At 39.2% G+C, this 555,715-nt stretch overlaps 6 protein-coding genes across 15 annotated transcripts; 3 read left to right on the top strand and 3 right to left on the bottom strand.

The window, feature by feature from the left end:
* Positions 1-9,210: 9,210 nt before the first annotated feature.
* Positions 9,211-92,492, bottom strand: IPCEF1 (interaction protein for cytohesin exchange factors 1). Of its 2 annotated transcripts, XM_021540564.3 has the most exons (11): positions 90,240-92,492; positions 51,406-51,456; positions 46,087-46,123; positions 45,251-45,420; positions 37,611-37,684; positions 36,384-36,455; positions 33,282-33,343; positions 29,992-30,080; positions 24,312-24,681; positions 17,129-17,322; positions 9,211-12,949 (listed from the first exon to the last, which is right to left on the bottom strand). In XM_021540564.3, the coding sequence occupies exons 2-11, from the start codon at positions 51,427-51,429 to the stop codon at positions 12,749-12,751; spliced, it is 1,293 nt and encodes a 430-aa protein (XP_021396239.1). In that variant the 5' UTR covers positions 51,430-51,456; positions 90,240-92,492; the 3' UTR covers positions 9,211-12,748. The 2 variants fall into 2 exon arrangements, with proteins under 2 accessions (XP_021396239.1, XP_021396242.1); XM_021540567.3 differs by lacking the exons at positions 51,406-51,456; positions 90,240-92,492 and adding an exon at positions 46,268-46,415.
* A 4,187-nt stretch (positions 92,493-96,679) lies between these two features.
* On the bottom strand, positions 96,680-153,602 carry CNKSR3 (CNKSR family member 3). Its single transcript, XM_077782163.1, has 13 exons — positions 153,455-153,602; positions 126,550-126,713; positions 119,413-119,615; positions 118,122-118,209; positions 115,592-115,633; positions 113,620-113,739; positions 111,795-111,854; positions 109,009-109,077; positions 108,163-108,309; positions 103,426-103,550; positions 100,807-101,015; positions 100,240-100,341; positions 96,680-98,767 (listed from the first exon to the last, which is right to left on the bottom strand). The coding sequence occupies exons 1-13, from the start codon at positions 153,504-153,506 to the stop codon at positions 98,469-98,471; spliced, it is 1,680 nt and encodes a 559-aa protein (XP_077638289.1). The 5' UTR covers positions 153,507-153,602; the 3' UTR covers positions 96,680-98,468.
* Positions 153,603-233,494: 79,892 nt separating this feature from the next.
* On the top strand, positions 233,495-383,393 carry SCAF8 (SR-related CTD associated factor 8). 4 transcript variants are annotated; one of them, XM_031504360.2, is made up of 21 exons: positions 233,495-233,887; positions 253,971-254,054; positions 255,610-255,654; positions 259,276-259,437; positions 262,193-262,349; positions 263,478-263,608; positions 266,487-266,663; positions 268,629-268,708; positions 269,122-269,239; positions 271,864-271,995; positions 272,094-272,206; positions 272,695-272,888; positions 275,052-275,152; positions 276,753-276,866; positions 277,475-277,631; positions 278,737-278,867; positions 279,871-280,015; positions 280,527-280,607; positions 281,191-281,412; positions 282,049-283,765; positions 383,287-383,393. In XM_031504360.2, the coding sequence occupies exons 1-20, from the start codon at positions 233,858-233,860 to the stop codon at positions 283,749-283,751; spliced, it is 4,077 nt and encodes a 1,358-aa protein (XP_031360220.2). In that variant the 5' UTR covers positions 233,495-233,857; the 3' UTR covers positions 283,752-283,765; positions 383,287-383,393. The 4 variants fall into 4 exon arrangements, with proteins under 4 accessions (XP_031360220.2, XP_031360221.2, XP_077638286.1 ...); XM_031504361.2 differs by lacking the exon at positions 383,287-383,393 and adding an exon at positions 319,464-320,632; XM_077782160.1 differs by lacking the exon at positions 383,287-383,393 and having other exon boundaries at positions 268,632-268,708; positions 282,049-284,435.
* On the top strand, positions 383,354-517,329 carry TIAM2 (TIAM Rac1 associated GEF 2). 5 transcript variants are annotated; one of them, XM_077782159.1, is made up of 28 exons: positions 383,354-383,429; positions 406,215-406,305; positions 430,396-430,507; positions 431,580-432,782; positions 438,574-439,009; positions 442,921-443,093; positions 444,109-444,333; positions 453,737-453,922; positions 454,863-455,009; positions 458,529-458,591; positions 462,855-463,022; positions 465,761-465,866; positions 466,297-466,374; positions 467,304-467,396; positions 468,414-468,674; positions 487,429-487,532; positions 504,924-505,103; positions 506,524-506,592; positions 506,964-507,089; positions 508,235-508,343; positions 508,921-509,100; positions 510,464-510,582; positions 511,699-511,807; positions 512,825-512,883; positions 513,710-513,815; positions 514,541-514,628; positions 515,083-515,237; positions 516,093-517,329. In XM_077782159.1, the coding sequence occupies exons 4-28, from the start codon at positions 431,586-431,588 to the stop codon at positions 516,734-516,736; spliced, it is 5,181 nt and encodes a 1,726-aa protein (XP_077638285.1). In that variant the 5' UTR covers positions 383,354-383,429; positions 406,215-406,305; positions 430,396-430,507; positions 431,580-431,585; the 3' UTR covers positions 516,737-517,329. The 5 variants fall into 5 exon arrangements, with proteins under 5 accessions (XP_077638285.1, XP_021387757.1, XP_021387756.1 ...); XM_021532082.2 differs by lacking the exons at positions 383,354-383,429; positions 406,215-406,305; positions 430,396-430,507; ... (10 more) ...; positions 467,304-467,396; positions 468,414-468,674 and adding an exon at positions 473,468-473,579; XM_021532081.2 differs by lacking the exons at positions 383,354-383,429; positions 406,215-406,305; positions 430,396-430,507; ... (11 more) ...; positions 468,414-468,674; positions 487,429-487,532 and adding an exon at positions 489,686-490,139.
* On the bottom strand, positions 517,251-543,155 carry TFB1M (transcription factor B1, mitochondrial). Of its 2 annotated transcripts, none has more exons than XM_077782161.1 (8): positions 543,114-543,155; positions 542,319-542,476; positions 540,644-540,795; positions 537,026-537,134; positions 536,323-536,474; positions 532,052-532,171; positions 520,863-520,990; positions 517,251-518,178 (listed from the first exon to the last, which is right to left on the bottom strand). In XM_077782161.1, the coding sequence occupies exons 2-8, from the start codon at positions 542,449-542,451 to the stop codon at positions 517,917-517,919; spliced, it is 1,056 nt and encodes a 351-aa protein (XP_077638287.1). In that variant the 5' UTR covers positions 542,452-542,476; positions 543,114-543,155; the 3' UTR covers positions 517,251-517,916. The 2 variants fall into 2 exon arrangements, with proteins under 2 accessions (XP_077638287.1, XP_077638288.1); XM_077782162.1 differs by lacking the exon at positions 543,114-543,155 and adding an exon at positions 542,922-543,069.
* Positions 527,072-527,741, top strand: CLDN20 (claudin 20). Its single transcript, XM_021532084.3, has one exon. It carries the CDS (start codon positions 527,072-527,074, stop codon positions 527,729-527,731), a length of 660 nt encoding a protein of 219 aa, XP_021387759.2. The 3' UTR covers positions 527,732-527,741.
* Positions 543,156-555,715: the final 12,560 nt, after the last annotated feature.

Genomic DNA, 555,715 nt, shown 5'->3' with positions numbered 1-555,715 from the left:
GATCAAAGTGATGCCTTTTGTGTCAGGACTGTTAACTGACTGGAAAATATATCATCTGGGAATTGCCAGTACTGAAATCTCCAAACAAGGTGATAAGATCAGCACTTTACTTTCTACTGGTATCCAGTTCCTAATTTGACCAGCTGGTTTCTCCTGATCTTTTAAAAATTTTCTCTTGGATTAGTGATTCCACATACTACATTTTGTCAAATAACGTGAAGAAAAAAGTGTTTGGACTTTAGCTGAACTTTTTATCTGACACAGGATCACATTCTTCTCCTTTCTTTTACCCCCATAGATTTCCAACAACTAGTTATTTTCTTTTTAATTTTTCAAAGAAGCAAGATATTTGTAAATAAGATGCAGTTTAGTTCAGGATCATCTGAATTCTCTCTCACTTCTTAACAATTCTGCAAATGTACATATTCAAACATCTTATATTAAATGTTTACTTGGTTTACTCAATAGTGCAGAGATGATACAGGCTGTTCAAATTTAATTGCTTTTTTTGTATTCCTTCACTGTGATATTTTCCTGTATCTGATGTTCCAGAGAAGAGAAGACAAAAGAACAGGGAACAAGCAGGCTCCAGGCATACACTGGTCACATGTAAATGATTCATCACGTTGTTTCTGCACATCAATTTACTGTCACACTCTCTTTCTGTAAATATTATTTTATTTTTCCCTTGTGATGCTGTCAGTAGGCAGCATCAAAAGAGCTTATTCTTCTCAAGAGTCCTGTACATTGAGTCAGAGGGATAAATACAGCCTGGTAGATCCAAATGTGATAATGTGATCTGATGATAAAGGCAGACCAAACTTCTTGTTAGATAAGAACAGAATGGTAGCATCATGACACTAACACAAAAATTATTACACAATGTTTATGAGACTTTTCTTTCCAAGAGAGAATCAGACCATATCATAGTATCCACTTAGGGATCAAAATTTCATGCATTGACATTAATTCTTGGTAATGGAGAAGATGAATATCATCACCAGATGAACTCTGAATTGGGGAGGGGGGGGTTCTCCCATTGGTGTTGCTAATAACTATAACCTCCCTCTGTGCTCATGTCTTAATGCAGTTCATTACAGAGCAACAGAATTTTTTTTTTTTTAAAGTGTTTGATAGAGCATTTGTGTTGCTTTTCATACTGCCATCATCATCTCTGTAATTTGGAAGTTGAATATGGGATAATTGTATGAAAGCTTTTCTTCTCTCCCAAGAAAAGCATGCACTAGATGTGGCAGGGAAACCCCATGTTAACTGTGTGAAAATAGAAATAGCAGTGGAATTACACACATGCTTGCAATGTGTGTAATGCTCTACCTGTACTTCTGCCTATGGGTTGAACTGAAGTGCAATCACAGAATCATAGAATCACTTAGGTGGGAAAAGAGCTCTATCAACAAGTCCAGCCATTAACCCAGCACTGCCAAGCCCACCACTAAACCATGTCTCCAAGAGCCATATTTACACAACCACTTCCCTGGGCAACCTGTTCCAGTGCTTGATAAGCCTTTGCATGAAGCAAGATTTCCTAATATCTACTCTAAACCTCTCCTGGCACAACTTGAGGACATTTCCTCTCATCCCATCAAGACTTTCAGGCAGTCACAAAGAGCAATAAGGTCTCCCGTGAACCTCCTTTTCCCCAGGCTAAACACCCACAAGCTTCCTCAGCCACTTCTCCTTAGACTTGTGCTCCAGACCCTTCATCATCTGGAAGTTTCAGTCTCTTTAATAGCAGGGGTCTTTAAACAGTCAGAAAAGGAATTGCAATCAGTAGGAAGCGAAGCAATGTCCAATTCATCTGGGTCCCCTGTTTACATACCTACTAGAGACATTCTATACAGAAGTATCATGAAGGTATAATGGTATTTCAACTTATTGAACCAAGAATACTCTCTGTCCACACTTTTCTTAAAGCAAAACATCATGTGTTGGGATCACTTGGACTTGATAAAAGACTAGACAGCCTTTGTAGACAGTTTGAACAAAAGGTTGTAGCATTTGGGTTTGGCTTTCAAATATCTGGATTAGTGAATTTGCCTATGAGGGATGAGCAAAACACCATCTAAAGAAATCCTCACAATGTTTTAAAAGAAATAATACAGATAATTAATTGCACTAGATTCTAGGTAACAATGCCAAAATTTCAGCAAATCTCTTCCAGTTCCTAAACTAACATATGTCAATAATAAAATGCAGTCTAGAAGTGAGTGAGAAGAAGAAAGCAACAGCATAAGTAAATTTATTATGCAGGAAAATTCAGTGAAATCAGTATTACCTATAACAAAGTAAAACGTAGGGCAAATTTTAAATGTCACATAGGTGGTTGTCTCCACAGGATGAAAGGTTTCCCCTTTCCGCTCCTCCAGCCCTTTCCCTTTAACATTACTGCCTCTGATTTGTAGTTATTATTTTACTTTCTGTCTGGTGTAAGTTCAGTGGAACTACTGTAGCCTCTTCTCCAAAGCAGCAGCAATCCTCTTTCTTGCCCTGTTCTTTTGTAGAAATGATTCTTCCTTCTAAGTGCATATTTTCTGATTATGTATTTGATAGGTGCTGCTGGGCTTTCAGCAGAGGTACCAATAAGGGTGTTAGAAGAAGTATTACCTTTTTTTTTAGTTTATGATTGTGATTGTGGTGGTTTTAATGGGAGGAAATGTTTCAAAGAACAGTGAAATAAAATGTTATATAAAAAGTGTTATGAAGAAAAAAGTATTGTGAGTGTTCAATATTGTGCAGGCTTTCCTCAAGCTCAAGGTGTTTTGTTGCAATCAATATCAGCACCTTCATCTGTGAATCTGTGGGTAGTTGCTGCAGAAAAGACTGCTGCTGGATTTGAAAGGATTAATTGGATAGAGATAGATTAACTGGATATTGAATATTCAATACAGAATAAATGTCTCTCTTTCATCTTGATCTGTACTACTTTTATTATCCTCACTAATGTAGTGCTTAAGAATTTAGCCTGATACTTCAGCTACAAATTATTCCAAAACTTTCAATGAATCAAAGAAAAAACTGTATCTTTTTCTTCAGCTAATGCCAAATGTGAATTTGGTGCAGTGGAATTAATTGCATGCTGCATTAAGAACTGAATACAGGTTTCTGTATAGGTATTTTTCTGATCTTTATTGTAAATATTGACAGACAAAGTAGGAGTACGAAATTGTTGTAAAGATCCTCATTGAGAGTCATTTTACTGGGAAACTCTGGGAGGCTGCAGGTGGCATCAGATCCCAAAGATAGCTATGTCTTTCTAGGCAGTTGTGCAGTGTCTCTGTAGCTTGCATTAAACTATAAACTGAATTTATCACTGTATCCTATCCAGGAGGTAGATAGCATATCAGGGAAGGTGTAAACCCACACAGTAGGATTTCATGTCTTCCGAAGCAATAACATCACTGGAAGACTGAAGGCTGGAGAAACTGGATTGTGAACATTGCCAAAAGTGGCATCATGATTCAGGCCACATTCCACAGTTCAGGCTCAGGGTGCTGACCTATTTTAGGTGCCTCTTGCATGCAAACATGTCCTTGAGAACTGAACCTACTGCAGTTCCCCTCGAGTCACCTTCCCATCCTGTCTTGACACCAAGACACGGTTTACTGTGTCTTGATGCTCTCCTTACCTTGCCAGGTGGTGTCTATGAAACAAATGGAATTTGGGAACTAAGGCAGTTTTGCAGGCTGTTTTTTCTCTCCACAGGATTCTTTTGCCTTGTGTCATTAAGCTAGTTCCAGATGTCAGCTGATGTGCTGTCCAGTCCTGCCTGGGCTGTGGTTCAGCCAGGTTACCCTACAATCCTCCAGAGCAGCCATGCTCCTAAGCTAGTCCACACCTTCCTGCATCTGAACCTTATTCCCAGGGTTTACTTCACACACTTTTTTTTTGTATGAACAGCACTGTCACACAAACTCTGCCTTCATCATTTCTCTGATTCCTTACGGGATAGGCTTCCTTTCTCTTTTTAATGAGTGAGATTCCCACATCCTCTTTTGAAGATGTAATTTGTGCCACTGTCTCCAAAGTGCTGAGCTTTGTTTGCTGCCTCAGTCCTGAGGCTCTTATCTGCTTCTTCCAAATAGTGCCAGTACCATAAGCCATTCTTTTTCTTGTGTTAGAAAACACATTTCAGAAATAACACAGCTGCCTGAATTGCCTCATGTCATCAGCAGTAAGATGAATAGAATATATTGTTTCACAGAAAACAAATTATGCTCATGATTAAATATCACATCTGTCTGGGAAGGTGATATATGTGTTTTACAATAGTATAAAATCTGATCTGGAGCTCCTCCTGTCAACTGTAGAGCAAAACTTCCAAATTTCACAGCAAATGACTCCACTATCAGAGTCATCTTCATAGCTGCTGTAACAAATGAACTTAAATACTAGCCTAAGTGGACTGAATTTACTTTCTGTAAAAAATAAGATTTAAGAAAATGCACCTTAGAAACAAAGATTCTACTTCAGCAACAGGACTGCAAGAGCACAGTTACCAGGACATGGCTGCCATTGCAAGGCTTGAGGACATTGGAAATGACTCTGTTTTTTTGGCTATTTTCTTATGACACACCATGGTAGTGGCTTTGGGGTTTCACCAGGCATGCACAGAACATTTCACAAGGGACAGAAACACACCATGGTCCCTAAATGCATTTTCCACAAAACAATCTCTGACATTCATGAGGTTCAGACCCTCAAATTTAGGACACTCTGTCCTAAATTTGTCTGACACATTCTTTAATAAATTACTGGATGAGATACATGGATATTAAATAACCAGATACTAAAAATCATCCCCATCCATTGTATGGTTACTAATCCCGTGCCACCCATTTTTCATCAGACAATAATTGCCCCTTTCTCACATCCCCAATTTACCAGCTCTTTTTTCTTTGCGTTTGCCTTTGCTGCTCAGGGGTTCACTTACTCTTTCTCACAGAGCATCTTTATCTCCAGAATAACCTCGGTTTCATTTTACTGCTTCTGTTTCGGCTCTAGACAGGGTCAATGTCCCAGACAGCATCTCCCATTTTCATACCTGTTGTAAATGCTGTCACCTCTCTGCAAAACTTTCTCAAATGTGAGCTGAGACCATCACAAACTTGTACACGTGCAGAAGAGTGGAAGGCAAAAACCAAAAACCTTGTACTGAGGATAATGAAGCCAAAAAATCATGATCCTGCAGCAAACCCTCTTATTTTTTTGTTTCCCCTCTTAGATACAAGCCTGTGATTTCACCCCTTTCTTGCCGTGCTGCCAGCAGCCAGCAGGCTGTGCTGAGGGATCAGTTTTCACCTTCAGAAGCATGCTGAGAGCAGTTTGCAGAAGTTTGCTCACCGGCAGTACAAGAATTGTTTGTCTGCCCAAGACTAAAAGCAATTTGCCAAGATGTGGAAAGGGAAAGATACAGTTTCCCCACCAAAATAACAGAGCAGTTTGTCACTGTATGCTGAATTTTATGTACTGCCAAGGCTTCTGTTAGACAATTTGAAACATTCCCTAGTGATAACGAGGATATTTCTTGAAAACAGGAAGATAATACAGGAACTTTCTCACTAACGGTAGGCACTTTCTTCCAGCAGTAAGAAAAAGCCACAATAACAAGGAGAATGATGACTGAGCCATTCCAAAATCAGCAGTGGTGAAACAGGGTCAGATGCCAGGGATGGAGCTTTGCCCTCTGTGTCTCCAGTTACCATGTTCATCCCAAGCTCACAGGAAGCAAGCCAAATAAAGCCCAACAGGTTTTTTCAATCAGACAAAAGACAAATGTCCAAATCACAATGAGCAACTCAATGATACCTTTATAAAACTTTGGAACAGCTTATGTTTTGTACCACCACAAGAGGGTGTAAAGCAAAAGCAAGAGCCAAACTAGAGGCAGCCCAAGCCAGCGAGGTGAGGTGTTACAGCAGGCATAAGGGTAAACATATGGTGCCCCACTGCCTTTCCTGTCAGCATTCCCACAGCAAGCATGCCAGGAAGGATCCTAAAGAAAGTTATCATTGGATGCTTTTTTGGAGAGTTTTGTTTTCAGACTCAGAAACCAAATGTTTAGCCATATATTAGGCACTGAAAGCAAGAGCACAGGGTGAGATCACATGAAAACTGTTTCCTCAGGTTGTCTTCATGACTCCCTGTCTAGCAGAGGGAAAAAAGAGAAGCAAAGGTATAACTTTGTGTGAACCCAAGCCAAGATAATGCTCTACTTTTGAAAGGAAAGAGTACCCCCTCTTCCCTCCCACTTACACAGCTCTTCTTCCTTCTGCTTCTGCTAGAGAATCCTGCATCCCTTCTGAGGACTCTGGCAGGCACTGAGCCCCTCCATAAGGCAAGTTTAGTTATCATCACTGAAGGTGAGTATCCCACTTGCTGTGTCTGTTCCCTGCTGCCTGACTTGGCTGAGCTGACAGAGGTGCCAAATGATGAGCTGATTAGCCCAAGGCAAGCAGTGGGAGCATGTAGGAGGTCGGGGGAAGAGAGGGGACAGAAACAAGAACATATTTTTTTTCAGCTGAGCCCTTAGGACAAGCTCATTTCCTAGGAAACACACTTTCACCATACTGTTACCTGTCTAGCCTATCCAGCTAAAGTGAAACCCTTTTGAGAAAAATATCTATCTTCTTTTAATTGAAGCAGGCTGCTCTGGGAGCTTTAAAAAAAATCTAGTAATGTTCCATACCTGCCAGAAGAGACTCTTCTTCCTAAAGGGTGTCTACAATATCCGATTAAGAGTTAGAGTTAAACTAATTAAAAAGCAGTTTCAAATATCACATTGTGAACTAGTAAAAGACATTCCTCAGTCATTCCCCATTCATTGACTCTTCCTGGTTTCAGGTTATACAACTTAATAATAATATTAGTCTCACAGGGAAATTGCTTACTTAAAGAACCAGAAAAAATTTATTTCCTTTTATAGCAGTAGACTGAAAAATCTGCAGTGAAAATACAAAAAAAAAAAAAAAAAAAAAAAAAAAGGCTGAGCAAAATATTCTCTCATTTCAGTGTTTAATTGACAAGTGCAAACATAAGGCTCTCATTCTGCAAGATGTGTGCATCATTCCATGAAAATCAATTCACACATGTAGGCAACAAGCAGTAAAAAGGCAGCGCTGAGTGCCAACATTGTGCTGTGAGTTTTAAACTAGTGAAGAAAAACAACAACAAAAAAGAAGACTCAAGAGATAAAATACTCAATTTGAATCACATGTACTTTGATGGTGCTGCAGGCCCTGCCACTGCCTCAAAGAAGTTCTTGCATATATTCCTCTGTGCATGACTTTTCCTCTCTACACAGAGCACAGTGCAATGGAAACATCCATTCTTCCTTTGGGCCAGACCTCAGCACTGAAAATTTGTCACACGAGCACTGCTATTTTTATGCACAAATGGCTTTTCACCAGGTGAGTTATTTCAGTAAACATTCATAAATAAGGTGACTTACATTAATCTCTGCTAGACTAGTGCTAGTTTTCCTTCATGGGGGAGTGGATGTGCTTTCAGACACTTTTTTTATTTTTAGGTGGGAGAAGATACAACTGCAGTAAGCAGCTTCAAGAGTCAGAATAATTTGGGCAGGTCCTAAGGCATCTAGGACAGAGTGGTTCCTAAGCTATGGCATGATGACACTAACTATTTGCTCTATAGGAAGGCCATTCACCTACATCTTCAAAATGGACCTCTGTGGACTAGGTGGGATGCATAAGCTTCAGATGCTGGTAGCTACAATGCTTTCCCAAATAAATGGATTTTACAGGCTGAGCGTTAGAGGTTGAGTCATCTAAAGTCAACCATTCCCAGATCACACAAAGGTTGTTGAGCTACCAATGAATAACATGCATATTTCATCTTTAACTTGCTGCCATTTTATAAACCACTCCCTTTGGATTTTTATCAGGAAGAAATAAATTAGGAAAATATTCATTTTTCCAGAGCAGACAGGTCTTGGAACTTCTCCCATAGCAAATTTCAAGGAATGTAGTAGTCTTTTCAACACCTTACAAATTTTTTTCAATGTTGAAATGACTTAAAAGCTCAGCTTTTGGCAAGCTCAGCTCCTACTACGCTATGCAGAGACGTGAATTTCAGCATGATCTTGGCTCCAAGCTTTTTTTCTGTTCTATTTTCCTTTTTTTCACCTCAAATTTTGCTTCAGCTCAGAATGAAGGCAGTTTTTAAAAAATGCAATAATGTTGCAGCTTGAAGCAAACCAAAATGGGATGAATCTTCAAGCATCAAGGAAATGCTCAGTGACATCTTAAAATGTCTGCTGCTTTGAAATGCCCCACACAAAACAGGAAATTCCACTTTGGCTCTACTACTACAAGAAAACCACTTTGGCTTCCTGTTAACAGAAAGACATGTTCATATAATTGAACTCAACTGAAGCCCACACTTGGTTACACTTGGTTACAATTGGCTGCTTTTCTATGACTAAACAAACAAAAGAGTAAAAAAAAGGCCAAAGCCCAAAACCCAATCACAGTACATGGAGCTCCCTTCATAAACAATGCTTTCATGGGCTCCTTTCCTACTCAAAAAGTTTAAAAATACAGGTTTTCATATTAAATCTGTAATAGATATGTAAGTTTACAGGCTGACACAATAATGGGTGTAACACATCCATAATTTTTCTAAGTTAGAAATAATTTTAAATTCTGAATTTCCACACAGTTTTAAATCAAATACCATGTTCTTTCTTCCCCTCCCTCCTTGACTGTCCCACACCAACCCTTTTCTCTCAATATGATGATTTCCTCCAAAATTCAAATTATTTGCAAAAAAGAGTAGTAGCACATTATTTATTCCTATTATTCCTGGTATCATTTAGGGTAGAGTTAATTTCTGCTTCAGTAACTGTTACAGTGCTGTGTTTTTGATTCAGTATGAGAAGGGTATTGATAACACACTTGTGTTTTGTTTTTAGCTAAGCCATGCTTATCCTGTCAAGGATATTTTTCCTTGTCTCATGCTCTGCCAGTGAGGAAATTCACAAAAACCAAACTGGCAGGGAGCATAGCTGGGACAGGGGACTCAAACTGACCAAAGGGATATTCCACACCACAGAACATCATGCCAGGTATATAAACCAGGGGGAGCTACCTGGGACGGGGACCTGATCTGGGTTTGGAAAGAGGGGTCTGGTAGGTCAGTGAGTGGTGAGCAATTACATTGTACATCACTTGCTTGGGTTTCTCTCCTTTTTATTATCATTATTATTATTTACCATTACTGTTGTATTTTACTTTATTATAAATTATAAAACCTCTTTTGTCTCAACATACAAGTTTAACTTCAATTCTGCTCCCCATTACACGTTGATGGGGAAGGAAAAGAGAGTGAGGCTGAGCAAGCAACTGCATGGTGTTTCATCTCCAGCTGCACTTAAGACCATGGCAAGGTGAAACCCTAGTATTGATTGATTCATCAGAGCTAGATGTAAAAATATTCACAATCCCCACATGAAATCTCTTCCATCATAGGAAAGGAAATGTGATTCCCACTTCATTCTGGTATCCCATAAGGTGTACACCACCAGAACAGAGAGATTCAATTTCCAGAAAATTTGCAGAAACAGTTGAAATTAGATATTGTTACCAGGAATTCCAAAACCTCCATGGCTGGACTTGCACCAACTGGCTTTACTGACAGAGGAAAAACTGTGCATGTGCACATATCCACACACACATACTTTCTCCCAAAAAAGTGTGTAAAAGCTTTCCCTTGAGGCAGATGGTTAAAGACTTCTTGACATTCACACACTAGGGATGCACAGCTCCCTATTCTATGAGCCAATAGTGCAGGTCTTCCAAATCCAGACCAAGAAATACCAGTTACTCCAAGCACCACTGAGCAGAGCACAGCCTTGTCCAAATTTCTCCTGCTGAGGTGGCTCCCCGCTGTAGCTGTCAGCTTGTGCATAATTCTGTCTCTGATTATGGCTTTCACGCTGCTGGGCAGCCCCTTGTGATAAACCCAGGCAAAAACTGTCACAGTAATTAGCAATGCCAGAAAATTAATCCTGTTTCACTGCAATTTTCACTTTGCATTTTCCACGCTTTCCATTATTTTGAGTCTAAGTAGTAGCTGAAGAGAGTGGAGTCAGATTTCCTGTAGAGTACTTGCATAAAACCCATACATTTGTTTTCCTGAACAAAGAAATTTATTAAAGTTATAACTGGGATTAAAGTAACCCCATTCAAGAATTTTCTGTTCTTTTTTAAGCAATGATAGAGCCCATGCTCAGTAGGTCTCCAAAACCTCAATAGTTCAACAATAAGTATCTACTGACCATCTGAAAGAGAGTAATTTAAAAGCAATTTCAGGCTATGTAATCTGTCAAAACCAATAGTGGAGTATGGACAGTTTGGGAAAGCTGTTTTGTCTACGCTTACACAAGTGCAGTGTGAACAGAGCCAAGACAGCATATACAGGCCACATAGGCTTTTCATTGCATACAGCAAATCTACTTCAGCAAATGGAGTTGACTCAGACTTTGCTCAGAGCTGCAAGGCACTGACTTGTCTGGCCCAGCTCAACAGGCCACTTAAGCATGTGCTTCTTTTCAGCATCTAAGTGAAGATTCTTTTGAAGGAAAATGGTATTTATGTGCTTTGTTTCATGAGAAACTCACATGTGTGATAGAAAATGTACATGCAATTTGACCTCCAATATTTATCCATTACTTAGCACCAAATAGTTAAAAATTAAACGGACCAAGCAGATTAATCCCTACACTCCTACTTTTCAGGGTGCTCTCAGCAGTTAATTGACAACATTTCAATGGGAATGCTGAAAAAATTATAAAAAAAAAAAACAAGAAAAAAAAAAAAACATAAAAAAAAGAGAAGAACAAAAAAGCAGCCTAAAAATGGACACCATTTTTAAGATGTAATTACTCCAAACCAAATTTGACCAGGTATTTAGCTTGCTTGACTTCTAGTTAGAATTAGTGAAGTGATAAAATCTCCATTCATATTATGATTTCCTGAAAAGAACAGATTTTAAACCATCCAGGGTTTTGTGTCTGCTTCCTCATTTAATCTTTTTCATCTATTTCCTTGCCTCTACTTTAAAAGAAAAGCTGCTGAGTATTAAAAATGTAATATCAACAGTCAAACAAATCACTACACAGGTGGAAAAGATTTCATATGTTCCCACTAACACCATTATCTTTTGTTTTCTCAATCAAACTATGATAAAACATAAAATGTATAAAGAGAGATTAATATGGCTGCCTCTCTATAGTGTATTTTGCTTTAACATATAACTGCATTGAAAACTAATGACAAGAATATCTTCATGAAATAGCAACAGAAGTGCCAATTGTCACAGTTCCTGTAGTGACATTAATTTGGGAATGGTAGACTAATTCTTGCTTTTCAAAATTCAGCACTCTGCAAAATTCCTTATACTGCAGAAGAGAGGAAGGCAAAAGCCCAAAACCTTGTACTGAGGAAAATGAAGCCAAAAAATCATGATCCTGCAGCAATGGTTCTTATTTTCTTCCCCCAAGGGGAAATCTTGAAACTCTCTAGTAAACTTTTCCAGGCTCTAAGTTGTACATATTTTCTTCATCTAAAACTTAAAGCTAAAAAAGCAGAAGAAAGAGTCACAGCATATGCCTCAGGGCAGTCTCAGCTGCAGAGCCATTACTGTGATCTATAATGGAACACAAAATAAAGAGGCATTTCAAGTCAATCTGTAAGCACTTGCAGCAGGGTGGGCTTGGTCCACATGTGCCTATTTACATTAGGAAATTTAGCATATATAAATATATAAATAAAATGTCTATACAGTACATAATCACATTCATATAAGTCATAAAATTACATATATTTACAAAAATATTTGCAGCTTTTTTTATACTTCCAGGTCCACATTAGGAGTTTAGTCATTTAGCTTCTGGCTTGAGAATATGATCACCTTCCTTAAGTCTGAGATGAACTTGTACCTTATATACTTCCAATTGTCAAAAATAAGAAAGAAGACCATAATCTTCCAAGTCCATAGGAAAAGTTGAATCTTGTCTCCCTGAAGAGTAAATAACTTGTTAGCAAAAACTTGAAGACCGCTTCTTCATGTAGAAAGACAGTACCTTCTTGGTCTGGACCATAAATAAATTTGAAACTCATAAAACATCAGACAGAGCCCAAACTGGGTGTCTGGCAGCTGTCTACAGTAACAACTCATACATAATCTCTTCCTTTTGTCTCTGTTTAAGCTGGTTGAGTGGTAAAAGTAAATGGGTATGGAGATGAAAATATATACATCAAGTTACCTTAGAGAGTAAAAAGGTAAAGTAGACTACATCCTGTTTGGATCAGTGTAGCTTCATTTCAAGGTAAGCTGTATGGTTAAAACAATCCCAAGGATTTCATACTTATACAGTACATATTACATATGTATCCTCCAGTTCTGTATCCTCCAGAAGCTGGACACTTATAATTTTCTTCTCCAAAAACTGAAAAACGTTTCTTTGATGCTTTATTAGTCTTCTTATGTATGCAAGCCACATTCAGGCGTGCTTTTTTGGGCAATTTGGGCAAGTTTGGAGAAATTGCCCATTTGACATTAAATGAGTTCTGCAAGAGCATTTAAAACTTTGGAGAATGGGTTGCTTTCCTTTTGAAGCACTCTTGTGAAAAACAAACCTCAAGATACAGCAGCTTAAATTGCTTGTACGTGAAGACCTGTGGAGAAAAGTCTTGCCATGTGCCATTGATCAAATCACACTTTCAGTGACTGGCTGTGGAGTCATCTCTTGCTCTTCACTATTCTCTGCAGACATGTCCTGGACCTCCTGCTGCTGATATATATCTTGGACCAGCATGATGTTTGTGCTCCTCCACTCTCTGTACTTCACTGCTGTCAACTTTGGATCCTCTAGCAACTGGTTAATTGTGGCCAGGTCATGTTCCTTACACTAGGAAGAGAACAAGTGGTTACTTCCACAGAAAATGTCAAGACAATTGTCCCTAACAAAAACACTCTGGGAACATTAGACTCACGTCACAAGAAGACAGCCAATTACCCATCCTCCTGGCAGCTTGTTCCCATTTTTAGAGTGTAGGTCATCAAAGTTAAAGGCAAGTTATGATTTCATCTAGATATTTTATAGCCTTCTTAACAAAACTTAATGAGAGAAGATTCATGTGAAAATTACACATTGTTATGCTGTATCTCAACTAGACAGTACTTGCATGAAACAAGACATAACAGCATTTACTTTTGTAATTCACAGGAGTTCTAACTTTCTCAAAAAACATTTATTCCATGTAATAAATGTCTCTTCTCTGGGAATTGGACTGAACATAATTTTTAATATAATTCATGTACTGGCAGTACATGGCTACAGTACCTGTGTCTGCCATCTACCACCAGCTACTGCTAATAAATCTGGTATCTACTTTAGGCAAGAGCAGCTCAGACCATATATTGCAGGCACCCTGGTTCATTTGTAAGATGTAAGCAGACTGATGCAGGGACACTGAGACTTTGTATGTCACAGAACTACAGAATCGTTGAACTTGGAAGGGACGTCTGGAAGTCATTTGGTCCAAAACCCTTCCTCAAACAGAGCCACCTACTGCAGGCTGCCTAGGACTGTGTGCAGATAACTCTTGAATATCTCCAAGGATAGAGACTCAACAGCTTCCCTGGACAATCTTTACTTGGTCACCCTCACAGTGTTTCTTGCTGTCCAGGGGAAACCTCCTGTGTTTCAGTTTGAACCCACCACTTCTGGCCCTGTCACTGAGCACCACTGAAAATAGCCCGGCTCTGTCTTCATTACACTCTCCTTTCACACACTGATGTTCTTTGATGTCCTCACGTGTTGTGGCACAACAAACCATTTTGCTTTTCCAGCTCATATTGTCTATCCATGCAGTGGACTACAGGATAGAGAAGCCCCAGTTAGCAGGTATCATTTATTAATGGGGGCACCATGCTGCACTAACAAAATGTGGCTACTTTTGCCAGGTTCCCTCACTTCAGTCTCTGCATGAAAGCAATGGAATAGTTCTAACCATCTTCTCCTGCTGCCACCCATTTATCATACCCAAGTCTCGGAATCTGTGGTGTTGGTGATTCCGAGATTGTAAAAAGTCTCTGTCTTTCTGCCCCGTTGCCAAAGAAGAAGTCATAATTCATCTGTGCTGGTTTTCAAGGTTGTTTATTCTTGCTTATCTCTAACATGTTCTGCTGCCCTGCCGCAGCTCTGTCCTGCAGGGCAGCGTGTGGGGCTCTGCCCCTCAGTGGGATGTTACAAACATTAAATACCAGAAACTACCTGTGCTGTATTTACAATAATGTGCCAATATCTATCATCTACGTTGAACAGTGTGTCCCAGCCTAAACCAATAGAAAAATGCCAACACTACAGTGAAACATGGAGGGCATGAAGAGGGAGAAAAAGGACAAGACACACCCAATTTCCTCCATCTTGTCCCCTTTGACCCCTAATCTAGAATCCTAAAATTTTACCTTTGCACCCGTGCCACACTTAATTATTACTTATATCAAACACTCAGAGCTTGTAATTCATCCTGTAAGATTGAAAACTCTTTTCCATGGACAGAGATCAGAGACAGTGTCCCTCGGGGCTCTGTACAGGGGGTTCCTGACCCCCTGCCAGGGTCCCAGGCCTTCCAGGGCAGCCAGATGGAAGCTCTGGATTCCCACACCCAAGGACACCCTGTGCTGGTGGCTGCCTTGAAAACACCTTGAAAGTGCTCCCACACATTTGTTTCACCTTCTGATAGCCTTAATCAGCTGTTTCTACATCTGTATCCCACTGAAACTCTGGTGAACCTTCAACTGCTCCAATTTCTGTCATGCCTTAATTGCTTTTGAAACCCAAAATCTCGTTCAACTGTATTTTACACAGGTCCTACCCTCAAGACACAGTGCCAGTCTTTTTAAAAAGACTTCTGGCATCGATGCAGGGATATGTGCAGTTAGCTTAAAAGAAAAAGAGAGAAGATAGGGAGGTGGAAGGGAGAGGAATATTTCTACTGGACAAACTTGGCAGCAAAAAGTCAGGCAATGGAATTTCTCCTGTAGTACTAAAACTATTTCCCACGTTCACTAAGACTGTGATGCATTTGCACATAGATTCTCTCTCTTCCAAAGTATTCAAAGCATGTTTTGTTAATGATATATTGTGGCAGCAACATTAATCTGTTGTTATATATGTGTAGTCAAAAGTCTAAAATTAAAATTGCATTGAGTCTTGTATAAATAACTTCTCAAACGAATAGGGTTTTAATTAAAGTAGAATACATATGGATGTAAAAAATCCTGATTTTTGAAATTTCCAGTACATCATTTCCAATTATCTTATGTCTTATATTATACATTAAGAAAATTGACTCTAAAAGCACATAATTCTACTGATTTAATTAAAATGGCACTTTCCCACTGCAGGCACTTGACTTTCAGACAGGCTAACTTAAATATTGCTGTGTACAGAACTCTGTTTGCGTCTATAAGAAAGTGTCTGTGCTTTTTTTATTTGTCTTGTCAATACTCCAGTTTCTTATTTTGAAGAAAGGAAAAACAAACAAATAAACAAACAAACCCCAAAACCCACCAAATCCCCAAAAACAAATGAAACCCAAAATGAAACAAAAACCAAACAATAAAACCCCAAAGAGATCAACACATTTTATATGCTATGAACACTCCAAAACTTATTTTTCCATAGACAAGCCTAAGTTAATCATGATTTATTTAATACTCCCATGCTAAATCAATGCACCGTTGTCCTCCTTGCTCATGCCTGACATTAAGGCTTCCATTCAGCTCCATACTAATGAAAGCTTCTGTCCCACAAAATACAATTCCATTTTGCACTAACTAGTTCTTATATTTATTAGTGAGGGTCCTGCCAGGGAAAACCTTGCAGAATGTTTCTGTACGTAGCTTCCTATCCTAGGAAGTCGGCATACCTTTTAAACCAACTTTCTGCTATGTGGGGGGATCACTTTACTGCTGATGCAAATGAATACTTTTGTAGTCACAGCCACATCACTGAAAACTCTTTGATACTAAGGAGAGATTTCACCAGATTTCGTATGGAGTCAAGAAGAATGCCTCTCTTTCCAATGCCCTTTACAATTGTACTTTCCAGGAATTTCAATGCAGCCTGAAGTGCCAAACCCAAGCCCTCCATTGCAACTAATAATCAAATCAATGATTGTGCTGGCAGGATAAGTTTTTAGAAACATACAACTGCTAAGGTTGGAAAAGGCCTCTAAATCATCAAGACCAAACGTTTTACATGCATTTCTCCAGCTTACAGTGCCTGAAGCCAAATACATCCTTTTGAAACAAGGTACTCAATTCCTGCTTCTAATGCATAGGAAAAGAAACAAGTGAAGCCCCATGTTTGCATTTATTCCGTCTTCCATATAAATGCTATGGTTGAGCTTTTTGTTCCCCTCAGTACCATTCAGAAGCAGGCTTTGAAATCCCGTGACACTTGATGCTGGCAAGTAAACTGCTTCATAAATTCCCATATTCCAGGCAGATTTACCAGCCCTTTCATGGAACATCTCCTGAACCCCTGTACCCCTCCAGTTCATGATATGTTTCCAACATAAAAGCAGGATGCTTTTGTTATTAGAAATATTTTAGTTACAGGAGGTCTTTACAATAGCTTTGGCACATCCTGTACATTCTCTAATAATCACATAAGGAAAACTTTTTTTGGCTCAGGGTCATTTTCATGTGCTTTATCATCAATGTACTTTGTCTGCTCTTCCTTTTTTAAGGCTCCCCTGTTTAGTGCATTCAGCTGAGCTTGCAAGTTTTCCAGTTAACTAAGAGTTTTCTTTATTAAATTTTCCAAATGGACTGGAACTTCTGCAAAAAAAAGTCCCTCCTGAGCTATTACCTCTGCTTCCAGTTCAAGCTGAACAACATAACGCAGATCAGTGTTCACAGTGAAGCAGAAAAAAAGAATTCAAAAACTTAACAAAATTCTCTGGGGCTTTCAGTAAATATGTTATTAGAATTTGGCTGAAATCTATACTGCTTCTTTTTCAGCCAAACTGTCTTTTTCTCTCAAGCTTTTCTTTGGCAAGATCTGCAAACTCACCTTTAATGTACTATTCAGCATTCGAATTTTGTGGAGTTTCTCATTAATGGAGGGGTTTTTGCTGCGCTTGATAAATGATTTCCTAAGCTCCTTCTTAGTTGACAGTCGACGATCACCAATGGGAGACAGGCTTGCTTGCTCCAATGACTTGTAAAGTCGTTCCATCTCATCATCATCATCACATTTTTCTTGGTCTGCAAAGAAAAGAATAAATTTGGTATGAGAATGTGAATGTGGCAGCAGATAATAGAAAAGTTATGTTCAGCTATTAGGAAGGCTCTCAACCAACTCAAAAAATAATTGTATTAAAGTTAAAATTAAGGGCAATTAGGGTAATTTCTAGGGTAACAATGCCTATGAGAAAAATATACTTCCAAACTCACATGTTGTTAAGAATCAGGTAATGAGTCAAAAGATGTGAGCCTGTATTCCCACTAATAGAGCACTGCTTTAATGTTCTGAATATATCACAGACTTTGAACAACTGTCAGTAGCTCTATGTTTGAATGAAACAACTCTGATAACATCTACACCCATTCACCTCTCCCTGCATTCTACACACAGTGAATTATTCTTCTACCTGGCAACTCACAGGGCAAATATTCTTTGGTGTGCTGATTCATCACCAGGTTTTGGTAATTATTGAAAACAGAGTTTAAAAAAATAAACAATTAAAGAAACATAGAAATATTTTGGGGGCCTCAAGAGAAGGTCCCTAGAAAACAGATTAAAGCAAGAACCCATGTGGCATCCAATGTCTTGACCCTGAGTTTCACAGATTGCAGCAGAGAATTCGCTTGTAAAGCCTCACAACAAAGCCTTGATTATCTCCACCTTAATTATTCTGCTGGCTCCCAAGCTGCAGGACCAGACAGAGAGTACACTAAAGGAAAAGTGAGTAAAGAGCTGAGAATAGCATAAGATGAAAATTGAAGTAAAGGCATTTCTCAGAATAAAACAACTTAAAAATGAACAGACGGAAACTAAAAATGTGCCGGGCATATGTAGAAGACCATTTTTAGAAACAGACTGTGCAACTCGCTTCTTTTCCTTCAGTCCACACAGCTTCAGTGATCTCTAAAGGAAAATCTTACAACTATTGCTCTTTTCAGGGTTCTAATGAATCCTCAAGATCCACTTTGGATAACACTTGGTTTTATATCACTGGGGGTAGTGGTGTTGGTTCTTCTCAACTGCAGTCCTTCCTATTCCCATTGAATTGGCTGGGCATTTTTTTCTTTTAAAGTTAAACATTTAATTTTCTAAATCATCTGCAGTCAGCAAATATATCCTAAACAAAAGAACAACTCCTTCTGCTCATTACTGCTGCTGTGAAAAGAATTCTGCAATATGTCAGCATGCTAAGGAGGCTGCTTCTTATCTTTTCCATGTTTTATAAAGTACAGCATCCTCCTACATCTCTGTTCTTTCTAAATATTTATGTTTCAAGAAAGGTTTATGATATTCTGCAAATATTTGCCTTCACTGTGTTTCTGGCCTATTCTTCACTACTGTGTGATTATAAAAACCTACTGTAACTTGACAAAAACTAAATATAACTTCCAACACTGGTACATTGCTGGGGGAGGAAAAGGAGAACTGTTGTATATTTAACAAGCTGCAGGAAACAGAAGAAAAAAGTGGAAGTGTAAGGCATAATACACGGCAATAGTATTTCCTGAAAACTGTTGGCACATGCCATGAGGCTTGTAATAACTAGTTTCCTGCCTACTTTCTTGGGATGAAGCAGCTGTTTGTTTCATTAGCCAGCTTCTGCACAGGACTGGCTCCAGTCTGCTGTAGACATCACCCATCAGGACTGTGCACAGTAATACTTTGAGAGATAAATTGATTTTTATCAACTATCCAAAAAGACTGTGTAAGAAGGGGAAAAGTTGCTTCAATAAAGTCAACCCACAGGGCTGACTTTTTTGCAGGCTTGAAGCTTCCAGTGAATGCACTAGATTGATGCTGTAGATCTGAAAGGGGGAGAGGTAATGGAGGAACTGAAAAATTCTGATTTAGGGGAAATAAAACAAACCAAAATTCTGAGGCTTGATGCCATTTATCTGGAATTTCCCTCTAACAGGAGGTATCAGAGACAAGAACAACTTCCCAGAGGTTCAACATGCCTATTCTTCACCTCCTCAATTTTCAGCTTCAGCTTTGACAGCCTCCTGTCAGCAAACTTGCCAGAGGCTGGAGACATTAATATATTGAGACTCCTCATCTTGGAGCATCAGTACAAGAGCCTGTCTTAAATATCAACTTTAATGTTCTTTAGGTCTATGTAAGTGAAATTATCCAGAACTTTCAAAAAGCAGCTGTGAAAAATAAAGTTAATGGTTTCCCAGTAGTAAAGATAAAGAAATTGCAAATGTTTGGGGACAGAACATTTTGCATTGAAAACCACCTCTAACAGAATGTATCTGACTAAATTTATCTGAAATGTAAATATTTATTCTCCCATTCTGCAACTGAGATCTCACAGACCCCCAGTTGTGTATTAATCCCAGGGAAAAAAACACTGCTTCTTCCTCCTGTTCTTGCTACTCTTATGAGCGTCTTGTAGCTTTGCCAGCACCTCTTTTTTTGATACTGTTAAAAATTTTTATGCCATTTGAGAGAACACATATAGGCTAAAAAGAGCAGAGTGGAAAAAAGTCATAGATGATTTTTGCCCCTACCTACCTATCCATTCCCTAGCCCTTCTCTATAGCAGTACTAGACTTTTCAGGGAATATGAAGTCACCTCAGGGAAATCATATTTCCTGCATAATTATGGAACAAAAAATATAGAAAAAAAAATTCAATTAGTTGAGCATAACTCAGGCAAATTTCTCACTGGCAAATGCAGAACTAAAGGAGGAAAATCTGAAGGAAATAACAGGAAAACTACGATACCACAATTAGTCTGACAGTATAGTGGACTCAGCAGTGAGGGGCAGAATTTTAATAAACTGAATTGGAAACAACATAAATAAGTATCTCTTTTTCAGAGGGTTCAGAAAACCATAGCACAATAGCTTTCACAGTGATTTCTAAAGCTTTTTTGATGAGAAACAATATAATTATTGAAGTTGCTTCTCCACACAGTTATTCTCACCATAGGTACATTTTTCAGCTAGTCTCAGCCATGATCTAGCTATTTTCTATAACTTTTGCAGAAGGAACAAAGGGGCCAGAGCACACCAGGGGATCTGTTCTGGCTATTACTGGCACAGGCAGACTCCAGAGAGGAAGAGGATGTCAGTTGTGAGAGCAGAAGGAATCAAATTAATCCAGCTCCTACTTAACCAATTGTTTCCCAAAAAAAACAACCTAGATAAAATCCAAGAGGTACTTGAAAAGTTGTCCGGGTTTGAAAATATCAGCACACAACAGATTTTTCACAGCTACAGTGAGCTAAGGTAAAATAAACCAGAAGTGGTAAAACAGGAATGCCGTGTCAAGATGCATTAACTTCATATGATCATGAAACTCTCAGAAAATGCAGGGAACAAGGATCTTACTGCCATAGTAGTAGACCCCTAAATAAATAGAAACACACATTCCTATTTTCTTGTATAACCTCTCAGTTCCTGTGGCTTCCTTTAGCTGTTGTGGTTTCTGATCATAACAGTGGTGTGTCAGAGTCATATACTTTTTCTTCCAGTGGTTGCCAGAAGAAATACAAAGGATGGGGTTTGGTTGGAGAGCATGTCTAGCCATCCCAGAGAGGGCAAGCCAGATTTTGGATACAGCACACGTAGTCAGACAGCTGTTTGTATTCTCAGCTGTTTCTTGTTTACCTTTCAGTTTCTTTGCATTACAGGCAGCTTAGAATCCTTTGCCCCTGTGCATGTAGCAAGATGCATCACCAAAGTCTTAAATATTCCCAAAATGTAAATGGATGAATAATGTTGGTCTCCTTTCAAAAGAGAAAACTGATTAGCTCCCCTTCTTTGTATCAGTCTCTGGTATGTAACATCTCCCCAGTAACTGGTGCAGAGAATTAATGTTGACAATGTTCGTAACGCCACTAAGAATGGTTGGAAAGTTTGTTAAAAATATCATATGTTATGGCTCCTTGCACCAGACACTCACAGTTGCTTAGCAGAATTCATAAAATAATCTCTGTTGAGAAAATAATCCATCATCATTTGATTGAATCTGTAGCTTTTCTTATGGAGATGCATTAATTTATTTCTGAAAAATGTTTCTTTCATTGTTTAACTCATTACTAAGGTTTCTTCACTGTTTTCATACTTTTTCATGGTAAGCTCTTCCCACAAAACCACAGCTACTCTTTCTTCCTTTTAGGTACCAACTTTTCTCACATTAGTCTCCATACCTAGACTTTGTCTGGCAAAAGTGCTCACTAGTTCTAGAAAATTTTAACCTCAACTCTAGGCTCTTATCAGCTGCAACCAAAAATTCAACTTGTGCATTTACCTTGAAGAATGTGACCAGAAAACAGTGTGGCAGGGGATTTTTTATCCACACCAGGAGAAAGAGAGAGCACAGATACAGCCCATAGGTTCTGTGGGAGATTGAGATCAAAGACTATCAAAGAACATAGCTGTTCTGATGAAAACAGGACCATCTTTAAACACAGGGAACATGTGCTTTCAGGACAAATGTGGACAAAAGACAGACTTGTCTCCTCCTAGATGCAGTCTCATAACTATGAAACATGTCAGAAATGCATTATTCTGAAGCACTGTAAAGCAAATAATACCGACTGCACTGAAGTATGCCTTCTTGTTTTGCGTCAGATAACAAGGGTGTTCTCACCAGTTATTGCAAATCAGGAGAATTTGCAGCTAGATTTTACCCAACAACTTGAATTAATATCATTCATGCATGTATTTATGCACATGCATATCAACTAGCTGGAGAGGGAAATTTTGTGGGGGATAAATCACAGAACCAGAACTGCATCCTTTTTGATAATTTTCATTTGGAACTGAAATATTATTTTACATTAATCCTTCTTTTCCTGCTTCATGCTCAAATTGAAGTAGCTTAATCTCCTTGAAAAATATTTCCGTAAAGTTTTCAGTGACCATTGCAGGGGAGGGCCCCACACAGCAGCACTCTCCATACCCAGCCCATAATATGCAGACTGATAAAGGGAAGAGAGAGCTGTGTACGTTTACTTGGTCAGCAGTGGGTTATGATGCAGAAAAGAACTAGTGAGGTTATACAGTTTCCATAGTGACTGTCTTGGTGAAATGATTTATTTCTGGAATTCTGTCAGCAATCACCAGTGTGGTTAGGATGGAAGTGTTCTGTGTTCTGCCATCAGGGCTGCCCACCAGCTAAGCAGTGAGCAACAGAAGAATTCATTTCCCCAGGAATAATCTAATAAAAATTGAACCATCTTGCACACTGCAGGAGCATACCAAAATATGCCTTGATTTACATTTTATTCCCATTTAATTGGTTAGTATGATTGAGTCTATCAAACTATACTTTAAGTGATTATGAATGTGTCATGCCCATTCTATGACATCCATAAAAGTATTTGTCACCCTTATATTAAAATGGAAAGCAAAAACCTATGCATCATTGCAGGATTTCTGACAATACCAGAGGAATATATTCTGACCAAAAGTTTAGATTTCTGAAGAGCAACCACTGAATCTTTGTCAACAGGATCTATAAGCCACTATGCCATTTATGACCTACATTCCAACAATCCACTTGAATATCCCTAATGATGTTTTCCAAAGACATTACTTTCTCAAATTTAACCTAGAAGGTAAAATTACAGAAAACAATATATTTAATATGTCTTTGTGACTTTTTCATTGGGGACTCCATTTCTGCCAGCTCCAGCCTTTCCACAACTTGCAAAGCCAGAATTAGGGGAATTAGATTCCACAGCAACTCAAAGCACAGCACTCTTTTCCAATACAGAGAAAGAGCACATATGCTCACTCTGGATTTTAATTCTTCCTCATCTTCATCGCTGCAGAATTTTCTGGCAGAGATGCCTACAAAATGGATAAAGTAGGTGAGCATAAAACACTGAGTTAATTTTCACTTTTGATGAAAACCTTACTCAATGTCTTTTTTTTTTCAATGTAAAATCAGAAAATATATGACTACAAAAAGGGGTGCCAGCTTTGTAAGTGTTGATATTTGTAAAAATTTGTAAAACATAGGGGGACAGACCAGGTAACCAATGTGCCTCATAGTATCATCTTTCAGTATCAAGTTCACCTACAGAGAAATACCCTAATTTCCTGACAACTCCAGCATTGTTTCTTTCCACCACTGCATTACTTTCAGCCTAAGCTCTTAGATGCACCTTTCTGTTGCATTGTGCCAAGATATCCCTTCTCTTTCAGCAACAGAATAGTCACTTCAAATCTTTACAAGGATTTGGAATCATGGGAAGAACTGAGGCACAGGAATGTTGTTGTTCCCTTATGTATTACCCATCTACACAGAACTGTATGCCAGGAACAACTCTTAGGCTTCAACTGCTTTTAATTCAGAAAGAAGAAGCTTTGCTCAAAAAGCAGGAGATATTTCGTCTCTACACAGGAGAGTTACGAACAGTAACAATGACCAAATTCTGGAACCATACCATGCTTTTCAATTAACAGTACATTTCAATAGAAAGATACTGTGCAGACACCTACTTTCTTAAACAAAATCCAGTCTTAATAGACTTTATAACTCAGGATTTCAGTTGTTATCTCTTGATGACAATGAAGCTTAATGAAGCAAATAGGGAGTATGTACTTTGAGTAAATGAAACAGCATTTACATCAGCATTTGTAAAATTGGACTGAGTTAACTCCATGTTCACCATTCCCTAAATATTACAGTTTTGTTACAGTGTCCATTCTGTGACACATTTGGTTAATATTTTGATTCAATCCTATCTAATAAAAGATATGTGCATGGAAATTAAGACTGTTAATAAAATTATATACATGCTCAATTTATATACAGAGGTTATGATCTAACCTACAGATACAATTTGAGAAAAGCTGTAAAGGTACCTACCAACCAGGCACCAGGTTATATATTTAATGCACAATAATTTAAATGTTAAAAATTATATGCCACTGGAAAACTCTTCAGCAAAGAATATAGAGGAAGGAAGGGGGAAGGAAGTTGAGGAAACCTGTAACTCTTCTATTGTATGGCTCTGAAGCAAAAGTCTCCTCTCTCATTAGCTCACCTCTGGCTAGTGATCGCTGTCCTGTTCCATCTGGCACAGCCAGACAATGTGTATCTGCACTTAAGTAAGAGGTTTGGGATCCACCATTGGGTTCGGAAAGCTGGACTTCCTGGCTTTCTGCTGCATCTCCACAGACCACTTCTGGCGCTTCGTCAGAATGGATCTGCACGCAGAACGTTAAAGGCTGATCACCCTCTTCCGTGGCAGAGCTGTTCACCAGGTCAAGCCAGGACTGCCTCTCAGAATAAACCACTTTGGATGTCAAGGAAGACGATGATTCTTGGGAATTGAAAGTGCTTTCAGGAGAGGAGAGAGAACAAGATGCTTCACTTGACAGAGTTGAGGTGAATGATGACTTCTGCTGATCCTCCTTTCCAGAAACAAAAGCGGGGGGAGGGGGGGGGGGAGGTAGAGAAAAGAAAAATTATTTACAAATTACTCCTGTTTCTAGGTTCTACTTGATATATAGATATGCAGCTGAAATGCTGAATGACCAAAAATTGATGTAATCTGGTTATTCATCCAAACAAGCCTGTGGTGTGGCAATCAATTTCCTACAGAGCAGTAACTTCAGAAATCAAGTCACCAGGAAGCCAAAGGCAAAAGAGCTATAAACCTGACAATGCCTAGAAACAAAGACCAAAAAAAAAAATTATGCTGAATGTAGCCTTCTGTGGTAGGTTTCACACTCACCTTCTTTCTTTAATTTGCCTTCAATTTATTGGCCGAATCAAGAGTGAAGAAGAAAAACTCCAAATTAGCCATTGAACATGAAGCACTCAACAGTTCCACCTATGCAATAACCAGATATAGACAAAAGGGGTCCCAAGAGCTGAAGTACTGTATTTTTCCTAGTCCATTGAAGGGATAATCATTCATCAGGGCAAGAAGGCTTAGCAGAAACTACCAGAAAATGTGATGAGATCATCATGATATGAAAGCTAGATTTGCTGTTGCAGAAATTTATTCCTTCTGCATATCATTTCCAGCTGGCCAATGCCAGCATCAAAATGCCAGACTTGATGGACCACAATTCTGGTAAGTTTCTGTCCTCAATATTTATGTAGAATAGATTTGAGTAAGGATTAAAGCAGATGATAACTAGACTGAAAATATTGAAACTTACTGAGAAGGTGTTGCTAGGGAACCCTAGAAAAGCTGAAAACACAGTAAAGGGGCTAGCCTGGAATACCTATTTATAAAGTAAACCAGAAATAAGTTTTATTCAAATAAACCAAACCAAGAGTAACAATTTTTTTTAATAATTTTAAACTCCTCAATTCAGTGTTGTATACTGTAATGTATACTACTTCCTTCTTCTATTAAAAACAGCAAAGCCTTCCTGTGCTTCCAATATAGCTGCATCATGTAACAAGTAGTCAATTCAGAGGGTGAGGAGGACCTATATCAGACTGTGGGAACTATTTGTTTATAGCAGCTTCTTCACTTTTTTTAAATTTTCGAAGCCATTCATAGTATCATAGAATTGTCAAGGTTAGAAGAGACTCTCAAGTTCATCCAGTCCAGCCAAGCACCCAGCACTTCCACTGCAACCCCTAAACCACATAATCCAACACTAGATTCTAATCCCTCTTGAACACTTCCAGGGGTGGTGACTTCACCACCTCCCTGGGCAACCTATTCCAATCCCTGACCACCCTCATGGTGAAAAAAATTTGTCTTATATCTAATCTGAATATGTCCTGTCCCAACTAAAGGCCATTTCCTACAGTCCTGTCACTGTAGACACAGCCCCCACTTGGCTACAACCTCCTTTCAGGGAATGGTAGAGGGCAATGAGGTCTCCCCTGAGCCTCCTCTTCTTGAGACTGAACAAACTCAGCTCTCTCAGCCATTCCTCATAAGGGATGTTTTCTGGTCCTTTCATGATTCTTATAAGACTGTGCCAAACATTGCAGGACCCAGACGTTTATATTCACCTATGAAAAGTACAGCACTGTGTTTCAGGGGTATTTTTGTCTCTAAAACAGAAACCTTCACATATGCAAACTCAAGCAAAGGACAAGGAGATGCTGTAGTAAACTAGAAGTGCTAAAAATGCCCTTGGGAACACAGGTGATATGAAGCATTTCATCTAAGAACTTCCATCACAAATTTTTGAAGCATTTATAGAGTCAAGCAGAACAACAGTAAGAGCTCTTGCCCACATGTTGTAGATGGTCTAATTTCAGTTGTTCAAAGCTGTAAAAGGAAGATATTAGATCTCACCTCTATTTTTCTGGCATTTGTCTATACAAAAAAAAAAAAAAAAGTGTTATTGAAATGAAGACTGTGCCTTACTGAGAGGAATATGTTTTTATTTTCATTTTCATTGTGTGTTAATTAAAAAATATGAGTGAGAATAAATATGACTGCCAGAAGGTATTTCTTTTTGTCTACATATGTGTTGTATTTTGTTTTTTCTTTGGCATGACAAATGTTTACCTAACTTATTTGAGTGACTCCTCTGGAAGTTTTGCAATCATCCATATAATAAATTTCCATTTGGGGATGTTTTAAAAAGCAGATCATAAGGATTTAACTGGAGATTAATGAGTCTCTAGGTATTTTTTAGAGAAAAGTTATGAACATGAAACTCTTCAACTGCTTTTTTGGCCACTGCTGCAATCTATTGTCTTAACATATCTGCTGATTTTTTAATTGTGTATGCAGCCACACATGTACAAACTAATGTAGGTGGTCAGTTTAACTTTTGTCCTACAGATGTAATAATTTACTTGTTCCTCACATTTTTCCTCCACAGTACCCAAACTCATGCATACACATGGAACCTCATGATCACTACTTTTTTGTTCTGAAAATTTCAAAATTATTTGAGTCAGCAGAGACTAGAACAGCAAGTTCAAACTTAGTGTTAGAAGCACAGCAAAGTGTTTGCTACTCTAAAATGTAAGAGAGCTTACACCTGGGTTTCTATTAGTTTCTAGAATAATAGTTTTTGGTTTGGAGTTGACATGAAGAAGTTTGGAGGCCTTTCAGCTTAAAATATTAAAAATAAATTAACTCCAGTCAATGCCTGTGGCATTATTGACACTAAGCTGAGTTGACAAGTGTCATTTCCAGTAACACTTTGAGAAAATTGAAGTAGGCCAAGTGCTGCACCCACAGAATATGAACCCAAATCTACCACATTTTTGAGATTTCACAGCTTGGTTCAAGAACTCTGCAACAAAGAAACAGACAGACAAACCAGCCTTCTCGGAGACAACCACAGACTATGAACCTAGAATTGAGATTTTAGCAGATGTACTTTCCCAATCATTCCAGAGATTTTCTTGTTCCAGCCCTTGCCCAGAAGTGAAAGGGGCATTAAATATGGTATTTAAAAGAAGACTCTGACTTGCAGTCAAACAGAGCTGTTCCCACTCACTATGTAAGCAAGCTGAGTATGAGGCAGACCTACAGAAAATGGAGCTTATTCCAGTGGCAGTTCTGGGGTGAAGAGATGGCACCTTTGCTCAGGAGACACTAACCTTAGTCCATAAGGGAAGGGATTTTAAGGGATAGGAAGAATCAGGAAATCAGCTGACAAAGGCAAAGGCTAAAGAGAAGATACCCTTTAAGGGAAAGCCTGAGAAATCAGGATCCCTCAGCATCTGCACCACTGCCTGCATCCCACATGTCCCTGCCTGACAAAATGTGGAGGCCAGCTCTCAAAAGGAGCATATGGGAAGGAGACAACCGGAGATGGCCCCTGCAGCAACAGACCAACAGGCAGCAGGAAACCAGAAAAACAGAAAACTAAAACCAGCACCTGTTTAAAACCCATCATCTGGAAAAACGCAGGCATTGACTCAGAGGCGAGCAGACATAATACACATCTACACCTCCTAAAGGCAGGCCACTGAGGTATAAAATTCAAGACTGATGCACTGCCCTGAATAACTGTGGGAGACATCTTGCCAAAGTTCTCTGCTCTGATATTTATAGCCACTCAGTCACATTTAACTTTCACTTAATACAGGCAACAAGGAATCATATTCTACAGCAGTGAACGCCTCACACCCCTGCGTGCCAGGCAGATTTATTCTAGTGATAAACGTCAAACATTTTGGGAGAGGAAGTGAAGACTGATTTATCTGACTGGAAGTGAGGGGGGTGAGTGGGTGTCCATGTGACATGTGCTCCCAGCTTTATGTGAGCTAATTAGAGATTGCCAGACAGGCAACCCTGTCCACGACATCTCCTTTTATTAATGCCTATGTTTGCACAAGCTTCTTTAGCTCATCTGTATATTTCAGATTTGCTCCTGCTTTGCTGCTCCTGTGCCCACCCCAGCTACTGGGTGTCATTTCAACGTGCCACAAGGAACTTGAACCACAACAGTGAGGCAGCAGACACTTCCCTTCCATGAAACGCCAGGAGAATATTTAGTACTAAGTATATTACTGCACAGCTCTCAGTGTTAACTTTCAGGTAGCTAAGGGAAAGGCTTGAATCATGATTCCTTATTACCAACCCAAACCAGAGCACTCATTTTGAAACACAGAATTAAGTAAATTTGACTTTCCATTTTAATGGGAAAAATTTTTAAAAATTTAAAATGTGGTGACAAAAGATGCTCATAAAGATGCTCTATTGTTTCCAAACCATGATATGAACAATCTTTTTACTTCAAAATTGCAGCCAAATCCCCAATGCCTATTACTAGATCCAGGAAAACTTACTGGTTACAGAGATTAAGGGATTGCCTCTGCTACTTGCAACAGTTCTTCCTGACTTCTTCTACAAATTAAACTTTTCTTTTAAAGGCTGAAAAGAGAGGAAAAAACCCACCCCAAACCTAATAGTGAAACTACCTGTCATATCACATTAACAACTTTTCTCTCTTTATTTTAAAAAAATATAAATGAAATTTTTTTTTCTTAATTAAAAGATTTTTTTTTTTTAATCCATTTAAATCACATGTAAGGGCAATGAAATCACTGGGAAAAACAATGATACAGAAACAAGATTAATAGGGCAAGAAGTAGATAATAATTAGGCAAACCAATTTGATTAGATTCATGAGGGTTCATAGTGCTTATTTTAATTTATGAAATGAAGTGAGACAGGAAGGAATATTCTGGGACAATATGCTACATAGATTTTGGAAGAATGCCTATTATCTTTTTTCATAGTCTATTTTTCAGAGGTAGAAGAAGAAAAACATATTCTTATCTCTGTGTGAAAAGCCCTTTCCCCTCACTTCACTGCTGCAGAAGCAGCTTTAAATTCAGCAATTGTAAAAACAGCTCACTCAAATAAATAAATATTAAGCTGTTTGATATGCTACCAAGGTCAAAAAAAGAAAGAGGTTTCAGGATGGACTTTTTTTAAAAAGAGAGAACAGTATGAAAAAAACAGCTTATAGCAGTGTGTTAAAAATCTTGTAATGAAAAGACACAGTTTGTGTATGAGATAGAAAGACAGCTTCCTTTCTCCAGCAAGATAAATAGGAAGGAGCTGATCTTTTACAGTGCAAAGCTCCCTGTGGTGCAGGATGTGCCAGCTGTGTGCTCTGCCGTGGGGCAGGCAGTCTGTGCATGAACGTTTCACAGGAACGCAGCCTGGACATTTCCAGAGGATGTTTTAGGTTATTCCTAGAGGTCCACCACCTCGGGAGGGTTTTGTTTCAACCTGCCTGCAACAAGAAACAAGGAATAACTGGAACACTTACCGAAGGAGGAGGTGGGGTCTGGACTGCGTAGGGTGGAGGTGGCGTGTCTGTTATTTCTGGATCATCATGCTCACTTTCACTGTAGCACTCTGAGGTAGACATGGAAAATGAGCAAAAATAGAGTTAGACCAAAGTATTATTCTTTGCAGCACTGTGGCAATCAAAGATCACCAAATAGGATGTTCTGGATTTAAGACTACACTTTACCAAGTCAGTGTCTCCTAATCTGCTTGTGGTAATGCAGGAGAGCTGTTGCAAGTAGCAGAGGCAATCCCTTAATCCCTGTAACCACTAAATTTTCCTGGAGTTAGCAACAGGCACTGGGGCCTTAGCTGCAATTTTGGAATAAACTGATTGTTCATATCATAGTTTGGAAACTATAGAGCAGCCTTGTGAAAATCTTTTGTCACACATGGTATCTCATATAGACACACCATACAGCATGGCAGTACATACAAAGAGATAACACCAAAAGTAAGCACAGTACTCTAGGACTACCCTACTTATGTCTCTTTTGTTGGGTTGTTTTTGTTTGGTTTCATTTGGGTTTTTTTGTAACAAAATCAAACTTGCAGGAGTTTTAACTCATTGATGCGTGGCAGAGGCAGTTACACAGTTATTTCTTTCAACTCTCTGTGCAGCAGGTGAAAACATTTTCTACAAATTTCTTTAAAGGTGGATTAAATGAAGTGATAATCATTGATAAAATTATACACAGAAAAAGGGAGGCAGAATGTTGCTGGTTCTTATGCCCAGGACCTGGCAACAGTAAACATTGGACAAGATATGGAATAGTTTGGTTTGGGAGGACCCTTTAAAGGTCATATAGTCCAACTTTTCTGCAATGAGCAGGGACACCTTCAACAAGACCAAGCTGCTTGCAGCCTTGTCCAGCCTGATCTTGAATGTTTCCAGGGATGGAACTTCTGCCACATCTCTGGGTCACCTGTTTCAGTGTTCCACTAACCTTTATATCTGGTCTAAACCGGCCCTTTCTTTGTGTAAAGCCACTACCCCTTGTTCAGTATACCCTTCCAAAATGTTTGCCCCCATCTTTCCTATGGGTCCTCTTTGTGCACTGAAATGCCACAAAGATCACTTTTGTTTAAATCTCCCAACATAAATTAACCTTTATAGGAGCAAGTGCTTGCATCCTGCCCTGTGTTAATAAGCACAGAGTGAGGGGAATAAAGTGATAAGAGAGAAGAATTTTGTGCATGAGAGAGAATTTTCCAACATGTTAACAAGGAGAAACTTAAAGACATTCATTTTTTTTTTTTTTCTCCCTGTACTCTTTGCAGAACCGTGGGGTTTTGAGCAGCATAGATGCTCTTCTATTTCCTGGAAATATATGCACATCTAAGCATAAAGAACTGAAACCAGCTAGAATAAGGCCTATATCAAATTCTAAGACTCTGTAAATGCCTTTTTGAGTAACTCACTAAAAAGCTTATGCTTTCTACAGCTCCCCTTTTAGACACACAGAAGAACTGAGAAAGATTCAACAGCTGTTTCTGATACACTAAACAGGCAAATGGCGAGGGGGGTGTGTTAAAATGCACAGAAAGTATCTGAATACACAACAAATGCCATAAAAAGAGTCAATACTTCTGAAGAATTATGGTGTGTGATACAGAGAGGAGAAACTGGTCAGCAGGAACAGAAGTGACTGTGGGTAGTGACAGTGTTTTTATGAAACATAGCAATGTTTCTGTAAGGATGTGTCCACCCAGGCACCAGTGGGTGCTGCACCCACAGTGAAGGCAGCTGCTGGATCACCTGTGACAAAACATGCATGAAACGACAAGGAGGTGTTGACACCAGAATCAGAAGGCCTTTTCCTGAGGGGGAAATGGGTGACTATCCTTAAAAGCTGAAGAAATATTTGCTATATTATGCTATTGCAAAGTTATTAGATAACCTCTTGCAGAGGTTATTGAGTGGAATATTTTATATCTTTTGGACATTTTTTAATATTAAAATTGGTGGAATAACTCAATTTTGTTGCTTCATAATTCTTGATTAAACCAATACAACCAGTATCACATATTTTTAGTTTAAAAAAATGGGTTTAATGTAAAAATTTTGGTCATTCCCATTTTCCATTGAACCCTTTCCTTCATGAAAATATGGACAATATATTTGCACACTTCCTCCCTGAGTACAAGTATCTTGAAGTTCTTGCTACACAACCTAATAGTCAATATAGCCTTTTATTCTAACATGTTCTGATAAAGTTGGCTTCAAACAGGATATAGGCAGGAAGAATTAGATGGTGTGGAAGTTAACAAGTTTCCTGACAAGAAACAAATGTGAACTGAAAATGAAGAAACTGATGAGACTTGCTGAATTCTCCAGGAATCAGTAGCATCAGTGTTTACCAGCCCCAAAGCTGCTTTTAATGGTAGAGCATAAATGGAGCCAGATTAAATTAATCAATAATGTAATCTTGAATTTTGTGATAAAGCAGAAGGGATGCAGAGAGGAACACTTCATTGCTTAGGCAAAACTGGCTCATACTACTGCAAATACCAGTTTCTTCTTCGTAATGACAGCTCCTTCACAAGCTCAGCAACTCCAAAAAGGGCACTGGGTACCAATACTCTAAAAATGGAGACTTAAAAGCCCAGATGATGACACATATTCCTCAGACTCCATTCCTGGTTTGGTAACATAATATTACTCAGAGCACTTCTCATTCTGAACCAGTCCCTCTGCCCAGATTTGTGATTTGAGTGCTGCTACCCTCCCACTAAGGAGTTATATTAGGCCAGTGTGCAAATTAAGACAATAAATTAATTGTTTAGGACTTTTAAAGTTTTTCATTCCATAATGAACTCGAGTTTGGCTCTGAAACAAATTGTAGGCTGCAGAATAGCAGTACCACCCCCTCATCCCCCAGCATTGCATTGTTGAAACCCCAGGACTGGAGGACACAGTAGGGATGGGTCTGCAGAGCACAAGGTATTTCTGAGCCTGCAAGCTGCCATGCTGCAGCACTCCTGTAAAATAACTCACCAGCTCAAAACCCAGAGCAGCACAGCTGTTCCTCTTCACACTTGGTAGGCTTAGCAAGCCAGCAAACTGCCAGAAAGTGGTTACACACCTCTCAAAAGGTCACCTAGTGTCTCTCACAATGTTTCTCATAATTTTTTCTTTTTCTGTGGTTTCTCTGAGCTCAGGCAGTAGGCAAGACCCAAGATGACGGTTTGAAAGAAAGAAAATAGTTGACAAAAATTTGGCCAAGCAAAAAGTATGAAGAACCATAATGAAGCCAGTTAGGAGCATACCTTCCTCATTTTTCCTGTGTGGTGCCTGAGGGTCTACAGCCATTCCCAGCTTACTTAGCCACCTGTGTTTGAAACAGAGGGAACACAGAGTCAGGGACACTCACATGCTTTTCAGACTGAGTTTTCCTCCTTTTCAGTTGTGTTCTACATCTACATCACATCTGTTTTCATTAGCCTAAAGACCAAAAGTCAAAGTTTCTATTTCTTAGATCATCTTCTAGATGATCTAATATAAAATGTAGTTACCTCTCTCTATATAATATAATATAATATAATATAATATAATATAATATAATATAATATAATATAATATAATATAATATAATATAATATTTATATATAATATATTTACCTCTATATTAATATTCCCTGTAGTGAATAGAATTAGTTGCCTGGGACATCTTTCCTTGATACTGAAAAAAGGTACTACTGATGACCCAGGAGATGAGTTTGTGTAACCTAAAGAAAGTCTTCATGCTGTAGCACCATGTCAGTGAATTAGTCCAGCTGTTGAGGTGTCATTTTTCACCTGAGATGAAGACAAAGGCATGGGAGCCTCTGAAGATGATGTCAGCTGGCCCTGGCCAAAACTATTGCAGCACAGTCTGCACCACTTGAAACCAAACTTTTTGATCAGAACATATCACGTTTTTCAACTTGCTATGTACTTTTGGTTTTAGTTGGTTTTAGTAAGTCTCACTTCCTGTATTGGTTTATGCTGTAACCGGGGCATTTTTCACTTATCTTCCTGGGTGGCTGCATTTTTCTGGGGTTAGAAACATTCCCTAGTTATACATTTTGTATATTATGTTTGCCTGTAAGTCATTCAGATCTATCCACATTTTAAGTAACTAACAACTGAAAAGGCTCAAGTTTTAAGATTAATATATATATAAAGAAAGTATGAAGGGCAGGAATTCATTACTGGAAAAAAAATATTTTGTTTGAATTTGGTTCTACTAAAGCAACAGGGAATTTGCTAATAAGATCAGCATCAAACTAACTGCACTTTCAGACTGTAGTATAAGAAGCAGAGACACAAACAAACCAGAAAAACAAAGTTTGATTTCTATAAGAGTGGTCCATTGACTCTTCTGACAGCTAATCCTAATATAATGATTTTTTAAATGAAAATCCACCTTAATGAGGAAAATATTTACTAAAAGTTTCTAGGACTTCATTAATGACATGGGCAGACAGGTCACTAATAACTATAAACAACTGGCCAGATAAATGCATGCAGCTAGTCAGCATGGTTTTACTTTTCATGTGTGCATGACAATAGCAAATACATGATAAATTAGTGAAACAAATGACTGTGTTAATAAATCCACTGTTGATTTAATAGAGATATATGTAGAGGTATATGCATATATTGATATCTGCGTGAAGAGTTACAAAAAGGTCAGGATTCATCAAGCATTTATGCACACCAGGAACTCAACACACACAAATGCTCCAGTGAGTTCCGTGGAACCATTCACATGTGTATTTGCAGGACTGGAGCCAAGAGAACAGATGCCTTTTAGTCTGTTTCAACATATGCGTGAGTGTGCGTGTACTTTATGTATTAAATGCATTATTTTGTACTTTGCCAAGGAAAACATCATCAGTTGCAACAGTGAGAGGTTAGTACATAGTGCAGGCTGTTCTAACACCAGGCTACCTAGCTTTAAGCCAAAATGAAATTTTATCAACAAGTGGAGTTTGAACAAAATCACTCCAGGGGCATAAGAGCTGAGACACCTGCATAGATTTAAATCACTGACTCACAGGGGATTAAACATTTTTCACATGAAAATTTCCAGCTGGGCTCCAAACTGGCTGTTAACATTTACTAATATCCTCCATTAGCTCTAATTTTCCTTCACCATATGTCCTTCCATCTCTTCTCTCTTAACTAGGGTTACCCTCTCTACTGAAATACTCCTATCCAGCTGTCCCTCATTCTCAGTCATCCTCATCCTATCTGCCTCAGGATCTTGTAACTCCATTCAAGAGCTCTGGTGGGAAATACAGGAACACCGAAATGGATGATTACCAGAATGCTCCATAATGCTCCAACTTGCAAAGGGCAACAGATTCTTTTCATCTCTATTTACTTGTAAGCATCTGTAGAGTCCAGATTTATTAATACATATATATGTACATACACTACTGTAATATTGTACATTTCTATATCTATAGATCTTTCAGAAGATCACACACATTCTCTCAACCTCTCTCTTTTTCTGTTGTGGTAAATATGAATGAGGTCTCCTGTTTATAGAAGGAATGAGTAGCCTTTGCCCTGTGAAAAATCGTATAAAGATCACCAGCAGAGACATGCTTAAAATCCTGACCTGACTATTGTAGGAGCTCTCTTCCCATTTAAATTGTACTGGTTTTTATCCAGTATTTGGCCATTTAATGTCATAGCATACGGAACAGACTGCAATCTGAAGTAAAAAGGGCAAAGGTATGAGAAATATCTAAATCAGCCAAATTTGGGACAGTAGAAAATAGTATCTTTCTGATAGCTCAGTGGTTTCTAAAATGGCAGCATTCATATCCATTTTTACTTCTTTCATTGAGAACTATTTTGTTGTTAATCATCTGGACATTTGCGGAAAGAAAATTTGGACCTGCCATGATGATAATTCAATGACAGCATAGTTTGATGCTGAAGTTAACCCTAATTTACATAAATGAAACATACCTTTCTATCCCTCTAACCCTCCTTGTTAGCTGATATGATACTCCAAAACTGTTGTATTCTAGTCCTAGATCACTTCTGGGACTTTTCCCTCTCTTTCCTTTCTCCCCTCACTTCTTCCCAAGTGCTGTACTTCTATTGAATCCAAGCACTGCTCTAACAGAAAGAGATTTATACCAGCAAATATTGGGAAGAATAGTAGAAAAATTGGGCTAATTATGCAATTTTGATTTCAATCAGAATGAACAAAGAGCAATAGTTTTCTTCCATTTAGTGACCAGAAAAATTAGACTCAGTAATTCCCCAAATAACTTTGTCAACGACTGCTTGACAGTGAAAGAATGAACTTTCAAAGGGTGTTCTCAGGCATGAGACAGGATGAAACATGACCAGTCACTCCTACTTACGTGTTCATTTCCAGAACATTTTCTGCCGCAAAATAAAATGTCTTGATCTGTGGGTGGCTGATCTTAATAGCACTTTGAGAAAGAAAAAGATAAGAGATATGAAGAAAAATAGTTTTCATAAAAATGAAAAAATAATACCTGAATGAATTATTTAAAATATTTATTCACTCTATTGTATTAATCCCGATTAGCTTCTCCATCAATACAGCTCTTTCTTTAAAACAGTAGTCTATTTTTAGCTCATTTCCTAGGCCACACACTATTCAGAGAGTATAAACTACAGGAACTAAAAAGGAAGGAATAAAGAATAAAACAAAGTCTTTCATTATTTCATTACATAATTCTGTTGCCTTCTCATACCTCAAATACTATGTGCAGTTTTGCTTCCTCCAGCTCTGAGATGTAAAGCAAACTTGGAAAGTGTTGGAAGAAAGCACCAGTAGTGACCTAAGACATAGAACAGCCTCTGTGTGCTGTGGTCAATCAGGCTAAGACCCTAAAGCATGGAAAACTGATGGCTGAGGGAAGGGATATGTGACACAATAAAATCACAAGCAGCACACAGCGGGTGAACAGTGGGCAAACAGTGACTGACTCTTCTGACTTCTCCATCAGAAGAATGAAGGTTTTGTCTTGTGGGACACAATTAAAACCATGCTACACTTTATAACTTTGAACAGCAACACCTCTCCAAACCTTTAAAGTGTACTCAGAAGCATCTGGAAGTCAGTTCTGCATATGGTGTTTGGAGAGAATATTTTTAAATGCCCACTCTGCTAAAGAAAGTGTATATCCCCTGCACAACCAAAGGCTTCAAGCACAGCCCAAGCTCAGTTGCACCACAGCAGCCTAAAGAATAGTCCAGGCTTGGAGGGATGCAGCATTACTTGCTGACCTCCTCAAATATGAGGGGGCATCTGAGACCTACAGTCTACTCATAACCAGCAAATGAAGGAAAAAAAAAAAAAAAAAAAAAAAAAAAAAGGAGAAGAAAAAGAAAGCATTTGGCACACTCATCTGGTTTTGGGGTTTTTTTTTTTTGTTTGTGGTTTTAGCAAAGCACATCTGGCAGAGATTTTTAAAAAATATTTTTGCAATATGGTTTTCTTTCAGTATCTCAATTAATATCCCAAAAGAACTCCCCACAGCTTCACTGTCAAAGACTACTCAGATTCATTCCTTGCAATGTAAAAATCATGCAAAACTGGGAACAAGAGATAAACTTACTGCTTTTTTTTGCATTCAATTGCTCGATCCACACTGAAGTCTGGAAGTCTTATAAATCCTTCTGCTTTTTCAGCCTTCCATAAAAGAAAAACAAAAATATCACCACATCAACCAACTGGTAAACTAGTATACTCCAATGGTGAATAACATTTAACATGCAAGTGCTTGTTTTTGACAGCTTTTTATACTGTGAAAATATATGCTCATCACCATGGGGACAGATTAACGCCTGATGAAATATTTCTATACCAGCTATATTTGTGCAAATCCAGGGTGCTGGAAAGCCACCACTCCTCTTGGTACAAGTGGCAGAGCATAAGCATAGATTATGTTGACTACTAAGGATGAACAAAGGTTATATCATCTGTTCAGGTCTGGATGGCACCTACAATCTCAAAAGTGGGTATGTGCCATGATAAAACACGTGTATCTTACAGAGACATGTAACAGCAGCACATAAAATGACCTATGTATAGCTGAAAAATACAATTCAGAAGTGCCTCAAGATGATTCTAAGTAGAAATAGAGTAGGGTGTCCCCTGTGTAATTGTAGCATGGACCATTTTGCAGGGTCACCTGTACACAAGCAAGGCAGAGGCAATGCAGGCTGCTCTCATCCCACAAGGTGCAAGAGTATCATCCCACGCAGCTGAGTTCTGTGATTAAACACTGCAGACCTGCCTCAGAGGGTTTTGGTCACCCAGCTATCACTACCCCCAAGAATTTGCAGGCATGGTACAAGAGGTAGCAATATCCAGGCACACATTCAGATTTGCATTTACAGTACCCTGTTTATATCCAGTCAGCCCTTTCTGCATGCAAGGAGTTTACTGAGCATTTAAGTCTCTGCTCTCAGTCAGCAGGACTCTGAGTCAGAGCTGAAAAACTGAAGTGACAAGCCTCAAATCCCTGTTTGTGCTGCCTGAAACTGAAACATCTGAAAAAAACATCTTCCTTACTATATCTATCTACATACACCTGGCCATCTGAAATAAGATTAGGAGTCCTCCTAAGATGAATATATAATGTAGACAAATGTCTGTAGGACATAATGTCATGAAAAAACAGTTTCCAAAACAAGGAGTGTTTATTCCTGAATTACATTTTTGCTGCTCCCATCCATTGCTAGTAGACACATTAAAATCCTGAAAACGTACACTGAGTTAAAGCAGGTAAAATACACACAACAAAGGCAGAGGATAAATGAAGATGACTGACATTATCTCAAGTCTCATTATGCATTAATATGATCAGACAAAAAGATGTTCAAGACAAGCCTTTGAGCTTTAATGCTTAGAAGTATGAATCTCCAAGAACTGAAATATTAATACAGGATGGTTACTTCAGTGGCTGGCTTCCCTTCACATCTGCATATATGTTCTTTGGTATACAATAACTCATGGCCTAACCATTCATTCCTGTCATTTACATGCATTAAACATGTGAGAAGTTTATATTTCACATCATCACCAATAAATAGTTTTGTTGCTCCAAAACACGGACACGCAGCATCAGTGGCAGGGGTTTTTCTTATTTTCTTTCAGTACAGGAGAAAAAATTATTTTTTACATCTGGGTGAAAATGTTTCAGTTTGTAATATTTGTATGAAAAAGTGTTTATTTGCTATTGTGGGCTTTTAACACTCTCTGACTGTATTTGTATCTGTAAAACTTGTTAAGTGACTAGCTTAAGGAGCTTTTGTTTCCATTCCACAGGTTGGAATTTCATGAGTTTAAAATCATTGAGATAAAATGAAAACTAAACCTAGTATTACCATCACAGGATAGGGAAGAGCAAATAAATACTGATGAGTAATGAAGGAACACTATTCTTGGGCTGCACTGTCCTAATGCTAGAGATTGTATTATCCAGCATTTCAGTTCCAAAAAGATAATCACTTACTAGATCTGGAACACCAGGATTCCCATTTAGTTCCCAAGACCAATCTGAGAATACCATGAACCAAACTCAAAAAAGCTGTCCATGAGGAACAACAATCACTATTGCACACACTGCTGGATGAGAAATGCATGCAATGCCAGTTGCTTCTCTGTAGTAGGAATCCATACTCCCAGTTTAAGAAAAAGTTATCCATGAGACCCTGGGTGAAGAAATATACCCAGGTACCCATGCAGCAATAAATCCGTGTCCTGAACTGGGTAAGCCATCAGGTGGGTGAGTGGGTGACTCGGGTCTGGGACAGGTTTGGCCTTTCTTCCATGTTTTGAATGCAGTTACATCTCAGCCAATTCTATCAGTGTAGTGACCATTGGTCTAGACTGCACCCTATAAACAGTTTAGAGTCCTGCAAAAGCACTCTTGAAGGGATTAAGTCCATGAAATGCCATTAGATAAATCACTGTTTCTACTATCAATGTATAAAATAATCTGAGAGTTTAGATTTTGTATTGGATTAGTGAATTACCTGTGCCCTGTAAACCAGTGTGGAGACACTCACCTGGAACACTCCCACCCATGTAGAAATGGAACTCAGACTTGCATCACTGACTTAATCCATCAGTAATTTAGATAGATTCCTCTACCTAAATTAGGGAAGTGCCCTCTAAATTACTAATGACTGTAGGTCTGTAGGCCTTGATTTCAGTACTTTAATAAATGTACAACAGAGAAACCCTCGATTTCTTATGCAGTACTTGGCCTTTTCCAGTTGGTAAAGGATTATGTTCTCACATACACATTCTCTCTCAATGCATTCAAATTTTATACTAATTCTGTGATTTCATATTTGCTCATTTAAAGAAAAATTCATGTTTCATTTTACATATGAGTGAAGTACACTATTTGTACACATCTAAAACATGCCACCTATGTAACAGAAAAGAGGAGTTTGATGGGTATGTAGCTTCATAATTATAAGGAAAAAAAGAAAGGAAAAAAGAAAAAATCACTAGAATCTTAAGGGTGTTATTTCAGTCAGCAAATAGAATTCCAAATAAATCCTAGGAACAGAACATGTGGAAGTCATCTTTTCAGTCATTCTTGGGATAAAAAGGACATTTTAAAACATTTATAGTATATAGAAATCCTAAGTGCTTTCTTTCTTCCAAAATGTTATCTCTAACAGGACTTTAGCATGCTATTATTTAACTCACAAGTTTAATTCAAGATTCCTTCAGATTTTGATGTGAAGCTGTAAAATAGCCCTAAAAAACTCAGATACAAAGAACCTTGACCTATTTTCTACTTAATCAGGATGTTTAAAAAAATAAGCTGTCATAAATCTGTGCTTTTGCTATTCCAAGTTGTACAAAAATAATTTCATTAATAACAACAGTCTCTGCAAAGTCTTGTGGCAAAAAACAAAATAGCTATTTTTTCCACAGGAAAAGCTTTGCACTCAAAAAAAAAGAAATTATTTATGAAACACAATGCATGAATCCAATGAAAGAGGCTAATGTCCTTTTGAGCTTGCCTCAGTATGTTATCTAAATGTTATGGCTTTAGGAGATTTAGTAAGTCATTTAAAGTGAGTGTAATGTTGCAGCAAGATTTTAAGGGATAGTGCTAGAAAATGAAATATCTTGTTATTGTGGTAGAGCTCCAATCTGCAAATCAGGGTAGTCCTCATGGCTTCATCAGAAGATCCTATGGATGTTGGAGGAGCAGTTCAGCATTTCAGTCTTTTTTTCTCTCTGCCAAGTACACCAATGAGGCATCCTATAGAACTGTGAATAATTTGTATAAGATACTGGGCTGTAGGTCCCCAAACCTCTCAGCTCAATCAGATGACATCAATGACTTTTTCTCATCCACATAAGCAGCTATTACAACTCAAAGGTAAAACATTTATCTTTTAAAAGACCATAATTATACAGCTTCCAGCAAAGCTGTTGGAGTAAGGACCAATTCAAATGCAGTGAATGAGGAAAAAAAATGTACAAAGATAAATGGTGACAGTAGATCACAGCCTGCATCTCTTTAATTTTATATTTATATTTCTTTTCAGCTGAATCCCCATGACAACCACTGTTAAGACACTCTACAAAAATCTATTTCAACTCTATTTGGAAAACCAGTCAAGCTACCCTAAAGACCACCAGACAGAGGCATTTAGTCCTTTGTCCCATTCCAGTCAACATTATCCAACACAGTCGAAACAAGAACAAAGAGCCAGGAGCCTGGGATTACATGTGACAATCCTCTCCCACCAACCCTCTTCCTATGTAGGAGCATTAATTCCCTCTGGGGTTTCAGTATGAGAATTGAAACAGCTAAAGGGTCAGGCAGGACCACAAACTGTACTATTTAAACACTTGTCTTCAAGGCAGCTGCCTACAGAAAGCAGTAATATAAAAAAAAAAGGCAAAAAAAAAAAAAAACCACAACAAAACAAAACAAAACAAAAAAACAACACCCCAAAAATGAACACTAATGAAAAGCAGTTTTCCAAGGAGTTCTTCAATGCACCCAGAAAGTCTGACTGCCCAGATATATTTTCAGACATGTTCAGTATTTTCATTGCAAAACCAACCCTTCCGTGCTTCCTCCTAATCCAAACAGCTTCCCCTCTCCAGACTGGGAGTGCTTCCATGCTGCAAGGAGAAGTTTACTTGTCTCACATTTTATAGAAAGAAGAAGATTGTGTGCGAAGAGGTTCCAGGGCAGCCTACCCAAGCCTACTGAGACCACTGGGCCCTGACCTCAGCTAGCTCATCGAAAATTTATTCAGGTTTTCTTGTGTTCTCTGGCTTTCTTTCAGTGAAGAAGAAGCTTGACTCTTAGACTATCTGATCTGCTATTGCCATATATTATTTTTACTCTTTTGAACTGTGGCATTCAAAAAACATTTTATGTTAAATTGACAATTTATGTTAATTTGGAGGAAATATCAGCTGCAAATGTCACAACAAGCATCCTATATCATGTATCCAAATCTGCCTTTCATGAGACCCAGAACCAGAGTGGCTTGAAGAAAAATTAAACCAGAATGACAGAAACATCCAGAGCTTCAGAGGCACATGAAGACAAACATGACCAAGAAGATGATATTCAGATGAGGTTATCTACCCAAATCCAGGATAATGCATGTTCCCATACAAATTCCACCCACTCTTTATTTTCTCCATCTCCATTAGAAAAAAGGTCCAGCACCCTGTTGCTATGCTACAGTTGCCAGTGTCTGGTTTTCTCACAGCCACAAACAAACCAAGCTCATTTCTCACCAGAACCAAACTGGTCAAGCAGAGCTACAGACAACCAGTGTGCCCCAGTCCCTTTGATGTCAGCCCCACTCTTTCATCACCACCTTTGGCATCAGCCCCTGTAAAAGGGCTGGTCACAGGAAGCCTCGGGCACGTGAGAAGCACGACTCCTGTTTCAACAGAACTTTAGACTGTCATCTTGTGCAGCCCCTTGGGACCAAGGGTTAACTTTACTGAACACAGTGGAAGTGCACGCAGTCCTAATGCCAGGCCAGAGACTTGTCAAGCAAGCAAGTGAACTGTATCCCTGCTATTTCTCCTTCCTCAGTATTGAAGTGAGAATATCTGGGTCTAATTAATCTCACATACAACTTCTGAGCATGCCTCTGGTCTCAAGAATTTCAGAGAGCAGGCCTTAGCAAAGAGCACCTCTCCTGCTTTCCAAACCCCACAGTTACTGACATTCTGCAAACACGGCTTGAATCTATAGTTACACAGAGACTGCACTTTAAGCTGCCCAAAGAAACCTTGAGTTTTAACATAAAATAGTGTGTGAGAGTTCGCAGAAGTTGAAAGCAAAGAGGTGCTACCAGCTAGCATGCTTAAAGCACGACTGTGATTGGTGAGAACTCAGGGTTGACACAAGACAACAATATTTTAAAGCCACATTAGCTCTTCAGAGGAAATTAAATAAATTGGAATGAGACTGACACTTATTTTTCAACCTTGTTCTTTTGGAGGCAATCACTAATAGTCAGGAAGTAGGCATGGGCTAAAAGGGTGAGTGCTGTCTAGGAGCACTGGAACCAGGATGATCATGGTTCCTCTGGATCTCAGGAGTGGAATTTAACAAGGCCAGAACAACTGAAGGAAGTGGAGGAATTTGCACCTCTCCCCCATCACTCTTCTCTTCCCAGAGGCAAACTTTTCCTGGTCTTGCCTTATTTATTTCCTCTCATCTTGATTACTCCTTAGGATTATTCCTTTCTGATATTTTCTGTGTCTAAAAAGTCATGTCAGCCAGCCAGCTCACCTTTCTTAAATCTGCTTGGCCAGAAGTACAACTGCAAACACAGATTTATAAATGCCACTAAGGTTTTGCGAGGTATTAATGCTGCTTATTGGTATTACTGCCTTGCCATGTCTTTCAAGCAGATATATTGCAATCCTAAGGAAAAAAGTGCAATTTCAAAACTTTTTTTTTCCAATATTTCTATTTATTTTCTTTCTATTATGCATGTATATGACATAGTCTTGAAAGGAATCTATATCAGACTGAGACATCATAAAAAACAACAGCCCAAAACTATAAGAGTTGCTTTCCTTTACCCCAAAAAGAAATAGTTAATATCATCTTGAAGTATCATATAAAGTTTTTATTTGGATTTAAAAAAAGCAAACCAAAAAAGTCTCTCTCACACACACAAACAAAAAAACACCCCACAAAAAACCACTAACACTATACTCATAACTGAAGGGAGAATGTGAAATAGTCTACATGAGTAAAGCTTTGTTTAGGGTATGAGGATTTTTTTAATGGCTCAAATTATTGTATTTTTTTCCCTGAAAAGCTAGCCAAAATTTTGATGGGGATTACTGCAGTGAAATAAACAAGTGGAAATCATCCAGATTGCCTTTGATATTTATTTAAATGCTCTAAGAATTAATAAGGGTTCCTTTAATCTTTCATCCTTTGCTGTGCCTGTGACATGTTGATTTCCAGAGCAGCTGCTTTACATTTAAGTAACCTCATGCCCATCCACAATTCAACACTGAAGCTGTTGGGTTTCACTATGTTTTTGCTGTCATACCCTAATTCTCTTCACACCCTAATTCTTAGATCTCTCACTCCATCATTTGAATGTGATAAGAGCTTTTTAGGGGTAGCAGTGCCAGACAGCAAAGTGAAGGGAATAACTGTATCTGAATCTTCCTAGGATGGGCAACATACCCTCTCTGCCCATTTAAACAAGCACAAAGTAAAGCAGCTGCCCTCTACTATTTGGGAAAAAAAAAAAAAAAATTTAAATAGGAAAAAAATATAAGAAAACCGAAAAAAAAACCAAGCAGACAAATAGAATAATCTCAGTGGGGAAGGGGATGAAAAGAGAAATAGGAGAGACATGTCTGAAAATTAAATAATAAGTGAAAAACATTCCTGTTTTGAGTTTTGACAAGAAGTGTTTGCAAAACATTTCTCAAATTCAAATGCCACCTTTAAAGAACAGCTCTTTACAGGGCAAAACAGACAGCAAGTTAACATTTCTCAAGTACCTGCTGAACTAGAAAACACATCGTTTTCTGCATATTTCAAATTCATATAGACACTTCCAAGATCACGTATGTGTCAGGACTGAGAAATAAACCCAGTTACTTGTACTCCTCCAGGGTGCACCTAAATTGTGACCCCAGGTTCCCCTCTCAGCCCCAGCAGATGTTGTTTGTCTGCACCCGGAGCTGGCTGTACACTGTACTCACCAGCTGACTGCTGTACCAATACAGCGATGACTCCTTTAGCACACACCAGAACTTTTTCCATTTGTTGCCAATGAAAGCTCCTTTTTCCTTCTTTTTGTAGAGCCATCCTTGGCAATCGGCTTGCCCCAGCTCTTTGCATGATATCCTCCGTCGGCTCATTATAAAGAACCCTGTGCCATTAAAAATACAGTGTTGTTCTTGCTTAAAACTGCATTACCAGGAAAGATGTTGCTGCCAATTAAGGCTATCATCCTTACTTCAGAATCTCAGCAAGTCATCCAAGCATACCTTAAAATATACTTAGAAGCCATTCAGTTTTATAATGGCTGTGACAGTAACACACAATCATTTGAAAGGCTTGCTGATGTTCAGAAAATAAACAGTAAGCTATAGATAATGCAGATACTAATTAATGCTAAGATAACCATACATGAGTTTCTGTAAATTAAAAATACAGCCTTTGATCCTTTTAAGAGAAGCATGCATGTAGTTTCCCTCACACAGCTGCACTGAAAAGGATACATCTCTTTAAGTCAGCTAGAGAAAACTATTATGCCAAGTACATGAAAACCACCAGCATATATGTCTGTGCAGGCAGCTGATTCTACCTCACTGATTTCCAGCTTTGATTCAATTAACATACCACAAGGATTTAGTCCAAAGGAACAGCCTGTTGTCATTTTTCTCAGAATCGGTGTAAGAATCAGTGGAGTTAAAAAGCAGCGTTTTACCAGATGAGTAACAGTACAAAATCCTCACCCTCCCAAGAATAAGACATGCTAAGAAAATAACAAAAGAGGAATCCAGGAGGGAAAAGAAAAACAATCTCTCATTACCTTGACTTTTCTTTTTTGCCTTCTGACGCAAAGGAACCTGTAAGAAATGCAGGAAGGAAAGAAAAGAGGAAATTTCAGATTGTGTTGCAACATTTGTGTAGAAAGGGGAGGGGGAAGCTAGAGAAGGACGTGGTGGTGATGCTGGTGGTATATGCAGGATGGAAACACATAACCCACTCACTGCTGAAGGGATGCTAGCAGCTGAAGCAAAAAACGTGTTAATTAAAATTGATGTATACCTAGTTGAGCAAGAGCAAACACAACCCTATTACACGTGTCTATCTACTACTGCTTCCTGTTTCACATCCACAGACAGCTTCTACTTTGCTGTGTTTGCCCAAATGGTATTCTGTATTTTGAAGTTAAAAAATAGAAGCTCAAACTCCAGCATTTTAATGCTTCATTAGGCTCCACAAGGAGGATTTACAAACATGGGGAGATTAAATTCATGCCAGATGACTGATAGTCATTTAACTCATTCTAAGAAATCCTGAAAAAGAAAAAAATTATCTTCATCTTTGCCTTTTTATTTAATGCAGAACATGTACTTTTCCCCTATTAAACAGTTTAATAATATTTCTTAAGGAAAATAAAATCACACAAAATATATGGAAATTTTAGTCACTGCAAAAATAACACAATTGAATTTATGCATTTGCAGTCTACATATTTAATCCCGCATAAACATGTAGAAAATGAAACTAAAAGAGAAGACCACAGAACAAAAAAGGAGGCAATTGAAAATGGAAGATATAGTTTTTGGACTAAATTCTCCTCAGGCAGGCTGGTTGGTTGTGTGATTGCAGACAAAGTACTTGACTTCTCTTTGCCTCAACCTTTCTTTCTCTAGTGTGAGAATGAAAGGATTCACTTTTTTCTATTTTTAGGAAGGGTTTGAAGCCCCCAGATGACGAATGCTGCATAAAGTGACGCATGATTTAATATGCTGGCCACAATGTTGCTATGCAAAGCCGCTAGCTACCTGATCCGCTGCAGAGCTACGCTATGAACATCCCTAATGTAGCCTCTCCGCCTCATCAGACTGCTCCTCAGGAAAACAAAACCCCATTTCATATCCCTCTTGAAAAATCTGATGGCTCTTCTCACAAATTAAAGGTGAGTAAAGCTAGAGCATCTGCAAACAATGATAGAAGAGCCCACAGTCAGCAGTGTTTACAAGAGCGACAACTTTCCGAAGCAGGGATCTCTGCAGCGTGTACCACAGAGCACAGAGCCGTGTCTTGCAGTCCTGTGCTTATCTGGTGCCTGTTTGACATGACCTGAACAACACTCTTGTGGGAGGCTTTACCAGACATGAAGAATCCCAGACTCCCACTTAATCACTGAGTATTCTTTCTTCCTTTTTCCCTTATTGTTTTATTTTTTTAATTCTACCACTGCCTCTCTCTCTCAAACTATTCTCCATGACAACACACAAAGAAAAGCAATAAGAAAACACATTAGCTCTATTAGAGGTTCTGCTATTTCCCCATCTTTTTCATGTCTTCATTCCAAAGAAACTTATGCCGTATTTAGGACACATGAAAATAATGTATGGCCCCAGGGAATCAATGGGTCACACAAACTAATTGCTTTCCTTCGGAGCTATCCAAAATTATATTAAGAAAAACAAATATGAATCAGGTCTCCTGCCCCAAAAACTATGTAGCAAAGCGACATCACATCTTTGACATGGCACTATATTGGGGTCATTTCATCTCTAACCAATATGAAGTCATAAAAAAGAAGAGCGATACTGAGACAGGATGTGGCTCCTTCTACACAACTGAGGAGGAAGCAATCTTTCCACTAACTATGTTGATGATCTAAAGAAAAATAGCAGGGTCTATTGCTCATGTGCCAGGAAGAGCTAATGCCCATATTATGTAAGACATCCGTTGGGGCCCACTTTATATCAGACTGAGGCAAAAACTGACCACTTAGTAAGAGCCTGGGCTAGCTAAAATAATTTACAAATTTATGTGTATTAACCTGCAGCAATGATGGCATCCTGCTGCAAGTTGATAGGGGCTATGAACCAACCCTCTCTTCTCTATATTGTGGGAGGAGTTGGGAAATTAATGGTGGAAGGAAGAGCAGTTTCTCTATAGCCAGAACTGCATTTAGTTTGCTTGGATAAAATCAGTGGTAAATCTCTAACAAAATAACTGATGAATGAATTTTTTAAATTAAGATACATTTCTCAGTATCTTAGCAAGTATTCCTGAAAACTGAGGCAAATTTTCAACAAATTAGCACTAAGCCTGAAATTCTTCAACTTCTGGTTATGTTTTAGTGCTGTTCAGAAACCCAGCTCCATTCTATAAAAAAAATATGTGTTCTGCTCCACACAAGAGAAAGCTCCTATCCCCAAATGCAGCAATAAAATGCAGCATGAATCACAAAATTGCCTTCTCAAATTTTGTTGATCTATAAACAAATAAAAATAACCTCTTTCTCCAAAGCACAGTGTTTGGAGTCAGATAGATAACTTTATGAAATAAACAAACAATTTTCAGTAAAGCTGTTTTTATCTTAAACCAATAGAAAACTTGTATTTAAATGAATCTACCACAAAATTCATTAAATGCCTCACCAGCACAGTTTGGATTCAATTGTCCATGAGAATACAACACATTAGCAAGTCCCTAGTGGCAAACCTTTTTTCAAGAAGTGAATTAAAGTTTCCTTCACTGAAAACTCCTTTATAAAAAAGCCAATCATCTTTTATATCAGTGGACCCGAGTGAACATTGATTAAGAGTTACTTTTAAATTTCACTCTTTTAGAGACTCTTACCAGTGCAGAACAAAGAGAAAACTGTGGAAGGCAGAGTTGTTACCAACAAAATGAAGGGTATAGCAGCAGTTTCAGATGTGAATGTAACTAGCAGGCATAGCCACTGGAAAAATCTGGGACTAAACCAAATGTCATGATTTTGCTTTTAACAATGGTGGATATTTTTATATAATTTTCAATTTCCTAATGGGGAGTGATTTATTTCATTATCACACGTTCAACTGTAAAACAAACCAAGAACATCAGATGTATTTCTATTTCTTCTTACAAAGGGAAATCTGAGAGCAATGTTCTCAGAAAGATCTGGGATAACTGCAAAACATACACTTTTGGGCAAGACTGGTAATAGAGAGTAGGTTTTAATTATTTTGGTAGTCTTTGGTTTGCTAAGGACTGAACGGGAACACAGACTTCAAACTTGCTATCCATTACTCCTCCACTTGGCAAACACACCATGAGTGAATTTCAAAGGAACCTATACAACTGTGCATTGTTCATTGCCACTTCTGTGCCAGGCAGGCTCCAGTGATGAGAGAAGTGACAACTTCAGCAGATACTTCTGTCAGTCTAAATGTCCTTTTTTTCCACAGAATCACAGTATGATTAAGACTGAAGGGACTTCAGGAGGTCATCTAAGTCCACTCTCCACCTGCAACTGGTTTTCCAGGACCATTTCCAGATGGCTTTTGAATTTCACCAAGCATGGAGACACCCCACTTTCTCTGGTCAGCCTGTGACACCGCCCAGTCATCCTCACAGTAAAAATGGTTTCCTGATCTTCAGCTGGAAACTCCTGTGTTTTAGTCTGTGTGCATCACTTCTAGTGCTGTCATTGGGCACCACTGAAAAGAATTATAGAATCGTTAAGGTTGGAATAGACCGTTAAAATCATCAAGTCCAACCATCAACCTAGTACCACCACCATGTTGGCCATTAAACTATGTCCTCTTCTTTGCATCCTCCCTTCAGGTATTTATGCACATGGGTAAGAGCCTCTCTGAGCCTGTTTTCCAAGCTAAACAGTCCCAGTTCACTTAGTCTTTCCTCATATCTTAGATGCTACAGTCCCTTAATTATTCTTCTGCCCTTCATTGGGCCTCTTCAGTATATCAGGTGTCTCTTATATTAAGAAGTCATTCCAGAAGTGGCCTCAGCAGCACTGAATAAATTATGACCTCCCCTGACCTGATGGCAATACTTTGTCTGATGTAGCCAAAGATACCATTTACCTTCTTTGCAGCATGGGCACATTGCTGGCTCATGATGTCCACCAAGATTCCCAGGCCATTCTCTGCAAAGCCACTTTCCAGCTCTACAGCCTCCAGCATATACTGGTTTCCCCTAACAGTACTATTTTTGCTCAAATGGAGTAACAATAGGGGATAAAAGTCAAAGGGCTGGACAGGCTTTAGCAGTCTCTGCACAACATCCTGGATCCTGGCCCCTCCCAGGCAGCAAACATCTCTGGATGGATGGTCAGGCGTACAGATGGGTCCTTTGTCCCTTGCAGCAGGGAGTCGCACACTGCAGGGTCTCACCTTTTTTTCCTGGTAGACTGGCATGGTTTACAGTCAAGTGACTGTAAATCTGGCTCCTCTTCAATTATGAGGACAGTCAACCCATTCTTAGATGATGTGGGAACTTCCTCTTTATACAAGAAGTCATCAACTTCCATCCTTCCAATTCTCCAAAGGTTGCTCTTACTTTGATAGAGGACATAGACACTGCCTGCTCTCCACTGCAGGTGGGAACTGGTGGTCTTCACTCTGTTGTGTCTCAGAGAAAACCCCATCTCTCTCCCTTCCACTTTCTCTGGTGCTGCACAGTTTGCACGCTTCCTCCCGAACCTCCTCCACTTCCCAGCACAGCTCCTCCAAGACGGCCTGCAGGGCTGAGAGACATAACCTTTGGCCTCAGGGAGAGGTTCCTGACACCCCCTGAAGTCTGGGACTTGGAGAGCTGCAGCCAATCTGTGTGGAAACCTCTGCCCTAGGAATGACAGCTTCTGGGGAAGCTGCCCTGTTACCACCATGTCTAAGACTGCTACAGCCCCACAGTTTCAATGGATACCCCCTTATTTCACTCCTTCTTCACACCCAGCTGCACAAACTGATGGCTCTGTTGGCTGCTATCCGGGCAGATCCCTCCCAAGCACCAGTTCAAGGACCCTTAACCCTTCCTAGTCAGAGGCAGCTGCATCAAAGACTCCAGGAGTGCTGGGTGAGACACAGCCTGCAAACACCTCAAGAATAAAAATGGGGTAAAATAGGTACATAAGGCTGTTTCAGGGGAAAGAGAAAAAAAAGTCTACATGGAAAAGCAGGGGCCTTGGGCTAATACATTTTATCCTTATAGCAGAACTGGGGCAACCTCTCCACTTGGGCTGGCCCACAAGAAAGATGCTTTTCACATGTGCTGTTCTTTTATGCTGTTCATGGTCTTTGTGACTACAAGGATATAATCCCAACATATGACCTCTTTAGATGATAAATAACTCTGGCATAGCTTCAATCGTACTTACAAGAATATTGCCATCAGCTTCCATGAATGGTCTCAAAGCTCAATGGAAAAGCTGTTAAAAGAGAAAAGTTTGTGTACTTAAGCTCTGTATTACATTTTCATATAACATAAGTCTTGACAGTAAACAAAGATTTTCAAGCATTTTGTCCTGCTAACTCTACCGTCTGACTACTCCAAATCCCTAAAAAAAAAAAATTTTTGGAGACAATCCTATGTTATGTGAACTGATTTTACTGATTTAGAAATCAATAAGCAGTAAGTAACATTAACTCAAAAGTATTCAAGCTTATTTTTATGAAGCAAACAGAACAAAGCTCATGGATGTGGCCAGAGGGTTGCTTCTTGGTTGGTTGTGATAGGTTTTGGAGTTAGCTAGGATTGGAGGTTTTTGGGGTTTTAGGAGGAAATGCAAGAGAGAATAAATAAATAAAATTGGGAGTGGTTTGTGGTTTTTTTTGTTCATTTTGGTCTTTAGTTTGAAAGAAATCTATAGCATTTGGGTTCCTGCTTTGGGTGAGTAATTCCCAGCATTTTCTGGGAATAAAAATTAAATAATTTTCTGGTTCTCCTAAATGGGGTGAGACCTCAAACCATACTACTCATTTTATAATGGGTTGAAATTTTCCTTTCTGGAGACCAACATCTGTGCAGTCCAACAGCAGACACTGGATTTTCCAGACACCGAGTTAGTAGATATCCATTTAGGTGGCAGATGAGGTGATTTCATTTGGTTAACACAAGTACTTTTCAGCTCCCTGCATGATTTTCCTTTGTTTGATAGAATGGGCAAATGATGAATCGGTGCAGTGTACAAGATGAATGAAAACATACCAATGTTTTAGTCCCAGCAAAGTTCCTGTAAAACTCACCCCTCTGCATATGAAAGAATCAAGGAGGAAAATGGAAGAGGATACAAAACTTGGCTGAAGCAAGCAAGAAAGGATTTCCAGAAATAGGGCCACACTTCAGAAGAATTTCTAACAAGAACATTTTCCTGTTACTAGAACCAGTTATTTAAGATATGTGCCACTCCTCATACATAATATTTGTCTTAGTTTGAAAATAAAATCTTTAAAAAGAAAATAAAAACCCACCTACTGGCTTCCAGCAATTTCAAACCAAAAATAGAAAGGCAAACAAATACATATTTTTCTGGCTCCCAGCCATTTCTCTTCAAAAGTAGAAAGATACACTTTCTATAAGTAGCTCAAGTTGAAGTAATATCATGATGAGGAGAGATGTTATGGCCAATAATTTCAAGGATGTTTAGAAATCATAGCTAGTACAAACAAGCAGAGGAAACACCTTGAGTTATACAAGTAAATTAACAGTGATCCTCAAATACGGAGCAAGAAGGAACGGGAATAACAGACCATATCACCACAGTAATTACTGTGATGTGGCCTTTTTCCTGTCATTTCTTAATTTCATGGGTGCCTTGGGTTTGGGGAGGAACTGCACAGCTTTGAATCACACAGTCCCAGGAGCAAGGGGAGAAGCATTAGTTAAATGGCAAGGCAATGTTTCCTCCTGTGTGCTTTGTGCCAAAGGAGTTGAAATGGATTTCAGCTAACCCTTCTCAGTGACTTTAACACAAACATTTGTTTACTTTCCAGAAACTGGATAAGAAATTTTGAGCCAGCATCCAGTGTTCAAAAGCAGCATTGACTTCTGTCCCATTCTAGTTAAAGAACATAATTTATTGTTTCCTGTGTCATGAAAGATACTTAAAAAATCACAGTCACTGCAGAAATGACTCTTAGACACTTAACCTGTGTTTCTCCTAAGAAAGCCCAACCTGAGTGAGATTAGTTACTCCGTGAAAAGGCATTAGGTTTTTTTTATCCACTCGAGTGTACTCAACTGTTTCAAAACTAACATTTCAGAAGGGCATGACCTTCTTATCTCTGCAGTAGAGCAAAATAAGGGATTCCTTTCAAATTTTTGCAGGTGTACTGTGGGAAAACTATATAAACAGCCAGGTGAATTAGGAGAAGGAGCTGGATAAATGTGGCCACTCAAAGAGAGCCAATCAATGTCCACCCTACTGGATGGCCCAGCATGGCTCTGCAGGGGCTGGCTCTGGGAACCACAGCCCCCTGCCCCTCAATAAGCCCCTCACACAGGCTGCAGCTGGGAGCTGATGGTGGGCAGTGCCCCCCACTTTTCCCTCTGTGTCTGGCAGTGGTCACACCACGGCAGCCTAGGGCCGTGCTCAGGGCTGGCAGCTTGGCCGACAGAAAGGTTTCCCAGGCCATGAAGGCTCCACCTGAGCTCAGGAGCTCTGCAAGTCAGTGGGAGGTTAGTAAGGGACAAGCCTTCAGTTCACATCATCAGGAAGGTGTCCTGACTCCTGGCTGCAATGGCTGCAGCAGGAGAAGACTCGGCCCATTTCCCAGCACTCGCAGTGTGGCGTTACAGCCTGAAGACCCGGTGTATCCTTGTCCTGACCTAGGTGGACATGGAACTTGAAGAGGGGTGTCACCCCGAAAGGTGGGTGTGGGATTCTAGCCCTCTTCTAAAACTCTCCACTTGCACCAAGATAAATTCTAGTAACAGAAGGAGTGGAAAACCCTCCAGCCTACTGATTAAGGTACCCACATGGAAGACTTGCAACAGGATTGCCGTCTGCTATAATGGATGCTCAGTTTGCTAAAATTAAAATAAATCAAAGAGACAATAAATCAAAGAGAGAAAATTAAACACAGTAAACCCTCTCCCATTTCAGATGGCTTCAGAAACAGTAAAACAAACTTGAATCTCTCATTTTCTGGAGGCTAAACTGCAATTGATGTACTCAATAAAAGCAAAGGGGATGGATTTATATTATCAGTTTGTAAACTATATCTGTATTTCTTTGGCTTTCTATGAGTTATCTGAACCACCTGATTTCATTTCAGTCTGAATTAAATACAATGTCAAATGTGGTTTCAGTTAGAAGATTTGTAAATCAAGTTCTTGAGGGCTCTTTTTATTTTGATTTAACAACTGAACATTAAGTATTGGAGTGCATAGTTTTATAAGTCTCACTTCACCCTTGCTTTTTCAAGAAGAGTAATAAACAAGTACCTATGTGAGCAATTAGCTCATGAAAAAAACATGGAAACGGGACAGGTGTTTTTGGAGAAATATCTTACAATAATAGATCGAGGTAGTCTATTTGACTCATCACCTCTCCTAAAATATATAGAAATATTTCTATAAAGAACAAATGTCATTTGAAAGGGTGGGAAAAGGGGGAGACAAAGAGAACACTGAGGTTCTAATGACTCTAATTGCAAAAATCAATTCATTAGTAATATTCCTCTTGGGAAAATCAAAATCCACAAGGCCTTATGCTGTCTCTTGCCAATTACAAGCTACAGTGAGTATGTCAATCTGCAATGATCATAGCATAAGCCTGCCAGACATGCCTTCCAGTCATCTCTCAGATGACATTCCGAGTGGACATATGCCTTCCTGCTTCTGAGCAAAATATTTGATATATGCAACATGAGTCAGACTATTTGTGTCACAGAAGCACCCAAAATGTGCATAGCTAAGTTCCTGTTCAGTGGCATCAACACAGACTACTCCAAAAGAAAATTTATGTTTTACCAAGCACCAAGCCAGGGCTGTAGACAACCTGGAAAATAAGCTCTGAGCCTTCTGTTAACATTGCTCACACTGGTCACAGCTTTAACCCCTGTGCTTGTTTTCTGTTCATTTGGCTGCCTGCCACAATCTGCACTTCAATGGGCAATGAATTGACAGGTGATATGAAACGAGTGAGAGTGGTACAAAAGTTGCCCCCTGAAAATCAATGATTACTTAATCACAAATTTCACCAGACATTAGGAATAACATTGCCCCAATTTACAGCAGCGCTTGAAGCACTGTCCTGTGGCAAGGAGACAGCCTTACATAATAGTCCTAAATTATCACCTTACCTCTAACTGGGGTTCTTGCAACAATGCAGGGGGAAAAAATGATCACAGTGATTGCAAGCTCTTAATTGTCCTTAGGCTTACTAGAGATCAATTTAATCTGACAGAACCTTACCATTAACCACAAATTAGGCAGCTCTAGTCAGGTACTTAACTGGTTAATCAGCTAAATTGACTGTCTAACTTGTACAAGGAGTTTCTTGGCCTGCAGATTTTCTCTCACATACAGGCTCACCAGGGAAGAGAGACATTAAGGTGGTACTTTGCCTCAGGGCAATGACAAATAGACACTAAGGTAATTTTCACAAAATTCATGGACCTGTTCCCATTCTGGATAAGGTTGCCCCGCCCACTTTGGTCCCCATGACCTCATGTTTCTAATTACGGGTGAAACTACAGATTCACCACTGGCATCAGAAAGAGCAAGTCTATGAAAATATAGTCAAAAGACATAATTTTTAGAGTATATATTCAGCTTTGGCCACAATGGATAAATAACCTTTTGAATAAGCGTTACACTTTGAAAAGACCAAAGGGCTCTTTTTACAGGCTTAGCAGCAAAAAACTGCATTTTTTCGTATCTAATATATTTATATTTTTTAACACCATTGGTTATAACATTGTTTTCAAATGCATTTGGAATTACTCCATCCCCTCATGTGAAAGCAATTCAAAAAGATGACTTCTGACTCTGTTTGGGAGAAGGCCAGGAAAAACTGGAACAAAGTTCACTGCTCCTGTGTTGGAGACAGAAAGGGTTTGGAGACATCACCCTGCTTGGATCATGGCCAGGTCCTGTCAGCCCAGCTGGGAAGCCCAAGGGCAGCAGGTTATATGTGCTGACAGCTCTGAGCAAGCAGCTGCAGGAGTCAGTGCTCTCTGCCTTCAGGAGAAGAAGGGCTGGAAAGAAAGAGGAAGCTCAGCAGAGGGAAGACGCACTCCAGCTGCTTCTGTGGCCTCACAAACTAAAATGAGAAAGCAAAATGGCATGCTTAATGAAGTGTGTCTGCCCCACATTCCTTGTAGTGTTGAGCTAACTCCTCCTAGTGCTGCTATGCTTGAAGGCCAAGGAAGAGTTTGCAGAAAAGTTGAGTGCAATGCTTCAATTTCTACGGCCTCCTTACTGGCTTTTGTTTTTGCTGAGGCAGACAATGAAAGCAGGCAAAGTTAATCTCTCTGCAAAACTGGATGAAGAGTTAGTGCACTGAAAGGGTAAGGGAACACTCCAGGGAAAAAGAAGCATTTCCCTGATGTTCTGCTCTCCTCTGAAGATGCACAGGTTTTTGTTAGTCCAGAAGAGGAAGCACAAAAGGGAGGAAAAGGAAAAAAGTAAGAAGCCTACAGACCCTCCTGAGACAACAATCTAAGAGGTTTCTCTTCAAGCAAGTCCCTGTGAAAAGATACAGATGATATGAGAGGAACTATCATCCCCTCCTCTGTTTTTTTCTGATCAGCTGTTCAGCAAAGACAGTTTTGAGGGAACACTGCAAGGTCCAGTACATAAAGAGAGAACAAGGGCATGACTCACCCTAGAACAGAGGTACAGAACTGCTGCTCTACTTGCAAATTTGGATTATCGCAGTGACAAGAACCTGAGACATCTTTACTGGAAGGCAGTTATTCAGAACTTTGCTGTCATGGCATCACAGGAGGTAAATGCATCCAATGGAAGATAAAAATTGCAGGAGCATGCTTTCCATTCCTGCATTTGAGAACAAGAGGCCAGCAAAAATTGTTACTCTTTGTACTCTCTGAAACTTAGATGTAAGTCTTGTTTCTTCCACCAAGGAAACACTCATTGTAATCAACAACACTATACAAATACCAGCATTCACACTTCCAGGAAAATCTCAGGAGAACAGATTTTAAAAATCAAAGCAAAACCATTATATTGATGAGTATGAAGATGAAATAGGTAAGAAATATCTGGAGGACCTGTTGCTTCTTCCATCAAAGAATTCCACTCTGCATTCAAAAAGTTCTTAAGAAACTGAAGTCTTGGGAGTCCTGTCTGGTTCTTCATTAAAAGACCAAGAGCAGAAGAGTTTATCTTCCTCCCACACATCAGAGCACAGCAAATACATGTGCTGCACTCTAATATCACCTCTGGAATAAGGCCATCCCACTGGGGAGAGGCATAGCAAGGATAAACTGCCCTGGCAAGTTTCACCAAAGGAAGGTGGAACTGCTGCTGCTCACAGTGTAGTTCTGCTGAGCTCTACAGATTTGCCACTTTTCCTGTGGTTGAAAGGCATTTCCCTAGGAATAAGAGAATGGAGAAAACTGGACTGCTGACATCACAGCTTCTCCAGAGAAATTAAGCCAGAACTCATTCCTCCATTCAACATCCATGTGCTAATATATAGAATAGGATTTCTGCAAGATCTAGGACAGGCAGGCCAGTGAGCTGGGCAGGCAACTGCGAGCCAAATGCTGTTTTCAGTATGTCTGAGTTAGACCAGAGATGGACTGCTGAGAGGCAGAAAAAAAACATCTCTAGGATGAAAGCCCAAAGGTATGATGAGAAGGTACTCTTAGAAATATTTTTCCCAGAAATCCAGTTTAATTATCAAGTATCTTGCCTGATTCTAGACTGTTTCAGCAGTAGATTTGTGTTTCTTTTAAACAGATTCATTCTCATCTTCAATTGCTACTAGCCATATGTACTTTGTACATATTTACATTTTCCATAAGCAAGAGAAAAGAGCCTCTTCACCACACAAAAAGAGCACAGTAACATCTGCTAGAATACAGACCCTCATCAGTGTGAAAAGGGGGTCTTGTCTAAGGTAGGTAGCATAACAATCTGGTTGGCCCTGAGAGCAGCAATAAAACTTTAAAAACCCTTATAACTGGTTGCAAATGATGGTTGTATGCAAATTATCAGTACAGTACTTTTCTTCAGCCTTCAGCACATGTAGGCATTCAGGATTTACTGATTCTTGTTTCTTAAACACCATAGCTGTTGCCAGAACATCTGCACAAAGAAATAAATCATTAGAGATAACTATTTGCTGCTCCTGCAAATGCAGATCTGACTACATCACATACTTGCTTCTTGAATCTTACAAAAATGAACTTTCTGTACGTCTTTCCTGTAGTGTTGCCCTCAATGTAGTAAAATCTGTAATGAAAACAGTGAGCCTTTTTCTAAAGGAGAAACCCATATGTTAAAATCACTTACATAGAACTAAAAATTGAACTTCTTTCACAGGAACAATTCCAAAGTTTTCCCAGAAGATCTGGATTTTCTATTATGTCATAAGCTGTATTTCACCAAACTTTTGTACTTATGTTCTACCATCCTATGGTTCTCACAACAGTCTATAGAAATTTAATCTGTGTGTCTTATTTTTCTTCTAAGGAAGCCCTTTGCAGTTCTGGCCATACCTTCTGCTGTGAAAACCAACAATGGTGCTGCTTACGCATCACAAAAGGTGAGGCAGTTTCTGCAGTTGTGGGGTGTGTCACACAAGTTTGGTATCCCTCATTCTCAGACTGGTCAAGCTAAGGAGCAACTTCCTCTCTTCTCTGTTTTTCTTCTAAAATATTCCCAAGTATTAATGTCCTTTTATATTTAAAAGACTGTATTTCGATATAGAGCACCTCAATCTTTTCATATTTCCTATTATACATGTATTTTGAAGATTTATAGAGGAAAAGCAAATAGTCAAAATAAATTCTTGACTTATCAGTCATTAAAAAATAATAAGATAATATAAAATTAGTATTTGTACATCTCACAGTAATTTCAGCCTCAATAGTTACTCTTATTTCTAAGATCCTCTTTAAATAAATTATTTTAACTTCTTACTTCAGTTTTACCCCTCACTGGCAACAGAACCCCCATGGCAGTAAAAGTAATCAATGAGAGGTAAATGCTTGAAAAAAAGCAACCCCACATTTGGTATTTCCCATTGCAGCAGAACTCTAATTTATACCAATAACAATATGATTTCTAAAGTTAAGTATGTTCTGATTGAAAATACTTATCTTTCAAATTATATTACTGTCCTTAAATTTCAATTTTATAACTTATATAAAATTAAGTAATAACATAAAATTCATCCAAATTCATAAGAAGGTTAGCACAAGAAATCTACTTCTCATAAATTAGACTGACTTTTGACCATCAGTCTGTGATTTACTGAGATCAATGAGGATGAAGAAAATGCAAGCTATTCCAAACCACTGCAGAGAACTCACTTTCAATATGCTTGTGTTGTTTTTTTATTAAATGTTTGCCACTCCAAAAGTTAAGCCCCAGTTCTTAGCAGGAAAAGAACACCTGACCACAGGGAAAGGATGAAAGAATGCTGAAAATGTTGAATTCCAGGTAGCCAAGGCTATCATTCCCCAGAGTCAGGTCAGAAGGCTGAACAGGTCAAGCTGGATGTCAGTCAAGTTTTCAGCACATTTCATAATGTGTTCATGTGCAACCAATATGTTCCTACTTTGTCACGTCCTTAAAAGAAAAAGAGGAGGAAGCAGCAGCAGAGGAAAGCTGTGGACTCCAACTGAGCAGCCACTGTCCTTGCACATCCACAGAAATATAGAACCCAAATAAAATATCATCTGACAGAGTATAAAGTTATATTATAACCCAGAATTAGGAGCAACATATCTCCACATGCCAAGCAGCTGTCTCTGAAGCTGTACCAAGCTTTCTATCAGGAGAAAAACAGACCAGAAGACAACCACCACCTGGAAGTCGATCTGATCAGAAATCACTGAACTGGAGCAACTGGAAAAAGCCTCAGCAATTAATCAGCACAAGACCAAAACTTTTCTTATCATAAATAGGTGATAATACTAATTTTATATTGTCTTATTATTTTTTATGACTGAACCCAAGACCAGAGTTAAATTGCTCTGTGCAATTTCACTGTTTCTAGGATTTTATCTTTACAATGCATCTTTGCATTTAATTTGCTCTTCATTTGGAAGTGAAGTGTGTGCCAGGTACAGACAGCACATCCAGAGCATAAAGAACTGCTGGAGGATCTTGCTTACCCCTCCAATGGTGTGTACTACATGGCAATTTAGAATACAGATTCAATCTTCATCTCTGCATTGCTTTAAGTGTGCTGGTAGTACTTGGGCAAAACCCACAAGACCCCAGGCAGAGACACAATACAAAAACCACAACTGGAAAAAAAAATCCAGTGAACTAAATTCCTAGTGAATAAATAAATAGTGATAATTTCTGGTTCTCCATTTCAGCTCTCTTCCCTTCCCTCCCTATTTTGCTCATATCTGTAGAGATATTAAACAACCAATTTGGGAAATGCTGCATCTTACTAAATACAAACATTTTCACACTGAGAAAATTTGACAATTTGACATCATCTCCTTTTTCCCTGCACTTTGTAAGAACCACACAAATCATTTAAAGACTCTATTAGGGAGCTACAGAAAGCTCAGACAATAAGCAAATTACCGTGCATTAGCTGAGACACATTAACTATGAAGGAGCTTTAAGGCAAACTGAATTGCCTAGCAGTTGTCCTTGCTTTAGATTAAGAGAAAATAAGCACAATTAATATGACTCAGCTGGTACGGTATTTTGATGGTGCTTGTACCCAGAAGCTGCTCCCAGAAGAACCTAGTAGACTAGGATGCACCATGGAACAAGATCATGAGCTCTCTTGAGACCTTACAAGAAGGAACAAGGATAACAAAACAGCTACACAATGTAAAAAAGCAAGAAATATGTCAAGTGATTCACAGCACCACCACACAAACTATAGTTTGAAGAAACTTCTCTGAAGTGTTAGCAACAGGGATTGCAGTATGCTTGCTTCCATTACAATAGACTGTGTGCACTGTAAAATCAGGAAAGAAAAGGCAACTGCTCCTGGCAGGTTCAAGACAAGATACAGCAGGAGGGTGTAGGCAGGAATCAGATGGACTTCAAGAAAACAGCAGGACAACAACAACCAGGATCATATTTTGGGTCTCAGTAAGCCTGAGGACAGGCGTTGTAGAAGGTTTGTGTTAGCACCAGAGCAAGGGCTTTGAAAAATAATGAGATAGAATACATTCAAATGCTTGTAAAATTAAGAGAGGGGTCCCAGGGAGTTCAAAATGAGAGTTTAGGCTCAGTATGTTTAATGCTGCTCAGAAGTATAAATAAAAAAGAGATTCATCAATGAACCAGAGTAGGAAAACTACCCTTGCAGTGAGTTTCTGAACTGATATGAGGTGATGAAATTGCTTTTGTCAAGGCCAGATAATAGGAGATTTTGGTAAAAGTGACATTAGATAATGACACTTGGATAAGAGTATATTTCTGTGTATGGAGAGTGAAGGCATTTGAAAGTTATGTGAAATTTAACCAATAGCTTGGAAACAAGAACAAAGACCTAAAGGAAGTCCTTAGACTATGACAGCATTATCAGTATGGTATCATTTCCAGAAATGAGCAAGTATGATTTAGGAAAGGTAGAACCTGATCATGCTGGCTGGATTCAACTAGAGGCTGAGCCCTGACATGCCAGAGAGACAGGCCAAACAATACATTTGGTCAGAAAAAAAAAAGAAAAAACAAAACAGAAAAAAACCCCAAACCTCTGTGTTTAGGATCAGATCTGTCCTTCATAGGAGGATGTTTGTGAATAAAATCATTTGGGCAAAATGTGCAGAGGAATGGTTCAGAGTACAGCAGAGATTAGATCCTAAACAGCATGTTGAGGTATATCAGGACCTTCTGAAATACCTGTGTTTTCAGAAAACAGATGGAGAACCATTGGTAGATAGAATCACAGATGGAAGGTTTTAAGAAGAGATTTTCAGATAAAATTGAAGGTAAATGCCAGGATAAAATGAGGGCAGAGTGGACAGGATTTTGTTCATTGACTGTAGTCAATAGAAGAAATAAGAACATGCTAGCTGAGAAAAAGACAAAGACTAGAGGAGGTTTTGGAGAAAAGTGAGGTAGAGAAGGCAAAGGAAGATGAGCTCTGCCCTGATGAGGAAGCCATATCCGCAGAAGAAGCAGTTAAAGAAGTAGTAGGTGAGTCAAGGCTGTGTCATTATGTTGCTTTTTTTTTCTTCCCCCCTAGAAGCAACCCACGAGAGTTGTTTGGAGAGAAAGGACACAAGAAAATGGGGACAACTGAAAGCACAAGCACAGGGAAAGAATGACTCAGCTAAGCCAGAGGCGGGGGATAGAGCTGGAGGAGGACAGACACAGCCTATTCACAGGATTTATGCCAGAGATGCCCCATAGCAAAAGCAAAAGAAACAGACACTGGAGGACAGCCAGACTGTAACTTGATGATAGGAAAGAGAAGTGAGCAATTAAAGAGTAGAGGAGGCTGCAAAAGGGAAATATTTTTAGAAACGCATGTCGCTAAGGCATAAACGCAGTGCACACATTTTGATGAGCTGTAACTTCATATACTGCTTTCCAGAGAAATTCTTAAGAGAAAAAAATGTGGCTCTCCTTCAGGCAAGAAGGAACTGAGAGGCAGAAGAGGGCAATAGGCATAGTTTCACATGCAACATTACCTCTGTGCCCATCTCCCTGCCTAGTGATGGTGCAACACTCAGTATGATTTTATCAGCATTGAGTGATGCATCAGGAAGGACACCTTCTCCAGACATGAAACCAGTACTAGCTACACTGGTCTGCAAACATCCCTCGTGAGTTAACAGGGGGTTGAGTGACTCCTTGAAGAGAGTTCTGTGCACAAAACAGTGAAACTATTCAGCATGTCATGCAGTGACAGCCCTTTCCTTGGTTACTGCTCCTACTGTAGGATCCAACAGCAACTGAAAATCTCCTAGGTTCCCCCCATGACAAGCTGGTGAGCAGCAGGCTGCAAATCCATGCCATTTAATCAAGTGAGTGCACAATACTGTTGTCTGTACAGCGCCCTGCAGCTGTGTCTTTATCCACAGCAGACCCCATCCCACTAACCCACAAGCAAGTCTTTATCACTTTAGAGAGATAATGGGGGAGTGTAAGGGATGGACTTGTGGGGCAAGGGGAAACATCTGAAATCAACAAGAACAAAACAGAGGATCTTAAAAAATGAGGAAGCCCTTCAGCTTGTATTGGCTTGATGCTTTCCTCCACCACCTTGCAGGGACTGCACAGGGCTGGTGAAGAGCCTGCCATGCTAAGCAGGCAGCACCCAGCTGCTGCATCTACAAGGAAATACACTCAAAGAAGTGAGAAGCAAATGTTGTGCTCTGGCAACTAGACAGCCCTGCAAGACATCAGGTCTCCCAGTACACATGGGGACAAGCAGCAAACACCTAGAACCCAAAGTTCACATGAACATTAGCAGTCTGGCATTAATAGCTCTTGCTACTCATAAGGTGAAACAGAGCCTTCCACCACCCTGTGATGGAAAAGGGACAGCAGGGAGGCAGCATGCTGGGCAAAGTGAAATGCTGATGATGCACGATTTGAAAGCAGACTCTTCAGCATGCTTGACCTGAGGCACACAGCCCCCACATGCCACAGGACTCACATCTGGTCACACTGTGTGCAGTTCTGCCACCAGAGTCAACACTAAGAGAGGGGCACTGCAGTAATCTCCTTTCTACTGAGGTTGTTCTTGCATCTAGAAAATTTCACCACAGGGGAGGGTACAGAAAGGCCATTCCATAAGTCACTCTCCTTTTTGAATTGTCACAAGCTACTGAATATTGGTATAACTGGAATATGGGAAAATCCTACCAAACTGAACTACAGTTCCTGCACGGGGATAATAAACCAACCAAGAAACCCAATTAATACTACTGAGCCCTACACTTCATAAGAACTTGTTAAAGAAAGTAAGTGAATAATTAAACTGGATGCTAATCTCCACTTTCTCCAGAGACACATTTTGTTGAGAAAAACTCGAATCCAGAGATAAAGACAGGGGTTTGGGGTTTCTGTTTCAGCACAAAGTACAGGAGATTCTAATTCCACCTGTCCTTTTGTATGGGTAAGCCCATTCACACAGTACTTTAGCCATGTCTTTACTCATTCAATTTAATGTGTATGAGAGAAACAGTAAAAATAATGGACTCTAAAATTCTTTTCACATTGAAAACAGAAATAATTCTGCTCAGTGTTATCACCACAGCACAATAAAATCTACTTCTATATCGCACCCTAAATTCTCTTCACGCAACACTATATTTGCATGTTTTTCTCTAGCAACCCAAAATCATAAGGGAATTGCTTCTATTTCCATATTACACATTTTTCTTCACAAATATCAGATTTACATGAACAGCCATGAATAGATTGTCACCGTGTCCCTTGATGGATCTTAAAACTTAACTGAATTAAACTTGTTTAGAAGAGAATAATTCATGTATATGTTGCTCCTTGTCCTCACTCAACAAATATTTTTCTAATTATTTCATTATTTTTAGTGATCTAGTTGCATTTTTAACCAAAGTAGAGAGAAGGATGGGAAAATATTATATCTTTTACACAGGCCTTTAAAAACAGGCAGCTGCTTGCTCCTGTGGACTTCTTTATTGTACCAAGTGAACATTGTTTCTTGTCAGCTAAAACTATACTGTCTTTAAAAAAGAAAAATAGATGTGACTAGACAGAAATAACTAACATTTGTCACTTAAGCAAAAAAAATTAGCCACAACCTTACCAGCAAGGAATTCTGACGAATAGCCACGCTTGTCCTCAGCTCCATACACCTTGCAAAGCAGAGAGGAAACTCTTACAGAAATCAGTTGCAATGCTGAAATTGCCCAAGAGGAAGCTCATGTCTCTTTTACAAGCCATGACTACACAAACCACAACTCAGACATCAAAGCAAGTGCTAAAAGCCTTGCCTGCCAGAAGTGTTAATGCTAGTACTCAGACGTGGAAATGGGATAGGAGATGCAAATAAAATATTAGAAATATTCCCCAATAGCTAATTTTTAATATTTTTGTTTGTTTCCCAAATGAAAATTGGTTTAAAAAATGTACTCTCATACATTCCTGAGCAGAGTCTTTTGGCAGACAGAGGAAATTATGCAACAGTTCCCATGACAAATGGCAATCTCGAAGCCTCAGCCTCTCACTAACACATTTCTCAGAGCACCTCTCCAGTCCCAGTCTCCTGGGGGCCCCAGCGTTCACTCCTGAACCCCAAGGTGTGGTAGAGCCTGAACCCAGCCACACCAAGGCCAGGAAGCCCTTGGGACAAAAGGAAAGACGGGACATGAAGTGCTGTCGGTTTGGTTTATCTGGGTCATCTGCAAGGTGTGTCCCAGGAAACCCCATCCAAGCAGGGATGACAGCAAGATCTGCAGACAAGCACATGGATCTAATAGTTTCAAATCAACGATCTTTAGTTACTACATTTCATTTTCAACTAACCAAGTGGTAAGCCAACATTAACAACCTTGTTAAAAACATGAGACAGATGCCTCTGTAAGTTACATATTCACTAGGACTGTGGAAAAAAGGAAATGAAAATTCAGGACCTTGTATTTTTGGGTACTTTTCTGTCTTATGTATTCAACAGTTTTAGCCAAAGGTATGTGGACTTCACGAATGAATAAACATCTAGCATAAATATCCAAGTAACTTTTCATTGCTCTATCTACACAGCTCTTATTTCACATTTCACATTTCACATTTCACGTTAGTCTATAAAGACAGAGCATGCACTCTGTTAAATTTCGTCCTTCTTCAAAGAGACAGGCATTGCTAAAAATAAGGCAGGCCATCACACACTTTGAAATTATATTTTTGTTTTTAACTCACTGGAATATTACAGACCAATTTCCTCAAAGCAGGATGGAGGGTGTCATGGTTTGACACTGGCACAATGCCAGTGCCCCTATGAAAATGTGATCTCTCTCTTGAATGCTGTGAAGTGGAATCTAGAACAGAGCAAAGTAGGCCTAAGTTTAATAACAGGAAAAAAACTTTATTAAACTACTACTATTAAAGAAAAGTGAAAACTAAAGAAGGGGAAAAAAAACTATACAAAGATCAAATGAAAACCTTGCAAAACATTCCTCCCCCCACTACCCAACTCTAATAAACTACAGTGAGACACAATTTGGATCTTAATCAGGTTTCTACTCTCTAAACAATTGATATTTAGTCTATTGAGGGAATAGAATCTCTCTTGTGCCACAGACCCCCTAAGAAATATAGTTTTATATTTTGTGTTTTTATGTTATACATGGTACTGTCTGGAGAAAAAGTTTGCTATGGTGACTTTTTTCTTTTCTATGCACAGTGCTTTTACTACTAATGCATGGATGGACAGACTGCTTTTAGGATTTTTTTTTTTTTTAAGGATGCCCTGCTAAGAGGGGAGAAAAATAACAGTTTAGTTTTCATTGTTTGGGACCACAGTCCCCCCGCATTTTCCCCTGGGGCTGAGGGCTCAAGAATAGAGATCTTTTTCTCTTGTCTTTTCTTTCCAGGACAAGGGGGCGCCACTACAAATCCCCTAACCATTTTTTTGTTCACTCCAATTTTGTCTTTTTCCCAGCTGAAGCAGGTCTCTTGACTCACTGGCATCCTCCTAAAACACAGTCTCTCTTGAAGGAGAAGATTGGTTCAGGTTGTGGTTAACACGGAAAAGTCCAGCCAAAAACCACTCCTTGTCCTTCTCCCATCTAGAATTCCTCCTTCTAACATCCCAGGGTCTAAGGTGTCTCTCTTCCTCTCTTTTAAACTGAGGAGGGGAAGGAAAAATTCACAAGCTTTTATTTTTCAAAGAAGGGTTAAAAGTCTGAAATCCCAAAGATAGCTTAATGCCCAGACATCCAGCAATTCCCACGCAACTGGGCACCTTACAGCGTCCCCCCCGCCGCTGACTGCCGCTGTCTCTTTTCTTTCTCCCTCTCGGGAGAGAAACTCTAAGGAGGAAAATAGAGACATCCCAGATTTCTTCTACCCTTCCATCTGCAAAGGCCAACCTGGTTCTAGTCCTTCTACCCGTCAGAGTTACCTCTATCAGGCCATAGGGCTTCCCCTCCCCCACCCAGCTCGTGGCTGGGCAGGGAAAGTTTGCACTGCACGCTGACCAGAACTAAAAAAAGCGAATTCCCCTGAGAATTCTACTTTCAACCCCTCTGTGTTCTCAAAAGCGTGTCTACTTTCAATTAGTCAATATCTAAATTAACTTCTTCCTTTCAAAAAAAATTCTCTTTCCGTGTCAAACTACAACAAGGGATAGTGCTGCTTAGGGATTCTCCTGCATTTTCTCAGATCTCTTTCCCTGTCACAGCAAAATTTCAGGATCCAGAGTCAGGTAAAGGAGATACACAGAGATCTCCATGCTTTACTATTCATGACACTGAAATTACAGTGCCACCTGTAGGACATCCATAAAAAAATAATTTGGGTCTTGCTGGTGCCACGAATGCCAGTTATAATTATAGGGCTTTCTAGTAGTCTTGACAGAAGTGTAGGAACATAAAAAACAGATGACTCATGTCAGTCTACAGGGAGTTACTTGAAAGCTTTGTTCACATAGAGCAACATGCATCAGCACATCCAGAAGAGGATATTTTGCTACAAAGATGAATCTTTTGTGGAAGGAGGAGGTGCCAGCACAATGCATTCACAGTCGATCCATTTCAGAGCTTGTGCCAGTGTAGGCAGGAGAGATCTGCCACATCCTCAACCACTTCTAGCTGAGAGACACATCACCCTTGAATCTAAGGAAAGTTTCCATTGTGGCTGCTTTTTTTTTTTGTTTGGTTTGTTTGTTTGTTTCTTACTTTTCCACTCTTAATTTAGTTTTCAACTGTGGACCGTGTTAACCTGGTGCATGACATTTCATGACCAGTATTTGCATTGCATTCATATGTTACTTTGCACCAGCATTGAAAAGCACTCATATATCCTTCAAAATATACTGATAAATTTTATTTATGCTGCTTTCCCTTTTCTTTTTTCCCTCTTTACCAAGAGAGTACATTTCCACTTTTCTAAACCATAGCTAAGTCTGTGAAGTCTCTCTAATTTATCAATCCAAGACATAAGGTAAGTAGATGCATCTTTGTAGCTAAAGTTCCATTAATAACATTTGAAGTGGAAAGTACTCAACTGATTTACTTAATAGCTCTGTTGCTGCAAATGAACTTAAAAAGAGGAGGCATACAACATGTTCAAGGGCAGTTTATGCTTAATGTTCAGCTGTGATCAGAAACAGAACAAAACAGATTGACAGATGAGGAAGAGAACAGTGAATAATAGAATGGATTTAGGAATGCTTTTGTTTGGATCGATGGCAGTTTTGTGTGGAATATTATGTAACATAGCCATCACCAACACACAATAGAAAGAATCTGTAAGACAAAGAGAAAAGAATGAAAATAATGGTCAAGAATTGCCAGGGAACAAAGAGCTCTTGTAGGAAGATGAATTTTAATACAAACATGTATTTTAATACAAACAAGGCTTTGTAGTGTGGCTTGACTGATAAGGGATTCAACATAAATAGTTTAGATTATGATTTATATAGGGAAAACACAGCTCTTTCTCAGTCATGTAAAACAAAAAGGGAAGTAACAAACAATGAAAGGTGATAAAATGAAGAGAAGGAAGAGGATTTGAGCACAGTATTTGGACCTTTGGTACAGAATTGAAAATTGAAACAGGGTAAATAGTGTTTAAATATGTGTAGAGAGCAGTAAACTAAGTAGTTTCCAGGAATATTTGGTCAAAATATTCATGGCAAGTTTCACAGCATAAAAACATTTTTCTCTTAGATTTCCTAGCATCTTATGGCCACAGCAGTGGCAAAGAGTCAGAGACTGTCACTAACTTTTGAGATAGATGCACAACACAGGAATAAAAAATGCATTAGGGTAAGTGATGCAGAGTTAAAAGAAATTATCTATATAGTTGTACAAACACAGGCTGTAGAAATCACTAGGTTTCCACACAGGTAGTTATGGAAGGCTGGAGCAGAAAAAGGATTTCTGAAGGGACTTCCTGCCAACATGACTACAAGGACACAGGAAAACTTGCAGAGGGGAACAAAAAAGATTTAGGAATTTCTAATTCCTGTTTCTCTGGCAAGATGTCTGTGAGGAAATAAAGGATTGCTGTAAGCAGAAAAATCAGAATCACATGTACCAGGGCACATATGAACGTGTAGGCACCTCACAGAGATGAGTGACACTTGATGAAAGCAGGCAGGTTAAACTACTTTTCCATTGTGCTCCTACAGCAGATCTCACTGGTGTTGGGAATTTCATGGTAGAAAACATATCTGTGTGGTTAAAAATTCAAGATATAGCATCTGTATCTTTTCCTTGAACTGAACAGCAGTTATCACAAAAAAAAGGTGGGGGGGAAAGTCCCCATATTTGCAGTTTATTTCCAATAAAATCCCATTAGACACTGTGTTATTTTATTCAAAATGGTCTGTGAGTGTTTGTTTCTTACCAGCCAGGAAAACAAGGTATTATCTGAACTTTCCTTTGCCTACTCAGATGACCAAGTAACCAATGAATGTACCAGAAGGTATGGGAAATCTGCTGAAACTTATCACTTACTAGCAAAGCTATTGGTTGCATGACTCCTGTCACAGGCTGTAGAGACCACAAGTGGGATGAGATGAGACTCGGTCAACCAACATGATTCATATTTGCCAAACACACCTGTTACAGGCAAACCAGGTGTTACCAGCACTTAACACTTATGATTGCAAGCTACTGGCTTGTACAACCATAAAGTTTTCCTTCCAAGCAGTAAAGATGTTCCAGTTTCTTCTGTGAGCTTTCTTTTCTATATTAACTTTTTTCAGTTAATGAAATGACTTTGAAACAGAGAGCATTAACCAGTCCTTGAATACTCCAGTGTTGAGAGAATGGTAGGGGTTTATATATATCACCTCTGTTTTGTGTTTTTCTCTACTCCAGATCAAGTCACCCTTGTGGGAGCATTTTTGGCAAAATCAAAGAGGAGGAAATCAATTGTATATATGCCTTTACCACTTGGCTAAATCCCAGTGTGAGATTTTGAAAATAAAGTGCTGAAGGACAACATGAATCTGAAAGCCTTTGAGCAGGGAATTAGTATTCAGAGGCTCCAGGCCTGATTCTGGCACTGACTTACTACTTGACTTTGAACCCACTTCTTCCACAGCTTTACCTTCACACTTTTAAAGGAGGTACACAATAATTACCCGCATTGGAAGAATTTTATGAAAATTTAGTGATTAATTCCCCTAAAGTGTTTGGAGCTCCCCAGATAAACTGTTTCACAGGCGGGAAGCATTTGAGCTGCCTTTGTAAGGACAGCATTATCAGAAAAGAGAAACACCTTCCAGTTCAAGAAAATTCCTTAAACATCTTGAAAACAGTTGCCAAAGTTAAGCATTAGACACTGGTTTTATTTTAGCACTATACTAAACAAGGACTTTAGCATCTGTACAGAATCCTAAATCCTACTCTTTGCTTCAGAGTCATTTCTTGCACAACCTTATGCCACTGCTTTCCTTTCATCTTTGATAAAAAGCCCTCTGCACTTCTAGTCACATTGGCACTACTGCTGCTTGTTATGGCTGTAGAAGTTTAAAATGCCTGCCAGAGAGCCTGCAACAGCTTCCCATTGCAAATGTTGACGTGGACACTTTTATCACTAACTCAGTGACAGAAACTGGGTGTTCCAGATGCACTGGGAATGTGCTGGGCTTGCAAGATGGCCAGCAGGTTGCAGAGATGGAAGCACAGCTGGGAGATTGAGGGACATGATTACACCCCTCTGCTTGATTTGAACCACATCTAAACACTGTGTCCAGTTTGGGGCATACACCCCACCATAGAAGAGATGGTGACAAAATGAAACAAGTTCAGCAGGGGATACCAAGATGCTTGGAGCTGGGTGATGGGTTCTGCGTGAAGATGAGGGACTGTGACACTTGCAGCTTGGAGCACGGACAACTTCAGGGACTTCTTGTTGCAACTCAAAATGTCTCTCAGACATTTTTAGAGGTTCCAGGCCTTGGTCAGGAGCATTTTATACCCTGGCAGGCAGCTGGAAACAGCTGTGATTTTGAGTTTGAGCCATGGAATGAGTTACCAATTTTGAAGGTGGAACAAACAGTCACAAAGGGTTAGATACTATAGTAGAAGTAGTAACAAAGTAGAGGGGAAAAATTTTTAGTATTGTACAGGGGGGTTTTAGCACCTGTACAGGGGGGTTTTTACTTTGTACATGGGGATCAGAAACTCTAAGATGGAGGAAAGTGGGCTGATCCTGTTCTTCCTCCTTCTTCTTCCTTGCCTCCATGTTCTTGATGATGCTGGCATTTATGGATTGGTTTAGAGTAGAAAAGCACTTTGTAATATTAGTAGTAGGTATTGGGGGAAAACTGTAAACATATTATACATAATATATCATATAAAAGATAGCAGCAGCCCTGGGCAGGGGGAGAGAAGAAGAAGAGAGCAGACAGAGAGGATGCCAGTATGTGTGTGTGTGCCTCTGCCTGAGCTGCTGACCAAACCACAGTAGCCAGAGAAGACAATCTTTTAGATAACTTGCAATAAACTGCCTTGAGACTGAACAGCAAGAGGCTGCGGAGTTTTTCTTTGGAAGCATGGGTTGGAGGAGAGACTTTACCACCACACGAGACCCCCGAACCAAGCCTGGGGTTCTCACACCCTCTAACAGCAGCTCTCTACCAGCTACGAGGCGATCAGCAGGACTATGGAGATGAGCTCTTATTGGTGGTCCACAGCAAAAGGCTGAGACACAAGAAGCAGAAAGTGAAAGAGATGTACAGACAGAATTTTAAAATAATCTTCCTTCCCTATGAAGACAGTGGGACTGGTCACCCAGAGAAGTTGTCAAGGTTCTGTCCTTGGAAGTTTTCAAGTCCTGATGGGATCAAGCCCTGAGGGAGTTCCTTTGAGCTCCTAGTTGAGCCTGCTGGGAGCTGGAGGTTAGACTGAGGCCGCCTGCCTGGGTGGTGCAATGAGCCTGTCATTCTTTGTAGTTCCAAACCTCCTTCTGACCAGCAAATCACCCAAAAATATTTGTTATTTAAAAACTTACTCAGGAAAAGAGGACAGTTGTTGGATGTAACATTTTACTTGAAAAGAAAAAAAATTTAAAGGAAAATTTATTAACCACATGCACGTTTTTGGTGTTCTCACTCACCTGTTTCTATTCCAATTGCAAGGTCATTTAGCAAAAGCAAAAATTAAAAAGGAAAAAAAATTATTTTATTTCTTGAAAATGAAAACATGTTAAAGTGCTTGGAAGTCTTCTAAAACACCCCATATTATTTTAACATATCTTACATATATTTTTTCAAACAGTTCTAGGGTTGTGCTCCAAGATTTCTAAGGCTAGCCCATCTACATTCTTGTAAAGAACCCAAAAAAAGGATGTCCCATTCCAGTTGCAAGATAAATAGATTAAAAGCCAATGCAGCAATTGACTGATGTTATTAAAGTCAACAATCTAACAGTAATTCATCAATAAACTATTTTTACTTTATATATAAGTCATCGGGAGTGCACTGACTTTAATGATACTATAGGGTCACATGAGTTAGACCTAAATTCAAATACTGCCATGATATATCCATCTGAAATTCAGAGTCTTCAAAAATTCATAACATGCAGAAGGCAAATTTTTGAGACATTTTGAGAAAAGTCTGTCATAATATGTTTTGGTTGTTCGGAGTTTTTGCTGTTTGTGTATCTATCAAATAGTGCCTTTTAAAATTATACTACTATTAGGTATATGCACATAATCTGAATTCATTTGGGTTAATTGAATTTGCCCAAATGAATTCTCTCCCTCATTTTCCCTACAGGCATTCCTTCTGGGCTGAGCTGACTGCTGAGCTCAACACCTCTGAGGGACAAAGAGGTCACACAGCAACACCAACACATTCTCCAGGAAGAGCAACAACCTCAGCTGCATCAGTTTCTTATCAGTATTTGCTGCTGAGGTTGCAAAGCATTCGAAATTGCTGCTTCCTCTTTCTCTCTCTTCCTCCCCCACAGCATTCGACCCAGGCCCAGCAACAAACTTCGCAGGTGAGGACAGTGAAGGCTGCTCTCCAGTCATCCTTTCTGCCCAGCTATTATTTTTGCCCTTACTCCACTCCCCCAGGTTATTTGCATTTTTCATGCTCAGTAGTCATAATAATAAGGCAAGAGAATGGAATGAAAGCATTTTGCAATAGATCTTAGTAAATGTTTGAGTCACTGCGGTCTAGTGAAATCATCTATTTTGAATAGGCTCTTATGTTAACACCTAAGCATGAGGCTTAAAGAAATACATTTGGGACTCATTGTTACTTTTTTACCAAGCCTTTTTTTTTCCTTTTTTTTTTTTTTCCCTAAGTTCACATGCTCCTTAACAGGGAATTTCACCTTGGTAAAATCTCAGTCTTGGAAAGCTCCAAATAGCATAAGGAAAACAGCTCAGTGTTAAGCCTACAGTATACATGAAGAATGTGAAAATGTTAGGACTAGATTACACCCTGACTAAATAAAACCATAAAAGCCTGAGAACTTGTGACATGTTTACCAATACTTGTACATTGCTAATGGCAGCAATTCTGTGTAAAAGGTGCTGAAGCTTCCCATGCAGGCACTGCAGAGGATATCCCAACTGGTTCTCCTTTGTAGTAAGAGTGATTGCTTAACCAGCTCTCAGAAAGGCAATCCTTGATTAAGAAGGCAATATTAAGACGACAAGATTAAGAAGACAATATTATCTATGGTATCTATGGTATTGTCAACTCTAATTTTCAAACTCATCACCACAAGCAATCATTTTCCTTTTATACCAGAACTGATCAGTGTTAGGCACTCCTGAAAGCACCTTAGCTATTGGAGCTATTGGAGGAACTCAGAAAAAAAAAAAAAAAAAAAAAAAAAAGAGAGTTCTTGACCTGTGGAAGAAGGGGGTAGGCAGCTCAGGAAGAATACAAGGTCATCTACAGAGAAAGAAGGAAGCTCAGCTAGAATTCAGTCTGGCCACTGCTGTGAAAGATAATAAAAACGTTCATGTTTTTTTTAGAAAAACATGAACAACAAAAGGAGGGTCAAGGAAAATATCCCTACTTTATTTTATGCAGGGGGAACATGTCACCAAGAATAATGAAAAGCCTGAGGTACTTAATGCCTCTTTGCCTCAGCCTTTAACAGAGAGACAAGTTATCCTCAGAGCAATCAGATCCCTGAGCTGGTAGACAGACACAGAGAGCAGAGAAAAAACCTGCAGTCCAGGAGGAAGTAGATAATGATCAGCTGAGCCACACAGACACAAGTCTACAGGGCTGGAGAGGATTCACCCAAGGATACTGGCTGGTGGAAGGACTTACCCAGCCACTCTCCAGCATTCATCCTCAGTCCTGGGTAACGAGGGAGGTCCCAGATGGCTGGATATCAGCAAATATGATGCTCTTCTACAAGAAGGGTTTGAAGGATATGGGACAGATAAACCTGAGTGAAAAAGCATAGCAAGTACAAGACAACCAGGGGATCAGGCACAGCCAGAAGGGGTTTAGGAAAGGCAGGTCCTGCTTGAACAACCTGATCTCCTTTTATGACCATATGGCCCAAGTGCTGGAAGAGGGAAATTCTCTGGATATAGCCCACGTGGACTTAAGCCTTTGATATGGCCTCCAACAGAATTCTCCTGGAGGAACTGTGAGCCTATGGCTTGGACAAGTGCACTCTTCACTGAGTTAAAAACTGGCTGGACGGCTGGGCCCAGAGAGTGGTGGTAAATGGAGTTCATCTACTTGGAGGTCAGTGAGGAGACCCAGTTACTCTGGGCTCAATGCTGAGGCCAGTCCTGTTAAATATCTTTATTGATAATTTGGATGAGGGGATCAAGTGCACCCTCAGTCAGTTCATGGGTGACAGGTAGGAGTGTTTATCTTCTGGAGAGTAGGAAGGAGAGGGATCAATGTGCTGAGGCCAGTGGTATGACATTCAACAAGGCCAAGTTCTAAGTTCTGCCCTTGGGTCATGACAACCCCAGGCAGTGCTACAGGCATGGGAAAGAGTGGCTGGAAAGTGGTCCAGGAGAAAAAGACCGGGAGATGCTGGACAACATTGGCCAAACATGACCCATCTGTGCCCAGGTGGCCAAGAAAGCCAATGGCATCCTGGTCTGTTTCTCTCAGGAATAGTGTGGCCAGCAGCATCATGGCAATGATTGTCCCCTGTACTCACCACTGGTGAGACCACACATGGAGTGCTGTGCCTGGTTCTGGGCCTCTCACTTCAAGGACATTGAGGGGCTGGAGCGTGTCCAGAGGAGGGCAATGAAGCTGGTAAAGGATCTGGAGCACAAACCTTGTGAAGAGCAGCTGAAAGAACTGGAGTTCTATAGCCTGGAGAAAGGGAGTCTCTACAACTCCCTGAAGGGAGGGTGTAGCCAGGTGAGCATTGGTCTCTTTTCCCAGAAAACCAACAACAGAACAAGAGGAAAACCCTCAAGCTGCACTGGGGATCTTCAGGTTGGACGTTAGAAATAATTCCTTCACTGAATGGGTTGTTAAGCATTGGAATGGGCTGCCCAGGGAAGTGGTGGAGTTACTACCCCTGGAAATATTCAAGAAATGGCTGGACATGGCACTTAGTGCTGTGGTCAAGTTGACAAGCTGTTGTCAAGCCTTCAACAATCTTGGAGACCTTTTCCAAATTTAGTGATTTTACTTGGCAAAAGCACCAAGGTTCAAGCCCTTGGCAATGAAGCAGATAAAGAGTCCTTCCACTGTCCTCCACCCCTGTGGTCAACATGACTCAGTGACAAAACCACACATGTCCTTTGACACTTCAAGAAGGGCTCGGAACTCCCCAACCCCACTGCTACTCCTACAGGTTTGCTCCTCTACTAAAAACAACTTCTGAAACCCAAAAAACTTGTTATGTGAGGCTTAATAGCACTGCAACCATCTTCACACTCATGTATTAAAAGTTCCAACAGCTCCCATTATAGTGGAATTCCCTGTCTGCTCAAAAATAAAGGATGGAGGGGAATAAAGATGAATGGTTACAGAAAGAGTGAAAAATAACAAGTGAGAAGGCAAGAGAGATGTGATTAAACAAGTCAGTGGTACAGATTCCGACTTTGCTACATGATTCTTCCAAGAGCCTGCATGAGTTCTGGGTTGCAAAGTTCAAAGCACCTTTGAAACCTATTAGAAGAGCACCATTTCTCTTGAGGAGCTCTTCATAGATTCCCAGGCAGTCTCTGCTTACTAGGACACTCATCCACCTGGTCTTACAATTTCAGCTCTCTAAGAAGCTGTGCACATTTTCTCCAATGTCACCACTTGAAAGAAGTTCCCTTGCTGTACTTCAGCCAGCTACAACATCTGTAACCACATCTGTAACTTCCCTGGTGCTTCTTAGAGTCAGAAACTACCAAATGCCCTTTGGGTGCTCTCGCTTGTTGTAGTCCTTGGCACAGCACCCCTCTACCCACTCCCTGCCACCTTCCTGCTGCCACTGATCTTTGTCTCAAATACCCACATCAACACTGTTCCTAAGGCTGACACAGAAACAGTATGTGCAAGCCACTTCCCAAAGCTGGGAACTACAGCAGGACTCAGCAAGTGAGGTCACAGGTGGTGCACAAGGCTGAGAGGCCCCATGCAAGCCTTCACAGCACTAGCAGCATCTCCAGAATTAAAGCAAGTTCCCTTTGGTATTGCACGATAATGCAATATTATTAGAGAATAAGGTACATGTGCCAATTTCATCCTCAGATCTTTCTAGAGAGCTTGACCCAAGACTGCTACATAAAAAGAAGTATGGATAATATGGGTGCCCCAAGGGGATGCAGAGCAGATGTATTTGTATCTTCAAGAACAAGCTGAAGAAATTTGATCTCGTGGAGTATTAATTTTTTCTTATTTACTTAATTATACGCCAGACCTTGAGAGGAAATAAAAGTGGCATTTTTATTTAGTGCTCAAGCTGAGTCAGAATAAAGGTAAAGTGGAAATTCACAGATCACAGGAAAAGAGTCAGAACAGAGACAATGTCAAGCGAGGTCTCCATGAGGAATTTCGCCATTCCATAGTCTGTGGACATCCTGAAGGAAGATTTACAGAGCTTCATAGTATGAAGAGATTCATTTCTCAAGAGCTTGTCCTTCCATAAACTTTTCTCTTTGCTTTTTGAACCCATTTATACATTCAAGAAAATGAAATCCACACTAACTCCCACAATTTATTTTGCAGTGTGTGAAAACATACTTATTTTTTATTTAAATTTACTGCCAGTTTTATTGGGGTTTTTTGAGGTATTGGTTGTGGCTTTTTGTTTGCATTGTTTTAATAAACAGTGCATAACAGTTTTCCTGTGGAAAAATGGGTATTATCTGCCACTTTGTAACCACCTCTGTGGTGGTCATAACTGGCAGACCTCTCACATTACTTCTCAATCCTTTTTCTTCACACTGAGGAGCCCCAATGCACTGAAACCCTAGTTCCCCTTTTCCATACCTTGCTTCCAGCCTTCACTTCCCATTGTTTAATCAGCTGTTAGCCCACAAAAGAGCTGTAGCTGCCTTAGCTGTCACGAGCCTTTGGCTATAGCCCTGACAAAAGGTGTCTGGAAATCCAAGGCTGCTGCAGTGATACACACATAGGCAAGCAGTGCAGTGGGCTGCCAGCAATGAATCTGTAGAGCAAAATGTGCAGTGCCAAGGATCTGCCATGCACACAAATAAATGGACACCAGCAGTTCAGTTTCATTAACTGATTAGCAGTGCACTCCTGGAGCACATCTGGTTAATTTTATTCTAAGGATGCTCATTTTGTATAATGCAAGATCTGTCTGCCATGTGAACTACAGCAGGGTAAGTGGGGATAATCTGGAGATTGGCTTCAGAAGTGCACTCCTTGTCTGAATTAACACACCTGTGTCAAAACATCCCCTATCAATTGGATGCACCTTCAGTTCAGGTTGGCTCATAAAGCCAAAGAATGCTGCCTTTATGAAGAGCATCATCTTTACCCCAAAAAACCCCCAAAATCAGTATGTCTCCCTTGATACATATGAATCCACTTGTTGTAATTTGCTTCTTATTCCTCTAGTACTAATTCAGCTAATAAATTACATTCCACATTGTCTATTTTAGCATTTCCTTTCCCATTTGCTCTAGTATTCTCCATGAACACTGATGGGTGCTCATTATTTACAAGCTTTTTAAAATAATTTGTTTTAAAATTCAATCTTGTAGCAGTTCACTTTGGAACAGCTCTTTAGATTTCTGCTCTTCTCTAGAAACATCTAGTACAAACTCACATAATAATATTTCTTAGTCTTATCATCTTTTCCTACTTCTCTTACAATTCAAACAGTAACAAAATCTTTCTCTGGTTTCTGTTTCTAATGATCTGAAAGGATTTTAATGTGACATCCTCCCCAGTCCATTTTTTATGACTTTTGCGATAAAGCCAAAAAGACAAAATATTTACCAGGACTTATGGTCTTTTCCATTCTTATTCTATTGGCTATGACACCCAATTTTTGACAAAAAGCCCACCTTCTTATTTCTAAAAGACTGCTGTAATTTTTTGTTTGCACATACCATCTTTGTCATATTATTGGTATTTTTTTAAATCTTCCTTGACATGAATACATATTTACTCTTCATTTCTACTAATAGCACAATTAAAGAGCCTTGATGTCATTTCAAGTAGTTTTTCCTTTTAACTCTTTCTCTTATTCTTCTCTCAACACACACTGTCACATTATTTAGGTCCATTTTTTAAAGTTACTTGATTTCTTAACTACCAGATTTATGATGCTGAATTTGAAGTCAGTGTGATTCCTACATTTTTTTAACTTAATAAAGATGAGATATATAATGCTTTCTTTGCCATTTCACTTAACCTCTGCCATATGGAATATAAATTTTATCCAGGATAGCTTTGTTGGTTTTTTTTTTTTGATAAGCACTTCCTGCTAAACAATCTTGCTAATAGAAAAGTTTTTGTTCATCATCCAAAAAAAGATTCCTACATATTAAGTACTGATGTTAGTTTTATCAGAAATCCTGCGTTGGAAGACTAACAGTAATAATCAAAGCAACAATTCCAGTTTCACCCCAAAGCCAAGGCAGGGGTCAGGGAGGCTGCAGGAGGCAGCAGGACATTGCTGCTCCACATTCTGGGGCTGGTGGCACCTGGCAGGAGAGGACAGTGGTCAGGCTCTGCTGGGAAGCAGCACCCAGCCATATGCAGAACATCTGCTCCTCTGTCCTGCTAGGAAAACCTACTTGTTTAATAAATACTAGGTTGTATGCATACATTAAGCATACATTTGTACAGCAGTGAATTTACAAAAGTCTTTCTTTCCCACCCCTTAGGCTGTCTGCCAGAAACACTCAGCTATAGGTTTCTCTACAGACTAACCCCACATTAAAAATCTGAGCCAGTATGAACCCAGCCTTCTTAGGCCATGGAGCATTTAACCATTAAGTACTTGTTGGACCACAGCAGATTTCTATCAGCACTTTTCCTGGTCCAGCCACTGCACTGAAGTTGGATGAAGCACTGGTTTAAAGAGCAGAATGTGACAGCTGGTGGAGCACACTGCTCCAGCAGAGCTAAGCGGGGATCTCGGCTTGCCTGCAGGACTCAGGATTCAGTGGGATGCTCCTTGGGACTTCTTTTCCTCTGAGAGGAGAGTCTACAAAGATATCTAGTTCCTGTGCATGACTGCAGGAACTCCACCTAACCAAAGCATTGTAAAAGTTTGTAATGTGGAACTGCATTAATTTGTGTAAAATGTTAGAGACTACAGATATACAAGGTATTAAAGATATCACTAGTTATGACAATTTTTAATCCCAAAAATAGTAATCAAATCAAATATTTGTGTCCTTTTCCAATCCTGCCTTATCACACATTTCTCTTTTTTTTGAGAAACTTAAAGGGAATATTACACATAAAAGGCTTTTAGAAACTAGGTATGAAGGTATTTTAGAAGAAATGCCACATATAAATCTGACTGCACCAAAGAGATAACAGGTTCACTTCAATGATTACACCCATCAGAGGCTCCCCCACCCACAGCTGTCTGTTCAGCCTTCTGCTGCAGAAGGTGATAGCAGTATGGGCATCTTGTCCCCAAGGACACGGTGCTCTGTACATACACAACGGAGCAGGCAATGGAAACACCACAAAACACAAACCCTAAACCTCTCCTTACACAACTTTTCCATGCCACAGCTCAAACCATTTCCTTCCCCCTCCTCCAGTAAGGAAAGCTGTGCATTCTAATCCACAAGAGAGAAATACCCAACTGTACTTTTTCTCAGGGGTAATTTACAGACTAATTTTTTCAAGTTCTTCACTAAATACAGTTCAGCTGAATTCTCTGCAGGCACAGAACCCCCATCAAGCACAGGTCATTTCAAGGACTGAGTAATGGCTGGTGACCACTGTCATGCACTACTGAATTATCCGCAGGAATGGAACAGTTAGGAGATTGACAGCAGGGAAGATAGTCCAGCTGCAGAAGAGCTCTGGTTTACACTTCAAGGCCTTTCTATTCCCTCATTTGCTTTGCAGCGCTGAGCAAGCTTAGTTTACTCTTGTCTCAGTTGCTCAAATCATCCAAGGAAAGCAATGGCTGTTCTCTCCTGCAGATGGAAGTGTTGTGAAGGGCAGATGTAAATCCACAAAACACAAGGGAACTTCGCTCCCCAGATTGGGGGATTGCAGTCCCCAGTCAGCACCCAAAACAAATACTTGTTGTTAAATGCCGCCCGAAATCTATCCTCCTCATTAACAGCAGCACTTAACTTTTCAACACAGGAAATACAAATACGTAAAGACTCAAAATTCCTGACCAAACCCTCATGATTTTAAGTTAAGGAAGCTGACGGCAATGCCATAGTTACAATGACACAGAAGTCAGCTCTTGGAACAAGAACAGGAGGTTCTCTCCCACAGAAATAGCTCTGGTCCAGTGCTCCTGGTCTCTACCAGCGCTCCAGTCCTCACCTAACAGCATTAGTGCCAATGCATTCTTGACAGCCATTTTCCTTAGGGTTATGTGCAACATCTGCTTATGATGTCTGACAGCAGACCCTAAGGAAAAAAATAAACTTTCTAAACCTACCCATCCTTCTCCTATAGAAAGCCCCCAGCTTCCAGGCACTTACAGAGAGAGGAATCTCCTCTTTTTTTTTTTTTTTTTTTTCAGAGAAGCCAGATGGTTGAGCTGAACCTCTGTGTTCAATTCTAGTTTCATAATGTCCAGTCTCAAGAAAACTCTTCCTATTACCCCACCGTTTAAAAATTTCAGACATTGCTAGATAGTAAGGAAGTTTCCTCAACTTACATAATGCTTTCCCTTCTTTTCCTCTTCCCTTACATCCTCCAAGCTGGAAGCAGAGGACCTGGGTAGAGCTCCAAGAAGAGTGCAGTAGGAAGAGCAGTAATTCTTGCTACCTTGTCACCAGTTGTGCTACAGATCTCCCAGACATGAAGTGAGCACCAGACTTTCTCTACCATGTGGAGATGCTCCACATCAGGGTCAATTACATTTCTGTGCAGTGATCCTCTTCAGTGAGACAGAAAGAAAAGACAACTCCAAACAAACACAAATGCTGACTTTGCTTCCTTTCTTCAGATCTACTGACACCCCCTTTTCTCACTCTTCAGTTCCAAGAATTGTTTTACCTGCCAAGCCTACTTCAGTTCCAGGAACATCTGCGGCTGAGTAGCGACTGAGCATTCGGAGAAGCTGCTTTTCCCGAGCTACTTTTCCATCAGCCCAGCTGCAGCAGAATCGAAGTTGCAAGTGTGACAACCGAGTGGGGAGAGAGGTTCTGGGAGTTTGCTCTAGCACAGGCTGGAAGGACTGGAAGAGCACTGACGTAATGAGACCTATATAAAGCTTTGTGACAACCAGCAGTTGTCTCAGTGGTTTTACAAGTATCAGTTGTATTTACTCTAGCTGAGGTGTTGCTGCCTGCAACAGAAATTCAGCTTTCCTATGGCTGCTTCTCAATTCAGCATTCATGAAACAGCCAACACCCTTGGTCAGGATCAAGGGCTCATCATGGTAGATACTAGGTAGATAAAGAAGATGACATCATTCCATCCCAAAGACTTGGCAGAGATAAAGAGGGAGTAAGATGATGACAAAGTACCTGGAAAGTGAAAAAACAAATCCAACCATGCCCCCTCTTGGCCTCTATCAAAGTAATGATTATGTGTAAAGCCCTGACTGTATGCATATATATAAATAAAAATCAAGACTCATACTCAGCACCGGGAAGTTGTTTAGCTAAAGTCTGCAAGCTCCTGCCTGTAATAATCCTCCAGCCTTCTGACTGAAGCCAAGAAAAGGGTTTAGCATTTTTCCTCTTCTCTAACCTAACACTATTTGTAAATGTGTTTTTTCCTCTCTCCTATCTTTCTAGTCAGTTTTATTTATGTAGACATGCCAGTGTGGTAAATTTCAGACCTATAATTTGTGGCTTCCTGACTTGGGATGGTTGATGGTACTGAAGTAGTTCTTATGTGGCTGTTCCTCCAACTGAATGTTTACACACAGATACACCATGCATAGCTTTTACTTATGTGCATAAGCAAGGGTTCTGCATGCTTCACATAACTTTTCAGAGTCTACATGTGTTTCTGATCATGACAACACATCGAAAATATGTGCCTACAAAACACATTTTAAATGTATTTGTACAACACAGTATGTGCTTACCCTTGAGGTGTTTTCTATATATAGAAAAGCTGAAGATGAAGCTTCTTGTTCTCATTCTTTCCCTTTAAGTTCTCCTGTTGCTATTCATTGTATCCAGGTTTCCATTACCACTCAGCTATACACGATTTTTCACTGGCATGAAATCAATCAAACCTGAATTCTGATAACACACATGCACATGATAAAGCATGATACTACCCCCTAAGGAGTTATCTGGACTTTCACATTTCAGTCAATTCAACAACAGTGATGGTGTGGGAATGAGCAACAGCTCAGTGTCTGCTGAGAGACCATGCCTCATAAGCCTTCAAGGTATCAAAAAGTATAGTTACAAATGGCAGTGTTCATTGTCACCATATTGAACATATATGTGCTTTAAATCTCTTTAAGAAACAAACAAACAAAATAAAAAAACAAACAAGAAAAAAAACAACCCTAAATCTCATAAATTCTGTCTTGTCTTTAATGGTCTTAAACAGTGACTTAGCTCCAAAGACTTTTTTTTTAATTTGGTTGTTTTAGTTTGCAGATGAGGCCTAACAAGCCATTCTAAGTTTCCTTCCAGATGTCAAACTTGAAGGCATTAATAAGAATTTTCACACCTGAATCTTGCAATAAGCTACATCGTCGGTCACCCTATTGGCCCCAAATAAGAAACACAAAGAGCTATGGCTAGTTCTTGATTACCCAACACTTGTGAAAATATTCACTCTTCTAGGACTTCACAGTATGAGAGTTAAACATTACTTTCTCCACCGTGACCTTACTTTTCCTAAGGCCGGGATGCAAGAAGGGAAGGCAGGCAGGCTGCAGCAGCCCTGGGACCTGCACTCGCAACTTGCCAGCTCCCAGTTAACAGCTACAGCCCCCTCTGGGGAGGCCTTCCCCAGTGAGGAAATAGAAAACACGTTTGACCACAGCCTGAAAACAGTAACACTTTAAACTAGATGAGTTTAACAAAATGACTATGTGTGTTCCACAGCCTTTGGACTAATCTTATAAACTCAAGCAGTCCTAAAAGTCAAGTGCTACATAAATGTATTCGCACGCTGATAACTGCCTGCAGGACCAAGACCTAAGTTAAGTAGATTCTACAAACCTCATCATTGTCTGTGTTTACAGAATATGATCTGACATATGTATGTTCCCTTTTTGTCATCATTATCTTGAATGGATTTTTATTTATGTGCATGACTAGACAGGCTGTGTTTTTATGAATACCAGCATTCAGCCACAGAGAACAATAAAACGTCTTTCTCTCACTGCAAAACTTTGCCTGGGAGCAGAGACCCACACAGCTCAGCCAAGCAGTCAAATGCCACAAAAAAATCCACATAGGAAACCATGTAAGCAAACAATTTCCAAAGGACTTGTACAGCAGGCTGTAATACATAATCTGCTTGCTGCACTGCTACGGACATGTCCATTTTTACCATGCAGAATGTTTTCGCAATCTGTTTGAGATAAGAAGAGAGGGCTGAGAGGACTAGAAAATCTAACCAGAGTTAATCACCACTAACAAGCCCTCAGCAGCCCAACCAGCTGAGTAATTCCTGCGGTGCTCTCCTACAGCAGAGACACACAGATAAAAAGCCTATTGGCACCACCAGTCAGACAGAAAGTGCCAGCTGTTCACACAATGATATTTGAAAAAAAGTAATACAATACAAAAAAAAATAATACAGCAGCAAAGCATTGTCCAGAAATCCTAGATGAGTGCTAGTTTTCTGCATGGATCCATGGTACAGCCTTACCCTGGCAAAGAGGAAACATTCCTCCTCCTCCTCCTCCACCCCTGTTAGCAGCACCTGGAGCTGCTGCCACCCTTTCCTGCAGTGGGAGTTGTCCAGTGGGGAAGAGACAATGGGGAAGATAAAAACCTCACTCTGGATCTCTCTTATAGCCTGTTGGTCCCCAAACACACTCTGGACTACATTACCTATCATGCATTAACTTTGCTTCCTAAAGAGAATGCTGGACCTGCTGATAGGATCATTGTGAAGGGTAAAGTACTGACAAGGAGCTGTTTTGGAGAGTGAAGAAGCCAAAGGCTATTTGATGGCATGTTTGGGAGAGAAAGGCTTAAACATGTCCTGAAAGCACAAGTGTTCCCAACAAGTGTCCTTGCGCTGGTTCTGTGTATTCTAGAGCCAGTCAGGTATCCAAGAGGCAAACTGATGGTAAAAATAAATAATTAATGAACAATCTCAAGCCAAAAAGCCATCGGGAATAATGGTTTTGTTCACCAAAACATTTACCATGCTTGAGCCTTGTTTAAAGCCTGGAATGGAATTTCAGACCACTGTTTTACCCAAATTTTATCTAAATCCATAATTTTGGGGGCAAAAAAATACAACAGGAATTTTAAGTCAAATTATCTTCTAATCAAGTTGAGGACCACTTTAGTTTCTTTCATTCTGCTAAACCTAGTCTCCTATATTACAAATTAAATTCAGAATAATCCACTTTTTCTGTTCATTCTGATGATGGTTTTTTTCAGGAGAATAAATAGTAATTTATCAGAAAAGAATAGAAATAAAACATTTTTTTAGAAGATTAAGTGGCGCCTAATAGTCTACAATCCAACAAGTTAAGCAAACAAAGAGAAGGGGAAACCCTACCTTGTAAATAAGGCAATTACAAATCTAATTTCTACACTCTGGAATGAAGCCAAGATATAAGTGTGAAGGACTCAGAGGAAAATCTGTTGTAAATTCCTTCAAGTGAAAGTCCCTTTTTAAAAGGCAGAGAACACATTGCAGAAAGGTCACAAAGTCACAGCAGTTGTTTGGGTTTTTTTCAAAGCACAACTCTAAATGAAAATTGACTTCTTTCTATAAAGACAGAGACACACACAGCTGCACTTGAAGTGTAACCCTGACACTAGAAGGAGAATAGCAATGATCAAAAATAGATCTTGCACTGAACTTCTGTAGGTACTTCAAATACCTGCTGAGTAGGCATTGCAACCTCGATAATTGTGAAAATTTATTCTTATTTATTCTCAGTTTAAAGAAAAGGAAAAAAAGGACAAATATACCTCATATAGGCATAGTGAGAAGTTACCCAAAAGCTGTTTCGGTAAACTTTCACTTGAGCCTGGTTTTATCATCTTTCTAGGTAAGGGGGCTGTGTGAATAGGGACATATGGCAACAGCAGACTCATGTTCCTTGACTATAGTTTGTAACTCTAAGCTCTTTGGAAGGTTTTTAGAAAAGGTAAAAGACTGAGTCTCAAAGAGCTGACAAGTCATGTCATTCTGTCTCAAATATTATGGTTGAGTAGTTTAAACAGAATTCAGTGCATGGGTACATACATTCACCCACAGGCATACACACATATAAAGCTCAGGCAAATTCCACTGAAACTAGGAAACCAGACTGGAAAATCTACTTATATTACACCTTTGCATTTTAGTCATAAATTTAAAAGACTGTGGGTGTTGTGACTAACTGACAGAGAGTAAATTAAGCCACTATGTGGTGTTTACCATGAGGTAAACTGCTCCCTCTCCTGCTTTTTAATTGGAGGTTAACTTTGGCACACTCCACTATAAACAAGTTCTGGCACTAAAAACAAAGAGACAAGGAATCCTTTCATGGACGTATTCCTGTAGTTCATCAAATATTCATTACTTACATTGCCCAGATATATTGTCAAAGGTGATAAACACACACATATCAATAACAATAGTCTGATATTCTGCTCCATTCCTCATCACAGATGTACCCAATCCTGATTCCAAGGAAAGCAAGGAAAGTGCAGTGTGCAACCATATCCAAAAAACATGAAAGGTCTGGCTCTAACTCTCAGAAGTCTTCCTGAGCAAGAATAGCAAAGCAGTGCCTTGATCCTGGCCTCCATTTTTATTCACTTACATATAATTGCACACACATACAAAAATGACTGTGAACTAGTTATAGAATGACACAGCAACACTTCACCACACCTCCTACATAATACCAGAAGGCCTTGTGGCAAATACTCCAGTCAATTACTGTCTCTCCCAGTCAGGATGCTGACAGATCACACACACACAAAAAGAAGTTGCTGCAAGAAAGGGTCCTGGCAGGAAAATGGTGGCAAATCCCAGAATAAAGCTACAATAGCACCACAGTATATGTATGTATCCTCAGGCTGACCAGCTGGCAAGACTGCCACATTTCAGGCAGTAAGTACATACTTGAGCATGCCCAACTTACTTGGAGTTGTACTGTGGCTCAAACAGACATGAAGAGACACAAATATCTCATTTATAATTTTCTGGATACTTTGAAAAACAGAGGCTGTTATTGTTTTTTAGCTTATCAGGCTGTTACTATCTTGCATTGTAACTTTGCAAAGTATATTATTCCCCCCCAAAAAAAATTAAAACACTACACCTTTAATCATAGGTTGCTCCCACTGATAAATTACCTATTTAATATGTTTACCTGGGCTATTTTCCACAGTACGAGTCATGTTGAAATTGCACTAATTAAAATATCTCTATTTATTTGCATGACTAATCAGTACTTATCTGTAACATGGCACTTCATATCTTCAAAGTACTTCAGCTGTTATAAATGGATTATCTGAAAACTTGCCCAAAAATATATCTTGAAATCTGATGCACAGACTCAGCTATTGCTTCCTAAAATAACTACTGGCTTTACATGCACTCTGAATCGTAGTGAGGGCAATACTGACAGGTCTGCAGAAGCACATGCGTTACTTATGGATGGAGTAAATATTCCACAGAAGAGATAAAGGCAGCAGACCAGACAGTGCTTCTTGATGACACAGAAAAGCAGATGGCTCAGTCCTTTGAGTGGTAGTAAAGTCTACCCCACTTCCCACCATGCTTTTTGCTTAAAAGAGCTGTCACACTTATGTGCAAATGAAGTCCCACATCCCTAAAATTGCTTGCAAGATACTTGCCACCATTCTTTCACTTCCTCCTCCTTGGAGCTTTCTACAGACTTGAATGCCAAAATATTCATGACATCTGGTACTGCTTTCTGGAGACTCTGGCCACTGACAATTTGCACTGCATGAGAAATCAATTTCTTGGTACCATGCTACCTGTGTGTCTCCCCATAAAGTTCATACCCCTGGGCCACTCATTGGTTGAAAGAAGATGAAAATGGGTAATTTTTGCTTCACAGCTCATTCTAACAAGGAACTTATATACAGAAACAAGCTACTTCCATAAGCACAGAGCTGCCCTACTTGTCTACAAGTTATTTTCCTTTTTAAAAAGTAAAAATCACATTAGAAATGGCAGGGATGTGTCTTTCAACTCTATCAGGAAGCAGTATAAAAGAGCATATTTTATAGGTCTATTGTCTTGATTTTAAAAGGCCAAACTATATTTTAGAGCTATCAATATGCTTTCCCTTGTCAGAAGTGTAGCACCATTACTAATACTTTCTTTCTATTAAGAGGAAAACCCCCACAGTTCTTCAAAACAAAAAGTGTTTTTGTAACGTTCTGCAAGTGCCTCAACTGAAGGAACAATGGCAATTTTTGATGATGCTTTTTACTCTAGATCAGTACAAAACTGAAAAATTACTGAATCTGAATGTTACATCTCCCTGTCCCTTTCCTGTGCTGTGCCCCTGAACTGCATCTGCTCATGCATTCATTTGATTGCTTCAGGGTCCTTTAAACCTCCAAATTTCACTAGGGTTATGGTGAAGCATGCATGGTGGCTTTTATCCAGAAGGGCCTGAAAGCACTTGATGAACTCTACCAGGATGCAATCACACACAGCCTACTCACCTCTCTGCAAATTCATAAGGTTGTAGAGACATCAAGAGATCATTAAGTCTTTCCCTCCCAGCTGGATCAACTATACTCGGGCTATTTCTAACAGAGGCTGCCTAACCTGTTCTCTAAGATTTCAAATAAGGGAGGTTCCACAGCTCCCTTCAGCATCTTAAACCAGTCCTTAACGCTCCTTGACATCAGGCTTTTCAACCAAATTCAAGCTCTGTGCTGCAATTTAAGCTTATTGTTTCTTGTCCTATAAATTTCTTACATAAATCTTTAATGTTTGTTCTTATCACACCAATGCAGTCATCTTTTCTTAGGACTATGCAACATAGTTTGATTTGGTATTTTCTCAAAGGCCAATGTTTTCTAAGCAAGAGGGGCTGTTGCCCCCTCGCTGAAACTACCTGCTGTGGTAAATTCTTTAGGTTATTGCAGGCACAGCCAGCCCTAAAATGACAGTCACCAAAGAAATGGAAGTGCCCCCCGTGTACAGTTAATGAGAGGCTCTCTTGAAGAATCTGCTGAGAACAAGAGCCCCAGCCCTTTTTTCCTGTTTGTGTTAGTCAGAAATACAAGTAATTTGCCATCAATTCCCAGGCAGTTCATTACTAATACTGACAGAGTCACACAGTTTGGTTTAGACTCAAAAGAAGATTTGAATGCCTGCTGGTTGTGTCCCTCTTCAGCTTTGGGAAATAAAAGAAAAAGCCAAAGAAAAGTCAAACAGAATCTGAGCAAAGCCTTTCTGCACTGCTTTTTCTATTCTGCTGCTCTTTAGACCCTTTCAACTGTACTAATAAGTACAATGCAGAATAATTAAATCCCTGACCCATTACACTCAGGAAGTTAAAACTAGAAGACAAGGCTTGATAAAAAAATCTTACTATCTAACTAGGTAAGACAGACTGCAATAAAGGTATAGATCATTAAAAAAGCAGAAAAAAGCTTCTTCACTAACATTAATATAAATAAAATAGCCAAAGAAAAATAGATACATCCTAAATGTAGAAAACTACAGATGTAGCAGCAGGGAATATGCGTGGGCTTTTCTGCAAAAAACTGTTCCACCCGGTCATATGTCTGTCCCACTCCTGACCTGAGAGTTTTTTCAGCACTAAACAGCCCTTCATTACCAGTGAGCTTCAGTAGGCAAACATGTAAATTAGGTGTTAAGTTTACAACATGAACAGCACAAAAGAAAATGAGTTACCATTTTTTGGCTGGTGACTGAGGCAACAAATCTCACAGTTCACCTCCTTATTTCAAATGGGGAGCAGGAGACACAGAAGCTACCAAGTCTGAAGGACCCCCAACCCTAGCACATATCCTATGTCTTCTCCCATGAAGAACTGCTTGAAATATAACTTATAATAAACAAATCATGCCTAAAATGTTCATAAAGCATTATTACTTTAAAATAAAAACACTTTATAACTTAATTGCAATATATATTGCCTCTTCAATCCTCTTAATGTAGTTTTAACTTACCAGAAATTTAGAGAGATCTCAGGAAAACCATAAAGTTTGTACACATGAAGCAATAGGTTCTCCCCCACCCAGGAGACTCCTTTCTGTCTTCCTTTTTTCCTCCCCCACCCAAGCCCTGAATACAGGAAGAGAGATCACCAGCTGCCTGCTGAAGAAAACAACTACCAAATAGTGTGCATCATTCAGATGGCTTGGATGATTCAGCTTTTCCATGTGAACTTTAAGTGGCACAAATGGTGCTTTGTGCATTTCTGAATCAAGAGTGTATTTAATAGTCCAAGAGCATAACACAATTTCTACTTGAAGAAAAACTTTTCATCTTAAACACAGCAGTATATGTTACCTTACAATGGCTCCAGTTCTCAAACCAGTCAATAATTACATCTATCTGTGTTTATGGTATTGCAGCATCTTCAGCCTTTAAAAATACATTTTCTATTGTTCTCAAAAGTTGAACTGAGTAGGACAGTGAAAAGAGGATCTAGTGACGAGCTTACAGTTTTGAAAACCACCTGATATGATGTGCATTGGTTTGAGAGTGGGAGGGCTGGGAAGGAACAGAAAACCCAGGCGTAGCAAGCAGTCTGCTCTCCCAAAGCACAGCAGCACAATAATAGAGCAGCTGCTTGATCATAAGCACCCCACAGTTACCTGCAGCTCATTGTCCAGAAATTTGTAGGAGAATAATATTAGAAGTTTCCAGACAGTAGACTCAGATATGAAACCCCACACAAATGTAAAACACATACACATTTACTTTGTGTAGTTTTTGTTTAGCACTGCTCAGATAAAGAATTAGTGCCTGGTTTTACTTGTCTAGTTTTTTTGGCCTTTATTAATTGTTCAAATGTTCACTTGCATCTTCATCAACAAGACCCTGTTTTCATTTCACCCTTTCAATCATAAATCAGAAACGGCTCTCATCAACCAATAAGATTTGACACAAAAAGTAGAAGGAACCTAGTGCTCAGACCTAGTGCTGAGGACAGAACATCTTGCCCAACAAAACCTGTTTAATTACTGGGAGAATTTCTTATTTATGCTCAAGTACAAAAGCAGCACAAGCATGTTGAACACAACACTGCCTTCTGCAGGCACCCAAGTGTGACAATGCCAAAACTGCCTGAGGTGCTCAGCAAGGGCACCTTGAGCAAAGGGAGAAAACAGCAACAGACTGAAGAGACCACTCATCACCGGAGATCACTGAAGACCTAGAGAAAAACAACAGAAATGTTGCTTGGTCTGTGCTTTCAACAATGGAACCAAGCCTTTGGGTTCCTGTAGTGTGCCATCTTCCACTAGGGCAGCACCCAGAATTTTGTCTTAGGGGTGCAAACTAGGCAACAGTACTGGAAAGCAACCAGAGAACAACGTTTTGGCAGCATCTCTTCTCCCACAAATATCTCTTGTATGGTTTTTGTGATTTTATTACTGACTTTCACTTTATTTTAAAACATAGGCATGTTATCCACATCCAATACAAAAAGCTTGTATCAAACTAATCGGGGTGATAAAATTCTCGCCTTACAGTTCCTTCCCTGAGACAACGCTGCCAGAGTCAGCCTCACCAGCCAAGATGTCTCTCTACATGAACAGCAAATACTCCACGAGACCAGAGGGTGTCCAAAATCCTCTGTATTTTGAAAACACACCAAATACTTCATTGCAAACTAGATGAAAAATCCACCATTGCAGGAGTGACCTGTGGGAGAAGTCATGCACTTTGGTATCCATGTGTGATTCACGTTTTTTGTACTTCAGACTTCTGGTGATTGTTTTCATTCCCTGACATTTCTTGATAGGGAGAAAGATAGCAGGAGTACTTCTCATCACAGCTTCCCTCATCATGACACCTCCCCTGCTTTGGTCAGCCACTGGGAAATGAGTCATGATGCCGAAACCTGAGCCTCTTCCACATCTTTCTAAAGCCTTATTTCCCACACAGACCACATGCATTGCAAGCACAGCAGCCAGCCACGGTCAGTAGCAGGTCAAATGCATTTCCTGTGACCAGATTCACCCAAGTGTGAGCACCCCAGGGTATCTGCCTCACTGCCTCTCCCAGACAGCCGCATCTCACTTGTCCCCTTTGCTTTAGTAAAGGTCTCTCGGTGAGCACTAGCTGAAACATGCCTGTGGCACACCAGGAGCTCCTATGCTGCCAAACCTTTTTTGTTTTTAGATTATGGCTCCCTCATAACACTGTGAGACACACCATGTCACTCCACAATGTTCCCACACTTTCACAGGAAAACCAACTTTGCAAATCATGTACTTTGCCCCATTAGCCTTTTAATCGAGGCCTGTCACTCATATCCTGAGCATGGGGTGGGGAAGAGAGGGGCTGCTGCTTTAGCTGATGGGTAGGAAGGGCAGGAGGTCCACATCCCTATCTCCAGTGCAACCTATGAATCCAGCGTTACAAAACTCTGAAAGAGAAAAAAACAGACCCTTTCTTCCTATCCAGTGATAAGCTGATGTTTCTGGACCAAGGACTGCTTGGGGTGGTCTAAGTAAGTTCAAAGCAGAGTCTAAGCCAATAGCTTACTAAGCAGAGAGGAATTCTTATACGAATCAAGAACTTGGAAATGTTTTGTGGACAGTACTATTTTTTGCTGGAAGGCTCTAGTGAAAACTATCTTGGACATCAAAACAAACTGATTATGCTATAAATATTAAAGACTTTACAGCTGTTTGTTTGTGAAATAAATTTTTGAAAAGTCCCTTAGCCTTAATATAGGGAGGAAAAGGTCAGAGAGCAAAGACATAGTAAAAGGGAAATAATTAATTTAGGACATCATTTATTTCGCTCTCATCCTACTCAATTACAGGAATTTATACCAACTGTCCCCCAGAAACCAGTGGTCAAGAAATATGCCAGACAATATTAAGACTTCTGCATGTTCAATGGGACATTCAGTGACGTGTGAGAGTTTTAGCTAAAACTGTGTTACACCTAAGAAAGCCTTTGATCACATTCTGTGGAAATACATTCAAACACCACAGCTGCACTTCAAGAATCTACAATAAGTGTACTACAGCCTTCATTTTCTACTGTCATGTAATAAAATCAAACAAATCACCCAAAATGCAGCCACTAAAGTTTGGCTGATCTTATACCTACATGAAAATCCTCAGTTTAGTTATTATTCATGAACTTGTTATTCACAAGGCAGAAAATGTTTTTTCTTATGTTTTGCTAATGAAGTTTTGTTTGGTTGGAGCTCTTTTACAGTTTACAGATTAAAATTTTATGGCTCATTTATGACTACTTGGCATTATGAACATTTTCACTGGAAATATGGGAGGATTTCATTAGGAACATTGGTAATGAAAACAGCTAATGGGGGATGAAAGAGGAAAACACATTAATAAGTAGCACTGAGAAGCATGCAGTTACTTGGGGAAAAAAAATAACATTAAATACATGGTCAAAACATTGAATATATTTTTAGACTGTAACATATTGTCTCTCAGTAAATATTGCCCAAACAAAAAAGCCTCTAAGCAAAGGTCACAAGGCTCCTCACCTGCAAAGGCACTCCCAGAGCACATCTAAACACGTGGTGGCGGAGCACCATCAGTCAGCACAGCCCAGTGATCCATCAGAATCTTGTCAGGTTTGCTCCACAGGTACATTTCAACAATTCCTGCTCTGGCTCACTTGCACTCTAAAAGGGCTACACTTACCAAGGAGGGTGTGGACTCTCAGAAACAATCAACCAAAAAACCAAAGAAGCCCAAGCAACTACCCCTCTCAGCTGAAGATACAGTAAACTGGACTTCCTGTCCTCTGATTCCTTGGTTGCTGTCTGGCATAGGGAACATTCACCCTCACCAGAGAACAAACAGAAACCACAATCATAAATTGACCCTAAGGATTTTCCCTGTAGCTCAGAACTCTCTGGCACTTATTTTATGCTTAATTACTCTGTCTCCATACTCTGTTAATCAATCATGTAATTGTCTAACATATCTTTACCCTCTCCTAAAAAACCAAACTGGATAACTCCATAACCACTTAAGGGAGAAAGTCAGTGGCTTACATCATCCTGAATAACTGAGATGACCACACAGGGAGGTTTAAAAAGAAATGTTTACATCTATTCTATGTCATACTAAAACAAACACATTTCTCCCACTGGCAGGAACTGGAGGACACCCAAAGGTCTGGGGTTTTTTCCTCCACTGAGTATGCAATCCTCATTTTTTCTTCCACTGGCAAAGTATGTGCAATAGACAACTCTTGCCTGTTTCAAATCTAGTATGTATTTAAAAAAAAATCCCAACTCTTAAGTGATGTTAGAGCAGTAACATTGTTTTTAAATTTGACTTTCCACTTTTGGACAAAGTCCAGAATAACCCAAACTACACTTTTGGACCACTGCACAAGGCCCCCTGGGAATAACACAACCTTACCAGCAATTACTATCACAAAGACAGACAAAACTGATGGTTAGGGACTCGCATTGTGCAGGCAACAGGATAAAGAGAGGTTGCTATTTTAAACTGATGCAGCTGAAGCACAGGCAGCAGAATTTGGTGAAATTACACACTGACAGCAGCTCTTGACTGCTTTTGTCAATATATATTGCAGCTCAAGTGTGGTGTGTGGAACTACACATAACTGCTTTGAAAGACTGCCCTTGTTTCATATTCTAGCATCATACAAAAGTAGTGGTAGAAATAAATGTGCATGCTGCAGTTGTGTCGGGTGCTTTCTTTGCAGAGTTACTGTCACTCAGCTGAAGCAGCATTCGACACAACACAGACCCACACATTTAACTTAGCCTGACCCCTCTTTTTTCATTCTCCAAACTGAGTTTTTTGGAGTGCTCTTTAGACATCTTAAGTGAATCACAGAATATGCTGAGTTAAGTCAGTGGCTTCATCAAGAGTTCTTGTCCATTATAAAAACCTCACAGCCTGCAAGGAGACAAAAGCATTCCTATGTGACAGCCACAAAGAGCATGTGCTCCATAACCACAGTATGTGCAAAGCAAAGCTCAGGCTTTACAGAGAAGAAAGAAGTCACAGTTGTACATCAGGACAAAGATTACTCCAAAGGACACAACAGTTCTTTCCAATTGCCCACGACCATTTCTATCCCACACTTCAGGATGGTGCACTAGATGTATGGTGGAAATTAGGGGATGAATATTTCAGTGCAGAAAACTCAAGCAGAAGCCAACATTCACACTCCTCTGAAATACCAATCCTGCTGGCAAAGGCATTTCTGAGAATGTATGAGCACAAAAGCCTTTCTGCCTGTGTAAGATATTCCAAAAATTGAATTATGAAGGCAGGAAAGCTCCTAGGAAAGTAAAACTTGAAAAAAAAAAAAAAAAAAAAGGGGTTGAGCTGAATTCATTGAGATCTAAGTTAAAGAGTTAAAGCCTGATGACAGGTTTAACTTGGTCTATTCAGGATGTGATTGCAGATATAAAGCAGTTTGTGAAGACTGCCTGGTGCAGTGTAATAAAACAGGATGCAAGATTTGGACTAAAGAAACATTTTTGCAAGAAGAAAATTCTTTATCCTCTCCAACTTAAAAGCTTGTCTTTACCATCTGTTTCCTGGTTTGGTTAAATTTTGGATTTTTACTCCCTCTCCTTTCTGTTCGAGCACCAAGACTATGGAGCATGTTGCTTGTAAAACAAGCCCTGCTTATGAGGAAGGAAAAGTTATCAGTTCATTGATTAACACAAAATTAGTAAAATGCTCTCAGTAGTGTGTTCACCTCTGTTAGTCATCCAGAATTCAAACACTGATTAATTTAATTGTCCATAATACCAGAGGAAACACATGGCTTGGAGAATTGCCCTGCACTCTGTCTCTACAAGCCATTAGTGCTCATTTTCATGTCTTATTTCCTCTCACACATTACAATCCAAAATAGGACTTTTTTTTTTGCAATGGTTATGTAAGAGAAACCAAAGGCATTGGCTTTCACATATTCTACAGACTTTAACAGAAGCCTGCTCAATATTTCAAAAGTGCATGATCCCCACTACATATATATATATGCATGAGTACTAAATATTATTTTCCATTTTTGTGGGGTTGATGATCTTTTCCAATTACCTGCATTGTTTTTCCACCATAACAGTGTATTCAGAGTATTGTGGAGTACTGTACTATGGCAGGACATCTGGAAATGTACATGATACTTATTAGGGAAATCAGCCTAGATATAGTTTTTCATTGGATAGATACACATACCTTCAACATCAAGAGATAAGCCAATATTTTGCATAATAGCAGATTTCTTTTGCACGTTAAGCCAGAAGGATATCAGCTGTGATTTATCCCTAGATCTGTGGGACTTTTTGTTTTACCCCTAAACTGTAGAGCATCCTCTATATTCACTATATGCAATAAGAGGTTAAGCATGATGGACCCCATTCATTTTTAAAGTAAAGAAAACACGACATTGAAAATGAGCAATATCTTCATTTTAAAAGTCTTGTTTAGACAACACCCTTAGAACAATTCAGCCTTTTTGAGGCTAGACTATACTACACCACAGAGCCTACAACATGGCAGTTTCAGCCCTTTCCTTGGAGGCAGGACCAAACTGCTGTAGGGTTCACTTGCACAGGAGCAGTTCATGTCTAGTACAGACTGCCATCTCAGGGAGTGGAGGAGAGTGGCAGATGGGAGACATCTGCTTTGATCAGAAAGGTCCAAACCAGCCTCCCCAGTCATGAGTGAGTCACAAACAAAATTAACTGAGAAGTGAATGAAACACCCTGTCTCTCTCTGCAAGGCTGTAGCACAACTTCATCAGCTCATTGCAGCAGAATGGTGACATCTTCATAGACAGGTTTACAGTGTGTTTTTAACATCCTGTTATCACATGTGATTTCTGCCCCAATCCTACATGCAAACTAGCATTTAACTTCCCTCTTTTTCCCCACCAATCATTAAACACAAATCCTTCTTTTCAGCAAGACCAAAGGAGTAGAGGCTGTTGGCAATGTATCATCCTCAAAAATAGTTAGTCTTATAATTAGAAGGTAATACAAAATCTTATTTTCTTTTCATTTGACTAAGTTGTGCCCAATACTTTGATACAGGAAGGTACAAACTCTATCTGTTTAAAAATATATACAACTATATTTAACATTTAAATAACTTTAAACACAACTGTTTGCATACTAACAATCTTATGTACATTCTTTCTTAAACAATACCTCTTCAATATCCTCCTCTTTTGTTAAACAAGTTTTATTTTCCTCCCAAAATACCCAACGCCACTTTAAAATTCTGGAGGGGTAAAAATTAGAGCTATATAGAAAATAGCAAGATGTCTTACAATTGTAGTGTATGGTAGCACATATTTTTCATAAAAACAACAACATCATTCAAAAACTGAACCACTGTAAAAGTTCTCTTAAGTCCAACAGGACTGTCTTTAAAGGTTACTTTGGTTAACAGCAAGTCATTCTTAAACAATTAAGGAAAAAATATATATTCTTTCACCACCTCTACAGATGCATTTCCTTGGCTTGTTGTAGCAATCCATATACCTTTACAGATGAGCACCGCAGTTGTTCAGTGCTCCTTATTTGTATTGTGATTTCAAATAAAATAGATTACATATATAAGGTTGGATTGATTTATAATTAAATTAGTCCAACTTCCTAAAATCTCTGAATAAGAGAACTCTCTTCCTAAGACTTCATAGGAACTCTGGATATCAGAGAAAGAACAATAACACTACTAACTTCTTCCTCACAAGGTTGATCTCATGCAGTACTTGAAACAGCACCACTAAGTTGCACAAAACTGCTGTTTTCCCTGTTTATTTTCTCAGTCAGGAGAGTGTCAACTTCTGTGAGCTCTTCAAACTCTGACACCCTGCCAGTTGCACCAGCCTCTGAGCATTCAGACAACTAAAGTGCCACTGGACTTCACAGTAATACAATGCTTTCCTCTGAGTCATTATGCATTTTCCAGGTCATTTGTGGCCCCTCCCCACTGAAATTTTACTCATTTCCACGGGAATTAATGCCTTCAGTTTTTGGCCAGGAGAAGGAACTCGATCTTTCTCCCCTCCTTGCACTATGAAACCCTCTGATCCATCAAAAATGACAAACAAAAAGGCTGAAGTGTGAGATTCTCCAGGAAAAGAACACTGCATTAGTCACTGTGGGTCAGTTAAGCTGCAAAGTAGAGAAGTCTGACCGACGAGCAAAGGCACTTGGGAACAGCGCTGGGGACAAGTCAGTGAGTCAACAATTTCAGTCTCGTCAACCAATTGACCAGCAGCGAGGGCTCTGCCGAGGAGGATTTTGCAGATGATGTAACAGATGATTTTTTAGCACCTTCCTCTTGAAAAGGAATTGTTGCACTGTTGTGGAGGTCTGTGTTCATAAAACACCTGCTGCCTCGAATATAATCCGTTCCCCTCACTAACTGCTTGTCAGACACTGGCCTGGAGAGCGGATGCTGCGTGGAGGGGCTTTCCTCAATGATTGGGGGTATCCTTTCATTGCTGAAGTACCTGCAGAGGACATCTTCACCTGTACAAACAAGAGGGAGAAAACCAATTATTGCTGACTTCAAAACCCTCCATTAACATTTTCTGGTTTTATAAAAGTATTCTGGTTACACTTCAAATACCTAGATCTGGAGTTTTGTTCATAAAATAACTGGACATAAACAGCTATCAATAGACTCACAGATTTTTGTATCTTTAATGTTTTTTAAGTAGCAGAAATAATGAAATAAATCCATACTCAGAGGAGATACCATTTGAGTGTTGTATTCCAGATTCACACACACCAAAAATGATGATACAGACTACCTTGATGCAAATCATTATCATAGATGATATGTAACAAATCTTCTTCTAATGTGTTATTCAAAATGCTGAAGAGATCAGAGTTGAATCCATAAACTTTTCAATATAACTCATGAGTAACTTAAAAGCTACTAATATTACTTTGGAAAAGAGAAATTAATTTTGCAGGTGAAGATGTAAGCACTTCCTTCCCTGGTTTTGACCAGTGATTCGTGATGCTTCCTCTGTTTTAACTCTTCCCCAGACACTTGACTAAAGCAGCTGCTGCTAAAGAAATCTTGCTGAACTAGGCAGGCCTTTGGTTCTGATCTAATACAGCTTAAATACAAGCCTGCAGCACTTTGGTACCTTTCAAGCATTAAAAAAAGGCAACACAAAGCCAAAGGTTAAACCAAACAAAAAACCATACACACAAAAACCAGCCCTGCCATCTGGTGATGGCTCTGTTAGGTTCCCTGCAGGTTGATGCTTCTCACTATCAATTTCTACTTTTACATGAAAATAATAGAATCTAGCTTTGATTTTACCTAGAATTAGACATTAGCTTTCGTAACTGATTCCAAGAATAAACTAGCATCCTTATTTCCCACTCTAAAAGGACTGAAATAGACTTTCAGATGCAAAAAAGGGTGGGAAGAAGACAGTGTGGGAAGTAAAAAAAGCCATTCAACTGAACACAAAGTGTTACGAGCTTCTGTCTCTCTCCCATTCAGTGACGCCTGCAGAATATGTTCATTTCTAAAAGCAGTAGCAGTAAAAAGCAGCTCCTAAAAGACCTTACATTTTACATTTTGTAAACAAGCTTGCTTCTTCAACAGCCTCGACAGTTAGCTAAACAAAAAGACTTAGCAAAAAAGCAGTTTCACAATCAATATTAAACACAGTAGAAAGGGAAAGGGCTGTGTGCAAGAGCAAAGTGGTAAACCTGTGCTACAAAGTCACAAGTACAGATATGCCCTAGTCATTCTAGCTAACTTAACACTGCAAGTCTAAGGCAGAAGATTTGAGTTCCATCACTGCATACTCTCAGAAATTTCACAGTTATCATCTGGCATTTCTGCTAAACCCAACAATGGTCACCTTGCATCAGTTCACCAACATGCCAACTATAATCCTCCATTCCTAATTTAAACACTTTCATGTAGTTCACCCCAAGGAAATTTTGGAGAGGAAGAGAATTAGGGATAAAACCTAAACCCTTGCCTTTTCTCCCTGATCCTCGTGGCCTAGAGAAGGGTTCTGCAGCTCCTATCCAGCTTCCATCAGCAGGCATTGACAAAGGACGAGGTTTTCCTATGGACAACACAGAAGTTTATGAGGAGTTACACAAAGTTGAGGAAACCAGTTTTTAAATTTTTGCTTTTCCCAGTTAAACAAAGGGAGAGATAAGAAATAAGGAGTTCAAACTCCAGAAAAAAATAATATTTTAAGATACTTCCACTGGTGACATATAAAAAATCAGTGTGCTGAGATGAAACAGCTGCCCTCTTGCTCATTTGGTGCAGGAGTGGACATAACATTATAACCAAAACACATGTGGAAATGGCTTTCTGTAGCAGCAGACCACAGCTGAATGATATTCATTATTGAAATAACAGCGTTTAAGAGAAATTATTTCAGATGTAGAATTCACATTCACAAAATGTACAAATGGCCTTAATATCAACCAAGCGTGACAAGCAGATTTCTAAGACAAATCATTTCAGACTGATCAAAGCCCTTATCACAACAGTGATAACAACAGAGGAATGAACTCACCATAGGACTGTGTTTTTTCTCTCATCTTGGCTGGTAGGATATTTACTTCCACGGGATACCCAGGCAGCTGATCTGAATCAGCAATAGTAAACCTTCGCCTCCGGCTCTCCTGATCCAGAAAAGAATTGGGAGACTCGGCACCCTTGGACCCAGGTAGTGGCTGACTGCGTTTGCTGCCTCCTCCATACACAAAGCTCCCCTTGTCATCCCTGAAAGGACATGTCACCACAGTTAGTGGCGTCAAAGAGTTTAAAGCTACAGACATGAGTAGGTTTGAAAGATGCTTCTAGCAGCAAGTCATGCTCGTGACAACTGGCATTGTGCTGCAAACAAGCTGGAAGAAACCCCCAAGAAAGTCAGGTGATAGAGGACTTCATTATATTTAACAAGGAGAAAAAGCTACCCTCCTCATGCTACTTCACTCTTAATGAGTAAATTAACACACAGTAATTTAACACACTGAGAAATTCAGAGGCTCCATTCCAGCAAAAGATTTTGATAAATGAGACCTTTCTGTCCTGAGGGCATCAAAGCTCCTGATTCACTACCTGCTCAAGAACATAGCTGTGACTCAGGAGTGCTACATAAATTTATCCATCTCTGTATGTGTAATGGTAACAGCTATTACCTCCATCTGACAATCTCTGCCTTTCAGTCATTATAGGAGTCCAATATCTGTCACTGAATATTTACCACCTTCTCTCTCCCTCCTTGAGAGTTTCAGTAACAGATTCATAGTGTATGTGTGCATATATACATATGCACACACACATATATATATACACATATATGGTTTTGATTAAATTCTGCAAGTACTTTTGGAAGAGAAGCTACCCTTCAAGTTAAGATTTGCCTGGAGGTTTTTCCCCTTCCTACATGTTACAATCTTATTGCTTGAAGCAACCTTTAGCCAATTCAGGCATAAAAACACATAGCTGACTGCCTAAGCATACATATGCCCCAGTATTCACAGCAGTCCCTGGATGGCACACCCCACTTGTCCAGCTCTCCAGCAAGAACAATGCTGCAGCTCAGTGAATAGGAAGGAGCTATTTATGGAGATGCAGAGAACAAAAACTGCACTCAAGTGTTACACCAGAAATGTATGTGCATGGAGAGCTCTCCTACACCACCACCATGTGGAGACTGTGCCATGGGGCAGGAACCCAAACACTGCTCTCTGACTCCCAGTATGGAGCAGAGGAGATCTGTGCCAGAACAGGATGATGAGGGGGAGCAAAAAAAGCAATCATGACACAAATGCACCACAATTTCAAGAGAAAAGCAAAACATGTAGAGGTCAAAATATATGAGCAAAGAGAAGGCAAAAGAATTGTCCTTTCTCCTCTTCCTGCCTGCCATAGCTTCTCACATTTGCTTTCTTTAAAAGTCAAAGTCAAGATGCCTTTCCCTTTCCACCAATCATACAGGATGAGTTTTACATCTTGTATTGCAACTTCCATCCTTTTCAACAGGGATTGAGGTCTAAAGGTATTTTAAGCTCGATATAATTTTGTGTCCCTTTAGGAAAATGAAACAAATTGAGCACAAAGATATAATTCACCAATGTGCTTGATATTTAACGATTTGAAGACATGACTAAGGCATTCATCTGCTAAATCTATATGCTTGTTATTATGCTAAAAGACTTAAAGATTTGAGTATTTTTTATTAAGAATTGAGCATGTGTAACCATAAAGGCAAGGCAAGAGCAGGCCGAGGTGAGTCCGCCTTCAGTAAAGAGATCCTACCTAAGTGAGCCCCCTCCTCCCAGTCATGCCCCAAAACCTGCAGTGATACCACCTCTGTCTCTGTATCAGCCCTTACATGACATGTGCAAGTGCCCTTCCCACAAGACCCACAGCAAAAGGTCACAGTTTCTGTGCTGGGCTACCTACATGCAACCCAAAATGTCAGGGAAGGCCAGGAAGCATGCCTGCCTTTCACATCTTGCCTGAAAACACTTTTTTCCATCACATTCCCAGATCAGCTGGCAGGGTTCTGGCATGAGTCAACAAGAACTTGAGAAGAAACAACAGTCAGCCTTACCACACACACCACTCCCCCTCCCACTGCGTATACAGGTCTGCATTTTCATAGCTTACACCACAGGATAAAAAAATAAAAGTTGACGTATTGCCTCTCCCTTCCCTTCAGTGGGAACATATTTGTTTTAAACAACTTAAAAATTTAATATGATAGGCATCATTTAACGTGACATTCTTTTCTATCCCTACTCCCACAACAGTTACTCAACTTGCTAAAAAAGAAAAAATCCAACAGTGAAAAACATTAAGGACAAAAATTGCTGTGTGCAGTTGGATTTAAACAGTGTCAGAAACATAACTCCACAACAAAACCAGAGATGATGTTGGTGTCATGTTCTGGGAACAACTCTGCTCTCTGTGGCACACAATAATCTTCCAGTAATAAAATCTGTTACAATCCTGGTAGTACACACACTTAAGCATAACTTCAAGCAATCCAACTCATTTAGGTAGCTGGAAGAAAGTTTGAGATTTGCAGCTTCCTCAAGCTGATGTGCACAGAGCTCAAAGAGCTCAGAAAGAAGTGCAGTGCAGGAGGTTTCTGGTGAGTGGTACAGGTTTGTTTGCATACCGAGGAGAATACGGAACAGCTGGTGGAGGGGGAATGTACAGATCCAAAATGGCTGGCTTCTCCTTCTTCAGTGAGGTATCCACGGTGCTTTCTGGAGACTGGGTTGAAGCTGGTGGAGGACTGGTCTGAAATGTTAAACAGCTATCAAACACCTGAACATCCAGTTATCATTCACAGATAGATAATTTAATAATAAATAGCACCATTTTCATCCCCTAGTGAACTACTACCTCTGTGATATACGAACACTTCAAAAACTCTTAGAATCCACATTTTCCTCCACCCACAGTCTTGGCTAGCTGCACAAGCCCTCCCACAGAAGTCCTATCATGGGTAATGCATTGCTCAAGAATATTTTGCTCTTTCCAGTTCTATTTTTCATGTAAATTCCACAGACAAAAAAAGCAACTGAGACAAAACCCCACTTTTATATTTAGATGCATTGAAAGAATACAAGAATACAATTTGTTTAATACCGATATGATTAGCAAGCCTTGTGAAACTGGCATATGCTACCTTTATTCCATACACTCCAATGCCTGGGGCACAGACAGGAGTATATTTGTCGTGGTTTGACACGGAAAGATAATTTTTTCCGGAAGGAAGAGGTCAATTTAGATATTGACCAATTGAAAGTAGACACGCCTCTGAGAACACAGAGAGGTTGAAAGCAGAATTCCCAGGAGAACTCGCTCTCTTTGGTTCCGGTCAGCGTGCAGTGCAGACCTTCCCCCGCCCAGCCACGAGCTGGGTGGGGGAGGGGAAGCCCATGGCCTGAGAAAGGTAGGCCGAAAGCCCCAAGGGTGGTGGAAGGACTGGAACCGGGCTGGCCCCTGCAGATAGAAGGGTAGAAGAAATCTGGGATGTCTCCATTTCCCCCCCAGAGTTCCTCTCCCGAGAGGGAGAGAGAAAGCCGCAAGGAAGGAAGAGCGGGGGGAGCTGCAAGGTGCCCAGTTGTGTGAAAGTTGCTGGATGTCCGAGCATCGAGCCATCCTGGGAGTTCGGACTTTTAACCCTTTCTTGAAGAAATGAAAGCTTTGTGAATTTTCCTTTCCCCTCCTCGGTTTGAAAGAGAGGAAGAGGGACACCTTGGACCCTGGGATGGGATGTTGGAAGGAGGAATTCTGGATGGGAGGGGGACAAAGAGTGGCTTTTGGCTGGACTTTTCCATGTTAGCCACAACCTGAACCAAATCTTCTCCTTCAAGAGGGACTGTGTTTTGGGAGGATGCCAGTAAGTCAAGAGACCTGCTTCAGCTGAGAAAAAGACAAAAGTGGAGTGAACAGAGGAAAAGTTAGGGGGTTTGTGGTGGCGCCCCCTTGCCCTGGAAAGGAAAAGAGAAGAGAAGAGAAGAAGATCTCTGTTCTTGAGCCCTCGGCCCCAGGGAAAAATGGGGGGGGGACTGTGGTCCCAAACAATGAAAAACTGAACTGTTGTTTTCTCCCCTCTTGGCAGGGCATCCTTGAAAAGAAAAATCCTAAAAGCAGTAACCATCCATGCATTGGTGGTGAGAGCACTGTGCATGGAAAGGAGAAGGGTCACCATGGCAAACTTTTTTCTCCGGGCGGTGCCATGTGTGACATGGAAACACAAGATGTAGAGCTGTGTTTCTTGGAGGATCTGTGGCACAGGAGAGACTCTGTTCCCTCGGTGAACTAAGTATCGGTTGCTTGGAGGGTGGAAACCTAATTGGAGTCCAGATTGTGTCTCACTGTGGTTTGTTGGAGTTGGGTGGTGGGGGGAGGAATGTTTTGCAAGGTTTTCATTTGATCTTTGTGTGTTTTTTTTCCCCCCCTTCTTTAGTTTTCTCTTTTCTTTAGTAGTAGTAGTTTAATAAAATTTTTTCCTGTTATTAAACTTGGACCTGCTTTACTCTATTCTAGATTCCACTTCACAGCATTCAAGGTAGGGATCACATTTTCATGGGGGCACTGGCATTGTGCCAGTGTCAAACCATGACATTTGGTTCCCTGACCGGGAAAAAATTAAGATAAGATAAGATAAGATAAGATAAGATAAGATAAGATAAGATAAGATAAGATAAGATAAGATAAGATAAGATAAGATAAGATAAGATAAGGTGAATGTTGTGAAATAGGATCAAGAGGAATAAGAGCAAAGCATGTATTGGGTTTTGAAATGAATTGGAGTGGAAATTTAGTGTAAGTTACTGTTTTATGTAGAATGTGTTGAATGTAATTTTGATAATGATTTTTTTTTTTTGTAGTCTGTGTTCTCAGAAGCGAAGGGTAGAATGTCGTGGTTTGACACGGAAAGATAATTTTTTCCGGAAGGAAGAGGTCAATTTAGATATTGACCAATTGAAAGTAGACACGCCTCTGAGAACACAGAGAGGTTGAAAGCAGAATTCCCAGGAGAACTCGCTCTCTTTGGTTCCGGTCAGCGTGCAGTGCAGACCTTCCCCCGCCCAGCCACGAGCTGGGTGGGGGAGGGGAAGCCCATGGCCTGAGAAAGGTAGGCCGAAAGCCCCAAGGGTGGTGGAAGGACTGGAACCGGGCTGGCCCCTGCAGATAGAAGGGTAGAAGAAATCTGGGATGTCTCCATTTCCCCCCCAGAGTTCCTCTCCCGAGAGGGAGAGAGAAAGCCGCAAGGAAGGAAGAGCGGGGGGAGCTGCAAGGTGCCCAGTTGTGTGAAAGTTGCTGGATGTCCGAGCATCGAGCCATCCTGGGAGTTCGGACTTTTAACCCTTTCTTGAAGAAATGAAAGCTTTGTGAATTTTCCTTTCCCCTCCTCGGTTTGAAAGAGAGGAAGAGGGACACCTTGGACCCTGGGATGGGATGTTGGAAAGAGGAATTCTGGATGGGAGGGGGACAAAGAGTGGCTTTTGGCTGGGCTTTTCCATGTTAGCCACAACCTGAACCAAATCTTCTCCTTCAAGAGGGACTGTGTTTTGGGAGGATGCCAGTAAGTCAAGAGACCTGCTTCAGCTGAGAAAAAGACAAAAGTGGAGTGAACAGAGGAAAAGTTAGGGGGTTTGTGGTGGCGCCCCCTTGCCCTGGAAAGGAAAAGAGAAGAGAAGAGAAGAAGATCTCTGTTCTTGAGCCCTCGGCCCCAGGGAAAAATGGGGGGGGGACTGTGGTCCCAAACAATGAAAAACTGAACTGTTGTTTTCTCCCCTCTTGGCAGGGCATCCTTGAAAAGAAAAATCCTAAAAGCAGTAACCATCCATGCATTGGTGGTGAGAGCACTGTGCATAGAAAGGAGAAAGGTCACCATGGCAAACTTTTTTCTCCGGGCGGTGCCATGTGTGACATGGAAACACAAGATGTAGAGCTGTGTTTCTTGGAGGATCTGTGGCACAGGAGAGACTCTGTTCCCTCGGTGAACTAAGTATCGGTTGCTTGAAGGGTGGAAACCTAATTGGAGTCCAGATTGTGTCTCACTGTGGTTTGTTGGAGTTGGGTGGTGGGGGGAGGAATGTTTTGCAAGGTTTTCATTTGATCTTTGTGTGTTTTTTTTTCCCCCCCTTCTTTAGTTTTCTCTTTTCTTTAGTAGTAGTAGTTTAATAAAATTTTTTCCTGTTATTAAACTTGGACCTGCTTTACTCTATTCTAGATTCCACTTCACAGCATTCAAGGTAAGGATCACATTTTCATGGGAGCACTGGCATTGTGCCAGTGTCAAACCATGACAATATTAAATTCACCATAGATTGGATCAATGGATATAAGGGCCAGGGAAGCAAATTAAAAATAGATTTGGTATTGCTCATCTTTGCACCTCACTCCTATATATTCTCAGCATCTTGCCAGGTTCCTGTCTGCCTGTAAGAGAGAAAAGGTTTCAAAGACCTTTCTTCTGCGCACAGCCACTGCTGGGCATAGCCTATAAGCCAGCCCACCTCAGCTCTTCACTGGTAATACATGTCAGGCACAATGCTACAGAAACAGGACATATGCATTGGTGAAAGGAAGGATGAACAAGTAGTCAAGTATACATCTTCTAACCATTTTGAGAGAAATCTGCCTTCATGGAGACTTGTGATAGCCACCAGCATTTCAGAGGTTTAAATTATCCCCACATCTGTAGGGAGCCCTGTATCAGAACAGGAGGAGGAGGGGGAACTCTCCCTCGTTTTATTAATTTCAGATAATTAGTTTAAATTCAGTTAGGCTGTTTGCTCCTGCAAGCATTAAGCCCTAAATTTCCTAATGAAACATTCCATTCCTTAACATGGTTATTTAAGAATTACTAATATCACTTTCTCTGCTTAGTATCCAATCTGTGAATTACCCAACAACCAAATCTTATTTAAACAAGTAGCTTAAATAATTTTTTGAAAAAAACACACTTTCTCCCCCTTCACTAGACTAAAAAGAGGACAAATATATGGAATTGTTTTAAGCTATTTCAGCAAAAGCATATTACTGTGATAAATAGAGAAAGCATTTATTCATTGCTCCATGCTGATGAATTCCATACATATCCGCAGTTTTGCCTCAGATAAGTTCTCCCAGTGGCACACAGACTGATTAAAATATTCAGCACACCTAGTCCCTTTGTGTAGCAAGAGGGCATTACCTGGTAGCAAGGAGAAAAAAAAAAATAATATTTTCCCTTTTATCTAGGAAGCAAAGGAGGACAGCCATTTCCCCTAACCTGCCTTGACATGTACTTAACATGAGTATTTTGGGGCATTTCTGGGATTTCTCTTTTCTCTAGCTGCTACCAAGGCATTCCCATCCTGAAATGAGAGTGGAGCTGGGAGGCTCCCACCTGCACCAAGGGTGGTTTCCAGCGCAGGTTCTTCAGTGGAGCAGGAGTGAAATGAAAAGAGCCAGTAGGACGCTTCTTAAGCAGCAGCCTAACTCCAGCAGGATTCTCTCGCAACTTTGCCACCAGATTTTTTAGTTGCCATCCAACCTGGAAGAGAATAAAGACATCTTTTATTCAGCATTTCTTTTCTGAAAGCAAACAAATAAGAAAAACCCTCAAGTTAGACTGTTTGTTTTGACATGAATCTAGAAGAGATAAGGGATCCAAAAAAGCCATCTTAGGAATTAAAAAAAAACCTGAAATCTCCTTTTTTGCAAGATTCTTCATTTTCTTTCCAAGTTCTCTTCTTAAGATATAAACTAAATACTGAGATATCAAGCAGTGCTCTTTATACCTCAGCTCCAGTCCCAGAAGGACACATAGATATACTCAAATTGACTAACACAGGGATTCACAGTGAATTACTTTTGTCAAGTTTCTTTCTCACATTGAAAGGGATTGCCTAATGTGCTAAGCAAAAACTCAAGCATTACATCCATGTTCCCAGATGCAAATGATTGGACAATCATTTGTAAAGTACTGAGGAGACATTTTAAAGCTCTTTATCTGCATTTCAGTGGATTGTAATGAGACATTTTAAAACAGGTCTTTAAATGCAACATGAACTATTTTAATATGATGCACAGAGCATTTAAACATGAAATACTGTATATTTATCAAAATATTGCAAAGAATAAAATCTGTCTTGAAAATAAAATATTAAAAAGTCTCAAACATCAGAACTGCCTCCTGACCCCATCCATTCAGCCCCTGTGATGCAGAGCAAGCATAAGGGAGGTTACTGACCACAGTTTGCCGATTAACTTGGATCACTTCATCACCAGCATGAATCTTCTGAGAGCGATCAGCAGGGGACTGCAAAGAGGAAAACAAGAGTCATGTGCTGCATCAGGTCTCCCTCCCTCCCATAACAACACCCACCAATCTAAGTCAAAGGTTGAAGCAGAAATGCTCTTCATTATACATAATTTTCACATCTACTGATAGCCTGAGAAATGTAAATTAATTAATCAAATTATTTATTTTTATGCTGGGGAAACTAAACAGGAAGAGAGAAGGCATAGCCACCATCTGTTACAGGCCAAATTGTACTTAAGTCATGGGACACTCTCCACTTTCCTTTTCCCTCCAGTTTGTACTATAGTATTAGACACTAATGGAAGAGGACTGACAAGGATTTCTGCCCTAACACAACAACCATCTTAAACAACTTTTAAACAAACATGTATTTATTTAAAAAAATACATTAAGACTTTGAATGTACAGAACAAAGCAGCAAAACCCCTCCAATCCACAAGATAGATCCTTTGCACTTTACCTTTTTGTTTTCCAATGTAAATAAAAGCTTCTGACTTTCATGTGAAACTGCCTGCCTGAATCACCAAAGCAGTAGATAAAAATACTTGCATAGACAGGTATTTTTCAAACACCTATCTAATAACAATACACTTTAAAATACAATTTTCTTGGAACAAAACCTAAGCTCTGTGGAACAAAACCAAAGTCTGCAAAAATTTAGATTTAGATTTATCAACAGCTGGTGCAATGCAGTTATTAAAAACACTCTCACTGCTATAACACACCGACTCCTACCAGCTTTGACAACATCCAAAGCACACAGACACGCTACCTTGGTACATGCTGCACCCTGGCCACAGGACAGCAACTCCTCCCATTCCCTCCACCCCATGAGTAACCACAGGCAGCAAACCAGCTCTTCCTAGTGACTCCAGAACTAAGCACTGGGATTAAGGACTCCCTTCTCCACCTCGTCACACCTTTAGACCTGAAGTAACTTTGTTATGAGAAAGGCCTGTAAGAATAAACAGTACAACAAAGGGAGAAAACATGGGGAATTTGTGGGAGGCTTCAGCTGTCATGAGTAACCCCATTTCTTCATTGTCTTCTTGCTTCCTCTGAGAGGAAATGCCTCTGTGGAAAGCTGCATATATAGGAGTCAACCAAGATCATGAAAAAATGCTGGGCCAGAGTCAAGTTTGTGAAAAACAAAGCTTATTTCAAGCTGTCCTTTGGGTGACCAACAGCTCATCTGAGGGAGGGTGGGGGACCCTTGCACAGAGAACTCCTGCAGCAAGTGACAGGTCACAGCACTGGGATCACATCGTGAGAGCAGAGGAAAAAGCAAAGTTTAGCTCTAGGCAAACACAACATGCAAAGTCTCACGTAGGATGGCATAACTTGGGAATCCTCTTGGCTGATTCATACCAAATGGACTTCCCAGTTCTTCCACTGTTCAGTACTGTCCATTCAGGGGTGCAATTCCATTGCATTCCCATACACCAGCTCCTGGGGATAGCTACTAAAATACCACTCCAGATCTAGCAAGAACATTGAGCAAGATGTAGCAAGAAAAAGATCCAGACAGGGTCATCTAAATGATACCACATCACTATAAAACCATCAGTTGTTCACAGATCTCTCAGTCGCTTGTCAAGTTCTGTTGCTCCAAAGGAAGAAGTTTCCCCAAAGGAAGAACCAGTGTTGATAACAAAAAGCAGACACTTAGGTCAACACTCAAAGCTACAGAAGGAATACAGACCTAAGTAAGACCTACATGCAGAAGCAGCTTGTCAGCAGTCAACACTACTTTCTTTTGCATTTATCAGATGTTAAAATTGCTGCAGAAATGGACGTGGTCTCTGTGGCAGATCCTATAGAGAGGTATGCCAGGACAATAGTATCAAAGCTATAGAAGCTTACACTCTGCACTCTGAACTGCAAGCTCACTGCAAGCATAGATTTCCACACTCTCCTGCCTGGTCCCTGGACCTGGCAGGGGAACAATTAGAACCACTGGTTCTTTCCTAGTCACCAAAAAAGCATTGCTGCAAAAGCCAAGTTTCTATGTCTCTCTGCTCTTTCTTTTCCTTTCAGTCACTGCTCCTGGACAGTAGTAGCCTGTTTGAAAACACCACAGCATCACCTGCCAGCATCAGCTGCTGACTAGAGGTCAACTTATTCAAGGCTGCCCAGAAATAAATTCTCAATAAATTCTCAGCTGCAAAGGACTCAACATACAAATAAAACAAGGAACCACCTGCAGTAAAAAACTAGTTGCCTCTCTTGTCAACTACTTCCTTCCAGCTGACCACTCTTAAAGTCTTACTTGTTCATAGTCTTTTTTACTCTGCAAGGTAATTTTGTCACGGGACAGCTCACTGATTTCATTACTCATTACTGAATCTAGCACACTGCCACCTAAATGCTCCCATTAGGGGAGATTGCTTTTGCCCATGGAAAGCAAATACATCCAAGACTTGGTTAAGCAAGATACCATAAGAGCTCAGAACAGCAGATACAGTAACCTATTAAAGCAATTACTTTAATGCCAAGCATTTGAACTAATTTGTGTACTTGCAGGAACTGGTTTAATCAGACTAACAGTGAAACACACAGGCACAAAGTATTTACAAATTGTGGACAAACAAATGATGGATGACACAGTACTTAAAGCAGTAATGCCATGCAAGACCTGTCTAAAATAACAAAAAGTGGCAAGTCAAACTATCTCAAAGCTGCTGTCTGAGAAAATCTATATTTGCTTCACTTACATTTTCTGTAGTTCCAGTAATTACATGCAATCCATCATAAGTTGATTTGATGTACATTCCCTACATATAAGGAAAAAATGAAAAACAAGTTTAAAGGCAAAACAAACCACATAACTTATCTGATTAAAACACAGTTGGCAACAGACTCAAAACATTATTAAAACCAGTTAACAATTTGTACATTCTCGCTAAAAAAGTGTGTGGTATAATATTACAACACTCTAAACTTCTTCACAGATCACTTTTAGTGTCATTTATTATAATATTTATAAAGACTTAAAACACCTAGTGTATGGAATAAGACTCAGAAACACTCTCTGGTTGGTAATACCAAACACTGCTGATTTTGCTGCCTTGTAAGTCTTTGACCTTGAACAGAACTTTATTTCCTTACTATCCAGCCTGCTTTAGAGAATGACAGGTTTTACTAGGTGGCCACCAGTTCTCTCCAAACAGAACAGACCCACACAGGTGGGCTACAAGTATCGCTGACATGTTCTTTCACAGCTTCTCTTGGTAAGTCAATACAGACAGCCTCATAACCACAATGCTTACATAAGCACTAAACTTCCAGCAGAGTATTTGTGGCTCTCTATGCTAATGCTGAGTGTGAACACAGGGCAAACTTGATGTAATGGGTGTTGACTCTAAGAGCACCAATTTAAAAATCATGAACAAGCTATTAACTAATAATTACCTAGATTTCCCACAAGAGGTGACCAGCACATTGATTTAATAATTTATTAACAAGTACATAAATAGTTTTCCTTTTTGCATCTGCTGTTAGAAATACTCACACTAAGAAGTACAGAACTGGATGTTACTCAGGAGCTGAAAGCAGCTTAGCTGCCTGAAATTACCACACTTACTTTAAAAATAGGTGGAAAATTAGATGATCTTTTTGACCCTTCCTCTCCAGCCAATTCCCTGCCTGTTTTCTTGTCAGTACCCAATTGGGTGCACCCACCTCCTTGTTTTCTTATTTAGGCCAAGCTAGACTGACTCTGCTTCAATGTAGCTTCTATATTAACTAAGAGGTTCCCATAATTGCAAAAATGCATGACTAATTCAGTCAAATCCACTGGTCTAGGTAGAACTATATAGCACAGTAATACTGGGCAGCCTCCTCTAAAAATGTTCATTTCTCCTGCCCTCAGGGCTAGGAATACAAATGCACGTAACAATTTAAATTCTCTCCAACTCATTCTAACACATCTGTTCCCTAGACAGAAAAGCCACCAAGATTTCAAATTAAGTTTCTCATAACCAGCACTCAGCTAAGCAGAATCCATTGAACGAACAAGAGTCAGTAATAAGACATGGTCACCAAACAGTTAAAAATTCTCATTTTCCTGCTAATAGCAAACCTACAAAATTCTCCCATTCATCCCTATCTTGCTATAAACACACGTAAAAAATCATCTTTCAAAACACAAACATAATTTCTCATCGCCTTCTCCTTCTCTCAACCCCCCTAGAAAAAAAGTGGTTGTTGTAACCTGAAAAAATAAAACTACCAGCTTTACAAGCATTTGTAAATTCCCCAATATTCTGGTTAACATTCCTTCAAACAATCAGACTAATAATAACCTTCAACAATTTAGAATCAGAAATTATATTTGGGCTCAAGCCTATTAATGTGCATATCTGTCCCTGGCAGCCACTCCAGCACATCAATGACAACTGACCTTTAGGGCTCCTTCTCATGCCTCTTTCTTTTCCCCACAGGTTATTATCAGTTTGGAAATACCTTATTATAAATACACACTTTCATTGGCTCACAGGGCTACTGGGAACATCAGGACACTCCAGAATTGCTTCTTACCAGGCCTTCCCCAGGTTTAATGTTGGTTAAATGGACCTCCTCCAGACATGCACACTGGCTCATCAGTGGGTCTGTAGTTGATCGGATGGCTTTATCACAAATGCCATTTAAAGTCTTGGCCTGCAATGAGAACATACAAAAAACAGTCACGAAAATTCTCTCCTGGCTTCTTCCTCTTTCAGTTTTCAAAATATGCAAAGGAAATTAATTCTAAAATCACTGAAATACAAGATTCATTTGTACAGGTCTATTCTGCAGCATGTTTACATCCTTATTGTAACACAGAAAGAACCTGTTTCCATTAGTGCTACCTTACCATCACTAACAAATGCTGACACACCCTTTGCCTGAAAAAATAAACACACAAAATATAACAAAAAATTGGGCTTGGGGTTGGTTTGTCTAAACCAAAATAGAAGTCATTAAAATATTGAAACATTTTGAGGATTCTTGTGGGAACAATTGACAGTTTTTCATGCTGTCCTGTACTTCTGCTATGAGAATACAACTGGCCATGTGTCACAAAAAGTGATGTGCTGGCCATTGACATATCTGCAAAAACCTTACAGTGTAAGGTAGGACTATCCAGCACTTAAGTGTTTCTGCAGTACTTCTCTCCATTGTGCCTCTGAACTGACCTCTTCTGGAATGCTTACACAGGCAAGGTTCATATTTCCCTTTTGACCAAAACATAACTGATCGTAAGCCAACATTATAAATAAAGGCTAATTCTGACCTTGGCGTGTGTGTCAGCAAAGTCAGAGGCAGAATGGCTTTGCCTTGCAGAACCATGTAACTATCAGAATGTCTAATTAAACATGAAAAAAGAAGGAAAAAAAAGCCAAAAAATCCGTGCCCTCTCTAGACTCACAAATTTCATTATGTCCCACTGTGCTTTCTGCTTTGACATCAAGTGAAGCAAGGCTGACACTCAAAGTAGGTTACAAAGTCTTAAAGTTGAGAGAAAATTAGTACACAGTACAGTAGTTAGCTATACACAGTTTGGGAGCTTGCAAGATAAGTCACCTTTCACAAAGCACTTGAATCCTTGAGTCAAAGTAGACACATGTAACTACAGAACAGGAGCGAGCTATGTCATAGGAAGATATTGGTTTGGATTACAATGATCCCTGGAAACAATAGCTCCAACGTTTTCTGTTTCATTTTACGTCAGATTTCTAGAGCAGCAATAAAATAAATCAAAACAATGTTCAAGTGTGAATGCGAGGAGGAACTGCTCAAACAAGGGAATTTCAAACAATACCTACTTCCAGTGTGGGTGTGCACAAATGGAAAAAGAAAGATGTAGAGAACTCCCTTTTACATGATCTTGTTATTTATGAACAAAATTATTTTTAGTTATTGTGCTACTAAATTCCTAAGCATCTATGAGCTACCGGAAGGCCTTATCAAAGAGCACAGCCTGGTTCATGTCAAAAGCAGGAAGCGATGATTAACTGTTACAAAATATAAAAAGCATTCCATTACACTCTGCATTTGGTCACAAGGCTGCTTCAAACAACCCTAGAAATTCAAGCTCAAATATAGAACCAGAGCTTCACTTCTGTGGCAGGGTAGTTTTACATGAAGAAGCATAACAAAGCAGAGCATCTGCTTATTAAGGTACTAAATGCACTCCACAGGCATAATTGGTTTATTTAGCCTGTGATCATTCTGTAAGACTAGTCCTCCCTTGAAAATTTAAGGTTAGATTCTCTTGAAAATATAGCTGTGTAATGAAACTTTAAGGAATAATTTACTACATGCTATCACCATACAGTATCCATCTGCTGAAATTTCAATTATTCCTCTACAGGAAAGAACATTCACAAAACAAGTCATAGTAATGTTTACTTGCATTATATGCTTGAACATTTGGGACTGAAAAGCTGTTGTCAATACAACCAGTACAGAAGCAACAGGAATGAATGTGAATGGAGACAGCTGAGTTTCAACAGAAACATAAACTTACCACAGTCTGGACTTTATCTTCCATGTCAGCCACAGTGCAATCCTAAAAATAAAACAAGAACAAAACCCCTACATTAACCAATAAACATGGAAAAAAATCATCTCTGAAAACTCTGCAAAACTTCCATTTAAACCTCAAATACAAATAGAGTTATTCATGCTGCAGGGATTAGTCAAGATTAGTTTCACCCAGGAGGGCTCAAAAGGACTATTAAGCAACTATTTTCTGGCCCTGGTAGAAAGCAATAATAAACCTTGAAAACTAAGAGAATGTGGGATTTAATTACAGCAACTGACTTTTCCAGAAAAGCAGAACCTGGCACAATTAAATCAGATTCTCAGAAGGCCAAGCAGATGTGCCTGCCTTACATCCCAACTCAGGTACTCCTCTGACCCAGGCATCAAAACAGACCTAAACATATGTTAAAAATAGAAGGGAAAGTGATATTCTAAAAAATATGCTATCAATGACATTCCTGAAGGGCAGAGGACTGCACACAAGGCATTATTTACATAGTCCAGGAACTAAAAAATGTTCATGTAAAAATCTACAGAAGTCATCACTGTTTTCTGCAAGAAGTGTTGAACTGGAGAATTATATTATTCTCAGATTAAAAAGTTTAAAAAGTACATAAATAATAAGACAAGATTTACAATATCTACAAGGAGAAAATCCCCAAGCATTTTAATAAGCTTAAGAAGGAGCCACGTTGGAGAAGTTTGTGGAGGACTTTCCCCTGCTTTTCTCTGCTAAATACATGTGCACAAATCAATACCAAATGCCATCTATCATCGTGCAGCCAAAATGCTCAAAATTGCAAAGTCTTTCTGCTCCCACTCATTTCTGTTTCTCCTGTTTATTATTTTGGCCCTAAAGTCTGACATGGAACTGTAAGTGGAGTAAAATTCTGTCCTTGAATCTATATAGCTATCATCAAAGATAACCAAAATCAACTTGCATTCCCACCTTGCTCTATATTATGATATGCTTTTATGCATCATTTACGATTATGCAGAACGGCACTGGTTCCACGAGAGCCACTCTGGCCTCTTCTTCACCATTAGAACTGACAATCTGTTTCTGTAGTCTGCACCTTAATAAGAAATACTTTTAAAGTCTAAAAACCCTCCTAAAGATTTTTCAACTGCATCTCTTTTCCACATCAGCAGACTCCTCCAGACTATTCTAGCATATGTGCCCTGTCCCAGGACAAAACTGTGTTGCTTTGTTCTTCCCCATTAATGCTTCTCATATGCACCAACCCCATCTTTTATTATAGCTTATATTAAATTGGCAGAGAGGTAGTCTGACATTTTTTAAAAGGCCAGGGCTGTTATTTACAGCTTCAGTTCCCCTGCCATCAAAGGCTGACCTAACAAAAAGAGGAGACACCCTTTTCAGCAGCTTTATTAATACATTCAGCAATCTCCTATCTCAGTTCCTGTAGCACTCTCGGGTGAACACCATCTGCTGCTAGAAACACAAACTGTCCCACTGCACCCACTGCACAATCTGCACATCTGCAGCTGTAAATCACTTTGTTTGTGCAATTGCACATGGAGCACAAGGAAGGCACTGAGCAGCAGGCATGCACACCTTGGGGTACCCAGACACCAGCCTTTCACAGTGACACCAAGAGGCATCACAGCTTGATATCTCAGGATTTTTCTGTCCTTTGACATCATCCCTTCAACATGGGGAGGGAATCACCCATGTTACAAAACATGGTCCTCCAGAGTTCAAACATTATATGGGCACAGAATAATGGTTAAGAGCAAGTTTGGCAGTCACTGAAATGTGCACACAGTGCTTCACAGCCACAGCAGTGCCACGTTCTCAGAACAGGCTCAAGAACAGGCAGCATTATTCAGAGAGCCAAATTATGTCAACTGCCAAGATTGCCATGGCTGCTACATGTCCTTTTAGCTACTATCTGTACAAGCACTCATCATACAAGTTTTGAAAAATAATCTGGTCTTGCAGTAGTGGCAGAAGCACTCTGGCTAGTAGGATCTGTATCATAAAGGTGGCAGCTCCTTCCATTATATGCAGCATTTCCCATTTGATGGCTAAAACATTCTGCATGGGCCAAGACTTATGGAGTCTGCAAACATAGGTATAAAAACCAATTGAGCCATATTTTTGTTTAGAGTTAGCACTGATAACTGTTTTTCAACGTGCTGTTTGGAATGTGAAAATCCTCAAATGCAAATCAACTATTTCAAAGACTAACTCTCTTTCCAGTAAAGCTCAAGAAAATGAGAGTGGCCTTAAAGCTGCAGTCATTTAAGATACAGCCAGCAAAAACAAAATTGATAATTAAACTGAAGGGCAGGGGCAACAACAAAAAAAACCCACTACTCAAACACAGACAACTGAAACTGACCTTCATGGACTTTCAAAGTTGAAAGTGAGATCTCATTCCCAGAGCTGCCTTTCATTAGTACTCAGCACAAAGCAAGCACATAACTTCCCCAACACCTCCTTTGCTTCCCGTTTGGAAAGCAGAGAGGAAAAGAAATCAGCTGACCTTTTGAACAGTAGTAGTGAGGTCCAAGCAGAGCTGAATGATTCTGTTCTTCATTGATGAAAAGTCAGCAATACCTGTAAATGGTGTCCTACAACAAGAGAAAATTCCCCTTAGATTGGAGGGAACAGTTTTCTCCCATCCTACCTTACCAGTGAGGAAGAGCATATTAGAGCAAGTGCTACAACTCTGACATTGACATAGGTGTGAGGATAGTTTTACAATGTAAATATTCCGGACTGCATAGTCCTGCTCCACTCTTGCACCAAAACTGGGAATTTTCTAGCCCTGTCCTTGGGTTTACCAGTGAGAGAACCTCCAACTTTCTGACTAGACAAGGAAAAAATTATTCTCTAAAAGAAGAAAAATAGATTTTCACATTTTACACACAGAGGTGCAGTGTGACTTAGAGAAGAATCATTACAGGTAGGGTAGCTTTAGGACCTGAAGAGTCCTACCACTGAACTTTCAGACAGTTGCAAAACCTAGAAAAGGGGTTGAGAAATAACCATAGCAGGTCTGGAAATGGACAAGCCAGCAATTTTGAAGACTGTGAGTTACAGAAAAGAATTTAGGGTGAGCTGCCAGCAACAGAGTGAGAGGAAAGGACCAGATGAGAGGCACAAAGTGTTAACATCACTGCCTGGACACAGATCAAGTCCTTACCTGAGAGCAGGATAAAGAATAAAAGTGCACCTTGCTGCAGTACCTGTACAGTTATTCTCATCAAGCAAGCTAGAAAGGACTTTGAGAATTTATGTTCATTTCTTATCATGTTATCATGGACTGCACCCCTGCCAGCACCTGACCTGCGACAGCTGTAACAAAATAACTCTGGCTCTTTCCAGGCAAAAAAAAAAAAAAAAAAAAAAAAAAAAAAAAAAAAGAGAGAAAACGAAATAGCAGAAGGATAATCTCTCCTACTGCTCAGTTTTCAATTCGCATAGCAAAGGCCATGATTTCAGCAGAACATTAAAAAAATCTTTCAGGAAGGGATCTGCCAATAACAAGTAATTTAGAAGCTGGGAAAACTATGTGTATGAGAAACTGACCTAAAATGGATTTTATAAATACCAGTTTGAGTGCAACACTAACAATTTTATTGCTTTCAGCAAGAGTTGAAGTGCAAGAATAGATACCCTAGGTTAAATCTATCCACTAGAGGTCTTCTAGCAACACCAAAAAAATGGGTTAGTGACATCAAGATCTTTACACCCAAGCATCTAGGGAAGGCCCTACAAAGAGAAGCAATTCATTAGAGCAGCAAATTAAAATATAAGCATTTTATTCTTACCTGTCCAACCATGCAAGCAAGGCTTTAGCAGCACCAATAAGCTCCACAACTGAAGTAAGGAATTCATTGGGGGGCTTGCGAGAGGTATTTCCATCATAATTTGAACTTTTCCTACGGCTGCTGATGTAGTTTTGCAGATTGTTGGATGACCCTCGCAGCTTGAGAACCAGGTTCTTCATATTGTCTGTTTCAAGGCCATAGTTCTGCAAGGAACATTATTAAGCTTGATAAATATCCTTGTTGAGTTCTCCTATTTATTATAAAACAAGTTAAAAGCTCACATGGGATGAAAAGTTTTGACAACTTGTACAAGTTTCTCATGGTTTTCTGGCCTTCAAAAATGCCTTCAAAGATTTGTTCTACACTATAGCCAGTAAAGAAAACTTTTGTGAGTGCCAAACCTCAGTTTCTGTCATTAATGAGATTTAAGGACACTTTTTAATCAGAATCAAGTCCCAATGTCCTAATAGATATCATTTACTTGTTAATAATTGGATTGTTTGTGTTAAAGAAGAGCAAGCATTTTGTTTTTCTTAAGACAATTTCTAACCTGTGGTAAATAAACACTGAAGTAACATTTCATTCACAACTAAAGATAAGTTAAATCTGGTAAGAGATTAAAACATCAACAGGAAGCGAATGCAATTTTGCAATCAAAAGCTTAAATAAATATTTGGATCACCAGTTTTCAGTAACTGTGCTCCTTGACTACAACAGTGCAGTTATTTGCAAGTTTGAGGACAGTGTTAACATCATACATGACAATTAAACCCATTTTTAGACATCAAATTTTTTACTCATTTACAAAACCCATAAATAGATCTGTGAGTCTTTCCTATAGCTTCAACTTTATAAATTCAAATTCCTATTTTTCTTCAGAAAAAAACCCCAAAAACAACAACAAAAAAAATACTCCCACTAGAACAAAACACAAAAATGCAAAAGAGTCCTGCCCTTCATTTTTCTTTTGCTGCTGCAGATTCTTGCAACTAACTTCCAAGTTCCACAGTCAGTCAGATATACTCTCTACTCTTTCTACTTTCCTATTCAAAAACCTAAATCAACTAAGGCAAATTTTAATTCCTTTAATTCCTAGTTTTCAGGAGTTCCTATACCTCCATTCAGGATCACCACCCAGGCCAAAGGGAAGCTTCAGAAGTCTCAAACCAACCTCCTGCTAAGAACATGCTCAGCTGTAAGCTCAGACCAGCTTGTTCAGGATTTTATCTTGCCAGGTCTCCAAGGACAGAGTGCACAACCTCTCTGGACAGCCTGATATACCTGGTCTGACTTGTCCTCAGAGTAAGAAAATGTTTCCTCATATCCAGCCTCAGCCTCTTGTTTCAGCTTCTGCCATGCACAGCCCAACTCCGCCATCCTGACAACCGTGGTGGGTGCTGGGGATCCAGCTCCAGAGCCAGCTGAGGCTGTTTGGCCTCACTTGTCCCAGCCCCTCAGCCTTTCCTCAAGGGCAAGTACTCCAGCCCTGCCCAAGCTGAGAGCCCTTCACTGAGCTGGCTCTGGTTTCCCTGTACCTTTGCTGTACATAGGGGCAGGGGGCAAATTTAGACTCAGGAGTGACAACTAAAGGGTGACAAACACTTCCCTCCCTTTTCCATTAATGCAGACCAGGATGCTGCTAGGGCACAGTGCTAGCTTGTAGCTCCATTCCCTCCAGACTGAAGCATCTGTAAAGCAGGCTGGGATATTTCAGATTAAGTAATTTACAAAATGTAAGAATCCTTGACCTAAAGAAACACACATCTCCAGTGTATGGAGAGGTGTCAGCTACACAGCTACTTTTAAAATACTGCTACCGCCTATGGATAAGATCCCAGTGGGCTTAAGTTACACAAGTGCGTCCCTCTTCCACCTCAGGGCTCTTGGCAAGGAAATACCCTTAAAGTGCAGCCAGGAGTAAAGGTTGAAAGGATATGTCCAATTTTAAAAAATGCCACTGTTGCAACAGCAAAGGATATCCTTAAATTTTCCAGGATTACAGAAAGGGAAAGACCTGGATTACTAAACAACTTTAAAGTATTTGCACACTGTGATATGTGAACTTACAACCTTTTAATTTTAACAAAAACAAAACCCCAGCACCCCAAGAGCATTATTTAGATGCATTTCTTGCAGTTAGTTTGATCCTCCTCTTAGAAGATTGAATATTAGTCTATTGTTGAGGGAATACTTTTTCACAAACAGGTCTGGATGTGGGCAAGTTCCTATAACCACAAGAAAGCAGCCACATATCAGAAACCCTCCCCTTAAAGAGGGGAACTAGAGGACACTGATCCCCTGCTTTCATAAAGGGACAGAAAACAGAAAATACTTTTTCTGTGCAGAGGTACAACTTAATCACTCTGGTCAGAACTTGAGAGTTTTCATGTAATCAAATATCTCCAGATCTTTCTTTCTGTCATTCAGATGCAGAAACTCTGCCAACCACCTGTAGGTACTTGAGATTAGAGGTGGCACCAGTATTTAAGAGGACACGTGTTGATATGCCAGGTAAGATTTTGGGCTTGGCCTTAAAGCATTCACATACCCTTTATCACACCTCTTTCACCTTATTTTTACCATGGGTGCATCTGGTGTGACTCTTCCAGTTCAGGTAGTTTTTAAATAATCCTGTCAAGTGGTTCTCGGTTTTGAGGGTGACTTCAACAACACATGTGCTGCCTCTAGAGATGCAGGGGCTCCAGCTCGTAACTGCAACTGGCGTCCCCAGCAGACTCTCAAGAGCACATTACAGCCCAGCTCCAAGTCACTGCTCTAAGCTCCCTCTTACAGCTTCCTCCAAAGGCTCTACAGAGTGCACCTCCACTGCTAAACCAGCAGTTTGTGCTCCAGGAAAGGTCCTGACCAAGCCTACCCAGCACAGCACAGGGTATGCAGCTCTTGAGTACCAGGACACCAAATTGGACAACTATGGATCAGCCCTAGTGGATTAACTACCCCAGAAATAGTAGTCATCCCAACCCAAGCCACCTCTGCTCACCAGTCCCCTCACTGTTCTAATACACAGAAAGCATTTTGCCCCTTCACCAGATTAGAGCAATGCTTTTATTCAAGCTGAAATTCTCTTGACCAGCTCTCACATCACTATTCTTTCTCCTTCACTTGCAATGTCCAGGCTGTTGGGAGGGTTGGCTTGGGGATCTAAACAATACAAAGAAATCTAAACCCTTGGTTTAGGTCCCTGAAGTAGCTCACTTCAGGGTCAGGTGAGTGCAAGCACAAAGGAGGACAGGAGCAGGTGGAGACAGCAGCTGACTTGGATTAATTGAACTTGTCATAGAACTGTAGCCCCAATCCGCGACAGATAGGAATGCTGATATTGTGGCAGCACACCAAACAACCTTCACAGTGACACACAGTTGAAGTGCAAAGCTTAGCAGGCTTTTCTTTAAATATTTCCGCAGGACTAAGGCTACTAGAGTTAACAAATTATTACTTAAGCAACCAAAAGGTTTTAGATGTTGGTCATGAACCAAAAAAAAAAAAGTTAGTTTACTACTGCTCCCAGTTTTAAACATCAAAGTTGTTTTAATCTAAACACAGGCTGAAGCCAGCGGTCAAGAGCACCTGATGTCAAACATTGCCAGGCTATTACTCATTAACCTGAGGAGCCACATGCAGCAGTGGAGGAGAGGCAGCACCCACACGTGAGCTCACTCCTTCTAAACTCCATCACATTTAATGAGAAAAAGTAATCTGACCAAATAATGGCTCAAGGTCAGGCAGCCAAAAAAAAAAAAAAAAGAAAAAAAAAAGAAAGAAAGCCAGCAAAACCACAAAGTTGTTTAACTGAAGTCAAAAGAGCAGAACAGTTGTGCCAGAGCTGAACTGGACTGACAAGAGTTCTGCTACTGCCCAGGGACAGTATGCTCTTCCCTTTCACAGCCATGTTCACATGCTGCAATGTGATGAGTTGGACATACTGGCTGATTGAACTGAAAACCTGCTCTGGGAAAAAAAAATAATTAAAACCAGTTCAAATACTTGCTCAGATGCTGACCCAACTCACTGCAGGCTATATAAACATTTGAAATAACACAAGGTACTGTCACAGTCACTCATGCTTGTTCTTTTCCTTTTAACCAAAATGCATTCTAAAGAATCCTCTGGACTAGTAATTTCCTAATAAACAACACAAAATTTGAAGCCTCTAAAAAATATAAACTCTTACATGGTAATGCATAGATATCCTTTGACAATGATTAGGATCTAAAGGGTAAGTCTTCATATATGCATTTTTTTTCATGTTATGATGTTATATTTTGTTATTCTACAGAACATTACCACCAGTTAAATTATCAAAGGCACAACTATGTCCTTTTTTAATTTATGTTTTTTTTTCAGGGTTTGGGGTGTCTTTTTAATCGCATATAATTAGTATCTCTTTATTCTAACCTCAAGAAAAATCCACTGCGTTTTTGTTTCCAAACTCTCCCATCAGAGTGTAGGCAAATATTCAGAAATCAAATCCAAAGAACACATTAAAAGTGAAAATATTTGCATAGTTTCTTGCTTGCATTGTTTTATATTCATTAAACCCTCAAAAGCTTGTTTTCTGTCCCTGCTTTTGTGGTTTGAAAAGCCAAGTTACTTGTGTTTGCTCCCCCCTCCCCCAAATACTTCAATCAACAAAGAAACATGAGCTTTCTTCCATCCCTTTCCCCCACATACACCAAGCACTACAGTCAATAAAACGTTGAAATACTCAAGTTGATGATATTTTTCCCCCTCTTCAGGGGGAATTCAGGTCCTTTGATACAGCCTCTAAATTCCTCACATAAGTCTTCAACACCTATTCAGAAAACTCTATTAGATCAGCTCAAGAGCAAGAGAAATCCCAGTCTATACTCTCCTGTTGACTCTTCAAGATGCTGCATATGCAGCCACTGCTTCAAGACATGAGGGAACACTGCTTCATCACCAAAGCAGTAGAGAAAGAAGCATTACTTTCTTTTTCACACCAGAAACTTCCAGACATATTTTTAGCTCAGTGCTGCCAAATAGTACTCAACCCCTAAAAAAACTACAATTAAAAAATCAGGTGCATTTGGTATCCTTTCTCAAGGCAAGGACTATGTTCACACTCTGTTTAGTGATTGATCTACTGAGGCTGGAACAAAGGTCTCTATGGTGAAAGCTTGAAAAGAGATACTGCAGGAGAAAGGGGCTCCAAAGAGAGCTTGCTCACTGTCTTTAGAACCACATGTGTTCCTGTGGTGTGAGGGAGCCAAAGCACTGATCTGAAGGAAACTCAGCTGGGAAACTGCCAAAGCAAACTAGGTAAGAAGGGAAAATCTTCTTGAGAATTTCAGGACTGGGAAACCACCAAAACTCCCTCTCAGCCTTCCTCCACCAGGAATGACAACCTTTCAAAGAGTGACGTCAAGCTGGTCCAGCCAATGCCACATTCCCACAGTGTGAGCTGACAGCTTACAGTGGGGATGGCAGTGGGGTCAAAAAAGGGGGAACAAAAAAAAAATTAAAAATAATTCATTTGCTTACAAGGCCCCAAAATTTGGGGAAGTATCAGCATATATACAAAACATCTACAAAACAATAAACATTCCCACTTTCAAAAAAATTAGTTGCCACTAGCATTTAGTATCCCCTTGGAAACAAAATCAGTGGTGATTCTATGCAGTTTCAAAAAATCAAGGGAACAGGCATCAAGAAGGTGACAAAGGGCATACTGCAAACACAGGAATTCTTCCTGCACCTCTTAAAAAGGGAACAAGCACATTTCAGCTGTAATATGCAATATCTGTTTAATGCATTAACTTGAGCTGCATTTCACAGAGAATTTCCAGAAATGGGTCTGAGGTCAAAACTTTTGTCTACAAAGGAAATGAGAAGGAAATTGTAAGAGATAAAACACAGCTTTAGGTTCTGGCAGTTGTCCAGCTTTGTTCACTTCATTCTAATATTTTTAAGAGAATAAAAAGTGCCTTTGGGGACTACCACATAGATGACTTCAGTCAGGACCATACACAACCCACACTACATTTACTAGCTCACCAGACCCCTGCACTTGCCCAACAAGTTCCTTCCCACACCATGAATTGCTTTTCAGTCCAGCTAAATTCCTCTATTAGGTTTTCAAGTTAATGTTAAAATTTTTTGGTAGATCAAATACCTAAAGGAAATAAAATGTCTTTCAAGTATAAGAGTAACTTTCTGAGAAACATTTTAGATCATTTGAAGAGATTTCATTAAATATGCATCTTTCAGTACAATTTGCTCCAGGTTGTGGAGTAGGAACATTCCCTGTAGCACCTCTTTGCAGCAAAGGATCCAAAATGTTAAAGCACATTATCACACAGGCAATAAAGATTCTCCATTTTAAGAGGCATATGCTCACTGCTCCAAGCCTTGCCTAATGTAGGGAAGACAGGCCAGCGCTGGCCAAAGAATCATCAGGCAGGCTTTCCCACCCTGCTCCCTGATGTAATTATATATACCTCTGGTGCTCATTACACTGCACTATATCAAACAGTCCTTCAAGGCTGTGACCAAACTATGGCTTTTAAATAAAACCTGCACAAGTAAAACAATCCAAAATATATTTATGCTTTTCAGAGTATGTTTGTTTTCAAAGTATCTGCAGTTATATATCAGGAGTAGGACAAAAAAACAGCATAAGTTCTGAATCCAATTAAGAGTTCAGCTAGGCTGTAATTAAGGTGGTTAAACATCCCTCATCTCAAGAATCAATTTTTCTTCACTTCCTAGGTTTGCTACAGAATTACCCTAAACCCATTTCAACTGATGTGAGGAACTTCTAGCACCTGTCATTTCAACAGTGTGTCTGTCTTCTCTCTTCTAAGACAAACTGTTCACTAACAGGAGCCACAAGATCTAACAACGTCACTCAGACAATTTCTTCCTTTGGAAGTGCAACCAAATGAATTGAAGTTGCCTCTTATCAGGAAAAAGTCAGAGAACTATTAATATAAAATTTGCACTAATTAAACAAATACATACTTTTTTCTTTTATCATGATGTGTAATGGAAAACAAGAGACAAAGATACTGTGGTTTTATCAATCTTGCTTTGGTTATTCACCCAAAAAAAGCCCTTTAAGAAATTCTTTGCATATCTGTTCACATCGTGACTAACCAGTGCACACAGGAGATCCACAGCCTCTAGAACCAATTCCTGGTGTCCAATCCGTGAGATACCCAAATCTTCAAGGTCCTGGTGAGAAATCTGTAACAGCTGTTCACCATTTATCTTCTCCCGTTCAAATTTATGGACATATTGCTGCAGGCAATCATCCAGGCCTACCAAAACACAAAAGAGACAAGGGCACATCAGAAACAAATAAACAAACCCCCCCAAAAAAGTTTAAAAAAAAAGACCTTGCAAAAGGCAGAAATTTTAAGTTCATATAATATACAATGTAAAATTATGAAGGAAACTTGCAGTGTAACTGAGGTTGTGTCACAGGAGCATAGAAATAGAGCACATATGTTATGGGGATCTTCAGGTCACCTAAGTCAATGCACAACCTGTCTGCTCCTTGTGGATCAAGCTCAGCCAGTAAAAATGTGTCTGTTGCATAGGCAAAGTGACCCAGGGAAATACACATCAGGGTAACCCAAACCCTGTGGGGCATCCATAGCAACAATAAAAATAACTGTCAAAAACAAACAAACAAACAAAACCAAAAAAAAAAAACAGGGCAAGGCAAGAACAAAGATCTTGCCCAAAGCCTATTAAACAAGCAAGGAAACAAAAGCATCATATGATGAAAGGAAAATGACCAAAAAAATAAAACACAAAGGCATCAAAAGAACGTTTGGCTCAAGTCTCATTACTACCTTGATTTATAAGAGCCTGCAGCTTCCTGAAGCAGCCATTGCTTCCCCTTTCTGAGGATCAACACACAAAAGTAAGAAATCTAATTATTTTTTCTAACTATAAGTATTTTTAAACCGTTTTTGTCCCAGCAATATCCCCCAAATCCTCATTTTGAACAGTGATTCTATGACCCTGTTCTGTACAGTAGGTTTTCCCAAGAGATTACAGAAAATGTTTCTGGTTTTCATCTTATTTTACTCTAAGCTTCATGTGTTAATCCTGTTTCCTTGTGTATTCTTATTTCCTCTGTTGTTTAAGAGCCTGTGAGCAGCAACAATCTGGGGGGAAATTTGGATGGATGTGTTATTTTTAAAATGCTTCCGTGCTCCTGTAACTCCGTTCCCCTTCAATATTTTGGCTAGAGCAAAAGGAACAGACCCAATTAGGTCTGTTTTGTAGGAATACACCACACTCATTGCAAACAGTTGACATGAGCAAAAATTCAGGTAACACATTTGACGTCTTCTTTGCATCATCCACTACAGCTACATTGTTTCACCATTCCTTTGTAAAAAAAGGTTGAACTTGTACTTGAATAAAGGATGTTTATGCACAGCTCTGGTTCAAAAGGAAACCATGGAGATGGACAGGATATCAAACGCAGCAGATGAAAAACACGAACAGCATCCTGAACTACAATGAAATGAGAGCCAAAAAGCCAGCACTCGGCTCCACTCGTGGAAAACAACCCTCCCAGCACACTCTACCACCAAGAAAACACTTGACTCAAATCATGAAGGGGGTTTGAGGAGTCACATGAAGCATATTCACGTGCAAGCTTCCCCAAGTGCCTGCACACAGCTCCCAAAGGCTGACCAAACACACACCACTCGCCTTTCCAAGTTACTGAGGACAGACACCCCTTTACACGACTCGGGCAGGCTTAATTATTAGAGTCAATCAACATCTGGCTGAACAAGCTCGACTCCTCCCCATGCAGAGCTACCAGTGCATGCAGCCTGATTTTTAAGCGTAATTATGAATGGAAAAACCAGCATACAAGACTAGCAGAGGCTCCCAGGGCTACGGTTGTTCAGGGTGCACTCTTGCTTCTTCTCGTATATCTTGGCAAAGCTGCACAAATTTTGAAAATTGAGCCCACTGGTTTCTTTCCCACAGGCACCAAATTCCCCCTTAGGCTATACAAACTCTTTTCCCAGGAAAAATAGTAAAAAAAAATAACTGGCCGTCATTGTTTAACAATTTATTTTTTCAAACAAATTCACAACCACGGCTGACATACAGTGCACATATTTGGCATTCCCAATTTTTATTGCTGCCTCACATACCACTGTTTCCCATCATTTGCTCTTGTAAGCCCATAGTTTCCATTACAAACTACACAAACACCTAAAATAAAACACTTCATTCAACATGAAGTCAAGGTTTTATTTTTTAAGGTTTTTTATGCAGTTTGCTTTTTGACTACTGTCTTTTCTAGAACTTCATTTTATGCTAAAACGTAGAACTTCATTCTATGCTAAAACATATCCTCCCCAAGAAATACAAGTGTGGATCTTCATTTGCCTGTGCTTTTTTTAATTCATACTTGCCCATTCTTGAAGGTCTACTAAAAATCTGAAGGGCTACTTTAAAAAAAATTTTTAATCAAGAGCCCTTAAAAACAGTACTTTTATAACTACACTGTAGGACTGTATTTTTTAAAATAAGATGATAATACAAAATCGTATAAATGTTGACTCAAAATAGCCAACATAGTGGCACAGCTGCTCAATTAGACTCATATTTAAGATCTAATGAACAAAACTGTGCAAAGCAGGAAGTGAAGACAGACCCACGAACTTATGTATTGGAAGTTAGTTTAAGATGACCTTACCAGCATTAGGAACATTGTTATCATTTTTACTAAGAAACCTAGAGGAAAATATTAAACATTTTAATTGAGATTCCAACCACATGTTATAGCCTATAGTTTAATTTTCCATGACAAGAATGAAATCTCTAATCACATGCAAATCAAACACACCATGTGCAAACCACAGGTCCAAGAGGGAAGGGAGAAGTGAGGAAGAAGGACTCATAACTCAATCCAATAAATTTTAATAATATTTAAGCAAAGTTTTAAAATCAGCATCCAAATGTCACTAGTAGTCTAAATGAGCTGTTCATTTTTCCCTTCTTCCATACATCTATAGTCTTTCCACATATTTTCTCCATGAACTTCAGAGCCTCATGGAGATTTGGTATTGCCAATTGCAATGCTGGACATTGCTGAAGAACTTAGATGAACTAAAAACAATAAAAAGCAAGTCAATATTACTTAGATGATTTCTTACATTACTCTTAGATACTTTCTTACATGCCAAGTCATTTTCAACAGCGTAATATTAGCAGGTTCAAGCAAGAAAGCAGTTTTCCGTATTTCTGGAAAAATACAATTAAGACTGACATTGAAAAAAGTTATCTATATCTCCTTTATCCACTGAAGAGCCTTTCTCAAAGCAAATCTATTCATTTTCGGCTCAAAGTGTGTTTAAAAAGCATTTGTCTCAATCACATGTGTGAAATCTTTACATTATTACACATACAACAAAACCATGCACAAAAGAATGTTCTTTCTATTTATCAATTGTTAGATAATTAGGAAAGGTACAAATAAAAATAGTAATTGCAGATTGTTCTAGTTTTAGAGCACTAGTAGCAGAGATTTTTTGGGGGAGGGAGAGTGAGAGAAACAGACTAATTTAGTACTACCCATGTTGTGAAAACCTTTCTGATGAACAGCAGTGTAATTTGAACAAAACTCCCTCCCAAATTTTGGCAGGTGTAGAGGTGTGCAATAGATCCTAAGAACTGTCTAGACTTTTCTGTCTAAAATAACCACCAGGCAAAGCACCCCTCAAGACATTCAATACCTTGCATTCATGCAAAAACATTAGGACAGAGCTTACACTTAAGAATTTGCACTGATACCAATCTCAGTCTGTTTCCCCAATTAAGAAAGTTATTTTGTATAAGAATTGAGGGGAAGAAAGAAACAACTTGGAGGGAGTTGAGGGTGAGGCTTGGGTCCAAGCCATAACAATGGGTTTTCTATTCAGAGAGAATTAACATTTCTATAGCAGAGAGACTCAGCCTTCGAGCATACCTGACTCCCCAAAACCTAGAGAGGAGTGTTTTGTGAGCAGTCATTAAGCAGTTTCACGCTTTTTGCTCAACTGCTGCGTTGGACACTACTAAACAATTTACCTACCATACAGCAACAATTAGCTAATCCATTACAGGCACAGGTGATTTACTACCTCTTTTTTCTTCCCTCATTCTCTTTTCTTGTGATACCACAGTCAACAGAGTCTATACACTCCCACAGCAGGGCGGAGGGGGCGGAGAGCAAGAAGAGGAGATAGGCGGAGGGGGCGGAGAGCAAGAAGAGGAGATAGGCAGGGCAAGGGACTGAGGAAGGGGAGGAAGGTGGGATGTGACAGGGATTACTTTCCATACATTTAAGAACTTGAAAAGATTCTCAGGACAGCTCATAAAATGCCAAAAGTTGACACCAGGAAGCGGGAGGAGCACAAGCAACAGTGGAAGAACACACAAGTACAAACCTTTTCCTTCACCTAGCAGGAATATGGGGATCATTGCTTATTCTGGTCTCCTTTTCAGGGCCTATATAGCTGACACTTTTAGTATCTAAAGATTCCCTGCACACATCAACTTCATCCCTCCCAAGCCTTGAAAGATAATCAGTTGCATGAGAATCTCTGGCATAACCCACGGTATGTGCCATTACACTGTCATTTACATTCCACATCATTTTATAACAGTTACTGTGATAGCTTCCTCTCATCATTTCCTCTATTTCCAGGACTGGAAGAAATTAATCAAAGATAAAGCAGGAGGGAATCAAGGCAGCAAATGAATACTAGAAAGAGAAAATAAGTAGATGAACCAGCACCTGAGAAGGCAAATGAAAACAAGGGAAAAGGGTCTGCAAGGCAGCTGAAAGCTGAAGCAGCTCAGTAGAACAGATACAGGGTGGTGAAAAGAAATAAGAAAATTCAAGGAGAAGAAAATAAATACATGGTTTTCTTTAGTATATAATACAGTGGGAAGTTTTTACACAGTAACATCACAGATGCCATTCTCCTCTTGCAGTATCACAAATAGAACCAGGGATGACTTCAACAGAGGAATTCATGGTTCTTTAAAAGGAGGATTAAAAAATTAAATCTAGACCAGTCAGTAGAAACTTATTTCACTAATAATTTGATCCTAGGTAAGAACTGACTTCCTAGGATCCACATGCCTGATTGTTAGCTATCATCAATGTTTTCATGTTAATCTTTCCAAAAGTTTCCAAAACAAAAGTTTAGTTATCAACTAACACTAGTCACGTTTACAGGCCAGAAAAGAGCTCAAAGGTCTTAGTTTTCCAAGAAAATGCCTTCAAGAGATCTTTGTATTATTGTCTAGTACATATGTGAAAAAACTTCCTCATTCCACTTCTTACTCTCATGTAATTTTATTATTAGTCATAACACTGCCATCATCTGAAGTTATCAATCACTTAAAAAACAAAACAACACAGAATCAAAGAGCAAGAGCTTCTTATTAGCACCATGGAAAAATGTCTCTTGCCTAACCAGATTGTTTATTAAGCTCTCCTCATGTAGTCAAATTGTAAGCAACTCTTCTATGGTTTTGTCTGGGCAGCTGCATCCTCATGAAGCAGGCACAACGTGCTACCTCACCAGGCACTGGGTACAGCTTTCCTGAGCACAGGCATTGCCAAGGGCAGCCAGAATGGTGCAGAAGTTTCTTGTCAGTCTCCCCCATCACGCAGGGATAGTACCAGACAAATTGCAGGGCTCTGCTGCCAGCTGGGATGCAAAGGGCAGCTCTCTCATTAAGGTCACAGCAGGACAGAGGGAAATGGTGAAGCCTTCAGCCTAGAGTGCTTTTCTGTCCGCTCTGTAATCCCCCCGGACTGACAGTTGCACAGAAAGGCTTTTGCAACATGTTTCTATTTTCAGTATTTTCAACTAATATATTTAGCCTGGAAAAACAGGCTCCATACTCATGCATTCACGTTACCTCAAAATAAATCCATTCATTGCAACCATAAATCCCTTAGCTTTATTTTTTTTTTTTAACACAAAACTGAAAGCTATGCCTTGTAATAAAAGAACTCATGGGTAAATTTGGGTTGTAAACTATCCTGACTAGAAGGGAAACACAGACTATGTTTAACCTTTAGTTGCTCATTATAGATACAATCTCAGACTGACAGTGTTATGCTACACTTTTTATCAGTGCTCCCTACAAAGCCATTGATTGCAACCATTCTGGCAGTGTCTATTACCTTGGTCCAGACAGTAAATCTGAGGACAGCTCTAAGCTTTAGCACTTCACAGTCATAAAGTATGTTCAGGAAGAGTCAAAAGAGCTTGCTGACCCTTCCGATACTCTAGAAGTTTTATAAGGCAGGACTTCTCTACAAAAGCCAGAAAAATTAACTCAAATTTTCAACAAAAAAAAATATTTTCAGGAATCTAAGCAGACACAGAGTAAGTTTTACAGAAGTAAATACTTTGGGGAAAAGTGTATGAAAAAGGCCTATAAAGCCAGAAGTGGCCAGAAAGAACACAGATTGCTCATCATCTCTTCCAAAACAGGAATCAGAGAGTGAAGCAAGCACATAACAGATCCAAGCAAGTCATAAAGGAGTGATTTTTCACACAGCAGTAATGCAATGAATGCCCAACATCCATACACAGATTCTGGAAAAGGTGAAGAGGTGCATGAAAGAAAGTACCACAGAAGTCAAGTCTGACCTAGACAGACTCAAACAGAGATGGTTTAAGGCTTGAGGAAGCCTACAACAGGAAATACAGTGTGTCATCTTTCCTCTTAGATGCTTAATTTACCCCTTTTTGGTAAACATTCTGGACAGGACACAGCTAGGCAGTACAGAACACAGGGCTATCACAGCTGTGCCATATGCAGCACCAAAATGTAGATGGCAGCTTCCCTTTTAATTAATTTTAGAACCATAGAATTGTTTGGGTTGGAAGGGACCTTAAAGATCATCTATTTCCACACCCCTCCCTCTACCCTTCCAGTATGGGCAGGGACACCTTCCACTAGGCCAGTGGCTCAAAGTCTTATCCAACCTGGCACTGAACATTTCCAGAGATGGAGCACCCACAAAATCTCTGGGCATCTTGTTCCAGTGCCTCACCATCCTCACAGCAAGGGTGAGCTCCTATTCTAAGACTGAAGAAAACTGTCTCTCTTCACTTCTAAAAGCTACTCTTATTTTTATTATTTTCTGTAAGAGTGACATAAGATTTTCCCAGAAAGGCAAAACTCTGTATAGAGTAATTGGAGTTGGGCGGGCAGAGGGGAAGAAGAAGAAGCTATACACTAATATTGAATTGTAATATCAATTTAAGGCAAAGATAGAACAAAAGCTTTTACACACCGGTTTAAAAAAATACAGCCAAAAATTGACTATAGTAATACTAGGAAATAGATCACAGTGAATCACATGAATTACACAGCTGCTCTCATGGGTTTAGTAATCCAGCTTGAGATATTAACATCAAATAGAAGATTGCTAGAGTGAATTAATTTATAAATTGTACCTTTGGCTGACAATGAGTGAACTTGCCTCAGAACTCCAGAAAGAGATTTGACATGGAAAAATGGTAGTGTACAATAAACAGTGATAAAGGCAGTTTTGTAATAGTTGATAAGTTAATAGTATTTAATTCCAAAATTTCAACCAAAACTCAAAGCAAACTTGAGTTTTCCTTCTTTTTAATAGCTCCTTTTCAGATAATTCATGAAAAAAAATTGGGGTAGAGAAAGAGAAAGTTATTTCTAACCTTTTCCATAGGGAGGTTCTTATTATGACACAGCTTTAAGACTTCAAATTAAAGGCAAAATTGAAATGTAATGTTACAGAAAACTGAGTTGTGATAGCATGTCATGTATGTAAAAAAAAGAAGAGGGAAAACATAACCATAATAATCATTTATTACTCAACTAAATATCATTTGGCTTCTGAGGTGAAATTTTCACTCACCTGGGAGAGACAGGGAAGAGATGAAACACCCCGTTTTGAGGAGCTACCACCCAGCCCCGGCAGTCAGACTCCACAATCCTACCCCAAATACTCATCCTGGGAAAAAATGGGTTTCCAAGAAAGAACAGAAGGCATAAACAGAGGTTTATACTCAAACACCCAGCAGCATGATATCTTGCTGCCAGTATTTCAGCTGTAACTCTACTAATCCCAGAAAAAGGACTCCTGACCAGAGAAAGAAGAGGATGAAAACAGAAGAGAGACAATGCAAACTATTTTTTCCTGCTGACCTTGGTGTATGCTCTGTATTTATCAGGGATTAAGGTCCATGTGATGCAGTAGCTTCACACAAAAGCACTCACACTTTGGTTTTCTCTTTTAAGAATCAACTGCATCACTCACTGACCAGCTATGTTTTGCAAAATCAATCTTTCCATGCTTTAACAGATTTTATTTGGCACACTACACGAATGAGACGGAAGCAGAGCATATCCATATGTTCTGTGCAGACAGACCTGGCACTCTTAGTTTCAACAGAACATGCAATAAAAGCCAACACTCAGTAAATGCATGCAAACACATCATTAAAACAGAGAACACACCTGCTTTAGGCAGACAAGCCCAAATAGCTTCCTAACTAAAGCCACAGGATGTCTTCAGGGACACTTCTGACAATATCCTCCCCGACTACACAGTAAAAACAATATCCTACTTGTGGCAAGATGCCACTTACAATCTGCTGGGTGCAGCACAAGCAAGGCAATATGAACCAAATACAATGGCAGTATGCCCTTTTATTTGTCTCTCCAGTATCATTTAAGAACTACTATAAACTCCAAACTGAAACAAGAAAACATCTTTTTTTTCCCCAATATACTAATACAGGCAGAGGTATGCCTATTTGTCTGTTGGTTGCATTTAAAACAGTGGCATTTACATGGGTCTAGAATGGCTCCCAACTGACACACAAGCACTTCAGCCAGCATGACCCAGATCTTGCTATTCTTTCTCACCCTAATTATTTACCATTACATCTAGCAACCAATTTATACCCCTCCAAAAAAATTACTTTAAACCCAGAGACTGGCACAGCATATTATAGTAGACTACTGCAATGGCAGAAAAAAATGCACATTTTAACAAAAAATAAGGGAGTTTTAAATGAAAAAAGATTGTTCTTGAACTAATTAATGCAAACTTTTGATAGCCATCATGCCCAGTGAAACAAATCTCATGTTTTTCACAACCTAATAAAATTATTTTTCTGGTGAAGACATGACTGACAGTGTCAGCAAATATAGAGCTTTTAGCACAGTAGAAGGATAATCACTCAGTGTGACTTTACAGTTGCATACATTATGTGAGCCAAGAAAGATAACCAAATACCTGTACTGAGAGAGATACAACACGACTTAAAATACTGTAAGCTTCTTCCTGCACGTTAAAGAATTCTCTTCTTAAGCAGTTTGCAACTGATATGATGACTAAACAAAAGATGTTGCTTAAACAGGGCATCACCAGAAGTCAGTTACTTTATTACACCAGCATACAGCAGCTTTATCAAGTTCACTCACGAACTGAGTGTAGAACTGCTCCACATACATCACAATATATTAATATGTCCTATGGACTGCTAGTGACACAACATATCATCCTCATGTACCTTGCTAAAACTCTGACAATGAAACTTTCTCCGAAGTTTCAATGTTGGAATCTGTACCACCCTGGGTTTGAAAACCACACTCCTCTTGGATACCCACAAGTTGTTTCCTAACAACTCAAAAAAACAGTAAGTCTTTCTCCAGCAGAAAAAAAAGTGGTAAAATCAAAAGCAAAAAGTGGAGAAAACCAGATGATTCTGGTATTCATTTTTCTCAGCCCACTAAGGCTTTTTTTCCACACTAAGTACACTTTAAGACATGCTGGTCAAAGCATTTTAAATTGTACTCAAACAGGAGTTTGCAACTTCTATAGTCCCAGTAGATCTGTTCACCAAAAAATTACTTTGCTTCATTGATGCAAATAAAGCTTTGCCTAGGCACAGTAGTGCTTTAGCAAGACTGAAAGCACAGTGGTATCTGGCCATTGAAAGCTGCAATTGAGAAAAATCTACAAAAAGGTCTTTGTCCCTCTCTCCACACAGTGCCTGACTTTATAGGGAATCACACCATGTGTTCCCTCCTGTACAGGGCACACAGGATGACTGCTGCAGAAACAAAGCACCCATGGGCACACCACAGCACTTGTCCCTTCTGCAGCTAGGTGACAACAGGAACAATTGCCATGTCAGCTTCAGGCTGGTCCAGCACTCTGACTCACTCTCTTAGTGTGGAGGCCTCATGCAGGAGGACAACACGACCTCAAGAGATCCACTGGAACCCAGATAGCACTAAGAGATGTACAGTTGATTACTGCCAACTCACTTTTACCAAAAAAAAATTGAGATAGAGCTTCTCCACACTACCAGAGAGACTTTTCTCAGCCGTGTAACACCAACATCTCACAAGCAGAAGGCAAGCCATGATGCCTGTGCCTCAACTATGCAATAGGACTTTAAAAGCTCAGCAGCAGCTTCAGCCAGTATAATGGGCTGCAAATTGGAAAAACACATAGGAGGACACAACCCAGACTGCCATCTCTGCTGTGGAGTTACTGCAAAACACAAGGGCAGAAAGATGCACGGTGTGGGGGACAGAGAGCAGAAAATGGCACAACTACGACCAGGAGAGAGCTCCTCTGAGACCCGACTTGTGTTTTGTGAGACCCCACACACACTCCTCACTAGACTGCCTGCAGACCCCACTCAGAGACATGCATTTCCTCACACCCATTAACAGCTCCAAAGAGAAGCCCAAAAGAAATCTCACTGCTTCTACTACCAGATACAGATGTTTTCACTAAATCAATGCAACCACAGAGGAAATACATTTCCCAGAATTTTCCAGCTCACACAACTATGCTGAATTTGTTGTGTGGTTTCTTTTTAATATCACTTTACAGAAGAATTTTTACTCAAAACAAGTCTTTAAAACACTACCATTCTGCTTACAGAAGTTAATAGTACTGAACATAAAATAGTTCTAATGTTAGCTATGGAGTCATTCACAAGATTTCAAGAACCATATTCTTTTTTAAGGGAAACAATTTAATTTTGTTTTATTGTTCAAGTGGAATACATATTGCAGCTTAATCCATAACAGGAATAGGAAATTGTTTCAGTCTCCAGAGGCAAAAACTCTAGAAGCTGTGGAAATTATGGAATTTGGACTCAGTCTGTAATTCATGATGTATGGCTGAAGACCACCTCTTTAGTTTTATTCTTCTCATTGTCTAGCCTCACTCCTCTCTCCAACACCCCTGGTGCCCTTCTTTCTCATCTCCGAATGACAGAACGGGTAAAGTTGGAAGCCAACATGATGGGGTCTCCTGATCCAACCTCCCCTGCACCTGCAATGTACCACCTGTCCCTTGCCAAAAAACCTTCCCATAGCAAAAGGGAGGGAAACTACAGGTGATGAGCAGGTCTCATCATGTGCTCTGGCTGTATCTGAGCACATTCTGGGAGGCATGTCAAGGCACCAGATAAACACTGCAAATAGCAGGCTGGACCAACATTCCTCATCCCCGGCACACTAGTGTACCACCTGGCAGCAAGTTACACCATGCAAGGCACAGGTTTAGGCATAGCTTTGGGGCATTACTGGTGCTGTACAAGGCACCAGTTGGCACAACGGATTTAAAGGAATATAAAGCTCTTTAATAATTGATAGGGCAATGGACAAAAGACAATGAAAGCTATAAAAGAGAGAACAATGTGGAACACAGTATGGTATAGGATGTAGGGCTGCACTGCTTGCAAAAAAACCATTTGAAAAAAAAACCATTCAACTCCTTACAAAAGGGTATGTTCTTTGACAGGTTTCACTCCAGCTCTCACATATCCTTAATCCAGCTTTCCAAGCAGCATACACTGAAGTTAAACTTACAAAAAGGCAGCTTCCTACCATTGTACTTTTCCAGTTTGCTAAACTTCATTATTACTATCAAGTAATTCATAACCAAATTCAAACAATTTTCACAAGAGCAGACATAGGAACACTCCTGGACAGATTAATGAGCTTTTTCCCTTATAGAATCTTGGAATGTCAATTGTAATGTTAATGCATTCACAGTAACATGCAGTTTACAATGTCACCATCACAAGATGAAACTTCAAGGTGTCAAAAATTCAAAGGTGTCTGAAAGAGGAAGTGTTCCTGCTTCACAGAGAGGTAACCTCAGTAGAACAGTCACCTGTATTTCCACCTATGTTATCTTTCACCTGACACTTCAAAGCAGTGCTCCTTCCGTTCATTATTTCCATGCATTTAGCTATTCTCTTTGTCTACATGGCATCGCTGAATTTTTATGAATAATCAAGTTTTCCTCATACTGAGAGTTTTCTGTGCCACTATACAGTTGGGCGGGGTTTTTTGTGTTCTGTATGATTTTGTGTGAGTTCTTTGTTTGGTTTTTCTTATTTTAAGAACAAGGCTACACTTAGAACTTTATTTAGCAAAATATAATTTTCTCTGTAAGTTAACTTTTTTTAATTAGTGATGGCTTTCACACCAAACTAATTAATCAAGTTAAATTAAAAAAATAAAATAAAAAAAAAAAAACCACAATTCCCATCTTGTGTCAGTCAGCACAAATTCAATAGCTGAAAGAACATGAACTGGTAGATAACAGAAACCCTTACAAGAGGCACAAACTAGCAGATACCTCCTAAAACACTCAAGACATTAATGGAGAAAATGTGCTACCTCAGTGGCTGATCCACCTTGTAAGCACCATATTTCTCCTGCATCCTAAAGGCAACTATTCTCTATTTCAGTTATGCCAAATTTCACATTAGCCACTTTACTGCTGTATAGTAACCAAGGGGAAGGATTTTCTAAACTGGATTTTAAATAAAGCTGAATGAGTTGGATAACATTTGTGAAAGTAGTACATAACCACTTAACAGCCTCTCTTCCAAGATATTATTAAATGGTCTTTCTCCCCTTAAAGCTTTGAGTTGTGTATTTGCAAAACATATGCAAGAAGGGATGAAGATCCCATAAAAGGTTTGCATTTGCAATGCCTGACACAATTCAGTCCTTTGGGAGCACCCTACTTGTGTGCATGCATGTATGTGGAAGATTGCGTGCCATCTTTCATAATAAGGCCCTGATGTTGAACCTGCAATATTATTTGAAACACCAAAAATAACCTACTGTCCCCCTGCTGAAATAAAGAGGTGGAAAACAGGCAAGGAACATGCAGATGCAAATACTGTCCTAAAAACAATGGTTGAGATAATTTTTACACCAGTTTTTTACTGCAATATACTCCCCCTCTGTAATTGCTATTTCTAGGGTCACACAGACATTTTCTTATTTTTCTTCTACTTATTGCTCCCCTTACATTTCAAATTGCATTAAGTTTAAAGAAACATATCAAGCATCCTCCTAGTGCTCAGGTTTTTTGTCAAATCACTACCAAGAATATAAGTAATGAGAAGCACAAGGTTTCATGTGAAATTGAGTGTCTTATATAGCTCTGTGACTAACATTATACTTGAAGAATGGGGTAGAAAGAAAAATTAGGTTATATTTCATGAGCATTGTAAAATATTCAATGCTTTTCTGGTCCCTGAAATACTGATTTGGAAGAAGCCAGGACACTTATTCCTAACATTTATGTTGTTTTTAAAAAATGTGATCTGATGGGTATAAGGGCTGAAAGTGGAAAGGTGCAAAAACTTAGAAGCAAATGTTTACCCATGAATAATAAGATATTACATCCAATCTAGAAATAACAAAATTTTTATTTAAATGCATTTATTTGTTTGTTTTGACCAACTTCAAGTTGTCTTAGCAGCCTCTCTCCTGTATGCATACTGTATCTCACATACTCCAGGACCTTATTTCCAAGGTATTTTAGGAGATCAAATAACCTTTCAAGTCCTCAGATCTGACTTCTGCAAGTCAATCTGCCACATGGTCAGAGCTGTGTAGCACTCTCCAGTCAGTGACTGACTTTTCAAGCTTCCAAATCATAAGAAATTGCTCACTGAGCCCAAAGTATTTGCAAACATAAGTTCAGAAGTAATACTTCGGTGTGGTACTTTGCAAGGGAAGACAGAACCTGCAACCAGGTTGAATCTATTTAATCCCTATTTAACTTTATGGAAATTGACTTTTAGGACGGTGATTTATGGAAGCTTGTTTGATTGCTCTTTATTCTTCTCTCACAGGCACTGTAGTGACCTTATTTACACCCGAGTTAATCATTAGGTCCTTACACAAGGTGGAATGGTGGGGAATGGCAGGGAAAGGGAAGAGAAGGGGGGCCAGAGGCAAAAAGAGGAGTTTATTTTCTAAATTAAAGGCATTGGTGATATTTAGAAGTTATTGAACAGCAAAGAAAACATCTCACAGATTAATCTCTGTTTATGTAGACTTGGTTTCACATCCCCAAACCGAGACTGCTACTGAGAGTGACACCTTCCCCACATTCCCCCTCCTAAAACTTCCAGGAAACCCACCAACTCCAGCAGTGCTCTCTGCACCAGTAATAGAGACCCATAAGCAAAAAACTGTGAACAACTTATTTGCAAGCTGTCATCACAGAAGCCATCAAGCACTCCTGTCTTCTGTTTACCATTAGCTGGAAAAGAATGAGGGTTCTCCATACAAGGGCTAAAACAATTAATTTTTTTTTAAATGCTTGCTGCCTTTTGTCACATCTATAAGCATCTTCTTTATGATAGGGAAAAAAAAAGAGTCCAAATACCTCTGAAAACTGTTGTAAAACAGTCAGGAGAGAGATAAGTATGTCAAGTAAGTGACAAGTTACCCAAGTAAGACCAACTTGACAGAATATCATCTAGGAACGATCACATTAACAGGAAAATACAGCCAAAAGAGTAAAATTGATCAGAAATAACTACTGAAAGTTTTCATTGTAGACATTCACCCTAAAGCAGCCATTATACAGGCCTTTAGACAGCCACACTGGTTCAACTGCAGCAAGCACAAAAAATTTCTTTGCATTATTTTCCTCTTAATGTTTATTTCAAATTGACAGAAGTAGCAGTATCTCAAAAGCAAGCAATCCACAGGAGAACATTACAAGCATATAATAAACAGGGCAACACAGAAGTCTTCTTATCCCAAAGTTACTCTCTCTAGATATCCCATCCCACTCATGTGAAATATGAAAGACATTTATTTTAGCCCAATGTTTTCAATTTGAAGAGATATAAAACTGTCATCAACTTCTTGGTCTGCAGACACTAAACTTCAGCTGCTGTTACCCATCTCACACACACACACACACAAATCCTGCTGAAAAGATGTCGGAATTAGAGCCACAGAAACCAAAAGCATGTATTTACTTGCAAGCCAGAGCTAACAGCAGCTCCTCAATCCCTGTTCCTAGATGGTAAACTGCTCAGGCCTGGAGAGCTTCTAGATAGAGGGGACAGGTCAGACCCCCACCCACCTCCACACCAAAACCTTCAGCAAGGGAAGACTTTAGAGATAACTGCACAGCAAAACTTCCTGGCAAAGCAAAACTCAATTTGAAAAACAAAAAACCCATCCTACCTGGAGGCAAAAATCAACCCGCAGTCCATTTTATCTGGAGATGGGCTTCTATCAGCCCATATATACATCTCATCCACCAAGCTTCTGCCCATTTGGTTTATTGTTGCAAAGAACTTCATAATAGCATAGAGAATTACACTTTCAAAGGAATAAAATGAAAGTAAGTACGAGCACAGAATTCAATCACATGCAATATTAATATTAATCACAGTATTTACATGACTGCAGGTAACACAAAAGCACTGTCCCCTTCAAAGCCTCCTAAGGTGACTGCTTCCATGCCCTGTCAAATATAATAGGTTATGGCCCTTCTATGAGGAAAATAAGTCAACATCTTTACACCAAAAATAAATTTTATGCTCATTATTGTTCTTTGCTGGCCCTAAAAATAAATATTATCTTTCAACAGATCAAGCACAAAATTACCTCGTTTTCCAAAAGCAGCAACAGTACACTCTACATTACTTGTGTGTCTAGCACATGAACCTCGTGTGCCTGATAATTTGATGTGCTTAATAGTAAGCAGCAATCCCTCCTGCCCTACAGCCACCACACAATTAAGAGTGTGCCTTTTAAAAGCCATGAAGCTGTTGTGGCTCAAGGAGTAGTTCATTAGTCACAAGAGCTCCTTTTCTTGAACTCAGGCAATTAACACTCTGTTGCCTGTTCCCACAGTGGAAACAAAAAGAAACATTGCAAAACCGCCCGCCTCTTGTCTCCCAAGAAGAAATGGGGTGATCCCTTTAATCTGGTTTGGCTGCCTTCTCACAGCACCATGTGGAAATGCTTCGGCAGCGAGGTCCATTACTCACATCTGCCTCTCCTTTGTGTGTGCGCCCTTGCAAACACTGCGATTACTGTTCCACCCATGAGCAAGTCAGGGAGCAGCCTGCTGCAAGGCAACAGCTGATGCAGTTGCCAGATAGCCAAGCTCTCGGATGACAACCTGCTACTCGGCTAGGAAACACGGATGCCTGGCACCTTACGGTCTGACAGTCACCAGGGAGGAATAAGTATGGCACAGGAGAATCGCCAGCAATCAGCGCCTGCTGATGAATGACAAGCTGAATGACACGACAGTCACAGAAAGAAGCTGATGGTGCATACTCCTTTCCATCATGGACAGATCCCCAGGAGTCACTACTGGATTCTCCTAGGAGGTGCTGTCATTATTTGCATGCATAAATTACTTCATTTTAAAAAGCTCCTCAACATTTCCATCAGGAATTCTATCTTCCTAAAAGTTACTCCTTGCATTATTTTACCCAGTGCTCAGAGTGCCTTCCATGAACCAGGATGTACTGCCTTGGGGCAACAAATACAAACCAGCATTTTAAAGCACGTCACAACTGGGTCAAAAAACAAGGTGTATCAACTGAGCAGTCAAACACCAAATGTTTGAGCTTCTCCATAATTTTATAATCACTTTAAACATCTAAAGCCTGAAACAATTAGCTGCCTGACCCATTTTCATTATTTCTTATCTTTCAGTCCTAGCTATTATGCTACTTCCCAAAATAGCAGAGACCTCAGAGTTCAAATGCAACACCCCGACCATAACAAAGCCAAAGGTATCTTCAGATCATCAGTGGCAAAGCTGAGGGCTCTGTCTGAATCATAGACAAGTCTAAAATATCATTAAACTGACCAGGAGACCTACCACCTTCCTAGACAAAAAGTAGAACAGGCAAGGGCAGGGAAGAGTCCTGCAAGTTCCTCAGCCAGTCCATCTGACATCCTCATTTTTTGTGATGATGAAGAGGCAAGAGTGTGAGCAGATATTCCCCCCTCCTAGTGGTGTGGTGTCAAGATATTTCTGACCATCTGCTGAAGCTCCAGACAAGTCTCCCTGATACTTTTAAGCCACAGCAAAGCATCATTAGGTATTTGTTGGGAAGTTAGGCAATTTGATTGATCGCTATTTGCCTCTTTCTCACAGCTAAATTGGGTTTGGTTGTTTTTTGTTTTGTTTGTTTTTTTTTTTTTTAATCTGTTAAGAGTACAATTTTTTTTGGTGCAACTTCCAGACAGCGCATAATTTCTAGGTACAAGAAGCATCTCAAGGGAAGGCCCATGCATATGTGACTAACAATGATGCTAGGGGGATTAGGGGCAGAATGAAAATAGTTTAAATCTTAACCAAAAATTAGTTTTCAGAAGTTAACACATTTTTGAGAACACCCAATGACAGGGAAAAATAATAAAAAGCAAAATACAATTCAGTAAAGCCACAAAAGATAAAGTTTGCAACTATCATTTCAACTCTGTCTTAACCCTTGGAAAACTGAGGATGATATTGGACAATAAAATTTACATGCATTATGCTCAATTATACATATGTTAGAAACCACACAGTCCATTCAGTATTATGCAGCAACCAAGCCATATTAATTTGAGCAAGCCTGCAAGCATGCATACAACCTGGCAATCCTGGAAATTATCATTTCCATGAAAGGCAACTCAGCAAAAGTCTCCAGACATGCCTAGCACATGACTGACTCTACTGAGAGCTGGAATTCCTCTCCAAATACATCATGTTAAGACAGTAATAATCTTACTACAATAAAAACTGGCACATATTGTTGTGCTACTGGTACCATGGAGATGTCCAATGGGATTGTCCAATTGTTTTGTTTGAAGATATAATTTTATACACCAAAGAAGCTAACTAGCTTTGAACTTACATACCATGTTGTGGTCTAAAAAGACATGTTTATGAGGAGATAAAACCAAAACTAGCAAGATATAAAAATGTTATTGGCAGGTTTGATTTTGAGGTCCTTGTTTCAACCACATATAGATTTATTTATCCATTGCTGTTGTATGAAATAGAATAAAATAAAAAATGTGTAGCACCAGGGACACTGTGATAATGATGTGTTAATATCAAATTAAGACAAGAATTGTGTAAGGCAACAAAAGAACACTTCATCAGCTCCTAGAGGCTTTGTTTCTCAAGGCTCTACTTCAGTCATATTCTCTTGATGTTTTAAATTCTCAATAAAAGTACCACTGGCTAGAATCCTACCAGTCAGCATCACTCTGGTACACCTAGTCCCAAAGCAGGAAGGAACCAAATATTAAATTAGCATGAAACTATCATAAGAGTGACCATAAAAATAGATCCCCTCACCCCTCAGAGCACTCACTGGCAGCGAGTAGCTGCTATGGAAGGACAGCACCCACCTCAGTCCATTTGAATGCTCCAGCATTGGCACTGCTGCATCAAACCCACACTTAACCCTCACAGATTAAACTCATCCTCAGCCAAACACCAATATTATATGTTCCTCCAAGATTATCTTTAAGTTATAATCATAACTGAGAGCAAAATATGTTCTTACCAGTTTTTTTAAATGAAGTGATGCCTAACATGCTATGAGGAGACAAAACCAAAATAAGCAAGATATAGAAAAACTATTGGCAGGTTTGATTTCCATGTCCTTGTTTCAATCACATATAGATTTATTTATCCAATGTTATTGTCAGAAATAGTGTGAAGTAGGTATAGCTAAGGGAAAAGATTAACTGTTTTGAAATACAAGGAAGCAACTACAATGCTTTTATGTTGACACAGGGATTATATTTCACAAAAGGTATAACATTGCACCCTCTCGTAAAAACTAAGTCCAAATACCACGAGACTCACTACAAATTTTCATAAAAAAGACTACAAACATACAGAATTTACAGCATATATATCTTTTGTCTCCTCTTTTTTCCAAAGTTTCCATTACAGCTCACCTTAGGAATGTCAACAATTATTTATTATAACTTTTTCCATAATGCTTTTATAATTCTGTTTGGTGAAATTGACAGAATACAAACAGAATCCAGCACCTTGCAAAGGCTGCAGTGAAACAGTGACTAGAACAAGACAGGGAAGGAGGAAAAAAAAAGTTTCACGTCAGAGTAGGTGAGTAGATATCTGTATTTCACTGGGTTCCCACTTTTCCTCTGCACTACTCTCTAGGCACATCTCCATCCACTACACGTTTTTCAGGCAACATTCTTCCGGCATGTCTGAACTTGCTCTTAGAGCCCTCTACAAAGGGCAAGTTCTACTGGGGGGGAGGGGGGAAGAGGAGGGGAAATAAGTCTTCATCCCTGCTTGATCCCTTCTCCCTCCCCACCTGCATGGCCAAGCACACACCTCAGCAGTGCAGTGCTGAAATACCTGTTCAGAAATAGAGTTCTGCCTCCTGCAAAACACTGACTCCTCTTCTGGCTTGAAAAGCATCTGTACCAGAGAAAGTCTCTTATTTAATGATAAAATGGGCTTATTGCAGAGCTTTTAATAAAGCATTCACCCAACCAACTTCAGTTCACTAAAACAAGACTGAGATAAATAAACACAATGATAAAAGGATGGCAACCTAAGCAACATTAATTTTGCACACCCAAGACAGAGACATTGGGATGATTAGCCCAGAAGCATGTACCAACACTTGCTTAGCAGAAGCCTTAGCCCTTGATGAGCACCAATTAAGTTCTTTCCTTTGATCAAGGAGCAAGATAAGAGCACATTTATGCCACAAAGCTTTGATTGCAACAAACATACCATACACTTTGCTTACCTACACCTAACTACTAGTCTAAGAAACAGTCCATAAAAACATTTTGTCATTACAGTGACAAAGAACATTCTTCATCCAAAAGGGTGTACAGAGAAGCACATATAAGAAACTACTTCAACACAGCACTGCTACAGTACTGTAACAGAATTCAGCCAGGTGCTGAACACAAGACTGTAGACCAGAGTTACAGAGGTCAGTGATCTGATCTACCAAATCAAACAGATGCTTGGCTTTGTCCAGCACACACAATGTTGGATGAAAATTATCTACATTTCATAATACCATAAATAGCTATTTTAATAGGCAATGAATGCTTAAAGCCGGCAAAACTGATCAGACTGATTCAGTGTACCTTCTGCAGATGCTCCAAGATGTGAAATGTAACTGCTTGTACTGTGAAAAGATGGAGGCAGGCACATGGAAACCTACAGGCAATTTTTTTATGCAAAGGAAGCATGGCCCAGGAACCTGAAAGATAAACTCAGACTACCAAGTTATCCCACTCTGCTAATGAGAGCCCAAATGACACAAGAACTCTATACCAGGTCTAACATCAGCCAGAGAGACATAGTCAAACAGCATTTTTATCTGAATCTCCTTTCTCTTACTACAGCCCTGTGTACAGACACACTAAAATCTTGAGCTACCCCATCACCATAAGCCCCTGGGGCCTGCCGAATTCCCATTAATTTGTGAGAGGTTGCTACAGTGACCCCAGTTCAATTAACTGCTGCCCACCCTTCCATTCCTCTCCTCAAATGTGCCTTGCCACCATCAGTACCTCACTACCTCCTCCTTTTGACAGGATTTATTCAGGGTGTGTGGAGGACAAAGCAAGGAGAAACACTGCAGGTACACCATTCCTCTAGGAAGGCAAGGCTTGACTATGTGATACCATTAGGCAAAGACAAGGTGCAAATCCAGAGCAAATCCAGAACAACCTCTACGGAAAACATACAGTGGAAATCAACACCTTTCACTTACTTCACAGAGGCAGTGTTTAGACTTATTCGTTAATATGCCTTTTGTGTGAAGTATCAGTGAAAATTTTGTCCTAAGATGCAAACCAAAAACTGAGTTGTCTTGCCACTTCTCCAATTCCCTAGTAGTGACCAGTCATCATCTGCTAGACATGCCTGGAAGGAGCTCCATGTCTTAAACCAGGCAATTCAGAAATTTTGATTTAAGAAACAAAAAGGAGCAAACAAATACCTCCCAAAAACCCACACATACTTTTGAGTACTTGATAATAAGCTGTATTCAGACATCACTCATAACTGCAATTCATCCTGTAGCACATGTTGAGTAACAGCTTTTTGTGGGGGTCTTCTTCTAAAGAAAACAAATCATTATGGCAAATTTCAACATACATTTTTATCCAATACCCTGTACTTTGTCATTCTGTAGCTCTTGCAATGTGCTAATAATGAGCGTAAAAACAAGGAGAGGCATGATTCTTGTTCAAGAAGCTTTGTATGCTGAATACACAGGGTTCCAGTCAAGAAGTGCAAGGAAGGAACAGATAACAAGAGTTCTGAAAACCTAGAGCCCAAGCAATATTTCATCAAAAATGAGGCTTTTCCTACAGAAGTGTCCAACAACAGATACAAATTACTTCCTGACTCTCAAGTTTTAAAGAAAGACTGAGAAAAGCATCCTGCATAGTAGCCAATCTCTGCACCTTTAACCCTTTAACTAGGCAGTTTTACTACATTCTGTGAAATCATAATCACCTTTCCACTAATGCCTATTGTGATTTTTAGCTCTTAAAATATTGCTTTTCCAGACATTATGCGGACAGTACTCAACTTTTAGAGTTTCTGACGTTTAGTTATAGTAGTTTGAACAGCAATTTAATGGCAAATAAACAGACCTGACTGTGAATGCAAAAAGATCAAGGGGAAAAAAAAAATCACAACTCACAAGCAACTCAGCAAAGTGCAACACAGAAAAAGCCGTGAAAACGTGATCTAAACACAAGAACACAGAGGCTAACTTTGATTTATGTTCTCATATGCAATCGCTCAGCAGTAACACATGAATAACTTTAAGACTGCAGTAGTACAAACTCGTTGTGCAAGTCTTTACTTTGTTTCAGCCCATAAATAAATATAAATAGATGTATTTAGTATAATTCACCTTTTGCTAGTAAAACATTATGGGCAAGCTTGGATGTGCAAAAAGTGGTTATTCAATACCATTCTCTGATCTCATTAACAAATACTCATACAGAATATTTTTTAGGTAACCAAGAAAAGGTTAGAAAAGAGGAAAGAGATTGTTCTGTATCCCAGGCATGGACAACTCTCCCTGCCATAGCAAAATACTCATGTCTCACAAAATAATGTAGTTTCAGAGTGTTGGATTTCTCCAAATAACTTGAACACAATGGCATTCACTTGAGAGTGCCTAAAAAGAAAAGCAAAAAAATAACTCCAGTGCTAAGCATCACCCATAATTTCTTCTAAAATCCAGCTCTGGTTTGCAGCTCCCAGCACATACAGTTAACATGACTGACCTTGTTGAAATCTCCCTGGGTAAGCAAGATAGCTCTAAAAAAAGAACACCAGGCCCTCACGATTAATTGCTAACTATTAATAAATTACATATTTCTCCCTCTTCTCCCAGACATACCTATAAATGTAGCTGCCCAACAGTTTTACCAGGAATGGAAATCTGAGTATTTCATGACATATGCGGGAATAAGTAATGTCCATGAACTACTGAGAAAGGGAATAAGTGAACCTGGAGTGCAATAACGAGCCTGAAGCAGACGCGTGATCCCCAGCCAGCTGAGTCTACAGCTCCAGTAACAAAGGCCAGACTGTAATGGAGCCTCACAACAACAGAGGTTTCTAACCACAAGCATGTCAAACTGTCTTTACCGTGTAAAATTTTGCTTGAAGTCACAACTCACACAAGCATGTGAAGCCTGGGGAAAGGGGGAAGACACAGATCAGGCTACAGCAAACAAAGAGGAAGCACAGCAATGTCTCTAAGACGACAGTGACATTTCTCACACAGGAGCTCTATGACAAACCCTACTTTCCTCTTCCTCACATCTTTTGAGGAATGACCTTAGCTGAGGGGCTTCCAGTAGCCAGGGGCTTCTGAGACCAGAAAAAGTTTCACCATATAATCAATTGTCATTATGCCAGTAAAATTAAGTCATTTTTATACAGTGTACTGCAAATGTGATGTAACTTCTGTGGCCACTCACCTGCCCTGCAAGAAGCTGAATAACTCTAGGAATACCTCTTGAGGAACTCTCAAGAAATTCAGGCACACAAGAGAGTGCTGTGATATACAGGTGAGGACTTTGAGCCCCCAAGCATCTTACACTGCACAAAAGCAAGATCACAGGTCAACTACAACACTATCCAGATGTTAGTCTGTACCATCACAATGATCAATTCAAAACAACCCAGAGAAACAAACCCCAAACACATCTTCTCAGCAGAGTTAGGAAACAGTGCAGGCAATATTGTTCAAAAAGCACAAATTCCATGGCAGCCCAGGCACAAGTAAATCAACACAGCATCCTAGGAAAATACATACCTTTTCATGGCTGAATATGGCCCCTAAATACTATCAGAATTCATTGTGCTGTAAGGAAAACCTTAAACTACACCATCACTTCTTTCAGACAGAAATCAATGTGGTGCTTATAGAAAAAAAACAGATCGTTTTCAAGCATTGATGCTGATAACAAGTTATCATATCCTTGGTCAAAGCTTGAGAAATGCTTCACATACAAAGAAAATTGCTAGCAATAAAAGCACAAATCTTCCTCCACAGTTTCAGTTTATCTAGACCAGCTCTTATTAGCTGCATAGTCTGCTATTGCCAGTACAGTGCCCTGTGCCAGAAAAAACACCCTTGTTCACAAAAAAATAGCAGCATTATAGTCTGAATTAGCAAGAGAAAGCAAGCAACTGTGTTTTGTATCAGCTGTTGTTGGTAACAATGAACAGAGCCCTTTTTATTTAAAACCTGACTACATATTTAAAAATATTTATGTTTAGCTTACTACTTCTGGATAGGTTCTTGTTTAAATGCTAGATAAATGCTTCTTGCAGTATTTACCAAGGACCGGACATCTCAAAATCTCAGAGTGAAACCCTTCAGAACAATAGTTACCTTGTTTAAAAAGCTGCTTAAAAGCAACTAAAAATAAAAAAATTAAGTTGGCCAAGAGCAAATAAACTGTCCAGCAGTGGTCATACAGCCTACTTTGAGATTTTGTTTTAGGGGGCTGTTTCATAGAAAAGAGTAAGTTTCCATGATTCCTTTTGGTTTGGAAGAGTTATCAAAAAAATTTTAATCTATAAAAGTTTGGGGGGGCGGGGGGGGAAGAGAGAAGGGGAAATGTGCATGGACAAATAGTCTCAGTTTCACATTGAACATTAATATGGACTGAGTCAGACCACTTATTTCCACAATCTCTACATTTTGCCAAGATCTTTTTTATCATTGTGTGATAAGTAAGAATCATTATCTACAAAACCAATCTCCCCACTGAGAGCTGGCATCTCCCAGCAGTTTTTCACATCATGTTCCTAAAATACTTCTCCATGGCACCACAGCACTAACTACTGGCAGCAGATATCACCAGCCAAATAATATTTCCCAGAGTTCAATCAGTTCAGTTAAGATCATGGCATCACTTCTCACAGAAGGCACGTGCAAGAAAACAAAGAGCCTAAGCTTCCCTCCAATAACTTGTTCATAAAACTAACCTTGAGAATTAGATTAGGTAAAATTAAACTGGTCTTGGTCAAACATGAAACCCAGTGGTTGTGAACTACACAGTAAATAACTATTTCAGATTGAAAATAAACTATGAGGCATTGTGTTAATAAGGCTGTTAGCTAGCTATTAAAGCATCTATTTTCATGTGCAGAGATGAAAGTATAACCATAAAGAAAAATTTTCCACATGTCATTTCTTTATTACAGTCTTGTCATGCAGGGAGTGACATAAATGACTCCGTGTACCTAAACAAGTCCAGCGCTTACCTAGAAACTGAAAAACAACAGCACAAACAAAAGTCACCAGCAGTCTTTAATTTATTCCTTTACATTTCAAAGTACACGTGTTTGCATTAGTCAGAAGATCCACCTCCTAACTACAGCCAGCCCTCAAATTATTCTGCATAACACTAATTGAGGGTCCAGCTGAAGTTACCTGTTCAAGGAACCTGTAAGAAATTATGCAAGAAAAGAAGCCAAGAATGCCTAAGAATAAAGGCTTTTAAAATGATTAGCAGGTTTACTCTTTAATCTGGCAAGGTAACAAACTTTCAGCACCCAAGAGAACAAACACAATGAGGGAAAAGCTTTATATAAATATCCCGCATGCCAAAGCAAAAGGCTTATTTCATTGGAACAATGCACTCCTGTTTAAACCAATACCAAGCATAAAAAAAGAGAGATCTTTCTGGGGAAGTTATTTATATGTTAACGCATAACTTCACAGCACGTTTGTGTGGAATCCTCTCCTGACAAAGGCTGCTTGGACAGTCCCTCGCTGGCACCGGCCCCTTCAGGCACATGTTCACGCTCAGGAGGGCTGGGAGTATCCATCTCTCGCCGCCTGAAAACATGAGCCTGCTTTCCAAATTCTCCGGAGCTGGGAGCCGCGCTCTGCCAAGCGCTGACCGCAGGCTCGCAGCGCTACGGTCCCGAGCGGGAGGGAGAGACTCGCAGTAATGGCTGCGGGGAGCCAGCGCCGCTTCAACCCGGCCGAACCTTCACCTCTCAAAGCATTCCCAGCTCCTCATCAAATTAAACTCCAGATAAGCCTGCGAAAATACTTTATGTAACCAAAGAGGATCACACTAAAACCTAATGCCGCAAGAAAAAAAAAAAAAAAAAAAAAAAAAAAAAGACGTACGCTCCAGAAGCCATAAATCCCTCACCTAACTCACAGCTGCACTTCCCTTTTGATTCATTCCCTGTGGAGCGGGAACTGCGACGCCCCGGTCGGGCGCTGCCGAAATGCCCGGCAGGAGCGGGGCGCCCGCAGCCACCCCGCCCCCCGGAGCCCCCGGGACTGGCCGCAGGCGGGCTGCTCACCGCGGTCCCGCCGAGGCTTTCGCTGCTGTGTCAGCGTTGCCAACAAACCTCGAAGCAGAGGAGGATGGTTTTGTCGGCGGGAGAGGGAGACACAAGCACACACCCGAGAGACGAAGGGCGGGAGGGATGGACGGACAGACTGGCGGACGAAGGGGCCGCTATTCACCTCTCCGAGCGGCAGCCCGGCGCTTCAGTCCCATCACCGATGAACAGGATAAAGAGTTCATGCTTAGTTGAGCTAGTTTAAAAACTTCTTGCTTAACTTACAAACCTGAACTTTTTCCGAACCGTCGGTGGCTTCCGCTTGAGAAGCAGAAAGTTAACTTTCGCGGACTTTTCCAACCTGAACTACTCTGATTCCACGATCCTACCTGCCTGAAGGAGCACGGTAACCTCCCCTCGCCATGCAAGCAGGACGAACACAGAGAGAAGGGGACCGAGACATGAGTAGAGACCCCACTACAGATACATATGTGTATACATATATCTATCTATATATGTATGTATATACACGGACCTCGAGTCAGCCAACCTCGCTGCAAAACTTTCTCTTTCCCAGTGCCATAGAAAGAAAAAACCAAAACAACAGCGAACAGCCCGCAAGGCGAAGCAGGCGGCGGCAGGCGCGGAGGAGCGCCGGCAGGAGGGCGCGGGAAGCTCCCGAGCGCACCCCGGGGAGTCCCGGGGCTCGGCCGGGGCCGCCGCTGGCAAAGGCCGCGCACCCCGCCGGGCAGAGGAGCCGCGGCGGCAGCGGGGCACCCCCGGCGCGCCGCCCAAAGCTCCCCCGGCGCCCAGGCGGCAGGGCCGGCTCCCTCTTACCCTTAGTCCAGTCCACCACTTGCTTCGGGCTCCACTTGGTCACCGGCTCCATGGCGGGTCCGAGCCCGCCGGCAGCAGCCCCAGCTCACACCGCAGCTCCTCCGGCCGCGGGCTCGCCCCTCTCACGCTCCCATCCCGGCAGCGCCGCTCCGGGCCGCCCCCTCCCCGGCCCGGCTCCTCCCGCCGGCCACGGGCTGGCCCGCCCCGCTGCCGCTCCGCCCCCAGGTGCCGTATCCCGCCCGGGCCTCGTGCTTGGGAAAGTGCCGAGAAAAAAGTTCCTGGGGTTCCCGCTCCGACAGGTCCGGAGAGACGGCGATTCGGGAGTCGCCCGGCATCCTTCCCCGGGAGCGGCGGGCGGGCCGTGGGGTGGAGCGGCGGCCAGGCGCTGCACCCTGCTTCGGTGGTGGCTCAGTGTGAGTCACAGCCTTGGGGCAATTTTAGCAGCAAATGTAGAGTGCCTTGAACCACGCTTGTCCCCGTGTTGGCATTTGGGGGTTTTGTTTCTGAATCCCTCAACTAAAAGCGTCCTTGGGTGTGGAGGCTGTTTCACCAGAAGAATTTACTTTTATTTTGCTGCCTTCTCTTGCAGGCTGCATTAAGCCATCAGCTACACCTCAGACTCGTATTCCTCAAGGGAAATGTGTCGCTTGGGTCCTGGCCGCCTCCCGAAGCCCGTGGAAGCCCCTGCTGCATGTCAGTCTCTTCTCAGAGGTTAAAGGGCTGACCTCCAGGACTGTGTGCCCAGCATACCGGCTTCTGCCATTACCTGGCTCTGAGCGCATAACTCGGCCTTGCAAACACCTGTCCACGCAGCAAGGAAACATGAAGAAAGCAGGAGGTTTTTATTGTGTCTATCACAATACTATCTGGTTCAGCAGCAAATTGCAGCCTGAAGCTCTTTTGTAGCATGCACAAATGTCCCACTGCTCCTCTTCCTCACGGAGGAAGAAACGGCATAAACTCTGCTGTGACAACAGGACTGTGAAATTTTAACTTGGCAATATTAGGTAGTGGGTAAGCAGCTGGGATTTGAGACTGTCCAGTATCCCACTGTTTTCATCACCTCCCATCTCGACCCATCTGCCATCCCCAGCCGTGCAGTTGAAATGTAAGCTCTTTGGGACAGGGGCTGTCAGTTCCGTGCAGAGCTGTGCAGCACCCAGCTGTGCAGTGCCCAGCTTTCCCACCGCGCCACAAACAGCTGCCTTCTGGCACGAACTGCTGCAGACCCCTGTTGGAATCAGGAACAGCTTTAGTTCTAGTTCTAGCTTGGGGAGCCAGTAGCTAAAAAGAAAGGGGGCTGTGCCTGTACACCTAAAAAGTATAATTTGTTCATTGTTTTGTTACATGGTGATTGAAGGTATATTTTTAGTTCTTTATTATAAGGTTAATTCGTTTTAGCTGATTTCTCTATTTGCTTTCTAGTTTGTGAAATAGAACGGCTGTCAGTTAGCCTCTCTACCTCTCTGAAATACTAAAATGCACTTCCTCACAGCTTTAATATTAGTGCAACAACCAAGAGTTTCCTGATTCCCTATTGAATCATGTGCCATTCATGCTTTAAAAACGGTAAAACAGCAGTTCTTCCCCCTCGAAGAGGCCTGAGTAAACAGATGGACCTTGCTATGTGCCCTGCTAATGGTTTCACATGGGTTAATGTAACAGCACTTGTTTTAACTACGCAGATGCTTCCCTAGGTTGCAGGCAGGATAGCAAACGTCTCTCACCCTTGGTGTTTGGAACATTCATCTGTTGTCATCCTTCTCTGTCACAGGTCTTGTGCCAGTCCCTCTGCCTGATTTGTGTCAGACGAGCACCATATTTTGTGATGAAGGCATGCAGAGATGGTTGCTTGCTAGCAGATTGCCAATCAGTTATTAATACTTTGTATTTTTGGTCATTTTCAAAGTGACAAATCTATTCATTTATTTTTTAAGCAGGACAACACTGCAGTGACTTTCTGTTCTTTTACTACGTGATGTCCCCCAACATCAGCTGCTTTACAGCCTGCTCTAGACAAATGAAATGAGGCTGACAGGGGAAGGCAGCGTGTCTCCTGTTTCTCAAAATGATCCTAGCCACATTGCTTACCTGTGCTACTCTTTTAAGGCCCAGATTGCAGCTGCCTTTGAGTTGATCTTTCTCATGATCGCATCACCATAATCTGATCTTTATTTGAGATGAGATTACCTAGTAGTCAACTGCAATTAGAAGTTCTGTCTATAGAATAAGGTGATTTTGTATAAAAAAAATCACTGCCAAAAGAAATAATAATTTAAAAAACCCAAACAACTCTGTCCAATTTCTAGGAATGTCATATTAAAAAAAAATGATACTTCTGCTTTTAATGCCTTCAGATGCTCTATAGGTTAGTTTGTGAGTTTTTAGCCAGTATCAACTATTAGGAAAGATGTCCATTCCTTTTCTCTGCTTGCAGCCTTGCATGGAATTCATTGCTCTGCCAAGGACCTGGCTACCAGCTCTCCAGAAGTGCACAGGGGTTTTTAATTACCATTTTCTAGTGGTAAAAGTGTTTTGATTTGAGAAGATGATTCAGACCAATTATTTGCTGGTTGTCTGTTTTGTTTTCTTCCTTTTTATTTCCTCTTGCAGGTCAGGTTTTCAAAGGGCTCTCACGCCAGTTTGCCTGAAACACAGCTTAGTATGGACCATATTCTTGGTTTCACAGTCTTGGGCACAGCAATATGCACCCTCCCATCACCCCCATCACCAGAGGAAAGACAAAAGAGTCTTTTGTCTAAACTCACAGCCACATCCTGTCAATATGGCAGAAGAAGGTACACGGTATTTGTCACTTTCGGGTTTCTCTCCTGGCAGCTGACCTGCAAGAATACAGCAGATGTCTCTGTAACAGAAAGTCTTTGGGAATAAATTATCCTTTCAAGAAAGAAAAAGAGTATTTGATCATTGCAAAATCTTAGTATCATTTCATCAACTATATTGGCAGTAGTCTGGCTTAACAGTGCATTTATAATTTTTTCTAAACACAGTCTGGTTGACCCTGCCTCTTAGGCCTTAATTTTTCATTCCAGATCTGTGACCTACCAGGTTACCTGCCTGGACCCGAATTTTTTATATATAGATGGTCACAGGCTCGACCATGTAACCAAAGTGGACAACAAGGATGACATTCAAGTTTTTAACTAGCATGAGAGTGAGAGGCAATAGATGATCTAGCACAAATACTTGCTGATACAGACAGAACACACCAAAATGCCTTGAACAGTTGAGAGTTAAGTGAATGTGGACCAGGTTATCTCTTCACATCACATTTCTGCTTTTGTCCCCTGGCTGCTGCATCACAGTCTGTCTGTTGCCAGACTTACTACCATCACCAGAGGTATGCCTCACATCCCTTGGCACTGTGCAGGTTTGCAGGGACAGCAGCTCCTTTCTCTAAGAGAGGCAACTGCTGCAACTCATCTCTAGGGGGATGAATAAACAACTGCTTAGCCAAAAGTCACATACCAAGTTCAAAAAGTGTGGGTTTTGTTCAGGGCCACAAAAAGGTAATTTTCTTACTGGATCCATTTTTTTAGGGGCATTAGCATATTGCAGTTTGTAGTTTTGAGTGGAAGGGATGTTTATGTTGGGCAAAGCACTGTCTAAGGAAGTTTTACATTACATTACATTTTAATTACATTATTCATGAAAGGCTCAAGATTTATTTCATATTCGTAACTGAAAGCTGTGGAAATTGACAAATTTAAAGTTTGCAGAACAAAAACCAGTAGATGCGTAAAAAATCCACTGTTTGCCTCAATTGAAAATCCATAAATGAGCAATTAGGTGCTCATCCCTAACCTTTTATTGGTCATAGTGCTTCAGAGACCTTCTCAAATACTGTCACTACCAAAAAAAAAAAAAAAAAAAAAAAATTAGGCTATATCTTTTTAAGTGTTACCTTAATCACACACACAGGCCACAGAAGTCAGTAGGACTATTTGCACAATAATAAGAAAATTTTACCCTACGTAACTGGAACTGAGAACTTCCCGGTAAGGTCAGTGAGTATTAAAGTTCTTTTGGAAATTGCAACAGGTAACTTAACTGAATCAGAGTGAGTCAAGTTTAGAACTGGGTTTGGTTCTATGAGCATGTAATTAAAATACTCATATTAGTGGGAAACTGTTGTTGCATAAGACGCAACATCCTATTTCTCACTTTGATACCAGTACTGTTAATGATGTATCTCTCCTATACACGAGAGTGTGGAAGATCATATTGTAGCCTGATGAGAGAAATAGGTCTGCCCAGTGGTGTTTTGAATACAAAGTTATGCCTGGTTTATCAGTAACCTAAGTTAGGTTAGGAAGACCTACATATATGGCTGTATTTAAAATGGATTTATCGGATTTTTTTCCCCCATAATAAAGTTCCTGCTCTACTTATTTCCTAAGGATAGCAGTTCTGTATTTGGATTGTCCTTGTTATCTTCCATTCAGCTTTAAAACTACCTACACAAAGTTCTTAGTTGGGCGAAAGTTGCCACTGCTTGCTGCTATAATTGTAGATATATATATAAATATATGTGTGTATCTGTACACTGATGACTTTCCACGAAACTGACATAGGTTGTAAGGAGAAAGGTACAAACATACAAATATTCAAATATATGTATATCCTGAAATATACAAGTATATTTTTTTCCTTCAAGAATGCAGATATACCTGATTTGCCATATACTGGCCTTTTTAATTACCTAGGTGGTTTTATTAAGCAGATCTCAAATCCCTGCATAGAAATTCTTTCCCCCACTGTACCGTGTGCTAATGTAGCATGTTTAAGAAGAGGATCACAAACCTATTGTGTAAAATATAAATGTATTAAAAATGTATTTCATAATTATTAGAAATTAGATTATAAATTTATTTTGGTCTACCTTAAGTCCCTTTACCTGACTATGAAACTATCCAATTCTTAGATAAACAAAGCACAGAAGTGATTTTGGAAAATTTCAAAACTCACCAATATCAATGTATAAAGTGACACTTAAATGAGAGCATTTTTGTATAGAGAAAGAGAGAAATTATTTTATCTGGTCTTCATTTCCCTGCCCAAAAGGCAAGCAAGAGGAAAAATTTGTCTTGAACATAATTCTTCAGTGAGTTTGATTGGCTGTGGAAGATTTACATTCCCAAATGGAAAACAAGCAAATCTTCTGGGAGCTTAGTACTAGCAAGGAGACATTTATGCTGCTAGAGCAGGGAAACCACTTTGCAAAATTACCAGGAACAGCATCTGCGCCACCAGCTGTGGATATTTGTCCAGCAGTCATTTGTCACAGGCACATGGAAGCAGAGCGGGACCCAATCCTGCCTGGTGCCTGGAGCGGTCGAGGGAGTGAGATGTGGCACAGTGCAGGTGAAGCAGATGGGCACAGCTGAGTTCCTGGCTCTGGACCAGAGGAGGGGGCTGAGGTACCATTCAGCTCCCTTCAAGCACCAGGCTGCTTTGGGCTGAGGAAGCGTGAGGAATGAGGGTGCAACAGGCAGCTGGTGCAGGAGGAAAAGGGATGCTGGGGCAGACAGGATGTCCCCACCACCCCTGAAGCCACACACAGATGGTGGAAACCTCCTCCTGCTAAAGGGATACCTGTGGGCCAAGGCAGAGAAGACCACTTCTCATATAATCAGTGGTACTGTCCACTGAGCCTGGGCCATATTTGCCAGGAAACCTACACAAAGTAAGGTCTAAGAGAGATGAATTTATGGAAGGAAAACTAGAGTTATTCCTACATGAAGCATGTAGGAATATTGTATATTTGTATTTTAAGACCTTGATTCAAGAAGCTTGTACTCTGTCTAAATCACACTAACTCTTCTTCCCCCTTTTACTTCAGTCTTCAGACATCAGAAAACAGCCAAAGGGATTTAAGGCCAGGCTGGCTAAATGTGCACGTGCAAGAGTAGAACCACAAGCTAGAAACATTTATTTTAAAAAGCTATGTGACCTTGACAAGAAAATTTTTGCTCACTTCTGCAGTCTTCTTGCTCCTCTTTTTTAAAGGAAGTTAGATATATTTAGTATTTTAATTCACCCATTTTTCTTAATAGCCCAAATTTATCTGCAGACTCTGAAATGTAAGAAAGGTGCATTAACTTTTCCTGCTAGAGCTTTTATTACAAATGGAAGTTATTTTTTTGGAAGGCAATTCAAACAATTCATTTGAATATCTGTTTAGCTTTAAAAATAATATCTAAAATCAGAGAAGAAGGTTGTTTTTAATTTTTTTTTCACTAATTGTCATATATTTAAAGCTTTTAAGTAGAATTGGCAGCAGTATCAAAACAGGATCCCTAATCAGGAATGAAAATCTCCAGTAGCTTAAGCAACAGTTTCTCTAGAAAGCTAGAAAGCCAACTATTGCTGTAGTATCTTCTGTAGAATTCTCAAATCTTCACATCTTCAAACATGCTGCAAACATTAATGAGCAGTCTCTCAAAATACCTGTGGTCTTGTGGTTAAGACAGCCCAACACAGTTTCAAAAGAAAGATGTTCAAAGCCTTGCTCTGTCACAGCCCAGCTCATACAAGACTAAGACTGATCCTGAAATTCTTTATTATTAGGGATGAGAGTAATTCTGTTAAATTCAGTGAGAAGAATGTCCCTAAATGTTTTTATATTAAGGGGATTTAAGGATATCTTTGGGCTCAAAGTCCACAGCCATCCTGCAGCTGCTAATAGCCTCACCTCTGAGTGTCTATTGGAGCCCTGAGGAGATTCCAGAAATAATTCCATGAACTCCCTTGCTAAAGGATGATCTCTGGCTGAGGGTCTGCTCTAAGAAATAGAGGAGGGGTAGGAGGAAAAGCAATAATATAATAAAAAACTATTTTTGAACTACTGCCCCAGCTGTCTTGTCACACATTTGCCCATGCCCTTAGTCCAGGCTCAGCTCTACACAGAAATTACTATTTTTGGACCAAGGGGTCTTCTGGGTTCAGGTGCTAACTTTGTTCACTCCTCTGTGGCACATGGGGATCCTGAAATAATAGGCATATTCAGAGTAGGTCTGATCAAACCAGTTGGGTGAAAACATTGGGGCTTCATCCACCACCTGGGTGAGCCGCAGGCTGTGGGGCATCTCAGTTCAGCTCCCCTCTCTGCCCCACAGGATTTCAGTTTGATTCCTGGGGCTGTGTACAGGTGTAGGTTTCACTACCTAGTCCAGCCCTAGCAATATTTCTTAACAGACAGGCTCAGCTAGTTCTTCCAAAGCTTTTTAGATTTTGTGGTTTATACCCTTTATGTGGCCAGCTTTCCTCACGTGTTGTCTGTGCAATCTGAGGAAAAGCTCACACCTCTGTGGCCCTTGCCCTGACAGCAAGGGCTCTTGGTTCTAGCAAAGTACCGCTATTATAAAATACAGCTTGAAAATGAAATGATAAATCACACTCAACAATTTGCTTGGAAAATTACAGCTTTTTTATCATCATTGCGGAGAAGGGTATACCTGTCATTTCTTTCTTTGATGAGCAGCTTTGAAATATTTCCTGCACATTCATCAGAAGCTTTTTCCTTTAATAAATTACTACATTATGCATAATACTTCCTTAAATTGTATGTTGCTCTTGCTTCTGTAAAGAGCTAACTCATTGGTTCTGTTGAGCTTGGGATGCAAAGTGAAGCCCCAGGGAAGAGAAGCTCTGAGGAATGGAGAGGAAAAAGTGGTCATTTAATCCCCTGAAAATATGGCTTTGCAGAGACCAAAGACTAGGTCTGTCCTTTGAACGAATGACTGCTCTGAGACCAATAAAAGTCACAAACAAATGTTGGTACCACAAGTGTTGGAAGACCTTATAAATCATATGAAAAAGGTTAAAACAATTATCTGAAGTACAATAGTCCTTTTTGAAACATACTGATCATCAAAAACAGGTTTACAGCCTCCCTTCTGGACAATAATTTTCATAGCAGAAGTCTGGCAAAAAGCTTCAGAAACTGCATTCAATAAATATTGTTTGTCTCCACTGCATGGATAATTATGTTTCTTTTCCCCCCACTTTTCAGGACTTTTTCCTCAACGTTGGATAATTTAATTAGAAAGTGTAGCGACAGGCAAGGAGTTTATCAGACTGGAATAGCAAGTTTCTGCAAGAATCATGCTTTTAGTAAAATAACACTTTGGTCACTTAGTTCCGACGTACACTTCAGTCAGCGCAGGTCACCTCTTCCTCAGTAACAGCATCCTAAACATGAAGAAGGAAAACTTAAGAAAGGTAAAAAAAATACATCCCAGGGCATATAAAAGCTTGAATGTAGGGAAAAGAAAAAAAAAAAAAAAAAAAAAAAAAAAAAAAAAAAAAAAAGTCATGTAAACAGCTGCAAAACAGCCTATTCAGTGGACAGAAATTAGGCCAATACATCAAATATACACTGTTGTTTATGCCTGAGGCCACAAAATTATGTGGAGTCTTTGGCTTTCTGTGCGTACAAGATGACGGTAGAAACCAGACAATGGGCTGATGTTTGTTCTTCAAACCCAACCACCAGATGAGTGGAGTTGTTGCTTTTAAATATTTAGTGTTTTGTTGGAAGGTTGGAACCTGTCACATGCTCCCTGAAAGAGAAACACCAAAACAAGGATCTGGTGGGAGCTCAAAATCCTTGTTTGGCTCTCAATTATACATCCCTACCACACAGACCTGTATTTGCAGCATACTTGTTTGGGGCCTACTGCTTTTTAATTTTGATTTTGGTTTAGTTTATGGAACTATCTATTTTTCATGGTCATGAGAAGATGCAGAGACCAAAAACTCTAACTGAGCAAAGCACAGAAAGGTGTGGTGTGCTGAGCACATTAGCAGCAGAGGTCTTTGGCACAGGCTCATGTCAAAGCTGTTTTCACTACACAGCCTGGCCAAAGCAGTTCTGCAAATAATTATTTGTAAGGACCTCTGCTTTTGTCTTCTCCAAATGATGTACCTCTACAAGAAAGCAGAAGGGAATTGGCCCAGCCACTGGGAGACGCTTGTTTTAATATCAAATCCCATGTGAGCATCTGAACATCAGTATTCAAAAGTACAAGAGGAAGACAGAACTCACTTATGATCAGCCTTTCTTCATGGCTTCCCTCCCTTTCTGAAGTCAAGAGGAGAGATCACCAGAATGTAAATGTGCTCTGTAGGGAAGGGAGTGGAATGAAATCCTCCTCCACTGCTTTATATGCAAAGTTCCTGTCTACCATTAGCAAGATTTATTCACTTAAGATCTTCCAGTGTTCTTAAAATACTTGTATTTTAATTTACAACTTGATTTTGGACATTTTCTGATGGTTTTGAGGGAGGTCTAAAGAGATTTTGATAAAAATTTGTGCAAGAAGAGGGAGAAACCAGTGTTCCTGTAAGCTCTTGTATTATTTGTTTTGCCCTCCATGGTTGAAAACAGAAAAGTGTCAGGAATCTCAAAAGTGAAGACCTTCAGGTTCCATAGGACCAAATCAGATGCAATTTCAACCACAACCAAAAAAGATACTATAAGAATTAAACACCAGAAGTGGAAAGGGCATGTTTCCATGCAGGATTCCCTTCAGCTTTCTGGGGTAGATTCCAGCTGTGAAAGCCACAGGAGCAGCTCTTCACACTCTGACCCTTTTTGTGGTCAGGACTTGCCCTATAAAGGCCTAATTGACACTAATGTGAATGGATTCTGAATTCTCTGCCTAGAGCAGGTTTATATGATGCCTGCCTCCTTCGGACCCCTGGCAATTTCCTCTGCACTGTTTGCATCAAAATGTGAACCTCTTGTCAAAAAGGTGAACATGTAGAGTGCACATGAAAGCAATCAACAGAAACCTTTCTCCCTGAAAAAGTAGGGAAGAGCTAGGCAGCCATGTGTGTCCTTTGTCTGTGTTCTGAAAGGAGCAAATTTCAATGGAAAAATAAAATGCATATCTCAAAGGCTTCGTGACTCCCTTTTCATTCAGTGTTACTGCACTGAAAAATTCTTTTATATAGCAATATTTTACTATCTTTTGACAAAATTATAGTTTTATCGTGACCAATTGCTCTGGTTTTATTGCACTATTACATGTTTGGTATCTCAATCTGTAGTTAAGGCTGCTGAATGCTTTTGAACAAAATAGGTTTAGAAATGGGCTACTTGACTGGTTGAGTCTTTTTCTACCTCTGTGTGTAATCATCTACTGATAAATAGAGTTTCACAGTACTGTATATTTGACTGTTTATGACTATACTTTCTGTTTACTGTCAGTTAAATAATGGATTTTTCCCTCTGGTTTTCTTGTTTTGAAGACCCGTGTTATTAAAAAAAAAAAAAAATGGAAACAAGAAAACTAATTGTGATCCAGACACAAATCTGCCAATTTTGCTGAAGCTGCTGATTCAACAAGGCCTTTCAGAATTTGCAAATTAGGGGGCATGACAGATGGAGCTATTTTTGAAACAGTACCACTAGTCATATGTTTAAAACTGCACTGGTGTTAAAGTGCTTTGTGGAATCAAACCTTAATTCTGTGAGTTAAACTGAGAAGACTTATTTAAGGGAAAATATCATATTATGTGAAAAAATATTGCCACTTCCTGGTAAGTCATCAAATAGATGTTTTTGTTAAAATTCCAAAGATGAGTTTAGCTTAGTTGACTCTACCATTGTAAGTCAAGAAGCTCGAGCCCCAGTAGTATCATTAATATAAGATGTAAGGAGATGCAACCCCACAAACAGAAATAAAAATTACTAATGTAAATAAGAGACGTCTTATTAACTTCTTACATAAAATCTCTCTAATGTGAAACATGGTTGATTAATGAATTTAGCTAACATCAAATAAATAAACAATTCTGAAAATGTAGGTCCATGACTTTAAATGAGAAGAAGACCAAGCAGAAAGTACTGATGACTGATTATTTACCCTAAGTCCATGATTTCTGTAAGCATAGTAGAGTGTTGGGAACTAAGTGCTAAACATCCTGAAACCTTCATCAGCAGTTTCTCCATCAGAAGGCAAATTTTCCAGTCTGTCTTTAGATGATATATTTTGCTGCTCCTAATTGCAAGCTCCTCTATGTGTTGTCTTCACTGCTGCTTCAATGTGAAGGTAAAGTCTTTAACCATTAAGCTTGTGTGAACAATTCTTAACACTACATTTGAGAATATTTACAAAATTTGTAAGTCTCAAGGGGACATTTTACTCTTAGTATTTAGTTTTCTATACAAAATATTTCAGAAACATAAACAGGTAAGTCACTGTCATCTCTTTGTCAGTCCATATACTTTTTCCATTAATGCCATTTACAACAGGTAGCTTTTCAAACACTGTTGCTTCAGGAACAAAAAGTACAGGTAAAGAACATCAACTAACAGACAAAAAAACCCAACCCAAACAAAAAGCTCCCTGCTTTAGTAATAATGTCTTCTTCTGCTGAGTAAACAAAACTCTCTAATAACTGTAGTTTGGGGCTATTTTTCACAAATCTCTCTTTTAAAAAACCTAAAAGTACAGGAATGTGTTCTTGGAGTTAGTGGGATTTTAAATTTAATTTAACCTTTCTTTTTATGGCAGCAGAGCAATAACACCTTTCTTTCTTTCTTTTCTTTTTTTCTTTATTTTCTTTCTTTCTTTCTTTCTTTCTTTCTTTCTTTCTTTCTTTCTTTCTTTCTTTCTTTCTTTCTTTCTTTCTTTCTTTCTTTCTTTCTTCCTTTCTTTCTTTCTTTCTTTCTTTCTCTTTCTCTTTTCTCATCCTGAGCTCAGCATTCTAGGCAATATAATTATTTTTGCCAGTTGATGCGAGACAGAATGTAATCCAAGTTTAAATAGAAATATAATGGCTTTTATCCATTTTTTTCCTCAAAATGTTTCAGCAGTGTTGACATATACCAAAAAGTCTGTGCTGTCAGATAAACACATGGAATTCCTTGTGCTAGTGGAAACTGTGGGAAAATTCTTATACAAGAAGTTGAGATGGACATCTGTATCACATGCATATTAGCAAAGAAAGAAGATTAATATATATCTCAATGTCACAAGCATTTTAATAAAGTGGAAAAAGGACTCTTATTCATTTGTTTTATCATGATTTACAGACATGAGGATCATCTGCTGAAACCAATCCCTTAAGCAGTGCATCAACTTTATTTTTATTACTAGTAGATATTTCAAAAACATTACTGCAAAAGGCACTTTGAGGTCTCACTGGCCTTAGCAAATGTCTTTGTTTTTGCTTTTAAAGGAAAGGAAAAATACCATGATGACATTATGAGACAAAGATAAGCAAAAGGAATACTTTCCTTTTACTGAATTACGTCATGATAATGCAATTTGATTTGTCCTTGCATAAACTTTCATCTGAGGAGTTCAAGGAAGTTCACAAATATCTGCATGGTAGAAGGAGTATGTTCTTTTCACTGAATTACATCATGATACTGTATTTTGACTTGTTTGTCCTTGCATAGACTTTCACCCAAGAAGTTCAAGGAAGTTTTCAAATGGCTGAGTCTCAGAGAATACAGAAAGTGATAAACATTTACTGATTTGTGCACAATAATTCAAAAATCAATAGTAGAGACAGGTCCAGAGCTCACGTTTTCTCACTGCAGCAGCAGTCATGCTACTGATTTATGAGCACACTGAGATTATGCCTGGCTTGAACATCAAGATTCATTTTGAGCATACGAGCACTACTCAGGTTCTCAAAGTAGAGAAGATACCTAAGCTCATTTCTGAATCATCTAACTTTTTTTGTTTGGAGACTTGGTGAACCTTGCACTGCAATTGACTTCTGCACCCATTCAGTCAGCAAAAGAAAAGCTCAGTCTCTGACCTCATCCAAACACAATCATGACTACAAGAGACCAAAGAAGACAAATACATCTTTATTTCCTATATTGTACCAAATAATTTTACACCTTGATAATAATTTTATAACACAGCATTGCATTTTCAAAAGCACTTAGTTCTCTTAGTCCATATTTTATTTTCAATTAGCTGCCAAAAAAATCAGGAGGTTTTTGGTTGTTTTTTTCTTGTTTTTTTTTTCATCAACATGTGGAGTAAAATGAGACAACTCTCTAATGCTATGACCTTGCAACACTACACTATATTGCAAATAAAATACACTTTAAAAAAATCTTCATGTTCTCTTAAGCACTACCTGTTTACAAGAACAAGCTAATTCTGTGAAGACAAAGCAGGGCTTTGCGTGTCATAGAAGAATTATTTACTCAGTTACATGGATCATTTTGCACCCATTTCCACCAACAAATAATTGAAAATTATCACCAGACAATTTGCTCCAGATTTGTAAGCCCTGGGGAGATAGATTTCAAGGGAAAAAAGAGATAATGAAAGTAATATTACTGATTACACTGAGCCAAGTCTGTTTCCACTCTGTTGCCAGATTGGCAAGTTGAGGAGAAAGTAAAGAGTCCCCTTATTTAATAATTATTTAAGTCCTAATTAGTTTCAGAAACCTAGGGAAGCAAGTAAACTAAAATCCTAGATAGAGATTAATTTATGCAGACATTTTTCTACATTTACTAGCAAACAGGAATAAGCATTGCAGGAAAATATTAACTTGTGTGATGTAGGTAGAAGACCTACTCCCAAAGCACACAAAAAAGTACCCTCTCATATCTGCAACTATCACAGCTACAGAAATGTATTGCTGCTACTATTCCTGTGCTTAGAGACTGTTGACAATACATCATACTATGCTTTGAGAAGACAGTTATTATGCTGTGAAAGACCCACCTGCATTCTCTGAAAAGGAAGTCAGAACCTACCCCAATAAACTATATGGAAGCAAGACAATAAAGCAGAAGACTTCAAAGTCCCATTTTGAACTAATCTGAAGGCAGCAATAACAAAATATGTACTTTGGAGTCTCCTGTGTTCATTCAAAGGGCACATTGACCAGGCTGGCATCAGAAACTAGATGAGTAGCTCTATCTTCCCAACAGCTGGAAAGGAAAGTCGAGCTGACATGGTGGCTTAATGAATTGAAATTTTATCCCATTAGACCCTGGTTGTACAGTTAGGTCAACACTGTTTTTGCTGTCAAGCCAAATCATGCCCACATAACTTCTCTTTCTGGGAAGGAAGAAATATTTGCATTCATTTATCTTTTCACTGAGAGGCAAAAGTTCCCATGAAAACCATGAGTGACTTGCTGACTGAGTTTAGCAGCAAGAATGCCTAACAGTGAAGGCAAATGTGTTGCACAAATTTGTTTATTCCTCCAGGTCCATCCTGATTCCATTTTTCACTATTCCCTGAGGTGGACAAAGCTCTAAAGTTTGAAAGTAAAATTAGGGTCAGAGCAGTATGCCATCATTTCCATACAGATCCAAGTTTCACAGCATGGAAATCCCAGCTGGTTGGAAAACAAGCTAGAAATACTATGAGAACAGATTATTTTTCTGACTGTTGGGTGTGTTTATCTCCCTGGGGAGAATGTGGTTCCCTAAGCCACACTCTGCATTTAGATTTTTTAATAGGAAACCCTAGAGAGGAAATTCTAAATTATAGCTTTCTACTAACTGTATTTGGCAGTCAAGTCTTGGAAACCTCCAGTGTCTGGTGCTCACCCAGCTGAAGCCAACAGGATTCCTACAAAGGACTGAAGGGACTTCCCACCAGAGGTCCATGAGGATGCTACTAATATGAATTATGATGGAGAATTCCCATCCTAAGCATTTGCCTGTGGTTCTCTTTTACCAACAGGAAAAACTCCACCTAGCTCACCTAGCTCTCCAGGAAGAACACGCACAATGGCACCAATACACGCTCATGTATACCTGACCAGGCCAGGTGTAGATATGAAAGAATATATTTTCCCTCACTGATTTTTTTTATCCTTTCTTCATCTTCCTCACTAAGTACACTAAAATTTGGCAACATTTTAGCTCAATGTCTTCCTTTCAGAAGTTTTAGAGAAATTGACTTTATTTTATTTCTGTTATTAAAGGTACTTTGGGTAAATCAAACACAAAACTCCAATTAATTCAGAAATGTTTTGACACATCTCACTTTCAGTTGAAAGAGAAGATTCAATTTCAGTGGCTACCTCAACAAACTACTGTAGTCTATTTTGTCATTTGATTTGATATCTGATAATCCACAATTTAGGTGGTATATTTACCCACTTGTCTTCATAAAATGTATAACAAAAGGCCCTGCCTGTTGTCTAGGATTGTGTCATTTTTAGAACTACTTATATGAAAACAGGAATGTGACCTACTGCCTCTTCTGGAGAATACTGAGAGGTTATTACATGCATTAGCATAATCATCAAGTAAGATCACCTATTTTAAGGATAAGCCAAGCTTAGTCACATCTGGAGATGAGAGAAGAAAGGTAGAAGTTGGAGGTAAGAAAGATTTCAGGACATAAATTGGCTTCACCTGAGCTCATTTCTCTCCCAGGTTGCCACTGGGAGTAGGGTTGTCACTCTGGACATCTTAGATGTTCTTCTAAAACATCTGGACCCCTGCAGCATGACCTGCTGCAGCTGAACATCTGCAGAGCCACAGGAGCTCTCCTGCTCACCACACAGTTCATGCATCCCCAGTGAGATGTAGGCTGGGGTTTTACCTGAGCTGATGCCATGTAATCATCTGCATTTCTTCTTGTGGGAAAGAAAGGTCTGTGGGTCCTATTTGTGGCAGAACTCTCATTTACTTGAGCACAGATAAAAAACTACATGAAGCTAAACGGTGTTTAGGAATTATTATAATATGGAAATCAATCACTGAAAACATACAGGAGTCAACTTTTACTTAAACTAGTTTGAAGTTAGCAAACAGATCAAAGTAGTTAAAACAAGAATAATGACTTGCAAAGTCTAATGATAGAGAATAAGAACCAGTAGAAAAACAAATAAAACACCCGCCTGAACTTGAGGGTGGCAAGGGAATTACCCACAATGAAATATATTTCCTGAAATATGTTTACATGAAATATGCTCGGGGGTTGGGAGCACAAAGTAATTAGCTGAAAAATAACTAGATGGGTGAGGTCAGATGATCTGTTTGTCTAGTCAGCGGTTTGGGGCCATTGCAATAGAAGTAGAGAAAGGGCACTGCAGGTAAAAAAAAAAAAAAGCCAGCAGGGGCAAAGGGTATTTTCTTATTTGCCAGAGTCAATAATAACACCCCATAAAGCTACAGTGCTTAAATTATTGAAGTTGATCAAGGATTTCTCACTGGAATGCCTTTCCAACAGAAAATGCAGTTCTTATAAAGTTATTTGTTTACAGAGGAGCACTATATTTAAATGCAATTTTCTGAGGAAAATAGTTTTGTGTTGTTGACTTGAAATGTTTCGTTTTAAGTAAGTTAGCTAAATTGGTTTTTGTTCCTACATCAGATAGCCTCCTGTGAGCTCTAGACTGAGCACCTCACTGTCTTAGGGCTGCACTGGACATCGTGGTTTTACAACATCTCCAGTGATGCTAAGCAGTCAGCACCTGACTGTGTGATATGGGGCATCACAGGATTCACTCAGAGTCTGTACTGAGAGATATAACTTAACTAGACCAGGCTTGTCTCTTAAAAAAAGAATGAATGAATCCAACTACCAAGAGGCAAACACAAGCTTCAGCTTCACCAGACAGTGTTGACTACATACCATACTGAGTATTTATGAGCTGTAGTATTACAGGAATTATGATCATCACTCCTGCAACACTCAGAAAAAAAGCCATGTAAATAAACAAAAAAAAAAACCAAATAAATAAATCTTATATTCTTTGCTATATAGTACCTATGTTCTTACATCGAAGTACATGTTTGGCAAAACATCACAAGATGACAGCAAATCTTTTTAATCCTTTGGCGATCACACTGTCAGCATTAATCACAGCAACTGCCCTGGAAACAGGACCCTTTCCCCATATTTTTGTCCAAATGGGTTTCCAAGAAACCCAGTGACTCTGGGTGCAAGTCTCAGGGAAAACTGGTTGCCTATTCTTTCTGAAGACTAGACAGCAATGCTGTGGCTTAGCTAGCAGGAATAAACTTAGCGAAGTCTTACCTCAGGAAATAAGCAACTGCTTAAACCCCACTGACTTAAAGCCTTCATACTACATTGGAAGGGAAACCTTTCCTGAGCAGGGGTTTGATATTTTACCCAACTTGCAGCGATCGCTGGGGTAATAGGTTGCATGGAGTCCCTGGAGGGGACCATAGGCTGTGAGTTTAACACCCTTTCACCATAATGGAGCTCTTCTTAGAAGCTGATCCCCTTCGTCACTATTCACGGCTATTTGCCCCTGTTATCATAATGCCAAATGTAGGCAAAGTGGCTGGTAAAGAAAAGAGCTAAAAGCCCTGACTGGTACCACCATCTGCCCACCTGCCTACTGATACAATAAATTCCTGGAATTTTTCCAGGAATGCTGATGTAAGGAATGCTAAATTAAGTAAGTATTTCTGGCTGTGCACACTGGAAATCAGAAAATTTGGACCCCAACGGTAAAAAAGAGGAAATGACTTAGCATCCCAGGGACTTTCCACTAGGAACATTCTGTTGCAGCACCTGGAATTGAAATCTGAGGAGTAAGCCTAAAACCATCCGGGGAAATATCATGGACCAGCCCAGGTCATATGAAAAGAGAAGAACCCTGAGGCCCTAAGACCCACTCCAAAAATACTGGAATACTTTTCTGGAGGAAATCAGTTAGATGCAGGGACATTCAGTAGTTTATGTCAGCAAGAACACATGGGAATTAAGGCTGTGGGAATTTGCGATGGACAGGGTCATCCACTTCTCCTTTACACTTCTGGTGTAGAGTCTCTCCACAGACAGAGCAGACACCAAGTCTATCTCAACCTGCAAGGACAGGAGGTCTGTCAAAGGGGAGACAGGACCTGTAACTCCAGTGTGACAATGGCAGCAGCCCCCTACAACAAGTAGCATTACACCCACTAGTGTAATGTCCTGCAGAGCCAACTCTGGCTCCTTCAGGAGGGGAAAAATATGAATGACCTTGTGCATTGCTCTTCATTCATTCTGGTTTACACCACTGTAAGCAAAAGGACAATCTGACCTTCCATTTCTATTCCATTTATGACAATCAGCATCTAGTGTATTTGATACACAATACAGAAAATGTGTATGATACATAAAGTGTTCAGTTATCAATTTTAATTTTGCAGTAAGAAAAGCTGCTTTTAATTGTTACCAGGAATGTATGTCAAAGGGGAAGGAACCAAAAATAGAACTGGATGCAAAAAAAAAAAAAGAAAAGCAGCTCCATAGCTGCTATTCTAGCAACACATGTATCCCTGTTAATCTTGAGGATTTGCCAAATGTAAGGGCACATGTTTTAACTTGCTATAAAATGAATGTGCCTATGGGCCAGATTTTTATCTTAGTTATAACTATGTAAAGCAGAAATAAACTTCTTTGAAGCTGCTAGACTTATTTTGGATTTATAGTACTCTGAGATCAAAATCAGAACTGCATTTTAAATGGAGATGAGCAGGACAATGAAAGAGGCATAAGATTCAGATGGCAGTGAATACAACAACATCTCTAACATAAAGCTCAATTTTTCTGTGCACAGGGTAATGAAGCAGTGGAGCATTGCTGGCTATATGGTTCGTGTTATTACGTAATGTAGTTAGTATATAAATTATTGTATGCAGATGCACACTCTCACACGCTATTTCTTTGGCATGGATTTTCGTGAGTCTCTTTGTTCTGGAAAGCAAGTAATAAAACTGAATAATATGCATCCAAGTGCACACATATTAAATATACTTGGAAGTATAAGGACTATTTTTTAATCTATTTTCCTTATGATGTGCCTCCTAGAATACAGAAAACAAATACATGTCTTTCACCTATGAAAAAAATAAATTCCAAAGCCTCTCTATTCTAAGTGAAACCTAAGAAATATGTAAAATTCTGGTATATGTAAGGGAATGCCTTCAGCCAGCATCTTAAAATGTCATAGTACCAACATGGTGTATGTTTGTTTACCTGTTTACTGTTTACCATAAGAAAAGAAAATTAATTAATAATAGGAAAATTTTGGTGGTCAGTGAAGCATCCCATGTAGTACATTGACTTTGTTACTCTTGTAAGATAAACACATGGACACTAAGACAAACACATGGACAAGGAACATAATCAATGGTGGGTGAAATTAATTTTAAAATTCTTTTATGTAATAATAACATATTTGTGTTCCTACTGACACACAAACAAAACCACCTCTTAAAAAAATATACCTCTTTGACAGAAATTGCCACTTCTTGTTGTTTTGCTTTTACAGAGAGAATAAGCTGAGATGATGAATATATCTAGTTCATTTAATGGGATCTGAATATACACAGTCTTCCAAAGTCAGGCTTTCCAGGCTATGGAAGCATGGACTCAGAAAAGCACCTTTACCTCTGATAAATGCACCTGACTCACAGATGGGTAACTTTTCACTCAGCTTTCCATACAAGAAGCCTGGCATACAGAAATAAAGACACCAAAAATGCAGTGGTATCCCATACCTAGAAGGATCCTTTTCTGCGTGTTGCTTGTGAATTTGCAGTGTGAATTTAGGTAGTTCAAAAAAATACATTGAGGATATACCAAACCACCCCAGAAACAGGGTGGCTTGTTTCCTTGCTCAAACAGCTGCTGTACTCTCATGTTCTGCCAAGAAACTGCTTTTGGTGGGGACATGAACTGGTTTGGAGAAACCCGATCACAAAATGTGTATTGTTTTGAAAAGTTTGTATTTTTGCTGTTCACATGCAAGGAGCCATGGCACACACTGTTCACTAGGAAACATCTGTCTGTGGGTTTTCACAGTTGCAAGCATTTTAAAGCATAATAATGATTCTGAGAGTAGATAGCGTTGACACAGTTATATGCAGGCAGGTTTTAGTGACTAAACAGAAGTCACATGGAAAATTTGTGTCATCAATGAAATGTCAACATGCTGATGTACAGGAAGAGAAGGAAGAACATCCAGCCCCATAACTGCTTTGTATTTAAAAGCCAGAAAGGTACTTCTATGCAGCAGCGAGGTTCCCTCTGTATTTGGAAGACATATCTGTTGTGATTCACAGAACAAGGCTAGGTTGCACAATCCCTATTTTGCCTTTATAAATCTTAGGGATTTTCAGTGATTTCAGTCTCCATAAGAAATATAAAATCATAGATAATTTAGCAAAGATAATTTGATGGTGCAGGATTATTTCTGCAAAGAAGACTGGTTCATCTGTGTACAGGAGGAGTGGTATAGCTGCACAAAGCAACTGCACAGGACAGGCACAAACACAGGTGAAGGAAGGACTGAATATCCTCTGGAGCCATCTGACAGAGAAATGTCTGACTGTGTAAAGTGAGAATGCAACACTTCCTGCAATGGCCTGCTTCAGAGTACTTACAACTCAACTGTGTGTGTAGTAATAATTACCATAATATGAATGACAAAGCAGTGACGGACAACTGGAACAGTCAAAAAACCCAAGACATTAAGGTGCCATGAATGCATCTCTCTCACAGTCTAAGCATAATCTTGATCATTTGGAAAAACTCTTAATCTCAGAAGCAAGCTGTCAAAGTGCAAGAATCTTGTTAAAGCATATCAGTGTTGATACTCAAAGGGCATGGGCAACAATTCCTCAACACCTGGAACAACCTCTCTGGCAAATCAGTCATTGCCAAGTTATTTACCTCCTGCCACCTCTTTCCCAAGTAAAGCATAGCAGGACAACTGCAAGAGCCCAGGAAGGTGACAGGACAGGTTGTGAGATACATATGGTTTAAAAGTAATGTCTTCGCTGCCAAGAGATGATACTTACAGTAGCTGCTAAATACTGAATATCTACTTCCATGCTTTGAGGATGCTGTCACATCCCACCAGGCAGAGGCACACAGAAGCTGTAGAGTTACATTAAAATCTTAAGAAATTGAATAAGATGGTGCAGTAACATACCTGAAATCTCATCAGCTGGAGATGCTGGAATTCTTTCACTATCACATCAGAGTGCTTGCAGGCAAATGAAACACCGTGGGTAAGTGTTGTGTATCTAGAACATTGCAATCTCTAAGCCATACAACACTGCCATAGAAGAGGACTTCTGCTAAGGGCACACTGAGTCTCTATGCATAGCCAGCAGTTTCTACAATTAGGTTTCATTGCCCTTTGTCTCCTTCCTGCTGAATAATTTCTTAATATACTAGATTTCTTGAATTACAAATACTTGATAACTCTAAAATACATATCAGGTATCTGCAATATTTAGAAAATTCCACCTATAATATACTTCTTAATAAACTCAAAACAAAATACAAAGTATTTTTGAAATAAAAATAAAGGTATAACTTAGCTTTTACTCCTTACTGTAAATATATAGTAATTCAATAACCTGTTGAACAAAAGAAAGTAAAAATAAATTAAATAAGAAATAGATTGAATTATGCATTTATGCATTTTCCTAGCCTTGTTCACTATAATCTTACTTGGTGTGTCTACTATCAGCTGTGATATTACTCCAAGCCAAAAACAAACTCCTTGTGTCCTTTTGCTGGGATTTAGTGTTTAGAAATAAATGTTCTTAATCCCTAAGGATTTGTAGAACAAGCTGTCATTTTAATCCATTTTAATGCATCTTGCCGAGTATCTGAAGAAACTTCGCCCATTTCCTTTTAGGCAAAGTAAAACATGATCACTGTTACACAGTAAAACTGCTTGGTTCTGCTGCAAGAAAATTCAAGTGTGGATGAACCAACAGTGTCTTGCTGTCTTTCTATCTTTTCCTATATTCAGGAAAAAGGACAGTGCCAGCCCAAGTAAGTTTGTCAGTAGCCTGGAAAACAGACTTGTTTTTAAGATTTTCAGCAATTTTAAAGATCAAGCAATAGCTAGGCTAGTCTACCCTTGCACAGCTAAGCACTGGCTTGCACCAGATCAACACAGGACACAGAAATAGAAGCCCAGTGTCTCAGTGTCCCCACTCACACAAGGGCACTGCACAAGACAATATCACCCATTGTATCGTCTGTGGCTTCTCTGAAGCATCTTTCATACAATTCCTGATGAAAATTATGTTATTCATGTCACCACACAGATTAAAACTGATTTTTATACTCCTCATCTTTACATTAATATGCTTTGTTCATTAAATTAAATGGACTGGGGACCTGCCATGTTTTATGTATTTGTGACACTGGGAGCTGGATGCTGTCACAAAGTGACATCTCTGTCACTTTGAGCAACTCACATGGTCTTTGTCCCAGTTCATGCAAGACATCAAATGGTGATAATAACAATTACCTGTCTGACAAGAAAGTTGCTAAACATTTTTCATCAGTGTTTGTAACCAGGTTTTAGAATTTCATACAGAAGATTTTCAGACAGGCCTTTTCCAGGTCAATATTTTTATAGCACTGAAGTTCTTCTCCTTTGCAGAACCTGACTAATTAGAGAGGAAGAAAATGGCACCCAGATGTTTGCAATCACATTGCGGGGGGTAAGAGAGGATGATCCAAAGAGTAAGGTTCATGCCCTTACCTTTTCAAATTATGAGGCTACAACATTGTTTCCTGCCTCACTCACTGAGGGGAGAGCCTGCCTTTAGAAAGAGATAAGAAGAATCAATCAATTCCTCCCTTGGTTCTATGTGTGGGGAACAGTTGAGTGTCCTCTCTTTATGTGGTGATGACTGTTTAACCCAAGGACTCTGGAAGAGCCCTGGAAAATTTAGGTTAACAAAGTAACAACTGCCTGTGAGAAACACTGGCTGAACTACATATTCCTTCATAGAAGACACTAGTTATTCCCAGTACAAATTTCTGTATTGCTACTGAGTTATTTTCACGACAAAGGTTTTCTGTGCTGAGAAGGTCACACGTTCTTCACGCGCTTGATCTGCAGCCAAGCCAAGTCTTTGGGTCCAGTAACTGCAGAGCACCATAACCCTTTCAGGACAAGGAGACAAGTCCAGATAAAAACAGCAGGCAGTGTAACTTGGGAGTGTCATGGTTGAGTCCAAGGACTGCATACTCCACAGTTTGCTATCCTGTTCCCTGTGTTCTCCTGCAGGAACAGACTAGAAAACAAAGATGCATTCACAGCCTGGAAGTTGAGGTCTGTTTCCTGAGCCCTACCCAAAATCATCATCTGAATGCATATACTACGATGTTTCTGTAGTAATTATTTTTGCTTGTCTTTTAACCCTTCAAGTGTAACAGAACTATTAGAAGGACAAGCCTGGAAAATACTATTATGGACTTGGTTTGAAATGCATTTTCTTTCTATTTTTAAAGGGTATTTGTAAATCATAGTGTCTGTCAATGATATTGAGCCAGTGGAAAAAGCCAGGAGATGAGATTTGGGTGATCACGGACTGCCAGCCATGGGATGTACTTGACTCAGTAGTGCCCTTCAGCTCCTTGCATTTCTGTCTGATTTGGCATGTTTGTTAGAGATATTGGAAATGTGAACACTGTTGAACACAATAGGGTCTTCATCAGCATCTTCAGCAAATACTGTATTGTAGATAGTAACTCTTTTGAAAGCCATTCCAAAATACCACCTAAAGAAATAGACAGAAGACTCTATTAGACATGAGGATGTGTCATTTCAGTTAGAATGATCTGAGTGAATGAATATGCTTTTCTTTTGTGGATGTCCAATAAGGGAAAAAAGAGAGTTATTAGGCAGCTGGAGTTTGGGAATAAATGAAAATCTATTTGTTTCTTATATATATTTATTTCTTATAGCACCCCTGAATCCTGTCATCCATCCTCTATTGCTCAAAGTTGTATCTTGAGTCCCGCAGGTCACTGCCATCAGATGGGAAGTAAACTTGAGTTTCCCACAACTGACCAGCTATTAGAAAAATACAAAGAAGCCAAATAAGTTTGTTCATGTTCTGACCCTCTAAGCTGCATTACTTATGAAAATCACAATGAATAAAATTTACTAGATTCTCAAAGGTGCAAAAACAATAAACTGGCAATTTCATTGCACTCAGTTCCTTTCTCATCTGCCAGTGAAAGGATGGGATTTTACTAGTGCCCATAACCAACATGACTAGTTGTGCAAGTGCAGGCTTTAGAGACTGCAAATAGAAACAAAGAACCTGCAACAGCCGAGATAAAAACGAGTCACAGGATGAATCAGATCAGTGTCTGTGGGAATGAATTTCAGGACTTTTATGAAGCTATGTGACCTGGCAGGAGCCCAGGGAAGAATAAGATAAAGAAGATTTGATTGAGGAAGTCACCAATGACACATCTGATATTATATAAGAAAGTGGGAGAGGTTGGAAATAGATTTTTAGAGTCATCATCACAAAGGTGGCAGTTAAATCTATGGGAATAACTCGAGTTACTTATTCATTTACCTACCCACATACATACACACCCTTGCTGGCTTCTTAATTGACATTGTGGCCAGAGAAGGAACACTGAATTCAAATAGAGGCTATTTGTATTTTATTTCTGATCCAGCTGTATCCAAGAGGTGCCAGGAATCTTGTAAGAAAGACTCCTTTCAGAAAGAAATTGAGCTGTATTTCAGGCCGTGTGAATTACGGTCCTCTGAATCCTCCAGTCATTCGAAAAATACTTTTTTTGCTCACTAAGACATCATGTAACTTACCATTATAATGTGCCACACTATCAGATAGAGATTTTTTTATTAATCCTGTTCTGTGCTAAGTTTAAATACTAACAAGTAATAATTCCAGGAAGAGAAAATTGCCAAATTATTTTTTTCCTTTTAAATTGGCATTTTTCCAGGACAACTTTTTACGGTTACCCTTTCCATTAAAATTTAACTTCCCCATACCTCAGAAAGCCCTCAGCTTCCACACTGTGTTTTGTCACTAATAACTGTGGAGAGGCAGGAGGGACTGTGTCTGGCTATGCTCTGTCTCTGTGCTGTCCAGCCAGCTGCTATCCCTATCACCACTGGCCAATGGACACCCTTATACTCCAGGCTTTTCCTCAACAGGGGAACCCCCCTCAGCCTTATTCCACTCTCCAAACACTGGCTTTCCTTGAGTGTGTAAGTTTCATGTCTTAGATCTTTATGCCTTTTTCAAAGTGGCTAAATTAATTTGAAAGTTTTAGAAGGCCACTGAGAAATACAGCAAAAAAAAGAAAAAGGTAATAGTTGTATTGAATTAAGAAGCCTTGAGTTTAAATGTTCCACCCAGTTCATGCCTTTGGCTTAAAAATTATCTTAACATCTATTTTTTAAGAAAAACAAAATTCTGTTACATTACATTTTTACTGAGATGTAGTTCATGCTCCTCAGTTATCCCAGGGAGCTACCATTAAACAGTGCCTATGCCATGCCTTCAGGACACATAACCAAGCAAGAGCTGCTGTTTGATTTCAGTGTTAATTTAGCTGATATAGTCTATTTTTTCCCCATGAGGTATTTTAGATTAAAAAATTTGGCCCTGCTGTAATGGGTGCAGTCACTGGTCCTTCTTGCATAATATTTACATTTGTCAATCTCTTGTCGGATCTGTGTGATCTACTTTAGATGAAGCCAAGCCCTCTTGTGCCCTGCTAATGCCAGCTGTGTAGCGATGTGTGTAAGCCAGAGAGTACTCATTCCCTGTTCATCACTGACAACTGATTTGGCATGCAGAAGGATCAGCACAAGCATTTCATTACCTCAGGAATTGAGTAACTGAATAAAATTCCAGTTTCATACCTTCTCAAGCACTCTATTTAAAATATTTCCCTTCTTAGGACTAGAAGATAATTGGGAGCATCATTATTGCCAATGAGTAGGGAATGGCTCTTGGGCTACAAGTAATGGCTGTCCAGGTGCATGGGGATGCAAGAGCACCAAGTTTTCATCTCTCTTGGACATTTCTAGTAGCTTGTACTGGGTTGCCTTGTTTTTTCTCTTTCTTACTTAATAAATGTCACACTAGTCTGGCACCAGTGTGTTTCATAAGAGGAGGTATCCAGGACTATGGCAGCTCCCCATGGGGGCAGCCAGGCAGGACCCAGCAGCCAGGACCCATCCCATTGACCCAGCCAGGAGCAAGCATCCATGAGTACCAGAGCAGTTCCAGCCACAGCCCCGGGCACTGGACCCTTCACTGGGGACAAAGATGGGCTGAGACTGGTTGGGATAGCAGGTCCTGTAAGAAACTTGATAGAATTCAACTGCAATAAAGGTAACTATCCCAAATGGCTTCATGTATGAACACTTTTCCATATAATTATTCTGGATATTACACGTTGCAAATATTGAATGAGGATGCACAGAAATTAATTTCTCTGCTATTACAAGTTCACCATATTTGTCCATTTACAAGTGCAATGTCCTGTAGCATTCACTGCATAAAACTCCAGCTTCTCAACACTTTCCTAAGAGGTTTCTCCTCAAGAAGTTCTTTATGCTTGATTAACTGGACCTCTTACTGAAATTACAGTACCTAGTTTGTTGCCATTATTCTCTAGAGAAGATTCCTCCATATTTGCTAATTTTGGTGAGATAGGGGGCCTAATTAAAAACAAGCTTTGCCAGATTTTTCAGCTGGACATTTTGACCCACAATAGCAACTACTTATTTGCATATATTTTAAGGAAACAGAATGTAGAGGGAGTTACATATAGGGAAAAAAGCCTAAAATATTTCTGCCTTACCAAACCTTGCTGTTGATTATAGAAACAGAAAAAGAACATTACTTCATTAACAGGGTTAACGTAGCCTGTGTCAATATATCTTGATCCAAAGATACCATCCTTATTATTAAATGTCCTGCAGCTGCTTCATTAAAATTCTTAATATTTATGCTCTGGGAGGTGCTGAAGTGAAGTCTTGCTTAAGAGCAGCAATGTAAACAACATTATACCTCCCTTCAGCAGGAACTACTCACACACCTGTCCTTTTTGGAAGAGTTTCAGTTTAATATTTTTTATTTTCTTATGCTTCTGAACTCAGTAGGTTAAGGGCTGGGGGTTTTTGTGTTTTGGTTGGGGTTTTTATCATTTTTGATGCATGTGCCAACTACCTTTCCTCTAATCCTTACTTGATCTGAGGGTGGGTATATCTAGTCACAGGAATGTTCAGTGACCTCAGGGCATAGTGAATATTTTGCATGCTCTACCTCCTTCCACTGCGTTAGCTGCTGTTATCTTAGGCATAACTATTACCTCAGACTTGCCAAGTGTTAGGTATGTGACATGGCACATATTTTCCCACAATGTCCTGCTCTTCCTTGAAGAAACTGGTACCTCACTCAGCCATGGGAAACACCTCTTTGTGCACCGGCACATTGACAACAGCACTGGGTATGATAAAATTGGCAATACCCAATGCCTGGAGTCTCCACATTTCACTATAGCACAAGAAAGTCTAACTCACTGTGTTTTCATTGTCCTGCTACGATTTGCAGGTGTCCATATGTGCTCCTCAACATTTCTTTGCAAATGAAGGTATAGGACAAATTGTGGAGTGGGGCTGGTGTTCCATTCCAATATCCCTCAGTTGACCCTTTTCTCCGTGGTAAACCAAGGAGTCACAAATTACAGTAGATTTTATTTTAAAAAAGGCTTCCAGCAACCAAGTTTCTCCTGACACCACAGTCCTACCATCAGCACAAAGCCAGGTTCCTTCCTTCCAGGGGACAGCTAGGAACCACTCACCAGCTGAGAGCACTCTGAGTCCTCTCAGGCCTTTGGCGCTTCTCACCATCACTTTACATATTTTGGGTACAGGCAGGGACAGGGACAGTGCTAGTGCAATAATAATAATACACTTAAGTATTTCATAAAAGTTGTGACATGTCTTTTGTAATATATTTTCAAGCTTCCATAAAGACAGCAAAGCATAAACATGCTTTGTCTATAATGTTCAACCCTAGAAACAAAACATTTATAGAACAAACACTACTTTAGCACATGGATAAATCCCACAGATGTCACATCTCTTAACAGAAATAATGGAGCATATCAGTTTGCCAGAAATGGAAATATTTCCTCTGTGTTGTGAGGGATCCCTGAAGACTAGGGGAAACCCATGTGCCTTAGAGCTGGAGCTGTAGGAAGGCAATTTCATTAGAGCCTCCATTAGACAACCCAGAATTCTCCCTTCCCTGCAAATGCTTCCCATACATTTTTGTGAGTTACCTAATCTTATGGTAAGGGATTTCTGCAGTTAATGTACAGTCTTATCTTATTAATCTAAATTTAAGAACATTACAGGATCAGCAATAAGTTTTATATATTGCAAAGTTTGTAATGTGTCTCAAATTCTTCCATTACTAGTCAGGATTCTCATATAAGTGAGTGACATAAGCATAGCTTTGGAGATTTACCACACCACAGATGCATAGGCCAGGCACTAAGTGGAGATGCAAAATCTCACTCTTTCCTAAACAGGCTGGATCAATATCTAAAATGCTCTAAATTCTGTTGTGAAAAATGTTGTAGTGAAGCATGACCAGGCTTAGATCACTACAACATGGATATACTTCCAACACATAATTCTGTTACTTAACAGGCATAAAAGAAGAATTGTTTATCAGTGGTGAGCTGCCCGTCTACACAACATATTGGCAATCTTTTAAGTCAAGTACTTGAAACCATCTGAACTTGGCTATGTTACTGCTTCCAGCACTAACAGACTGGCATGGTGGAGGAATTTTCTTTGTGGGGGGAAGGGGGCAGAGGGGGAAGCTATTGATGGCATAATCTTTACACTAACATTGAATACAATTTGCTAGAAAAATATTTCTCATAACCCTTTTGAGACAATGAACAGCAGCTCTTATATGCCAGTTCTGACATACCTTTACTGAAAGCTAAAACTAACCAGTTTTATGCAGCTTTCTCACATAAAATAAATAATTTTTAAAAATCAAATTTCTGATAGAGTGTACCTTAAAAATGATAATGAAAAATTAAAATTGGTTCACATCTGAAGTTATAAGGGAAAAAATACTGCCTTTAGATTATATTCCTGCAAAACAGATTTCATTGTATTTTTTCAGTAAAGAGAAAGGAAGAAAATAAATAAGCAAACAAATCAAAAACTGAAATGTCATTGAAATGTTGTCCCAGTAGTATCTGATAGAAAGAAAGTTTGAAGATGGCAAACAGATGATTTCATAAGAAACATCTGCTAAGTTTAACTGTTAGGTCAACTACTGCAAAGATGATGTTTTGCTTATGTTCTGTTTCAGAAATATTATTTAAAGCAATTGACAGAGAAGTTTCCTGCCACAAGAAAGGGAAGGAAACCTTTTTAAGGCTGTCACTGTCTGCCATATAAATTAAGTTATTAAGTATAGCATTTAGCTATCAGCCATAACCATAAGAAATTTAATCCACTGCAGACTGCAAAGGCCATTTGTAAAGATCAGGAGAATGGCATCATCCTCCAATTATCACTAATGGTTTTAGACCATCAATAAATTCTGACAGAAAATTTCTGTACTGTACTAATTTGGTGCTGCAAATCACATCAAAGTGAGAAACATTTAATACATAAATAATATCTAATGACATGAACATGGACACAAACTGAGCAACACTCATCACTAAAAACTATGAAGAATATTTGAGAAGAGCTTGATTTGCTTCTGCATGTCTCCCTTCTTGTGCCCCATGACTCCCATGTTAGAGAGGAATTAACAGAAGCCTAGACATCTGTATGGATGTCCTAAGTGCTTAAATCCCAACCGCTTTGCTACAGGTTTGGAGATAATGTTTGGACAATCAGGAAGCCTCAGTGATTCAGAAATAGGGAAAAAGAAAATGCAGATCAGGACATCTCATGTAGAAATGTGTTCCTTATTTCACTTTGAGGTGTTTTTAAAATGTAGCAAGTCTATTAACTTACCTGAATCTGAACTTGCTGAGAACAATTCATGCTGTTTGCTGACCTTCATAGGGGAGCTGTCCTGACATGAAACATTGCACATCACAACATAACAAGGAAGGGCATTTTTTTTCTCTGTCAAAAAGATAAACTAAATTTTGATAATTTAAACATAAAATGTTAGTTAAGAAATTAAAAACACCGCTATTCTGCTTTGCTTCTTTTTTTTCCTTTTTGAGGGTAGGGTCCTAAAAGAATCAGTCTTTGTTGATCACAATATAAAGTAACTATCAATTAATTAAATTCAATTAAACTCTCAATTTTGTGTTTAATTCCTAGAAAATATGTTTGTTATAAAGCATAAATAATAGTTTTGTTTGTTATTTCTGTCATTATTTTATTCTTTTTAAAAAAGTCAACATGAAAATAAAATCCATACATGAAAATGATAGAGCTCCAAGCCAAGCACTTTCCATGTCACAGTTCAGGTAAGAATTATTTTCTTCTCAGACAAATTATATCACTTCATAAAGGCCAGCAGATTCCTGAACAACAGCAAAAGCAGTATTATTAGAAGTTAATTTCTTTAGAACTAGAGGGCAATCAGGAGCTAATATTCAACAGTGTTCCCTTAGGGTACAAACTTTAGTTACATTTTAGGAGGAGAGCAAGCTGTAAAAAATAGATTAAAACATTGCTTTCCAAAACCTACAAACTTCACTTCCAAGAAGTTAATTACTTAAAGCCTCGCTTCAGAAACTAAAGCTGAAGTTAGCCCATGGTCCTGCGACATGCTTCTTTACCCCATGACCAAACACTGCTCTGAGGTTCAAACCAGGCACAGCAAACATGGTATAGAGCAACTGCTGTCTATAAGTCAATGTATGCAATCTCCTTCACAGACAAAATGTATTATTCCATAATGTTTTTTTTCATCTTAAACTTAGCTGTTGTTGGAGCTTTACCATGTCCCCAGTGGGTTTTAACTGCCACAGGGTTTCTAGGAGATTCTGAGCATCCCCTAATACCCCAATAAAGTATGAGTTTTCAGACTTTTAAAGGATCAGGGATGAAAGTACGACCAAAAATAAAATCATGATTCAAGCATTCCCAGTGTCACAACTTGAGGAAAGCAGTACTGTGAATGTCACAAATACTAAACTATTTTTAAATAGCGAGCATACAGAATTATGCTCTCACTATATCAGGAACACTAAAATGTCTGAGACACCCCAATAAATGTTTTCATACAGTCAGTGACAAAACTGACTAATGAAAAAAAAGCTATGAAAAGGAAATAAATAAACTGCATTTTTTTAACTGCTGGATTATAAAAAGAATATTTGCTTTCATAGTCTGACATTAATGCTTGAAAACTGAGTGCAAGCAATGAAAATGTGCCAAGAACAATAAAAAGAATGAAAAGGCAAATGCTAAAAAAAAAAGAACCTTGTTTTGCCTTTTAATAAATGAAGTAAGGGTTTTAATATGGGTGAAGCATTCCCTCCACAAAATTATGAGCCAAATATCCAAGGAAACCATGTAAGAGAAGAAAAAAGAAAACCGTTCCTTAATGAAGAAAACAGTTCCTTAATGACTTATTATTTCATTAACATGCATCAATCATTTCTAAAATATAAAAAGTTTCCTTGGACCTCAAATGTGGTATCACCAGTAAGTTGCTATATGCTTATAGTGTTTCTTTCTCAGTGACCTGAAAGATCTTGCTTTTTGTCTCTCTATTTCTTTCTTCATATATCTTATTTGCTTATCATACTGAATAAACAGAGCAGAAAACACAAGATTTACTGTTTTCTTTTATAAATTCAGAAATGTTTCTAAGGGTTGTTCTTACAGGTTTCTGTCCTCCAGCTTTACAAGATTAGGTAGGCATTGCAAGATGAACTTAATAAAATTTTGTTGTTCTTTTTTTTCCCAGTCAGGCCTCTTTATTTTAAGCTACAGCCTCTGACCTGCTTGCTTCACAATGTGTGGAAGTTACAATCATCAAAGCAGTTTCAGCAATACCTTCATGAGCTTCCAGACCTGATTTCTTCATGTGGAGGAAATGGTATGTTTTCTTTAAGCAACTGCATTTTTTGTGCTATGATTAATTTTATTTGTGCAGTGATTAGGAATGGCACTCCATCTTCCTAATCAAAGATGGGATGTTCATTTTCAGTTCCTATGCTTATTAATGATGGCCAAAATTGTGGCAAATTTAGGGCTTTACCCATCACTAATATCTTAGTCTTGCTAAGATATTTGTGATACAAATATAAGATATTAGAGGTAAAAACTAACCAAAATAACTAATCAAACTCTTAATTAAACTCTTAATGGAGAGGAAATAAGAAAGACAGTGCCTCTGAAAAAAAAAGAAGTCAGGCTTGCTTCTCTCAGCTGGTACTTCTTCAGGCCAAGAGCTGACATCAGAGTGTACTTCACAGATTAAAGGTGCTGGCTAGGCAAGGAGGAGGGATGAGCTGCCACTAACAGTGACCAGAGAGGAGCTCTGGGCAGTCAGGTGGTGCAGCAGTAGCAGCTCCCCTACCAGTCTGGGGCAGAGCCAGACCTGCAAGCAGGTCAAGCTAGGCTATGGCTCTCTGCTGTTAGGCCATTTCTTTGGGTACATCTTTGGCAAATAAACACGACTTTGTTTTGGAGAAGGTGTTTTCTGAGTCACTTTAATTAACTACTGTCACAACAGAGATAAAGGGTGTGTATGTGCCAAATCCAGTTGGGCCTGTTGAGTTAACCCTGCTGCTAAGCAGGAAAGTTGAAGCCTTGAGATATAATCTGAAATTGGGAGCATGTGTGATTCCCCCAAGAGGGATAAGATAGCCAGGATCATCTGTCTCCCAAAGGTTGCCTTAATGGGAGACAAAAATAGGTCACCTTTCTGGATGACCACAACTGCTGTCATGAAAGGAGAAAGGCCCTCTCTTTAGGCAAGAGAAGGAAAAAGTTTCCTCTTTGTAAAATATGAGACGTTGAAGAGAATAATTTGTCTTCTTCTACGAGCTAGAAAGGGAGGCATGAAGATGTGTTTCTATTCATCTGTCAATTGGTTATTAAAATGACAATCCATTGGGATTACATCATGGGTTATTGTCCCAGAAAAGTAGCTTTTGCATGTGTCAGCAATACAGGGTGTGTGAAAAAGAATTAGCATAGTGCAAAGCAGCACACTATGCAATGGGCAGGGACAGGTGACACAAGGAGGCAGAAAGCCTCTGCCTACTCCACTGATGACATCTTTTAGAATTTGCTGGGTTTGCCTTGAAATTAAATTAAATTAAATTAAATTAAATTTAAAAAAAAAAAAAGTTTTGCAAAGTTAAAGTCAAGAGTAGTTACTTCAGAGAACTGACCACAGGTCTATGTACTTCTACAGGAACAACTAAAGTTATTTCTCTTTGCCTTTTCCTGGTATATTCCTCTGTTCCATTTGTGACACATACTTGGGTTTTCGCAGGATCTGGGGACTCTGTGTGGGATGGTTCAGAGCCATTAGAAGCATATGAAGATTACCAAACAATGATAAAAAAAAAAAAAAAAAAAAAAAAAAAAAGAAGTGCCAAGACCTTTGCCATCTGCATGGAAATCAGTGACATGTAAGAATGCTTTATGTCTCACCAGGGAGGTTGATGTCCTTCCTCAATGTTTTCATTTACAGAAAGGAGGCTGCTGGTTTTCAGCCAGCTCTGTGCCTTCTGAATTCTGTAAGGGCCTCTCTACTCAATCCCATAGAAAAGTTAGTTCCCTGCTCTGGGAAGCAAACTACACAAAGCTTTTCTCTTCTGTAGACAAATATGAATTTTGAAACCCTAACTGGGAGGGAGCAAAGCTACTTCTATGGAGGGAGAAGTGTGATGAAAGACACAGAAAACATACAGGAACTAGATGGAAATTAGAAAAAGACAAGTGGAAGAAGCTCAGAGAGCCAAGATTATTGCTCCTGTTGTCGCAGAAAGTGTGGAGTGGAGTTAACCCTTTTGACATTACTGCTACCCTAGAACCCCCGATATTTTGCTGGGACAACAGGCAATGTTAGTCTGGTTTTCAGAGCTCTCTGCCACCCCATCAGTCTGCCATGGCAACAGCCTGATTTGCCTTTGCCTCAAGCCAGTCTGATCCCCTTTTTTACCTCAGCACCTGCCAGCATGTGCGCCTTGCTACTGACTTATCTTTTTTTTTCCCTTAACAACAGGATTTCAAAAGCTGGGGCTTTTACAATAAGCTGATAGTACAACACTTACAACAAAGCCTAGAGAGCTGGCAATTTCACTTAGACTATAGACTCAAACTTATGCAGATGGTTTCTAATTATTTTCTTTGATATAGCTTTTGCTAAGGGTTAAAAGTTTGTGTTTGCAAAATTACATTAACTATAAATTATTAGAGCTGCTAATTGTCACTGAACTGCCATATGTAACTATGTCCAAACATCAGCCTCTTGTTGTTCAAGCATATGCTTCTGCAAATTTGTGTTGTTTTGCTAATTGAGCTTTGTCTTTATTTGGCTGAAACTTGTTGTGACTGCAACAGTTATCCGGGGCTGTACAGGAGCCAAAATATGGAGGCTTGATTCCAGCTGGGAGCTATAATTGATATTATTATCTACAATGCAAATAACTATAACTCCACATACTTCCTTTTCAGTAGGTTTTTCTTGGCAGGATGAGTTGACCCTTACTGTTGAATTATTCATTTTCTCCCCACTTAAAATACATAGACCATTTCTTTATTCCACTAACATGACAGTCTGATCAAGAGCTTAGCCAAATAAGGCCCAGTTCATGCACATTTTGAACCTGGTTAAAACGCCTCATTGGGACCTGGATAATATAAAAAAAAATACGCTGTCAAATTTTGTAAATTGATAGCAAACTACATGTTAACAAATCAGTTAATTATATGAAAATCACAAATTTGGTATGATTTGCCAGTGAGCCCAGTGTAACCTGGATGCAAGCAAACTGTAAGCAAAGAACAAGCAATAAATCTACTTGTTCAGGATAAACAAACCTGAGGTGAAGAGACTACAAATTAGGCAAAAAAGAGGAACACACACTGGTTACAGGCTGAGTGGTAGCAGGAAGATGATGTGCTCGCCCACGCGCTCGCCAGAGCATTTGCCTCAGCAGCATTCCAGCTACCACTGGCAGAGTTCAGAAGCTGGCTTCCAAACTGCTCCTTCAGGGTGAGCTTCATTCCTCCAGAGCAGAGAGACAGCATTGCCACTCCTGTAAGGAGATGGGCTCCCAGTTCTCAGGAAAGGAAATGTTCTTTTAAAAAAATGACAATTGATATAGCTACAAAACTTTCTTCTCTGAGTGATACTGGCTTCATCAAAACTAGTAAAAAAACTAACCAGGTTTCATATTTATTGCAATTTTTCCTCTGGTAGTGTCATTGGACAAGAGGTAGTCTCTCCACAGAGTAGGAGATTATCCCAGTACAGCTTAATATATGTCTATAAAATGGAATTTCTGCTTCCGTGAGCTCAGTTTTATCTGTAGGAATCTCTCTGAATGTAGGGTATTTGCCTGCAATTTTATTTCCAGTGAAATAGAGATTAACTTTTACAATTTTCTTAGATTGCTTATTGTTGCATATGAAAACCTTATGAAAGGAAGGTCCTGTAAAACCATGACTCAGGCCTGTTACTTTGGCTAACTAGAAGAGGACCATGGGAAAGAGACTCAGTTGAATTAGTTATATAACCACCACATGTTCACATTGTCATGTATAGTGCTTTTTGAGTTCTTTTGTGGTGTTTTAAAACTATGTGATTCATAATGGGCTAACTGCTTAAAAAGGCCTAGTTTTGGAATAAAGCAGCTGAGGGATATTTTGCTGTGTCTCTTTGTTTCCAGTCGCTGAATGGTATAGTTAAAATATTTTTGGATTATAGTACATACTACATTACATTATATTCATAATTAGCAGCTACAATGTACCTCTAACTCCTTACAGGAAAGCCAGCATTCTAGCCATAGGATGTTGCATTATTTAAAATTATTTGGACCATCACAATGAAAGTAGGAAACTTTCAAGGGGATGGTGTCGTGCAGTAGTGTAACTGAGAGGACGCACCTCAGCGGATGTCCCTCCCATCTCAGCAGATGTTGAAGGGAAATTTGGAAGAGTATCCTTGGTTCTATTTGAACTGCAAGTCCCTAACATTCCAGAGAGGCCAGTTGCAGTGCTCCTGTCTCACAGATTCTCCCTCCAGCTTCTCATTCTCCAGAGTGCCCAAGAGATCAAATGTTTACCATTACTCTTTCTTCAGAATCTCCCAGTATTTCCCAAGCTAAATATCCAGCCTTGTACTCCTTTTTTTCCAATGTTCCTCCCATACACAACGTCACCAGCTCCAAAACTCTTTCTGCTCCAATCCATCCAGGCCTAAGTCCAACCACCCACCCTGTATATCCTGTTTCTCCTTGTTGGCCTAAGGCACTCCCACTTTTCCCAACCCCTACTTCAGTTCTGTTTTTATTCTGTCCTGCTGTCCTCGGATCTGACTCAAAATACCTCCAACTCCTTTTCCCCTCACAGCTTTAGGTGCTCCTGTTTCTCTCATCTTCCAGGTTCTTCTGTTCTGTTGTCAGGCTCCCAGTTGGAGGCTCTACATTTGTGGTATGTGGGTGAGGTGCTCATCTTCAACTTGTTATATTACTCCCTTCTCCCTCCTGTCTGAAAGCAGCCTGGTATTCTCAAACCTGTTTTTTCTGGGTAAGACTGTCAATAAATAATAAATAAATAGCACACAGGGACTAAAATATTAATTGCTAACCCCAATGTCCAATGGGACATAAAGGATAGAAAAGAATGAACTGTCTGAGAAAAAAAATTACTTTATGCTAACCAGAGGAATGTGTAGCCAGAGTGGTTTGTTTCATCACAAAGTCTACCTGATGAAGCAAAGTAGGGGCCCTGAGGTAGATGCTCCAGGGAGAGGAAACAGCAGAGCAAAATAGCTCTTGGTTATATACCAGTGTGTACCTGCTTCTAGTATGCTGGCAAGTCAGAAGTTACATCAGATTTCTTTGGACAGTGCCAGCTCTGAAAGGAGAAGTGTTCAGGCAAGGGTTTCCTTCTGCAATTTTTTTTCTTATTATAATAAAACACCCTTGTCCATGAAAGCCTCCCCCTGTGGTGGTCCATACAAAATAAGTGCAAGGCAAGAAAAGGAAAGGTTCTGGGCACTTTCCTCCTCCTGCCTTTCAAGTCATAAGTCTGTCCCTTCCTTGAGCCCTTTTGCATTCATAGGAAATCCCAAAGAATTAATGCTTTTGGTGCCTGACCTTGAGGGTTCCATTTGCAGGTTTTCTTCTTTTCTTGGCCAGAAGAGCTTTCCTCATTCCTTTTTCTTCACTCACTGATCTGCCCTGCCAAGTACTGGACAGTTATGGGCAATGAAAGCTGAGGACCCTGACAACAGCACACCTAGATCATCTTCACAGAGTTTTGCTAAGACAAAGATGTTGCTGACCTTACTGATCTGGTGGCATGCATCATGCATGCACACCTCAAATCTCTTGTCAAGTTAGAACTTCTACACTCAAAGCTACAAAGAGAGAAAATTAGCTTTGCAGAGTGGTTTAGTGCCACATGTTAAGACAAAAAATTGCACACCTATTAGGTTTTAAGTCTTATTGGATCATTAAGCCCAGCTTCTGCAGAGGCTTCTTTGGATCTCTTCCTCTGTGGCAGGGTGAGTGCTGATCAGGCCTGCAGCAGTGGTAGAAAGTAATAGGTGAGCATTTCAGCAGTTTGAAGGCCTGATCAAGATTCAGATGGTCACCATGGGATGCATCGAGAAGGTGAATGAATGTTGATTCTCAATTTCTCATTTTCAGTTTCTACCACATGAAACTCCATAGCTCTCCCAGACACCCATTGACATTCCTGTCAGTCTTTAGTTAATTAATCTGTTAGTCTTCTGTAATCATATCAGTGAATAATGAGGTGATTGTACTACTGAAAAATATCAAGGCACCTAGAACTGGCAGAAAGTTTTGAACAAATTTTTTAAACTTTACCAGAGCCTGTTGGACAGGAAGAAACAGTCAAAAGACAAAGCACTTTAGATAAACCCAGCACATATATCCACTGGGAATGCTATGCTCCAGCCCATTCCCATTTCATTTTACTCCTGAAGAAGTGTTTTGAAAGTTGGAAAAAGGCATTAGAAGTTTAGGGGTGGTTTCAGACACCACAAGGTAACAGACCCTTGACTCATTACAGTTCGTTCATGATAAAACCAATTATCAGCATTACTTCAGAATTGTTTTCCTCCTTGCTTTCACATGCTCTTCACAGGCTAACTTCCCTCAGTGGCTCAACAGAGCCAGTGTCTCCCAGAGAACACAGCCAGGCCATGCAGCCAGATGGATTTAGGGGAATCATTCTGCACAAATCCTGAAATTGACTCCAGCTAGTAGTTTCATACTGAAATGATGATTAATATGTGGCTTCTTGTATCTCAGAACAAGCACAGCAATGTCTGTGAGCAGGATGATCTACTAGCACTTGCTTTCACTTTATTCTCATTAAGAAAAGTAAGGCTTGGATGCTCAGAAACATCCATTGTAATACACTTGGGACTTTGTGCCACAAAGATGTCACTAAATTAATATAAAATAAAATGGCAGAGAGTTTTAAAAAAACATAAGGTATATTTATCTGTCAATTTAATATTTCCTTATCTAAGCAGTTAAGAAATACAGACATAAGAAAGCCTTCATGAGACAGCTGTCCCATAAAGTCTTTTTCTCCTCCTTGGGATTCCAGTCTTTTTCAATAGTGAATACCTACAAGATGAAATTAAGGCTTTTAGCTGGTTAGAACTTGTGCAGAGTGCTCCATCTTATTCATGTCCATTCAAGGGTTTTTTTGTGAAGAAACAGATCTGGTTGGAGAAGTTCAGTACTATTACAGTGGCATAAGAGACTAGTCCAAAATAATAAACACTTAGAAAGGATAAAATTATGCAAGAACAAAGCACTCTGTAAACATCTTTTAATCCTCAGATGTTCCTGTGCCTGTTTCCCTTCCCCGATTTATAAGCCAGACTGTTCAAGGCCACACACGAGTCAAGAGCTGAGCCAAAACTGCCTTCTGATGCTTGAATTCCAGTTTTGAAACCCAAATGTATCTCTCCTCTTTTATTTCTACACTCTGACCACTACTCAAATTGCTCCTTTACTAAAAAATATAGAAAGAAAGAATACTGAAGCCTTTTGACCCTTGTGCCCAGCAAACCCCATTCTTGGGCTGCCAAGGAGCTTTGCAGAACTCAGTGCTTTACAGTTTTGTAGTCTCCATAGTTCAAATAACTTTAACTTCAGCAGACATCAGATATTAATTTCTTTTTCCATATCTGAATGGCATCTGGATTCACACAAATTCTATCCCCTTAGCAACAATTTTGTTTGGTGACTTGCAAGGGAATAAGCAACCTTAGGGAGAACAGACACCCAAGAACACAAGTAAGCAGTAATAAACCAATAAAGCTGCCAGGAGAGCAACTACAGCATTTCCCAGGTTGGAGACCTGTCTAGGCTCACAGTCATGCTGTTATCTTCAAAGACAAAGTCACTTGATTGTTTTTATTCCTTCATCATAGCAACAGCTTCCTTTCCTCCCAGTTCAGCAATGACATCTTGCATCCTCCCTACCCGTAAAATAGATCCCTGCCTCTAGCATTGTGCTGATGAAGAATTCTGCTTTCCTGATTGATTGCCAGCCAAGACTGCTCAGATGCAATTGAGAGTGATTCAAGCTTTTGGATAAACAGTCTTAAGTTCCTGCATACCTGAATCTGAGCCAGATTCCTGCAGTAGCATTGCTCACTAGAGCTAGCTACCACCTCCAGATCCCAAACAGCATTTGAACTAAGCTCTCTTGAAAGGACATCAGTGTTGAGATATATCATTAGTAAAAATAAAGAACAATCTCCAGCTTTGAGTCTTTGGTAACATATAAGGCTGCACACTTCTTTTCTGTATTTATAATACAGACTTTTGGTTTATCATTTGTCTACTTCATATATCAATGGCACATATTTTGACAAATGAAAAGCATTAATGTGCTGTCTTTTGATGAAGCAGCTGGTATATCTAGCTTCAGTTTAGCCTGACTCCTATCAAAGACTCCTTTAATTCTAACCACAGATGCACAGAAATAAAAAGGATCATTTCTTTTGTTACACTTGAAGGGGATCACAAGTGCTACCAGGTCCTTAGCATATATGTTGTATTTTCTTTCTCCACTGTTCTTTCATCTTTTTCCCCAAGTCTTTATCTAAAGTACAGTTATTGCACACCTCAGCTAAACAAGGCAAATTTATTTGTAGTTTTTCGATGGCTAAACAAGGCAAATTTATTTGTAGTTTTTCTAAACAAGGCAAATTTATTTGTAGTTTTTCTATGGTCCCAAGCTAGGAAAAAGCTTTTCAACTTATGCCTATCCCATAGGCATGAGTAGGACATGTTTTCTAGAGGAAACTTTCTTGCAAAGCAGAGAATCATGCTTGGTGTGATAATTTTTGCATGAGCACCACACAAGGAAACCATGTAGTCTTTTGTTCCCTTGTACTTGGCACTGGTGAGGCCACATCTCGAAACCTGTGTTCAGTTTTGGGCCCCAAAGAAAGACATTGAGGCACTGGATCATGTCCAGAGAAGAGAAAGGGAGTTGGTGAAGGGTCTGGAGCACAAGTCCTTTGAGGAGTAGCTGAGGGAACTGGAGTTGTTCAGCCTGGAGAGAAGGAGGCTCAGGAGAGAACTTGTCACTCTCTACAACACCTGAAAGGAAGCTGTAGCCAGGTTGGAGTTGATTGCTTCTCCCAAGTAACAAGTGACCAGACCAGAGGAAATGACCTCAAGTTGTGCCAGGAAAGGTTTAGATTGGATATTACGAAAAATTTCTGACGGAAACAGTGATCACGCATTGGAAGAGGTTGCCCAGGGAAGTGCTCAACAGGCATGTGGATGTGACACTTGGGGAAATGGTGAAGAAGATGGTGCTAGATCAATGACTGGGTGGTGCTAGATTAATGACTGGGTAGTGCTAGGTTAATGACTCAATGGTCTTAGACATCTTATCAACTGTAATGATTCTATGATTTTATGTGTGAGGCAAATACAGGGGCCTGGAAGTAGGAGCTCTGTCAGACCTGGGCTTGTCCAGAGCTTTCTGAAAGACAAGTGAAAGGCAATGCAAGACAAGGCCAAGTACACTGTTCAAATGCTATTCCTTTTTTTGTGTTTCAAAGGAGGCTGTTCAGAGCTGGGAGATTCAAGTGCCACCAGAGTCGGCTGTCTGAAGTCAAAAAATGAAGACCTGGTGTAGTATCAGAGGTGTAGTATCTTCTGCTGTTCTCCTGAAGATTTTGTAACCTCACTTTAAAAATTCATCACCTTTGTGGCACTGTACTGTGACCTTTGACTGAATGGCATCTGTTCAAGGGCTCTGTTCAATCTGTTCAAACCCTCATAGATTGTGAGGGTTTTCAGAAATTCTCAGTGATTCTTTTCCCCCACTTCCCTTTGCCTGGGAGTAAAGTACTTGATTATTAGTAACTGCAGAATACATTTATCTGAAGAAGGGAAGTGAGGCTTTGAATGATAGGGGTGTGATCCACCCTACAGGAGAGCAAACTGGACTTAGACATGCTTATCTATCTCATATGGAAAATTTATGCACATACATCAGTGCTGTAGCTTTATCAGTTCATGGAGCTAAAGAAAAAGCAAGTCTTTTGGATGGCATGACAATTACATTGTTGGGTTTTTTTAATGTATTTATTCTCAAATGATGTTTTTATTATGTATTGGAGATAATTTAGTTCAAATTTAAAAACTTGAGAGTGGCATAAGACAGGAGTCACGTCCAGTGGTAATGCTGAAAGATCACTGGCAAGCATGGGCCCATTTAATAAAAAAATGGAAACTTCACGGAGTTCAAGATATCTTCTTATCTTTTGCTGTTGAATGACCGACAAAAGGAAGGGAAGTGACTCACTATCACTGAAACTAAATGGAAGATTCGTATTTTGTTCAGTTATGAGCTTAGCTATAAATTATTCAGGAAAAGTTGTTTCCTGACATAGAAATTGGCCTTTTGTGTTCACAATGTCCTAGCAATCCTAACAGGTAGCACCTGTATGGAGAAGAAAAAGTTGACATCCACTGCTGAAAATTTTATTTGTTGCTATCAGCCTGTTGAAGAAGGTTGTTAAAAATTATAGTTCTGAAAGTAAAAAAAAATTTCATAAAATCCCAACAGCTTTGGTGCTTAGACTGTGCATAAGTACAATTTTTCAAAAAGGTCATATCTAAACTTTCTAGAACACACAAATATATGACCTTGAGGACTTAAAAAATGACACCATGGAATCTTCAGCATCTTTTTGCAGCAGGTAGATCTCAGGCTATGTCCAAATAACTAAAACTCTTCCTGAAATAATACAGGAATATAATTCAAATAAAACATAGATGTTAACATAGCCTTTTACTTGCTTAAAAGGCCAGTTTTGCATTGAAGTCAGCAGAAATGCAAGACGTCATGCACATTTTCAGCAGTACAGCATATGCACTCAAGTTTGAAAGGCGCTGGTAGCCAAAAGAAGTGTAGGAGACACAGGACACACAGGACCCCAAGTACTCAGGTGTTCAGGGGGCCCCTCCTGCCCTAGAGTGGCATGGTTATTCCACTGTTCTACCAGCCCAGCTGAAGGCCATGCTGGGCCCATGCCTCAAAGAGCTTCCATCGCTTGTTGTGGAGGCTGGATGCAGCCCAATTCTCCACAGAATTTTAAAGGGGTAGAAAGTGATTAATGTTCGAAAGTGATTAATCTTAGCATAAGCTCCTGACGTACTCAGACACCAGCTGGATGCAGCCATCTGCGTGCAGGCTGGCAACAGCTGCTCCCACAGCCTGGCAGAGGAGCTGGCAGAGCACAGGGAGGAGCTTGTGTGAATCAGGAGTAAGTGCTGAAGGGCTTCTTTTCCTTGCTATTTCTCCATGGGGAGAAAGAAATTTAATGTACTTTGGAAGGGAAGGAGGTATGTTAAGCTGCTATGAGATGTTAAAAGAAAAAAACAAACTCAAACCAAAAAATAAAAAAACCAAAAACAAAACAGGAGTACTTCACAAAATAGTTTGAGCTGTAACAGAGAAAGGAATGAATTTGAGATCCCATGAGTAACTCCTGTAAAGATTTCTCACATCCATTTTCCAAACATCTCAGATTACTGACCATGAAAGCTGGAGGACTTTTGTTGTTCTTGTTGTACTGTCAAATTTCTTCTTGAAGTCACCTATCTGAAAATTAAATATATCAGGATGCAATAAAAACTCTTGAGATCCTCTTTGGGATCTCAATTATTGTCCTCTCTTTCTGAGGAAATTACAATATCTAATTTTACTTTTGGTTTCTAAGTGGATTAATTTAAATTAATCACTGAACAGAGAGGCTTGTAGCCCTAACATTATATCCCCTCGAGTACCTCAACAAGTTCCATGGACTTTGGGTTAAGTAGTATATTTATTTAATATGGATGAGAATGAGTTTTATTCCTTGTCTACAAGAGCCATTCCTTAGCAGTGTGTTAAAAAACCTCACACTCTCATCATGTTCTTTGCCCTCACACAATTGACTGAAACAGTGATATTACCATGTACATAAGTTACATTTTCAAGTACATGGTATAGACATTCCATGAGAACAGGCTAATAAGTTTTCCAAATGAACTTCACTTTTTTTTTTTTTTTTTTTTTTTTTGAGGCTACAAAACCTTCTTGTGTTTTAGGGCTTAAAAACAAACAAACAAAAAAGGTCATCTTCTTGTGTTGAAGAAATTCCTTGCTTTCCTCTCAAGGAAAGTGTTGGAGGCCTGGCACAGGTACCCAGAGCACCTGTGCAATGTCCACACAAAAGGTGCCAAAGTCTTGTCCAGAAGTAGTGCTGGCTGATGGGTAAAGGCATGGACTACTCTCTGTATGAGAGTTTGAACTAGAGAATGTCAGAGATCTCTTCAGACTCTTTAAGATTTGGTGGTTTTGCAGTGTTAATTTTGGCTTTCTCTCAGGCTTTCTCTCAGTCCTTTATAGCTCTGGCCAGTGCCCATCACAATGACAGCTTCATGCAACAATGTTTAGAGATGGGAAAAAACTCATTCTTGCAGTCTAAAGATAGAAAGGTAAGACGTTAAGTGAACTCTTCTTTCTAACTTCTGCTTTTAAAACGGATTTGTTTCCCCAAAGGAGAAGAAAAATCTGGAAGTGAGACATAGCCAAATTCTTCCTAGCCTCCTTCTGCCCTATCTTCCCAAGTAATTTTCTGAGAAGAAAAATGGTGAAATGCTTTCTTACTTGGCAACTTCTTATCATTTTCTCTAAACAGTACATGTACCCACAGTGCCTCTTCCTCCTTTTAACTGGAGATCTCAAATATTCTACATTATTATGTGACACAAACTAAGGCAGCAAATCATGATTCTAAAAAAATGACCAGAAGTACTCATCTTCAAATGCTTCTCTGTCCTTACTCAGAAGAGATGTAGCTGAGCAGAACCCATATGGAAAATACCCCAAGCACTTCAAGGAGACTCTGCATTCAAACAAGAGGAACATCTGTTTTGAACAGGATTTCCATTTTTTCATTCTCTCCAGCAGTATTTTTTTTTTAAATCAAGCTATATTCATAAAAGCTTCTTTTACTTTCTTTATCTATCAATAACATTCTTCAAATGAGCAAGCTATCTTGTAAAGACAATGTTTTTCAACTGGATTAATCCTAATTAAGCAGTTAATTCACAGTGAGACATTGAAGAAACTAGCCCTGTTTTCTGAGGAACCCTGGAGAACTTGACCCATACAGGATAAAATAAATTAATGGACTAGAGCTTTTTATTTAAGTGCTTTAGTTTGAGTATTCGAGCACTTAAATTTAGGCTAGTATTTTTCCTTAAATTAATATAAATCTGAAGCGTGAAGAGATGTTGCACCCTGGCTAATGCAAAGCTGTCCAGATCAACATGTCCTGCTGTACCAAAATACAACACATTTTAGCAGACTCGTGGTTCCTCTTTGTTAAAAGCTATAGTTAGATCTAAAATACCAATATTAATCCACAAAGCTCTTTTCTTTAAAAAAATACCACAAATCATTATCCTGTGTTAGTACAAGCCGAATTTTGCTGCCCCTAGTAGAAGTTCCGGGTTTTGAACAAAGCTGCTGTCCCCATGCACACTCTGTGTTCTGCTGACCTAGTGGGGAGCTGCAGTGGTTGGAAAGAGTGAGCCCTGTGAGTGCTCTGGCCACTGCATTGTCTCACCACTCAACAGTCAGGTAACTTAAACCCCCTGTTCTAGCTCTCATTTTTACAAAGGAGCCCTAACTTTAGATTCATCTGTCAGAGAGAAGCTTCACTGGCTGCAATGCAAAGAAAAAGGGAATTTCACTCACTTCCAACAACTGGGCTGAGCTCTCTGCTAAGATCAAAGGGGTCTAGTTGATGAAAAGGTGTTTCCTTGAGTGCAATTCATTTTGCCCAAATAGCATTCAAAAGTCTTAGAAGTACTTGAAGGGACAGTGGCCTGGCTCAGTAAATCACCTAGAGCACAGCTGGGCATGCTGCAGTAGGTTTGGGAAACCCAAGCCACAATGCACATCCCACCCCCTGGTCAGGGTCTGCAGGCTGGTAGCAGAGCAGGCAGGGGAGATTTACACAGTCACACAGCTGCTCCCATTCACATCCCAAGAACTGAGCTCAGAGCCTTACTCAGAAATGATTTAAGGTTCAACTCCAGCCCCTTCCAATACAGTCATCAGCAGGTGACCTTTGTGATGAACCTCAGCAGGAGACAGCCCTCAGCAAAGGCGAGAGCAGAGAGCAAGAGACAGCAGGTGTCTGAGAAAGCTCCTCTTACCAGAGTCCATCAGCAATGGCATTATTGGTAACATTACTGAAATGGGTCTTGTGTCAAACATAAGGCTCTTAATTGCTGATCTGCATCAAAACAGAGGTCCTAAGGAATTATTTGATAAAAATCAACATAAGCAACCAATTTTCTTTTTCTTTTTAGGAGATTTAAAGAAAATATTGTGGGTTATGAGTTTTAGAGAAGGATCTAAATTCAAACCTCATGTCAAAGGAACAGATCTCAGTAAGAGTATAGTGTCTTGCCACACATTATTGCATTTAATAAACCCATATGCACAACCATCCCTGGGTGTTAGGCTGTTCAGGCTGGGATCTGCCTTTGCAGTTAAGACAGTTCTACTAACTCTTTTCTGTCTGGAAATAGAAAACTTGAAATATAATAAGCAGAGAAATTTTTAAAAGCATAAGAAAGAGGAAAGAATAAATAAAATTTCTTTTTCTCACTGAAGAAAGAGGAGGAAGATTAGTGGTAGAGAAGGCTGCTGATAGCAATTTTATACAGACCAGTGTCACAGAACATTGCTGTCCTACTCAACCTCCTCCCTCCCTCTAGCCTGACTCAACAAGGGCAGCTGCTAATCCTTCCATTTTTAGCACAATGCAAACCTTTCTCTGTTCACTAATCTATCACCACATCAGCAGCATCAGCTGATGTGCAGCCACTTTTGCCTACAACCCCGTAGTCTCTGCCAGCATGCCTGATCCTGTATACACCTCCTGCCCAAAATTCAGTGCCTTGAAAGGTTTGTGGGGAGAGCAAAACACCGCCCCTTGAATGGTGCCTCCGGAGAACTTGGGCAGCCTGAGTTTTAGTTTGTTTTCTTTAAAAAGCAGTTTGGTTGAATAGAGCTCAGATTTACAGGACAAAGGGGGAGAAAGAATCCTGCTAAACTGTCATTAATCTCACTGCAGTGGTGGAAAGAAATTCCATTTGTGTTCCTAGGGAGGGTCTTTGCTTTATGATCCAGCAAATGCTGGATGCTACAAGGCCGTTTGAACTTGTGCCAAATTCAATAGAGACCCACAGCAGTGGAAAACAAAGTCATAATCTACAGCTAACTAAACTTCTACTATAAATTGTAGGGATATACTATACCATTAAATCCACAGCTTTGGCACTTAGACTAGTTTGAATTTGAATCCACCAATTTTTTTTATAAGTAAATCCTAATATTTTTTAGTCAGTACCATGCAGAGAATGAAGATCTGTAGAGTGCAGCAAAAATAGTTTTGCTTTGGTCTTCATTCATCTAAAGACCCTTTTGCACCCTTCTGGTAATATAGAGGGCTGAGTACTGATACAGATCATGCAAGAAAGGACATCTTCATGAAACTGAAGAAGGTACACTTAAGCTGCATGCAACTGTATATAATAAAACAGGAATACCACCACTAGTTTAAAAGAAATTAAGAAGACAAAGAGCAAATTAACAAAAAAAAAATCAAAAATCCAAACTGCACACAGTAAAGGGACATTAATATACAAGGCCTCACATCCATTTGTTTGGTCCTGAGAAATTGTGGGATACCTTGAATTAGCTGTTATATAATGCATGGCATAAAACACAGCACATAATTCACTCATACACTTTAAAAGCATTTGAATTTCTAAATCATCTATTATACCAATAACATAAGAGGCATTTAAACTTTACAAAGAATGAAATGTTCATCTGAAATTAAGTTTGTTTTTATTCATATGCAATAATCTTGGTCCCACATCCAGAATATGGATTGTTCCTCCCTCACCCACTGTGTTTTTTCCCAAGGAGAACTGTCCAGGCAGAAAATATCTCCTCTTGTGTTTGCAAACATCTCTCTCAGAAGCAGCAGGACTAATGCACACACGCAAGGACACAGGGCTGCAGACACATCCCTGCACATAACACGAGGTAGTTCAAAGCAATTAGAAGCTGTTTCTGCATCTTTGGCAACCCCCCAGAGAAAAGGGTCTCAAAAGTGGGACATGGCCTAGGTACTGATGGGGAGGGTTGGTTACTCAGCTCCAGGGACAGCACACTGCATATTCCTGCAAGTTGTTTTTCACCATGGTGCGTACCAAAGAGCTTTTATTACCACTAAAACAAAAAACAACCCAACCAGGAAAGTGTGCAAAAGTGTCTGAGAGTTGAATTATGTCAGCTCTGAGGTGGCACACAGTAGTAGTTAGGAGGCAACTTAGCAATGTAATTGACTTCTACATTAGGTCAGAGTTGCTACAAACGTCACCCATCTCTGAAGCAGTCAGATTTTCTGCTTGAGTTCAGCTTTATCCAATAAGCCAAGGGAAAGAGGAGTACAGAGGATGTAGACATAAAAAATTCTGGCTCTTGGCTTTGGAAGAAACAGGAAACAAATTTACATTGTCTGAGGAACTACAGCATGATTTTGCAAGGCAGTCAGATTCAGTTATCAACAATACAGAGCACTACCCTATTATCTTAGAACAAAAATACTCCCAGTACAATTTCACCTTCACAGTTGAGCTTGCTGTGTTAAAAAGTGAAAAATAAGGAAAAACTCCTTGAGAAAGTGCCAAAAAGGGTCATTACAATAATGTAGAGAGTGACGTAATACAGCAGGTGTTTGGAAATATGGCATTTTATTTACTAGCATGGTACTACCTACTGAAGATTCCATACAGTAGAGGTGGCCCCAATTTGCTCCGGTGTGGAATCTGTGTACTTCAGGACATTATCTCCTTCTCTCATTAGACTGCATGTATGACAGAAAATACCATGCTGTCCTCCAGCCTGAAGCACAAGGGAATTTCCCCATGCAGGAGGAGGAGGAGGGAGATACTCACCAGACCTTGTCCCATGATTGCAGGGAGGGGTGTCCAGCACATGCATCCACACTTAAGCTCAGGAGCAGGCACGAGGCTCACAGACTGAGAATCAGATTTAAACCTGTTTGCCAAAGGCCTCTTCAGATAACCTTGCACAGAGCCTGGCACCCATGGGCAGTAGGCAGGGAATTCCTCAGTGACCCCACGGGGAGGACAGCCATCCCTGGCACAGGAAAGTGATCTCCATACCATATTTGTTATGCAGGGAAAGTGAAGGCAGCCCTGGATAGACACATTAAATACAAAATGGCTTTCTCAACCATTCCTTTAAAAAAAAAGTTCCATTGTTCTTTTTTAAAGAGAGAGAAAAAAGTTAAAAAGCTTTGCCTGCTGGTGTCCATCACTCTGCATCTGAAAAGCCTCCTTCACTACTGGCAAATGCATATTATGCCTCTACATATGGAGGCATTTCTCCAAAATTCAAAGGCAAGCAAAATCTGCCTCTTCTAGCCAACAAGGAGATGAAGCATCCGTGGGTTGATCAGCATTTTTAAAAGGAACCAGAAGTTTTTAACATGAGATTCATTTGAATAAGAGACAAAAGCAAGATTTAAACTGAAATTAAATTCATTGACACAAAAGGCTCAACTGTGATACAAAAATATAAACAATGTGATTCTTAACAAGACACTGATTCATGTTTCCTTTCTGGATTTTTTTTTTTTTAAATCAGTACTGGTAGGAACATATAGTCCAGTAAATAACATTTGTTACTTTTTTCTTTCCTCCACTCCCTTCCCACCCAGTTATATGCTTATAAAGAGAGAGCGGTTACAGCAAATTCAATGTCCAGACACTTGAGAAGATGTTGCAGTGAACACAGACCACCCACTAACTTCATCTGCCTTGTTTTTATAGTCCTGAATTTTTTCAGATTTTCCACTGCCCTTTATAATGAAAAACATAAGCTTTTTCTTTTCCTTATTAGTTTTTATATACAAAGGGTAAAATGCAAGGGCAGGTCAAGGAGAATTTTTTATATGCCAGAAAATCCAAGACACCCCTCTACAAACATTGGGTTTCCTCTCAATTTGTGTGCCATCAGTCAAAGTAACATTTTCATTTCCACTCACATTGTAGCTTCAAAATCCAAACTGGTTTCTCACTAAGTTTACTCTCACAAACCTGCTAGACAATGACCACTGTAGCTTTCCTTTCTCTCATGAAGCTTACCTCTCTTAAAAGTAAACTACATAGATAAAACAGAAGTGAAATTAGCCCAGAAACACCAAAATTTTAGTGTGATTTCATGGGTCAAAGCTGTTAAAAAACTTTCTTCCCAGAGTCTAGAAATTCTCTAATAATAAATAAATAATAGTAAAAATAACTATTTGCTTGCATAACAGTGTATGTGCTATCGCATGGAACTATGTTCTTGGAGGGGTCTTCAAATGGGATCTTACCACTGACAGGGACAACAGAAAAAGAGACAGTTTAAATTATATTTCACTGTTGAAAAAAAAATCTAAATAGCCTCCTTGCTAGTTAACATATTGGCTTTGCTGTTCACTTCCAAAGGTCACCTTCTTCCTGCTGTGGAGCCTTCTGCCACATATCTGTCCAGTCTAACAATTTTTGCCAGACAGTTTTTGTTAGATTAGGTTAATTATTAACACAAATCACAAAAACAACCCCATCACAAAATCATTTTATTTTACTTGCAAACTGGGTACATTACTGACAAAAGCTGAACAAGCTTAATTTACTATACACAGTGGTCATGTGTTACATTTACATAGCTTTTGTTAGCAGTCTTCAGAAAAACACATATAAATAGGGATCATTTCATCCTTCACTAGACTTAATCAATTTGGAATTTTTGAATGATATACAGTGATGATTTGTAGGACAAAGCACACCTTTAGTGAAATACAGAAACCAGGGGGGAAAAATATTTTAAGTAGATCAGGCATCAGCACAAACTAAAAAAATATATCCTGAATCATAGAGTAAGCTCCTTATAAACAGGGCTGTGTAAGTTTTACTGACTGCAAATGGTCAACAGTTTTGATTTTCAGCTTCACTGCAAAGGTTCAAACCCACACATCTCATTTTATCAGTAAACATCTATCTCAGGGTAAAGCACAGTCCCATAGCTGAAACCTGACACCCTGAATGCTAGATATCCAGACTTACTGAACTGTGTGGGTATCTTTACATGATAATCCATCTGTAAAAGACACAATGAATTTCCAGTTGCCTAATTTTCTTCCCTTGACTTACTACTGAATTGCCTGCTGCAATTCTGAAGCTTCTCTGTGGAAAAGGGTTGATTTCTCATGGGTAAAAGCATGCTAAACACCTGAGGGGAAAAAAAGTACCCCATCACCCAAACTCCACCAGCATAGACACTATATCCTCAGGGAAAATTTCAAAAGCAGGTATTCAGAACATTGCCTAATTGAGAGTACTTCTGACAGCAATTATGTTTGAGAACCAGTGCCATAGGAGCAATTTTTATTTCTGTACTATCACTGGGCTTAGGGGGTGTTTTTTGAAGTTTGCATGGTTTGAGAGTTTTGTTCCATTTTTTTTTCCAGTAAAAGGTTTTCCATTATTCTTCTTGATGCATTTTACAAAAGTTTAATGAAGACAGTATTTAGTCTAGCTATTGTCAACAGGTCAGACAAAGATAACTCTATTGGCAGGTTTCAGTCAGCAGTCAGAACATGCTCTCAGGACACGCTTGCACACACTAAAGCTCACTCTGGTCCCACAGGGCCTGTTCTTGAGGCAACAGGGGCTGCCTCAGTTGTCTAATATGGTAAACACTAGGAAAACAGCTAGAAGACCCTTGAGGATGAACACCAAACTATAATTTAACAAGACTGGAGAACATTCTGGACTCCTGGCAAAAAGATACTTTCTCATTGTAGGCACCAGCTCACTTAACACCACTAACTTCAAGACCTTGCTCACCTACAAAACACAGCTAATCAGGGTTTAAATTAGCTTTCCTACATCTCCTACAACTCTGTCTGCTCCCCTGCCAAAAGACACTACTCTCCTCCCCTGCATTTCCAAACAATCCCACACCATAGGTATTTCCCCTGCAGCGTCTCAAAGAGCTGTGCACATAGCTGTAAATTGCAGAGGCACACCAAATGATCGGAGGCAGATATGAATGCATGGAAGTGTTGGCTGCGTATCCTGGGAACAGGAGAAAGCTGTCAGCCCTGTCTCAGCACTTCTGCTTGTAGCTCCTCTCCCCCTTCATCCAAAAACTAGACCTAAAAGGAAGAAATATTTCCAGGCTCTAACTTCAGCTTCTGCCACCGAGCTCTGATGGGTCTCTGCCCAGCCAGCCCCTAATCACAGTCTTTATTCACGTTCATTTCGGGACATGCTGAATGCCTGCAGCGCTATCCTCCCACAGGGAGGGCAAGCCAAAGCTGCTGTGGGAATTCAGCAGCTGCCCAGAGGACAGATAACAACAGGATGTCATTTATCCTCAGCAGCAGGGTTGGAGGTCCTGCCGAAGCAGTTAGAGGTCAAAATTAGTTACCAGGCAATGGCTGCTTAGTGATTCATGGGAAATTAGTCGTGACCTCAGCCAAAGGGACTGCGGAGAAGCGTTCACGTGGCACTAAGGCACTAATTAGCACTGCCACTGGATGGCTCCATGCAGGTCACAGCCGGGTCTGGATCACACGGTGAATTACACCATCCTACTGACGATGCCAGTGTTAATGAAGTGAAAGTTTGCTCCCATGGAAAATTTAAATCAGAGATTACTGACGCAAATACAAGAGGGAATGAAGGTTCTGCTCCCTCCATGAGCATCAGCCAATGCCTGACTCAGAGAGGGAAAGCAGGAGCCTATTCCAGAAGCTGGACCCTTTACTCCCAATCACTCTTTAAATTAGTCCTTCCTCTTATGTGTTTTAATCCCCGAAAGGCAGTTTTTGTCCTGAAATATAGGAACAAGCAGATAACAAGCAATGAGTGGGATTAGTAGCGACTGCATAGCAAAGGTGTAAGATTTGGTGCCACTGTCAAAACACAAGCTTCCTCACTTGCTGACTACAGTGTAACTGAGTGCAGATGAGAGCAAGGGTTGGGTCTATTTTTCACCACATTAGAAGGACTTTCAAGAAAAGTTTGCATTTTGACAATGCAATTCCCTTGAGAACAAAAAGTTCTTGTGTCTGATGTATGCAAACACATTATAAGTAAAAGCACACCACTGCTTCCATTCTTCATTTTAGACCTTCAAAAATTCAGATTTATTTAGAGAAATCAAATTCTCCACCCAGTCCCAATCATTTCAAAACACTAAAGCCCAGGAATATCCAAGGAGACACAGTGTAGCAGCTTGCATTTTCTTATTTGATGGTGTGGGGAGAAGACAGAAAAGACAAACTCCTGAGAACATCCCAGTGTTGGAGAAAGTGCAGACCTAGAGCAGCTAGGCAAGAGCCAAGAGCACCTGAAGTCCAAATCTAGATTAGAGAGCAGGAGTGATGGCTGTGGTGATACCATGGGATGCAGCAGAACTCCTGATGGTGGGCAAGTAGTATGCTGACAAATCCTGGCCATAAGACTGTACAGCCTGCTCTGGAGGCCCACACCCATTTCATTTCAGTAGAAAGCTTTTCTTCAGACATTATTTATTTATTTATTTGTTTATTAAACTTCCTAAAATTTAACTTGGCAGAGAGAAAAAGGGACTTGGCAGAGAGAAAAATAGCATTTCCCAGTGGGGTACTTTTAAGCCAGCAAGTGAAAATTGATATGAGTTCTTAACCTTCAAGACTTGTGTTGACATCACAAGCTGTGAAACTGGAGCAAATGATCAGGGAAGCTGAAGTTTGGGTTACATGAAGTACTCTCTTTTTGTTTTTCCTTCTAAGCTATTAGTGCTTTTAGTGCAAAACTGAAGAATTAAAAGAATTTTAAGGGCACAGGGAGTCACATCTTTAAATAACAGCAGTATGGGATAGCCTTGGATTTCAAGTCAGTCCAAAAGCAAAGGCAGAAATAAGACGGAAGCCATAGGTACAGAGCTGGACTAAAAAGACTGCAAGGCTTATGTAAAAGAAGTACCTGACCAAATACAAGGGATTAGATCCTGTAATGTTTAAAAAAGCCTAAGCAAAGACATTCTTTCTCCATGACCCCAGAGGAGCAAGGAATACACCAGATGGGGCAGAATGGCACTGTTTGCTAGCAAAAGTGCTCATACAATACAACACTACTGCCCATTTTGTCATCAGCTCCAGTAACGCAGGAGCCTGATGGTGACAACCTTCTCCCTCCTGTAGGTTCTGGAGAGCCCAAGGCTCCCTAGCTTCATGCAAGGAAGAAATGGTCTGGAAGTGCTGCTGCCATAGAGAGGAATGCAATTTTGTGGCCATTGCTCTGGACTGCAGCTCTAGGGTTAAGCCACTGCCTAAATTATGGCTCTGGGATTCCAGGTACCTGGTTGAGGCAAGAGGTCCCCAAACCTGCTGACTTTTCAGATTTATTCTAGCAAGACTAACCTTTTGAAAAGCTGAGAAGCTAGCTGTGCACAGCAAGCAAGATGCAGAGCACTGGGAGTCCAATCCTGATCTTACTTATGTCAAATAAAGAGTCTTACTGTTGGCTGCAATGGGTTCAGGATGGCATCCTCAGAGCAAGGCAGAGGAAGCAAGATTAAAAAGGCAAACTTTTCTAATCTAAATAAAACAGCAGATTTCAGATCATACATTTGCAAACAAAAGTTACTGAAAACAAGGGTTTAAAGAGCTAGTTGCCAATTTTGAATGCAGCTCTTTCCAACAGCCCACTTGGATACATCAACTTACAGTGAGGTTATGGAATTCCAAATCCTTTTACATAGGCTGGGGCAAGTTAGCACCTGAACTCTACCTCGGGTAGGTAAGAAAATTCTAACAAGAGAGGAGAAGAAGGGGCATAAATTGACAGCAGGAATAGCTTTCCATGCTTTTCACACTGTTTGCCACCAACCTTAAACACACAGAAGATATGTCCTGAAAAGTTCTTAAAGCAGAAATATGATACCATAGTATGGAACACACCTTCTGCTCATTTGCAGAAGCAGATGTCCTTGCTGCCTTGCCAGGCTTGACAGCGATACACAGAGCCTGGAAATCAGTAAATGTTACAAGAAAACTAGGCTCAGTTTTATAGGCCTGACTTCAGTTTGTTGACATGTAACTTAATGCCTCTCTTGAAAGAGCTCATCAAATATTTCAAAGAGATTTCTTTCATTACGTTTACAGGATAAACCCCATAGAATAAAAACCTATCAGAGTGGGAAAGGACAAGCCTGTGCCATTAAAAGTTTAGACTCTGCAAAATGCTCCATTCTTGCTATGTTTGCCACTTATGCAGTCAAATGGATGACCCCAGACAGCAGAGTATGTAAACTTCAACCAAAGGGTAAAACAACTCTATCTAACCACAGGTAACAGAAGACTTTTTTCTGACCACTCAAGTAAAACTCTAGGCAGGCAAAAGCCTATTACGGTTGTCCTCAATGCAGGCAGGACAGAAAAACAAAAAGTAAAAAAGCAAACAGAACTCTCCAAAGCCGGTAACACCAACAGATAAAATGTTTTTTCTACTACAGAAGTGCTTAAACCCACTTTTTTCTCACTGCTAAGGCTGAAGACAGCTATTCATTCACCTTTTTATGCAATCATATGGAGCCAATGAGGGTAGCAAAGGCTGAAAAGCCAGAGCTAATGTTAGCACTGTATATTTTTATGACCTTTGGTGTGTTTACAGAATACAGAAGCTACTGTCTGGAATACTTTCTCTCCATACTGAGGAGGACAGAGCTAGGGAAGAGGATTATGAACAGTTCTCTGTTTGTGCATGAATACCAGAGCTAGCATCTCCACAATACTGAATTGCTTAGCACTAAACCAACTTAGGAGCAGACAAGAATTTTTAAATACACATCAACATGTGACAATGAATGGGAAAGCAACATTACATTTACAAAAAAAAAAAAAAAAAAGGCAACAAAATAATTCTTAGACTTCTGCTTGAATTTTGACCATCATTTTAGGGCCCACACAATTCTATCTTTTCATATTCTGGACAACTCCTGGTAAATACAATATAAAACAACAGAAATAACAGTGCTTGTGCTGCAGCAACTCCATTTTACACTTTTTCTTTCTTTCCCATACAGGAAATGTTCCTATAGAAGAGCCATTCCTATTCCTTGGCCATAGAGATCCCTTATCACCTTCATCAGCCATATCCAGTGCTAACTGAATGAGGGAATGTTGCTTTTACAAGCTCTTTGGACACAGGTATTGTAATAGAATGCTCACCCTAGTGCAGTCTGTTTTGATGGAAAAGTATTCTCAGGTCATAGAAAGGCCCCATAAACATGCAAAGGATAGATTTATACATGTTTATAGGTTCTATATTTTTCTAGCCATTTAAGAGATAGATTGGTATGTTCTACATACAGCAATTCCAAGGCACTTCAATGACTGCCTTCCTTTCTGTCTTAGCTGTTTGAACTGTAAATTTCTGAAAGCAGGGAAGGTCTTTCCAGGGGCTTGAGGATTTTTTTTGGCAGGATGTGTGCACAGCAGATTTCCCACCTGGACTCCCACAAAACATGATACTTCCTAATAGTAACACTACATTATCACTGTTGCTGCTATAAAAAAAAAAAAAAAAAACAAAAAAAAAAAAAAACAACAAAAAAAAACCTCTTTGTTTCCCCTATACTACAGTACTGTGGTCAAAATCATGAAACAAAATATTTTTAGAACCCAGAAAACCTCCTGACCATCAACTCAGCCCAACTTTCCATTAGAGGTCTTCCTGCCTTTTGTACAGCAAGCAGATGATACTGGCTTAAAGGCTAGAAAATTTTTAAAAAGCTAGAAATAAACTAATAGAATAGAGCAACATATCAACCTTCATTGTATTACTTAGTAGAACAATTAAGACTTCAAGAGGAAAAGGACAAGAGCCAAATCTCATGCTGACTTATCTTGTAAGAAAACATCACTGATCAGACAGATGGTCCCCCTAACTATAGAACAGATACTGCCTGCTGGCACGGTGCATCTGCAGCCTCTAGAGCAGAAGGTCCTGCACACAGACCCCCGTGGGACTCCCATGACTGGACAGCAGAGGCAGCCAGTGTGCCCAGCCTCCCACAGGACAACTAGAGGTTGTTTTATATCATCTTTCCTCTGGCACTCTCAGCTTACTAAAAACACTGAAAAACCCAGCTTTTCTGAAAATTCTTCCAAGACAAACCCTCTTCTATCCCTAATTTCTCTCCAAATACCCTCCCTAGTTCTATACAAATCATATACCCTTCGGAAATTTATTTGCCTGGTCAGAATCTGCTCAATAAATAAGCATGTTTGTACTTTGTCAAAGAAATAGTTACAGCCTTTGGTTCCTTTACCAAGGCACCACTTCACATATTTAAAAAAAAAAAAATCCTCATATCAATAAGGCTATAATTAATTCTGTGACTATCAGACTGAGCTCTGTAACACTTCTCCAGAGTTGCCCTAGAGTTGATCTGGGGCTCGGTCATCAGTAGGCAGGAGAAGTTGAAATAACACCATTTCTTAACTGGTTGACCACAGCTGGTATGTGAGTAACAAGAAAGTTACTCACATACTCCTCCAAATGAGTTGTGTTTCTTGGTGTTGTTGAGAAGGAGCCTTCCTTGGGCTGGGACTGGAGTTATTACTCTGGCTGCTCTCTAGCCAAGCTAGCCCATAGCAGGGGTTCAGAACATACTTAGGCTGTGCTTCTAGCTCATCAAGGGCAGCAGCTGCTCTGGGGAAGATTCTGGATGCAAAGGGCTGAGCATGTAAACCATCAACCAGAGTGATTGATATCAATGAAAGAATACCACAACTCTCCACTGCTGGATCTTGAGCACAGACCAGGAGCCAGCAGTTTTGGCATTCTGAGATCTAATTCCTGCATGCACTGATTTTAGCAGCATCCTGGCTTGCCAGACCTGTGGTTGCATCACTTTTGGAAAAGGTCCTTTATTATACTAGTAGAAGCAGACAAAGAGGTCCAAGACATAAAGAAAAGCGAAATTGGCAAAATCAGTTCACATTTCATTGTTGTTTGAATTCTAGTAAATACAGCCCTAAGAACAAGGGAAATCTGGATGAAAGCCAGTAGATTCTTTGGCCTGAATCAGTGCTGTACTAGAAATTGAGGCAGAGAGAAAAGGCTTTACACATCCTGTCCATACACAGACTAACCCAACACAGCCATAGGTCCTGGACATGCTTAACAGCTCAAAAATCTGGTTTGAAAGAGGCATGAGAGCACTCTTATGACACTGCACAGTCTGTTGATACATGTCCTCCTGACTGCGTTCAGGCCTCCAGCACTGTGCCATCCAGGCTCAGTATGTCAGTGCCCCTACACACAAAATAAGCCTCTAAGCACCCTGCACCTCTGAGTGGCAATGTCCAAATGTCTTCCTTACTGTCTTCTGCCAGTCACAACTTCCCTCTCCTCCCCTCCCTGCTCCCACCCATTGCTTTGCAGTGTTTTCTCTCACCTCTAGCCCTCAGTTTCTCCTCCTTCATCAAACCTGATTTAAAACCTTCCTTCTAAAGATAAAAACTCTGTTTGCAATATTTTGATTTAAATAGTTGAGACTAAGGTTTTGAGCATTTTGTATGTACACTGACTAACTAAACCCAAGAATGCTTATGTTTGCACTGGTTTATACCTTCAAAAATTCACATTCAAGTTGCTATCAGATAGGTCATCTGTCAAAACTTCACACACCTCCCTTAGTTAAGAACTTGAGATTTTTTTTCTATGCAGCAGTGGTTGTTCAAAGACATTTATAAATCATAGGATTTTTATTAGTGCTGAATAATGCTTGAAACATTGAAAAACTAAAGGGACTAACATTATTTTCCAACTAGATTTTTACAGTCAAAATAAAGGCTTATAGGAAACATAACACTGAAATTGTAAAGAACAAATTATTCCTAAAATGACCAGAACAGCCATCTTTTTACATTCTTAAATAATAATGTATTGCAAAGAAACCAGCAAACTTATGTGATTACCAGAAATAACTACAACAGCTCTCCAGCTCAATTTTTCTGGACAAGCAGCACATACCTTTCCAATTAGAAACTCACAAACATGACCATGTATTTCCAGCATGTAAGACCACAGGGCAGCCCTTCTCTTCCATCCCCTGTAACTTAAGGCACACCAGTATTAACCAGCAGACTTCCTGGTTGCCTAAACAAAGCCAATCAGCTATGTCCTAATCTGAGCCTATTTGAAAAATATTTGACTTTTGTCTTGCCAGTGTTGCACATGGGCCATAACAGCATAGACAAGACCCGTTGCAAAAAGAAATAATTTTGGAAATGGCTTCTTCTTGCCTTCAGTGTCTCATGTGCCTCTTTGGGCCCCGTCCTGTAATATCCTGGAATACTGGGGAGTTTCCACTTACCAAAGTCTTCTTTATGACATGACCCATTACATGGGGGAAAGGAATGGATGCCTCTAATATAACAAATGATACCTCCCAACTCTAATCACAGTAATGAGAAGAAAACAAAATTTCAGTTTCTTTTTTACATACTCTCTCAGTGAATAGCCATAGTGTGTTATTGAAGGTTTTAGTTGTTAACCAATTCACTGTTAAATCCCACTAGGACTGGACTATTTTTTTCAGTTTCTGAAGGATCATGAGATGGAAGTACTAATATTTTTAAGTAGTCACAGAGTAATCTTGAAGTTTTGCTGCCTTCAAGCAAGTACTTCTTTGGAAATGCATTCATTGCTTTCTCAAAAGGATTAAGGTCAAATCATAATATGAATCTCTTTGCAGACTCTTATTATTTTCATCAGTGCCCATACCAAAAATATCAACCCACAGACAGGCAGAAATTCTATTTGAGGAAAGCTGGCTGTCTACTCCTGCAACAGTATGGGGATTACAGGATGCTCAGAGCAAGCACCTCATGATGGACAAAAAGGCAGATTAGCCTGGCCTGAGATAACATGAACATGAAGTGTCATAGGGCATACTGTCACTCCTGAAAAATTATTGCAGGGCTAAAAAAAATAGTAGAGTAGAATAAAGGGTAGCTAGAATACTGGAGAATAATATGCTGAGTCACAAGGGGAGGAGGACAAGAAAAGTGGAATGCATCAGCACCGTAATGACAATCACCCTTGCTGTGACCTATTGGCATAAGATCAGAGGATGATGGAAGAAGAGAAATTTTTATTTCCAGTCTGACAGAGCAAGTCTGTTTTCTGATGTCCAAAGTGGGAGGCTTTGTAAGAAGCAGTTTCAGCATCACAAGGCACTTTTCTGGGCTTGTAGGTTCAAAGGAAAAATGTGACTGGCCAGGATCAAAAGCGTTGTTCAGTCATGGCTGATAAGCATGTGCCTTATGGCACCTGTCCTGTAAATAGGACCTTTCACCTTTCAGAACACACTGTGGCTGAGGGACCACCTACAGCAGGGAAAAATGGGACAGGCCATGCTCCTGTTTACTATGGAAATAAAGAACAATGACAATATGGAACTGAAGGTACCTATAAAATGTATGTTAGTCTGAACTTTGTGTTCTTTAAATAGGCCAAGGAAGCCTTGACAGTTTAGTTCTATTAAGCCTACAAACCCTTTGAACAGGTCAGTTATAGCAATGCAGTAATAGCAATTTCACTTTTTAACTGATATTTCTTCCTTCTTTTCCTGGAACTTCTCATCTCCAAGTCCTTCTTTTCTCCCATTTCATAGAATTATCTTTGGTAAAATATGTACATTTCAAAAAGTGCAGATTGTTGTGCTCATTTTTCAGCTAGTTGGACCTACATTAGATTCTAAATGCGTCTTGCTCAGTGCTTGACCTCCTCATTCCCAAGAAAATCCTTCCAGTTTTAGTGAAGGAGAGCCATTGTGCACAAAGCAGATGACTAGTACTGAGAATACTTGATTGTTTTCCAGCTTCTGCCATGTGCTTCTTGGGTGTTTTCCAGGAATTCATTTTTGCTGTGCTCAGATCTCCACGTATGAAATGGAAATAATATTATCCAACAGCATGATATCAGAACCAGATATTATCATTATTGCTAAACCAAAGGAAACACTCATCACTTGGTTTTGTGGTTTTAATGCCCTAAAAACAAACAAGGATTAGATACCTCTTCCATCAGGAAATAAAACAAGTGAATGCACTTCATTCACAGCATCATTTTCCCACTTGGGTATAACAACTACATTTAAAAACTCAGAGGAGTGAGAGATGTTATTCATCATGTAAGATTTCTTACATTGGACAATCATTGATAGAGACAATTTAAAAATATATATGTCGTTTCCTGAAGAATTTGAGCCTCCTCAGTGACAAAAAAAAAAAAAAAAAAAAAGCTGGATACCATATATACCATATATAGTTTTATAGAATACATATACTATACTTGCTGTCCTCCTGTCCCAGGACAGCTAAAAGATTCATGTTAGGAGCAGCATTCACTAAATATTTAGCTTTTTTTAGAATGGACTTTCACTGGTGATCAAGAATTTCCTTTATATGGGATACATCTTCTGTCACTTTGGCTAATACTTCACATAGTCAGAGAGGAGCTATAAGTTTCACCTAGAATTAGTGGAAAAAATACCAGTATGAGGGGGAAAAAATGTTTCCATGAGAGCATAATGTGCAGCTTCCTGTAATAGACTGCTCTTTCAAATCCAGCAAAAAGTAGTGGATCTCTTCAGCATTCACTGGGCTGCTAGACATGTAAAGATGAAGCATACAGACATGCAAAACTAATCACTGTATTCCTATAGACATACAGGAATGACACATTTCCTATAAACAGCTGGACGTTAGGCAATGCTTTTACTGCCTGGGACAGCCAGACTGCTCTCCCTGACTTTTCCTTTTCTGCTTGTGCAATCCACACACTCCAGGCCTTCTAGGGACTGGACTGCTGTGATTCCACGGGTCCCATCATCTCCTGGCAGAGACATAACTGCAAAAATGGGCTGCAAAGACAGCTTAGCTCAGAACTGCTCACAGCCCGGTCCGGAGCTCGCAAGCTCCCCCCGCTCTGCCAACAGGTTAGAGCGAATGAGGGATGCGCACGGAAAACAGGATTACGGATTTAAAACAAAAAAGAGAGTGGAGCGTGCAGGACATGTGTCCAGGGCTGAGTGTGCCCGCCGTGCAGATTCAGGGAGCCCCTCGCTCCGAGTTTTCCCGGCACGGGAGGTCCCGGGGGGCAGGCGCGGGCCAGCGCTGCCCCCCAGCGCTCAGCCCGGCCACAGGCGACTCCCGCACCGCGCACGGCTTTCCTGGCAGCAGAACTTCAGCTGAGGATACAGAGAGTTTTATGCTCCCAGACCTAGATAGATTCTATTAACACATCTATAGAGCTATAGCTATATCACAGAACTACGTGCCTTCTATGAAGATATCTAACGCAATATATATTTTTATTACATATACACGCCCCTGTACAAGTAAACATTTACACTTTTTTCACACAAAAGCACCTTTACACACAATGCATTTGTACTTTTTTGGTTCTAGATATCAGCATATGGAACAAATGATACATCTGTTAATGCCTGAGGGTAGTGCTAGGTGTGATGAAGAAACATTGATAATTCAAAGAATTCTCATATCTATGACAAATTAAGGTTCTTATGTGATAAAGATGGTGCTTTACATCCCCATTTCATTTTCACAGCTGAATTCCATATCAACAAGGAACATCGTGCTCTGTAAATACATGGGTTTTTTTCCCCTCTAAGATTTTGTGCTTATTTTTATTCCCAGCTTTCCATAAGATACAGATTACAGATACAGGCCTTTTATACACAGCAAGAAAGTAATAATTAAAATTTGACACTCCCTTTAGCTAGGGGTTTTTGTTTCTAAGTCACATTTTCCTCTGTAAAACTCTTGTGAAAAATTTAAAACACTCTTTAAACACTTCCCAAAAAACAATTGTAAGAGTTCTGCTGGGAGCAGCAAAAGCACACTGGAAATGCCTCCTGTCTTCTGGGTCCATAGGCACTCTCCAGAAAAATCCCATCATAATTGGATGTGACACTGATGCCTTGGAGTGAGTTTATGGGCAATGGTGTCACTCATAGATTAACACCAGCTTAACACTGTATTTCATATTGACCCTGACAATATTTACAGAGCTTGCCATCTTATTCAGGACATGGAGGAAAGTGTTTTGCCTTCTGCCCTTCCCAGGTCACCTCTGTCCTACTGTGCAGAATCCTACAGTGGTGAGTAACTACAACCATTTTCCAAATATATGACCTAAAGTTAAGACTTTCTTTTGTTATTTTAAACATGACATTTTTTTCTTCTTCCCCCAACAGGATTAACCAGAAATTTGCCATGTCTTGGCTCTGACACAAAACTGCATCCCCACCAACTCTGCAAAAGGACATAGTCTGCCAGGATTTTTCCTGATCCTTCAGAGAGATCTCACACCAGATCTCAAGGCCTCTCCTACATCCCTCACAGAAAGGAAACTAATCCAGAGGCCTAAATTACAAAGAGAAAAACCTCAGAAACCATGCAGTCATACAGCATCATGGAAAACCCAGACACCTGGAAAAAATGGAAGAGCTGGAAGAGAAAAGAGCAGCACAAGGAGTTAGCCAAGTCACAGTGTGGAAAAGATAAGCTGCTTCAGGAAGAAGACAGTGTTCTCTGTGAGCAGGCAGAGCAAATTGTACTTTCTGTCTGATTTAATTAGGGCAAAGAACAACTTCAGGGATCCCTCAGACTTGTTTCTTTAATTAGGAGATTAAATGACAAAGTATATGGACAACTGCTTTGATATCCTGTAGTAATTTGGAGGTTCCTACATCACAAACTGTGTTAAAACAAGGACATGTAACATGGCGTGTGACACATTTTAAAATAAACATATTGGTGTTAGACCACTGTTACTATGCATGCACTTCCTAATGCTATATTGACTATATTCCAATATCTGGACCAGAACATCTGATGTTTTAAGTTTATCCAAATAAATAAAAAAATGTCCTGGTTTATGTATTGCCCAAATACAGTGAAAGAATTTTCCGAGTCAAGCTAAATATGCTGATATACACTGTATCCTCACAAGGAACATGAGTAAACAGAAAAACTAGCTTTGTTGCTGTTTTTTATTGCTTTATTATTTAAGTAAAATAATCTCCTAGTATTTTCTTAGCTGTTTAGGCACATTGGGTTCTGTAATACAAAGCAAAAGAATTTTCAACTTTGAATGCTGCCTCTGTTACAGTAACAAACCAAAACAAACTTATCCAAAGCAGGATTTGGGATTTTGCTATTAAAAGGCTGGAGTCTAGTCACACTAGAAATGTAATGGCCTGTCACAGCTCAGTAAGACAATACCCTAATCCCTTGGACTTTCTTCAGTTAATTTTGGAAATCACTCTGCCATTCATAATGCAGCACTTTGTCTTCATGTATCCATTTTCTGCTACAGCCAGCAGTATTTAATACTTTTTGACGCTCCATCACTCTAGCAGCTGTTTTCTTTTGGTTTTGATACTGCCTGGGGAAAATGTGACATTTTAAAGTAAAAAGAAAGAAATAAGAAAAAAGAGAGGAAACAAGTGCTGAACAATGAGAGACTTTGCACTCGTGTGAAGGCAGCTCCACCAGCATGGAAATAGATGGCCCAGCAGATGTGAAATCAAGGGAGGCTTTCCGGTGTTTGCTGAATCATTTCTTCCTTTGTTATCGCTACAGGGCTTCCTGTCAGCAAGTCAATAGTGCATTCAGAGCACAGCTAAAAGGCCAGATCCTATTCACTGAGGAGCCCCAATTAGCCATGTGATATCAAGGGACCTTTTCGCATCTAACACAGTAACATTGTATCAAAATAATGGTTATCTACTTCCAAAATTGGAGGAGGGAAAACAAACTGGAGCACACCCATGCCCTGCTGCTGAGGACTGTAACAGATTTTTACAGTGTGCATGTCAAGATTTGTTCTGTTCTCTCATTTTTCTCAATCAGATAAGCATTATTCAGCAGGATTGTCTTGGTTTTATTTTAAAGGAACAGAACACAAGTTACATGCAAGCACTTTAAGAAAAGGAATACACAAGTTTTACTGAGAATAAGATGGACTGAATTTACAAGTGTAACAGCCACCCTCTCTTTGGGGTCATTGGATGAGGATCTCCAGATAACCAAGGCTGAAAACCCATTCTGATCTGTTCTATGTAAACTGCCTTAATTGACCCTCAGGCAGAAAAAGTGATGGGGAGTTGCTCTGGCTTAAGGGCTATAGAAAAAAATTAGGCAATCATTACATAGGGTTTTCACTGACAGCTAGAGTTTGGCAAAAAAAACCCTCAGCTATTGAGGGCTAACTAACCCAAACAGGCGCCTTCTGCCTGAGCGCTGGTCCCTACCCCAGGACAGCCCGAAGCTTATGACAGCTGCACCCAACACCATCCTGGGACAGCCTGATCCCCCGTAAGAGATCAAAGAAAAAGCACAGATTGGTAAATAAGTGTACAACTCCTACTGCTCTTATAATGACTCTTGGTGACAGCTTACTTTTCATGAGAAAATTAAACCAGCTCTTAATATGACAAACCCATCTATAAAAAATCTACACTGAAAAGGGAGTAACACTGGTTTTGCAAATTTCAATATACAATGCTCAAATTCTACAAGAAGTCCATGTAATTCATCATACAGTTGCAGCTCTGTTCCAAAAGGAGGTGACTAAAACAAGGACTGTATAACTTTTTTTATTATTAAGATTTTATTTGATAACTGAACTATAACTGTATTTTAACATCTATCAAGTTTTGCTTGAATTAAGCTAGTTTCATTAAACTTCTCTGTTGTAATGAATGAGATACCTCTATAGAAATATTAATAACTTTCTACATCACACTTTCACTATTTTCACAGAGATTTCAAATAAAGAGGACAAAACAACTCAAGACTCCAGGAAGTATTATCTCACAGGTAATAGTATTCAATAATATTCAGTTAGGTTAAATACAATGCCACCTTTGAAAATAGGTCAATAATTCCATGTGAAATTCTCTATTCTATATCAGGGAGAAATATTTTTTTCTCAGGTAATTTTTACTCCTCTTAACTTACAGGCTACTACAAACATCAGGGCTGAAAGTTTTGTTATGTACAACTCCACACAGTTCCATCCCAGCTTTTAGAAAGTGACAAGTACACAAAGCACATAAACAGCTTCAGCAATGCAAGCTACTAAAATAAAACCTGAACCTTACAGAGCCTATTCTACTATATCAAGTCCCCATAAATTGAATGTACTAATCAGAATTTTTTAAACTTGTTACACAAGCTACATACTGATTAAACTATACAAGAGATAGCTCACTATCTCTATATATATTATATATACATATATAAGAGCTAGCACAATGGGTTTTTTCTTTTTTTTTTTATCTTGAAGATAAATTCTTTCCCTAAACAATCTTAGCACTTCCCTTTCCTTGTTAATTTTTCTAATGTGCTGAATTTTTGGAAGCCACTTCATTCATTTGTATGAGGCTTTGAGACAAAGCATCCATCTTAATCAGTGATGAGCAAAAAGCCTACATGGCAGCAGAGCATGGAAGACTACCAATAATACAGTAGCTTCAAGCATTACCATCTTTTCTTTCTGTAAAAGACTTACAGACTAACATACTTTTCAATACAGCCACAGCAAGCTTTCCTCTGTCCCTGAACTAATTACACTTTTCAAATAGAAGTAGACAAGCTGTATCTTTCATTAACAGGAGCATATCAAAAACTCTTAGCTGTAAAACTTCAGAATCAAGATTTTGATTTTTAGGGAAAGAGAAAAGACACAAACAAATCAGCCCAGCCCCACTACAACAAACAAACTCCTCTAACCTCCTTACCTGTGGCAATAAAAACCTTTTTAAATAGCTTACCCTTTCAAAGAAGTACACTACACCTTCTCAATAAACTATCCTAAGCAGGTTTCTGTCACCTGTATCTTATTCTCATCAAGAAGATTAAGTTAGCTCTTTAAGGTAGGTTTTTTCACACTACCACTTAGAAGACAAGCCAAGCAATAAAACAAGGTGGTTAATCTGCTGTTTTGTTCCGTCTATAATAAATGTAATTAAAATGTAAAGTGTTCAGTATGTATTTTGGTTACATGGATAAAGAGTTGCTATTTTAATTATTGTAGCATTCTTATCTAAATATGCTAATAGTTTAAAGTGCTTAAATTTTAAAGAACTTTTAAAGCATTGATATCTCTATTATGAGCTCTTTTTGCTGTTACAGAACTTTTAATTGGCTTAACTAGTTTACCATCCAATACAAATGCACAAACTCAAGAAAACAAGGGGAACTGAAATGGAAAAGCAACTTAATTTTGCTCTTTTCTCTCTTTTAGTGATTGCAAGTCCTTGGCAGGAAAACTGAACCTTGTGTCAAGCCAGAGTCCAAGAGTTGTGGCTTAGGGTCTGCCACACTAAAGTCAAGAAGCGTTTAATATGCAGAGTAATAAACTAGTACACCAGAAGATATACCTCTGCTTACCTGTGGTTCAGTAGTACTTTCTAAGGCTGGGATAAATAATCAAGATGGAATTATTTTTCCTGATTTAAGTCTGCCTATGCTTATCAGTCAAGGAGATGTCTGACTAACTTCACTGAAGTGATTCAAGTACCTCAGAGAAGCAGTTGTTGTTAGCAACTCATGCATCTGAGGCAAGAAAAGTGCTGCATCTGCTCTGAGTTTCAAGGTAGTGAGCCAAGTGGATTTTTTCCTTGATTCTCTTCTAAGAAGTAGCAGGACACAAGCATTTTTCTTCCACAGACACTACTGTGTACATTAATTATGTAGAGTGAATTTTTTTTTTTTCCTTATGGGCACTTAGGTAGAGTGTGAGCTCCTCTCTCATTTCTTATGCCTAAGGAAGCTCTGACTCACTTTCACTTATTCTTCCTTCTACTCAGGAAGCCTATGTATTGTGATAGACTGGATGAAGAAAAACATAGTTGAAGATGTACTCAAAAAGGGAAAAAAGGCTACTTTATTAAAGCTTTCAAATACAGGCATTAAAGCTTTCAAATACAGAAGTAGTTCTAGAAAAGCTTTCCTGCTTTTTTTTTTCCCTTTTTTGTGTAAACTTTATTTATGATTATGTGTCTGTGTTGCAATTTTTCTGGTGTCTACCTCTAGAGCCAGAGCACTACAGTTCCTCTGTTTGAATCAACCAGAGCACCCTCCCCAGTTTCCCATACTTCATGATAAATGACTGCTGTGTTTTAGCACAGGGAAATGCTATGTGTGCTAGGCTAAATCCCACTATTTTTATAGTGGTCTAAATTTGCTAGTATTGGGTATTAATTTTCTTACCTATTCTAAGAGAGGCTTTTCAGGTAAGTGCTCAGCCTTTTTAGGGAACTGCCCAATAAGAGAATAGGAAAAAGGATAGACACCTAACAGAAACAGAGAGATCATCCTGTAGTGGGCTATTTGCAGCTTAGGTGTAGCTTTTGTTAAAACAACAACACTTTTATTCATAAAGCAATATTTCCTCCATACCTTAATTTTGTCAGGAATTTTGCTTAGGTGGAGGAGCTCTTCATTATATGCCTTAGATATGAAGAGATTAAATCCATCTCTTCCCCTCCCCCCCCCCCAAGTAATTATTTTATATGCCTCCTTGGAAAAACTTATATAATATTTCTCTTTTCCACAAAATCTAGCATTATATATTTATGTTATATTATATATTATATAGTTTAAAATGAAGTAAGGACTTTTGTTCACCTGGAAATGTAAGGTGTTACTTTATGGTTTTGAGTAATGTTTTTGGAGAAGTGCATTACTACTAATGATGCCTAAAAAAAACTATGCACCACTCTTTCAAAATAATGGAATTCAGCCATGTTAATAACAACTGTAAAATGCATGCAAGCTATTTTTTCCCCTTTACTTGGTGGAGTAAAGCTTACATGGAAGTGATCCCTAGACAGAAATGATGCAGAATTATTGATCTAAATATCATTACTTTTTTAACAGGCTTGGTTTGTTTGTATTTAATTACAGTCTAATTAGTGTTAACATGCTTTCTGAAGTTGTTTTTTTTTTCTGTAGCAGTTTCTTCTTTGCACTTTTTTCCATATCTTCCTCAAATCTCAAAGCTCAAATGTTGTGTAGGTATTAGAAAAATAACAATATGCAATAAGTCACAGCAGATGAAAACTCAGTACTAATTTCTTGGTAGGTAACTCTGTGTGAAGGATGGCACTGGAAACTTACCAAAATTTTAAGGACTACATGTAACTTGTGATAAAGAAACTGTGCACAATAGCATTTATTGTACCTTCCTTATTAGAGGAACAGTTGTTGCTTGTTTCAGTCTCACTAGCAACAGAAGCCTGAAATTTATCTTTGCCCATGACTGAATCCTTGTGTTCCAAGTCTAGCCAGTCTTTTTTCAAATGGATTTGAAGAGAAATCCCAGGGAATTGTCAACATCAGTTACAGTCTTGCCGTCTGATCCTATAATTGGATGCCACTTTGTTCTGTTCTGTAAAACTTCAAGGGATTGCTCAGATCCACCAACTCAGGCAGATAATTTGATGTTAGATTTGAGAATAATTACTGTACTGACTTATTAGGACCAAATTTTTGTAATAAGTTCTTTTTTTATTCGTTGTGTTTTAGGTTTTTTTTTCCAGAGTATAAGAATAGCATGTTGAGTTAGGGATGTATTGTACTTCTTTTTCTCTTTCAAATGTTGATTCCACTATGAATGTAGGAATCAGGCTTGTAGTAATTATCACCTACAGTTACTCAGCATGATTAGAAGATCCAAAGGCCATATATTACCTTTTTACTAGTTCATGAACATGTAACAATTAACTCAATTATTTTGGAATATTTTTGGATAGGAGCATAGGCTTGTTTCCTTTTTATTGTTGCCTGCCATAGCATTTGTTACTAAAGAGTCTTGTCTTATCTTATTTTGATTATTGTTGTCAGTTTTCTAGCATCAACTACAATTGTCACACTTTGAAGAGAACCCACCAGGCAGAAATGACTAGTGCCAGGGTTCCCATTATTAGAATTAGTATTTAATTTACAGGATTGTCAGACCTATTAAGCAAATACAGGCACTATAGCTGGCAGACTTTATGCCTATAGTAATAATGCACTTTATTCATGTATAGGCTTGGCCTAGTTACATTGTATTACCAACATGCCCTACCTGATGCTAAATCAGGGGCTACAGAATTGTATAAAGGAGTCTGAAAATTCCCCAGTGCTTAAAACTAGGAGCTTTGAGAGGCCACAATTAAGACTGGAGTCCCATCTCTGATCTCTGTGTATTTTGTAAGAGGCAGTCATTTTCCTAGGCTTTAGGTAGCTTGTGACTGAACCATATTTACACAGAAAGCAAAAAAAAAAAAAAAAAAAAAAAAAAAAAAAAAAAAAAAAAAAAAAAAATTAGAAAACGGAGTCATTAAAGTGAGAAAAAGAATGAGTTTATAAAGGCACTAATAAACTGCTAGGTTCCCATTTCATATCTATTTACATTTAGTCATTCACGAAGAAATGATACGAAGAGGAGATAGTGCAGGATATCTCTAGAAAAGGTGATTCACCACTTCAATTTATTTCAGCAAAACTCTGTATGAATGCAGTGATTGATGGGCAAAAGCTGAGTTCACAAGTTATGGTCCTCAGTATGCAAAGCACACTGAGGGGGCAAGTACCTAAACTGAATAAAAATCAGCAAAAACTATAGCTGAAGTGCAAATCATATGCTAATAATCTGGCTTTGGTTTTGATGTGGCATATATAATTAGCATAGCAGCATGCAAGTAAAGGGAATCTTTCATTAAAATAGATTTGTAGCAGAATAGTGGGGGGGGGGGTTTGTTGTTGTTGTTGTTTTTGTGTTTTTTTTTTTTTTTTTTTTTTTTATCGCTTCCACCAGTGGGAAATGGTAGAGGGAGATAAAAGGATTGGCTAATGAACCGGCCACCTCCTGTCAGGCCACGCCGTTGCGGAGGATGCGCTGATTTTTGGGAGAGCCGGGAGCGGAGGCCGGAGTACTTGGAGCGAGCGCTGCGGGGAGCTGCTGGCTCCTGGCTGCGGCCAAGCTGCCCTCAGTGGTGCGCGCGAAGGGGGGTTATGTGGGCAGGGAAACAAGGAATGCCGAGGGCAGGGAAGCGAACCGCATTTCCCTCAAAAAATAGCAAAAATAAAAGCTGGACGTGAGGGCGGCCCGGGCTGCCCGCGGGACGGCGCTTTCCTCTCCCGCCCCGCCAGGTGGCGCCGTTGCGGCGCGGGAGCGGCGGGGCTCCCCTGCCGGGGAAGGCACGGGAATGCCGGGGAAGGCACGGGAATGCCGGGGAAGGCACGGGAATGCCGGGGAAGGCACGGGAATGCCGGGGAAGGCACGGGAATGCCGGGGAAGGCACGGGAATGCCGGCGCTCCGGGGCTCCGGGGCTTGGCAGCCGGCTGGGAGCACCGGCCTGAGCGATGAATGATGGAGCCGCCCGACGCCCGCTGCTGTTGGGGGCGCAGAGGGTTGAGCTCGCTGTCGGGGCTGCAGCTCTGCCTCCACGGGGCCGGTAGGCTTTTGGGGCAGGAGGGGGAGGAAAAACCCTTCAGGATAGTGAGTGCAGCGCGAAAACACCAAAATATCTTTCGCCACCATCTTTTCCCCTTTTAGAGCTGCCCTCAGCGTTACTGGATAGCGAGGCCAGGGTTCGAGTTGGAGTGTCTGGTCCTGATGGCTCATGATGCTTTCATCAAGCTCCACAGAATTGTTTCTCCTTCACGAGGCTTTTGAGCAAAAGTTTGTGTCATACTTCTTTACCAACGAAAGTTGCGAAGAGACTACAGGCTGTGTCCCCAATAAGTCATGAGATACTAGGTCATTTTCAGACATTTAATCTGTGAAGTGCGACTGCTGGTGCAAATTTCCCTCGGGGGATGCAGTTATAAAGCATTTGGTGAATACCACCAGCATGCCAGGAAAACTGCAGCTGAGGGAAAGCTTTCATCAGAAGCCACTTTCCCAGTATCTTCTATTTGAGCGACACAAGAACAAATCTTATTATAACTTCTTATGTGGACTTTAACACAGTTAAACCAAGACAAGATTTCATTTGCAAACTTTTTTAAACTTGGGAAAAAGTTAATACATTACTTTTTTAGTTTTAGTTTTTTTATGCTGTTTGTCTACTACATGCATTTGAGTTATCTTTGTACCATCCTTACAGTGGTTTTATACTGGACATTCAAGAGACTTGATACTTTTGCAGATTGCAGGTTAGTTTCTTATCAATTTAATTATACCTGAATATATACATATGAAGCTCAATACTCAGTTTGGTCAAGGTTTTCTGGACAGCTGGAATGTACCATGTTTCAGGTTGTGTAAAAGGTTTTAAATTATATAATCTTGTTCTGTGGATTCTGCAAGGTAAGCATAAGACTGAGAAGTCTCACCTAGCTCATAACAGTGGCTGAGCTCTAGTCTGGAGAGATAAGCTTTACTATTGCATTTTGTTCTGGGAGGATTTTGGTGAGGTGTGTTTTAAAGCACTATTGTTAACATCACTTTGCTGTTGAAATGGGAAGCTCTGCAAACACATCCAAAGCTTGTCTCTCTGCTGTGCCCTACTGTGCTTCTGAATGCCTCATTTAGCATCTTTTGAGTTATTTGGAATTAATGGGAGCAATTTTTTGACTAATGAGTTCACATCAAGAGCAGATCTGATGATAACCAAATGTTCCTGGATGTTCGTATTCTTGTGGTGGTAATACTACCAGGGCAACACAGTCTTTCACAGTATAGCAGTGTTAATTTCTTAAGGCTTATCCTTAAAGGCAGTGACCACTGTAAAACATCATACTGGAGAGAAAGATTTCTGCCAGATAATATTATTTCCTCTAAGAATCAACAATTCAGATCTTACAGCCACAAAGTCTTAAGAAAGCTAATAAAGAGCTTTTGAATACCCTATCCCATTACTTCAATATAAGATGTACCTGTCATTGCTTGGTAAATAAAAAAAATTAATATTTTATTACACTGAGAGTCTTAAAATAAATTCATATAATGTTTCTTAGTATTGTAGCATTAATTTTTCACCTGTATATCATAGTTCTAGATGGAATTTAAAGGCTATGCAGGCCACATATCTCTCATTATCCTACATTTTGGCTATAAATGCCCTTAGGAAGTCAGAAGCCTGAAAGTTGAAGGTGGGGCATCATAGGTACATAGGGATATAAAGCATAGCAATGCATACCTTGTTAGTAAAGGTATTTACTTAAAAAGGCTAGGTGGATTACAAGTTGTCCTGTGACAAAGCTAAAGCAAACAGAAGCATTTGGACTGTACTGAGAAGTCCATACCAGCATTCCTACAGTGGCAATAAGGAGCATTTTGCTCTCTATCCCCAGCAATTCCATCATTTCAGACATCAGCAACCACTGTGACGGTGTGCTGTTCCAAATATTATGCATTCTTTGGTTTAATATTCACAAGCAGGAGGTTGTCAGGGTTAACCAGGTGGGTGATTTCTATACAGTTTCTGATTGGGCAAGCACAGTCTTCAGGAAACTTCAAAAGTGTTAAAATTAGGTATACTCAGGTGCTGAGCATTTATTTCCTTGGATGGCGTTTACAAATAATTTTTTGTTAGTTACTGTCTTGTGCTAGTTATAGGCCAAAAAATAACAGAGTGTATGTCTGTGGACTCCTGAATCTTTTGGATAGGTGAAGGATTAAAGAGTATTATTAACCATTAGATTTATTAACCAGAGAATTCTGCCCACACACAGAGTGTATTTCTTCCTTCCAAGCTCCATGTGCTGTCTTCTGCTACACTGCAGATTCAGCTTACTCTCTTCTGCCTATGCTTCATGCCCTGTGATTTCATTGTTTTTTAATATCTTCTGTGCAATTTTATTTATTAAATGTTTCTATTTTCTTTGTGAGCCTACACAGGTAAGTCTTATTCTTGGAGTAGGAAGAAATGGATTTGCCATCATTCCTTTTACTCAGTTCTGATCAATAAGTCTTGCAGATGGTCTAATTAATGACTTACTTAAACTAGTGAATATGTGTTCATGCCTAGCTTGAAGCATGCAGATAGTGTTGCCTAATAACATTCAAGAAGGACAATGTTTCCTCTTGAAGAATTTGAGCATTACACTCAAGAGATCACATTTTTAAACTTGTTTTATCCTAACCATATACACTATAATTGCGTCATTTTTTTTCTAGGGCATCTGGAGAGAAATCTGATGATTCATAGAGAAAGCTAATGTTCCTGCCACATCAGGAACAGATACTATTACAAAAGAGAGTTAATAGTGTAAATAGCAACTATTGTCATTATAGTATCCATTTTCAGTAAACACATTGAAATGGGAACACACAAGTATACAGAAAGCATAGCTATGTAAGTTTCTCCTGCAACAGTTGTAAGTAGCTAATGATTTTTTTTTTTTTTTTCCTGCCAGGGTTTTCCTTATCACTCCGGGTATGGTGGTGGCTAGTTAAAATTCCTTGGACTTTTGTACTGGCTCACACTTTGTGTGTGTATGTGCAATTACCTCTGTTCTGCTTCTTCTCATTTAACATTTCCATTGCAAGGCTTTCATTGACTGAGCTGTTCTTTTCTAAGTCACAAGTATGTTTTTAGAAAGAAAACAGACTTTCTGTATAGTTTGTGCCACCATGGACTTCTGGTGTCTCTCCTATTGTGATGTAAATTGTTAATGAGCTGAGCCTCACTGTCCAATATCTACCAGAAGAAAGTGTAAGGAAATTATTTACTTTTATAAACAGAGTTACTCTTTATTGAAATGCAAAGGATGATACAAAAATTCAATTTCTTTAGACAAAAAAAAGTGTAAATGATATGACTGCAATGAGGTCATAACTTGACAGAAAAGAAGATCTGAAACTGGGAAAATCATGCTTAGCAGTTGAATGTGATGAAAAACTGTCAGTGTGATAGGGAGGCATATTCCAGTTCTGTGGAATGTCTTCCTTGAAAACTTTTTTTATTAGTAATCGATTAAACATTGAAGGCATTTAGGTTTAATCAGTGTGAAATAAACCTTGGCTACTCCTTCATTTCTGGGCTTCTGCACACTGAGGCTTTGGTAGCTATCACAGTACAGGTGCATGTGGTGAATCTGGACCAACCACTGCAGAAAAATGTGTCCAGTTCCATATATACCTGTGGCAAAGGCCTGTGCCTAGGAGATCTGCCTACTGATTTTATTGTCTTTATTGTGGTATTGTGTTGTCTTACTTTTAATAGAAAAAGTGATCTTAAGCATTGGCCAAAATGTTGATTTCAAGTCTTTGCAGATTTTTAATATAATGAATGTGATGTTCTAAATCTGAATTGTTGAGCTCAAAGCAAAGTAAAAAAGCTTGAACCAAAATTGCTCACTTTCCTAAGTTATTTGCTAGAGACAGTAAAGAGACATTATGGAAATCACTCTTAGTGTATTGTGCTCAGTTTTATTATGCCGAGTTAGCAAAAATGGAGAAATAACTCTGCTTCTGCAGCCTTCCTGTTGCAAGTGGGAAATTTGAGCTGTATGGCAGGAGAGAAACATTAACAGTATGTGAAGTATTGCTGGTTAAGGTCTGCCTTCGTTGCTGTTAGCCTGTATGTAAAAAGTCAGCTGGTACAATTGTTCTCAGTTGATCATGTCTAATGTTCTTCAGGTTTTTGACTGTACATTTGCCTGTTCCCCTACAAACAGCAGTACTCAATAGGCAGTCTTCTGCTGCTTGTAATGTCTGAAATTTACTAACGTATCATCCTTGAATTTTTCTTAAAATACCTAAGTATATTTTAGAAAGTTTTCATTTTTTATTGAATTCTGCAAGAAATCTTTAGATTGAATTCTTCAAGGCAGTTTCAGCACATATATGTTTTTATAGATATATCCACTGAAAAAAATTCTTTTTCTTAATTTCAGCTTCTCTTAAACAATGGATATGTCTGTAGTTGGAATTTACTATAAAACATTTCTTATGTCTTCTGTAGTATTTGCAAGCTAACATCATATGGGTTTTCTATCCTTGTAGTTCTGCTGTTACATTAAAATTATGCAACAATGGTATAATTGCTACTGTAAAACCACTGTCTGACCTTTATTTTTAAAGAATTGTCTTGTTAGGAGCTGAACTAAATGTAACTATGCAGCTGTAGGAAACAATGGTTGTTCTACCTTGTAATTGTACACTACAATCAATAAACAGGATGTCACAGAGTTCAGGCTTCAAGATTAGAACCCCACACAGAATAAGAAAACATTAGAAAATGCTTTCTGACTAAGCTTATTAGAAATGCCATGGTTGGTGCGACTTGTACTGCCAGCACACTTTAGCATCAGGTTATCCAAACCTCCTATGGGCAAGTCTGAGAAATGCTACTTGAAGGTAATTTCCAAGACTTTGTTCTCCTTTCCTGATTAAAGCAGTTTGCTTTGAAATCAACAGAGATTTATAGAGTGTGCCTCTGAGAGAAGTAGCTGGCCTGTAAATTAAAGCTCCAATAGCTTTTTTCAATAAAGTTGTTTTGAGGTTGTTTCTATGGTGTTGTGCTGAGAGAGTCTGACACCATCATGCTTGCATAAGTGCAAGAGCCTGTCAAGCTTGACCAGGAGGAACTGCCTAATAAACTAACTGGAGCTGTTGGGCTATTATGAGTAACATGTGGTTACAAATGATTCAGAAGTTCTCTTTCAACCTCTGAAATTTTTAAAACTTGAAAAGGAGCTCCTTATGTGAACATATGTCTATTACAAACTTAGGAAAAGTTCAATGTAAAATTTATTTCCATACTTTTTTTTTTTTGTTACAGTTTAAACTTTTAAAATGTTTATAGCAGCTAAGAGGACTGAAATGCAAATGAAAGAGAAAGATGAAGTAGAGTTAGCGAAGAAGGACAGAGGGGAAAAATGAGTTAAATTTCTGTAAAAAACGTAAGATAATACTTGAAAATGCACTGAAGATTTAAGTAGAAATGGGCAGGGTGCATGGAGGATGACTTGTAGCTGTGTATTCAAAAAAAATTGTGGAGTTAGTTTGAGGAAAACTGAGTGACATTTGCTTCCCTGAAGCTAAGTTGCTAATAAAAGATCTATTTTACTCTGTTCTCTGTCAACTGGAACACCAGTTCTGCCTCCAGACACTTGCATGTAGTTTTCTCTGCTGAGAGGAAACAGGGAACTGCTTACTTGGATTACAGCTTTCTGAAGGGCATTTGCCAGTATGACACTTGTTTGATCTATTGAGTCTCTATTTGGACTTCTCTGAAATAGGAAAAAAGCATACCTATGTTACCTTCTCTTATGGGGAAAAAAAAAAACAAACTGAAGATGTATTCAGTTCTGCTTTTCTTTCAGAATTGCAAACCTAGGTGTTTGCTTCTACAGGAAGTGCATCCCATCATTGCAAATCCCACATATAATTCATTGACGTGTTGGGATTTCATCTGCAGAATTAATGTTTCTGGTATGAGTTTGAGCAGTTGTGCAGGAACACTGGCACTGCAGAAAGCTTGTGCTGTGCAGGAAGCTGATGCTTACTCCGTTGTGCAGCACAATGAGAAATCTCCTGGGTTTGGTATGTCAGGAGTGATACCGAGTCACTGAAGAAGAGAGCCTTGTGGGGCAAGGCCACCTTGCCCCAAAATAAGCTAGTGTTTCTGCACTAACACCGTTTCGATGTTACATCATTTGTATGTTTTCTTAATAGGAACATGTAAACATAATCCGAGATGCTTTACAGTATTCATTGTGTAGCCTATTTCTCATTCTTGGATGACACCTAGCTCCTTTTGAGATCAGGGATGTAATGTGCTGCTCTTCTTTCTACTGCTGGAATTAAAAAGGGCTGTTAAAAGGCTTTGCTACCTCAATAGTTTAAGTGGTAAAAATACTTGTTTAAATGTTTATTACAGACATACAGAAAGCAGGCTGAAAATGTGTGTGTGGGCGGGGGGAACCATGTAGTTTCAAATTCAGGCTCTGCTTTTGAGTTCAAGACTTTGTGCATGTATCTCTAAGTTTAAATCCTACCCCTCCTTTGGTTTCTCCTTTATTGGAATAACTTTTATGCTTCTGGAAAAAAAGCAAGCTGAGTGGGAGTTTATGATCACTGTGAAGCCAATTTCAAAACTTTTTTTACATAGTTTCTGCAGTGTGGAATTCCATCCATTTTGCTAGGGAAAACTAAACTTGCTTCAATTTCACCTAAAAGGGAAGCAGATCCTGGAGAACTGTTTGTAACTGCAGTACTTCAGTAAGCTTTCCAGAGGAGTACAAGATAAATAGTTACAGCAGTTACTTTTGTAGTACAATGAGTACCCTGTAAAGCCTTCACAATAATTTGAATAGAGCTGTCTCTTCATATTTTATTTACTCTTAATTCCCACAGGAAAAAAATCAAACAAAAAAAAAACAAACCAAAAAAACCCACAACAAACCAGAAAAACAACCAAAACCCCAAACAAATTTAAAAAGCCCCAAACAAAACAAAACCCAAAAGATAAACAGAGGCCTTGTCCCTCCACAGTGTGCTTCTCCTGAATCATCTGTGAAGAACTGCCAGAAGGTTGCATAGAACTCTGCAGTTCATAGAGTATTAATGCCACTCGGGTTAGAAGGGACCTGTGGAGCTTGTCTAGTCCAGTCTCTGGCTCAAAGCAGGGTCAGGCTGTGACCTCTGAGTAGTTACTAAGGTCCTTATCCCAAGGAACTTCATAAAGGGCTAGAGACTGCACAGCCTGTCTGGAAAACCTATTCCACTGCTTAGCCATCTTTGCAACTGAAAAGGTTTTTCTTGGGTTGTGTCAGAACTCCCCCTGCTTTAAGTGAAGACTACTGCCTCTTGATCTGCTGTGCAAAGAACTTAATTCAATTGTTTAAAAACAAATGTCATTGAGCCTTATTCAGTCATTTTACTTTGCGGGCATTGGGTGTCATTCCTACCCCATGGTCGTCTGCTTTTTTTTTTTCAGTCTGAACAGACACAGTCCTCCCATCCTCACAGGCTATTTGCTTTTGTTTCCTGACCCTCTTGGTGGCCTGATACTACAACAAGGGTGGTTCCTAGAGATGGACTTTTTCCTTAAGAAAGCCTGTTGGGGAGTAAGACAGGAAGAACTTCAAATTCCTTTTATAAAAAGACTTAGTAATCTCTCTTGTTTCTGTAAGAATGGAGCTGTTGGATTTCAGGTCTCTCTCCAATGTTGGGCTTATCTTAATTTATGTTACCTTGTTTGTTGAATAAAGCACATTTCAGTTTGAAGTTTCTGACTCAGACCTGAATTGGGATTTTCACTGTCCGTGAAGAGCCTTTGTGGCTCTGGTCTGAGGGGCACTTTTGAGACCATGAAAGCACAGTCTATCCAGAGCCTGACTTAGAGCTGTGACTGGAAATAGTGAAATACAATTCAGATGGGAGATGACATATCTCTACTGTGTCAGTAGAGTTGAAAGCACATAACCAAGCAGGGAGAAGTAGCAACTAAAGACAAACCTAAGTTTTCATCTTCAGTGCTTCTGAGATCTTTGAGGTTCTTCCTGGCAAAGGTGAGTCATGTGGTGGTTTTGTGTTTGAGGGAACAAAAATCTATGCCCTGGAACTAAGTCCTCCTATTTGACAGAACTGCTCCTGCCGGGATTTCTCAGCTAAGCAACGCGTTTGTGCTTCAGGGAGAGGCAGGTGCTCTGCAGGTCTGGCATGGGGAAGTGCACCCTGTCCGAAACTTAACCTGACAAGATGTCCTGGGTAGTCAAACAGAAATGCCTTAACGCCTGGTGATGGGTTTGGAGACTTTTTGGTATGGAATTGTTGAGTTATAATATTCATGTAGCAAGTGCACTGAGGCTTGTGACTGATTTGCAGTACGATTGTCAGGGTTTTCTCCTTTCCTCTTGATAAATAGTACTGATTGCTTGTGGGCTTATTGAATTTGGAATATTTTTGCCCTTTTACGTCTCGCTGATTCTTTTTCCCGTTGCCTTTTTTCAAGCCTGCATGCCGTTCCCAGTTTCGCCGGCGGGCCTTGTTGCAGGGAGAGGGAGGCTCAGCGGGCCAGGCGTAAGAAGGCGAACAGTTCGGTGATCTCGAAACGGTGAAAAGGGTGGCTGAAGAAGTCCTGGATTTGCCCCCCGGTGACGAGCAGCAGCAGCAGCCAACACCTCTCTCCCGTAAGCCGCTCCTTCCCACCCGCGCCGGGAGGAGGAGGAGACGGAGGAGAGGGAGGAGACGGAGGAGAGCGGGCGGGGCGGGGCGGGGCGGCGCCATCCCAGCAGCGTCCGTGCGGCGCGGGGCGGCGCGGGCGGCGGTGCCGGCGCTGCCCGGCAGGGGGCGCTGCAGCCGCCTGCGCCGCTCCGGCGCTGCGCTGCGAGGAGCCCCCGCGCGTCCGCCATATTGGCGCCCGCGCCGCAGCCGCCGCGCGTTGTTCCTCCATCTCCTGCCGGCCCGGCCGCCCGGAGCCGGGCGCGGGAGGGAGGGAAGGAGAGAGAGAAGGGAACGGCGGCGCCGCCGGGCGGGAAGCGGGGCCAGGAGGAGACGGAAACGAGCGGGGCCCGCGTCCCCCCGCGCCCACCCCCTGCGCCACCCGCCATGGAGAGGAGGCCGGGCGGCCCCTGAGCGAGGAGCGCGCACGCACGGACCGAGACTTGCCCCGGCCCGGCCCGGCCCGGCCCGGCCGCCATCAGCGGAGAGAAGCCGCCCGGCTCCCGCCTCCGCCGCGACATGGAGGCTGTGAAAGCCTTTAACAGCGAGGTGTGTAACCCCCAGCCGGCGGCCTCCCCTCCTCGGGGCCGGGGAGCGGGCGGGGCCCGGGCCCGGCGCCTTCCCTGCCCCCTCCTCGCAGTGGGGAGGCTGCGGGAGCTGGGGAGCTCCGGGGGGCCCGGGGTGCGGGAGCGTTCCGCAGGCCGGTCCGCGGCTCCCCCCGCGTCGGGCGGGAAAGGGCCCTTGTCGCCATCCCTGGGAAGCGGGAGGGTGGAGACAGCCCCCTCCCCCCAGCTTCTTCCGCCGTGAAGCTGGGGGCGGCTGAAGGGGAAGAATAGATCTGGCGGCGGGCTGGAGGAAGAGGAGGACGCGTGAGGAGGCCGAGGAAGAGGAGCAGAAGGAGATCTCTTCCCCGCGTCTGGCCTGCGGTGGGGCGTGTGATGCCCGGCCAACTTCACGCAGCGGCCGAGGAGGCTGCGCTGGGCGGCGGGGGGGTCCGGGCTCGCCGGGCACGGGGACTGTGCCCTTCTGTGCCTGCCCTCGTCTCTCCTGCCGCCCTCTTCCTCCTCACATGTGTGTCCGAGCCCCGCCAGCGCGCACTTCTAACACCTCGTGCAGCTAAGCTTTAAAAATCTGGGGAAAGGAATACAAAGGCACTGGAGGTTCGTCTTCGTGTTTAAGAGTCGTGTATTTGCAGTGGTCAGGATGGAAGCAGACATTCCCTGCATGCTGCACAGAGCTCAGATCCTGCATTGAAGCACTGTGCTACGGAGAGCAGGCTACGGAACCCAAGAGCACATACATACATATAGGCTGAGGTGTTCATATTGCACCTGGTTTCTCTTTTGTGCGGAGAGCTAATGTTTGTTTTATTGTAAGAAGGTTCTTGTGGCAACTCCGCTTTGTTGCTGCCATTGTGAAAGTATAATTTGTATTTTGAAGTTAATGTACGTGCAAGAAAAACAAATACATATTTTTCTTACCAAGTCCTATATTTTACGAAGTAGTTTTTAACTTATATTGATAGTAGATAGTATCAGTTCATGTTACAATGTATACTTCTACAGACTGCTCACCTGCTGAAGCTCCCAGTTGCCCTCTCACTAGTCCCAGCAGGATATAGTACAGTTTTAATGGTTGTAAGTAATGCTGTTTCATTTGAACAGTGTGGCAACCATGTTGTTGTTTCTGCAAGCACTGTAAGATAGATTTCTGAAATGAGCAGGTACTCTCCAGTAACTCAGGAGCACTTGTACAGCTCTAACCTAGATGTGCAGTTCTAGGTGTTGCACTTTATGCAGTTCAAATTCTTAATATTCCTATTTTATTACTTGATTGGCACATTTGCTATATTGTTATGAAGGGAGAAGGAAGAATCTGGTCACAAGAACAGAAGAACATAAATTGTTCAGAACATTTTCCTTCTATATACCTATCAGTAGGAGCAGAAGTTTTCCTTTACATGTTGAAAAACAGCTTGTAACTGACTTGCTGAGCACTTGGGTATAAGTACTGTAAAAATAAGTCTGAGACTTAAGGTGGCAGCTGTGCTGAAGAGGAGAGCTTTAGATTATGCCTTAAATTTTCTAAATCCTTCGAAATGGTAGACAGTAAGTTGTTGGAAAAGAAAATGCAGAGGATCTGGCAGTGTAATTTTAACCAAGTTATCTGCTGTAGTATAAATAGACAGTATCTCTGATTTAACCTCTGTATTTGAATTCTGGGCTACAATGATGGGAAGGTTTTAAAGATGCCATGACTAAACAAACTCTGGTTCTGGAAGTAAATGGTACCAGACTTGGTACAGTCAAAGAATCCCAAGTGTCATTGCTAGCCACTCTTAACACCTCTGTACCCAGTGCAGAACTGAACTTTAACTTAACTTTCTGTCATTTTCTCTGGTTGGACTTATCTATACACACTTTGCAATTTAGAACTGTGAAATGATCACTAAATATTTGAATTAGCTAAAGTGTATGAGTCTATATATTGCTGTTCCTAAATGGTTTTGATTCATTTACAAAATATTGGTTGTAAATATTACTTGTAAAGTCCTGTTGTTCGTTTATATTATGTTTTAAGGTCATGTTAAATCCCAGAACTGACATCTGAGTCCTGTTTTACAGTTTTCTGGCTTAAAATAGATGTAAATTAAATTTAGCAGCAGATGGGACAGAATAAATTGTATAAAAACTTTTACCGTACTTTTTCTTATGCAGTTTGCATTCAATTAAGGATTTTACAACGTTTATGTAACTTATTGGTGAGAACCAGATGATGTTTTAAAAGGAACATTTCAATACAGTTAAACACTCAATTTTGCAGGTTGATTATTTGGTTTTCTAAAGGAAGGAGTTGTGTTTGGATTCTGCAGTAATGCTAAAATAAAGGCGTCTATCCATCTAGGGAGCATAGCTAACTCCAGAATTGTATATGAGCTGAGCAATGTCTTGTAGGTGACTATCCTTTATGGCAGTCAGGATTGAAGTGCTTAAAATAGTCTTGTCATTAATTTAATTAGAAAAAAGCATTTCTAATTTATTTGAACAGTACTGGAAATCATGGCAGCTATTGCAGAAAGCTGTTCAATGTCTAGTGATGATACGTAGCACTGTCTCTGCTGTACCTAGTTAGATATATAATTAGCCCTAACTTTTCAAGTCTTGGGAAAGGTAAATTTAAAGCTGAGAAATAATAAGGCTCCTAAATAAAACATGCTCAGTATTGTTTTCATGTAATGATTGACATTTTCCTATTTAAAAATTGCTTGGCAACTGAAAATTAGAATAATACACAACTGAGTTAGTATAGTGTTGAGGTAATTGGCAATGTTTTGTACCACAGAGTTTATCATTTGCTACAGTTGGCACCACAAAGGCTTTCCACTGCAGAGCCATTTTCCTCCAGGCCTCAGTTTAGGCCCTGAGATTTATCAGAAAAGCACAAAATCAGATGCAAGAACAGATCCTGACAGAATAAAATTAGTCAAGTGTTTAAAATTCTCTGTATGTTCTATAAAATGTATTTTGTTGAAGAGGAACTGAAATGGACTAGAGGCAAGTAGTGTATCCTCAGTTCCAGTGCTTAGATGACAATGATTTAATTGCAGGTGTATATAATTAAAATTCAGTATTTGTTATTTAGTTGGCTCAGTGTTAAAGTCCTGCTGCATCATCAACTCTAGCTGGCCACTGTCATATTGCTTTCAGGTGCTGGTCTTGAAGTTGGTTTTGAGTGCTATATTCCACAGAGTTTTCTTGCAATACTTGCCATTTTCTCAGTGGCAAGCCAAATGATTTTTCACTTTATAATATGAAGACTGTGTGGAAAAAGAAGACCAATGGATGTTTAATTTTAAAACACATTTAATTATTTAAAAATTTATTTCTATGTTAACACCATGTAGAAAAAATAGTTTTACAGTCACAAAAAATAGTCACCAGATTGTAATTTATTTTAAGGGGAACAGAGATCACAAATTCATTTTTAAGTACAAACACTGACTGAATATTTGAAGTTACGCTTTGTTTAGCCATACTAACTGCATCTCTAATAATTAAATAATAGGAATCTTGAAAAGATAGAGCAAATTCAACTTAGATATTTATTTCTTTAAAAACTGCAATAGTAACTCGCTGATCTTGTTCAATTAAACGTAGCATTTCTAATAGTTTAAAGTGTATCAATATCTTTACTCACATACAGGCACACATCTCTTCATGTATGAGCTTCATCATGTTTTGCTGTTCACGATGTTTACTGATGTGTTCGTTTTTGCATTCTCTTTAAAAACAAAACAGAAATATCTCCTACGTAAAGTTATACATGCTTTGATCAAATAATTGAATATTGTTTTCATTTTGAGTTGCTGAGACTGTTACTTGCATCTTTGATTTACAGCCATTTAGAAAGTTAGTAGTAATGGTGAAACCTACTCAGGAGAATTAGCATATCTAGATTTGGAATTTAAGTTGTTGAATCCAGTGCACAATAGTTGTTATCGTCTAGTGCCACAAATTTCAGCTGTATTTGTATTTGTCAGGCAATGCAGTATATTATGGCACTGGAGAGGCAATTGAGAAAAGAACAATTGTATATTTAAAAAATGGTAAAATAGAGTAAGGTGAAATTGGTCCCTTGAAACTCAGGAACAAGAAGGTCATGTGCCTTCTGATTCCTTTCACAAACACCTTGTTCACTTGAGCGTGTCTTGTATGAAAAGCTCAGTTTCTCTTGTCTGTACAGTTGGGTTCTGATACTTTCATGTACAGGGGAATTGAATAGAAAACTTAAGTGTCATCAGGGAGACCTGGAATATATGACATCTTAAAGTGGCATGCGCGTAAAGTGCTGTAATGTTAAGGCAGCGATTACAGTTTGTTTAAAGATGGTATGGATTGTTGTGCCTTTTCTCTTTTAGGGTCTGAGAGTCAGAATTAAAACTTCTGCAGTATTGCTAAGTTGGTGTTCAGCCATTATTGATAATGAAAATGATTGTCTTTGCATAGTTCATTCTAAAATACCCTGAGCTTTTGGTATGCATAATGCTTTTGAGAGTCAAGTAGGATGATGCATGAAGTGGCTATTGTTGCTTTTTGAATCACTTGTCATTCTGAAATTGATCAGCTGTAGAGAAATGGCAGACACTGATAATTTATTGCTAATGCTGTTGTCTCGCTACTTCATTTGCACTTCATTTTATATTGTCCACCTTTATCATGACAATTCTTTGGAAGGTATATTTTAAGGGTCAGTGAGGAACAGTTAGTGGTCTACAATTTCAGAAATGTGACCCTTGGAAATGACCCACATTTTAAATACTGAGTATTGGAGTATGGGTGCATAAAAGTACAGATAGCTAAACTAAATATTCTATTTCAGACCACTTTATTTAAATGGCATATTCTAAGTCAATGAGGTGGGTTCTTCATAAAAGAATGCCAGTTGATGCTGAAAAATACTAAATGGTATGCCTCATGAAGATACTAAATAGCTGGGGAAAGTGGAGGGAAAAGGATGCTCTATAAAATTAGCAGCCAGGGCTTTGTTTAGTGCCAGTAGATACTAGCAGTTAGGTTAAGGAACTGTAAGAAGATACATAAGCTATTCCCTCTCAAGATATTTTTCTTGGATTCTGCTGCATGTTTCATGTTGGCTGAAGTACTTGAAATATCTGCAGGGTTTTTTTTTTCTAGCTGCTGTGACAATGGCAAAACCTGTATCTGTTTTCTCTGTCACTATATTTTACTAGCCATAAAAGAGAGTACTGCCTTCTTTCATGTCCTCTGCTGTTTGAAGGACTCTGCAGCTGTGATAAGTTTCAAGCTTTTTTCTTTTTTATCTGCTGCCCCATATATGGTCAGATACTTGTAAATTTTATTGTAGCAAATTGGGATGCGAGCTTCTGGTTTACTTTGTCTTTTGTCAGAAGAAAAAATGATACATGCATTTGCATGCAATCATTCATACATCTGAAAAATTGTTTCTGTTTTTCATTCTTAAACTCTGGGGTGGTTGTGAAAAATGTCTTCCATTTTAGTTTGCTGTATAATCCTGTAGTGCTTCTCAAAAAAAAAAAGCATGAATATTTACATGAATTCCCTTAAGATGCAACAGAATATGTAAGAATTTGTTAGCATCCTGTTTACTGTCAGGAACATTAGGAGCAGTATCAGTGAAATATAAGTATTTCACATGATTGTTACCCAGCAAGAATTGAACTTTGCTGTCTCTCAGTGATTTTTTTAAAGAGTGTAGGGGCAGAAAGTAATTTTCTCTTCAAGATACAGTAAATATTAAAGTGATGTTCACCCAGTTAAATGTCTCCATGTGTGCTGAATAACTATTTGTTGTTTTAATATCACACTTTGAGAGACTGATCTGACCTTTGATTTTCATTGGCCACAAAACCTTGACTTCTGGCCTTGTAAAGACATGCTCCTGCACGTGCGTGTTAAAGGCCCAAAATGGTAGGGTTTGGTTTTATTTTAGTGCATGTCATTCTCAAGAACCTAATTTCTTTAGTGAAATAGTATAGGACAGACATTGATAGGTTTTCATTCTTAGGTACATAGACTTTAAATTTGTTCTTAAACTGTGATCTAGATCAGATCCTTGTGAGCCTGGAGCAGTTGTGTAGATCTCCAGGTTATGCAAACTCTCTGGGGCTGTAACTGGATAGTTACAAGTATTGATCCTGCTTGCTACTCGTTTAGAGAGCAGCGAGCTGTTTTGCAGTTTAAAACAAATGCCCTTCTGAACTCTTGTAATTTCAGATCCTTTGGTTGTCACCTGCCTACCAAGATTATACCTGGGGCTACAGTCTTTGACAGAGTACTTAAAATTATCTTAACAAGTCTTGTTTGAATGTGCCACTATTTGAGCTGTGTCCCATTCTTGGAAGTGTTACAGGCCAAGTTGGATGGGACTTAGAGCAGCTTGGGCTAGTGGAAAGTGTCCTTGCCCATAGCAGGGAGTTTGGAACTAAATGACCTTTAAATTCTCTTCCAACCCAAACCATTCTTTTTCTATCACAATTGTAGAAGTGGAGTCTGATAATCCAGATGGCTGTCTTACAGGAGAAAATCCATTCAGAACAAAACTTTTTGGTAAGGCAGGTTTAAAGATACTTTAAAGTCCTTAAATTTCTCCCATAAGAGTGTTTTCCTACTTAGGAAGAGGTCTTCTATCTTCTTGTCTGTAAAATTGATTCATCATTTTACCTCATGACAGCCACTAAAAAATTAATCCTGAGTGGCTCCTCCAGCCTTGGTTATAGCCCACATTTGTGGCTTCAGCAGCCGCTGGTGTAACTCCATTGTGGGGCCCGGGACAGAGGTGCATCATTGGCTGTTCATATGTGCAACCAGAGTTCAGTGAGGTTGGCACTGAAAGTACAAAAACAAAAACAACTTTTGAAAGAAGTTCCAAACAATATTAGTCCTTGTTCCTGTTTGAAGCTTTTCATAAGTTGCATGTGTATTTCTATTTTTCCATTTTTTCACTTCTTTGGAGCTACTTTCTGCAGTATTTCTCAGGGAACACAGAGGTAGTTGGGTAAGTAATTTTATTAACCTTATTCAGGAGCCGCTTCTTCACTTTAGGGTACATGTTCTTTAAGGCAAAAACATGCTGTCCACTTACTGCTGTACTAGTACATATTTTACCTGTTCTTGCCATATGTACTGATCAAAAGGAGACATTTTTATAAGTAGAATTTAAAATGTTAACATTTGGAGGAAGTAAGAAGAAATGAGTGCATCGTCACCATGACCCTCTCTGTATCAGATTTACCCCTACCAGAAACGCATATTTCTTGTAATAGCCTGCTGTTTCTGCTCTTAGGCTTTTGGGAAGTGAGCTGGCATTTATACAAAGGTGATTACTCTGGATATACAACTTACTATTTTGCTTCCACTTCTTTTTGCAAGAGTTTGCTGACATTACTTGACTGGTTTTACTGGGTACAGTTTTTGATTGTATGAGGTTGTTCTTTTCTCCTGTCCTTGGTTATACGGGTGGGTGACTGATGTTTTGAGATTCAGAAATATAATGCATGTGTTTAATTTACTAAAATACCTGTGTGGAAAGTGAGGCTTGGCAGCTTTGTTAATGTGTCTGCTGTTGATGTTTTGAGGGTTGGCAGAGGGAGTTCTGGTTCTTATTTAAAATGAAGGCACAAGAGAAGATATGCCCTAAAGAAGGGTGGCAGAGCTAAGATCCAGGAGCAAGGAATGGTGGTTTGGGTGGATGGTGGCTGAGCAATAAAACAGTGGAGGGTAACAACACCTGAGAGGTTGAAGCCACCTCTTTGTAGCCTTGAGCTTGTTGATTTTAAGATATTCTTTATAGCGTTAGTTTTGAAAGATTGGAGTAAATAGTGCTTTATAAAATAAAACAGCTGAACAAAGTGCAGTGCCTTTATGCAAGGAAGTGAATAGCTGTCTTACATATTTGAATTGAAATTTATTATTGAAATAGCATGCATTTTTGGGAAAGGTAATTTAGAAGATCCATCATCTTGAGTGGTTCAGTCTAGGGCTCAGTTTTTCCAAGTAATTAGTTTAGAGTTGAGTGGTAAAGATTTCCATAGTTTTTTTTTTGTTCTCCATCTTCAGTATTTATTAGTTACTTTCAAAAACTTAAGTAAAATTAATTATGTGCATTCTTTGCTTTCCACCCCTGTTATTCTATAGTTTGTTTTTTCTGGAAAGTGCAAAATACTGTGAATTGCTCTCATTATAAAACTCTTGGTTTAAAAATGTTGGCCTTGTAGCAGGACTTCATGGAGATCTCAGTGCATATTTTAGAAATTAGTACAATATATAGAAATACAATTTACTATTTTGCTAGTGATGAGATTGCAGTTTTAAAAAAAGAAATAATCATACTTACTTATAAATGTTTTTGGCTTTTTCAGAGGGTAAGCCCCAAGAGCTTAGAATAAATTGACCAGACTGTTGGAAGCCAGTGGACAGACCTGATCAAATCAAAGTCTTTCAGAATACCAAATTTCCTGTACATATTAACAAAACAAAGCTGGTTCACATGAAAAGGAGCAGCTTCAGTTAACATGTTGGTCTTCATAACTTAGTTACCACTTGCTTCTTAATTTTCACAAGAGTGAAGTGGAGAACTTAAGCATGTAACAGGAAATGAAGACCATTTATATGACAGATATATTGGTTGGAGAAATCCAATCCAGTGCAAACTGTGATTGCTTTTTTTTTTTTTTTTTCAATTTCAATCATTAAGTCTCATTGTGAATGCAGGGGTTTTAAACTATATTCAGTGAGATATTTTGAAATTGACACAATAAGACAGTATTTGTCATGCGCTCTAAAAACAGTTGGCAGAGAAAATGTGTGAGTCTGATTTTCAAAATGTTTAAGATCTGTTCCTATATTTCATATCTCAGAATTGTAGAGTGTGATTGTAGTTAGGATTCTCTAAGGCTTTTAACTCTTTGTTATGCCACACTTTACCAAACTAGTGCCTTGGAACAAGGACAGAGAGTACTTCTCCAGTGTAGGCAGCCCCCAAGCTCACATCTGGAAATCTGTGACGACTGATATTGTGACAGAAGCTGATTCTTTTCCTCTTGATCTAGAATTAGCTATATAATAATGATAAAATGGAAATATGGAAATTAGCCATATGGCAGGAAAGATGAAAAAATTGCTTGAAGTGAAATGCTTCTGTTATTTTTGTTGTTTTCTTGTGTGATACTTTTACCTGGAATTTTTTGTCAATCCTTCTTTTCTGTTACTGGGAGTTCAGGCATTGGTGAAGTGCTCACTCTCACCACCTGTTTCATTTGGTCCATTTAGGACTTTCTAAACTTTTTGTTCCCATGCAGCAATCACCTCAAGTTACTCTGAAGAGAAAAAGGGGGAATTGTATTTGATGACTTAAAAATGGCTAAGAGCAAGTGGCGTATGTTCTAGAGACTATCTGAAGTAAGCATCTGTATTGCACTAGTGTGGAGTTCAGGAAAGTGGATAAATACCAGTTTAAATACCAGTTTTATGTTCATATTTGTACAAAGCAGACTGTACCAAAAGTACTTAGAGGCTCTCTTTGAAAGGAGTAATGGTGAGAAAATAGTAAATAGGCTGGTGGCTCAGATATGGAAATTTGTCATTTTGTCTCAAATTGTTTCGGTTCAGTAAACTTGAAAGTCATAATTGTGTTTCCTTAAGACAAAAGTAGGAGAAGCACTCACTACACAAATGCAGCAGTGGTAACACCTGACTTTATGTGCTGCTATCTGATGGGCTGGAGGGACTGCTGTATTACCTTTGCATCTTACTTCACTTAGTTACCTGTACACTAGTTGTCATGAATATTTAAATGTCCTCTTCTAACATAAACAGTTGTGTATATTGCAGCTGATGTGTAGGGAGGGGCTGAGTTTTTGATGTGAGTGTTGTTGGTTCCTTTCATTTTTTTTTTAACAAACATGCAATTAGATAACAAGAAAATGGACTGTTACTTCATACTTCTTCATTAAAACCACATGTCATGTACTTTGGTTATGAAAGCAGTTATATTAAGGTAGTTGCTGTTGTCTTGCAACCCACTTGGTCTGTACTTTTTTAATGTTGAATTTTGGCAACTCATCTTGGTTGATAATTGAAAGAACAGAATTTTTTGCTTTTGTCCTCCAAACTTAAATACCTTATGCTGAAAGGAGCATCTGCCATTCTGGTCATCCTGCATGCACATCTGTGGTATATATTTTAACATTTATATGCAGCACTGAGGGTAACAAAGTGCTGACAGGTTTTAAATAACAGTTCTCATTGGTAGGTCCTACTCATCATCAAGTTAAAATCCTACACACTGTGAGATGAGGGCATGCACTTTGAGTAACTTTTCCAAGAAATTTAATTTCAGCAGAGTGTGTAAAATGTAACCTAACAGAAATTTGTGCATAAGTGTCTTTTTTTTTTAAGCAATGAATGACAATACTCTTTTCTTGTTCTTTAATGTTGGTGATATTAATATTTAGTAAGTCATTAACGCTGTATTTCCAATTGGATTTGATTTATTTTAATGCTCTTGAAGTATGAAAGAAATCAAGCTAATTTATTAAGATAGTATGTATTTGGCTTGACTTCTTAGGATTTATTTTGGTGCTTTTTTTCATTGATATTGCAGATACTTTTTATATTTTATATTTTTTATATATTTGATGTCTGGTTAGTGTCCATTATTTCATGTCTTTTTAATGTGTCCTGGTAGCAGGCAGAGAAAATTTTAAAAATATTTCTGTAGAGTGATTTGTAACTGATATCCCTCACACTAGTCATTATCTCATACTTAAGAGATGGGCTGAATCCTGGTATATCAGCATCAAAATGTTTATTCCCTCAGCTGCTGTATTAGTGTTACAGAGATTTATCTGTGTGAGTATCTGTTCCTTTGTATTTCATGAGACAAGAATTGTTCACAGCTTTAAATCCTTCCAAAATTATATAGCAAAATTATTAGAAAAAATATTTCTTTGCTGCTCTTCTTGTTTTTATAGGATGTGGCAGAGGTATAAAAAAGGGATATATTATTTATGAAGCTTTTAAAATTTTAATAAAGTTAGTACTGCTTTCTATTTTTTTATTCAAAATCTTGGTACAAGAACAGCTGTCTCTCTCTTTTGCCTATTGAATAAGAGCACTGAAAGATGTTGGAATTAAGTGCTGGGCTTTGCAGAATGCACTGTGGCATTGCCTTCCATGGATATGTGTAGTAACTTGCTGTGTAAGTGACTGCCCCTCCTCAGGGGATGTAAGTTCATGTGCATGATGTCTGGTCTTCACATGAGAAGCTTTAGGCTATAGCTTAGCAGCCTGTAGTACTGTCTTGTGAACTACAGCTGTCTGCAGTAACAGTAGATTTCACTTTAAGTACTTCTTTAATTATGATTGTAATGATAAAACTATTGTTTGCGATAGTGAATTATGAAACTTCAAAATATGCTGATGAATTCCAACTTTTACATAGGGCTTCTCTTGAAGACTACTTTTCTTAACAGAATTAAAGAAAAAAAATACAGAGCTGAAATTCACTGCTTTACTTATAGCATCAACCTGATCTTTTGCATTTCCCCCCCGTCCCAACATGTAATTCATATAGGTCATTAGATCTTCGAGCAAGCCTGTGTTTTTTTTCCCAAAGTTTGGAAAGAGGACTTGGTTTATTTAAAATTATATCAGGGACGATGATTATTAACAATGCTGTTAACCTTTATGTACACTGGAATATTGCTTTGTATGTAGTATCTTAGCTCTCCCTATAGTTACTTTTTATTGTACAAATAATTATACTGTTTTATCAGATAATGGAAAATACAGAATTGTGACTATAATTAACTGGCTTTAATTGCCAGCCTGGTCCTGATACATAGATGTACATTTCTGTAGGAAGGAGATAGTCTTAGAAATAGCTTTTAGCACTATTAGTTTGATCATATTTAGACTTCTTATGCTGTCTGTATAATAAGCTGTTGTGCGGTTTACATGGACATTTGGCTGTCATCTGATTCATACTTTGCAAGAACATGACCCTGGGAATTACTGTCATTGAGACAGATTAGGATTTGTAGCAAGTATATCTTTGTGGACTCATTTTGTCCCTGAAGTGCCATTCAGACTGAAGTCTTCTGTGTAAAGTTTTCCTGTGATTTATATTCAGCATTTAATTAAACATGCATATTTCTATTAAAGGTTTATTGATTGTCCCCCACCTAATTATGAAAATGCCAATGGTTGGATGGGATCATCATATAGGAAATCAGGGAAACAACTTCCCCCCACAAATTCACTGTAAATTTTATCTGGTGTTTTCTTTAGCTTAAATGGGTTGAGAAGATTAATGTTCATGTGTATTTTGTACTTTCCTATATTGTTGGCAGTGTGTTTGGAGCAGATCACGTTCAGCCATCTAGAATGCTTGAGGCAGGCAGAATAGTCTTGTCCACAGCTTTCTAGAATAAACTGATAGACCATTAAATGTTCGTTGCCATTGAAATCAAATGTATGCTGCTGTTAAGTGTGTTGTCTTGAAAAAAGGGTGGCTTTTTTTACAGTAACTTGAAAGTATTCTATTTACTTTGGCTATGCATTTTCTCTTAGAAGAAAATAAAATTATTCCCAAAAGATCATACTGGAATCATGTATTAATGCACTTTCTAACTTAATTATTTAATACTTATTTTTTCAAAACTTGAGCTAACAGTTTGAAAATGGTTTACTTTACCAGTACAGACAGACTCCTTGTGACTTGTCATTGATTGTGTAACTCTTGCCTCATCCCCTCATGTTCCCCCCTCCCCATTCTGTAGGATTTTAGTCTTTGTTCACATTTAGACAGGAAATGTTTCATATTTAATTTTCTGAGTACTGTGCCATAGTTCAAGAATGGACAGTACAAAACAAGTCTTTGTACAAATTTTTAATGGATATTTGCAGTTTTGTTGTTGTTTTTTTTTTAAATCAGGGTTTAACCTTTCAGTTTATTTTAAGTCACTCCACCTTAACTGAAGCAGCATTCCCCCAGATGTTCTGTTTGTGTTGCGGTGACTGCTTAGAAGAGTCTTTGTGTCAGAGTGACTGTTGGGTGAATGCATAGGTTACTGTAGCAGTGCTCTTTTCTGGGCAAATATCAGGAGACTCTTCTCTCTAGATGGTAGGTAAATTTTGGTTTGATTAAGATCAGGATATTCTTTTTCTGCTGCAAAATAAGTTACTAAATGAATAGGAAAAATAAATTGACCAATCAACTTGTAAAGTGGTTTTTAAGTTAGGTTTTATTCTGTATGTACATCATCAGCAGGTGATAGATGTTCAGTGTTTGGAGAGAAGTTCTCAGTGTACATTTTAAAAAGAGACTCCACACACAGTGGTGCTTTCCACAGCAATGCCTCAGATTTCAACAGCAAATGTCTGTACTTACTGGATTTTCATATCAGAAATGGTGCAAATACTTTCATTCTGCAAATCTACAACATGGAACTTAGGAAGACAACTAGAAAAAAGTTTTGGTCTGTAGTCAAATATCTTTTTGTAGTAATCAGTAGTAAACATACTGATCAGTTCTTGCCTTTGAGCAAATGTTTCATATGAGTTGATGTATATCCAGAAAAGCAGTAAGTGGCTAGTAAATGGAAGGTTTTTTTTCATAATCATATGGTAGTTCAGCTCTTTTTTTTTTAAGTTTACACGTGGGTTTCTGTCTGCTCCCTTTCTTTGTTCTTCCAGCTTGTAAAAGTGAACTAGTCTGTTTCAAAACGTCTGAAACTTCTGGTTTTATTTGGCACTTGAAGATTATAGTGTTTAATTTTTGACCCTCTGAAATGAATTGTATTTCTACTGTGAAAAAAACACAGCTGCTTGATGTGATAAGGCTCAAACTTCATTTGAATAAGACCTTTTAAATGGAGAGCTACATTTTATACTATCATACAGATAGCTGACTGTAATTTATACCGTTATTTAAAAGAGTGGGTGGGTTTCATTATGGTATCAGGGCACACACTTAGCAAGTTCATGGCATCAGTTTAGGTTCTGAGTCAGTTCCCTCTGAGGCATGCCAGAACTGCCCTTACAGGCTAAGGACAACCACACTTGGCAGTTTGGAACCACATCCACAAACCTGACTCTTGTCACTCCCTGCTCATCTCATGTGGTGCGCTCCTTGGGTGAGGAAGATCCTTCCCAGTTGATTTTCAGTGCTGAGGTTGTATTGACATATGCCTCTTCTTAGTAATCCTGTTCTCCAGCTGAAGAACCTTTGTTCTTCACTTGAAAGCTTCTCCACAGTTTTAGTTATTCTTGATGATTTCATGCCAGCCTTGGAGATTGTACGGTTGAGAGTGCCCTGTAGGTTAGTACTGTTCCCCAAATAATGTGGATCTAAATGTCCATTACTACTGAGATTTTTCTGGTTTACTCTTGAATTGATACCTTCAGTGCAATCTCTTATGGATCAGCAGATCTCTTTGCTGAATGGCAATAGCTGGCTTCAAAGCCAGTGTCCACTACTTCCTGTGGACTTGAGCTTAATTAGTCTGCCCGATTATTACTTGGTAGTGTCAGCAATGTTCCTCTTCAACTTTGACAGTCTGACTTTGTCCTAACCAGAATATAGGTGACAGCAGGCACAAGAGGGTTCTATTGGGCCTTTACCATGCACCAAATGACTATTCATTCAGATTGTTTGCTGGCTGTATTTAAGGAGTAATTGGTTGGGTTATTTATCATGCAAGGGCCTGTTTAAGACAGCTTAGTTTCTTTGGAGCCTTTTGTGAGAGATCTTTGGTAAATGTGTTTTGGTGGTCCAGTTGGTTTTATATCAGTGATTTCTTACTGGGCTCCTGGAGTCTTTCAGAGAACAATATACTGAGATGTTTCCTTTCCTTACAACAGCTGCATGGAATTATCTGTCCCCACTAATACATTTATTTCAAGTAATTTATGTGTTTTTTTCTGGTACAAACATTTAACCTAACTAATCCATTGTTTCCTAAGTGTCCCCTTGAACCCCCGTCAGAAATTTATGTTCCTTTTCCTGTCTTTCAGAGCTATAAGATTGAGACTTTTAAATGAGAGTTCATGAATCATAGCTACCAAGTCTTGCATTCTGGAGTTCTGTTCTAATACTTTATTTGTTATTTTTCACACTGTGAGCTTGTTATTTACCTTATTGTAAACACAGTTCAGGAGGATCTGTTTTGATCAGTATGGGATCAGTTTTTCCTTAGTGTGTAGATTACAAAAAAAAAAAAGGTGTGTGTGTGTGTGTGTGTGTTTTTTTTCTGTAAGGCTTTATCTTCTCTGAGTCCTCCTGTAAGTGCTGATTGTCCAGGACGAGCACTTTAGTAGGTTTGCTATTCTTTCTCTCTTCTGAAAAGCACTGATTTTCATGCTTTCTCCAGTTTTTTTCTTAAACTTGATTGCACTATCTTTTGCACATACATTACCAGCCAGAGTTTATGATCACTCTCACTCCTCCCAATCCCTTTGAACATTGATACTAATTTTGCAAGTGTATAATTTCATTTCAGCAAGTTTCCTTGACTTTACTATTTAACCATGTTGCCTTTTTTTACCTGGTTTATTAAGACTTCTTTTATGTGAGGACAAGCAATTACCTTCTGCAAATGAGCATGTGTTACAAAACAAAGACACTAGTCTTAGAGAGCAAACTGGTTTAGCTAAACATCTGCAGGAAAGGGTACACAGGAAAAATTAAGTGAGGATATAAGCATACATTTTTAGAATAATACATGTGTCTTTAACTTCTTATTCTTCAGTTTCCAAATGTCTTAAAAGAATCATCTATGCTGGATGAAAAGCTGAAGTTTTCATTACTAGAGAGATGGCAATCAAGTCTTCCTTCTCTAGTCAGCCTAGCAGTAAGAGAGAATAGGTTTCGTGGATAGACTGATAGATAAGGAGTTGGCTGGATGTCAGCATACAAAGAGTTGTAGTTAATGGCTACAGTGTCCAAATGGAGACCAGTATGAAGTGGTGTCCTGCAGGTGTCCGCACTGATATTGATACTATTTAGTATCTTTTTTGATTTACATAGACAGTGGGATTGAATCCAACCTCAGCATTGAGGTCCAGTTGATACACTTGAGGGATGACATCCAGACTTGAGGAGAGCCCATGCGAACTTCATATTGAACAAGGCCAAGTGCATGCTCCTTCTGCACCTGGGTCAAGGCAATCACCAGTCTTTCCAAATGAATAAACTTTTCAGTATGCAGTGTTTTATAGTAAATTAAAAGCTTCTTGGAAACAATTAAGGAAAAATAATTTTTGAAGAATTTTTATTTCTTTTCTTTATTTCTTGCAGGTACTGAAATTGGGATATGTGTGTTTTTTCAATGTCTGTTAAAATCTGTAACAGATGTAACCATTCTCGTAAAAGCCTCTCTCTACAGAAGTACTGTTTTACTCTTTTTTTGATTCCCTTCCACCACCCCCTTTCTCCCTTTAATTATCAGTTCTTAATGCTAAATTTGCCTCTTTGCTACCTGGAATAAAGTATCGGGATGTTGGCAACACCCCAAGTTGTCCTGTTGGCTTTTAGCGTGTTCCTGATAAGTGGTGTTAAGATACCTGGCTGCACACAGCCGATGTCTCAGAGTCAGTTGTGTGCAACTCTTGCTTGTTTCCCAGCACTGTGTATTAGCTTCCTTGATACTTTGAACTGCCCCATTAGGGCCCAGATTATTTCTAAGCTGATGGCCTGGACCACAGGTGTGGTCCCTGTGACTGTCTGTGTGAGTCAGTGGTTCTTCCTCCTTATAGCTGTGTGTGTTGTAGGTGAAGGAGCTCCTGTGCCAGTCTCATCTGGGACTGTTTTTATATTGACAAGGTTGGCTTCTTGAATCTAGGCTGATTTCACATTTGCTCATGTACTTGTAAATTGCTTATACTAATTAGTGTTTCGGGCTTGAGAATGCTGACCAGGAACACCCAAAAGACACAGTACACAAAGAAAGTTTCTGGTGCTGTAGTGTTCCCAGAAGTAATTTAGCTGTAGTTGCACAACATCCAGCCAAACAGTAGCCAGGATGAGTTGATAAGTTTTGGTAATTACCCATGAGTAACTGGAAGCTGAACAGTGAGCTGCAAAACTCACTGTCTCCCACAGCATACTCCTGGAAAAGCTGGCAGCCCATGGCTTGGACAGGAGCACTCTTTGCTGGGTTAGAAACTGGCTGGATGGCCAGACCCAGAGAGTGGTGGTGAACAGTGTTGCATCCAGCTGGGGACAGTCACCAGTGGTGTCCCTTAGGGGACAGTTCTGTTCAGTGTCTTTATTGATGACATGGGTGAGGGTATTGAGTCTTCCATTAGTAAATTTGCAGGCATGTGTCAATCTATTGGAAGGTAGGAGGGCTCTGCAGAGAGACCTGGAATAGTTGGATGGGTGGACAGAGTCCAGTACAATGAAGTTTAGTAAGTCCAAGTGCCAAGTCCTACATTTTGGCCACAATAACACCCTGCAGCGTTACAGGCTGGGGATTGTGTGGCTGGATGGTGTGGAAAGGGACCTAGGAGTACTGGTCGACAGCTGGCTGAACATGAGCTGGCAGTGTGCCCTGGTGGCCAGGAAGGCCAGCAGCATCCTGTATCAGGAATGGTGTGGCCAGCAGGAGCAGGGAGGTCATTCTCCCCCTGTACTCAGCACTGGTGAGGCCACACCTTGAGTGCTGTGTCCAGTTCTGGGCCCCTCAGTTTAGGAAGGACATTGAGATGCTTGAGCACGTCCAGAGGATGGCAACAAGGCTGGTGAGGGGCTTGGAACACAAACTCTGTGAGGGAGCTAGGGGTGTTTAGCCTGGGGTGACCCCTGGTCACTCAGGGGTGACCTTGTCACTATCTACAACATCCTGAAGTGTAGTTGTAGTCAGGTGGGGGTTGGTCTCTTTCTCCAGGCAGCAGCTGACAGAATGAGAGGACACAGTCTTAAGCTGGGCCAAAGGTTGGATATTAGGAAAAAGTTTTTTACAGGAAGAGTGATAAAATACTGAAATTGTCTGCCTGGGGAGGTGGTGGAGTCACCATCAGTAGATGTTTTTACAAAAAGACTGGATGTGGCACTTGGTGCCATGGCTTAGTTGAGGTGAGCATTGTGATCTTGAACGTCTCTTCCAACCACAGTGATTCTGTGGAAACAGAGAAGAAACTGATCAGAGACTTGGGTTTTTGTCTCTCTTCTTTCTTTTTCCTGTGATAGTGAAGACCATTCATATACCTACATTTTAGAAATGTATTGCTTTTGGTTGTGTGAGCAGCATGTAAATAATTCAGAATATTTTGCAACAGCAATTATCTTTAGCATTAGTGAGAAGTAGTAACAGTTGTTTTAAAAGTGGATGTCTAGCTGTGAACTTGTTATAATTTCACAGTTTTAATGGAAATCCTTTCAAGCTGAGAAGACAGACACTTATGCTTGGACAAGCCATTTTTTTCACTTTTGACAGTTATAGGAGGATTTGGTTAAAACTGGTTTTGACAGGAAAGGATAGGAAAAAAGCATCTCATGTTTGCAAGGAGAACAAATCTTTGTCTCTTGGAAACTCAAGTATGATGAAAGAATACCTACTTGTTACCTTCAGCAATAAATTATTATAAGCAACTTGGGGAGTATGACCTATATTTAAGATTGTCTAATCCTTTCTACTGTGTGATCCTATTCAGTCTTACAGTTTGCTTTATTAAATATAAACAATTCTGAACTATGTTTTCTGAGCTATTTTTAGCAAATTTGTATCAATCTGCTACAAATTGAGAAAATATTAGGCAGTTAAAGATATTGTAAATATCTGTATGGATATTCATGTAGTTCATTATATTGCATTTCTCAGGCTGTATAGGAGAGGAAAGGGGTTTTGGCTTTATTTCTGTTTCAGTTAGTGTTTTATGGAAGAACTGCAGTTCTTCCTATCTTCTAGGAAGGAAATAAAAATTTAATTATGGATGGTCATTCCTATTATTAGAACTCCATTTTTGAACTAGCATGCTTCTGAACATGTGTTGTAAACAAAAATAAGAATGTAAGTTAAGAATGTCCTTAAATAAGGTTTGGCACTTTGTGTCTGTTTTTTTAATGTCTGAAAGTAGCAAATATCAGCCAGTCCTTTCTCTTCTAACACTTAGACCTGAAGCAGAAAATAACAGCATTTTGTTCAAAATCATATATTGTGGATAATCAAGAGATTTTCACAGCAAGCAAATAGCTTTGGGGAAGAGTTACTTCTAATCATAGTAGAATTAGTGAATTTAGTTTGTGTGACTAGCTGTGAATTTAGTTCGTGTAAAGTTTCATTGTGCAGCAAATATCTGATGAATACCTGTCATGCTGGTTTGCTTCTGCTGGGAGATGGATGTACCAGTCAAATGAACAGAGTTAATACTGCATCCAGGGAGAGCATTGTTGCAAAACTGCACTCACTACCTGTGTGCTGTGATTGTTTTGCTGGTTAGATATTAGTGAAGATGTTCCGCTTGAAATTGAGAACACAGCTGGATTTTTGCTTAAGCATTTGTAATACTGCCAATGTATTACTTTCCTGAGTTAATGTAGTGAATGAATGAAGTCTGTACTTTTTATAGTCTGTTTTAAGTGTTGAAATTGCTACATGATCATGCTCACTGGGCTTGATTTTGTTGTTGTTGTTTACTGGAAAATGAAAAGACCAGATTTGACAGGCATATGATGATAAATATACTGAGTTACGGTTAAGGTTTTGTTATGCTTCCATAAAGTTATTCAAGTGTATCAATGTCTTTGCCCTGGAAAACTTAGTATGAGCTACTGTATTTTCATGTGGTTAAGTATTTATTTTGTAACTTCACCTGAAATGCTTACAATATTTTGTGCTGGTAAAGCTAGGTGTATGTATAGTGACCATTGCAAAGAAGAACCTGCTCTCCTTAAAGCATTTTGAATCTTATATTATATGTTATTAAGCATTTTTTTTTCTTAAGTGGGGATGTATTTTCTTGCTTAATACATAAAATCCACTGAAAATTATAAATGGTATTTTCTTGTGGAAAAATAATGTATTCTGCTTACAACTGTAGATTATATTTCTGGTAATTTTTTTTTCTTGCAGTTGTACTCGCTAAATGATTACAAGCCACCCATTTCTAAAGCTAAAATGACACAGATCACCAAGGCAGCAATCAAGGCTATAAAGGTATGAAATCAGTTAACTTATTTTGACCTCTTTTACAATTTTCATATATGTTAAAATAATTTTGTGAAATAGTCTAAAGAATTTGCTTCAGAACTTTCCACCTCCCTTGTGCCTACAATTTCCAGGTTGTGACCATACATATATGGTCATACATATACAACCATATCTGGGAATGCAGCAAAAGGCTAAAAGTGGTGTGTGACTTTCATTTGCTGGTTGTCATATGTGAGAAAGAATTAAACCAGTTTGTCTCTATCTGAATTTCATCAGATCTGAAAGACAGGGCTTTTCCCTCAGTTTACAAAGGAAACACTGACATGCCTGTTAAGAGATGAATAAATAGAAAATAGAATAGAATTCACCCTTCCTTCTCCCCTCTCTCCCTTCCTTCCTCCCCAAAATTTATGCATGCCTTTGGATCAATACAGCTGTTCATTTTTCTGAATTCCTAGCATACCTTTTCATGGATATTGTTCATAGATTTCTGTTTTCTTATTGCTTGGATACAAATTGTTTTTAAGTTCAAGTCTTAGTGCACTCATTAAAGATTATTCCTGCCACAAAGTAAAACTAATTGCTAAACAACGGCACAGCAGAAAAAGTCACTGAAAAATGGTGAAGGAAAGAAGTATGCCACTAGTGTTAAGCATTAAAACAACTGGAAACTCGGTAAAAGCTGGAGAGGTAGAAAAGAGGACAGACCAATCTTGTGCCTTTAATATCTACGTTCCTTTGCTGACAATTTTCAGATAGTGAAATTCATATTAGTGTTTTGTTAAATTGGGAAAGTAGATAGTGAAATCCATATTGGTGTTTTGTTAAATTGGGGAAGAGTAATTTGATGACTGAAGAGTGAAATTCAGTGGCTTTCTTTAGTATGTCTCTGTAAGTTAAAGCCTGTGTGTTGCAGTATAATAGAAATGCTGAAAACTTGTATTGAACTTAAGTAGTAAATCATAATAGATGGTTCTGTTAAGTAAGCAATTAAATTATACCAAAATGTTATATTATGTATTCAACTTGGAAATCCTACTTCCACTTTTATAATTTCAATGACAACATTTAATTGTGTAAAGCTATTTCAATTATTGATGTGATTTAGAGCCATTGTGATTATACATGAGATTTACAAAAACAACCCCATGAAGGACAGGGCAACTTTAAAGAGAAAGTATACAGTAGGTGCTATTAATTAGTGAAATGCAGAGTAGTTATATGTTTAGTAACAGTAGTTGAGCATCTTCAGTCGTGTACAGTGAAATAACCATGTGTTTTGGTGGAACAGTTATATTATTCTCTTAATTTTCAATAAATAAAAATGCTACTCAAAAAATACAATGTAAAAATACTCAAGAAAAAGAAGAAACACAGATATTAGCTCTTTTATATTCTATTAAGTGTTTTAAGGAAGATTACATGTTCAGCTGTAGATATTGGATTAGTGTTTAATTATCCAAAGTTTCTGCTTCTGGTTTTACTATCAATATAGCAACATACTTGAACAAGTATATGCATCTTCAGATTTTCTCTATTGAAATACTCTTATATTTTTCAGTTCTACAAGCATGTTGTACAGAGTGTTGAGAAATTCATTCAAAAGGTAAGTCATGAGGGGGTTTAGGTTCACATATGGATTAATATTTTTAGTGCATATTAGTTTATCTCCATTGTTAGTCACATTCAGTTTCTGGTTAATAGTCGGCAGCAGATCATAACCCATTATGCAGAATGACAAATACTTTGCTGTCATTTTGTTCTTTGATCTCAATCACTATGGATACTGTTTTAGGATTGCTTCTGTGTGTATTTATTTAATGTTAAAAGAGATTGTCAGTGAACAGCTAACAGCAAAACAATTGACAGCTGTTTGGCTAGTGACAGTTGCTTTTGCTTTTCTGCCAGGTTTTCCCATTGATTTTAAAGCTGAAGGGAAGATGACTGTCACCCTCATCTTTTTTGTAGCAGGAGATGTAGCATTTCAGTTGGTGGTTCTTGCAAGTAAATTAAAACAAAATATTTCTATGGCTAGACTAGAATTACTTTCTGGGAAGATAGTAGTATTAATTTAAAATTCTTTCTAGCAAAGAAATTTATAGCACTTTCTTTTCTTACAACAGTTAATTATTCTTGGGTAAAACTGCATTTTGCTTCCAGTTGGAAATGCATGGATTCAAATTTGTGAGTCTTCCCTGCTTATCTATGTTGTACCTGATTGTTCAGTTGGTCATTTTGGTACTGAATTTCTTCTCTCTTTGTAAATAGCAGTAAAGTGTTATCAAATTGCAATTTAGCTTTGACAAACAAGCTAGAAAAGTTAGACCATTAATGTTGCAGTCTTGGATGCAATTTTCCTTCTGTTGCTGTTTTTACAAAGCAGTCTGGATTGCTCTGTATTAGTAACCTGTCTTGCTCATTAACTTTTATTCCTTGTTGCCCAGTGTACTCTGCAGTGCCTTTTGACAGTGGCTGGACAGTGTAAACAGGTTTCAGCTTCAGCCTGGTGTTTTTATCTGTCTCGAAACAATTTATCAATGAAATATTTAGGTACTAGTATGTCGAAGTCCAGCTGACCTCGACACTAGTACATAAGTCCTATGTGTAAAAAGTATCATATATGTGTTTCAAAGCAGTAGTAAAGATCAGTAGTATACTTTATCAACACTGCTAGTTTTTTGTCAAGTAGTTGTCTTTTGGGCCCTTGACTAGTACTTCTTCCATCTCTGAGAAAGGGATCACTATCCTCTGATCCCTATTCAACACTACAGGTGAACACAGGAGTATGAGAGCAGGAATACATCTTATCTATCTCTGACCAGTAGCACTTTGCAGTTCTGCATCCTGAAATCAGCTCAGAATTGTCTGAGTTCCAAACACTGCTTTTTAGTTACAGTGGATGTGATCGCAGTTCAGTATTCATAGGCAGAAGAGACGTTTTACCTTCTGTATGAATGAATGGCAATTTGTCAGGAATGGGACTGGTTGTTCATGGCCCTTCTACAAGCTACTTTATCTTTACAACCTTCAGTGTCCAGTACTGCTTGATGAGGAAGTTCTACACTGTTCATTGCTAATTAGAGAAGGCAGATGTATCTTTTTATTGTAAACTTTGTTAATGATCACCCTGGATTAGATTATTCCCTTTGGTGGTCTTGCTGAGGGGTTTTTAATTATTTAATGAACAATTCAATGAACATTTAGTGAAATGTGCAACTTATTAATAATTTTAAATTATAACTTTTTGCTTTAGTAGAATGAGAGATAAGCAGATGAAAGCTAGGTATTTGATATTAAAGGGCTTACATTGTATGTTTGGAGAATAATTGGATATTTTCTGCAAATTCATTTCAAGTTAAAGCTCAAGATTACTGAATCTTCCATTAAAATGTGCTGTAGACCTGACCAGAGTGATGTCAGTGCCATCTCAGTTAGTTTGCTCTTCATCCTTCACAGCTCCAGTATTTTCTTTTGTAATTTTGTGATATTACTGAAACTCCAGATAAAATAATTTCTCATGACATTTTTCATTTTGTGACACTTAACTCACTTGGTCTATTGTTATTTTGTTTGACTGCTTTATTCTTTGGCAAAGGTCACTTTGGGTGTCAGATGATCACATTTCATATATGTGAGGTTATTCCATTGGAGAGCCAGATTTAATTTCTTTGAGTAGTAAAATTATGTTTTTGATTACTCACTCAGAAAATAAGTAAATATTTGTGTATAAAGGCTGTTCCATATGAGATTACGGATATGCAGGTTCACTGCCCCAGTTTTAATTTTTATTTAATTTTTTACTTGTATTTAATTGCCTTTTCTATATAATCTATATTATTACATTATCATCATACTTTGCTTTCTTTATGTGCCATATTTTGAAATACTTCAGCTAATGTATGTCCTGAGTTTATGTCCTGAGTTTTCTTTTTGAATTTCTGTGAGCTTTATTAATTTGAATATTGTGAAAAGTTGTATACCTGTCTGTTCTGTATGCAGAATACTATTGTTTAATAATTTAAATGAAATTTCAGAAGCTGCAATACATTGAAGTGATTTTCTGAAGACAATGTATTATATCCAATTTAAGCTTAATGATGCACATATAGTCTTAAAAGGATGTCACACACATTCTAAAAATAAAGAGTACCATTCTTAAATACATTGAACCATGTTTAGAACCTAAAGAAAGGCTTTCTAAATGTTTCAAGTTCAACACTTTTCAAAACAGAACATTTATATCTAGGGCATAGTAAAATTAATATTCTGAAGCATTTTTGTGGAACTTTAATAAAGATTACTAGTTTAGTGTGTTGCATAGTATGTCTACAGGACCAGAGAGGAAAAAGGATGTCTTTTCCCATGTTTTCCGTAACACCTTGTTTGATATACACCCAATATTTATTAAGTGAATCCATAACATAATGTATTCTGATGCTGACTTCATTATATTTTTGGACCATATTTCATTCTATCTTAAAATTGGTTGCAGTAATGTGGTGTAATTACTTGGCAGTTAAAAGACAAAAAAATTAGCATTAGTTGTTAAGAAAATAAATTACTTAATTAATATTTTAGTTAGCAGACATGCCTTATAAATCTCATGCTGTTTGTAAATTATGCAAGTTTTCCAGAGTTGTAAAATAAATATCATTGTTATATTCTCAACCAAATAGATATCCCCATAAATATGTTTTTCTCCTGCAGGGGAGGATATACCATACCCTAATTGCAACAATGTAAAATAAACAAATTTTAACTGTAATGCTTACTTTGGTCATAAAGAAGGACAAAAATATCCTGAGTTACATTTACAGCTAGTTCAAATTTACTATTAAGAATCATTTAGCGAGTACATGCTTTATGCAGTACTTTGAAAATAGAGTGTATGTTTTAAAAGGATATGTGGGTTTTGTGTTAATTTTCATGATAGATTTTTAAAAGTTAATTCTTTAGCAGTAAGAAATTGATTTTACACAATTTACATGTTTTCAGAATGCATATAGATAATTTAAACATTAGAGGTTAGATCAGTAATTTGAGAAAGTTTTAATTTTGTTGAGTTATTTAAGAAAGTTTCATTTTCCAGGACAATTTATAATATAAAGAGCATTTCAATATACTTGGACCCACTTAAAAATTAGAGAGGATTGTTTATATTTACTCTGCCGTTAATGGTTTTGGTTGTTTTTCACGTATACTCCTTTTAAATTACCATTCTTTCTAGTGCAAACCAGAGTACAAGGTGCCTGGTCTGTATGTCATTGACTCCATTGTGAGACAGTCCCGGCATCAATTTGGACAAGAAAAGGATGTATTTGCGCCAAGATTCAGCAATAACATCATCAGCACTTTCCAGAACTTGTACCGTTGTCCTGGTGATGACAAGGTAAACCACTTACAGATCTTTCTAGTTAAAGCAATCTTTAGCATATCATCTATAAAGAATAAAGATTCTCGTCTCACTTTCTACTTGCTGGAGGGGATCTACTTATAAACTTGCCCTGTATATGTACTTCTTAATGATGCTTGTCTTAGTGTAGGGATTGGAAAGATACATCCAGTGAGATTAATTAAGAGTTTTGAAAAGGTCTTCTTTCCTTTGACTCTGTGATTATCCACAGCTAAATAAGGTTTAACTTATATAGTTTGACTCACTAGTTCAGCTGCTCCCTTGGATCACAGTAGTTGAGACAGCCATCAAATTCTGTTTCTTAAAGGTTGGCTGGAAATAGAAGAGTGCAGGCAGTTTAACTTCCTTCATATTTGTCCCTTAGTTTTAAAATAGGTAGTGTTTCTTCTTATTGAATAGTTGCAAAAAGGTGGAGAATTCTAAGGGTTTTGTCTTCACAGAAACTTGTATAATAAAGTCATTAGGTAAAGTAGTAAGTGAGGCTGGATGCTACAGGAAGAGTTATATTTAGAATAGTTACATGCGTTCCTACAGCTGTATTTTTCAACCAGAGATATGAAAACCCAAGGTATCCATGGAAGGTGATTAAGGCACATTCAGCCATTGTGTTGTCTTAGGATCCCTGCCTTTTTAGAGTAGTTAAGACCTCTGCAGGAAAATGTGTCAGGACCTGGAAATTTTACTTATTTGGATAAACTTGGCTAAGGATGTCGGTCTTCTCTTCACTGAGTTCTGAGGTGTTGCTGAACAGGCTATTTGAGTTAAATGACATTTTTCCAGTCTGGATGTAGGTTATCTGTGTGATTAACTTGTGCTGCTTCAATTCCACAGTGTTTTACTGTGTTTTATATTTTTTTTTTATAAATAGGCACAATTTTTTAACTTACACTTTTATTCATTTAGTTGTATTCCTTTAGAAGTATTAGAGTGTTTTGTGAACTCACTTAGCTTGCTACTTTAGGAAATATACTAATACAGAAATAGCCTGATGTATTGAAGAAGGAGAGGGTGGAACAAGGATGGATGCAAGTACTCAGTTTGTGTCTGGTTTAAAAAAATACATAATAAATTTATCATAGGCTAAGAAATAGCAGTATTTGCCTGCGATATTTTAATGCATGGCAATTAATGTATTGCATTAGAGGTGTTTGGTGTGAAGAGAGATAGTAAAACCTAGTCTATTTAGGGTCCACAAAAGTCCTCTTGAGTTAATTTCTAGGATATTTTTCACCTCAGCGTAAGACTGTACTTTTCTCCCAAGTCTTGCTGCTGTGCTGCATATGGATTCAATATTATAGGAGGGTCTTTGTGCTGTGAAAGTAGTTATCCTATACCTTGCCTAGCAAAAAACTGAGCTGCCAGAGACCAAGATATGTACCTGGTTTATAACATTTTGATGTTTAATCTGATTGAAAGGCATAATGGAGAAACACAGCAGTTACTTTTATATGAGCAAATGTAGAATTTGTTTTTAAATCAAGTAGAAATGCAGTAACATTTCATTTAAAGTAACAAAAAAACCACCCCACTGATTCCTTTGTCTGACCCAGAGAAAGTGCAAGGTGTGGGTAGATACAGAGCCACAGAAACAGTTTTGTATTCCTATTTTGGAGAGATGAGGGAAGTTAGAGCCTCTGATGGACTTGACAAGAACTGCTTATAACACAGACTTTAAAGAAGAAAGGCTCAGATACTGAAATGCTGAGTGGAAGCCTTCAGAGATTTCTTAAGGGATCTCTAAATTGCATCTTCCATGCAGTGAAAATTCAGCACTTCTCTGTTATAGTTAAGTATCCTCTTACAGTTCTGGACAAACAGACTTAGTTTTTGTTTTGAACACTGTGGCTAAGTACTCTAGGTTCTTGTTTTATAGAACTCAAGTACTTAAACCACCTTTGTGACAGCAAATGCCAGATGCTATGAAGAATTTCCTGCTCTTTGTAATGCAACTGATTTTTTTTCCCCCAAAAAAAGCAAAATACTTCCTTTTGGTGGAAGTTAAGCTTATTGAGAAAAAAAAAACTAGAGGCAGATCAAAATGATGATCTGTTTGTGATGTAATAGAATGCATCTATTGTAATAGAAAAAAATATAATAGAAATGTAAGCTGAACAGTGAGTTACAGCTAGTGGACTAGTATGAAGTCTTAATTTTGTTTTTTTTTTTCCTTCCCCATGATCCACCTTTTTAAGTATTACTATGTATTTTCAATAGGCAGGTAATTGTGTTCCAGTTTAAACTTTTAAATTCCTCACTTGTAAAAAAATCTTGCAAAATATTAAGCTGCTTTTCTAATAAAAATATTTAGCTGTCTTAGTAGTATGTGCCCATTTTTCAGTGCACTTAAATAATTTTGGTTCATAGGCAAAACAGAATTGCATTTTTTATGTTAATTATAAAAATTAGGAGACTGATAATTCATTATTTTAATTATTAGTAATCCTTCAAAATGGTTCCTAAAAATTATTTTCTTTCCATGTCACCTTCCAAGACTAAAGTCACATTTTTGGTTGAGAGAACATTGCCACCTGTGCATAGTAGCTCTTTGCTGTTGCCTAGGATTAGTCTCAGGTTCATAGTTCAGACATCTTTGGTGTGGTGCTTATTGTTTGCAAACCTAAAGATCCTTCAGTCTAGACAGATTAAAGTTGCTAGCTAAGAATTCTGTAATAAATAACAAAAAGAAAAATAAGTATGACTCAGACCTTTTGCTGTCTTTTCTTCATTCTAGAGTAAAATTGTTAGAGTGCTAAATTTATGGCAGAAGAATAATGTGTTCAAGAGTGAAATTATTCAGCCTCTCTTGGATATGGCAGCAGGAATTCCTCCTCCTGTTGTGACCCCTGTCTTGCCCAGCACTACAGCTGCTATGAGCAACAATACACCAGGTAAACAGAACCAGATGGAAGTCATACTTTGAATCAAAACACTTCTGTCAGCTTTGGTATGTTGCCTGTTAACATGCTGAAATATCTCACTCAAATGAATGATAGAAAGAAGTATATTGCAAACACCATCAAGATCAGGGAAACAGGAAAACTTTGTTATAAAAGTGGGCTTGATTGTTTTGTGCTCTGAGCATCTGCCTTGCTTATGTAGATAGATGGCAGGAAAAGGGATTTTTAACTTTCCACTTCATCAAAATTTTTTCTTTTGAGGTTGGGATGTATGTGAAATTGGCCAGATAGGAATGGCTTTTGGCACCTGATTTTATAACCCACCTTTTGCTGATCCCGTGCTGAAAAGCAATGAGATGGACAAATTCATCTTAGTTTTCATTGGCAAAGCAAATACGTGAGATTTTCAGATCTTGGAGTGCCTTTTCTGCATCTTCCAGCTCAGTACTTTTGATTTTTATATACTATGACTACATTAAATTGTTGGAATCATAAGTCTTAAATTCTGATGCACATTGACTTTTAAAACAGTGATCTAGTAATATTTAGCATTCATTGGTGTACCTCTACTTCTGAGCTATAAATGCAAAAGTATTTGCAACTATGGAGGATTCTTCTGGATCATGACATGAAACTAATTATCAGAGTACTGATTTAGTCTCAATGTTTATCTTGAGAAAAAAACATAAAACAAGCAATCCTCATGAATCCAGCTGATGCAGGTTGAAATTTTTAGTAGAATCTCTAAGACTCTTCCCAGGGATAAAGTGCAAGTCCAGTGAGATTTGGACTAGCTGACAAATAGATTGCTAACAATTATCTTTTGGTATATGTAGTTTCCACTGAATATTTTGGAATACTGTGTGAAACCTATTTATCTTGCCTTTATCAGTGTTTTTGTTGGTAGTCCCATTAGTCTCAACTAACACAAAGTAATTCTGCTACTTGATGAATGTTGATGTTAGTCTATTATTTCTGTGTGCTCTTGTGTATGTCAGAAAACTAGTTTCAAGTGATGTGCTTTCTCAGTGTTTAATAACAGCAGGTTTTTTTCTTCTCTAACACTATTTTTATTTTCTATATAAAATATTTTAACATATTGATTTTTCTCTTTTTTAGGTACACCTGTGACTCCAGTTACCCCAGCCAATGTGGCGCAGAGTTTGCCTGATCCTTGGGTATCTCAGATTGCTAACACAGACACCCTTGCTGCTGTTGCACAGATTTTACAGAGTCCTCAAGGCCAGCAGGTAACTATTTTGTAGACAGTTACACTTTAGACACTGTAGACTGTCTGATACTTTGTGTTTTTAAGGTACAGGTAAGAAATGCTTTCATGTGTATCTCTTATATTTATGTCCAGTATCCATGTTTACTTTCTCATGCAGTTGTTAATCACAAGTAAGTTCCAGGTCAGTTAAAACTCTGTGTTACCTTTTGTAGCCAGCCCTGTTTAAAAGCACTACGTTTGAAGACTTGAAAGTGTCTCAGAAGATGATTTCAGATAAGATGGTCTGTAATAAATACTTGTCTATATAGATGACAAGTACAGATATATTGCAAATTACTAAATCAAGAGCAACAATAAGATTTCATGCATATAGATAGAAAATAGAATGCAAGTTAAAGCATATGTCTCTGTTGGATGCCTGAAGAAGAGCTAAACATTGTACAGAATTATAGAATGGGAGCAAACTTCTTCAGCAAGTGTACTGTGTATTGATTCAATTTTTTATCTTCCTATCAGCTAAACATAGATTTTATTTTGCAGCATTCAGAAATGAGATTTTGGAAGTTACTATATTCTTCAATTTTTAAGTGCTCAACTCCAAAAATGTCTTGATGTTCAGCATCACAAGAATTGCTTGTCCTCATTATCTATGGTTACATAAGTTAAGCACACACAGTTGGCTTTCTGTAAAAATGTAGATAATTTTTCAGGCTGTGCTAGAGCTATGGCATAACTTTGACGTTATGATTTTTATTTGTACTGAGGTTGTTTTATCTGCTGGCATACTAAACAAAGATCTCACACATACAAGTAAGAAGCAGTGGTCAGTGAAAGCTCTGGTACTGGCAATAACAACTTAGTGAGAATGTTTTACAGTGTTTAGCTAACTAGAGTTGTCTGTAATTGTTCAGCAGTCAAGTGGAGGGAATATTTTGATCTGATTACACTGGAAGAAACAAAGTCACTAAAAAAAGCAAAACAAAATGAGTTTGTGGGATATTTTTGGTAATATGAAGGAAAAATAGTGGACTAGCTCTTAAAAAAGAAACTGAAATGAGAGTGGTAAATATGTGGAAAGTCAGTGAAGTAATTTTAAAGATTGTTGCTTGGAGAATATAAATAAAGAAAATTAAGCAAGAGAAAAAAATGAAGATGAGAAGGGAATTAAAATTCTGAAGACAGCAGATCACAAAGAAATAACATTTGGATATTTAGCTCAAAATAGTCTTAAGCAGAAGAAAAGAGACAGACTGGGTACACAATAAATATGTACGTGCAGATGTCTAGGATTGGTAGAAGAATTATATTTGCTTACATCCTGTCCATCTCTTTTCTTCTTGTTCTCCAAACCAGTCCTGCCACAGCCTCTCCCTGGCTCCCCAGCTCCAAAGACCTTGATTTAATCCTACAGTTGTGTTTTATGGGTGAGAATGCGTGCAGGTAAATTGAGAGTCTAGATATAAGAGAGGGCTGGATAAGAAAGATGTGACTAACAAGAATGTGAAAACAGCAAGAATGGTGCCCACCCAGGATTTTTCCGCTCTAGGGCCTCCATCTCTGCCTCTTCAGTTTGATTCCTTCCTACGGAGAGCAATGCACAGGCTGGACCAGCTATATCAGACAAAGGCGAGTGAGGGGGGAACTCTTCAGCTTTGCCTATTGCAGTAATCAGGAAAGCTCTTGCTGAGGTAGAACAACAACTGAAGCCTTTTCAGAGGCTCTGCTGTATAAAAAATCTGTATAACTGGTTTTATAAGAATAGGGAAAATGGTTTCACATTATCAGAAAGTTAAAACTATCTTGAAAAAGGGTCTCACACATTTTTGATGCATCGTGGAAAAGAAATTCCACCTAATCAGTTTATGAAGTTTCAAGTGAAGCTCGTAAGGAGGGAGGGATTGAACCATTTAAGAGTTCAGTGGGGAATCTTATAAGGGGTTGGAATACTGAAGGTAAGGGTAATCAGGGACTTGTGTCAGCAAGTTTGAACTACCTGAATTTGCTGTATTTTTACACAAGTATCTACAGATAAGACTCTAGAGATTTATCTCGAGGAATGTCAAAGAACTGCTTCCTCTAATTCAACAGTGGTTTAGGACAGCTTCTTTCAATAGAGTTAATATTTTTTCTTAAGGCAAATCAGCACAATTTTGTGGAAGCATCCCTGTTCAACAGATAAATTGATCTCCACATGAAAAAGCCTTTTATTTCCTTATTAGGACAGCTTCTCTAAAAGATTATATACAGATATGAATTTGAAGTAAGGAAATCAAGATAGACCAAGTGATTGGTTGTACATTTGCTTTTGATGTTTTGTTAACATAGCAGGAGAATTGCATTCTATCAACCCACACCTGAGTTTCACCATGAGATTTCACCTGTGGCTTGTGCAGAGACACAGATGCAAGCTCTCCCTGTGAACAAGTTGCATTGGCATAAAGTGGAGCTTGCCACAGTGCAGTTCCTTTCTCTCTACAAATGCTGTTACAGGACACAGATTATCCTAATATAGGTGGGCCTTTAGGAAGCTGGAATAGGCTAACAGATTTTTTTCAGGTCAAAAGGAATCAAACTGGAGAAACAGAAGAGGGGGAACACTAGAAAGCAGGAAATCCTGAGTGGTGACTGGCATCATCATGCAACCTGTCAGAGCAAGTTAGGAAGAAGAAGCATCTGCCTATCTTATCAGCCCCAGAAAACAAATTAGCCAGTAAGTGGGAACAAAATTTGCTGTAAATGAAAACAAATTAAGACAAAATAATAGCTATAGGTTAGATGATACTTCATTCCTGGGTGTTTTTTTTTATTAAGTGGAAGGGGAAAAGTCTATTTTGTACTTTGTTTTTTTGCTTTAAAAAAATCTTGTTCAATGTATTTGTTATCTTTTTCTCTTTTAGCTTCAGCAGTTGATACAGACGCTGCAGATACAGCAGCAGAAACCTCAACCTTCACTACTTCAAGCCCTGGATGCCGGTCTCGTTGTCCAGTTACAGGCGCTCACAGCACAACTCACAGCTGCAGCTGCTGCTGCTAACACACTTACTCCATTGGAACAGAGTGTCTCTTTTAATAAGGTAGAAGTAGAATAATAGAAATTTGAAGAAGTATTTTTTTTAACTATATGTGAGAAATTCTTTTGGATTTTATTGTTTGACTTTGGACATTTAAAAAATACATTAATATGCAATAAAGTATACTGCTTAAAAATAAAAAACAAGACAGTAGTTGAAATGAAAATATTAGTTTTATATGAGTTTAGGGCTAAATAGCCCATTGTATAATAAGTATAATACCTAGAGTTGGAAGAGACCCACAAAGATTATTGAATATGGTAATGGATTTGATTTATGATTTAACAAAGTTAAGCCATTTGTTTTCGCACCCTTTGTAACACAGTAATGAGAATTGTTTCTTATAAGGTAATAAATGAAAATATGCAGGAATTAATATACACTGTTTTCTCAGAAGAGTAAAAAGTTGGATTTTTAATTTTCTTGCATTATAAGGTATATGCCAAGAAAACTTTAATCTTAGCCACAAAGTGATATAAGTGAATGAATAAATCTGTAGGTAAAGAAACTTTCATTGCAAACAACCCAAAAGCAACCTATCAAAAAACCAAACACCAACATCCACCCCCCTCTAAAAAAAAAGAGCCAAGACCCTCCAAACCAAAATACAAACAAAATCTGAATGCAGGAATTTAAGAATACTAATATTATTGCATGCCAGGTGGTAACAACCATGCAGGCAATTGCAGTCATAGTAGTATAATACCTATAATAAAGAAAATTAAAATGAAGAACTTCTGCTCAAAGAATTATAGCTAACTAAAGAAAGAAAAAAAGCATTGTTCTATTGTCTTGGGAAGAGATTGTCCTGGAGTGAATAAATAGTAAGAATAACAAAGTTGAAAAAGCAAAAACCCCCTTTTTATTCTTCACTCAGATAATCTCTTTTTATTGAAAGTATTGCAGCTGTAAAAATAAGTCAGGAAGAAAATGGCCTGTACTCATGCTATACCACAGCTGTAACCATCAACTTGAGAACAGTGTAATCCCCAGGAATGAATGTATCAGTTAATAGGTATTGCTGTAAAATTTACATCCAGAAAGTATTTTATTTCTTCTGAGATTAAGGTTTGAGAAGGAGGTGGTAGTAGTAATAGCATTAGCTCTGCTTTTCAGAAAACTTCCAAGGTTTATAAAGATACATGGACATGGCTTTAGTAGCACATCTCTTTCATTAAAAAGTGAAAAAAGGCAATCTCATTGACAAATAACATCTGTTGTATTTTTCATGCTTGTTCCTTAGTTTTTCTCTTCAAGAAAGTAAGATGCTGCTAAAATGCTTCTGAACTTCTAAAAATTAGTAAACAACCTTTTTTTACTTAAGCAGAACTCCTGTGTAGGTATCTTCACAGATAACATGTAAAGTTTATCCAAGTTTTTCTCCTTGTCAGATACCTTTCTTTTTATTCATTAGAAGGATTATTCTTCTTACATAACTGCTTGCTTTGATTTTTTTTTTTGCAGACTATGTGAGGAGTTGTTTTCAAGGAGCAGTATATTTGAAGGAATTCAGGTTGTCTAAATGACACGTCTGTAAAAATACAGTAATTCTTTGTGAAGTAATCGAGCTTTAGGTCTTCTCTTGATATGAGCAGAGCAGTTTGATGGTTACCAAAGGATTGAATAGTTGGCCTCTTTTTAGTAATTTCTTTTAACTAAGGGTAGCATTACATAAAATTAATCTTTATTTAAGCTTTTCTCCAAAGTAGCTCTTAGTTACTATGGAAAGAACATGTAGTTGTATTTGTTGCAGCAGAGCTCAGGAAAACTGGGCCAAGATTTAATGCACTCAAGAGTTTAGTAACAATAGCACTATGACACTTAGTAGTTTCTTCAGGTTATTTTCCAAACTTCTTTTTTTTGTTGTTTTTTATGTTGAGAAATAAGAACATCTTCCTAATAGAAAGGAAATATACTTAAAGGGACATTTAAGGAGTGTTCAGTAATGCTTATTTTGTTTTCTCCTAGAAGCTGATGGACAGGTTTGACTTTGGGGAAGAATCTGAACAAAATGAAGAGCCTAAGAAGGAAACTCCCTCTTCCCAGTTGTAAGACCAAGCTATGTTTCTTATGGAAGATGCTAAAATTTGCCTGATGCTAGTTGAAAATTATGATTAAGTATGGAAAATACTTATTTCAGACCATAAATACACAGAAACAGTAGGAAAAGACGGTTTTCTAAATTAACATACACATTTTATTATAAATCTGTGTTCCAGATTTTTTTTTTTATTTTAGGATAAAGTTAGCATGTTCTTTGCTTTTTATAGTTATATTCATACAGTTGATGGGGTAGTGATGATATTAGAAGGTGGAACTGGCTCCATTGTCCTCATTGTTTTACATTTTAGTTAAACTTGAAACACAGTTTCAAGTGAAGACCTATTTACTAACTGTTTAAATGAACAGAAAAACTGTAGGCTTTTAAAATTATTTTTAAATTTAAGTTATTTCATTTTAGGCCATTAGTACCAGAATCTGTGAACAACTCACTTTTTCACCAACTAGCTGAACAGCTACAGCAGCAAAATTTAGAACATCTAAGACAACAGCTTCTGGAGCAGCAGCAGCCTCAAAAGGTAAGAACTCCATCTTGTGGCTGTTGTAATAATTTATGTTCTCCTATGATTAAAAAAAGCATGTACAGGACAAAAAAATTATGATGTTGCTGACAGTTTTCGTATAATTAAAGTCTTTGTCACTAGCTGACTGTGTAACAAAAGCTTGCAGAGTAAGTGGAGTAAGTGGAAAAAAGTGCTTAAAGCAGGAAAAAACCCCACAACCAAATGTGGGGAGTACATTTTGCTTCTCTTAGGAAAGAGTGCTCATTACTTTAGTTAGACATGACTCTGCTTAGTCTGTTCAGCTCTTTATATGGGGGAAAAAAAAGCTTTCCCATGCTTGCAAAAGGAATAAGGTGAGCAATGAAGTGGTTATGCTCCTGTCTCTGAGGGGAGGACAGAATAGAGTCTCTGAGTAACTTTAAATTTCCACAGATTTTGTCTTGACTAATAATTGATGAAATAATTCTGTTGAAGAATCTAAGCTAAGAAATAATCACGTATTTCGTGAGAAATTATTCATTAAGAACTGGCGATTGAGATAATCCAAGGTTCCTTCTTAACTCTATGAATTGTGTCCTCTCTACGCTAAAGAAACTTGGCTTATTTCTACTGAGATTAATCCTCAATACTTAAATGTTCTTTTCCCTCCTGATCCCATTCAAAAAAAAAAAAACAAAAAAAAAAAAACAACCCCAAAAAACCCACAAACAAAATAAACAAAAGTATTTTGTCTTGATCCTGACCAGGTATGAAGTAGACTTCATGTGGAGTATTTGGATCTGGTTTCACAGGAAAATAGAAATCTCAGAGTGAAAGATCACAAACTTAACAAACACCTGTTGTAGATTTTATTTCAAGCTGTGCACCACCACCCTGAACAATCTATTCCACTGCCTGAGCCAAGTGGCTCAGCTTTCAATAAAGAATGCCATTTAAGCTTTGAATTTCTGACTTTATTAATTTAATTTTTATTAGATACTGTTTCTTTACTGCTTTATTTTACTGTTTTATTTTCATTTCTCATTTAAGTGTAGTAAATGGAAAAGAATATACAGCATAGCTACAGACTCTAAATAGTTCTGGGTCTTGATGAACATCTAGCCATTTCTGTTTCTAAACACTAGAAATGTTGTAAAGGAATAAAGCAATCAGGAATTATCTGTTTGAGAAGCTTTTGATGTGTCATACCAAAAAGTATCTGTCTAATTTGAAAATAAAAATATTGAATGCCTAACTATTGTAAAATATGCAAAATCAAAGTTTATGGGTAGAACATTTACTTGACTCTCCCCTTACTATTTAATTTTCTATTACAAGACCTGACAAATTTTCCCTTTAGGTCCAGTCTTCTTGTCTAGTCAGTATGGAGAGAAAGTGTTTTTTTCCACTTCGATAACAGCTAAAAGATACAAACTGCTGGAACTACTTTGTAGTGACTGCAGTATTTTATGGGTAATATTTTCTTTAATTCCATGTAAGTTTCATTGAGAAAGATCAAAAGGAAAGAGAAGGAAAGATAAAGCACAAAACAAAATTTTCAGGCATCTGATGAGGAGCAGAGGGAAAGGAGGAGAGGACAGAAGATAAAAACAGAAGGCGCAACAAGAATTATAGACATTGACACCAAGAAATAGATGGTTGAAGAATAATTAAATATAAGGAAAATGAGACGAAACATTCTGTCAGAAGGCAAATAAATTGACTAAATTATAGTAGAATATATTTTTACAAACTTGCTACAAGATGTTTAAAAAAATAAAGATAAAATTGTTGCTACTAGTCATTCTGCTAACTTCATCTTATTCTCTGGTAGATAGAACCTGTGGTATTTGTTTAATTAAAAGTTAAAATATAGTGACGATTGCTGAAATGTTTACCTGCAGTAATGGATTACAGATTTTAAATTGCTTTTCAAAATTACTCTTATATAGTTTCTGAATATTTTAATTTCATTTATTCTGGTTCTTGAATTTATCTTGTACCTTAGAGATATTTTTTCCAAATCTGTACTTTTAGGCAATGCACAGGCTGGTATAGCTTTTCCCGTAGCAAATCATCAACACCTTGAGTATTCCATATTCATTAATTTTGGTGTTTTTTCAGTACTGCTTATTTTGTTAGATCTCTTGAAATTGCCATATTGACACAAATGACACAGCTTCCTCCCTTATCTTTCAGTAATTGCTTGTCTGGAATCATTCACTGTAAAAAAGTACAGACTAGTGTAAATTTTTTAACTAGTTCAGGTGGTATTGAAAATATTTTTATTGTGTTAGTATCAAAATAACATTTATTAATGTATATGCATGGAGGACAAGCGGGTGTCTTTCAGAGTCACTAGCATATGGCTACATTTATCCTGTAAATTTCTGTTTTGAAGCAGCAGAATTAAGCAGTAAATTGTGTACTCTGTGTGTACTGTAATTTTGATATTTAGTAAATAGATACTAATCTTTTGTAATCAGAAATATTAATTATTTCAAGGTTTTGTGTTTAAGGATTATACTATAAAAAAGGAATGGAATGGATTGATATCCAGTTCAGCTTTCATATTAATGAGAAGTGGGAATATTATTTTTGTATAGTATTACATTTGGAATTGCAAGGGGCATTACAGTATATTATTAACTGTTATTTAGGCAAGCCCTGAGGAGAATCAAGAAGGAAATTTTGGTTCAGAACACTCTGCATCACCATCACAAGGGAGTAGTCAACAGCAGTTTTTAGAAGTGGAAGCAAATGTAGATGATTCCATGGATATTCAACAACAGGTAAAACTAAACTTTTATTACAGAAATTGAAAAGGAGTGATATGTATTGTGAGTAAATTTATTAAGTGTTATTGAACATTCTTTATGTCTGACCTTAGGACATGGATATAGATGAAGGTCAGGATATTGCTGAAGAAGAGATTTTTGAACAAGAAGAAAAGAAATCAGCTGTTCGTTCAAGATCAAGAACTCGTTCAAGATCTCGTTCAAGGTTTTGTAATTACCTTGTATTAAGCAAATGAAGTGTTTTGGAAAAAAAATTGCAATTTGTGATTGTCAGTCTTAATTCTGTATTTTCCAAAACTGTCATCAGCAGTTTTTGGCAATGAAAAGACATATTCATTAAATATTTATGTGTTAGATGCAGACTTTTGGTATGACAGTTCATTTGCCATATGGGTGGTTTAACTGAAATTTTTTAAGACCTGTTCAGGTTACAAAAATAGCTAACACTAGCCAGCTGGACAGGCTTTCTGTGCCAGAGAATTAGGTACTGTAGATACAGAACATTTTGAATGTGTTTTGTTTTAAAACAAAACATTTCCTCACCCAAATTGCATTAAGTTTATTTCCTGAAGTAGTTTCAGTGAATATAATGGAAATACCTGTCTAGTGCCTAAAGTTCATAGTTAAAAGACAACTAAGTCAAAGTGGTTTTTTTTTTTTTAACTCAGCATACTAAAATTAAGTATTTTGTAGGTCACCAAGAAAACGAAGGTCTAGATCACGGTCTGGTTCTCGTAAGCGGAAGCACAGAAAACGTTCACGCTCAAGATCAAGAGAAAGGAAGAGAAAGTCATCTCGGTCATACTCCAGTGAAAGAAGGGCTAGGGAAAGGGAAAAAGAACGTCAGAAAAAGGGATTGCCTCCTATACGATCAAAAACACTAAGTGGTAAGTAGCACCTGCATAGTGTTTTAATAATGAAGGATTGAATTAAAAAAAGGCTTTGTTTCCATTGACAGAACAAGATTTATCTTGACTACTTATATATTTAGAAGTTTAATTTCTGATGTTTCTTGCAACTTAGGTACATCATGTCATCTTAGACAAGAACAAGTATCATACTGTTCTGCTGATGTTTCGCACTTGCACCACTGATTATGCTTCTAAACAGAGAGCAGCAAAGGCTGTCTCTAAGTTACAAGCTTCTTTCTCTTTAATGCTGTCTTTCACTTGGCATTTGAATGTGTCCAGCAGTTGGTCTGAAAATTGTTAAAATGTTAAAGGGTGTAGTGCGCACTTTGAACACTTTGATGGATATTTTAGAAGTCCAGGTTTTAAAATGTTCACATTGTTTTTAATAGGTTTTCAGAGGAATATAGCACCAAAGCAGGTGAAATTCACTAGTGTAAGACAGAACATAAAGTGGTATCTTAAGAAAGTGTTCAAGAATAAAGTGGATTTCAACCTCTGCAGAGTGCTGCTGTGCACTGCTTTCATTTGCACAGAGAATTTACATGCTAAAAAAAGTAAGGTAGAAAGGAGAAAAATAAGTTCCTCCATCCAGTTGCTTAAATCAAAGGGAATGTATTTTGAGAATTTATTTTTTTCAGATAGATTATAAACTCTTTCTGGTATAGTTTTGCATTTACCTTGTGTCTTAGAACTGTATGGTTTATTTGACATGATAAGCAGCTCACAACTCATTTTTTGCAAAGGAAAGAATGTTGTGTTCTCTTCATATTAATATTTTATATCATTCCAAGGTGACTTTAAACTGGGGACTGTACTACAGTTTATATGCATTTCCCCCCCCCCCACCCCCCCTCTTCTTCTCTGGTTTTACATATGAAAAGAGACAAATTGGTTTTAAGGTGTAGATTTCTCCCAGCAGTCCACAAGGCAGGGAGCTATAATCAGAATGGTTGGGAGCTGAGAGACAGAGATGTTAAGTAACGTAACAAACAGCAGCATCACTTGATGTCCTGTGAAGTTTAAAGGACTAAGTAGGCTAAGTGAAGTGTGGAAACTTTGGGGGGAGGTAAGTGACCGAATAAATAATTCACCTGACAAGTGTTCTATTTAATGAAATTTGTTCAGTGACAGCCACTATTATTACTTGCTGAGATCTGAAGAATTATTTCCTAGAGCTTAACACCTTGAGATACAAAAAGGATGCCTACAAGCACGTAAGGAACAAGTTTTGTCCAAGAGAAATCTTAAAACTGGTCATTCTCAGCATTGCAGAGTACTAATGTCAATTGAAAATGTCAGTTGACAGAATGCACAGCTCTGGTTTCCATTTTGGTGCACCAGGATTGGTACAGTAAGGAGACGTGATGTATCAAGATAGTGATGAAGAAGGAATGTTTCCTTGCTAAAGGGTAGGGCAGGCCAAGAAATCCAAGCTGCACATATAGATTGGGCAGTATTTGGAAGAGAGAGGAATTGGAACCATGTACATATGGGAGAATGAAGTCAGTGAGTATTTGTGTTTGGTGAGGAGGGTGCGTGAACATTTGGAAGGCAGGGATCTGGGCTTGTGGTGGAACTGACAAGAATCAGAAGTATCATGCATATCTTAAGCCTGATTGGCCTCAGATAAATTTTTTTCCAGGTTTTTGCCCGTCGTAAATTGATAGTACTGTTGCTATTTTCAGGTGAAAATGCAGTGCTTATTACTGCAGTATTAAGTTCCATCTGTAATACGCTTTTAGCCAGTTAGAACTTAGTCTTACTTTGTTAAAATTGACAGGAATCCTAAAGGCATGGTCTTTAATGGAATGTAGAAAAGAAATGTTTTGGGTTTTATTTCCAGAAGTAATTTATAATTCAGTTTACCTTAGCTGATAATCTATAGATTTTTACAGTTTTATTTCTATGAAAACAACTATTTTGTTTAAAGAAAATTAAACAAGAATGAATGCTTGTGGTGAATATGTTTGGTGTTGTTTAAACCGTTATAATTTTTGTTAATGTACTTAATCTCTATATAGTAATAGATTTACTGTTATTGGGATTTATTCCTGGGTAATTTTAAAACCTTTTACATTTATGCTATAGAGTGTTTCATAAGCTAACCTTCAGTGTTTTGATTGATGTGTCTCTTGACAGTTTGCAGTACTACTCTTTGGGTAGGTCAAGTAGACAAGAAGGCTACACAGCAAGATTTAACAAACTTGTTTGAAGAATTTGGACAAATAGAGTCAATTAATGTAAGTAAGCATATTGCTATGCTTTTTCAGAAATGCTAGACTAGAAACTTGAGCATGCTTATGCCTCTAAATTCGTTACAGTTGCTTAAACTTGTATTTAGGAGACTTTTCTATCACAGTTAAAAAATGTGGTCATGGTATTTGTCACCTGGTTTTCATCTACTCTGTTTTGAAGCACTAAGTACACTTCAAGGTAAAAAGACTAAGCTCTAGCACTTTATGCAGTTTTTAAACGAGGGTTTAACCAAAAAGTTATGGTTGTTCTGGTTTAGTGAACTGTCATGGAGAAGGTATAAATTTTCCTTGGTCTAAGGACACCTGTGGAATTGTATCCTCATTGTTCTTGGTTACTTTCCAAACAGAGAATTCATTAAGTTGAATCCTTCTTGATAAAACATTTGGAAGAAAAGAAATTGTACTGTAAAAAAACCTTTTTTCTAAAATATGACAATTAAAAAGATGCTTATAATTGGGAGATACAATTCTTGTTATTTAGAGTAATTTAGAGTCAGGTGTTTAGAGTAGTACCTCAATGGCTTATGATTCAGCTTCAAAAGAAAGTATTTTTCTCCTAAAACAGCACATCTGCATGAGAGAAATCTGGGTTTTCCTCTTGCATCAGCAGTTTTAAAATGCTTCTTATGTAATTTCATTCATTTCGATAATACTTTTACAGTTTTCCTGTCATGTTAATATATTCAAATATGTAATTAATAAGGAATACTTTTTGTGACTTTACAGAATATTCTAAAAAGTTTCACAAGTGAAAAATCCAGCCCCATAGCCAGACATTTAAACCTCATTTTGATTTGCAGGGGCTATCAATTAAGGAAAGTATGTAACAACTATACATGTCCCAGTACCTGTTATATTACAAAGGCAAACCATATTGTAGATGGTTCATCTTACACATTCCACAAAGCTTAAGTACCTAGAATAACAATGTATATCTTAATGCAATTCTTAGAAAATATATTAAATATATTTACAGTCTGTCATCTTACACTTTTGTTGTGCTACTGTGTGCATTTAAACGGTGTAAAAGCACACCAGGATTTTTTGCTAAAACGAATGTAAGCAATTGTCATACATAATATGTAATCTTGCAAAGACTACAGCTATGTCATACATTAAATAAACATTAAATAAATACAATAAAACATTAGAAAAAATAATATTAAAGAATGAGGAGTCTACCCTTCAAAAATGCAATATACTTTTAATCACTGTTTTGCCCCTCTGTTAGAAGGTATTGCTCAGCTCACAGAGAATCTGGAGCTTAAGAATAGGTAGCAACTTCTGCTTTTTTGAAGTTGTCATAATGTAGCTCCCAGTCTGCTCCTTGTTCAAATATTTCATGTAATTTATAACACTCATTCTTCAGTTTCCTGCTGCTTCTTGATAATGTTGTAACTGAAGTAGCCTGCTAGTATCACGCCTAAGTTTTCTCGGTGCCCAAACTTGTTAATATGGCCGATTAAGGTAACCATTTTCACAACATAAGCCTTTCCTTCTATAGTATTAGTATTCAATTAGTGTCATTACATAATCTGAAGTACTGATTTTCCTACTTTTTAAGACCACTCCTGTTTTTCCATAGATGATTCCCCCAAGAGGATGTGCTTATGTCTGTATGGTACATAGACAAGATGCATATCGTGCTCTTCAGAAACTTAGTTCTGGGTCATATAAAATTGGATCTAAAATTATTAAGGTAAGGTGATTTTAGTCTTAAGGATGCTGTCAGTTTCAAACACAATGCAATTCTGCTATGATGGTTTGTCTTTTAGCAGCTGTTCATTCAAATGTACAATGTGAAGAAGAAGAATGAATCAGTGAGGTGAAAACTGCTTTCTCTCTGTGTTAAATGCAGCTTTTAACAGGCAATATCAAAGGTAGAAAAATGACTTGATCTTTAGGAAATACCTGGACAATAGTTTATGTACATACAGCCTACGTCCTGTACCTGACCTTTTGAGTCACTTAATATTAGTCTTGGAGTTAAGTATTTTGTTAAATATTATAGGGGTTTCTTGATACTTTAGAGTAAGTCCTTGAAATACTGTATTTTTAATTTACCCATATATATGTTAGGATTAATGTAGAACAAATTTAAGCTTTCTGATGTAATTAATCATGCATGTACCAGTTTTAGAGGCCAAGGCAACTACTTGCAGGTTCATTTAAAATCCAAACATTGTTGAAACTTTTAATAGACACTGAGGATTGATGTGCAGTGACAGAAGATTGACGGCAATCTGAAATATCCTTTTCCCAGGTTATATGATTTAACCAAATTGTCTAATTGGGTTTTATTTTCAGATTGCTTGGGCTTTGAATAAAGGTGTGAAAACAGAATACAAGCAATTCTGGGATGTGGATCTGGGAGTTTCCTATATTCCATGGGAGAAAGTGAAATTGGATGATTTGGAGGGCTTTGCTGAAGGTGGCATGATTGACCAGGAAACAGTAAATACAGGTACAGATTGCAAATTTTCAGAAAATTTATTGTTTAGAAAATACATACTCTTTTTTCATTTACATAGATTTTTCTAGCTATTTGTTTACAATATAAATGGCACTGTAATAATGAAATCTAGATTTTATTTTTAGATTAATCAACTAATTTTAGATTTAGTTGATTATCATGACAGCAAAAAACTGGTGACAGAGGATAATTAGTTTAGGCCCGTTAATAAAGGTTAGCATATTTTATGAGTTACGAACTTTTTATGCACTGGTATGTGCAATATTAATTTGGGTAGAATTTGTTATCTGCTTATGATTAGCAAAGTGTTACATTCCAATAAAAGACTTATGTTGAAATTAGAACTTGTCCAGATAGGCACAGCTTAAGGGAACTTTATGGTATTTTTTCCATAAAATAGAGAGACAGGAAAACAAGTAGTGTTAGCTCTTATTCTGAAACCTAGTTGAACAGTTTGTTAGGTTTATGAAATATTTACTTGTACTGTAACTTCTTGAAACAGATCTATACCAAAATAACAGTAAATGAAGATTTTTATAGTATTGACAGTGATTCTTCAGGTCAAAATACGATCTTGCTTTGAGTGAAAATTTGAGTATAAATAGCAAAAATTAAAACATGTAACATTACTGAAACACATTTACTATGTTACACTTAAAGTACAAAATTCTTGAAGAAATGTCAGATGGAAGAAATGGAGGTTGTGGTGACTTTTGTTTAACATCAGGATTCTTCCTCAGTGTACAGTTGCTGAGTGGTAACATACATATATTGGCTACAGATTTAGAAAACAGGAGCGTACTCTGTATTGTAAATTGTTAACAGAATCATTGGTGAAAAAGGTTGTTGAGTTTTGAAAAATCAGTTTGTATACAGGCAAATTAAACAGCATGGCAGGTAGATAAAGATATTTTATGTTCTTTAAAAAAACCCAATAATAAATAATTGCACTCATTCTTTTCATAATAAGTTTGAGGGCTACTTGTAATGCATCTTTGTAGATACTCGATTCAAATTTATTGTTTAAGAAGGAAGGCATCTAAACAAAAATATCACATTAATTATCTTTTTATAATAAAATATGTCATTTTTAAAGAGTGGGAAACAGCCAGAAGCTCAGAAGCTGCTAAAGAAAATACTCAAACGACGCAGAGTGCTACAGTTGATAAGAGTACCGTTATAACAACACAGACAGAAGCTTACACACAACCAGTCACTATGCTGCAGGTTGGTATTCTCTGGGTTTGCAAAAGCCCCACAGAACTGCTGGGCAGACTTTTTATTCAATACAGGTAAACTTTAATGCTGAGTTTAAGTGATAAAATATTTTTTATTTAAGTCCTGCATCCATTAGTGCTCATCTCTGAAATACTTTAGATAGAATAGTTGCCATGCGTGAGCATAATCTTTAGTTTCATGCAGTTGCTTAATACAAAAGTTTTTGTACATATATTATTAGTGTTTTATCTTTCTAAATGTGTATAGACATTTTCAGTTGTTGAACTGACATAAAATTATATGAATGTTAATATATTTGCATTTACTTGAATTGAATTTTGGGCTTTTTCCTCTTTGCAAAAACTGTCTTCAGTCTTCTTATGTCAGCTGTCTCCTAATGTACACTGTGATCAGTATATATTTAGATATACATGTATATATTGCATTTATACTGCTTCTAATTACATCATTGTAAATATGATGCACTGTAACAAAATGCATAGCTCAAACATTCAAGAAGTATTAAATCAGGATTTCAGAAGTATTCATCAAGAGTTCATCGGGATTATTAGCCTTACAATATGCACGCTAAACTTAATTTTCCTGGACTGTTCTAAAACACGTAAGTTTTTCTAGACACTAGAATCACTGTTTTCAAAGTGCCCCCAAATTGCTACACTATCTACATTTTTCTTCCTTTTCTCTCTCTGCATTTCTGCATTCACCCCTCTGTGATAGGTACGTTTTTATTCTTGAATAGACATAGTGTTAAACTGTATTTTTGGTTGTGTGAGAATCAAGTAAAGATAACAAAGGATTCTTCCAGTGTCTTTGTTTGTTTATATTGTATCATTTCAGAATGCAATCTAGTTCCTCAGTGTTTAAAACACATACAAAGCCTTTGGTACATGTAGTGCTTGATGTGAATTGCAGTTAAATCAGTTTATCCCTTTTAATGTCCTTGAATACTGTTATGTATTGAAGCTGCTTGTTTTTCTTTCCATGAAAAAAGATTCCAGTAGCTCCAGCTGTGCCTGCTGTTAGCTTGGTTCCACCTGCGTTTCCTGTCACAATGTCTGTCCCTCCTCCTGGATATAGCCCAATTCCTCCTCCACCCTTCTTGAGAGCAAGTTTCAACCCTTCACAGCCACCTCCAGGTAAGTCAGTAGAAATGAAATGCAGTGTGTAATGAGCATAGGCAGTTCATGTGCCTCTGTGTACATCAAAGTTTTCTGTCAAGTACTGGTTACTGTCTGAGTGAGCTGACCTTTGACACCTAAATTGTATACTAGATTAAAATTACTTCCAACTTGGTATTATTTTTACCAATGTATTCTGTTGAGAATAAGAATCACAGCTGTCTACCTTTGTGAAAAATTAAAATTTAAAAGTACTTAAGTCAGTCTCTTTGCTTTTGAAAAGTTTGAAACTCTTGATTTTCTTCTTTGGATACTCCTGGCAGATATCATTTAAAGATGCGCCTGCAGATCATCTGTAATGAAGATGGGGTTGTTTTTGAAAACAGTAACCACTGTTGCCTCTTCCTATTAATTTGTTGTTTGCTAGTGTACAGTGGCACAACCTTTTCAGATAAATACTGTAGGCAATCTTTTACGGCAAAAGTTTATTTGCTTTTCATGTAATCATTTGTCATTTTTTCCCATATAGGTTATATGCCTCCTCCAGTTCCACCTGTTGTCCCACCACCTGTTGTCCCACCGCCTGTTGTCCCACCAGTTGTTCCAACACGTAAGTTTGATTGCTCTAACAATTGTTTGTGTGTGATGAAAAGTTTAGTTTGTTTATATACTCCTTGTTATTTAATCAAAAGCAATTTAATTCTGTGTAATGAGAAATAGCAGCACAAAAGTTGTTTAGGTGGTTTAAGCAGGCATTGAAAGAAAGATTTACAGAGCTTATAATGTAGACTGAAAAACTGTACCTAACATGGAGTTAAGTTGCAGATTTTAAATTATTTGTATGCATAGTTCAATATTTGAACCTTTCTAACACATGTAGCTATTACTGGAATTATTTGGTCTTGAGCACTGAATAATATATAATAATTTATTTTAGTTTAGCATTCTAACTGTATTCATCTAACATTTAATGATATGTTAGATTGCTTAAGTTTGCCTGCAGCTCATGATCTCTAGAAAAAAGCCCTAAATATTGCATTGCTGATTGAGGATAAGAAATTTATTATCAAAAAATGTACCAGTGTGGGCAATGAATTTCATTTCTTCTGATTTATCAGCCTGACTTCTACCAAACTAAATTTGAAAGTTTAGCTATATGATTACTGTGATACACTTCTGTTATATCTCTACAGCTTTAGTACAACCTCCATTACCAATTGCACAAGAGACAATGAAGGATGTTCCTTTTACTGGCCTTGTTCTACCAGTTGGCACAGTTACTAGCAATCTAGCTACTCCAACATTATCTGCTGGAAGTGTTTTTAATCCGCTGCCAATCAACAAACCAGAATCAGATGACAAAGGACCACATCTTACAGACCTTCAGATTTCTTCCAGTGAAAACAATAGATCTGGTAAGAAATGTTTTCATTATATGATATCATCGTGTACAGAAAGCATCATACTCTGCTAAGAGATTTTTGCAAATCATAGTTCATTGAGCTAGTAACTACAAAATAGGAAGGTTTGGGCTGGGTAGGGTGTCATTCTGAATTTAATTTGGGGAAGTGGTGAGAACCATCTTTGTCATCATCTGATCATTGGCTGCTGGCAACTTATGCTCAAATATAGTCTCAAAAAGTAAAGCTAAGTCTGGGAACCCATTAGAAAACTTCTTAAAAAAGGCAGTTTGATTACACAAGTACCAATGGAAAGGAGCAGGAGAGGGTAGGACAGTATAACATCTATAGAACTTCATCAAATATTTTAATAGTCTCATTGTATAAATTGGGTGATGGCTGTGGGGTTTGTTGATTTTAAGCTACTGTACAGTCTTTACTATGTAGAGACATTCATTTCTGTGGCATAATGTCTGTGTATCACCAATGTGATTGAAATAATATATAATAGTTATAGAAGCTAGGACAGACCTTACCAGCAGTATCATCTGCGTGCATTACCTGAACATGGATTAAACTGCATTTTGTTTTGAATGCTGTGTGTTACACTGGTATTTTTTATTAATTGTGTTTCTTGTCACTGCATTTCAGTGCAAAGTGATGTCTCAAGTACGTCTGGACTTGTTGGAGGAGTGCAGCCACCGAGTGTCTCAAGCAATTCTGGGCTTACTGGAGAAGGGCCGCCATCCACTGTCTCAAGTACCTCTGGGCTTGCAGGGGGAGTTCAGCCACCCAGTGTTTCAAGCAGCTCTGGACTTGCAGGAGGAGTGCAACCACCAACTGTTTCCAGCAATTCTGGTCTTGCAGGAGGAATGCAGCTACCTGCTGTCTCCAGTAGCTCATCTCTTGCTGGCGGGATTCAGCCAACTAACGCCTCAAGTAGCTCTGGACTTATGGCTGGAGTGCCACCACCAAGTGTCTCAAGTAGCTCAGGGCTTCTTGCTGGAGTTCATCCGCCCAGTGTCTCAAGCAGCCCTGGCCTTCTGACAGGAATGCAGCCACCCAGTGTGTCCAGCAGCTCAGGAGTTCTGGCAGGAGTACAGCCACCAAGTGTTTCAAGCAACTCTGGGCTTCTCATAATGCCACCACCCAATGTTTCAACTAGTTCTGGACTTATGGGAGTGCCACCACCAAATATTTCAAGTAATTCTGGACTTCTGGCAATGCAGCATCCAGCTGTAGTTCCAAACATGCCTCATTTAAATATCAGTAATCAAAGAATGCCAGGAATGCCTCTTATAGATATTCGTCCAGGCCTAATGCCCCATTCGCCTGGACCAAGGTTTCCATTAATGCAACCAGGAATACCACCACAGCGTACTATTCCTCCTCCCACAATCCTTGATCCATCTCTTCACCCACCACCACCTCGAGGTCCTTTTCCTCCAGGAGATATTTTTAATCAAACAGAAAGACCTTTTGGAACACCAGGAAGACAAAATATTGATAACATTTCTAATCCAGAGAAAAGACTACCACTTGGAGGTGATAACATTCAACAGGAGGGCGACAGAGATTATCGCTTTCCTCCGGTGGAAAACCGAGATAATCTTAATAGACCATCTCCAGTGGATGTCAGAGATTCTGTTGGACGACCACCAGTTGATCCAAGAGAGGGTATAGGAAGGCCTCCAGTAGATGGAAGAGAACACTTTGCAAGACCACATATAGACATGAGAGAAAATTTTGGAAGACCAGGTATAGATAACCTTGGCCGAAGAGAGCATTTTGGTTTCAATTCAGAAAAACACTGGGGACAGAGAGGAGATTATGATGAAAGAGAACACCATGCCTTCCCTATTTATGGTGGCCCTAAAGGCTTCCATGAAGACAGAGAGAGGTTTCGGCATGTAAACTATAGGTTTGATAGTAGAAGTGGTCCTAGTTGGAATAGAGGATTTGAACAAGATGCTCACAGAGATTTTGATGACCGCAGAAGACCCTGGGAAAGACAGAGGGATAGGGATGACAGAGATTTTAATTTTTGCAGAGAAATTAATGGAAACAGGTTTGGAAGAGACAGAATGTCAAACAACTGGATCCCGCCTCCACATCCACGGGTTTTTGAATATTTTGATGGGGCCACTTCTCAACGCAAAGCTGATAATATGCCCCAGGTAAATGGTGAAAATACAGAGACAGAAAGTCAGACACCGACTGCACAGGTGCAAGATGATCCAGAACTTTATGAAAAACTGACATCTTCTGTCGAGCTAAACAAAGAGAAGAATGACACAGAAGCTGATATAGAGAGTGAACCAGTGGTAGAAAGCACAGAAACTGAGGGGACATAATCATCACTCAGTAGGTAAAAGATACCTTTTGTAAAGTTGTCATCTCTCTGTAATAGATAAATGGCTGACTGGACCGTAGCAGTTCACTTTTGTCTGCCAGAATTAAGTTAATCTGATGTTCTTGTTCATCTTTCACTTAAATAACTGTACAACTGACTTGTATAGAACACTGTTCTTAATTTGAACATGGTAGGTAAACATTTTTTGCTTTTGTTGGTTTTTATTTTATTTTATTTCTTTGGTAAAGCATAAACTTGCCCCCAGTTGCTTTTAATTTCACAATGATAAATTAACAGCTTGTCAAACAAAGACTTCCTATGGAAGAAAATGGAATTTTTAGATACTACCCTTAGTTTGGCCATCAAAATTGTTACACTTGAAAACAGGTGCTGGTGTATCTTGTCCGTGTTTTTAGGCTGCTGCAGAATTTTAAAGTATAGATAAAGCTGTGATATTTTATGTTCCTACAATTCGGCAGAAAAAAAAATGGCCCATGTTACTTAAGGAGCATAACACAGAGATTAAAAGTGATTTTGTAAAATCTACACTATAGTCTCTGTTTTCTCTAAAGTAAGTGTTTGTGATTTGTTCCTCGTACTGCAGTGGTTTTAAGAAATGAAAAGTACATTTTAATGTTGGGTGCATTCTGTTTTTAGATGCCAATAAAGCATATTTGTTTGATAACAGTGTTTTAGGTATTGTATTTTTTTTAAAAACCTGAAAGCTCTAAAAACTTGGAATCAGCTATGATATATGGTTAGCCAGTTGTTGCAAAAGGTTTATATTACTTTTGTAAAACCAGTGCAACAGTTATATGTGCAAGAAGCATATGTTTTTTTATCAAAGATCATGCAGTCATATTAGTTTATGTAAATAACATGTATGTAAATATCTGTGTAAACTGTTTGTAGATACCACTTTTTCTGTGTGTGCCTGTGTATGTGCAAGCACTCACAGAATGCTCTAGGCACTTCAATAAAATTGAAATTAAACTAGGTTGTGAAAATTTGCCTTTCACCTTCTTTAGGTAGTAAGATAAAACTTATTTCACTGCAGTACTGTCAAGCTTCTATTTATCTGCTCATGCTCATTGTTACAATGTTCTTACTACTTCTTGAAGGTGGAACATATATACTGTAAGAATATGCAGTAGTATTCCAGCTTACTTTTTAAATTGCAGATATGCATGAAGCCAAAACTTAAATAAGTATTTGCATTTTTTTATTTTGTAATATATTTGGTGTTCTGAATAGATAGTGTTAGTGTTTGAGTATTTTGTGGTTGACTTTAATGACTCAAAAGCTCAGAAATGTTGCATGAAAAGTAAGCTGATGTTGGTCTAAAAACCCTACATGTTTTTAACAGAAATAAGAGTTGGAGGGTTGTGTTTTGATGGAATAACATTGAAGTTGAACTTCTTTAAATTGTTGAGATGAATTGGCTGCTTAGGTTAATTAGTAATACTATTCTCTCCTGTTTCACCTGCTTTGCTGCTTGTGTATCCTTTCAATTGGAAAGGTTAAGCTGTAGGATGATGTTAGATTTTCAGTTTGTTCCATTCAAGTGCGTTTCACCAACTTCTTTCAAAATAAGTTTTATTAAAATTCTGAGTCTGAAATCATCATTTGACATAGTTTTAAGAAAGTTGTTTTCCTCTTGCATAATAAGGTAATAAGGGCACATGAATGCCCCTTTGGTAAAATAAACATTTTTAGCTCAGATTAGATTTTTGATCTTTAACATTAAAGCATTAACATGCAAGTTTTATTTTTCCCTTCCGCTTCCCTCAAAGGGGTGAAAGTATGAAAACATCACATGAGTGTAAAGCATTAGCATGCCTTTGAACCTAGAAGCAAGTTACTCGTGTGTGTAGTCCTCTTCCTCTGGATGGTGGGGTATACACAGCATGTATATGACATGCTGTGTCATGGTTCAGTTTTTTAGTTCCAGGGATTTTTATTCTGGATAGTAAACAGTCAGCATAATGAAGGTGGCCCTTGGAAAGAGTGGACTTGAATGAATTATTATCTTTGTGCAAGTAGTAGTCATTAGGTATGCATAAATAATCACTGCTTTGTAATGGACCTTGCTGATGTGTTTATTACCAGAATGTGTCTTGGGAGTTGAGATGAACAATGTTTAAGGTAAATGTATTGTCACGGGCAGTCTCTGGCTCAAAGGGTTCAACCAATGCTGCTGCACCAGCTACTCAGAGTGTTCTGGTCAGGCAGATTTGATTATGTGAAAGCCCAAAAGCACAAATAGCTCTAAGCATATTTTATGGACTTAAGGGGTTTTATTTCATGTTAATATGTTAAGTTTGAAAAGGTTTCAGCCATAGGCCACAGAAATAAATACTCAAAATCAAACACATATTGGCAGTAGCTTTACTTTTTAAACATTTTGTTTAAAACCTCCTGAAAGCTAGAAGGTAATATCTTGTTTTTCTAAACTGGGGCTTGCAGTATACCAAGTTGTTCATAGTATGAAGATTTAGGTAAATTAACAGGTGAGAGTTGTTAAAACAATTTGGTTGGTAGTGGTATAGAGCAGTGCATTTAATGAGTCTATTATCTTTGTTAATATCTTTCAAACACGAATAAAGTGGCTACTGTACATATGTGTTACACCATCAATTTCTAAATGCTGTTTTTTTGTAGAATAAAAGTTTGTTGTACAGTCTTCATTTGCATCATGTTTACAGCTAGAACTGTTCTATTTTTTATTTAAATAACGTAGCATGCAGATATGTATTACCAAAATATAGCCATATTTAGAAACTTGAAGGGACTTTATATTAGTGAAACAGTCTGGTTTCTTTATCTTGGTAGTAGGAAATTTTAAATGTTTCACAGCTGGAGTGAAGACTTTCCTCTCTTATTGTAGATTAAGCCATCATAAGCTAGTGTGTGTACACTGAAGTGAACTGTCCTAACACCCAGACCAATTCTTTGATGTGATTCATGGGAGTGACTTTTAAGTTTTGCTTTTGCAAAGAAGAGAGTGAGATTGGGACAGAAAGATGATGGGGCCCAGGCACTGGGGTAACAATTCTGGCTTACACTGGTTTAAAGCTTGCTGTAGTGATGAAAGGTTGTGGGTTCTAGCAATTGAGGAATCTGATGTATGATTCACATTAGTAACAGATACATTGAACAACATTTGAGGTAGCTTTGCAGGCAACACATTGTATTTAGGTATGCACATTTACTTGAAAACTATAGGCATCAGTAAGTTGTTTCATGTATTTGCCTTTTCAACAGGCTATGGTTCTTTCACTGTAGTGTATTTGAGTAGAACACCATATCCATAAAGATGAAATGTAGGCTTCGTTTGCTCTAAGGACATGATTTATTTGCAGAAGCCTTTTCCTGTGAAGTACTGGTACTCTTGCTTTTTATGTGTGGTACTTGCTTTTGTTACAGACTCCGGGGAATATATTCTGTTAGATCCCTTTGCTTCAGTAGAGCTCTATAAAATATGTAGAGCCACTTGAGTGATGTAAATGACTTTATGAAGTTAAGGAGCTTTTAGCCTTAGTAAGTCAAGATGGGAGTACTGTAATCAAGCCTGTAGTAAGGCATAAACAGGCATTCCTTAAGCACAGTTGGAAAATTATAAAATAAAGAAGATGTTTATCAGATAAGCCAGTTTTTACAGAAGCCTCTGAATATGCAGTTTTGACCATGTGCAAGGATATTTTCTGCTAGTCAAACTGAAAGTACTCTTGACTTTTCTCCCAAACTCACATCTTTGGGTAATTTGATTTGAAACAGATAGAAATGGATCCTAAATTTCATTCTCTGTCTTTTCAGTAATGGTGACTTTTTGTTTCTTGATGATGGGAGAGCTGAACAGTCAAAATCATTGAATGGTTTGGGTTGAAAGGGACCTTAAAGATCTAGTTCCAACTCCCATGCCATGGGCAGGGACGCCTTCCACTAGACCAGGTTGTTCAAAATTGCCTCCAACCTAGCCTTGAACACTTTCAGGGATGGGACATGCATAACTTCTCTGGGCAACCTGTTCCAGTGCCTCACCACTCTCACAGTAGAGAATTTCTATCTAATCTAAGTCTGCTGTACATTAGTTTAAAGCCATTGCTCCTTGTTCTATCATTACATACTCTCGTAAAACATCATATTCCAGCTTTATAATTCTAAAACCTATTTAGAATATCAGGAGTCATCAAGAGTAACTGGACAAATTTTTGTTACTAATTCATGTTATTAAAGAATCTTTCTTTCCCTTTTTTGTTATTGTTGATTCAGGTAATTAAAGGATCTTTCTTTCCCTGTTGTGACATCTACTGCTGATTCTTTTGAATTTTGCAGTAATCAGATTTTTCTTTCAACTTCCTTTCCACAAGTAGGCACACACTGTGAAGCCATTTAATGGTGTAAATGAGAAATTGTTTTAAAAGGCATAAAGGCAGGATGTTCTTCTTAAATTTGAAGCTACTTATTTGAACAAGAATGACAAAAACATCTTTCCTTAATTGTAACTAGTCTTACATTTTTCCTCAAAGGGCTGTCACAGTGATGTTGTTAACTCCACTTATTTGGTACAAGTTCTTTGGGTGCACAATAAACATAATACAGTTAATGTATGTACTTGATATTTCATAGTCAAGAAAAGCCAAGTAGAGCTACTAAAAAGAAAATTTGTGACATCTCTTTGAGTAATAACATATATAGGAACTGAAAAGTGATTCTTGTCAGTGATGAGAGTCTGTTAATAGGGTTTTTGTTGAAGTTGGTAAGCTGTAAAATTGTATTTGCCATTGTTCTTTAATTCCTGTCTAGCAAGAATTTGATGAAAAAGGGTTGTCTCATTGAATATCCTACTCTTAATATCTTTTAGATGGTCTGCTACCAAAGATTAGAGGAGGAAGTCCTAGCAGTCTAAGCTCTCTTACAAATGATATATTGTAAGATATATTGTACAGTTACAGATTAATGTGTTTTCTCTCTCCAAGAGTTTAAAATGCGCGATTCAGCACTTGCATACTAACAGTGATATTAGTTGTATCACTGTTTTACCAATCTGTAATTTTTCTTTTAAAGTTAAGTCACTCGTGCCAATTTTGCATTTTCTTATCTAATGAAATTATACTAAAGCCCTCAGACAAGGGGCTGTTTTGTACTTTGCCAAAAACCAGTATGGTCAGACAGCATTGTAACTTCTAAATAGGCTAGTTGAATTTTTTTTAATGTTTAATGTTTTAATGCTGCAAAATTCCTCTTGAATTATTTTCTGTATGCATATCTGTGTCATAATGGATATGTGTTCACATTAATGTGTGTTAAAATTTCTGCTGAAATGCAGAAAAACAGATTCTTTAAAGCAGATGACTTGATGTGTTTCTCAAACACTTCACAGGTAACTTCACAGCCATATTGATTTGTGTGCTAAAACATTACAATTGTGTGCAAGCCTGTGCAAGAAAGCCTCACTAAATGAACAGGTGAAGAGTGTTAAATTGATACAGAATTGTTAACTCAGATGTAGGTCGGTAGGATTCACCTAAGCCATAGTTGCAGGGTCTTTGGATCTGAATGTCTACTTCTACACTAAATTAACTTCTACACTAAATAGAGATCGTATTGTAAGTAAAGTAGCTTTTTTATTGACAACAGTAGGAATTAAGTATCTCAGTGTATAAAGTCCTGTCTAAAAATACATTCACCTTCATCTAGTCAATGGAAGCTCTGTCACTGCCACCTCAGTTGATCAAGGGAAAAAATACTTTGGACTTATGCTGTTTCTGAGGTAATCACATCTCATTCAGCGATGCAGTGAAATGCAGTTGTAAGTGTGCCTTAAGTTTGTCCTTTTGAAAAGGACCATCTATTTCGAACTTCAGGCAAAAATGTAGAGAAAATCAGTAACATTTTTGTCTGTAGAATTTGAAATGTAATTTTGGGTTCAGTGATTTTTTCCCAGAAAATCTTTGTCATTTCAGTTGTGTAAATACATAAATAGTAAATGTACACTCAACTTCAAAAATGTTTACTGAAGGTTGTGCTAGTTTTTCCAGTTCATTTTCATTTTTCTTCACACCCTTGCATTACATTATTTTGTCAAGCATTCTATCACAGAATTCCTCTTACAGTAAGTTAGAAATACCTCTGAATTATGTCATTCAGTTGCATAACTGAGAAGTTTAAATCTAGGACAACCATAAGTCTTTATCTTGAACCTCATGGATCTCTTGTGCAGTATGACTACCAATGCAGGTAATTCACTGTTGAGGACCCTAGTGGTAAAGCTGTCTGTGATTAAAAGTAAAATATTGACCGCAAATTAAAATGCTTGCTGATTGTTTTGGAATTTTGCTATTTATTAAAAGCAAAATAATGGCATCTCTCAAATTCCATGTTGATTAGAAAGCACTGTATTAAAACTATGAACATGGAGGGCTGAAGTTCTGTGAATTGATACAATGAGTAAAGGCACCCATTATTTTCATTAGAATGTAAAACTTTGACATTATTAGGATAAAATGTTATTTTTACTAAATATTGAAGTGTGATTTTTAAGTTTTGTGTGCATACTGCCAGTATTTTCGGTGTGTACACTTCACACATACTTTGTTCCTGCATTCCTTATTTCATGGTCAGAAGCACTGTGGAAATCAGGAAAGTGGCATGAAATGGCATATTCTAGCAGACACTGAAAATACTGTACAGAGCAGATCTATATGTAAACCACTGGACAGATAACAGTTTTTCGGCAGCAATAGCTTGGTAGCCTAATTTGAAATGAGAAAAAATACAGTTAGAAAGCATGAATAATTATTATTTTTTTTTAGGTTTAGTAGAAGTTAATGTGTGCATTCTAACTAAATATTTGCTAATCAAGGAAGCATCCAAAGATTTTAAGTACTCCTGAGCATTTTTCTTAGTATTGCTCATACCTCAGTTAAAAATGAACACCTCCTTACCTTTTGTTTTCCAAACAAGAAAAGACCCTGCCCCTCCCCCCCCCCCCAACAAAACTCAGGTAGGTGTAAATATTTGTAAGTTTACAAGGTTCTTGGAGGTACAACTTGACACAGATGTTAATATATCTGTTTGGGTATCGTTAAGTAGTAAATGCTTTAGAACCCAGCCAAAAGCATGATGAAGAATATACAGGGAATGTGCTAAACTGGGGTTTTGGTGTAAAATCTAAGATTATTTTGTTCTTTGTGTTATCTCCTAGTTCAAATACTGCCCTTGTTCAGGGTTCGAGTATGAATGCTGATTAGAGGATGTTCTGATTAATGCCTGTGTAACCTGTTCAATAAGTAATGAATTCTATGTATTGCATCTCTATGATACAGACAGTAGTGAGAAGTTGGGAATGATTCTGTTTAAGGCAAAGCTATCACAGAAAAAGAAGGGGAGATTACCAAATTGTGTGAATCACCAATCTCAAACATCACTATTGAGGAATGTCTGCTTAGTGCAGAGATAATTACTGATTACTTATCATAGTCTCAGTAGCTATAAGGGTGCATTTTACAATAGTATCCCAGTTCGACAAGTGCTGGCTGCAGCATCTCTTGCTTTCTGCTAACTGCAGAAAAAAAACATTTTCTTGATTAAAGGCGTTACATTCTTTCATGTTACTGCTAGAGAATGTAAAATAATGCTGCTTTAGCCTAAACCAGTGTGTGTTATAAAGCCTCACGTGTTTACCAGTGGGACATGACTGTTTCATTAGGTCCAGGATTTCAAACTCTGTCTTAGGTGTCTCAGTTTATTTTTCAGGGGCCTTTAGAAGAGCAGGTGGTAGAAGATTATATGGTTCTAGTTTCCTTGATTTTTCTACTGGTTTTAACACAAAGGCTTCTAGGGGATAACTTTTTTTCCCTTTCAGATTCTCTTTCCTGTGCAAGTATTTATGAGCAGGCAAACTAATAAAGATTTTATTTGGATTCTAAGAGTATGAGGAAATGTATAAAATGTCTGGAAAAAATTGCAAGCACTATATGTGTCTAATCATGTGCTAGGAAATTCATAGAGAAAGAAAGAAAGTAAGCAAATTAAAGCTACTTAACTGCATTTGTCTTATCTTCTGGCTCTCCCAAAATTATTGTACTTTCTAAGTAGATCTTTTCACTGTAGCACGTCGAGCATCCCTTTAATACATGGTCACTGTTCTTTGTTCAAAATCCATTATGTCCTCCAGCTTTCTTTTCTTCATCTGCATACTGCTTTTTTTGAAAGCTTATGTTTTATTTAAATAGCATTTTTTTTCTTCAAAGGATTTTAAAAAATGAATGCACTAGGTTAATAAAGTTTTCTTATTTCATTTTAGAATGTGCTGCGTAACTCTCCTCAATAAATTTCCTTCTCCATGAAAGTTCTTTTATTTCTGTATTAACCAGAATAGAAGTAATGAATGACATGTAAAAAAAAATGAGAGAAATAAAAATTTTATTCAAAATTATATATATTTGTCATGATAGTCTGGTTCTAGCTTGTTCAAGAATGTAACTAAAATGGCATTTTTCACACATTCTAGCATATTATCCTGTCTCTAATATAGAACTTGAAAAATTGTGCACAAGCTAGAGCAGCCTCAGGAGTTGTCCCATGCAACTTGTAGTGAATACCCATGAACATAGGAGTGAATACCAAAGTCTTAAGTTTCCCTTTTCCATTCCTTTCCTTGTCCTCAGATAGTCTAATTATTCTTACTCAGAGTGAAGAAATTCAAGCAACAAACAGAGGCTGAAAGCTATGAAGAATTTCACTTTTCCAACTTGGAGAGTTAATTTGTTCTAAATGTCTCTCATCTTGATACATTAGACAAACATAAGTCCAAAAGGAACAAACTTTGAAAGCAATTCTGTAAATATTTCTAGCATTTTTAGGAGTAAAAGGTCTGCTAAAGAACTGGAAAGATTGTAATAAATGGGCTATTTTACTTTAAAATTACATTTTCTTAATGGCCCTTTTCAACAAATTTCATCATTGTTCTTTTGTCTCACTTTTTTTTTTTCCAAAACTGCATCCTATTAAGCATCTTAGAATGCAGCTTTGAAATTACCCATCTTGTCTTACGCTAACAGCCTAGCATTGACTTGAGCTACATACCCCAAAATATTCAGTACATTTAATTTATTATTGTGGAACTATCAGTGTATGTTTATATCCATTTTACAGAAGCTTATGGAAAGCTTAGCTGGAGAATTTACAGTCTGCATTGTGAAAGGAAAAACAGACTTCAGTATTCACTTTTCCTTTTGCCGTGCACTCTCCACTTAAGGTCTTCCTGCAGCTGACACAGACTTGTTTTGTCTTCCATCTTTGTCATGTCAAAGGAGTCAGAGTTAGACATGAGAGTGTTCACATACAGATTTAACTGCACACCACCTCTGAAAATCAGTTGAATATTTAAAAATCTAAATATTTAGTTGGAGTTCTAAATCTAGCTTGCTGCGAAACATTTGGTTGGTTACAACAGATTTTTTACACTATTTGGTGTCTTATTTATTTGTTTGAAGTAAAGCAAAATAAAATATTGTCACATATATATATAAGACAAGTTCAGTCTTGTTGGTGGTTGATTTTGTTATGAGACAATTCAAGGTTCCCAGTCTTATAGAAAATTATGTGCTGGTGAACTGTGAAAGGCAAAACCTTAAGTACCCTGACACTTGGCTAGAAAAGTACCAATCACAACCTTTCATCTCAGGCTGTGAGGTAGCACAGGGAGTGCAAATATGTCCAGGCGAACTACTGTGTTTTGCCAGATGCACAAGCTTAAGAGTGAAATAATATTGAGCCATATAGACACAAGGTCCCTGCTTATCCAGGGATTAAGATTGTCTTTTCTACCTGAGCCACAACAGTGGTATTACTACAGCAGTCTTTTTATATTGAACTTTGTCACATGTTTTAATATTTATAAATAGGAGAAGTATTTAAAGTTAGTATGTTTTTCAAGGTAATAATTACTACCAAATCAGATTTGTGAACCAGGGGCTCTACTTGAAGGGAACCCAGTACAAGCAAGAAAGATGATAAAACCACTGTAGGTGCTTGTTTGAATTGTTCTGGTGCAGATTGTATCTGAAGATACTATAGGCAGGTGGCTCCTACTTCAAGGTCTCACTTGCTAGGAAAAGGCCTAAAGTTAATTCTGAAACTTTTTGTGGTTCTGACCTTCCAAAACACTCTCAGTAAGCTGATACCTCAAATACTTTACATCTGCATTTGCTTTTTCATTCCTCATGTAATCTTGACCATGCTAGGTAATAGTCAGCACAAACTTACTACATCTCATGGTCATCACTGTTCCTGAACAAGGACGTTCTTGGGTCTCCTCCTGTGCCCTTCTGACTCCTTCAAGATGCCATTGTTAGACATTTCTAAAGACATTGAAATAGGAAATTTAGTTTCTCTTCAGGCACAAAATCTCTACTGGAGTGACAAAATCCTTCCCCAATTTTTTATTTTCACCCTGATTTTTATGGCAAAAGCAATTTGAAGTGAGCATTTTAAAGCTGCTTATTATATTACAGTTTCCAGTGTCTTCAGTCTGAAAGTGAAGTTTTGATGGGTTTCAAAGGAACAGTTTCTGTGTACCCTTACTGTTCCACTATGTTTTTCCTGCCTACATGGAGCAGTGGTGTCTAGCCAGACACTGTAGACTATTTCCTCACCTTCTTAAGAGAGGAAGTCCAACGTGTCCCCAATGCAAAGAGTGCCTTCTCAGGCTGTGTGCAGCAAGAGGAGCATGCAAAAAGAATAAGCCAGCATTTCCAGGGCAGGAAATAAGCCTGCATTTCCTTATCCAGTTTTTGAACCCTTCTTTGCAACAAGCCTCTAGATTTAGGAAGATAAGAATAGCAGCTGGATGAGTTGCTCCCCTGGTTAATTATCATGTGTACTGGTTTTCAGGGACCTTACAGCAAGGTCAGCAGCTGGCTGTGCCTTTTGTGAAGGGTGGACACTTCTGCCATGTGTGTTCTGAACACTTGAAATACCAAGCAGAGCCCTGAACTCTACTGGCACCTGTGCAGTACAGAAGTTGCTAGGTCTTGTCTGTGATGTGGCAAATGCTGCCTTTCACATGTGCCTTTTTCTGTTGCTTCTTTGAGAACAACACTATTGCTTCTCCACTATTTAATTCTCCTGCATGAAATAGAGCTTGATGAATGTGAAAGTGGTGAAAGGAGTTCATACCCCCTGCTCATGGGTATGGTGAAGATCCTATACCCTGCATCAGAGTGCCATTAAACTTGTTGTTTTCTAGTGGTGAAAAATTAGCAAATTTAACAAATATTTCTTGGATCATGCTATTTCTATAAAAGATCATAGAACATATTTTTTGGCTGTACAGACTGCAGAAAATGAAATTTGAATTAGTTTCTTTTTATTCTTTTATATTTATACTTTGTATCCTGTGTACCTGTACATTGATTTTGTGTACAGTGTGCTCCTTGACAAAATGCCTTAGTATTTTATTAACTTCCTTCTCTCAAAAATTATGTTTTCTGCATTTGTTTTCGTCTGAATTTATCACAAGCTAATGGACTTAGAGGAGGATGCAAAAATGAGCAGCCAAACAGCACAGGAACTGGGAAATCTCTTCTAGTGGAACTGAGGAGTGGATTGTGGGCAAGAAGAAAACAGATCTTTGAAGCTCAATCACCTTACCTGTGGTTATTGATATAATATTTTATTCTGCATTCTAAAATGATGAACACTTTTGTAACCAAATCCATAGGCTGTAGCAAGTTGTCAAGTGTCAGAGTATCTTAGGATTTTTCTTCTGAGAGAACCTCTTTTTGTGACAATTAAACTGTATGGCAACTCCTCTCACAAGGGTGCAAAATTGAAAAATTTTCTAAGCACTTGCTGATTTTGTTACTGATGCAACAAACCTAAGATTTCATATTCCTTTCTTTAATGCTTAGGTACTGATTGAAAAAGTTTTTAGAAATGTTGGCAGTGACCAAAGGGAGATTTGGAAGAACTGTGAAACTGAAGGATTTGTGAAGCGTGTTAAGTGAATCTACTGGGATTTACGTATTTCTTTACTTGCTTATAATGTAGAATTGGTGCCTAAGTAGCTGGCTGCTGCTGAGAGTTAACAATGTTATGCTTCGGTATTTTGTTCTGCGTTTGGTAATTTCAAACATTGCAAGAGTTTTGTTTATATCAGCTTTGAAGACAGGGTCACATGTAACCCTGTCAACACTCCGGAGGAGTCTTGTAACTAAGGAGAAATTATTGCTAGCCATGATGTTGATAAAAGTTATGTTAAAGGGGTAAAAAAAATTATTTTCAATGCAAGAAATGCTGGATGCTTTGTTTACCAGAGTAGGTTGTCTTTCTTATTTTGATAGAAACTATAAGGAGAAACAACTAAGATAGCGGAGTTAAAATCTAAAAAGTTCTGCAGGTATTTAATTTTTTTAATTTTTGAAAGACATTTTGATCACTCTTTTTTTACTCTTGCATGTAGTTAGGATGTTTTTTCTTCCTTACATTTTGCTTGCACTTCATTGTATTTGTTTCCCAAGCCTGGTGACTTGCTGCTGTGAAACCAGCAGAGGGTGCCCAGCACATGCATAGAGCCCACTGTTTTGCAGCTCTGTGGAAACCAGAGGCTGCTGCCTTAAGCCCTGGACAGGTGAGGTGCTGTGTATCTTCAGTACAGTTCTCAGAGTCATTCACTGTTGTGCCTCAGTGCACCGCTTTCTGTACAATTCCTGTGTGTGCATGCTCACTGGGGTAGTTTTCACCCTCTGGTGTACCCTCTGGTGTACACTAGTTGGATTTCGTATTTCAGTTTTTTCATGTTGATTTTACTCAGTGCATTAAGAGGAGGCCAGAGGTCTAATCTTCCAATGTTGAAATGTGAAAGAAAATCCCAGAAAGCTAGAGATTTTCATGTGATAACCTTCTTCATGAGTGACACATTTCTTATTCATCTCTTTATTAAGATATTTCCTGGTTTTTCTCTGAAGTTTTAATTTCTTTTTTTTTCTCCGCATACTACAGTGAATATCTTTTCCCTCTGTTCAAGAACAATGTGATCGTAGTATTCTGTGCAGATACAGAGTATGGATTAAATTATTTTATTTACTGTGAATTAGAGGAAGTAAAGGCGAATCTGGTTTTATTTTGGGGCTTTTACAGTATAAATACCCTTTCAGTTTTTACATGGAGATGAGGCTTTCCAAACACAGATTCAATAAGCTGTTTTTAAAAAACACTGCTTAAAAATAAAACAAGCTAATAGATTTTTTTTCATTGCATCTGATAACACAAATCCTAATTTGTCCCAAACAATAGGAAAGAGACTTTTTTTTTTCAGTTTTATGTATATCAGCACAGAAAGAAACTTCTGTAAGTCCTTTTTCTCATGTTAGAATCAGTTGTGTGAAGAAGAGTGGTTTTCACATAGCAATACCCAGATTTGATCCTGTAGAAGTTAAGCTGTTAGATTGCTGCTTTAATTACCTTTATTGGGGTAGCACTGTAGGTCCAGCATGAACCTTTGGACAGGTCTCCCTGCGTGTGGAGCCAAGGGCAGCCTGTGTCATTCATAACCTCATGTTGTCTGTCTTGGATTATGTCACTCCTTTATCAATTGGCCACTGTCTTACAGAAGGCACGTCAGTAAATCTCATGTGGTCCCTTCACTTGTAAAGAGCTCCACTTCTGCATTCTTCTCACAGCAGAGAGAAGGAAAAGTCTCCCAGCTTCCAGATTTCTAGCTCAGGCTATCCAGCTCCTGGTGAGATGAAAGAGAAGCTTCATTTGAATGTTCAGTGAACAGTAACTGGAGAGGTGGCAAGTGAGATGTCTTGTGTGGAGAAACACAGCAGGCACGTTTGTAATGGGAGCATAAAGGTCGCTCTCCACAGTGTCTCCAGGGCACTAAGGAGATGGATGGGCTTTTGTAGAGTCATGCTGTTCACATGGCAGGTGAAGGAATACTTGTGGGTGTACCAAAGTAAACAATGTTGCACGTGTAAAACTAAAGACAAACTTCATTGTGTAAGTGACTGCAAAAGAAAAGGAAATATGATTAGGTCTTCAAATATTGTTTGCAAGTTATGACCGCCTATAGATTCAAAAGGGTGAGAACTGAAGATAACTAAAATTTGTTACTTTGAAAATAAGATACACAAGATGTATAATTGTCTTTATCAGAAATCAAGATTTGAATATATATTAAACTATTGCTAAACAAGTTTATGTTGATATACTATATTCTCTCATCAAAAAATATAATGGTTCTATTTAATTCTAGATCAGAATATTTAGGTGGTCATTTTAGTAAGAGTAAACCTAGCTACAGGGAGTAAAAAACAACAAAAATTGCAAATGAAAAATTAAGATTAAATACCAAATATCATAATACTCTCCTTTTTTTTTCTGATTTAAACAACTAGAAAATAGAAATTAAAATAATTTCCACTTAAACTGCTAGAAGTAATTTTAAGTTTTCATGTTTTATGCTGCCACTGTAAATACTGGACAGGTTCCCTGCCAGGTTTGCAGGCCCCTATGTCAGCCACAGCACTAGGAGGAGCATCTGTGCTGCATGTGCCCATGCTGTGGCTGCAGCTGCTCAGCAGCTGCCACCTTTGTTTGGTACTTCACTGTCCTAGTTAGTTAGAGCATGATGCTGGTAACACCAAGGTTGGGGTTTCAGTCCCTCTGTTGGCCATTTACTTTAGAGTTAGACTTAATGATCCTTGTGGGTCCCTTCCAACTCAGAATATTCTGTGAATGCATGTGAAAGTTGCTGTAACAATGAGGTGGGAAAGAACAAGGGAGTCAGTCTTCTGTGCACCTCTTTGCTGGCCAAGTTCCTGTGTGAACAAAGTACTGTCTTTCCTTGGGATCTTCTAGGGGAGGATATACTGCTGGGTGAATAGTATCTGTTTCCAGAGGTCAGCTTTATTAAAGATACTTCAAGTATCAAGAAAATAGGTTTTTTCACATGCTCATGTCATTAGGTTTGGGCCACCCACCCTGCTGTTGCTCATCCCCAAGTGGGCGTGCTTATAACAAGACAAGGTGATGTCTCCCAATGGAGTTGCTTGAAACAAAACCTCAGAGTCATTCTGCTGAGAAACAGCTCCTTGGGCAACATAGGAAACCTTGAAAAAACTGCTGCTTCTCATTTAATTTTATTTTATTTTATAGCTCTCCTAGATTTCTTTTAAGACACTCATAAAAGTCTGAGAGACTTGGGAGAAATCATAGTATCATTTGGAAGTAGTCAACAAACTTACTCGTATCCAATTCTCAACCTCCAACATGGCAAACCTTTCACTGCCTGGAAATGGGATGAGATTTTAAAAGCAGAAGCTGTGAATGTATTCTAGTAAATGTTCCTAATTTTCACTCATTTATTCTGAAATTTCATTTATTTTCATTAATTTATTCCAATTTCACTAATTTTAACTAATTTATTCTGAATATTTGTGCTTTCATGTGAAAATATGAAAGGAATTGACCACAGAAAAGGGTCTGCATTACTCAGATTTTTATGGTTATCAGGGCATTGCAGTTCCCTACTGTTGCTCCAGACATGCTCTATATCCTTAAAAAAATTTCATTATTCTAATATTTATCTTAAATATTCAATGCTGACACAGCCACAGACATTAGCTTACATTAACTCAGAGACCACTGTGGAGTTATGAGAGAATCTTTCCCTAGACTGGCAAAATGTCTACCTCACCTGTTTCCTAAATTCCTGCCAGATGTCAAATGAAGCAGTTGGTGATTTCCTGTGACATGTGGGACCATCTACTGTGCTGTCAGGAGCAGATGCTCATCCTGCTCAGCAGCTCCCTGAGAGGCTGAGGAAAGCACCCTTCAAACTGACCAGAGAGCCAAGTCCAGGTGGTCACCTCTGACTCACAATCAGTATCCATCCATACTCATTTCAAGAGAGTATAAAGTTAGTTTCAGTAATAAAAAAGTATGCTGCCCAAGCATATAAAGAGGTAGATAGGAAAATAACCTTGTGGTAGAATTTAGTAACAGTTAAGTATTTACAGTTTGATTAGATTCTCCTCTAGTAAAGATAAATTCAAAAGTATTATATAATTCCAGGTCAATTTAGGAATACTTCTGACCAGTTCCTGACTGGAATTCATATTATGCTACTATTACAGAGCAGATAGCATGTTTTTTTTCATTTTGTCTCCTGTGTAAGTGGATGAGATGGATTCCACTTTAGTAGCTATTGATTGCACATTTGCTTTGTGCATCTAAGGTCTCAATAGTGACCACCTAAAAGCAATAATTAAACATACTTGAATGTGGTATGTAATTTAAACCTTTCCTGCCTTCTTTTCTACCCTTTTATTTCATCCTTGACAGCCTTCAGGATCAAAACACATTTGAAGAGGTTGAAGGGCAACACTGCCAAAAAGAGAAAGTGTAAAAATAATCCACTGGAATCTGTCTGTTGGAAATATGATCAGATCCTGAGATGAGCACAGTGGGTCAGAGTATGATGCTAATTACACCAGTGTCATGATCCAATAGCCTTGTACGGGCTATTGATGTAACAGTTGGACTCACTGATCCTTGTGGGTCCCTTCACAGCTCTGATAATCTCTGTGAAGCTGTGAGAGCTCTCCTTTACACACTCAGCAGTGCTTTAATTGCTACAATTATAAATACTTTTGATTTTTCATCAATACTTTGAAAAGTGCATTGAATTTCTTCCCTCGTTGATTTACCTTTCTTTTTTATTATTATTCTGAAATTTAAAAATCTAGATAGTAATCCATCAAAGCACACAAAATATGGTTAGTCTGTTTAGAATAATCAGATATGCTTACAGTTAAAGCACACATGGAAGCATCATTGCCTTAGTGCCTAAAGGAACAAATAAGGCAAAAATGGAGAAACAGAAAATAATATAACACTTGTGTAAACTTGACCATTTGCTTACTTGATTGTAAGCACAACTGATAAAGCAGTAACAAGTTTTAAAGTCTAATATGTTAAAACACACCTTTAGTTTGTCCTTTTGTTCTATTTATATTTCTGTTTCCTAGTTTCTTAATTTCATGACATTGTGGTACAAGGTAAATGAGCTTGTGAGATTTCTATTTTTTCTAATTAAACCATTTTTTTTTATTCTGGAATGTGAAATGTTATTCACATATTTTTAAAAAAGTGACATTTCTTGAAACTTGGCTGATTTATCAAATTTTATATTAAAAGTTAAGAGAAATATTACGCAGAAACTACCCTTCCACCAGCAAGCTCTTACTTGATGGCAGTAATTACCTTTCGTGAATTTCAAAATAATTCACGTAAAGGAGTTTAATTCTCTGAAATACTCTGTGTGATAACTTTCACAAATAATTTATTGAGATTCTCCTTCTTCCCATCTGCTTTCAGTGGCACTTCACATTTTTGAGAGAAGCAGACAAGACATTTTTCATTAGCACTGTGAGATATGATACATTCTCTGGCTTTTAATTAGGTTTTCAAGAAGCAAGTGTGTTTCCCAGGGCACAAGATTTTAACTGAGACTGATTTTAGTGAAATTTTTCTGATTATTAAACCATATTTTAATAACTACGAATAAGTGTCCATAAGCCCAGATATAAATAAATGTCTTGTTACCAAGACCCTTGACATTTCAATTACAGTCTTCCAGATATCTGACTGCTTTTTAGTGCAGTATGATATTTAGCTTGACTCTTTTTCAACAGACTAAAATTTACAGCACTATTAAGTCCCTATTGGACAGTCAGGATATAGATGTAAATAGCTATGCATCTTTGTCTCCTTATCTGCTTTTATTTTATATGAACATCGAAAATGTATTATTAAATTACTTGCACTGTTTAAACATAAGGCTCAAACAAAAATACATTTTGTATGGAAATTGCCATACAAAATAAAAATCTCTTATGGTTGCATTCAAAAATCGATGTGTCATCACATTAAAAGAAGTCTTCTCTCCCATAATAGATTATTTTTTTGTTTTGCAGGAAGTGAGTGACAGTTTGTTTGTGAAAAATCTTTTTTTTTCATCACAGGAAACATAGGTTTCGAACTTTTTTGGGTCTCTCTAGTTTATAACTGTATAACTGTGGAAAGTAATCGATTACAAGACACAGCAATCTGGCCTTCAGTCCTAAAAGTAAAATAACAATTTTAGTCTAAGAAGTTACCCAAGTCCATCCCTTCCCTTCCTTTGAGGCATCTGTTCATCCTGAGTGTGATACAGTGCACTGCATAAAAGCACAAGTTCTCAAAGACACAAATATTGTTCCCCAGCAGGTGGGTGTAAATCCTAATGGAATTGCACCTGGAAAGTAAAGTACATTTTAAATCAAAACATGTGATGGTTCTTGGTAATTGTGCTGAAATCAGCCTACCTGGGATTAGATTAACACAGAATAAGCACTCTGTGGGTGCTTATAAATATGCACTTCCATAGTCTTTCATGTTGGATTATCCTGTCTCTTCCTACTCAGTGTAATATCTCTTATGTTCGAGCTTCCCGTTTTCTAGAACTGCCCAGCTCTTGCCCACACCATCACCTTATTTCTTAAGATACTTCAGCCGGGACTTAACTTTGTGGCCAAAGATTTTGACATGGCACAGTTAAGTACAATACTGAAAAAGGCTGTATTCTTTTGGAATCATGGTCAGTTGTAAAAATGTGCTATCTTATCCTTCAAGCTCTCATGCTAGGATGTTTGTAAGATAAACCAATAAAGTCAAACAAAGTATGGAATTTTATGGTGACAATTATTGTTCCTGCAGATTGTCTGTAAATACCTTCTTTCATCTTGCTTGTTTTGTGGAGATCAGAGGAAAGTGTCATATTAACTTCCATAAACCTTGATCTCTCATTGCAGCTTTTTCTCCTTCTTACTGTATCTAATCACCTGAGCATTTTGACTAGCATGCTCCTGTTTCCATGCTATGCATTCCTTGTTCCAGATGAGAAGTGTCCTTGCCTTATTACTTGTTGGAGAGGATCTGGAGCTCTCATACAAACACATCAATGGTACAATTTCAGAAAAGTCAGAGGAATCAGGAATTTTTATCTCTGTTAAAATCCTGTCTTATATAAATGACTAATTTTTAGGAATATGATCCATTATGTTAATTATAGTTTAATAAAAGTTGGATTGAGTGCTCTGAAGTAAAGCTCTCATGTGACTTACTGTAGGCTTTATGTGATAGTGGACAAATTGCTTTATGTCTCAGCATTTTGGTTTTGTTTTGTTTTTTTTTTTTTTTTTATAAAGGGATGATGACAGAATTTGCTTGCCTTTTTTTCTTTTTTTTCCAATTCTTTGTTTTACTTGCTTTGAGTGTGACCTATTAACTGAAGAATATTCTTGCCTGTATGTGACAGGTTTCATAATGGAAGTGCTAGGAATAGATTTGGGCCCTGCTGCTACTGCTGGTAATGGGAAATTTTGTGACACCTTTTCCTTTAACAACCTGTCTGCTTTCAGGGAAGATTTTGACTGAACTATTTAACAAAGACAAGGATGCTTTCATGTAATTAGGAAGTTACTGACAATTCTTCTGTCCATGGAGGCTCACAATTATTTTCTGTATCCTCAGTCCCTAGTTGTCATAGTTTCTTCAGAGTCTATGCTGCCATAAATGTTTGTAATAATTGTTCAGCATGCAAGAACTTAAAGATGGCATGATGCATAGCAGAAAGAGGAATATCTAATACATCCATAGCACTTAGCTGGTGATGCCATTCCATGGCAAGACCGAAGTAGATGCCCAATAGGGCAATCTTATAAAATGAAGGAAAGCAAGTATTTTCTGAAAATTGATGATATCTCACTTAGTTACACCATCTGATAGAGAAGATTTATTTTACTTTAAAAGTCATTCTTACCCATGCAAATATGGTTTGCAGGGGCTCTTGAGTGACTGTGGAATCAAAGGAAGAAAGTGCTTCTTCCCACCCCCTCCCCTCCTCCTGAAGCAGTTAGAGGTGCAAGCATCTATTAAATTTAAATTAATTTCAAAGGGCATTGGGCAATGAAACATTAATGCTCCCTCAGTACATTTGATAAATAAAAAGGGAGTAATCAGGATGTTGCATTGCAAACATTTCTATGTTACTATTGTACTATTTATTTTACTTCTTTTTTCCTTACAAGAGACCATTAAAAATTAAAATCTGTGTGTCTATAAATTGCACAGTCTCATTAGTTGTCTACATTTATAATTAAAAGCTAGTGTAATATGCAACAATTTTGACATTGTACCAGGAATATCATGTAAATCATCATTAAAAATGGTTGAAGCATGACCTTTACCCGAGGAAGTTTTTCAGAAAGCTATGAGGCTTAGCAGGAAAGTAGAAAGAGCAACTGAGTAATTGATAGGATCTGTTTCATCCCATTTGTCAATGATTTTGATTTTGCCAGGACAGTATTTATGGTATGTATTGTCATGTAAGAAGGAATTTCCAATATACACAGTACATTATCCAGTCTTTACATGTGATTGAGCCTAAGAACAGACCTTTGGCTATGTTTGCCTTGCTCTCCATTTTATTATTGTAACAGAGAGTAGTTGGTTTTTATAGATAATTTTGTTAAAGGTTAAGAGAAGAGAAGTGGAAATGTTTTGCTCTGCACTCTGTGCTCATTGTAGTTTGGAAAATGGATTTTCTCCATTAGAAGGAGCATCTTCAAGCAAAGGCAGAGCACCTTTTCCAGGGTTGTTGTCAGGCACAGGGTGTTGGACTGTAGTACAGGGAAAATCCCATGGAGGGGCCTGGCAGCACAGCAGTGTGCAAAACCCAGCACACCCAAACTGCTCCTGCTTGCCATGCAGCCTCTCCCTCTGTGAGTCAATGAGTCCCACTTGCCAGTTTACATGAGGATTTTGTTTTTGAAAATTCCAGTTAATGTAAATTAAATTCTATGCTTCTTAACAAAAAAAAAAAAAAAAAAAAGACCTGTTGAGAATCCAGTAGTGTACAGTGAAGCCACTTAAGGGTCTGTACACTCAGGCTTGCCTTTCTGTGAGGGATAGGACCTTTCACAATCTTTCTCCCTAATTTCTACTTCTCAACTCTTCTAAAAGCAGCAAAACTGGCAGGCCTCACTCCAGATGTTCCCACAATGTAGCCTGTCTTTCCCTCTCGCTGTCATACTGGGGTTTCTGATCCTATTTTCTCAACCAGCTGGAAACAGCAGTCCTGTTGGTGGCTGGGACAGTTGGCCCCTGCAATGCAGTGGCCTTGCACAGCTTGTCTTCCCTGGCAGAGATTTGGTGACTGCCAGCTGCCCCCATGGTGGGAATCTCTGGTGCAAGTTCTTGGTGTGTCACCCCTTTTCCTCTGCATGCCATCTGCCTTCTCTAGGTACAGCCTTGGTGACCAGCCTGGTCCCTGCCAGGCATCACTGCAGCCTCAGCCCTGCCTACTGCTTTTAGAGCCTGTTCAGCTCAATCGAACACATTCACTAACTCATTCCAGCAGTGGCCCCACAGCAGGGTATACCTGAATCCTCTAGATAAACCACTCCTGTGATAATACTCCTGTAATCCACTGGAAAGGGCTATGGACAGCAAAGATGGGGTAAAGATATGAGTGAGCATGAGCACCTTAAACAAGTAGAAGAGCATCCAGCGGTGACTGAGTGGGTGCTCTCTGCTACTTCCAGCCAATTGAATTAACCAGTTAAATGGATTTGAGAGATTTATTCCTTGTCCTACAGGCTCCATCCTTCCTGGCAAGCATCTTGAAACAAATGGCAGTTGCTTGCATCATAGCATTCATTCTCTGTGATGGAAAGCTCTGATCTGTGCCTGGTTTCTGTGGCTGAGCATGAGGCTGGACAGGTTCTCACACGGGATCATCTGGGCTGTTTGCCTGCTTTCAGGGAGAACCAAGCACACTCCTCATCTCCACATGGATTTGTCTCAGCCACTGCTATTGCTTCTTGTGACACCACTACATGCAATGTAGATAACCTGCTGCCTGGCTGACTGGCCTTGTGTTAGAAAGCTTTTCTCCACAACTGCACACTAAGTCTTGTCTTCTGCATGATGAACATGGAGAACAATTAGTTATCATTCTCTTCTAATAACAAACCTTTACATATTTTAAATATGTTATCATGTCTTCCCTTAGTCTTCGCTCTTTCTAGACAAAACAATCTATTTCTTTCAACCTTCCATTCTTCTACATCTGTTATCAATCCAGGCTTTTACCTGGATTGCCTCCAACTGTCTCTTTCCTTCAACAGCCCAGTAGGCAGAGCTGGATATAGTAATGCAGTCAGGGCCTTGCCTCTGGTGATAGGGGAAAAATAATTATTTGATTTACTTACAGTATTACTTATATTGCTTACAGTATTACTTATATATCAGGCTCCCTTTTTCTTCAGGTAGATAGATAGCATCCTGACTTAGGGTTTGCACTGTAACTCCCTTCAGATCTTTCTATGGTAATTTGCCATTCTCCTTGTGGATCTAATGCATTAATTTCAGAACATTTATCAAAATGTTATTTAGTTATAGCTCAAATGTTATTCAGTTATTATCAAAGTTATGATGAGTTCTAATCCAATCTTGTAAACTGCTTGCAACCTCACCCAGTTTAATATATCATATCAGATGCTACAAATTTCCTTTATCACCAAAGTGTGAGATTGTCAAATATAAAAGCCATCATATTTACAATTAGCTTGTTTTGAGAAACCTCATGGAAGACCTTTTTATAATTGATAAAAAGCAGAAGTTATGTAATAGGCATGGAGTCAGACTTTTCTCTGCCTGTTACTGTCACAGCATATGATGACCTGAGGTTACTGACAATTCAGCTACCAAAGGTAATGCTCAGGTGCTAAATTGATTTCTGCTGAGCTGCAGGTGATGGCAGCAGTATTCTCACTGGCAAAGTTTATTTTAAACTTGTAAGGTTGTTCAGTGCTGCATTTATTTTTCTAACACTATTGCAGGATTTTTCTTACATTTCTCTTTCTTTTCTCTGCATGTTTGCATGGTGAATTCTTTGGTGTTCTCCCAGCATGTGTACTTACTGATACCTCTTAAATTACTCCTTTGGGGCTCTAAGGTAATTAATTATCTCCTGGTATAGCACACTGCTCACTTACTGTGCACTGGGTTAATTTGCTGCTGTGCTTTAGTGCTGCCCTTCTGCAAACTAGTCCTCTCCTTTGAACTCTTTCCCCCTCTGGATTGCCTTTGCCTGGGGTTGTCCTTGATTAGTCTCTGAAGCTGGCTGTGGCTGCATTCCCTGTGCTTCTCTAGCACTGGTCTGCTCTTTCCTTCCTAGGAACGATGAAATTTCCATTTTATAATAACTTTGATTTTATTTCCTTTTCATCACTAAATTCTAAAAAGTTCTACAAAACTAAAGTTAAAACTAGAACAGCCTCCCATGTCTTTTATGGCCTGCCAAATTACTTCTTCAGCAAATACTTGAGTATCATTTTCTCCAAGAGAAGTAAGAGGTGTTTAATACCAAACTTCGTCCATATTCTAATTTTGAAAGTCTTCTAAGTTTTTGTATGCTTCCACGGAGTTCTTTCATCCAGAAAGCCAACAGAAGACTGTTTCAAAGGTTGTCTTCATTTCTTTAAGTAACCAGGGGAATACTTTTATGACCTACAATCTAATCCTTTCTACAAATCAATTGCAGCTGAAAAACACAGCTTGACCTCAGAAGCCAAATACTATTTTAAAACATATTCTGCAACCTTTAAAATACATCTGGGAAATACTTCCTGAAGAAACTACAGGGAATTCTGTGCCTCATCAATATAGTGGCAACCACAAAGTGCTTAGATAGAACCAGCTGTTATATCGTGTGTGCGTGTGTGTGTGTATATATATATATATATATATGTACACACATATATCACACTACCCTTGGGACAGGTTGTCAACATGCAGAATAATACATATAATCTCTCCTGAGCAGTGAACAAATCAGAGCTAAGACTGGCAGAAACTTCTACAACCTATATAAATATTAAAAAAAGAGATGAAAAAGATACATCTTATATTGGTATATCACACAGTGAGAGGATTGGTCTCAGAGTGAAGACTTTATGGTTATTCTGTCTCTTATGGGGAAGATTGAAATCCTGTATCTGCAGCCCTTTTTTCCTTTAGGGAATGATCTCTGTGGTACAGCTATTTGAGTATGTTTCTTATTTCCTTTGTTTGAAATATATTCTGTAATAGTTATTTCAGACCTCTGCAAATGGATGACAAATAGCCACATTTTAGTTAAACCAGAATGTTTTTTAAAACCATTTCTTACCCTGCTTTCAGTGCTATTTTAGTAGCTCTGTGGGTAACAACAGCATATTTATTTCTTTGGAAGTTCCAAATACTAGAAATACTTTAGGGGAGTAATTCTGGATTCAGTTTGTATTCATACAGATAGGTTATATATCATGGGTGTTATATAATGCCTGTAATTTAAGAGTCCATAATGAAAACAAGACATTTATTATATTCTGAGACATTTCCAGGGAGTGAATAACTATGATTAACTGAATAGGCCATTAGCTACCACTATTATGGCTCAAATGCAGCTGAAATAGCATTTATTTGGTGGAAAAAAATATTTGGCAGCACTGCACTTGCAAAAAAAAGCCCAAAACTTTACATTTGGAAAGTCCTCTGCATTCCTAGGAATTTCCAAAGAAATGGTATTTAAAGGCCCCAGACTCAATTTTCCTAGGCTTTAACTGTACAAGAAATATACTAAGTATATAATTTAGGTGAATATTGCATTTTTACCAACATAATGCGTCTCATACAAACATATGTAAGAATTCAATAATCAAAGTAGCTGTGGGCTTGAAGTTTTCTATGGATTGATTAAGCCTTCTCACTCAATTATCTCCATTTTATTGTGCACATTTACTTCTGGTCAGATGCATTTGTTCTCTGCAGTACATACCTTTTCACAAATATTTGGATCACTGAGGAAATACGTTCTGAAATTAGAGAAAAAATACATACCTCTTCATTTTAGCAGAATTACTAATGAAATAATGATAACAATATTTTTCTGTTTGTGATATGAGCCTGAGAGTCCAACCTAACAGATACTATGTTACTTACAATATTTTACTTATGTTTTTTTTAATGCTGTCTTGGTATTGAAATGGATTGTTCTTTTTTGCATATCTTAGAACTTCCATTGCAATGGCTACTGAAAGCTTTGCTTACAGTAAAAGCATTTTCCTTTGTGATGAATTTTTGTTCAAAACAAGAAACAGAGTATTTCTTCAAGGTAGCATTAAGGATCTTTAATATTAGATTTAATATTATTGGCAGTTGAATCTGATCCAAAACCAAAGATCATCTGAATTTTCTCTATCTTCTCTGTCTCAAACAACTTGCTAATGTATTTCATTATTTCTAGAATGTCGGGTCTCTTCAGAAATGCTGGTGGTAGTTACAGTAAGAAGATATTATAGTAATTTGCAAGAATATTTCTGGTTTAAATCCTTTGGTGAACAGGAATTTTATGAATTTAACTGTGTTGCTCTCTGGAGATCCTTGGCATGCAGAACAGGCTGCATTCCCCAGCTGACTGATTCTGATGGATAACTTTCTGTGGATTGGGTGGTCTGTGGTGGAGCTGAGGAACAGACTCTAGCTCTTGCGATTGTCTTTTTTTAGAAAAAAATACTGTCTTTTCACAACTGAAGTTGAATTTTTTTCCCCATTTCTTGGAAGGAACAGTGTCTTTTGACAATTATACACTTGAAAAAACAAAACATTTTGAAGGGCCTAATATTGAATGCCTGATAACTGGAACTTCACAAGATTTTAGAAGCAGACATTTGCAAAAGAGATAATTTTAAAAGCAGACATATCAAGAGAATGTAACTATCAGTGTTTAAAACCAGATCAGTCTTTGTCAGAACTAAGGGAGAATAATGGTGATGGAAATGTTTCTTGATATGGAGAGTTCATAAACAAAAGATGGGATCAGGAGCTGGTAAAATAATAAGTTCTTGCTGATTGTGTTAATTATTTATACAGAGTTATTCCCATTGTTTTTTTTGCTAAGAGGCACATTACAATTTTTTTTTTTAAAGAGACAGATTTAAGCACACCAAAAAGCCTAAAATGTAATATGAGAGAAAGTTTAAAAAATAACAGTTATCCAGTTAACCTGCCAGGATGGACTTAATAGTAGTAAGTTATTGGGAGACCATAGCTGGCATCATAGCAGCCTGTAGTCATCAACAGGTGAAGAGCCTTGGCAGTGCTCTGGAGCTCTATCCCATAATGATTATCTGAGGTATTTTTAATATGTTCTGGCATTTGATTGGAATAACTGAAATGAATGAGAAGTAACACCAATGTAGATTGAGTCAATGTTTTTGGAATTTGCAGAGACAGCTGACTAGAAAATGGAGTTAATGATCTGAAACAAAATGACCTACAGGAAGATTATCTTCTGCTTATTTAATGCTGGAGTGATCTACTGTCAAGACATACACATTTATAGAATAACAAGAGTATGGAAGTAAGAGGCATTCTGTTTATATAATCTATAAATTTTAATATTGCCAAAATATTTTTAGTTCCAGGCCCAACAAGACAGAACCAGACTAGAATCACTGACTTTGTGATCAATAGCAGCTGAGGTCACAGAGAAACCACAAGTAATGACAAATCCTAACTGGGACCTAAAATAAGATTATTTAACTCCTTAATTAAAGCTAAATATGAATAATTGCATTTAAATGTAGACTGATATTTTAAAGCAATTTTTAGGATCTTTAAAGAAGTTCCATGTTGTAAGGTTCACCTTTTCTGGTTATCCATGCATTTCTAATTCACCAGGGATGTAATTCTCATACTGTGGCAATTTGAAACAGGGCTTCCACTACAAAATGAGAACTGTGAAGGGCATGTGGGGAAGCAGGCTAATGGTCTCCAGTACATGGCTAAGACCAGGCAGAAAATACAATTGTTAGACAGCAGAGTGCACAGAGGAAACACATTCATTCTGCAGATTGACAAAACCCTAGCAGATGTGTGGGTACCTTTCATCCAAAGGGGATGCTGCAAGATCAGAATAAAATTTAGTAGTACAAATATGAAGTTGAGTGTTCAATGAAGTTAAGTTTCTACAATTCCTTCTTGGAGACAGCAAAACAAGTGAGAATAAAAAAGTATGTTTATTAATTATGATATATTTCTGAGCTATTGGTGCAGTTGCATGAAAAAAAAAAGGTGAAATGCAATCTTAGGACATATCAAGCAAGGTGACTCAGCAGAAAAAGTGAAGTTAGCAGTGTCTTAATCATAAAATCACTTAGGTTGGAAAAAGGCCTTTAAGTTCATCAAGTCCTACCATTAACCCAGCTTTGCCAAGTCCACCACTAACTACATCCCTAAGGACCACTTCTACATGTCTTTTAAATACCTACAGGGATGAGGATTCAAACACTTCACTGGGAAGGTAATTCCAATGCTTGACAACCTGTTCATAAAGAAAATTTTCCTAAGATCTAATCTAAATCTTCCCTGGTACAACTTGACCTTTTTCCTTTTCTCCTGTTGCTTGTTACTTGGGAGCAGAGGCTCATCCCACCTGGCTACAGCCTCCTTCCAAGGAGTTAAAAAGAGTGATGACGTCTCCTCTGGGCCTACTTTTCTCCAGGCTAAACACCCCCAGCTCCTCCAGCCACTCCTCACAGGACTTGTGCTCCAGACCCTTCACCCAGCTCTGTTGCCCTTCTCTGGACATGCTCCAGCACCTCAGTGTATTTCTTATATTGAGGGACCCAAAACTGAACACAGAACTTGAGGTGTGGCCTCACCAGTGCTGAGAACAGCGGGACAATCCCTGCCCTGGTCCTGCTGGCCACACCATTGCTGATCCAGGCCAGGATGCCATTGGCCTTCTCGGCCACCTGGGCACAGCTGGCTCATGCTCAGCTGCTGTTGACCAGCACCCCCAGGTCCTTTTCTGCCAGGCCACTTGCCAGCCCCTCTTCCCCAGCCTGTAGCCCTGCATGGGGCTGTTGTGACGCCCCAAGACCTGGCACTTGGCTTTGTTGGACCTCGTACCACTGGCCTCAGCCCACTGGTCCAGCCTGTGGGACCATCCTTCTGTAGAGCCTTCCTGCCCTCTAGCAGATCAACATTCCCACCAAGCCTGGTGTCATCTACAAACTAACTAAGGATGTGTTGATGTCCTCCTCCAGAACATCAGTAAAAGTATTTAACAGGACTGGCTCAAACACTGAGTCCTGGGGAATCCCACTTGTGACTGGCCACCAGCTGGATGAACTCCATTCACAACCACTCTGGGCCCAGCCCTTCAGCCGGTTTTTAACCCAGTGAACGGTGGAGGAACGCCTGTCCAAGCTAGGAGCAGCCAGTTTCTCTAGGAGAGTGCTGTGGGAAATGTTGTCAGAATCCAGGTAGACAACAAGCACAGACCTTTCCTCATCCACTAAGCAGGCCATCTTGCCATGGAAGGAGACCAAATTGATCAAGCAAGACCTGCCTTTCATAAAGCCACAGTGTCTAAGTCTAATCCCCTGGATGTCCTGTACATCGTATATGGCATGTACAGGTACTCCAGATGACCTGGTCCATGATCTGCCCTGCGACCAAGGTCAGGCTGACAAGCCTCTAGGTCCCTGGATTCTCCTTTCAATCTTTCTCATAGATGGGCATCACATTTGCCAACTTCGGGTCATCTGGGACCTCACTGGTAAACCAGGACTAGTGATAAATGATGGGAAGTGGCTTGTTGAGCATTTCTGCCTGCACTTCCAGTATCCTTGAATAGATCCCATCCTGCCCATAGACTTGTGTCTGTCTAAGGGGTGTAACAATTTCCCCTTAAAGAGGCTTCAATCTGCTCCCTATCCCTGTCTTGCAGCTCAGGAGTCTAGGTACCCTGAGAACCATTGGTCCTTCTATTAAAGACTGAGGCAAAGATATGAAGTACCTCAGCCTTTTCCTCATACTTTGTGGCTGTATTTCACGCCAAATCCAGAAAAAGATGGAGTTTCTCCTTAAGAAGCATTTTTATTGTCTTTTATAGCTGTAGCCAGATTAAGTTCTAGTTGGGTTTGGGCCCTTCTAATTTTCTGTCCACATAACCTCACAAGATCCCTGTAGTGATCTGGAATTCTCTGCTACATCTTCTAAGGATTATAGACTTTTCATCTTCTCCTGAATGTCAGCTGAAGCTCTCTGTTCAGCCAAGCCTGTCTTCTTTCCTGACAGCTTATCTTTTGACATGTGGGAATGGCCTGCTCCTGCACCTTTAAGGTGTTTTCTTTTGAAGAATGTCCAGCCTTCCTGGATTCCTTTGCCCTTCACAACTGCCTTCCAAGGGAATCTGTCAGCCATTCTCCTAAACAGAACTTTGTAGGATAAAATCTCATCACTCATTTTCCAGCAAGATTAAATCAAAAAGTGGAAGACACTGAGAAGCAAGCTAGGGAAAGAACTGGAAAGCCAAGAGGCAAGAGGATGCTAACAGATGTTGACTTAACACAATAAAAGGAAATTTAGGAAAGAGATTATGAATATAGTCTCTCTAACCATCTCCAAGAAGTGCATACACAAAAAAGGAGAAATTATCCTTATTGTAAACACAAACCTCAGGGTTATAAATTGATCATGAAAATGCAAGCTTCAAATTAGGGAAAAAAAAAATTCTAGTCATCAGAGCAATGAACTTCAGGAACAGTAAGTAAAAAGATGTTTAAAAAAATTAGGATAGAGCTTGGCCAGTTAATGCAGTTAATGGAAAGGAATGGGAGAGGCCTGCATGCTAAGACCTTTCAAAGTAGTACCCCTACTTTGTACCCCTCCTGTTCCACATAGTAAAGGGCTGTGGACTGTTTTGCATGCTCCAGAGTTTGCTGTCAGGGACCAGAAGCTCATGGGTATTCAGTAAAAAAAAAAAAAAATAAGACATTTCAGCTGTGAGAGGAAAGAAAAATCCTGGGGCTTTGGTTTGTCTCAGGATTGCCACAAGCCATCAGTGTGTCACAGCCCTGACAAACACCCAGAGAGGTGTAAGAGCTTCCAGTCCATTTCAGGGTAGGGTTACTGATTTGGGCTTCAGCTCACTTCCTCCATGCTGCTAGAAGCCTAGCCAGGAGTTACTGCTTTGAGAATAGTACAGGGAGCTGCTATGTCCTGCTGGCATACAATTTATTAGCCAATTGCAGATGATACTCAGTGATTGTGCAATGGCTTTTTATTTGTTTTGTCCCAATGTGCCCATTTACAGGAACAGAACTCAGCCCCATAAGTGGGAGGCAGAGACATGCAACCCACCCAGCAACATCTTGGGTGAAAGAGGCACTGGTGCCAAGTGCTCCCTTCCCAGTGGCTCACACCAGGGCAGAACAGCACTTTGGGACAAATTCTGTTCTCTGAGACCCTGACAGCAAACAGCCCCCTGAATCAGTCACAGGCACCTGCAGGCTGACCCAGCTCCTGCAAGCTGAAGAGGTCCAGGTTATTTTAAGGCTTCTGCAGGATTGATGCAGCACGGCTGCAGTCACACTGTTGGCTCCCAGCTCTCCCACAGAACCTGTGCCTATTGTGGGGATGCTCTCACCATGCCTGCCGGCTCTCAGCACCCAGAGCTTGTCCTCACAGCTTCACAGCCTCAGTGCATACCAAAAGGGTTGGCTTGAAGTGCTCCTGCTGTGTTTATGGATGTGCCTTTGCCTTGAAGCAAACCAGAAGCATTCCTGCAGTCGAGCTCAGCTGTGGAGAGATTAAGGCTGTTCTTCATTAACACCTTGAAGTGCTGTTTGCAGTTTCCAGCTCGAACCATCTGCCATTCTGTAGCCACACCAATGAACACTGGCTTGAATGTTGATGAAGTGTTCTAGCAAGTATGTCAAGAGTTGACTGATCAAGTTTCAGTCATGTAAGTGTGTAGGCATATCCCCAAACAAACTTAAATCTTTCTCTCCATCATGGAAAGGCAGAGCAGGATATTTGCGTCAACCAGCAAAGCTGGAAGACAGTATATTTGGATGTTTCGTGTCACCCAAATGCCAAATATTCAAAAATTGTGCCTTCCAAGATTATGAGACTGGCTTTAAAATAATATTCTTAAAATAAAGCCTCTAGAAATCCCTTTTATCTTCTTCTTTTCTCAGATTCTTCTGAGCCTATCAGCACCTAAAAATCACGTTTTTCACCTTTTCATCTATGAGCATAGAAAAATGTACTAAAATACGAAAACTATTAATGCAGAGACACCTCTCTTTAGAAGGAGAAGCTTTACAGAAAAACATCACATCATGGAGCTCATGAGACACTCTCTGGAGCTGATAAAACTGGCTAAGTATTTAATAAAGCCAGGGACTGAGATGGCCAAAGTTTGCACAGCTGTAAGCATGATATAGTTCAGATTACAAAATTCTTGCTGACAGAAGATACATATGGAGTGAAAAACTCCAGGTATAGATTACCTGAAAGGAAGGGAAGTAAAAACATCAGAGGGGGCTACAGTTGTTGTCTTGTGCAGTGCAGTGCAAGCATCTTCAGTCACACACCAAGGAAACAGCTTCCAGGCTGTGAAATTCTTCCTTCAGCCCAGAACTCACCCACTCCCATAAAAAGTTACTTGATGCCAGACTGTATTTTAGAGGACTGGAAACTGGATTATCACTTGGTATCCTAATCAGGTTTTACATACTGAATGCAATGTGCCACTGGACTGTTAATTTCTAACTGATACCACATGCACCACCAAATTCAGTGCAGAAAAGCTTTGAAAGTCCTTCAGATTAAGTTATGTTACATAGGATTTTTTTCCAATGGCTTTAAATTGTTTTAAATTATACACTGCTTGTGTTTAAAGTATACACTACTTTTTTAAACAGTTTCATGTAGTTGTTAAACTAGCAGATTCTTGTTAATTTTAAAATACACTTTTAAATAAATTCTCTAAAGGTTTAGATACTTTATTATCCATTGTAATTAAGTATAGTTTAAATTTAGCACATTGTAACTTCCCTTTAGTCTTATATCCCCAATAACTTGATGATATCAGGACTCTTAGTTATATCCTAATACTTAATATTTGCCCTTTAATTTGGTTAAAAATGAAGTATAAAAATCTTCTTGTATACAAGTACAGAAATAATATAACAGTTAAAATATTGAACATTACTGCAATTTCTTCCCCCAAGACTCCTTAGGCTGAGTCACAGAAAACACTGATAATTTTCAAGTTTCCTACTGCTTCTTCATAAATGACAGTACAATATATACAAAACATATGACATTCCAAATGTTATTGTTATCTTGATAGAGGCTTCTCTACCATCAGGAGCAAGGGCATCATAATTTAATTCAAATATTGCAATGATCAGCATTCCCATAGTGTAAAGCTTAAGACATCTGACCTCAAGGAACAAACAGATTGAGGTATGTCATTATCAGTTATCTAGTCTTTACCCACAAACTTTCACTGAAATTTAAAGTCAGTTAAATTATGTGAGTTTTATGCTGCTTGCTAAAAGGAAGAAGTTTTGCACTTTCTATTAATCTCTATTTGATAACCTGTAGTCTTAATTACGCTGTGTTACTAATTTTCCCCCTGTCAGCCAACACACAAACGTTGCACTATTTAAAAACAGACTCCTGCTTCTCCTTTTGAAAAGAAGGCGTGGGACTCGTCTCACTTTACTCTTGCAGTACACCCACGCTGCAAAGCTGACTGCTGTGTCTCTGTAGCACAGAGTGAGCGCTGTGCAGTGCGAGTCACACCCACACACCTCTCATGGCTGCTCCTGCCACTTGTGTTAGGCACTTAGGCAAGCATGGCACAAATTCTCCTGCTGTCACTGACTGGCTCCAGATAACTCTGGTTGGATACTTTTGCTTGCCATGGATTGCAAAGAGAACAATGATGATCTTTTAAGACAGGAGTTGCCATGACACATCTCTCCATGTCAACAAGCTAACAGCTCTTCTGGTCCTGACCAAGCTGCTACCTGGACTTTCAGCAATGCCTCTGCCTGAACAGTTTGTCTCTCTTTCCCTGTCATTGTTAGCAAAGTCTTGACTCCTGGAAATCCTAGCCCTTTGACAAAAAGACAGAAGTAATTCTGGTATCTGTATGTTTAAAAATCTTGATAAAATCTCCTAAATCTCTGTAATTTATAATCCCTGGCGCTGTTCTCCGTAAGGAGCAGACATCTGCTTTGTCTCACTTTCAGGACTTTTGACTTCCTGTAAAAAGCAGGTTTTTTGTGGGATTTCCTCTCTGCCTTGGCAGTCAGACAGGAGGCTGTACATCATGTAGTTAGGTTGGCTCACCTGTCCTTTATCCTATTTCCTTACTTTCCACTGGAGAAAGCTGGGAGAATTTGTGTGTACTCTTTATGCTGCTGTCTCTCTGTCACCACGTATTTTTCAGAGGAAGTCAGTCTCACTTTTCTTTCACTAGAAATGCGTCATGATAGATCCCTAAACATCAAATCAAATTTTGTGTTAATTGAAGGTAGGCTTTGTATTGTATTTCAGTTTCTGCTGGCCTCCAGTTCCTCCAGTCCAGAAAGAACTGCGGACTCTATTTTCGCCTTGGAGAACAAGTTATTTCACTTTTCTGAGTTGCGCAGGTGGCACAAACAAAATATAACACAGAGTGAAAAGTAAAAAAAAAGTAAAAGTCTGCTAATAATCTAAATTAGGTTAGGAAGAGTGATCTGTGCATCCTGTATTTGTGGAATTGCCTTGTTTCTGCATAAAGATTAATATAAATAGTAACCTTTTCTTTGCAAAGCTCAATATGATTGTTGCTGTTGGTCTCAGCAGTCTTTTTCAATATATTTCTGATCAAGTTGTCTTTTGCAAGATAAACAGTAAACAGTAATTTTGTGGTCTAGAGTTTGTGAAGTTGTGCAACTGATTTGTTGCTAAACTGTAGTGGTATGTGTTTGTTGTTTTCTCAGTGGAATGTTTCATTGAACAAAACTAAATTTTAAAAGGCTGTGAAACAATTCCGTTAGTCTAAATTGAACAATATTTCAGTAAAGCACATACTTCATAAAAGTAGCCATATAGATGTGAAATCATTTGTTAGGAAAACTGTGTTGTCACTTGAAATCTTCTTTCCATAATGGTTTTATTTTTCTATCGTGAAAGTTATATAATTCTTCTTAAAATATGTTTGCTAGTATTAGCAGCTTTATTTAAACAAGACTGTCTGGCAAAATATTTCAGTTGTTACTATTCTTGTGTGCTACGGAAACTGGGAATAAATTGTCATTATGCAAGCGCATAAATTACTTGTAAACCAGATACAAAGGGTAGTTCTCAATGATACTCCATTTAGCAGAGTTTTTCAAGTGTTTTCTCCTTGTTCCAGTAATATTCAGTATCTCACTGATGGCTTGGATGAAAGGCTAGAATGTACACTTAATAAATTCATAGAGCAAAACAAGCATTTTGAAAGCAAGGCTGTGGAAAATGATGAAGTAGAGATAAAGTATGCTGATGTTTAAAAATAGGTTAGACAAACATCAGCAGGTATTGCATTGGTCAGGGGTGAGCAAAGAGTTCTCACATTACCTGCTACCTCTATTCCTTTAGTGATTTCTATTTATGTGATAGTTATAAGAATAGTAATTATACCTAAAATAAGTATTTTGTGTAGCTCCAGAAAATTGCAGGGTATGTAACCAAAACTTAGCATTGGTTCTGGAATTCATTACATGACTTTTGTATTTACCTTAGATTGAAGCAATTATACTTCTTATCATTCTGCCCATGTCAGTACTGATTGAAAATTACCAGGGTCTGATGGCTTTGTGAATGGTCTTTGTGAAATAATATGTGAACATAGACAAATGTCTGTGGTAGGATATAATGCATTCATACTTGTAAGAAATTTTGGCCTTCAACCTAGTCACAGTCCATTGAAAAAGATGGACACCTTCTTGAGGTTACAGAAGGAGTGGGATAATCACCTTCCAGAGGTACCTCTGCCTCTCCTACATTTTCTGCAACAAATATATATATCAGAGGTATTCTTAGTTTTTCCTATCTTAGTATGCAATACTAAAAGTTTGATTTTCTTTGGATGTCACTGAGGACTATCTGAAAAAAAATATAAGTGGTAGAAAATCAGAACAGATAATGTTGAGGTCTGTTTTGACCCTTGGTTCTGTGAAGCCCTTTCAGTGAGTCATTTATGAAGCTTTTATAGCTGTTACCAATACATAATGGACATGACCAACATGTGTTAGAGATAGTTCTACAGCAAACTCATATAAGCCACTTATTAACCTGTTGGATTCTTGCCCATTGTTTGTTAATCCTTTACGCTGTATCTTGTGTACAGTGTTTGAGAAAGACAATACAGGACTTTAATCCAGAAAATCTGCTATACACAATTAATTTTTACAGGGATAATATTATACTGATATTTTTAAAGAACTAAGCTACTTGACATTTATTTTCTAGATAATGGTATGTTTAATCCTGGTTAATGTTTTAGGAACCATACTACTGTATAAGGCCTTTCTCTCTCATAATCATTGTGTGGCTAACAGGGAGACCGTCAACTTTATCCCAAATCTTTTCTTAATGAAGCATTTGCTATTGCATGGATGAAAAAAAAAAGAAGTCTAATTTATAAGACATTTTAAAAATTGGAATTAAACTCCAGCAACCAGTGATGACTAGTTATTGTTCCTTTTGTCAACAGGCAAGATGAAGGAAGTTCTGGCAGCTTACCATGTCCCGGGCTCTGCAGAGCTAAGTGAGAAGTGCGCCCACGTTCTAGCACACATCACATCCCATCGACCTTGGGTCTGGAGTGCCAGAAGGATCCCAGCGCTGCGCTCGGACACGGCTCTGAGCACCTCAGTACCCTGTTTTTGACAGACTCCAGGGATGGCAATATTACCCACCAGTACTACCTGTCTGGGGCAGGCTTAATTTTATAAATTAAAACAATAAATTCTATGAATTTCTAAACCATATTTGTGCTGTTGAGGATGATCTGCTCAGATGAACAGTTTTGCATCCATCGAAAAGACAGGTTCTTCTGCTGGACCAGAAGATGACAGTGGACTGTATATTGTATATTGTAACTAATATCATTTGTAGCATCTCCTAGTGCAAATAATTGAAGAACAGGTTGCAAGAAAATCCTGTGGGGAATAAGACATGCTTTGTTTTGATCTACAGATTTTTTAAAAAGTTTTGTTTTTTTAAAGATAACCACTTTTAGATAACACTATATGTGCAGTCTATGTGCACCTCTTCGCTGTGGCTATCTGTATTCCAGAGATTATTAATTCCGTGTAAGACACCTCAACCTTTTAAAATTTGTGATTAATCCTTAAATATGAGATTATAATGAAAAACTAGAAGGGAAAACTTCTAGGGCTTTTATTTGACAGGATGTCTCAAATTACTCCCTGATACTTCTCCGTAAAGGAGAAGGAAAAGGCAGGAAGTAGAAATTAAATACAAACCCCCCCCACGTTGCATTTCTTCTTTTGGCATATGCACCAATCTAAATGTGTGTTTGATCTAATATCCAAGGAGAGAAAAACAGCTAAAAGTTAGCTGAGCCATCTCACAAAAGGTCTGTGTTTTTGGGAGGTACTTGCTAATTTTGTCTCTTGAATAGCTATAGAAAAGAAGGAATATGTATATGCCCCAACATATGTGAAAAGGACATACTTGCCATTCCTTTATTTATTTTTGCTCATTCAAAAATTAAAGTGTCAGTTATTTGGAATGCTGTAGTCTGTGGTCTCTTTACGTTTGTTTAGTGAGAACCTTTCAGCAAAATCATTCTCATTACAGTGTAACTGCATGGTGACCACAGCTCTGGGCCTGTATAATAAAGATCTAAATTCAAAATTTTTTTTTCCTCATCATTTTCTCTATTTTTATGTTGTATCTGCAAGTCTTTAATTGGAGTCCTGCTCATTGCTGTGCTTAGAAGATTTGGCAATATTTTTAGGAAGGAATGTATTTGTGTGGTTGAACCTTGTTCTCCTTTATATTATTATTTACAGCAGATTAGAGGGCAGATACAAAATGTTAACAAATCAAAATAAATGCTTAAATTCAATTTGCACATGATCCCCCAGGACAATAAGGAGATCAGTCTCTTTGCATCCTTGATTTAAGGCCATGTTCAAGTATTTGGCATCTGGTCTCTATTAATTAGTAATCCTGCAAAGGTATTGGAGGAAAAAGCTGCAGAAAAGTTGAGGCTAAGCTGGCTTTGATTTGCTGTGTGTGATATATTGTGCTGAACACACAGCTGTGCTGTACAGCACAGTTCAAAAGCCAATCAATCAGATTCTTTTTACTTCCTGCTTCTTATTCTCCAAAAACAAAGCTTTAAATTATAAAAATGTTCTTCATGTAGCAGTTAAGTTTGTGTGAGCAAAAATCGCTCATGGTATTTAAAAAATGAATGTGGTCCTGACAAGGCTATCTTAGCCACGCTGCATTATAGCAGAGGTTTGTCCCACTATGGTTAGCTCATAGCAAATACCTGAATTCCTATCAACAGAGCACCTCTGACCTTTAAAGTCTTTTAGTTGGTCATCACTATTATCCTGCATCTGATGTAGCTGCATGTGGATGGTGGAGTGCTCACTGCAGTGACATCCATACCAGTGCATTTAAACACAAACAGAGGCAGACAGCAGCATCTCAGAGCAGTTCCCTGACCAATTTCAGCTAATTTAAGGTAGCGCTCCTGCTCACCTTCTGCCCTGCTCACACCTTCCCACTATCTGCCTCAAAGAGCTGCACACCTAAGAGGCTTCCTGGTGTGAAAACATCCTTGTGTAAGAGTTTGCTCATGTGCCAACTCTAACACCGGGGCAAGGGTGGGAAGAAGCACCTTTTTATCAGCAGTTTAGTTTTAATATGGCTTACACTGATAGAAGACCCATATCTTCAAGTGCCTCTGTGAATTTACTGATCTTATTACCTAAACTTTCTGTTTCAGGGCATTGCTTCCCTATGGCTAAGGGTGTTCCTTGATTCAGTAACACCACAAAGAAAATAAAGTACTGGAAATTATCTAAATCCTTAGAAAATAATATTAATGGCATCTTTAAAATTACTTGTGCAGTGGCAGTATTTGCGGTACCAGAAAAATACAATGCCACAAAAGGAGTACATTCTTGCCATTCAGATTACTCTGAATATCAAAATGTTTTCAGAAAAACAGAAGCGAAAGCTGTGGGCCACAGCAGTACAAGGGCAGCACAAGCCTGCTCTGCTAGCAGACCCTGAGCTATTAATGAGGTTTATGCTCAGTATGTGAACAGCTGGACCCACCAAAACTGTACATGCTTGAGCTTGACCATGACACCATTTGAATATGAATGACAAGAATGAATTGCCCCAAGAGCAGGGCCTTATTTTGGAGAAATGGCTTTTTGTCTGTACCGGAGGCTGCTGAAGTTTGACCGTCCCGTTGAGCAAACTTTTCTGACAAGATGGGTGGCTGTTGCCCATCTGTTGAAGGAGTGATTGAAAAACAAAACACAACAAAACAGGCAAACCTCTTGGCACTCCAGTAAGGGCAAAGGTTGAAGCTTTTTGTTCTTTGGATGAATCCCTTTTGAGATGCCTCTCCATGCTTTTCCTTGGCATCTGGACAAGCCCTTCTTTGTGAAGGGACATGAATATGGAGAGACCTGCAGTGCACCCGTCTCTTCAGTCTGCTTCAAAGGAAAGTTTCAAAAGTCATTATTTTCTGGCAGTTTTAAACATCTGAATGGGGGCAGTGCTGGCTTCACAAACAGTATTAGCTGATTTTGATGACTTGGAGCAATTCAGTATTTGCTCAATTAGAACAGATACTAAATGTGGACTGTGTAGCTTAGCAGGCAAGAGGTTGGTTTTCCTGACTGAATGTAAGGTGTGAATATGGACTTCACATTCAAATAAGATGGTCTTAAGTGATTTCTTTAGCAGAAAATAATCCATTCAAAGAATAAGAACATCTGCTCAGAGCCCAGACCTGAAATAAATTGTAGATTTAGAGACAGGTCTTTTGTCCAGCATTGTTTGGGCACTAGACATGAAAGAAACAGTGTACTCTCTAGGTCACGACTGGGGTTTCAATGACATGTCTCTGAGCACACCAAATCTTACCTGTGGCTGCAGTTCTATTCCTGCTGCAGTCTGCACTGCTGTGATAGCACAGGCTTTTTTAAACATCAGCTTGCTTTAGATTTCTTACATTCCCTTGGGTTTGAACTACCTGTGTGTGTATAGGCTACTGTTGATTCAGACTATGCATACACAGAAAACCCCACCAGTAGTCATCTGGTTATATTTGTCACCCGGTTATATTTGTTAGCTATTACTCAAAAAAGCTCAAGTGTTTTAGAAACCATGATCATGTTTCATAAGAAATTATGGACCTTACTTTTTAAATTCTCTGTTGCAACTTCCATCTAGTAATCTAGGTTTAGCTTGGATATTAGGAGAAAGTTCCTTACTGTGAGGGAGGTGAGGCACTGAAACAGGTTGTCCAGTGGGGTTGTGGATGTCCCATTGCTGGAAGTGTTCAAGGCCAGGTTGGATGGAGGTCTGAGCAACCTGGTCCAGTGAAAAGTATCCTTGCCTATGACAGGAGATTAGAATTACATGATCATTAAGATCCCTTCCAAATCAGGCCATTCTATGATTCTGTGAAATGTTGTCAAATACTAAGGGAGTCTCAGACAAGTTTGCAGGCAGAGTATCATTTATTCTAACGTGTAAATAGATAAACCAAGTCACCAGAGAGCTAAGTAACTTCATGGATATTTCACAAGATGTTGCTTCACTGCAATCAATAATAGAAAACTAATAATCATGTAAGGAATCTTACTTAAGTAGTTATCACATGATTTTTGTCACTCCCTGCTGCATTTGCCTTCTGTGTGAAGAGAGCTCCTCTGTCAGTAGCTTCACCTCAGGTGCTCTGAGAGTTCTGCACCCATGCCCTCTGCATCTTGCAAGAAACAATTATGTTGCATTATCCTATATGATAACCTTAACTGCCCTCCAGGAATCGCTGTGAAGGGCCAGATCTTATCACTGTTTTCTTTAACTCCATGTCAGAGCTGGAAGTTCCACTTTTCACCAAGGCTCCCTGTTGCCAGCACAGAGCTTTGAAACATTTTCTACCTTTGTGAAACTACCACTAGAAATAAATAGAAAAATGTTTGATCAACTTCAAAAGAAAGACCAGTCTGAAAATGTTACCACCTTCCAACTCACAGGGAAACAGGTCAAACTGTTCAGTGAAAAGTTCCTGAATGTAGAAGCAGGAGGCAGTGGTTGCAGAGGGCTGTGGGATCTGTGCCCTGCCTGACCTACCTGCAGGTGCCTGCTGCCAGAGTTGCTGCGAGGCAGAAGGCACTGTCCCCCCATGGCCCCACAAGGCACATTTCATGGCAGATGAGCTTTGGCAGGAGAGGGGAAGCTTTTCCTAGCTCATTGTTGCTCCTGGGGACAGCAGAGCCGTCACAGTGATTGCAGGCACTGAATGGGAACTGGCCTGTAGCTGTCTGCATTGGCAATATGCTGCATTTTCAAAGCAATAACTAATTATTGTACTGAGTTCCTAAGGAGTGTGGTGGATTCACTGGCTGTGAGAACACTTAAGTCAAACTTCTTGACCATTCAAAGGGTGGTGATGTCCTGGTGCAGGCAAAAGGGATGTGCTTGATGTGGGGATTTGTTGCTGACCTGCTCTGTGGAGGATCAGAAGGACCTCAAAGCTGATAATCAAATGACCTGGAGCTCTCTGTTACCTAATCCCAGATTCCTTTCCTAGCCACCACTCTCTTTTGACACCAATATTCACTTTGTCTTCAAACTAGAGAGTTTGTCTCATGGGGATCTGTCAGCTCAGGTCTCTAACCATCATCAGGTGTCATAAAAATATCAATTTCAATTGTGTCTTGTGAAAGTCAGCCAAATAATGACATTTTCTTTTAAATCTCAACTGTGTAAGTTCAGACTGAACAACAAAAAAAATCCCTTACATTCCTTATTTAGGCACAAAGCTTCCTATTAAATCCATTCTTTACAAAATTAGTAACTACATATTCAAAATTGCTGAAACCTATTGCCCCCAGTAAAATTTTGGAAACTAGCCAAAACCAGGAGAGTGTTTGTTTGTTTGTTTATAAGAAGTTTTGTTTTGAAAAATAGCCAAAACTACATGTGATATCCAGGTCAGATTCCTAACCCAGAAGTATTGTTTTTGCTGTGACACTGGAGTGTCATATACAACACACATTTGGAGAGTTTCAGGAACTCTTTCCCCAGAGCTTTATGTGTAGCAGATTTTATCAGCTGGATTTTGTATCAAAAGTCTTCAGGAGGCCCAGGTTCTGTTTGGTTTATTTTGGTTTTGGTTTTATTATTTGTCAACAAAAGAGCTGCAAAATAAATGTCAGAATGTAAAAGTGAGTCCAGGTGAGCTAAGGCAGTGAGCTGTGTGCTTTCCAGCTGGGAGACCCTGTCTGAAGTCACAGCCCCTCCTACTCCCCAGCACTGTGTGTATTAAGCACTCAGAAATGCTGTTCTGCAGTTTGTCTCTCGAGAGCCCTGCCCAAAATTGTGCTTGGTTCTCCATGGCTGATGTGAGGTGCAAATACCTTGGCTTTCTGTAGCTTGGGTAAGTACTGAAGCACTAACAGACCTGGAGAATAGGCTTTCCAAAGAAGCCACCAGTTGGCAGAGGTGGGACCAGTCATGTTTGTTTTCTGAAATCACTCCTTTCCTCAGCAGGGGAAACAGGAATGGCCTCCAGTATAAGTAAAACTACCCCTGCAGAGTCTGAACAATAATTGTCATCTCTATCTGGAAGACACTCAGAGGAATATTTTTTGTTGTTTTGGGGCTTTTTTTTAATCTTTTTTTTTTTTTTTGAATGCATATTGTGTACATCAGCCAATTCTTTTTCCATGGGCATTCTCACAGTGACACAGTAAGAGAAAGGCTTGTTAGCATAGCTTTGAAATTGTCACCTCTTCACTCACTAATGCAGCTTAACTTCACAAAGCTGATTTCAAGTGCTGTTACAATAAGAAAAGCATGACATTTACTTAGCTGTTAATGTAATGTCCAAAGAGAAGGGTACACATTCCCACTCTAGCTCCACTTCTCAGGCAGTTTTACAGTCAACTTCTGCAGGGAATGCCAGAGCAGTGATTCATCATTAAGGGCAGTCCATCCCATCTCCGGGCCAGAACACTGGATTTCCCAAATGTCACAGTTTATAAAATACAGTCAGTGATGAGGCTCCATTTTCTGTGCTGTCAGTGTTCTGTATTTGTTTTTAAGGATTTCCAACCCTGAGATGGTGATTATTTTTTTTGTCTTTATCCATAGGCATAAATTCAGGAGCTCCAGAAGCACTAAACAACATATATTAGGTGATAAATCAAAGCAGTCTTGGAAAGCATTGTGTGCCGTGGCAGAGACAATCAATAGGAGAACCTGTACAAATTAGTTCTGTAATGAATTACATTCCAGGCCCTGGGCCCTTCTTGTGTGCAATCACTGCATTATTTCTTCCTGTAATAGTACAGAGTATGTGCCTGCACTGATTTGTAGGATAAACTTGTGCTAAGAATTGCACACTGAATTCCTGTAGTTCAATTGCTTCTTGAAGTTCACGGCAAAGCTCGCACAAACTGCAGTGGGACAATGATTCAGGATGATAAATACCTATCAGTGCACAGCAGAGACACAAACTGCTATGCAGAAAATCATGGTATTTGCCACACATGGAAACTCTCATCTCATCATGATGGCATCCGTATGTAACTGAACTTGTTGTGAGCCAGTGTAAACATAGAAATTCAAGGGAGAAAATAGTGTCCTGGATGATTAAGGTATCCATGTCCTGTGAGTGTGTACAGTTACATAGCAGGTTCTTTCCCTATTTAAGCCAATGGGAATCAATTAGTCCTAAATATGCAAGGCTATCAACAGCTGAACCCAAAAGACACAAGAAGCAAACACAGAGATACAGAATAGCACAATTCATTTTTTCTGCAATAATCATATTTCTAATCTTTCTGTATCCCAAAAGGAAAAATCAGTTGTTACCTTAAATAAGTTTACAGCAGTTCCTGGGGCACATCAGGCTTTGAGACTAAACAAAAGCTTTCTTGCCCTTAAGATTCCTGGTTTTTACTCAAGAACAATGAAAAATAATAGAAACACATGGAGGCCATTTGAAAGATGAAGCCTCTTCGGCAGCGGTAGCACTTCAGATGATGAATGCTGCCATTCCAGTTTGGAAAGGCAACTTCAAAGTCAATGACATGTTTACCTGGCTTGGTGCCCTGTAGGTTTTTCCTCCCATTCCTGCTGTGTTTCTGTGCACAGGAGAGGTAAAACCATACCCTGAGTCATGGCAATGCTATGGAGTTGAAGTAATTGACCAGTTCTGCTTCATTAAAGCTATAATGAGTGGTGCTGGCCCTGGAAGTGTTGGTCAGTGCTTTGTGGCAAAGCTGTTTAGGTTCTTTTGGGGCAGTTGGCCACAGCAGGGCCAGTGTGAGCATGTGGCCACCTCTGGTCTTTTGATGCCCACTTCTAGCAAAGCAGCTGCCATGTTCCAGGGTAAATCAAAGAGCAACCTCTGAGGTCAGAGATGCAGCAGCACAGAAAAGCATTCTGATGTAGACAGCTACTGAGAAGGGTTTTGTAATAAAGTTTAACTTCAGTCTTAGGCTATTTAGAATATTATGCCATATAAAAAATACTGATTCTTTGCTGTTCCCTTTACTACCACATATTCCTGTTAGCCTAACTCTTCATTCTTCTTCTTAAAATGTCCAGGTTCTTAGGAATAATTTCATATTTATTTCAGAACATCTTTGTAAGTGCTGTACATGCTTTTAGAGTGTGCTTTTAAATGGCAGGTCTATGCTCTTATGGATGAGGACTGTCACTCTGGTGAGTTTAAAAGCAGTTTTCTGCCACGTTTGGCACTTTGCATCTACCAGGTCTTTCTAGGGGCAGGATGGTGGAACTTCCCTTCCTTTCTGAGCTCCAGAACTTGCTACCCTTCCTGCTGAGACCCATGGGCCGTGGTGGCAGGCACCCCTGCCAGGCCAGGAGCAGACAGTGTGTCCCGATGGATTTGCCAAAAGTTAAAGGGCTGGAGCAGAGCCTGGGAGCTGGGCTGTTGCCACTGTGGACTCCAGACGGGAGGGATGTTTGGCAGCATTCCCCGGGTCTCTGAATAAAAGTAAGGGAGCCAATTAGTAGCTAAATGACATTATGTATTCAGTGAAAGTTTAGACAAGAAAAAGCAACTGATTGCATTCATTGGGAAACTTGAATAAAAACACCCCTCAAAAGAGCTCTTGCTCCAAAGCAAGGGCTGTTTGTCCAAGTATATTTTCCTTCGAGCTGATGTAAACCTACCACTTTTTTCCTCCCTTTTTTTCCCTTTTATTTTTTTTCTGTTTTTCCCCCGTCAACTGGCACTGTTAAATCTTTTCATACTTTGGGAATCAAAGTGACTTCAGATTTGTTTCCTTTTTCGTGGATCACTTCTTTGAGGTCGGGTTTTTTGGGTGGTTTTTGGGTGTTTGTTTGTTTGGGGATTTTTTGTTTGCTTTCTTGTTTTGGTTTGTCTCTTTCTTTGTTGGTTTTTTTTGGAGATTTTTGCCAGGGTGTGCGCTGGTGCCGAGGCCGGTGCGGCGCGGGTCGCTGTCCTGGTGCCGGCCGTGCCGGGCTGTCCCGGGCTGTCCCCGGCTGTCCCGGGCTGTCCCGGGCTGTCCCGGTGCCGGCCGTGCCGGGCTGTCCCGGGCTGTCCCGGGCTGTCCCGGGCTGTCCCGGTGCCGGCTGTCCCGGGCTGTCCCGGGCTGTCCCGGGCTGTCCCGGTGCCGGCTGTCCCGGCCTGTCCCGGGCTGTCCCGGGCTGTCCCGGCCTGTCCCGGCCTGTCCCGGGCTGTCCTGGGCTGTCCCGGGCTGTCCCGGGCTGTCCCGGGCTGTCCCGGTGCCGGCTGTCCCGGGCTGTCCCGGGCTCCCGGGGAGCGACCCGGGCGGCGGCTGCTGTTCCCCGTGGCCGCCACGGGAGGGCGCCCCTGGCCGGCCGCGGTGCCGGCTCCCGCCCGCCCTCAGGGACCGGCGCTGTCCGCTCCCAGCGATTCCAAGCGACTCAAAGAAAAGGGGAAAATACAATCTGGGGAGGCGAGGGCTGAGGAAAGAGGGGTTTTGAACAGCTTGTGTGCTCCTGAGGCGGTCTCGAAGATTTCGTATTCCAGTCATATCATCCCTTTCCCCCGTTACTTGAGTGAGCCATTCACGCAGCAACATGGAGGGGAAAAAACTTGAATAAACATAAAAACGCCACTTTTAATCCGTATTTTACAGCCCATTCTGTCTTTACTTCCATGGGAAGTGACATATTCTCCTGCAGCTACCATTAGCAGCTTTATAGCAGGAATTTTCTGCATTCCTCAGGATTCCTCCGCAGCCGAGCCCGTCCTTGGGCTGCCCGGCGGCAGCCAAGCTCCCGCACGCATCCCTGCGCTCCCACGCTGGGCCGGCATCAGCGGCTGCCCGAGACCGGCGTTTGCGCCGGGCGCTCAGAGCGCTGCCGCCCGGCCAGCCTGCGCTGCCCGCGGGGCAGACGCCCAGGCCGAGACAGACAGCAGGAAAAGGAGCCCCGGCTCCCCACCGCAACACCTGGGAGCTCTGGCTGAGCTGACTTCAGGCTCCGTCTCTACCGAGCGGACAAACCCCACGTGGAGTTTCCTGGTGTGAGCAGAGTGACAAAGGTGCTTTCCTGCAGGATGGCTTAGCCCAAGCAGGGCTGTGCGTGAACTCCCTGCTACTGCTCCTGGTCTCTTTGAGCTGCGTGACTTAGCCTCATGCTATGTGGTTGTAACTTGACAGAACAGCATTTTTTGACCTGTTCTTCATATGTCAAGAAACTGAAATGTTTCTTGAAATGGCCAATAAAGAGTTAAAATTTCCTTTGAAGCATTTGGTAAAGGGATACTGAGAGGGGATGTGAAGCCAAATCTTTCACCCATCATCAGCTTCCTGAGATGCCACAATATTTAACAGTTGTGAAGCACACAAACATTTATGGGGCATTTGAGAATGAGCAAAGATGTTTCCTGAAGCAGAGGCTATGGATCTGTACAGAGAACTGTTATTGTCCCCGTGCTGTCTGTGTGAAGACTGGGAGGTGGAGAACTGAATGGGGAGTTGCTCAGCTGTTCCCAATGGAAAAGAAAAAAGAAACTTGCCCAAATGAGAAACTTCATTTTATCTTCACACAGCCTGGGGACCTTGACACTTGGAGAAGTAGAAGTCAATGTGAATACTCAAACTGGGCAAGCTGTAATGTGAGCAATGAAAGAAAGTGCTGCAGTCAGGCGGAGACTGAGGAATGTAGGTCCCTGGCACACTGGTTAGAAACTGCTTTCAGGCAAGGTTCAATCCAAAAATTGATTGAAATAGCAGACCATCCAAATTGATTGTAGCAGGACACAGAAGAGCAGATGAGGAGATCTATTATAATTCAGCCATAACAAAAGGAAATTCTGAGACCTCTTAAGTCAGGTGGGGTGTTTCAGATAGAAAACCTCTACCTTTGGCATTAAACTTAAAACACAGAAACATTAAGTTGCCGAAGCCAAAGCAGCTAAGCCTAAGTTAAACAGCTAGTAGAAATGCCTAGCTGGAACAGGAGTGGCAGCCTGGGTAGTAATACTCATTCTCTTGGAAAAATTTGTATTTTCTTCCATTTAGTCAGTGGTTCTGTCTGCTTTCCTGTATGTTCCTCAGCTGTTGTAGCTCTCACTGCAGGCCAAGCAGTGAGAAAAGCAGTGGTCTCCTTCATGCTTTAGCAAAACCAGGATCTTTCCCGTTCTTGTGTCCCTTCCTCTCTGTCCTCTCTAACACACTTCTCCTTCTCTTTCCAGCCTTTTGTACCATCTTCAGACATGCTCCTGTGCCTCCATCTTTATACCAAATCACCACATTTAAATCATAAGGATTTTTAGTTGGCCCTCCTCTCTCTCCAGAAACAACTTTTCTCTGTGCCCTCATTTGTGAGTCTGTGGGTCACAAGGAGAACTCACGAGTACGAACACTTTGGTTGCTTCATGTGGCTCTTGTACAAGCAGATAGGTTTCAGGAACACAGTTTGTGTTGTGCTTAGTGTACAGAACCATCTCTTCATCAGTGAAAACACAGCCCCTGTGCCTGACAGGCTGGCTCCGTGGTTTTTATTGCATGTCATAGGAGAGGGATGGCTGCAAGCACATAGGCATGAAGGCAGGCTCAATGGGTTCTCAGGAAAATATATCTGCTGTCTCCCCCAGATGCAGAAAGACTTGAGTGCAGCCACAGAGCAAGTTCTCTTCATATAGGTAACATTCCTCAAGCTCCCCAGAGCTCAGTCTTCCAATGCGGGAGCACTGTAGGGATCTCCTTTAATCAGCCACACCTATTTTTGCAGTCCCACTGCTGATCTGCCTCCAGTGGCCCCAGCACAGCTGTGCTTTACCAAGCCCCACATGAACCTTCTCTAAATGTTGCCAGGAGGTGCCTGCAGCCACCTTTCCAGCAGAAGGGAAGGGTTACATGCGTCATTAGCAAGCCATGTTGACACAGGAAAACCAAAACCTCTCACAGAATGTGACGTATGCACACAGGGAGGCCAGTTGCCTTTTTTGAAAACACAGTGACACACTTGAAGGCTGCCAGATTCTGCAACTCTTTCATGGTGTGCAGATGGTGAAGCTTTTCAACAGATTGAGAAACTTAGGGGGGAAAAAAAAAGAATTAGGAATTACAAAAGACAAACACAAATCCTCTGGCAATTGTCACTGCTTGGAGTTACAACACATGCAGAGGATGGCAAAACCACTGTCAGTGAATCACCTTAGACTGTCGATTTGCTTAATTCCTCAGGAGTCATGGCACGACTCATTCCCAACCTGAAGACCAAAGGAAGGTTTTAAAGGAAAAATGTTGAATAAAGCAGGCTCTTTGCAAAAGAATGAGGACAGTTTGAATTCCAGCCTTTGATATAATTTCATTAATGCTTCATGATCTTATTGCAAAACAAGGCCATCCCTGTTTGGTAACATCAGGCACTCGTCTTTACTGGAGCAAATTGGCTGCATGTGGGATGGACAGTGCTGAGCAAGACATCACTTCTTTCACTGACAAGTGTTGTGTAATGTTCTGATGTGTTCTTTAATGGAGTTTTGTAATTGGTGTGCCTACTCTGCAGGCAGGGTCCTAAAGAAGTGAGGTGCTGTAAAAATACTACTCCAAAGACAACATCCTTTTTCAGTGGGGAAATGTCAAGCCTTGCATCTGATTCACATGGGAAAAGAAATTTTGATTGTATGAGTCATTTCAGCCTTTGGATACTTAACAAAATGTACAGTGTGATCTGATGCATGACTAATGTGTTTGTGTATTTAAGAGTCTGTGGGTGCTATGGAAGTTACAGAGGCATATCTAGAAAAGAAGACACTTCTGAGCATATTGGTTCATTACTTTTCATCTATACATAATCAGCTGCTGTTTCATAGATCTAAAAAAATTCCTCAATGTTTTGTGTGTTTTAAGACTGCACTTCAGAAGTCCCCTACATCAAATCTTTGTTTAAACATCCCACTCATCTACCATTAACCGTCTCATTGTGTTTCATTTCAGTTCATTTGCAAAGCCTGCACACTATCTAATTAACACAAATTTTGTTGCTTGCTGCAAGCTTCCCTTCTCCAAGCTGTCACTCCCAAATATGTTCATGAGAAATTTCAGCTTTTGTTAATTGCATTTGCAAAGTGACCTTTATTCTCTCCAGATACTCCATTATTCACAGGTAGTTACTAAATAACCTGTAGGAATGCTGCAGGCGTGTCATCTCTTACTAAGAGTTGTGCTCCCTGGCTGTTCAGTGTTGGTGTTGTGGGGCTGAGGGCCCAAACTCTCTGGTATTAGCTCTACCCTCCATTTGGGAATGATGTTCATGAACCAAACCTCTTGAAACATTTTAATTATCAGGGATTTTCTCATGACAAATTGAGCTTGAAATAGCAAGAAAAAAATGTGGAGAGAAGTCCTGATATTTGTCATTCCCTTTAACCAACGGTTTACATATAATAATTAAAACAAAATAATTTGTTACATTTTTAATTAATACAACCATTAAAATTAATATAAATAACTTCTATTCACCTTAGTTGTGGATTTCTGTGGTAAGGATTCATTCTAAGGACTGTTCACATTTAACTTAGTGAAAAACTTTGTGAGTAGTATAATTTATAAATTGCAGCACTCTGAAACACATCACTATTGGATCTTCATATTTAGATTGTTGCATTCTTTGAATCAGTGTTTATAATACAATCATAGAATGGTCTGGGTTGGGAATACCTTAAAGATCATCAACTTCCAAACCCTTTGCCATGAGCAGGGACAACATTCACTAGACTAGGTTGCTCAGAGCCCCATCCAATCTGATCTGAAGCACTTCCAGGGATGGGGCATCCATAGCTTCTCTGGGTAACCTCTTCCAGGTTATGCCTCACCATTCTCACAGAGAAGAATTTCTTTCTAATATCTAATCTAGATCCATTCTTTTCCAGTTTGAAGCCATTCCTCCTTGTCCTATCACTGCATGCCTTTGTAAAAATCTCTCGCCACCTTTCTTATAGATTCCCTTCAGGTACTGAAAGGCCACAATTAGATGACTCCAAAGCTTTCTCTTCTTCATGGCCAGTTAAGATTTACTGTACACACATACATTTTTCAGTTCTCATGATTATCCTGTTGACCCATCTAATTTCCTTGCCTGCTTTTAGCTATGTTTTGCACAGGCACTACCACAATACTTGAACACCCATTACATTGCTCTGGTACCACACTGTAATGAGGTATGTAGGCAGAATGGACCAAAAATTAATTTTAAGCTCAGGGTGTAAGCCCATCTCAGTTGAAACAGGTAACATTATCTCTGTTTCATCCTTCTGCTGTTAGTACTGAGCAGAATTGTCATAGCATGAAGGAGCCAGGACAATCAAAAATACCTTCTGAGTCTCTCTGAGGTCAAATACATTGTCACCCCTGTCCTGTGCTGAATTTAAAGCAGTTCCAGTAGTGATCCCAGACGGTGACTCCAGTACCTAATTCTGCACCTAACAGAGAAATGACATAATACAAGAAGAAAAAAAAAGCTTTAAACCTGTCTGCCCCAGGACAGTAGGACCAGAAAGCATTTTCAGTGATCCCACCTCTGGCTTTAGACACAAAAGAAAGGAATGAGCCCTCTCTGTCAAGTTTTCAGTACTATGTCAAAGTGTTCTCAGCCAGTGACAACTCCTTTAGGTGCTCAGTATTAACCCATTAACAGGAGGATTTGAGAGCCACTATCATTTGAGACAGTCAAGAACTTTTGATTCCCTCCCTGGAAGTGTTTCAGGTCAGTTTGGGTGAGGCTTTGAGCAAGCAGGTCTAGTGAAAAGCGTTCCTGCCCATGGCTGGGGGAATGGAACTAGAAGGTCTTTAACTGTGAATCACTTCCAAAGGATACACAGAGCTCATCCTCTTCTGAAAATGCACGTGCTATGAACAATGACCTCTGTATCAGCCTACAGCACTGTCATAGCACTAAACTGTCCTTGGTAACATTACAAAACACCTGTTCCTTTCATATTTTATTTGTCATACTATTATAATCATTACTCCATAGAACAGCAGAGGAACATTGCCCCTCCTTTCCCAGAAACTGTACAGATCTGTACACTCGTGTCGCAACTGCACCACTCATAAATTGGCTGCTCAGCAGTGTTACAAATGCCAGGTGTATTGCAGTATTTTTCACTTTCACAGCAGTGCATTTATCAAACACTGTTTAGGGATTACTCTGTTTCCCCATAATAGGTGACATTTATGTGACTTGCAGAGTTGTGACAGTACTTTGGCTTTTGCCAGCAGCTGCCTGGTGCCATTCCTTGTGATGCCAATGATTCCTGAAGCAGGCATGGGAGGATTGACAATCCCTGCAGCTTTTCAGGGGTCAGGCTCTGTAACAGTGATGTCCAGCTGATAAGCATAACTGAAGGGGAGGATGTGTTGATATACAAACGGTGCAGGCAGGGTTGCAGTTCTGAAGAGATGCTAAGCGCTTACTTCTTCGGGAGCCAGCCTGGATGCAGGCCCTGGCATACAGCAGACATTGAATAGGGATAGGTTTACTCCATACTTATATCTGTTTACCCCTGGTAAAAAGTTCCATCAGATTTTTGTTTCCTTTTTATTTTGTTGCAAATGTATTTTGGGAAAGCAAATTTATTCATGTGTCCATGCTGTGGCTTTGTCTAGCAGCTTGAGTGTCATTTTTCATTTTGCTTTAGCTGCTCCCACCTGTTGCACTGTTTGAATTAAATGGACAAAGAAAAGGGAGATGTGTGTGTTGGGGGAAGAGTAAAGAAATTGTGTTTGGTTTGATGAGGTGATTCCCTGTCTGAGATGAAGGGAATCTCTTACTATTGTGCCAGTGCTGCTGGAAACTCGCAATAGCATTTGATATTGAGAAGCCTTGCGTGCCACTTTGAGTTAGCAGACTACAGACTCACTGGCAACAGGGGTTTCATTTTTTTTTTTCTGAGAGCAGTCTGGTGTCTCATATCTGCAACCAGATGCTGTGACAGTACTCTATCCTGCTTCTGATTTATAAATATACCCCTTGCCAGGCAGTGGTATCGGGACAGGAGCTGACTGCCCACAGCATGTGCTGCTATTGGACTGGACAGTCACCCCAAGTGCTCAGAGGAGACTGCTGTCTCCATGGACATTAATTTCTTTGCAAGTGCCCCAGCCTGCCAGGTCACTGGGAATGTCACTGCAATAATGCAATTGCAGGAGGGATTTCTCTGGGCTGTGCTTCACCTTGGTTAAAAAGAAGGTCAACTTTCTGCCAAAGGATACAACTGCAGTTCACACCAAGTGTCTGAGTAACTATAGCAGAGTGACACATTCAACCAGAGTTAAAGTCCAGATCATACTGGTGAGCTTTCCATCTTGCAGACTAAACCTCACTCGTCTTCCCTTTCACCATAGGCTGACCACTTGTCACAACAAGTTTCTGTTTCTAGGGCAAAAATATTGAAGACAATTTTATGTCCTTACTGTGGAGTGACACAGAATCAGGAGTTCTTCCCTTGCATGTAATCCTAAAGCATGTCACTCTGTGATACAGAGCCTCCCCCTTATTCATTTTGTGAGCTTTGCAAAATTTTGTACTTTTGGTGTATGACTCATACCACTAACTCTGTTGTACCACAGGCAGAGGTTATGTGAGAGGCTAATGTAAAATCAGAGCTTGCAATTGTCCAGGTTTAAAATGCAGAGCCAAAAGGCACTGCCAGTGGTGAAAAACTGTATTTGTGTCATCATGCCAGTATGCTGATCCATCAGTGCTGGAGAATGTGGGATACCTCTGTGACAGCTTTCACAAAGTCATACATCAAATTACAGGCACATGCCAGTGCCTTTGGAAAAATTGGCTTTTGCAAAACTCATTTATCCCTGACTACACATTCAAATTCTGTGAATGAATCACTGTAGATAGAAAATAAGTAAAGAAAACAGAGTGGAGTAGTGTGAAATTGGAAAAAGTACTTCAAAGTGTGTTCAGGGTGATGGTTTATAGTGAAGCAGGTAAAAAAAATCTGTCTCCAGTCTCTTCCATTCATTATTACATTGCTGCAGTGGTGAAAAGCTGTAACAATCTGGTAATTTCTAAAATTTCTTCAAAATAATATAGCTGCACTTGTCAGGAAAAGCAAGTCAGTCGAGGAGAATTTTGCCAAAAGCAAATGTTACTATTTGGGGAAAGAGATTGGATTTGGCTTTGTATTGGCTCTAGGGCCTTATGAGGACACAAAAGGCAGCGCTCACTTTTGCATTCTGCCACATTCACCCCAAAAGGATGGCAAGGACCACAGATAACTGTGTGTATCCCAGGGCAGCCAACTCAAGGGGATCTCCAGAGCTCTTGTGTGGCAGATATAAACAGCCAAGGCAGGGGACAATGTATGAACATCACACATATATGAGACATAGATGAAAAGAGACAATGCCAGAAAGACCTGAGGTCATTCTGGCCAGCTTGATGTTTACTGGCTTCCAGCTCCTGTTTTAAATTATGTTACTGAGAACATGGATTTAAAGTGTGTTCCAAAATCAAGAGAGATGAGCAGTAAAAAGACTGCATATAGCAAGTGCAAAGTGAGAAGTCCCCTGGCTGAGTAGTGACATTGTCTCACCACAAACCCAAAGGTAGCCCCTTGCTAGCTGAGTGTGAAAGGTTTCTGCAAAGAGCACTCATACAAGTATCTGGGCCACCAAGGGTCACCAGATACAATGCTTTAGCAGTACCAGTTTCTTACATACCATGATCTACAAAAACTGCTGCTTTATAACAAGGACTTGGAAAGTAGAAGAGTGAAACATCTGTTTCTCACAGTGTACAAAACCGAGCATGCATAAAGCTTAGAAACTCTGTTTTTTCTCTTGCTGTGAGACTTCAGGAGGTTTGGAGACCCTGGTTTGCATGTGCAGTTCTGTCACTGTGAACCCTGATGTAGAACTGCTCCTGATATAGATACAATGAGTATAGGATTAATCATTATTCTCACATCAAATACTGCAAGGTCAGTGTTTGTGAATGGGTCTGATGTTTTGCATATCATAGCAACAACCAGACTGTCCCAGTAATCCAGACTGATGGATGGGCATTAATTTCCACTTCCTGAGGATACATGCCACACAGAAATAGGAATGCCAGCAACTGCTGAATTTTTATCAATTCAGTAAATAACAGAGGAAGATAATTGCTTCAGATAATAGATAACTGGGCTATAATAACAGTACACCTGGTATGAAACTGCACTGTATAGGCTTTTCCTCATAATTTACTGGTGTTGAAAACTCAAGTTGTGAACACCAAATAGTCTTCAGACTTAACATGACAATACTTGATAAAGACTCTGTATCAGTGAAGGATTACCAAACTGTGGAATCATAACAATTTCTCTTTCTCACATTCTGTTGACTCTTCTCTACCATTTGCTAATACATCACTACTCTTTACATCCTAGTCTTTTCTCTTGCTGCAAACGACGCCTGTCTAAAAACGTAAGCAGAGGCAAAGATAATGTTTTCCTTCATTTGATTATTTCTTCTTCATGTGATCTTTCTCTCTGAGTGGTGTTCTGTGGCACCAAATTCATGTTGGTGACATGTGCACACACATAACATCCCAGCTTATTCATGGTGGAAGGACCCAGAGCCTTAGTGGGACCAAATCTAGGTCACCAGTGTGCAAATAAGTAGGTCAGTAAGGAGTGGAAGTAGGTTATCCAATTGTTATGAGGGGTGAGGGCTGCCCATCCACTTCTAGGGTACATTTCCAGAACACAATAAGGCAGCATCACAACTGACATTGACATTGATTGGTGTCCCCCCTGGGGATATCCACGGAGATGCCAGGAAATAAATGGACAACGAAACAAAATCTACCCTGTCACATGGGAGAGGGCACACCCAGGTCTTGATGCAGGCATATTGGGAGAACAGCACGTAGCCTGGCTGGTGAACCTTTTGCTTTCCCATCCATTTTTTGCCTGATTAATGGATAGAAAAAGGACTTCACTTTCCAGGGCTTTATTCTGACACATTTCATCAGCTCTATCACTTGAGAGAAGTTAGAAGACAAATAGTTTTATCCTATTATGTCAGAACAAATTGCAGCCTGCAGGCCTGATTCTCTGCCCCGTTATGCCCGTTTTACCCTGGTGCAATTGTACTAAGCACTGATGAACTCCACCAGACTAAAACCAGCATGACAGCATGAAGATGCAGGTTCTTCATCTTCCAGAGTATGGAAGATAGAGCTCCAGGGCCCTGCTGCATTAAGTGCTCCCAAGTACAGCCTCAATGAAAAGTAGAGCCAGACACTGCACTTTGAATCTTGGTTATTTCCAGGGCAAGGAACAGAGAGAGGTAGTCAAGATATTGTGCAGTAGTTGTGTTATGGCAGGTCCTGGTTTGGCTCTCAATTTTCTGTAGGAGGCAGAGGTTACAAGAGGAACCGATGGTATGCTCCCAATGGCTGGTGGAAGTTTAAAGCAATATCTCCCCTCAGTTCTGTGTCCATTTACCTTTCAGGCTCGGGTAAAAGCATTTCACAAAGCATTTGAAAGAAGGTGCATCTGCAGTATCCGTTTTGTGGTTTCCCTGTAAGGAAACAGCTGTTCCGAGTGAGGCGGAGAGACGATGCAAAGCAGATGCCATGTGGTAATTTGTAAGAGCAAAGACTCTTGTAGACTACTCCCAGCTGTTTTTATACTAGCGTCCCCCAAAGTACCTGAGTATGAACAATGTTTTGGCCAGAGTTTATCATGATTTCTTAAGTTTCTCCAGGCTGGCCCCATGTAGCCAGTGAGCTAGAAGAAAGAGGAGAAAAGGGTCAGATCATTTCCCAGCTACCTGGCTTATGTAGTTTCTTTGCTCATCTTTCAGTATTCTACCCTCCTATCCAGGCTGGTTTGGATGTAAAACCAAATTGATAGAAGGAGGGAAAGGAGTGAATCCTAACATTAACCTGAATAAATCAGACAAATTATGTATGTTCCCTTTTCCTCTCTCCAAGAATGAAGTCTGTGTCCAGCTTTTAACTGAATTATTACAAAAGTATATGAGCTCTAAGCCTTTCATCACCTGCAATGATCTCTATCTCACCCATAAAGTCTTCTCTGATAGTTTGACAAGGGTAACTGCACAATGCTTGCAGAAAGAGGGAATGACAGATGCTGTGTTAAAGAAAGACAAAATATAAATTACTACAGTGATCTCAGCTGTATAAAAAATATGCTGTCAGGAGACTAGGGAGCTTTTTGGCATATTTTTAATGGGAATTTCTTTAGTATACACCCCTATAATATCTGGTTGCTCCATTCAATGGTTTTCCCCATGCTCCCTCTGCTTTCTCCTGGCCCTATCTTAGGGCTGCAGTGCCCTTACAAGTATCAGGAGCACTATTATTATCTGTAATTTCCTGGGCGCAGCATAACATGTGATCCAAGAACATCCTTCCTTTCCACTTCCCATCTGTGTAGATAACAGCACTCTGCAGAATTCAGTTACTATTCACTGCTCCCAAAAACCCTACTTTTTGCTTTCCTGGGAGCTGGAAACTGCTGATATATGTAACTCAGTATGTTTCCCTTTGAGTTTATAAATTACCTGCAGGTTTTGTTACACACACTTCTTGCATGGTAGGAAAAAAAAAGAAGAAGAAAACAAGAAGAAAAAAAGAACTCACTCAAATGGAAGATAAACAAGTAATTGAGCATGCCTGCTTGGAAATGGCTGGATTTTTATCAGGAAGTAAGCATTCACAGAAACCTTACTTAAACAGCATCATGTGTCATTCCCTTTAAGGCTTTCACTTAAGAACATATACTATATTTTATAATATATGTATATGAAATAGATTTGAGGACAAATTTTTTGCTATTTAATTCCTGATAGAAAATTTCAGAACACTTGAATAGATTAAGTCCTGAATTCACTGTAAGCTAGGTAAGCAACAGAAATCTTGCCACAGAATCACAGAATCAGCTGCATTGGAAAGGACACACGAGGATCATCAAGTCCAACTCCTGGCCCTGCATGGAAACCATCCCCAAGATTCCCCCCTGAGAGCATTGTCCAAATGCTCCTTGAACTCTGTTGGGCTGTTGCTGTGACCACTTCCCTGAGTAGCCTGTTCCAGTGCCCAAGCACATTTTTACTCTTTATACTCACTGATTCAGGAGCAAGGGGCTCCCAAAAACAAGATGCTGGAAGGAAGCTGCCTATGTTGAGTGGTACTTGGCCTATCCTACATGTGTCCAGAAACAGTTTGGAAGGCAAAACGGTGCTGGTCATGACTCAAGTGACCTAATAAAGTCAAGATAAGACCCACCAACCAACTGTAGTGGAGAGTTTCCTGTTGCTGTTTAACTTAGCCATGTAGATACAACTAGAGTGAGCTTGTGCCACAACAGAACACAGCTCCTGAATCCCAGCTCTTCTTTCCATGGCCTGCTCAAGACCTTGGGTCCACTGTAAATTTTAGGATATTATTGCTGTACCCTGTGAACCCTGGTATCTATTCAGAGCAAAGGAAGTAGGCATCAGGTAAATAAACCAAACCATGGTGCTGTATAACCTTACAAAATGCATGTATATGGCTTTAGGCTAGATTATTCTTGTACTTGAGCAGCTAAGTTCACCATCACTAATGTATGAAAAAGGCATTGAGTTGACACATTTTCAGAAAAAGTCCGAGTGTGATTGTGAGTCACATTTCACTTACACTTGCATTTCTATACAGCCCTTTCACAGTGTTCCTGCTCTAGGCAGAACTCCCTATGATTAGTCATCTAATTCAAACTAATTATGGCAAGAGATGTTTTCTGAATGCTTGAAGAGAACACATTTTTTTTTTTTGTGGGTTCTCTGCTGTCGTGACATTTCAGAAGAGACAACAAAACTTGCAAAAGAGGAAGAAAGAACAGAGTGTAAAGGAGCAAAACAAGGGAAATATTTTGATTGCAGGGGAAGTTGGCTAGTCAAGAAGTCTCTATCTGTGCAGAGTGCTGTTTATTTTCTGGTTAATTTTAGATACTGGGTATTGGACAGCAAGACAATTTCGAAGCCTTCCTAGTGGGTGCGACTGGTTTTATGGCCCATTAAGCTATTGCAGAATAACCATAAAGAGTGCATTAAATCAGTACCTTCAGCAAAGGTAGGCAGAGTTGCATTCTCACCTGTACATATTTCATACACTTACACTCTGCCCTTTTGCATTGAAGGTATTTGTGCATTTCCTTGTGCTGAAGACAGAGTGTGTATGAAGGATTCTCGAGCCAAGGGAAGGGCAGCAATAATGCAAGTCAGCACAGGGGAGCTTCAGTAGGCAAGAGAGACTTAGACCTTCCTTTCAAGCTACTTCAAGAATTATGCAAAGTAAAATGGCTTTGGACACTTAATGCAATTTTAGAGAGTGACAAAATTAGAAATGTGCCAGGTACACACAAAACCAGGTCTACACATTTTTCTGTCACAGAAAAAAATTCCAATCTAAGCAAAGAAATGTTTTGATTAGATTAGGGCTTTTTTATCCATCTTGTGGGCTTTACAGCATATTGCTTGGACAAAGCAAGGATCTGTTCCCAACCCTACAAGGTAAACAATGCTAAATATCAGCTTCTCTTCACACCATTTCTGAGTTGAATCCATCTCTGTTCAATCATATATTGCTTGATTTTTTAATGTCAGTTATGAGTATAAATTATATATATGGGAATGACCTTTCCTGTTACTTACATGGTGAAACCCCTTGTCAGAAGTCCACTGCATGATCACAAATTGCACACAAATCTTGGAGGTCTTTATTTGTAGGTAGTCTGAACCTTAGATAACACTTTGCAACAGCATCCACTTGAGGCTTGGAAAAATCCCAGTCACATCGGTCGATTGTATTCCCCTGGAGCTCATTGTGACAACTGGTTATTCAATGTTTGCAAAGGGATCTGATAACAAAATATGCTTCAGGCTGCTTGTGTCCTGTGCATAAAGCATTAGATTTTCTTAATGCAACATTAAAAGGCTGCCTATCTCCGGGGGCTGTTCCCCCTAGATATATGCACACCTATAAAATGAAAGCACAGGAAGCACAATTAACTCCATTGTTTTTAAAACTCCCTCGAATATCACTAAGTCACCTCCTCCTATGAGAAGAAGCAAAGGCTCCCAGAAATAGGTAGGGGTGTTGTATGCTCTTTTCCTACTTCTCTAACCATTCATGTTTTATCTCCATAAATACTCAGAGGCTGTGGCTGGAGTTTTCTGGAGACAAAACTCATCAGCCTTTGCTGTTCTTAATGCAGATACTGTACCCTGGAGGAGGCCATTGCTGACACACTTGGTGTTTCAGTCTTTGCTTCAAGCTGTCTGCTGTCAAATCAAACTTCACCCATGGATGGAAAATGTGTGCAAACCAGTTCTCTCCTCATGAAACCATTCAGAGCCACGTAGAGGGGTGCTCTTGAAAAGAACCTCAACCAATACCCTACCTATCTCTAATATTTATACACATATATTAATATTTCTATATTTATATGTGCTTGTAATTATTAACAATCATCTTAAGAACTGAACAGAATTTTCATAGCAAAGTAAGTAGCCTATACTCATTTGACAGATAGTTTATTTTCACTATATGCATCTGAGAGAGTGGGGGAAGAAAAGGCAAAAAACCCAAAGGGCCTAAACTGCTCCAGGGTTTTGAACTCCAGCCAACATATAATATTTAAGGCTGATGCTTTTCAAGAGCTTCCAAAGCACATATATGATGTAAAATTAAATATGCAATCGAATCATGACAGTTTTCTTTTTTTCAACAACTATAGTTCCTTCCAGTTGTTGTGATGATGCCATGGTGCACAGATAAGAGGATTTTTGTGGAATTCTGCAAGGGAATGAATCTGAGGCAGGTGGAGGAGAGAGATTATCTGTTCTAGGGGGTTATTTTTTGTGTCTCTGCTGTATCTTCTCTATAAACTTGCATCGTATTTTTCTCTATTTGACTCCACCTCCAAAAACAGCATGACCAGCTCATTTTGTGTCCCTGCCATGTCCACATCTTCGTATAGTTAACGAATTCTCCACTAACTCCAATTCTCCACTAACTCCAGACCCTTTGCAGGTCTTCTACCTTTATTTATCCCAGCAACTGAGCAAAAACCAGTGTTCTGTGGCTTTTTCAGAAGCCATGCAAAAATTGCTGTGTAGGCAGCCACCTACATTACTGCTAATTGGTCAACTGCTTCTCCTAAATCCCTTCAGAGCAAACAAAAGAAAGCAGTGATGACTGTCTTTCCATTACTAGCAGCATTAATGTGGCCACTTCTCCATCTCCTTAAGTTTTACACTAAATCTGGGCAGTTTTTAAATATCTTTCACTACATTTGTTTGAAATTAGTTAAAAAGGTCAAAAGGTGTTGCAAGTAGCAGCAGGGATGATGAGGAAAACTGATGGACAGGTAAACAGATATCAGTTCACATAAGCCTTGTTTCCTTAGGAACCAGACTGAAAGCAAGTTAGAAATGTTTAAAAAATGATTCTTGGTTGTGCTTTGTGGTTAACAGATCTGGAGTTTATGTTGTTGTTGCCATGGGTACGTTGTTATTGTGTACCATAATATAATAGCACCAAAGAGGGTTAGTGCCAAGAGATAAGACGTAGGTCTGTTGTCACATCAGCTTCCATGCAGTCCAAGGGATATGATGCTGTGCTCTAATTAATGCTGACTTCAAATGCCCCAATCTCAAATTAACATGCTGAACTGAGTTGTGATTAAGAGAAAGACAAGCAATGTATTCTGATCAGCCCTTGCCCATGAGAAGCACCAGCACAATCTAGTCCTGCTAAATCCAGAATTTTTTTTACTTATCTTGATTTTAGCCACAGTCCATGCTCCCAAGGAGCAAAAAGGAGGTTAGGTCCTCCTCTCATTTGCGCTGTCCAGACTCCTCTCTCTGGCCAGACATCGTACTTGTCTAGTGCCCCTCTGGGCGTGCTGGTGCTCCCTGGGCCTGGGTGGGGGCTCGCTGGGTGGAGCAGAGCAGCAGTGACCTGCCTGATCAAAGGAGCCCGGGGAGCTCCCTCAGCCTTGGGGTACTTCTGGAATGTTGCAGGCGTAGTATTAATGCTCATTCCTATCACAGCAGGAAGACAAGCAAACTGCACCTTCCTGGCAATGCTGATCTTTACAGAAAGTGGAGAAAAATTCACCTCTCCCAAAGAAAAATCCTTAATCTTTCTTTCTGAGGAGTGATATGTTTGTTGTCTGTGAATATGTGAGAAGGAAAAGACCAGAAAGGAAATTTAATCTAGAATGCATCACAGTCAAGAAGAGATAAATACTAACTGATAATGAATGCCTGTACCCTTGCTATTTAAGGTTTCTAATTGACAGAAGAATGAAGTAATGAATGATTAGAACATTAGCAGAGGAGACAAAAACCTGGTAAATTAAGCTCAGTGGACATAAAAGGAAGATAAAAGGCAGTTGCCTACCAAAGGCCTGTGTCTGATGACCTAGCAGCACCTTCCCTCCTACACTCCTGGGGATTGCTCCCACACCAACTCCTCCTCCTGCCCCAGAACTGAAGATGCAATTAGCTGGCAATTGTGGGTTGTGAGTCATTCCAAGAAAAACTACCCCCTTCATACAGAGACTAGTGAATAAAAAGGCTCACAGGTCACCTAATACAAGTAGATGGTACCATCTCTTCCATGGTGACAAGACCTTTATTTGTGGTAATTAGTGTGATCCACCGCTGCTGCTCAGGATGTGCTTTAATTACAGCATTGCCTTTTGCTTCCAGCTTGGCCGTAGGCTTTTTACCAAGTGCTCTTCTCTGAACACACTCTCAGTCCTTGTCTTCTATCAGCTCCTTCCTCTACGGTCTCCTTGTTCTGACTCCATCTAACTTCCTACCAGAATTATACATATGTCCCTGTTTTCCTCTAAAAGTCAAAAAGGAAATAGGTACTTGGATTTCATTATGATGAAAATCCCTAAAAATCCCTAAGAAGGAAGGGAAAGAAACAAAGCCTCTAATCTGCCTATTTCCAGCCTTCAAAAGGACTAAAATGACAACTATAGTGTGAATCAAAAAAGGAAGACCCAGAAAATTGAGTGTCTGCCTTGATTCTGGATCACCTGGTTATGACTGATCACCAGAGTCATCAGCCCCAGACAACTAGTCCCTTATTGTTGTACTCCATGGTTTTCTGCAAAGCAACTCCACAGACAAGCACATTATTTTTAGAGGCTCTGTTCCTCATCAGGATTTACTTGTGAAAAATCTGCCTTCTGCAGAAACTTTGGTCTGGGATCCAATGGCACAGGCTTACCATGTAAAAGGTTACTAGCCTGCTCACAGGCACACAATGCTGTCCCTTTTCTCTGCTCAAGCACTTCCCAGAGCAACTGCTGACAAACAGGAGAAATAAGTCACCGCTGGGCAGCTCTAAGAGTCTAAATGCTACAGTACATACAAAAGAGCAAGAGCATAATTTTCCTGTTCCAGGAAGAAGTTCAATTTTGTACAGTAGGTTAGACTAAGATATGTGACCTATCTAGAATTGCTCTAAAATTTGCAATCTTGCATCTCTCAACCCATGTCTGTATCCAACCAGGATGTTTTGGTTGGTTGGGGCTTTTTTTAAACTTTTGCGAGCAACCATTAGCCTTTGAGATGCACACAGTCTTCTGCTTTGCTTATATAAGCAGTCAGAGTTCATTCAAGACTTTTCCTACTTTTTGCGTTTCACATGCTAATAAGGTTCAGAGACAGTTAGATTGAGAGGCCTTCGAAGAAACTCTCTGTGTCTTGGAAGTTTAGGGCTGGACTGCAGATGATGTCTTGGTTCAGGACAACACGTAGGCACATGCTTCGATTTATTAAAATCTGGAACCTAATTAGAACACACCCTTTTGTGTTTGAGCCAGCAATGAATTAATGTAAAAAACCAAGTCGCGGTTGCCTGACTGTGAATGCTGGGACAGACAGGAACAAGGAATGAAAACCATGGAAAGTCTTGGCCAGATAGTGTTGATTTTATGAAGAAGTGAGGTCTTGTTCTAGTCAGTTTACAAAGCCATGCCTATATGAAGTAGCATATGTTCAAGCAGGCATTGATTATCCATTTTAAAATAATATTTTAAACATGCTTTGGTAATATTGAGGACTCATAGGAAAATTATCCAGAACAATTACTCATATAACATTGCTTATATGCTTTCTTTACAGATAAATACATATGTGAAATTGTAAGGAAGAAAGAACCTTTATAAATTTCCTTTAAACACATTTTTGTTTTATAACGTCAATGTGTAAAAAAATACCATATTTGTGTATAATAGGAAGCCCCTTCATTCTATTTGCAGTCATGCTGGCTGGTAGCAAGGGAGAGAACAGAGCCTGCTCTTCTTTTTGCTAGCAATAAAGGGCTAATAATTTCCAGGGGAACTGGATATATACACTGGCAATGTAACAACAGGAGTCAATGGAAGGAGAAGAAGAAAATACTAAAATGAGCACAGATATTAAATGCTGACGCCTAAATGAAGTGATAGAAAGCACAGTCACTTTTAGGAGCTGTCTTGCAGGTTGGCATGTGCTAATACAGTAAGGCAAGCGAAGAGTCTGTAAACACCCTGCCTTAGAAGATAAGATATGATGTGACTGTGGTATTTTTTGTACCAGTGATGGTATCAGCACCAACTGGTTAGGAGAGAGGGGGTTGGGTCAGCCATTCTGGTGGTTCTGCCACTTCTGACTTGAAAAATGATAATGTCAAAACATGATAAAAGCTTGAGAAAGACCTTGATACAGACTCTCATCAGTGCTCTTCTCTGAACACACTCGCACCAATGTTTTGAGAATGTGCTTAAACTCAAAGTTTTGGTATCCTAAAGTGAAATTGGTATCTTGAAGTGAAATTAGCATTTTGAATAAGCTGAGGGGCCCAGCTTTGCATTGTACACAGGGAGCTTTTAAGCAGAGCCTTTGGAAGCTGTGAAATTAGAGATGACTTTGTGTTTTCCAGAGGCTGCCATTTCTAAAGCAGTGTTCACCAGAGGATGCAGTCACGTAACAGTCATTTTTGAAATTATGCTTCTCTTTGAGCTTGCAATGAACATGACAATTCAGCATAAAATTGCACTGTCTTTACAGGCTTCAGACAAGTGCTTATGAGGGGGATTTGTTATGCCAGAAAAATCCCAGATAGGCCTCAGAGCACTGGTTTGTTGAACACTTTGGCCAGGGCACTTTCTCTGTGGTCACTGGGGTTTTGAGGAGAGAAGGACCTGACAGGCTTGGTGAGCCTCTCCTTCCTGGGGGAGGACACATGGACTTGGAGGTGTCATGCAGGGGGGTCCTCTGAGAGACTCCACACACAAAGCAGTGCACTGCTCCCTGGCTGCCCTGGCAGGTGCAGTGGCTAGAGGACAGAAAAAAAAACATTTTTCTTCTTGTATTGTTTGCATGAATTAACAGCAAGGGGTTCTGAAATAATACCAGACTGCTGATGAGCTGAGCCATGTATGATGCAGGGTGAGTGCAGGGGAGGAGGGGTTGTGCTTGCAGGAACTGCAAGAGGCTTTAAGTCAAGTTCAGCAGAATTAGCCTGTGTATTGCTTATTTTAGAGATACAGCATTGTTGCTTTAATTTGCATTATCAATGAGAAGAAATGTTTCTGTCTTGCAGAGGTATAGTCCTGGGTACCTAGTCATGTGGAAAATATTTCCTGAGAATAATACCATGGCCATGGGCCTTGTCTGCAGATAAGTCTCACATGGGGGCATGAACAAGAGGGGTTTAGGGAGGTTGCTCATTTTCCCTTCAAGGCTATCAGCTTTCTATTTTCCTTCTAGTTTTTCTGCTGTTTTTAAAATTATAAAGCTGCAGAACAGCTATCTCCATTTATGTACATTTTTCAAGAAGCATGCCTTTTGTTTTTGACACGCAACATCTTGAATTAAACTGTTCTTCATCAATTTGAGCAATACATACCTTCTCTTTCAGTAGTCGAAAATCTACTTGGTGAGTGGGACAATCTACTTTTTTCTCTCAAATGTGTCGGCTCAAGCCCTTAGATCTGCAGATGTTACTCTCCAGTCCTCTCGGCCCCTCAGCTAGGTCATCTCTGGTCCTGTTCCACACCTGGAAACCTGGGACCAGTGGGGCAGCAGGACTTTGGACATGTTTTGAATGGCTTTGCCTTCCTGTTGAAATCTTCTGCCTGGAAAAGCCCAGTCTCACTGATGTCAGTATGATCCCCTCGTTGTAGCATCTTGAAGATGCTGAGCATGGCTCTAGTGGAACTATTATCTAGGTTTTATGCCTTTATGTGTTTCTCTCTGTACATGCTTTTGCCTGTATCAAATATTTAATTTTATCTCTCTGTATTTTTTTATCATTTGTCTTTGAATATACATAGGTGTATATTTGGATGTATTTAGAATACAGAGTCATGAATAAGTTTACATAATTTGTTTTTGGTGGGGAAAAATACAAAAGGAGGAAGTTTTTACATCAGAAAGTTGGAAATTACAAAGAAAATTAATCCAGGCTCCCATCCACACACATCTGTGTTTTGAAGATGGTCTTATCTTTAGGAGTTTTTGCACAGCTCTGTCAGCTTTCAACATCTCTTAACATTTTGAAATTGAGTGTGAATATTTATTTGGAACAAATAATTGTGAGTTACCATTCTACAGGATTGGTAAGGAAACTTATTCTTTGCAATGCTTTTATTAGTGTGGCTAATATTGTTAATGCTCCAGCATCATCAATAATTTCAGTATAATTTTTGAAGTATGTTTGTTGATACAGATACGTAAAGAGGCCAGCCAGTAGAGGGGGCACAGAAGCCAAAACACTGTTACAGTGATGTATCAGAGATGATGGGCATTTTCCCCTACATTTGTTTGTGTATGTTGTGTGTGTGTATGCCTGCAGAGAATAGAAGAGAAACATTTTCATATTCCTTAATTTACCTTTACTAATTTACCCTCAGTGAAAATGTATTCTGTCTTAATTACAGACACTCTTAGAGACTGTGTTTCATTAAATATGTTGAAAGAAAGTGCATTTGCAGAGGATGTAGAGCATTTGCCATCTGATGGTTTGCATCATGTATATAATTTTTCAATAACAGAGATAGAATTTGTCTGTGTGTGCTTTATGACAAGTAGGCACATAGAGATAAAAGGATTCTAAATATCTGGGGAGTCCCAGGCTCCTGACTGGCAGAACACCATGTTTTTATGAGTTGAAATTTAAGGAACAAGCATCTCCATAGTCTGCACTGCTTGTGCTGGGGGTGTGGGGTGGCAGGAGCAGTCAGGGTGACAGACAGAGGCAGAGGCAGCAATACCCAACTGCTGCAGCTGAATGGAACACGGATGGCTGCTGGAGAGCAGAGGAAAAAAGTAAAGCAGATGCCCAGAAGCCATACATACAGGGAGGTCAGGAAGGGACAGATAAAGGATTTCACTACTTAAAAGGGAGAGAGAGACATACTTTGGAGGAGAAGCAGGAACACCAACCACAGAGAGAAAATCCATGCAAGCACTGAGTCAGTTAGACAGCAAACCAAAGGCAGGAGGATGAAAGTGGTTAAGATCGAAGAAACTTCTAATATAACATTTCCTTGGGAGGGAAAGCCAAGGACTACAGGGGCAAAAGGGGGAACTTCATATTCTTACACAAATAACACTCTATTGTGCACCTTGGGAACCTGCTGTGCATGAGGAATGACCACAGATGGTGTTCACTAAAGCCTGCTTAGTGAGGTAGACACGCCAGCTGAAGGCCCATCGGAAGTCCTCCAGTAATCTCACAGGAGAACTAAGCTCTGAACAGCAAACTTTGGGTCTACATAAGGAATCTGACTGCCTTAAAAGACCAGAGTGTTTCCATCTCTGTTTTGATTTTGGCCCATCTCCATCTTTTTTTCCTGCCAAACTCCCATTTACTTCAATAGATGTTTTGCTTGAGTGAGTCATGAGGTAAGGGCTGGACGTGAGACCACAAAACATTGTAATAGGCAAGTCTTCAAGGGACATGTTATTCTGTGATGTTTTTAGGAATTTTAATGGTGACCTTAAGAGTAAATTTACAGTGTGTAGCATGTGACAGTGACACTGGCTTTAAATATTCATGACAGCAGATGATAGTTTCTGCTATGACATTTTCTTGTGTCTTTTTTGATAGGCAACTCATTCAGCGCTTTGCAAATATAAATATTTTAATCTCTGAAGTACGCTACAAACTGGATTTACCACTAATATGAATTTACTATAAACATAATCCATTACAGCAAAACAAAGGTGTATGGCTGAGAGGGGCAATGATGCCTCCCTCACCACTTCTGCTGTGCTACCAGTGCCACAGATACGAGCATTTTTAATGATATTCAGCTTGTTTTTAAATTCCTGGTTCCAGAAGTTATTTGAATATGAGATAATTCAGGCTTCTATTTCTTTTTAAAAGTAAGTAGTTAGCTTTCAGGCCTGTGAAAAATAAATTGGGAACACAACCTTGGCACAATTTTGAAAGTTTGAGAGCTAGCTGTTGAAGAACAAACACTTTTTAAGAGCTTTCATATGACTTTTTGTATGACTCTTTCATGTGCCATATTAGCCATAATGCCACCGATTATTTCCAACAGCTCTCCATGGATTTGTTCTTCTCCATCTCCTTCTTGGTGCATAGAGCCAACACCATGGTCACCAGCTGATAGCCTGTCCCTAGAGTCTTTATTGAGGGGTGTTGCAGGAAAGCAAAACAATATCCTAATTGCAGTTGTGTAAAGGAGAAAAGCAGTCAGCAGTGGGGGAGAAGGTGATCTGGAACAGGATAAACACCTCAACCCCAAAGTAAATGCACTGATATGCAACAGAGCCCCCTATCCATGGAGACATTGGTTGAAATAGAATGTTGTACAGAAGGCTTCCTGCATAAACTTCAGCAGACTTTTCCCACCCTATGAGTGAATTCTACTTATTTCTGAGTGATTACATAAAATACAATGAAGAAGCCTGATTTTTGACTGATACTTGACCTGATACCTTTTTTTCCCTAATAAAAAAATGCTTATAATATAACAGTTTTGCAGTGCTCCTCTGCTTCCTTCTCTCAGTAATGACAACCAGGTATATTCCTAGCTCTCTAGACACTACATCTAGCTTAAATGCTCTCTGCAAGATCAGTAGGAGAAACCATACTTGTGGGAGTTGCCACTCATTTTAGTCTTACAAGTATTTAGTGTTTCATATTTAAAGAGTTCATAGTCACAGGAGAGGTTTCTTCATTGAAATGTCATAATCACAACTGTCTGAGCCAGGCCGTGGGGCAGGAGTGCTGTCAGTGTCCCTCTCTGACTGTACACGTAGCTGTGCTCCGGTGGACAGGTAGTGTTCTCTGACAGAAAGCACTTGCTGGCCAGAAGAGACTCTTCTATCCTGACAGACAATGATCCTGATGACTCCATCTCTCACTACATTACTGAAAAAATGTTGTAGAGAGGAAGCCAGCAGAAAACTCTAACATAGTGTATTGTCTAAACAGCTGAGTATACCATGAACACACATCTTCTGCTTGTCAGTTCAGCCTCCTGTAGAGATTCCCTTCCACCCAGTTTTGCTATTTTGATACACTGGGCCTCTCTGAAGACAGGGTGTAGCCTGCTGGGGAGGAGACAAAGCATAAGGGCTGGCTGTGGCACAGACTAGTTGAGGGAGAAAGGACTACCACAACGTTTTTCACAATGCTGTCTATGGCAAATAACATTTTTATCTAGTTTTCCTGGAGAGAAACCAAAATAAAAATTGTCAGGGGAACAACTGACTACCCCTACACCAAGACCTCCACCTCAAACTCACAACTGCCCCGCAGAGAGAATGACAGGGTTACCAGCATAACAAAGGTTAATTATGTGACATGCATCAGAGCTGTGTTTGCACGGTGCAATAATGGTAATAAACACACCAGGAGAATTGAAAGCAGAAGACAATTGCAGGCAGTGTGCCTGCCCCTCTCTGCTCTCACACCTCTGCTGTGCAGAGAGGGGCCGGTCCCAGCCTTCCTAAATATCTTCAAGAATGGCAACTGTGCCGCTGAAGCAGTTCCCTTTGGAGTTTGTTTCACTGTATAACCCCTCTTAGAAGGGCTCTCCCAGGTGGTTTCTCTTCCATTAAATACTTGCATGTGGAAAAACCCAAGAGGTGTGATGTTCCTCCCGGGTTTAATTTCTCCTGTTGTTGCATTAACCGGCTAGGTAACTCGCAGTAAGTTTGTAAATAAACGAAGACGAAAGGATAGGAGGGCTTGCTCGGGCACACAGAGGAGGATGGGGTGGCAACGCCTGGATCCCGCACCCTTCGCTTGCCCTTGCGGGATCCGGCGGGTACAGCTGAGCTCGCCCAGCCCTGCCCGGGACACCGCCGGGGCGGACACGTCCCCCAGCCCGGCGGCTCCGCCGCTCGGACACGAGTCGCGAACCCCGGCTCCGGCCCAGCCCGGGGAGCCGCGGGGCGGGGTCGGGCGCTCCGGACCGCCGCCCCCGCCCCTGCTGGAGGGAGGGAGAGAGAGAGGGCGGGCGGATGCACGAGCGGACCGAGGGAGAGGGAGGGGAAAGCGTCGCTGTGGCTGCGAGGAGCGAAGTAGGAGCAGAAACTTGTCCGCCGCAGCCGGCACGCTGCGGAGACAAAGTCCTCGGGGCTGCTCCGCACCCGCGGACAGGTAAGGGGGAGTTGGGCGGGGGGCTGACAGCCCCGGCAGGCGCTCCCGGGTGTCTGTCAGTGGTGAGACCTTGTGTTCCGCTGCCGTTCCTGCGGCCGGGAGCGGGCGGCTGGGTGTGGGACTGGGTCTGGGCTCCCGCTGCCCGTCCGGCCTGCGCGCCCCGAGCCCCGGGCTGAGCCGCTGCCGCCCGGCTCCGCGGGGCGCGGCCGCTCCGGCACCGCCGAACAAAGAGCCGCGGCCGCGCTCGGCTCCGCGCCCCGCGCAGCGCTGGGGCGCCGGGCAGAGCGGGGCTGCGGCTCGGCGGTCTCCGGCTCCGGGAGCGAACCCCGCGCCGGCGGCTGTCGACGGGATAGCCGGGCTCCTCCGGAGCCCCTGCCGGCAGTCCGGCTGCTGCCACATGCCCGTGCTGTGCCCGGCGCTTCGGGGGTGCTCGCAGGGGAACCTCGCTCCCGCAGCGACGCGCTAGGCTCAGCAGCTTCACAAAACGCCCCTCAGCATTCTAGCAAAATGAAAAGGTTTGCTGGCGCGGATCTTGCTTTAAAGATGATCGCGGGGGGTGAGCTTTCAAAGTAAGAGGTGAAAAGAGAAACAGAGGCTTGAACAATGACAATTTCAAAAACTCGGGGTTTATGGAAATAGTTTTAAGCCTGGTGCAGATCGTTTAGCGATTTTTGTACCGAGTTCTAATAATGTGGAGTAAATTTCGCCTTTTCATATGTCTGCAGAGTTCTTGTCATTTCCCAAGAAAACAATGTGTATGAATCTGAGAGTATCGTGCTGGGTTTTGTACGCGTCCAGAACTCCCACTGAAATTAATTTAACGTTTTGTTTTAAGTTACTAGTGGGATTAATGGTCATTTTCTTTAATCAGCTTTCAGTAAGGCTATACAGGAAAATCCTCCTGGAACCGCTAGGATCTTTGTATATGCAAAGAATGTGAAAGGAAACCAGTACTTTGTATGACCTTTTTTTTAGCTAACTAAACTTACAATAATGCGCTTCTATGATTTTGGCATGAGTGAAACTTACGATCCTGCAAATGGGTTTACTTCTGTGGCTGTTCCCTGTGGGAGGCAGCGGTTGGTCCTGGCCGGGCTAGCTCTCTGTAGTTGAAAAAATATAGACATATAGTCTGTATAGAAATATAGACTCTGGGTACTTTGCTGTGGACCCAGTGCACCCTCTCCTTTATGCCAATGTAGCAGAAACCTAATCCAGTCCCGGAGGTTTTTTTTTGGGATTTCTCTGCAGTTCTGCCTTCCCAAAGGAGCGTTTGGGAGAGATGCTGAGCCCCAGTGCTGTGGGAAGAGGGAAGGGAGATGGAGATGCTCTAGTTTCAGTGTCAGGTAACTGTAGCAGGGCTGAAACTATTGAGGTGGGCTATGATTGTGCTTTGGGTGGTTTAAACTGCTGCAACATGGGGTTGCCCTGGCAGCCCCTGCCTAGCTTTGGCTCTTTTCATAGCACCACAAACATTTATGCGGTCCTGTGGTGATCTGGATCTAGGCACTGAGCAAAAAACAGATGTAATTTTAATTTGGATCAATTCCATGATTTGGTTCATTAGGCGGTAAGAGAGAAGGAAAGAGGGAGTGGAGAAGGTAGGCTTTTTTAAGCTGGCAAAACTGGATACTGCTGCCAAAACTGCTTTTGGAACTGCAATGTGACCATAGATACTCCCAGGTGCCTTTCACCCTCCCTGCCTCCCCCTCGGAGCCTGTCCCGTGACTCTGCATGTAGCCTTGGGAGCCTCCACTCTCTGCGTAAAAATGAGCCTTTGCTAATTAATCCATTAAGTGTAATGGAGTCGTTTGTAACAGAAGAATTAAGCAAGTACCTAAGTGTTTGCATAATTGTTGCTTTGGACAACAATGAACACTGTAGGCAGAACAGCACAACATGTAGAGTTTTATAAAAAGTGTGTGAGTTTGTAAGCACTTACTGGGTTTTGCTGCTCTCTGCAGTGTCTGTTTAGCACTTAATGCATGGAGTGAGCCAGATGTTCTACAGTCAGTCATGACACGTGTATTAGTAAGTGATTATCACATGGGCTTGTGACAGGAATGGGTGCTAATCAGCCAGATGAAATAAGAAGAGTGTGTTTCTCAATCCTGGGGCTGATGGAAAAGTAGAAACTGAATCCCAGTGTATGACAGCAAGGTCTTTGCTGCAGCAGAAGATGGGGAATCTCTTCTTCCTCTTCCTGGTTACACCATTGCCATGTGCTGCTTATGCCAGCTCTGCTGGCTATGAGTTGGATCAGATCAGTGAGCAGGCTAAAAAGTAGTGCTTGCACTACTTTTGGGGAAAAAACATCAGCTGATGGGAAAAAACATCAGCTGTCCTGTTTCAACACTTGGATTAGCATTGTCTGAAGGCAGGAGGTGGCAATTGATGGAGGATGCTGTGAGACTTCCCCTTTGAGTAGCAGGGTAGTTTTAGCTGATGAGTTAATAGTGCAGTTGCTTCTTCCATTCCTGTTATTGCAGTCACTTGAGGAGCAGGAGGAAAGCATTCATGTGGTGCTCAGGAGCTGGGCTCCCATCACTGTCTCACCTTAGATCCCTACTGAAGGTATTCTGAGTGTCTGGAAGTAATGAATTGCTGCAAGTGCAGTGTTAATTAGTTGTCAGATTTTACCTACAGAAGAGAGGCAGCCCACTTTGTCCATGGGCATGGGATTGAAGATGATCTTTAAGGTCTTTTCTAACCCAAACCATTTTATGTTTCTATGATATATTTGCCTCCAGGACTTGATGGTGTTGATTTGTGAGATTTGGATACTCTTCCTCTTAGGTCACAGTACAGCTCATCAAGGAGCTGACCAAGACTTGGTTTAAAGACAGGTTTATGTTTGTTTTTAGTAGCAGATGTGCTTCCAAAACCTGTATTTGTTGGCCAGATCTGAGCTCTTATATGCTCAGCTAATGATGTTACCATCAAGCACTGCTGAAGGCCTCACTGAATTGCCTTCAGTAGGAAGTCTGCAGAGGTCATGTGGGTGCCCTGCCCACTGTCTGTACAGGTGAGGTCCATGTGCTGTCTATTCACATTTGCAGTGATGACTTTACTCTGACCTTGCCTTTGATAGTGCTTGGGCACATTGATAAGGATCCCTCATGCTGCTGTGGAACACCCGTATGGATTAATAGGGTTGCCTTACCACTTAGAGTCAAAGGTGAGATTCTGATGGTGCCAAAGTGAAGTGATTGCTTCTGAAAATTCAATAATAGTAATGGTATAATGATAGTGGATGGGGAAAGTTTCAACAGTTTCTGTATATACTCTTAAATTCTCTATGGGATTTTTTCCCTTTCCGCAAAGTAAATTGCAGTGACACAAAGTAATGCACTGGAAAAGGTTGGACAAATGCTACCAATGAGATTATATAATACAATAGTGAAGGAATTTATTATGAAGCCTGTTCTTCACTCAAAGAAGAAAGATTCTTCCTGGTGGATTGTGGATTTATAACTTCCTCTCCCATCCCAAAAGTGTATGTGCCATATTGTGCAACCAGAGAAATACATGCTTGCTCCTCTTCAGCAAATAGTTTGTGAGGACTTTAATAGCAGTTTCAAAGCTTTTATTTCATTGCTTGGAATAGCATAGCTGAAAATAGGGTTTACTGCTGATAGTAATTAAAATATGAGCACTTTTCTGTCTTTGTTTCTCTTTTTTATGGACCATGTTAAATAATGGGGTGTCTAAATTTAGAAGTGTTTCTAATGTCCACAGATGTTGAGACAACAATTTCCTAGGTGATCTCACTGCGTTCTTTCTCTCTTTAGAATTGTATATTTTTTTATTTTAAATGAAATTATTTGCCAAAGATTTATCAAGTAAGAGTAGTAAATAGGTTGTGCATAATTTTTTAAATCACATTTGGCATTGTAGCAAGTATGCTGTGATACCCCATTTGCAAAGCAAATAGGTGTTATTGAGAAGCCTTGAAAGTTTTGATCAAGGGGGAAGATGACAGCAAAGGAAGCAAATTTGCTTTGCTTTATATGTAATCCTCATCATTCTATTTTTAAATTTTTGTTTCTTTCTTGGTTTGTTTAGTTTGATTTTTCTTTCTTCTTTAGCATAGTGTTTCTTATTCCTAGCATCTGTGTGCTTATATACCAAATGTCACAGAAGTGTGCTTCTCCACAAGCAGCAGTGACATCATTCCAAGGAATGAAGGGTGAGAAAAACACCTGCAGCATGTGATCACCTTGTGAGTAAATTGTCTTTTGTTGAGGACGCTTGGTGCCTCTCTGTGGGGACGGAGTCAGACGGTGCCTGGTGCACAGCAGCATGGAGTGGCACTTGGGCTGGTCATTGCTCCTTCTCCCCGAGTGGTGCTGTGGCTGGGTCGGGGCACCATGGGGTTATGCGGTCGTCCACCGCTCACGTGTCCGTAGTCTGTCCAACTCGATGTTGCCAAAGGAGCCAGTGCTGTGACATGCCAGCTTGCCAATGACTCAAGAGAGGTTTGGTTTTGAACATGCCAGGAGGGCCCCTTGGCTGCCTTGGTGCCTGGTTGTGCTGTGTCATTTGCTAATGTGGTTTCTTTCTTGCTGGCCTGCATCTTAATGGAGTTCTTCAACCACGCTAACTGATTGTAATAACTTTTGCCTGTCTAGACAGGGCCTTACTGTGTCTGATTAGATCCCAGCCTTGTGGCGTGCATCACTGCCTGTTTCTTATAAATGTGATGAAAAAAAAAAAAGGTGCACGTTAATAGTGCTTAGTCTGTTTTTTTTTTTTTTTTTTTTTTGCTTTGCAGTGTTGGTATAAAATATTTATAGATGTTTAATTTTTGCCTGGAGGAAAAAAGTTTTAGTCAAATGTCTCTAGGATGCAATTTAGAAGGAACCTCTTATCTCCAGTAAGGAAAGAGCAGACAAATGTTCTCTTTGAGGATATTAATTGGGGTTCCACTGAAGTCAGTTGCAGAAGTTTATTGCTCACTGAAGTCAGAAACTTTCTTATATAGGTAAAAAAGAATTTCTCTGAATCATTAATAAAAATCAAAAGCAGGAAATCTGGTCTTCCTGCATGGTTTAAGTTCCTTACTGCTTTTTGGAAATGTAGTAAGTTAAAGGCAACTTTGGTGCTCTCAATATTTAAGCGCTCAAGAGGAAAGGTTGTAAAAGCAGTTTTCTACTGTAATTGCAAAAAAAAAAAAAAAAATTAAATTTGTATCCAATTTTAGAGAACCCAATAATTACAAAGTATAGGGTTTGAGAGAAGTTTGGGTTGGTAGAAGTTCGCCTTGTCTTTTTCTTCCATGCCTTCCCCGTAAAAGAAGGATTCAGATTTTAAAGTCTCTTAATTAAAAAAGAAAAACAGCCTTGGCAGAAGAAATGAACTTCTGGTTTTCATCTGAAAAGGAAATCAGAAGATAGTACAAATGTGCATGCCTTCCAGTAGCTCTTATTAGTATTTTAAACTCCATGTCATAGTAACAACTGCTTCTCTTTTCCTTGTACTGTTAGGATGGATTTAGACTGAGTGAAGAAGGGAAACTTGACAAAAGAAGTTAGCAGACCATTCTGGTGTCTCACAGGACTGGGAAGTTAGACTATGTTTTTTTGGAGCTGGGACGAGCAGTTGCAGCTTGGTTGGTGTGTTGTGCCTGCCCAGAGGAAATTCCTACTTTATAGTGAAAGAGTGGCCAAGGACTAGAGCATATTATTCTAATGAAATTATTTAAATTCCATTGCTATCATTTGAAAGGCTCTGTGCATCTTCTGAGTTATAGATGGTTTCTACAGGGACACTGTGAACAATTTGTGTACTTACGTGCCAAAGTGTCATCTTCAATTGATGCTGTAAAGTTTAAATTGCTGATTTATTTTGGTATTAGTCACTTGAAAGGGCTCTTAAAAAACCTACATCTCTTCAGAAGTAGAAGGCATGTTTATAAGTGTTAATCATATATTGAATTTGTTTCCTTTGTGAAGCACCGCAATGTCATTAAAATAGCTTTTAGAAAGAAACATTTAATGCAGTCCTATAAAAATAGGCCATTCACCTCTCTTTCTAGTTCAAGAAACTATACTACTGTGGAAAGACTGAGTCCAGGATCTGGAACTGATGTTGGTGTAGTCACGCTCCCACTGCAGTGTTCCTTTAGGTCAGATGATACAAATTTGATCTTGACTGTCCATAGATGTGATAGATCCATAGATGCAGAGAGATCACCCTTACAAATGGTAGGGGTCCAAATAATGAGTGGGTTTTTTGTGGTTTCTGATAGAATTACATCACCATTTTAGTGTGAGATACTTGGCAGAGTTATGTCTCTGTAATTAACTTTTGTGATCATTGTATATATGACAGTGGGAAAGAAGAGAAACTTGAACATTTAAGATACTTTTGTTTGGAATACAAAGCTTGTTAGGCAATTATCAACTTTCAGGCTTTACCAATTAACTGCAAGGCATCTTGTTTGAAAAAAGAAACTGTTAAAATAATTTACTTTTTTTTCCTGTGGTTTTAAACCAATAGGAATGTTTTATGTGAACTAGAATACTTTGTATATATATCACTTTATCAGATCTCCAGAGGAAAATATTTGCTTAAAGATGTTTGAGTTTTCAGATGAGTAACTGACTAAAGCCAGAAACTGATGGTAGAAGAGTTATGGGGCTGCTTTTTTTGAGATTAATTTTCACAGACAAATAGTGATTATGGTGTAGCTATTCACCTCTGAAACTGTGGTCCCCATTTGGTATGCTGTACCTATAAAATGCTTCCTGCATGGAAAAAAGTTAGATGGTGCTAGGTGCTGTTTTGCTCTTTCATTATCACAAAGCACAAATAGCACCTGAAAAGCTAAGTCATCATAAATAATTGTAAAGATTTTTTAACAGTAATATAATTACTCATACTGATGTTTTTGTGACCTCATGATCATGGTCTTGTTATGAATTTTTGTGCCTTTCTTTTGTGTTTTTTATATAGTAATAGCATTGATTTGGCTACTGAAAGTAAAAAAAGCTTTGCTTTAACTAAGTGGGTTGGACTCTTGTAGTTGCAAATTAGGGGAAGATTTTTATGTTGTATCACCATCTAATAGTGAATAACAGTAAAGGGAAATATCTGTGCAACACTTACAATACTCTCCCACCCATAAGGTTCATCTGTTTATAAAATGCCAGTACTGCATTAGACTTTGGACAAAAGGAGATGCTGCTAGTAGGCAGCTTAACCTAGAAATATTCCCTAAGGGTAGTATAGATTGCAGTGGGTAGTAGGGATTGAACAGGGCTTTAGTGCATCATACCATGGCTGTGATTTTTAGTTTTTGTAATTACTCCATGGCTTCTGGTTTTCTCTGTGTATGTGACTTACTTGTCTCAAGCCTGGTCAAGGTCAGCACAACTAAGATTATTGGGATGTATCCTATGACTGGCAAAGTGATAAAACTATTGTTTTTAAATTTGCAATTGAGTTGACATTTTAGGGACATAAAATGATGTAAGCTTTGATTCTTGACAATTGCTGTGTAGGCTACTGATGTGTCTTGACACCCCCTTCTTGTAGAGCAGATTTGCTGCAGTTGGCATATTATTGCTGATAGTTCCCAAACTCCTTGCAGTGGTCCTGTCCTCTCTCCCATTGCTCTTGTTATGAACAACCAGTTCCTAGGCTGGCAGCAGGGAGGGAAATCGTGGCGTAGTGGGCAGGTAGCTGTTAAATCAGCTGCATGCAAGTGTGCAGCAGATATTGGCAAGGCCTGACTAGCAGCGACAACTGCACCGCTGGGAAATATCTACATGCACAGAGGAGTCCTGCAGTCTGCTCAGAGTAGCCTTGATTATTTTACTGGGTATTGTGGACACTTGAACCCCAGCAAAAATATAGTCTATCTGATTATTTCTTCAGAATCAATTCCTTAATAACCATTGCATATATTTAAATGATGTGTGTCTTCCTGAGGACCAGATCAGATGAGGTTTGAAGTCAGATGATGAAATCTGTCCTTTTTCCTTTTTTTCCCTCTGGCCCAAACAGAAGTAGGAAAAGGAGAGCTGTGCTTCTTTTTCCATTATTGAGAGAGAGACTTCAGCAGAGCACGTGTCTGAAATAGCTGGTCCACATTATTTGTTTTATAAATTCTGATCTAGGGATGTCCTTTCATCAGTGGTGAAGACTTTTACCTGTTTAATTGCTGTTTGTTATTATGAACAAAATGATGTTGCTTTTGTTGCCCGATATGGGCCTAAAATGGCACTGAAGTGCTGAGAGGAATATAGAACAAAATAGGAAACTGGGAATTAGTGCTCATGTACTGCTTCATTTGCTGAGGCATAGAGCTCAGGTATACTTATTTGCAGTGTTTGTTTCTTCAGTAATGGAAGGGGTGCTTTCTGCCTTTCTAAGGTGATGAGGTCTGTTTCATTTTGTAGAGTAGTAGAAAGCCCTGAGAAGAAAGATATCAAGATGTATCTATTTTTCTTTATTCTTCCTATGGAGATACATAGCAATATTATCAGTGCTACCCATTGAAGGGAGAGAAAAATTTGAGTGTTTTAGTACTTAGTATTTAGTAATTTACTTTAGTATTTAGTAATTTATGCCCAACAGTTAATTATAGCATCCTTGAAGTAATTTTTTTTCCCAAAGTGTTTCACTTCTTCATGGTGCTCCCAAAGCTGGGTCTTTGTGAAATGTTTTCTTTCTCTTTTTTTCTCTTTTGGGAGATACCTTCTAGACAGCATCTTTCTGCCCTTTATTTCTTTTGGATCCTGACAGCTTCCACATTTGGTCATGGAAAAGACATTTCCCATAGTAGAGACCTACATTAGAAAAACAAATCACTGAACAGTTGCGGTTCTCTTGTTTGACAGTTTATGGAGCAAATGCTGGCTATGCACCATTTAGCATTCTCCAAGACAAAGTACCCACACAGTGCTGCCAATTTCATTAGAGAGCTACACCGGCTACTTTTAAAATTTGGTCCTGTTTACATAGGAATTACAGTTTTACTACCATGCCCATCAAAAGGTTATTGTCTGCACACAGAGTCACTGTTTTTAGCAAATCTAGCTATAAATCTAAGTAACCAGTAATTAAATGGAAGTCTGAATACCAGGCAAGGAATTAAACTAAGGGTCTCCCTGTGGACTATGAAGTTATGATTAACATGGGCAGATTTTAAGCACCAATCAGCCAAAAAAATATCTTGTAATTCATCTTTAGGACTTACCTTTCCAAAACCCAAAAGTTAAATTTCAGCAAGAAGCCAGAGATTACTCAAGGAAGAAAATGGTCACCATGAAGTGATGATTTCTTTTTCCTCTCAAAGAAAGGTAGCTGGAATTGGTGCTGCTTTTCCAGTTCATTATACAAATGGGAATAAAAGCTGGGTGCCTGGGGATAGCGTTGAGAAAAGTCCAATAGCTTTGTTGTTTTCTCAGCTACACACTTGTCCTCTGTGTCTGTCTGCTCCCTCCCTTTGCTCCCATTTCCATGGCCCGAGATCCAGAAAAGGACCTCAGCAGGTTAAGCAGGGTCCAGAGTTCACATACTAGACACATGAATTATACGTCCACAGTGTATCAATCTCTGCCAGAATCTGTCTACAGCCAAGACATAATGTATAGCAACACTTTTTTAATGAGGAACATGCATCTGTTACACGTTTAGCAGAAGATATTTCTGGAGCAGTGTTAAGAAAATATGCTTTGGTTTTAAAACCCCATACCCCTCTGTCTGTAGAGATGTCATTTTTGAGTCAAAGACCAGACATAAGGACTTTCAAAGGCTGTACATCTTAAAACTGGATAGAAGCCTGGCAGCTCTACCCGCTGTAAACAACGTGTAAGTCTCATCGTTCCCTTTTCTGCTCCTCCATCCAACATAGTAAGATGTGCTCTTCAGAGGCTTGAGGAAGCATTCCAAAGAGACACTGGAATAAAAATGCTGTTTTGTTTAAGAAGCTTCGTGCAAATGTGTAAATTCCTAATTTTCAACAGAAAAAGCTGTTGTAAAACAGTGTAATTCAAAGCAAAAGCCAAATGTGCTGGTTTAGTTAGACTCTCATTGCAACACTTTTCATCACCATTAGGTGAAAAACATTATGTCCATGTCAAAATATTGACACTTGAGTCAAAAACTGACCTAAATTTTTTTTTGTTGGATGGATAATACCGAAAAATGAGTATGAGTATCCCCAAGACTGAAGTCAAGGCTTGAAGACCAAGCTGTGAGTGTGGTGGCACTTCTCTCTCCATGCTGTGGTGAAGGCAGCCAGCAATGAGCCTGTGGTTTGTGCCAGCATGAAGCACTGTGAGCATTGCCAGCATGCTGAGCCCGAGGTGCTGGCACAGAGATGTCCCAGCGGCTTAGCAGAGTTTATTAGCTTGGCCCAGAGCCATGCTAAGTGTTCAAAAGATTTTTGGTTATCTCCAGGTGTGGGCAGGGATTTCTTGTGTCTGTTCAGAACATGTTTAAACCTGCTGGCGTTATAACCTATAGATATATCATGTGGATCTGTGTCTTTGATGAAAGGAAACTGGCATGGTTTTGTATCTTGCCTCTCTTTGACTGTCTTTGAGTTTGTTAATGATTTTTTCCTAACTTTGCAAAACTTGCCTCACTGAATAGGAAAATTAAAAGAGGAGGAAGCAATTACAGAATCATTAAGGTTGTAGAAGACCTCAAAGACTGAGTCCAGCCTTTGAGTGAACATCACCTTGTCAAGACCATAGCACTAAGTGCCTTGTTCAGTAATTTCTTGAGCACCTCTGGAGATGGTGACTCCGCTGCCTTCCAAAGCAGCCCATTCCAATGCTCAACCTCCCTCTCAGTGGAAAAATTGTTCCTTGTGTCCAACCTGAATCTCTTCTGGTGCAGCTTAAGGTTATGTCCTCTTGTCCTGTTGTTGTTTCCCTGGGAGAAGAGGCCAAATATCACCTGGCTGCAGCCTCATTTCAGGCAATTGTAGAGAGCAATGAAGTCTCCCCTAGGCCTCCTTTTCTCCAGACTAAACACCCCCAGCTCCCTCAAGTGCTCCTCATAGTACTTGTGCTCCAGACCCTTCACCACATCCAGTGCCCTTTTCTAGGCACAATCCAGCACTTCAATGTTCTTACTGAATTGGGAAAACTGAACAAAGCACTTGAGATGTGGCTTCACCAGTGCTGAATACAGGGGGACATACTGCTTCTGCTGACTACAGTATTGCTGATCCAAGCCAGGATTCCATTGGCCTTCTTGGCCAATGGGCACACGCTGGCTCATGGTCAGCTGGCTGCCAACCAGCACCCCCAGGTTCTTTTCTGCTGAGCCACCTTCCAGCCAGTTCCCAAGATGGTGGTCAGCTAAGTCAAAAGTACCAACAAAACTTTTCTGCACTGTTTCATCTTCTTCATCAAGCCTTCTACTTTTAGGTTCTGCAGTCTTCAGTATAAAGCTTATCAGAAGCAGCAATTCCATGTAGGAAGGTTACCAGAGGTGAAAATTTTGAAATTATGCACTCTTTGTGCATCCCCTCATGTGAAGGGGAATGAAGGGCTCCTTTATTTCTCCTGCTACCTTGGTCTGGCTTGGAAAGAGCATTTGGAGAAAGATAGATACAATGGAGTAAGCAATTTTTCTGGTGTTCATGTCTAGCCATTTTGTGCTTCAGGCCCTATCTGCTTCAGCTGTGCTTGTACAGCATGCTGCAGGTTCCTATCAGAGCAGTTGCCAGATGACCTGGAGAGGAAGAGATGCCAAGATCTCCTTCACTGTAGAGTGGAAAGTTGCATTGAGGGAGCGGTAACTTAGAGCAAGTTACAGACAGAGGTGTCACCTTCATTAGCAGTACTTGTCAAAAGCACTTGAAGCCAAGAATGAAATGATGCAGAATTAATGTATATTCAGGATTTCCATGGCTCTGTCAATTAAACAGCTGCAGAGAAGAACCCTAACAGAGTGGTGGCACTGAAGGTTTTCCAATAGAGGGATTCTACTTGGATGACTTGCATGACTTGCATAAAGCAGCCATCTCCATGGCATCAGGAAGAAAGAGTTTTACTTGACATAGGCCCTTGGTGTGAGAAGTGTATTTCTGCTTAGGCAGTAGAAGGCTGTACATGGAGAATAGGAGGAAAGTTGTGTTCCTGTCCTTAAGAGGTGTTGAGAGTGAATCTCCCTTTCACCCGTGTTCACAGTTTTTGTACGACTTCTAGAGATCAATTCTTTGTGTATTTTCTCATGGGATTTCAGCTCCCAGCTCTGTGACTACTCTCAGTCTGCATCTGTGTAGTGGGAAACTGTTGGCTCCATAATACACATCAGAGAAAGTTAGGATAAATCACTTCAGACTGACAAAGGTTTGTTCTAAAATGGGGGGGAGGGGGGGGGAAGGAATGACACCTTCTCACCCAAACCTCCAAAACATGTCATTTAAATTTGCTTTCAGAAGATGAACAAGGGAGCAGTGATTAACTGCAGTTCCTGCTGTCTTCCTGCCTAGCTCATACAGCAAGAGGTGTGGGATGAGATGTGTGGAGAGCTTGTGTCAACAGTGCTAGTCACTGCCCTGTGGTCTTGGGGAGTAGAAGGAATCTCATGCTAAAAACTGAGCATTTATGTGGGCTGCTGGTGTGCTCATGTGAGGAATGGCCTGTTCTCTTGTAACAAAACAAAGTGCCTGCAGGATGCTGTTTAAGAATACCTTACAGTATTTTGCTCTACTTAATATTTTAAGGTTTTTACACTTTGGCCTGTGTTAGCATAAAAATAAGTACAGGACTATCAGACTTTCCCCACAGGACAAAAATTCCATTTTCCAACCACCTCTAATTATTTCCATTCTGCTGTCTGGAAAGGATCTGGAGACAATTTAGGAAGCCAATTTAAAATTGACTTGGGGAAAAAAAAATCATTTACCCTCCTGAGCCTCCTTAGATGTGCAGCCAGTGGCACGTGATCAATAGGAAATCTCATGCTCAATGAATTTGATGCTCACAGAAGGACCTTGAGACCATGAAATTCAGCCTGAGAACTGCTTACCTGTATGTGCAATTTTTGTAGATGCGGTGGACCGAACAGCTCACTTGTTGAAGAGCTTTTTGTGGTGGAGAAAGTGACAAACAGCCATTAAAAATAGGCAGAGGATGGCTGTGCTCTTGGAAATGCCTTGTCATGAGGTACATGGCCAGCCATTCCCTGCTTTCTTCCTGTAGGAGCTTGGGTGATGTTGCAGCTTCTGAGCCCAGCAGTGGTATCTCCAGTCTGCAGTCGTGAGGGTGCCTGTGGGCAGCATCTGCAGCTCCAGCAGCAGAGGGAGGGAGGGAGGCACCAGAAGTTGGTGTGCACGTCTGGTACCCAAGTACCACTCCTCCCAGAGTGTCTGATCCTGGCTCTGTGGATGGACACAGATTTTTCTTCAGCTTTTCTTGCATACCAGGTCTACATACATCATCCTGAATGTCTTTTTAATCCTATTAGGGTTATGTTCAGCTGGGGTTTGGATTTGTTACTAATGAGCGCTTGAGGTTAGTAATTTTCAATTACACTTTTCTAGCTCTCAATTAAAAAGGTGGTTGACGTTTTATATAAGTTTAAAAACTCTTATTTTTCATTTAGACTGGCTGCGAATTATAAAATCAGGACTCATGGGTGTACAAAATGAACATTCTTGAGAAATATTGTAAAAAGTGCTCTTCACAGTTAACATTTAGAATTTTATTTTAAGATTTTTTTTATGTGCTTTATGCTATGTTGGCAAATTGAAAAAATATTGGATCCTTATATGGAGAACCAGCAATTTCCCACAGCCCTTCTTTTACAGTGCTGAATGCATTTCATTTTGTGTGTGATTTTCCCCATTTGCCAACTGACTACATCATACAGTTTTTTTGGCATATTCTTTCTGTCTTATGACCATCAGCAGATATTTTGAGTAGCATATTATAAAGCCACAGATCCTTTTTGCTGCCTTGTATTTTTCCTGTTGCCACTGGGAATGGAAAAGGTTTTATTAATTTTGTGGTGTCAGATGAGGCTTCAGCAGAGTCTCTGTGGCTACCCCAGCACCCAGTGCTGGTTTCCCTCCCTGATGGCCATGGAGGGACGTGCCTGATGGTCTCCAGTGTGTTCTTTAAATGTAGCACAATATTGTTCTGGAGAGGTATAAGGAAAACGATTGATACTTGTAAATGGTTCAAGATGCTCTGCAAATCTTTCAGGATGATCTAAGTGTCAAAGAGATGGAGTTGAATTTGAGACATGCTGCTGAAGTGGAGAATAACTGGAGCAAGGAGAAGATGGGACCAGGCAGGGAGGTCTGGCAGTTGTGGTTGCAGAGACATGGAATATTCTTGCACAGCAAACTAGTGCTTTATGGAAACATAGACTGACACCAGAAACTGAATTACAGAAATCAGGGAGCATGTAACTATGCTGGGTGCTGCAGTTGTTGTAGGGCTCCATGAGTATTTTTGCCTTCAGGTCTGGGCATTTCAGCAATAGGAAGGAATACAGTGTATATAAACTATCAGGAACTATTTTATCACAGCTGTCTAAAAATTTGTTGTGTTTAGGACATTGTGCTTATTTTGGGCAACATTTGTAATGAGAGTAACAAATGATTGCATACTGGGGGCTGGTTCAAGTGGTGTAAAATAAGAGGTGAATGTGAGTTGGTTTAGCTTAGTGGGCATGGAGAGAGAAGAGCTAACATGCTTATCATCATCCCTGAAAGCTGTAACTCTTGTGTGTAAGAGGCTATTAAAACAGTGTGAGGAATAATGAATGGGAAAAATTGAGAGTAGTAAGCTTAAGTGGGAAGTGTAATCTGAATAAAAAGATAATCTTTACAGTGAGACCTCATAAATAGTAGAACATTTCTTTGGGGAAGGGATGGGTGCCCTGTCCCTCAAGTTTAAATTCAGGCTAGGCAGGAGATCAGAATATGCATTGCTGGGAGACAACTCTTCACTGGCAGGATCAGGATTGGCTTCAGTATTTGGCCATCAGCAATGTTATTATTGTGAAATGTTTCCTGGAATGATACATGGTGGGGGGAGGGGGGGGTTGGTATAATAAAACAGCTTAGTTTTTTTTGATATATTTCTAAGAGTGAAAATATCTGTAATGAATTGTCACCGTCAAGTCTCTGAGCCAACATTTTTATTAGAGAACATGTCCTGCAAGATGTCCATGTGCACAATTATCTCTGTGGGAGAGGGTGCCACCCAAGGCCGACACTGATAGATCATTCACTAAACGCTGTATTGTAAATGTATATTCAGAGCTAAGAACGTGTGAAAAGGGTGGGGTTTTATTGCTGCTTCTAGTTTGACTTTAGTCAGTTACATTTGTTCTGTTGCATTTAATGAATGTTAAGTCACAGACATAAAGGAGGGGATATATTCCATTCACTGAATTCAGACTGATTATTAATCAGTGGCTACTTCTCACTTGTATAAAATTGGTGTAGGAATTAAGATTTCCATCTTGCCAGCTATGAATAGTAACAAATGGGGCTAAATCATCAAAGTGTCCAGATTATTTAAAATACTTACATTTACTACTACTTTTTTTGCCACCACAAAATCATAATACTAGATTTTTCCAGTGTCTGAGCTGTGCTTGACCAATAACCCCACTTAAACATTTTGTTTCTTTTATAGATTTACTTCAGTTTGGAGCAGTGCTTTATTTTCTCTGGCCTACATGCTGATGTGGGTTTTTTTATTTCTTGCAGTATTTTGCATTTCAGTGGGATTTGTGTGTTATAGGGAGGACACTGTCCCAAATAAAACTTGTTTGGTAAATACTTCAAGCAGCTGTGTGATCTCAGGATGAGAGTTTGACATTAACTTTTTGTTCACTTGTATTCTCTATATCCTCTCGAGATAGGAAGTTCTTATTGTTCAGTTATCTTCTTCAGACAAAAACCTTTTCATAGGGAGCTTTTATGCTTTGCTGTTGGCTTTTTGCTTTCATCCTTATGAATTTATTTGTAGAATTGTTGTAGTTGAGGTTGTAAAAACTGAATCTATAATATATTGTTTGCTATATTTCACTTAGTATTATGGTATAGAGATTATTCGTAATTATTCATTATAGGTTTAAATGTTTTCTAATTGTTGTCATTTTATAATAAGTGTATATATTTATTCTTGCATGTATTATTGATACATACACTTTATATATATGTGTATATATAGTTTTGCAGAGAAAAGATAGGAATGATTAAATGGTGTCTTCAAAAGTTCATGGGAAGTTTATGGAGAAGCCATGTCTGTAAAGATACACTAAAGTTCTCTCTACTGTATCTTATCCTGGTTCCTGCTGTGCTTTCTGAACTGGCTTTGGATCAGGAGCTGTAATCTCTGAAGCCTTAAGTGCTAAACCCTGAAAAGTTCCAACTTCGTGGTTCAGCCATGTGATGTCTTTGCTATCACATGGATAATAGACATTTCCTTTTGCATTCCCTGAATAAAAAGTGAATCAACTGGAAGCATGTTTGTACTAAGCCACATCAGATTTATCCTCTGAATTAAGGCTATATAACAGGTCCTTTAAAACTAAATTTGTACAAAAAGGTCTGAACTTTTTTGTTGTTAGTCCAGATATAATTTGACAGCTCTAGTTTTAGCACTATTAAATTTACAGTTTTATTTTATCTGAATGAATTGGAGTGTGGTTAATTTGTATGCAACTTTATATACCACTAAAATCTTCCATATGGAATTTAGATTAGATAAGGTTCCAGGAAATGAGAATCTTAGATGTGAATGACTGTAACCATACTTAAAAGAGTTATACTGTAAGGATTAAATAATGTTTAGAGTAGTTCTCCTGATTTTTTTTTTCTGTTACAGAACATAGCAAACAGTGTAATTCAAGTTCTAAATTCAGATGAAAATAATTATGATAATTTGCTGAGTCATAGTATTTCATGGGTTATGCTGCTTTACATGGTAGTGCAATGGATGGTGGTGTGCAAAAAAAAGTCAGCAAAGCAAAATTCTCTGACTAATATAAGCCTATGTTTTTGATAGGAATTAATTGGTCCATGGTGTCTTCTTAGCCCATCATGTCACGTTTTCTTGCCTCGCGGATATCACAAGATGGCTGAATATGGATAAACTAGGAAGACTGGCAAGCTGAAGCTATCATCTGATTTGTCTGACATATCTGTGGCTAAAATAATCAAACTTTCCCACTGTTTTCCCACTGTTCCCACACACATTTGATATGTGTATGTGCAGTGTGTGTGGAAACTTCCCCTCTGTGCCTCTCCTACTAGTCACTGACTTCTAGAGTAGAGTACAACTTCTCCAGAGTAGTTAATGAACTTTGGTGTTACTTTTTTTTTTTTTTTTGTATGGCTTAAAAATTCTTTAAAAACTTTAAAAATTCTTTTTTTTTCCCTTCTCACCATTGCCAACAAGATTTTAGGATGTCTTCTCTCCCCTGGTAATCCCGTCAGTTTTGAGAAGTTTTTAAAAGATCTCTAAAGACTTGTTCTAATTCTTCTGTCTTTTATGCCCTGTTGGTCATTGGTACATCATGCCTTAGGGAAAAAAAACCAAAAACATCCAGACGGTTCATTGTGCATTTATCAGACCATTAAAATAACTAATAATGTGTAAAAAACAGTGAAGGGGGGTGTGGGAAAGGGTGGGATGTGGGACTAACTACAAAACAAAGTGAATTTCACTGCCGGGATTGGTACATCTTTTGCAGATACTCTAATTTGCTTTGAGGGGAAAAGGGATCATAAAAAGTAGCCTTCCTCTGGGCTCACTCACATTGTGGTGCAGAGCTCATAAAAATCAGTGGAAGTCTTTTCATCGGTCTCCTAATGAGTAATGCCTGCCATCCTGTAGGCACAGCCAGGTACACGCTGCTTATGTTTCTATTGCTCTTACGTAGAGGTTACGGGACAATCAGAGCTGAGATAAAAATTCTTATCAGTAGTAGCAGCAGTCCTGTGCCAATATCGTGGTGCTTCCACCACACATCAGCGCAGGGACTGGCAGGAGGAGTGCGAGTGGTGGTTGTGTGAGGCTGCCAGGCTTCACCCAGCCCTCAGCCCCTTCTCTAGTTGCTCATGCCATCAGCGACATGATTAGTCAGGGGCTGGAAGGCACAGCTGGGCTGGGGAATGGTGAAGTATAAAGGGAATTTAGGAATCAAATGGGGGTGGGACCTCCTCACATTTATATTAATTTATGCACTGCTGTGATATGAATGCCAAGTGTTTAGAAGGAATTAAATAGTTAACTTCAAATGTGCTGAGCAATGTCGAAAATATTTATAGCTGCAAGTAAGCAAAAGGTTTACTTACAAAATTGATTTATATGTTCATTTATGTTCTTGAATATTGAGAAAGGGGAGGGAATTAGCAGTGTTGCATGAGCTGCACTAGCACATTTTTCACCTTATATGGAGAATTGACTGCCACTTATCAAGCGGGGTTAGATGTGCTGTTATTGTCACATTCCTTAAAGTTGGAAGAAATCTTGTTTCTCTGACTAAAGATCCAACGCATAAGCTTATGATTTTGTTGTTTTAATACTGTTTTTTCATCCAGGAATTGTTGGGATGGGCAGTGCTTCTTGAGAAAAATAACAGTGTGCACGTTTTCGCTGCTGTGTTGTGGAGTTCATTCCTCAGGTCGGGTGGAGAAACTTAGATGCTTGCAAGGGAAAATATGTTTCTGTTTGGAGTCATCTGGAGCTCCTCCTGGCTGGCTTCTCTGGTCCTGAAGAACACAACAGGAGGGAAGGTCCCGGGGAATGAAGGGAAAGACCTGCAAATCGTGTACACGTGGTATTTGAGGGGGTAGACCTCAGTTTTGTCTTTTCTTTATCCCTGTTAAAGATAAAGTGGCTGGTATTTGAAACGTGTACTTGTTGAAAGGATTGTGACTGACAGCTGTTGGCTGTGAAGTCATTGATCTGCTGGTGATTTGAGTGTGAGACGGAATAAGTGGAAATTTGAAGTGGAGACAAATTGCTTGTTTAGCCATTGATATCCTGAACCACGGAAGCCTGACAAAAGACTGAATACTTGGAAGATTAAGAAGGTGGCAGTTATCAAATTTCCTTTTATGATAATGTGCCATTGATGGTTGCATTCACTGAAATATTTGCATTTAAAAAGTGAGAGGTCAGGTCTGGTTTAGTGTAATTTCTTCAAATTAAAGAAGTGTAAGTTCTTCAAAATAAACTGCTTTCTATTTAAAATATTTCTGGGGTTGTGGCATTCAGTAGGGCAGTAAGTCTCACTGCTGCTTCTTGTTTTTTTTAGGTACCTAGACTATTATAAGTTTTTTAGCGTGTGCTCTGCCACTCTTGTGGCTTGAGTTTGTGTTGTGATTGAAGAGATTTTTTTTCTATGGTACAGCCTGGGAAATAAAATACTTCAAAAGCTAGTGATTAGGTGCAGTGGTTAGAAAACCTGGCTTAAAATTGCTGTTGCTGATTTCACTTTCATGCAGATCCAGAAGAGTTAACTGGAAAATGATACTCAGGTTTTTCTTTCTCCATAAAGGCAGTGTTGGCTGTATTTTTTTGAATAATAAGACGTAAGGAAGAATTCATGAGCCTAGTAACATTTGAAGCCAACAGAAACAAAAGGGTAGTTTATATGGCTAAATACTTTGAAAAACCAACATTAGAATCATTTAGCCAAATAGTTGCATTGAAGTATTCATGCAATTTTGAAAGGGTAGAGCAAAAGATACAGATTTTTATTTTCTGTTTTCTTGTTTGTGGTTTTACCGTTCTCCCCCTTTTATGGCTCACCAGAATAGTACCAGATTTCTTATCATGTATGGATATAAAAGAATTTAAACTACATATATTTATTTTTAGGACTCCACCCTTGGGCTTTGGATTTTGTGAACAGCTATTTTGGTAAATTTACATCTATATGTGGAAACTGGCAAATTGAATACTGTGCAAATCCACATTTAAAAAAAAGCAACTGCTATTATAGAAGTTAAATTATATCATAAGAAAGCCAAGTAAAAAAGATTGCATTTTTGTTTGCTGCTAAAGGAATGACCAATGCTTCCTGCTAGCTTTTGCACCCTGCAATTGGAGACTCTGGTGTGCAAATGGTTTAAATAATGCTGGGGTTTGTGTCTGGTTGGCGCTGTATAATGCTGGGGCTGAGGTGACTTAAATATACAGTGTAGGCCAATCTCAAAACCCTTTCTCAGGCAGAACACCCATTGAAATCACATTTAAGTGTCGTCAGTGAAAGCTTTGCCAAACAAATCATTATGGATTTGACCCCAAAGTTATTACTACTAAATTTCATATGTAAGCCTTTCATTATAGTGTTTTTTAAGAATGGAGTACTTGAATGAATCCTGGAATTCATTATAAGTCTAAGTTTTTAACAGGATATCAGCCTCTTAAATTACATTTTCATTACTAAAACCAGTTTCTTCCTCTTTGTTTCTTTCCCCTTTTTTTGATGCTCAGAATGAAGTAGAAGAGATATTCTGTGGCTCAGAATTATTTTACCTCAGGCAAGCAACTTACTGAGGTGCCTAAATTAGGAGCTTGGTCTTCCAGCCTCTCCATGTGCACAGTGGAGAGGGTTATATCCAGAGGGGATTTTGCTCTATGGCATCTTTTGGATGTGACTCTATTATGCCCCTGGGTGGTGTAGGGTGCACTGATTTAGGAACCCAGAGGGATGTGGTTGGTTGGCAGAGGACTTCTAAGATTTATGATGTGAGTTGTGTATAGATTGTTTCAAAATTCCTTTTTAGGAGTTAGCAGGTTAATTTTTTTGTCTGTCTTTGCTCCGTAGATGATGGAGATTGGCAATAGAGCTGTGTTTTTTAGTACAGAAAATACCACATTGTTATGGGACCTTTTTGAGATCTTCAGTCTCTCTTGCTCTTTTGTGTGCTTTGTGTCTCTGGCCTTGGTCCCCTTCTGAAGGCTGCAGGTTTCATTCAGATCTCATGAAGTGTTTTGTAAGTCATGATGAGGCCTGATGGATTATGTGACCAGATGTCTGCAGTGCCTGGCTGCTTGTAGCAGGACTGGCTGAACCAGGTGGTCCCTTCCTGGCCTCAGATCCCAAGAGAGGGATTTTCAGCACAGAATCTGGATGTTTCATAATTTATATAGCTAAAATTGCAGTAATCCAGCCTTCTCCTATTTAAAATACTGAAGGAGCAACAACAGAAAGGGCAGGCCATTAGGGTTTTAAAGCTGTTTTAATGTCTTTTCACTTCCAACTGTGTTACACAGTATTAGATATAAAAGATGGTCGATAGAGGTAGTAGGAGCACCCTTAAGCATGCCTCCCATAATCTAACATCATATTTTCACCTGTGTTTACTTCTGGCCAGCCTTCAGTCATTCAGACAAAAAATTCCAGAGTGTTTTTTCTGCTTCAGGCATAAACCTCTTGGAAAGTTTTTTACCAGAAGAACTCCAACTGTTTTTAAAAGAATGCATTACAGAAATTTAGAGAGATTTGTCAACTTTATTTAGCCAGTCATTCCTTCAAAGCATTGTTATACCTTCAGGGAGTAGAGGGGGGAGTCAGGGTGCTTTTTGCAGCCTGATGGAAATTAATACAGATCTACCAACCTGCCAGAGTTGGTGAAAATTGTTATCTGCACGTGCTCACAAGAGCAGCTTAGAGCTTTGCTGATACAATCACTGAATACTCCCACTTTATAAAATGGCCTTCTGCCTCACCAGCCTCTGTCTGTGCCTCGGGTGATGATGATGATGGGTGGTACTGAACACCCAGATGGGTAAGTCCATGTTTCCCACTACCTCTGCTTTGTTGGAGGAAAAGGTATCTGGATGTTTAATAGTCTTCCAAATTCATTAAAGCCTTATGCCAAGGCATACTTGAGGCAATAATTGAAAAATTACTACTTTGTTACTAGTCATCATTCATGCAGTTAATTCCAATAAAGCTGAGAGTAGCTTTTATAGTTTAGTTTTTATACTACTCTCAGGAGCGTTGGAGTTGAGAGGTATGATGCCCAAAGTTTGGGAATAAGGTTCAAAAAAGAACTTCTACTTTTTTTTCCTCCCAAGTTGCAGGAGACTCTATAGGATTGTACTGATAATTCTTTGTTACTCTAAAGGAGCAAGTGTTGGAATCATGACTTCCACAGAGGGGATGGATCTCTCTGCTTTGTTTAAAACCACCTAAGCGTAAGAATACTACTGGGGAATTTTATGAAGGTTGCAATAAACCAACAAAAAACAAGAATCTAATGTATAGCATCTTCAAGTTGTTTAAGAAATCAGGATAACACAGGTTGATGACTTAAGTGTGATGGCAAGACTAATGTCATATCTTACTTATTCTCCAGGGTGCAAATGAAGTTGCTGCTGATGTATCAGCATTGCTCCAGCCAAAGTCTAAAGGCTTCATAGAGTTTGAGTTACCTCCTCCCATTTCCTTGTTCTTTCACATTTATAAGGACACTGAGAACTCTTGCTTCTCCCTATCTCAAACCCTTTTAAAATATTCATCTTGCTCAGAAAATGCAAAATACTCCGCCTAGTGAGAAGTGCTTTAGATCTTTGCCTTCTCAGTCATGATCCCCAAGAGGCACTATGAGCTTTTCTGGAAGGGAAAATTTATATTTGCTCAAGTAAAGTGGAAAGGAAGAGAGAAGCACTTGGCAGCCTCTAGTGTTGGCCAAGTTAGCAGGCCAAGAAGATCAGGATTGCAGCAAATAGGTAATTGTTTGCAGGGTATAAATGACTAGGTCATTCTTACAATCTTTCTGCTAATTTCTTGTGCTAATCCTGATAAAGAACAATATTTTACCATCCTTCAAACATGCATTCACATTTCACACTCAAAGGTCCATGTTTCCATGGATGTTCTTGCAGTATTTGTGATACACTGTTCAGCATTTTTAGCCTCTTAAGATTATTAGGATGGTGTGTAAAGATTTCCCTTAACACAATGACTGCCCATCTCAAACATGCTCCCAACAAAAATGCCACTAATTAAAACTTTTGTGAGTGGAAATGTTGTCATCTTCATGAACTTCAGTCTCTGTTTTGAAGAAAAACGTGAGGGTTGTTAGAACCCTTTTGTAAAGTAAAACAATTAAGCAGGTCAAGACCTTGTATTATGAAACCTTAGATAAGAGTTAATCAATGTGACAAATTATAGGTTTGTCTGCTTGTCAGATGGAATTAATGTTTGGTGACCCAGGGAGTTTGGGTACTGAGGTGAGGAGGAGCTCCAGTGTTTCACTTTATGCTTGTCTTGATGTGCTGAATTTTTTCAAAACATTTAAACAAAAGAGAATTAATTTGGGTAACCTGAATATTTCAGGTTAATACTTTGAAGTTATTTTCGCCCACCATTTCTGTTGCTTTTAATCAATTATAAATGTTCTGATGTAAATGCAGAATTAAAATAGTAGGCTATTTTCTTGTGCATGATGTAAGGTCCAAAAATTTATACCAGATGACTGTTCTGGAAGAGGGAAATGAAAATACTTGGAAAATGTAAGAGAGTATTTTCTGAAGCATATCTTCCTGCATGTGATCTGTAAAATGTAGATGTCTAATTTTTAAATATGGTATCTATCACCAAATGTGAGTAATGAGCTGTTGATAATATTGGTAGCTTTACAGAAAATATGAGACTTGCCTTTCTCTATATGCAACTTTTTGCTGTTTTTTGCTAGTTTCATTGAGAATTTCACAGACATTCCCATCTTTTTTCAGTTTTCAGTTCTTTTGAAGAGTTTTTTTTGGGAGGGGGACAGGTTGTGGGAGGGATGGGGTTTTCTATGTTTGTAGGTTTTGTTATATTTTACTTTGGGTTAGTTTTTGTTTTGTTTTTTTTTTTTTTGGCCCTGAACATTACCAGATATAGTGTGTCTTTCCTGGAGTGTTCAGCCTAAGCTCTGACAGAATAATGCCACTGTTGCTTTAAGCGTATAGTGTTGCTTTATATAGATCTGGCCTGATTTATAGTGTTGCTTTAAATAACAATAAGAGAGTTCATCTCCCTTTCAAAAAAGGTTTATGACTGATCTCTGCCTAGCTAGGAATGTTTATTTTTCTTAAGTTGCCTCACTGCAAAAATGTTTTGAAATTGAGAGTCCCAAGCTGGTGATGAGGTTTATGCATCTATTGCTGGTGCCCTATGCAGCTCTAATCCCTTTACCACTAGAAAGATGTGGTTTGTGATGGATCTCACATAGATCAGGCTCAATTCTCAATTTCTCTGTCCTTTCCTTATTGGTCATCCTCTTTTCAATACTATATCATTGAAGTGATCTATGGGTGTTGGCAAAACCATCAGAAGACTCAGTAAGATTCAGTTACTGCTCCTAGTCCTTTGCAATAACACACACTTATTTTCTTTTCTCTGTAGCTGATGATGAAATAACTTTGAAATAAACAATTTGAGAAAAAACATTTCCACCACCAGGGATAATGGCAGAACTGGATTGCTTCTGGATGTTCTTAAAATGGCATGCATCTGCTTTCTTAAAAATGTAAATATTAAATGCAAATCTTAAAATGCAACATCAGCTTTCTTGCTTGATTTTTGCTGTAGCTGTATATTGATTATGTATTAAGTTGACAGAGGCCGACTGAAAAATCCTTTCAAGTCTGTGGGGCTGTGTTGTATCCTGTGTGGTAGCTTGTGCTTTGGAAGTGAATAAATAATGCCAAGTATGGGAAGAAGCATGCCCAGAAGAAGAGATTATATGAAGCATGTAATTTAGGACACAGAAGGGAAAGCTCTGTTCTTTGCTTTCTGCCTAGCCTGGTTTTCTGGTCTGCCCCAGTATCACTTTCTGGTGACCAAGAGAAGGATTAGGCTGCTCCTAAAGCTGAGTCATCAACTCTACCTGCCACTTTTCTGGAGACCTTCCTGAACAAAGGGAGACAGAGCGGCAGGAGGATTATTTGCTTGAAATCACCTGTGGCGTTTTTCACTCAACCTGTGGTAAGGAGATGGTGTCTATCTTGGTCACAGGGCAGTGGGCAAGGAGAAGGTCATGATGTAGGAATGATTTATATTCAGGTGTAGAGACCAGGAGAGGATTTTCAGAGAAAGAGAAAAGTTAGCCAGTCCTTGAGGCTGTTCAGGACACGTGCAGACAGAATTGTGGCTCCAAGGGCAGATAAAGCATGAGCTTTCCCAGACCAAGGGCAGCATGAGTTATGGTGCAGAGCTACAGTCAAGGAAAGCTTACCTGCTTTTCAGGGCTAAAAGTCTCACGATCAGGTTGTAGGCCTGCTTGTGGCTGGAGGAATTTTACTGAGATCTTAAAAAAGAGTGAGGAAACCTTTAAATAAAGTTTTCTCTTTGACTGTCTTCCTGGGTGGGGACACTGAAACAACTGGCTGGTTGGGAGCATACCTGGTTTCAGCTGTGGTATGCACTTAATGCTGTGCACATTCCCACTGAGTATCAGTGTCATTCCTACTTCCTTGCCTGAGCCAACTAATTCAAGACTACAGGCCATTGACAGAGCTTTGCAAATGCATATTGAACCTCCAGGCTTGTTGTGTTTATTTTGTAAAATTACAATAATTAAAAAAAAAAAAAAAAAGGTAGATTATTATGAAATTCAAGGCAAGAAAATGAGACTTTCTAAAGAATAAAATAATAAAATAAGTTAAAGATTATCTCAGAAGTTTAAGACAGAAAACTTGGTGTTTTGTTGTTGTGTTGTGGGGTTTGCTCCTCCTTTTGAAGTTGAATAAAGAGGAAGACAGTTTAATGCAGAACTGATTAATCTACAGTTCTCTTAGGTTGAGTGATCTGTGTTCAGTCACATCTTCAGGTAACTCAAGTGCATTAATCAATTATCATCTTTCTAATTAAACTGCTGAGTAGAGAGAGGATTTGGAGAATGATCATTAGTTTTGTGTAGAATCAGTGTATTAAGGGAAATTAGTGTTAACAAGATGTCCCTTTTTCTCATATGATCAGTTAAAGGTCAGAACTTATGTTTGCATGTTGCCTCTGAAGTGCAAATCATCAAAAAAACAAAAATTGAAAAAAACACTCAAGTGCTTTCAGAAATAAATTTTGAAAATAGCAAGAAAGGTGGGGAAATAAATACATATCTGCTTGGCTCTGTTCTGCATCTGACAGAGCAGTTAGGGTAGATCCTGAAACTTGGCTTGGGATGGGAGATTTCCTGAAACAAGCACCCAGGCACAGGGAAGTCAAAGTCCAGCTTTCCTTTTGCAGACAGCTTCTGCCTTCTGGGCAGAGCTGCCTGCTCAGGCACTGCCCTGCCTTCGTGGACAGGCTGAATGGATATGCTCAGTCAATGGTCCCTTCCCAGGGACCAGAGGATTTGCTGCCCCTGAGCAGAGCTGAAACTCAGCGTGTCACTGGGCAGCCTGGGCTCTCAGGAGTTGATTAGATGCTGAATGTTCTCTGTTGTATCCAGTATGACTTGTGGTGCATTTAGAGTTGTTCAATGGGGCTGGAAAAGATGTGGGATTTTTGTTTGTTTATTTGTTTTCTGTAAGCAGGAGCAGCTTTCCAGCAGGATCTGCAGACCATCCCCAAATCTCTCTAGGGGAAAGGGGAGGGATGGCTACCCAAGAAAACCATGTGGAGCAAGCTAATGAACTGCTGCAGAAAGCTGCAACAGCTGCCTCAAGCTATTCACTGGTGGTTGGTTGAACATAGATGTCACACATGAAGTTAAAATCTCGTCAGTGATTGACAAGGCAAGGTCTGGATGTATATCCTGTAGAGCTGTTTGCAGTGCATTTCATAGGAGGGTGCTGTGCTGTACTTGGTTTATCTACCAGTGGCTAACCCTGGGGGGAACCACGTGAATAATAAGCGTCACTTCTCTACTCCCTTCTTGCCAGACCTGTTGAGGTTTGGTAGCAGCTCATACCTCCCTTTTGACACATGTACTGCAGCTCAGGAGGATGGAGGTGTCTGTAGAGCTGTCTTCGTGAATTGCTCAGTGCCTTGTCATTGTACACTGGCTTTAACCAGGGGCTATAGTTTTTAATTATGATGCCTGGCAACCCAGAAAAAAACCCCAAAAAACCCATCAGTTGGTGTTTGCTCCCTGCTTGTGCAGGCAGCGCCTGCCCTGAGTTTGTACAGCCCTTCCCAGATCAGAGTTGAGGAACTACATCTGCGAATTAAGTGTTGCTATTGTGTGTATAATGTAGTTCACCCTTTGTTTACAGTAGAGCTGGAAAGGCCCGTGGTAGCTTTGTACTAAGGACTTTGCTTCAGTGCCATGCCTGCTAGCCATTTTCTAGTGTTTATTTTTGTGTACCCTCCTGTTCAGCAGGAAAATGAAAATGTGAGTACGAGATGAATGACAAACCAAGGTTGTTACCATAGCACATACTGCCTAATCTATGCTGTTAAGACTTTCACAGCTATGCCTACCTGTCTGTTCTTAACTAAATGACAGAGCCTAGAGTATTGTATATGCCATGCTTAGTGTATGGGATTTTTGACCTTGTTTGTTGGCAGGAGGCAAAAATCTCAGTCTGGGATGTGTGAGGCTTATGTGACTATTACTTTACTGCAGCAGTTCTTTCTTTTTTAAGTACTACTTTATTTTTTTTTTTTTTGACACATGAAAGATTTTTTTTTTTTAGATTTATTCCTTCAGAAGTGCTTTTCCCTTTGTAGAAGTTTAATGGGAATTGTTGGTATTAAAGACATTTTGGGGAAAGGAAAAAGAGAGGAGTGTTGTAAGCTGGTATGAGATGCCCATTTCCTCCTAGCCTTCTAGAAAAAGATACCTGAATGTGTAAAGGTGTGTATGTATGGAGCAATATTCTATCTGTAGATTTTTCTTATGTTAAGCCTTATTATTCAAGATTGTGCAGATCCAGAGAGATGGGTATTACAGATCTGGCGGAGCATTGCTGGGAAGTTTGTATTTGCCATGGCAAACTTCCTTCAATATTTGATGGACTGCTTGGGGGGGAGCATTGTGACCTCCCTAAGAGGTAGCTTACTGGGAGTGCTGGAAGCACTTCAAAAAAATTGGCCCTCTACCCTGGCCAGGGCATTTTCTTCAAACAGAGCAGGGTATCATCCTTAATAAATGTTCAAGTAAGACCTGACTGGCAGGGAGGGACTCTTGTGATACTCTGCCATAAATCAGTTCTTTTGTATCAAAAGTAGTATACCATCTGCCTGCTATAAATGTTGTGTTCTTGTTTCTGCCTGTTCCAATGCAGATAGAAATGTTTTAGCTGTACATTTACAAATCTGTGATGACTGAGTACTGTGAGATTACCCTGGCTGTATTAGATAACAGCTAGCTGCATTCGCCTATAGGTATGGGCCAGCAAAAATCCAGGAGGGTCAGGTTTGCCTGTGAGGGCAGAGTATAAGGTTGCACTGTTGAAATTACACATAAATCCTGACATGGATCTTACATTTAGCTTTGTACTAGGTGTCACTCTATGCCTATCAAACCATTAGTAAAGAAGCCATGTCTGAAGATCTGGAAATGTGGTTCCAGCCAGAAGGGAAAATGCTCAAGCAAACTCTTCAGTGAGCTGGAACATGGGAAGAAAAAGGGCAATTTTCAGTTCATGGGTTTTGCAGATGAGAGAGCAAGCTATTGCCACAGGTTTTGAGCCTTAGTTGCTGGTGCTCAGGAACTGAACCCCATGGTGAAGGAAGCCCTGTGTGGCTTTGAGGAGTGGAGCCATGCTGTGCCATTGTGTAGAAAAAGGAAATATGACAAAAAATAAAGCTCAGGCATGGTAGCAGTGCTATGAACTTTGGAAAAGACGGCACCTGTGACACATGGATCATGGCAGCGTTATCTGTATGCCATAACCATGGCACTTGCAGCTTTGTCTGGCAGCTCGTGGATCTGTGTCTCTTACAGATATGATTAGGAGGGCTTTGGTGGTCTGAGCTCTAAATGTTCTGTGTAGATAGATACACCTTTCCCCACTAGCAAAGCAGGTCTGTGTATTTGGAGCTTAACAAGTAGGGGTTTTATTGTGTAACAACTAAGAATTTAGTTGCATTTAATTAGTTACATTTTATTACTTACATTTCCTCTTGGGCGTAACTTGCAGCCTGATGCTGCTTCTACTTTGCTGGCCTCCTGTTAATTCGTCCATTTTGTGTGGTGGTTTTGCAGCTTGTATTATTTGCTATTTTGTATTTTATTTTAATGGAACGGCCTTTATTTCCAGTGAAGTCAGTTTAGGACTTTGCTGTAATTCCACTGCCTTTGGAAGCATGAGTATGGTAAAATTCTTGTGTTAGTTTTAATTATGTTTTATGTCAGCTTAACCATTGTAGATATCAGGATATTTTTATGACAAGGTGCTTTGTGCTGTGAAGAAGCTGTTTAAAATCAGCTGTGCCAATTTGAACATCAGAGAAAATATTATAATACAGTCTGACACTTTGCAGAATGAAAATGACAGGCTTTGTAGAGCATGAAGTTCTCCTTGCCAGCTTTTAGAAGCTCAGTTAGTCACTCTACTTGTTCAGTGCACATACACTGAGGATGGCCGGTGTCTGTCTTAACATTTTCTGGTGATGTGGGCAAAGGAGCAGCTGATTGTTCGACATCAGTCTCCTTAAAAGCAGTGGTTGGCTTTTCAGAGCCTGGCTTGGTTGGTGCAAGAGAATTTCAATGGGAGATCTTTGTACCTGATGTGCAGATATTTTGTAGAAGTCCTGGCTGGGATTTGATAGAAGCTTTAAATATGAACATATGGAAACAGGCAATCCTATTATGGTGCAGGCATAGTCTGTGGTTAGGGCCACCACAGTAGAAAAGGGACTGTGATGGTGCTGGCCTATTTCAAGCCATCTTTCCTGGTTCAATGTTTCCTAGATGGAAACCTGGAGAGCTTAACAGCAGCTCTTCTCAAAGTACGTGGTTGTAATGTGTTGTTTTACTGGTTTCTATTTTCCATTTGTACACAGAAAGAAGTTTTTAGCTGTGAGCAGTCAATGCAGAATGCATAAGTGTGGTATGAATTGAGTGATATTTCTAGATTTTTTTTTTTTACATGAGAGCTGTTGGCTTGTTCATAGGAGAAGTTAATGATGTAGTTGGCAGCAGTTCAGAACAAACCTTATTTCTACTTTCTGTATCTAGGGATACAAGTGTTAACAAAACAATTTTTGTTTTTCAGATTGCCGGTGCTACGAAAATAGGGACTTCCAGCAAGAAGTTCTTCAGCTTGTGAAGCCACAAGGACACTTCAGCCCCTTTCTGTGCTTTCACTCATGATGTGGAGGGAAACAAGACATTTAGAGAGCAAATGAATTATGCAAGGTTTGTTTGGGTTTTTTGTTGGTTTGTTTATTTCTGAGTGGGTGAATTGCATTATGAAACATTATAGGCCAAGAGCCAGATAGAACCAGGTTAAAATTTGTTTTAGTCCCTGGATCTTAATGTTTCTTATTGGTTGGGTGTTTTTGAGGGTTTAGAATTAACCAATAGAGAACATCAGCACAGGGAGAAAAGTAGGCTGTGTGAACTGTTTCTTTCAAGGCATTAATCCAAATATTAATGCTTGTGACTTCAAAATAGATTGTATTTACAAAATTTCAGTCAGATAAGCCTCCAAATCTGTAAACAGCAGAGATACAGTTTTCTATACTTAGCAGGGAAAAGGAGGGGTTTAGACTTTATTCTACTTAGCTCACAAGAGCATCATGATGTGGTATATTTATCAGAGAGGGAATGGATGAGCAGTTTCTGGTGTAGAGTGTATTGCTCCAGAATTAGACAGAAAATTATCAGCAAAGAGAGCCCTACTCCTCACATCTTACATAAAGGAGAGAGTGGCATTGCAGTGTAATTCCAGAGATCATCAGATGTCTGTTTGCTGTAGTTAGAAATGTTGTGAATGGCACAAGAGAGAGGTGCTTTGGTTGAGGGTTTGAAAGATCTGGTGCAACTGAGGTTATGATAGGACAAATTTCCTCCATCCTGTTTAGTTTAGTCATCTGAGATAATTGTTTAGAGTTGTTTTAGAGATTTTAAATGACTTAATCATGATGTTTTGTAAACAGGTGATGAGAGTATTCAATTTTCATTGCTTTTAATTGCTTCAGCAGTTTGCTGTTACTAACAGAATAAACTTGACATGGTTGTCAATACTGTGCTATCTACTGCACCATGAATGCTACTAGTTATCACAAAATCCAGACTTTGTTTGGACTTTGTAGCAGGAATCCACTGCACAACCCAACAAAGGCATCTTTTAGGCAGTTAAGGCCTATGGGCAGTTTGGACATCACAGGGAAGGAAAATGGTTAGACCTCAACACATCCTCTTCATTCGCATTCTCCAGGAGTTTGTCCAACGTGATCACATCCACTGGCAAGGGTGCAGTTCCAGAGGGATTCTGTCTCATTCCTTGCTAGGACAGAACTGTTCTTCTTTCCTGACAAAATATTTTAGGGTAAAATTGTACTGAATAAACAAGGGGAATCTGTTGCAGAGTTACAGGGTTTTTCCCCCCTTGATGGACATATACCAGGCACATGATTATTAGACCAAATTGTTAGATATTATTCAAACACTTAAAAATTAACACCTGTGTGCTCAGTTTACTTTGTAACCCACTATTCTCTTTAAAAATCAGTTCATAATGGAGCATTGCTACATATTGTAACAATTTAGAGTTTTGACATGTGCAAGGGATTTAGGGCACTGCTGCTACAAAATAAATATGCACCAACTCTGCATATGCTGTTGTTTGGCTAGCAGAGTATTTGGCCCATCCTTCTCTAAAACAGGCTATTTTTAATACTAGCTTATACATTCAGGATATATTATAAAATTAAAATGTATTTGGACGTGTGGTCAGTGTTCTGCTGAGCATGATTGCAACAGGTCTAGAAAATCTTCTGAATTCTGGAGTTTCCCTCCTCAAAAGGGCAAAGTAATACAAAGAAACAACTCAAAAATAGTCAATTTCTAATTGATTTTGATAAAAGGACAGCTGTGAAACTGTGCCATTGATTGATACAATTAGACTTACTATTCCAGTGTGTTGTGCCATTTTTTATTGCCATAGGTTAAAAGTGTCACTTAGATTTTATGCACTGCAGCACTCACAAAAGGCCAAATTTGCTATATTAGTAAATCTGTTGGGGGTTTGTGGGTTTTTTGGGGGGTGTTTTTTGTTTGTTTGAATGGTTTTCTTTGAACTGTGTTGATAAAAGGAAGTACTGAACCTTATTCTAAAATTTAATGACACTACTGTCTGTTGGGGTGTCTGTTCTCACAACCGTTGGTGCTTTTTGCCATGTTTCAGTGCTTTGGGAGGGATGCACTGTTTATTCCCTTGCAAGTTCTTAAGCTTTTTAGCAGTCAGTATGTTTTGTTTCATTTTGCCCACATGCAGCGTCCCAAAAAGCAGTGGCAACTCAGCATGAGCTTGTCAGGGGCAGAAGGTGAATTTGCGAACCACGTGAAGGCATGAAGGAGAAAATTACGGCATACAGATTCCTAATGATAAACACACCAAAAGCATCCTAAAATTATAAAGCAGTATGGTGCATTAAAGCTCTAATTTGCATTTTGGCTAAGGCGTAGCTGCATTTTTGGACTATCCCTTTAATTTGGTTCTTTTAATTACCTGCTGATGAGCTCCTGTGGTGGAAGCAGCAGGAGCTGTGCCTGCAGCAGTTTCCTGGCATAGTGGTTTTTATCAGACAGAGCAATGGGATTGCTAAGGTTACTTTGAAATCTGGGGTCTCCTGCTGTAAACCAGCAGACTGATACAAACAGGAATCTAATTAAAAAGTCAAAGATATTGAATAAAGCTCACAAATGCCATCTGTTCAGCTTTTCAACCTGAAATTACTCTGTGAATTGCAGTAACAAGTTTGATTGTTCCTACATTTTTGTAGTTGAATTTTGTTACAGCAGCCACCCATACAGGCAGAGTTGTGCAGGCTCTGTTAGTGTCAGTAACTGCTTGGCCTCTTGAAGTATTCCAGCAAAGTATGTTTGGGTGACAGTGCTGGATTAAAACTTAATCTCATGAGGAAAGCATTGATAACCTGCAAAGGCCTTGCACTGATTTACTAGCCTAGAGAATGCCTGGAAAGGGGCAGCACCCTTTCTGTAGACTTTTGCAACAAATTGTTCCCAGATTAGTGTAATTAAAGCAAGGCCTTGTTATTTATCTCCTTTGCTAAAGCAAGGCTTTTTTATTTATCTCCTTTGCAAGTGAAAGTGTTACTCATGTGGTTGGTTGAAGGAGAAAATGCCAAACAAGTTTGTAGACTAAGGAGGGAAAACATTCCACTAAGTTTGTGATAGAATGATTGGGAAGCAAAGCAATGAAAAGATGACCCACCAGTGTCTTGATGAAAACTATGGAATGGAGTAATCTTAAAAACTCTTTCAGTAATATATATGTTGGTACCAACAGCATGCATTCATCCTTTATACAAAAATGAAATAGAGACATTGCAGAAAGATACTTTGTGGCTATTTGGACAAGCTCCTGTGCCTGTTCATGTGTAGTATACAAAAGAGAATGTTCAAAACAGTCTGAGGAAGCAGAAAAACCGTTTGTGTACTGATAGAAGTCTTGTGGCCTGCTGTTAAGACCTGTATCCAGGGAGCAATTTCTTATTGACAGACAACAGTGGATAAACTCAGTAATTTACTAAGAAACTGATTTCCTAAGAAGATCAATCTGGTGTATGCATTTTTTGCAGTATTATATAATAATAAATATATAAGGCCCTAAAGGCTTCAAGGTAAGATCTCCAAAGCTATCTGTCTGAAGTTACCATCTACCCTTATTTCCTAGCTGTACATCGCTTTCCCTGTTTCCCTGGTGTTCTCTGTCACAACCTTGTGCACCATGGCCTACATACGCCCGTGCACATCCGCAGCTGCTCTACACTGTCAGCAAGGATCACCAGCCTTACTAGAGATGGCACGAAGAAGTTAGGCATGCCTGACAAAGTTTAAGGATGCTAACCTCCATCACAGGGCAGCTCTCCCTGTTACGTGTGTTCAGTTTGACACCTCTGTGAGCTGGCACTGCTGACAGAGGGCTGGGTTGGAAGGATCAAAGTGTCACCTTTTCCCTGTGGAGCTGTTGGGACCGTGGTCCATGGTACCATGGAAGGGGGAACACTCTTTCCCAGGGGGTGACACAGGGTGCTGACCTGTGACCCCACTGGCATAGTTAGCAGTGTGCCTGCTCTCACTCTGAAGCAGTGAGCTGTAGCTCAAGCATCATTCTGGAGAGCCCATCCTCCCCTGCTGTAACATGAGGTGACAGGGGCAAGGTGTGTGTTGGTAGTGCAGCTGATATACAGAGAGCATTACCTCAGGTTTTTCCTGGTCTGTATGGCCAGGCCTTCAGTAGAAACATTGGTGCTCTGTGTGTGAGCATGGGAGCAGAAGGACTATTTGTGTTTCTATTACTCTGAGAGGCATTTTACTGAGGTCACTGTTGGTCTGCATAGATGCTTGTTCTTCCACCTGAGCCTTGGCACTGTCATCAACAATCTGTGGACATCCTTGCTCGATGTTCTCACAGCTGTTGCTCTTTGGCTACTTAGAGATGTACATCCCTGATTGAGGATGCCCTCTCATTTGTGTGTCCTGGGAGATCTTACAGTGTGATCTACTGGTGTATTGCCTTCTACCCCGATATATCAGAGGTCTCTTTTTCTTACCTTAAATGATGAACATCAAATATTCCCTGCAATTGCCAGCTGCATTTGCATATAGAGTAGTTTCTTGAAAACCACGTTATACTTTCATATTGGAGAATGACATTTTAAAATCAATGACTGTGTAATACAGGATAATACTAAATAGGATAGCAAAATGATCTTGGAAATTGGAGATCCAGAAAAGAAAATCATGGGTAGTGGATGCTGAGAATCTTCACTTCAAAATTGAGTCAGTATTTCTCAGCATGCTTGTGCCTTGCAAAGCTTAGATGTCTTATTAAGAGATGTCTTATTAATGCTTAAGAGCATTGTGGATGGTATTAAAAAGAAATTTACAGGGAATCTCATTTCTCTAAAGGACAACATTTAAGAAAACATTGCCTTTTTATATTTGCTGTTGCAAGCAAGCTTGGTGCTTAATCCAGTGCAAATGTTACATGTATTTATGTGAACTGAAATTTTAATTACTGTTCTGCCTGCCTGTTGTTGGCATGGAAAAATAATTATTGGTTGAATTGAATAGAACAGGTGTACCAAATTTGGAGATTTTATGAACCTAGTTTAAAATACTTTTTATTTTTCAGAAAGGAAAATACAATGCATAATAATTCACTAGTACTGGAGTTCACTGCAATTCCTTGTAGTTATGCTATTCTGGTAGATATTCCTACAGTGTTGCAGAAGTTGTTTTTCAGGTGGCTGGGCCACTAAATGTTGCCTCAACTTATATTTTGAGGCTTTATGTGAAAGCTCTGCTCTTCATACATGGATACAGCTGCTGTTTAGGTTGCCCAGAGTGGGTAGTCTGTCTATAAATAACAGTTGTCACTGGAGTCCAGTGTCTCATAAAAGATATTTGGCCTTTAGGTATGTTTCTTACGTTGGACTTATCGAGCCAGTTGATTTCCAGAAGTGCTGTTCCTTTGAAGCCACTGCAGCATATCTGAAGAGGTGACAATATAGTTACAAAACACCCTTTGACTTGGGACCAGAGCCAAATGGTGCCACCCACCCTCCTGCAGGATCCCTTGCACACTGATCACTGAGGAACTTACCTCAAACCTTAAAAAAACCCAACCAACCAAACAACACCAAGACCACCCCAGTTTTAGGAAGTGCAGTGCTCTTGGGTGAGTCACTGCAAAACTGAGTTTTTAATGCTGTGGATCTTTTTCTGCACTATTAAAATGCAACTGGCGCAAGAGCTGCTGCACTGTGTTTTGCTGGGCATGAAACAGTGGGAAGGGCAATGTCCAGAGCTTTGTCACAGGGAGGATAAATCAACTACCTAGGCACTGAACCTTCAGCTTGTTGGCATAGCAGGGGGAGGGGCAGAAATTGCATGGTTGAAGACATCAGAAGGAGTGATTAAAGCAATCTTATTTATTGTTTTAGCTTTCTAATGCCAAGCCTTTTTTGTTTTCTTAGTTGGCACAATGGATGAAATTCTGTTGATGTTAGCAGGAAATTTGACATCAACTTTAATGGGACCAAGATTTCACCCATAGTGTTTCAAGGTAGTTTGAGTTTTAAGGTAGTTTGAGTTGAGTTAATGTAGCATTTGTGTATTTTTCAATTCCTTGATTTGTAGGCAATAGCCTAAGTATTAGGTATCTTTCTTCAGTTACCTTAAGAGAATAATATTTATTTTTGCAGTGGGAAGTTTCATGTAATTACATCAAATTTTGTACTGATTTTTCTCAAAACTTCTTAACTTCCTTTTTTTTTTTTTTCAATGGTGTACAGGAAAGAATGTTTTTACTGGCAGACTAATTTAAGAGACAAATTAATAGTATCTTGACTTAAGTTATACAGTCATAAAACATGTATTATTTATGAATAATGAAAAATTTGGAGGAAAACATGTCTGAATAAAAAAAGTGTTATGGAATGATATGGATGTTCTCCTGATTGCAGTCTTGAAACAGTTCTGCTAATTCCTTTAGTGGATAAGAAAAAGAATTACAAGAAATGATTACATTTAAAGTCAGTGTAATCTGCTTATGTAGACCCCTTTGTATTCAAATTAGCATAGAATAGTTCTGCTCAATTTTCCATAGAAAACAATGTTCTATGGATGCCTCATAGATTCTTAGCCTATGACACCAATGTCAGATGTTTTTTAATATATTGTATGTGACTTTCATATATATAATTTTGTATTAAAAGGCTGTATCATTAAGGGTAGGTGGGAATAGTAGAATATTGAATAATAATGAAATAGTGTGCTGAGATATTTCTTCATGTTCTGGTTATTTTTAACTGGTAAAATTTACTTGGATGGAAAGCAGTTTTCTATACTGTGCATTCAGTTAAACCCTCATGAGGTATGTCCTAGCATTCCCTTAATAAAATTCATGTTAAAATGTTATTGGGTTCATCTGGTTTCCAGGATGTGGTCTTCTGTTGCATATTGGCAAACCTGACTGAAACACAATTATTTCTTTGCATCTGTTGATATTTTTCTGTAACCTGAATTAATAAGTGCTGTTGAGAACAGGAACTGAATTTTTACTCTATCCATTACCTGACACAGTTGGAGCTTGTGGGAAGGGAACAGATGCTTTTGAGCCTTAGCAGAATAACACATGCTAACAGGATGTTATGTGAATTGTGCTAGGGTTAGTTCATAGAATCACAGAATGATGGAAGTGTTTTGGTTGAAAGAGACCTTTAGATATCACCCTTAAAACTCTGCAATGATCAGGGACATCCTCAACTAGAGCAAATTGCTCAGAGCTCTGCCCAAGCCTGGCCTTGAATGTTGCCAGGGATGGGGGCATCTACCACCTCTCTGGACAATCCAGTGTTTCCCCACACTCATATAGAAAATTTCCTCCTTATATCTAGCCTGAATCTGTCCTTTAGGTTAGAACAAATAGCCCTTGTACTGTCAGTGCAGGACCTGCTAAAGTCTGTTTTCATTCTTCATATAAGCCTCCGATCATGGGGGAGGAAGAAGAGAAAACTTTGGCATGAGGCTCACTGCAACTTTGCCTCCATATGACCTTTTCCCCAGCCATTACGTGAGCCTTCACCACATATTAATCTTCAGTTTTCTTGTTTTCACAGCCGTTGCAGGCCTCCCCCATCTGTCCATACCTACCGTAGATGAACCATGGCAGGACTGAGCAGCTAGTACCCAATAAAGCATATTTCCAGGTCGCAAATAACCAACTATTCCATACCTTGTTGCCTCATTCATCCTTTTCTCCTCTTGGGACCCAGAAGCCTGGGAAGAGGGAAACCTTTTTGGTGCTTGTTCATTCCTTGCGTCAGCAGCATCTGGGTTGTTTCAGGAGCTCAGCAGATTGCCGTCCTAGAGCTTAGGAAATGATTGTAAGATGTCTGTGTTGGTTTATTTCCTGTGTGTCATTTCCTGTGATATTTCTACAGAATAGCCCTTTCTGTTGCACAAACATAAATCACCTGTGCCATAATGATTCCATAGAAAATGGAGCAGTGTGTTGCCCACGCAGTGAGGCTGTAGTGCTGTCTACTAATGCTATTAAATATACTTTATATAGTGGTAGATTTCTGGAAAATCAAGAGTGAGATCCTGTGGGAGTAACAGAATAAGAAATTTATGGACATTTGTGTTTTATTTTGTGATAACTCTATGTGCATTTCTGTCTTTTGAAACGCTTTTGGAACAAGTTGAATTTTTAGCTAACGTATGTATTTTCTAGCTTTTACATGCTGTCATTTCTTTACTGTTGCCTTTGTCCTCACCGGGATATTTTTTCATTTCTTCTTAATATAATGTGAAATTAGATCAAAGTATTAGCAAATAGCACACGATTGGCTGTATACCCAGTATCTCAGACTCCTCAGTATTTATCCAGACTATATATAGCTGATTGATTAAAGTGGTTTCAGGTTTTGTGCAAGTCAAGAAGCTATTTATGTGTGTTGGAATAAAAGCCATAGTGTTGAACAAAGTTTTGATTATTCCCAGAAGTTGGATATAAAAAGGTATTTGATTTCCAAGACTTCTGTAGAATCAGTAAAGAAAGATGTATAGTAAATCCAGGAGATGAAGGGTGGGTTTCCTAAGTTCCTTGGACTTCATGGGGAAAAACAGAGAGAATGACAATATTTTAAAAATTAATATATTGTGAGGCCAGAAGTGATCACTGTGATAGTCTAGTTTGATTTCCTGAATAATACAGATTGTATGACCAATTTTTTTTCTTTCTAAAGAAAATTAGTTGAGTATTTTTGTTAAAAAAAAAATACTTCAGTCCTTTATAGGCTGCTTCATTATTGCTGTATTTCTGCAATTCCCCCCAAACCTTGTTTCTGCTGCTGTTGGTCAGTGCTGGAGGCTGGCTCTCCTAACGGGACCAGTGTGTCCCCTTCCAAGTTCACAAGCAGAATGTGATGAAATAAGCAATATATGCTACTTTACCAGCTTCTGCTTTTCTGCATGTGTTTTGACAGACAATGTACCCCTTGAAATCCTTTCCTGCTGAAATAATTATGCAGCCTATAAGAGAAGATGCAGCAATAGTGCTTAGAGGAGCTGAGCCCTATCACCACCTTGGCCATCATTCTACCTGGAGAAGCTCTCTTGTCCATGCACTCATCTCTCTTCTCTTTGTCTTTCCCCCTGCCTTTGACTGGGAATAACCATACCAGCACAGCAATTCTGGGATTGTAAATGAAAATTCCCATTTGTTATGATAATATACCCTATGTGTTTGTTTGGATGTACTTTGCCAGGCAGTAGCAGGTGGCATTCTGCAGTATATAGCCTGATTTTTTAACTAGTTACCATAGCAGGAAACTGTACTAATTTCCCTAGACAAAGCCTTGGCATCTTTGAACACTGTGAGTGGGGATCAGCAATAAATTGATCTGGGTCAGCACTCATCCGCTGCTTTTTTTTGTTCTTCCTCCCTCTGACTCTGAAGAAGATTTGCCCTCCTGGGAGAGAGATGCCAATCTGTATTGCTGAGTGTTGCCTCCTGCAACAAATGGTTGGCGTTATTAGCAGTCCTGGAGAGCCATTTCACTGGTTAAAATGTTGTGAAATTTTAATACCGAGGCTTTATAACTGAAAGGATTTGGAAACCTTAGTTACAGAGTCACTGCTTCTGTCTAGACTGTGGAAAGAAAAGAGTGAGTGTTGAAGTGGTAGCTTAGGTTTTGGCAAGAAGTAACAAAATGTCCCAAGAAAACTGTATTTGTCATGAAGATCAATTCATATATAAATGCACAACTGTACTGTCAGCTAGTGGATGTTAATTCCAAACACTTCTATGAGGAGTGTATGGAAAATTTATACTATGGATTTTCCCAAAATGTAGTCTAGATCTGAGAAGGCTATTTAAAAGCAAATACAATATTAAAAAGTTTCAAAGCCATTAGTTTTAAACTGTGCATTATTTATATGGAAAATATTGCTTTTGCCTACTTCATGTAAAAATTAATCCAACCTGCTGACACTTGGTACAATAATTTTTTGTTTCAATTTGGCACAGAGTGTTACTGGAGGCTTTTAGCACCATTGTAAGGGATAATGAGGTCATTTTCCTCCCGCATTGCAATTTTTTGCTATTTTGTCTGTATATGTAACCTTCTTAAGGTAGCTTGGCCTTAGCTGTCCATATGGTTAGAAAGCTTTCCATGACATCTATAAGAAAGTTTTCTCAGTGAAAATCAAGCTGATTTATTTCTCATGTATTCTTGATGAGACTGGCCAACAGCTGATCCAAAATCTTTATACAAGCCTTTTATATACTGAAAGAATATTCTGCATTCCATTTTTGCTCTCTTTTTCCAAAGAAGTTTGTCCTTCCTATTTTTATTTCCTCAAAGTGTCTTATGTGTTTTTAACTTATTCGACAAATGAATTCTGTAAAAGTTCTAACAATATTGATGAAATAATTATTGTATTTGAGCATTCTAACAAATGAAAGAATATGTTTAAAAATTGCCGACTCATACTGTTCAGTGGCTGTGCTTCTTTAGTTGTAGTGTCATTCCTACTTTCCTCAAGTGTTCCTGAAAAAAAATACAAAAATGAAAAAAACCTAACACAAAAGTTATGATTTGCATGAGAAGAAATGTAAAGTAATTGCTGCTTATTTAAGGAAACTGTTTGATCCACTCTCAAATCTCTTTTTTTTTTCCATACCTGCTGTCATCATTATGTTTTATTCTGTGACTTATTTGTAAGGCATGCCTTTCAGCCAAATAGAAAAATGTGGACTTTGTTTTGCTTCACAGTTGCACCAATGTGAAAAATACAGGATGGAGCTGTTGTTTTTCTGGTAAAGATCAAGAATGTGCCACATGTTCAGAGGACCTTATCACCTAAAATCAGCAACTTAATGTGTAAATACAGAGTGGGGATATTGTTGGCTAAAGAAAGGAAGATGGTGAATGAATGAAGTTACAAGAAGTTGTAATGCATTCTCTGTTTAATTGGATGCTGGGGCTTACATTTCTGTACCAGACTTCTACAAATCAAATCTCCCGCCTTGCACTTTTGAGGAGGAGAGTGTGGCTTTAGGAGGCTGTGCTGCTGTAGAGTTTCCACATGAAAATGCATTCAGAGGTTTTTGGATAAGATAATAAAGAGGAGCGTTTGGAGATGGGCTGTGCAGTATTGGGTGTGTCTGGGAGCAGCAGTGGTCCCGGGTGGGGTTCCCGTTGGAGCTGCAGCCGGTGCCAGGGCCTGCCTGGGTCACCAGATAGCAGCCAGGAGCCATTAGAGCATCTGCAGGAAGGGGGTTCCCTCGCAGCTTTTCCCCTCTGGTGCTGGCATCTGCTGGAGCACCTGTTGGAGGAGCTGGGCTGGTGGGAAGATAGCTCTCTTTGGAAAGTGTTGTGTCCAAATACTCAAAGAGTTGTCTTTTGAGTGAGCTACTCATAATGTCTTTAGAAAGGCTGTGACCTTCTCCCAAGTTCAAATCTTTGAAATGTTTGCAGAAGGGTCTGATGCAAAGAGGACAGGCAGCACCTTGCTCTGCTCTCCTGTATGACACAGTTGCATGATGGTTTGCATCATCTCCAGAGTTCCTCTGCTCTTCTCAGCTAGTGGTTAGGACATGTTTATACTCTTGATTTTCAAGGTGACAAACACCCATCAACTTGGATGTCTTGAGTGCATTTAGCCTAGGAGACTTTCTAAAGCAGGGAGGCAGCTAGCTACAAATGACTTAGTTGTAGGGGAAAACTGACATTGACTTATTGTCTGATTTCAGAGCATCAGTGCTCCATAATAACTAGTTTATATTAATGCTGCTTTTTGTTTTCTTTAATAAACTGTTAGAGTGGAAGAAAACCTAGCTGTTCAAAGGCTGCTCCAAGATAGTCTTGACGCCATGGCACAAGTGGAATAAAGAAATGGAACAGAAGTCGAAGTTCCACTAGTGGGGATGGGCAGAGGAACTTGGCAGTCCAAGGATGTGAGTGGGAGAAAGCAGGATAAACCTGCAGGATGGCATCACAGCCATCTGTCTGTCTCCTAGGCATGGACCCAGGACATCCTCAGCTCTCCTTGTACAGGAGATTGGTAGCAGGCAGCTATAGCAGACAACATTGTACATCTCCTAAGGGCCAGGTCACACAGACTGTGAGAGTGATGCAGTGAAATAAGGGAGTGGGGGGAGTGAGGCAGGTGTGATGGCTGGGCACGTGCGACAGAGCAGCTCCCCTTTGACAGAATCTGACCCCATGTGCAGCTCATGTTCCTGAGCATCCAGCTTCAAAATATAGTCCCTGCAGTAGAAAACCACTCCAGATGAAGCAAGTGGGGCATGACCTGACCTGCCTCTTGTGGAGAACTGGATGGATTTTGGGGACTTGTTATTGGGCTGCAGTCAGGGTGGGAACAGGTAGCTGGGGAGTGGAGTGTATAGCAGTAGTTGTGTAGCACTTAAAATTTGTGATGTTGGTGTGAGAATAATGGAAGATAGGAAGAAGAGAAGTGATGAAAAAAAATAGCTAGAAAAAGAATATGGGAACCACAGGAAAGAAAATAAACATACAGTGTAACTTAGGTTTTGTAATTACTTGGTTAAAAAAAGGTAACCGAGATTTGTCTCTGAATGAGAGACAGTTCTTATGTGTAATTTGTACAGCTTGATGGCACCCCCTCGTTGCTCAGGTTGTAACATACCTACCTGAATTGCTGCACTAGGTTATGTCCATGAGGTATAGAAGCTATTTGATTTTTCAATTAGGCTTTTTCTTACAGAAAGGTAGCTTTTGTGTAGTAATGCCAGTATACAGATGTTTCTTATCTTCTTGGAAAAGGAAGTAGCAAACTTATTTCAAGGCAGACAGGATGCACTTATCTGGTGCTGTCATTTTTTCAATTACTGCAAGATGTACAACTTGTCACTAAAGGGGAAAGGCTTATTTTCAGAAAAAAAGTAGCAGTTGAAAATGTCAATTAGTTATTTGAATTAAAAACCAACAAACCTGAAACAACCACGTAGAATAGATTGTATCTTGTATTTTCATGGCAAGAGAGGCGGCATGTGTATGTTCTGATTGCAGGAAGAGAGCAGTTAATATGGGCAGCCTGCTGTCTCTGACATTTGCTGAAAAGGGGGTGAATTGGTCTCTGAAATGCCTGGGTCCTTCCACTAATGGCAGGAACTTGGTTAATATACTAAGTTAGCTCTGATTATAGAATGTGAATCCCACCCTCTTCTTGCCTGTTGCTGTAGGTGCCCAGCACACAAGAGCCATCTGGTGGGTGTCCAGGCAGCGATTTTGCAAGGTTTGGATTGTGTGGCAGAGCTGCTGTGTCTTGAGTAGGAGTGAATACTGGCTCTTGTGCACTATTTAGTTGCTGAACAGATGGAGTTAAAATGGCATCTCAGGCTGACTTCTCCATGGTTGTTTATGGCTTGTAGTGGTTTCAGGAAACGCTGCACTACTAATGTTGCTGAAATTCTTGGGTAATGCCATTTCCGCCACTTCAGGAACCATTGTTCTGGTGTGCGAAGGGCTACAAAGCATTTTTCTGATGCAGGAACAGCACAGAAATGGTGCTTAGATGTAGTGGATTTGGGTTTTTTTTTTTAAGCTTTAGTTTCTTACAATTTTTTGCTTTGAGATCTATCACTCTGTACTTGTTACAGGGCTTAACCAGTAGAGTTTAATCAAAGCTTTTGGTTAACAAAGATCTTTTTTTCTTTAAGAAGTTTGAAAATTACCAAGGCATCATCTTCCAATGGGTTGTTTTTATAGACTGCAGCAGCTTGTTGATGTGTTAGCAGCAAATATAAGTCTGCACATAGTATCAAGAACAGATCCAGAAGGTTCATACATTTGTGGTGGACTCAGAAGAGGAAATCTATCCCTTTTTAAATTGCAGAAAACTCATCTAGTATTACTATGCACTGCCTTCCTGCAAGTTATTCTCAGTAGCAATACAATTATCAACAAAGTGATAGCAAAAACCTCCCCCCAGCATTCCTGTGAAGTTGTGAATCACACTTCTGCTGAGATGCCTCTTGATAGACTGCATGAACTATTGTAGTTAGAGATATTTAAGATGAATTATAGTATGAATGTGAGCACAGTGTGAATTATGAGTTGTATTTGATTTGCCAAATATGTTATGTCTAGTGAACTAATGCTGTCACAGAGAAGGGCTTACCTGTTATATTTACAAGAGATGGTCTTGTCCAGTTATCTGGCTGGATTTGCCAGACCTGCTTGTTAATCAAACTGTTTTAACAACTCCTCCCAGGCAGATTAAGTAATATTCTTTTAATTTGATGTTGGAGAAGGTTAATGTAATCAAAGATGCAAAACATAGGTATTGAATCTGATATTTGAAGGCAGGATTTTTAGCAAGTCATTATTATTTCATTTGTGCTTACCACTTTTGTAAGTATGGTTTCTCAAATCTAAGTCCTTTAAAGTGAAATTAATCTAAACCCAGAGCCCAGGTGGTTGTTGTAGGATAGTGATGTTTTCTCATTTGCCTGCCCAGAAGTGGCTGTGTGCAAGGCAGCCTCCACTGCCTGCTGCCGCTGCATATTTGAGCAGACATGCGGGAACTGCATGTTTCTTCTGAATTGTTTGGAAACTGACAGGGACATCATGACTCTGAACAGATGACATGGCTTTATAATTTACTTCTGTGAAATACTGATTAAAGTGGTAGCTTTAACTGTTGCAGGATGTGTCTGTCTTCCTCCCAACCTCCCAAGATCCTACAGCAGGATTAAATGATGTATTATGATGCTCAGAGGCCCAGTATTTGGTTTATGAGCTAGTGAGTTTTCAGCTCTTGTTTTTCACAGACTGTCTGGTTTATAGGGCAGTTCCCAGGATGTTTTTGTGCAGCTTGGATAGAAGCCTGTGTGGGCTGCTGGGCTACCCCCATGGTTCAAGAAGTGTTGGAGGGGTAATGAGGTGTAGAGGAGAAATCCTGGCCTCAGAGTGGTCTGATAGTCTTCTCCCTTGCATTTTGCTGCAGTCAGGAGTTGGACATCTGCTACTGTGGCCATGTTGGTTCTAGGCCCAGCCTGGAGAGGTCTTCACTGTGCCAGCAACTTCTGTTTTCCTTTCCAAAAGCCAGCTCTTCGGTTCAGGTATTTGTGCACTTCTGGCTGTGGCTGTACCCGATGTTCAGCTGGTGACCATCCTTGGCCTGGAGGTTGCTGCCTGTTCCTCGAATTGTCCTGGCTCCTGGCCACTGGGAACCATGGTCCTCGTGCTGTGGGAGGACTGCAGAGGAACAGAGAGGAGGAGGGGCAGGGAACAGAATGAAGCATCTTTGTTTAGACATCTAAGTTTCAATGGAAATTGGACTTGAACATTGTTGCAGACATAATTAAGGGATGAACAAAAAGTTCAGTTTTATTAATGGCATAGCTTGTGATGCTGCCAGAGGTGGACAGGGACTCCTGTTGCCAAAGCGAACACATAGCAGGAGCTCAGCTGAGTGGTCCCAGGGGGCAGCAGGTGAGTGCTGTGCCAGTCACAGGGATTGGTGCCACCAAGGACATGAGGTTCAGCTGACTGTGTGTCTCAGCTGGCTCCCAGGTCACACTTGCAAGTCTCTTTCCTCTTTCTTAATTTCCTCTGTCTCCTCATTGGTTCTTACTCTCTTTCTCAAGTATCTGGGCACAGGTGTTAGTTTTAGTGATTGGTCTTTCTTTGTGCAGACAATGGGCAAGATGGTGTTGCCCTTTCTGTGGACTGACTCAAAAGTCAGGTTCAGGCAGTGTGTTCTTCTAGTCCTGCTTAGGGGGAAAAAAAACCTCAATCTGTTCTTAGTACCTTTTGATTAGGAAATGCCACCACCTTCACTGCTCAGCATAAGGCTTGACTGGTGAGCAGTGTCCCTACACCAATTGGGGAAAATGGCAATTCTGCCACAGCACAGAATATGCTGTTTTCTTTCATCTATGATTTGTACTTCACAGGTCTTTCTCCTGTTCTGCACCATGCTGTTTTGTTGTCTTGCTTTCTTCTGACTTAGTCAAATGTTTATGTGTAAGACTTGATTAGCTAAAGCACTCAGGCAAAATTAACTGAAGTAGAGCTTGCCTTTTCCAATGGCAAGACAAATCATGAGGCAGTTAGAGTGGATCCAGTGTTTATCTTGCTCACAAGTGAAGGGTTAGATTAATACTTGGTGCGTTGTTATGGTTTTTTTTCCTTAGTGGTTTTGGATGCATCAAATGCTTTAATATACAGCAGGCACTATCAAAAGCTAACCAGATCCGCTGAGTGATTTCAGCCACAAGTTTCTAGAAGATTGTGGATCGCCTTTAGATGCCTGTTGTATGTATTCAATATACATTGTTCCTTTGCTTCTCACCTGGCAGCTGGGAGTGCATTTTGCTTCTGGTTAACTCTGCAATCTGGCTGCTTAAAGGAGGGCATCTAACTGGCAACATTACCACTGTTATCCTTGCTACTCATTAACTCTCAATAGCACTAATTGTTCTCTTCTAGTATTTTGTGGTGGGTAACCTTACCTTTCCCCCTGTCTGCGTTAAAGCAGAGCACCCCAGCTTCTTCCCTCTCCTGGACATAAGCAAGACAAGAACCAGCCCCTCCCCAGGGTGGGGAGCAGGGGTCCCTGCGAGGTAGGCATAAGGGGGTTTTTTCCCTGGAAAGGTTGTGGCAGGTCTTCAGCTGAAGGCTGTCTAGCATTGTGCCTACATGCCCCCCTTCAGTCTTTCCTCAGCCCACCAGGGCAGCCCTCAGGCCCAGGGTGAACAGGGAGGACATGTTACCTCTGATAAGAAATTGGTAGTATGTGTGTTTTTTAAAATACCAAAACAAGAATTGCAGTGGGACAAATCTGTTTGGAAACTGTCCTGGCTATAAATGTGATCCTAGGTCTCTGTAGCCTGTAAAATGTACCGTGTCCATTTTTCACCTCTTTTTCATGTCAAAGTAACAGACTACATTTTTATTCTACCAATTTATTTCAATCTTTGGGAAAACAGAGATCTCAAGCCTGTTTTTCACTTAAGAATTCAGCAGAACAGTGTTTTTGTGACACTGATCATGAACCAAGCGGAGCATTTACCTACAAACATCTGCAGAGGTTTCTGGTCCCTGTGCCTGTTGCAGGCTCAGTAGCTGTGTTGACATGGATGATACAAAAGTAGGTTGGTTAGGGCCCTGCAGAGACCTGCTGCCTCAGGTCCCTGCTAGCCACAGGGGATGCAGCCAACACTGTTGCTTGGGGTGACACAGCTGTGCCCTCTGCCACCAGGGACTCAGCCCTTCACTCCTGGGATGAACCCTGAGAAAGGGCAAACCACCTGGGGTTGGTCAGGTCAGACTCTTAAAAACTCAGGGGGTGGTCTAGGCTGTAAATTCTAGTTAATAAACACTCTGCTTTAGTGGTTGAACAATGCACGAGACATTTAAAAATTTTTATTTGCCATCCCAATTGTACTACAAGTCAGTGTCACCTATCTGTTTTTATTTTCTTCTCTTTCATTCTCAGATTATTCCTGCAAACAAAGAGGAAATAATTCTGACAATCCTTTGTCAAAGGTAGCTAATAAAACAATGGAAGGATGTAAGCTGAAGCATAAATGGGATATTGTGGCAGATGTAGATGATTATTAACCAGCCAATGTTTCCGCAAGGGATTCTAATCATAAACACAGCATGGAGTGAATCTGGGTGTATTAATAGTAGAGGCTTTATGGAAAATCAGAATGTGGGCTTTTTTTTAAACATTCCATTTCCTACTTTAATTGATAGAGTGTGAAGGTTTCATGCAAATAATTTAAAAAATATTATTTTGTATCTCTGACATTAAGTATATGATACAGGCCAGGAACAACACGTTGTAGAAGGATCTCTTGAAAAGGATTCTTACAGTGATGCTATTTTAGAGATGTGACTAGTGACAGATGCTAAAATCAATGATATAAAAAAGCCAAGTGTCTGTGGTAGAGGAGTATCTATTTGTGCCTGTGTAACCTATGTTTTAATGTGACTTTTTGAGAAAAACAAAGATATCAGAGAGATCGTTTTGCTGCAAAACTCATGGGCTATGCTTCCAGTTGTATCAAATGTCCTCTTAGTTTCAGTTTTATATTGTCCTATGTTACGTTTTGAGAAATAAAATGCTAGGTTTGTACTGTAATCACTGGTTCAGATTTTAAATACTTTAATGTACACCTTTCTTTCTGCAGCTGTGCTACAAGTTTGGTCCATCACTCGCCTTTTTTCAATTTCTGAGGAGAGAATAAAAAGGTTAGACATAAATCACCCAAGCAGAGTGATGAAAACTCTTCTTGACATGCTATACCTCAGGTCTGCAAATATTGAGTTCTAATACCATTTGCAAGAGTCAACAGTTTATTTGTCTTATAGCAGCTGATATTTCTGAAGTGTAGAGTGTTGCTTACAGTGGGATGGAAAATGCTAGGAAAGGAAATATCATTATACTGTTATAATACATAAAAAAGACAATACAGTTGTCAATGCATGTGTTTTTTTAATAATAATTTTTACTCTGCCAGTATCAGCCAATATAATTCAGAAATTTTGTGACAGGAATGACCCCAGGTTAAAATTTGAAAATAAGGGAAAATAGCAGAAGTTTAATCAAAAGATATGTACAGGAACCAGTTTCTCCATTGGTCATCTCCAGCTCTCCAGGAAAATGGTATAAACTGTAAAGCCAAAGGGGAACAGCAGGACTGACCACGTGGAGGTTCCTATTGCTGCAGCATCTATTTTCCGCTGGAAAACCAAGGGTCCATCTGCAGCAAAGCATTGTACTTACTGCAGGTGGTCTCTTGTAGCTTTGCAGCCTGTTTTCTGGTGATTAATTTAAAAAGCCTTAATTAGTCTTGATTTTAATTTTTCTCTTTCTTTTTTTTTTCTTATTTTTCTCCCCCCCCCCCACCAAAGCTGTTTCTCTGCTAAAGAAATCTGCTTAAACTAAGCAGTCGGTGCCAAGTGAAATCATTCAATTATTGGCACTTTTGGTCTCTCCTTTGAATAAACAGAGCCTTCCTGACGGCGAGGCAGTTCCTCAGGAATTCCTTTATGGTGAATTAAGCAGAGCAGTGATGAATAACTGGGAGCAAAGGACAGTCTGAGCAGCAAACCAAATTGATTATCTAAGTCCTCAGCTAACTACGTCAGGGCGATTTTGGATGGGACCATGTCCCCTAATCTCACCCCAGGGACCCACTGCTAATGTGTCCTGCCCTGGTGTCTGCCCTGCCCTGGGCAGCTGGGGAGGGCTGGAGCTGTGGCACCAATTATGGGTTTACAGGAAACACCAGGAGCTGGCGTCTTCGCTCATGGACCCCTGGTGCCCGTGGGGTGGTGGTGACAGGACATTCCTGTGGCACACGCAGCCCTTGGTCACCCTCTGGCTGCTCTTCACCCCGCCAAGGCTCCCACGGGTGCTCCTGCCAGGCAGCCAGTCCTGCTGGTGGCTGGGCGCGACAGCTCCAGCAGGCGCCGGCTTTGCCACAGCCATTCCCCATCCAGGTGCCCGTGGGTCCAACCCGCCCGTGCCTTCAGCTGCTCCTGTGCCCCAGTGCGGAGCATGCACCTGCCAGCACTGCAACACTGTTTCCCCATCCTGCTGTGCTGCTCTGGGAGAGATTAAAGCTTCTGTCAAAACACCTAGAAAGAGCCTTTACCAGTATTTTCTGTCTACAGCAAACCTGTGACCTGCCATGTCTTGTTATAGGAGAGAACAAAGCATCATAGCACGGACTGGTTTTAAGTGCACTTTACTTGGTAACAGCCTAATGTTCTCCCTACCATCTTGAGAGACTTGTCATTCCCAGAAGTCCTTTCTTTTATTTTTTTCTTTAACTTTTTCTGGCTACTGAGGCAATTGCTGTAACAGTAGAACATCAAACCAGGCTGTAGGAGTGTAGAGCATGATCTCCCCTACAGTGTCCTGTAAAAACTAGCATCCAGTTTGATCACTATCTTGAAAGGCTAAGGTGAGTCAGAGATTGTTTACTGCACAGTTTTTTTTCTTCCACTGTCCTTCTGAATGGCTTTCTCTAGATTAATTTATAATGGCACCCATTATTATCCATCTGGGTTACATTTGAAGAGGCTCTGCATTTAATATTGAGTGCTTTTCCCTGATGAACACATTGGGGACATGGTTGAAGGCAGAATGAGGAAATGGGATGTGCAGCTCAGGATGAGAGCAGGACAGAGTGATGATTTCAGCTGTTCCTGTTTGCACTGCCAGCTTACTGTCCTGCTAAAAAGCTACTCCAGAACTGTCTGGTATTTTCAGAGTTAAGCTGATCATAAAATATAGTAAAGCTATGGCCTCTCCAGGAAGCTATACAGACTTACTGTGAAATAAACTTAAAAATGGACTTAGGAGCATCCCCACTGTTGCTTTCCAAGGAGGATAGATTTGGATGGGTACATCTTGCTTTCTGTGCCACTAGAGCAGAGCAGCACTGGAAGTGACAGCAGCCAGCCTGGGGATGTTTCCAGGCAGTGGCCACAACCTCTTATTTCTTACCTTTCTCTGAAAGCAGAAAATTCAAAGGGTACTAAGCTTCGAGGGTAACCTGACCTCACAAGCTTTAATCAGATCTGCACCTCAGGCGCCTGCATGCCACAGAACTGTAATGCCTGCTGTGAATGATTTTATTTCCTGGTTATTTATTTTTCAAAATTTTGTTTCTGTGAGAAAGAGGAGCAGCAGTGGGTGGATAATACACAGGACACAGCAGTTAAAACTTCACTGTTCCTCGGCTCACTGGTAGCAGACTGGCATGCACCATTTGGATTTGTTCCGGATTTTCAACCTCTTGCAGGCAAATGCTGCTTCCACTGGCAAGTCCCAAGATAGCCAGTGAAGATAGCTGAAAGGGTTACTTTTCTCTTGGAGGACAGAGGAAGGGAAAGGATTGTGGGAAGCTGTATTTCATTATCTTGGATATATTGAACAGAAGTAAATTGTGACACTGGCCTCTGCCTGATTCTGGGATTAAGTTCTGAAAAATATTCTCTGGGGTAGTATGCTTCTCTTCAGTAAATATTAAACTGGCTGCATCTTCATCAGAATTAAACAAGGAACTACCCCGCTGTAGATGGCGGAATGTGGAATCTGTGCTTCTTGTTCATTCAGATTGTGCAAGAATGGTAGATAATATGTGGAGATACAGGAAAAGTGGAAATACTGGGTGGGAAATAAACTTCACAGACTGTCCATATCCACTTATTTTTGCCTTGTCATGGCCTCATGTGTCAAGTCAGTCTGATGTAGATTTCGGGTTGCCACGTACAGAGATCACACATGGAAGAGTTTGTCACATGCTAAATTTTGTATTCAGTTTCTTTGCTTCTTAGCACTATTTGTTGGAGAAACTTATAGAAGGAGCATGTGGAGCTTGGCTGGGCTCTAGCCAAAGAGTTGCAGCTGGTCTCTTAATTAAAGAAAAAGAAAATGATATATAGGCCTGTGGGGATCAGTCAGACACAGATTTATTGGGCAGGATGGAATGGACTTAAAGCTATCGCCTCCACTCTGTCAGCCCCTCCCCACACAGTGCACGTGCACTGAGCTTCAGGATACTTTTGCAGCCTTGCAAAAATCATCTGGAGCACTCTTACCTTCATGCTCCCTGCTTCCTTCCCCATTTGCAGCTCCTCCAAGTTAATGGATGCAAAATGCATCCAATGGATGCATCCAATGCATCCTTTCCAAAATGGAAATAATATGCAAGATAAATCTATCCATATCAAAATAAGGGATTCTACAGGTTAGAGTTCTTAAGTGATAATCTGACCACCTTTGCTGTTTTGTAGTCCTCCTCAGATATCAGTAAGGAAAAATGCATCAAGATTGCTATTGATGAAAAGGAGAGGCTGCAGCGCCAGTTAGCTGGCATATTAAGAATATTTTTAAATAATGAAAAGTTTTTCAAAAGTGAAATTTGTTTATTTATACTGATTTTTGCCATGTTTGGGTCCCCAGTTCTTGGAACATTGCCTGGATGGATGAGGATGAGGAAGAGGGACCAGTTCATCCTAAGAATCTCTTTATTCTTCTCTTGAGAAACTTCCCACATAATCTTTGTTACTGGGGGAAAAAAAAGGCAGGGGACCAGAACCTTACAAAGATGACAAAAACCTGCTTGTCATTTATTTGTGCAGTTGATGTGCTTTGGACTTCTTGATGACTTTGCCTTCCCTGCATAGTCCAACCCTTCCACAGGGACTGCAGGCAGAGGTAACAGAGAGGGCACAGATTTTGTACTGGTTGCCTAATAATATCACAATTGTAGGAACACAATTTGTCCCAGACTAATCTGAAGGAAATTCATAGCTGGAAGTGAAATCCTGGATCTGCAGGAAGTGATCTCATGCTAACTTTAGGATTGCACCTTCAGGAGAAAATGAAAAAAAAAAAAGCATTCTGAAGGGAGTAAGCATCAGTTAAGCCTTAAGCAGTACAGGACCTGGGATAAAGATGTGTTAAAAGTTAAGCCTGAGTTTAAAATGCTTTTCTAATATTTTTTGCATGTAGAAACCTGGGTGCTCCAGTTGTGTACACTGGCTGCAGCATTTTGCAGTGTGTGCACCACCCTAACATGTTTCTCCAAGCTGGGAGGACTATTGCATATTGTGTCGGTCTTCATTTCATGACACTGTTGATGCAAACCAGGACAGGAAGCTGTCTGGGACAATGATACATCACTTATTTCTGTTTATTTTTTTACCTTTTCTCCTTGCTCACTGGACGTTAGAAAGCATTAAAGCAAAAGAAGTAAGAGCATAGAAGTGGATAAATGCTTCCCTTTTATAAGAAACTGTATATGTTTCATTTAATCTTCTGTATAATATAACTCTTAAACCAAAAAAAAAATAAGATAATAGTGTTAAAATTTGTTTTATAGGTAGTTTCCCTTTTGACCTTGCTGCCTGACTGTGCTTACAGGGGAAGCTGATCAAGAGATCTCAAGAGTTGCAGCTTCCTGGGATTGTCTGTCAGAGGAATGAAGAGCAAAAGAATAACTTTCCATCATGAAGTATGTGCTACTATATTTTCAAGTGTCCTTAAAAGACTTTTCTTTGGACATAATCGAGTGGATTCAAGGTCCCAAGAGGTCAGACCAACAAACAGATATCAGTCCTTAAGCTGTGTTTTTTAAATGAAAGTCAGCAGTTGATCTCGGTAACACTTCCTCTGTTAAATACTGGCATGCTTTTTGGTACTGGTTTGCTATTTTGGTTATTTACATAAGGAAGTAGAGTGACCTTTAGAATTAAGTATTTCTTTTAAGAAGAATTGTTCCTTTATGGTGAATATATAAAGTCCTCCCTTCAGCAAGCAGCTGGAATCCAGCAGCAGGAGGCAGTAGGATTGATCTTCTACTTTTTCTTAACATGTCAGTCCACTTTTCAGCTATGGCTTCACTGAGACAGCACTGCCTTGATTTATCTCAGGGCCAAGATAAAGGCATTTCCCTCAATGACCTTGAATTTCTTCAGACTCCTGCATCTGCTGTTTCAGGCTTGATGTGCTTGTCTTCCCAGCAAAAGCAAAGTGCAGCCACTGACTGGCTTTGCTAAATAGTCCCTGCAGTCCTGGCAGCTCAAATGCTCTGCTTCAAGAGATGCACATGGATGGAGAGCAATTATGTTCAGCAATTTTCAACAATATTTTTATTTCCTTAATTTTGGCAGGTTCATTGTCATGTAAAAGCTCATGTACATGATTCACTGGAAGTGAAATTGGTTCCTAGGGTATCAAGATGGAGCCCTTGAATGTTCTTTTATCTGCTGCTGTGGTATCTCATCTGTGTTTGAGTAGTTAGCTGCATTTGAAGATGTTTGTTTTCAACTAGAAAGTTAATTTGCAAGTAGTAGCGCCATGAATTAATCACTTCCCTTGCTGTATGAATGGACATAAAGAGACTGTACCCTTCCCTTAGGGGTTGTGTGCAATCTTCCCTTCTCTTTTCAAAATTGTGTTTATTCTGCTCTGGAAAAATGACAACAATAAAAATTAGTCTGCTTTTCAGGTGGATATAAGATACCTTAGAGTTAAGTGGCATTGCATATAACTGCCCCCATGAGAGGAACAGCCGTGGAAAAAGAGGGGTTTGGGGTTTCCTCCTCATGCCATGCCTGTGCAAGGAGGTCCTTGTCTGAGTGCAGCTATTGTATGAACATGAAGCAGTAAATGGCATTTTGTCTGATTCTTATTATGCATTCTCATTACCTTCATGTGTGGCCTGGGAGGGAAGTGGGAAGGGAGGGCAGAACAAACCAACCCACTTCCCTCCCTGGTGGTAAACCAGAGTTTAAAATGTGAACTGATTTGGGGTAGGAGAAAAAAAGACCAGCATCTGGTGTGTCTGACTGCAGGCTTTTGCCATGCTCAAATCCTGTATGTTTGTGGAAACTGGGCTTCCTCAGCATGGTAGGAGGGTTTAGACTGACTTGTGCTGCCATCCTAAGTCACCTATGTGTGGTAGCTGTTAGATTCATTTTCTACTGGGTACAAGTTCTTTTTTGTATATGTTTACATGTGGTTTTTTCATGACTTCCTAATTTCAGTGTCAAGTTTTATTTTGTTTTTTGAGATTTGAGTTATATATAAAATGGATAAACAATGTATTTACTCTCTTTCATCATCCAGAATGTCTTAAATATGGTGGCTACAAGAGAGAATGAAGAAAGTTTATTAACATATGCAGTTATTTAATGGAACTAACAGAAATTAATTCAAAAGCCTCATGGAAGCGTGACCTGACTGCCCTCCTCCCAAGCCTGTTCCACACCACCCAGTCAGGTTGCTGCCAGTGGAGAGAGAAGCTAGAAATCAGCAGAGCCCTAGTGCTCCAGGACCACTATCCATAGACACTGAAGATGTCCTAGCCTCCAGCCCCTTATGAAAAGTCTAAGTGATAAGTGTGGAGACAGCTCATGATACCTGGAAACTATGTGATCTTGGTCAATAAAAAAGAATTTATTATGGGAGAAAAGGAGCAAGTAGGACAGTGATGAGTATCTGGGGACAGGCTGAATAAAAAATGTTAAAAATTGACAGGTGGAAAATGTTTTTTAAGTAAATAAAAAGGAGGAACATGTATCTTAGTTTTTGGGGTTTTCATAACATAATCTTGGCAAAATAAATTGTCTTAAGTGCTCTAGACACCCCTGACCCCACACTGTTACAGATGTTTGGTGAAAACTTTGTGAACATGGAACAGCCTGTGAATTTTGTCCAGATCTTGACAACAATTTTATGGAGTGATTAATGACCTGTGTTACTGTAGTTGAAGGTTTCCTCTTTTGTCTGTTGGTGTTTTATGTAAAACAGATATAGCTTTTCCAAAAAACAAAACCAAACCAAAAACCCAACAAGCAAACCACAAAAGAACCCCACCAAAAGACAAACCCCAAAACCAAGGAATGAATTCTTTTACAGGACTACTTCAGAAGATAAAGTAAAATGGAAAATTTTTTCCCAAAAGCTGGAGGAGGAAGAAAATTTAAGTTACATGATCTGTAGGGTAATGTCCTGTGGCTCTTAAGAACTGCTTATCTTGAGTGCTTAAAGCAAGGAAAAGCAGAGTAGATGTCTCCCAGTGAACCAGCAGAGGAAGGAGTTACTAGTTATTTTAACTCTTGGTTAGGCAAATAGGATTAGCTATGGGAGATAAAAATTATCAGATCTGAATTTTGCTTTAATATAAGTAGGACCATATGTCTTTGGGAAACCCCATCTGGTTTCAGGCAGTCTTAGTGAGAAAATGAGACAATTTCAATACTTTTGTCATTTGTTGTGGGGGTTTTTCTGGGATTAGTGGGGAGTTGCCACAGTTTCAATTTGTTCTGTTCATGAAGTTCCTGCTGGATGAATCCTCTGTAAGTGAAATGTTTTGTTTTCCCACTTGTCAGCTTACACTGTGTTTTCTAAAGGCACAGAGAGAACTTGAAAATTGAATGCTCTAGCAAAGGGAAAAGTCCATCACTTCACATAGACTTCATTGTCTACAGAAAAATCTGCTGTGGCTGTTTTTTGGAAGGAAATGGGGAACAATGGTAATAGTGAATAAACTAACTAATTCATGAACATCTTCAATGTATTCTTGAAATGCAGGTTTCTCAGTTCCCCTGTGTTCCAGGGTGATCACAGCTTCAGTCATCATCATAAAGAGAAAGCAGAGAAACAGATGAAACTATGTGCAGCAGGTGAATTAAACTCAGAACAGCTTGGTTTTCCTTTTTCCCCCAATATTTCCTTCTTTTCTGCAGAATAATTGCATTGATTTCATTGAAGTTACTCCTGATGTGGGGATAACAGTCTGGCATTGTTGTGGTTTTCTTTGTCCTGCAGCTGGGCTTGTAGCTGCTACCAGACAATTTGTTTTAAAATAGTACAAAAGTTAGCTGGTTTAGGGGTTTTCTAGGGTTTTTTATTTTGGTTTGGTTTATTTTTCCTTTTAAAGAATAACCAAATATTGATTTAAAAGGAAAATTTTATGTATGACCTTATGGTTTAGAGTCAGCCAAATATGAATTCATAAGGTTTTGCAATTAGTTTTTCTGAGAAGGGGTTCATCTTTTCACTGTCTTAGCCATCCCCAGCTCTACTATGGACCTGGAGCTTGCAGGATAAAGTTGCTGTTTCATCTGCCACCTCATTTGGATCCTGAATGGCTACATCACCTCATAGAGTACAAAATAGCAATATAAAACAGAAAAAACAATATTGAGAGAGACCTGTATTATAAGAGAAAGTGAAAGAACCTGATGATTCTAGTCCCTGGGGAGGGGAGAGGAAAAAGCAGTACAATGGCTGAGCAGCACAAGCCAAGTACAGGAAGAAAATTGCTGTTTATGGGCTTCCTAAGAGTACCTACATTAAGCTTGGTGTGGTATGAGGAATGCAATAATACAGAAAGAAAGGGAAAATGACTAGTTCTAAATATAAATCTGTGCATAGCCAAAGAGCCACACAGTGCTTTTCTCCATGGAAATTGCATTTCCTGGGTAGTAAATGTTACTTGTGAAGTCATAAGAAATTCTGTTTCCCAGAGTAACAGTACCATACATGTTTCTTAGTCTATGTCGTACACTTGCCAGAAATGCCATCCTCTGAGTAAGTTCTCTGAACTCAGGTGTTTAATTGAAACAACTTCCATTATTTTGGAAAGACTGCACTCCCTGCTGATTGTACTTGAGACAACCTTTATTGTAACTGTTTCTTATTTCCTCTACCAATAAGAATGAATGACAGAGACATGGCCAGATCTGCTGTTTGCACTCCATTCTTGAACAAAAAGTGATAGGACCAGGGAACATCCTTTAAGATCCTTCTGTCTTGTGCATTTGTTTATGTTGTTACAAAGCAGAGGAAAAGTGCTACATGCTGCAATAGGTCAAATTTGATACTCAGCCTGTACTTGCAGAATAAGAGATTTTTCTGTAGAGACTGCTTGAAAGGGAGATGTTTCTCCTTCACAGGAACAAAGTTTGATTTGTAATTCTATCCTTAGGAAATGCATATGCATCCATTTGTGTTTGTTTGTAATTCCTCGTATTTCAGAGCCAAGGAGAGAAAGACATTTTGTCTGTTCCTGCCAAAGGATGTAAATAAAGCAGCTGCTTTCTTTCACCATCTATAATGGCCATCACAGAAACCTGTAGGAAGCAGGCATGATAAAGGGCACCAAATGGGTGAGCCAATGAGCTACATTTACTAGCTTTGCTTTTTAGTGATGCCAGGCTTTTCTCCATGCCACAGCAGAGGGGCTCTGGCCCTGTGGGGTGCTCATCAGCTCAGCTCTAGACCAGAAAGTTCTAGTCAGGCTCCTGCTGTGGTGTGGGTCAGCATCTCCATTTTCCCATCAGCCTCTGGCTAGCAAATGGTGGTAGGCATTTGGCTTAAGGGCTTCTCAGCCTCTGCTACCAGAAAGTGTGAAGATGAATTTCTGGTTCCCCTTCTTTTCTTCTCCTTTCATGTTTGTGTAAGTAGTTCTGAACCTCACCTCTTCTGCACTAACAGTTTTCTTAAGCAATGGTAGCAACAGAAAAACCACAAAAAACCCCCCCAAAAAAACTGACAAAAAAACTCTCAAAACACCAGACAGGCTGCTCTCCTTTTCTGGCTCTGAACTCTGGTGAGGCCACATCTGAGATACTGTTCACATTTGGGCTCCCCAGTACAAGAAATAAAGGAACTGGGGAGAGTCTGATGAAGGGCCATAAGGATGAAGGACTGAAATACCTCTTGGATGAAGGCAGGCTGAGAACTGTCATTGTTCAGTCTGGAGAAGAGAAGGCTCAGGGGGATTTCACTGATATGTAGAAATACCTGAGGGGAGGGTACAAAGAAGATGCAGTCAGGCTTTTTTCACATCAGGACCAGAGGCAACGGGCACAGCCTGAAGCCACGGGAGGTTCTCTCTGAAGATTAGGAAACATTTTTTTACAGTGAGGCATGACCATTGGTTAATTGGCCAGTCTCATTTCCTAGTAATGGAATTACTCATAGTTAAAATTGTTTATTTGTGTATCCTGACAAAGTAACAAGGAACAAACTCAAAAATATTTACAGTCTCTGCAAGGGTCACTACTGTGTTTTCACCTTTGTTCATGTTGAGGTATTAGCTTGCTGCAGCAGCTACAAACTTTATAACTGGGACTAGGCATATTAAAAGCACTGTACTGTTGTCATACTATTGTAGTGTTGCCCAGTTCTTCAGATTCTGGTGGGCCAAACAAGTGTCTCCACTAGAAAGGGCTTGCTGTCTGTCAGGGGCATTGAGCTATGACAGTTCTTCTTAATGTTGCAAATACAGACCACCACATGGAAAATGAGGTGCTCTGCATTTTTTTCTCTGTGTATGTGTTCATTTATCAAATTCAGAGTTGTCAGTTGTAGAAGTTTGTTGTAGAAAAGTGAAAAATGGTAAGTTACCAAAATGTGTTGCAGAATTTTATGTGGACTTACTCCTCTCCACCACTTTCACATTTCAAGAAAATTATTGTATCAAACACATGATTTTTAAAAGCTTTTTACTATCTCCACTTAATAAAAACAGTGATTTGAACAGATTAAAATATTATGCTGGAAGCACTTTGAAAATGCAGAGCTGAAGTGCAAGCTAGACTGTGGATTTGATTTATTCCAGACACAATTAAGTAAAACCTTGAGACCCAGACATTCCTTGTTTTTGAACGTTGTTCAAAATCTAGGTCCAGACATGAATCTTGCATTGGAGGGTTGACCAGTTTATATTTATCTTTGGGGGGTGTTAAACAGGATTTGATTGGACCTGGAAGGTAATGACTGCTTAATATTTTTGATGAATAGAGAAGAGTTAAGGATTTCCTGGGGGTGGTCTTGAGGTCATCTTGAATTTCACAAATACTTCCTGCAAGAAGAGGTGGCAGACTGACCCATATGTACTACAATGCTAATGCCAGTATTGATAAACTCAGTACATTAGTGAATGTGTTCAGTGGACAGACTATTCTTTTTCTGTATTTAACACAGTTAAACAAGGTGAGAGCTTGCTTAATGTAATATTTTCTTGATGTGATTTTTAAAATTTACTTTATTTTTCTGCAAATTTGAGATAGTAAAGATGCAATAATCTGAATTTAAGATGAGGGATATGTTTCAATATGTTGCCTCAGTGTACCTTAGCAACCTGCCATAAGGTCAAGAATAAAATACTTGTAGTAAGGCCTATTTTAAGGACAATTCTGAAAGGAAAAGCAAGGACTTCTTTCTCTAGGTACTTTCACTACTTTTGCCCTGATCCAAAGCCCAGAGAAGTCTTTCTGTTATATATGGTTGACTTGGGTTGGGCTCTATCTTAACAATGCTATTATGTCAGCAATAATATTTCAGGAAGCTGAAAAGGCAGCTTGATAAGGAGGGAGAAAGCAGTCAGGACTCAGAAACTGCTGCCACACAGTAGATTGCTCACACAGCACAAGTGCTGTTTCGAAAGTGTTGAGCACTTCGGAAAAAATAGATCTGCTGCAGCACATTGCTCAGGAATACTGAAGTCAAAGAGCATCCAAACATTGCTATGTGAGTTGCCTGTACTGCAATAGAGTTAATGTTTCATTATATTTGGAAAAATGCTATAGAATTACCTTCTGGGCCTCATGGAAAAAGTGAAACAGGAATGTTAATTGTAACCTCCTTCTCAGATGCCAGGAAAGACTCCTTGAGGCTGCCATAACCTAACAAGATGTCTTGTTGAGGTTGTTGAGGTCAAGAACATTTTTTTTTTTCTTCCCTGATCTTTCTACCTCAGGCAAGGAAAAAGGAACTTAAATTAGTTAGAGAAAATAGAAAACACAACATGTTGATGCTCCACTTGTTAATTCACATAGAACTGGGATATGCACGGGGGAAATGCTTGTGTGTCTTTCCGAGCATGGTTGCATGGAAAAGCCCCCTGCTCTGTGCATGGAGATGGGTGGAAGTAGGGTGACCATGCCTGGCTGACTCCACTCTCAGGAATGCAAGAGGGGCTGGGCTGGGACGAGGGTATGCAGAATTTTGCAATGACCCAGACATCATGAACTTCTACACATTGGGGTATTAAGGATTACATCCCTAAGTGGCTTAGCTTGGAAGGCAGTAAGTATGGGTAAAGAGGGCCTCAGAAACCCCTGGTCCCGGATTCTCTTTTGTCCCTGAGCTGGGAATTAAGTCCAGCTCTGCTGCCCACTATGCTCAGACTGGAAGCGGGCAAGGATGCCCAGCACACAGCAAGGGGAAGAGGAAATCCCTAGCCACATGACTTTGTGCAGATGGTCTTGGGCTTCTCACATAATCCTCTGCTTTTTTTTCTTGGGAGAGACCCCACCTCTCCTTTGCCTGAGTGTAAGCTTGTGTAGGAGGCTCAGTGAGGGAATCTTGCTGATTTAATCATTCCTTACATGTTGTTTGCCTGTGTATGGGACAATTGAGCCTGTAACAATCAATCTTGCACGCTCTCAAATAGGAAAATGCTATGTATGATCTAAGCTACATGCTGAAATGTGGTTATTGGAAATGAATTTTATGGCTGAATAGGCCAGCATCATGTTGTCTCTCTGCCTTTTTGGGCTTTTAGTTATTTAATGACAATGTCATGCTTGCAGAAGATTTTATGTTTTTCCATTTAGCTCACTGACTTAATCTTCTGCTTCTGGAAATGTTTATATGCAGATGACAAAGATTTTGTAAATAAACTGGTGGCTTGCTTTTTGATCACATTAATTGAAAGGCTTAGCTTTGTAGCATCTCTTTAAAGAATAAGAAAGGAGGTTTCCTGAACTCCTATTATATGCATTAAGGTAATTAATTTTTGCTGTTTCTTATTCATATTGTAATTGCTTAAGAACAGTAGTAATAATATTAATTTGGAAGTGTTCTCCTTCCATTTGTCCTTCCATCAATTTGGCAATTCTCTATAGCTGTTGTATTCTGAATGGTAATCTACCAAATATTTACATGTCGTCCCTTACAGCTTTTGAATGCATTTGTAAATCTCTTTCTTCTCACACATGGTCCGTGTTTTGGTAAAAGAGGTCTAATGTAGACATTCCTAATTACTGCACTAACATTCCTTATGAAGTTTACGTGAGGAACTCTGTTCAGATCTTAGGTTTTGAAGAGATTCCAAATTTTGGAGGCTGTGAAGAAAATAAGACAGTCCTGTTGATTGTAAGACTTGCATTTTTTCCCGTGTTGAGAAATGCTAGGATTAGGTGAGATAATTAGTGCTGCAGAGCATGTTTGATTACTTCTAAGTGACCGAGAAATAATCCATCATAGGTAAAGCTGCTGTTACTAGTAGCATTCCACTTCATGTCTATGTATTTTAGATGTGGGAATATATTTGAAAGTTCTAGCTTTTCAGCTCTGAGCATCACTTGTCTGTAACCTCTGTGCTGCTACTCTATTTTGTTTATACCTGTCATCTATCATATGGTAGATGAGAAGAAAAAAATCAATAAACAGCTATTTTGCCTCCCCCTAACTTCCCATCTGTTGAGATGCTTACTGTTGCTCACTTAGCATTCGGGCTTCAAACTGTGTGTTTCAATTTTCTCTTTAATATATTTTACTTCTCTGCTTAGTTTGGTGGGTGTAATGCTTAGCAGCAACACACACCCTCTTTGTTCAGACTGAAGGCTTTAAACAGCATTGAGATGATGATAAACTGAGGTGCATATTATTGTGGGAGCTGGCACCCTCCATCTTTCGTTGTAGGGTGGGGATAATAGAAGCCTCTTGCCTGCTTAACTCATGTGATTAAAATGGGACACATTGTGATGTTCTCCTCAATTAGCATGATCAGCTCCTGGGGAGCAAGGGAACGCTGGCTGGGGTGGTTCGAATTTTCCTGTCTAATGAGTAGAAAGAGTCTTTTGAGAATTGCTAAATAATTCAGGCCATTAGGAACCTGTCAACTTAAACAATGCCCCCTCTGACCAGAAAAATGGTTGTGAACAGTTGGGCACCCTGGCAGATGTTGAACTTGTTCTCATTGTTCACTCTGCTTCAGGCAAATAGCTTTGCAGGATTTGTGCGTGGCTCTGTTGAGGCAGTGTGTGTGGGTGTAAGCAGCACATGTTAGCCAGACTCCATCTAGCTTTTATACCCAAGTAATTCTTTTAGTTAATTTAATGATATTGTAATAAGCTGCTAATATTGCCATTTACCAGCTTTTGTATGCTTGCCAGCTAGCTATAATGAGAAACCACCATCAAGACTCAAAAAAAAAAAAAAAAAAAAGGTAAACATCCCCTCCTCAAATTTTACTTCTTTAATATTCCTTCTGTCGTGTTAGTTTCTTATTTTGCATTTTGAACTGCTTCTCTACAGACAGAATGATAGAGGTATTTTTAAGCAGAATTTGCTGTATACTCATCTAACCCTAGGATCTCAAACTTCTGGGGAAACATTAATATCTTGAAATATTCTGTAAAATCATACACATATTCAGGACTACTTTAGATTAAATTCATTATGCAAGAATCTATTTTGTATGCCTTTTGGTTAATGCTATTGAAGTAAACAGTGTCTTGACACAATTTTTTTAGAAACTGTGCCATACTTATCTTTCTGTAACATTTATTTATGTCTGCACATTTTTCTAACTTAATTGAAGAACTTATGATCAGTATTCTAAAGAAAAGCTATGTAATAATTATTTAATAGATTTGGTCAGAAAACAAGACCTTCCTACCCCCAGCAACTGTTAGTGCTTCTGTCTTGAATACATGATAGCAAATAGTCAATTTTGCACAAGCAATTAGCTGGTCTGTTGGATCAGTTAATGGAACAAGCAGTGGTAGGAATGCAATGTGAAATAACATGTGTGCTTTGTAAATATTTGTGTTGTAAGATCTCCTAGCATATTCTTGTGTTAAATGACTCCACCTTCAAATATTTTTACATGTTTAATGGACAAGTTTTTTTACAAATTGCATGTATGAAAGCTCCAGTTCTCATTTTGTAACATCATGCATTCCAAAAACATTTGCAAACATATTTTTATTATATTTATACAAGTTTTAGATTTTTTTCCCAAAAATTAACTGTCCTAAATTGAGAACCTTTTTACATATATCTATTGCAGTTAAAGAGCTTTTAATTATGGCTTGGAAGATACAACTACCTATTTAATTAAAGCTATTTGGCTAAGTCAAATTTATTACTGTTCATTGGATATTGGAAAAGTGTATTGTTGAAGTAGAGTGCTTGTCAAAAAAAGATTCATCAGTTCTGCTCTAGTGATATTGGATGTAGCAAGTACTGTTTAGGACAGGTTCCCATCTCTGTCTTGTGTATCAGTGTTTCTCACTTTTTTTTTTTTTTTCAAAAATTCAATTTTTACTATTAATTCTAAAGAAAAAAAGACTATTAAAAAGTGTGAGTCTTTGAGGTTGTACAAAGCAAGCCTCTCTGTCAATGTGGGTACTGCTGCTTCTGAGAGAAACCTTTGTCTCAGGGGTTAACCCTTGTGAGGGCCTTGTTGGTCTCAGATGTTCCAATGAGAACCCTGTCAAAACAACTCCTCATTTTTATTACTGAGCATGACATGATCTGGTGTAGGATTATGTGGGCTGTTGGGATCAGCCATCCAACTGTGTCCTCTTGCCCATCCCAGCCTGCTCCCTGGCAAAATGGAGTGAGAAAAGGAGAAATCCTTGATGATGTGCAGCCACTGTTCAGCAACAGTGTGAAGAGTCACGTGCTATCACCACTGTTTTGGCTGCAAATCTATAACAGAGCTCCATAGGGGCCACTATGAAGGAAATTAGCTCTATCCCAGCCAGTCCCAAGTGCAGGATTACTGGTGGATCATTGCATGCCAGGTTTCTCAAATCCAGCATGTTTAGTTGTTGAAATTGAGGCTGCATAGTTAATTTTTTTTCTTTTCTCTCCTATCTTGGCATTTTTCAGTAATGCTCGTGCCATGTGCCTTGCCATTGTGTGATCATGCTTTATCTTTCTTAATTTAATTATATTGAAAGGAATAAGGCAGTAACTAGAGGTGCTTTGATTCCCTAACTATCCTCTGTAAGATTTGAAAATAGATTATAATCACAAATAGTAAGCCTTTGTCTACAGCACTGCTAAAGAACCATGCAGCATAAAAAGAAAGGAAAAATTCCATCTTGCTTTAAAGATCAAATGTGTTTTATTGCATGCCTTAAATGGCAGTGGATTCTCCCTGTTTTGGACACAAGGCCTGTGTGGAGAGTGTCTGTACAGCAAGTCCCTCTTCTCTGCTGAGCTGGGCAAGGGCACACTGGGAGGTGGGGATGGGGAGAATTCCTTTGATCTCTTTCATCACAGCATTTCATAGAGAGAACAGGAGACTGAGAGAAAAGTAGTAGGCACTTAGGGCATTGTAAGTCTCTGTGATAACTAAGGGTATAAAATTGTGCTCATGTACATCATGTTTTCATTGCTTCATTCTTGCCAAAGTCTTCATGCTTTCATTCTGACCTACAAGCCAAAGCTGTGTTGATGACCTCATTCAGTAGGTGAAATGGCCTGCTTTCTGGTGAGTAGGAATGGGCTAACACACAGGCTTCTGGCTAGTCTTTTCCCAAACTCCTCTGCATCAGAATTAAGTAATGAAAGACTACAATAATTTTCTGTCCCTTTGCATCTGATAAACATTTTGAGATGAGATCAGAAAGCTAACTGTGTGCAGTGGCTTGCAGAAGGTTGAGTTCTCAGAAATTGAACTGATGACTTTATTGAAGAATTTCATGGGATGTAGGGTTTGCCTTCAACACTGGTTGAATGGGAGGCCACTGTGTTTCTTGTGCAGTTCCACTTCAAGGCCAAAGATACCAAAAGTGGATCTTAAGTATGGATTAATGTGAATTTTTCTTTAGCAGATGTTGCATGATTCAGATGTTTCAGCCATGAGATCAGCAAGGCTTTCAAACTCGTCTCTGGTTATAATCCTGTTGACAACAACATGCAATTATTTTTTAGCATTAGTTACACTTACTATAGCATAGCTTCCCAGCTTTCTTGAGAGCTCCACTAGAGGTTTCTGATTTGAGAACCCAAATTTCCTACTTCAAAATTCTTTAATTTCTACATAGATTCTGTTTCACAGAGCATGAGAACCTGTTTTGGATTTCATGGGAAGTCTCTGTACACATCTGTGTAACAGTCTGTGGTTAAGCCATGACTGGCAAGACACTGAAGTCTTTCCACATGTGCACATCCTGCACCCACCTGTTGAGTATTAGTTGGGGGACCTTATGGATCAGGGATTTTCACACAGCTCAGCTGTATCAATGTCAGGTGAGCTAGGCAGGAGGAGTCAAGAGGCAAAATGGAGAACTGGCATTTCAGAAACAAGACTGGACTGTGTGGACAGTGGGTGTGACAGTAGGGTGACTTGGGGGAAGGAGGCATGTTATTGTCTCAGCATGAATGCTGGGGATAGGTGCCTTTTCTTTCTGTTTCTTCATGGATTTCCATTGCTTAGGAAACAAAACTGTGGTAACAGTGGGATTTCTTAGCACTTTTGAAGTAAAATCTAAGGTTGTTTTGTTGTGTAAAAGTGATGTAGAAGATAAAATACCTGTCTTTAATTTTGAAGATTCATTTCTCTTCATCTATATTTAAGTAGCTTTAAAATATCTTTATAGATGGAGAGAAACAAATTCTCAAAATGAATACATCCAAATTTATTTTTAGCTACCTTCTGGACTTCTTGCACAAACTGTTTTTATTGCAAAACAGAGACATTAAGAGCCATTAAACTACCAGAGACATACATTAACACAAGCTAGGGGTTTTCCTCTTGCTTTACTGAAATACCCCTTAATTTCCTGTGTGACCTAGCAGCTCTTTAGAAAATAAGGATAATGACACCCTTTCCTTTCCCAGCAATGTTGTGATGATAATACATTTGTGGAAGATTGTGAGGTGCATAAATACTTCTATAAGAGATTATTCTGTTGTTTTCTCCATGGGGCTTGCCTACTCCTTGTTGATCTCCAGAGAATATTTCATTTTCAGGTTGTCCCAAGTTGATAATGGCAAGGCAACAGGTAAGAAAAGGGGGACAAGGTGGATGTGGAGAGTCAATTTTGGGAGTGTAATAAGTAAGGACTCTTGTGTTGTAACCCACAACATGAGACTGCACCACATAAGTCAAGTAGAGGTCAGAAAAGTATGCCTTTAACATGCAATGTCTATGTGCTAAAAGTAACCAGGAATATTAGAGATGAAATTTTGAAAATAAAACTTATTTGAAAATGAACTCGGGGGGTATCAACTGGAGTCTTAAGACCAAATTTAATGAATGTTGATTGCTTTGTCAGAAAGAGAGGGAATGCATTGAATGAACAAGCTGATAAAAAGTGAATAGTGAATATACAGGTAGATTAGAAATAATGGTAGTAAGTAGCCTCCATGTTAGTCATGGGACTTGGATCTGGCCTGTTAGAGAAATAATTGGACCACAGCAATACTAAATGAAAAGAATGTAACTATACCAGGAATATGAAGAAGAAAATAGTCTGCTTTGCCCAGAGGGAAAAGTTTTTACAAGAACAAGCAGATGTGGAGCCTGCAGACCTATTTTTCCTTGTAGACTTTAGGAATATGGGAATAAGTCATGGACTGCTCTATAAGATTTTACAAAATCTGGCCTATGGAACTTGCATATGGAAAACTTGATGGAGGTCAGTAGAATTCAAGGAAGGATTTGACCTTTGCCATGATGAGAAGAGTGTATTCAGTGATAATATTGTTAACCTGTGAAGTTTGAGAAGAGATCCAAATCGATGTGTTCCAGTGGATGACTTAGTTGTAACTGGGCTTTGGAGATTAAATAAAATTTTGTTCCAAATTACTTCAAAGCTGCTGGGTTTTGGGGTTTCCTCTATAATGAGTCTGAATAATGGACACAGTGAAACAGGAGTCCACTTTTAGGTGGCAATTCCTCTGTTACTGTGCAAATAATTATTTCATTGTTGTGGACCTACATATTGATTTGGGCCTTTTGTAGGTTGCTAAAGCTTTTTATTGTAGCGTTCATGTGTTTATTTTCAAATGAACAAGTCATCTGCAGTGTAACTTGGCTGTATTTTCACACTTGGCACTTGAATGTAACTGCAGTTTTATTAGAATATTTGAATAAATGCATTGTTTTTTGGCCAAGTTTGTTCACCAACTGCTGCTGCAATCAATGAAGTTTTGGGCTTTTCTGGTAATAAAGCAATTGTTCATGCACCTAACTACAGATTAATAGCCTAGCTCTGTATATTGTAATTTTGGTGATGCCATCCGCATGTGAAGATACGTATTTTATCTAAGGTCAGTTATGAAAAACCAGTTATTAAAAATATACTGGGAAAGGTAATTATTTCTATGGGAAAAGTGTAAATGTCTGACAAAAGAAAGTGGCAAGGAAGAGAGCGTCAAGAGTTTGCGGTTGTATCCGTGATGCTGTTGTGCAGAGTTGTTAAACACAACTGAGAGCTTCTCCTAAGAGTGTGTTTTTGTGACTACGGCATTCCTGCTGTGGTTTGAGGAACTACATTTTTGCCAGGGTGTCTCACTCAAGGATGTTAGGGTTACTTACTCCCCCCTTACAAGCTTAGGGTAAAAAAGATAAAAAGCCAGGAAAAAAACGCACAAAAGACAAAAAAGAAAGGGAAAGAAAAAAAAAAAAAAAAAAGAGGAGGAGACCCTGGAGCTACCTTCAGGCAGGCAAGCGCCTTGCAATTCAGCAGATTTCCAAGCAGCTTTCCTGTGGAAGCGGCCGGGAGGCTCAGGAATGTGGGGTCAGACAAGAGCTCAGTCACGGTGTATTCCCCGGCGGCTGCCCGGCATCGCGGCGGGCCGGCCCGCATAATCGTTCCGGGCGGCCCGTGGAAAACCACCCTCTGGTTAAGCTGCATCATGCTGCTCCACCAATGGAAAAAAAACGAGCGGGAGGAGGGTGTGCAGCCTGCAGACAAAAATACATGCAGCCTGGCGCAGGGTCTGTTTTTAGTTCCCGACGGCTGTGCGCTCTGAAGTGTTAGGCACAGTTTCCTGGCATGCCCGGGGCAGGGAGAGGCTGTGGCTGCGTGTCCCTGCTCCCGTGGCAGGCTCGGGGCTGCGGGGCGCTCCGGGCAGCGCCCCGGGCAAGGTAAGCGGCGCTGGGGACTGGGAGGGAGATGCTGGGGCAGAGCAGTCAGTTCTCCGCTCTCCGGATGCCGGCCAGGGTTGGAGCGCTGGAAGAAAAGTGGGGAAGGGCTTGGGAAGCCTCTGGAAATGGAGTGGGCTGCTGCGGTGGCGGGACTTGCAGCCCCTCTGCCGCCTCTGCTATGGGTGGCTGCGCCCAAGGCAAATGGTTTTCCTCCAGAAAAAAGTTCTTGGTGGTCATCCGTCAAACTCTGTTGCCTGAATTGCTAAATAAACTGCTGCTGGGATAATTTTTACATCTCTGCTATGATGGGGCTGGACTTTTTTTTTTTAAGGCAAAGTATGAAATGTGTGTTGAATAGTACTACGGTTTCTATTATGTTGAAGTGACTCTTCCAATACAGTCAATTCAATAATCCCTCTGAATCTTTTTTTTTTTTTATTGTTTTGTCTATTCTCAGTAACACTTAGAGTGACTTACAATAAATAGTGTGCCCAAGCAAGGATGAAACGTTTGTGTAGTGTTAGAGGAAAAAAATCCAGTCAGCACTATTACCACTGCTGAACTGGGATGGCTTGGGAAACCAAAGCTTCTGCATTTGCCCGAGGTAGGTCCAGCACAAGTTTTGATATTTCTACATAAATTTTTAGTACATAACTGTACACAAATAGTGAAAATGCTATGTTCCATGACAGACAAAATAAAAAATGGAAAAAAAAACCCAAAAAATGGGGAAGTGTCTTCAACCTTTGGTTTCCTTTTTTAATTTTTATTTTTAAGAGTGATGATTAATTGCTTTTGCAATGCAATCAGAGCTTGCAACTTTGTTTGTGCTCATTGTTGATGTGGTCACTGAGTTAATTTTGTACACTGGTGACTTCATTCTGGAAATCACGCATTTCTTTCTCTTTAGGGTGGATGATTTGTTATGCAATGTATGGTAAGTTACAATTTAGAGGCAAGAGCTGGATTTTTTTTTTAACTGATCACTTTCAGTGGGAAAGGGATATCCATGACAATGGGTGGACGGAATCTGAATAGGGCAGTCTGTAGCTGTGAAGCTACAAAGCAATTTTTTTAGTGAGGAAACCTAATCCTCAATGTACTCTTTTTGTTCTTTTAATGTGTGAGTAACATGCTGGTACTACAGGAGTACAGGAAAGGAAGCCTTCAGCTGTGTTACTGCTGTAGAGCTCTTGGCATGCAAAAATCAAGGTCTGATTTCAATTTTCCAAGGGACTGTGTCTCAAGTTTACTTTTGGTGTCTAACTTCCAGATCCTCTGTCCTCTTCAGGAAGTTCCAGGGCTGAAGGTAGGAAAGCATTTACTTTGGAATTGACACCCTCAGGTATTTATGAATGTGTAAACTGAGAAGTAGAAAAGACTATGTCAATTGTGGCCCGTTTTCTCCCTCCTGCTTGTGGAGCAGGCAGTGTACTAGGTGACAAGCAGGGAGTTTTGCCCCTGTTCCTCAGCCTGAAACACGCTGTTCGGCCAGTTCCTAAAGGACGCTTTCCTCTGACACCATGGGTGAAGAGTTGTTCCAATAGACTTGGAATGTGTTATGCCAGAAAGAGTCTTTGTGGCCAGAATGAGTTAATGTTCCTGTCTTGGATTGTTCTTCCTTTCTGCCATTTGCTTCTCTTCTTTGGTAGGGTCTGTGTGGCTGCTCATGGTGTTGTGAACTGTGTCCCAGTCCAAAAATAAGCTTTATCTTCTCTTCTCCAAAGATGATGTTTTGGCACCTACAGTTTTGGGGAGATATGTGTGATGGAATATCCCTGTAGCTTCCTGCTGATTGTGGTTGTATTTGATAGCATGAGCTGTTTGCTACTGAAACAGACAAGAAAGGAGAAGGGCAAATGTTCCTGGTGGTGAGTTGGGACTCCCAGTTTGACCAGAAAGCCCAAGTCTCCCCTCCTGGTATTAATGTAGTAAAGAGGGCTGAGGTAGAGACCTCTTCAGGAGTTTGTCTAAGCAAAGCCTGCAGTCTCGCACTCGGTCTCCAAAGTGCTGGGCAGCAATGCTGGAGCCCAGGCTCCCCTGCTTGGAATATCTTGGCTCCTTTCAGGTACACCATCCTCCCACCCTGAGGCCTCAGGCTGTGAAAGCACTCTGTAGTTCTGCACTGGGACCTGGCAACCCAAGTAGGTGGAGAAGTCTTTCAGATCACTGGGTTAATTTCTCCTCCGAGGGCAGGAAATAAACCCTCAGACATATCAACTCTTGAACTACTGCAGCTACTGCATTAAGCCAAGACTTAGCTGCCGTTTCTGGTGGGTACTTCTTTTTTTTTTTTTTTTTTTTTTTCTTAAGCAAGCTTAATGGCTTTTATTTAAATGGATGTGCACTTTAGCCATTGTGTATAAATTCAATAACATTTACAAATGGTGAAATTTGTTTTTCCTGCCAAAGAAAAATAAGTCCCTAGAGTTTTTGATTATATCAGCACTGGTGTAATATGATAAGAATCTTCAGGCTTGATTCAGCCTTCCATATTGCACCAACTTGAAAGCTATAAAGTCTTATTCAATAAAGCTGCCAGAGTCTTGGACCTAGAGTTATGGGTTGAGCAAAAGAAGGGATCACATCCCAGGTACAGGATGTTTAATTCTGATGTGATATAGATGTGAAGCACTGTAGATCTATTGGAGTTAATGTTATTTTAAGAGAAGAAATCAGAAAAGGAGAGTGTCCCTTTCATGCTTAAATTGTGAAATTAGAAGTCCATCTGCAATGTAGGTATGATTCACAACATGAAAAGAAGTGCCTAGGCTCATAAAGGCTACTAAGCTTCATGAGAAAAACAATTGACTTTAATTTGATGTGTAAGCTACCAAAAAGTTGCTAATACAGGAGACTAGAACTCTACAGAGACAAATTAGTGAGTGAGGAATTCTGGCTTCAAATTGAATTTTTAAGGCAAAAACAGTCCTTTTTTTTTTTTTTTTTTTTTTTTTTTTAATACAGGCATGCTTGTGGTGTTTTAGTTATTCATTCTTTGAATACAGTGGTATATAATGCAAAGTATCCTGCCAAGAATACTATGGCATACTTATTATGGTATATTTTTATAATAGGAATGTGATTGAGATTGCAGGAATAAGAAATCTGCTTCTGATTTGTGGAAGCATGTGACCAGAGTGCGTAGTTTGAAAAAATACAGTAAATTGTTTCCAGTAAGAAACTCCACATTTAATCCAGCTAGAGTGTTGAGCTAGCCTGCCCCCCTCATTAATTTCACATATCCGTCCATAAACAGCTATGCAGGAAGGGGAGGGCGGTTCACATTCTAGCATTTTGTATTGCTTTCATATTAAAAACCAAAGTAGATTAAAAGTTAATTAAAGCTTCAAACCTGTAATTCTGTATCCCTGTAAGAAGTCACAAAGCCCAGTGGTTCTTTGGAAAACTTATGGACACATTTAGTTATATACAATCTCAAAGACTTTGTAAGCCATTTAAAATGGGACAGTGTTTTAACTGTTAGGTGGAAGATGATATAAAAGTAATTTGAAAAAAAATACAGGATTTGCTCAGGCAATTCTAACAAAAAATAACTCATAAAGTTTTTCCTGATGTAAAATACCACCAATTGAACTGCTGTACATCAAACCCTGCAACATTTCTAACTCGGTCCTCTGTTAAAAGAAAACAAATTGGTAATTACTTACAAATCAAGGGATTTTTTTGTTTAGTTTTTATTGTTCTGAAATAGTTTCACATTTTCCATTATCCCAGCTGCTTTAGTTCTGGTGACACTCTCCTGGGGTGCACTTAGGAGCCATGCCCTCCTAAGGATGGCAGCTGCATGTGTAAGGACTCTGGTGCTGCCTTTTCTCCTCTCTGTGCCTCCCTGCTCCACGTGTACAGTCCAGAGGTGACCACACTGGTCCCACTCCATGGCTGGGAGCCCTTACATACCCTTGTAGAAATGAGGGCTTTAAACACAGCATAAAGGACGTGACTCCTCTAGATTCATCACTAGAGAGTAGTTGGTGGGATATACTCTGCCCTTAAAGGCCCTTGTATAAAGCCTTTCTATCACTGCAGAGTGAGTTGAGGCTCTGCCTTTCTTTGGCAGATGCTCACACTTGGGTAGGTGGCTGTGAGGGACTGCCCAGTGGCAGGTGTCCCAGGACTGGACTTACTCTGTCTTAAAAGGAACTGCAGTGGTACAGGTAACAATCCTCCTGTTAGTGAAGAAAGCCTGATGAGTTTGTGATACTTGCTTGTTGCTTAAGCTATAAGTAAAAATAAAATGCTTAGTTGATTGATTGATTGATCTATTTATTTCCTCAAGGAAATATTTTCTTTAAAAGTTAAAACTGTGTTCTGCTTTGTCAATTTGAAGAACTGAGGAGATAGAGGTTGCTCTTGTCTCCCAGGTAACAAGTGACAGGACCAAAGGAAATGGCCTCAAGTTGTGCCAGGTGCAGCTTTATATTAGATATTAGAAAAAATAATACATCTTCACATGAAAGGGTGGTCAGGCATTAGAATAGGCTGCCCAGGGAATGGTGGAATCACCATCCCTGGAAGGATTCAAAAGCCATGTGAATGTGACACTATGAGTTAGTGGTGAACTTGGCAGTGCTGGGTTAAGATGATCTTAGAGACCATTTCCAAACTTAAAGATTCTATGATTCTATAGATCATAAAATCTAGGATCTTATTTTATAGGGATAAGACAGCTAGCTCTAGGTCTTACCTATTTCTTAGCTCTTAATTTAGCTCTCCTTTTAAATGCTTTTTACTTCTAATGATAGGAGGTTTTAAATTTAAGCTCTTCTGCTGTGCATGAAGAGTTTTATTCTGGTAATGCTGAAGACTGTCATGAGTTCCTGAATTTTTAAATGAGCCCTCATTCAGTGGTGCCAATTTGATAGTTAGTCTCATCTGCACTCATCCATTATTTTATTTATTTTATTTTGTTTTGTTTTGTTTTTTACTGTTTTTGCCACTCTGAAAGAGATTATATGTTTAGTAAAGTGACACCCAGCTTCCCTGTAACTCTTTAGTAGATTTTTGGGAAAGCTTCAGCAGGGGTAAATGGTTTGTAGACCACTTATTTTTTATCTGCCAGTGAAGATTTGTTTTCACCAGCCACACAGAATAAAGACATCAAAATACATCAGAGAGTTAGCTTTGGTACATGTGTTTGTCTCATGAGGGTTAACTTTGTGATCCCAACTAAAGTTTAACATTGCTAAGGTTGACTTTAGATTTTTCAACATCCTAGGGGGTGGGACTGAGACAGTCCCAGTAAAACAAATCTGCCGAGCCTCCCTATGAAGGTGTTACCACAACCTCTTGCCTTTTTATGGCCACTGTCCAATGCTGATTGTGGTGGTGGAGCATTCAGCCTATTGAAGCTTCCCATCTGGAAACTTGCCATTTTCTGACCTGTAGTTTTAGAGAGTCTCAGCACAGTTAGTGTGACTGTATGGGAAGCAGATGGCTGACAGTAGCAAAATCATGTTTGGTATGTGTTCCTGCTACAGCAGATGAGAGCAGTGCAGAAGCCTGTCTCCCTTGACTCAGATCTCCCACCAGTTCATAACACAATAATTCCTTGTTGTATCTCATAAGCAAACCTAGTACTGGGATATTATTATTATGATTCAGTTTTGCTTGAAATATGGTTAGTGAGTAAAGTTTGGAAACCTTTGAGAGATTAAGACTTGAGAGGAAAGCACCCCTGCAATTGCTGAGCATTACTTGTACTTGTGTTCCCTTAAAGAAAGTAATTTTCTCCTCCAACATTTGTAAAGCAGTCCAGCTGTGGTGGTAATAATGAGGGAATAGAGGTGGCAGGCACTTCTTCAAAACAGCTGCTGAGCTTGTGTGTCTGTGTTGTGAAATGAAAAAAATCTAGGAGAACTTTATGTGGAGAAGCCCCAAGGTGGAGAAATACATTTTTAGCTCTAGGGTTATGACTGGTGTTAATGTTTGGGTGTGGTGGGGATGGTGGTCTTCCCGGATTAGTATGTTTGCATAGCTGGTTTTTTTTGAATGTGTCAAGGGGAACCAGGATGAAGATTTAAAACATCTTTTTTAGGGAATGTGGTTATAATTGAAAGCAAATAAACTCTTAATAGTCATCTTCAGGCACGGTGAGCTGCTTTCTAATTATGCTGATTATAATTGCTGAAAATATTCATAGAAACTGGTTTTGCTCACAAGAAGTATTTATCCCTCTTCACAGGAAGCAAGAAAATCTCGTATTCTGCAGCAGTGAATAGCTGTGAGAAATACAGCTGAAGTTGATCTCTGTCACCTGCACTGTAATTTCCAGGGCTTCCACAGATCAAATAGTGTAAAACACTTGAGTGTTTGGAGTGAGCACAGCCAGAGTTTGTCCATGACCACCACCCTGCCCCGGTATAGTGCAGCCTTTGGGTTAAACTGACTTGCTCTGCCCTTCCTCCACTAACTGGAAGTAACAGAAATAAAATTGCTTCATACAAGTGAGAGGCAAGAGAAAGGCATGACAGCTGATTTCCAGGGGGATGGTCTTTATGCAGCCTCAGAGATGCCCCAATGGGTTAGTGCAATGTGTGTGGATGTTGAGCCTACCGTAGCTTTCTGAATGGCTGGGATGCTGAGGAAAATCCCTTGGGGCTATTTCTATGGAATTTATTGACTGTTCTGCTGTAGTGCAGACTGGTTCCTGCACAGACTGAGACACTGCTTTATAGACTTTGTACCCTGAGATAAATTTATTCCCTCACCCATTGTGTGGCCTGTGTATCAGAGACATGTACATTGGACCCTGGTAGCCATGGCTCGAGCCTTGACGAATTGAATGTCTGTCTTTTGAGGTTCATGACAGCAGCTTGCTCACTACCTACTCTGTTAAAAGGATTACCTAACCATTGCGCAATCACTATGGAGACCAGATGGTCTTTTTGCCTGTTTCTTTAGACAAATTGAGTTCAGTGTTTCCTTATGAGTAGATATAAGCCCCTCAAAGGTCTCTTGTTGAATGTACTTTCTGCTCCCAGATGAGGAATTCTGAATGTAAACTCATTGCTTGTTTGTGGTCTGTGCCTCTTGGATTTAGGAAGACAATACTGCTGGGTGTTGGCAATTTGTTCAGGAGCTTAGAGCTAAGGAAGTTTGAGTGTTGTCTTCTGGTAACCTTGAATCAATAGTATTTTTGTTCAATGCAAGTTGCATATGACACTTTAAAAACTGTTCACATAGAGGAGTACACTTAGCAGAATAGGCAAATCAAACCTGCACAGGCAAGGGTATCATAAATAGCAGACTTCCAAATTGTTAGAGAGAGTAAGAAAATTACAGATTTTTTTTTCTTTTCTTTTTTGAGTGTAAGATGAAATTTCTGTGGCTTATCTGCTTTATCAGATATCTTTGTGATAAGACATTAATTCACATTTATAGGTCTGGAGCATCTCTATCATGGTATGTCTTTTCTAAGTTATTTGCTAACATTTTTCTAGGATTGCTACTAAGACTGTTTTTATTTCTAGTTGGCAACATTTATCTTTGTTTTTGGCAAGGCCAGCTACATACCAGTGAATTAATTTGAACTCTTTCAAGGTTCTTATACAGTAAATAGCCACAAAAATAATCAATGAGAGCAAAATCCAGCATGTTCAAATCAAGTAGCTATTCAATTGAAAATTATGAACAGTAGCAATGGAATTTAGGCAGAAAGGAAAAATTTTGGTGGTCGTGTGTTAAGAATGGCTTGTAACTTAACTGTGTGATCCAAAACTTAGTCTAACATCTTGTACTACTTCTTTTCTATAGAGTGTTTCAATCCCTAAGATGCTGGTGTGTTCTAAATCTGACATCCAGATTTGGTCCTTTTGCTTGAGTTGCGGTCTTTGTGTGCTAAGTCAAGAGCCAATACTTTCACAAGGTTATGAAGTGCTTGGGTCTTGTTACCTCTGGGTCTGTGCAATGCTTGGTGCAGCCTTTTTCTTTTTTTACTGGCAGATTAACTTAAAATCAGAACAAACCTAAAGAAGGAGGTAACTGGGTGGCTGCTGGAGTGAATTTCATGGTGGCCTTTTACTACAAAGGTCATGGTTGGAATCCAAGCATGGGGAAAGATAAACAGATGCTGGAGGACATTGCTCTGATCAGTCTGGTCCACATTGTAATGGACCACTGCACAGCACTGTGAACTGTAATTGGTCTCCCAAAGGAAAACTGGAGAGAGATGCAAGTTTGTCCTGGCTCGTCAGCTAAAGGAAAGAAAGACAAAGAGGAGAGAAAATGAAACATTTACTCAATGACTTATTGCCAGTAATTCAATGTCAATTGTTAAAGTGTGCTTGTAAAAATGTGTGTCTAAATTCCAGGAACCCCCTTCATCAAACTTCTCTTAATTTGTGACTTTTGATTTTTTTTCTGTTTTATTCATTTTACATACAGTTGGAGTAAATGGTAAGTTGTATTTGACTGAAAACCCTCTTTTCTCTTTTTGATGTTTTCTAGGAAGGCTGTGTGCAACTCCATTCTGGTTTTGGCAAGTATAGTGGCTGGCCACAAAGACAATGCAGAGCATACTGACTGCTAACCGTGCCCGTGTTTGAGAGTGTTCCTACAGGTTTGCTCTTTCTTTTATACTGTACTTTTAATCTAAAAGTGATAAGGGCTTGAAGTAGGGATGTTAAAACATAGACACTCTAGAAGATAAGATTATGCTTTCACAGTGGCTTGTTTTGACAATTTTTTAATGAGGCAGCAGTGTATCCTCCTCCAGGTGATAGTCTGAGATTCGGTGAGTAAAGAAGCGTAGCGCCGATGGAAAAAGCATTTTGGTGCTGTTTTTGTACATTACAAACACTGGAGATTAATTCTGAGTTACAAAAAGAACAGAACTGTCTTTTTTTACTTTGGGGTGCACTTTATATAGGTTTGAAATCTTCAGTCACCTCAGTGGGGCAATTTAACTGTTCCAGTGTGTGCTATTCACTGCAGACACTGAAAAACTGAGGAGCATTTCACCAAGTGAAATTTCACCGAACTGTGCTGTGCTGAATGAACATAATGCAGTTTTGTGCTGTAGTGGAAGATTAGGCTGTTTGCTGACCAAGTTCCTTTTTGTCAGATTTTTTGGCATGTGTTTTTTTTTCTCCTTTCTCCTAGATTAGCTTCATTTAAACACATAACTGGGGTTTACTGAACATTTTATTGAGGCAACACTTGGTTGCACAGAAATCAGTCAAGCTAAAACTGCAGTGGGCTTGTCTGCTGGCAGAAAGGATTTCTCTGAAAGTACAGTTCGCTTTACATCTAAGTTATGATTATCTTGCTGTCTCCCTTTCATTATGCCATTGTTCTTGAGAGCCAGAGATTTTGTAAGTTATAAGAAAAGGATGTTGCCAAGGGTGTGGGTGGAGGAAGGTGTTGACATGATTTCAATGGAGTTAGATTCCAGCTTTATAACAGAGGGGTAATGAGCCACAGAGAAAATAGGCTTTCCTAACTTGCCCCTAAAATAAGTTCAGTTATGAATTTAATGTTGTACATGGCTATTTAATGTTTTTTTTTTTTTGAAACAATTGTTTCATATCATTTTTTAAATAGGCGTTTTCCTGTGTAGAGGATAAAAATGGCCTGTTACTTTTTGCTCTATCTTTTAGCCATTGTTTCTAATGAAACTCTTCTTAATTTAGTGGAAAATGGGGAATTCAGAAAGCCAATACAGTCTTCAGGGATCAAAAAATCATGCTGCTACTACAGCTGGTGCCAAGCAAAAGCCTTGCTCTCTGAAAATTCGCAGCATTCATGCTAAAGATGAAAAGTCTTGCTCTATGCATGGATGGGGACATACCAGCAGCGGCTCAAACTACAAATCAAGGTCCCTTGCCAGAAGCTGCCTTTCACACTTCAAGAATAGTCAGCCTTATTCCTCTAGGCTTAGTGACACTGTGATGAAGGTCTCCAAAAGCAATGTCCATGCCAAACACAGGACAAATGCCTCAGGGGACTACTGCCAAGGGAATAATGTGATGTTTTTGCCGGAGAATGGTTTCCACTATATTGGCCTCCAAGCTGGAAGTAATCATGCTGCCTCTCGAGAATGCAATGGTCACATTTTAAATTGCTACGGAAAGAATGAGAGTCTTGCATCAACCTCCCCAACAGAGGACAGGAGGAGTCCTAAAGTTCTCATTAAAACTCTGGGGAAGCTGGACGGTTGCTTGAGGGTTGAGTTCCACAACAGCAGCAACAGCAAGGTACCAACCGAGGAGTCCAGTGGGCCAGTGCAGTTGCTGAGGTATTCCCCTGCCTTGGAATCTAAACCAAATAACCTGCTTGATGTCAGGAGAAACTCCAGTGCAGACTGTTCTTCTAGCCATCGTCTGTCACCTACCGATTCAAGGCTTCGTTCTAGTAAAGGGAGCTCCCTCAGCTCTGAGTCTTCATGGTATGACTCTCTCTGGGGAAATGCTGGGGATATCAATGACCTGGATGGTTCATATTTGACCAGGAGCACTCCAGATACAAGCATTCATGCCAGTTTCCCAGCAAGCGACAACAAGAAGTCCTTCAACCAAAGTTCATCTCTTTCCTCACTCCGAGATCTCTATAAGGATACAAATTTGGAAAGCACTCCTCCACCTGGGATCAGGCTGTCTGATGAGTACATTGACACTCCTGGTAGCCTAAGTAACCGTGTCTCATTTGCCTCAGACATTGATGTTCCCTCCAGGGTAGAGCAGGGAAGTCCTGCACATTACACCTCCTACACCCTCCCTTGCAGAAAGTCTAAGCCCCTCAGTGAGGATGCATCCAAGAAGGATACATTAAAGAACCGAATGCGGCGCATCAGTGACTGGACAGGAAGTCTTTCAAGGAAGAAAAGGAAGCTGCAGGTATGTACAAACCAGCCTAAGTGCTGAAAGTTGCTTTTTATATTCCTCTTATAAGCATAGTCATTGCATGATATTTGTCTTTTTTGCAGATTAATTACTTGCTTATCTAATTTAGTAATTTGTGGAATTTTGAGAAGTATTGCATCCCTAGTGCTGTCTGAAATGTCAGCAGCAAAAAAAGATACACATTATTTTGTTAAAATTTTCCCTTCCTATTTTCATATGTTGTCACCTTCTAAGTTAACTCCAGTCTTTGCAGACTAATATCTATGTTAATTTGCTTTTGAAATTGTTGCATTACTTAAAAAGTGACTTGGGGTTTAAACCTTCTTTTTATTTCAAGTATGAAAATACAACCTCTATATATATATGCTATTGATTAGCAGACATTATCTGAAGAATGTGGAAGGAGCATAGAAGTAGGACATTATATCCATCTTTTTAGATGTTCCCTGTCTGTTTTACTGGCTTCACCACTCACTTTGTGCATGTTGGTCCATTTCTAGCAAGGCAAGCAGCCATACTGACCAGAGGTGCTGGTTCTGCCTCCACATCCTCTGAAGCCATTACATGGAGCAACCTCCTCATTCCCATGTGTCAGCTTAGTTCACCACATGGAAAAACTTGAGTTGCCATCTGGCTCGCTGGGAGATGGTAGTGTGAAGAAGGAGATGGGAGGGGAGAGCAAGAGGGAGGGAAAGGATGGTTTTTCAGAAGAATTTAAGACTAATCCATTTAATAGGAATTTAGGATGCCTGTGGTCAGGAATGAAATTCTCATCTCTAGCTGCAGGCCCCAGAATTGGCTCTTTAAATACCAGACTGTGCCTGGTCTCTGTGTGTGAGTTTTCAAGCTGAGATGAAACCATTTTTGGATTTGGTTTGGATTTTGGGGTTTTTTTCCTTCCTTTTTCCCCACCCTGATTCTTCCCTGGTGTTTTTCATACAGGAACAGTCACTGGGCTTCCTTAAATGAAGGAGGCTCCCTTTCAGCAACATAGATGTGCTGGCCACTTCAGAAGATTCCTGTCTCCTGTGTCTCCTGTGCTGGAGATTCAGACAAGTCTTGTGCTTAACCATGTGCAATGTAAAACTCTGACAGGCCCTTAGGCTCAGAAATAAGCTCAGTGTAAGGTTTGCTGGTGTGCATCCTGGTTGGGAGCTACAGAACTGGGAAATGAAAATGAAAGCTGTTTATTTGCATCACTTCTTTCGTGAGTTGTTGCTCATGTACTTTATCAGATATTGTCTTTTCACCTTCTTACTCAGCTGTAAAAGAGAGGGCAAAAAAACCTGGAATTACTGAGGAGCCTCAGTGCTGTGTTCCAGGATTCTTAACTGATTTCAACACCTGTGGCTGCACTGGATTTTACTGCCAGGCTTTACATATGATTTCTGCATCCCAGACCTTTAGTATTTATTACTTAGTTATGACATTTTCAGAATGGCATTTGTAGTGTGCAATTCATAGCTATTTTGAATTCAGTGTGCAGTGAACTGACTTCAGACGCGGCAAGGAAATTTGGCTGGTGAGATTGCATCAAGCTTGAATCAGATTCTGGTAGAAGGAAAACAGCCCTAACTCCAAAAACTGTGGTTTCTTAGAAAAAGGCATAGGAAATGGTTAGTCACTGATTTTAATCAGACAAGTATCCAGTGACAGGAAGGGTAAGAGGGAGGTAGTGAATGCTTTGTAGTTTTGCAGTTCCTTGTGTGGCTTTATTGGTTCATTTCCATCTTTCACGCTTTGAGTAACCTGCCATCTCTTCTGGGGGTTGCTGGGTTGTAGTTTGGTAGTGCTTATATTCTTTACAGGTCCTTTAGCTTAAAAAGACAGAAGTGTTGTGCATGGTTCTGATCTGTCACGTGGCTAGTCCCTGTTTGTGCGACTTCATCTTGTTGATGGCAGCATCTGTGCTTTGCTCTGAACAGTGTGTCCCTTCCTCCGTACATTAGTAATAATGTGAGTCACTTAGGCTGAACGTAGGTGAAAGCTGGAATATTTCCCTGTAAGTGGGCCTAAGTGCTGGTGGTGGCTGGTTAGTCCCTTCAGCTGCCCCAGTGGAAACGAACCATCCAAGCCCTCCCTGCTTCATGGGAGCACAGGCCGAGGAGGCACAGGCTTTGGGATATTGAGGCCAGATCCCTGACACTAGAAAGGCAGTGGAATTTAATCCCCTTTGTGAACAAATTGCAGTTTAAACACAGATTTTCTCCATCTTGAAGGCTCTTTCCAGACTGTCTTATTCAATGCTTGCTAATAGGCAGAGTAAATATCGTTCCAGGCAGTTTGTTCTGATGTCGGTATTGCCTTCTACATTAGTTAGTCTTTCCTATTTTTTAATCTGTTATGATTTATTTAAAGGGAGAAGGGATGTATTTTCTTGGCCTGCGTTTGTGGGGCTATACAGACTCTCCTTGGTCTCCTGTGTTAAGATTGGAAATCTATTTCCTTTTCATTCTGGCACTCTTCCTCCTCATCTGTTTTAAATCATCCACAGACATATTTGCATATGGGATATTCCAGAGGAGTCCTTTGTTATGCCCTGTCCAGTTACTTGGATGTTTCCTTATGTCTGCTTGATCTGATGTATCCTGGAATTGAATTTACTTTTCTAATAATGATCTTGCATCAAGACTTGCAATAATCTTTTCCAAGACCTAGTTTTCCTTTCATGAGGGTGTCCTAGAGTGTTCAGTGCATCACTGGTACTATATGCATCACTCAATGCATCACTGGTACTGTACTGCAGCACACATCTTCATTTAGTTTCATCTGTGCTGAAATGGCATTGGGGTGATGCTGAGTTGCAATTCAATGTGTGAGAGCTGAAAGGTGTGTGTGATGTATGTGAGACCTGTGGACAGAATTTAGATAGACTTGCTGCACAGCCAGATATGGCTAAAGATAATGGTGTAAACTCTGTGCAGCTCTTTAACACGGAGAACATTAGCAATTTCTGTGTAAAATGAAAATCCATCCACCAGAAATAGCTACTGAAGAAAGGTTCCTGAATTTAGTAAAATAGCCTCACTTCAGGAATCATATTGGAAATTTTATGACTTTATAAGCCAGAGCCCTGATGTGGTCTGTAAAGAGAATTCAAAAGAAAAGTACATTGAGTGAACCTCTTTATTTGACTTGAAAACTGGCATTAGATTGTCTTTTTAGCATAGGTCCTAATGAATGTGGCAGGCTACATTTTTCCTGTGCTGTTCTTTGCAGCTAATTATTACGTGTGTCACTTTGTCTAATTGGTATCTTAGCCACTTTATTTTTTGCCTTAACTTTAGCTATTCCAGAGTTTATCTCAAACATTGAGAGATCTCCCTGAATACAGCTGAGCAGAAACAGAGATCTATCATCACTAGATTCAACAGAACAAAAACCAGCAGAAAGTCACCTGGCAGGGAAACCACCTGGAGCAGCAACTTGGGTCAAACCATTTCAGTAGTGGCAGATATGGCTACAATGACAGCTTTCTTAAGGACCAACATAGACAGCCAGACTCTGCCAATTCAGTTTTTTAAGAAAAGAAAAATATAAATTATGGTGTCCTTGTAAAGTGCATATATTAATTTTGGATTCTTTATCCATTTTCTCTACTTTGGTACCTTCTCATTCCTACCCTTTCTGTGTGTGAGGAGAAAACATAGGATTTGATTAGTGGCTGGTCATTGACAGGTTGCATCCCACCCTTTTTCTTAATGTTTGTTGTTCCAGTGGTGGGTTTTCACAACAGAACCCCTTCTATGTATTTGCCATGTGTTGTGTCTCTTACTAGTGCTTTGGGATTGAAAGAAATACATATTCTTAATAAGCTGTATACTAATGTTTTCCAGAGGTCACTAGCAGTTCCTGGAGAATAGTCAAACAATTAAAATGCTGGATTTTGGCAAACAAGTAGAGTGGCAGTAATTAAAACAAGGGTGGAGAAAGCTTTCAGTTTCCCCCTGAAATACAGATCACCAGCACACTTGTACAATCCACGTTCTACAGTTGCTTTGTGGCATAAATGCATGACATGCAGGATTTTATCCTGCTTTGCCACCCCAGGATCTTCCTCCTGTTACCATATAAAAACCAATTAAACTGTTGATGTTTAGGGAGTTACTCTTGGACAACACTGATTAACGTTCTGTAACAAGATTTGAGTAAGGTGCTCCTTTGCCATGAGAATTGGATTACCAGATAGTGATTTGAAAAGCCAGACTTGAAGTTCAATGTACTATAAAGGAACATAGGTTCAGGTCAAACTGGCTTTTGTGAGGCCACAGGCAGCAGTGTCCTGCCACTGGAAAAGTGGCATCGCCTGGGAGGGTGTACAATCCCAGTCTTGGCCACACTCTGGAGGTCCTGATCCTATCAAAACATAGCACAGATTTTCTGCTGCAGTTTTGAAGAAGTAAGTAAGAAGCAAAGAAACAAAAAAGTAGCTGTTTTCAAGTTGCTGGGGAGAACAGCTCCCAGGAGACCAATGTTTATTTACTTGATTCTTAGTACAGTAGTCTGTGAGAAAATAAATGCTTTTAGAGAGGCAGTCTAAACTTGAAAGTATAATGGCTTTATTATTACCGAGGGTAATAGCTTTGCTTCTCAAATCGTATATTGCAATATCTTCTTTTTTCTTCCCTCACACTTTTCCTGCAAAAGACAATATATCTTTTGTGTTTTAGGTTCTTAAATCTTGGTTGCTTTTAAATAGCATTGGAAACACTTGAGTTCAGAAGACAATGAATGACTTCTTATGATAGATGGTGTGGTTCTCAACAGTGAAGTCAGTCCAAGGAGCTCTGTTTTAGGTAGTACGAAAATTCCTGTCCATCCCTGGAGCTTGGGAGAGTTGGGATCAGACAGCATATTACTTGGAAAAGCTTAAAAGAGCCTTTCCAATCTGCCAACAAAATCCCATGTTGACAAGCAGTGGCAAGAAATGGGCCTATTCTAGCATCTATATCAAAGGCAAAGTTGAAGTCATACCATCAGGCCTGATTATTTCAAATAAAATTAGCCAGCCCTCTCAATCCAAGGGATGAAGTTACACAGTGCAATTAGGAGAAAGGCCTGCCAGTGCTTGATGGAATGATCAAGCTCTCAGGGTGTTCCCAGCAGCTCAGAAAATACACAGCTCTGCAGTCTGGAGACTGGATTTAAGCCAGTCAGCAAGTTTGTCTTTCTTTTTTAAAATCTCATATTGTTTTAGATTAGATTTTAGTCAACTGATCAATTCTAACAAGCTTAAAATATTCTTTACTTTTGACCTTTTATTTTTGTTGGTCAAGCACCATTTGTATGACAAATAGAAATGGAGGTTAAAATCAGCCTTGTGTTGAAGATAAACCTAGCCACCTTGCACCAATGTGGTAGCAGTGAAGTATCGAAAACCCTATAATAATAAAAATACCTGTTCACTATTCCTGCTTGTACTCAGATGCAAAATATGGTACCTGTGTTTCAGATGGAGGATGTAGTTGTTGCCTGCAGAACCTCAGGTTTCAGACAGTAGTTTCTAGGGAAATTTGAGATTATTCAAAGCATGCTGGAATTACCAAAATGCTCAGATTAGTGGAGCTACCCACTTATGGGAATAGGGGTTTAATGGGGTTCTGCTGAAAAAACTGGATGGTAACAGTGGTGGTGTCAGTGGCTGAGGCAAAGGCTGCAATATAATGGTGAAAATATGAAGGAACTGGAAGTGGCTAAACATGAAACAAATTTAATTGACAAATGAGGTGTGTCTTTTGATCGTTGCTCTGATGGCTGATTGCAGATAAATTTCTTTTATGCACAGGAGCCAAAGTGTAAAGATGGGAGTGAATACTTTGACAGCAGAATGGACAACTTCACTACAGACACGCTGGCACCATCACAGCTCTCCACTTTTCTGTGGTCTCCTGGCTCCAGTCATGCCCTGTCCCAGAGAAGCGAATCTACCAATGCTGTCAGCAGTGATGCCTTGAGGCAGAACATTTATGAGAACTTCATGCGAGAGCTGGAGATGAGCAGGATGAACTTGGAGAATACGGAGACCTCGTCAGAAACAGAAGACTCTAGTGGCGAGTCCCTTAGCTCCTTGGAGCAGCTGGATTTGTTGTATGAGAAAGAGCAAGGAGTGGTGCGCAAGGCAGGGTGGCTGTTCTTCAAACCCTTGGTGACCCTGCAGAAAGAGAAGAAGCTGGAGCTGGTCACACGACGGAAATGGAAGCAGTACTGGGTCACACTCAAAGGTAAAACCACCACGTTGATCCTTCATCTTGGCAGCAGCAGTTCTCTCTGTTGTGTCTCAGCAGCATTTCATGCATGCTGGCTTCTGTTAGCAGATTTAGGGGGATTAGAAAATCACACCTAACTTTACAAAGTCCGCCCACCACAACTTTGCAAGGCCTACCCACCACTTAAAGTGGAGCATGTGCCTAGGCAGCCCACTGAACTGAGGTGCTGCTCAGTGTCTGGGGTTGTGTGTGCAACCTTGTGTTTCATACCATAGCGGGAATTGTTTTGTCTGACTTCCTAATTTGTGTGTTCACATCTGATTGGGGAGTTAGAAGATACTTTTGGATGTTTGAAGGTCAAAGACCAAACTGAACCAAAATTTAAGGGTCAGGAGAAGTTGCTGGTGTCCAATTCCTTGTTAGAGATACACAGTTCCCTAGGCTCTGCTATGAAATTTACTGAAGGATGGGGTAGTTTATTGTAAAAATGTTTTGTTCATTTCTAACACTTTAGATGGCAATATAATGAAGAGGTGAACTCCCAAAGCCAGAGCATTTACACAGAGAAGTTTGTGTGGTTCAGAGCAGGGGAAACTGAAGCAGCAGCAAGGAAAGCCCTCTAGTGCCCAAGGCAACCATTTCCAGCGTTTGAAGGTCTCCCTCCTTTCCCTGGGTGGTCTTTTCAGATTCCCCACTCCCAGCAATATCAACCACTTCTGGCTTTTGTCATGCCCAGCTTCCCATCTCCTGCATCTGCTCCTGTTGTGAAAACAGCCCCATGGGAGGGGAATCCACTCAAGGGGGCTGCTGCAGGTGTGATTGTCATGCTCCATTTGTGGCTCAGAGGGTGCTGTGGAAAGTGTACAGGTGTCAGGAAGTGTGAGAAGGAAAATAATATCTATTGTGGGGAGGAAGGGAAATTTAATGGGTGAGTTAATATGCCTTTTTTAAATTTTGAATTGCATCCAAAGGATTTGTCCTTTAGTAAATATAATACTAAGTTAATGAGTAAGGAAATGATCAAGCTTGATAATTTCCTATCATATCTGGGACTATAGGAGAGAAAATAACAACTTTACCACAGGTTGCCCTTTTTAAAATTGTGCATGGGTGTAGACCTGAAGAAAAATGAACAGCAAACAGCAAGTCCTGGTAGGGTGCTTGATAGTGCTGATTGAAAAGAACCAAACTTACTAGAATCAGGCAGTTCTGCCTAAAAATTCAGAGACTTGTTATCAAGGGATCAAAATGTAGGCAGGCTTAGCAGTTTAAATCACTTGCCCTGATCATCAGATAGCATGATTCATGCTTACAGGCAGTATATACAAAGGGAAAAACAGTACCTCAATTCCACCCTCTTATTTCGTGTGTTTGTGTTATGGAGTATGAATATAGTTTAATCTGCCTCTTCTAAAATTCAATTTCTAAACAATTCTATCAAAACTCTAAATTGAAATATGTTATAAACTATTAGTTTGTGCATTTCTGGGATAATGAAGCTCTGGCAAGCAATTTAGGTGCTTCGTGTTCATTTTTTTTTTGCTGTAAAACTGGCTTATTGGTGACCTTGAACAAATTGTGTCTTTTCCTACTCCCTGAATTTCTGCAGATACAAAAAACGGAACAATAAAGTTCTTTGTAAAATTATGTATTAACTTGTAACATTATAACTGTTAGGTACAATGCTTTTTACTTCAGAGGTTGATCTGGCTGCATTCATGGTACAGTCTTTTGCACTTTGCTACCTGTTTTAAATATACATTCCTAACTTCTTGATCTCTTACCTTTATTGTCCTATGGAGACTTCTGATTCCAAAATAAACTTGCCTGTCTGGATATCAAGGCATACTTTTGTTTTTATAATTGCTATATCATGATCAAGGCACTTGCTTTCGTTCTCTTTATACAGGTTTTTGAATGAATCAGTATTTAATTTATTCTGGAAATTTAAATAGCCAAGATATTTTAAAGCATGACTCTAAATATGTAAATATGTTTATTTGCACTCTGTTGAGATGTGTTTAATTATAAATATGGAGAAGGCTTATAACCATCTTGTTACCTGCCAGACTTAAAAGTACACATGTCTTGAGGCCTCTGCTCCACTTTCAGGGCCACCAAGATCTGAGCCTGAATAGCAACTGTGTACCAAGAGGAATTCTCTTTTCCAATTGTCCTGTCCAATTAGTTTCCTTTAACGAGGGAAATTGCTTTCCTGTTGCTCTCTCACTTCAGCTCAAGTTTTAATTAAAATATTTGGACAATAATCTGTCCCTGGGGGTCTGACAGAGCTTATGAAACTAGCTGCTTCCAGGCATCACTGGACTTGACCTAAAGATATACATGGGGTGCCATACACCCAAGCATACATACATGCCTTTCACAATTTTTTATTTGTGTACATATAAACTCTCAGGATAAAATATGACTTATCTTCAGTTAGAGCAAATAGGGGAAATATGGGAATATGGAAATACTTAAAAATAAATCTTTAAAACTTTAAACTTCTACACGTTCCTAAAATGCAGAAGTGGAAGTGGTTGTATGTTGCTGTTGCTGCTGAATACAAAAGAGGACTTGCTTTTGTTGGTTCAGTTTGTCCTGTTACGTTCAAATTACATTTCTGATATGCAGTGTTACAAACAATGTCCTTTTTTCCAACTGCAGAGATCTCCAAGTGTTTCAGTGGCATAAAGAAGATAAAGTGAGGGCTGCCAATTGAACAGATAGGACCAATTCTGTAGGATTTGTTCTTACCCAAAATATTCTGCCAGTCACTTTGGACATTAACATGAAAAGGTGCAGTTATGTAGTATAGAGGTATTTCTATATATTAGATTCCTTACTCTAAAAACTTTTCAGTCAATGGATGATTTGATCAGAAATCCCTGATACAGGATTCCTTTTGTAATGGTATCTTAGAAGTGCACTTCAGTCCATGACCCCTCAAACAGGCAAATCGTGCATCTCGGGGACAGTGGGTTATAAGGAGGCAGGAAGGAAAGGCTGTCAGGGATGGAGGGCACAGGCCCTTCTTGAGCCAACATCACTGCCAAAGGCAACATGGCACTGTAGTCATACTGCTGTGGGCTAGGATCAAGTGTCCTCTGCTGGGATCAACTCTCCTCCACTCTCCTCCAGAAGTAATTCTACTTGTTATATTCAGGATTGTCATCATCAGGGATGAAATTTGTTTTCTGGATGCAAGCTTCATACCTTAGATATTACACTATTTACAAGACTGAACATGCTCAAACTCAGCCTTTTTAAACTGTTTTAAATTACTCAGAATTGTCTGAGTCTCCAATTTTCAGCTAGATTCAAGGAAATCTGGTTTAAATTTTAGAAGTTTATTCACTAAGCATGTTGTATGAAGACAAAGGGTTCAGCAAATCTTTTCAACAAATACAAAGATTTCTTAAGTAGCTGTTATGAGAGAATTGGTTCAATTTAATATAGAAACACAAAAGCTGATTTAACTAAGCAGGAGTTAATCTCTTCTACATGCCTTAACATTTTAATAGGCTGAGTTTATTGATATAATGTATTTGGGTTAGAAGGGACCTTTAGTCCAGCTTCCCTGCCATTGGCAGGGACATGTTTCACTACAGCAGATTGCTCAAGTCTCATCTTACCCTAACCCTTGAATGCTTTCCTATTGAGGTGTTTTGGTTTATTTATTAAGTCCATAAATGTTTGTTGTGGCCCTGGTCTGTTTCAACTTTTCATTGGCAAATTTATCATTAACTTTTCCTGTTTTTCTGTGTAGAAGATCTTCCTTTTTTTATCTGTTTCAGAAGAGGAGCAGAACTGATATTCTCTGTCGCTGAAGGGTGTCTTAATTCACAAAAATATTACATAATGTTGGGAGATCCATAATAACTTACCTTCTCCTCATGTTTTTTTGTCCCTCTGAACTGCAAAAGGTTGTACTCTACTGTTTTATGAGACCTATGGAAGGAACTCAATGGACCAGAACAGTTTGCCTCGATATGCCCTGTTTGCAGAAGACAGTATAGTTCAGTCTGTTCCAGAACATCCCAAGAAAGAAAATGTGTTCTGTCTCAGCAATTCTTTTGGAGATGTCTACCTATTTCAGGTAACAGGATGCATGCACAAGTTGGTGGTTGTTTCCATTTTATAATGTGTTTGTGAGTCTACACATGTATCTATATGATTGTATGTACACAGGCACATACATATCATGTTTGTGCCTTTGACTTAAAAATAACAGCACTACTGCACTGTTGCATTACAATATTATAATATTAAATGTATGATATGACTTCAGGTATTACACGAGTTGGCTTGGTCAGTTATGGTTCAGAAACAAAAAGAACAAGGACCACAAATCTGCAAGAAGCTCTGGGTATTTGGTTGATCACAAGCTTCTAAAAAATCAAATTTTTATCAATTTTTTTCGCATCTATTAGCATTCCAACCTTTCAGAATAGTGTGCTCAACCCTGAATCTGCTAGCCACAGAGAGTTTGCTTGAGCAAGATGCTTAAGAAAGAGATCTAAAAATAATCAAAATACCTTGGCTACTCAAGGGCACCACTGGAAATGTTAATAAAGAGCAGTGTTATGTAGAACTGCCTGCATAGAAATGCGTTGATTCATAGGCATACTTGTACATATCTCCAGAGGTACTTTGTGCAGATTGCATTCCTTTACCTTGATGTTGCCTCTCCACTAACTTGGCGCTTTTTAAGTAAGCAAATACCTCTCTTCAGAATCTCACATATAAAATCTTCTCTGCTGTCACAGCAGTGCAGAAGGCTTGTCTTTGATATCTGGTAGGGTTTACTTTTGATTATCTGGAGGGATGAAAGATGCAAGTCACATCTTTCCCACAGCTTATGTGGCTCTTGTCCTTCTGGGGCTTTTAGACCTTGCAGGTCTAAGAAGCAGAAGCTGAAGTTTGGAGACAAGTCAGGATATAGTGTATTTCCTTTATTTACTCAGTTCTAAGAAAACCTTATTTCACTTGGTTAAGATAAAGTGCCTAAGACAACAGTGAGCTCATCAAGCACTTCATACTCTAGAGCTGTTGATTTTATTTTATTTTTCTGTTATCTCCTCATAATGTTGCACCATTGATTGGTTTCACAGGCAACAAGTCAGACGGATCTGGAAAACTGGGTTACTGCCATCCATTCAGCTTGTGCTTCCCTCTTTGCAAAGAAGCTTGGGAAAGAGGACACTGTCAGGCTGCTGAAAAATCAGACCAAGAGTCTTTTCCAGAAGATTGACATGGATGGCAAAATGAAAAAGATGGCAGAGTTGCAGCTCTCAATTGTTAGCGATCCAAAAAACAGAAAGGCCATAGAAAATCAGGTACTGGAAACAATTTTTTCATGAGAGCATATTTATCGTTACCTCATGCTTTGGTCTCTATTTGTGATTTCTAGGCCTGAAAGTAATTGTCTTGGACTAGCTGACAGAGTGGCTGTAATTATTGCCAGGTTTCTACAGCAATCCAGAGCAGTGCAGGAGGCAGGCTTCTCAAAGCTGCACATCAGACTGTTCTGTTTCAAGAGCACAGAGCTTTTTCTTGTCTCTTCTGTCTAAATGTAATTAATTTTCACTGTTTTATGTTAATAAGATCTAGCTGTTACATCGCACACCACAGAATATACAGTGTGTTCTGTGAATAATTTATTATTGTATTGCAGAAGAGATTGAAGAGTAGGTGCTTGGCAGTATTGTTCTGGACCTTAAGACAGCACATGAGGAATGCTTAGTCCTTCATCCAACTTCATTTGTGTAGTGGCAGACAAAACCATGTGCTTCCACTTGAAATTTAGCCATGACTAATGATCACCAGATTGTCTGTGTGGTGGTGAACAAACATGAAGCCTTACTCTGCTCTTAGTTCTAGCACATGAAGCAGGAATCACTCCAGGGGTACCTTATGGAAGATGTGTTGCCTATGCCCCCAATTTTACAGATAGTAACAGGCTTTAATTATTTAGACAATGCTTAGTGTTCAGCCAACGACCTCACTACCCATGGCTTCTTGTGCACTAAACTTGTCTAATAGTTTAGCCTAAATAAGTCTGTGGACTGAGGCTGCTGTATCTTTAGCTTTATTAGGACATTGACAGAATGGCCTGATTTTTCTTTGATTAATGAAACACTTGTAGTTTCAGGGATTTGATGCTTATGATATTCAAAATTCTTAGTCTACTGGCTTGGACTTGATGAAGAACAGACTGATTACTACTGACTTCACTGCCAAGCTCTTGTGGCACACTTGAGTCTGAATCTATATGAGCAGAGTTCAAATAACATGCAGGTTTGTGTAGGGATTTGAGGTGCAGATGTTCATAAACCCTTTAAGTGCTCAGATGTTCATAATATGTTTCCAGGTCACTTTATTTCATGGTCCAGAGCTGAGTGAGGTGAATGGAGGAGGAAAAATGTTAAACATCTTTTTATTGCAGTAGGCTTTGAGACCTAGAAGAATATACAGATTTCTATAGATGTCTAGTGCTTGTGACATGTAATGCACTGAGGAAAAATCCTGAAGTATATTAAATTAATTTATCCCTCCCTCATCAGATATTCCTGAGTAGTAGTTCATTTAGAGTCAGCTGAAGAGTATTAATGCTCTATCTTAATATCTGCTAATTAGATGTTCTGTCCTTGAAGATCAAGGACATTGTCATTGTTTTCCAGTTTCTGAGAAGTTAGCTTTATTCTGTAGAACTGAAATCCATCTTCTGGGCTGCAGAAGATTTATTCCTGTTAATCTTCTGTCTATGTGTGTCTCAGAACATTGAAGGGGGGCAGACCATTGGCACAAAGAATGAAATGGATCACTGCAAGCATCCAGTATCTGGCAAAGAATTAATTTATAGCAAGCATTTTCTCCATTCTTGATCCCTTTGATCTCTTTAAAATCTCTCCTTACAATTGCCTAAGGTTTGCTCGCGGAGTCCCTTCAGAGAAAAGTCACTTCAGAGATCAGTTGCCTGATCTTCTAATTCATTGTCTCAGATTGGCTTTTGCAAAGAAAAATTAAAATCTTGATGTAATTAGTAACTGAGAATTCTTAGTATACTTAGTAAGGTAAAGATTTTGAGAAAATATTATTCCTGAGGGAATAGTTTGCATATATGTAACTTTAGTTGTTTGGTAATTGTGGTTGTTTAGTTGTTATTTGCCTCTTTTGAGAAACAAGAAAATATAAATTCTGTTCTTGGTTTTGTGTAAATTTTATGGTGTTTCAATCATGGGGTGGATATTATTCGTCCTCCATGCTGAAGTACAAAGTATTACCATTACTGTATTTCTTAAGCATGCCATGCATCCTGTGCTGGAAATCGTCACTGGTGATTTATTTTAGGAAGCCAGTGGAAACAGTGTGATTGACTTCAGAAGGTCTGTGGTGGTTTTTTACATAGAAAGATTTCATTTTCACTGGGGAATTGGAAATTCTGATTTCTATAGTCTTTCACCTTTTCCTTCCTCCAAAAAGCAACCACCAAATGTCAACTTACTCTTTTCTTTCACTTCTGTATTGACTTAGCACCAATACTTCTCTGGTGAAGACTTAATAATTCTCAGGGCTTTAAAAGCAAGCAAAACTTTTTTTTGTTTCACAGTTACCTCCACCTGAAAGACAGTTTTACTAAGGAACCCTGCACTTCTAAAGTTGCTATGGGTATTTTAATTTTAAGAATCTTTTACATGCTTCTTTTTGGTGTCCATCAAATGGACTAGAGAAACTCATCTGGTACTGTCTTGGTAAATTTTGTGAATTTGAATGCAATCAATTGATAAAACCAGTGCTAGACAGAAGTACAAATAAACAACAACAACAAAGACAAAGAAAATGTCATTTTTTTCAAGAGAAATTGTTGTTTTATAGGCTTGACACTATCAAACTGGTTGGGAAATGTTTTCAGTCTTGTGGCTTATATGAGGGATTCTCTCTCTATCTGGATTTACTGGCCCAATAACAATAATAATAGTAATAGTAGACTTTGTAAGTGTTTAAGAGAAAATTGTAGCCCTTCACAAAGCTATTGGTAATACTGATCAGTTTAGAAGGGATTGATGAAGCATCTGCAAGATGGCAGTGTGTCTGAAAATCTCCAGTCTGCACATGCTACCTACAGCCATGTGCATTTATTATTACTATGTAAAATAAATATGTTGTGTGTGATGGTATTCTCCCAACATGTAACTTCTCCCCTCAAGTGAAGAGAATTAGAACAAAAGGTAGCAAGTTGGAAAATTCCTGGTACAGACATGAATTTCAAAGCCTTTCTTTAAAAATTGTTTCATTTTCCTAGATACTTAGCCTGCTAGAGAAACCACAGTGTTTGCTGTGAGCCCTGTTAGTGAAAGGGATTATTAACATTTATTCAGAGGTCTTTTAACAAAATATTGCACATTAAGTCAGAAGTGAAGCTGCCTCTGCAGAACTGGTTTTAATGGGGTGGAAAATCTATCTCACAAGAGAGAGCACTGAAGCCCTTGTGTAATTGTTTATGTACTTGGTGCATAAGTCTATCCTGATGTCTCACTTTAGAACAATAGCATGATTAATAGTTGCTTGAAAGCATTATGGAGTTTTGTCTTCAAATTTTAATATGTTGGCATAATCATGTTTTCCAAGCTATTCAGAGGTTTCTGATGTAATTCATATTTTCTCTGCATACAATGTTTAACTTTTCAGAGAGTTAAGAACACGTGTATCTACTTCCAGGCACTGAAATGGTGAAGCATTAGTGAGAAGAACAGGCACATGCTTTTTTCGGAGATACTTTTTTTTGTAAGTTTTCTTATGTGTCTCCCACCTAAAAGTAGTTTGTTGCCATTAAAAAAAAAAAAAAGGATCAGTAAGATGGTGGTCTGCTTATTCTGGGTAGTCATTAAATCTATTGGTTCCTTCCTTCCTTCCTTCCTTCCTTCCTTCCTTCCTTCCTTCCTTCCTTCCTTCCTTCCTTCCTTCCTTCCTTCCTTCCTTCCTTCCTTCCTTCCTTCCTTCCTTCCTTCCTTCCTTCCTTCCTTCCTTCCTTCCTTCCTTCCTTCCTTCCTTCCTTCCTTCCTTCCTTCCTTCCTTCCTTCCTTCCTTCCTTCCTTCCTTCCTTCCTTCCTTCCTTCCTTCCTTCCTTTCCCTGTAGTGATCTCCAGCTTTTTACAAAGAGCATAACTTCATTTCTTTTTTTTTTAAATTTACTTGACTCTTTCTCTTTTCTCTCACATTTGAAGAAGAATGACTGGAATAGGTCTGGGAATTTATTCTTCAGCCTCCACAAAGCTCAAATTTCCTGTCTTTACTTTCTATAAAGCATCGGATGAAGTGTTCTCTGACATTGAGATCCAAATTCTCAACAAGAAAGACACTTTTCAGGGAACTTTGCTAACACATGTCATCATTGCTGAAGACAAATTCAGCTGGAATCTCAATATATAGTAACTTTTCATTCTTCCATATCATCTTAAACTAAAAAAAAAAAAAATAATCCAAGCTTGTTAGAACAAACCTTCAATATGTGAGGTCTTTGAACTGCTAAAGCAGATCTCTGCTTCCTGAGAGGTCTGTTCAATATCATTCCAGATGTTACTCCTCAGTAACATTTTACTTCATTGTACCTTCCCTACATCATTAGCCAAGTACTTCTCTTTAGTAGTAGTAGGCTGGAAGTGAAGGGAGCAGGCAGACAGAAGGTTAGGGAAGTTCATCTCTATTCTCTCTGCACTGTTGTTACTGTTTTACAGATACATGAATTTCCCTCTTTGTTTTTGCAAAGTTTAGCATAAAGTAATGAAAAGTGAGTGTGGTGTTGCATAGCATTGTCTCATACAATGGAGCTGGTGGGGCAGCCTGTTCAGAAAGGGCTGGTGGTCTGGGTTTTGAGGAAGGCAGCTGGATAATAAAATTCAGTGGCTTCCTTACTTACATCCCTAGCTATATACATATATATGGTACCAACAATTTCCATTGGATTTTCAACAAGATGTAAATTGGGTACATGTGTCCACTTTCATGCTATCAGTGGTATTTGGAATAAGATTACCTCTGTCTATTTTGGTTAAAAATTATGGAAATTCTGTTCTTACAATGCAACCAAAAAGATGACATTTATTGTAAAAAACCTCCATTGTCTTGTTATTTCAGGAAGATTTCTTATCTTTTTTAAGTCACCATGCAGATGAAGAATAAAGTGTTGCTAATTTCACATGAGTGTTGTTGTACTCTTTTACAATGCCTTCTTTATTTCTTCAAACTAAAAGCTATGATAGCATCTCAGCTGTGTTTTTTAAAGTAACGGAATTTCTGGAAGAGTGATGGTTTTACTTCTTTGAGTTCTCTTTAGGAAGTAATGACAATAGAAATCTGTTCCCTGTCCCCAGCAACTAAGTGACTCATTTTTCCAGATGGATACAATATGAATTGTGTCTGAGAACCAGGGACTGGAATGCAAAGAGTTTGGTGTTGTTTGTAATGTGGTTAAAAAGCTGTACATATAAAACAGCAGCAGAAGTTTCTTCTCAATTGACAGAGTTCCCTACATCAACCTTCAGAGACACTTTCCATCTGGAAATAAGATATTGTGTAGGGAAAATCAGAATTTTTATTGCTATAGATAGTGAATTGTGTCAGAAAGGTCATCATACTTCTGTACAGTATAAGAACTACTACTAAATAAAATCAATTTTGAAGGCTGAAGTATTGAGAGAAGGCCCTCCTTCCTGTGCATCTTTTCTTTTGTGCTCCTTTGAATGGGTTCCAAGTGAAAAGCCGGTATAATCAGGTGAGCTGTCCAGGAAGTTTTTTCCATCCTTCTCCTAGGTCCTTGAGGCATTGTTACGTTGAGTTGATATGGTGTAATTTCTGCCCTGGCTTTACACCATTCATACGCTGGTTTGGGTTTTATTACACTGAGCTCTTTTTACTTTGTGCAGAACGCATGTTTGCAAATGAGACAGTTCTTCCTCATTCCCCCAAAAGATACTTCTGCACTGTAGTGTACCAAGGACGAGGGGCCAGGGGCCATCCCTGAGCCACGCTGCCTTCACTGGGACTGCTGAGGCCGCCCCTTTCCCAGACTGCAAACCCTGATGGTGCCACTGCAAATGTCACCTGCAGAGAGAACTGCTGAGCTTGTAGGAACTATGGATCCCCAAATCACATGCTGGAGACTGTTAGCCTGTATATATTTACCCCTTGCTTTCCCAAGCTCCCACTTTAAAGTTTAGCTATAGAAAACTTAGCAGGTTTATTGGTCTGAGAGAGACTTACTTTCAAACAACTTCCTTTAGCTCCTCTGTTTGTGTGACTTAAAATGTAATTAATTTGCAATTTTTTCTTAGTGTCTGAACAGATTTTTCACTAACCTGGAGGAGAATTGACTATTTATATTCTGAAAATGATTATTACTGCTGAAGTACTGCCAAAAGTACCATCCTGATCTTCCTTTGTGTGTTAACTCTTAATAACTCATTCCTGCACCAAGTCTTTGATGCAAAAGCCTACCCCTCACATAATTACTGTCTTGTCCTTGCACCAGGCTTCCTTGTATGAGTTCTCCTGGTGGCCCAGGCTAAATAATTCTCACGGCTTGCCACATTTTTACTCCTTTTTATCTCTCTACTATAGCTTCCTTTTCCATTCTACCTTACAGGATCCTGCTAGGTTCAATACATTTATTTGGGTGGCCCTCTCTTGCCTTTCTTCCAAGCTCTTTCAGGCTGCCATTAAACTGAGAAATCCTTGCTTAACATTTCCCTGGACTGACAATGACATCCTTCTTTTCCTCTGGAAAACCCCTTTAGTGCTTTCATGTTTCATGTGTGCTCACTTGTCTCGGTATGCCTCACTTCGGGTGGGCCATATCTCTTACCTCTTTTCAGACTCACTTTGTGCTGGTGTTAGCCTTTGTCGCCCATTCCTGCTCCCACAGCTGTCTGCTGCATCCACTTTTTCCTGTGTGCTTTCAAGCAGATTTCAAAGGGCCATATTTTCTGTGCATGATGAAGTTAAGTCCTTGAGCCTTTTTTCGGGTAGTCCTCCCATGTGGGGCAGAGATTTGCCTCACACAATAGTAGAATGGGGATTGCAGCAGCGAGTCTGCAGGCTGTAAATTAACTTCATGGACCAGGTCATACTGTGCTTTGAAGTTGTTGCTTTTTTATTTGTGTGCTTCTCCCATTTAGTCTTAAAGAATATAAATCTCTAGGAAGAATTATCATAGTTTAAAAGCCCTAGACAAATAGCAGCTGGTATTGGTTCATGGTCTGCAATTGGTTCCAGACATCCCTGGTTTTGATAAGACTACAAGACAATCCCAGAAATTCCTTGCCTACAGCTTTTGCTAATGCCATTAAATGTAACGTTGTGATTACTGATGCTTTTGGAGCTGATTAGCCAGTATCCTGTGTGACTGATAAACACTGTAATTTAATTATTTCTTCAGAATGCCCCCATGTCATACCCCAATTCCCCTTCTTAGATTTTTTTTTTTAAATTTTAAAATACAACTTCATGCAAAAGTTTAATGGGGATTTTCAAGAAGGCCTAAGACACACAAGGATGCCTGTTCTCAGCTTGTGTTCAATGAGGACAAGATGCTCCACTCTAGCAGTGCCCAGAAGAAAGTTCACTCTGTTTCTGAGCTAATAAAAGTTGACTTGGCTCTGTACCCACAGAGGTGTCATCTCGAAGGGAAAGACATTACCTGAGCTTGTAGCTTTTGGCTTTGTGAAAAGCTGACAACCATGTTTTCATTCTTGTTGGATGTTGACGCAGAGAAAGAGCCCATCTCAAAATCTCCTATTGGAGTTGTCCCATGTGTAAAGTACTGGCAAGCAGAAAAATGCTCTGAGAAGCATCTGAGAGCACAAAGAAAGAAAAAAAAAAGAAAAAAAAAAAAAAAAAGGAAATTTTCAAATAAACCCAGGGAAAAGAAAAATTATTCTTTCTGGAGTGCAGAGAATGCATGTTTCAAATGTTTGTGATGAGAAATTAGACAAGGCATCTTCATTATGTGTATGTCTCTGTCCATTTTCACTAGACTTCTGAGAATTGATCTCATTATAAGCTTTTGTAAATTCTCTCTTTTGTTTTTAGTAGTCATTCTTTGAAAGATTTTTCAAATATATTGTGAATTACAATTTTGCATTCATACCATATATTGTCTTCTATTTCTTCACTATACTCACCAAATAAGATTTACCTCTTACTTCCAAAAGTAACTGATGAAACAATTTGTGAGCTGGTTTGGGTGGGGTCTCTATCAGTTGTAGCACAAACCTTAGCGCCATGCTGTTAACAGGGCCTATTTTGCCATTTCTTTGCTTACTTCTTAATTCTTGAAAGTAAAGTGGCAAAATACTGGTTTAATTCTTGAAATATTTGGCAGCATTATAAAGAAACTGAACTGATTTGGCTTCTAAATGAGCCTGAAGGGCGTAGTCCACCTGAGGTTATTATATTTGTCAGCTTGTTTCCTGAGCCACGAAGGTGCTTGTCCCAGCCTTGGCTAATCCCAGTGAGGTGACGATGCCCTGTGCACGTGGGGACAGGCAGGTGCTCCAGAAAAGGGTATGAAGCCAATGCTCGTTAGAGAAAATGTGATGAACTTTCTCCACAGCCCTAAACCACCTGTAGAACAGGCAGTCTGCAGTGATTGGAGCTGACATTGGAAGCTCAGTGTTGTCAGGGGCCTTTGACAGTCGTCAGTACCTGATCTCAGTGTCCTTGACCTAATGGACATGCCTCTTCTGCCTTCCTGTTTATCAGTGTGCTTGCTGCCTTTTTTATTTGTGCTACCTATAGGTATTACTGTGTGATGTACATTAATTGTACAATCTGCAGGGCAGATTTTTGCTGCAACTACCAGTATGTATTTGGGGAAAGTTGGGGAAATGAAGAGCAAAATTTGATTTTGGTGCAGCGCATAAGAATATGTGTTTAAATAAGTGTGTATGTTTTAAATGAGTGTGAATATGTTCGTTTGTGTATTTACACAAATGCTTTAAGTCTGTCATATAAACCTTGATTCAGAGGTTTCAGTCTAGTAAATATTTGAGTCTTCACTTTCTAATTTTACATTGGAACTGGGTTAAATCATTACATCTTAATGTACCTGTGCTAGATATATTTTAAGAATTGCATATTTCCATTCTTTCTTTTGGTACAGTGGTTTGTATTGGATCTATAATAGCTGTTTTTTGCAGTTTGCAGTATTGTCTCCTGTTTCCAGTCAGATGAACCATAGGATGGTAGTAAAGAATGGAGAGAACCTACCACTGTAGCTACTTTGCTTTGCACAGTGTGTTAGAGTAGCTGTTTTCTACTTTGCTTTCAGCCAGACAGCCAGCTACAAAATCTAAGCTAAAAAAACCCCCCAGAACCAATTTCCAAAAAGAAGGGGGTGGTGGTAGGGAAGAAAGGAAAAAAAAAAAAAAGCAAGCTTTTGTGAACCCCAGGGTTGTGTTTTTGTGTAACTGTTTTTGTGGCTATCAAACTACCCAAAGTTCATGGTATGTTCATCTTGTCAGTATGTGTTTAAGACCACCAGCTTTGTTTTATTTCAAGTAATCTTTTGGGTTGATGTAACACAATATGACTGAATGTGTTTTGGCAGGGAATAACTAATCTAATCCATATACTACCAGATGAAAGCAATTTACTACGGGTTTGGGGAAGTGCTCGAATTTTCAGTGCAGCCCACAAAGGCATTTTTCCCCCATTTAATTGTCCCTTTTTATATCCAAACAGATCCAACAATGGGAACAGAACCTGGAAAAATTTAACATGGACCTTTTCCGAATGCGATGTTACCTATCCAGTTTGCAAGGTGGGGAGCTCCCAAACCCAAAGAGCCTTTTGGCTGCTGCCAGTCGTCCTTCAAAATTGGCACTGGGGAGGCTCGGCATTTTCTCTGTCTCATCCTTCCATGCACTGGTAAGTCCTAATGCTCTTCAATGGGTGTGTTACACAAAAACACCATGTGCTTAGATGTGGAATTGTGCAGGGATAAATAATACATGGCTGCACCCACATGCATTGCTCAGGCAGCCCTGTACCCCTGTCACCCTCTCTGCCTGCTCCTTGACTGCAAATACATTTTCTTCTACAGGATATGGCCATGGCTTTTTTTTTTTCCCGTCCCAGAGGACTCCAGACTTGGAGCCCCTCCTAAAAAGGAAGTATCCTTATAACAGTCTAAAGCTAGAGACAATTCAAAATTAAATGTCACTTTTTTTAAGAACTGTGGGCTGCGTTTCTAAAGGAGTGAGATCCTCAGCTGTAACCTGTTGCTACCCTGTCAGCTTCAAGGGAAGTACAGCAGTAGCAGGTTTGCCTCTGCTCTTCAACCTTGGCAGGGCTGCAAGGCTGATCTTGGCAGAGAGGGCTGGATCACATTTGTTGCATGTAGAGTCTGAAGAGTAGTACTGAAAGACCCGTCAGGGAGTGTGTTCCTCTCTGCCACTGTTTTTATCTGCGTGGTTTGTGCCATTCCTTGTTAATAACTCAATTCTATGGCATTTGTCTCCTATATTTAGCAATTTGGAGAGTCTGTCTTCTTCTAGAAATTTCATATCTGAGTGATAGGTTATCATTCTTCTTCAGAGCCTTTTCATTAGCTTTTGATTCACAGAGCAGTATTTTCTCAGATTCTTCCTTCCTATGGCTTATAATTTTTCCCCATGACAAAGAAATTACGCTGCCATGCCACTGGAATACTGAAACAAGCATCACTGCTGAAAATTTTAAACATTGTCCTTGCGCTTTGGCATGTTACATTGAGATGAACTAAAATAACCCCCATTTGATGAAATAACTGTCCATATTTTGCTGTTGTGAAAGTGATACAAGAGGGTGTGTCTCTGTGTTTAAATAGATCTGCTCCAGGGATGAAGCTGCTCTCAGGAAACGTACCCTGTCTCTGTCCCAAAGGGTTCGAAATAAGAAGGGCTTATTTTCTTCTCTAAAAGGACTGGATACATTGGCAAGAAAAGGAAAAGAAAAACGACCTTCCATAACTCAGGTAGATCTTACTTGCTGGGGATAGCATAGAATGGTTTGTTTCTCCTGGGGTTCATCCTGCAAGGTGCTGTTAGTGCACAAGGTGGAAGACATTTGTCCATCAAACCTACATCCAAGGTTTCAGTGGGTTTGGCAAACTTGCAATGGGATCATCACCTGTGAAGAGCATATGTCTAATTTGGTGGTGGTTTTTTTGTGGTTTTTTGTTTGTTTGTTTGTTTGTTTGTTTGGTTTTTTTTGGTTTTTTTTTGTTTTTTTTTTTTTTTTTTTTGTGATAAATAAGATTGGTGAATGACATGGTTTGACCCAGTAATTTATTTATTGTTAGCATAAGAACATCAGATTGGAATTTATAACAAAATCTTCTGTCACACTGCAAACTGTTTGGAAGTAGGATTTCTTTCAAGATAGCCTCTCTTCAGAGTCCTAAATATAGTGTGTGCTTGTTTGTGACTGTTGCACTTGTTGCAATCCAACAGGCACTGATGCAATTCAATATAGAGTGACATAGCTGAGTCTTCAAGGGAAAAGGGACTGTGCAAAGACAAACATCTTTGGCATAGCTTCTTCAAGCAGCACACACCGCCTGGAAGTACATTTTAGCCACCAGGAGAAGACTGCTGTCATGCAGGGAGTCAGCTCTCAGTATAGACAGTTGACAAATAATGCCAGACCAGTTTACTGAAGACTTGGTACAGGTTTGGTGTGCAGGGTCAGGCTGGCTCTAGGGAGAGGGATTATGCTGATGTGTGCCTCTGCTGAAGGGCTGCACTGCTGGTGAAACCACAGCATCTTTCTCTCTTTCTGGAACTAATGGCCCATGCTTATGTTTGTGCAACCTCCACACTTCAGGAGTCTGTGTTTCCTCAATAAAATCTCAGTTATAGGCAAAACAAAAGTTTGCTGCCTTTTCCCTGAAAGATAGGCAAATAAGACCAGAGACACTTCTTGACAGTGAGGCAAAAGTTACAGAGGTGCACTCTCATTCAGAACCGTTCTGTTTTCACTAGCCTCTGCCATGTCTGCTGTTGCAGTATTTTGTGCATTGTTCATTAGGTAACTTTGTTCCTGGCCCTTAATTTTATTAGTCCCAAAATCTCTGATCAGCACTTGAAAATTGGCTGTTCTTGCATGTGTGGTGGTCTGTTGCAGAATATTTAAACAAGCCTATCTGCACATGTCCTGCTCTAGACATAGAGCTGATCCAACACACTTTGTATTGCAAAATAACATATCAGGATTTTCTGGTCTAGTGGTTTGTATTATTAATAGGTAAATATCTATGTATTACAGTGGTATTGCACTTGTGCCTGTTACACATTTTAGCATATTGATTGAGGTCTGTTAACATGGTGAAATTGATTAATAAAACTCAAGTCTGTCTTACAAAAGAAGGAATTAAAGGAGAAATTTTTCCTAGGTCATCCTTTTCACATAACTTCTGCTGTGTTCTCCAGCAGCAGAGTCTGCTCTGGGAGTCCTGCACCTCTGTTTCTTTATTAATATGAGCCCTGAGGGAAGGAATGTTTTACTCTTTAGCTCTGTTCCCAGCAGAGCTGATACCTTGCACTGTTTTTAACTAGGTAATACGTCTTCTCATATGTTTTATAGCCCATGAAGGGGATTCTGTGGAGCTCAGGGACAGGGAATATTATAGCTGTGGCAAGGAGAGGAGGCTCCTTCTGCCCTTCCAGTGCTTCTCTGGGCAAAGAGAAGGGAGGCCTGTCACAGGCAGAGGTGCCTCGAATGGGTCTTTACCCTTCTTATTTCAAACCTTGCAACTGGCTGGCCCAAAAATGTTTTAATTTTCCTAGACAAGCTAGAGTTCTTGATTTTTTTTTTTCTTTCTGTAATTAAACATCCTGCAATATAAGTAAGGAAATTTAACTGCTGAGTGCTGCCCATAAAAGTGAGGAATTTTTATGGGCATGCCTTTAAAACTGACCCATGAACCTGGAAGATGGCTGAATAGAGAGCCACATCCTTGTTCAGTCTTGTGTATATGCACATAATTTTATATCAAAATCAGAATAGCCTGAGGATTAACTTTCTTGTCTCTTTCAGCCAACCAGGTTAAGCAGAGAAGTGGAGGTTCCTTCTCTGCTTGTTGTGTTGAGGTGTTTCTGTCAAACAATAGATTAAAACAAGTCTTGCTTTCTTGAATTTAAGTTAATTTGAATGTAGCTGGTATGTTTTAATCTACAGTACCCTAGCTTCACAATCAGATGGTATATTCTTGAAGACCATTGTGTCAAAGAAGCTGTTAATTTTATCTTATTTATTTTTACGGCATTAATAAAAATGTTCAGAGTTTCTGTGCTGGGAAGCTTTCGTAAACATTAGTGAAGTGGCTCAGTCTTCTACAAATCAGTTAATAAAACTGTACTGTAGCAGATGGGGGATGTCTAGGCTGACATTATCCTCAGTTTCTTAAATGCTTGTCTGCTTCCTTATGTCTAAATGGTGAACTGTTTTGACAAATCATAAGCAATAAAATACTTTGATTATATCTGTGGGTGAGACAAGGAAGTTCAGAAGTGGTATCTTTTATTTGCATTGGCAGAAACCAGATTTTGTATGAAATCTAGAGAGTTTGTTGTCTTGGATTATCTGAAAGGCTTTTGCTAATACCAAAACCCCCCAAAAGCTCAGCTATAAGTCTGATATTGTCCTAATTTGTTAACTGCAGAAGGAGTAAAAAAAAAGGGTTTTAAATCGGCAGTTTAGGAGGGTAATGTTATTACTTGTAAATCCTAATGTCATAAAGTGTATAGGTCTATCCTTGTGTTTACACCTGCCTTATCCCTGAAATATTTGTATGCATAGACATTTGATTAAAAAAAATTAATAAACTAAGAATCTTTGTGAGATACCAGTAGTTAAATTTCCAAAGCATGTGGGCAATGCACAACTCAGGTCCTGCCTTCATCACTTCCAAAGCAGACAGAGTATTCAGCTACTTTCATTGCTTAATAGTGTGGGGTTTGGGTCAACTATGCCTTTAAAGCTAAGCTAAAAGTTTCAATCGATAGTGCCAAGAAAACTGGTTAGAAAAGATAAAAACTGTAGGATAGGAGGTTTTAGAAACCAGCAATCATGATTTGAAAAGTCCTTTGAAGTAATGATGAGATTTTGTAGCTCTCCCTAACAATATCCTGGAGGGTGAAATTTATAATTCCAGTATAGTGTATGGTTTGAAGGCAAATGACTTGAATCTTATTACTAAATAGTAGATAGGAAAAAACAAGAACATGTTTTATACATATTTGAATCTGAGTCTACATGTAGCTTAAAAGAGAAAATCTGCTTAAGTTTTATGGAGAGAGTTGTATTCCTTTATAACTTCTAGTCAGAATAAAGCAATAAAAAGTACAAAAAGATCCCTGGTGCTTAGCAGGTTGATATATATTCCTTAATTTAATTTTATTTTTTGTTTTTTCAATGGATTTACCCAAAACTGATAAGAAACAAAGATGTTTATTTGTTCAACCTACTAATTTATCTGTGATGTTTTCAATAGGTTTTTGATTCAGCAGGAGGACATGGATTTGCTGGTGTTCAGAATTCAGCCAACCCTGCTGAGGTATGATATGCCTGTTCTCATTCTGTATCATCATGTTTTTGAATTCTTGAATGCATTTCTCTAAGGTAATGGTGGGGCTGGTTCAGAGACCCTAAAGAGGTTCATAAAATGCATTTATTGTTAGATGACAGGATTATAACTCTGCTAATGAAACCACTTCAACATAAGTTTCTGAGCATTCATGGTAAGCTTTAAAAAATCAAACCAAACCCCTGGCAGCTTCTTTACACACTAATACATACAGTCTGTACACTGGGAGAGACACTTGGGGCCAAGCTTGTTTGAAAGCAAATTTCACAGTATGTCAAATCATAGGATGGTTTGGACTGGAAGAGACCTTTAGAGGTCATCTAGTCCAACCCCCTGCAATAAAGACAAAAGTCTTCAACTACACCAGGCTGCTCAGAATCCCGTCCAATCTGACCTTAATGGTTTCCAGGGGTGAGAAGAAACCCAGGGTATATTTTTCCCCTTTGTCTGCTTCAACAGAACCTTTGTATTTTGAGTTTTAAGGCAATAAAATATACGTAAAGTCTGTGGACCATCCCATCAGAGAACTGAGATACAATATAAAGCTGGAGATCGCCTAAGTAAAGGAGAAGGAGGGAACATCCCTCAGCTGCATTACCCAGTAAATAACTGTGATTGATCTCTGATATCCTGGATGAGGAAATCCGCTGCTTTTCCCTGCTTGGCCTCAGTCATAGTCCTTCTCCATTCCTTCAGGCTCCTTGGGGCACATTATTGCCATCCCCCAGTCTGGAAGGACATCTCCCACTGACAGCAGCTATCCTGTAACCCTGTAACACTGTTCTGCCTTCTGAAAATATCTTCACATTTTGTCTGTTCTTTGGAAAAATGGAATGAAATACCAGAATTCCCTTTGTTACTTGGCCACTGGCCTGTTATTTCCTGGAGTGGGAAAGTATTTAAACCAAATCACTCTTCTGTTTTCAAAATAAGTTGCAGTTATGGGGTTGAAATTAACTCCTGTAGTGAACACTTAAAAAATTCCTCTGGAATGTACCCTTGTGTGTGGTGTGAGATGGCATCTCCCATCTCAGAGACAGCAAACACAATTCATTCCTGTTCAAACATGCTGAAAGGTGGAAAGGTTTGCCACATGAGAAGTGACCAAATCTCTTGGGCACAGCCCCTGAAGGTCTCTCCTGAAGGGCTGTGACACTAGTCCCTTGGTTAGATGCCAATCCCCTCGGGGCTGGGAGGTTGATGCAGCTGCCTTATACAGCAGAGTCTGCTGTGCTTTTCCTGTCCTCTGGCCTAACAGGAGCGTTTACTCCTCCTGAACCCTTCTGAGCTGGCAGAGAAATGTTTGGAAGGCACTAGGGAGCAGGCAGAATGAAATGCTTTCCCTTTGGTGAAGTGTCAGCAGAACAATAAGGTCTTTCTTCTTGTCCCAGCTCTAGGTAAAGTAGCCATCTCCAAATTTGGGTAGAGGCTCACATCCCTGTTCCCCAGATAGAGGAGGACCATCAGAGGTCAATGTGGCTGCAGGTTTTGGGCCAGGATTTTAAAATTTAGCTGGGTTGTCTTACAAGACTAGAAAAATGCACACAATTTAGGTGCTGAGCAGACCTCTGGAGCTAGAAAAACATTTTTTTCCTTATTTTTTTTCAGCCCTATTTCTGAAACCTTTTTTTCAATGGGTATTAAATACAGCGTGGGCATTTTTAAGATCCTGACATTTTGGTGAATCATACAACAACTCAGAAATGATTCATTATTACTTTGAAAACCGTTACTCTGGCATCAGCCTGTTTTTTTCACTGATTTAAAAAAAAAACAAAAAAAACCCAAACCCAAACCAAAAACCAAAAACAGCATCAAAACTTTTATAAGATGCTGCCTGTGTATGACAAATAGTGAAGTCTGCCAGGGAAGCTGTATTTTCCCTGAAAAGGATGATAAAACTAGAGGCAAATAGTGGGAGGAAATTATGAAGTAACCTATTGGTCCTGCAGCAGCCCTGTGGCACAACATGTGACAGTCCTGGCGCCTCTTTCTGGAAAATTGGATGGGTTGTTATAACTTCATGTGGCAATGAATGAATGAACTATTGTGGAATTGGTCACTGCAGGCATAACAGGAAAAAAAACCCTTTTCATGTCAGATTTTCTGAGACGGAAAATGTGGATGAAGCAACGGTTCCTTGACTGCAGTTAAGGAACACAGTCATGTTTAATAACAGAGGGAAGGTTATCTCAAATTGTATGCTTGAACATCAGTGTGCATGGTAAGGAAAGGATGTAGCTCGTGTTGGCTGCAGAGCTTTCTGTCCTGTTATAAAAGCTTACATCAAAAGGTGTCCTTGAACCTATTTCTCATCACCTTAATCCTTTATGATATGAGGTTTTGGGGTTTTTTTCATCTCTGGCAATAGTGAGATTTATTTCAGTTGCAGAGTTGGAGTGCTAGCGTTGCAGGGCAATAAACCATTGTAGTAGTTGCAAACCTCCCTTGCTGAGGCAGGCATAGCATTGGTTTTCCCTGGAGGAAACCACCAGGGAAATTCAGCCTGACTCAGGTGTGCTAATCCCTCACAGCCTTCCTGCCTTGCCCCCTTTCTCGTTTCTGTCATTTACACTGTGGAGGTAGGTCAGGCTTCATTCTCAGGCAGGTGATTTAGTGCTGAGAGGACTACAGTTCCACAGGAATTATCTTCTTCAACATCACCAGCATTATGAGCAGACTGTACCTACAGCTGCCAAGGTCAAACTTCTCCTGGTGTAGGTTTCAACACTGCGTTAATTGCAGTAGCAGAACACGACTCCTGTTAGGTATAAATTGATGGATTTCAGTAGGATTTCCATCACCTGTGTTAATTGAAATTCATGTTCAACTAGTTAAAAGGGACAGTTGAGCAAGACAGACAATATTAATGAAAAGACTTGGTTCATGAATAGTATTCCACCAAACCAGTGTTATTCTGGCATCATATTATTGCTATGCCACAAACTCAGTTGTCAGTAATCTGAATTTCTGCATTGCTTGGTAATTACCGGGATAGGATTGCTTGCTTGGCTCTTTTTACAGCCACAATTGTTATTTGCAAAAAGAAAATAATATTGGTCTCTCTGTTGCTACTGACAGATTGTTGTCAATAACTTTGCTGCCTGCAGCAAGGGAAAGAGGCTCTGTGCAGCTTTTACAGCAGCTTTTGATTGTGGTGTACCCCTGGGCTTGTATCCCGGTGGAGAGGGGGCAGAATTGTGTAATCAAGGATTTTTAAGTAGGCAACAAATCCCCCCAGCCCAGCAAACAAACAAAAAATACTAACAAAAAGCATGAAGGAGGTAAGGATACCTCAGAATAGCTTGGGATATCTTAAGATATGCCTTGGGTGGAAATCTTGTCACTCTGTGGAGTTATTGTCCATTTCCAGCGACTGCATGGGGAATCAAGGGACCCCATCTGCATAAACTTAAAAGCCTTGATATAGGTAATTAAGTGGTATGCTGAATAGGCTGACCCAAATAATATGTGAAACTCCAAATTCTGAACAGCTCTTGGTGTTTGTCTTCTCCTTGTGTGGCTTCCCTTAAAACATGCAGCCTGAAGTGCAGCACAGGAAAAAGTGTGAAAGTGAAGGGTGAGAAAGTGACAGGGAATTTATTTAGGACTGATGTTATTTGATCAAGTGGAGTGGCATTGGAAAGAGAGAGAATGTGGAGCAAAATGGTAAACAGGCAAATACCCTGTGCTGCCAATGAAGCATGATGTTCTCGAACTGTAAATAAAATAGGAGAACTTTATTCCTACTTTTTGGCCTTTATTTTGTTATGGCTAGCCTTGCTCCACAGTGCTCTCTGCTGGAATTTTGTTGTCATCTTCTGTCGACATCAGTTTATTTATTTACAGAGTTATTTTACATGCATTGGTTATGTAAAATTGTAGTTGTCAGTTCTTCCTAAAAATTTATTTCCACTGAGATATAATACCATTTAGCTACATATTTCCACAGTCAGTTAAATCAATGATTAGTAGGGGATAAAAGCATGAAATTCCACAATGGGAAAGCACTGCAAGTTCAATCTGAGTCTAGAAAATCAGGTCTTTGATAGTGAATGAGAACAGGTAACAGAACTCTTTGCCTGGCTTGCCGTGGGGGAAATACACAGCACTGTTTTTGAATCATAGCTACTGCAAGCTGATAATGTAATTGAAATGTTTGGTTTGGTTGGTTTTTTCTGTTTTGTTTTTTAACATCCATATATATTGTACTTTTCTCTCTCTTGTTTCCAGCAGCAAGTCGATGATTTTTTGAATGTCTACTGCTCAGTGCCAGAGAGCATCCAGAAGGAGAATGCTTGGGAAACACAGACATACGTTCATTTCTGTGATGGCCAAGCTGTGGCGCTGACACTCAAGCCAGAGCACAGGGTGGAGGATGTTTTGTCTTTGGCATGCAAGGTACTTATTTTTCATGCACAATTGCACTCTGTAAATAGCTGTAGACTTGAGAAGGAACATAGTATATCAGAAGATGCATAAATCTAGAAAACTGTGGTAAGATTATCATTATATATAATAATACAATAATGAGATAATATATAATACTAATAATACATAATGAGACAGCAACAGGGAGATGCTTAAGGCACATTGCTGTCCTTCCTTAGTTGTGGTTTTTATATGCTGTAGCCAAGGCAGCAGGAAAGGTTGTGGAAAGGTTTTCAAAAGCATTGCTGGAGACAGCACACAGGGGGTACTTCAGGAGCAGAGACAGTGTGCCAGGTAATCAGCCCTGGGCAGTCTCAGCATGTGTCTGCTCTGTATTGTCCTTGCAGCAAACCCGGCTGTTCTGTGCAAATTAATCACAGAGGAGCAACAGGGACTGGTTGAGTTAGAGCCAGGAGATTAAGGCATTTAAGATTACTGTGACAAAGGCTATCATATAGGTTTGCTTTTGAAATTACCCTTATAAGCTTTTAATTAAATACAAGCTCTATTTGTGAATTTTGAAGAGTGAGTTCGCTTGTGAAAGTCAGTGCTGGCAAATTGAGGATTGCTATAGACCACAGAACAGAAAACTGAGTTACAGGCTAAAAGTAAAATAGAAATACCAGTTTTAGCTACAGATGAAACAGCAGCACCTCTGGAACACTGTAATATACCTAACATTCCTGCCTCCATATGTGTTAGTGCTTGAACTCTATAACTTCACAATTCAAGACACCTAAATTGTGCTAAACAGCTTTTTGGACAAAATAACTCCTTACCCCCAGTTTCTGTTTTCTGGCCTATTGGTAAATTTATTTTATTTACTTCACAAGGGGAAAAACAGGAAAATAGGAGTCCTGTGCTGGACAAGATCCAGCTGTAGCTTTTGGCATAGGTTATGGTGAATTTCCATGTGAACTCATTGAACTGGCTTGAAGTTAATTAAGTTTGAGGCTTTAATGGAGGAAATGGCCCAATTTAATGGCTCTTTTTACGTGCTAATATTGGGTGGAAATTAAAAAAAAAAAAAAAAAAAAAAAGCTTTTAACAATCCAGAGTAAACTAGTTTTTAAAATCAAAATAAGTGCTCTGATTTAGGCAAGTCCCAATGCATCTCCAGAGCATCATTAAGAAGAAATTATCTTCTTGTGGTTTCTCCAGGTGGAGACCGAATCCTTGAGAAAATGATTAATGTTTGGCTTTACTTTTAAAAACTTGGCTGTACCCCGTCAGGCTGAAGGGATTGTCTGATACACGATTTGGCCACCAGGTGTCAGGAAGAGCCAGAACATTCTGAAGTCCTTGGGGTGCCATGCCAGACCCCTAAAGGAGGAAATAAAATTTATAAAAGTAGAATTAAGTTGAAAAGGAAATTCCTTACCTCTCTTACTCTATCATTCCAAAATATTTGTAATTGTAAAGCTGACTTTTAATTTTCATTGTCTGTATCACATGAAAATTTAAATTCCTTGATTTCTTTTCTTAAATGTTTTTCTGTTTTATTTTGTCTTTCTATTCTGTGTGTAAAGCTTTTCATAAGCATTCTCTAATGCTGAATACTTTCTGCTCATCTGTCCTGGCTCTTTTCCTTCTTACATTTTCATTCTGCTCTGGTGAGTGTAAGGAATCTTTCTTCTGAAGCGAAAATGTTTGAATGCAATGTGGATAAGGCTAAAGTTCAGAAGAGTTGTTAGGGTTTTAGTTTTTCCCTTCATCCATGCTTTATGAGGTTTATACTTTTCTCATTTCTGTTCTCCATCTGAGGGTTTTGGACAGTGCTTATAAAACAACTTGTGCATTTGAATTCAATTTTTCAGGATACAGAACACAAGTAACTTGTAAACTGCAGCATGTAATAAAATGTTGAGTTAATTGCCAGTTACTCAGTAGAGTTAGTTTTTGTAAGTTGCCGAGATGTGTTAAAGGGGTTAAGTAACCCTCAGGGACAGTGCCAGTCCTCTTCTTTTGGAAATGTTGCTTCCTTCTGGTGTAGAACTGTTGGTCTATTAATATGCTAAAATGAAATGTTTTGTGCCACTGTCTCATCAGTATCCTGATTTTTTCAGAGCCTCCCATCAGGGGCTCAGCACTTCAGGCTAATATACTTTGGGAATATCCCTATTTCCCTTTGGCTTCCTGTTGAGACAGAATCTTTGCTTTGACCTCATGAGGTTAAAAAAAAAAAAAAGCAGAGGAAACTCTCTGATCATAGATGAAACCCAGCAATAAAAATAAAATCTAATAAAGGCAAACCCTTTGGGAACCTGCTTGCCATCCCGTCCCCTCTCCTAACTGCCTGTACATGCACACACATTTTCTACATTAGAAGGAAAAGCTGCTGAGCAGAAGTGAATCATTAGAAGTAGCTATAGAAAAAGGTAGTTGTGAGGGTTAAGTTCAAAAGGATAGAAAACATTTGAGATATTTTTAGAAACATATATTAGTCCTCAGTTAATGTAATAGCCAAAACATAGTGTTTATTAAAGGATTTGGGAGGATCATAAGGCAAAATTTAAATAGCACTTTAACCTTATATTTTAAGCAATGCATCTAGTTTTGTTTATACTACAAAAATGGATAGAAAATTACTTTTTGAGATTGCTTTTGCATGATTTTAGAAGCTTGTTGTGTGTGAGTGTCACTTCTCTGTCTTCTAGGATTCTGGAAATAAATAATGAATTCCAAACTTCATTCTTTTTCTTCTTTAGATGAAACAGCTGGAGCCAAGACACTATGGCCTACAACTCAGAAGAGTGGTTGATGAAAATACTGAGTATTGTGCTCCTGAACCATATGAATACATAGTAGACCAGGAAAGTGTGACTCCTTTAAGATAAAGTTTTGTGATGTCTGTAGCTGCAGTTGAGTTATCACCTACAAATATGTGAAATTTAGATCTAAAATAAGGTTTTAAAGCTGTTCTGGGACTGCATTCTGTCATTTTGGTTGGCAGTTTTGAGTGGCTAGGCACTGCAAACACTTTCTTCAATACATGTTTGAAGACTTGAATGAGGCTTTTAGTACAAAAGTAAAGTGTCAGCTTGTACTCCAGAGTGGGTTTTTGGTCTTTAACTTTAGTCCCACTAATAGCAGTGATGCTTACACAGTAACACAGTTCTTTATGAAAAGACAACAAGTCTTGATGCAAAGAATTTTGTGTTTGTTTCTCATGCTGTATCTGGGGTGTATTGGTGCTTGCATTTCCACAGTTTGATGACTTCTGCTACTGTTCTTTTCTAACAGGTGTATGATGAAATAGAAATTTGTCCATTAAATGTTTATCATGTTCATCTTACAAAGACTGAAAACATAAGTGATTATGGTAAGCTCTCAGGAATTCTTCTTTTCATTCTTATCATTGCTTACTTTCTCTCTTTGGGACTTTTTCATTTCTGAGAGCAGACAGAGCCATCCTTGATAGCTCGAAGTATGAGTCTGCAAAGAACTCAAGGCATTATAACAAAGACCCAAACTGATTGTTTTACACTGGCAAGTGCATTTCCTATGTCTTAGAAGGGTCCATTTTCTAATTTTCCTACAGTGGCCAAATAATTGAAGCATGGGCTTGTCAGAAATATGAATGCCCTTTTCCAGGACTAATATGAGTACTCTCAGTCAAGTCAGGTACTGGACAAGGTCTGCCCTTTTATTTTTGGTCATGGAATCCTCTGTTGGTACAGTATACTTTGGAAAAGAAAGTATACTTTGGAACTAATTCTAACAGGTTTTTTGTCCATGGGAGATAGTTATGCCTAGGAATAATATATCTTTGCAAGGATACCTTTGCAAGTCAGCTTTATGCTGTGCTTTAGCTGCAAGTCAGTTTTAAATTATTATTTTCTGGCCTTTCCCACTCATTAGTCTAGCATAATTTGTTGCTTTATAGTTTGGGTTTCCACTTTTTGGAATTGTTTAAAACACCTCTATGTCTGATGGACATTCTGCAGAGCTCTTACTGTAAAGATGGACTGTGCTGTGTTATGGAAATGTCTTGAAGATGAGGTACAAAATGCTTCCTTTGAAACTTTGTTTTTTTACATCACAGCATGGCATTTTCTGGGAGTTGAAAAGTCTTACTAATTTTAACAGGTCTTACAATGACTGGGTAACCATGTGATAATTTGTATATGTTTTATGGGAGTGTTCTCATAAAAAGTATCTTCCTTCTCATGTAAAGTGTACTAAATATAGGAAATAAAAGGGAAATGTTCTCAAAAAAAGTTTATTTGATTCAAACCTCTTTTACTTCAGGATTTGCTGTCACAGCCCAAGTGGCTGAGAATGAACATCTCACCCATATCTTTGTAAGTGATGTTCTCCCTGATGGACTGGCATACAAGGAAGGTATTGTATCCTGTTTGTGTTTAAAACTATTCTTCATTATCTTTTTTGAGTCCAAAAATTTGAAGGAGTTTTAGGGATTCTGTCTCAAATATTTCTTGGCTTTTACTGTTCACAGTTTTCTTTCCTGAAGACCATGGAAAATATGGAATAGTAGAAAAAAATTGTGTACACAGAGTAACTGAATTATCCTTTCAGTGTAGTGGGGACAGTTCTTGCTCACCCTTGGAGACAAAGTCCGTGTTCAGCCATCCAACTGAGTGCTTTTACACAGAGGAACAAACTGGAGAAAGAGTTCATCTCACACTAGGGAACTTCACGGGCTTGATCAGTTTCTATGTCCCATTGCTTCCACTTTTGCTGGCAAAAGCCTTCCTCCTCAGAATAGTTTTCTGCATACATTTCTGTGAGCACCTTCCCACTGTGCTGCTCAGAAACTGTGCCTCTCTTCATCAGCATGTGTGAGGATCACGTGGGTTCTGCTATCTGAAAAATAGCCCCAGAGAAATGGAAACAGAGATCTGAATTTGCTACCTGATGGTAATATCTGCTTGGTTTTGCTGATTAGAAAGACAGCACTTGCCACTGTTTGGATTTATATAAAAGCTGATAAAAACCTCCATCCTTAGTTGTTGCAGCTTTGCATAAATAATTTAATCTGTGTGACTAGTGCCTTGTTCTTCACAGCTGATGAAATATGTGTTATGGTGCTGTATAGTGATGGTTTCTGGTTGTGAGAGGTGCCTCCCACCCGCCCAATTCTGTAGCATCTCTAAACAAAACCAACTTGATTGCTGTACTGTGGGTAGCACCTATCAAAATAAGCAAGCATGAAGTCAATCTGTAGAATTACAGCACAAATAAAGCTCCAATTGGTTCTAATAGTCTTGTGGTAGGATTAGGCTATTTGAATTCAAACCAAAAAGATAAAAGGCAAGTCAGCATAAGGTTTGAGTTGTGACTATTTTTATATTATATTACCTACTTTTTTTTTCTTTCTTTGCTTTCACATGCTACCAGGGCTCCGAGTAGGCAATGAAATCCTGAGCATAAATGGAGAGGCTGTGTCTGATCTTGATCTCAGGCAGATGGAGTTACTGTTTTCAGAGAGAAGTGTAATGCTTACAGTGAGAATGAGCCATTATGGTACCCAGCAACCCTTATGTGTGTCTTGGTCAGATGGTGACATTTCCAGGGACCCAACGAGTTTGTTGCCCCCTCCAAACCAGTCACAGCTCCTGGAAGAGTTTCTAGATAACTTCAAAAAGAATACAGCAAACGGTAAGAGATTGACAATAATTCTATTATTTCCACCTCACTTCAAATATCACTGTTTTTTAAAACTCAGTCATGATTAAAATTGCTTGCCTTAAAAACACAAGTACAAAGTGTTTAAGCTCCATTGGTACTTGATAGCTATATGTTATTATTTTTTAGGGAGCAGAAATGAAACAGAATATGATTATGTCTGCAGGGAAATGATAATATTTTAATCTGTTTGTCTTTATCATCCAGTATTATCAAGGGTTCTTTTAACTGTTCTGTGTCATCTCGAATATCTCCAACACATCCATTTCCCAGGCATCAGTGGTTGAAATGATGTAATGGCTTTCAGAAGCAGAGTATTGCTCTGTGTTTGACATGCTTTCTGTGTGGCAAAGTACCATTAACATTAAGGGTATGTTCAATGCAGTAGTCATTATCACCTCAGAAAGGAGTCATTGAGCTCTGCTCCCATCCAGTGATATTGCACTCCTGTTGGGTACAGTGGCCATTGTGTAGAATAAAGCCTATAAAAAGAGCCTTTGCGGGGATTGTTCTGCTTCTGCCTGCTCACATTCCTTACTCAATGTAATACCACTGTTTTAAGCACTGGGTGGAGGATGAATCTGAACAGTGCTGTGTCAGGGTGAGGTCCTGGCGGGTTGCCCACTGGTGAGGAGCACCAGGCAGGGAAGATGCCTATGTGGTAAGGAATGCTCCTTGGATGACATCACAACCCCCTAGCCCCTAGAAGGTGCCAATGCCCACTGCTGGGTTGCCTTTTCAGCTGGAAATAGAGGGGCTCTGCCACTGTGGGTGGAGGCGAGCCGTGGACTCCCTTCCCTTCCTTTATCTGATATTAACTTCACTGGAGAACCACATCTTGTGATACCAGAACACTTGTGAATGTCTGTCTGAAATAGAAAGTATGTGGGGCTTTGCTCCCCTTTCTTCCCACGCCTTGACTATTTTTCAAACAAGGTAGAAGCAAAAAATTTAATGAGACTTCCAGTGTAAAAGGTGCAATTTCATTGCTATAACTCTGGAGGGTGCTAGTAAAATTCTGGAGGAAAGCTAGCTAGGATGCAGTGCTGTGTGAAGGGAGAGCAAGAGATACAAAAAGAGATCACTGATTTTTTTGCATATAATTATGATGGCGAATGTTTTCTGATTGGAATTCTTTTCGTAATTAAAAATGGGAAAAGAGAAAGAAACACACAGGAGAAGTTGTTAGAGTGGATTTAATTATAAAGCAATTTTATTAGGTCATCTTTTAAAATTAAAAGAAATCTGAACATAAGATTTGTGATTCAGTAAGTAGCATCTCTCTCAGGGGCCTTATTTCAATTTAAAATGCCATTAAATTGACTAGTGGCACATAAAAGTTAGTGTCATAAACCAAAAATTATGATAGAACTAATTAATTACATAATTATATCAGGGCTATCATCGAGCTTGTTGGCTTGATATCATAGGCCAGCATTACCCCGAGTATTCAGTGTAATAAATGTATGTGTCCATTCACTAGATTCCTCATTCCTCAGGGATAAATTTGCAACCTGTGCAAATATTCCATTATAATAGGAAATTACTGTAGTATGTATTATACTTTAAGCACTAGTGGATAAAGGGACATAGTATATTTGTTTTTCTGCTCAAAAGCAGTTAAGGAAGATTTATTTTATTCTGAAAGGGAACAAATAGTTCTAAATTAAGCTTTGTGAGAAGAACTTTTATGTTAATTGAATTCAGTGCTTACTGTCTGATTACCTGATCAGTTCAAATGGAAACAGAAGAAAATGGCATTACTTTGAATTAATAGATAATCATAAAGGGTTTAACTGTTCTGTGTCCTGTTATTCAGGAATTGAATAAGATTTTAGGTTAGTGGAGGGGATATTTAATGATCCAAGCAGGGATTTGGAGGCCAAGGATTCTTAAATTCATATCCAATCTTTAGGAAATTCATACAATCATTAAGGTTGAAAAGACATTTAAGGTCATCAAGTCCAATGTTTGCCATACCAACCAGACCACAGCATTCAGTACCACATCCAGCTGTTCATCAAACACTTTGGGGATGGTGACTCCACTACATCCCTGTGCATCCCATTCCAATGCTTAACCAACTGCGTTTTCAGTGGAGAAATACTTCCTGATGTCCAACCTGAACATTCCCTTATGCAGCTTGAGGCATTCCTCTTGTCCTGTTATTTGCTCTCTGGGAGAAGAGGTCAACCCTCATCTGGCTACACCCTTCTATAACAAAGTCCTCTGGGTCGTATTTTCTCCAGGTTAAACATCCCTAGCTCCTTCAGCCATTCCTCATATGAGTCACTCTCCAGACCCTTCCCCAGCTCTGTTGCCCTTCTCTGGACACGCTCCAGCCCCTCAATGTCCTCCCTGTAGTGAGGGGCCCAGAACTGATCCCAGGATTTAAGGCACAGCCTCACCAGTGCTGAGAACAGGGGGACAATCCCTGCCCTGGTCCTGCTGGCCACACCATTGCTGATCCAGGCCAGGATGCCATTGGCCTTCTTGGCCACCTGGGCACAGCTGGCTCATGCTCAGCTGCTGTTGACCAGCACCCTCAGGTCATTTTTCCCTGGGCCACTTTCCAGCCACTCTTTCCCCAGCCTGTAGCACTGCCTAGGGTTGTTGCCAGAACCTGGCACTTGGCCTTGTTGGACCTCGTACCATTGGCCTCAGACCACTGGTCCAGAGATCCCCTTGCAGAGTCTTCCTGCCCTTCAGCAGATCAACACTCCAACCCAATTGGGTGTCCCCTGAAAACTGCCTGAGGGGCATTTCATCCCCTTGTGCAGATGACTGATAATATATTAAACAGGACTGGCCCCAGCACTGAGCCCAGCTAACACCACCTGTGGCTGGCCTACAGCTGGATATAACTCCATTCACCACCACTGGCTGGGCCCAGCTTTCCAGCCATCTACCCAGTGAAGAGGGCACTTGTCCAAGCCCTGGGCTGGCAGTTCCTCCAGGAGAATTCTGTGGGAGACCGTATTAAAGTCTTTACTGAAAGCCAGGTTGGCCATGTCAACAGCCTTTCCCTCATCCACTGGGTGGGTCACCTTGTCATAAAAGGAGGTCAGGCTGTTCAACAAGCTTTCCTAAACCTGTGTTAGCTCTCCTAAACCATGCTTTTCTTAAACCTGCCCCCTGGTTTTCCTGTTTAATACTGTGCTTGGGTAGAGTTGAGTGAATCACTCTTAAGACCACAGTTTTCAAAAATAATTTCTAACATTTTCTTGTCCATATTGGGTCTGTTCTTCTGAAGTAGCACCTTTGAAAGTCAGTTAGTGCTGGAAGAGGGGACCTTTTTAAAAACATCAAGCTCAATTTGGCTGAAGGTACATATCAGGAGTTAAAAAACCTCAATGCTTCTGCTGTTGCCTCCCTGTTTTTAGAAATTAACCCTGGCTTTCTAGAGTGCTATGAGGATTAGTGAGCTAAAATTAACAAAGTGCTTAGAAAATGGAAATTTTCAGCCCTGACTCTTACAGTAATGCCCTGCCTAGTGGTTGGTGATAACCACCACTCAAAAGCAAAACAGAACTTACTTAAAATCACTGGCTTCATATAACTTGGACAGTAATATTTTGTGCATATTTGTTTATAGTTTTGTAACTATTTGTCATAACTCTGATGAATGCCTTTTCCTATGTATTCTGCTGTAGTGAGTATACCAAATTATACCTCGTGGCAAACCATGGCAGCTTTTACTGTACAGAAGGGAAGTGATTGACTTTCTCCAAAGCCACTAATTCTGCCACTCCTGAAAATTATTCCCAGGGAATTTTTGGTTAGAGTGATTCATTTTCTCCAAGAGGTTGTTATATCCTTGTAGCTGAATTTTGGAACTGCTGTGGTTGTATCATTTGATCTCCCACATGGCACCACTATGTTCTTGCTGCTTAGATGCTTGGCAAGTAACAAGCTTATCCTGGAAAAAAAAGAGATTAAATACTTTTAAAAAAATGCATTCATAAATGTGAAGCAACTGAATTTGATCCAAGTCACAGTGCCAAGAAACTTAAAGAAATATTTATGTAGAATTAAAAAATGAGGAAATTGGAATGAAATTCTTACAGCTGTGGAGGAAAAAAAAAAAAGTGTCTCATTTTAGGATGGCATGGATATTTGAGGAAAAAAAACAGAGAAGGCACAAGAATTGAAAACTATATTTAGGGCAATGTTGTGTGGGTCTATGGTATATCTATAGATATACCATATCTATGGTAAGAGGCAGGAGGTAGCATTAGTAGGTGTGAAAATTGATTGCCTGTCAGAGTTGAGCAATTTTTCTTTTTCTTCAGCAAGTGCGGTTTTGCCAAAAAAGCTGTCATTTTTGTGTAGCTGACACTGTTAAAATCAACTCTAATTTGTAAATAGAACTATGTGATTAAAAAGCAAAAAAGAAAAAAAAAAAAAAAAGAGGTGTGATAGCAGGTTGGAAATGCTTTAACAAGTTTCCATGATGAAACACTTTCATCTCTGAGGGTTAGAAAGTTAAATGGGAAAGAAACCACTTAAAAAAAAAAAAAAAAGAAGGAAAGAAGAAAATTAAAAAGTAAAAAATGAACAGGCATATTGTTCCTGTGCTCCGTGTCATATTCCTCACCTGTAGGTTAGGGTGCTTACCTTCTGTTTAGGGTCTTTCTGGCCCATCTTTCTGCAAGTGTTGTCCCAAGAGCAGCGAAGAAGTCTTGGGTGCTGCTGACAAGGAGGAGGCTTGCTCCTCCTCCTCTTCCTCTAGCCCCATAGCACTCCTCCCACTCCTGAGCTGGCAGCAGCACTTGCTGCAGCCCCTGCAGCTAATCAAGGAGAAATCTTTCTCCCAGCCCCCTCGCACTCAGGGAGTTGAACTGACGGGTGCAGAGTTCTGACAAGGGCCAGAGCCAGGTAAGCAGGAGGAGGAGTGGGGAGCAGGCAGGTGCCAGGGGAGAGGAGGTTGCAAGGAGAGCTACTCTCAGAGGTAGAAAGTTCTCTTTCACTCGAGCTGCCCAGAGAACACTGCTCTAGCCACTTTGGAGCAAGTGTTTTGCCCTCTGCTTCCCTTCCTCTTGCACTAATGCCTGGGCAGCAGCGTAGTCTGGGACATGCTGGTTTGAGTCACTCCTGCTGAAGCTATTTTGTGCTGTATAAGGCACGGCTAGAGTCAGGGAGGGAGAGAGTCAGGCTTCATGCTTTTTCACAAATGGCTGGGCTGTGTGCTGGAGAGGAGCATTTTACATTTTACATTTTAGCTCCTGATCTGCTAAACATTGAGCTATTTTTGCTAAGTGTCAGTGCTTCAGGAGGAGGATCAGTAATTTGGATCCTCACATGGGAAGTGGCTCTTCTGTTCACCCAAGACATGTGCAGCATCTGATTTTAATCTTAGTAAGCATCCACAGGAGCAAAGCACATCAGTTGGCCACAAGCTTAATTTTTATATGACTGAAATATTAAAATTACCTTATTAATAACAACTGATTTGGATTCAATTCCAAGGTACTTCCTGTTTCAAATGCACTTTGCTAGGTGCTTTAGATGTCTCTGTAAAGTGTAATTACAACTCACTACTTCTCCAGAAAACTTTGCTCCATTCAGCTTTGTCAGATACCACCAAGTTGAGGGAGGAAATGGAAGACAGAGGTTGGCTCTGCTGCCATTTGTCTCTCTGCAAGTCACTGTGCACACCTTTCCACATAGCACCCTGTACATCCTCTTTCAGGCCCAACCTTCCCTGAATATCAGAAAGACCTTCTTAAGAGAAGCGATAAAGTTGGGAGGCTGTTGACACTAATGTGGCCTCTAGCCCCCACACCTGGGGGCTGTGCCTGGACCACTGGCTGAGTCCACTCTGCTTCTTGCTGTTTGCCCATAGTTTTTTTAAATGTCTTTAATGTATTGCTGAAAGCATTTCTTAAACTAAAGTAAAACATAAACTGGAAAGCATTTCTAAAATAAATTCTACTTTTACTTCTGCCCAAATCAGGTCCTATTTGTTTGCCTAGATGCTCTTTCAATACATAAATTCTCTTTGTTGTGCTGTAGGACATCTCCTTCCTTGTGCTTTGTATGTGAGGTACTAAAGAAATCTGGTTTTATTCTTTCACAGAAAATTCCTTTGAACTCAGAAGAGCTGAATATTGCTTCTTAGTTTCTCAATTCCCAAGGATACCCACAGTCCTGTTAGATAATGGGCCCTGATCTCTGGGTTAGTTGTGGGTTAGTTGTGCAGATCTGCACACATTGCTCCCTCTTGCCTGGTGGATCTAATACCAGGCACATGATGGATTTCTGTGGTGTAAGGCAACGTACTGGGAAAGCCTCTCTGTAACACAGACATGTAGCTGTCTATGCAGCGTGACTGCTTATCTGCTTGAAGATAGATGACTCTGCTGACTTTCTTTTCCTTACTTATTACCCAGTTCAGTGGGAAACCACAAAGCTGTGATAGGATGTGCTCATCAGAGCAAGTGCAAGAAGGGGCTGGCTGTGTGTGGATAGTAGTCTTGGACAGTAGTGGTGGGTTGGCTCCTGCTCCAAGCTGTTTGTGCACTGTGAACACCAGTGTCTTCATCCAGCACTCTTGTGGATCACTGGGAAGAGACTAAGTATGACCTGTGACAATTCCTGGGATTGTAGCAGTGTAGGGATCAATTCAGAGAAAGCATTTGTCTCTTCAGAAGCTGGATCCATTGGAGCACTTGTTGCCTACTGCATATTTTACAATACAAGTGTTTCCCACGAGTGGCAGTTTAATGAGCTCTCACTGGCACTTGACAAACTGTCCTGTTGGCTTTCTGCTAGGTGTGTGTGCACCAAATTTAAAAATTGCTTATGCTATAAAATACTCTTCGTTGTTCTTTCCTACTGAAAGGGCATTCTGTTCTGCTTTGCTAAATGCTGCTATGATTTAATCACTGTGAAGTCAGTGGGCCAAATTGTTGGGTTTTTTTTTCCTGGTGTAAAATTCATTAAACCCTGTATAGCTGCACCTTCTGGCTCAGTGATATGTAGGCATAAATCATCATATTGCCCTTCCTACTGAATTCTGTAGAGTGACAATATGGATAGCAGGGAGGTTTATTAATTATGATAAAGTTAGAGACATCCACATATAGACTAGTGCCGTAGGCATGATTTGAAACACATCAAACAGCAGTGTTCCACAGAGCTAAGGTAGGTTGAGTAACGATAAAAACTGCCTAAGCTAGCCACAAACTCTTGCTAAACTATTGAGTAAGTAACTTTTCCTCTCACTTTTCCTTTCTGTTTGAGTTACTTTTGTGCCTGTAAATCTGAGATGGAGAAGAAAATGTACTGCTGAGGTGGTGTACTTGGAACCTGAGCAGGGCTGGCTCCATTTGCTTTCCAGCTCCCCTCAGTGCAAGCGACCTCTAAGGGCAGCTAAAGCCTCGCATATGAGCAATCCCGCAGGAGAAGCAAAAACAAGGAGAGGGACCCCTGACAGCACCCCTGCATGTCCAGCAGCTGTAGCCTGGAAGAACTAATGGCAGCAGTGGGTTGCAGCCTTTGCTGACTTAGAGAGGATGGTGGTGTAGAGGACCCAGCTTGAGCTCTGCTGTGTCTTCTTCCTCCGTACTGCAGGCACACATCTCCAGCTGTTGAACTGGAATGGAAGGGTTAGCTGTGGATTAGCTGTGGCTAACACTGGCCCCAGTGAGACTGTATGGAAGAGGAAGAAGGCTTAGGAAACAAACACATTTAGGTAATAGTCTGAGAAGCCGGTGTGAAGTGTTTAACTTCAAACTGAAAAAGCTGAACAGCTGCCCAACCGGCAGATACTTGGGCAGAGAAAGTCTAGAATGTTAAATAACCGTATAGAAACAAACCACTGTGATGCAGGGGCTAATCAGGCTTGCTACAGAATTGCAGGCAGCTATTTCCTGTTGTGTTGCTAATTTGTATCTCCTATCGATTGTTGAATTAGCTAATGAGTCAAATGACTTTGCCTCACCATGAGCTGTTAATGGACAAAAGAATCCAAAGGACTCTGCTCCAGCATCAAAATTGATGTTGCTGTAGATATTTAGAAAAGAAAAGAAAAATCTAAGAGAGCATAAAACAGCCTATAGAAAGTCAAACTTGTACAAGTAGGTGGTTGAATTGGAATGATGCCACTGTTCAGCATGTCACCCAAAATGTCTTAAGAAAGCTGCACGATACAAGAATATTTGTGTGAACATGCTGCCTTTTTCTATACTTGAAAATGTGGAATGTTAAAAGAAGCGTCTCTTTCCTCACTGAAGGGTGGGAACAAAGGAGAAAAAGTTGTCCTGCTTGATCATTTCAGATCCAAGCCAGAAGTAGGAATTTCTCTTTGCCTAGGCAGTATCACATATGCAAATAGAAGCAGCCAGGTTGCATTGTACATTGGGAAGCATGTAAAGCACCTTCTGATGTTTAGTAATTTGCTCCCTGAAGCCAAAACATATGTATGAAAGGGGCCATGAGGGGAATCTTCTTGGCTGCTCTGTAATTGCATGTCCTCTTTGGTAACAATTACTCCAGTTAGAGACAGGCTTCTAGTAATTCTGTGTTTCAGAATCCTGTCTAGGAAGTCTGATGTTATGACAGCTGTATGCTATTTTTCTTTCCAGATTTTAACATATGGAAAGGATTTCTGAATGAGTTTCCTGCTACACCAAGGAGTCAGTTGTTACAGCGTAACCTGATAGTATCTCTTCTAGCTAGTCTCAAAATAAGTTACAAAACATCAAAAATTGATAAAAACCAAATTATCTTACAGAGATTTAATAATTTCTGAATTACTAAATTCAGTTAATTTTATTTGTGTTTTTCTAATGTTTGGTTTTTTAGAGACTGAGTTACTAGTACTAGTAGATTCAAGTCACAATAATATAGCAATAAGAATTTGAGCTAGTTATTATCTGAAGTTAGTTTAAAGGCTTTCAGAAGAACTTGAGAATTTCCTATGCAAAAAGAGGAAGATGGTTTTGAATTGATAATAAACTTAGTGTTTCACTGTCTTAAACTGTTGGTTAAAGCAGCATGAAAGCTGCAAACCATTGTACAGTTAGAAACCACAATTACTGCCTGCAAATATATTTGGATTTACTCCAGCATTACAGTGAACACTGTGAGTACCAACTGTGGGGAAAAAAAATGGACTGGCACTGTGCAATAGTTAAAAACTTACACAGATTCCATTAATTGAGCTAACATTAACACTCAGTTAATTGGAGATTAATAAGAATCTGCACTTGGGGTCCATGGTACCTTAAACTCTTGCCCAAATCCATAGAGAACCTCAATGAAGATAAAAAAGAGAACTAAATTGCTTTGGCTTTCAGCTTGAAGTGGTAGAGAATATGGTAGGTTTCAATGGACATTTCTCATCTGTGGCTGCAATCTACCCACTTTCTCTTAAAAATCTGTTTTCTTAATGCAGAAGTTACCTAGAGACAGTTTTCAGCCTCGAAATCAAATGTGACCATTAAAACTCCCCGTGAATAAGCTCAGTGTGTAGCAGCCATTTTTCATATACTGAGGCTTGTACTAGTAGGATGTAAGAATGCAAAAACCTGATTTTTTTTTTATTTGCTACTGTGACATGCAGAGGAAATAGATGAATAATGAGGTAAAGTAGGACCTTTCAGTCCACTTTTATTAGGTGGAAATTAGATCTCCACTTGTTACTCAAGGTGGACCATTTTTGTGTCATGATCTTTAAATTTTTCCTCAGCTGACTTATCACCAAATTTCTAATAATCTTTCTCTGGCCAAAGATTGTTTAAAATAAAAAAAAAACCAACCCTGCTTTTATTTGAAGGCCTTGAAGAATTCTATGTCTCCAAACACCTCTTGATGTTTACCCAGATGTGGCCCTTCATGATGGAAACCCTGGAAACTCCAGCATCCTCTTGTATGACAACTTCACTAAACTTACCTAGGTGCATCCCCAAAACTTCATCTTCTAGACCCTCCTCATTTGTATCAGCAATTTTCTCAATGCAAATGGCCATTGTGGGCAGTTAATGAATCATCCACGGAGTCTTCCATGTATCCTATGTATCAATAGGGTTGTCCAAAGCCATAACCAGCAGAGGATTGGACATGCTGAGTCTGGAAATTCCTTCACATCCTGGGTTTATCTATCACCAGCATAGCACAAATATTCCACAAATACATACATACATAATACAGAGACACAGGTTAAAATAGCTAGAAGCCTCTGTCTCTTCAGTAGAGCACAAGAAATACTTTAGATTTCATTAATACTGGTGCTTAAAGATCCTGGCAAAGAATGTTTATGACTAAGAATATTTGTATCACAAGTGCACGTGGGTTATGAACCCCAACAGTTGTCCTACCCCAGTTTCTTGCTGACTCTGATGTTTATTAACAGCTCCACTGTAACAAACTGATCATTTTCTTGTTTGTAGTTCTCTGGCACTTGAAAAGGAAAAAGGACTCTCACTTCCTGTCCTCTCTGCTGCAGTTTTTAATCTGCAGTAGTTAGATGCTGTAGTTACAGTGGCACTCAGGCAGTGGGCTTATGGTGGGCTTGGCCTAATCTGTAAAAGACTGATGTCCTGACATCAGATCAGAGCAAGTGACAGCATTTTTTAAACACTAGTATTGTCCAGTGATTTCAGACAGATTATGCAAAACAGCAATAAAGTGGGCATCAATTTACTTCTGAGAATAGTTATATGAATTTTAGATTGAAAAAAAAAATAGGATCCACAACTGTAAAGGATTGCAGGAGGTCCAGACTGTTCACTAGGAAAGAATGTATTCAATATTTTCAGTAATTCCCAAATGTTCTAGAAACCACCAATAAAACACAACACAGCTGAATTTCAGCATGTAGGATATTCTTCCACTCCCTATTACAGAGCGTTTCCATAATCTGCTGTATGGTTTATCTGGAAATGAGATATTACTTTTGGGTAATAAATTTAAGCCAGGTGTATGGAAAGCTGCATTTTTCATTGTTGTGCAAATTCCCCAGACTGATCAGTTAATTATGATAAGCTTACAGTTATCATATTCTTCTGGCCAATGTTACTATCAAGAGAAAAGTAAACTTCCAAGAGAAGATAACAAGTATTTCCAAAATCCCTGGTGCAAATAATACCAAAGTCTGAGCCAACTCTCAGAAAGGAATAAAGCTTTGGTGGTCTTCATGCCTTCAGACTTATTGAAAAACAAGGAGTGGTAGGTGAACCATTCCAGCACTGCCTGGACAAGATAAATATCAGTATAATGAATTCTAAAAATGCTCCCTTAGAGACCACCACTCATATCTTCAGTTAAACAGTTCAGCCTGGCAGGTAGCATGCATATGCTTATTTCTTTTGGTTTTGTACAACCTAATATATTTCAGGTTTTCAACAGTATATTTACTCTTTTGTAATGAAGTTGAAAAAATAGGTCTGTAAGCATTCCTTCTGTATCCTTTTCCTTTCTGAAAAATTTCAAGAAATATCTTTCAAAAAGTAACACTTGATCCAAAGGAATTTATTGAATGGCTTTCAAAAGACATTCCCATAATCTCTGTTAGAGAAGGCATCCAAGTTTCACCACAGAGATGAAGGGTTCTGGGTTCACTAGTTCAGTTGTGAATAACTCTTCTTTTGCGAGGATAAAACTTTTTAGTCCTTGAGCCTGCATTATCCCCTGAGGTCAGCATGGAAGGGGCACCCACCAGTTAGGATACATGCCAGAGCCCACACAATCTCGATAGCCCTTTAGATTTTTCTCTAGGTTGCAAAGAACACAATAACTATGGTCAGGAAGAAGAAAGGCAATGGAAGACTCCACGGAAGATTAACTGTCCGCAATGGCCATTTGCATTGAAAAATTGCTAGTACAAGTGAGGAGGGTCTAGAAGATGAAGTTTTGGGGATGCACCTAGGTAAGTTTAGTGAAGTTGTCATACAAGAGGATGCTGGACTTTCTGCTCCAGGGTTTCCATCATGAAGGGCCATGTCTGGGTAAACATCAAGAGGTGTTTGGAGACATAGAATTCTTCAAGGCCTCCCAATAAAAGCAATGTTTTTATTTTAAATGATCTTTGGCCAGAGAAAGATTATTAGAAATTTGGTGATAAGTCAGCTGAGGAAAAATTTAAAGATTATCCTATTCCATTTTGAATTATATTGTTTACAATCCTTGTGCCTAGCTAAGTCTGTTCTAGAAATTTATTTGTGTGATGGTTGAAAACCAGTCTTCTAATTGCCAGCATAGACATATTCCTAGCCACTGGAATGACTGATCAGTATATGAGTATCTGCTGGCCTTTGCCATTGCTTAAGTAGCTCTAGGTCACAACTATTTGTTGTCAACCCCTTCTCCACACTTCCACATTTTTTTTTCATATTTCCCACTCATGAGTCCCAGCTTATAGAAGCAATGGTTATTACAGGTCCCTGAATCTGTCTTACATGTGATTTCATTCTAGGACTGTGCCCTCATCTTCAAGGCCATCCACATGTCCTTTATGCATCTCCAGTCATGCTACTAATTAATGCTCTGTAGTAATTTTGAATGATTTGAGTATTTAATGGAGTACTTACTATTGTACTTTCTTTGCTGAGACAAATAATGAAAATATCAAAGAAAATTAGTCCCCAAACCCACTTTGGACAAAATCTACAATCTAGCCTTTCCCAGGCCTCAGAGTTAATTCAGACAAATCTATTCTTATCTTACCTGCTAGCCAGTTCTGTCTTGTTTTAATTCCTATCCTTTTAATTTTCGTTACCATTTCCCTAGGGATATTATAAAAGTTTCCTGTTTATTTTTTTATTTTTTATTTTGTAACTAAGATTCCAGAAGGTTATTTTTATCCTTTATTTTTTTCCTTAAAAAATATTTTATTGAAGGTAGATGTCAGATTAGTTTGATGGAATCTGCTTACCCATAATGTATATATGTTATAGTCCATTTATCTTCACATTTCTGATTTTTATTTCTTTGAATTTATTGTGAAAGCCTAAGATTACTACATTAGGTTGTATTTTCCAAACTTAGATTACCCCAGAATTCTCATTCTTTCCTTAAACATAGCTATTGGATGCTATTCATCAGCTGTATACCCTCATCCTCTTTTCCCCATCATCAGTTGAATAATTTATTGAAATCCTTGCTCCTGAGTTTCAATTTCATGTGCTGGGTTTTATATGTTGAGAGCTAAAGTTAAGTCTTTTGCTCAGCTGCTTGAGTGCAGCATGACTTGCACCCACCTCAGATATGGTCATTTCTGATCATTAATTGCTGTCCTGCCTTACTTGTCCTTGTTGACTACAGACATATTTCAGCCTGTTTCAGCCAAGCCCTCTAGGACTAGTTGTACCATGGCCTTCAGAGTCATACTCTGTTTTAGTGAGTGTTTGGTGAGGTGGTAAGTTGAAGTCAGGGATACCAAGAAAGACTCACAGCTGCTAACTGTTAATCAAGCATCTCCCATTAGCTGAGACAGCCTGGGTGCAGTTCCGTCGCCTGATTCTGACAAAACATGTGACTTCATCTCTCTTACCCTCTCTCTCCTGCAGCTGAGGATAGTTATCAAGAAATGCACAGAGCCACTGCTCCTCACAGATTTGAAAATGATGCCCTGCCATGGTCTTAGTTTGTCTTGGAGTGAGAGACTGAGTACATATATTTTTTCTGTGTTGTCTTCTCATGTAGATGTAGAAGGAATTTTTATTCAATTTATCATTTTCTTTGGAGCAGCAGGTGGAAACACTCCTTCTTGCCATAGTTTGAAAAAAGAGGTGGTTACACCACCTACACAGTGCTTGACATTTGATAACACTTGACATCCTTGTGATGGTTATTTGGCATTTTTTAAATCAGTGAGAGCAGTCTGAAATGGAACAAGTTCTGATGTGTTATGAAAAGAGAGCTATGATTAAAGAAACAGCATCCTCAGTTCCTACCCTCTCCTCATGATGATTTTGCCTTTGCATTGAGCAGCTGAACTGGTAAGAACATCAATGACTTGAAAGTAATTAAGGCTTCTTTGTTAATTAAACAGAAAAAGAAAGATAAGTGACATTTGCATTTGCTGATGGCTTCTTTATGGTAAATGAATCGCCGGATGGTCGATGTTGATGTTTTCCAGTTGATTTCCTTTGGATTCTTGGCTGGGATCGCAGGAGATATTATTATTGTCTCACACATCTGCTAGACGATGAGTTTCTATTGTACCTCACTGCTCACAAACACATGAATAACTTCCACATTCATCACTTGTACGTGTATCACTGCATCAACATGGGAAGAAACATTCCCGTAGGCATACAGAGCTCTTGGATATGCTGCATGTGTTTATTTTTCAAACCAACTGTCCCATCTGTGTGCTCTGTGCCTGCTTTTAATTGAGTGTTGAACAGTGAGGAACACAACTTGACAAGTATGTTTTCTCTCATATTTTAGTGGTTACACTGTAAGTTCTCTTGAATGGTTGAGTCGCTTACCTGCCTGCCAGCAAGACACAACATTGCAGGAGTAATGGCATTCTTTGGTGATGCTGTTGGTAACTAAAGGCACTGAGTGTGTTCATAGTACTTGGTGGTTCTTTGCTAGAAATCAAGAAAAATGTTTAGTATGCATTTCATGTGATGTAGTTTGAGCTTTTCACATAGAGGCACTCTTTTTCCCCCTATGCTTTTCTGGGAATCCTGCAGCAGAGACAATGACCACAACCCCTCCACTCCCTGATGCCCTGTGTTGCTCAGGGGAAGGAGAAAATCAGGAATAAAGTTAAGTCTGGGAAGAAGAGAGGGGTAGGGAGAAGGTGTTTTTAAGATTTGGGTTCATTTTTCATTATCCTACTCTGATTTGATTAGTAATAAATTAAACAGATTTTTCCAAGTGGCATTGGTTTTGCCTGTGACTGGTGAATGATTTCTCCCTGTACTTATCTCAACCCTTGACCCTTTCATAATATTTCTCTCCCCTGCTCAGCTGAGGAGGGGAGTGATTGAGCTGCTTTGGGGGACTCTTGGTGTCCAGCTAGGGTCAACCTACCACACTGACTTAATATTTTCTTTTCTAGAGACACTCCTGTTTGCTAGATTGAAAAAACTCCTGTTTTGCTAGACCCTCTGCTTCAGAGGGTCCTGCATCCCAGCTAGAAGTGATAAACATTTCAACTCAGCAAGCATGAATGTGTGTGTAAACAGGACAGAGGTGTACTGCAGCAGAGAAAAACTATGTTAAAAGATTTAAACTGTGTTTTGTTTAACTTATTATTATCAGTCTCATTTTTCTTCCAGACAGTTTTATCACAAGTATGTCAGTAGAATAAATCAAATGTACTAGTGCAGTGGAGCTGTATGGGCAGATTTAGCCATGATACACACACCATTTACTATGCTGGAAAGCCTCTCATGCAATGTTTTCAGTGAAGTTTCATGTTTTCTTTAAGTAGAGAGAAACATAATTCTAGTAGCATCAGCATTTTGGTTTGTTTTTTTTTTTAATAATGATTAAAAAAAGCATGGAAGTGCTGGTTTGATCTTGAATTTCAATGATTTTTAGGAACATATATCTCCCTTCATACTTTTCCATCCTTGCAGCCAGGAAAAAAACAGAATATTATATACTGGAACAAATTTGTACTTGCACAGTGATAGCATCTTTCTTAATTTTGTGCAAATTCTATACAGTTTTGTTGCTAGTTTTACCTGAAAGAATAGTGGTTAATCAGCCTGTAAGAGAACACTTTCACATTATTATTTGTGAACATCTTTGATAATATGAATTATATTGTAGAGCTAAATCTAAATTTGAATGTTTAAAGAAAATACATTTGATAGAGTTTGGCTTTGCTAGTCCCCTTCCACTTATCACTGGAAGTTGAAGGAATTTCAGTGTTGAACTTTTTGCTGTGTTTATGTCCTTAAGCTTTGCATTTGTAATCACCCATTCTCTAATAATACCTTTTTTGGGGGGGGTGGTGGGGCAGGGTGTTGGGCTATGTAGCTGATATTGGTGCTTTTATGCTTTTTGGGAATGGTCTGTAGGAGCAGATCCAAAGGAAGTCCCCTTCCACAGCAGAAGAAGGAAGAGGAGACAGGATATGGATGCTAAACTGATCAACAACCCATACATCCTTCCTTCCTTTTGTTCTTCCCTCCCCATGTTAGTTCTGCATACAATGTAGGATGCAGTAGGATGTCTTTTTTCACCTTGGATTCTTTCCGTGTAACTTTTTTTAGGTTTTGCTATTTAAAATAACATTTACTGTCACTTCTCCATCGTCAGCAACTCATTCTGCCAACAGCAAATGTTGTAAAAATGGGCAAGACTATATAGACCCACCTCTGACAGTCCTGTAGACTGCAAAGGAAAAACAAAATGAGGGTAAAGGCAGGAAAAGATGGGTCATCTGGAAAAAAACAATACAGTATACAATTTGTCTACTTTGGGTGCTGTTACCCTGATTTCTTCTGTTTATGGTGTTTGCTGATTATTTTACCCTATTTTCCTCTTCCCACATTTATGCTCTCTCTTCATTGCTTGTGTAAGTTAGTTTTACTGCTTCATAAAAGACAAATACGCTTAACGGTCATTTTGTAAAATCAGGGAAATAGGGGTTTTTTTCCTCACGAGCTAACTACCTGAAATCAAACTATAGATCCTTTATGCCATTGCAAAATATAGCTCAGGTGCATGCTGTTTGGAGGGGAGAAGGGCATTAAAACCCAGAAGGCAAGTAAAAAGAGCTCACCTGGGAAACAATAGGAAAAAATATCCTTGACATCACCTTACCCTGAAAAAAAGTGTTGTTTAAAAGTAAATTTAAGTTTTAGGGATTTGCATACCCAGGAGTTGACAAAGGCAGAAGTCAATAGGCATTCATATGTACTCATATACAGAAGAGAGCCTCAAAATTACTTTAAAAGTCCAGAGGGAAGGAGAAAATTATTCAGGCTTGGTGGAAGAAGAGAGGTAAAAGCATAATGAAGTAAATAGACAAGACAGACTCTTTCTTAAGGTCTTAAAGATGATGGGTGGCTGGAGTGGAGTTATATAAAATGTGTTTTTTCTGCAAAAGTGATAACTCTTGGGGTATTGCATGTTACACAGGCTTTTACATATCAGGAGCAGCACCTGAGTCTGGGGCAAGGTAAAAAAAGCCTAAGGGGAGAAAAGTGATGAGACCTTGTTTCTGCAAGGATAGGGAAATGAGAAAGTGGTCAAGTATTTGGCATGTGGGTGCAAAATGTCAGCCCTGATGCTAAGCTTGACCCTGAGCACCTTAATAACATGTAGAAAAACCCAAGTCAACATTGTGCTGAGTTAGTTGCATGTCTTTCTCTGACTTGCCTCTGGAGTCTGCCAGCCATGTTTTGTCTTACCAGGAAGGCTCCTTGTGGGTTGCAAGGTGCTCCTTTGGGCCTAAATTCCCATTTTCCTCTCTACTTCCATCCATGTTGTTCAGTTCTCTCTGAGAGGAACTGGTGCTGCTCTGCATTGACAGGACAACAGCAACACCTAGGCAGCTAAATTCTGTTATCCTTCCCAATTTCTTTGTTGCAAGCTGTCATGATTTTAATGCAAGATGGGTGGCATTTGTTTTAATTACTATTTCATTTGCTGGTGTTAGCAATGAAATAAGAATCTTATCTTTAATTTAAAAATAAATCTCCAGAATTTGTAGGTGTTGAGAAAGAGTTTGAAAATATCATAATGTGGCGTGAATTATATTCTGGAGGCTTAAAAACTAGGAAACAAAGCAGCAAACTTTAACCCTCCTCCTTTTATCTTATTGCTGTTTTACCATCTGAGGTTGCTGAAAATCCTTCTTTATCTTTTGTTTCCTTTTTTTTTGTTGATTGCTTTATAATTTTTAGCTACATGGATTGATAATACTGCAGATCAAAAATCACTTCTTCACTTCTATGATTTTTAATTAAAATTGCCATGTGAACATCTCTGCAGATTTTCAGCAGCCAATTGAGGAAATATAAAGAGAAATAACATAATTTTTAAATGAATTCTCAGCATTGTTGGATAGCACTTGAGTTTAAATGTAAATGTTACTGAAATTTTTACTCAGTAGGTAGAGCAGGACAGTGCTCTAGTTTTTGCATTGTGCCAGCTACTGTGTAGATAGACTCTGCACTTGAGAAAATGGTAAAGTATTTGCAAGAAGGGATTGTAGCTGTGTTATGAATTATGATGTTTGTTCCAGGGCAAAATTCTCTTTTTTTTTTTTCTTAAATCTTTAAAGGATTCAGGACTAAGTCATGTTGAACAATGGTGTGTTCATCCAAGGAGAACTGCTGAGTGCATTTAATAATCTTCACTGGTTGTCTCAGCACAGAGTGTGCTGATTATAGATAGTGCTGCCTTCAAAAACATGCTGTTAGCAAGAGCATTATTTTTATTTTGGAAATCAGATATGCACGTTGCTTCAGACAGTCTCCCATGTCCAGCTGCTGTTTGGAAAGCAGAGTTTCAAGGCATAGTTGCTCCTTGCTTTGACCTCTCCCATTGTTTTCTGAGGGGTGGTGATGATTGCAAATTTTGTATTTCTTCTGGACATGACACTTAGTGTTCTGGTGGTCATAGGTTAGGTCATAAGTTGGACTCAATGGTCTCAGAGGTTTTTTCCAGCCTAATTGATTCTGTGATTCTCTCCTGCTGTTGTAATTGTACTAGACACTGAAAGTGTTGGCAGGTAAGAGCAAATACTTCTCCTGTTTCTGTCCTGTAACCCTCTAATCTCTATTTATGTGTTTGATTTCAAACGCAGACTTTAGTAACGTGCCTGACATCACATCCAGTTTGAAAAGGAGCAATACTGATGGCACTCTGGACCAAGTGCCACACAGGGAGAAGACTGATCCACCCTTCAGGGTAAGAAAATGCTTAACATAACAATCCTTATGAACCAAAAGGCAATGTTGTAGCATTAATGCTCTGCATTTTATTGGAAAGAATTTCACATATGGCATTAGCTTGAAAAAATTTGTATGCCTGTTAGCTGCTTGGTGTTTTAGTATCTTGAGGTCACCCTGACAGGTTAGCATCTACAGGAGCAGTGTGATGGGGGCAAATGGCAAGCCGGTGGAGACTTGTCAAATTCATTCTTCTGTATGGCTTGAACCCAGGTTCCTGCAGAGAACAGTAAAGCTGCTACAGCTTTCTAATTGATTCAGTTTGTTTTGTCTTCTCTTTTTGTTGATATTTCCAGGGCTTACTCTTAATATTGCAGTGACCATGGTCCAAGGCTTACTCTTAATATTGCAATACTATGTCAGTAGTTTTGAACGGAGCTGCAGGCTTGGAAAGGTGCAGTGTTTGAGAGACAGTGATTACCACTCTTTAATTTGGAGACCCTTTATGTTTCTGTAGTTCCTGTCTGAAGTGGCTGGACTAATGGTTTTCTTTCTCTAAGCAAGGACTTTGGGGGCTGAGGCAGGAATGCCCAGAATTAGTGCCCACCTTCATGCACTGGTCTCCAAAAAGCAGCTTTTTGTCCATTTTGCTCTGAATCAGGCAAATTGCAGCCCGTCCAATTGAAGTGCATATTGTTTTGAACATCCCAACTGCAAGTGTGGGTAGTGTTTTTGAGTTGGTGGCCATGATTTTACCTGGCATTGCCATTCTGACAACAGAAATGTGTTTTTAAATGCTGTTGATGAGTTGGTTGTATCTTCAAGCAAATTTGTGATAACAGTTGTGTTAGCACTCTTGCATAACAGGAATGACGTTAGAGTTTTTATGGTTCTGGAATATATTACTGTCGTGTGCTAGGTTGTAGAAAAAATTGGTAGAGATGAGTGAGAATGTTAAAACTAGAAGACTGGAATAGGAAGGAAGATACACCGTGCTTCTAACCATACTTACTGAGAGGAGCTGTTAATCTTATTTTATGAATTACTTCATAACCTACTTCAGTCTTATGTAGGTGATTTTATGTCTTTTCCCTAGAGAATAAGGAGAAGCCCAGTGATTGTGGGTCTTCAGCCCATCTCCTACTGCACAAGGGGATTCCCACAGAAATTATCTGTATCCTGTGTAACGATTGTTTATGCTTCCCCAAAGTCTTTGCAACCAGACAAGAACAAACTGGATTTCCTCCCCTTAGGACACATGGTTTCTTTGAAAGGAATATTGTCAATTTCTCTGCTCTGCTGTTTTAGGAATTCTGCCCGGCTTTAGGGGTGGGGATCTTTGTGGGAGCACAGCAGAAGTGACCACAAGGCTTAGGATGCTTTGATGGCTGTTTTTACCAGGCTAGGCTCCCCTGAGTATCTTGGGGTATCCCTGCTCACCCAGGTTATGCAGTGTCCCTTGTGCACTGTATGGGCATAAATGCTGACCTTCTGTCCTGATGGAGGGGAGGAGATTCTGGGGCATCAGCTTTGCTCTAGCAGAAGAAAAAGCCAATCCTGATCGCCTGTGTCAAAAACACCAGGTGCGAGAAAATTAGGGAGAGTTCCAAGGATTTAAATACATAGAGAACAATTGATGTACACTAGTTGTTGCTTTTAGTGCACTAAATTTGCTCCAATGCTCTAAATTACATGCTGCAATTAAAGCTCAAAAAAAGAGGGGAAAACGGACAGGTCTGCTCCCTGCCCTCCCTCCACCCTCAAATTTGTAAGATTCAGCAGTTATCAGGAATTTTGCATGATTTGCTGAAGTAATTGCCCATTCTGCATTGCAGTTCACTTCTTGAGCTGACATGCAGGTCTGCTAGTGTCATTTTAAAAATTATCTGAGGCTGTCCTGGTTTTGTAGGTACAAGGGTGGAAAACAGCCTGGCAATCAGAGGCAGTCAGACTGCAGCTGTAAACGAGTCTGTGACAGCTCTATAATTTTGGCAAATGGTTTGTAATTGATTGCTGTCTTTCTCTTGGAGGATGCCTATTACCGTCAGAGCTTTTTGTCTGACCCTTTTGATATCCCCAATAGATGTAGAAGTAAAGAAAACCCAAACCTCACATTTAAGTTCAGGTGGTGTATATTGTATGTGCTTTTGTGATTATGTATAGCAGGAATTAAAATGATTTCTGTTTTTATAGCTGTGATTTGGGACTGCTGACCAGATGAACAAAAACTATTGCTAATAAAAGCTAGCTTGAGGAAATTGTGCAGCCTTGAAAAGTGTAGCATCTGGATTTGGGGTTGTGAATTTTTTTTCCCTTTGCCTTCTGTTTCCTGCATGTGCTGACTTGACCTCCCACGCCTGTGGACACCATTAGTGCAGTAGGCAAGTAGGCGATGCTGCAGAAGTATGGGGGAGAGGAGCTCTGTAAGCACAGCTCTGTGGAGGAGAGGCTGGTGGTGCTGAGAGGTTCTGAGCACAGCCTGGAACAACAGGCAGTTTGGGATTATTTCAGGAGAGACACAAGCTAGAGATGCTCACTTTCCAGTTGACAGCAACTGTAGATGCGATTGTTTGGCTCTGAGGGAGCAGGCTCCTTTGAAGTTTGTTTGATTTTTGTCCCATAACATGTAAGTAAGTAAAAAACAGTCTTGAAACTTCAGTTTTTGGTTTAATGGTTGCATGTCTGAATTTCTGGATTTTGTGTTTCTTGTTTGAAGCATTTTCATTTGTCTGTTTTTGACTTATTTTCACTTTATTTTCTTCATCTCATACCAAACGAAGGTGAGGCATCATCTTAACTGAAAGTACAGTGAGGTGTTTCAGAGGTGCCTTACAATCTCAAAGCAATAAGTCCTTTGTTGTATGTGTACTACATTCAAACATGCCTTCATTTAGTCAGTCATTGATGGATTTTTTTTTTTTTTTTTTGGGTAGATTGAGACATGAATTTAGGAGGGCAGGAGAGGCTAGTATCATTCTGGAAATGGAAGCTGTTCCTTAAATTATAAAATATTGTTAAGAATACATGGATATCAAGAACCATCTATTCCAGACGCACATTTGTTCTGACAAGAATACAAGCTTTGTATTCTCTGGGATACCCCATTTGTACTTTAATACCTTTAATCTTATCTTCAATTTTATTTAACAGGGATAGATATTATACTTGTAACACATTATGCTGCAGTACATTTTTGAACTGTATTAAAATACTGTTTATGTGGCAACAGCATGTTATCCTTGGTTTTGGTTCTGGAGTATGTAGATGTTCTGTTGATAGAAGAATATATGACCTCAGAAAATCTGTGAATTGAGCATACCTGTCAATGTAATTAAGTTTGGTTTGTGTTTAATTATTTTGAGAAGTAATTGTCTGTGCTCCTGGTGCTCATTTAAATTCCTGGTATGTTGGCAGTTGCCAAGAATCAAGCTTTCTTTACATCAAAGTAGCATGAGGTTGAATGAACAAAAAATGCAACTTATCCTTTAGCTAGTTATTTCTAATTGAAAACTATATTGGCTAGAAATGTTTTCTGTAGCCCACTGTTTGTTTTAAGATTAAGTTTAATAGTCTGTTACTGACTTGCTTATCTTTACTTTGTATTTTCAGTATATTAAAAATAACCTTCTATGAAACATAGCTAGAAGGGGAAATTTTACCATATAATTACCTATTATTTTAAGGTATCTAGAAAGAGACCTGCTGTAATCTGACTTTTGGTTACTCTCAATCTTTTAAGTGTCATCAGAGAGATGCATTTCTGAAATCATATTAAACAGATATAAAGAAGTAACTTCATATAAATGCTTGTCTGAGAAGGGGAAGACGTGTTTTCACTTTAAGTATTTTACAGATCATAAGAAAAATCCTTAGGGTATACTCTCTGCAAATATTTCACATAACTTCATTTTATACTCAGCTGTGTCTTAGAGGTCTTTAAGAAACTCAAGAAACCCAGTAAAAATAGCTAGTGTGATGGCTTTTAATCATTACAGAAACAGTCAATGAATACTGAATGGTTTTATGGTGGCACCTTCAAAAATTAACATTGCAGGTGCAGAAATGGAAGCTGCTGTGTGAGAAATTTTGAAAGTTAACAAGAACTGCTTCTTAAAGAATGGCCAACTGGTTTCATTTTATAAGGCTTTGAAATGCTGCCATATTTCTTTCAAACAATGAAGTAAAATTGGTCCTGGGAATAAGTTGAATATAGAAACTTGGGTAAATTGCCTTTGCTGTTGCCTCTTGAAATAGTCACTTTACTCTCAGCATGGGTTATTGATCATACATGAATGTGTGTATATGAGGACAAATCTAACCCCATCATCTCTTAATAAAAAAAGAAATAAATTCTGTACACTGCAGAGAAAAAAAAAACATTCTTTTTCCTTGAGAATATAATTCTTAATGCAATGAATGGAAGTTATGGTTTAAAATCCTAGAACAACTTTCCCTAGCTTGAGCTTATTTAAATTATCTCAACTTTATCTGATAAGGAAATGAGAATTCGTGGCAAGTCTGATCAGCAGAGTTCATGACACTCTTGGCAAACGCAAATCTGCATCTCCTGCAGGAGGGAGCATTTTAATCAAATGCTTTCAGCTTTTCATGGGGATGAGGTGCAGGTCAATACGATGGCCCTACTTGAAATGCCCGTTTTTGCAGATACAGTGGACAAAAAGAAGGTAGAAAAAATATGTCCTTGTGTGTTTCAGAAGTCTTGTTTTTGGATGCTTGAGTTTCTTATGTAATATAAATCATCCTTCCAGTGTTTTTGAAGCTTGTGTGTTCTCTTTATTGTGACGCCAATTGTGGCCAGTGCAGTGAATACATTTCCATGAAGCTAGCATGTCTGCGACCATGGTGAGAAATCTGGTTTTTGGCTTGCCTGCACACAGTGCCACTTTTCGTGTTCAAGGAGCCAATGTGCACATATGCCTGACTTGGGCAACTCTTCAGTTTTTTTTGTAGCCCTTCCAATCAAAGGTATATGTGCAATTGAGCAGCTTATTTGCATATCTGATGGTGCGCAGGAGGTGTGATGCAGAGAGAGACTGGGTCAGAAAGCAAACTCATCTTCCAAGTTCTACATCACGCAGCTACCTTAGGAAGCTTCCCAAAACAGTGCTTTCAACAGGTGCAAAATACATGTGTTGGGATTTCAAAAAGGAAATAATTCTGTTATCTATTAGCTGATTTCACACAGCTATTTCTGTAATGCAAATCAGTGAGTATTGTAAGGAGTTTGCTGCCTTTTGTGATTTTGGTCTCTTGTATATACAACATAGCCATCACTGGAGGGGTGGTTTTCATAAATTGAAGAAATTAACATTTTGTCTTCAAAATCTCTAAAGCTGATTTCAAAACCCCTCCATTAGTCCTAGGTACAATATACATTGGGGTCTAGGTTCAAGCCAGGATGGGAGAGCACGTATCTCATTGCTGGTTTGCCCGAATGGTCATTTGTTAAAGAAAAAAAACATGCTTTGATTTTTGGGGAGATGAAGGGGGTAACTGTGGCAATTGCTGTGGAATGGCAGGAGTGGAAGGTAGTTAGTAATCACTACTCATCCTTTCAGTCCAATGCCAACAGAAAATTCATGCAATTTTTCAATGTTGCAGAAGATTTGAATGGTATTTTTTCTTCCAGCAGAACGCAAGTGGATGCTAGGAATTATGTATTTCTGATTTATCACCTAGATAACATTGTTCATTGTAGCAGATGGGCTTTGGAGTAGTTCAGGGCACTATTATTCAAAACACACCCAGCTGCTTTCTCCTGCCACTGTCAGTAAATGTAATCCCATTTATTATATGGATCATATGTATTATATATATATATATGTGGTGATTCATTTATTTATTTTGATCTGGTGATGACTCTCATTGCTCTCAGAGATGAGATGGGATCACCAGTCTGAGTGCATATAAGCAGTATATGTCAAATAATTTTGTTAAGCAGACTGTAAAAATTAAAAATATTGGAAAGCAAATGTTAGTACTAACCAAGTAAACACCAACTACTGAGCTCCATTGAAATAAAACCAAGCAGAAATGATCAGAAGCTCAACAGAACCCCATACCCACTTCTTGCATGGCAGCAATTCCAGCTGAATGTTGTGATGGCTTCTTATTAGCTCTGTTTTGCATTGCCTGGGCAGTTCCCACTTGATCAGCATGTCATTAATTGCAGGAGAGCTGCCTGCCTGAAGGTTTACTCAGCATCCTTAGGACATGAAGGATTTTTCCTTTATTTTAATCAGGAATACTTCTTTTTAGCAGTTGATGACATCCAAAAGGCTGGGGAGTAGTCTGCAATTAACTTTTTTTTTTTTTTTTACTTTGTAGGAGTGGGATTAACAACACGGTACTCTCAAAAACATCTATAGCCTCTGCAATCCAAGTGTCATTTTCTTCCAGATGTGACATGCATTTAGGGACTCTCAGAGCTAACATGGGAAAATAGCATGTTTCTCAGCAGTGGTTTCCTTGATTCATTTGTGCCTGGAGGGGACTGTTCTGCATTGAAAGCATGACAAGCCTATGGGGAGTTCTGCTAATTATTGTGCTTCCCTTGCAGATAGCCCAGCCTATGGTGACCCTACCAGAGCTGGTGGCTCCAGCAGTGTGGACCCACTGCCTGACCCCTGCTCTCTTCCTGTGCCTTTTGAGAAGGGTATCAGTGAAACTATAGCCCTTAAGAAGTTAATAAGAATTTTGCAAATTAGTCTAGGGTTCAGTATATTAATTTATTGCTCAGAGAAGGCACCAGAACTGGTAGACTACAGGTTACAGGAGACTTACTGTACACCTACCAGTGAGTGCTACTGCCCAGTCCTGGTTTTCACTTTGTTGTGTTGATCCTGGTGTTCTGTATCCCCTATGGATGGCCCAAAATTCAAATGTAAGAGCTGCGAGACTTGGCTAACACAGCGAAGGAGCTGCAAAGCAACAAGGCTTAAAGCATGGGAAATGCTACAGCTAATGTGAACCTGTAACCAGGTCAGGCTGTAGATGGAGACCTGCTTGCACAGTTACTGGTAGGGAGGCATAAGAACGGTAGGAAAGAAGACCGAAGCATCTGCACAGTATGTGCAGTTTCTGCATGCAGAGGTGTGACCTTGTGGGGCTTTGTTTTGTGCTATTACATTGAGGCCCTGGAGCTTAGGGGGAGGGGGTATTTGTTGTCTTTCCTCCAACTGAAGGAAACATCCTCTCAAAAGTACTGAGACAGCTTTTGGTGTAAAACATACAGATGGTTTTGATCAGGAAAAGAAATTGTGTTGATGCTTGCAAATGAAGGAAGCCAGTGGGAGAGGACTTACAACACAGCTTTTCTTTGTAGTCAACTGGGAAAAATCCGTAAGGCTTACCTACAGATGAAAAGGGAAGCATATGACAGCCACCCTGAGTCATTACAACAGGATATGGTTAGCAGTGTCTCTGGAGACGCCCGTGACTTCACTGATAAAGGGCAGGAAGCTCTGCCTGGGAGCCCACCAGCCTCCAAAAGCAACCCCAGTCACCTGCAGTGCAGGATATGACGGCAGCGTTTCACTTTGCAGAGAAAGGCAGAGATATCTAATCACACTTCTGATAGACCAGGGAAATGGGTGACCTCTCTGCCAGCTGCAGAATATTTGGTGGTTTGTTTTTTTTTTAAATCAAAGTACTGTTCAGTTGCAGTGTTGACAGTAGCATATGTTTTTTTCCTTGCGATGCAAAAGCATCTAAACCCAATTTTAGTGCGTGCCAAGGTATGTGATGTGCCCAACAGTCACCCATAGCACACAGAGTAACTTTAAATTTGCGCAAAGTTTCAGTATAGGATTTCAGATAAACACTTCATCCTAGATACCATCCTAACTTCAGTGAAGCTTTGATTCCTATTTTTCTCTGTCAGGAACATGTAGTGACAAAGGTAGACTTGAAATACCAAAATTGAAATACATCTGTTACCTGCAGTAAATTCTGCAAAATTAAAGATAACAAAAAGGTACATGAAAGAATCAAATAGGCAGAAGAATTAAAAAAAAAAAAAAAAAAGTAAGGGGTCAGTTGAGTTTGGTGCACAGGGAAGTTCCACCAGATTTTTCATGTTTTGTTACCTGTTGTCTCTTGTTAACATATTGTGAGCAGACATAGACATCCTCTCACATGGTGATTATTTCCTTCTGGGACAGCAGAATTCTCCTGTAGTTCCTAAACAAAGCCTTGCCAAAACCAGGGGAGAGGTTGGTGTAGAGTTCAGAGAATCTATATTTGTCTTTACAGGGGAATTACTGCATCTTTTAACATTTGGAATGCAAAATGCTGGCTACGCTTCTCTGCCTCCAAAGGTGTCACACTGCAAAACTATGTTGTGAAACATGAGTGCAACTGCAAAGATAATGTCTCAGTGGTTGCTACAGTTTCTAATGCAATACTTGAGAAAAGTTTTTGCATTCAGCACGAAACACTTTGAGTTAGAATGTTACAAACTATATTTAAGATGCTTGAAATTAAAAATAAAGCAAGAATTCACTTTAAACATTTGGAATGCTAACTGATTTTTTTAATCACTGGAATTAAAGCAAGTGTCTTCACTGTGGTCAATTATGCTTTGAAAATACATTTTGACGGCATTTAAAAACCATGTTATTAGTATAATAAGCATGACAGGAAAATGCAGAAATATTATCCACCCACAGTTATTAAAAGTGAAAAACAGACTCCCTCTAGATCAGTGTAGAGGTCTGGAGACAGGCTGTATTAATGCTGAACTTATAATGCTTAGAGGCCACTAACATTGCAGAGCTCCTGTTAGTGCAGGGTATGTACTTTTAAATATATGTGCCTGTGTGTGTGTCTACATATGTATGTTGTGCATATGAATTATGCTTCTATGTCACCAGTGGTCCAGACTGATGTTACAAAGTACCCCTCAAGTACTCAGGAATGTCCTGCAGGCAAGCCAGTGTTTCCTTTCATTCAAAGTACACTGACAGAGCAAAATTAGCCTTTTACCTTCATGCATTAAGGGCAAAAGCTGTATGGGAAATGAACTGGAGGCAGATAAACACACCTACATGTATGTGGACAATAGAGGGAAGCCCGTGTTATGAAGGATGTCACTGTTATGGTAACTATCAAGGCTGCTGCCACTGAAATGGAAAGATGAAAACCAGATGTTGGTAAAGGGAATGTGTGTTATTCAAAGTACACAGGAACAAACAGCAGGGCTATGTAATTTTTCCAGTGATCTTAAGAATATTTCACAGTGATGGATTATTTCACTTGTTTTTGAAAAGTGATTGAGTGCTGCTTGTGTGCTTCTAGAGAAAAATAAAGGCTAAATGAAAAGTGTTCATTCATTTGCTTTGCTTTGGTTTGTGTTGTTCTCCTTTTTGATTTGTCCAAGTTCCTCATTAGGAGATGGAAAGATTATTGAAACATAATTGTCTTTTTTCTAATGAATACACATTAAAAAAAAGCTGTTAATTGGTAACATCTTTTAGCTGGCATATGGCTAGCTAATAATGCAGGCTTAATTAGCAAATCTGGGGAAGAATAACTTCCTAATATGGAATTAAAAAGGCCTGTCATTGTTTTTCATCAAGATTGACGATATTGCTTGGACCTGAAATTTAGCAACCTTTTTTCCTCAGTCCCAGTAGATGAGCTGTGTTTTTACATGTATCTATTAGAAAAACAGAGCTTGAAAGTGCCATAACTAATGCAGATAGGAAACAAAGAAACAGTAGCTCTCCAGAAAGTATCATTATACTCTTAATTCACTACATTAATATTAATCTGGTGACCTGGCCTGTATTATTTTTTAAATTATATATGCAGTATTATAAACTTTTAATTTCCACAAACTACTTACTTAATTTTGTTTCTTATCTTCAGACTTGCTCTGTGGATCCCTAGATCTGTGTACTACTGCAGAGACACCAGCTAATGGGGGATAAGAACAGTAGCCATGTACATGCGGCACAATAATCTATGAATTTGAACTTTTAAACCAGACTGTACATCCACTGAAAAATGAAATGTTAGGGAGCAGGCAAAACCTCTCTTGCTGCTTTAAGACCATTTCCTCAATCTTCTGTTTACAGTCTTGTCCCGCAGTGAACCTGTTATGTCTCCAAGAGAAAGGAAGGGCACAGTCCATCCGCTAAGCAAGAGGTTCCTGCTGCCGTGATGTGTTCTGCATGCCTTATCAGCAGCATGTTGTTTCAGGGCTTCAGCAGCATTTTTCCTCTGATAGGCAGCCTCTCAGTGACTGAGCTGTACAGTTTGGCAAATGCTGAGCTGTCAACTTGTGCTAATGATTTGGAAAGAGATGGATGTAAGTTTAATTGCAGTAATTAAAGGAGAAAGATTTGTTATTCTCTTGTATGAAGGTGAACATCCTTGAAACCTTAGAAGCAGTGCACTTATAACCAAGGATATAGGTACCCAGACTTGGTGTATCATTGGGGTTCAAGAAAAGGGTTTCCTAGGGAGCAGTAGGTTCTGCCAAGGGCGGTGTTGAATGAAGTCTTAGAGCTCAACTTCATTGCACTGCAGGAGTGCCGTGAAAGGGGCAACATGGGAGTTGCTGTGTTTTATTATGTCACTGGTGTAGTTCCCCTTTTATTAATGAATTGCTCATGAGTCTTTTATCTCTTCAGTTCAGTGTTGTCATGTCCTATAATGTTTTATTTAAAGCTGCATTGTTCTTAGAGTAATCTGTCTGTAGAGCCAAATGGTTTTGTGTAAATATGTCAACATCAGAACTCTTACTTTCAAGCCTGAATTTATTACTGAGCTCATTTTAAATTTCTTTTTATCAATGTAATTATGGCTAGAAAGTTCAAACAAAGGACAAGCATAATTATATAAAGAAATCATCCAGAGAGCTGCCTATTTGTTCTTCATTTTATCATTGTAAGAGCGTTTGTATGCCTCAACATTTAGCAGCATATACCCTTGACAGAGCATCAGTGCTATTGATAAATTATGCTGACCTTCAGGGCAGTCAGCACCCTCTAGATATTTTTAGGTATTTGGCTAACTTCCTCAAAGCACCTGATGTTCTGTTTATGCAGTAAATTTCACAGGCAGGGAGGCAGGTATATTTCTGGGGAGATCAAACCCATCTTCCCTTGTCATAACTGAACTTTGTCCTGCACTCACCACATCAAGCTGCTTATAAAAAAATCTTCTGATCTAGCATGTTCTTCCTTCATTTATAGCAATAAAGGGAGGCATGGCAAGTCTGTCTGTACTCCCATATGCTGCTTAGCTCCTTGCACTGGGATGTTTTCAGCATCTCCAATTTTGGATAATTGGCACAAAAGAGAAACTTGTGCAGCTGAGCTCAGAGGGAAGGTGTGTTTGTGGGGGGATTACAGCATCCGTGGCTTCCTTCCGAGGGCTCTTTCCTTTGGCAAAGTTTGCGTTCACGAGCCGCAATGCCCGCCTTCAGGAGGAGTAAAGCCAGAGCTAAGAGTTTAGCGCTGGCTCGCAAAACCCAGCAGCAGGCAGCAGCAGCTTACGGCTCCCTGCACAGGATGTTCTCCGTGGTGAGTTCTGCAGCGCCGCGGCTTCAGCTGGGGGTGCTGCTTAATTAGCCTGGGGTGATGGGGCTGCAGGAGCATCCAAGCTGCCTGCGCCTGATAAATAATCACTGTCTGGCATTAGCAATCAAATAATGGATTCGCACGATGTGGAGTTGGTGGCTGAGTTTGCACCAGTACTCTGCATGGGAAAAGGTTTGGGGTTTCTGAAGTTTGGGGGAGGGAAGGGTGGGTTGGTTTCTTGCGCTGTTTGCTGCTGGGCTCGAGCAAATTGTTATTTCTTGCATCTCTCAGGGAAAGGACTAAGTAAGATCCATATTTTGACAAGAAGTGGGAAGGTTTTAAAAAGATTCCTCATGGAAATTTGGAAATAACTGCAGCCAGAATATTTTAACTGTTTCTCTTTTTTTTTTTTTTTTTTTTTTTTTCACAATTAAGTTAATATTGTGAAAATAGGGATGGAAAAATGTGATCCATAATCAAAGTAAAGCTAGAAAAATATATGTATTACATAGGTGGGTGTATATATGTGTGTGTGTGTATATATATATATATATATATATATACATGTATGTATGCATATATGTGTTACACAGGTTGTAAAAAAATATGAGCCCCCTGCATTAAAATTGACAACATCAGGATAAGGACCTGGGGTAGGAAGAACTGACAATTTTTGACAAAACCAGGGTTTGGAAATTTTTTTTTTATGTGCTTTGATTAACCTCATAAGACTCTCTTTTTTGTGACCTGGGCGGTCAGGGCTCCTCTTTTTGTTTTCCTGATGCTCTCATCTCTACATTTTGTACAGTCAGGATTTAGTGTCCTGAAGTGGAAATCACTTCTGTTTTGCTTTTGACTTTGGTATGAGTTGGGTCAGATGACTTTGGAGACTGATTCTAGAGAAACTGAGCACAGCATCTATGAACTCAGTGGTTGCTGCTTGTCCTGGGGACCTTGTCAATGCAGACTCTTGGGCCCAGGTCCCTACTGCATGACTTGGTTTATAAAAATGGTTATAAATATAATAGTATACTATTATAAATATAATAGTATACTTCAGTCAAGTACCTCAGTCACCACTGATGGTGGTTCTGTGCTCAGAGAAAAATGTTATCTCTCTGTGTGGCAGGTGAGAGAGATTTGCCACCATGCAAATATCAATAGTTCAGGCACCACATCAGGTCGGTTGCATCTTGGCTGTTTTACACAGCTATATGTTCAGCCTTCTTTCAGACCTTACCCTGTGCTCTCTGGAAAGAATTACTGGGTCAGCAGCCCCTCCCTCTTATATTTCTGATAATTCTAAATGAGGTTGGTGACATCTGATTCTGCTAACAGGCTGATTTGCTAATGTAAATCTCTCTGAAATTGGGAGAGTCTAACTCAAAAACAAAAGTTCCTTGCTAATGCCTTGTATTTTATATGATTTGGTAGTGTTTAGCAGGGCACCTTCTCATCCTGTGGTGCAGAGGACTTGCTTCTCCCTCCTTAAAACATGTCTTATGCTTTGCATATTTCTATGAAGGATCTGAGTGGACAATGAAAAAAAATGCCCTTCTAGCAAAGTTTTAAGTATTTGAAGTATTTTAAGTATTAAAAGACACACAAGAGACAGAGTGAAACAAACCAGACCCCTAGAATTTTATTGTCAGTCAGGAACAAGCTCATACTGAGTGGCCTTGGAGTTGGGAAAACAAGGAGAAGGAGCAGAAGATAACTAATGACTGAGGCTACTGCTTTGGTTTAGGTTCTATTGTCAAAAGCTGAGCAGCACTTTTGCCCAGACTTCTGTGGTGAAAATGCCACAAAGTATTTTTCATTAAAGCTCTGCTGGCATTTTTCAGTTTCAATTAACAAATTAGAGTGAAGTACTGTATTGGTGTCTAACATAAAGCAACTTTTTTCTGTGGTCTTTAAGGTAGCTAGGGCCTTCAACTTCCTAGCCTTTTATATTGCTTGGTTACAAAGTACCTCCCAGTCTGAGGAGAAGCCAGAGATGCCCATAGAGTGATGCACCTACAAAAAACATGGTGACTGTCAGAGCTACCTTTGTTTTGGAAACATCTTCTAACACAAAGTAAAAGGGATGGACATCTCCAAGAGCTTTCCTTTTGCACAGAGCGAGGGGTGTAAAGGTGTCTCAGGTTAGTTGTTCATTGCTCAAAATTCCATGTAATTATATTTCTTCTGCTCACTGGTGCATTCAGTCTTCCTGGAAATGCATCCATCAGATAGAGCTGACACGTTAGCTGTTCATTTTTGGAGGGCCCAAATCTAATCTAATCTAATTTCTGCAGGATGTTTCTGAGCATGTTTCCTCTTAGGGTAGGGAGTTCAAAGGATTGGTGATCCAGCCCATATATGTGGTCTCTGTCCTGCGCAAGGGTACTGAATCCTGAACACTCTTCAAAGGTCATGCTTGGCTTTCACTTCACCAAGGAGTCTTTCTTAAATTGTGTAGAGTTTTCTAAATCTACTAAAATATTCCTTTCCATCACTGTTTCAAACAAACCCTGACAGACAGGCAAAGTTCATCATATGTATAAATGAGGGTAAAGTTAACAGCAGTATGCAGAGACCCTGTAACACTAATTGACCTTGTGCAGCATTTATGCTCAATCAGTATAATTCAGTAGAAAGTCACAGGATAGCCATGAAATCACTGTGATAGTTCTTAACCACTGGTGATTAATGTCTTCTGGTCTCTCACTGATTAATTTTATGGGGTTTTGTTACTCTGGTGGGGATAGCACAGCCTCAAACGATGATATGCTTGTCTGCAAGGAGCAAAGAAAATCTGTAAGACATCCTTGTAAGAGTATCTTTTTTGCTCACTTTAGGGGAATAATCTTTAATATTTCTTGTCACAACTATTATTGAAAAGAGAATGTGCTGCATCTCTATCTGACAAGGTGATCACCACTGTGGTTGCTGGCTGCTGTGGGTCAAGGCGACATCTCTGTGGGCTGGAACTTTCTGTTCAAAGGTTACTTTGAGCAGTCCACATTCACAGAGAATTCTCCTTGCAGAAGGAGGTGGAACCTTAAATCTGAGTCTCAAACATGCAAGGATGAATTAAATATTTCTCCAGGCTGCTTCTACACATCCTTCTGTTTTCTAAGAGGCCAAGAGAGGTTGGTCAGGAGGTTGCTTCCCCTGACTGGTAGATCTGTAGAACAGTTCACACAGCTTTGTTGGAAAATCTAGAATATGGCAAATAAACCATAAGGTTTTTTAAGCACAGTGCTCCTTAGCTTCCTTCTCCCTGAAAGAAGGAAGGAACCCTTTCCATACACTAGCCAGAACAGTGGGCAGAGTTGTGGCTGGAATCCATTTCAGACACCAGGAAAAAACTGTGGTTTTTTTTTTCTTTAAGCCCTGCATAAACTCCATTTTTCTTTCCCACCTCTAGCACTGTTGTCTAATTTTTTTGATATTTAGCCTTATCTGTCTGTGGTTCAGTGCCAAAGGTAAGCTGAAGCTGCTTGTAGTGCCCTGTACATGTTGCTGAAAGCAGCATACATAAGCTCAAGTAATGAATTTTGGAGGAAGTTTGTCCCTTCCATTGTAGTTTCTCCTCAGCTTTTATCTGTTCCAAGCTATGTTGCAGCCTTGTCTTCAGTCAGTTATCTGGAATTCTCTTTTATACTGATTTAAATGTTTTTAGTCTGATAAACTGCAGACTATAAAAGTTTGCATAAATAATGTTTTACCATTTACTAAGTACAAACAGTCTTGGTCCTGTGCAAATAAAATCAGCTGTGTGCTTAAGGAATTTATCAGTTTTATCTGAGTCATATCTGCCTGTATTAACCATTGCAATGTCAAGATCAGAGCAAATTCAGGGTTAATTCCCTCCTTAATTCAAGATAGCAGTGGATGTGTGTCGTATCAAGAGGAAGTTCCTTTTGAGACTTCTTAAGGGCACTGGGCTACCAAGATTTGATTTTGACATTCAGAATACCCAGATGGCTTTGAAATCCCAGCTGCAGGGCAATCCCAAATAGAGGACAGAAGCTGAACCTTTTGTGCCCAAACATGCCAGATGTAAAAGAGCTGGTCCTAGGTCACTCAAGACTTTCTAGAAAGGATCTGTTTTAAACAGTTTAAAAGAGCTGGAAATTGTTTTGTGTTAAAGGCAGAAAGTAGCGTCCAGAACACTAGGGATAAATAGGGTAGAGATCTTGACATGAGTGGTAAGAGAGTTTTGGGTAGAAACATGGAGGAAGAATTGTTTTGTGCTTCTCTAGTTATTTGTTGCTATGTTCTCATTTATACTAGGCTCCTTGTCAAGAACCATTGGTTCCACTGCAAAATGGGTTCCTTCATCTTCTGTGGTCTGTGCAATGTGTACGAGTGAATGTGAAACACTTGTCCTGTGATCAAGTAACATTTCATGCTTGCTTTGACCCAAGTGTAAATACCACAGTGGATACAAAGAGTGAAGTCTGGATATTGTGTAGTCTGGAAGACTCTTCCCTCTTGTAAAGGGAAGGACAGAGAGCAGCATGACTTAAGGAAAAGACAAGATCCTGTAAGCAGGGAGGTCAAGGGCAATATTTTTAATGCCAAATTTGCAAACGTATCCAGGAACATATTAAAGTTTATAAAAATCAGTGCTTGTCAACAGTACCTGAGATGTAATCCTGTGCCTTGGGCTTAGAACAATTGCAGAACAATTTCTGACAACAAAATTATATGGCTTAGGTGGTCAAAAAGGATTTATGTTGAGGAGTCTCATCTATTTCTATATGCTTTCCCATACAGTGATTCTTGGTGACAGATGCAGCACTGACCCCAAAACTCAAGGGGATGTAGAAATAGCACATTCCCCAATGTCTGCCTGCTCTATATGCAAAGGTGTTTGAGGAGGAATAGAGGACTTCTAACTCTTCCTTGTAAGACTGTGCCTGATGATGATGCTTGTGACTTACTTTCAATAGGCTGCCTTGATCCCAGTGTCCTTGATCAGTCATCAGGCTGATGTAAATCATGCTGCCCATGTGCATCTTGAGCTGTTGAGAGTGTAAAATCTGAAACATTCTGATATAAATACAAACCTTTCTCACATCAGAAACAAAGAAAACAAAAGTGAAGTGCTTTGGTGTTCAGTTGTTTAGAAGTTGCTTTAAAACAACCCACACCCCACTTCCTAAAGGATTTGTTTGCAAGCCACTAATTAATTTCAGTGTCACAGAGTGACTACGTTTTTTAAATTTATTCCATCAGTGTGGAGCTGTAATTCTACCAAACACCATTCAATTCCTATTGCATTTTTTGGAAAGAAAACATATTGGAAAGAAAACATCCTTGGAAAGAAAACATCTGACCATATTTTGACACCCCCAGATACTGGAATCTGAGCCCTCAGCTTCATGTCTCAATGTTTAGAAAGCAACAACAAAATGCACAACACAACATAGGTTGAAGATGAAATACAAAATAATTATTCTGGATGCTTATAAGATATTTATCTGCTAATTCTTTCAATTTTGATACAGTGAGTGTTGCAAAATAAGAGAGGTGGAAAACAGTGTGACACTAGTGTCATAAGAATCAAAGTATGTGACATATCCAAGTGCTCTGTCATATTTTGCACGCTATGAGCTTGTATCTGAAGACTGAAAATAATTTGTGCTGGAAAATCACTAGCAATTTTAAATTCCTTTTACTGCTCTAATCCGGTTCTGCTATAAATTAAAGATGTTCAAAGCTACACAAAAAGCTGACAAAAAACAATGGCATGCTGTGGCCCCTGAATTTGAAACAGGAGCAAAATTGGAGGAATTTAGAAATAAATAATTGCAGTACAACTGGCATTTTAAAACGCTGTCACTTGTCTGTTTCTTCTCATTTAACAGAGTGCAGAACAGATCAGTGCATTGTGCCGAAACTTCCAAGAAGTCCAAGCAAGCAATATGGAAGGACAGAAGGACAACCAGGATCCACCTCCACGACCACTGGCTCGTCACCTTTCTGATGCAGATAGACTGAGGAAAGTCATCCAAGAACTTATGGACACTGAGAAGTCTTATGTCAAGGTAAAAAAAAACATGTCTCACTTGTTTTTGAGGCTGACTGTAACTTCTTGATGGTGTTAGTGTATTTTGATTTTATCTTTATACAACCAGCCTTCCATAAGGGCCATAACCTACAAAATTTCCTTGTCTAATTGTTCCTGTTTCCTTATCTAATTGTCCTGGCAGACTTGCTCCTGCAGCTGAGGGTGTAGAATTTGATGTAGTAGCATTAGTTATGGTCAATCTGTAGCTGTATTGGAGAGCAGTCATGTGTGGGGAGAAGATACCTGCAAACAAAAGAGGTTTTTCCAGGAGATGTCTCCCTAATTTTCAAGATGAAGATAAATCTAGTAGAAGAACAGAATAGTCTCCTACAAATGAGTATGTGGAAAAGAGCGCATGATTATTTTTGAACCAGGAAGGCTAAAAGGCACAACTCCAGTGGGTTGTAGCATGACATGGAAGTTATTTCTCTTCTGACTGCTAAGCCATGTATCTCTATTTTTTTTATGAACTCTAAAATCATGTGACTGGCTGCCAAAGGAAACATCAATTTCATTGACCTCCAGCAAGAAGGCATCATCTCCTTTTCTGGATCTCAAAACCTGTATTTACAGATGCCAGCACTTGCTGCAATAATGTTTGTGGAAGAGAAAATACTTCATCCACCAGTGCACTGCTTGCTACAGCCATGTGCTAGACCCTAATTTATGTGTGGATGTGTCTTTTAGAGCAATGGCTTGAACAAAGCACGATCTTGGAGGCCACTGATATACATGAAATTTTGCATCAGGAAAAATGCTGGCAGGTTGCAATACTTGTTGCAGCATTTTCAGGGAGCTGCTCATTTCTCCTTCCACATAGAATTTCTGGTGTGTCTCTTCCTGGGGTTGGAGAGCCCTGTAGTGGGCCCCAGACCTGCTGCCATGCTTTCGGGTGGGATAGTAAGTCTTCAAAAATGGCACTAATTTTTCGAAATGACTGAAAATGCCCATGATCACACCTATCTGACAACATAACTGAACACTTTAATAACTTATAGTGTTTTAAAATGCTATATTTCCCTCTGAATATTACTACAGATTTCTGAGAAAGTGGCTATTTATATAGTTTATGAAACATAAATAATTAAAATATTTGATGCTGTTAATATGGCCTAATTTAAAAATAATCACCTATAACAATTCTTCCCCATGCTAAGCTAAAATATAATTTGCTATAATTAAGTTGTAAAGCCTTACGGATGAAACAAAACATTACTCTGAAATCAGTTTGACTCTAATTTAGCAGTAACTTCAGTGCTAACATGCAGGCTATTTTGTTACTGAAAAAGAATTGTATCTTTAGTTCATTCCCCAAACTTACCCCTATTTCAGGGTTGCCATATAAAGAACAGTTCCGAAATGATACAGAAAAAGTGAACAAATATTCTTTTTTGCAGGACTTGAGCTGCCTCTTCGAGCTATACTTGGAGCCCCTCCAAAAAGAAACCTTCCTTACTCAGGATGAGGTGAGGGAATATCTGAAAAAAGGTCCTTGTAATTCTTACATGGGTTAAGACCTTGGCAATTGCGTTTTTCATTGCTGAGAGTGTGACAGAAAAAGCAAATGACAAAGATGCCAATAGGAATGACACCAATTGGTGCCTTTTCCTCTGGTGTGTGCATCACTTCCTTTTCTTAAGGAGTAATTGTTCTTCTGATTTAACTGCTGAGAAACCTTCACTTTTTGTATGGGTTTTTTATAAAACCTGTTTGAAAAGTATTAACAAAGACATTACTAGCCTTTGCAATCTCTTTGTTACATTCCTTAGTCCACTGTTTTCAAAAGACCTTTTAGGTCCATGGAGTGCTGTACTTCATGGCCTGATGTTTTCCACAGATGGAGTCCTTGTTCGGCAGCTTGCCAGAAATGCTGGATTTCCAGAAGGTGTTTTTGGAGACCCTTGAAGATGGAATATCTTCTTCCTCAGATTTTAATACATTGGAAACACCATCTCAGTTCCGGGTAAATATTTCATTATTTCACACTTTGTAGTGTGCCTGCAAATGTTTGTGAAAATCTCGCTTTAAGAAGGTTCTGGCTCTTAGAAGTTTCATAGGGTTGCTTTTATGTTTGAAGCTTTACTTTGGATTACAGAGTTCTATTGAGCAATGAAAGATAAGTGCTATTTTTCATGGTCTTATCTTCCTCCCCATAGCAAAAGTTACAACATGGGAAAAGACAGAGTAGACTTGGAGTACACGATAAACTGGCAGTGTTTGTGAGATAGAACTCCTTTGCAGAGAGTTTGTCACCATGCTGAATTCTGCCCTGCCTGTGCTTCTCTGTGCTGTGCCCAATTAGCCCCCAACACACTGGGTGCTTCTCTTGTTAAATGCCACTCAAGTTTCCCATGTTGTGAGATCCAAGAAGCAGGCCTGCAGTACTACCCAGTACCTGCCCTGACCAGAGGAAGTCAATTCCCTGGAATCACTGGCTCAGGACTGAGCTCAACTGCTGGCATGTCTCCTGAACACTCACTGCATTTTGTGGAGCAAACATTGATTAACAGGGGAAAGGGCTGCTTTCCTCCTCCCTCGCTACTCCTCTTTCTTGTATTTGCTTTGGGGGGCATTTTTCTAAAAACCTCTCTCTTGTGATTCACTCCCTCCCACATCTTCCCAACCTCTCCTTCATCCAAAAACATCAGAGGTGTCCTGTAATTACCACCTGCCTGAAAAAAGGAAAACAGCTGGAAAGCAATCCTGTATTTGTTTTACTCTGTCCCTTCTGGCTTTGGCACTTTTATGCCTTGCTTCCTATGGCTCACATTTTTTTCCCAGCACAACATAGTTATATGGCTGCTGATTTTTGTTCCTTATGCTGCCTGAAATATAAAGTAAAACAGAATACCTGCTCAGGAAGAAAGGAGAAAATTGCAGGCTATGTCTAAATAGGCTGACCTCTACACTCAGTGAAATACAAAAATATCATTGTTACTACCTGTAGTATATTCATGTTTTATATATATATATATATATATATATATATAATATGAGATATGTATAGAAAGATAGCAGATAATCCACCATTGAGTCTGCTTGTTGTATTCCTGAATATTTATTTAGGATTCTAGTGGTGAACTAATATTTTGATTGCATTGATTTCAGAAATTGCTGTTTTCCCTTGGAGGCTCCTTTCTGTATTATGCTGACCACTTCAAACTGTACAGTGGCTTCTGTGCAAACCACATCAAAGTTCAGAAAGTTCTTGAGAGAGGTAATTTATTGTCTTCATTATTGTAATTCGCTTGCATTAATTCAAACTGCAATGAACAACTGTAAAAAAATCTTGTCAACTTGCAAAGAATATTGGATAAAATCCAGGAATAAATATTGGTATAAAACAAGGACTAATCAGCTATCTTCTGACAGGAAGATCTAAGATCACAGGTTCTCTGAAGTATGGTATAGACCTGAAGAATAAGATTCCTTTTGTATCCCCCAGACAGTAGCCTGGAGAACTGTAGAAACACCTTCCACAACTTTGTGCTGTCTGCAGGCCCAGACTCCAGAAAAGCAGCAACAAATGATAGAATAAATCAGGAATTACTTCCTGTCATTCACTGCAATGCAGTGGAAAAATTAGAGGAATAATCTCACCTTGCTCTCTCAGCCCTTTTAAATGTTATCTGATGTAGGAAATTATTATGAAATGAATAATATATACTACTCTGTAAATCATCCATTGAAAAGGGTGAGAGTTTTGCCACTTCATGTTTTTCAGTTATGGTTGCTTCCATGAGTTTTTTATGTTCAACTGACCAATTAATTTTTTTTTTTTCTTCTTTATCTAGCCAAAACAGATAGTGCCTTTAAGACCTTTCTGGATGCTCGAAATCCCACAAAGCAACATTCTTCTACACTGGAGTCATATCTCATAAAGCCTGTTCAGAGAGTGCTGAAATATCCTCTGCTTTTAAAAGAGCTGGTGTCTCTGACAGACAATGAGAGTGAGGAGCATTATCATTTGACAGGTAACAACTTCTTTTCTTCTACAGGAATGAATATGAGTTAAGCTTTATTTCCTGCCCTTTCTGAACATACTGGTAGGCATTCTGGTAGATAGCACAGAATTTGTCAAAACCTAGAGAGAATTCTCTTCCTCTCCTTAAAAGTAATAAGTATTTTATTTTTTTGTTGTTGTTCCTTTAGCTAAAAGTCCTACTTGGTATGTCCAAGTCCCTTTGAGAAATAGGTATGCCCAGGATTTGCCATGGCAAGTAGGACTGGGATCTTTAGCCTCATGCAAAGGAGCATGTCAGGTCACAGTGTTGCCTTTTTGCTTTTTTTTTAACCTACTTGAGAAACACTGACCAAGGCTCCATCTTGTGGTTATTATTTAGTTCTTGAAATATGTCAAAATTTAAGAGCACCACAGAAGGAAATATTTGTTGTTCGAGGTCCTTCTGTGACTCTTGCTTGTGTAGAAGAGATCTTTGTCAAATGTTTGCAGTTCTCCCATGTGCATTGCCTTTCTAGGCTTACATGCCTGGGACTTCACCCCAGCAAATTCCAGTTCAGGTCTGACAGCATCTGGTGTATGAAAATCAAGAGATGTATTTTATGGATTGACTGTCATTTTCACAAAATGGATGCAGACAAAATACACTGTTAGTAAAAACTCATGAGGATCTTACTGACTTCAAAAGGAGCTTCCAATATTGTTCCCTTCCCCAAACAAGCTGGGGCTGGGGACTTATTTGCAATCAGGATAGATGACAAACTGCTAAAATTAAGACGATGAAACAACTGTGCTGTTAAGAATTGATGAAACAAAGGAACCCTGTCCAATTCCATTCTGAATTAATACAAAAATCTAATGGAATCTAGAGACATTCTTGTTTGGAAAACATAATTTAAACAAAACCTAGCCACCAGCATTTCACAAGTACAGCCTATGAGGAACTTATACAGCCTAACACTGTATTTCTTTGTCCATTCTGCAAATAAATGCAATTTATTTCTCTTAAAGACCATTAGATAACTTATTCTAGGATAAGTGTAGATTACTCCAGAGGATCTAGTGGCCCTGTATCTACAAGATGCAAAATTTAACCATGGTACTTTCATACTGCTAACTTTGGGGGCTTGTCACTTGAATGCTTATTGCAGCCTTTTCTGTCACTTAAGATGCCACATGAGCATTTTTCACGTACTCTGACCAGGAAGTTTTTCTTCTACTGTTGCTATGAGAAAGTATTGACAGAATTCAGCTCAGCAAACGTTCGCAAGGCAACGTCATTTTACATACCTCAAGGGGAATTAAATTTAAAATTACCATATTTAGAAAATAAAAATAAATTATATAGCTGTATATTAAATTTTTAAACCTTACAGAAGCACTGAAGGCAATGGAAAAAGTCGCAAGTCACATAAATGAGATGCAGAAAATATATGAAGATTATGGCACTGTATTTGACCAACTGGTTGCAGAACAAAGTGGAACAGAGAAAGAGGTAAGAGAAGAAACATGTTACATTCACTCTTGAAGCATTATCCAGCTTGCTGTAGGGGCTTCTTCTCTTCCTGAGGTAATATGGGGAATTTACTTGTGCTGGGCTTGCTCCCTTCTCTTTTAATATTTTGACTTGTGTTTTGTATCTGCCTGACAAATTTCTTTCTGTCAGCAGGTTATGGTAAAGTTTTCAGACAGCTGCCAGAGCTGCATTCTGGACTGACAGGAATTGCAAGCAGGAGTAGATATAGTTCTCAGTAGGAAAAAAATCCCTCTTGTCAAAACATTGCAGAGATTATCCATGCCCCAAGGCATTCAGATTTTATGCTATTGAATTCTTAAGTTCTTAACATATTTTTTCACCCGTATAAATGAAAATGGCAATTTGAGGGATTTCACATTAAGGTCTGTTATTCTCATTCTCTGCACTTCCAGTGCTGAGGCATCCATGGGTATTTGTCAGAGCAAAACCCATTAGTTATAGACTGTGTGCAGTCATCTCCCTGACTGGCCTCAACTTAGCCATTTACATCAAACAGTTACTAAGCAGATCAAATCTGTAAAGTTGGATATCAGATATGAGAGATGTCATCTCAGTTGTTTCATTTCCTGCTAGTAAAAGTCAAATTATCCCTGTTGACTATCTGGTTTCTCATAATTTATGGGGAAATAAAACTTGACAACCTTTGATATTCTTCAGCATTATGTTGTATCCCACAGAAGAAAGGAGCCTCAGAGTTTAAGACTTCCATTAATTCTGCCATTGGTAGTGTCATTTCTAATTACTCTATAAAAATTAAAGTTACTTACGGCTAATAAATCAGGTGGTTCATAACTGGCTATATGGAAGTGTAAGAATATCAGATCAGCCTAGTATACTTCTAAGTTAACAGTAAGAACTTCTGCCCAGCTTCCATAACTTAGGAGCTATAACATTGTATATTTGCAAGCTGTTTTAAAAAAAGGGATTACTCACACTTTTCCTGCTGTAGTGAAGATCTATACACAAATACAGAAAACATAGATCCTCTAAGTTATTGATGTGTACTAAAGTGCAGCACTGATGTAGATATTTATACTGCTTATTTAAGTTACCTACTGTCATTATTTAATACAGGTGACAGAGCTTTCAATGGGAGAACTTCTGATGCACTCTACAGTTACCTGGCTGAATCCTTTCCCGTCGCTGGGCAAAGCAAGGAAAGACCTTGAACTTACAGTGTTTGGTAAGTGTCTTCTTTAAGCACTCTGCACTTTCAAATCTGAAGATTGCCACATTATATCTTCTCACAGGATAAAAGCTCCAAACTCCCTTCCCTGTAGTCATGTGATATGTAGGGTGGACTTATATGTGAAAAAATAGATAGTTGTATTTTCCTAACATGAAAAAAGTTTCTATTTATTTGTTTGGTGGTACTGTTTGCTCTGTGAGCCACCCTTATCTGCTGTCTTGCCTATATTTAAACTATGGAAGATTTTCAATAGGGAATATTAGAGTCTTTAGAACACTCTGTTAAATGAGGCTTTCAGAGGAGGCTTGTGTGAAAGTCATGTCTTGTGGATTCAGATTAACTTCTGCTCTACAGCTACTGCACTGAAATCCCCACCCAGATTATTTTGACCTGAAACTTGATGTGGAAAGAGCATACAAACAAGAGTCCATTTCTTAAAAAAAAAAAATTGTTTTAATATTTCAGTGGATAAACACCTTCAGAGAACTCCAGGTTGATGACAGACAGGTATCTCTTTCTCAGGGCGCTCCTTCCCTAGGAAGCATGGTTAGGGGAGGGGATGCTCCAAACAGAAGAGCAAACTGTTAAACTGCAGAAAGAACAGACTGTGTCCTTCACATCACTCTCCTGCCCTTCACTCCACTTGAAAATGTCCACTGTCTGCAGAAAGAAAAATCTTACATCTAACCTACATCTTTTGTATTTGTTTATGTGAAAACTTATGGGAGATAGATAGGTGGTTACTGGTAGTTTCAGAATAAATGTACAGAATGGCTTCATCCTAAATGTTCAGAACAAAATCTGAGGGAAGAATTCTGCCATTGCATGGAAGTGCAGGATGAAAAACCCAGCTGTCATCTCAACACAGGGCAAATGCTTTTCAATGATTGTTTGTCTTATCCTTCACATTCCCATGACAATAATAATCAGCTTCTCCAAGATCGTATTTCCACTGAATATTGTAATATCATGCCTATAATTAACACTTTTCTTCTTTTCTTCTCTTTTCAGTTTTTAAGAGGGCTGTAATACTGGTGTATAAGGAGAACTACAAACTGAAAAAGAAAATGGTAAGTCTGGTATCAGTGGAGATGGTGGATGTTCAGGATATTACTGCAAAGTGAGATGGACCATAACAATGTTAGAGGGGGAGTGATTGAGGTGAAACACCACTTTCCCTTACTAGGCTGGAGTTCTGGCTATCCTGCTGAAACAAATGCTTAGTATCTGTGTAGCAATAAATATTTTTTTGTTATTTAGTAAGCAGCATCATCTGTGTGAGCTCTACATTAATTTAATCAAGTGGAAGATGAAACATTGCTATGCAGAAATAACTAATTCTTCCAGATAGCATTTACAATGGCCTACCTTACCACAGGGTGCAGGTGAAAGATCGTTTTATGGGCCCTTGATTACCCTGAAAGGAAAGGAAAAGGGGCATTATAAACATAACCTTCTCTGCACCCACTTACAGATCTGAAATGTGGAAGTCAGGTAGCAAATTGTATGTTCCAAGTATCAGTGTTGATATACTGCACTATGCTCATTGTAACAGATGGAGGAGCTCTAAAAGTAGCAGCAGCAGCTAGATAATTAATGTATTCTGTTAATCGACAGTCTGTATGTTCTTTCACAGGAAACTTCTTCCCTGGTAGTACTTATAGGCAAAATATTATTTTTATCAGTTAAAATCAAATGGCTTTTAAAAGTTGAAGCAATTATCAATTCCAAGGTTATGTCTATCACCATTTCAACTACATTTACAAGTTCATTTTAAGGTAGTGAAGGAAAGTTTAATCAATTTAGTTTTTCTTAAGAGGCACATCTTGTAAGAGTAGCATGAAACACCACTATTTCTTCTACTTCTTAGAAATATCCTTTGTTTTCTTTTTACAGCCTACAAATGTTCGTGCTGCACATAATTATGGTGACTTGGATCCATTTAAATTTCGTTGGTTGATTCCTTTATCTGCTCTTCAAGTTCGACTGGGGAACACAGCAGGTAACGATCTTGCAGTAAATACTTTAGGACTGAATGCTTTTCTGGAATTCTGTAATGCTGCTTCTTACAGATGTCTTTCTGAGCCTCTGGAAACAAGCAGGTGTAGAGAAAATACCATCTATCCACTGTTGTCTCTGTACTCGGGGGGGTACAGGCTTGATACATTTACAGACTTTCTTCATTTGTTATGTTGACTTCTGTGCATTAAGGGAGATGTAACATGATGTGAAGGAATGACAGAATGGAAATTCCCAATAAAAAGCAGGTGGTTTACTGTAGTTGACATTCTGATGACACACTGGTGCTGTGTGTGTGCTGATCCTCAACAGCGGAAAGGTGACTAATTTGTGGTAGTAAAGGACTGTGGGTTTATTTTCAAGCTGATCTTTATAGTCCTATCCACTTCTGTATGTTCTGTAAAGTGTCACAAGGTCTTTAGAGCACACCTATGTGAAGGCCTGTTAAGGCTGGAAGATACAGAAGCAGAAAGAATGGGGGAAAGCACCTCTCCAAGAGAGAAGTTATCAAAGGCAGTACTAGGCTGCTGCAACAAGAGAGCTTAGGGGACTTTCTCTTGGGTTCCACCTTGGGTGAGATCTTCTGTAGCTCCATGTGTGGCTGAGTTAACATTGCCTTCTGGAGAATGGAGGAGCTCTACCCTGGTCTTTCTAATGCCAAAGGTTTTGTGGAGTGTATGCAAAAGTAACGTTTCCTTCCATGCACAGGAACAGAGAACAGCTGTATCTGGGAACTGATTCACACAAAGTCAGAACTAGAAGGCAGGCCAGAAACAATTTTTCAGTTGTGCAGCAGGTAAGCTTTACATGGAGGTTGTAGTCCTCAAATCACATTAATGGAATTTAAAAAAAAAGAAAATATTTTCCCCCATGTGACCTTCACATCAGCAGTATCAAAGTGGCAAATTTGAAGCTAGGCACTATGCAAGTCTTTTACTGCATAAACTATAAAAAATTCAAATGGGTGAATTAGGTGTAGTGATCCAATGTCAGAAATCTGCACAAGGTGTCAGAAAACACAAGGTGTGTGAAATGTCTAACACTGTTAAGATGTCCCTGCCGATGGCACAGCGGTTGAAACTTGATAATCTTTATGTCCCTTTCAACCCAGAACATTCTATGATCTTATGATAGCTGTAAACCCACTACTAGAGCAAGCTTTTGAAAAAAACCCACTGCACTAAAGCCCATCAGCAGAAAGTCTTAATTCAGCAAGGAAATTAAGTTCTGTGTTTTCTCTAAACTTGCAGTGATTCTGAGAACAAGACTAACATTGTGAAGGTCATCCGTTCTATTCTGCGGGAGAATTTCAGACGTCACATAAAATGTGAGCTACCACTGGAGAAAAAATGTAAAGATCGCCTCATCCCACTTAAGAATCGTGTACCTGCAACAGCCAAACTGGGTAAGAAACACCTTCTCAAGTGAAAACTAAAGTGTCCAGATTCTGGTGCTGGTAGGGCATTCACAATTATTACCATGACCAGAGTGTCATGTGTCAGACCCACAAATCCCTTTTTTTTTTTTGTTTTTTTTTTTGACTGGAGCAGGAGTACTTTCTCTACAACTCAGTGTGTGACAAGGGCTACAGGAGATAAGGACACTTCCCCACACTGCAATGTGTCATTATCTCTCTTCAGAGAAGACTTAATAAGGCCCAAATTAATTTTGCTGGGAAGGAACAGACAGCCTTCGACATACAGTATTATCATTCTTTCCTCTGGGTTCCCTTTAGTAACTCAGCCCTAATAACATTTGTAGCTAGAACAACAGGGAAAAGGCAGGGGGGTCTTGCTCCTTTCAATGCACTAAATCTGCATCCCAGCTGATACTGTAATTAAGTACAGGCTTCAGACATTTTAGTTAAATGAGTAGTAACTAATATTTCAAGTTCTGTATCAGATCAGTCCTCTGTAAAATCCCCTTAATGTCAGAGGACCTGGAACAGTTCAGCTGCTGCCTACATCTGGGCCCTTCAGTGCTTGAGGTGCATAAGTCAGTCTTTCTTTCTGAAGAAGTGTCTAATTTATGACTACACTTTTTTGAGGATTTGATACATATTACACATGAAGGAAAGCACAGAGCCCTAGGATAGGTGTAATGAAAACTGTAACATGGGGAGCACACTGTCAGTATCAGGGTGCTGACACATTTGACTTAGAATGACTATGTCCATCATAATCATAAGTGGGATACTAAGATAAAAGGAGTAACCATGTTTTTTGCTGAAAAAATAAACCTGCAGTTTTACTCTGCACAGCTTCCACGAGATCCTTGAAGGTACTGAAGAAGTCGTCCAGTAGCGAGTGGAATGGTGACCAGGGGAAAGGCACCTTCCAGGACTCTGATGAGTGCAGCCTAAGCAGCAGCACTCAGAGCAGCAGCTGCCACACTTCTGAGAGCATCCAGGAGACCAAAAATTCATCTCCTGATAAACGTGCAGAGAGCACTGCATCTGACTTTTCTAATGTTCTTGTCAAAGAATCCGATATTCTCAGTGATGATGACGATGATGAGGACTATCAGAACCTAAAGAAAGGCAGCCCTACAAAAGACATTGAAATACAGTTCCAGCGGCTGAAGATTTCAGAGGAACCCAGTGCTGACTCTGAACAGGATCAGGCTGCTGAAAATGAGGAAGAAGATGGCTTTCAGATAGCAGAGCATCCAAAGCTTGTGCGGGGCCATTTCTGCCCAGTGAAGAGAAAACTAAACAGCACAAAGCGTAGCAGAGGAACTCTAATGGCAATGCAAGAACGTCACCAATCCCTTGACAGTCACTCTGATGCTGCAAACCTAGATCTGAACTCTATTTTGGAGAGAGAATTTAGTGTCCAGAGTTTAACATCTGTAGTTAATGAGGACTGTTTTTATGAAGCTGTGGAGAGGCATGGAACATCCTAGCTCAATATTAAAACATTCATTTAAAGTCCACATAAAATTGAACAAACATTTTGCTTTAAAACTAGTAAATTCATGGAAGCTGCAGGAAAACTACTCTCTGATTTTGTGCACTAATACATTTTTGCTCAAAAACAGCTGTAAAGGATTCTTAAGTTATTTTAATTTATTGTGGATCAAAAATAGATTAAGTTGGCCCAGGTTTGTAAATTAGTTCATCCCTTTCAAACATTTATTAAGACAATGTAGTGTTCTTGGGGATGGCCTCGTTAATATTTTAAGTAATGTGGAAAAGGTGCTAGTGAGTGGCAGAGGGGTTTACAATGGAAAGGAGCATTGCAAACTGAATTTTTCAATACCTTGGGCATTTTATTTCTTTGGTTTTCATGTTTGCTTTATTTAAAGCACAATTAAGTTATTTTAATGTGTTTTAGTGCACAACAGTGCAGAAGTTTCATTTTTGTACGTTTCAATGCTGTTTATACTTTATACATATGTGTAAATACAGAAACAAAGCTTGGCCTGTAATCTTTTATTTGACTGTATTTTTTATTTTCTCTATGAGCCTGTACAGTAAAAGACAAATAAGTATTGTACTTAGCCATGTTTTCTACTTTTTATTGTGCTGCTTTTCTGTAACTGGAGCTTTAAGTCCCAAATTCTTTGCTTCTGCATAAATGAGAAGAGTATTAGCAGACCTTGAGGCAATTGGTGCACTTTATCCTCCCGTAAGCCAGTCACTTGAGTGTATTTATAAGAATCTTGGCTTCTGTTTTTTAAGTTATTCTGCACAGTAGGATGTTCCAGGATAAAAAAAGCACAAAAACACTATCTTATGTGCTGATATCTGAAAAGTATTTTTCTTCAATTTCAGTAAAGCACTTTCATTCAAACAGAATTCAATTATATCAGACTTATTGCAACTTAATTACTGTCTCACAACGCACCTTGTTTCTCGGTATGTGTTCTAGCCATTTCCCTGAAGTAAAAAAATCCCTGGATTGTCCTTTCCCTTTTGTCTGCAGATGAATGGAATAGAGAGATGCCTTCTCTCTCTACCACTTTCTCAAAAGTAAGTCTTTCATATCTGCACAGATGTAGGACCATCTAAACCTTCTTTGACTGAGTCAACACCTGTAGATCAAGGAGTTAAAACTAGTTTAAAAAAACGAGAATTGTGCTGTCACAGCTGATTTTCCTCTTCAGTCTGTTCAGGCTGACCAGTACTGCCAAGTAAACTTCTTGTCATCTTCTTTTGCCGCAGTTCTTCTCTGTAGTTGAACACAAAAAGGCTTGGGTCTTCATCACACATTTTCCTGTATGCATTGCACAGGTTTCTAAACTGTGACATAGAGAGCTGAAAAGGACGCAGAGTTGGATCAACATTTGCTGTCATCATCAGCTGTTCTGTTCTTTTCAAGCGCCCCTTTTCAGGAAACAAGGTCCTAAAAGATAAGGGGTAAAGAAAAATTTCAGCAATTCACACAGACAATTACATTTTCCTTAAGAGTAATGTGAAATTTACTTAATGGTAAACCTGTATTAATTATGTCACTATTTTAGCTCTGGCACTCTTAAAATTCTTTATTATCTGAGCAATGGAAACTTATAAGGGTCCTTTTTCTGCAAATGCAAATTATGACACCATAGCACATACATACATTATATTAGACTAAAAGCATGTATGTTCATTTTGCTAACATTAAAAAGAGCTTTGGGTATGGTTACAAGCACAGAGCCTTCTTAGAATTAGCCTCATATTTAGAAAGCAACAACAGATTAAACTGTGTAAAACAGATCAGATTCAAATAAATATTACTTTCTTTCAGACTGTTCCATTCCAATAGAAAATACAGTTACCACTTGTCATTAATACCCTAATTCTAATGTCAGAAAAAAAAGCCAAGAAAGAAGAAAAACATTTAATTGCCATTCACTTTTTAATATTTAGAATGTGGGAGAATGTGGCAGGAGTCCTAGATTTTGTTTTCAGCTTTGTCATTGTTCACAGATAGGCACATTAGTACATCTACTCTACAGCTAGATCCATTAGCACCTCTCTCTGGGAAGTTCCCCAGATTTGAATGAAGAGTAATAGGTAAGTGATTTTTAATGTCACACAAAAATACATACTACACAGTGCAAACTATTTGAAGGACCACCTCTTATTAGCAGTAGTTCTCAGTCTAAAAGAGGCCAGAAAGGCAAAAAATCTGAACATGATTCATGGGCATTTCTCGATTTTCAAATTCTATCTGTGTTATATACATAATACCTAAAAATATTGTGCATCTAATACAGGAACACATACCCTGCCCCCCCAAATCCCCCAAGATGTGTTTGGCAGGTTGGCTGGACAAACTAGTCCAAAGGGTTCGTGCAAGAAATGATAGTTGGTTCCTGGTGGGTACACAGAACACAAAGTTAAGAAGGGGTTTAAAATTATAAGTGAAAAATGAAACTTCTGGGAAACCTGTATATGCTACTTCAGGCTTTTGTCAAAATATCCCCATTAGTTCAGCATCTAGGTCAGCAGTGGGTCAATTTTTATTTCAGTATCCCTCTTTCCTTTGATTCCATAGTTAAAAAAAAATACCAGGAGCAAAGTGTACTTAGTGTTTTTTTAACAGACTATGAACCATCATACAAATGTCATGAATCACAACTCAAACTATAATATGGACTTCATAGCACAATCTTATATTTCACATCTCAAATCCCAGAACTCATACACAAACATAAAGTGATCCTATTGCCTTGTTTTCATACAGTCTGTGTGATAGAGAACCTTATGATGAACTTTACAGCTTTTTTATACACCAAAATTTGCTATATTTTTCAGGTCAGCTAAAGAATAAGAGGATTGTGTTTCTTAGCAGCAAACTAGGGCTAAGGTATGATAAGCTGCTAGGGGAATACGTGACGTCCAAAAGTTCAGTTCCCCCTCCTTGCCTCAAAAGAATGTAAAGCAGTTATTAGCAATTTGAGATTACACAGAAGTTGGGAGATTTTTTTTTAAACTTTGGTTTAAAAACACAACTTTGTTGTGTACAATACTGTACACAACATAGATATGCTGATTGCATGTGCTTTCTGTCAAGAGAAACCGTTCCTCCACAGTAGAAAAAAAGGAAAAAAAAAAAAGGAAAAAACCATCACCACCCTTTTGACTTTTGTAAGTCAAAAACAAACCAGTCTAGAGTTTGGACACCTCATTTTCTAAACACTTCCAAATAGATATTCAAACTTTAACACAGAGAAACCTATACTCTTTTAGATCCAATGTCTGCATCCCACATATCAAAGGCATTCACAGCCTCAAGGAAAAAGAACCTAACAACCCAAAACTAGATGCAAAATTATTTGTTTCTATTTAAAACAGTGACATAGAAGGCTTGTAGTAGAGTAGGGTAGTATCCATCCTAATTCTAGACTGCATCAAAATCTAGACTGGCCAAAACTATGCCCAGGAACATTCAGGGAGCCCAGGCTGCAACAGATACCTCTAGTCATAACAGCATCTCTGTCACACATTCTACAGTGCTGAATGCTATGGGTTGCCAATAGTAATTCAGACACGTGGCAGTGTTGGAGTTTAAACAGGATCCTTGGCAAAAAGACTGCAGGTTTCTCATACCAGAGAAACTAATAAATTCCCTCAGTAAGATACCAGGATTTTTTAAAAGCCAGTAAGAACTCATAATTAGACCTTTTGACATTATCCCCAAATAAGTAAAATTTCCTACAGATGACGTACTCCTCACACTACCATCTTTGGTTCTGCATGTTGATACTTTTGGTTTTTAACTCAATCATTCTGTAGTTTTTGTGGTTGGGTTGGGGTTTTTTCCTTTCTGCAACAGACAAATTATTGAAAAGATGACCACTTTATCCTAGTGATTTTTAATAACTTCAACTGCACTAACAAAAATACACAAGTAATTATTACATAATTACATTACATATTAATCTCATACTTTTGTGTCCAGAAACCATTCTGAAATAGAAAGATCTGATGAACTATGACAACAGATTTAAAACTGGAAGAATTAAATCAAATGCATAGCTGATTTAGTAGTGCTGCATTTACAAAAACTTTACCTGGGAATTTTTCATTAAAAATACTTACTCAATTCCACGAAAGCAGTATTTTCTTCTAAACTGAAAAACACTTTGAACCACTTTTTCTACCAGCTCAAATGGCTGCTGTATCTTTGGTTGCACCAATGGAGTGAAATGCACCACAGCCACATCCACCTATACAGAAAAGAAAGATAAATTAGAGTAGATATCTTCCTCTGAGACATATTACTTCTAAGTTACCTGGCTAGACATCAGCAAACAGGCAAAATATAGGAAGGCATTCTTGCAGGAGGTAAGCCAGCTGTGGAATGACTAATGTCATGGTATGGAATAAAAAGATTTGCCTTAGCTTTCAAGACCCTGCAGAATTTTAGTCTTAGTTATCTACATATTTCCAATTAGTTCACATGCCATCAGTACTTAGTACTTTTTACCCCCATGGCACTTTGTCCATTTAGAGCAACTTTCATGTAATCTGTAAAGTAATTAGCACTTCTGTCTTCAGATCCTTCCACAAGATAATTCTGACATAATACACAAATTAGATAATTTTTGATACACAGACTGAAGGGCAGCTGAAGAAAATTGGTATTATAATTAGAAATCAAACCCATTCCCTACAAGTTTTCTGTTGCTCCAGGGCTCTTCTAAAATGTCAGCCAAGGAATTGCTTTTCAACGTTTTAAGATTTCTATTCTATTTAAAGGAATTTTAGGTAGAAATAAGTGCACTCAGTTTAAATGACCACACAATTCTGTATTTACACTGTGTATCACAGTTCATCCAAAATGTTTGACTGATTCCACAAAGATAAGCTTGAAGAGATTCTTTGATAGTTCTCAAATCAGACTGGTTCACAGAATAGTCACTTTCTCTGTGTCTGAAAACAGACTGAAATAACATGTACACGCTTTGTATTTTTTATGTACGTGTGTATATATATGTATGCCATGCAACTGTATTATATATTATAACTGTATTATATAGAAACTTTCTGAATTCAGACTTCTGTATTAAAAATTAGGAGCTGGACTAAAACTCCACTTCTGCATAACAACAAATAAAGCAGTTAATCTTGCAAACTAGAGATTAACAACAATAAAAATGAAACATTTCTGTGGAGGAGCACATTGAAAACTTGTACAATGTGTACAAGTACTGTACAAATTTGTAAGTACCAGATTAAAAAAAAATTAGTCTCTTATTAAAAAGAGTCTGCTGAAATGATAGGCAATCACTGAATTTTTAAAAAAGATCTGACAGTCAATACTGGCACTCGCAGAACATGAATTTATCATCACGCGTGCTAGTTCTGACAGAAAAAAGAGACACAATCAGACCAAAGAACAGCTGCTGCTTGAACCACAGTCTCAGTGTACCAATTGTTCGAGATAACCCAGAGCACGAGAGTACTTCAAAAAAGAAAGTGTTCCCCCTACTGCTTCAACCAAAACTGCTCATAGCAACTTCTGATGTGAACATAATCTGACACAAAAGTCCCATCCCATCCATTTTCTTCTTTCTGTGGGAACAGCTCAGCTGTTAAGTACATCTATCCAGTACAAATGCTTCTACAACACAAATTTCAAAGGAATTTTAAAATCTAAACAATATAATTTTTCCATGTAGATAGAACTTACAAAGCTGAGCAAAAAAAAGAAAGAAAATACCAATTAATGGTGCTGATGAACTAAAAACCCACAGCAAGTTCCCAGTGTTAGCACTGCTGATCCCAAGTATACACTACTGGAGTATTTTTCTTTAGTTGTCCACCTTCTCTGAAAGCTAGAGTTAAAAATACAACAGAAAAAATACTTAAAATTATTGAAATGTGAAACACAAGAGTGTATTTAAAAATCGGGTGACAAAGAAACTTGGCATATGGGATCTGCAGTGAAACACATATAATTTATTTCTCAAAGCAGATTTTTAATTTCTCAAGTGTTCAGAGCACCTGCCTTTGCTATGGGTTGCTCCTATACGGAAGACCACAGGGATATAGAAAAAAACTTGTGTTCACATTGAGTATAAGAAAAGTTAATATTTTTGAGCAGAGCAAAGAGACACTTCCCATGTCCAATCAGCTCCTTGAACAGAAACACTAAGGGCACATGCACATGTTTATCTACATTTTGGTCAGGAACTATAACAAGGTATTGCCCCCACAAAATTAGGAGTAAGAAAACAACCAGAGTCCATGTGGCATCACCTAGTCACCTCAATTTTGCTGAAATGTTCATAAGTGGGAAATAAGGGCTCTTTGGGAGTCAGCGCCACATCTTGAACAAAAATTTCTGAAGGAAAAAAACCACATAATCTAGATACTGTGTACAGCTTTAGAGCCAAACAGCTCAATCTGCTATCTCAAGGCCAGTAGGCAATAATTTCTGCTTATGAAACAAACAACAGCACTTCTCAGTTTCATTATAGACACGGTTTTCTTTGGACCCCAGGAAAGCTGCTTGGTTACTATAGCAACAGATACAGGGGAAAGCTTTTCATTTGTAAATGGCCACTCCTTTAAAATCATACATGCTATTTTCCCCATACCTTTTAATATGCATCAAATAGAGAGTAGAATTATGAAAGCCAATAGAGTACATAAGAACACTTAAAATACACATCTTGATTTGATAACTTTACTAGTAATGCTTTTCACCCAACCAAGTATTTTAGAAATATTTACAAAATAACACTCAAGTCTTACAAAATAGTGAATAAGAAAATCATTCAACCAATACATCCCAAATTGTCAATAATACAGCAATTATTCACCCCTTACTGTTTTAGTACAACTGTACAATGAAAGCTTATGTTCTCATAGGGTAGGAGGAACACATAACAGCGTACAATTTAATTCACACAAGTCTGCTGCCTTGCTAATGAAATCAACACACTAAATCAGAATAAGCTTAAATGAGACAATTTTTACTAATTGCTGAAACAAAGGTCTCATAATGGGCAATACATGTACCTTGCAACAGGGCTGTATTAAAAGCAAACCCACATAACCTTTCCTCAAGATGTCATTTACTCAGAGGGAACTAAAACCAAAGCAGAATATATTACAATTTCATTAAAACAGACTGCTTGAGATCCTACTGAGATAGTTCTAAGCCAGCACTTTCACAATCCAAGTATTCAGTACTATTTTATCTGTCTACTACAAATGTTAGGTCTAACACCAGATATGTGCAACTCATAGCACAATCTTGTTCTGATGAGAGTTTACTTTTGGCTCACTTCCAGCAGAAAGTAACTATGTCTCCACACTAATAAAACTAATTTCTGTGTAAGAACAGCTCTGCAGTAAGTCCATTCACACCAGACTCAGAAACAGAATCACAAGAGACACAAGGTCAGGTACAGAACCTGTGGGTATATCACTGCTGCAATGAGCAAGACCTTTCTCCCAACTTCTTGATTTCTCACACCAACTTGTCGAGGCCACTTCTCTGATGTGTTGCATTTACCATGGAAGCCTTACCAGTAGCTTTATTCTCTAATTCTTTTGTACAGTCTTATACAAAGGTAACAAGTTACAGGATAATCTATGGAAGGCTAAAGCTATCAGGAACTGATAAGCAAAGCCTGCAGTTGAATAGAAGCGTCCTGCTGTTCCAATTACAAATTAAAATAAATTGCAAAGTTCTTTTCTAGGAAATTTAAACTCTTAATAAGATTATCTGTGATGAAAAAAACAACTGACAAACAAGAAAACTCTCTGGCTCTCAGTGCAACTTAAGTGATTTTCCCCCCAGCCTGTAAGTCTACAGTTTCTGGATTCTCGAGATTTTACTCCATTTAATCACTGCTCACACTTTCCATCATAGAACCTGGATATCATTATGTATTTAGGACTAAGGGCCGCCGTCAGTTTTATTCCATAATCTCTTTGCTTTCCCTTACTGAGTGTTTTTCAAACAAAACTCATTAAACAAAGTACTCCTTTATTCTCGGGTAGATGGAACTAAGAGAGGGAACAAACAGTAATGCACTTGCTGTGGAGAACAGAAAAAAAACAACATTCCAAGAAATTTTGTTAATACATGCCAATCCAGTTTTATATGAGAAGGGATAGTTGCATTCAAGAGAAACTGCATTTACCAGGACATCTACAGTGAAGAAAACATCTCAGACCTCACAACCAGCAGTAAGTCCTTCACAAAGAGAAATGAAACATAACTGTTTTTTTAATTACAACTGTAGTGCTTATACTTGAAATTATCATGCCTTTAACTTGGTTCACCCCATTAAATGTAATGTATAGCTAACTGCTATTTGCAGTGTTTTGCTTGTGTGTTTTTATATACTTATTTTTAAAAAGGAAGTAATGAAAAAGGCTGATAGAGAATACTGATTAGCTTTTTCAGAACATGAATGAGAATATGATTGAGTTTTTGAATGAGCTTTGAGTGACCCAGACCTGTCAGTTCCTCCTGTAAAAGGAAGTCAAGCCATCTCTCCCAGGGGCCTGTACAGCAAATGATATGCATCTGCCAGAACATCTCTTCCCAGCATGAACAAACTTAAGGGATTTGGAAATACGCAGGTCTTTGAAATAAGGTTTTAACAATGAATAGCTGTTAGTATTTTCACCTTAAGTATTTTTAATGTATAGATGCTGGACCAAGTTAGCACATCCTTGAACAATTACCTGAAATAAATACAATACAAAAATATTAGAGTATAAAGATATAAATTATATATAGAGGGAAAATATAGAGAATTATACTATATATTATAATAGAGGATAACAGGATTATACTTATAAAAGATAAATATATAAATTAGTTCAGAAATGCCACTAAAGACTGATAGAATACATATTGATCAAAACCTTGTCGTCTTATGCATAATGAACTGAAACAAGAGTACAATACTACAAATATTTTTGTATTCCCCTTATTTTAATTTTATTCCTTATTATTATGGATTTTCAAAGGAGTTCTAATGCTGAAGACCAATTTTAATATCATTGTACCTATTTAGATTGAAAGTCTGGATCATGCTGTCTAAGACAGAAGCCTGCCCTTTGTCAACTATTGATAAAAGGCAAATCCTGCCAATTATACAGCCCCACGCAGAAGGCAAAGCAGGGTACCACTTTTTAATCCTCCTCTCAGAGGTTTCAAACCATGTTCTGCATCTACAATCCCAACAGTCCAGCTGAAGTGACAGCAACAGTTCTGTCTTCCCAGCTGTACAGTAATCACACTGCCCAAAATGTTCTTATCTGTCAAATGAAACTGGACTCTTTATAAAATAATAGCAAGGAGCTTTTTAAATTATTTTATTTAATTGCCACTTCTGGCAGTTTGCTAAATGGTAAATTTGCAAATTATTTCAGACAGGTGACTGATTCAAAAAAAGGCACTTCTACAAATAAGCTGTTCCTTACCAGTATTAAAAACATTATTTTAGAGACAGAAGAAGACCATATTCAGTCTTATGTCTTCCTAAATACTGCTAATCTAAGTCATGGAATAGAAATCACTGAAAATAAAAAACTGGCAAGTTTAAATAAAAATGAAATAAAATTAAATATTGTTTTAGAAAAGTAATGTGATTAATTGTGAAAATACAAAAAACTAAATTCTATTTTATTCTCTTCCAAAGCCAAGATATTTTGTAACACTTAATAAAAAAATGAACAGGTAATATTTAAAAAACAGAAATAAGGGGTTACGTTTAATCATAATTTAAATAGGAGATAATATAACAGTACCCATTGTTCTAAAAAACAGCTGACTACAGCTATCAAGACACTTAAACAAGGTACCTGTAAAGTACAGTATATTTTCTACCAGTGTGTTTTCCTACCACATGACTGCAAGTTTCTAGTGTTCCATTTACAATGTGTATTTGTCTAGTAAGCATGTAGTGTGTATGCTATTACCAAAACCAACTGCAGTAAAGTAAGTTTTGCTTGATGGCTTGCAATCATGTATGAAAGGGCAGCAGCTCCTTTTTACAAGCAATTCTAAAGCACTGTCCATTTGCCATCATCTCTGTTCAAGTACCTTGTGTACAGCAGCTCAGCTGCTGCAGGGTCATATTAGATATTCATTCAGATAGCTCTAATTTTAAATGCAAGCTTTTTTTGTTTGCTGATTTCTTTTCCTTTCCCCCTCCAACTTCTCCTCCTCCCCTTTCCTCTGTGTTGCACAGACGGCCACAGCTTGGCTACGAAGCTCCCAGTTACTCATTTCCACGAGAGAAAAGGCAGACAAAAGGTGACAGAAGATAATCATCATGGCATCAGCAAGTCTGCAGTTCTTTGCTTTTATTCTGGCTTTGTTTGGTGTTTTTGGAGATATCGCAGCCACCTTGCTACCAAACTGGAAGGTAAATGCAGACGTTGGCTCAAATATCATAACAGCTATAACACAGATGCAAGGACTTTGGATGGACTGCACGTGGTACAGCACTGGGATGTTCAGCTGTACCCTGAAATACTCCATTCTCTCTCTCCCCATCTACATCCAGGTTGCACGGACCACCATGGTACTGTCGTGTATCCTATCAGCCTTTGGGATCTGCATCGCTACAGTCGGAATGAAATGCACAAGGCTGGGAGGGGATACTGACAGCAAAAATAATGCTTGTTTTGCTGGAGGAATCTGCTTCATTCTTGCAGGAATCTTTGGATTAGTACCAACGTGCTGGTACACAAGAGAAATTATTTCCAATTTCTTGGACCAGACCGTTCCAGAGAGTAGCAAACACGAACCAGGAGGAGCAGTTTATACTGGATTCATCTCAGCCGGTTTTCTGCTTATCACAGGTGTGATCTTCTGCTCTTCCTGTTTTAAAAGGCAGCAAGGAGCATGGATCTACCCTCCGAAGCAGCACCATTTCCCATCCACAGAGCAGGAGAGCAATGCAGGTTACAGCCTGAAGGACTACGTATAAATAAATAGTTACTTCTATCCATTGAAGTATTTCTATTCATTCAAGGGGGCTTTTTGTGTGTTAAGTGTAGCTTGGTTATTTCAATGAATGTATAAAATAGCACTTAATCTTTCCTGTATCTGGGTTGCATTTATGCTTATGCAGGGTATTTCATTTATAGGGGCATCCACAAAAAAGGAAGGAGTAGGAAAAGATACTTGTCTGCTATTAGAGTACTTTATTTAGTTGATTTTTCAAACCCTTCTTTCTGACTTCCCAAGTTACACTTGTTGAAGAAAAAGGAGCTATTTTAAAAACATAACTGACTGTACAATTCATGCATAAATGTCTTGTTACAGCAAAGATGATTAAAAACTAACTGCTTTCTGTTTAGTGAATCAGACTTTCAATAATATGACATTTTACAGTGTATTTTACATTTCTATCTTGATTTTATTTATGATGCAAGGTAAGAAAAACCCAGAAACTGTTTGTCCAAGAAGCCCAATTCAAAGGCTTTAAAAAAGTGGACACTTCTGCCTTCTGCCTTTCATTTTCAATTCTAAATTGCCTTGGTAACTAGATTTTGTAAAAAAAAAAAAAAAAAAAAAAAAAAAAAAAAAAAAGAAAAAAATCAACCAACCAAAACAAATCCACAACAAAAGCTCAAGGCTCCAAACCTCAGCTGCACTGTATACTCTGCATATCAGGCTGATGGATCAGCAGTACCATTCAGCTCTTGCCAAAACCAGCTCTCCTGCCCAAAACTGCCACCTGCTGTGGGTTTAATTTATTATTGTTAAAGGAAAGTGTGCTGGACATTCACCAACTGCTACTAATCTATCACTACACAGTGAATGTTAGAGATGAGGAGCAGTACAAGAGAAATGTAAACATAACGGTGAAAACACCTGCAAATTGTAATGAATAGGATAGAAGCCAAATTATCTATGTTCAAGAAACATATGTAAACATTCTGGTTTACATTTGCTAAAGGCAGTTATTAACAGCTCAAATAACACAGTAACCACTTACTGCCTTCTACATTTCTGACCTTCTGAAAGAACCTTTTAAGTCCTTTTAATTATTCCTGTAGGATCTGTTCCAGGCCCACTCCCAGGTATTCTATTATTGTAAAATGTACTATACAACAGTAAAAAAGCGACAGCTTCTCTATTAGTTTAACTGTCTTACTTTGAATAATTACCTTAGATCCTTTACCTTTTCTTTCACCATAGAGATTTTGTTTTGTATTGATCACTGGCCAATGTGAGACCTAAATACTTCCCTAAGTGTCCCTTCATGTTCTACCTAAATACTTCTCTAAGTGAGAACCAAATAAAGAATGAAAACAGGTATGATACAGGCCTTTAAATTTAGGAACATGATGCTGGATGAGTCTCTCAATAAAATCAACTGCTATTTATTCTGCATATTTATACACAACTTTCATTTCCCACAGTACTAGTCTAAAATTTGCTAAAAGACCATGAAGGAGCCTAAACATAAAATGTTTGGTATGTTGGAAAAAGATGTTTTACTACAGCACTTGATAAAGTGGACTATTTTATGGACTTAATATTTAAGTAGTCTTTATTCATAGAGAGTCTTCATTTTTCACACACAGAATGGCATTACATCTTGTTTTTATTCTACTGTTACATACATAATGTTTTGAGTTTCCTATGTTTTAATTAAGGAGTTTGATTTGCCCTATTCCTAATGCAACTATCAGCAGTTATTAGGTATTGCAGAGACGTCACTATGACCAAAAAGCAAATTTCTTTTTTTCCTAGATACAATGTTGTGCAGTACCATTCCATTAACCAAGAATCTCGTGTCTCAACACTCATAGCAATGTTGAAATAATATGCATGCACTGAGCAAATGAGGTAAACAACTCCTTTACACAAACATGCATCTCCACCTTCAGAAAGGGGTTTGACATGACACTAAGCCATGATCACTACCATGTGCATGAGTTAAATCTGTTTGCAAAAATTATAATCAAGAGGCATTTTTACAGGAGTGTGTAAGGAAAAAGTAATAATGCCATACCATGAGCACAACAAAGTTTATTGGTTACACATGCTGCAAATTTTTCTTCCTGAATCTTTATATAAAGTAGCTGTATTTCATATAGCTATGAAACAAAAATAAAGGACAGCGCCATTTCATTCACAGTACATTGCAAAAGCAGATTCTATGAGAAATTCTATACGTTGCAATAAAACAGATTCTTTGAGAAATGGTAACATCTATAACCATGTCAGTCTACAGCTAAAAGAACAAGGACAAAACACAAGATCAGTCTACAACAGGTGTGTGAAGGAAACAAAATAATAGTGAAAACATATGCCAGTCCTGTCTGAAAGAATTCTGCTTTTGCAGTATAAGCGATACTTGTTTTAACTCAAAAAATACATAAAATAAAAATATGCCTGCCTTTAGTTGTACTGCTTTTTTTATTCAACAGAGCACCAACTGATTCTAGGATGTGTTAGTATTATACTAAGATATTTGTCACAACTCTTACAAGTTGTCTGTTACAACTCTTACAAGAGGTTGTTATTATAAGTGTGTTACTCTTACTCAAACAGAGCCTTTTCAGTACAGGAAAATGGAAATACCAATTAGAGCTTCCCAATTCTGGGACACAGTCTGCACAAGGCTTTTAATTACATTAGCTTTATTAGTATTTAAGTTGTACCCACCACCGAGAAATCCCCACCACGAAACTGGAATTTTAGCCTTATTTAAAACTATTTCACATATTTGACAGTGAGAAGACATCCTGAAATTATTTTCCATTCAGCTAGGAAAAATGGAGAAAAAAAACCTAAGCCAAAACCTCAAAGCAAAAAATAAGGTTTCTTAAGCATGGTCATTTTCTCTCAGAACAGACTGCTGTAATTTAACATGCTTGAACAGTTACTTGCCCAAAAAATACTAACAGAATTTTAAATTTTCATCAAAATATACCCAGACAGAGGCCTTACAATTCACTGCGATAAACAAGAAAATAACCTTCCAAAGGTTCTCAAGAGATATGCCAGAAAAGTAAAAAAGACCAAGAGAGAGAGGAAGGGAGAGGTATTGAAGAGCTGAACCAATCAATTTAAGAGGAAGCTGCAAGTTCACTCCTGAAACACAAGAGCAGTTTGATAGGTCAAGTAGTGATGGTTTTAAACTCCCAGAGAGTTGATTTAAATTAGATATAAGGAAGAAGCTTTTTACAATGAGGCTGGTAAAACACAGACATGTTGCCCAGAGAGAAGGTGGATGCCTCATCCCTGGAAACATTCAAGATCACATTGGAAGAGCTCTGAGCAACCTCTTGTAGTTGAAGATGCTCCTGCTCATTGCATGGGAATGGTACTAAACAACCATCCTTCCAACCCAAATATTTCCATAAGCCTATGATTCCCACATGCATTCAGGGACACAGACATCACTTAAAGTCAGGCACAAATTTTTACAAAAAAGTCCAAACTAAAACAAAACAAGCTTTTATCCAAAACACTGAATTATTTCTTAATTTTTGATTCCTGTACTCATAATGGCTATTAATAAAAAACAGTGGCAGTAGATAAGAGAACAACAAAGAGATTGTTCTCTACTCACTCAAGAATATACAAGAGGGAGAAAAGATTGTTACTTTTTTAAACAATCAAGTGGGATACAGCTGACAAACTGCTGTAGCAAATAGGAGGGAGTAAAATATGCTAAAGAAGACTGGGGTGAAACATACAGATTATAGACATGGTAAAATTAGAGATGTTTGACAAAGGTGACAAATGTAAAGCTTTTCTTAACACAGTCTTTGAAAAGACCCATCCAATTCTTAAGGCACAATTCCCAAACTGTTTATAAATGCAAATGGTAAAACAGCAGGCTTTCAAAAAATACTTCAGTCCTAGCATGTCCTATCCTGACATTAAATCCTAATCTCCCTCTCCAGAACACCCCAAGAAGTATGCTGATCTTGCAGATAGGTTTGAAGGTCAAAGCCAACTTCTGAGGAACAAAACAAAACAAAACAAAAAAACCAAAAACACACACAAAAAAAACCCAAACCAAAACAAACAAACAAAAAAAAAACCCAAAAAAAAACCCAAGAAAAACCCCCAAAAAACCCCACAAACCACCAAAAAAAAAAAAAAATAAAAAGAAGCACTTTCTCAGAATAAGCATGCTTCATTTAGAGGAATTTCACATCACTCCACGTTGTAATACAGAGATGCTGAAATAAAGCAGCCAGCAATATTCCTTAGTGAAAATAAGATACATTCCTTGACTGACACATTAACAAAAACCACAAATAAAAACAGGAAAACCTACCTCTGGCTTTGGAACAAAGGCTTGACCTGGAATTATGAAACAGTTTTCCACAGTGCAGAGATGCTGAGCCATGATGGACAGTCTGCTGCGTTGGCTACTTCCTGGATTAGCTGTAAGTCTCTATGGGAAAATCAAAACATGCACATCAGTGATACTGAACTGAACAAGTGACCAGTTGTATTAAAGCCTGATTTTCAGTATAATCAAATTTAAGACACCAGTTAATCATTAAAAACTTGTATCAAATTGTATGCCCGGTTTATCTAAAATTTTCTTCCAATATAGCAGCATTTCACTAAGATACCACAATAATTCACAATCTCAGTCCTGAAATCAAATGCACATGAAAAAGAACTCCTAGAAATTCTGCAGATCTAAATGAATGTCAAAAGAATTTTGTATGGATACAAGAGAAAAATAAAATTATTCTGACTGCAGGATTCAAAACAAACCTAACACCAGCTGAAAGTACTCTCACAATCCTTTCCTTCCAGTGTTTCTGTATAAAATATTATGACTTCTTTTTCTTCTTCATGATGAAACAAAGCTCCATAAGCTCAATATCGGCTAGAAACCAGAAGTTCTTCATCATTAACTGGCCTACTCTTACAATATTTGCCAGGAAGCTGGGTCTACTTTACATAAATTTAGAATGCCTAACAGTGAGAGCATTTAATACTTAAAACTCAATTTAAGTATACTCTGATTTTCCCATTATTTTTTTTCCAAAATAGTAGCCTGGACAGAGAGTCCTATGCCTTTGTGACCTGGCAAGAAACACATTTTATTGTGTTTTGCTTGCACAAACAAAATTGAAACATATAAAGCATCTTGTAAATCAAGTCTCAAATTACAGAAGTAATTTCACTAACACACGCTAAAATTTGCATATCTGGTAATATTTGTACAGCATCTAGTTCCATATGAAAAGCCTACTCATGAAATGATGCCATGTTTATTAAATTTATGCCTGAAATCTAAAAGTTAAACCTGTTGCCAAAGTTTCACATTTTTTCAAACAACTCTTCCTAAAGACAGTTCAGCATGGAGCAAATAAATACTTTTCAACAACTTTTTGGAAAGAATGCTCAGTGATTCTTTCTGCCTATGCCAGCATTTAAAGCTACCTTCATTGTTGTGTCAAAGGAAATTATTATTCCCTAAAAAAACCCAGACTGCAAAGTCTTAACAATGCAATCTGACACGCACTTCCTTAACCTCCGCAGTGGAAATGAAACTGACCTAATGGCAACACTTGTATCCAGCACCAATTCAAACAAACCTATCTTTACTTCTCCCAGAAACCAACTACCAAGTCTCAGGCAGTAAGTTCCTGCTTCTCAATTACAGAAGGGATAACTTAACAACGGGAGAGTAACATCTTAAACCACTTCAACCACAGAAGCAGGAACATACTTGTGTACAGCATCCCTGCACAGAATCAGCCAGACAAACCCCCAGCATGGGCAGGGACATGTGCAGCAAGGTCAGCTTGCTCAGACCTGCCCTGCCTGACCTTGAAGGTTTCCATGGATAGGGCTTCTACCCCATTTCTTGGCAACCTCGTGTTTCACTACCTTCACTGTAAAAAATGATTTCCTTATATATAAATCCACCTTCTTCTGGTTTAAAACCATTTCTCCTTGTTCTATAGCAACAGACCCCATTAGAAGATCAATTTTAGAGTAAGTGGGCTGGAAGAACCTGGCCTAGGCAACAGATTTGAGATGAAACACTGAAGAATTTGGGACAAAACAAAAGTTTTTACCCACAAAGTGAATAGCAATTTTACAAATTTAAACTACAAAGAAAACAAATTATCTGCTTGACACTCAGAAGTGCCATTTTTCCTGATGTGGATATTTGGCCTTATCCTCCTTAACAGGCCTCAGATTCAGCATATAAAATAACTGCTGGTTCTCATCAGCTTTAATCAATTTATTTATATCATATCAGAACAGAGTGGGCTGCAGTAGTAGGTGTCTAGTGACATAACTCACACCAACATTGCTGTGCTACAAGGAAATAGAAAAGCAAGAAAATACAACCAGCAAGAAAGGCAAAAGTATTTACTTCTCTGTTATACTGGGTCTGATCATAAATAAAAGAGTACATTGCTTCTCTTTTTTACTATTAACATCAAGTTATCTTAACTAATTATAAAGCACGTCACTCCATTCCATGATGCATCTTATGCTTTCGCTGTGCTTATAACATATACACAGACTTTCTTTGATATTTAGGCTCTTAGCTTAGAAATATCCAGGGAGATCACCAAATTCCCCTATCAAGACTGCAAATCCAGAGATACAAAAAATATCAGTAGCAACTCACTATTATCTGCATTACTCTCTTCTCTCTTTCCTGATACTAACTATGCCTGTACACACCTATTTACCATGGTTATCTGAAGCAACTCCAGACGGTCAGGAGAAAAGAACAGAGCCTAATTATTGCTCTTTCTCCCAGTCATAAAATAAAATAGCACCTTCAAAACTATTTCTTTTCATGTTATCAAACCAATAATGGAAATGCAAACCAAAAAACCATGAACAATTTTCTTTTTGAGAAAGACCTGTGTTGAAGAATCAAGAGATTATAAACTCAACAACAACTAACACTGATTCACTGCATGACCTTGAACAACATACTGCATTTCTTAGTGTTCCTAACTCCTCAGTGTTTTATGTACAAGACCTTAAGTGTGCATGGTATTTTGCAGCTAATTGGGCAATACTGGGTGCAGAATAACCATAATCTGCGTGTCACCAATGACATATGCAGCTGGGTACAGGAATATGAAGGACAGAGTGCTCCCGCACAGTGTTAGGTGAAATTTTGCTGTCACAAAACTATGCATCTTGCTTATCATCACTCTGCATTTTACATCACAGTCCATTAGCCATATTTTGCAACAAGGCCTAGCCTCACCTGACATGAAGTCCTTCTGGGAAACAGACCTGGATTCTGTCTGATACCAAATGAGCCCAGAATTGAACTAAGAAATATGGTTTATTTCACATCAAATGTTTGTCCCTAGTGTTCTCTAGAGCCACCTACTGGAAATACTTCTTCAATCCTGATTGCAAGGCTAGGGCAATGATGGCACAATATGGGTGTTTTTGACCCAAAAAATGACAGCAGACATTCTACTTTCGTATATAATTATTACTAATTTTCACAGAAAAAAAAAAAAAAGCAGAAGTTTCCTATTCAGATTTTTACTTAGAAGGATTAAAATTAAAACAACATACTCATTGAGCCTGCACAGACAAAACGCAGCAGGTTACAAACATGAATAATAAGATGGAAATTCAGTGTTCAGACTGATGTGCAACTCCTTTTTTTCTTTATAAAGGCAAGTGAGATGCTTGCTAAAAGCCAGACTGCTTCCATAACTGCAAAGCAAAAAAGCTTTCCATTTTCTATGTTTTATATGTTTCATGCCATGTAAATACAAATAAATTGTTAAGTCTAAAAGCACTGTGGAGTAAGCCAATTGATCTGTCATTAACACTACTACACTGCAGATCAGTCTAGCTTTTTTGAGAAACTAATTATTAATACAAAATAAAATATCAATTTGCTCTTGGACTTGCTCTTGGACTTCTTGACAGAAGTCAATTAAGGCCTTTTCACACACACAAGAATGGCAGAATACATTAATAATTCTGATGTCATTCAAGAAAGCCAGTGCCAATTTCCATGGTCTTGACAAACACCCCCTGTGTTTTAAGTGCTTAATCACAACTGGAAATAATGGTAACCTTCCATTTTTCCTTATTTTAAGGAAGGTGTTTCTTAAAAATAATTTTTAATAAAGAGGACAAAGAAACTATAAGCGTTTCTTGAGATGAATGAAAGGTAAGGAAAAACAGATTGATGAAACGTTGCACAAAAGTCTGTGAGAGAATAAACACATCTGAAAACTGAAGAGTGCTGTGCAATCTATTAATGTTAAAGAAATTAGACTACAGAAAAGAACAGGAAGAGTACCTCAACGAAATAGAACCCTGTATAAGAAAATTTAAAAATTAGAAAAATTAAAAAGAATAGAACTCTGCATAAGAAAATTTTAAAAAATTACATTCTTGTGAAAGGATCAGAGTAGATAATTAACACATCAAAATTTATAATTTATAACCACATAAACTAAAAATAGAACTAACCTTTTCCTCTCTTTTCGAAGTCAACTAAAACTGGGTTTGTAGTTTTAAACAAAAGATTACATATTAACAATATGCAAAATTGAAAAAATGCCAAATTTTTACCTCCCCAACTTCCTTTTGAAAAGTCAGCGTCATCTGTGTCCTGCCATAAATAAAAGGTCCATCCCTTTTTGAAACATTCTCAAGCCACTTGATGATCAGAGGAGTTGAAACACTGAAGGGCAGATTCCCAATGACATGTATATCTGGTGGTTCTGTTGACATTTGACAGAAGAAAAACAGCTGGGAAAAAGTTTTGGGTAAGATTTTGCTAAGAAATAAAACACAAGAAAGATACATGCCTATCAACCTAGACTTCAAATATGGAAACAATTTTTTATCATGCCACACCAAAATGATGCCTGTCCATTTATACTCATCCTACACTGACAAATCTGTGTTACTATTCTCAGTATTTACTTGGAAAAAAGGGGTTAGGTCTAGTTCTCATTTACATTTGAATAAATCAGTAGCTTTCAGATGATTTCAGCTGATGAGTACTGAGCTACTCCAGAGTGGCAAAACCAAAACAGTGTTCCTGTGATTTCAAAGTATGACTATTAGGTACAGAGTAAAAAGCCATACTCGTACTTCTGTCCAACACACCCTCCCAGAGGCATTTTACTGAGTCCTAACAATCCTCAAAATAATCAAACAGTTGTCTCTTTAACATATACCAGAAGAGAGTAACACCTGCACTGAGTGAACTTCAATTTTATCACTACTTAAGACTGACTCAGAAGCCCTAAAAAATGAAAATACTAACCATCATCCCAGCTTTTTTTTAAGTGCTTTGGAAAAGCCTTCTCCATCTTATAGGTCAGGATATCTCCATGAACGATGCGCACCTTTCCTGGAGCTGCTTCAGATAGCATCTGTTTGTAAATAAGCCAGCAGAACCCACAGTGAGTTTTAACCAAACAGATTTCCAGTTTCAGCCACTGTAGGAATCAAACCATTCCTATATATTTATCTTCAACATACAACAGAGCACAGTAGGAGTTAAAATGGAGAACACTATTAGTAAGTATTTACTTTCAAAAAGCAAACACTAGATATAGATTGATGTGTGATTCTGTAACCACTTAACTATTCACACATGTAGAATTCTTAATAGAGAATTCAAACTTGAAAAGACTGCTAAGAGTCTCTTCAACAACAATTAACAAGTCCCAGGTCACTATCAGGACCTCACCTGCTTTAAATAATAATGCAAGCAGGAGGTTTTGAAAAGTTTTTAGATCAATTATTTTTAAAAACAAGGGCTAATGTTGGATTTTTGTTTTCCCCACAGCTTAAGGGCCTATTATCCAATTTCAGCCACATGTGATACAAGGCTGCAGAAATACTAATTATTCCTTTTACATGAAAAATATGGAAAAGATTCTCTTGGTACACCCTGTAGTAGTCTACACTTCTACCATTAAAAAACAAGGAATCCACTTAAAAGATGAAATTAGTATCTAGCAGGAGGGAAGATCTCAATAATTTCTATCTTCCTAAACATTACAAAATCATCTTCATTGTCAGCTTCTGCAGCCCACTTGCACAACTTATCTCATATTTAATAAAGGCTGATATGCAAACTCAGCGCTGGCTGTAGTTTGACAACCAATTCTTTCATTTCTGGTGTTAGTACCCATAATTAAAGTTAGTTAAGCTTCTTTAATGTTGTATGAATCTTTTCTCTTACACTATGAAACTATGCACAAACAGCACAATTCAAAAGCAGTAGAGACTTTTTCAAAGATGACATTTGGGGATATTTATTGATCCCATAAGACAATAATGAACAATTGCTTAAAAAACAATTTTGCTTTTGCACAGAAATCCAAATTCATAAACAGTTAAGTTCCAGTGGCCTAACTGCCAAAATAAACTGCTCATCATTGTAGTCCCATTTTCAATCTGAATAATGTTTATATGCTCAGGGGCACAATGAGCTTTCACAATTCTCTGAGCCAAAGGAAAATACTGCTTTCTCCTACAGTTCACAAAATGTTGTCATGAAATTTTTTTGAGTAAAAGTTTACGGTTTTTAATTATCAAAAAAGCTAAGTTTTATGTAGAGCAATAAAAGCTTAACAAAAACCCTAAATGTTCCTACATGTTTTAAGAGCAATTATTTCCAAACAGAAAAAATAAAACTAATCTCAAGTCCAAACCACTTAATGGACTTTTCAGCATTACACTAGCAATTATGTGACATATAAATTCACTAATCTGCCATGGTTTGTCAAACCTTTCTTTGAAGCTGTAACAAATGCTCTAGCATGATTATACTGAAAAATAATGTAAGATTAATAAAGTTAGAAAACAATGTCATTTGCTAATAACAGTTTTCTTATCAAGATTGAGTTTAGGGGCTGCTCAGAAACACACTATACATAACTGAGAATTGCATTTAATTTGTGACCAGAAAATCATTGTCTTATATTTCTAATTTAAAATAAAGACTTGGAAACTCAGTGAAGTTTTTTTCATTTGAGGGGAAAACGTGTGCAGCTAACACAGCTCCAGGAGCTCCTGCATCAAGGACACCAGCCAAGAATGTTCCATCTCATTCTTTAACCACAACCAAAAGGGCACAAAGGAGGCATAAAGGGCATAGTTTAAAACATGAAATGGTGTTCCTCATATAATCCTATATTCAGTACATTCTCTTGCTCTCTTTATCAATCTTTCCAGCCTGAAAGCTAATAGGGCATATGGCAGAAAGGTTGGGATTCTTTAAGACTGAGACAGAACTGACAGACGCTCAGCTCAGTGCACATATGTTCTTCACTGTATTTCAGTTCTGCAGTAAAGAATATCCCCACTTCAGTTTTGTGAGAGACCACAGCTTGAAAAACAGTTAATGTAAAATGTTGTATGCTTTGCGTCAGCGATTTTAAAAGTATCTAAGAGATATTTAAAGTAATACTCCCCACTTTTCATCTCTGACATTTTCCCCTATTAAAATCTCAAACATTTTATGAGCATGAGTTTTGATAGTTTGCTTGGGAAACCTGAGAAGTTATTTCAACCCACATTATTAGAAAAGAAAGATCCGCTGTTAAGTATCTTCTTATTTGTAGGGAAAAAAGCAACAAATTGAACACCAATGGCTGCAACACATTTCTTGACCATCCACATCCTCTGTTACTGAGCTATACCACCTCTATGTTCAATAACCTCATTCAGACATTCACTTCTACTCTGAGGAGATTGGCAATTAAAAATAATGACTAACATTATGTCACTTGAATAGTAAAGATAATTACATGCCAAAAGCTCATTTTAGATGTTGAGAAGCATACTTTTATTCAGATAAAACTGTTGCAGAAGATGTATTTTAGAAGATCAGAAACAAAACCATCCAAGTACTTAAAAAGCTCTCTTAACTAAAACAAGTGTAATTTAACCTCAAATTCTCTTGAGTTCCAAACCAGTTCTCGAAATCTAAAACAAAAATGCTGATTGCCCCCGCTCAAATGAAAACATGGTTTCACATTTCACAAGACAAAGATGGCATATTATACATTATTAACGGCTAAGCCCACAAAGACATAATTACAAGCACATTTAAGTTTCAGGGTATGATCAGTTTCGTTCATACCTTACATTATTTTCATCATTTAAAGAGATAGTACCAGTTCTCAAGTATACTATCTATTTATTTTCACTGCTGATTTAGTGAAAAAGACACAGTGCAATTTAAGGAAAGCCCTTTGAATTTTTCTAATCTGAGATTGTAGAGACATAAGAAAACAGTAAAACTTTAAGATTTTTGGATTCTGCTTTTCTTGATGGATTTATACAGCCAAATTCCATAATCATCCAGCACCACAAGTAAATGGCATTTGAAAATGCCACAATGAGTCATGAACTTATAACAATTAAAAAAAAAAAGGAAGAAAAGCTTAAGAGTGTTTTTATGAAAATGTAAAATAGATGCTTGCTTTTTTCTTTACCTGGATGTTAACCCACATTGACTGTACTAACTAGAGATACACCTTCTCAATTTTATAAAGCAAAATTATTGGGATTAAAATGAAATATAAAACCATGCATAAGGACATTACATTCAACCTTCAAATTATGATTTCACCAGCATGACGAAATGCACCTGAAATATCAAAGCCTGAAAAAAACCTCAAAACCAACAAGCCTTGGCAGTAACTCAGTTGCAGGATAAGGTCCTAAAGGGCCTATGAGAAAGCAGGAACAATGAATTGTAATACTGTGTATCTTCAAGCAAATTACAGCTCTGGTTTCTGCCACAGAACCAAACCTATTTTCAGTGCTGAGATTCCAACAAGACACCTGGAATCTCTCTAAGTTCTCAGAATGTTCTTATTCAATGCTGTGGTTATATATACACAAATTATTCTCCAGTTGGTACCTGCAATCCTGGAATAAATCGAGCATCTTTTTCAATTAAAAGGAGTTGTTCAACACCAGCACTGAGAATGGATCTGGTAATTCCTCCTGGCCCAGGGCCCACTTCACAAACATGGGCATTTTTCAGCTCACCAGCCTGTTTCACTATCTTGTCTGCAAGACACAAACAACATAGTAAGCCTTTATTTTCCAGGAGATTCAGCTCACCCAGATAACCTCATTGTTTACTGTTACACAAGCATGCTTATCTCAGAACAGACATAAACAGTGACACATCCCAGTTAAATCATCACGCGCCTGCCAGACTGCACAGAATTCAGATTTGTACCATAGTATAAGATATACTGAGCTATTTAAGAAAAGGCTATTTTTAGTCTTATGTCTTTAGTATTTATTGTGCTTATTACAGAATCAAATAAAAAGAGACTATCACTCCTCTGTACACTAGCAGTACTATTGTGCTGCAAGCAAGCACTTGTGTCCAACACACTAAAGTCTCACTACTTGTCCTTATAAAGGTATTTCACTACAGCACCTCTATTTCAAGGCAATTTAAGAAGTAAGAAAGATACAGTAAAGCTCTATGAAGATTATATTATGTACAGAGCAATTTTATGGGGGAGAAGCTAGACTAAATGGAGAGCTGGAACACAAGCAACTGGCAGCTATAGAAAACAGGGCAGTTGAAAGGTGAGGAAGGAATACCCATGTGAAAGTGAAACGATGTAACATTATTATAGACACGAAAGAACACAGATTGAGGACTAGAAAATTTAGTTAGTGAAATGAAGGGATCCTTGGGAAGCATGGAGAGAGGATACTGACAGAAACTATGCTGCTCACTCCATGATCTCTTATGTATGCAATAAAAAATATCCAAGGATCTGTCTACTTGTAAAGTTTTACTAACAGCATGCAGACATCTTTATTCTGGGGTAGGAGTTTTATTCTGGGGTAGGAGTCTGGTTGTTCAGGAAGTGGAACAGAGTTTCATGTTCTGAATTTTTATCAGTTTGAATTGTCAAACAAAATCAAATCATTAGCTACATGAAACTGAACTGCATTTCTAAATGCAAAATCCAGGCACCACTGTGCCAGTGAAGACACCCACCCCTGACTGACAGAACAGTGCCAGCTTTGTTACCACCACTGACACAAAGCTAGAAAAAAAAGAACTGTTCAGAACAATGCAACTGGTTCAAAAAAGCTACACTTCTGATAAACTGAGACAAATGACTCTCCTATCTACAGCACACAGGAAACTCTAAACTGCACAAAGTGTTACATACTTTCCATGATACAGGACAATCTGCAAAAAAATGCCAATTTTTAAGTGAAACTTATAAACCAAACAGTACCCAAATGATATAAGTACTATTTTGATTTAGATTTTTTTGCATTTCAATCAATAACCCATATTTTATATAGGAATAACATTTCCATGTAAGAAAAATTGTACTTCAGTGTCTAAAGACACTTATTTTTGAGAAGTATAAGCAATTAACCTAACCTAAAACTACTGTTAAAAGAGGTCTTATAAAGGTTTACCAATCGAGCTGCCATTACTCTGTCAAACACTATTACACAAACATCATCTCCTTAGCTATACTCTGGATTCTGATAAAAACTGGGACACGTTCTATGTTAGCTAAAAATATTAGAATAAAATATTTAACCTGTCAATCGCAAATCCAGTAGAAAGTTCTGGGAAAGCTGTTTCAGTGCTTTAAGGCGAAAGAGTTTAATAATCTCTCCAATAGTTGGCAGGGGGGGCAGACGGAAAGCTGCCACCTTTCCTGGAGCAGCCATAAGATAAAACTCTCACTCCTTCCTCCTAGAGAGACACCGAAAAGATTACTCTATTACAGACAACGAATTAAAATTATATTAAAAACACTACTAAGCTTACAAACCAAGGTGTGATTTAGGAATCATTAGGAGGACTAAACTCCAAACATCACTACTTTGACTTCTGGATGCAGAGTTTATGCCAGGCACGAATTCGGGGTACTGGGGCAAGTCCAATTTGCAGATCTGCCAAAGGCTCAGGTAAAACCAAGCCCTCCCGCAATTACTCGATGTCTTTCATTGCTTTAGAGAAGAGCCAGTAAGCGGAATGACTTCACGTCAGCAAGTACAGGCAAGAACGTGTTTAATTCACACGAGCCGCCAGCACAGCCCCGGGCGGCGCCGCCCGACTGCGCAGGCGCACACGCCGTCAGCGCGGCTGGGGAGGCCCAGCGCAGGGGCGGGGCAGCGCGCCGTGCCGCCGCACGCACCGGGCTGGGCCGCACCGGGAGGGCCCCGCCGCCGCCGCCGCAGGCGCTTTCTCCGTCCCCGGCTCTCCCAGCAGCAAGGGACGCTTGGAGCGGTGTCCCGGCGGCGCCGCGGCTCCTCACGGGGCGCAGCGGGCGCCAACCCGGAAGAGAAAGGGGCGCAGCGCTGCGCATGCGGCGGTCCCAGCGCCTTACCTGGCTGCGCGCGGGGGAGGCGGGCCGCGCTGCGCATGCGCGCTGGGAGCCGGGGGCCGGGCTGGGCGCTGTGGGCGAGTAGGAAATGAGGAGAAAAAAAAAAAAAAAAAAAAAAAAAAAAAAAAAAAAAAAAAAAAAAAGCAGAAAAAGGGCTTTTAATAATAAGGTTGGTGTGCGTAATTATGTTATGTAAGTGCGTGTGCCTCCATATATTTGCAGGTATATTTATATCTAGGGGTGTATTATTCAGGCGTTTTCTTGTTTTGTTCGCCCTGATTTACACTGGTGCCACCAAAAGCCATTTCGGCAGGGTATTTCTGCAATATCTTCTGTCGCAGTGGATTAAGGAAATTCCCTTCTCCACAGCACTTTTAAACAAGTATTTGATTTTAAGATTCTTTTCAATTTTTTCTTGTAAAGTTCCAAGTGATTATGACTCCAACAATGTTGAGAAAATATTTCCTGGAAGCTAGACTGTTACTAAAAAGCCAGAAGTAATGAAGGATATCATTAGGTACACGCAAAGAAATAAGGACATTAAAGGATTTGCAAAATATAATTTCTCACACAGGAGAAATAATGGGACCAACTCTAAATAGTTCTCTACATTAGACATAGCTTCTACCACAAATAGCCTACTCCAGTTAACTAATAACAGCAGGTGCTGTGATGCTTATTAGTGTTGTCCTGTGAAGAAGCAAATGGAAGACGACTGATAAACAATATTTGCATCAATATCTGTTTACAGCTGTGGGTTCAGTTTTGAACAATAAATAAAGTTTATTACAGTTGAAACCTATGTGTGTGTGAGATAAATAATGCATGTGTAAATACCTGGGAAAAGGTGGCATCAATAGGAGAGAGAATATAATAGCAGGAATGACATTTACAGAAAAGTGAAAATGGATCTAATTACTCAGTCATTAAAAAGATAGGGAACTTTGGAACGGGTGTCAGCAAGAAAAGGACCTGGCCTGGGTTTATTTGCATACAGTGGAATATTGGAATAAACTCCCGTGGTCCTAGTCTTATCTGAAACACTGAAGTTTTCAGTCTGTGAGGTATAAAGTATTATTTTTAATATATATTATTTGAATTTAAAGTCATTATAAATTAAATATAAAATGTAAGCTCCACCTGTTGGTGAAAATATGGGATTTCAAATTATACTTGCTAATAGCCCGCAATTACAACAGGGCTTTACAAGAAATTGATGTAATGCTGATTTTTCTGCTTAAAATCTGAAGAAATTGAAGGAATATGGGCTGCATCTCAGGAGAAGCAAGTATGAAAATGGCATGGGATCAATCAGATTTATGACCAGCTGAGGCATCCAGGCTGTTTTAGCTCTCAAGCAAAAAAAAGATGCCAGTTTAAGTTTTTCTGTATGCAAAAAATGTCATGTCAGAACATTGTTGTATGTATTTAGATTATTTAGAATGCATTTCATACTTGATTGTCACCAAAGCTGAACTTTTTCATGGCACAGCCTCAAATATCCTCAGTCTTTGTATACAAGTATTGTTCTGACATAGTTAAAAGTATACACTTTTTCTTAATTAGATGCCCATGCATAAAAGTTTCTAGGTTAATTCATGTGGTCATAACTCTTATTGTAATAGCAAATGATAATAGATGTATAATTGAATAGTTGAGTGAAATAGTTGAGTAATCTTTGCTAATACTTTCACATGTATATACATGCTAATACTTTCTACTTTTTGATAGAAAAATTGCTTGCTAAAATAACAATTTCAGTTTACGGCTGAAATGTTTTCAATCCATGTTGCTGACCATCATAAGATTATTTCAGTCAGACTTCTGCAAGGAATTTTTTGTGTGCAATCATCCTATTTTATACACTGTTGTTACTAGTATTATTGCTGTTATGGTTTATTTTCCATATTTAATTACTCTTTTTCCAGTAAATTATTATCTCAAAACATAATCTCTGGCTTTTGTTCCTTCCTTACTGGAGGACAGTGGGGGCAATGGAAATGGCTGATTGGAACTTAATTTCCAGCTGGTTTTAAACCGTAACAACTGGTCATTTCTAGAGGGTGTCTCCAACTAAGTCTTGTATATTCTGCAATTGGAAAAGTGAGCATTCTAAGCTTTCATCTGTTTATTCTGCTTATTCCAGCCCTTTCATGCAAGTTAGGTAAGGCCTGCAGGAAGAGAACTTCCTTCTTACGGTCCTAACAAAGTTTACAGAAGAGATGTGAGAGAAGGGAGGTGGAAGGAATTTTTCCACTCCTGTGAATGCCTGCCATCCACCTGGGGACTTTCAAGTGTCTTTGTCCTTTGATGTGCCGGAGTTGTCCCCAGAAGGTATTTCTGATTACTTACCACAAAGGTACTTGTGTGTAACAACAAGGGATTATGAGCACTATAATGAAGACTGTCCTTAAATATGCAGGAAGAGGATGGAATATGGAAAGCACTGGTATAAATAGCAATAATAAAACTTTAATGACCTCCCAGACTTTGGACAACTCCAGTTTTATACTGGAACATGGCCCAAGAATTTACTAGAGAAGTTCTTAATCTATTTTCTTTCATTTCTCCAGGGTAAGAGCAGTTGGAAAAAAATCATAAACAAAACAATACAGAATTTTGGAGTGCTGGACAAATTTTTATTTTGGGAATGGCAGTAATCCACCATCTGCTTATTTCATCATTCAATTGTGTGCAGAGCCTGCTAATTTTGAAGCCAATGAAACATTCAGCACATATTCCACAGATCAGGTGGATGCCAGAGAAAGCTAAACTGAGCATCTGAAGAAGCTCAGGGTCAGGTTCTGAGAGGCACCATCATGGGATTGGTTGGAGTTCTTCTCTTGGCTACAGCTTCAGTTCAGGTTCACCTGCCAGCATTGCAAGGGTTGAAACCAAACTTGTGTCTGTAATGATGAAAAAGCATGTTCACCAGTGGGAAGCTAATTTTACAGACTTGCTGAGCTCATTCTTAGATACTAATTATTTACTGGTCCTAAGCTCAGGTTTGTACAATTTAAAAATAACTCCCTCTAAAAGGAAGTACAGTCTTACTGAGCTAAACATTTTGTTGCTTGGGAATATTGTTAGTAGTTTTGCATTATGGCATCGTGTTGTGAAAAACAGGATCCACACTATGCTCTTGAAATGCCACACTCCACTCAATTCTGAGATGGAAAAATCTATTTGACAGTTATTTTACATCAAGTTAAGGTAAAGAAGATGACAATATGTAAATGCCCAGATTACATGTAAAATGATAAGGAAATGTAACACCCAAAAGGGGTTAGAGACAGAAAATCTTGTATTTTCCACCCTGCTGGAAGTATTTTCATACCACAAGGCCTCTATTCTTCAGCTTGTTCTCACAGACACTGTTTTCTATTGTTTGTTAAAATGAAATGTTTATTTTTTCTGTTACACTACCTCATAAGGATCCTAAATAGATGATAGGAACCCATTGCACCAGGCACTGTACAAACAAACCCAGTGACTGCACTCTCTCAGGAAGATGTTGTGACCAAATAAAATATTGAAGAAAATAAATTAGAAATGGGAAGAAGTTCAGGGAATATGACAGCAGAGAGATGTACATTTGTATAGTCAGAGTAATTTTAGAAGCCATGAGCTGCAAAAAAAGTACAAAGCTGTTATGAAACCTCTTCAGTATTAACTCTGTACAGGCTCTGTAATGGTTTCTTGCTCTTTGATAGTGAAGGCGATACATTTTTGAGCCCCTGGTTTGAGCTATATATTTTGCTCACTTCAATATTTACACCAATGTGAAATAAACCTGAATATTACTTCTGATATTTTTTCTGGTAGAGCCAAGTAATTCAGTTGTAGGGGAAATCTTCCTACTTAAGTCAGCCTACCACTGTGGGTTTGCCAGGCCACATTTTGACCAGGAACAGTGTTTTTCTTGTTACAATTTCAATAATGCTGTGTAGCAAAAACTAGACACTCAAAGAATAAAGACTTCATGTTAACAAAAAACCTGGCAGAAATTTCTGTCCAGGCTGCTGAGTGAGTTCTTTCTTAACATAACTCAGAAATACAAAGATCCATGGCTTTCTTTATTGTCATAGTAGGTGGCTAAAATTAATTATATTTATTTTAAAGTATTAGAATTTCTTTTAATGCTCAAGTCTTCGGATGTGCCTTTTTATTTGTGAGCCACTTAATAAACTCGGGTCACATTGTAAAGCTCTAGCTGTAGCCATCCACACAAGAAAATTTATTTTTACTTGACGATTTTGACTTTCACTTGATCATGCCGTTTTAGGTGGTAGGACATTTATAAGAAATACCAGTTAATGCATATTTTGGGTTAAAATTTGAGGAATGTCAGGAATTATGAGAATCAAGACTGCTCTCATTTACAGTATCTGCTGGCTTCTGTAAAAATGGGGTTTTTCACACTTGCAAGTAGGACTTAAAAACAAAACCACAGACTCAGTACTACCAGCAGCTGCATTTTTCATCCATTTATCACTGGGAATTTTAAAGCATTGTGAAACATTGGTAGTTCAGTGAGCTTGGTCTTGTTCATCCAACATCCAAGTGCCTGGGTTGGAGGATGTTCCCTTGAGGATAATAATTGTTTGAATCATAATTAGGTGATCTGATGTTTAAGCATTAAGTTTCCCCAAGTTAAAAATAAGGAAAGCTTTGTCACTTGCAACATGTCCCACAAAGATATTAATTTTTAAAAATACAACATACCACATCAATTGGAACCCAGACTTTTGTAATCTGATCATAGAAAGTAAGTACAAAATTACCGAAATCTTTGAGGAGCACACAGGTTCATTGCCACACCTCGTTTCCAGCTGTGCCTCCTTTGCAGTAGTTAATTTATGGTCTTGTTAAACCCACCCATGGACAAGGAGTGGCACAGAGCCTTGTATGTCCTGCACGAAGGGAGATCACAAAACAGGCTATGTCCCTGGGCTTTCTTTTCCTGCTGCCACAGGTGTTTTGCTGGACAGTTTACAAACATATGTTTACCTCATCTGGACCACTGAACAATGTGGTAGAATTAGATGAGGTTCTTGAACTTCTCGTCTTCTTTGCTTGTGGCAGGCAAGTCAGTTGCTGCCTGATCTTTCAGAAATAAGCAATACCCTTTATAAGTGCCTCATAGCTGTGGTGGATGTTTATGCTCCCAGAAAATGTGACATGAAAAAAGATGACCAAATGGAAACCTTTTAGCCTCAGTTCTTTAGTTTCTGTCTTTCAAGTCCAGAGGTGAGATTTGGGTCTGGGAACTCGAGCCTGAAAGGATTTCTGTCTTCAGTATGTGGGAAGTGGATTTTTAAAATGCAGAAGGCAGAAACTTCGGGACGTGAATGTTGAGCTAAGCTCTGTGACCACTGGGTGCCACTCTTGTTCCACGACGAGTGAACTGCTGTGTCTTTAACAAGGACCAAAAAGTTTACTGACTCGACTGAATGTCCTTATGTTGAGTCAGGCTGCCAGAATACGAATGCCATATATTCTGCCTAGAAGAAATAAAAAGCAGAAGGTCAATAATAGACGCTTACAGTAAGCAAGAAAGGAAGATTCAGTAAGCAAAATCCAAGCAGTAAAACCTGGAAGTTCAGGTCTGCTGAATATACCACTTGTAAGGGTAGGTTGTTCATCATAGTTGAGAGCTCCTAAGAAGTTAATGTCAGAATTTGTATATTCCTAAGGAAAGGGTGAAGAAACTGATTTAAAAATATGTTTTTTTAAAAAAAACCCACTTAATTAACAGATTTTAAGTCAGCTTTTTGCATCTAATGCAGCTGGCAAAATAAAACGTAGTTCTTCTGTTCGAACTATAACCTATTTCTATTGTTAAGGTGCTGTAACAACCACAGCATTCTGATCATGCATTTCTAGGGGGGCAGACAACCACCACTGCTGTAGTACTGAGTATGGGAGAGTAAAGCTAACTGCAATGATTTCTCTGTCCAGACTAAGAGAAGTGCTAAACAGAAATAAAAAAAATCATCAGCAAAACATTGCTCCCATAATCAACAGTGTGGGGTTTTTAAATAAATATGTTTTTCGGAGGCTTTACCTGGCATAAATTGCTACATTTCTGTTAAAGTTGTGATGACAGCACTGATTCCTAACAGGTGTGAATACTCCTTAATTCCTTTAAGTCTTGTTAGTTTGATTTGATTTTAAACCAAAATATGCTAATGTCTTCAAAAATGCAGCAGTGAACTGTTCACTTCCAGATACATTCTGTCATACTGTGATCTGAAAATGGAGGTGTATTGAGATGGATTTCTTTCTGGCTCTTCACTTTGTGGAATTCTTGTTTGAAATTTGTTTGGAGCCACAGCTTCTCTTGGACTGCAAAAATGAATGCATCTGTGTAGCCCTGTGTATTAAATAGATACTATTCAATGTTGTATTCAAAGCTTAGAATGGATTTTTTGTATGGTGGTCACACCCAAAGGCCTCTAGCACATCAGAAATTGTACTAGCACAGCAGAAGATATGACCTCTGTCAGGGAAACCTTGCTGTGTGAGTCCAAAAGAATAGGTGGAAGTGGATGCTAGTAGATTAGGAGAATAAGAAGGTACAGAGTTAGCACTGGTCAGCATGACAAGCTGTGGTCTCAGGAATATAGAATCACAAAAGAAGGGTACAGTGACAGAACTCTCCTGATGTTTATGGGGAGGGCAGAGGGGAAGAAACATCAAGGTGCTTCTTTGAAACATTGGCTGCTCTCATGAACCATGGCCTCTCATAATAACTAAGTTTCCAGGAAGCAGCCTCAGAAATACTTGTGCAGAGGCAAGTGAATGTGAGAGTTTGTGACATATGTTGCAATTTAAAAGGTGAAGCAGTGGAAGATGTAAAGAGAGGAGGGATTAGGCCAAAGCAAGAGGGAGAGAGATACATGTTGAAGGATAGATATGACAAGTGGCGCAAGGAGGCATTTATAAAAGCCAGAGGGAAGGTTGTTTAATATTGCAAAATATTAAAAGTTGAGAATGGAAAAGAATTTTAGTTGTATTCATGAAAAAGTAACTTAGAGAATTTGTGCAGACAGATTTGGAAAACAAAGGTTGAGGATGGGGCCCAATTAGATGTCCAAGGTGATAGTGATAACATGATTATACGAGTAGATAGGATCACAGTGATCAGAAAAAAGTGTTGTTAGGAAAGAACATTTTAAGGTGGTTTTTGTCCAGGCTCTGCCATCCCAGGTCTCATTCTGGGCACAGAGGTACACACTGGAAGCTTTAGCTCTTATTCCTCCCTCTGCTAAGAGTAAAGCAAATGGAGATTGGAAAGCACTTGCCAAAGACTCTATATATTTGATAGCAGAAAGAATTTGGAAAGTATTTGTAGGAAAGGAGGCATTTACTAGGACTGAAGCTGTAAAACGAGGACCATATGAAAGCTTGGATCTGGCTGTGATTTAGTATTGGAGAAGATTGAGCCAAGACTGAAGATTTATTTCTCTAAGTACGTTGGAAACTTTGGTTCTGTGTCAAATAAAAGACCTTAAACAGGAATTAAAATCAGCAGGAGCCCAAGACATGGTTTCACCTGGGTAAGTAGCTCACTGACTTGTAGCATCACAGTAGTAAACCAAGACATCATAAGAAGAGAGGAAATAGGACATCAGGAGACTTTGGGGTGAAGATAAGTGGCTTATATTTGGTATGAGAGAAATGGAGACTACTTTTGATTACACCCACAGTATCTAGGCTGCACAGGGTCTAAATACCTTTGTAGATATTACTAAAGTCTGCAGTCAATTATGTGACATTGCTGGAAAAGAAGTCCTTAGAGACTTGAGGAGATATCAGTGCAAGGAGTCAGTTTGCAAGGTGGTGTATCAAGATATATGTCTGAATATAAATAATATCAAAGTACCTCATCTATAAGTTCCATCTACTCATAGCAGCTGGATGTGGAACAGATACAGCTGATATGGGGCTAGACAGGCATTTGATGTAACTTTTATTTTTCAGGAGTAATACAGCTTTCCAATATCCATTCATTAACTCCAGGCTGGTTTTTTGTGACAATTCTCCATGTCTCTTGCATTTTATGAATCCAAGCATCAGAGTGGGTCAAATTTAGTTATTTCATTTATTAGTACCCTTCTAGTAATCAGTACAAAATTCAGGTATTACAAGCTAAAACAATAGATACTTTTCAAATATCTCGAATAAACTACATTCTGCAGCTGTTGTCTTTGATAACTACCTCACAAAGTCTTTTCTTAGTCTTAGGTAGTGAGCATATGAGTTATTTCATATAGTTAGAAAGGCACTCAGTTCACAATGTCTTATCCTTAGCCAGTCATTTCCTCTTTGAGGGGAGGTATACAAGCTTTCTCTTTGAGATCTATAATAGGTTTTCTCTGAGGTGTCATGTAGTTCCTCTGCCCAGACCCATATTTGAATTGCTAAGGTCAGTTTGGACAGCACAATCTTGAATTTAACATATTCCTTGTTTTCCAAAATTGCAGTAGATTATCATAGCCCCATTTCCCCACTAAACAAATGACATCTCCAGCTTCTACAGTGACCTTGGTATCTCAAATGAGACATGACAATTACTGGCACAAGAGTGTTTTTTTTCATCAGAGAGCAAAAGTCTTATTTTTGGTAAGTAGCTGAACACTGAATTATATCACCATTGAGAATACTGTGTAGGATGGAGGTTGTTGGCAAAGGCTCCATCTCTGTGTAACTTCTCCACCTGAGAAGTTTTGTACTCCGGCTGAGTATAAAACAGATTACATTTTTACTTTTGGTCCCTGGTTTTTTTCTCTGCAGGTACAATATTCCCTAGAGTTACTTTATGTATAATAATGAAAAGGCAGAAACTTACATAAATGGCCCTGAGACTTGTAAAATTGCGAACAGGAAATACAGCAATGTCTTTATGGTATCACAGAATCATTTAGGTTGGAAGGAAGCTGTTGAGATAATCTAGACCTGTTTTTCAGTTTGTGCCCATTTCCTCTTGTCCTGTGACTAGGAACCGCTGAGAAGAGTCTGGACCTTGTTTTCTTCATTTTCTCTCATCAGGTACTAAAAACACTGGTATGATCCCTCTGAGCCTTTTCTTCTCCAGGCTCTTTTGGCCTGTTTTTTCATACTCCAGATCAATAATTATTTTAGTGGTCCGTGCTATATTCAGTCTGGTAAATCTGTATCTTTCTTGTTCTGTGTAGTGCAGCCCTGGACCCACTACTCCAGATGTGCCTCACTGCTGCTGAGTAGAGGGAAAGGATCACCAGGATCACCTCCCTCAACCTGCCCTTCCAAATGCTGCCCCAGAGGTTATTGCAATTGAATGGTCATGTTTTAATTGAATATTTTGAAGTTCTGATCACTTCATCCTGTGCTATTCTCAGGACATCTGCCTTTTACTGAGGATCCTGTAGGGAATAACTGGCATCTCATTTGCTGGTTGTCTGTAGAGTAAACAAAGCAATGTGAAGTAAGCTCTTGGAATTTTCTCTGCCCCAGAAACATAGGCGGTTTCCAAGCCAAAATGAAGAGACTTCCAGCATATACTGCTGTCCTCCATTCTGGACGTGATTTTCATTGTTTTGAACTGGTTGGAGGAGAGTACATTTTCTTCTAAGCAGCTGCACAAGTGCACATAACTTGATTATTGGTCCATAACAGACAGGCTCTAGGTAGAGTTTCTCAAGTCTAAATCTACATGCATCAGGGTCACAGCTGTTTGCCACCATCACTTTATCTGGCTCAGTATCAGTGTGTCTTTGGCCACATGGTGGGATCCACAGCTGCATTCAATAAACCTGCCTTGGGTCAGTTACTCAGCTTTGGGAGTTCTGACTTGTCTGCTACCTCTGTACTTCCACTGTAGTTCTGGAAGGTCTCCATCAACCTTTGAGATACTGGTGATCAACATGAGGTTCCATAGACATTTGTTTTTGACTTCTTGCAGCGAAATCATTTATGGACCTCTCCCTTCTGCCAAGGTGGTCACCTCTCCTGAATCACTTTTGTTATGTACCAAAATTCCCAGTGTGTATGGACAGAGAAAACCAGATCCAGTTCAGAAGGAGGGATAGCCTAGAAGTTCAAGAGGGGTTGACAGAATTAAGAGCTCAAGACCTTAGGCTTTTGAATGCTTTGATTGTTTTGAAGCCCAACTCAAAATTCCTATCAGTTTTCTACATGTTATATATTTTTTCAAGAACTAAAGAAATTGTCAGAAGCAAAACTTTCCTTTGTATGACACCAGATAGAAAGCTATTTCAAAATCAACGATTCATCAGGGGAACATGTTTCTGAGTGAGCTGTACAAACTCCTGAGCTGCAGTGATGATGTTGTCCTGTAATGATGAGTCTGAAATTAATGTTCCCTGCTTAAATTACCAGTAGACATCTGCAATCACTTTTCTACAGCCGGGCATGACACCTCTGTGTCCTGTGCCATGCACAAAAAAACCTCATTGACATCTGAGACATTTATGGGCCTCAGAGATGACTCTGAAACATCTGTAAAGGAGCAGCTGTAAATACTCCCTCTCTTTGTGTGACATACCTGAAAAAGAATTATTGCTAGGGCTTCCACCTACTTTACAGCCTCCTACAGGTCATGTTGCCCTACCACCCATTCTGCCACTGAGCAAGACCTTGTTGTCCATATTTGCTTCACTAAGGGTCTGATCTTCCCCTCTTCTGACTATGATGGAGGATTGCCAAAGCCATGCTGGTTTGAATTCTTAAGCTGGCTCAGTTTGCATGTCGCAACAAATGCAAACACCAGGAAGAAGACAATAATCCCACAAGGCAGCCTGAGTTAGACTTCCAGCTACTCCTGGTAGAAGGAAGAACTATGCTTCAATGAACAATGGTCTCTAGAAATGCTGTGCCCCCTCTTGTACTTCCTCTGCCTCTCCCTTTCCTTTGACTTCCTCCAATTACAGTGTGCTGATTCCCAACACCATGAAAGCCCTCATGCCTTTGACATAGCTTAGTATTGAAAATACTAATCTATATATGTCACATATTTATGTCACGTGGATGTCTGTGTCACATTGAAAGCTGGTGTGATTTAGTCTCTTAATTCCTTTTGAAATGTTACCTTTGATGATCCCATGCATTTGAAAAATGCAGTTCTAAATATAATTTTGATGTAGTTGATAACCTAGACAACTAAATGTTATGATTTTCAGCAGCTGTAGCATCATTTAGAGACTTTAGCAGATGTGGGTTTTATAACCATATTCATCTGATCATCTCCTCCCAGCCTAAACACATACTGAATTCTTACTCTTGTCTATTTCTCAAAGCAAACTATCCAAATAAGAGCAGCAAAGAATGCAAACGAAACATAAAGGCTTGTGAAAGCACTGTCATGGACAATGTCCCAAGTTAAAGTCATTTTGCTAAATGTGAAAATAACTTGCAAATACTGTAGATTCATAGTTATCTTAAGAATGGTCTATGCTTTTTCCTCCTCCTAAGGTGAAGGGGTCTGCCTAGTCTAGCCTTGGTTTTTATTTTAATATTTTCATATTTATATTCTTCCACACATCTCCACACAAAAAACATTCTGTTTAAAAAATTGCATAGTTCACGCTGTCGGTGCCATTGTTGGACTTTGATACTTGGATATTCAAGTCCTTTACTGAAGCAGCTATGTAAGACTGAGCTGACAAAAATACCTTTTCTAGATCTTCTAAACAGGGATGTACAAGGAGTAACTCTGTGAAGATAATTAAAGGATATGTTTTGCAGAAAGCATTTTTGCAATATAAAGTCATTCTGTATTTAAATATCTTAGGTAATCTCTGGGTTTAGGGAGATTTTTACTTTAATTGTTCATTTTTTCCCTTCCCATATCACAGTTTAATCATGTGCTCCATCCTTTTAAAGTGACTGGGTGGAATTTTAAGTGGCAGCATACTAAAAAAGTAATTCAGCTGTGGAGCTGCTATAATTCTGATGGCTTGGGTTCAACCCTACATGCAAGCATTAATTAGCTTCAGTTCATGAAGCAGGCTTTCAATGGCTGAATTTCTAGATTGATATTGTCTTTTAGAATAGTTTTCATTCTTCATCTTAACAGTATGCTTCAGTGCTTTGTGGCAGCTAGTGGAGTTGAACTTAGTATGTAAGGTATGAATGACATTTGCTTCCCTCAAATTTATTTTATTAGAAGTGAATTTTGAAAATGCATAGATCCCTTTCCTCTGATGAGCCTTGTATCTTTGTACGCTATTTAACACCAGTCAAAGAAATAGGATAAAGTCAGCATAATAAAATGCCTTCTGTTCTGTTCTTCCCATCACAACTGCAAATGTTCATAAATGTTTTCTGATTGATTCTGCAGAGGGTGAAGTGTTCTAAATCCTTCCTTCCCTAGCATTAATATAATAGAAAATACTAGAGAATAGAATGAGAAGGAATTAATTTACTCTTGTAAATAGCATTATTGAAGACACTGCTTTAATATACCTTTAAGTTGGGCAATAACTAAATACACTAGTCTGGATGACTGTGGAGCCAGTAAGTGAAGTGATAAAGAGTCGTGACAAAGACGTCAAATCTGGTTATGTTAGAATTTATTTTAAGTTATTGATAGAGGATAGACA

This window comes from Lonchura striata, chromosome 3 (genome assembly GCF_046129695.1).
Source record: "Lonchura striata isolate bLonStr1 chromosome 3, bLonStr1.mat, whole genome shotgun sequence".
Lineage (NCBI taxonomy): Eukaryota > Metazoa > Chordata > Aves > Passeriformes > Estrildidae > Lonchura > Lonchura striata.
The sequence above is the reverse complement of the archived record's forward strand: the minus strand, read 5'-3'. Positions and strand labels throughout refer to the sequence as shown.

Excerpts from the sequence above, each read along its gene's own strand:
- CLDN20 (XM_021532084.3), top strand. The coding sequence starts at position 527,072 with ATGGCATCAGCAAGTCTGCAGTTCTTTGCTTTTATTCTGGCTTTGTTT.
- CNKSR3 (XM_077782163.1), bottom strand. The coding sequence starts at position 153,506 with ATGGAGCCGGTGACCAAGTGGAGCCCGAAGCAAGTGGTGGACTGGACT. Across the intron at positions 115,634-118,121 it reads TCACTACTACTGTTCAAAAG|GATTGCACTGTGGCTGACAT; the intron begins GTCAGCTGATTT and ends TTTTATTTTTAG. Across the intron at positions 103,551-108,162 it reads GGAAACCACCCTTGGTGCAG|ACCAGTCCTCCACCAGCTTC; the intron begins GTGGGAGCCTCC and ends TTAACATTTCAG.
- SCAF8 (XM_031504360.2), top strand. The coding sequence starts at position 233,858 with ATGGAGGCTGTGAAAGCCTTTAACAGCGAG. Across the intron at positions 233,888-253,970 it reads TGAAAGCCTTTAACAGCGAG|TTGTACTCGCTAAATGATTA; the intron begins GTGTGTAACCCC and ends TTTTTCTTGCAG. Across the intron at positions 255,655-259,275 it reads TTGAGAAATTCATTCAAAAG|TGCAAACCAGAGTACAAGGT; the intron begins GTAAGTCATGAG and ends CATTCTTTCTAG.
- TIAM2 (XM_077782159.1), top strand. The coding sequence starts at position 431,586 with ATGGGGAATTCAGAAAGCCAATACAGTCTTCAGGGATCAAAAAATCAT. Across the intron at positions 487,533-504,923 it reads AGACTGATCCACCCTTCAGG|AGTGCAGAACAGATCAGTGC; the intron begins GTAAGAAAATGC and ends CTCATTTAACAG. Across the intron at positions 506,593-506,963 it reads CCTTCCTTACTCAGGATGAG|ATGGAGTCCTTGTTCGGCAG; the intron begins GTGAGGGAATAT and ends TGTTTTCCACAG.
- IPCEF1 (XM_021540564.3), bottom strand. The coding sequence starts at position 51,429 with ATGGAAGCTGATGGCAATATTCTT. Across the intron at positions 45,421-46,086 it reads GGCAAAAAAGAAAAGTCAAG|GGTTCTTTATAATGAGCCGA; the intron begins GTAATGAGAGAT and ends TTAATGGCACAG. Across the intron at positions 37,685-45,250 it reads ATTGGTACAGCAGTCAGCTG|GCTGAAAAAGCAGAAGGATT; the intron begins GTGAGTACAGTG and ends CTTTTATGGAAG.
- TFB1M (XM_077782161.1), bottom strand. The coding sequence starts at position 542,451 with ATGGCTGCTCCAGGAAAGGTGGCAGCTTTCCGTCTGCCCCCCCTGCCA. Across the intron at positions 537,135-540,643 it reads GATTTATTCCAGGATTGCAG|ATGCTATCTGAAGCAGCTCC; the intron begins GTACCAACTGGA and ends ATTTACAAACAG. Across the intron at positions 518,179-520,862 it reads TACTGCTTTCGTGGAATTGA|GACCTTGTTTCCTGAAAAGG; the intron begins GTAAGTATTTTT and ends CTTATCTTTTAG.